The following is a 508,392-nucleotide window of genomic DNA, read 5'->3' on the forward strand; positions in this document are numbered from 1 at the left end:
AATGTTTAATATATATATGTAAGATATCGGTCGGTACAGCCGATATTTTAAAATGGCCCCTCAAACACCTAGACTTATTCAAAAATATTACATACAATTTTAACAATTCATAGCACCAATTTTTTATATAAATGTGTAAACAGGTATATAATTATTATATGACTGAATAATATATTAAAATGGCAGTACATATATAGTTGTAATGCACGTTGGGCATTGTAGTACATTAAACTATCTGTTAAGATAGGTATGGAATTAAAGGGGAATAAATTACTACTAACACTAAAAAGTCGTGGTGGCCTAGTGGGCAAAGAACCAACCTCTCGAGTATGAGGGCGCGGGTTCGATTCCAGGTCAGGCAAGTACCAATGCAACTTTTCTAAGTTTGTATGTACTTTCTAAGTATATCTTAGACACCAATGACTGTGTTTCGGATGGCACGTTAAACTGTAGGTCCCGGCTGTCATTGAACATCCTTGGCAGTCGTTACGGGTAGTCAGAAGCCAGTAAGTCTGACACCAGTCTAACCAAGGGGTATCGGGTTGCCCGGGTAACTGGGTTGAGGAGGTCAGATAGGCAGTCGCTTCTTGTAAAGCACTGGTACTCAGCTGAATCCGGTTAGACTGGAAGCCGACCCCAACATAGTTTGGGAAAAGGCTCGGAGGATGATGATGAAATTACTACTAACACTAGAGCTATTATTATGAAAATGTACAATAACATTTTAGTAAGTTCTTACACTGCTTACAAAATGCCCTGCGTGTATAAAAATTAATAAGTACACTTATAATAAATTTTAAGCTTCATAAATATATAGAAATATTTATATAAAAGATAATAGGAACCCTCGTTTTGTAAATTGCTTTTAAGTCTTTTTTTGCATTTGTTCATAATTTTAGATTATGAATTAAATTGAAAAATATTTGTTTTGAGAGTTCCTATAGTCGAGATCGATACAAGACATATAAGTCTTACCATCATCGTAGTTACATAGAAAATTGATGATTTATTTTGTTTATATCATTCAACTAAAAAAAATGATGTTGTGTACCAGCAATATAAAATTCAATGTCTATCAAAAACAATATATTTCCTATGGGTTTGACATTTCTTGCATAATATAATGCTGATGATTTTAGAACATTTCTAAGGCACTGTAGTATACAATTATTAGGTACATAGTTCCATAAATTCTACGTATACATTTGATACAGATGGTAAGAGCCAGTCCTATATATTTTGTAGTGACTTAGGTGCAAGAAACTGATTGGGCATGACTGGAGACAAATTTGACACACAGAACACATGAATATGGTGATCATTTCGAATCTTAGTAAATGGCTAAAAAGGCCCGACCACTTTTGTGGTTATTAAAAATATAATACAGATATTCAATTAATTATTGATATTCTTCTGTGTATGTGTCTCATTAAAAGTTATGTCGCTTTCAGTGAAAGTTTTATACAGTATGATTTTACAGTCGTTTAGAAAATCTGCCGGTTTAAAAAGGCTGGCACCTAACTTTTTAATACGATATCATCTATCTATCAAGGCGTGTCTGTCTCTTTGTCTCCAGTGAGGCAATGTTCCTAGAAGCACTTACCGTCGTGCTGGGAGCACCAGGCGGGCGAGATGGCGTCGGCGCTGAGCCCGCGCTTGATGAGCCTCGCGCGCTGGCGCTGCATGCGCGGCTCGGCCACGTACACGCTGGCCGTGGGGTCCGTCCACAGGCGCTCCGCCACTGCCGCAGCACGCGGCCAGATGCGAGTGTCTGTACAAGGCAATGATACGATGGTGTTAAGCTTAGACACATAAGTCTCCATACGGCGAGAATTCGCGCATAGCACAAGTCATGCTCATCACGTTAACGGGATGCTATCAATCGTTAGTGAAAACCTGACGCAAAATCAACGTAGAAGCTGTTGCTGCAATAACATTGCAGAGGCATTATATCTATTATTATCTTTAGTCCGGAATGCGTAAAGGCAGCGCAAACCCTTTGTCGCACGATTAAATGCCGACACTGAACGGAAAACAGCCGTGAATGCACGGCACTTATGTGAAGCTGCCATAAAAGAGGTGATACTGATTTATTTGCTACTATATAACTAGGTAACAGAGGATTCAAATTTGGAAAGAACGTAGGAAATGAAAGAAAGCTCCACTTCAAGAAGTAGCTCAAAAATATGAAAGATGATAAAAACCTAATGACCTGAATGACATGTTGTGATCGTTAGAAAAAGTTATCTATACATCTATACATATAATAAATCTGTAGAAAAGTAATCTTGGCAAAACTGCAGGTTTCAAGTACGAACACATGAAGTGGACTCTCACAGATACGTACATTTTGCCTATTCGTGAACTAATGCAAACATTTCGGTGGAGTCCCGGCTTAGGCCACCACATTAGGCGTGCGCGATCCTCGGGCGTGTGAGTAGCGCGGGCGTCGCGAGCACGCTGCATGAACGTCGCGTTTTGCTGCCCTGCGGCATTTACCTACAGCGCGCTCGCGGCGCGCACGCGCCGCTCTCCTTGACGTTTAACTGCTAAGGCGTTTAGCGGGCGGCGCGGCGGGGATAGCAGGCGAAGGGGTAAGAACGCAACTCGAGCGCCGCGTGCTCGCCGCGAGCGCGTCGCTTGCACTCTTCACACAGGCCGCAGGGCAGCAAAACGCGACGTTCACGCAGCGCGCTCGCGACGCCCGCGCTACTCACACGCCCGAGGATCGCGCACGCCTAATGTGGGGTCAGCCTTACCATAATGAGTAAGTGAAACTATCCTACCCTATGCGCCTGCTGATGATGATGACTCATTTTATCATCCATTCAGCTATTCCCCAACTATGTTGGTGTTGGCTTTCAGTCACCGAATCTGTTTGAGTACCAATATTTTGCTTGGAGCGACTACCTATCTACCTATCTTCAATCCAGTCAACTACACAAGACGATATCCATGGTAAGACTGACAGATTTTTCTGGCTTCTGATTAGTCGCAGCAGCTGCAGAAAATGTACAAATGACAGCTTTGTCAGACTCAAAGCATGTAGACATAGATTATAGCTGTTTCCTGTGAACGCACCATACGTAATAATTTTCCAAATTAGCTAAACAACGTCACAAACTTTACTTCTTTTGTTTAGATAAATGGTCACATCCACAACACAACCTTGATCAATGAATCTATGCGACTGCTAAGTGGTAATCCTAATTATACTGTCACGTGAAAGAATGCACCTACGGGATAAGTAGTATTTTGACGATTCTATATTGCCCACGCAGACGAAGTTGCGGGCAACAGGTAGTATTTTCATGCCTATCTTTTGGGACAGTCTTCGCAAACAAATTAATCTAATCTAATCTGACAAGAGGTTACAGCAATATGTCATTTTGATAACATATTTTTACATGAAGCGGATAAACACAAGGCTATTTCGTTCGTTTACCCGTGCATCGGAGAGCACGTAAATGTCGGTCCTGCGCCTGATCTCTCTCCGGTCGTGTCGGATTACCGTCCCATCGGGCTATGAGAGTGAAGGAATAGTGAGTGCACCTGTGTCTGCGCAAATGCTCGTGCACTATAATATGTCCTGCGTAGTTGGCTAATCTCCTTACATGAGAACAGCCGCCGTAGCCGATAATCGGCTAGGAGGACATCATCATCATCATTTCGTTCCTCAAAGTTAAAGACAGCCAATATTTTGACTCAAACACAATCATCTAAGAAAGTCTGTCTCCCTTCCAATGCAATATTATGTCAGTCAACCAACACAAAACTACAATTTTACTTCGATGGGGACGTATAATCTACCAAAAAACGAATCAAAACTCACCTAGACCCTGTTCATCAATATATTCAGTCCACATAGCGACTTCTCCTCCCAGGAACTTATCACCTCTGGGCAGGGTATGTGAATACATGCTCCTCCAATTGTTATACTTGGTGTTCCCCCAGAAGCCTCGGTCTAAGTACCAGATGTCCTTAGGAATGGATACCGTTTTGTACCCCATTTTTATCAGCTGGTGCAGTAGGGGACTGCTGACAGGCTCCCAGACTTCAATTACGTATCTGGAATGGGGAAAATAGATTTGATATTTTAAGCTAAGATATGGATTTAGTTGATTAGAATCAGAAAATACAATCACTTGACGATCTTTTAACAATAGGTACGAAAGCATGCTGGCTTGTGTCATCCAAGAATTCGGGGATTAGAAAAAGTCCCCGTAGTAAAACGGTCTTATGATTTTTTGATTTCAAAGCCACTGCACACAAACAAAGCGACCTTCATTTACGATTATAAAGTTAATCTCGTTCCGAAAGGGAAACCTACAAGAATTTGCCCTGGTATCAAGAGGCAAACCTGTGGCAAACCTGTGTTGCCAGTGCAAAATTCCATAAAAAATCATATCTTAAGGATCGGAAACCTCACCTATCTTTATCAAGATGTTTGAAGATCCTATGCGCCTGCGTGAGTTCAGAAGACCACAGCATGACGGGTTGTTTAGGAGTTCCGACAGACTCAAGTGCCTCGTCCCAAGCTTTCAAGGCTTTCTGATGGAACTCCGCCCACAGCTTGAAGAAACCGTCTGTGTTCGGGTCATAGTTCTGCTCTTTCATGTAGTCTGTGATCTCTTCTGTTGTGTTCCAGCATTCGACGTAAACCTGGAAAAATAATTTGAAAGTTAAAAAGTAATTACCTATTTCTAAAAATATATTTAACTTATCAATCTTCCTAAGGAGGAATGTTCGCTAAATCTGGAAAAACTTGCCATCAATCACCGATTATCATCCGTTAAGTATGTCTCAACATAAAATTTTGAAGTTGTTTCAAAGAATGATTCCATACTACTCGTGCCTTCTAAAGCTGTGAAAAGTTATCCAACACTATCTGTGTTCGCTCTCGCTGACCAGGCCCGCCGTAAGCGGGCGTGCAAGGCGTGCACCGCACGCGGGCGGCACGTCCTAGGGGGCGGCAAATCGAGCGACCTATCACGTAATATTAAAAAAATACAATATCTTTTTACCAATTATTTGATTTCAATATTTCCGAACACAGCAATAGCGCTAAGAATATTACTTACACTGCCGATTTCAGTTACATCTGTTGATCATTTTCAAAATTAAAAATTATTAAATACGATTTAAGATCAACCATTAGCGTAGCGTGGGGGGAGAGAGCAGGGGAGGCAAATGCCCTGGGCGGCACTATTTAGGGGGCGGCAAAATTAACCTATAATTACGTAATAAAAATATTTTTACTAAAAATAGATGAGTAGATTAGTAATAAAATTTCAGAAAAAGCCGCCCTCGCTTTGGTCGTCCCCTATCAATTTTGACGGGTTCATCCTTTGCATCCCCAAAAAAATTCGCGCTCGCTGCGCTCGCGCCTCCATGTCAGATATCGCAATCAGTAGCGGTTTAAGGGTAGGGCGCAGTTGGGCGACGGCCCAGGGCGCCGGATATAAGGGGCGCCACAGGCGCCCCCAACCAATCCTTGATCAGAATGTTACTCCTATTTTTGTTTTAAACATCAAAGATTGCAACTTACAAGAACTGTATCCAAATGAATGGATAGCATCAGGGCCATCTTAACCTATGGTGCAGCGTGTGCGAATAACCCGGGCGCCGCGGGCTCAGGGGCGCCGAAGCGAATTTGTGTTTAATTCCGCGTTAAATTTGAGAAATTCTCGAAGAAACACTACTTTTATGTCCCAAAACTCAATAATTTTCGCGCTCGCTTCGCTCGCGGTTTCCTCACTTTACACTTCAATTTTTTATCACATATAGCTACTTTTAATGTCCCAATACTCAAAAGAATTCGCGCTCCCTTCGCTCGCGGCTTCTTCACTTCACAGTCGCTTTTTATTATATATGTTTAGGACTTTTAGTGATCCAAAACTCAAACATTTTCGGGCTTGCTTCACTTTACAGTTGTTTTTATTTTTCAAGATTTTTTTAGTCTACCCTAGCAAAAAGGGAGCGTCGTTTTTAAGTTATTTTATTAATAAGAAAGTAACTTCTAGTTTCCATATGAACTTTCTTATTTACGGTACTACTTTAAGTCCCAAAATTTTAATACATAGGCGCCATCATCAACAAAGAGTTATGTACGTTTAGGCAAAATTTTAAGTAATTTTTGTTTTGAGTTCTAAAATATAACAAAAAATTTCGCGCTCGCTTCGCTCGCGCAATCAGAAGACATGTTCCAGTGTTTTTGCATTCACCAACCAGCAATAACTTATGTACAATTGGGTTACATTTTAGGTAATTTTTGCTTCGACTTGTTAACTATAAAAAAAATATTCGCGCTCGCTTCGCTCGCGCAATCGGTAACTACCAGTGGCGAGGCGTCCTTATAAGCCGATTCCCATCGGCTTCCCTTTCGAATTTCAAGAAAGAAGCATAGGTATAAGTTATAATATAGGTATAGGTATAATTAATATAATCATTTAAACCACACAATTTAAATATGTAGGTATAACAAAACGCCTACCACCGTAAAAAAATTGTCTATAAATTACTTGAAACATTTTGCTCCTACTAAATAAGCCGCGGCTTCCGCCTCCATACAAAACTACGCTTGCGTGACGTCATCCACGCCGCGCCGCGCGATGTTCGCAAAATAAGGGCGAGCGGTAAGCCGGCTCACGGAGCGGCTTCCACCAATCAAAACTCGCGAGTGAACGAGAAAGAACGCGTCAAGAGTAGAGTAGCTATATCTGTATACGCGCGAGTGACAGCGCTTTCTCAAATATGTAAACAAACAAATCAGACAAATTCACTCTCATTGTTCTTATTTTGTTTTAGATAATACCATTAACAATTTGTTCTTTGTATTACTTAATTGAATTTATTAGTGTGTGTATCATTTGGAAATAACATAGTTCGTGTGTGTGTTTTAGTTACATTATGTCAACATAGATGGCGTTGTGCATTTTTATGCATATCCTGAATCGCGGTGTTAAGATTCTCCGCGATTTAATGACCCTAGTTGGGAATTTATTTATTTTTATGAATTCACCAAGTATATAATTTTGATAATTTTGATTAAATAGTTGGCAGTATCATTACTCCCTACTAATTCCCGCGATCGCACTGTGTGACCTGGTACTCAGTACAAGTATAGTACTACAGTGTGTGTGCCTAGTGAAAATAGAGATATCTATGTTGAAATGATGTATTTTGATACGTAGACAGTTGGCATCAGGTTTCTTTTTAATTTACCTATAGCATTTATCGCATTAGACTGTTTTCCGATCCGACAGATTGTTTACTTTAGGAAGGAACTTATTTTTCAAGGTTAAGTTTTGAGAATAAAAACGTGTTATAAAACTCGGGCACGCCGCTCGGGTGAATTACCTACCAATATTACGTCTATATTAAAATTACTAACGTCCTGACGGATAAATACCTACGATTTAATATCAATGGCTAACAGGCCGTTGTAAATTAAATACTTAAAATGTATTGTTTCTAGTGCCAAGTTTTCTCAGATTCTAGTAGTTAATATACCTAACTAAAGATAATAAAGTTTTATAGATATTAATAATCTGCCGAATTCCTCGAGAAAACATGTTCAAACTATCAGTCTCTCAGTCAGTGCTAAAAGGTGAGAAATTACCTCCATTACCTCTCCCCCCCCATCCCTGAGTACTCCCCCCCCCCAGTTTTTTTTTTTGCTGCGGCTTCCCTATTTCATTAAACCACCCTTCGCCACTGGTAACTACATACGTCTCTATTTTTCGTATCGCCCAGAGCGCTGGTAGAGTTAAAACGGGCACTGATCGCAATTTATCTTTGTTTAATTGTTGAGGCATTCAATTCCGAAAAATCATTTTTCGCGCACGTCCGTTAGGCCTCGGCCTCGAATTTTGCGGGCAGCGGGGCGGCAGCGGCGGCGGCGCGGGAGCGGCAGGATCTTACGCGTATAATCAAATGGACCGACCCTCGAATACAGCGGCGCGGGAGCGGGCAACGAGCGGTGCACTTGGTGACCGCCCGCGCCGCCGCCGCTGCCCGCAAAATTTGAGGCCGAGGCCTTATAGCTTTTTGTTCACTTTGGCTTTTTATGATATGTTTACTTCATGAAAACTCTAAGGAAAAAATCGCGCTCGCTTCGCTCGCGGCTTCATGTACATTTGCACTTCATTTCTGTGCATATCTTATTTTTTGACTTTGCTTTGTTTTATTTATGGTTTTTATTTATTTTGTGTCCTTAGACTAAAAAAATTTCGCGCTCGCTTCGCTCGCGCTTCCTTACATATGAGATATGCCTCATGCGTTGACTTTTTCAACGGGAAACCCACCAAAAACCATTAATAACATATTTTACTGAAATTAAACATTGCTATAGATATTTAAGTTCGTTAGTTTAAGTTACCCATAATCTGTTCTAAGCACTTTGATATACATTATGTTGGTACCTACCCATTAATCACAATCTTTCTATACATAGGGGCAACTTGGGTAATGATTGCACTGCATTGATGCCCTAAGCAATTGCTTAGTCTGCTTATGGGCTAACCCAGGACTTCTTAGGTTACTCTAAGACAGAGCATTTCAAGTAAATAAAAAGTTACGTGTAATATATGTTATGTTCCTATTGCAATATTTATGTATCCAAAAGGAAGTGCGTTTTCTGCAATCAGAGCGGTGCATGTACATATTTTTTTCTGTTGGACAAGTAAAATGGATATGAATGGGCGGGGGGGTCCGGACCCCCTGGAACCCCCCCCCCCCCCCCTTATATATTTTTTGACAAAACCCAGTATAATATGCAGTCGTAGGGCGGCATAATCGGTTTTGCACGCGGGCGAACAAACAGCTAGCGGCGGGCCTGTCGCTGACTAACTTCCATCTTCAGTCCCATCCAGCTTCAGAATCTTTAGCAGCAATTATATTCCTCATCTCGTCACCTCCGACATGCAACAGCGCGGGCGGTGATGCCTCAGCGATGACCTTGTACAAGTCTCCGAGCACCCGGTACAGCGCCGGGATGGGGGGTTCAACTTTCCATGCTCAGTAATCTAAAGAAAAGCTTCAGAATCTTTAACACCAGTTTTTCCTCACCTCATCACCTCCGACATGGAGCAGCGCCGGTGCCGGTAAAGCCTCAGCGATGTCCTTGTACAAGTCTCCGAGCACCCGGTACAGCGCCGGGTTGGCGGGGTTCATCTGTCCACACGGCGGCTGCACGCATAAACTGCGCCAAGGCCACTTGTTCACGCAAACTGCTAGGTTCCCTAGACCGTATTCCTGGAAATAAAGAGAAAAATATGTTTAAGGAAAATATTGGTTTGCAAGGAGTCGTATCCTGGTGTTCCAACTTCTTCATCCTTGTTAGGTATGTAAATAAAATTGAAATTTCTTGTTCGTTTTTGCTTGTCGGTACAGTATTCACATGGAACATGGAACCTCTGGGAAGTCTTGCAAGAGCTCCCGTTTCGTAGATAAATGTTCCATCAGTATGTTAGTGTTTAAAAAGTTTTAAGAAGATGGATTATCAGGTGTCTGTACGGAGAAAATATGGAAGTAAGTAATTCGTGTGGTCCCGAGGGTATAGTAAATGTTTTACTACTTTTAGATCAGAAGCGTCAGAATATTGTATTAAACATTATGGGCCTTACTACAAAAACTTTAAACCCTGTTTTACACTTGTCTTATAAAATTTTGGCTGCAAAATGAACCATATGTCAACGTCATAATTTGACATTTTTTTAGACAAGGCATAAACTGACGTTTAAAAGTTTTTGTGGTAAGACGGCAAAAATTTAATTTTGAGTTACGAATACTCCCAGAAAAATCAAACTTCGAATCACGTGGTTGACTGATAACGTGCTGTGGGTACCTACTACAATTAATTTCAAAGTATCCGAATGACGACAGATCTTAAATATCTGTTTATCAGTATCTTATTCATTTAACGGTTCAATCTCCAAAATACAACAGGTGTTTTTGCGTCCATATAAGGAAGGCAAATACGTGTAGCTAGAGAATCAAGTTCAGTTTGATGTTTTTATGAGAAATCAAACAACAGTTGCTACCGTAAAGTCAAAGTAAGGTCCTGTGGTAAAAAGCCGGTAAGAAACTCTTCCCTCTTTTGAAAAAGATACTCATAAGAACAAGAACTGGTTGATTAATTTTAATACATTTCTCATGAGCACTTCGACATTTCGAAACTACACCTGCCACAAAGTATCACATGATCCAATCCTGGAATAGCAGCATGGAAAGTTCATCAACACACAGTATCAATGCGCCTACTACACACTTCTTAGTAGTAGCTCAAGTTTGGAACCGTGCCCAACGAATAGCGGAAGGACAGACGTTAATACAAATTATTAGTCTTATAGTATGACCATTGGTGATTAAGGTGAATAAGTACATGATAAATTTCCTGTAAGTGAGCAGTGGTTTATCGTTATTGGTAGACTTATTGCGAAGTTTCAAGACATAAATATTTGACTAATGAATGTTTATGAGTTGACCACTGAGGAGAGATTTGCAGAAGTATGTACTAGAAAGATACTGGTTAGAGTCTAAAGAATATTTTTCGGCATCACAAAGACATATGCGTAGCCTTCTATCCTATCGAAGATGTGGCCTACCGAAGAACAAAATTCTCAAGTAACGCTGAATTCGATAAATCGCTCTACTTTGTAACATGATTATTCCTAATTATGTTTATTCCTAAAAGACAACAAATTCATAATGTAGTGTACTCACCGGTCCCCACTGCCAGCCATTGCCAGCGTGTGCGGGCGAGTCGATTTCTATGACCACTCGAATTCCGCGCACCTGAGCATACTTGATCAGCTCCCGAACTTCTTCTGCTGTGTAGATCTCTTTCGCCGAGTATGCACCATACCTTGAAAAACATAAGACTGGGTAAGTAACTAATAATACAGAAATTAAGGAAGAATTCTGTAAATTTTAAAGAAACGAAGACGTTTTTGAACTACATTTATCTGGTTAAAGTACCACATATGCTTGTTATTAGATTGACGGTTCAATTTTTTTTTTTTAGCTTTACTAAAATCTTTTGCTTCAGCCATCACTATTACATCGCCAACCTGTCACATGAAAAAAAATATGTTCATCAACCAAAACCTGATTCATAAACAAAATCGAATTAAGTATATCCTCACCTTGTAAACTGCGGCACCCTAGTAGACTCCAAAGGAAAACTGTGCGTATCAGTAACATGCCAGTGGAATACATTCAATTTATTCATAGCCATGCCGTCTATTGTCCTTTTCACATCTTCCATGGGTATAAAATGTCTACTGCTATCAAGTAGAAGACCTCTGTGCGGGTAGACAGGTCTATCTCGGATCTTAGCACCAGACACGAGACGGAGGCTGCATTCATGCTGGTCGGAGAAGGTGGGTTTGTCAGAAGCTACAAGTTGGGTGAAGGTTTCCAAAGCGTGGCGCGCGCCGTATATCGTTTCGGCGTTCACGTGAACTAAGATCTGGTTTTCTGTAAAATAAAAATTGGTGTTGTTAAGACAAAAATACGGAATGCTAAATAAGTGCTCATAGAATATGATGCTATCAAATTTTTATTCAAGGAATTATGAACTGTAATTTTTCTGTAACAAACCTTTAGTCTGCACATCAAGCTTATACTCTTCACTAGTGCCCCAAGTAAGCGAGGTGTTGCCACTCTTCACGTTGAGGTAAACCATGACGGGAGTCTCCACAATGTCTGTCACCTCTCCATCACACTCGGCCACTAAGGCTGGAGCCACGAGCTTCGTCATTTCCACCATCAGAGACAGAGCTTCTGTTGGCACGCTTTGTAAGTCGAATCTGCAATACAGGGTTAAAAATATTAGACGCGTATTTTTTATTTTAACAAGACATTAAATATGTATTAAGATATAACGTAATAAAGATTAAGAGTGGGGGTTTATGACGTCACGTCTGTGTTGAATTTGTACTTGACGTAACACAAAATTGGAGTAGCTTATTAATATTTTTTTATTCAACATTACTTTTCTAAATCTTAAGCTAGGTGCGAAATGAGCTATGACTATGTTATTTTCTTAATTAAAAGAAAAATAAAGAAGATTCAGAGTTTGCTGTAAAAGTAGGAGCTTAATCCTAGAATCACAGAATTGTTTACTAAATTCTATTGATACTAATAGTAAGCTTTATCAGCCCAGATAAACCCGAATATATACTTAATTTCATGCAGTCACAAAATAAACCTATATAACACTTAAAAATGTTTAAAACCTATTCACACCAAAATGATTTGAAATGAAGGTCGTCAATAAAACGGAAATGAGACAACCATAGACACGACTAATCATCTGCCACATCCGCTACAAACAGCGATGTAGTAAATACAAAATACAAAAAAGTTTTACAAAATAATTCCACTGCATTATCATTTCCTACGGTATTCGCAGCGACATATCAATTCGACGTGCCTGTCTAGCTGTATAAAATAAACACAAAACAGATATTTTTTCTGAAGCCAGTGTTACTAGGAATTGAAGAAAAACCCAATTGAATTTCTGATTAAGAAATTATGCTATGGAGTCATTTACAGGATAAGAAAGAACCTTTTTGATATTTTCTAATCATCTTTGGCAATTTTTATTAACATAATGTTGTATGATAGTATTATTAAATTCATATGAACAGGATAATGTGAACTAAATTCGAGATACTAGGCAATTGTTTTAGTTAGAAACAATTATTTTAACAATGCTATTGTTTTTAACCAGGATAATACATATTCCCTGAAACCGTCAAATCGCTATTTATCGTGGAACGTATTAGAAAGTTTATTCTCGTCAAAGAAATCCATCAATTCTATATATGTATTCTAATCTTAAAGAGTAATAAATAAAACACAGATACATAAAATGGTTGAACTCGATTATATTTTGCAGTGTTTTATATCGGTATAAACTGAATCTAAACTAATATACTTAATGAAAAAAAAAAATATTTTGATAGCCTTAACGACTGAACCGATTAGAAAAAATATTTTACTGTTAAGAAGCTTCATTATCCCCGAGTAACGTAGGCTATATTTTATCCGGGTACGGCCAGAAGATCGAGTAAAACCGCGACACAACAGCTAGTGATCCATAAAGCGATCGTTCGCATGGCACTATAGTGGGCGGATTTTCACATGGGTACCAAAGTTAGCGATCTTGACTGCTAAATGAGCGACGTTAAGGTCGTAGGTCGAAGTACCGTTTGTGTTAAAGACAGGTTGTTCACCCTTTAACAGCTGTGACGAATCACATTACCCGAGTTGCCGCCAGTCTTGTTGTAAACAAAGAAATCTCACAATTATTCCCGTTTATGTAAAATGACGAGCATTGTGCATGTACCTATAATTAATAACCTAACTTGAAGTTAATATTCTCCTCCACGATCAAATTTATTATAAATTGCAGTACCTATGTAATCGAATTCGATATTGAGTAACTAATTAAATTCTTCTAACTTTGGCTAATTTTACACCAAAGTATACATAATGATTTAGCTAAAAGGCAACTATGAACTTAAATATTTTCTATTGAACAGTTTAAACAGCGGCTCAGCAAGGATACACGAACACTGAACAACGAGTCATCGTTTTCGGGGAAATACAACCCTCCCCCTATTTCGAATAGGTATCGAGTGACTGTCGCTAAGCATTAATTTAATGTATGACCTAAAACCGTTATCCAATGTAGGTAGCACATTCATTATCCGAGTTTGCACACTTTGAATGCAAGATAAACATTTATCGTGTCTATGTAAAGATCCCAAGGTTGTTGACCCCTGGTCGGCGACCTTATATGAACTTGTTAGTATCTCATATCGATCGTTGTATAACATGTCATCGTGTACAATATTTATTCGTAGGTTACGATCGTCCTCAATTGAATGTGATACAGTTTGATGTCAAAGTCACTTACATCGGAATAGTTATCATAGGAGATATTGTTGCGGTCTATTAAATATAGGATGGTCAATTAACTGCATCTTGCCTGGTAAACTGACGAATTGTATAGATATGACATCCTAAAAACACTGTGTATATACATAGTGTTCAGGATTACAATCTTCTTTATAATCTCATTGAGTAATTGAGAAATTACATAGAGTTTACTAGTCTTATCGTGATCTTATCTGTACTAAAATGCTCTATGTATTGTGGCTTATAAACGTGGTAAGAATTTCGAAATTTAAAAATTAACTTAGTAAATTGTAAAAGACATACGTATTTGAAATGCGCCATAAAGAGATAATTCTACGATTCTGCAAAAATTACTTTGGATTAACTATGCTTTGGGTAACGTAAATGAATGCACGTTAAGGATACAAATGCTGTACGTACGAGTATTATCAAAAATTGGTTTTGCAACAGTGAGATAAAAATGCAGAAATAAATGATACCTACGCACTACCTACCGGTTTTGCAACTAATACAGGTAGGTATTATTAGAATAAAATAACATGGTTAGACACAAAGTTATAAAGTATCTAGAAGTGGTCCCCGGATAATTTTAGAGCGTAGTCTGTCAAACTGTTGGATGGCACCCAGAACAGATTTATTCTGGCTAGCCCTTCCTATTTACGATATTAATGTGTAGTGCACGGATATCATTCATAACGTGTTTCAATTGATTTCATGAACAGTATCCGTTTTGAATGTTCATTTAATTTTTTACTTTGTTACACGCGTTTTCATTTCACCAATAAATAAGCCAAAATTGTGTTTAATTGTCATAGCTGCATGCATGAGATAGCAAAACATGTGTTTTATTAAACGAATAAAATAATATGTTGTTTTGTGAATACGTAGGATTTTTTTTTTCAAGACCTGAATTGCACCTGTGTTTTTCTTTTCAACAGAAGTCTGCAATATAATATAAAGACGAAGAATATTCATTTCCAATTCAATTCTTATAATTTATTATAGTTTATTGTTTTATATGCAGCTGTGTTTATCACATGGTTGAAGTCTTGTTGAACTAACAGTTAACCTTCATATAACTTGTCCAGTATAATTATATTTGTCATTACATTACTATGTGGCTTCGAACGTGGGAACGCCATCCTATTGTCAAGCAGTATTCATGATTTATACATTTTTAAAAGGCGTAATTCTCGGATAGATTTTATCACGGCCAAGGTTGAACGGACCGTTGAAGAAATAATTATTCACAATAATAACTTACTGATGTTATTAAAATTCCATGCACTTTAATTGAAAATGGCAACATAATGTTTTAAAGTTATCATTGTTATAAGTAAGCTTATGAGAGATTTTCCTGTTTCAAATTCATATACCTATGCTAACGTGTATGATTTTTTTTGTATTGTTCTCAAGTAAGTGGCATTTTATGTTTTTATTGAGAATAAAGTTTCTATAAACCTTAAACTTACTGTAGTAAATATGGTCATTCCATTCCATCCTAACTCCCATACCTACTTATTCGTTGAAGTCGTATTATTGTAAAATTAGCCTATTTCCCGCGTTTAACCGCGTCCCAGTGGGAACTGTACTCTTTCCTTCTACTACTATTTCGCACACCCGGAAAAAAACCTTCCTAAATATATTGGATAAATATGTAAAAATACAACATTTTTTCTTATCGGAACAGTACTTAGTTCATAAGTTGTAACTAACAATAGATGTAACTAGGTACTCGCCTTTACTAACCGCAGATAAAAAAGGAAAACGTGGGTTGTTGAATATCAAGAAGCATATTTTTATGACTGAAGTGGCTTATGGCAAGATTATTCCAGCTGAAGTAGGAATTGGCTACTTTACACAATAACTGGACAATGTGGGTACCGGGCAGTTTATTTGCGTAGGCATTGAACCGGATTTAGGAGGTGAGAACTATAAGTTTCTTGCATGGGTCAATATTCGATAAGCAAAAAACTGTTTACTCCATTTACCGATAAAGCCCCCAATAAATGCGCGCGGCCCCATGTAGCTGTGATATCCGCTAAAAACAAAGAAACTTACTTATGTTTTAAATGGAAAGGCATTACCATGCAAAGCACAAACACAATGACGAATACTAACATACGTCAGCCAAGAAACATGTGATCAAGTTTTTTGGCAAATCAAAAACTATTTCTATTAGATAAAAATGTGAGGAATCACAAACACATAACTCGTTGAAAGTGTAAGTGGTAGACGATATTTGGCTACGATCACCGATCCCCTTGATGTTCTATCCAAAGTGTTACGACACCTACAGAGTCTAGCTATTCTTAGGCGCAGTGTACACTGTAATAAGTGTCGCAGGTGATAATGTCGATGCGTTAGTGTTGTGACGCGAAACTTTGACGCAACCAGTGTCACCCGTGCCCGGAATAGATCCGCCGAGTTAGACGCCCGCGAGACACCTGCGTGTTGTGATGTGACAACGACTTACAATGTGCCGTATACTTTACTTGAAAAACAAGACTGATCTAGTCACTTTCTCTCTGTGACATTTGTCAGACTTTCAGCTCAAATGCAAGCGGGGTTAACGTGCTATGAGGATACAACTTCTTCAACTTTTCGTTAACAAGAAAACATGCTTTATATAACTTTGAGAAGTCATAAAAAAAGAAAAGAAAGTGTATCCGGTGAGTCGTCGATTTCAATGAACCTGTCATTATATAACGCGTTTTTATATGTTTCAGCGCTTTTCCTTCATCGTTCACGTGATGTTTGTGAACAGCCGCTCGTTGTTTTTCTTCATTTCTGTATCAGCATGGAAATAAATGGACTATGAATGGCTTTTTTGACTTCGACTAGACGAAAATACAGCTAACCACTTTCTTTCCTGACACGAATTTATTAATATTTACGTCTTGTGTTTTATTTTAGTTTCCAGTTTCCAATGAACCCTAAAGTTGTACCTGCCTGGCGGTAAATAAATATCTTAATATTTCACGCATTATGATTTGGTATGAGTTATTATTTAAAAAATATTCTATTTACCATTGAGCATTTTTCGAGTTCACTCCAGTCAAAAAATAGGTTACATTATACATACGATTTGGCAATCTTTACTATGTTTACTATGTTGTCTGTAGGTACGCACTACCGCTATAAAGTGACGTATGCGTGTGTCGGCTAAGCGTGGTTTAGCGGAGTTCATCCCAAAAGTTAGTGCCTCGTAAAATATACCTACGTAGCGTAGCTAACAGCAAGCATGGCTAATAGAATTTCAAAAATTAATGACACACATTTATAGAGCATCCAAATGTTTTATTAAATGTTTATGAGAACATTTATCATTTGTAAATGAAAGCATTTTTTTCATATTATTATTTTTGCATAACAATATTTTGCAACCAACAATAATTATTATTTATTTACTCAACATCTTATGAACAGCACAAACAAAAATAGTTTATTCATATAAGATTTTTTCCCGTGTTTATTAACAAACATGACTGATATATAAATAAATATTATTAAATTGTGTATCGGTTATGTTTTGCTTGTTTGCTGTTCTGATCTCAACATTACAATGCTGGGGAAACTATGTGCAGTTACACATAATGTAACATTGCGAATCGGTGCACCAGCAATTATTGCAAGCGTCACTATGCAACCGTCAAACGCACGGTTTCACTCGCCGTGTACCACAGATTTCACACTTTATTAAATAAAGGGAAAAGTATACTTAAAATATTATGTAGAACTATATTATTTGACCCAGTCTAGATAACACGGGAGTTTCCGATATATTTTTCCTGTTCGACACAGCGATATTAATAATTTTACATGCAAAGTTTGTGGCCAAATGTCTGAGTACCTACCTATTCATTTTGTGTTAACTTAGAGATAAAGAAAGAATTAAGAATACATTATATATTTAATACGGTAACATACTTGCCGATCAACTGATTCTGTACAAAGTACCATTTTAGGGGCACAATTCTTCAGATAGTTAACTACAGTAAATAAAGGTAGGTAAGTACTTATTACTTAAATTGCTTATTTACGTAAAAGCAATCGCATCTTATTGACATAACGATGATCGTTAACCTCACCGATGACCCTCGATAAATCAATGATACGCATCGTGAAACGACCGGGAACCATATTTGATTACTAATTACACATAGTGACATTCAGCGTCTATTGTTTCAACATGTTTATTGATCGATAAAACAATAACAAACGATTGAGTGGGCCTGTGAGCGAAACAAGGACTTTTTTTACTATCTTTCCTTAGAACAACGTAGCCACGAGGCCTATCATACATGAATACATACCTTAAATACGTAGAATGTGCGTAGAAAAATGAATGTTAAACTTTATAATTTTAATGACAAATTTTAGTAATTACCTAAAACTAAAACCACAAATGGTTTCACCATTAGACATTGATGATAAAATTAATGGTTCTATGGTCATATGAGATTGGAAAGCATAAGTATTGAGCAACAGATTTTTTTATGTTATATGTCGCTATCAACCCAATGTCCTTCACGGCACACATTGCGCTAAATCAAGTGAGGCAATCCGGATTGAACTGGCAAAAAACTAGGAAACATACTTGAACAGTTTGAAACTAAATACCATGTGCTAGTTCAAAAAATACTTGAAATGTCAGTGACTTAGCTATTGTATGCTTATCCTTAATTCTTAAAACAGGCAAGTGTAAAGATTATCGAAAATATTCGTAGAACACTACAACAATCGGTTTACAAAGAACAGTTGTCTGGGGTCTGGCGAACGGATTAGTAATTTTATGATCTCAATATAACAATAGTACGCCTATTGACCCAGTGACAGTGGCCATTCATGGAACTTAATCCCTATAATACGCCGATTACGCTGAACTATTTACTATGTAGGTGCTTACTGCTTTTTCGGAAGAACAAAGCTTCAAAAATACCTGCAGTTCCTTCCTTTCTGGACAAAATTAACTCATTCACTTCTAAAGACGGTCAAAATAAAACATGTTTTATTGAGTGCTTTTAGTTTCTATCGACTATACACAGATAGTTTTGGAAGATCTTGGAGACCTGTAGCGTACTTTTATTTATCGTTTCAACTTACATTACCTTCCAAAGGTTAACAAATCGATATTTCAGTCAATTTTCCACAATTACCTAAACCTGAAAAGTATTTCACATACCTGATATAATTAGGATGTATCTTAACAGTCTGCATTCCAATGGCGGCCGTGACGGGCCGTGGCCAGAGTCCCCCGAACCTGCCACAAACAGTTCGGCAGACATCCAGGCTGTTGAACATCATTGTGGAGACGTTCCTCAAGGTCTCGTGTTGAGGGTGCGTGGTCCGCTCGCAACCCACTTCTGGCATACACTTGTACATCCATGATGGCCTGATACAAATACAAGACGATAGTTAGCATAGATGAAGAGTGACAAACATTTTTGAAATGAGGAGAAGAGGCATCAAGAGTTCGGCTTTGTGTGTATCATGAAGAGCTAGTGAGAAGTAACAATATAAAAATGTATGCCCTTCTTGCAGTTTTCATTTGGAATCAATGACACTCTTTTTGTGTCGTATGAATCTAGTCAGTAGAATATTTCTTTTTTATCAAACCTACTAATTGGCATATAGAGAAGTTTGGTCATTTTATTCAGTGAATGCCGCTCTATGAAAAAGCCAATTTCATATTCTCTCAGGTTTCATCTGACATATAATTTTATCAGGAATGTATTATATGCCTCTTCAGAGTCAGCATCATATCAGCGTACATCTTAACGGAACGAAACGGTCTACTAAACTCAACAGCTGGATAAAGTGTGACGTCACTTATCTCAGTGTTATTTGTCCTCTGAACTTATATCACAGGATATTTGACTGTAACTATGTCATATTCATTAAGTGTTACATACATACATTTCATAAAAAACTATTTAGCCTTGTATTCGCAAGTTGCCAAGTTAGTTGCTCTATAAGTAACGATGACATAATATTATAAGGACACTAACGTTTTAATAATAAATTTTAATTACCGGCTGACACATATTTTTACGCATACGCTTTGTGTAATCTGTGATAGCCCAAAATCCTTTTTTCTAGTCATAACAAATCTTTAACTTTATTTCTGGCAGCATTATTTCTTCTTTAAGACATTGTTAATTTACAAACAGTTTAGATTTTAAGACTTTCCAACAGCATATTGGCCGATTTTATGTAACCTCAATGAAAAGTTTTTGATACTTAGTAAGAACTTGTAATGAGAAGGTGTGAAACGAGTTGCAAAGGAGTGTTATGTATAAATGTGGAAGAGGCAGAGGTGGAAAAAGAAATACACCGTTTCCAAATTATTTTGAACTTACACATAGGCGTGCGCGACTGTATCTTCAACTGCCTCCTGGTTAGAACACAGCACCATCTGCACTGCACAGAGTGCTAGGGCCCAAAAGAGCCACCGGCAGCTACCCGCCATAGCTGAAACACAAACAATCTATGAATTAAAGTTAAAAAAGCTTTGTTCCTATTCACGCTTTCTGAGTACATAAAGTGTTTCAGTCTTTTTTCTGAACATCAAGTAAAGCAGAATGTTCGCATATTAATTGAGGAATAGCACACATGACATGAATAAATTCTAACTCTTGATTTTTTTCTGTAATTAGGCATAGAGACAGACGAGGACTCCTGTTTTTTGTGTACTGTGACTGAAGTATAAATTGTTTCTCCCCCATTTTATTTGTTCATAATGTTAGTTGATGAACTAAGTAATGCTTATTGGGGGATTTATACCCGCATGTCCAGAGTTCCCTTATTCTTCATTGTAAACTAGCTGACCCGGCCACTTTTCGTATGTTCACATTTACATAATTTTGTCAAGCGACGGACACTTGTGTGTAAAATTACGCAAAAATACGCCCCAACTCTTTGGTCCTAGTGGTCCTATCGGTACGATAAATTCAACAGGACGATTACATAAAATTGCCAACAAAGTTTTCAGATAAATACTTCGTATCATTTAGATGATATCTCCATAATTTCTACCCGTTGACCGAAACCAACTGTAATTGAGCGTTTCAATAATGGTGACTATGATATACGTGGTATGTATGTGTACATAGCATTAATATTGACGCAGTCGTCTCATTGCCCATATTAGTGGCAATATCGCGTGTGACTAACGGTACGTACTCAGACAACTATGGATTCTGTCGGAACTATACGCCTCAGTGGGGCACTTCCGAACATGCGAGCTACTGTTTGTTATTTCAATTAAGTATACATATTGATTCTAATTTTTTTTATTATTATTTACCTAATTACCTAAACAAAACGTTTAGAAGTCTTGCCTGTTTCTTATATACGTCGTCATTAACATTTCAATGTCAGAGGCCGGGGTTTACTTGCTCATCAGTGGTCTGGCATTTTGAAAGTTAAATGGCGGTCAAACTAATTATTAAATTTAATTATAACCGCCAAATAGCACGTAGGAAACTAACAAAGCAAAAAACTGCAGACTCCACAGTCATGCTGCAGTAGTAATAAGCGGAAAATTAAAAATTATAAGCGCTACACTATAGATTCCTGAATATGTAGTTACGCTACACACATGACACATCTATTGTGCTCAAGGATTTATAATTATACATATTATTGAATAGAATTTTGAGGTTGAGATCAGAGGGTTATTTCTTACTATATTTATTTGTTTATGTAATTTTGTATTCTAATAATTATTGAATGGTTTTCACATTCTTCTCCGTCATGTCCTGCTAGGTCGATTGTAACTGTTACTAAAATTATTTTTTAAACGTAAATTTTTAATACTTATTTTTCTTTCTTGTTATAGATGCATAAAATTAATTGCCTGTATTATACACGACTACGGAATTCCCAGTTTGTTAATTACCTGGACGTAGGTATGTTTCGCAAGCATTGTTTGCTAGTTTTTATAGTAAGATATTGTTGTTCTTTGAAGGTCACACACAATGCAATATGCAACCTAGAAGAATTTGTAACGTTCACCTACATTACTAATTAACCTGTGTTCACAATTAACTCGATTACTTTACGACTGACTATAACAATTAATGTTCTCTGAATAGGTGTATTTACTATCGAAGTTAATTAAGCCGCTAGATCAAATGATGTGTGAAAGCCGCTAATTTCACTTCATAAACATCGTCTGTTTACAATTTGTTCACATCTGCCGCTATTAAGAACTGTTTTGAAAACAAAAGATACATTAGACATTTACTACTATACTACAGGTACATGAGTACATTGTTTTAAGAAAACTGACTTTTATGTTGTCAGTGAACTTCGGCCTTACAGGTCTACGAAGCTTTCTTGTTTTGGTAGAGGGAATTAAGCATAAATCTAAACAATAAAATCTACTGTTCCATTGAATTTCTAGTTCTACAAACTTCTGACTAGGTATGTAATTTCAGCAACGAAGATAAAACATTTCAAAATTAAATGGCAACTTACCACAAAAAAATAAACACTATAAAGTCAAAATGAACTGGACAACAAATACAGAATGAGGTTCTACACTGACTAACCACTCACGTTGGCCTGACCCATCTTTATACTTTAAAAACAAAAGATAACTGGCAGATAGTACGACAGATAAACGAGTATACCATGTTACAATAAGTTGTTGATAGCACTTACAACAGTTTACAATTAGAGAGCAACTAGGATAAGATTCGCATCGGAAAAGGGTTGTCTTTCATAGATAATCTCCACTTTCTTTTGTTTCCGGTTTTACAGAGTATTTAAGAAAACGCTTTGTTTATGTGCAAGGAGTTTGTAAGTCACCGTCGGCATTTATTTTGACAGCTTTTACCGTGTGAAATTATTTACTTAACTAAAAAAAAAATTAAGGAATCGTTAATAAAGGCTGTTTTGAAAAATAAAATTAATTGTTGCTCTACTACTACATACATTTACCACATACATGTATGTCATAGTTTCAGATACACAACTTAATCATCACCCAGTAAAATAAAATAAACAGTGATCCGAGCATTATTCTTCTTTATTTGAATTCGTGAAGTGTATTGACCCATAAACTGTGTAGGCGCACCGCATTGAATTAAATATGCAAAGCAACTTACTCGTATGGTAATCAAGAGCCGCCGTACCAAACTTGCAAATTATTTCACGGTCACTTTATATTTACTTATGTTGTAACTTTAACTTTAGTCTATAAGTTCACTTAATACACAACACTCGCGCCTTCGGTTATTATCATTATCTTTTTGACATTTAATTCAAACTTCTAACAGCAATAGCACTTATAAATTTTAATTGCATTTAATTTTATTAGTTTTATTTTATCACAACACATTCATGTATACATTTTAAACGTAACTGAAGACTTAGTAGACACTTTACAAGCAATTTTGTTTTTATTTAACTCTTTCGCTATAAACGCGAAGCAAACGAAGAGAGCCAAACCGGACCGCGAAGTTTTTGTCGTTTTATTTATTGTGTACTTTGTATTTGTTTTGTTATTGTGCTATATGCACGCAGGATGTGTTCGCGGCGCGAAGGTCGCTTGTGCTTTGACTCCGTGCTCGATTACGGCCGGCTATAAGTTATTTTGTTATACATCGTTTAATTAATGCCGCCGCCCGCCGCTCTGGAGCCATTCGCATTTTGATAACCGCGCGCGTGCGGGCCCAAGGCGCGAACCGATCTGATTGGCGGACTGGCCCGAGCGGACACTACGCGCGCACTGAGCATTTTGGCGGGAGATCCGCTTTCAGCGAACTGGCTGGCCTGCATACAGAGATGTAAACACTAGCACCTTTCTACTGCCTTGAACTTTATTTCACTTGTGAAGTTGTTATAGACCGTGATTTGTATTGTGTGTAGATAGTGTACGTAGGTACCCAACTAATGTAATCAATTTACCAAGATTTCTCAATAATTTTAAAAATATTTTCTTTAATACTAAGTTACAAACAATGTATTTTTTTTTACTTAGGGTAAGGTGGCCAACAGTGAACCACTAAAAGTTTAGACGCTCAGAAATCCATTCTATGTGACTGTAACAAAGATCTTTTTTGATAGATTACTTTGTGTCAAATATACTTTAAATCTGTATATCAAATTGAGCATTAAACTTATTAGAATAGCGAGAATTCATATTTTTTTTAAATTCGAGAAATGGTTCACTGTGTACAATCCTAAGTACACACTAAACCAGGGGGTAGGTCTACAGTGAACCATAGGGTATACAGTGAACCACCGCATATAAGTTGTATTTTGATGTTTAAAAAAATAATAAAAATTGACAATATGAAATGAACTTTATTCACCAAAGTGTCTAATACTATAAATGTATACAAAGTAGGCGTTATAAAAGTATAAAGAGTCATATTTTTATTTACTTCTTCTTATTTAGATTTTTGTAGTCAACATTAGTTTTATTTATAACAATATCAAATAAACTTTAACAATCAACGAGTTTTTTAGACTTGAGCAAGTTTTAATAATTATTATAAAACTTACTCTATGAGATCCATCGTAAAATAAACTTAATTTTAAACAGTCTTCAATTATTTTAATCAATATAAAACTTTTTATTCTTAAAGAAAATAATCAACAAAAAACTAAAGCAATTCTTAAAGAAAATAATCAACAAAAAACTAAAGCAATTCTTAAAGAAAATAATCAACAAAAAACTAAAGCAATTCTTAAAGAAAATAATCAACAAAAAACTAAAGCAATTCTTAAAGAAAATAATCAACAAAAAACTAAAGCAATGCTGAGAGTGACAAAATCAATATGGAAAGTTCAGTAGTGCTAGGTTAACTGCAAATTTATATGTATTTTGGCGACGGCTACTACCATCGATTTTGGGGGTAGGCAATATAAATTTAATATCATTCTTCGTGACCCCGGCCATATCTGGTTCAAGAGGCTCAGCGAATTTGTAGTAAACTTTGCAAAACATTTTACCTCTTTAGAAGTTGAGGCTTGGGGTCCCAAGATTTCTTTTGGAAATTGTTGGGATAGCACGTCTTTAATGTTTGCATCCGCTTCCGGTTGTGGATTATTGTTAACAACGGTTATCACCGATGAAGCTCGAACTTCAATGGCTTCTTCAATTTCTTGTGATGGTATTGATAACAAAATTGAAGGTGAGATTGGCTCATTTATTTCGTCTTCTATGTCTGTTGTAGAATTATTTTCCTTGCCTGGTTCTGGTCTGTCAGTGACTGAGCTCGGCAAAAAATCCTCTTCTGTAAAAACGGAATTGTCATATGGAAAGATCCCACATTTCTTAAAGGCGTTGGTGATATTTATTGGCGTCATTGCCTTCAGATATGCCTCTCCTACACACTTAGCTATGTGGTAGATAGTAAGTGTTTGGCCTGGATTTTGAAGCAGCCACGAATCGACCGCGGCGTTATAATAAGTTTTAAAGGGTCCATTTAGGCCTACGTCTAAGGGCTGAAGTTTTGCAGTAGTGTGCGGTGGAACAGTAAGAATTGTAACTCCAGAAGATTTAGCAAGGTCAAGAGCTTCCAGTGAAAGATGGCTTTCGTGATTATCAAGTATTAACAGGGCGGGATTTTGTTTTGATGCACAGGTGTGCTTTACAAAATGCTGCATAACTTCTACGAATATCTCTGCATTCATCCAGCCAGTAGACGCAGCTAGACCAAGTGTGCCAGGAGGCGCACCATGAAGCATATGCGATTTAAAGTTTTTCCTGGGAAAAACCATGGCTGGAGGCAAAGCCTGGCCGGATGCGGAAACTATACAGCACGTGGTTACTAATACGCCCCTTTCACCACTTGTAACTTTACATACATTGCTTCTCTTTGGTGCTAAGACATTTTGCGGGCGTTGCACCGTTGTAGTTGAAGTTTCGTCGAGATTGTAAAGACGAGTTCCGTTCCCAAATCCTGGATATCGCTCCATGGCTATTTTTAAGTTCTCAAAAAATCGATTTACATTCGATTTATTGAACGCTGTAGCCCGTGCCAAGCTGCATGCTTCGGGCTTTCTTAAGCTCAACTCACTGTGTCGTTTTTTAAAAGACCTCAACCAATCAACTCCAGCTATTTTGTTTTTCACCCAAGAGGGCGGAACCTTAAGGTTATTGGCCGTCCCCACTTGATATGCCAATCGCCGAGTGTCTTTTGCAGTAAGCCCATAGAACATAAGGGCGCATTCGCTGATATAGTTTTTTAAAATTGTTTCCTGTTCATGTGTGAACACCGCATTCACTTCGTAATTTGGAACAAATCCTGCTTCGTCATTTAATTCGTGCCTTTTCACATATCTTCTGAGTGTAGAATATTTTAAATTACATTCAACCGCAGCCTTGTGAATGCTCCTACCATCTTTTACAAGTTGGATAGCTTTCTGCATATCTTGTGCACTATGTCCCCCAATTTTTCTTTCTAGCTTCTTTGTTCGACCCATTCTGAAACAAAGTAAAGGTAATTAGCAACCAAAAATACTTCAATAGCATAGGTACACAGTGAACCTCGCGTAGGTACACAGTGAGCCATGGTTCACTGTGTACCTGCCCGTTTTGGTCCACTGTGTACTACTTACGTTTTTATACTTTTAAGGTTATATTTTTAAGTAATCGGTTCAATACAAAATAATATCAGTATGTCTAAACGTTGCATAAATAGTTCCTTTGCAAGTGTGTATTAAGTAGTAAATTCAAAACAACAACGAGAATGATCTAGAAAAAAAAAATGTACTTGCATACCTTTCAACTTTTTTTGGCGCAAAACACAAAACACCTCACAGCGCGACTGTTTTCGGCGGAAGCGCGCCGTCGACTGGGGAATAACTATCGTGGCTACAAACAGGTTTAATCATGTTCGTAGCACGGAATGGCAACGTCGCGTTTACGAGATATGAGTGGTGGGTCACTGTGTCCCACTGGTTCACTGTTGGCCACCTGACCCTACAGAAGGCAAAGAAAGAATTAAACACAAAGTTATACATACATTATCCGCAATGTAAAGACCTGTTAGTTAGATATTGAGTGACAATTAACGTAAAGTTAGAAAATCCATAAACATATCTATTTAAAGAAAACTTTCTCCTTCAGAAAAAATACAAACAATAATGGCAATTTTATGTTCTCAGTCCGCAATTCATCGATCGTACGTAGGTACAAAACGTGACAATATAAAAATTAAGGAGGTAGATACATGCGATACAGCAATTAAAACAATGTAAGATAGGTATATAATTAGATGTAGGTGAGATGAAACAAACGTAACGTTAAAATAAAACGAGGCGATCACTCAACGTGTGTTTACGTGAATGGAAGGAAAACCTTTGCCGCACCCGCTTTGAACTTTACAGTTTAATAACTAGAACTATAAACTGGATCAAACAGGTGTAGCTACTTATGAGTTCGATTTCATTATTAGGTTCGAATTTAAGAATAGAATAGCCCTTCTTACTTCCCGTGACGTCAAACTCGCTCCCACAGATTACACAAATGGGCCACTGAACTGTCACCCACTTCACAAAAATGGTGTCGTAATAGTTTAAAAATATTAACTGTATTTCAAAACGACATTCTCCTATTGTTGAACTAGTTTTTGAGGAAAAACGTTCGAGTTCCATTTTAAAATAAATCATTTTATTTAACGTGGGACGGTCATCCATTTTGTCTAAATAATCGATTGTGCGTAAGAACATTTTCTGTGAATCTAAAATATGAATCTGATGTTTTATAGCAGTTTCGAAGGCAATTCATTGTTTAAAGGTAATTCAACAATTTTCCAGTAGAGTAAAAATGTTTATTTTATTTTTTATTTAACCATTTATTGAAATCTCTTCCAGCAGACCCGTAGTAGGAGCGTTAGAATGTAAAAGTAATATTTTATGAAATATTAATAAGATATTCTAGGTCTTGCTTTCAAAGTTTTTATTTGGCTACCTATAGGTAGCACAATTATCTTAGTCTGCTTTATCTTTACCCATAAAATTATCACCAAACCCATAGTTATGTAAAAAAATCAGGTTCAGGTTTATATAAATATAAAGGATATACAAGTATAATGAGTAGTTAGGGCTTAAACTGGAGTCCCGTTGAACCGCGTCGAGTGATCTGACCCCATTAGGGTTCCGTTAGCTCGTGCAACTATGGTGCGAAACGCCATTGTTTAAAGATTTTATCTTCTTTTTGTTTGCACTTCGTTGCAGTTTGCAATACAAATGCTTTGGTATTGTTAGAAATGACGTAAACTGATATTATTTCTATCAACAACCGTTACTTTGGAAGTAGGTTACTATACTTTATGCTGAAAATCGTAGACTATTCTTTGTTTCTGAAATTCTTCAATCCATATTTAAATAAACTTCCCAGAGTTCAATTAAGTCCAATATGTACAAGTAACAAACTTATTCATAAATCTACCAACTAGGTACTTATCGATAAAACATGTTTTCCCTGTTAGTTAAAAATAATACAAGGAAAGTTACATTTTCAACTCAAATGAAGCGACAAGGCTATGTTTAGGGTAAACATAAAACCCGTATAAAATAATAAACATGGTCAAAAATCTTGGATTTTGGCCCCTTATTCCCACCTAACTAGAAACCCTAATAATATCAAATCACAAGAAAGTAAGTACACATCTATAAGTATTGATATTCGAATTATTTTCAGGAATTGATAAAGCGTACTTATATTTTACGAAGGTTCCAAGAGATTGATATTTTTAGTGCGTCCTCTTATAGGCAATAAGTTCTTAGAACTTTGGCCTATACCTGACCGCAGTGATTTCGTATTCATATCGTCAAAAAACTTGTTTGACTGCAAAACAAGTTCCTTGCCGCTCCGTCTTGATATTTAACGGATAACATTCTGCAGTTTGCTGGTGCTAAAGTTGATATAGTAACATCATCAAAATTAATCATTTATGACATACCAATAGACGTAAAAAATTTGCCTGTTTTTATGGCTTGGAGGACGATAAAACATGGGGAACACCCTCATGCTTGTAAAGAGGAAAAGTCAAAGCAGACGTAATGTAAAAAAGTCGTTCATATCAAGCTAAAAATCCTTTTAATATCAAGTTAATATCGTTGTGAAACTACATCCAGGAATAAACTCCCACTGAACCTGTTTAAGCTATTTCTGCCATCATATTGCGTTGGCAGGACTGGCAGGCACATTAATGGCTATGGAAATGCGTATGAGTCATTATGAACTTTGTTTCTGCAGATGCTAATGCATGGCCAAGCCCCTTTGTGTTCTACTATATCTATCTAAGCGAGTAAGTTCCTTCATGAAATATTGTGATGATCCTCAAGTTAACCAGGGCTGGGCATACTGGGTAATATGACACTTTTTTCTTTAATGATTTGATTAAACTGCGTGGACTTATAGGTCAAGTTATCTCCTACTCTCCTTCTCTGCCATGTCAGGGCTGTAAATTTTGTCACTCGATGATCAAATATTCTTTCAGACTTCAGGGATTCAACTAACTTATTTTTGTATTATCCTCTGTAGTTCAATGTTCGAATGTCAAATCAGACATACGTGTCACATACTTGACATGACAACATATGTACATACATATGCTTAAAACACACATGTTCTTAATTTCTTAATTTCGCGGAACTGCTAGGTACTGAATAATCCCACACGTGCCATTTCAGTCCCACATCGTTTTTTATCGCTTCACAGTAATCCCTACACACATCCTTCTTCTTAATTTATCTCAATACGATGTAATAATGTGATCATAACGTTCAATCATAATGCAGCCGGTTTAAATATCAATTGGTTTGAACTTAGCCAACATTTGCTTTAAAGGATCGGCCGAGCGTTAACCTTTGCGTACCCAAATAGAATAATGTTTGATCTGTTGGCTTTTGTTTGAGTCTATGATATGAATTGTTGGCTTTTAATACATCATCGCACCTGCTCTTCTCATAGAATTGGGAATACGTTTGTTTACAGGTTACAGGCGATGCCAAAAGCCACTCAGATTACAAACAGCTGTTAAAAAACGATTGGGAATGAAGAATCCGGTAACGCCCTAATATTATCATCACAGCACAACCATATACAATCTAATCAATCAATTAAAAAGTGAGCAGTCAAACTTCAATTAATTAAAAGTGATCAATCAATTAAAACTCATCTTGACAACCGCATCTAGATAAGTATATAATGTCATTAAGATCAAGGCATTTTCTCCAGACAATTAATGAACTGTAATCACATCACTACTGAATACTTAGGTACTGAGAAATGCCTGAATATCTAACTTAAGGCAGACTGCGTACTTAGTTTTCTAATCTAAGCCAAGTAAGTCCATTAATTATTTAAAGTAGAAATCTGTGCCAGTAACTTCGAACACACTTACGTACATATACTTTTATCAGCAGTACAACAAAGTTTACATTAAGGTAAATGTGCAACCTAGATTCAGATTTGCGCAGACGCATTGTCGGCGCTCGTTAGCGCGGCCATATTAAAATGTCGTTAAATCTGGTGCATGCGCAGTCAACTCGTTTACTGCATCTAGGGCATAACGCGTGTGATGATGACGATAAGAGCTCGCAACTTCAACGTGTGTGTAATTTTAAAACTAAGTTGAAACTGGTTTAAAAACTTGTCTGCTTCTTTTGTTTTTGTATGACTATGCTCGGCTGTTATTTTATAAGGATCATACGATACCTATAGTTTTCCCCGGTTTCACTCGAACCCTGCGAGAAAAACGGTGCTTTCAGCTTAAACTTTCATTTTATTGGTAAAGATATGGTCATCATCAGAAAGACAAAGTAACTTTCTCACTATACTTCAGCGAATATCTTTCGGATATTCTGAGTATTATGTAGATATAGGAGTGGACACACATGTATTCACACATGTAGGTATTTTTCTGAGGTGGAAGATGTAAGTGTGTTTTCTTTTGAGTTGCATTTCCAGATATAGGGTTAGTAGGCCAAGTATATTTGCAAAACTCAATAACTTTCTAAGTACAAACTACAAACAAACTCTTTTGAAGTAAAGTGTAAGTACTTTACAAGTCAAGAGTCAAGTCAAATACCTAGGCAATGCAATGTTTTCTGAAGTAGACTTATATACTTTATGATAAGTAACCGTAGAACCTAAAAAACAATCACCAAATAGAAAGCAACTACACTGACCCTGAGTACTATTAGATTAATAGAAGCTAAAGAAAAAACTAAATATATTTACTTATCACGTGCCAGTTACCTTAACCGCTCCAAAATCACGGACATCGAACACTCACTTTTACTACACCCAAAATGTATCGCAGCGTAAGTGCAAAAGGGAATTCGTTATAACAAAGTGAAAGCTTTAGTGAAAGTCTAGGTATCCGAACATTCGAACTGCTCAATAACATGTGTTATTCACAACACGAACTCAATGCATTCATTGAAGACCGGCATTTACATAGATAGATGACCTATGTAGTAAAATCTAGGTACTAGCGTATGAGTAAAAGATCCTGGCATATTTCAACTTTCTCAACTGTATTTTTGACTGCTCGCCCACGTCCAATAAATCGGTGATCGATTGTTTGTACGAGGAATATAGAACACACTGATAGTAATTGTGCAAGGGTGTGCCTTACAAGAAGTCGGTCAGGAAATCCTAGAAGGTAACAATGTCCTACAAAAAATCTGCTCGATTATCTTTCCTACAAAGCCTGACATGGGGGGGCAGCCTTATATGAAAATATGTTTTTTTAGAGACGCCGACGCTTACACAGCTGTTACTGGTGCGAAACAATACCTAGGTATTGTACTTACTTAACTACATAATAGCATATATGCAATACTTTCAGGTAACTATTATGTGATAAGAGTTAGGTTTTATTAGTCTGCAGATAAAATCGTAGGTATGTAGGTTAGTAAGTTAGTAAGTAAACTTTATGTTTCTATGGCTTAGGTACCGATATAGATGAAATAGACAGACCATGGTAGCCCTATCGAAAATTTTGAATTTAGCCCTCCAGCAATTTAGAAAAATATTCAGAATCAAAACATATGAGTTATAAAACAATAGATAGAAGAGTTGAAATGATTGCATGACTTAACGCTCGATATATTTTAGTTAAAACACATTAAAAGTATTATTATAGGAGGAAATATTGTCTATGTAAACTATTTATCTAGGTACTATTGTATAATCACGCACATAAGTCGATGGATAGGTTCCTACATGCCTTATACAGAATCGCTTCAAACCTATTTGAAAATCTATACGTGCATACCAGCACTTCCTTCAAGCGCGATTGATTGAAAGTTAGCCGCACTTAATTAGCATCAAACGTTGTTTACAGTTGCTTAGTTGCTTCCTCCATGATATATGGGCTTACGTAAGAGTAAGTGTACCTACTTACTTCCTGGGGAAATATATCACGATCGCTGAATAGCTAATCATGTCGGTATTTGTAGATTCTAAGTTATGGACGGAAGTTGAAGCAGGATCTACCTATCATGTTTAACACGAGGCAAATATTTATTTATGATTGATTAAGGGGAGATAACGCAAAAGTAAACGGATGGCTGTGTCTTGCACTTTTGGAATTATCGGGTACAGGACCTACTTTCCGGTATGTAGGTAGTCGGCCTTTTATTCTTTTCGTTGTTTTTCTCAAGTTTCAGTTTCAGAGTGTTAGAAAATGTGACTTTTCACATTCATGTTTTGCTACATATTCATAGTTGACTAAAATGTGAAATCAACGTCTTCATCTTCATTTTTTGGAATCGGTTAAAAAATGTCGCATGAGATTAAAGCGACATCTGTAATTACAACAACACATTACGCACGCGGTAATTTTGTTACATAATGACGCCAGATGGTGCGATTGTAACCACTAGTGACGTGATTTGACGGACCAGTCAGTGTCGCCATAAATATTTTTACAAACCTCCCACGTAGTCCGCTGCCACAAAACCGCATTTTCAACAACTGTAAAACAATCCTTTTCTGACATTGTTTTATAAGGACATAAAGTTATTTAATAAAACAAAATATTTTAAATAAAAATACCAAATGCGTTTAATTTCACATTATAAAATAAACCTCAATTCAAAGCATGGTAGATTCTGCACCGAATTGTATAGCAACTCGCTGTTTAAAGTTGGTCTCGTAATTCGTGTGTGATTTTTACGTTTATTTTTTTAATTTCTGAGTGAAATTTTAAAATGTATACTGTTTCTAAGGGACCCAGCAAAATTGTAGCTAAAACTCGACGAGGTAGTTATTATGTTACAATTTAATTTGGTTTGAAAATGAAGTTCGAACTTGTCAGTGATCATGTGAGATGAAAATATCGTTTACTTATTTTCAATTTCAGGCCTCTCACAGAACTTAGAAAGATTGGACAGCCGTAAAGATCACAATAGAAAGTCTTCTGAGTCCGACAATGGAGAAATTATCAAGTAAGTTATTGTTGTTATGAAAGCGCACGTTACATAGTGTTGTAAAGGATTTCATCACTGTTTTTACATAACCTCTTCTGCCGAATATATGTACTTATTTAAGTAGTTTTATAAGAATTTGCATAACAACAATACGCGGTACCTGAAGACTAATATATTTTTCAGACACAGGCATACTAATAGGCATAATACGATTACTATATGATTCTTATAAGTCTAATGTTTATTTGATATTCCAGCATGCCCAAGCCTATATTTCATTCCAATGGTAAAAAGACAGTACACCAAAGAATACAACACCATGTGATTACACCGCAACATGAGGAAATCATTAGATATATCAGTGAAAGTAAGTTATGGTCATTTCTATACATTTTTATTGAATTTAGCATTGGAGATCATAAGTATGAAATAAACGTTATTATTGCAGCCTGGACACAGTCAGCATACGGTGAGAGTGAACCAACAACACCTACAAGTACAACTGGTAAGAAATCTGTCTAAATATTATAATACTGATTTTATTATTTTTTATTATTTCAAAGTTATTAAAGGATCATCCTAAGAAGAGTTCAATCATATCTATAAGCTTAGATATTCACTATTATTTCTCTTCTTACTTTGTCAGTGTAACAAATTCATAAACATTGTAAACTTTCATTGATACTTTAAGTTCATTCATGAATTTAACAAAATTGTTTGATTACACAAAAGTCACCATTAAGAAGAATAAGGTTTCATTTGTCAGACCTCTATGATAAATTATGACCTTATGCAATTGAGATAAGCCTTCAAAGAGTATTGACTATCAATACAAACTGCTTGGTGACATAGTTATCAATGCATGTGGCTGTTTGAATCAATTAAAGCTGTCCAGAGTGCATGGTTTGAGCAGTTAATTGTAACTGACTTTTCAATTGGTACATTCCACATTGATTCATTGCAATGAGAATTAATCAATGTATCAATGGCAAACTCAGACTCTTTACTTTGTTACTACCTGTTTCTGGAAAAAGTATATTTTCAGTATGTTTTTAATCCACAACCCAATATTACCGTGACATAATTTTTATCAATATACCCATCACCAAGATTATTACATATTTTTCATGCAATATACTTCAATATTAGCTTTGATTAAAGAGGATAGGTATATCATATTTTCTCTGTAATATAATATATACATAGAATTGTGAAGTTAAAACTTAAGAAACTATTTCCTCTCTATTGAGATTGCAGTTTGCAATAAAGGTAGGTCATGTTGATAGATCTGTCTAGATAAATAGAGATTTAACTTAAGCATCTGATATCAAAACATTTGATTTGATTTATGATAAAAAATTGATAACCATGCATATCACATGAAGTCATGAAACATACTACATATTGTTTTATGAAATTATCGTCACTATGCAAATGTATAATGTTACAGAGTCTGGCAGCTCATCTCCCGCTCCTCCATCAAACCTGTACTACCAGGACGAGGCTCCCAGCCCAGTGCTGCGCGACTTCAAGCCCTTCGACCTGGAGACATGGTGGGGCAAGCGGCTCTTCCAGAACATCACCAACTCCCTCTGAGTTAGCAGGCGGTAACAACAACATGTGGAAACATAAAAGTTGGCGGTAGCGTAAGTCACAATCATCTGTAGTTTACTAAATTTTTATTTAAACGGTACCTCTTCATAACTTCTCACGGCTACAGGAAGCAGATCGTTCTCTCATTAAACTGAATTAGGTAGTAGTTTTGAGATGATGAATGAGTAGAATCTATGCTAATCCTGTTGCTTCTGGTTTTGACTGAATTCAATAACAAAATTGTATCATATTTGATCTGATTATACAGTTTGTTGTCATAATGCATCTCTTGTATCACAGAAATTCATGAATGATCCTTCATTATCAACTTTTAAGGAAATATCAATTAATTTGAATGTGTAACTCTTTGCTGTCAGTTCATTGGCTATTACAATGTATGCTGCTATCTATATATCAGCTATTTTATACTGTGTATTTTTATGAACTACTATAATGTTAATCTTAAGAGAATAAAAAATTCTAAAAAAAAGTTAAGTAATCTACAGTTGATTGTGGATCTCAGTAGTTATGTCATATCATAAGTAAAAATTTTCCAAAAGCTCAATTTCTTTGCATTGTTACTTTGAACCAATATTCTTTAAGATTGTTGTTGAGTGAATGTTATAGTTTTTGGTTAAATATATATTTTCTGAAAATCGAATTCGGGGCAATTTTATACCAAAGAATATCATGTTGTTTTGTGACTATTGTACCATAAAATGTTTTACACAAGTTTTGCCAAATCTTTATGAGCCAAATTATTTACTGAAGTTTTTATGTACTAGCATAGCATTGTTCTAGTATCTCCATATTATTTAATGTTAAATTCATTAAGCAGTACTCCGGCTAACAATAATGGCTGCTTGTAGGAATATTAAAAGTTCTCATCACAATTTTTACAAAACTAATAACCTGTTACCTTACTCCTTCGCAGCTACACGTTTAAACCTATTAAATTAATCAAATGTTATATGCCTTTTGCAATAGTTGTGTATTGCAACCATACATTAAAGTGCCTAAATACAGCAATAGTGTAAACAGTATTATAAATTGTTATGCAACAGTGAAAATATTGTTAAATTGTAAATATGTAAAGGTCTCGCATTACTTAATTACCAAATCATGTACTTGAGTATTATTGTCATACATATACCAGTCTCTGTTTCACTTGGATTTCTTCATGAACTGTCAGATACTTACTGTAAGCGGTCTCATCGGGTTTCATTTTATATTTGTTTTGTAATTATGTACAGACACAAGTTAATAGCACATTGCTAAGTACCTTTATAGTCTATTTCAATTTTATTTACTTATTATTTTAAATGTATATTGTAAAATATGGGAAGTTTTTGATTTATCAATAATCGCTTCATCTGACTTGTTTATTTTGCTGTAATGTGCAGCTAAAATATATTCAATATAGTCGTCTACAACTAATAAATCTCTTGTTGCTCGATTTTGATTATTACAATAATTTAATGAAGTCGCGCTGAATATATTACGTTCATTAATTAACCAAAGTTCCTGTGACCATAAATATTATATAAGTACTCGAAATTCTTGTGAAAAATAGCTTTTTACTACAAAATGTTACTGTTATTGTTGTGTAATGTTAAATCACTTGTTTTCAATGTTTATTTTGTGTTATACATAGCTTCTCATGCTCGAGGCTGAACAATGTCTTCCATGAAAATATAACTGGTCTGGCCATAGATATTGTTGCTATATAAATATATGTACTTATACACTAACAGAATTCAGAATAGGCCATCACTGTAAGTGATATTTATATTATCCTCAATTTGAGGTACTAAAGAAAACAATATTGTAATAATTTATGTTCCTCAGGGTTCCATTGTTTTGCCGATATATAGATTTTATCAGTAATACTATAGTTTACAACAGTGTTATGGCCAGACTGACTATACGTCAATTTAATCATGTTATTCGTCGTGTAAAAATCTTTGGAATATTGGTTTTATTTCCTTTGTACATAAGAAAATTTACAAGAATGTTTATTCGTCATAGACATTCATGAACAAGCAAGGAAATATTCTTTACAGTTTACTTGTTTTGTATACTTTAGAGCAGTAATGTGAATTGAAAGTTTTACTACATAGCTAAATATTACTTATTATTTTAACATTTATTTAAAATGAACTATTTATATTTGCTGTTGTCAAAAGATATATTACTGCAATTGCGCGAGTACAAAACGAGTTAACGCGTAAAGCCGTTGATTTATGCAATAAGCAAAAAATGCACGAACCGTAGTATAATTTTTAACCTTTTAGATGAAATATTTGAGTCGTAGTTGTAACGCAGGAGAATATTTTTAGACTGATTTAGTTATTAAAACGTTATGCTTTTTGTTGTAGTTGATTAAACCATCTGATAAATTATTACGGTATTTTATTTCTCAATTTTTGCCTTCCTAGATCAATCATCAACTGGATAGCAAGGTGTGGTTCGCAAAACGACTCCTTTCGACAACTTGTCCCATCCCTTCCCTACCATATTGCGGCGGTTACGAAAAGAGTTTCGAACTGTTTGGTAGAATTTAAAAAATGACAATGTTATTGACATCTAGAAGTATCTACACTCCAAAATTCTTGGTTGACATAGTCAAATGTCCTACATTCTTGTCATATTTTCTCATTTATCGTTTGATAACTTTGCACTGATTTTGACTTATTTTAGAGTAATTATTAAAAATTTTGCATATCGTTGGCTATGCAAGGTGTTAAAATACAAAACGATCTGTTTTCTCCCAGCAATATGAAGTATGTGGCTGTCAATAGCTTTGCTGTAAGTTTCTTTATTCGTCTGACTAGCTTCACTGCGTAGCTGTAGATTATTACTAATCTATACAAGATCCATGGTGTGAACCACACATGATAGTTGTAACTACAATCATTCTGGACTAGGACAAGTAGCTTGGTTATGAAGGTCAGATATATATGCAGTTGCACCATTTGAAATATTGATGCTTCCCAGCTGCATTCAGACTGGACCTGGCTTATAAAAGTCCCGCATCGGTCCATCACTACCGTGAAGTTTCTAAACCATTTTAGTTTAATTTATTTTTCCTTTAAATATTTATTCAAACGTCTCCCCAGCCGAACCCAAACCAGAAGAACTTCATAAACAGCGTGCAGAACGTTCGCAACACACTCGGTTGCTTAGAGCGCAGCCTGCTGAAGTCCAACGAATATGAACAACAACTGTTGCAGTGCAGGGGCTCGCATTCCCACTCGCATGCCCCCTCCCACGACGTTAACCAGTGGTGGGAGAGCGAGCATTCCGAGGAGAAGAGCTTTAAGTGTTCTAATACCACCTGTTAGTTTTTGAAGCTTTCTATCTCTGCTATTAAAATCAGCCAGTCGTTCCTACATGTCCTTGACAGACGTGCCTCGCAGGCAAAGTGCTGGTGTATATGTTGGAAACAGATAGATTTGCATGCCATCTATCCCATCGCTGCTCTATCACAGGCCATTGGTTAAGGCCTTTTAGGTCTCTACCTATAAAGATCGTTGTATAATGTAGGTAGTCGTGCATTGCAAATTACTAACCGCTTAGTTTCTGTCTTGCTAGGTAGAAATAGGTAATTGTTTCTTTGCCATACCTACTAATGCTTGAAGCTTACTTCCTTCCAATCTATTAAATTGACTCACTCCCTCATGGCTAAATGGCTAATTATTTAGAAGATCTAACTAAACGGACTGTAGGAACCCAGTTCTTTTAATTCAGCAGGTACAATTAACAGCAAGTCTTCGGCGCGTCAAGAGGATTACACAGACACGTGGTCCTCAATGAGCATCGTTTGTCTACAATACCAGTATGTATCTAGAATATAAGTAGACAATAGCTGTGTCTACGGTCTTTCCTTAAAACTGCTTATTTCCACACCAAGATTGCTTTCAAATGCATTTTCCACTTCCGAGTGTTGACACAGAATTCATAGTGTTTTGAGTTGGAGATAACTAAATTTTCTTAAGAACGCTTTGTGTGTCCCGTCCGTAAGGCTGCATACCTATCTGTTTTAGCTACGAAGAGCTATCTAAACGTTACAAAGCTCTAATAGAAGCTTACAATGAACAAAGACAAGCGATTAGTTTGCGGGATAAACGCTTGGAGGCGCTGCGAGAGCGAGCAAACACGACGCAAGCGCACCTCCAGCATGCGCACGAGACGCTCATCGCCGTCGGAGAAAAGTTTCTGGCGCTTAAACGCAAGAGGAATGAGGACGTATGTACTTATTTTTATTCTAACGTAGCTAAAGCCACAATCTGTATTTGCTGTATTTATATAAACCATTCTTAAAAATTCGTCAATTAAATTCATCTTCAAAGACCAGGGTAGATTTTTCTGAAAATTAAATGTGCATTATAATATCAAGGAGGGTTAGTGGCACCATTTAATCGCACCACACCACATGCAGCACTCAAATGGCTTATCTGACGAATGGGTGTTAATTTGATTTGGCTGGATATAGTTTGGTCATCGTTATAGGTAGTTACTTACCTAAATGGTGCAATTGACCCTAAGACGTAGATACTTACTGTTAGCCGTGTTAAAACCAGAAGACCCGGTTCGAAGAGCAGTTGGCGGCCATGAAGGAAGCTCTCCATGACATGATGGAAACCACGACAAACGCACGAATGAAGTTTGATGACAGATTGGCAGAATATATGGCGAACGAAGAAGACTCTGATGCGGCTTTGCTACTTTATGAAGTAAGTTAAATTGCTAGGCTGCTAGACAACCAGTTACTAAGTGAAAGAAAGTGTAGTTCAGTATACCTACCTAAGCGTATTCTGTTATACTTATTTCTATTGGCATTTTGCCTTTGTTCTGTTCTACAAAGTGTTTTATCAGATCAGTTGGTTAGAGTTATTTTGATATAAGGACCATAGATGATCTTCTGTGTAACTCGTATATATTACTGCCAACCAATTTTCAGATACGCAAATGCAATCTATTATTTCTGGAGAATATGCGACTTAAGGCCATAATTGAAGAATACATTCCAGGACAGATTAATTGGAAAACTGCATAATTTTGTACATAAGCTTTTGACTTACCTATACCTATGTTATAGTGGTAACTTCTTTAGATAATAAACGAGTCCCTTCATTATTTCAATAAGCTTTATTTATAACAATAAAAGTAACACAGCTATAAAAACAGTAAACTTGGCATATACCCATATCAAACGGAACCATCATGAAAATCAGTTCAATCATTTTAATTTACGATTTATTTGAACCACTTACTTACAGCTAATCTTTAATAGATTACACGGATATTTGTTCCCAATGCATTTTAATTACTTATAATTTAATATTCGCTGAAGAAATGTTAACACAGCTGAATGAATGCCATGTGGAATGTGTTCACGGAATGTGACAACCGACAGTGGAGGTTCATACATAATGGACCATTGGCAGATTTTTACCTACGGTACAAATCAATACAAGGCATAATCTTCTCGTAATATTACCTCTCCGAAGTCGAATCCGAATATTTGACAGTCGTATTTTGTTCGTAGGTACATTTAACCTAAAGGTGCTATTTGAAAGGGAGTAGCCAACTGCAACTACCGTGCTTGTGCTGCTGTCCTTTCGATCGAAAGCGGCCGATTCCTTACAGTCGCTGGGCAGTTGCAGGCGGCAACTAACACCTTAACCATCGCAAAGTCACTAAGAGCGCCGCTTATAGCTTACTTCTTCAAAATGACTTGCCGAGACTAATTTTCCTATTCTATAGACTTAGTAGATCCAAGCTGCTGTCGCTTAATGTAACACAAGACGTTGATCCAAATGAAGGAGGCAGAAGCCACGTACGTGACCCTCAGATGCGAAGGGATTAGGGAGAAGTTCACTGTCTGCACCGGGATCCAGAATGACTGGTTCGCTATAAACGCTTTCACGTACTTCTGGCGTAGTTCCTCAAATATATCTGCTTTACCTTCTAGTATGCTGAGAACTGGAAATGACAAAATATTCATGTGAGAGAGATATGCGTTCGTAGTTCGTTCAATTAAATTAAATTAGTTTAGTTGGATTTAAAGCTTCTGGTAGCTGGAGGAACCTATGCACGTAGTTGACGCGCTTCTTAGAACATAACTCTTAATTAAGGGCAATGAACTTATAAATGGAATTTCGTTAGATTAAGTCATTGCCTAAGGGCCGTGTTACGTTATGCCGCATATTTATGCTACTCATGAATATTTAGCGTTGAATATTCAGATCTATACGTGTAAAACTAAGTAACTACTCAGACTAGTAATATTTTATTTAGTTGGTTAACTTTATTTGTAGCCGCGGAAAAGTTAATTTTATTTCTGCTCTCATTCGCAAAAGTTAATTTATTCACAGGTGATAAGTTAATCTTGTATTATTACCTAAGTATAATTAGTAATGAGTAACTTAACGATTTTCTTTCCACATACCTCTGCTCTAGGTATAGCAGCGCATGCGAAAATATTTCAGAAAAATAGTCTGTATGTAAACCATCTACTTATCTATTACACACAGGATGTTATCCTTACTGTCTTTTCGAGGCTACGGACGAAAACACAATGAAAAATGGTGATGATAGGTAGATACTTTATAGAACTTAGTAATTCCTTCCAATAACTTACTCGTGAAGAATAAGGCCAGCAGTGTAGGCGTCATGATGAACTGATCACACGCTACTTTCGTCAGGACGGTCTTGGCAGCTGTGCCCACAAACTTCCTGTCCAGGAGTTTGTACCTAAAATATTTAAATATGTAAGTAGGTACTAACTAAATACCAAATAGTTTATCATCCATCATCATTAGAAGCCTTTCTATCGTCCCACTACTGGTCGTCACGGTCTTCTCATACAGAAAGAGTGACTTAATGACTTAAGGTTACACTAGTCGATATTTTTCCCATACAAAGTTCGGAGTGCTTTTACTCTACATTGTGACATAATACATTCAAAATTAAACTTGATATCGTTTTATATTGTTATTAAGTTTGTCTGTACGGATTTAAAAAAAAATAAAAAAATCTCAGTAAAAAGTTATGAGCCAACAAAGTTCCGTTTTTCTAGACAATTTTAACGCAACTTTGAGTGTTAAAAAGTCCCATAAAACATGTAAAATCTCCAAAACGAAGTCCGCTCCGACATAGCTCAATTACTAAAGAGTTCTATAAAATTTATTTCAAATTGATTTATACAGTAGTTTTTTCAGAAAACGCTTTTTTCTGAAGCACTCTTCGTCTTTTTTTACGTACTCGTTTTGCGATGAATTGTCGTGCATTTCACTCAATAGCATTCCCCCCGGCAGAAGCGCGGGGCGGAGCGGAGAAAGACGCTTATACACACATGCTTATTTCCACAATTTTTACGTTTTGCACGATATTTTGTCGTGCAACTGTGCAAATTTTAGTGCAACTATTTGTTTGTATTGTTTTGGGCTCAGTCTGCTGCTGCGGCCCACGTCTTTCGTATCGTATGTGTGTAGACTATTCTCCTAGCGCTTATCGTACGTAAACATTACACTGACCCCCGGCTAAAACTCTGGATTTCGATACTACCTTCTTTATCTGTTTGACTTGGCACTGAACTTTGGACTTAGTATTTTCGTTTGTGATTGGAATTGTTGGTTTGAGTGGAATAGTGGATACTATTTCAGTGAAGTGGTTTTCATTGAGTGCAAAACACGTGTGGAAAACAATAAGAAACAAGAAACAATGGGTAAGTAGTACAAGTTATCATACCTAAGCTTCCTTATTAGATAGGTTTACCTCTTACCTACTTATCATATATACCTAAATTAGGTACTATTATTATTTTTCCATAAATCAAAGTAGGTAAGTACGAGTAAAGCTAATAGGTACGTTTCTGGTTTACCGTTGAACCACACGACTTGGGACTTTGCCTCCGGTGGTGTCGATAGGTAGGTAGGATCAGTTGCTCTATAAATGATGGCACTATCGTAAATTATTTATTAGGTAGGTACCTAGCTATTATTCGCGGCACGTAAGTTGAACCAAAATGTAACCATAGAAACGATCGCCATTTTAGATCAACTTGCCGCGTACGCTATGTACCTATTCGTAATTAACGTGAACGAAGCCGCGGGTAAGTACTTACATAAAAGCTTGTAAATGAACTATTTTGATTATCGGTAGGTAAGATGGTAGGTATTATCACAAAATGTTTTGAGGTTTACGATAATTTTTATCGTAAAATCCATAAACACAGCTCAGAGACCAGTCACGGACACGATATTGTGCCTCAAGTTGAGGCCCTCAACTCTGGACTCACGGCTTGCGCGTCCAACAGTTCCCGCTCGAACGGTCAATAGTGTGTGTAAACTGTGAGTAGGTATAAAAAGTGTAGTCTACATATTTTGTGGCTGTAGGTCTGTACTGTTCAAACTTTGAGTGCGAGAGCGCCGATTGCGCCAAAACATCGTGTGATGTCCGTGTCTCTATGAGCGTTGCTCGAGCACGCTGTAGGTACCTAGGTATATTTATATTGTGGTCATCGCGCGTGGGCTCCGTGAGTAGGTACGCGACTAGGGTTGCCAACCATACTTTTTTATTATATATTTTTATTATATACTTTATTACGTACTTTATTTTTGGTAAACATACTTTCTAGGTACTTTTGTGACTAATATTTTATAATTAATATATTATATTTAATATTTTTTTTGACGTTCGAAAAGTGCTGTTTTGCAGCCAAGTTTGAATAAATGAGTTTTGATTTTGAATAAAATACATTTATACAAATACTGTATTTTCAAATCTTTACTTCCACCTAAAATGAAACAATAATAATTGAACAATTACAATTTGAAAAAACACGAATACGTTCTTTTTCAAATTGAATCAAGTTTGTTGCTGGCATATGCAATTTTTATTTAAAAAAAATATGATACCGTGTAATTATAACTTGGTATAATTATAATGTTATTTTTGTGGAACAGATTCAAAAACTTGGCGAATGGGGCAAAAAGGGCGTCTAAAACTAAGCGCCCGCAGGAAGAAGCTCAAAAGATCAGCGAGAGGATATTTCATGAATAAAGAAAATATTCCTCCAGTGCATGATACGTTCCAACAGTAAGTAATATTTATTTACACCGTTGCAATTTCCTCACATTCACGTAGATGAGGTAAGAGAGACTATGATAGAGCGTTTGAATGTCTTAGCAGTCTCAAAGTAGGATACAATAATGCCAAAACACAAGCGTGTCTATTCATCGCTAAAAGGAGCCCGTTCACCTTCACTCCTGCTTTTCGGAAGTATCATCACCTTTAGATGCTGAATATCTTCAAAACCACGAGGGTAGCAATTGGTAGCAACTAATGGTAGCTGGTAGCAATTAGGTAGCAACTCTCTATATGTATTTCGAGAGGATCTGAGAGTTGTGACAGGGATCCTGACGCAGACGTTCATTTCGACTAAAGTAGCTGCTAGAAAATTGTGCGTTCTTGCAAAGGCCCAGTGGTAATTCACACCGGGACATGATGTTTATACAAAGCACAACCCCGATCATGAGTGGCGGGATTGCAGTCAATAACTAGTTTATACTAAATAAATGTATGTGTTAAAAAAAATGAAGAGGTTTTATAACTACGGTAGTGTAAGGTGACTGACTAGTGGACTTAGTACTAGTGTGCTTACGGAGACGCGATGCGTTACACGGCGTTTTGGGGGTTCGTTCAGCAGCGGGCCGCGTTATCGCACATAAGGTAATGTACGACAACCTGGGTGACAACGCGCCGCGCAACGCGTCACATCTCCGTAAATAAGCACTTATAGTGGGTCTCGCTTATATAAATCCCCATTTTTTGTTTCAGATCACTTCAAGAAGCAATTTCGCCGCCTTTGTCGCATTTGCCGCAAACACCGCGGTCGGCGTTTTTGAGAATGTAAACAAACAGAAGAAAGCAACCTTATTTCTAAAGGAATAAAGTATTATTTTTATATGTTTCTGTTCCGTTCTTTGGTAAAAGCCGCTTTGCCTATTTTATTGTTTTATCTTTCATATTCGTTACAAAAATTGTGATCGAGTTACACGTCTCTACTGCTCTCTTCGTTCTTCGTATGTATAATGTCAACTAAAAAAAATGAGAAACGCTATTCGACACGAAAATAACTGTGTTACTGCTTAAAAAAATCAAAATGTTCAATAAAATCAATAAAATTGATTTCTAAATACATGTAATACATATTATAGATAAATAACACCCAGACAACATTTGTCCTGGGTGGGAATCGAACCCACGACCTACGGCATAGCAGTCAAGATCACTAAGTACTAGACCAACAGGCCAGTCAAACTGATTTTACATTGTGTTATCATAAAAAATGTTATTAGGTACCTACGCCTTGGGACAATTACTGAAATCCATGCGAGCATCACTAGTCGGTACCTCATAAAATAAGCAACTCTATGAAATCTATACTAATATTATAAAGAGGAAAACTTTGTTTGTTTGGTTGTAATGGATAAACTCAAAAACTACTGGAACGATTTTAAATATTCTTTCACCATTAGAAAGCTATATTATCTGCGAGTAACATAGGCTATATTTTATCCCGGTGCGGGCAGTAGCTCCCACGGGACGCGGGTGAAACTGCGGGAAAACGGCTAGTATAAAATGATAACAGTATCTATTATTTTAGTACGAGTTAGTAAGCGCTTGCTGACTTTTCGGTAGCGAGCAGTACACAGCAGCATGTATGTATGTGTGTCTAATGTCGTTTTGATTCGTAACGGTGTTTGTATGCGTGTTTGTTTGCACGAAACGCATTGTGCAAATAGACTAGCGTCTAACTGCTCATCACTGGGGCTATCTCTGTCGCACACGATGTCAGATGAGACAGCGCGCTTTTTGGCCACGCCCCTGAGTGAGTTCGAGCCCGCGACTAGTTTAACCTTAATATTTTATCTATTTTATTTTATAAAAATAAAAAGTACTCTATTTGAGTAAACGATATCTACATAATAAGTACTAAGATAACAATACGAAATGTCAACTTACCAATAATATAAAGTTGGTGCGTAGAGACAGCTGCCCACAATAACAACACGGGCTCCTGAAACTAAGTTATAGTCAGGTTTTTCCGGCTGAAACAGAACAAAAATTAATCATTCATTAAATAACAATTAGATTATTCTAACATACAAGTGTACGCAAACATAGGTAGCTATAGTACCCAAATCTCGTCTTAACCTTGCCTAACATCTATCCCGTTGAGCCAAACATAGATTTCTATAAATAGAAATATCGAAATAATTAGGCAAATTGACAGATATGCTATATCGTTTCTGATATCATAATGATATGTGTGTGTATCATGTATATGTGTGTGTGTGTGTGTGTGTATTGGCCCTCAGTACGGAATCGTAAACATACTGAGCTATGACGTCATCAGTAATAGATAGCAGTGGACATTTACGCATTTGAGCATCAATGGTAGCGTGGCCGAGCGGTCTAAGGCGCTGGTTTAAGGCACCAGTCTCTTCGGAGGCGTGGGTTCGAATCCCACCGCTGCCAAAATCTTTTTAACAGTTTTTTCAAAGAACAGAATAATTTATGATCATACTAGCTTTTGCCCGCGACTTCGTTCGCATGGAATAGTGACTTCCTGCATATTTTTGGTTTGACCAATAGATGGCGCTATATGTCCGGAATAAATTTTATTTTTTATTTTTATATATTTTTTTTAATAAAAACTATCCTATGTCCTTTCTCAAGTTCCAAACTATGTCTGTACCAAATTTCACACGAATCGGTTCAGTAGTTTAGGCGTGAAGAAAAGACAGACAGACAATTTACTTTCACATTTATAATATTAGTTAGGATTAGGATTAATGAAAAATACCCGTTGTATAAGGTTTTTTCAATCATTGTGATCGCATTTAACTCACCAAATACATTTTGTTGAAAGTCTGCTGCGTAAATTCAGCAGCCGAATAAAATGTCATGTACACTGTCAAGTTGGTCAACAGAGGGCGCTTCTTCAGCGACTGCTGGAAGGCGCGCCTCAATGTACTCAGCATTTTGGCTTCACTTCACTGAAGATTCCTGGCGAAAAAGAAATAATTATACCTAATACATGTACATGTACTTAATTACTATGTCTGTTGGATCTAAAGCTTTATTTTCGTACGGTTTCTTTTATTGATCTTTCCCGTCAACAATTGATCAATTTTTATACACGATAAAACGGAGGGATGCCCATTTATTTGATGAAATTTAATATTTACGTTTTCAATAAAATTAAGCATGGATTCCCTGATTTCAATATGAAAGTGCTGTGCAATAAGTATATCGTAGTACAGAATATTTCGTGGACAATTAAGTTCTGTTTTCGTTCATTACTTAGTTCATTTCGTAAAATTTCTGGCAGTGCTCATAGTTTAATTGCTAATCACATTTTTTAAGTTAACTGCTTTGATGCTAACTTCTTCAAAAAGTTTTAAAATATTGCTGTAAGTACACACTTTGTAGAGTTTAAATGAAAAGTGAGGATACATATGCAACATTGTTGACCTCTGGTTTCTCTGAATATTTACTAATTCAACTTAGACTAATCTGCATACTCGCATTTCACAATTCATACAGAGTGATTATGGCTTTTTATTTATTACGTATTCCTACAGTTAATTACAATTTTAACATACAAGTAATACGGAGATAAGTAAAATTACTCATATAAAGTGATGATAATATTCAGTCCACAATAAGAAAGTTCAGAGTTCAAACACTTTCACTATCAGTGACGCCGTAATCAACAAACATTGGGCTTCAGTACCTAACTTATTTATATTTATGTAAGTATTATAACAGCTGTACCTACCGTACCTGCGAAAGTTTAATCAAATCAAATAGAACGAAGGGACAAATTACTGTGAAAATAACTTTGGAATTTTCTGTTCACCAACCGATCACATCTTACTGAAAATCGTCTGGTATAAATAAATAACGCATGAGGAATCTTACAATAATGAAATGTTAGGAGTACAAGTTTTAAGCAGTTCCAATGAGAAACAGATTTAAGTACAATAAAATTAACTATGCAGCCTTGTTCTGAAAACATTGTCATCATGCCACACTTTGATAACACGTTTACTATCTGCGGTTTTGAATGAGATTTTCTATTAAACGTAACCCAGGTTTTAGATAACTTTAACCATGGCAAACGAGATTGAAATATTCAAGTGTTCGTCTGTCAAGATAAACGTTTTGCCAACCTTGAATTCAATGTCCTCAAAAAAGACTGTAAAATCTGATAATATCTATAAAAAAAAATATCGATCAATTTTTTTTATTCTAGCAATAGGCCACTTATTGAATTGATGCGTGCATTTTTTACTACCACACATTGAAAGTGAAGTTTTAACGTTAAAGTTTGTATGTTTGTATTGTTGGGTAAAACTATTCCTCAACATTTGCCTCGCTCGCTCGCTCGTATCAATTCACGAGTTATCGAAGTCTCGCCTATTTAAATGCTGTCAACCGAGAACAAGCATAATTCACGGTGGATATTAAACTTTGTTCTTATCGATATTGTGATGAAAGTGCATGCTTTACATTTAGGTAGACACCTACTTACATACTTAACACATACCTGTGACAAGCCAGGAAGTCTGACAACCAGTCTTGCCTAGTGGTATTGGGTTGCCCGGGTAACTGGGTTGAGGAGGACAGAGAGGCAGCCGCTCCTTGTAAAATACTGGCACTCAGCCGCATCCGGATAGACTGGAAGCCGACGCCAACATAGTACAGAATAGGCTCGGCAGATGATACATACTTACAAGACCAACACTAGTTATATTCACTCTATCTATTGAAGAGCCCCTAGGCTTACACAACAGGATGAAGATGAATAGTTACCTACTTGACATACCTAACTGTAGGAAATATTTCGATAGACCACAATCAATTCAACACCTATCACGATATTAATTATAGACTGAAGTAGACAAAACCTCATTATATAGCATCACAACGAAACAATACCATTTCACTATAAACGAAGGAATTTCCTTTACGACAATAGATAGATATGTAAATAAGGAAGAAATGAATAGGGATACATTCTCCAAAAACTTACAATTTGATAACACTGACACGGAAAATTAACAATTTTAGCCTTGCTGAACAACAACAAACACTTCTTATTACACTATCAGAAGTTATCGAGACCTCTATTTTAGTATATAAAGGAACACTTGTGACCGTGCGCAAGCGACTGATATCAGCTATTATTCAAACCGAACTGTCCCCTCCGTACTGTAGTCAATTGTGAATTGACTTCAATGGAATAATTAAGAGGCGTCGTGTTTCTTGGTTCAACATCGACTTGTTTAAATCTGAACGTGTTTTGAGTATCACCTTGGTAGAAAGGGGGATCTAGACCTCGGATCAGTCGTGTAAACTTTAGGGATTACCTAAGTATCACCAGAGTCGCCTATAAGCTGACTTGCTATAAGTATTCTAGCTCCTGAAATCCTTAAAAAAATAATTGTGGTTATCCTATTAGAATTATGGTTGATTTTTTCAGTGGTCATCAGAGAAGAATTCTAAAGTTCTGAATAATCACTTGAGTGAACACGATTATAAGTGTGAATCTGTATCAAGGTGCTTCAAATAAAGGCTTTGCAAATAAAGCGGTTCTACTTGACACATTGCCTTCAATATTGGGCTGTTTACCTCACATTGGAAGACTGACCATGAATACCTACCGGTTTTTATCTTCCCGAAGATATAGATCTCAAAAAAAATGTAAGTCTTGTACTTACGTACTTTTGATTCAGATCATAATAGGGATTTAGTCAGTAGATATCGCGTGTTCCTTCACCTGAAAATCACTTTTACACAGTTCATACTTTTAATTTCTATTTTATTTATGGCTCCTTCGTAATTTTCGAAGATTTTGCACATTAAGATTTCGATGATATAAAAAAAACCTTTGACATTATAGTGATTATAACTGACAACCGTATTTTTAAAGTGTTACCAATAGTCAGTAATTAGAGTAGCAGAGGCAAAATAAAAACTTTTTTTAGATACATGGTAAGATGCTCAAATGTAGTCAAAAAAATCCTAAGATGGAACCCTGGACAACGCCTATTTATAAGACGAACTTAAAACAGCCGCAGTGCGGCGTATTGCTCTGTCAACATTTTAGGGAAGTTTTTCATTTCAGTAGAGCAAAAGAAATTTAACTTCTCTTTCCTCAAAGCAGGGCAAAATATTTTTGATGTTCAAGACCATTTTGTCATCAAATTAAAATTCTGAGCTAGTTTTCTTCAATCGTTTCGTGATATCAGCAGCACGCAATAAATACCTGTGTATATCTCCAAAAATATGAGTTGTACATAACTTTTCCTGTTTTATTAATGGACTAAACAAAACTTCGTCACTGGTATATTGGATTTATTTACTATTCTAACTATTTCAATAATCAATTTGTGACGAAACCGAATTTGAAACGACCAAGTTGGGAATCTAAAAAAATGAAAGATCTTACCTTTTATATCCAAAGTGGTATAGTTATGTATATGTATTTCAGGGTCTTAGTAACAAGTCACATTTGAGAGTTAACTGTACAAACACTGGAATTATATTATTTGATAAGGCACGTCTGGATTACAAAACCAACTTCAATACAATGATTGCGTTGATAAAAGATAACAGTTCTCAAGAAAAAAACGTATTAACGAGTTATAATACGTCTTTAAATAACTAAGTTCTTCTAAATTTAGTTTTTGTCTTTCCTGCAGCTGTCTTTGTTTAGAACAAAGCACAGGAAAATGGTGATGAAGCGGGAAAACGTTATTTAGGTAGATTCTCGCAAACCAAAAAAAATAATTGGGTAGGGGCACCCTTGGCCAGAAAAATATTTAATTGAAAGATAATCGAATAAAATATTAATGCTCACTTAAAGTTTTTACATTAACTCTACAAAAGATAGCTAGAGGTACCTTCGTCGTCTCTATATACGAAAAGAGAAACTCCTGCTTGTTCATTTAATGTTTAGTTCTTTATTAGTAAACTACTCTTATTTCATAATTCATATTAAAATATACAGATGATCTCAAACATGATTGTTTTTCCTTGTGCGTCTGAACCTTCTAAGCATAGAGCCTTTAACGGGCCAACTGCTAATGCTAAACCTGTTTCATTGCTCGAAGGCTTACACACCTCTTACACATACTTAGCTAATTCCGAGAAAAATATAACTTCGTAATATTAGGAAGATTAACATCTAGACAACGGACTCTACCTGTGCGAAATAAGAATGCATTTCAAATAAATTAATCAAATTTCCAGTATCCTCAGCTGTTAGTTTACCAATTCTATTAGCAAAGAATTTTAGTTTGTTTTATCCAATTTTAGCGTTTCTGTCATCAACGAACCGTTGCAACCTGTTGCACGTCGAAATCAGCGTGACAACGGAATCACCACGTTGCGAGATTTGCGTGGAATTTTAGTAATTTTCTAATTGTTTTAGCTGAATTATAAACTGCAGTTAATAAGAAAAGTTAATTGTGCAATATAGTAACTGAAAAGAGAGAATTTAGAGACCTAGAGACAGTAATACCGGCTCGTGGAGTTAAAAATTTGAATCGCACGGCGCGAGCGGAGTGGGGGTCGCCGTGGTTGCCCGTGCCAGGTAACAGGAGGTACGGCGGCACAGTGGACCGATGTGCGTTGTTTTGCGGACAAAATTAATTTCAACTTTTTTTATTACTGTTTTTTTTTGGAATGAATTTGTGTTTATTTTTCTTTACTATTCTGCTTAATTAAATGTAAGGCTTAGAAGAGATCTGTTTTAAAGGTTTCTTAGAATATTTTTTTAACGTAATATTATACCCAGTGATAAAAATGAGTTTTTAAACAAACGTGTCGCACAAACGTTGTGTTTGTTTTCATTACAAACCCTATAAACAAAGCTTGTTTCTTAAATCTTAAAAAATCGCTAGAGTGTTTAAGTCTTAAACTGTCTGATTACCAGTAATTAACCGCACAAACATCTCATAACTTATGTTTTTAAGCGAAAAAGTAGTACATTTTCTGAAAAACTCATGCATTATCCACATCCAGGTTAAACGTTTGCGCAGTCACGAAACGAATCATATAAATAATTCTAAACATTTGTCTGGAAAGTGGAACACCGTGCGTTCTTGAAGCTTAGCGGTCGTCCTCCCTCCCACGTCACTGCGTATCTCTCTCTGACAGCATCTCGCTATCTCTGTCTAGCAGCGTATTCAGTCACCGCGGAACTGTAGCGTATTTCACAGGTGTGTTGATTGAGTGCGTGATGTTCTACGATCGTAAATAAAACCAGTTATAACAATAATAGTGCTTATATTGTGAAAATATAAAAGTGAAATAGCAAATCTTCTGTAATAACTGCAGCTGTGTTGTTAATTTAACATTGTTTTCTTGAATTTGTGACCAAGTGGTGCGTTTCGAAACAGTGACAACAAGTTTTTCTTGTGTTGTGAGTTCAGTCCTTGAGTCGGAGGCTTTATCGTCGTCTACGACGCCTGTCCCGCTGCTTGTTCGCTTGGCGGGCAATTCGTGGTCAAGGTATGCATCAAGCCCTTAATTTACTAGTAAAAATCAAAAAAACTCTGCATTACAAATAAACACCGTTGATTAGTTCCACGTCACTGAACAAGTGTTACTTTTTAAAAGAAAATTTAAGGTAAAAGTTCACTTTCGAAATTACGCTGCGTCTCTACCATGTGCAACTTCATTCATTGAACACCAAAAATATTAGATTTTTGTTTTTCCAAAACAATTTTTATTCAAATAGTCTTCAAAAACTCCCATAATCAGCTAAATGTTAAAAAACGCTCTTTTTCCACTTGTTACCGTGGGGTTCGTCATCAGCGTCAGGTGCTCTTTTGTGGAGAGTACTCGAGTGTAATGTGTTAAAATGGGGAGCCTTATCTATGTTTACTCTACTACCTGCTCCAACGAGCCTACACAAGTATCATGGGATATCAACACTATCACACGTAATTATTTCACTCATATACCGTGCTTTCTACTTTTAGATCTGCTCTATATTGATTCAGTGATATAAGATTCCAACAGTTTTTACTTAAACTAATTCTAGTTATCCACTGACCACGTTGTAGTATAGATAGTTCAATTTATTTATAAAACCTCAATCGTAAAGTTGTTTCCACCATCAGCAAAGTTTTTGTAAAACTATGCCGTCCGTGACCGCACGACCGGCATTCCGACAATGCATCTCTCTGGTCGTGACTCACCTCGCTGGCACGTCACCGTGATGTCACTGCATCCAGGTACCAAATAAACTCACTGGTTTACTACCTTTGTTATTCTTCCTAAGAATATAAACAAAAAACCACAAGATTCCACTGATTATGAGACCTGACAAGAATATAAACTACTCACGTTGTATTCGTCGCTGCTCGTAGCTGAATATAAATAAGTATCAGCTTATTTACGAGAGCAATAATACATAATGCAGTGTCCGTAGTCACAAGTTTTAATATGGTTAATGCAACAACTCTTAACGACATCGTGCCCCAGCATGTGATCAAGCATTAAGAAAATTCGTTACAACAACATACCACCAATCTCATGTGTCAAATCGTAGTCGAGGTCCTTTCCTCGGAACAAGACTCATTCACTCACTGATACAATGGTATTATTCTTAAACTTCACGACGCTATACCCTTCCGAATGGATATACACGAGAATGGATCTAAAAATTATTTCCGCTAATTCAATCGTTCTCCTAGCCCATTTCAGTTATAGTTCAATCGATCGAATCGGATCGGAGGTGATATCTTCTATAGCTTTTTGAGAAGCATGAAAGGAACAAAAAAGGTCAATTGAAGTTCAATCAGAATTCGTTTCTTGCTATGGAGAGTGAACGTTGCAAGTTGGATTCACAGAAATTTTCTCGACGTAATACATTCAACTCTTTTAGCATTATCTCTTATGTAACTCAGCAGATTACAATTTCTCTTTTTTTCTACGCAAAGTAGAAACTGGAACTTGTCTTTTAAAACTGGCAAGTATTGTGCACGTTTGTGTTCTTTGAAACTTGTAATAACTTTGCAGTTTGCTAAAGATTAGTAGTTAAACAATGATGTTCATGAAGCGGCGAAGACTGGTATTGTCTTTGATCCCGGACGTAACGGTGTTAATCCATGCCCCGGGGCTTAACTTTACAATGCGACATTGTTCTTGTATTCAAACAACATGACTAACATTGCACCTAGGTGTACCATTCGAAGAATGTTATTATTCTTGCCCTAAAATCACTTTCTCAAACAAATAATGATGATCAGTTTTCATGTAATCTATTGGCATGGCACGTAATCTATTAATTTGACTGCTAGCATTGTGTAATTCGACCGCAATAATGTGATGCTTAACTCATTATGACTAAGCATTTGAAATATGTATCTAGTTTTTACATACAGGTAATTGTAGAAATTCCCACAGTTCATCGAAAATTTTCGTTGACTCAACAACATAGTCGCGATCCTTAATTGTTGAAAAACACGAACACATCTCGGTTGTGTTTACAAACTATTGCAACAGTTTGTAAACTTTGAACTAGTGGCCGTACACGCATTCCGAGCCATGTGCCTCCATAACAATAGTAATTCTAATTTCAAATTCATTTTAATACTCCGCATTTTTTCCTAGAAAATGATAATTTGCGCCAGTGTGCATCAACTGGGGCAAATAATTGCGACATGGTTTCATTTTGATTTTGTGTTATTTATTACGATGATTTTGCAGATTTCAAGTTCAAATTACTTAAATATCTTCAATATTTTAATTAATACTCAGATAAAACCTACATGGCTTTATAATTATTTCGCTCAACAAAACCTCTACTGGCTCTATGTGCCATCGTTTACATACAGATGTCTTCATTTCTTCTTTAGGTACTGCTTTCCAATATGTTCCTTACCAGAAATGAATAAAAAACACAAAACACCCAGCATGAAAATCACTTGAGGTTGAGGCACAGGCACCTTATTCCTGCCAAGAAGCCGTACGGGAGTTTCTCTAGCTAGGCATCGAAATCATAAACCCAACCATCTTATCTGCATTGTCATGGTATCAGCCCCAAGATTCAAAACCTCTCGGCGCAAATTAAATCATTCAAACCCATAACCCACCGGTGAAAGTATGTCTAAAGTACGGCCCAGTTCTCCACAGACTATACAAGTGCGATAGACAAGACTTTTACTCGCTTTTGCTTAATATTTAACCTTAAACTAGTTTCGTTGGGTAACGGACAACGGTCTGGCTGCTCAGATAAATGCTAAATGACAATTTGAGCAATCAACGAGATTAACTGATCTTGCCTAATAGCGCGTATGGCGAAGCGGAACTTGGCGTATTTTGATTAACTGTAGATTTTTAAATCACTTAATTTCAGGTAGAGATTGAGCTCGTTTAATTTCAAGCTGCGAAATAGCACTGGGTTACCTTAACTGACAATGGTTACTAAATATTAGAGGCTGGGAGGCAAATACGATAAACTGACTCCGTATCCCATAAATCACACATAAATCATTATTAAAAACCAGCACCATCAAATTCCATTTCCATCAAATGACAAATCAATCCATCAACGAACTAACAGTCAGAAACACATCATACTATCATCGATCATCACAACTTACAACCGAGAATCGATTCACGAAACAACAGCCTACTCGTTAATCGTAAATCGTCTTTGTCTTGTCTCTAATAATAGGTTTAACTGAATGCCAATGGGGAAAGGTCAGGGAAGGTCACCCTCCCTATTTCCCACGGCGTCTGGGTGTATAGGAAGCCGTATAAAAACCCTCGAAACTCCTCAGGAACAGAGGAAGTTTCACGGTACGTTGAACACCGTAATGGGGTGCATGAATTATAAAAAGGATACACTGTAATATTGCTGCGGTATGAGTAACCTAATCCTGTTGTTATTCTTATTCTGTGTTGACGTAATCTTAGAATAATTTTATATGTTTTCTTGACATCGATAACACATTTATTTGTGGTAAACTGTCACTGTGTATTGCAGTGGAATTGCTTCAGTTTTTTTTTAAAATCCCAGCTAATTTTCCAGGTAAAAGTGAACATAAAGCCATTTCTCATCTAGCCTTTGACTTTAATGGGTCTGTCTGTAACTCCCCCCTGTTAAAACTAAGGTATAAAAACACCCACTTCGTATTTTAATGAACAGTGAAATAAGTGCTGCTGTCATCGCTCTTGTATTTTTAACATTGTCAACTCTAAACTTAAAGGGGTGACAAGAGTTACGAGGTTTCACATACCGAAAAAGTCCGTAAGACTTTCTATGAATAAATTGAGATAATCGCTTACTTTACTTCAAAAAATACAAGGCCACTTTAACAATTAATCTGACAAGCTCTACAACGAATAACATTAAATGCGTAAATCCTTAGACACCCTAATCTGAGAGGAAAAAATAAGCTCTTGAGCTGTTTAGGTTCGAGCTATGGCTCCAAGAGATGTACAAAATAGTATGGTTAAATGATACAGGTTTATGAGCAATGAATGAAACAAAAGTATAGTAAGTACTACCCAAATTCCTTTTTGATTTACCTACTGAGATTTACCATGACCTGCTTTCTCTATTGAAATGTTAGGTTACTTATTTGTGGTCTCTGTACCTTAAGGGAACCATATCTAAGCTATATAGTGTTCTACGCCTACTTTTAAATATTTCCCATGTAAATCAAAACGTAATAAAATTAACAATTCATAAAATTCTCACCATTTTTTTCCAATTAGCTATCGGAAACGGAACTCTTGTCATTTATCTTTTTCTTCTCAATCAATAACAGAGGTAATTTCTTTGATGATTACAATAATGAACAATCGGGTACATATGAGCTTTCCAATAGATGAATGGAGCTTTCTCGCAGTCTAGAAATGTCATCAGCATCACAATCAGTCCACGTGCATAACCTGTAGAAGCGGCTTTCTCGATGTGACTCAGTTCTTATCACCCATTGTGGGTACGGAGCGCACGCGCATACGATTCAAATGATTTACCACGATTACGCACCCAGGTACATACCTTTCTTGCTATCCAGCTTGTACGAGAAAGGAGTAAAGGAGAAAGAATAACGGATGCCTGTGGAAGGTATTAAGTATTGTCGAGGCGAATTGTTTAACTTGACCTAGCTGCAGAACATTTGATTTGCATAGCAAAGTGTTTATTTTTATTTATTTTGATGATTGAAACGTTTATTTTCTATTCAAGTTAGAAAACCAGAACCTCGACACCTTTAACTCTACTTCTGTTCGAATTCCAGATGTTTTCATTCGATATTAATAGTGTAATATAAAATGATTAAATTAATTAGAATCATTTATATCAATTGCACTAACACAGCCTCCGTTTTACCTTCTCTAATGACTTGAGTTAACCCACATTTTAAATGAACATCATTAACGTTATCCGTCCTTAATGATGAAACGTAGGTACCGATACCTTTCTGCGCCTAAAATAACTGCTAGCCGTGTGTTTCTTCTCAGAGGTAAAAAGAATACAATTCAATGAGACATTTCAGAATAACACGGATACTCCGGTGAATCCGTTCTGTGTTGGATAGGTACCTATAAGCAATTTATTTTCTCCAAATATGGTCATTGCGACACGGTTTGATATCAAATCGAGTATCATATATCATATGCCCGTCTGCCAAAGTCAATCCTTTCGTTGTTTATAAAGATAGGTCACAAATAACCCAACTGAAACAATCATAATTGTTGTAATTGTGTTTGTAATTACATACCTACCTGTTTATCTGGTAACAAGATACACCAATGTTCTGGCGGGATATCGGGACGTTATTGACGTGGCCTGACACCGAACATCGGGTTAGTATCATGTTATTCCCTCGGCGTACCAATCCGCCCACTTCCGTTCATCGACAGTTGGGGTAACATGGAGGACGAAATGACTAGCGGAGGTGCCATACCGGAAAATCACCTTAGAAAGTAGCGCGCCAAAATGCGAGTGAGCAGGCGACGAGGAACGTTATAGTTTTCGCCCTTATATGCCTTCTATGGGCACGACCATTTTTTGTAATACCAAAAATCGCTGACAGATGCCTCAAAGAACCCGCACTAGTTATCACTCGTAACTGATCCTTTTGGTCATGCCCACCGTACGAATTTGACCTAGATGAAGGTGCCAGACCTACCTACATTACGGCATCTCCGCTCATCTTTCCTTACTCCGTGTGGGGTACTGTTACACGGACTGCGGTAATGTCCATCTAGCTGGACTATGGTGGTCACGCGATCGTGTGCACTCGCCTTACGCAATGGATGTGATCGTTTGTTTTATAGTTTTATTTAACTTATGTTATGAAATCTATCAGCATTTTATCGCGATTTTATTAGATTTTGACGGATTATGAAAATTTTATTTTTATTCAGATCATTGTTTTCCTGATTGTCATTTTCTAGTAAAGTCCTTCTAATGCTATGCTTAGTCTGGATTGGTTGGAGTTCCTCCGCGTCGAATTAAGTAGAAACATCTAAAGCGGTAGGCTGATTAAAGAATTTTAAGTATGCACTGTTCCGCAGTAAGTAGGTACAAGTCCGGTTTTCAGCGATAAGAGGTTGTGAAAAAATGTTTGCGTTGAAACTTGTGAATGAGCTGCATTAACGACTAAACAACAGCCAAAGGCGCATTAACGTAACCTTGATTGTAAACTCAACTTTGAACGAAAACTGCAATATTGTTTTAAAAATTCACAAACATTACTCTGTAGGTAAACTTCTTATTGCGAGATATAAATTGTGGGAAATAAATCTATTTAGTACAGAACTGACAATGTAAATAAATATGAAATAAGTACCTAGTGTTTGTTGCTAACTAAACTGTTTCAATGGAGAATGTTTTACCGTAGCAACTAGCAACTCATTAGAGACTAAACGACAATTTGAAAAATTGGCCAATCCATTTTTAATCTTGGACAATAGAGACAGAGACTACGGTACACTTTGGAACTGGTTTTAAACATTTACTAAATATATTGCCATCACTTTAAACAAGAATTAGGAACAAATCAAGTTAGTACCTAAAGATACAAAACGCAACATTTCATGTAAAAAATCAAAGACAACTTCAAAGTTATTGCAGTATTCAATCGGGAATCGATCGGTTATTCGATAAAGTCAAGGTAAAACAGAATCGTTCAAATTTTCATCACTCGATTCCATCACGCCTATTACCCATTTGTTTACATATTTACTCATATAAAGTTAGTAATAGGTGATACTACTCCCATAAGGTTCGTGCACGTAAGATACCTTCATATTTTTTTGATCAGAGGAATCTATAAATCCTTCTATTTTATCGAGAACTAAACCCGTTTTTCAGGCTTTAGTTTTCAGATTTATTTCATTGCCAAGGCTGCGGGATTGTTCGAAAGTGTTACCGCGGTCCTGTATTGGGATTCTATAAAACTCGATCAACAACTCGCATTTCACTTCGATTCGTAATGTCATTTCATACTTTAGGGGAGGTAGGGGAGCGATGGGCACTTTTTCACATTTATGGCATAAAAAATCAGATTTTACAGATAATCAACTTTTATTGCCATTTCTTATGTTTGGCTAGATAAAATCAAAGAGCTATCCTAAAAATTACAATCAGTTTCAACATTACGAGATATTTAAACGGTTTAAATAAAACCGTCGACACGTCAAAATTTTGTTTAGTCTGACATGCTTTAGTTGGTACTTACGTAGTGTTTAAAGTTACTTTTTGCTTTTTATAGGGTTTATCGTTTATAACATTTTGTCATAATAATTGCGTACTTTTTTGGGTCGGGGGTTTTTTTTAATTTATAATTTTATTTTATTTCATGGTTTTTTAAAGGAGCTCCTTAATGTTTCCTTCTTTTTATGATGGGTTCGCTAATGCGATCTCAGCCAAAGGAAGCTGTTTAACAATCCTCATGACAAACTGGCTCTGGGAGAATTGCACAGATTGAGAAACAATAAAGATGGACCTTTGTTGATCCAGGGTTATATATCATTCTAGGGTTTCATCCGCCACATCCCATTTCCAGAATTAGGTTCTCGTCAATTAGAAACATGAAGAAAACTAGTCAAGACAAATTAAACGAGCCCAAACTCGATGGGTTTACTAAAAGGCAGTTCAGGGTTACCTATCTTCGTGTCCTAACAGCAGACCAGCTCAGTGGTTCCAGAAGACATTAGTATTTCAAATTTTAGATCCCACATATGCTTGCAAGTAAACTGAGCGTGTAACATTCCTATCACACCTAACAAACGAGCTGATGACCTTGATATACAACACCCCGTCGTTTTTGCGTCGGGGGTTAAAAAGAATGGTTTGCGACGGGAAATTCCTAAAGATTTAATATAACGAGCAATACAAGAGGTATCAAAAGGTTAAAAAATAAAATTAACAGCTGATAAATATGGAGTCCCTAGATCAAGTTGGCAACGGTACCTGAAACAAGATTCTATAAAGGATTTTTAGCGCAGATTTATAACCTCACAAATTTTCACTGAAGAAGAAGAACAAAAATTTACAAATTATACATTACATGGTATGTCCAAGCCTCCCTACCATAGGGAGCATTGGACACTTTTGACTTAGTTTATAAAAAAAAAAATCGGTAAAAAAACTTAAGTAAAACGGTTTTATCTTATGTGCACTGAAAACTAGAAAATAAAAAATAGTTACTTACCTGTCAACCTACGTAGGTGGTTAGTCCCGGTCATATTAGACTAAAATAAAAACGTGGGGCCCATAAACTATTGCTGTAGTACCTCTTCTAGAGGTATAATAGGTGTGGATTGCATCGACTTACTATAATCGTAACTGGAGATTTTGACAATCAATCATTAATAATAGAAAATACACATACCTTTCATTAGTTTTCTCTTTATAACGATCCGAAACCGCAACAAAATATTTAAGTACTTTTACGAGTGTTTGTTCTTGACAACTCACAGAAATGACAGATAGTCTATGGATGAACACCGTTACCAGTCGGTAACGTAAACTACCCAATAAAAAAAAAAACTATGATCAAATCAGAATAAAAGGACCCCCCCCCCCTTTAATCTGATTTGATCATGTCTCCCAACTGCCCATCTCTCCCCTACCTCCCCTATAGATAGACAGATTTTGGCAGATCTGTCAAAATCTCGACTTTAATTTAGTTCAACTTGTCAACACGCTCGATAGTGAAGCGCTAGTGTAGTTTGACAATGTCAATCACGAAACTTTAAGGTAGAATTCCGTGGGTCGCGATTGTCGCAGCCGCGCGCGACAAAAGTCAACCTATGAAAATGTATGGCACCGCTGTCGAGGGCCGCGACAGTCGCGCGCGGACGACGAATTTCGTGAGCCGCTGGCGGCCGTACGCTTCTCAACATGGTCTAGCGCTTAATAACATCTATAGAATTTTAGTAAAACCAGAATTAAATTGTTGACAATGCCACGAGCAGCTTACGAAATTCGTCGGCCGCGCGCGACTGTCACGGGCCTCGGCAACGGTGCCATACATTTTCATAGGTTGACTATTGTCGCGTCCACGGAATTCTACCTTTAGATCGAAGTCGAAGTGAGAGTGATGTCGAAGTGAGTTATGATATTTTATAGAATCGACATGCTGGTAAATAAAGGGCTTAAGAAGGAACATGATGGATTTTAGTCAGCAAGAGTCTGGCACTCCTTCACGCGGTGCCCACACAAACACAAGAAAAAATAAAGCAAATTATCACAAGGATAGATTCTACACGACTTATGAAGAGTCCGTTTTGCTGATTTATTCAATAAAAATAAATAAGAAATGTTTTTGACGTAAAACACCCACCTGCGCAAACACCATTGTTTCCCTCAGCCGAAGTTGTCGATGTCGGCATCGTTCGCAACCAGTTTCTTCGTCTTCCAGTATTCCTGAACAAAGATTTAAATATCTTGAGTTCAGAGAAAGGATGGAAGATTGTGTGGAACACGATATGGCTGGAAAGAATGTCACTTGTTAGATGACGTCAAATATGAAGGATGGACGAGGAAGAGATCCTGCGCCGCCCCAAATAAAATTGGGATTAATGCAGGAGGAATAGTGACTAGATATTTTGAAGCAATTGTTTTGAAGCATCGAAGATCCGCCAGACTCTTCTACACTTATCTTATGCAATAATGTGAAGCATCTCTCTTACATAACTTTACTCTCACCACCTTCGAAATTACACAACCAACCACATAGATTTTAACCCTTAATTCATTAACATAATTATTCCGGAAATCCGAACGTCTGTAGACTGATATGATCTCCAATGACTAGTCTGCAAGGAAGTGTTATGTATGATTACAAATAGATTAAGCTTATGCTTGCGGTTTCTGCTTAAGAAGATCACATAACTTCATCATTGTGATCATCATGTCACCCTATGTTCATATAACTTCACAGGGTTCTGAACTGTTAAAATAAATGTGACAGTACCTAATATAAAACTTAACTCGGACATAAAGTTAACCTTTTCATTAATACTTAAAAGTCATTTGTGCACCAGTGAAATTGTCATGTTTCGTTTCCACGTTTCCGCATCATTTACATAATATCAACGGAAAATATGACATTGCTGGCGCATCGCACGATACATTTAGTAATGCAATTCGCACATGCCACGTTACATTTGTCGAGTTGGCACAAATTAGCAGACATTACCGCGAGTCTGCCAACTGCGCATCATTTCCTGATCACATCACTAATTAGTAAATACTGTCTCTATTTTGAAATAATAGTAAATGCTATGACAGAATTCTCTCTCTCTAATGATTCATTAGTTTTTGTATTGATTAGATCATTATAATGGTTTAGCTTTTGTCTATCATGCAATGTTAGTTGAGTCAGCATTGGTAAAAAACAATTAGGTATACGTTTTTTTATTGATCTTAAAAAAATACTTCAACATAAGTATGTACCTACACAAGTGTGCATGGTGTGAAATAGAAGAAGGATCATGTATTACGCATTAGACTAAGACTTAGTAAACCGCTTTATGAATCGATCTATCTAGCCTTGAACATGAGCAATGATCGGGTTAAAACGATTATTCTATTATCTATGGTTATATGTATCGTTGATATGCTCAGTACCCATATGATATTTGTAAACCCATCAATCTGTCTGGAAGCAATTGTAAACGAAATCTAGGTTAATATGGTACTTGTAGCAATGAGTGAACAAGGCCCCATTGAGATGGGACTCTATTGTTAGTGACGAATACTGACAAAAAGGAAATCCGTATGTTCAGCTAGGTCTGTACCCTAAAGCGCTGAAAATGTATTCACACATAGTTTATGATGTTATTGGAAGAATTAAGTTGTATATTTACGGAACAATTAAAAACAGTTTAAGATCTCTCTTGGTAAAAAACAAACATATTAAGACCGGACTCGATAATATAAATATTTAGACTATACTTTCTTATGATTGTTCCTCTCCATTGTAATTTAATAATGAATAAGTATTCAATATCAAATGATTACGTAAAATGTATGCATTGAAACCTGAAACTCAGTGAATCATGATTTCGAAGTGGACGCCCTTGTTCTGCTTTGGCAAAGCAGAATATGATTTTTTTAAGTTAATCATGCGTAAATTATGTTAACCGATATGAAGTTAGTCAATGAGAACGATATTTACATACAAATATAGCAACCAGCATTAGGATTTCTGTTGAAACTAAGTATAATAATCCACTCAGATATACAGTATCTATCTATATTATATAGAGATATTGAGATAATGCCTGAGCACACAAGACTGTGGGATATGCTGTAGGTTTCAAATAAGAAACAAAAGACAGTTAAGTTACATGAAATATGTGATACCTAATTGCTAAGTCTGAGTTCAGACAATCTAATTCCCAGCAAGTCTTAAACTCAGTCTAAGATTAAGAAGCCCCACAGCAAAGCCTACTAAGAAATTAAGGAGACATTAATGACAGACGAATTGTTTGTATGTAAATGCATATCACATACTGCAGCATAAAGGAATTTATTTCTTAAAAAATCTGGTATTTCCAGGCATAAGATGTATGCTAATCCACCTGAACATCGCCCTGACATTGGACATAAGTCAGGGTTGACAGGATTACTTGCAAATACATAGGTGTAAAGCATTTTTACAGCTAAGAAACCTTTGGGATAATTCTGAACTGAGTTAAATTACCGTGTAAAATCCAAAGACCAAAATGCTTCCAAATTACTGTAATCAAAATACCATTCAAGTAACAAGTGCAGATGCACTACTTATAGCGTTTTTCACACATAAACAGAAGAATGTCGTAAAATTTAACGGCTTGTGGTGAGATAACCGTAACATCTCAAGTGAAGTGTGTTGTTGTTGATGTGAAGAGAGTAGGTACGTACATATGAATGGTAGCTACAAGAATGATATATATTATATGTGAGAAATGTTCATCATATGTACTTTCTTCTAGTTTACCGTGAGTTAGTAGTATGCAGGACGAGAAAAGTTTTATTCTTCTTCTTGGGCTTAATTTTAATAATTTTAACAGGTATACCTGATAAAATTATTAATACACAATAATACACACGTGTAGCCACATAATATATCCAGATATACAATGTGAATTAATTTATTTGTCATCTTTACATTATGTGTTTTGACAAACGTGAAAACATGGCGTATACCAAAGAGAATGAAGACATTAATCAATGATATACCTAACTACGTATTACAGTACAGTAGATTAGTAACTCTCCCGTGTAAACACAGCATAACATGTGAATGAACGAACTCACAGGCATCATAATTACTCCAATTATCTGCTTATGTAATTTCATGAGGTCGCCGACAAAAATAGGGTCGTTAATATTCCAATTATTAATAGTCTGATTATTTCTGAGAAACCCTACAGCTGTTACTGGTAAATTAATTAAAACTTGAAACCAAGTCAAATTATGAGGCCCTAATTAGATTTTAAATTCATCAGTTTAACGTGGGAATTTTATATTGTACAGTTTTGACTATGAATGGTGTTTAATTTATATGGGTCCTTGGAATAGATATCTATTTCTACTTTTATGAAGACATCACTACATATTTCAATTATTTCAAGGATCAAAGAAATCAAGCTCTAGTGAAAACTTTGTTATACCCTGCAAAGCTGTGCTGTTTCGTTGCATTTATTTCAAACGTAGGTATACCAACATACCACCAGGTATACCACAGGCAAATCTTAAATAGCAAAAACATCTTTATAAGAAAAGTATAACGCTGGCTGCTAGACCAAAGCAAAATTGCGGGATATATAAGTATCAGTATCACGTTTTTGATAACAATCTAATCATAAACACTCCTAAATGACTTACCGACAGAGTTAACATATCTCTTCGTAAGTAACTGATATTATTCTATCATACTTATCAAGTGAACCTTCTATTCTTAAATATCATTGCCCTAGCTTTGTATGAGTCTTCATGACTCAGTGTTTTTTTCTGATGTAACTTGCAAACGACAACTGCACTTATTCTTTATCAAAGTTAATCTTAACGAATCTCTTTATCTCTGTAACAGTAACTGTTTCTAAGAAAACTGCAAAGATTTTCACAACATTATCTAATCTTCAAGGATAACCTTTCAAGGAAAAATACTATAAGTTAACCAAACTACAAAATTGCTCATTTGGTTTAAGTAAATATTTTTTTACCGTGTCTTTTCCTGTAAGTATTTTTTATCAGCGGGAAAATCCTCATGGGTCATGGACTATCCTTCACCTGGGAGCAGTAGAGAGGTGTGTACCTTCTAAAAACCACCTGGTGTTGCCTTCATTTACCTTTTGAGGATTAGTTTACCTATTCTTATCTGCCACCCGGAGCTGTAGAATTGTTCGAAAGAGTTACCAGCGACTCTGGTATATAAAGGGCTTAAGAAGGAACATCGGTAAGAGTCTGACGCTCCCCTTACGCTACACCCCTAGCGAGAGAGGTTATTTGATGATTTTCATATTCTATTTATTATATTCTTTTAACCGTTAGGCTAAAATCAAGCTACATTTTTATCTAACACAACGACACTTTGTCGTAGATACACATACGGAGTAAACCAAATGTTCTTCCCAATATAGCAGCTCAAAATACCATCCCATTCATCACGTTGGATATTTTAGGATTATTTAATTTGAAGAACGTGAAGTTAATGGTGACGAGAGCATTAAATGATGACGGCTATTCATTAATGTTCTGTTAAGTGTCAAAATAATGATACGAGGTGTATTATGAGCGGCTTACACGCAATCTTTGAAAATGATAGACTGAGGAACGTGGATTTTTATTTGGACGTAGTTCTGTAATTTACTGCGTATGTCATTTGTTGATTTATAACGCCTATTTAAATGCTGTTTACATTATGGTGTTTTATTTTCCCTAAGACAACTAGCCAGCAGCATAGAACAATTGCATAAAAAGAGTTTCTACCTGATACTTGATTGAATAATAGCTTAAGTGCCAGCTGTTAAGCCTTAAGTAGTACACATACAAACTGCAAAAATATTATGGAAAAGCCATCTTTCAGAAAATGCTTTTTATATAAAACACAATAATATAAAGTAATGCACGTAGGTTACGTAGGTTCTAAAAAGAGGCGCAAACAAGAGAGACACGACGAAGCATATCGATCGCGTCATTGTTTGTCGTACAGTTAGTGCGATCCCGCGGCTTTGCCTGCAAATTGTAAATTATCCGTGTCGTACCATTGCCGACCTTCAATTGACGTGTGAAGTTTTTTATTTGTCTCGTTGGCAATGATCATTTTAAAACGTATCTTTTTTAGATGGTATCTACTGTTTTTGTGCGAAACGGGCCGTGTATTTTTTTCATATTAATTCTATTTCAATCATGTGTATTGTTGACTGGTGTGATTGTTTCGCAGTCACTAAGAGCCATCTTCAGAGCGGCAAAATTATTTGACGCGACCTTTACGCATTGATCTACTAATTTGATTCGGTGGGCTTAAGAAAGCTCCACTTTTAAGTTATTCGTGATATTGTTCTGTAGTTATTATTATTGAAAATGCTACTCATATTAAAACCAACACGAACAGCTAGACAAAACGATTCCCGATGGCATCGTCTAGTTCAAAAGTTGATTCGCCTCTGACGTCAATGAAGGTATTATACATTAATTATGCAGCAGCTTATGGTAATAATATCTTCGCCGATTAGCGGGAAAACCACAGTTATGCAATAAATAATATTAAATATTCTTTTATATATTTTTAGTATCGAACCATTCATGTTATTAGTTTGTTTACCAATCCATAGATTAAAATTAAAATCCCGAGCAATTAGATATCTGTTTTGCATAGCAAAAGCTTGCCAAACATGCTTGTTTTTCTTCGTAAGCTGTAGGTATTAGTTCAGAAATTATGATTGGTTTTTCCTCTGAGAAAAAATAGCACTAAAGGTAGGACGTTCACAAAACTGACTAATTTGGTATGCAAGCAATTTATATAAGCAAAACGAACGCCATATAAGCTTAAGAAATACCTACATTAAAGCCTTATTCTTAAAACAGAAAATTACTCATTAATAAACTACTTAAACAGCTGTTTAAAATACCTATGACTTGAGTCCAATGTCACACAATGAACTAGGCAGAAACCTTGATCTCTGCGACGTCGGTATGACGTGATACAAAAGAAAACGTGCCAAATCTACATCCATTCAACAGAATATGAAAAACAAAAATATTCACAGAAATATAAATAAATATTAAAGCTATTATTCAAACTAATGATAACAAACAAAGTAATAGAAATGACGTAGCGAAACTCGTTTCTTGTTTAATTATTTATTTATTGAAAGGACAACTTGTTTTATTAATTCAATGCCACAACCACGAGCAAACGTGTAGTCAAATTAAAATAGAAAAACAGAGTTAAAAACACTTAGATAAACGTCCAAAATATCAAAATCAGGATTTTCGTTCGTCTTTGTCTTGAGGCACAAAGCTTCTCTCTTCTCTTATCTAGCAACAGGTCGAGAAATATGATGATAAAGATATTTTTTCCCTGTAAGGTCCTAATACATTCAAAAATAACAACACTGAAGGTAACACGAACAGCTGTGGAAACTGCAAAGGAATGAAAAACACTACCTCTACATAAAGCGAAGCATGAAATTATTTCTTTGCACAGCTGCCTGTAAGATGACTCAAGCTGAAAATATGAAGTTTGTATGGACCCATTGATGTCTCAGGATAATACCTTCATGATTAATTATGCTATGTACAATAGACCAGCTAATCAAACAAAGAATAATAATTCCAGGTAAGATAATAGCTACGTTAAAAGCACATAGGTACATGAATTTCATGCAATCAGAAATTCGAGACGTACAAACAAACGTGATTTTCTCATAAACACCATTACAAATCTGAGTCACATGCCCTAGAATCGTGAATAGAAAATATTGTACTATGCCCCACAAAAGGGCTTCCACAAAGTCGTTAGTTTCCGTTCGCCCCACAAACTGTACAATCGATACCAGTGGGTCGATGGCCTTACAACCTTATATGGGACAAGGCAATTACTAAAACATGGAAAATTGTACCATATAAACAGTTGGTAAGAGCCTCTGTAAACTTCGCTACAACTGCACCGAATTTGGAATGCAGTGCCAATTTATTTCACGAAGTTGCGAAAAGTTTGTTTTGCCAACTTCTGTCGCATTCTGCTTTTCCCGTGACGTTGGAAAAGTGCGTCAGTTTTTTTGAGGTAATATTTTATAAGAGGATCCGGTTAACTAGTCTGTGTGTTAAAAAATTTTTATGCGTCATAGGTATATATATATAGGTAAAATAGAAGTTTTTGTGTTCGGGGAAATACGTTCAGCTCTTTATTTAAACACCTCAGTGCGAAATAATAAACATAATAGTCTAGTCTATCGTCTAGATTAACCAAGATAGCTTAGCAAATTCATGGGGTGTTTCACTGCAATACGGTCAAAAAGTACGCAAGGAAAACCTAGAATAAAACCTCGAATGTGGGGCAGCAGTCTTATTGCAAATTATATCTTGAAGCTAATCTTAAGCGTACAAATCTCTTTCATCGTAAAACTACCTATCTTATTGACCAATAATCATTAAATCCAAGATAGTAAAAACAGATAAACTAATGAATGGGTGCGCTACTATTAGGAACTAACTCGTTTTATTACGAATATAAAATCCATTAATTTAAGACTTCTCTGAAATACTATTATTTAGCTTTTAATTATAATTATATTTAGTTTCATTGACCTCTGATTTTTCCAACTTATTATTAGATGTTTTTGCTATTTGCAAATTCTAGCTGAAATAATTCATGATCCGGAACACAATTTGCGCAAATCCAACGTTAATTTCAGCTTCTATCCTAGAATCTAAATGGCACCGTCGTTTCATTTGCATACGTATTTCATGCTGCTAATATTTGCGCGTAAAACAAGATCCTAACCGAATTAGCATTGGCATATCATAGCATGGCAGGAATGGCAGACTATTGGACGCCTCGAGCCGAAAATAGCAAGCATTAATAGTACACTTTATTCTCCAAGACTATTTCGCATTGAGTGAAATACGAGCGAATGTGTCCAGGATCCTGGACCGTCGCCAACTCTTTGCCAACGATATAGGCCTATGCTGGAAGATTTATTAAATTGGTTAATGTTACGTCATGGCGTTTTGTCACTCTTTGATGCCTATTAGTTTAGTTTTACCTTGATTTTAGAAAGGGTATCGGCGCTTCTTGTGTGTTAGTTTTTGCCATTGACCACTTTGTTTTAAAGGAGAATCTTTAAAACCGTTGAAGCCATTACTATAGCTTAACTTAGGATAAAATAACCATGTCTGTAGTGATGTAATTTTGCATACATTAAGATTCCTGCTCCATAAACCCTGTAATTAACACCTCATATCAGTTAGAAATGGCGCCAACGTAACGCTAGCCCATTGGGAAATGTAACCGTCATGCGATGCCCTGATATGAACCATACTATACGCAACTTCTGTCGCTATTTGCAACTTAGTTATTGATACTTTATAAACCCGTTTAACTGTATTGGAAAACATCCGTTTCTCATCCTTTGAAGAGTCTTATCGTGTATGTTAAAATATATTCGTCGGCTCTCTGAGTCATTTGTACAACTTTCTTTGAAAGCTTATGCAATTACCCGTGTACGTACTATATTGATGTAATATGTGACTTAAGCATCAAGTTAAGCTGCTTTCTTGTGAAATATGAATAATATTACTTACTCTACTTAATCGACATCAGTCTAGTTTCTAAGAAGTTTTGAAATCTATTCGTTGCAAAGCTATAATTTTAGCATTAAATATGTCATCTATTAATACCAGACCATAAACACTTCTAAAAACCACAGCAGCTGTAACCATACTTCATGTTACTCCATCCATTTCTCGGAAGATCTTTCCATTATCTGTGAACTTGTTGAAAAGTAACATTTATCTCGGCTGGCAACCCTACAAGAGCCGTATATCTCATCCATTACATCCTTGGCCACTCTAATCTGATCTACGAAGATTTATATATCAATCCTTCCTTGTGGTACAGCGATCTGAGAGTTGGTATAGAGTCATGTATCAAATGGATGCTCAACACTTTTATCGAACGATTTATCTAATTGCTACAGTTTTTATGTTCAACAGTGTTAAAGCCAACGATCTGAAAGTGATTAGTCTGTTTTATTGCGTGTCTTTTGGGTAGGCTTGATTTTGTTTGATTGAATTTAATGGTTCTAAGAGGAAAGGGCAACTTCAAGTCGTTTTTTGGCTTGAAAGATGTTTTGTGTGTCAAACCAAGTGTAAACAAGCGTAAATATTTCGAAAACAGTATGAATATTCTAAGAAATTAAAAACACAGTTCACAGGGATTATTCTTGTCAATCCGAAGAAGAATATCATATCATTAGCAGTCCATAACAATATGTCGATCTACCTACGAGTGTTTACCACAACACTATTCATAGAATGATACCACTCGGTATAAAAATACTCACGATGACAAAAATATATTGATGTTTTCGTATTAACGAATTCTATTTATGTATTAAAACCTTCAGATGTCAGTATTTCTGTATTCAATACTTGTATGGATTTGTTCTATATTTAGAGCTCTGAATAATTTATGTTGTTCGAAGATTTAATCAATGGAAAAGTTAGAAGTGTATTTTTTGGAACTTAATTTCAATACTAAAAGTAAGCTGTACATATTAAAAAAAGATTGAAATATCTATTTTATAATAACGGACTCTGTAAAAGCAAAATCAATTAGGTTCAATTAATTTGTAAAATTCATGACGTCTTCATACCACGTTAAACCAAATTGTTGTACACCTGCCAAATATTAGGGGTTAAAGTATGAAATTGCCGTTTTATTCTAGTAGGTTTTTGAATTGCCATAGAGTCTTCATGGTTTGAGGTTTTCGAATGGAACTTTTTTCACGTGGTTTCTGTGATGTTTTTCTTTTAAAAAATGTGAAACATTTGATTATCGATGTTCAATTGTTTTTGTTATTCAACTTAAACAAGAAAGATGGATACTGCGAAAATTTGAGTAATTTTTGAATATGAGTTCCGACGCGGGATTGAACGGCAGAAACAGCCCGCAATATCAATGCTGCATTTGAAGAGGTGTCTGCTAAAGAACGCGCCGTGCGATTTTGGATTAAACGCTTTCGTGGTGGAAACTTCGACTTGAAGAACGAGCCATGAGAAAGACCGCCTGACAGGTGATTAACGAGAAATTAAGAGAGACGGTGAACGCCGATCCTAGTCAAACTACCCAGATACCCAGCCGAACACCGAATAATGTTGAAAAAATTAGCAGTAAAACAGCCACGACTCATGAATCGACCTTCACCGCTATTGCTCCATGACAACGCGAGGCCTCATACAGCAAAATAAACCGTTTTAACTCTTCAGGAACTGCAGTTGGAAACTATTCGTCTTCCTCCATATTCGCCAGACCTTGCTCTAACGGACGACCATTTTTTTTTGTGATTTGGACAATTATCTACGTCACAAGAAGTTTCTTCCCAGGAGGCAGAACAAAATTCTTTCACACTGTTTGTGCAGTCTAGATCCTCAGAGTTCTATCGTAAAGGCATAAATGACCTTCTTATTAGATGACCGCAATGTATAGATAATAATGGCAACTATTTTGATTAAATAAGTTTGTTAAAACATAAAAAAAAATACAATTTAGGTTTTCAGTACAAATCGGCAATTTCATACTTTAACCCCTATTATTTGCAAAAATACGCTAACATTTATAACTGAAAAGTGTCCTTCACATCTAACATTCAGTCAGATACATTGACACTCGATTGTTCGAAAGAGTTTGGCTCTCGAAGAAACAAAAGTGGTTTTTAGTCAGTAGAAGTTTGACATTTCTTCCTACTGCACCCACGCTGGCAGCGGTCACCTGATGATTTCCCATCACCAAAAGAAAACATTCACATCATTTAGCACGAACAATTTAATATTTCCTAACAAAATATGTTACAAAAAGATATGTTTGAATGAATCCAACGGTATATTTTCTGTGGAATCTTGACCGCAACTATTGATTCGTTCAAAGAAAGTCATATACTCAGAAACTGACGTCATCGTCAAAATATCCAAGCTTTATGAAGCGATGACTTCTAGATAGTCCAAGTCATGGCTTTCCGTACATTGTTAAAAGTTATGACTTTTGTCAACCAAAACCACTTACCTATGCGCGTGACAGGAATATTTTTAAGATAGGTATAGTATAGTATCCTCTTAAGCTACACCAGAATTCCTTAGTACGGGAGACGACCGTGTTGTGTTTTTCTCCTCATCCAATACACTTTTATCTGTTAACTTATCATCTACACATACATTCACAAAGGGTGATGAAAACTCCTCAACCATGCTATCCACTGCACGACTATTTTAATACACCCCAACGTCACTCGTAAAACATATTTTTACGACACAAAGACACTATATTTGGCTTATGACGTCATTATTAAGCATAGACCCACCTACACAAGTTATAACCTTTTCAATAATGATCATGAGTAGTGACTCGTCACGCCGCCATTGAATCCGCTAAGCCTAATAAGGAATGCTCAGTAGGCGCCAAGTTTACCGAGAAATTGTGCATTATAGACTTGTTAACAGTAGGCTTTATTGCAGTGACTAATCCTTATCTACCTACTGATATTTGAATACAATAGTTTGTTAGTCTGTCATGGAAAATTGCTATAAATGATTTTGAGAAATATCCAGCTGCCAAGAAAACTTATTTTATAAAACTTCCGTAAATAGCAGGTTTCATATAGTTTTATAGGCATTTTTAAAGGTTAAGTGCAGCACGCTCGCTCTTTCTTAGATTATAATGCTATCACAGTCGTGAGGTCATCTTGTCTGTCACATCCGTTTCATTGAAGTGCACCGACATTGTGTTAGTTCGTGTGGACAATATCAACTTAACCATTTTATTTGATAGTTCTAATTGGAATATGGTACTAAATAGAGGTCCTTTTTGAGATGTATCTCTGGACCTTCAGCTAATAGCTGACAGGTACTGTCCCATTTTTACTTTCATGAAATCCGAAGCAGTGTTCAAACTAGACGGGAGTTATAGTTAATTAAATAGTTTATTTACTAAATACTGTGTAAATCTTGACAGAACAATTAAAAACACTAAAACAGAACCACTTTTACATAACAGCAGTACTCGAGGAACTACAAATGATTGCGCTTGTGAAACAGAGCGACTTGTTGTGGTGGTGTTCCACAGATACTCCTCGGACCGTGACCAAGTAGCCTACTGATTACCTGACACTTGCTTAAGTGAAAATAAAACTATCATAATAAAATAAAACTAACTAAATTCTCAGAAACTAAGAACTTGAAGACACTAATCTGGAGTTATACGTGGTCAGTTTAGCAGTAGTAACTAGTAGGTAAGGGGCTTAATGGGTTTCCAAGTGTTTCATAAAGATTCACACTTCTTTAGCTGAAGTGGGACCAAGTGCATGCTTTAGAATTTCACACATATATGTATCTAACGCAGGATGTAGGTAAGTGTAACCAGACCAGATCAGACGGTGATCGCCACTAAATTCTATCAATGGGTGGTAGAATGGCATCGAAACTATCAATCAATGACGACCAATATATACCATAGCAAGGATTGATTGGTTTGTTAAGCTTAAACATTCCAAAAACAAGCGGTAGTATGCCTTCATCAGCTGAGCCATCTGACCAACGTAATCCGAGTATGCGTAACCGAAAAGAAAGTCCCTTGTTGATATTTAGCGAGAATTCCAAAACTCTCACAAGAATGGCTTTGTTTACTAACAATGGACCAACAATTGGTATGCGTTTATAATAGACTATGACTCGAAAACAATTCGTATGACTCGCTTACACTCTTTGTCAACACATCATCATCATAATACGGATTTTGGTATGTTTTGATTAAATTGTTTAGATAACATCGAATTTGAATCTGATCGGAAGTAAAAAGATAACATTGGAGAAAAAATTGGCAATTAAAAGAAGGTAATAATCACGTCAAAATAAAAGCCAATGGTCACAGTTTAAATATCTTAAAATGGTAACCCTTAAAGTAGTAAGTCATTGTTGTTTATGAGAACTTTTCAAAAAAAAAACATTCCTTATTTGGTGCGGTTTTAGGGAAGGCGACCAGTTACATACATACTATACATATGAACAAGGCAAAACATTGCAAGGAAAAAGGGCCTAAACATTATTGGATAATCATTGATTTTAATTCAACCATTAAAATTCATCAATTCGGCAAGCAGTAGGCCGTACCAGTCACGGGTTTCACAACAAATTACAACATAGGTACTGTATACCGAAATGCAATTGATACAAGTGACATGGATCGCAATCACACCCCGACCGACCTCATGTTACTAACTACACTAATAACATTAAACAAGTATTTCAACAAAAACTGGACGCGAAAGAAAACCATCTTCACGCACGACTTGTAACGATCTCACAATATATAATTGTACTTAGATATGAAACGTGACTAAAACTGAAACTTATTTGGCATAAGAATACGTCAGACAAACACGGTATTGCAACAGCTCCAATTTTTTTAGCTCGAGCTAGACCAAAATTGCTTTCGAGATATTGACGCAATTACCTAAGTAGGTATAAGTTTCAATTTAAAAGGCCGGATTCTTGTTATCAAAGCAATGGCAAATCTAGGTCATAATCAGAAACTTGTTGAGGTAAAATACGCCCATTCAATTGTTTCCAGTACAGGACTCCAAATCATAAATCTTTCTCTGTGTGAGAGGAGGCCTGTGCTGAACACTAAAATGGCTGGTGATTGTGATGGTGAAACAATAAATCGAAATTCTTGTACCAAATATACGTAAATAAGTGTTAATCAGCAACATTACGGAACACTTGTACGTTTCCTAATCTTCCAGTTAAGGCGAGCCGTGTTCTAATCTCAGAAATAGCATCCAGTAAGGCAGACGAAGCAGTTTTGCACTGCTGTGACCTTTCGACGGCACGCAAACCTCGGTTGCGACCAATCGGAATTACTATAAAAAGAGATAGAGCTGCTATTCGATATAATAATAGACATGAACTCAACAATAGTCTAACATGATGATAATATATTTTGTGTTTTCTTTCCAGATTCCGTGTCCTGAATTTCATCCGAGGTGGAGAAAATTTTTGGTAAGCACTCACTTTTACGGCTAAACTGTTGGATGGTAATATCATTAGTAATGCTAAGGAATTCCCTTCACGTCCTCGACATCCGTCCTTACGGCATCCGCATTAAAACGACACTTTTTATACCACGACAATGAAGCCATATCCTCTAATGTGAGGAAATGCAAAAAATCGGAAGTGTTCTCAAAATAGATTTCCTGAAAACGATGTATTGTAATGAGATGAGTGTTATACAACAGTGGTTGGTTTTTGCACAGCTTTTTATATTGTTGGTGTGACGAATGTGCAACACCGAATGCCGACCATGGTTGCGCAATTTGAGGTCGATGCCACCGCTCGCCGCTATCGATCTACTAAAACTGTTTATTTCTTTATTGATGCTGGTTCTCTAACGAGCCAGGTATCGTCTGATTAAACACTGGCTTGTTTCTTTTTTAATATTCATCGTTTAGAAAGTGGAAGGAAACATGAATCGAATGGCGGGGTGTAAACATGTATGGCATTAGAATCTTGGTCGATTTAATGTTGCTCTTTTAGAGTGATCCAGTTTTTTTGCTAGTGTAGATTAAAATTCCCACCAGAGGAGATAGCGTACTAATAGCCACTGGATCTCAAGGCCAGTCGTTATGCAAATGAGTGTGATGCATGTGTTTTCGGTCTATTTGATTTCTATTGAATTTCTCAAACGTCTGTCTGCACTGGCCTGCATTCAATGTTGCGGCAACGAGTCGAAGTGAAACGCTTCAGAAACTATGTGTTTGGTAATCTTGCTAACAATACTTGCACATTTTTAACAACGGGGTGCTATAACTTCTTTGTATATTAACAATTGGTTCATTTCTTCACAATATTCAAATCACTATGATTTCATTCTAAAAAGTCATTTGGTTGAATAGTTTCATTTTCAGCGCTATTAAAATAGATTCTATTGCTCTATAAAAAGTTTATTACAACTTTTATTTCTACACACTTAAATAGTAATTTTAGTGTTCGGTCTTAAAACAGTAGATTGTTTATTGATGAAGAAAAGCTCTTTAGGAAATAAAAAGCTAAATAAATGGTAAACTTACAAATGTCACGTTTTACTGGTTCTAAAATATAGTTTTTTAGTATCTGCTTCCTATCGTTGTCCTTATCGTTGTTCCTATGAGTAAAAAACTATCAATGAAACTCTAAAATGCTAGATTCGCTGTGACTCGATTCGCCATAGATGTGAAATCAAATTCATTTTGATAATCATAGGTACGTGTTGCTGAGCACACTAGTTTCTCAAGCTTTTGAATAACTGGAAATATCCCGTTTATAGAAATACAGGGCCTTCAGGCAATCGCATAAATTAAGCTTGTTTTTCCTCTGAGGAAATGTTTTCCATCTTCCTCGATCTATACCAGTTTATCTTGTCCAAGCTTCTCAGCAAGTTATCTATTTAAACAGTAATATTTTTCTCTGTAACAGTTGTTTCTGACTGGCGGTTTTCGGCTATTTGGCGCGTATCAGACCCGAGCGTATAACATGCGACACATTCAGTTTTCAACGTGTGGTAGTTGTCAGTTGTTTTCTGTCGCGCGTCGAACGGTGTCGCTCGATAAATCCACTAGTGTGATAACGTTGTACTATATTTGAAATTAGCTCGAAAACATAAATTATAATTTGATTAAGCAACAGACTTTTATGAGTTACTTAATCGGAATTGGTATCTAATAAATAAATGAATATATCGAATAAGTGCACACGTAATGAAAAACAGTTACAGTTAAACTTTTTATTACTTTCTACGGTAGTGTAGCTCACATATTATTATAATAATAGGTATGCTATTATAAGGCTACATGCACGCCATCATAAAATATTGCATAGCGTCGCGTTTCGCTATTATTGATGTTTATCCAAAAGATACCATCTGTTTTCCGCAACTCTTTGACGTATAAATTGACCATAAACCGGAAATTTGTTCGGAGGGTTAAAAGGCAGAAGACATTGATTGAAAAAAGCCTCTAGAGTGTATATGCATGCTAACAAAATAACCTTATAGTATTCTGATTACACGGCGAAAAAAAACTCATTCATAAAAATCTTAGGACCCGTACGAACAAATCACTCACTTGCGTCTTCAGTTTATGTCATAAAAAAGTCACACGTCTTAGAAGAAAGTATCACCATTACCTGTTACTTATGTCATATTAAAGCTGTTAAATTACTCTTACTTCACAAATAACCAACAGTTACAATAAAAGTTTCTACAACTGTTTTCACACAATATAACTCAATGAAATTTCAATCGAAATGTAAACGTTTGCATCGACTTTCACAACCATTTCGCCACAACATAAAAGTATTGTAATTGTTGTCGCGAATAATTGCTACCAATAACAATTTGCAATAGTTGTCTAACAAAGAGTGTTTTTGTGTTCCCTGTTAGCTCGTCTATTTATCGATAATACCGTTATATTAGTTCTTGTTGCATAATTATCAGTCAACTGTTTGGATCGCGAGCCGCGCAGTCGACGACGGCAGTCGGCCCTCGCCTCGCCGGTAAAGAAGCCAAACTACCCTTTAAAAAATAAACAAAAAATAAAACCTCATTTTGAAAAGTGCTATTTATTAAAACGTTCGTGTGCAGTTTATAATGAATGTGGTAACGTGTGTGGTTTCAATAGTGACAAAGGTGTTTATTCTGTGTTCACGTCGCCAGAGAAAGTTTAAACAAATGCTTTGAATCTGGAATTTCTCAACGCGACGTGGGACCACGTAACGAAAATGCTTATTTAATTAATTTGACCTTATTGTTATCAGTAGAAAAGGGAGTCCATTAAATCAGATGCTATATTTTCAGTGTTAAAAATTAATTAGCATTTGGGGTGTTCGGAATTTAGATTACAGTGAGTTAGATTTAGGCAAATAGTCCGCTTAAATAACGTTTCATACAGGTTTGGGTAATACACAAGACCCATAAACAGTATTCATTCGTCCATAAAGTTATCGAAATCGCAGGAAACGTCAGTATTTTTTGTATCATCGTATACAAATCAATACATTGTTGGGTAATGTTCTAATGTTAGGTTGTAGAAGGATGAGCTAGTTTTGCGCAAATCGGTCGCAAGGAAACGGCAATTTCACTCGCGTGTTTGCTAATTATTAAGGTGTTTGTATATTTATTGCCAATACGAAACAGCTGTGAATTACCGAGAAAATTTGTAATGCGATTCAGTTCAGTAATTTTTTGCACGTTCAAACCAAAATAATTTCAAAAAGCTGACTGTAAAACTTATTTGGCCTTACTACAAAAACTTAAACGCCTGTTTTACACCTTGTCTAAAAAATTGTGGCTGCAAAATGAACCATATGTCAACGTCATAATTTGAATTTTTTTTTAGACAAGGCTTAAACTGACGTTTAAAAGTTTTTGTGGTAAGACGGATTGTATCTTATCCAGTCAAACGTTATTAACTCGAACCTAGAAAACATTTCAGAAATTAGATTATTCGGTAACTTAATTTAAAATTATTCCATGTTAAATTAAAAGGAATGAATGGAACAAACCTTGGAAGACTCCTCCAACCTCTTTGCTCCCGACTACCAAGAAGGGTTATTAATAAAGATTGTAAATATTATTTTATTAAAAATAAACAAATTACAAGAGACAGTGTTCATCAATGACGAACATATGATGACAGTTGATAAAAATGCCTGTTCAGAGAGCGTTAAGTCATCCCCCACGTCCGCAGATTGTTTTAATTTATCCAACGACAAATAATTAACACATTGATGCATTTCAATCACATTCTTACACACATAATCGCATGATTCTTGAAAGCATTTTAAATAACAGTTAATGACGTGTAAAGTTTTAATTTCTGAGTTAACTTTGACAACTCATACCAAACGTAATCAAGCAGGTTCATTTACCTATTGCAAATCTTTAAGAACTTTACTTAACTTCTTTTTGTTCACGTGAATCATTGTTTTATTTACTACAGCTCAGCTCACAAAAACAACCATAATTTTACGATTGTAATTCGAAAGGTCAAGGTTAGAATATTAGCAGGATTTGACATTCACGCGGTTTGAAATAAAGACTGAAACCGTAATGCATTTACCGTAACATTATTCGCATTCAGTGAGCAATGCAAGGCAAAACAATTAAACATACCACTGTATATTAATCTCGGTAAACGCAAATTCCATTAAGTCGGTACCAGCCACTCCTCTCACGGCAAGATCCGATAACACAGTTTTCTTATCAAGTACTATGTCAACGCTGAACGCAAGTTTCTGCCACGAAACATTAACTTTCACGATAACTACAATTGCTAAATACAATACACGAACGCTTTTAATATTAAACAATGGCTGCAAGAACAGGATATTATATAGGATTTAGTACTTATGATGATAAAGTAAACTTTATTATACAGTGGGCAGAAATTGTACTGAAAATCTTGGAAAATAACATTTCTGAAGTAGGTACGTAATACACTGCTGTATTCGTCTTTCTTCTTCTTAGCTCTACCATGCATAAAACAATATAAGTAGAACAGTAGGTACCTATGCAGATACTGAAAAAAACTTGAGATTTATGCATTCCAAATGAAGTAGGCAATAAACAGTTTTGTCACATTCACAGACGTAATTTACGATGAGAAAATCGTTGACAACGTAATGCATTACTCACTTGTAGTATGATTTGTTAATGATCAAAGTGAAAAATTGAGACATAGCAATGATACAATTTGTAGCTAGCATAAATCAAACAAAAGGCATTCAATAATTTCTCATCTCACTAATGACAAATCATTAGCTGACGTGATCACATTCTAAACACTGCAATCATAAGAAATCGCAAATGATTGAATTTGTTTTGGTATCTTGTGAAGTGAATGAATAGATTGGGCTATTGTGACGTTTTTATCAAAAAGGACATTGAATTTGGACTGATGTGAAGTGATGACTGGTCTCAATGCTGACGTCGGTGTCAGAAGTGGTGGTTCTGCTGCGAAGTGACACGTATGACGTGTTTCGTCTGTTGGAAGCCTGGTGGCAAGGCTTGCTGCTGCTAGGGAGATTGGTCCTTTGGTACTGGCGATTGCTACAGGAGGCTTATGGTGGGCTACTTTTGATTCTGGATTGCACCCTCGTGTTATTTGATTATTAGAGTTTGTGGCACAATTTTGCATCAAGTCAATTCTAAATATGTAGTTTTGAACTGTGACTGTTAATAGATTTAACGCGTAACATGGTAGCAAGCATCATCGGAAACTTGTCGAAACATTTATCAAAGTTGCAACAAACTGGAACCAGTGGGAGTTTCAAAGAGAACAATAGTTGTCGTTTCGCTTCACCCAACTCGTTGCAATCTGATTTTGGTCCTTTTGTACAACAAACGAACGCCTGTGTATTCTGTCAATACGTTAAACAGTGTTTCTTCAATCTTTTCGTAATTAAAACTGCATGCTGTAAAAAATAAAAGATACTGAATGTTTTTATTATCTTACATGATCATAAAAGTAAATTGAAACGGCTGTAACGTTCAATCAAGATTTTTACACAATCATTTTATTAACCAAAGAGTTTCTCTTTCTACGTAATTAAATAGTTTTCTCATGTTGTCTATGGTATCTTAGTGGCATCGAGTGTTAATCAACAACTCTAGATAACAAAGATAGCGCTATCGGACATTTAAATACTTTGCTACTTATTCACTTTGTAGACCGAAGAAGGAGGAAAACGAGTTTCATTAATTAGAAACATTTTTAAAACAAATAGAGCATGTGTAATCTGAGATGGACTTAATTCTTAGATACTTAGCATCAGGTATATTAAATTTCAGTTCAGTGAAGAAATAGTTTGTTTTCTTAAGAAACACTGCAAACGAAAATCCATGTAGGCTAGAGTAACCTTGTTGCTTTGATTATTTCTGAAACTTCACCTCGTTCTCAATGGTTTTGTTGCGTGACTATGGTTGGGGTCAACGGCCGCGTTCCTAGAATTAACAATATATGCTGAATATGTATGTTTATTGGTCTGTCTGTCGTGTTTCAGAGCTGAAGGTGCCTGAGGAGGCAATGATGGCGCCCAGCGTGTTCCAAAGGACCAAGTCGCCGCGCACCTCACCAGGAAACTTACCTAGGAAACTACAGGTGTGTACTCTTCTATTCTTACGATAAAAATATAAAATATATCCTAAGGATGTACTGGTGTATACTGTACCTACCTAAGCTCTGTTTAGCTGCACTGAAAGTACTCTTAAGTATGCTCAGTCATATATGTATTATTGGCCCTTAAAGACATGCGTTATTCGTGTAAAAAAAGCTATACAAATACATAGGCTCTTTAAACGCATTCCGCTAATTAAAACAATGACAAATACTCGTATGTTTGCAATTCGATACAGGCGGCATTTTGTAATGTTATTTACACCATGCGGGTAAAGACGCCTAACTTTCTATTAGCAATTTAAAATTACCTACAATAATATGCAAAATTGCAAACTAGACATAAAAAAGTGTATTTCAAAAATATTTGCTAAGCATCGTAAGATAATAGCCTATTAATAGCAATGCTGGCAATTTGCATATTTACATACATGACTTGATACTTTTCCATAAACTCTATACATTATTGCTTTGTTTACCTCTGTGTTCATAATGTACTTTATAGCTTGGTTAACTTTTCTTTGAAATTATTTTTAAACATTAACACCTACAGTCAGACGCAAAAGTTTATTAAAATAGAATTCTGAAGACAATTAACTTAAAGATAAATACTAATTAAGAATAAGACGGGATTACCTAATAACGCTATTTAGGCAAAAGACGAAAATATAAGGCTTCTGTCACCATTCATAAGACTTCGATAAGAAATTGCACATTTGACGTCGCTACTTAACGAACTGTGGAATTAGGGTTACCTACTTCTTTTAGACTTAATCAGCCAAAGCTACAAAGTTATTAATGACATACCTATTTATTATTTATGAAAACCTGCCTTCTGCTACTAGTTTCATCTGCGATCTATGGGAACTACTTGTCGCCACCATAATAATAAGCAGCATATATTTTCAGTCTATCAAACAAATTGAGCATTCCGAGAAAACGCGTTTGAGAAAGCAAAACGTAGAAACTCTTCAGCTTTATAATATTAGTAAACATATATTTTCATGCAAAAATATCGCATCCTAAACAATACTTTTCCCATGTTTCAGAACGGCACAGAAGCATCCGGCCAGTCGGACCCTACAGCAGACTCCAGTCCAGGCAACTCCATATCCGATGCTGAGAACTTCGAGTGCTACGGCGAGGGAGACCACGACGCTCCAGCTAACACGTTAGTCTTCTGTTCTGACTTACCTCCATGATCAGAACACGTACAGCCTTGTTGTTATTCCACGGCTTTCCTTCGCTCTATGGCTCCTCTCATACAGAGTAGGGATGGGCGTTTGGCCACGGTAACAGATCTAGTAATATGTGGTCTGCCATCACGTCTATTCAATGTGAATTAGATTGAATCTATAGAACAGATTTTGAGGGATACATACCCATGGAGAAACTTAAATTAAGCGACTATCTACTTGCTTAACTGCAGCTCATAATATAATAAGTGGTACCTAGCTTGTCTAGAAAATATGTAGATATGTATGGCAGAAAGGCCCTTGTCTCACTATAGTTTTACGTTTTTAGTAACTTGACAAAACTGCTAAAGCTTCTATTTACTTACCTACTCACTAAAGACGTTGAATAACAAAATTAGTCTATGTTTTATAAGACAGATAACAATCATATCTTCAGAGCAAATATTATGTCGTGTTTCAGTAATTTATGTAAAACTAGTTTAAATAAAACGATAAATCACAAAAAAAAATAACGATAATATTAAATTCATATTCCACGTTCCGTTCGGAGAAATTGAGCATTCGGAAGTCGATAAAATATTGTGCATATAAATACGGAATTATTGTTACGTTATGCTTTGTATTTATAATTTTACATAATCTATTAATTTACTTATTTTGTTATAAAAGTAGTCGTACGTTTCCCTAATTTAAGTTTCCAAGCTGTAGGATATGCTTATAATAGTAGTAGATCCATATTGAATAGACTGATTATGATGACGTATTCGGTCTCATTTATTTAAATACTTCTGTTAGAAGACACGAGAAACAAAAATCTGAAAGAAATAAAATTAATAGAAATAACGATAACTACTTATAATCAAAAATAATGGCTTCATCAAAAATTATGGAGTTCTAAGGTGTTACCTTTCTTTTATAAGTGTACAAGTATGTATTTTTCTATACATGGGCGTAGCCACACTGGGGCAAGCTGGGGCACTTGCCCCACCCTGGGCCCTGGCTCTGACCTATAAAGTGTCTGATTAAACAATGTTTTTTTTTACTAACTCTAAACATGTCGACTTTGAAAAGAGCGCGATCAAAACAAAATGCACGCTCGAGTTCCCGAACGTGCGCGGTGCGCGCGTCATTTGAAAGCGAGCCGTATTTCCTAAAAGAATAGGTGCTATGTGACGTAGCGAGCCGAGCCGTCCACCTAATCCAAAAAATAATGCATTGAAGGAGATGGAACTGGTAGATGTGATCAAAATTTCGGAAATGCAATTTTATCCTAGTGTAAAAACCGTGCTTGCCCAGCCATGTACGACCAGGGGCCCGATTCTCCTAATTTTACTTAAGCAACATACGATTCACATTCGACTGCGATCCAATCCCGACTCGATTACGATTGAAGCGTATGTGGCATTCCGCTATTTTTTCTTTGAAATAAACGTTTTTATCCTTTTCTGTCATTCAATAATGAATCATTTTGTCTGCAAATGATTTACGATTTCAATATGATTGTAGAGCAAACTACCGTACAGATCAAAATCACCAAAATAGCAGACCAATCAAACCAATCGAATGTCGTTGGAATTCGATTGGTCTTATTTATATTAGTAGCATAATGCCCGATATGGTTAAAACGGGTGTACTACGCCGAATCGAATAACAAATAATCGAATATCAATTGATCGACCACTATAAATCGAAATTCTAAATACTCGAACATTCATAATATCGAATGGTTATTAAATCGAACATTCAATACATCGCGCAGTCAATACATCGAGTGTTCAAAATATCGAATGTTTGTTTGATCGAGCGTTAAATGCATCGCATACTCATCCTATCGAAAAATCTGTATTTTTTATGAATACAAGAAAAACTCAAAATTTTATAATAAAACACATTTTAATATAGTTTTTATTATTATTTAATATTTTTTCAATCGCATTATCATCCCTTTTGCCTCTTCTTTGTAAAGTAGGTCTTCCCAATCCCGCGTTTGCCTTTTCAATTCATACAAAAATTTTAAATGTACCTTTAAAAGATAAGAATTAAAGAATAAAATGTGATTTATTATAAAATTTTGACTTTTTCTTGTATTCATAAAAAATACAGATTTTTCGATAGGATGAGTATGCGATGCATTTAACGCTCGATCAAACAAACATTCGATATTTTGAACACTCGATGTATTGACTGCGCGATGTATTGAATGTTCGATTTAATAACCATTCGATATTATGAATGTTCGAGTATTTAGAATTTCGATTTATAGTGGTCGATCAATTGATATTCGATTATTTGTTATTCGATTCGGCGTAGTACACCCGGTTAAAACTGCTATTGCGATCGTATTGCGATTCGATTTCTGTTCGATTTTGACATTATTAACTTAGGAGAATCGGGCCCCTGTATAATAGAACGATCGTTTAGCACAGTGGTTCTTAACCGGTGGTCCGCGGACCACTGGTGGTCCCTGGAGGCATTCCAAGTGGTCCGCGAAGCTTAGCTGCGCGACGTTGCTATACGTTATCTAACTTTATTTTTATTGACTTATCTATGCGAGCGGGGGTTTTCGTATGGACGTATATCGGGTGTGTCGTACTCGTACCTAGTCCCCCATTCATGAAAATGTAAATTTGGGCGACATTTTACGTAGTTTTTGGTTTTGAGTCTAAAAAAATAATTAAAATTTCGCGCTCGCTTCGCTCGCGTATTCAGAAACTATATTATTTTTGTATTTGTCAAGAAACAAAAAGTTAAGTACGTTTGGGCTAAATTTTACGTAATATTTGGTTTAAGTCCGATAAAAATTTCGTGCTCGCTTCGCTCGCGTATTTGGAAACTACGTTTCAAGTTTTTCTTTCTTTGCATTTGCTTATCTAAACAACTGCCGACATGCGTTTAGCTTGGAGTAGTACTGTACCAAAGATTCTGAAATTAGTAAAGAGTCACAAAAATCTCATTAAATTAAAATCTGTAACTTTTCGTTTTTTGCTAAAAAATACATATAGGCCTGTGTATGCTAAGTGTGCACAGAACAAGGGTCTCAGAATCGAAAAATATTTTTTAGAAGAAGTGCTTAACAGGTTCTGCCAGAACCCACGCCGTCTTCTCTTGAAGTAATATTACTCATATACTTAAGATATAACTTTAATTTATAAACACCGAGTATTCATAAATAGAACTATAAAATCTGTCCTGTGTGTGATTGTTTATTTTCTGTACCTGAAAATATAAACCTCTCAAATTAAGAGATTAACAAGTCTGAGATTAACGGCTCAAGATACAAAAAATCGGAGGGCCCCCGGGGGATAGGTTGACTGCTGCCCCACCCTGAGCCCAAAGCTGGCTACGCCCATGTTTCTATATATTTAATAATTTAAATCCTTACAATACGTAGACCTTTACGTACATATTAGGTACAAATACATATTTTGATACAAAACTACTTTTAGAAAACTTTCGATTAATTAGGTATCAACACAAGAATTTTGATGCAACTAACGATCAATTTTGACTATTGCCATCATTTAATATGCACCAAACCAATTTTTAATTAGGATTTTATCCGGGCATCATTTAATTATTTAGGTTTATCGTATCATAATATTTCTGTTTCGTCAGTCCACACAAAAATATTTTTTTATGTAAAATTAACGTTGTTCTAAGTAAGAAATGTTTCAACAAAATATCAAAGCGGTGCCGTTTAGACAGCATAAACAAACATTTGTTATAGTTTTTATTTATCAACATATAGGGCAGGCAACTGTATCATAAAATGACTTCCGCAATTGCAATGGCGATGCCAGAAGTTTTCTCTATGAACTATACAACATTATAAAGAAAAGTAGGCCATACTTACATGTTTTATGGCTTATGGAACATGAAATTACTGTTACAGTTCCAGAATAACTGAATAACCTTTTGTTACACAAGCTTCAGGCACACACTTTAGATATTGCATATTATCCAGATCTGTACCCCTATCATGAATTTAAAGCAATAGTTCTTTTTGTATGGCAATAGTTCCGTAAGTGAGCGCTAGAGGCACTGTTAAAATTGGCATACCTACAAAAATGTTGAAGACAGTTCCTTTTGGTTATAAGTGGAATACTTGTGCGTAATAACACGTTCATACTATTCCGATAAATAAAATATATTATTGCCAAGTTTCAGCAGAATCCATCAAGTGATCCTAAAATTTCCACTTGTATCTTTTGTCGACATCCTACATCTTCATGCAGTCTTGGAGATGATCCTCTCTGTTTATAGTGTGTCGCATTTTAAGTAAAATACCGTAAAATAAAAGTAAACTTGCAACTGACTCATACATTTTCTAAGCATGTTTTGCTATATTGAAAGTTTATGGCCTGAACAAATTGCTTAGTTCCAAACACGACGCGCTGATCAAAATTTAATATAATATACAGCTGAAAAGTTTACGAGGCTACGTTTTAACGTAACGAGCTGCTCTGCAAACTAAAGCTCTGCTCTTAAGTATTTGAAATATAGCAGAACTTATATATTAGTTTATTTAATTTTCCTTTTCTCAAGAGTTTTTTTTTTACTTGAACATTGATCACCTACAACTTAATATCGTTCTGTAATAAATATAATCATATCATGTATCATGAAGTCACTGAATCTTGGTGCGAAAATTTACAGATTTTTTTAATGCCATTCACAGAAACTAAGTCCTACTGGATCGATTTTCCCAAGATACTTTTTCCCACAGTATTCTAGCTAGCTTTCCCCTACCGTGTATGCCGGTACCGTGCGAAAGCGAATTTCCCCCTAATTAATGAAATTTTTGAAACTAAATAATATTTTCTCTTACAGAGTAGAAAACGGCACGAGAAGTCCTGGCAACCCACTGAACAGACACTCTTGGACTAGAACAAGTTTAAGGCGAACCCCACCGAGGTAGGTGGAAAGCATTTACTAAATACATACACTTTTATTCACTAAAATAAAGTTTTAGATACACACTCGTAGTAAATAGTATTGGAAATAGTTTTGTTTAATGTTTTTGGTGATTTTACGCACTGAATAGAAGATTCGTTAATTCCAAAAATGTTACGAATGTTCTAAGCCCTTCTAAGTCTGCTCTTAGAGTTATGAATAATGCTTTTGCACAAATTAGTTTACTGTTTTTTTATTAAACCTAATTGTGTCATTGTCTAACGAATTCTTAAAAATGTTCATTTAATTTTTAAAAGGATATTTCAGACTGTCTTTTTAGTTTTACAAATAGTTTCGGGCTCTTACTTTTAATTGTTTTTACTATATATGTTATTACTTTTCTTTAGTTTGTGTTCACTTAATTTTGTTTTGTTGTATTTACCTTTTCTTTTTGTTTGCTTTTTATCTATTATTTGTGTTGTGTCGTCCGTAGCCACCAGGAGAACTTGCCGCATCGGCGATGGGGCTCCATGAGACAGTAAGCTATTACTTTAGATATTTTTTGCTATTGAATGTAACAAAACTTTGCTGTAAATATGCCGTTTTAAAACCGAAATCTGTGGCTCGGTTTTTTATACCGGTAGTTGTCAATTGTTTTCTGTACGAGCCGAGCGATGTCGCTTGGAAAAACCAAGTGGAAAATAAACTAGTGCTTTTATTTACATACAGACGATTAAAAAAAAACTATATTTAGCCAATCTATTTATTAAAATCATTGGTAGAATTTAAGCTTAGTTTTGTTAGATTCATTTATTTTTATTATTTCCTTTCTGCCGGAGGATATCGCAAAAATATTCTGAAGTGATATAGTTATCGGTACGAATCTTGAGCTCTGACCTACATCTGCGCAGAAGTAATTTATTGGGTCCCTTTTGTGGTATGAAGTGAGGCGCGGGAGCGGGCTTAAAGCGGTGATTGGCTCGCAGTGCATCGCGTCATAGTCGTCACTCGGGATTGGTTCTTTGCTAATAAATCACTTCTGCGCAGATGTAGGTCAGAGCTCAAGATTCGCGCCGATAACTATACTTTCAAGAATTTATCATGGTCAGGTGTTGATTTAAACAACTGTTTTATTGGACAATGCAATATTCGTACAATGTGATATGAATATATTATTTTATTCAATTAAAGTCATCAGTTACGAATAAACACTTTTGCGATATTTTCCTGTGTGTGTGTGTGTGTTTTCTTTTGTTTTATGTTTTGGCACTCTTTATTTTATGTAACTTGGTATTTCATTTGTTTTATGCATATCTACGTATAGTGCGAATTATTGTAGTCGTAGTTTAAATTAAGACCGTCTACGAATAGACACGACAGTCAATCGAAAATCTACAACACGACGTATTGGAGCAAAGACTGAAACACAAGCTGTATCTATTGAAACCGTTGCCAAATAATTATCAACCTAAATCCCTTTTAATAAGATGCTTTAGGATTTAAATAAGTGTAATGTTATAGTGGTCGCGGTACATACTATTGTCAACTGCAAACAATGCCGTCCCCACTATTTTCAGATAGTCAATGAGTCATCTCAACACGTCAGTCAGATATAAACGTGAGCAGATACTAAAACAATTAAAGATTATCGACCTGTGCTTAAATTCTCAGGATGGGCATGTGAACCAATTCTGAACAATGTAGGTACTTGGGTACATAGACTATGAGAACGTCCATAACGTAGCTAGATTATAAATGCTACATTTACTATCTTGTACGATGTCACAACATTGTATAACTTTGTTATAAAATCCGTGGATATAGAGGCGACTACTTTCATTAACAAATACATGTCTTAATAATTTAATAAGTTGTTAATGGTTCTGCGAATCCAAGAGATCAAAGGAAAAAATAGTTTACGGAAAAAAGGACATAGCAAAAGTAGGGATTCGTACGAATTTCGTAGCAAATGCTTTGCTTTCACAAGGAAGCAAAAGGCGTTATAGTGATTGAGGAAAATATTTTTAACATACCTACGTGTCGGTATGGTACATTACTCTGTGAACGAATCGAAGTGAAATTGATCTCACGTAATAAATCAAAAGCGGAGATGTAAAAAAAATCATCGCGTATAAGACTAACTGCACATTGCAATGTGAAAAATGCAGTGTTAAGAGCATTTTGATTGGATATTTGGAACAAAATAATGATGAATTAACAGCTTAGTTAAGTCATAATTCAAATTCCATTCGTAATTTAAAATCTCATCGTAATATATTCGTGTTGTTCGCATTTCGTGTAACAGTAACGCATCGTTATCGACATTGTAATATTATACAATGTATGAACAACCTAATGTGCACCAGTTATAGTAAAATGCGGAAAACCTCTTACTTTTTACCACGTCAGTAAAATAAAAGACAAAACCTTATTACAATGTCTTACGTCGCGTGTAGGAACAAAAGAATAATTTAGATATCTATATCATTCAGTCCGCCATGTTTTTTCCGTTCGAAAAATGGTCTTTGTATCCGCGACAATTGGAACTTTTATTGCCAACAATTTTCATGGCATTACAGTTTTACTCGCATTCCAAAAAGATATTAATCCTAAATGCACTTAAGGAACACAATTATAGTTGTCTAGATTGAAATAAACCTATAGATAGGTTTGCGTAACTTCCTAACATTTCCTACTTTTCTGAAGAAAGATGTAAATGGTAGCCGTTACGCTAGTAATAATGCTGTGGTTTAAAAGAAACCTAATACTAGATTGCAATGCTTTTGTACTTAATTGGTACATCTGAAATTGTGTAATTAGCAGTTACAAAGGCTCATTAGCTGACATCCTTTAACAATTAGTGGACCTAGCATTATGCAAATGGATTATGTTAATGGTTCTATGAACATGTTTCGTGTATTGGACTGCCTTCCAAGTAATTTGCGTCGTAATTAGGATATCGAAACAATTGTGATTACACATTATAATATTGTTACAATTAGGCTGGAAAACACCACGTTTTTAGCTGGTTTGCCTGTTTTGGTGGAGAGGACTGAACGTAATATCCCAGCAAAAGTTTCCTAATTTGGGATGGGTTTGATATCAAAACGCCTCTGATCTAAAAACGAACATTAGAAGACTTAGACCGTCTTAGAGATTCAGACTCACCAGTTGGGATTCTCACCAAGAAAGTGAACTGTCCCGTTCCGGCTGGCAGCCTGCTGTGGTTGCCCAACGCCACACGCGCAGCACTGCTATACTTTTAACTCGTAACGCACACATAATCACTACAAACATCGGCAATTACCTTTACACAGCGATAATCTTCAAATTGGTTCGAAGAATTTCTTAAATTGGCCAAACTAATCTTTGAAAGTCAGAGAACTTCTTGGTCATTTAAAAACTGCTGTGCAATCAGTCAAAGTTTCGTAAGAAACTATTGAACAGGTTGCACATCAATCGAAATTGACTGAAAATCAATCTAAAATCCAGTTCCAAACCAGTTACTGAACAAATACAATAAAATTCAATAAATCATTTTCTGATTCAGCGAGCAAATACATTCAGTATTCCACTTTCATAACTTGAAGAGGCAATTAAGCTTTTTATCTTTCAGCTAATTCATAGATATTAACACCAGCTGTAACAGATGCTATTTCCATAACACGATAATGAGAAACCCAATCTCATGTGCGTTCACATTATCTACTACACTATGCGTCTCACCATCTTCCAACAGCCTACCTACTTATTACTTGTAAAAGTTGGTTTCATAAATGCTATTTACGCAATTACGATACGAGTACGCTTACAGAGATTATCCCGATAACTTAGGTATTTACGATCATCCTGCTACGTATGATACAGCAGGAAAATTACATTGAAACATGAAAATAATGCTGTTATGCTTTAAATAGGTTCAAGAGTCAACATTTATAACAGTAACAATGCTGAGAAAATAATGATTTGCCTACATAATTTAATTCTACTTCCTAGCCCACCTCGTGCAGTCACGCATCATACTACTTTAGTTTTTATCTAAATACCTTGAAACCAGACGCTCGTAACGTTGCTCGAGTCGTGGGATATAATTCAGAAGAAAACAGCAATACTCGACCAAATTATAAAGACCCCTCGATAGTTTACGATCCTATTAAACCATGGGATGAGAAAAGTAATAGAATAACAATCAAAGTAGCAGTGGTCATTCGAACAATAACAACGATGTTAGCCGTCCGTGACGCAACGTCTGACATTTGTCACTAAAACGTAACCAAAATTAAACTAACAGAAGTATAGGTAGTTAAGAGCATATTAACATATCCTTGTTTCTGAGAAGAATAACGATTTATCGGAATTAGACTTCTTGAAAATAGCTGTACTGGATGAAACAAACACGCATACAAAGGTGTAAAGGTTTTCACTATGAAATAATTAACCAAAAGTTCTTATACAGTGATGTGTTTATGATCTTTGTTCCATGCAGATGTACAATGCAAGACCTAGTAGATAGGATTACCTACACAGGATGCAGTATAATAGACTCTGGACTACTGCGTTTTAATTGTATTGCGCACAGCGTAACTGTTCGTGGCAATGGCTGTGTACACACTGTTATTTTGCCGTCGTTTACTGAATTATATACAGTACTTGCAATATCTTTAATAATACACAGTTCAGTACTATCCATTTCTTTACCATATTCTATTATTTTTGTATTGTTTTGTTTACTTCTTTTGTTTCTATTGGGTCATACGTGTTTAATGTCTTTTTGGTTTTCTTTTCCATTATTCTTCACAATACGTTTATTAATAGGTACGTCTTTAGATTTGTGATGATCACATCAAATTTTTGTTCCATATGAGTCACAGGAATGTATAATGTATGGAGCAGCAAATATTAAATTACACATTAGCATACCATTAGGGCTTGATACCGCGATATCGTTAAGCTTGACTAAGTTAGTAAGCAGACATTAGTGCGCCGTCCACCGCGAGCTACTTAATAATTTAATAACGGCGAGTGTTTCGCCAGCCATTGTCTGTTCTATTGTGGATAATTCATACCTCGCGGTGTAGTCGCTGACCGGTCCACCGCTGCGTTTGTTGATGCGTCAGTACATCGTGGCTACTCGCACGAATATACCGACCGCGCCGCCAACGCGCACGCCGCGTGCCATTTCGAATTTCGAACACTTTTTTCTTTTACTTTTTTTTTCATTTTTCACCAGTGATGTATATTCTCTTGTCTGTGAAATAGTTTCGAATGAAGTGATGTGAAAAAAATCGAGTGTCGTGTTCCATGTGACCGGAGTTGGTGTGGATTTTTAAATTCGTGCAATTATTTGTTTGTAAAGCTGGAGCGGAACGGTGTTTACATGCATTACAGAAAGCGACCATACAGGTTGGGAATATTTAAAATTAATATAGCGGCTAATTTGACGACATTCAAAGTAGCAACATACTCTTAATTTGAAATACCAAGATTTCAATTTTCTAAATCATGTTCTTGACACTAAATTGAGAAATTGGTGCATGAATATTGAACAGTACATACCTAGTTTAGACTTATAAATTCATCTTGTTTAATGATCCGAGAATTAGAGTTATCAAAACGCAGGCTTTGATTGAGTGCTGATCAACTATGTTTAGAGAGTTGATTATAACAAAAGATAGATTTGATTCGTATTACAACACTTTTTAATGTGACAAAAACAATCCGTTATGGCGCGATAATGACGTAACCCGTTTGGATGTTGTTTTATTGTGACAAGAGATACAACAGAACAACAATGTACGCATGGGTATTTTATTGCTGGCCACACTATTGTGTTTTTAGCGATGGCACCCACTAATGTAGGTATATTGTACCAATGTCTGTTTGGAATACGCATATATAATCAAGATACTTTTATGCTGTGATATCCTGTACACTGTACAGTGTACCGTACCTACGCGTACTATTTACACCTTTACCGGGAGGCAAATATACCGATCAATCAGTAATGTAAATGATTGGATGCAATTTATTTCTTTTTAGGATTTAGTTAAGTCCATAAAATCCTGGTCAGTTTAAAATACAAGTAAATATAGGATATAGTACCCTATGCAAACTAATTTGAACCCTATCAACATTAAGCGAGGGTTCAAAAAGAAACTAAACAACAGTCAGGAACAAAATAGTTATACGAATATTTAGCAATTGTCACTTGAACGTGCAAACTGAATTAGAGAACTCATTGCCACAGGCGGTTACGATTACAGCAACAATTTACTTTTTTGGCGTTCTGTGTAAAAAATAACGTAGGTGGACTCGTTCTCAATTGGTCAATTCGAGGACAGTTGCAACTCTTACCGGCGATTTACGGCTACGAGAAATATTGTAGACTGAAAGTTTTTTGTACGAGGCTGATGATATTTTCACTGTGCTTTAGTTTGCTGTAACTTCATAAGAAAACTCTTATGATGTTATGAAGTGCTTAAAAGCTAATTCATAGCTCATAGCTTAGAATAAAGGAGCTAAAAGTCTGTAAGCCAAGGTTTAAAAAAACACAACCAAATTCTATGACACTACTACAAACTGTCGTAAACCATTCAAGTAGGTACAAAAAAGTTTAGACGAATCATTGTGTAACGCAACTTATTTCCCACAAATTATGTTGTTACGAAATATCCAAGTGACCATGTAGTTCTGATTGTGGAAGTAGCACTTCGGAGCTTAACCTCACGACTCACATTAGGCTTGAATGCCGTTGCTAATTGTACCAAAGTCAAATACAAGAACGAATATCAAGGAGAATAGTGAAATATCTAAGATCCTTTAAAGGAAGAATGATCTAATTACAATATGTTGCAAAAATTATGACCAGCTAATATAATTTTAATTTTTGTACCAAAAAGCGGATCAGGGTTGTCTATGAATGCCTAACATTCACGAAAACCTTTGTGTTTCCAAAAACAGCAACACTTATAAGTTCTAGTTTATGTCCCAAAGTTTTAAGTATCCTATTACATAAGAAAAATCTAATTAAACAGAAACATTACAGTAAAACGCGCATTAAATTGATTGTGTTCAGCAGTTATACAACATTAAAATTCTATGATTATAATACCATATAAAATCCTCAGATTGTACGCCTGGTCCATAAATTAAGCATGATGATTCTATTACTTGGTCATAGACACGCAATGTACTCAACCTATTTCTTCTAATCACTGTAGTAGCAAAAACTACAGAAAAAAAAGACAAATTGCTTACTCAAAATATGATGTAACCGGTCTCGTCACGAACTCATCGTTTTTTTATTCAGTAATGTCTAAACCAACGGAAATGAGGTTTTTCAGGTGTACGTAACGGTGGATTCAGGACAGATAAAAATACAAAAATCCGAGAGTTAAAACAAAAAAAAATACTAATTTTTTTTAGTTGTTATCAAGGTTTAACCGATAGTTTAACTTGAAGGTCTAAGTTTCTTCGTCTCTCCATGTAACTTGTACCAAATAATAAACTTAGCTGAATCAGTGGTCGAGATTAACTAACACTTCTCGCTCAGATATATGGACTTGTACTACAAAGGCAGAGGAACTGCGGAAGAAGCGAGCTCATTCATAATTTTATAGATAAAACCATTTTATTAGCTGACCCGGATTCATTACCAGCCAGTGTAAATATTTCCAGCCTATAGTAACGCAACTTTCATAGCAGATTCAGTACGATTTCGTGAAGTTGCATTACACACGCATTATTTCTATGTGAGTGTCCAATTGACGATCATTAGCGAGTTGGTAGTCAGTGCATCACTTTCTTGCACAATTTCACGGCGCGCGCACACCCATGTTTCATTTGGCTGTTAGTGATTTCACCGGCACTCCCCACGGACGTCCTGGCTTGCGTATGATACACTTGACAACCCATGGTAATCGGCAACTAATGCACCATTGCTTGCTGCTGGCTTTTCACCTAATGCGTGCAAGAAATGGACCGAGAGACCCACAATATTATCATGGTGTAAAATGAGAGAGGTATTTCCATGTGGAAATGGCATTTTAATGCAATTTCTTTTTTTTTAACTGCTCGGTTTTTGACAACCGAGCAGTTAAAAAAATCCTGCAGCCTGTACGTAGTAGGTATGTATATACATATGTATCTTCATAATTTTCGATTGTCATAAATAGCTTTTATTGATCCTAAAGAGTGGTACTAAGCCTGGTTCGTTACAAAAGGAAAATGCACAAACACCACTGAAATACTATTCCGGAGAATGCAGGAAAATTAATTCTTGCATCGCCTCATTAACGAAAACATCGATCGCAATACAGAGTAATTGCTATAATTATGGACTAAATCATATTGTTTCAAAACAAGATTGTCCAAAACTGCTATTGGCTTCACTCTGCACCGGCGGATGACCTAAATGATGCAAGCGTTTGTGTTATACATAGAAGGTCGATATACCATTCAAAATTTTATTCTTTCTAAAATAAAACTATTAACGAACCAAGTAATTAAATGGCGTTTTTAATAAACGTGCTACTAACTGCGCACGTGTCTCAATTACTTATTTTAGAGGAAACGGAAATACGAGCTATAAAGTAAACCGTTATTAACTAAAAAGTTTTTTTCGTTTAATTTTAACAAGGCATTTACCTTGCGACTGTATAAGGCATATAAAATATGTATCAAGGAAAATATAATCTTGAGTTGACCTTTTACTATATCAATAGAAAAAAAAACCTTGATAAGTTTTGCACCACATTGACAAACCAATCAATGAACTTCCATAACTATGCCTGTTGTTGCCCTGTATGTGCTTTATGAGACTTAGAAAAATAACTTCTCACTTCATTTAATCCAAGAGCCAGGAGCATATATACCGACTTCGCAGGATGCGGACGAAACAGCTAGCCACGCCCAGTAGTTCTTTTTAATCATACGCTTTTACACTATCTACTATCAAAATGCATGTATTAAGACCATCAGTCATTAATCTACAAAAAATCTCACAATGCTGCTCACGTAACGAAGGCACACGCAGTAATGATATGAACTAATTGCTTGACGTTACCCACATACATGCTTAATGTTCAACTATTTCCTTCTTTCTACCACACTTGAATTCCGGACTGTAATTGCTGAGCCATTTGTGAACGTATTAGCATTTATCAGCGTTTGTCATGCGGCTATCGTGGGCTATTTCTACTCCATTTCCTTATTTGAGAAAGAATTCCACGACTTTCGATCGAATCAGTCGTAACATTTTACAACTGTTGTAAACAGGGCTTCCAAATTGAGCCTATTGACTTTTATAGGTTTTGCTTTTTGGTTTTCAAACTCTGTAATGCTTGATATTGATTTCTATAGTCTTAACTGGGGGAAAGGGCATGTACCTATTTAATTTTACCTAAGTAAAATGTACTTTAGTAAATCAACCTTCACCGCCAGGATTTAAAACTCCCGAACATTAAGTAGGTCAAATAGGGTCTAAAAGTGGCCCTGATTTGGAATTTGTGGCCCCCTTCCTATGTATTTGTAGGTACGGGTCCTCAATCAGTAGACGAATCTACTGTATGTCCGTATGTTCTGTTAAACGTCTGATAAAATGTAATAACTCAATGTAACCACATTTTTCTCTCTCGCTGTTAGCACTTTTTCTCGTTAAAACTGTGTTGATTTACCGGACATGCGTTTAATCATTTTAATTAACTACCAATTAATTAGTTTACGAGTTTATAGTCACTTACTATGCCGCTCTCGTGACGGTATGAACGCACATTACTTTTACCCGTGATCTGATCATCTATGTACATATACTTATCTATACTATATAATATTATAAAGAGGAAAACTTTGTTTGTTTGTTTGTTTGTTTGGTTGTGATGAATAGGCTCAAAAACTACTGGACCGTTTCTAAAAATTCTTTCACCATTCGAAAGCTACATTATCCACGAGTAACATAGGCTATATTTTATCCCGGTACGGGTAGTAGTTACCACGGGACGCGGGTAAAACCGCGGGAAAACGGCTAGTCTATATCTATACATATAATAAATCTGTAAAAAAACTGTGTCTGTACATTGAATATATTAAAAAAATAATAATTGGGTGGGGTTTAGAAACAGTAATGGAGCACAAATCCAAAAAAAAAATTCTGTCTGTATGTCTGTATGTCTGTATGTCTGTTTGTTTGTACACGCTAATCTTCGGAACTACTGGACGGATTTCAATGATTTTTTCTTTGTTGTATCAGTATTAAGCCTGGTCAACATATAGGCTATAATGTATCTTCGAAACTTGAAGACCTGATGCAGAACACCAACAGACCAACAAAACTATAAGAGATACAAAAATGATGCCATGGCAAAAATTGTTTCATGTGATGAGCATTTTCAGCTGAGATAATAAATTTTAAGATCTGGAACACCTGATGTGGAACCCCAAGAGCCCAGCTTCTCTGTACCATATACAGGTATGGCGTTTTAGCAAAAGTTGTTCAATGTGATAAGCACTTTCTATTGACTTATACAAATTGAAGATCTAAAACACCTGATGTGGAACTCCAGGGGCCCAGCTAGACTGTAGCATATAGAACTATGACGTTTTAGTAAAAGTTATTCAATCTGATAAGCACTCTCTAAAACACCTGATGTGGAACTCCAGGAGCCCAGCTAGACTATAGCATATGAAGACATGACGTTTTAGCAAAAGTGGTTCAATCTGATAAGCACTCTCTATTGACGTATAAACATCGAAGATCTGGAACACCTGATGTGGAACTTCAAGAGCAATACTGGACTTGAAATGTATAGAAATGAATGTTATGAAATAGGTATGGTGAATCAAAAAAAGTAATTAGTCCGTCTTTTAGATAACCCTAAAATAATGGACACGTATTTTTCTTTTCTCTCTCTCACTAACAAATAATAACGAAGATACAACAACGCTTGAATTTCGTTTTAAGTCACTGCTTAGTACAAATTTTACATATCTAGACGTGGCGTCACGAGCCCCCACTCTCCGACTTTGTTGCGTTATATCTCATTATTATTTTGTATGTCAGTTCCATACCTCGGGACTACAGAGTTCCGAATTTTTGGGAGGCAAACGTGGGGCCGAAGCCAACACGCTGAAGCCCTTTTGAGACAACTTTTATTAAATGGTGACACAAAACCGACGATTATCCCTTTATACACTATAGAAATGAACCCAAGGACAATCCCCGGTGGACGTCGTTAAAAAAAAGACAATCCCCGGTTCTGTGCTAAACTATTGCTAACTATGGAGGAAACTACTTGGGCTATTGTGATGGGATGTTAGTGGATGACAATGTATTAGGTACATGTAAAAATGGCAGGTGGAGACTCGCCACCTCACTTACTGGGCCCCCGGGAACCAGTCACTGAATAGCAACAAGAGGGCAACAGGGACATGAGCGGCTGAAGGGTGAGGATACCTCGGCGGACTTTAAACGCAGATTACGCGCTCCCTGTGCTTACCATGAGGCACCCACCCTCCGAGCAGGGCTACTAATAGTGCTCTAGCGACTCCACTCTGGACGGCCAAGCCAAACCAGAGGCGTGAGACCTACCCCCGTCATGGTTCACTCCGACCGGCCGGAGATGGGGGCAGTATACTCTCCCTGGAGAACTCAGTATATATAGCCCCGCGGGGTCGCTACTCCTCATATCTCATTATTATTGTCGTTATTATCTCAAGAGCCTTTGTCCCAATTATGTTAGGGTCGACTTCCAGTCACGATGCAACTGAGTACCAGTGTTTTACAAGGAGCGACTGCCTATCTGACTTACTGGCTTCTGACTATCCATAACGACTGCCAAGAATGTTCAATGACAGCCGGAACCTACAGTTTAACATCCCCTCCAAATAACGGTCATTGGTATCCAAAATATACGTAGAAAGTACATACGAACTTAGAAAACTTGCATTGGCAGGCACTTGCCAGACCTGGAATCAAAGACGCACGCTCATATTTGAGAGATTGGTTCTCTACCCACTAAACCACCACGACTTCCACTAAGTCACCACGACTTTGTCATCTATTTAATGTTTTTTTGCGTAATAATACGTGTAATATTTTTGCCACACACAACTTAAATGCGGACTAATTAGAATCACTACTTTTATCCCTATGGTCACGTCTATTGCGGTTCAGTTCTCAGCGTTTTGTTTAGTCTGCTGTGCTTTTGCCGTTAAAGTACAAAAATGAAATATATGGAACGTTTCTAATGGTTATGCGTATTCCGTTGTTTTCAAGTCAACGGGCCCTTAAAATTCAATATCAGACAATTCAGATCTTTGATTTTGCTGACCCCGTAGTCGCTGGCATAAGGGACAGGATCCGCGTACGAAGTCGCGGGCAGAAGCTAGTAATATAATAAAGACGAAACATTTGTACCCCATCGGCTCCAAAACTACTGTACCGATTTGAAAAAATCTTTCACTATTATTAAGCTAGATTCTTCCCGACCAAAATGAGCTATATTTTATCGCGGTAGGGGCAGTAGTTCCCACGGGACGCTGGTGAAACCGCGGGAATACGGCTAGCAATTTATATCAGAGTACTTGAGTTAGACGTGACTTACTAACTATTGGTTACGCAGACTGTCTGCGTACAGACATTTGGGGTACTGACGATTTACTTGGTAGACACACCGTTAATTCAATCATGGGACATCCGGCATTTGTGAACCATTGTAATAAGTATGTAATTATGTAAGTGATCAGGTTTTATTTAATGTGTCAAGTTCAAAAAAATATATACTTTGAGCTAGACGGTTTAGGATAGGATAGCTAGAGGATACAGGTAGGTACATTATGACCACTTCTTTTGCATAGGTTATTGGACTAACTTAAATGAAAATTGTAGAAAACGAATTCAAAATTTTTGTTGCATATAATATGTTAACTAATGTGGCCGTTGAATTATTTAATTCATTGCATGTGGATTGGATTCTTAGATAACTCGGCAACATCTATTTGATTGTAAAATAAACTTGTTTGTTACACATTCACAAAACTAATGTTTTGATTATTTGTTTCAGCTCTGGGAAGCGACAAATTGGCTCCAATGTCTTAGCTAGGTAAGTTAGCTATTTTTATACGTAATACTATTTTGCCAAAAGCAACTATAGTTCGGCCATTCAGAGAATGCGTTCCTGACACGTCGCGATTGAACTGACGACGTAATAACATTCATTGATTATTGATATAATAATGTTGTTTTAATGCTCCTCAATTGTTAAAACGGTAAACAACCAGCAAAAATATTTTTATCGTAACTGCAAAACCATTGCAAAGTTACGTCGTCAGTTCAATCGCGATGTGTCAGGAACGCATTCTCTGAATGGCCGAACTATACAAAAGTGTACTTGCAAATACTACTAACGCCATCTAGTTTATTGACGTACAAAACGCAGCGCCATCTAGAACACCACATAGACATCACGTGCATCTTACAAATCGTTGTAGTTCTGACTTACAAACATAGATGGCGCTGTAACGTTCTTCTAGATCCCAACAGATGTCTCCACTAGTAGCGACTTATTACCAAACTTGAGGGACTATTAAAAACAATGACTTGAATTTGAGTAACGGATGACCGCCTAATAAAACGTTGCTATAATGAGAGTTGACATTGTTTCAGCCAATTATACCGGTCGTCGTCATTCAACTCGTCAGGCTGCGGCTCAGGCGGGGAACCAGCTGACGACATGTACTCAGATGTGTCTCTGGAGGAAGATGTCCAAGGTCTCAACTATAAGGTCAGTGATATTTCTCTTATATCCCTTTGGGAAACCATATTTACCTGCTACGAATTTAGAGGGCTGCTCAAGCTTTCCTCCGAAAATGGTCTGTGAATATTTTTGGTCAACAAGAGTGGAGTAAGAGTAAGGTGTATGATAGTTCATTTCTAGATTTGGCTTATGGCTTTATTTTCATTCGCTAAGAGACTAAGCTAAAACTGAAGACAAATAGGAACAAAATATTGGATGCAATTATTTTTGTTCTTTACGCATCACATAAGCCTTGGTCAAAAGTTTTACAAGAAGGTCCTGATTGGTAATACTCAGGAAGACTGTAGGTACAAAGTAATCAAAACATAATGACTCGATGACTTACCTAATGTACATAAGATCATAATAATTACGAGTATGATGGTGATGAACGCTTCATTGAGTCTTCGTAAAGTAGGTTAATTAGATGAAGACAATGTCACAAATTAAGCCTTCTGCGTTCTTACAAAAAGCGTTGCCACATCATAATACTTTTGGATAAGATTCATTAAAAAATATCCATGACTCTAGCGTAAGAAAACTTACTTTAAAACTTCTGAGATACACAGAAATTCTCTGTCATTTTCCAATTGGAATCCGTCAATTGACAAACCATCTTGTTTACTCGATCATTAAGTACCTACCTACCTATATCAATGTACATAGCTTAGATACCTGCCAATGTACATCGTAGTTTACTACAATTGTAAAGTACAAACAAACGAATCACGTTAACTCATTCATGCGAAGCATTACTGAGACAATTTTCTCGGAAAACTATACCGTGTAATGGGAAGTTTATCAGCTATGTCATCGGATATTGTCACTGTTGGATTACATCAACTTCCTCTGACCAAAACATTGTAATCATTTCAGGAAACAATACAATTCTTGTAAATAAATGACAATTTCGTACAACTTTCATCTATGTATGTTCTATTCTATTCTTGGTTAGTGATGTAAGAAGGCGTAAGTTCGTAAACTGTCAATCAATGTACTTTATGGATTAAATGTTATACAACTTCTATGTTGCAAGAAGAAGGCGTAAGTCCGGAAAACTATCAGTCAACTTTATGAACTGTTGATCAAGCATAAAATTTATACATACGTGTAGCGATTATTACTTACCTAAAATATAGATTTCCTGCTAATTGATTACATTAAAAGCGATATAATTTAAACCAACATGTTATTTTTGGATAAATACTTGATAATGATAACGTAAGCTTAATTAAATGTTTAATAGAAATACCAAAACAATGCTTAGCTAGTTAAGGAAAATACTCCTTTTATTTTTTCAAAATAACCCATTATTGCGGTTATTACCAACGTAAACACTATTGGTTACGTGAATTATACGTCAATATATGACAATAAGCCATATTGAGTTATCGAATGTGATTCATAATTATGAAAAGCGTAGTAAAATCATGTACCTACATATAAATTCGTTATTGTTTCGATGAATTAGGACCAAAACAGGGTTAATTTGTTCTTCTTTGATTAAATAATCATTTATTGAGAAGTCACACATGAATGAGTAACGGCTAACTTATGAAATTAGGGAAATCAACAGAGTTTTGAATGATCCTTTTCTATTTATTAGTGCAAAAATAAATTTCGCACAATTTGCTTTTTAGTCATCACGATCTATTTCCATCAGTGCAAGGTCGTGCTGGCATGCAGCCAATACCAAATTTAAATTTTGTTCACTTGCAATATTTAGCGCTGACACACGCTTTCTCATCATTTTGTGTTTATATTTTTTCACTTCTTAGTATTTTGTATTTTGGAAAATCAAGGCTGATCTTGAATGTCATTCATTCATAGTTCCTTCAGTTTCCAATGCCAGTTTATTTTGAACTTACGTTTGCAATCATTGAGGAACCTTATTGTTGAATTTCTCTTTGACTTTTAAATCAGTGTTACCGTCCACGATCTCTGTTCAATGACCTTAATAAAACTATCATTGTATATTACCAAAGGAAGGGGTTTAAACAATGCTCGTGCCGCTTCATTTAATAGTCTTACCTAGTGCGACAGTAATGGACGACGGAAACGGTCCCTCAGCTGCGCATACGCCACTTCCGGTCAGATGCGTGCCCAGCCACAGCGATATATGATTAATTTAAAATTAGAATCCTCGTGTAAATATTAAATAGGAGCCGTATGAGCTTTTGCGACCAAACATGGAGTCAATGTAAACAAATCTTTGTCAGGAAATTATGACTCAATCCTCTTCGTTGTATCATTTTATAAATCACTTATTTATAGCACCCACCAAAAAGGTTTCCACCTAAATTGGGTCTATTGTAATGAGATAAGGGTATTACATTTTTTACAGCCTGTACCTTCCTATGTTTTACTTGTAAAGCATAGCAGAACAAACTAGTTGTCGCATATCGATTAGCCACACATAACCTGCTTCATTTCAGTTGAAAAGTGTCTGTTTATCCGAAGAACTTCAAGCAAATAACCGTTTACTGTTTAAAACATTACTTTAGGAGAACGTTGCATTTGTATTAAGTAACTACACAAAGCATGTGCAGTTACATACTCTATTGTACCTCCATGGAACTGTGCTTACTTCGCCCATGTTGATCTTCAACATGGAGTCATATTCTATATGGACTATTCTATATAGATATCTTCAATATGGACACAAGAGACTTTGCAAAACGGGCCCCAATGATGTACGCGAATGTACCATTCAATTGCCATCTTGGACTAACTCACTTGTCTGCTAAGGGATTCTAAACCCTAGCCTATTGTTCTGAGGTCTGTTTCAGGTTTTGTATAATTGTTTTCATGCCATGTCTCGTTATGCGGCAGACAATACGTCTTGGAGAAACTGCGTGCCATTGAATTTTGCATAATATCTACTAGACTTGTACTAGCGGGGGAATATTATCAAAGCTGTTTAACATGTTTTGATTTATAGACGGTGTCGTAGATAAATAGGCACCTATAGCATTTTCTATGAAGCTTGATTTTGTCAGTTCTAGTGATTATAAACGTCTACATTATCATACCAAAATGCCAAACTCCTTAAACTTATTAGGAATTCGGTAAAGATTATTGCCATGATTACATACTTATGTATATTCAATTTAGAAATTAAAAACAATAGGCTTAACAATCACTTGAGAGGTTAAGAGAAACTCAAAAAAGATTTTAATGTACCTAACACTTCGATAACCTCTAAACAAGATTGAAACTTATGCTACATTAAATATAACAGTAATAATCAAAACTATACAATACTAATATCCGTTACAAAATACAAGTGATTCCTAAGATTAGTTTCGGAGCGTTCCGTTAATCTTTTGTTTGCACGGTTTGCAATGATCGAGCTCGATCGCATTGATCACGCACGTCAAACTCACGCGCAGCCCAATGATAACAGTAGCTATTTTGGGGAAAAACTTCTGATAAATCTGAGACTATCAGTATTTTTTTGACTTATACTTCCTACTTACTAAAATGAAAATGGTACATTATTTAAACTGGAGAATGATATTAATGAAATTATAGTATCATTGCATATATTTTTTATCCGGATGCTCGATAAATAGTTCCGACAGGTTGCAAGTGAAACCGTGAGAATGCAGCTTTAATAGATTGTTTTCGAGCAAGATATGCAGACTCCTGTCTCCCTTTATCAATGGTTTCTTAAAAAGCAAAGTTTTAGAGGTTTTCTAAGTAGATTATTCAGAATTTTTATAGGATTTATAAAGTTATTATTTTATAATCTCCTTGTATAGCTTAATTCCCGCCCAAGAACTTTGGGGTCAAATTACCGCGAGTCAAAACATATCAGTATCAGAGCACACAGCTATCGTTTACTACCAACTTGTAAGCAAAGATAATGAGTGTGACAAAAGCGTGATAAACATGCAGTTCAAGTGTCCGGTTCAAATCAACAGCAACCAACAATCTACTGTTACGCTTACTAGTTTAATATCATGGAGTTTGTGCACTTCTCTCCCCACATATCGCGAAAATTTTAACAAAATAGATGCAGGATTTGTGAAAAGTTCTTGAGAAGATTAACCTACAGATTTGTATGAAATCAGGCTCACAGATGAACCATGAGAAGCACTTTTAGATTCGATACACCCTCGTGCATCATCATTACGACAATCATGTGAAATCTAGAAGATACACTAATTTAAGTTTTTAAAATCTAAATTCTAAAATGATTGTCAAAGTATTTGAATGATAGTTTTAATTTTCCTTAAATACCTCTCTTAGATCAAAATCTATCTCAAGATTTCACAGAACCTGCTTCACAAGTTAGCTTAGAACTAAATCTAGTTAGTATTTGAGTACTAAACAATAGTTGCGTTGTACGCGTGCAGTGGGAGGTAACGTGGGTGGTCCCGAACCGTGCCAAGGATATCGGGAACAGCGAAATATCTCGCGTGATTATTAATCGTGTTGACATAGGCTTAATTTATGTTTTTATTATTCTTCTTAGAGGCTTTATAGTCTTGCTAAAGTATTGGGAAAATTATCTGTGTCTTTTACAATATGAGGTGACCTATCGACTTCAGAAGCAGAGGAGATTAGAACCAATCTAAGATTTAACTAGTAAACCACTATAATATAGAAGTCCATAGTAGGTAAAGTCTTTAGTAGGTACGTATAAATAAGTTTCATCAGGGAAAGTAAAATAACTTCATCGATAAAGCTGTATACCAAGCAAGAAACATAAACTAAGCTATTAAACAGACTTTTTTAAGTGCTCAAGTATAAAAGTTATTATCAGCCTTGTAAAGACATTCTCATCACAAATTAACGATGCTCATAACATCATTAATTAATAGGAATGCCTTAACAGCTCATTGCATAAGTGCAGCGAATTCTCAAAGCATGTCGATGTTATCTCAGTCATCTATCAGAGTTATCATGAACATCGGGCTACAGAAACAAGCCAGTATGACAGTAAAACGTCGTATTATCTAACTGTAGTATTACGGCTAACAAAAACATAGTAGTGTGAAACGGAAAGTGGTGCGAACGAACGCGTGTGAAATACTAACTGATTGTGTGCAGATGACGAGATTCTTACACATATCCAGATACATCGTAATCACAAGTTGCTACATGACACAGGAGAACCTAATTAATTTCCCGCCTTATCGATTTCCATCACCTACTTACCTCCTTGCACTCATTTTCACGTTAAAACATTATGTAATCCGGTTTTCATTTTAACGTAACTTGTTTGTCTTATCGAATATCCTTCAGTCACTTCCTCCGTTTTCCATCGCTTCAGTATAATTTCTCGAAACTTTAAAATTGTAGCTATTATACCTATTTAGCGCTAAAACACTTGACGTTCATAAATAATATAAGGAGATCCTAATTCAGCCTAATTGAAATTTATGTTCCACCTCAAAGAACACCTCGTTTGAAACACAATACTTAAATATAATCGTAGCTTCACGATCAATGAACATTCATCTAGTCGTGTGAACAAGACCTATGTATGTATTGTACAAGACTGTAGTTAAAACAGGTTAAAATATATTTTTCTATATAAGAAATTCGCAGAATGTCTAAATAAAACTCGGGGCGGGGGGCAACGTCACAGATCTGGGACACTCGTCTAGGAAAGCAATTGATTTGGTTTTTAGGGCGCAAAGATCAGCTTACGGTGTGAACGTGTATATTATGTGGTACAGATCTTGTCGAGATATCCAGTAACGATCATTATTACTGCAGTAATTATACCGTGAGATGACACTTGTGTAGTGAATCCGGGAACCTGCTGTGTTTAACACAAGAGCCTTGTCTCAGACAATCTAAGTAGCAAAACAATTTATTTCACTCAGCTTCTATTCTACCAAAACAATGTTAGTCGTTTTTGTGCGGAAATTGCACTACAGTGCATTTTGAAGGAGGTTTTTTGTTAGAGCTGCGCATTTGTTGTATGCATTTAACAATTTATCTGCATGTTTTTGTATGTTTAGTACCTAGTCTGGTCGGAAGCATACAAAAACTGAATCAGCTCTCAGGATCAGCTGAAAGACACGATACCATTACCTAAAACAAACAATAAAATACTTCGCTCGTAAAACTAATTGACGAAGAATGCACTTTGCTCCTACCACTGATGGAGCTTGTTAATTTATCAGTCTTTATTGCTTCCAATGAAACAATACATTTCAAAGATAATTTGGAAGATAGAATGATTGTATGGTATAGTTTTAATGACCAATCCCCGAATTTAGAAGCTCGTCACACGGTGACCAAAGCGCTCCCGTGTGTTCATGATGTGATAACTTAAAATAGAGTGCCACCAACACCACGACAGTTATGGCCAGTTACATGAGTATTTTATTAGGAATAGTAATTTAGAAGAATGCTTCCTTGTCGTAAATTAGAGGAATGGGTTTCATGTTTCACTTATTGCATTTCATTCTAATAAAGTTGAACCAAGAATATTTTCTTTAGCGTCTTCATCTGCTACTAATTCTTAAGGTTGCTTTAATTGCATACTAAAAACAGTTTTATTATCAACTGCATTTTGCTCTAGTTCTACATATAAAATGGCATATTAACGTGTATTTATTCGAGCACCGCGGTCATTGTTTTTTATTTGTTGTGGAGCAAAACCTTGAACTGGCCCGAGGTCGTCTGCTGTCGTCCAAGCGGCACCGACTGCGGAAATATGGCAAGAACAGCTCCCTCCTATTAAAGTGTCATTAGCATTAACATTCTTATCTTGACTATTAATAGTTTTTCGTGCAGATAACGCAAGGTCGATTGTTGTTCTATTTTGAGAGCCCTTTTGTCGTCATAGTCCGTCATGGTCCTATTTATTTTCTTTTGTGACGCAGGAGCTATATGGCCATTGATCACAACCGCTTGTTTTATAATCTATATCAAAGATTTCAGATTTACAATAGGGTATTTTAGTCTAGATGAGAAAAAAATTAAAAGTGTATTACAATGATTGTTTAGAGGAAAAGCAATCGGGAAATGTTAGTTTCACTTCGTAAGGTACATAAATATATTTTTTATTGCAGTTTAAAGTTTTTAGGTTTTTTTATCTGTCTTTGAACACTACGAAATATCGCCGCCATGCTAATGACGTCATTACGGTAGTAAACAAAAGTGTATAACCTCTAAATATTATCCACATTTCCCAAAGTATTGATTCTTGAAGTAGTTAACCTATCATTAAAGAGTATATTTCATTAGATAGGTAATGTTAATACAGTTACTTACATCAAAGTGATCTTCACAAAAGTATAAACGAGATTTATCTGATAACAGTCCAGGATCTCGTCTCGCAACTTTTAACCAAGTGTTTCTCATATTTATATCCACTGGTACTTGAATCCATAATTTGTCTGGTGTTTTTACACTAGTGTTCTCACATTCAGAAACAACACACCAACGATACGGAGCATAATTACTCATTATTAAAATTTTCAATACATATCAAAATATGTATTACTGACAGCTGTAGTTTGTTTACTAACGTAATGACGTCATGACCAAAAAACAATCATGGCGTCCGTTGTGTGCCGCGTTTTCGCGAAATACGCGCGAAATTTGAAATTATGATAAAACAATTAATTTATATTCGTACATAACGTGAGAAAAAAAAATATTTTTAATTTTTTAGAGATATATTAAGACTAAAGAATTTATTTAAGATATATTTCAAAAATGCATGTAATACCCTATTGTTTATGAGCACTTTGCTTGATACCCGCATAGTTGTGTCTCAGAGAAACAATCACCTTTACCACCAACACTACGACATATGGCGTGCTACGTCACATAATTAATGGTATAATAATTCAATAGCACATTTGAACATACCTAGTGACACGGACCATTGTTCGCGTATTCATTTCGATCCCAGCGAAACAATCCCATTATCTGACCACCCTCCGAGTTTCCCCTCCATGATAATCCCGTAATAAATGAGTAACAGGGAATTCCGAAACGAAATTTAAATATCGCATGAGGGACCCCTATAAACGAACTTATACCCCATCTTGATATTTTGTTTTCTATTATAGTAGAGCTCTAGATAAACCTTAATAACAATGAATCATTGGTTTAGGAAAGTTTTGGACGGAAAAACCAACTAGAATGGACTTTATATAATATATGTCAAATACAGTATTTGACCTTAAATATCTAGGGAAACTTTACGGAAACATAGAAGAGAAATTTCTAGATAATGATTATAATTAATCTATTCACATAGTGAATTTCCCATGCACAAATTGCCGTAATACGATAAAAACTGTAATTAAAAGTTGACAAAGAAAATTTGCGTGTTCATTGGCAACAAGACACTGCCTTAACTATAAATACAGTGTATGTGGCAAGGGGAACAATCAATCAAGTCTTGTAATTTAGTAATTTTTCGTCATTATATCAATTGTAATTTTTCCGGAAGATGATTCAACGTATATCGTCCTCTAAGTATATCGTCAATGAATAATCAAGACCTCCCGATACATGATAACAAACAGAAGAAGTTACAACGAATTTGAATTTAGTCAGGCTTCCTCACATTTCTCATGAAACACTGAAATAAATCTAAATAATGTTTCACTTTTTACTTTTCCTTTTCCGCGGAAATCGGATAGCGTAACATTTATCATAACTTATCTAAAAGGGGAAATACTCGATAAATATTTTGTTTGGCTGTTGTTAGTCAGCTTTGTAAAAAACCCTGTACTTTATGGAATGCGTGGCATTTTATAAGACATCATCATGTCCTGTTTTCTTCAAAGATTTGCGTAATAAATCTTATTCCTTACGCAAGATGTTATAGTGATGTTGCAAGTCGAGCAGAAAATCTAACAAATTGAATCTCAGCTATCGTTTGTAACATCATCGAGTACTATTAGAATGTCATCATTCTACGTCTCGACATGAATTATATTATTGATCTCACTCAATACATTTCTAATGATCTGCAAACACTTTCGTTTCTTCAGTAAGTTTATAGATTTCAGCATTATCAATTATATTATGTATGTACCTTTATTTATGGAAAGTGAGTATCCCCCATATTATTTCTGGTCAGCCCTGTTCACCAATTGTTTAGTTTTTTCTATTCCAAGTCCATTCATGAGTGACGTTTGTTCGCAACTCCACTATTTACCACGCTTGTATGAACTGTATTAAAATGTATGAGATCGCATTGTTCCGACAATTGTTAACTATGTTCAATAAAGAGTTTGATTTTTTTATTATATTCTTTATGTGAATATTAAACCCTTTGTTGGGTATTTGAAAGATTATGTTGGCGGCGTGGCTAGTCCATGTTTCGTCAAGTTTAATTATTTTTTCTAATCTACCTGTTGTGTAATGTTAAATTAAATAATACAACTGTTGATAGGCAATATTTTTGTATAAAAACCAATAAAGGACAAGGAGAAAATACTAAGTTGGCCTAAAGACACGAAGAACCATGTCACGATATTATAGATAGCCTATAGTCAAGAATTCTTGTTGCTCTATTTTTAAAAGTACATAACCAGTTCCGATCGAACACAATCTAACCGAACTCAAAGCAACACAAGTTAAAACAACAGCCAACACGTGTATCCTGTACCAATCTAATTGATCCATATGTTCAGCAGTTTCTTCAACGCATATCCCTTAATAGCTCATCATAATTAGCGTGACTCGTCCATAATTCTATGTTTAATAATAAAAGTCCCGTACCAAACTATCAGTCAGATATTAAACTTCAGATTTTGAAATTTAGCTCGGCAATTCTGCGTAGATTAAATAATTTCTTCACAGTTTCTGTTATCCGTTAAATGAAGACGGCAATGGCATCCAATTCAGACTTCCGAGCACGAATTTCACACGGTGGGAACAATAGCCGCAGCTTCGATTCTGTATTCTATAAAAGCCTCTTCATTTTCTTATTTTTTTCAAATCATCTTTGTTACAATTCTTTAAAGTAGATCGACATTTTGTTATGTATCTCTTCAAATAACTATGAGCTCTTTCTTTGTCGTGTAATTTTTAGGTCAATCGTTTTTAAACATGAATAAAGTAACTGCCATTAATTGAATGTCAGGCGGAGATTTGCGTGTTTGTGTACCTTTGTACATATTTATTATGTTGCATTGCAAGTGCTCTTATAGCTTGGCCGTTCAAGTAATCAAATAGGCATCAAGTAAAACACAAATGCACCGCCCGCCGCCGTGCCATGATTGCGACTTGCAAGAGAACCGGTAACATCTATGGACTCCACTTAATGATTTCACGTTTTTTCTAACATAAAGCTTCTCACTTTCAGTTCAGTATTAACTTTCTTCAATTTCTCTACTCTAGAGTTATGTCACTATCAGGTTCTGATATAAAAGTTCGTTTAATGTTCTTATCATATTATAAACATGTTCCATCGAATGCGCATGCCTGGCAAAGGTGTAATTACAATGCTGTTACAATTACTACGAGACTTGAAATGACTTTGTGAATAATTTAGCAATAAAACCTAGTCTTGAAAGATCGTTTGTTGAATTCAATCGTTCTCCATCTGGCGAAGTCGGACGCAATCATGATGGCCCCTCGCCCGTAAAATTACGAGATGCAACCAGACTGGGGGAGCTTATGAAAGGGGTTATTGCCTCGGAACTATCTATCAGACGGCTGTGCATATGTGCAGGGAGCGAATAAAGTTTATTTGTATGGCGCGGTGGCTCGGCCGGCTGATTATAATCATGTCGTGTCAATGGGTGGGGCGCGCCGGCCGACCGCCCGCCGCCGCGCGCCGGTTAGTGCCCAACGCGAGACTGTGCCAACATCACGTACTACTACACGCCACTTTTTAAAAGTTTCGATTGCTAGACTTCGATAGCGATAACACGCCAATTAACATTGTATGAGAAGTCCTAAAGTTCCTAACTGTGTTTACTCAAAATTCGCCGTTTCGAAAAGGATGTCAGTGCAACCGTCGAAAATTTTGAATCGACTTCGGCGGAGTCTCCTGTTGCCTGATATTTTGATACTTGTTTACGACAACAATTAAAGGGTCTCTGTGCTGACACTGACCTGGGTCATCAAACGTTTCAAGTGAAGCCATCTATGTGAAAAATGTGACATACTGTGATTAACTGCCTGTAAGTGGTGTTGTTACGTGAATGTGAAGTTTCATAATTGTATTAGAACGGGAGAGTCGCAAGAACAATCACTAATCAAGTGTGCCATTAGAATTTTAGCTTTATTTGGAACAAAATTCTAATCTATTGAAGTCAAATTAAATTGTTAGGAATAGTGTTTATTAGAAGTTAAGTGAGTTCAGTGTAATATTGGAATATATCCAAAGATAAGACAGGATTTTAAATGTTTAAATCGGGCCTGTTCAATCGGTCCAGAGGCACGATGGGTGAACCAATCGAGGTAGAGGACAGTCTGGAACTGGAGTACGATATGTGGGACGGACAGTTCGACTTCGTTGGGCCACAGGGCCCGCCGCCCGAAGTCAGGGCGAGGATCACCTCTGACGCCAGTCTCACAGAGGACCTGTTCACTGGGGCTCCTCTGACCCCTCACCTGGCCAACGGCCTGAACGGTGGAAAGAAGACCGCTGCGCATCAGTGGTGCGATAATTTATCAGATCAAGTGAGCAATTTTGAATCTCTCTTTCACCATTTCATTGACTCTATTTGGAAAGTTTTGAATTATGAACATCTTTTAGAAATCGTTGAGAATAATTAGATATTATGATTTAAGCAGGCAACTGAATTGGTTTGCATGATTTGTCTCATCGAATTCTTCTAGAAATAATTTGTCGTGGTTGTACTCTGAACGGCCAATAAATTGATATAAATGTTCTGTTTATTGAACATCGTCATTATTGACGTCAAGTAGGCACACTCCATGATTTAATATAATGTTTTTCCTGAAATTGACCAAGGAATTACTCATTCCTGTACCGCAGCGACGTTGATTTGTCACATAAATCCTAAGTTTTCCCTTCAAATCGCAGTATTCAGTTTGATATTTAATGAAATGTAATGTTCTGTACTTCGAAGTGTCTAATTTGCAAGTGTAGCTTTGTTGCAGAAATAATTTTGCGTAGAATTAGGCTAATTATGATTAACTACAGTTATTATAACCGGGGAACCTTGAACGGTATCCTATTTCTACAATATTATCAATTGTTAATTAGGTATCTGAGTTAAGGAATTGGACTGAAGAACCTTCATTGCCTAGAAGCAGTTCTGTTCCAATAGGTTAGCAAATAAACATTAGCAGACCATTGACCTGACCCTGCAGTAGGCGATACTATCTGCCTCAAGCTATGATCGTTCAATAGAAAACGAGAGTGCTTTTTTATTCAACGACTGAAGCACCGTCGTTTCTCGCCCTGCTCGTGCCATCGCGGCCTTTGATTTGTTCCGAAGTGTCACGCGATCTTTACTGCTTGTACATTATGCCCATCGACCAAACTTGCCATGACAGCTGCTACCTACCTACGTAGTTATGCGACGGTACCAGTACCTTCGGTTTGTAAAACTTTATCGTTGATGCCATAGATAAGTAGATTGTTGCCTTATCGAGGGTTATCTTTGAGAGTCATGATATGTTTGCGATATTGAATCTAACAAATGAAATATTTGAAGTTGTTTTGTAACCTGAAGTTTTTAACGCAGTTAAGGAAGCTAAGGCAAGTTTTAACCAAATAGAAAAAGAAAACTTCCACAAATGAGATCAGATAAAAGGTGCTTGAAAACACAACAATCGCACGAATTTCTAGCTAACAGATGCTGGCATGAAAACAATACCGTAATTTAATTTATTCCTCGTAACTGTTGAGAAAGGCATCCTGGCATGTTACGAAGTCACCATGTTTAGCTTCAATTTGCATAATGTACTATTACATGTAATTAGCAATTACACTACAATGATGGTATAAAACAATGATGTTTTAATTAATACTGTGGGTAGTTCATGCGTTTAATGTCCCATAATATTTATAGTTCCGTCACTTAAACATGTAGATATTTTTGAATTTTATGAATATACCTAATAGAATCAAATTCAAAGCAGTAGGTAGAAGTACATTGAAAGCGATCCCTAGCTATTAAAGGATAGGCCTTTGTCTGATGTTGACCGGATTTCTTCAATTGAAGAATGAACTAATGCAACTATTTTGTTAATATCTGTGTCATGGCCGATGCACATCCAGAATACTAATGTTCATGTGCAAACTGATTTAGTTAGATTGCGTGTGAATACTAAGCTCATTTCCTTAAACGATTTTTCCTGAACCTTAATTCCAACACGATTGTAGATTCCACGCGTTTAACGTACACCAATGCTAATTAATCGAGAAAGCCCGGACCTATCTATCTACCAAGAATACGTTTCTATTACTATATCTACTGAGCTGAATCCTGATGCTGAATTCATCAGAGATGTTACCGAAATTGAGGGAAAAAACAACACTATTGTTCGTGCCAAAATACTCATGATTATAAAAATCTACTACAATTCCCACCTATTAATGCTGCATACTCGCCTTATTTCTGGAATGAGATAGAAAACCCCACGATGACTTCTAAACATTCCTGTTTTCACAAATCTCGGCATTTCTGCCGTGGACCACATTCCCTTTCGCCAACCATTTCATATCGTAAATCTTAGCCAGAATGCTGTAAATGAGCGGACCGACTTCAAACAGTTTTCGCAGTAACCCTGTTTATCTGCATTGCGATTAACCATGTTTAACCTAAAATGCTTTAATCAACTTTAATTAGGTTTATGTTTGCATTTATAGTATTCGTGTCATCTAACTTGGCTATGGCAATATGTATTAAGTTACATGTATCTTCTTGCTTAACCATATACTTTGGAATTTCATCAATTTCTTAGACATTTTCTACTTGCTTAGCGTCAGTGTCATAATGGTCGATGTAATGCCTACAATTTTCATTGTTTTATGTTATAGCCATTACAAGAATCTTTTCAATAACAAGTTAATTGCATTGTACAAAAAGTGTTTTGATAACTATACATTACAGACATTCCAAAAGTATTACAAACTAACAAAGCCTTTGTGAAGGTGTCGTTGCATCTGTTATGATTACAGGTCAGCTAATTAATGAAACAATTAGAACAATCAACGCAACAGTTACGGTTGACCGTTACCGATATCGTGTCATAGTGACTGCATATCGATTGCCGGTAACACCGGTACATTGGACAATACACTGCCTACCGCACGACCTAATACTTTGTCGTTATTTAAACTGGGCGCCGAACGACGCGACGGACGTTGACCTTTATATCTGCAATACATTAATTGTACAGCCAATACTACACTAAACGATAACAGCTGACGAACTGTCGGTGTCGCATTACAACAAATATACTAATAGCGAGCAGTTTTTCGATCAAATACGCAAGACACACAAGATCTTCCGACTCTATAAATACATGACAATGCAACAGTCTACTTTCTTGATACAGTAGGAAGCGATGCAGATCTTTGCTTGTCCGTCTTTCTAGAAACGCACGCTTCCCTCATCCAACTATTAGGAAGCGAACGACACATGACATCTGAAACCATTCGCCGGGTGATGGTAATTGAAGGAAACCGGCCGTCAGCTCGCAAATATTCATCCGAAGCGGTGCCGTTGTTAACAAACGTTGGAAAGTTGCGAGACAAGCCCACAACACAACAGCCAAGAAAATATGTTCACTCGAGGAAGTCACGAGCACTCACCTCGCTATTCAACTAAAGTGCCTATTGATTGCACTTAACGATAATAATCATGGTTTTACTGGCCAATCTGTTAGTGCTCAATTGATTCCTGCGGCATGAGCTCTAAAACTAAATACGATCGATAGAACTGTTCGTAATTATAACCACATTTTTTTTTGCCTTATAATGTCCAAAAAACAAAGTAGCTGAACAAGTGTTGTGTTATGAAATATTTACTTTTTACTAAAACATGACACCAAATGAACGATGATCTCAGTTGTCTTCAGTAAACAGTGTTAGATAAGTACCTATGTTCATCAGCCACATGATTGTTAAGGTTATCGGTAATGGCCTCGGTTTGTTTACTTTTTTCGTTGAATCTTTAATTAATATTGAAGCTCATTTACATATTAACAAGTTGATATCTTAAGTATGATGCATTCTGTTACCGTGTGCTGCTGATTTTTCATCTTCACGAGCATAAAAAGCTTTGGTACATAATGATTTAAATGTAGATCAAGAAGTACCAATAACTATAGCTACAACAATAGCTATGACTGATAGTACAGCCATAAACTGAAAGGTGCACTTGCGTCAAGACCTAGAATAAACAGACCAAACTAGTTTCAAACTAGCTTTAACGCGTTAAATATTTAGAAATGTAAACGAAGTAAGTACAATGTTTACATCCATTATCTTCCGAATTGAAGATTGCTAAGAATTTTATGACAAGCTCTGTGAATTCAACCTCCATTCTTTTGTGTAACTGAACCCATTTATTATCCACTTATGTCATGGTAGGCAATTGCGTTACTTAAGAACTTATTTCTGTCTTTTGGGTTAAGTGAACTTAATCTGTTATGTCCGTCATTATGAGTTGAAATTAACCCTTCAAGTGAGCTTGTTGGGTAATACCACAATTACAAGGGCCTTGGATTAGTCCAATCTTCTTGTATAACATTGCACTATGCAAGATTCTTCTTCTTTTTGACAATTTCACCGGCTTGAACTTAATATACGAACTTTATAAACTCGTGTCACGAACTTTTTGTACGTATATACGTTATATACGTTTCTAAAGTTCCGTGACAATTACTCCACGACTTGCCTTCAAACTCTTTGAAACGGAAGTGAACTTTAGTTACTAATGAAAACACCTGCCGTTATATTATATAGGTATATTACGTGTAATTGTCATGTTAATTATTATATTAAAATGTTACAGATTATCACCTATTAAACTGTATCGGCTATGACTCATAACAACCGCATAATTTGATTAGATAATATTCAAAGCACATGACTTGATGATGATAATCCAAACAATACTTTCGATTGTAAATGATTTACGAGACAAGAGTAAAAACCAATTTAACTCTTAATAAAAAGACGATAAATTACTGTGTTACAAATCACGAGACAATTGATCTTCGCTAGTATTAAACGCGGGCACAGCAGCGAAGTGAAACCAGTCTGCGCAGACGCAGCTCAACAAAAGTAAAACCGACAATACTCGAACCTTCGCTTCGATCGAAAGTTCGATATATTCCAAAGCAACTTTACGTTTTAAAGACGATTCATTTCACTTTTCCCATGGGACCGTAGCTAAATGTTACTTTAACTCAGCAAATTACGATTCAAGTGCGATATTGTATTTTCTTTTCCAAGTTTTGATTGCTTTTACAGTGTTATTATGGACATCATAAATTGAATTTACTTAGATAAAAATGTACGCTGAAAGCTTTATTACTGTGAAATGTTTGTGAGAACTGAAATGTTTATAAGTAATTCTAAATCGGTCGGTGTTCTGCCTGGGCGATGGTGCGACTCATCATCTGGCGCTGTGTATATGTGATATTCATTTGTAACGACCATGAATCACTGCCTTATGACGTCTACGGTATACCATGTATCAATCACTAGATCAAAAGCAGCTCGTAAGCCTAAAGGTAACTTGCTTAATAAGTACACCATTATCTAGATACAATCCATATAAACCTGAAATGAATAATTTCATACTTATGATAAATAATCAAATATTATATTAAATGCCAAGAACGCAATGAAAATGATGAACATGCCAATATTTTTCATGAATAAAATGCACACAAAAACCGACTAGAAGTTTCAAAATACAATAAGAAACATAACCAAAATAACGCAATCATCACAGCGTTTAATTTCTTATACGAAGTACATTAAAATCCGCAAAAAAACTACAATTTGACATCGCACCTATCATCTGAGGATTCCCATGAAGAATTGCAACACCTCGGACGAAATTACAACGCGCTAATGACATGTTCATATTGTCTACATAAATTGTTTCACATGGAAACTTCTCATCTGCTTCGTTAAAAATATTTAATGCTGTTAGGTCATTTCATTCATAAGCTGTTACATCAACCACTACTGAAACTACGTAATTTATGTTAACGTTATCATTATCTTTAATATTTTTTTCATCTTCGATATGCTTGAAGGTGAAAATGGTATTGGATCAATGTCCTTCAGGATTTCTTTCAACGAATCTTGCACTATCAGTTTCCATTTCTGCAGTCTATATAAGTATACCCGTCTTATACTAGTTTTCTTCACTTTCATAATTCTCATAACTACCTACTCATAACTTGCACTTGCTAATTCCAGAAAACTTAATCATTGAGAAAAAATAGTTCTGAACTTTAACCAATCTATGAATCTCTTGAAACTTTTAATAAGGGACGCTTACGCTTAGCACTAAATCAGGTCAAATCTATAATATCCAAGCAATTTGTTTGTTATCTCTATTCATAAAAGCAATAATGATACTTACAGGCATTTGATCTTTTACCTTAGATTACAGTCCTATGATTCACAACTTTATTGTGATAAGTAAACAACACAAAATAGAGTCTTTATCTAACAGTTTACAAGAAGCTGTAGTATTTACAGCGAATCGGTCAAAAATATCTACGATTTTTGACAAACAAAAAAAGGAAACTAGATAAGTTATCTTGAAAGATGAATCTGATGATCGATGAAGCGATCAATTCGTCATCGTCCATCGATATTACTGAAATTCTTTTTTCAATTCCTCCGTCTACGTACTTACTTATTACAGATTCCGATTGTAGCATTCTGTATAACAGAATGTTGTGAAAGTTAACAGAAAGTAATCTCTGATTGATCTGGCCGCGAACACTGTACATACAATAGTCTTGACATTATAAAGTCAAATACACATGTTCTTTATTTAACTGTATTTTAAGTAACCATGAAGCGTTACTTAACTTGGAAGTAGCCGTTGATAATGTTATTAAATTTTATCAGAAAACCGTGTTTATTAAACGCAATATGGAAATCTATAAATCTGTAGTTCAAGATTCAATTTTAATAAGAATAAATGATAATGTTTTAGATGAAATGGATAGTAATACATATGAAGATTAATAAATATTACACAATTATAATAAAGAGAACATCTAAAGCAATATTAATGGACACTTAAAATGATTCACATGCTGCTACCACGATATGAGATACAAAACTCACTCTACAAATAATGAATTCTTGATCTCTACACACGCGGACGTCGTCCATTAAATAGTTTCAACGAGCTGCTCTTTAAATGTCGTATCTTTATGATTCATTCAATGAAGAAGACTTCAATGAGTGAGCCAGTTATTTTCGACAATCGTGGCCGCTTCTTTAAGCTAGCTACGTTTCTACTACAAAACAAACTCATTCGTCTATCGGTAATCATAATTATATTTATTGGCTGCTAATTAATGATACAGGATTTCCAGGGCATTACATTGGAAATTCGGCAACCAGGAAAAATATTTCAACTACTCCATAATTACCTACTTAACTTGAAAAGGAAAACAATACAGCGTAAATCAGTTGCAATCGGATTTCACAAAAAGTATGTTGAGTTACATTCATAAATTCATTAAGAATTTCTGCCTGTTGTTCATTCTGGTTTGCAGAATATAGTATCGAGTGTTCCAAGTTTTCCAATATTAGAGGTAGCTGATTGATCATGTAATAGCTTACGTCAGGTGCATCATCGTTCATACGACTACTTGACACGTTCGAATCAATCTCTTCCTCATAGCATTTTCCTGCAACCAACACGAATTTATTATTCATAATATTCATATTATGTAATTCCTCATTATACTAATTTATTATTCAATATAATATCTCTTGTTATAATAAAATCACTCGTTCCGTTCCGTCGTCGTTACTTTCAATAAAACTTCTGATATTGGACATTTGACTTTCCCAAAGTTTTAACGAGTTTTCTTATCGAAAGCTGTCGGCTCCAGACTTAATTTCTAGTTATTACTTTTAATTTGTCTTCATTTTACAAATTGTCCTCTTAGTAATAACATGTGGTGGTTACACAATATTTACAGACACATTTTCTTGTAGAAATTCAATAGTGACAAATCTGTTGGGTTTCATGTCGGGTGCCATTAGTGAACCTGTTAGAGATTCATAGGTTAATTACGGATACAATGAACCCGGCCATGCATAAAACACTGCAAGTGGGTAGGAATGTGAATAAATACATACAAGAATCAAGAGTTCCTTCGTGACTAACTGGAGCTCAGTGGAGCTAAACGGAGCGATTATAATTTTGCTCTCCTAAATAACGCTTCAATGACCATCTGTCTATATTTATTCTCTGATTCACCAACATTCGCTGGTAAGCAAAGAAAGCAGAAGATCATTTCTTGGAAGTTTAAATTGTAAACGACCATTAAAGTCCCTTAAAAAGTAGTTTAATTAGGCAATATACAAAAAAAATATTTATTTATTTATTATTATATTATATTATATTATTTATTTTATTTTATTTATTTATTTATTTTATCGCCTTCGCAAATGGGTACATCGACTTATCTTTAGTTAAATAAACATTGACATTAATAAAGTAGATTTGGAATATCAGTCTGATTCCATAGACTTTGCCTGAGCCAAATTACAATTGACCTGATTACGATTTTGACCAAAACCAAATCAATTATGTGCGTAAATAGTAAACTTTAATTTAAGTGAGGTACTCATGATATAATATGGTTACGAAGAACTCGATGTAGAAATCAATTAAGTCGTAATTTTATAATTACAAGCGGCGGCAAGTGATCTTACTAACTATCTTCAATTAGACACAGTTTCAGTTGAGTACTCTAAAAATGTCGCTGACGCATTGACAGAAAATTGTAGAGTAAACGCAAAATTTTGCCTAGATAGGAGTGGCCATGTACAATACATATTTGCCTTAGGTGTATATTCTCTACCTTTCAATTGTTTCTCGCAATATGATCTTCTACCTACGTCATCAAGGAAATGTGTTTTCTTCCCATGATCTCATTCTTCATTCGGATGGCTCATCCGTTTGGTTTTATTTCTTAGTCAACCTCGGCCTAGACCTACGAATATAATATTACGTCGCTGTCGTATGTCATACGCCGTGCATCATAATATTTATAGAAAACTAGCATCTGGCAAAACTTGGCAGCCGGCAGAATAGTAAAGCAGGTTGTGAAATCGTAGTATTAGACTAATTATGTGTTCCATATTATTTCATTAAGGTGTTGAGTCTTCGATCAGCGAAGAAGTTTACTTTTCTACAAAAATAGATAAATTATGTAAAATTATTCGCATGTACGAACACGCACATAAACGAACCATGTTAACAAGGAGCTAATAGTTACCAAAGACACCTACTACAGTCACGCAAAAGTTTTTAATCGTTACAATAAACATCAAGATTAGGACGCTCATTCGATTCCTGTTACCGATATTTATTCTATATCCAAACCTACCTTACATAACCATTGTAAAGCATAATGAATCTCCAGAGATTGAATCGATTTGCATTCAACAATTGCGATTTCAAATGCGTCTCTAGCCAGTGAGTAACAATGCCACCAATAGTGCGTGCCCTGTTAACGCTTACTGACATCGTTATCGCTCAATATTCTGCCTATTTCATGTTTATATAGGACAATATTTGTATAAATCTCGACTACGCAGCTACGCTAACTGAATGTAAATATCGAAATTTAAATAATCGCGTTATCTTAGTCGGAGACCTTGTTCGAAAAAGTTAATCGTTGCTACCACGCTGGTATCTCGAGTCACCTCAAGAATTAACTTGAAGTTTAACTTGAAGCTCGATTTATGTATCTATGACTGATAATTTGAAACTCGTCTTCAAATATCTGTGAATAAGCGACCTTTGCACCCTTACAATTTTAATTACTCATCTTCTCCATGGAAGGCATTTCTTGAAATCAGTCTCTGATCACGTCTTCCAACTAAGATCCTGAGTAGAACCAATTGTCCTCAAAATTGACCCAAATTTACATCCCTATTCCTTGATGAATTTTAACTTAAGAATCCTATAGCAATAAAATAACGTTGTTGCTCTCGGCAGGTGCAGCTACTGCAGCAGCAGGTGACATCCCTGGCCGACACGCAGAGCACGGCGGACGAGCGCTACGCGAGGGCGAAGGCCGACAACGCAGTGCTGCAGGCCCGGGTGCATATGCTCGACGAACAGATTAGAGAGGTGAGTGTGAAACAAAACATAAACTGGAACTTGCAACGGTGATCGATAAGAAGTAAAGAAGAAGACTCAACCCAAAATATTTTTCCCATCAAAACCGGAGACTTCCAACGGACATGAAAGCAAAGCCACTAGAGTAAATGAATGAGTGAATCAAATTGACAGTTCTGCTAATTACTGGCTCATTGCTGTAAGCCTTCTCATGAAACCGACAGATCACCTATACTTACCCACTTCGTTTAAAGAAAGTCGTTCAATAACTTAATTGGGCAATTAGTCGTCATTATCCGTATCGATACCCCATTCTCGAGTAACGTGTTCTGCAATAAAATGTTGGTAATGTGCAGATCGAGTGTCGTTGTGAGGAGAGCATAGCTGAGGAGAAGCGGCGCAGTCGTGAGGCTATATCGCGCGTCGAGAGGGACCGTGACACGCAACTTGCGGCCATCACTGACAGGCTCGGTGCTGCTGAAGCAGAGGCTTCCGAACTTAAACAAGAGGTGAAAGAACATTCTCGAATCTTAGAAAATACACTACATCAAGCGTACACAGCAAACATAAAATAAGCGACGATCGTTAGCTCGAAAACGCACTGATGTTTGACCTGTTGACCATTCAGGAGATTCCATGCATGACAGTATTTTGTTTTCGCATTCTTGGAAATTCTAATATTATTAACGTTGTGAATGGAATTTTTGTCATTCATGCAAAACACCGCATTAAACCTTTTCTCATTTTCATTATTTATGATTTGTGCTAAGATAAGCTTGTCCTATTTACGCTCCATTTATTAATATTGCAACTAAGCTATCAAGGGTCAGATAGATCGATAGATAAAATATAAAATGCATTAATTCGATTTACGTTAGGTGGTCAGGCATTGCAATCTACAACGCAATTTTTGCAATGTACGTGTGACAAGTCTTTTCAAAGACAAGCTGTAACACTATTTATTTATCAGGTGGGTCGACTCCGTGGCGTGGCAGAAACGCTCAGAGCGAACGCAGAAGCGGCAGCGCGGGCGCACCGCGAAGCTCAAGAGCAAGTCGCAGAACTTTCCGCAGCGTTGAGCAATGCTCGTGAAGCTGAGAGACGGGAGAGGGACGCGGCTGCCACTGCCAACGACCTGCTAGCGACTGCCAGGCAAGAGTTGCAGAGACTGAGAGATGTCCCGCCCCCACCTCCCGACCCCCGCCTCGATGAGCTCAGGAAGGAACTCACGCTGCTCAGGACGCAGAATAAATGTAAGTACGACAAGTTTTCGATCCTTCGATCATTAGCGCAGAATTTAAATCTTTATCTAATGTGGTCTATGGCCTAGTGATTTACATCAAGGATATTTTCGAAGAACTCTCGTAGCTAAATTGAATTTTTGGTAGAATACAGACAAATGGAACGGATGTTGATAAAGTACGATAACATGTGACGCCGTACTTCTATAAATTAACATAATAGAACAACGTCAATTTGATATTTTGACGATTGCCAAGAAGTAGATTACTGAATACAATTCGAACAATACTCTACAAAAAAGTGTCGCAAAACAAATGATGTATGAAACGGAACTTGCTGATATTTAAAACTCTCTTGGTAACAATGGATAAAACCTGATACACCAGCTTTATATTCACAATATTTCAATATCATGTTCATTTCGCCGCCGTACCGACTGAATGAATACGACGATAATAATCGTATCAGTTTTAAGTGCCAACAATTGAAGCATCTGTACGACACACGTGCTTCAGAGAGCAATGTTAAAATACGCAATTAGGAATAATATTTTCTAGCACACAAATGTCTGTGATGCTAATTTTAATGTTTTTGAGGGGGACAGTGAGTGACTCACTTGATAGCATGTTTCGTATGCCTTCTTTAATTGCTAAACATCTGCTGGGTCGACTTTGTTGGGGGGAAATCGTCAAATATCATTCTTAAAATCATTTGTATAACACAAGTTAGCATTTTATATGTTAGCTCAATTTGAGTACCAGATAGTCAGGTTTTGAAAGCACTAACCTGTATTTCGCTTTCCTCGGTAAGCTTCAGCCAGTTTTCGGGTGGTCTTAAATCTAAAGCGAAAAAGCTACAACTTTCTTTTTCCGTTCCAGCACTCTCGGAAGCTCAAGAGGAGTTACAAGCGCAGATTCTAACGCGCGGCGTGGAGGAAGGTCGCAGCCTGCTGGATGGAGTCAGTGGGCCTCTGGTCGGCACCAACTCACTCGCACACGAACTGTCGCAAATGAGCGATGATGAGGTAAATATCCCTATCATCATCATCTTCCATGCATAGGAAAATTAGGTGTCCACCATGCATCGATAAATACTCGCAAGTTAGGAGTTAGGAGATCAAAAGCTCCACTTGATTTGATTTGAAACGATTGGAATTTGGCATCATGTTCGTTAGCCATTACGATTCACATAGTAGCTTTTATGTCACCTGCTATCACAGTTTTTAATTGCGCATTTTTTTTCGTTTTCAATTCTGTGGCATGCCAAAAGTTTTAGTTCAATATCAAAGTTTAGGGAAATTCATTGCTGCCTGATCAATTTACAAATTGTTCATTATCTGATCTTATTGGCTTATTCACACCAACAATAAAGTTGCGCTTATGCTTGAATTACTCAAAATTATTTTCAAATTTGATTATTTCAACTGCCGCAAAATACTTACATAAAAATATTAAGATACATTCATACTGGCTCCATAACATTCACAGTCAACATATTCGCGTTGCTTTGCTTTTTATGAAGCCTGACTGACTCGATTGCGGAAACAATATGCCTATATGTCATGTATGCATTTTTGCAGCCCGATGGTAACGATACACAATCTGATCTCAGCATAGAGATGGAAAAGGTACGAAATTTTTACTAACTGTGCATGTCTGTACCTTTAGAATACCGCTAACTGCATGCTTTTATAACATACATTGATTTTTACATACGATTGAGACTGAACATGTACCTTTTTCATACTTTATTAAAGGAATGCTTGCCCTCATATTTATCCTGTAATATCACATCATTTATACACCCGAGCATGAGCACACGGCCCTTACACAACGCTTGTGTGTGTTTGATATCATATTGAAGTTCTTATCTAAATTGCAATACTAATAGACATATTTCTTACAGTTGCAGAAAGCTTTAAAGGAACAGCAAGACGTGAATGTTCAACTGAGGAACTACATCGACGGAATCTTGCTGTCCATCGTAGAGAACTATCCACAACTTCTCGAAGTCAAATACCAGAAAGCACCGGGCGACTTGAACGCAAGGTCATAACACACAAATCCTATATCTTTTGTTATCATCATTTCATATCCTTCGTTATACTTTCAATCGATTATCAATTTATTTGGACATGTTTTAACAATTTATTTCTATTTTATTATCAACAAATGAAATTATATATTTTTGATTTAGAATGATATTATTACTGTGATAAGAAAGGTAATCAACAAAATTATTATAAATGGCTTTCCTATTTGGAAAACTGTAGTCTTCTGTACTTGAATAATAAATTTTATAATTTTAATGAAAAGGAATTCCTTAAATATGGAGATACCTTCACAACTTTAAGTGTCAATATAATTATGATAAGATGTGTTGTAAATATAGTGTATAGTAAAATATATTAAGCATTTTAAAGGTTTAGAAAAAATATCGTTCCTTGTTATTATCTCAGACGTATGCTTATTATATGCAGTTGTCAGTTAATAATAAGTAATATATAATTTATTTGGGTTATTACTGTAGATCTGTGAAAACTAGAAGAATGTTATTGAAATATACTTTAAACGACAAGGCCAGGCCGTCCATAAAGATATTATTTGTAACTACTTAAAGCAATTTTTGTGAAAGACTGTGCGAATGGTAAACTTGGGTGCGTAGCATATAACGTTTTATATCAATAAGAAATGTATGAATTATTTGATATATTTACGACTGCTCCAAAATTACTTTCAATTATTTTTATGGCTTCAACAGCAAGAAAAAATCAACAATATGTTGATTTTTTGTTAATTGAAAATAATTTTGAAGAAGTAGGTACCTATTGTATAATAATAAATTGGAGCCATTTATATGAAGAATGTATTCATAATTGTAAATTACGTCTAACTGCATACCCTAGTACCTAAAACAATAATTATGTAGTAAGAAAGATCATGTACCTATATTTTTACAATGAAATATTTATAGTTAAGTTAGTATAGCTATATAGGCATTTGTGTACATTTTGATAACACTGTTCATAAGTCTAATAACAAAAGATGTCTTGATCTATAACAGTCATCAAAGTAAATTAAACCAATTAATACAGATTCAGTCTTTTATTCAGCGACATATCTTACATTTGTAATGAATTTAGCTCAATCTTCTTCAGTTTCTTCCTCGGCAACCAAGTCGGTATCATCTTTTTTATTGTGGTCCAAATTACTCAGCACTTTTTGTACATCTAAACGCAACATCATGAATTTTGGATCCAAATACTCCTGAAATTGAAGAGTTTCAAATAAATTTTGCCAAAAACTATATCAAAACAAGGGAGGATTTCCACTAGGTAACATCTGAGGACCAACTCTTTTTCTCAAAGACTTCGCAAACAAACTGTGCTAACGTTTTTGTGGGTCATATTTATAAATAAATTTATTACGAAAGTCGTTTATAATAAAAAAATATATATAACTGACCTCCAGTCATAATTTTTGTATAAACCGAATCTTTTGAACCCACGCTAGGACAAATATTGTATTACATCTGCATGAAGAGTAAATCCGTAAAAGAACATACGGACATCCATAATCCATAGTAAAGTATATCTACGTCCTTTCCAAATTAATCAACAAAGGTTTCGATTGCTTCGAATTTTAAATCGAGAGCCATAACTGATGATCGATTCAAAATAAGAGCTAAAATTCCAACTCACTTTAAAAGGTCCCGATTCCGGCATAGATTCAGTCGATTTCTGATGTCTCTCCTCATTCTGAAATCGATCAGCGTGATGGCTCAGATCCCCAATCCCAGCACTATGTCTCAAATTCAGGTTCCTGCCCATCAGATGCGCCATTTCTTCTTCAATAGCATTCATGGCATTGGTCACATTGGAACTCTTGTAATCTCTACTGACGGCCACGTTCATGAAAGAATCAGGTAAGGGATAATTTGTTTCGTAGTACGGCAGGATATTCTGCGAAGACTTGCACAGGGAACATTGCTGCCTACTTTCTATTTGTTTCCTCTCGTTATGAAGGTGTAACCTCTCTCTGGACAAAGCCACTTTCTCTTTGGCGACGTGCTTTTCTCTCGAGTTCAGGGAAACCACGTGCTCTTGAATCCTCCTGATCCTCTCTTCGTACATGCGTTGGATAAATTCTGCTTCGGAATATTTTTTGTCGGCATGGGTCTGTTTTTCCATTGCAGTCTTTGCAAGAAGGTCTAAGTCGCGACTTCTGAAATGATTTATTAAAAATTTTATATAATCCGATAATCTTTGATAATGATCTACCTATATATTTTTTATACATACTTAGCTATAATCCGTTGTTCCTCCATATGTAGCTGTTGTTTCTCCACATTCAATTTGGATTTTTCCTCAGACACTTCTTCTAACTGAGCTTGGAGCTCTGCTTTCATTTTCTGAAAGAATATTTTTAACAGTTTAGAAACCCTATCACCTATAACTCCCTAAGTTCTGTCTCTTCACCGTTTTATACTTACTTCAAGTTCCTGCTTGAAATTTTGTACGCTAGATTTTTCTCTAGCAAGTGAGGCGCTTTCCTTAATAGCTTTTGCTTTTTCTTCATCTATTTTAGTTATTTTTTCTTGATATTCCTTCTGGATGTCTTCCCTCAGCATCTTAATAATCAAGAATAGGCACAATATAGGTAGGCACAGTTTAGACACCCTTCGACGCTATAAACCTTATTACCTTAATTTCATCATCTTGTTTCTTGAGTACATTTTTAGCGAATTCCGTCTGCTTGTTGAACGTTGCTTTTTCGAATTCAAATTCCATTCTTTTTTGTTTCAACGTTGCTGATTCTTCCTCGATCATCTAAAAAATACACCTATTATTATTATGTGTTTCTATCAAAAACTACACAGCAGACTGCTATTGTATGAGCATTACCGAAGTCATTTGCTTCAGTCTTGCTTCAAGCATTTTGATTGTTTCTCTATTTTCAACTTTTTCAACATCCATATTGTCGCGTTCCTTTTTCAGTTGTTGTATCATATCTGCAAACTATACGTTATTTTGGTCACAATATCTAATAATAAAATTCGAAATCAGTACCTATATCATATCATATCATATCATATCATTTATTGCATTCCATAATGTACCTACATTTGGTGGAAAATATAAAATAATAGAGGTAGTCACAATTATGGACCCTGATGGGCACAGCAAAATAGTTAGAAGAGAGGAAGGCGTTTAATGTAATAATAGTAGAATCACAGATTATATAATAGTTAGTAGTATGAAGTATAATATTTAAGAATTTATTTATATTATAATATTACGAATATTTTTGTGTAGCATAACTTCGTTTTATAGTTATTTTTATTTATACGTTGCTTTTATTTAATTTTAGGTTATTTTTTTATCGGTGATATACTCGTTGATTGAATAGTATGCTTTTTTTATTAAAATTTGTTTTAGTATGTTCGTGAACTTTGTGTCACTTGTTTCGTCCTTAATTTTGTTGGGCAATTTATTATATATTTTGATGCACATCACGTAGGGGCTGTTGGAGTGTAGTGTCATGTTGGAGGTAGGTAGCATCAGCATATTTTTGTGTCTCAGTAATCTATTGGTGTGTTTGTCTGCGCGTTTGGTAAAGAACTTTGAGTATCTCCTAACGAATTTACATATTTCTAATATGTAGATGCATGGTAATGTGAGTATTTTGTGTTTTTGGAAATAGGGTTTGCAGCTGTCTGTTTGTTCTATGTTTGTTAGTATGCGGATTATAATTATAGTTCGGCCATTCAGAGAATGCGTTCCTGACACGTCGCGATTGAACTGACGACGTAACTTTGCAATGGCGTTGCAGTTACGATAAAAATATTTTTGCTGGTTGTTTACCGTTTTAACAATTGAGGAGCATTAAAACAACATTATTATATCAATAATCAATGAATGTAGTTACGTCGTCAGTTCAATCGCGACGTGTCAGGAACGCATTCTCTGAATGGCCGAACTATAGTTAGGTACTCACCATTTATCTGAGTTTCCCTCACTTGCACACTTGCATCATTCCTACGTTCAGTGCTCTCCACCAAAAGTTGTACTTTCTCTAACACTTCTTTACAATTATTTTTGTTTTCTTTCACATCTATGAGCAACTCTTTAAGATCTGACGAGAAACTGGCTGAATCCTGAATGAGAACCTGTTCCTGTTTAACTGCTTTCCTGAAGAAATAAAGGTAAATAGCAAATTGGACCTCTGAAACCGACATCATTTACGTACTTTTTACCTGTGTCGGAAAGTTTTAAACGGATTTAAGCAGACAGAACTGAATTTGTGCGAATTAAACATGTAAAGGTGGCATTGCAAAGCCCGTCAAAACAAGATGGTATAGAGTATGTCTTTCATTCATAAAATCTCCACTAACTTGATATTCTCCATCAGCGCCGCATGGTGTTCCTGCAGCACTCTAACATTCTCCAAATGCTGTTGAATCAGCATTTCATTTTCAGTCTTATGTCGATCAGTGAGAGCCACCAAATTCTCTTCAGTCATCTTCTTGTACAAATTGTGATGTTCCTCCAACCAATGTATCTTCTCCGAGTAAAACTTCACCAGTTTTTCACTCTCCTCTTTCATTCTTTCTTCGGTTTGATTTAGAGATACTTCTAGGAATGCTAACTGCCTCCTGTTGTGATCGCAAAAAAACTTTTTACAAAAAAATAAAACCGACTCCCAAAAACACTGAAAAGCAAAAAAAAACTATTCTTTGGTGCATCGGCCTAGAAGTCAGTGTCTAATGGATATTCCCGAGTTTATACGCCACCGACTTCTAGGCTGATGCACCTAAGAATAGTTTTTTTTTGCTTTTCAGTGTTTTTGGGAGTCTGTTTTATTTTTTTGTAAAAAGTTTTTTATTTTTGGCTTTTCAGTGACAAGCATAGTTGTCACTATCCGCATTTGTGGAAAGCTCTCATCAATACGAATAATATAAGCCCAAACACGAGGTAGTTTACATATTCAGTTGACGAGTTCCCTCGACCTTCTCTCGCCTCCATCAGGTCAGCTCCAAACCTTCACTGTTCACTGTTGCATAGTGTTATCAAATTTACACCTCACTGACAAGTTTTTAACTTATGCACGCCTACAATTTTCGAAAGTTGCCCTCGATTTCTCAGGGTTTCCACCATCAGATCCTGATCTGATTACGATGGGACCAAAATGGTGATGGTGGATGAGATGGTGAAGGCGTCTTTGAGAAATCGAGTAACAAACATAAAAAAAAAAATACAGCCGAATTGAGAACCTCCTCCTTTTTTTGAAGTCGGTTGAAAAATGGAACGCCTATAGAAGTTTAGAATATTACATAAAATCTACGACGACCGAACAGCTAATGTATTAGGGAAGGATGTTTGATAACTTTTATCTGGTTAAGAGGGCTGCACCATTAATGGCTGGTTTCTGAGCACCCTTGTCAATAGTAGTTTCTACTGCCTTCATATATCTAACTACTATTTCATACCTATACGAAGTTTCCATAAGATCGATTTCCTTATCATGGTTCTCCTGCAGCGACTGTACCAGCTGCAGCAATTGTTTCTTCTCCCGAGTGTGAGGCGCGTCTTTGTGATCCCCAACCGTTTGATATTCTTCTTGATAATTTGGCACGTCTTCATTTGTAACGTTTTCCGGACCCAATAGAGCCTAGAAGCAAATAGGAGAATGAGGAAAATCTTCTTTGACGGTCTTACTCTTCGAGAATAGTAGTGAAAATAAAATTTTATAGAGAAATCTAAATTTTGTACTCTAAATAAAGTTATAAAGGTTAATCATAATTATAGTTCATGAAAATTCTCGACAGTCGGTTTATCTCAAAACGCGCTGCGGGCTTCCGTTGGATTCTTGATATCGCCAACAATAGCTGCAAAACAAAATGGTTTTTATCAACTCCTAGTTTACTTTACCTTTATTCTCTGTGTGATCCTCTCCTGATGCGCCGATATGATGGACTGCATCTGCTGCCTGTTCTCCGCTTGCTTCCGCAACATGGCGTCCAGTTGGGCATGCTGCGCTTGCGCTGCCTCGCGTTGTACGCGCTGACTCTCCTTCTGACGCACTGTCATAAATTGTACAGGTAGGTTAGTCTCTGGACCGAATTAATTGAGAACACGTATTCTTAGTGGCTGGTACTAATAAATAAAAATAAAAGCAATGACTCACTTTGCAAAGCAGCGAGTTTTTCTTCCTGTGCCTTTAGCTGCAAGGCCACCATTATCTGAGACTCCTGCTGTTGCATATAAAGAGCGGCCCCCTCTGCCGTTATATCTTCATTGCTTCCATGAAGGATGTTAGAAGGAGGATTTAGTTTCACCATCTGCTCCATAGTGTCCGTGTCCTTTTTCACTTCCTCTTTGGATTCCTCAACTTTAGTTTGTTCTTCTTTTTGTGGCATTGGCTTTGCTTTTTCAGTGGCAGGTTCAGGTTTACCAACAACTTTCTTCTCTTCAGATTTTTTCTTTTTAGACTCCCCTCCGACCAACCAAGACGGCATTCCGGTGTCATCTTCCAAATCGTTGGCATCGTCATCTTTATCTTGAAAGATTCCGAGCCAATCTCCTGTGGACTTGGTTTTTTTGGTAGGAACCTCTTTTTCATCTTTTACATTATCTCGTAGAGTTTGTTTCTGTGGCAAACTTTTGCTTGAAACAGAAGTTTTAGTTTCACTTTTCCCCAAAATAGAATCGAAATCAAATTCCTGACTTTTTGCTGCAGTAACTGGTCTCGTTGACTTTAAGTGTCAATATAATTATGATAAGATGTGTTGTAAATATTGTGTATAGTAAAATATATTAAGCATTTTAAAGGTTTAGAAAAAATATTGTTCCTTGTTATTATCTCAGACGTATGCTTATTATATGCAGTTGTCAGTTAATAATAAGTAATATATAATTTATTTGGGTTTATTACTGTAGATCTGTGAAATCTAGGAGAATGTTATTGAAATATACTTTAAACGACAAGGCCAGGCCGTCCATAAAGATATTTGTACGGACGAACGTACATTTATTTTATATACATAATTTAATCTTGATGACATCGCATCGCATTGTTCATGCGCGACCTACATTTTATATTACTTTATTTTATGTTAATTTTGTATGATCAGTGAATTAAAGACACTCGCTAATAAAGGTCGTTTCCTCTTGACAACAACCACCTCTGATTAGCTGACATCATCTCATCGCGAGATTGACATCTTATGTATCGTGGTCACACAACCCGTACATTTTGGTCCTTCGAGACATCGCGAACCGCGTTTTTGACGAACATTGACAAGTAACATCGTGGCTCCTGGCAAATGACATTTAAATCAGGAGAGTGACAGTAAAAGTGCAGTGCCGTGACATTAAAGTACAGTGCCGTGACATTCATATTGAGTCAACAGCTGACTCTTATTGACTGACGCAGCTCACATCTGTGAACGGTGATTTCTGACAGCAACTTCAGGCCTGGCACCAGCTGGTGTGAAGAGTGATCGAGCATCTCAGCCATAAGTATCTCCTTCTCATCTGGACAATCTCAAGTAAGATCGTTCCATTTATTTTTTGTACTTCGGTATTTGACAAGTTTTTCTTACTTCGGTATTTGACAAGTTTTCCTGACAATCGAGATGGAAGCGCAAACTCTTTATACTCGTCAAAAGGATATTATTTCCACAATCCAGACTATAAAAATCAACTTTAAAAAAGATGGTGCGGGCAGGAAGTCTCCAGAGTATATAACCTCGAGAGTGAATACCCTACACAATCTTTGGGGTGAATTTGAAATGAATCATCAGAAACTTGTCGAATATGATGATATTACGAGTGAATATTTCGTCAAGAACATCTATGATGACACCAAGCGTACGTATGAAGAAGTACTTCACTTGTTGACTTCGTACCGCGGACAGGAAAACAAAGGTACGCAACCAGATGAAAAGCTCAATGCTTTAATCATTGAACAGAAAACGAATTTTAAGGCGTTCAAGCGGTATATCCAAAACCTTGAGATGGAGCAGTTGAGTAACAAATGGGAAATAGAAGATGAATTACGTAACCTGCAATTGAGATGGAATAACATTGACACTCTGCATTGGAAAATTGACAACATAGTTGAAGGGTCAGATATGTTCTATGAAAAGGAATATACTGAGTACGAAACCAAATTTAAAAAGAGTAAACGGGAATTAAGCAACAAGCTGTCGTCCGCTATACATCTGCAACATTCTACCCCACAGTTGGAGGTACCTGTCTTCACGGGAAATTACAATCAATGGCCTACCTTTCTCGACCTGTTTAAAGGTGGTATACATGACAATAAGCTACTAACAAAGGCTCAGAAGATGCAACATCTTAAGGGTAAACTAAAGGGAGAAGCTGAACGTTTAGTGCAACATCTACATGTATCAGCCGAAAATTATGACACCGCTTGGGAAATTCTCAACCACAGATATAACAATCAGCAAATTTTATTCACCAAACAAATTGAAATATTTCTTAATCAACCTAATATACAGAAACAAAATTCTTACGAGTTGAGAAGATTACATGATACTACTATGGAATGCATTCACGCCATCCATAATTTAGGAATTGACACCACGACGTGGGATCCTATCCTGGTTCATCTGCTGATAAAAAAGTTTGACACGCACACATACAGCGATTACATGGAAAGTAGGAAAGAACCTCGTAAATTACCAGTATTTGAGGAAGCTATTGCATTCTTAGAGGCTAAATTTACAGCCTTGGAACCTGTAAAGAAACATGACAAGAACACATCAACAATGAATAACCCAGGTTATTCTAAATCATTTGCTTACAAGGAAAAATCATCATATGTGCCTGGGAAGAAAACAGCATTTACTAGAACATCTAGCGTATTTCATTGTGTATTGTGCAATACCAACCATGCGTTATACCAATGCAGCAAATTTGAATCTATGTCACCAGAAGTTAAATTGGCAACAGTTTCGAAATATAATGTGTGCAAAAATTGTTTATTTGTGCACGAAAAAAATATCTGCAATTCCACAAAACGCTGTAAAGAATGCAACGCAGCACACAATACATTATTGCATGAAGCATGCGTCAACCCCGATGTGACCTCAAATTCTACCAAGCTATTCACACCAAGAAAACAGCAACAGATGCGTCAGCAAACTGTTCATCACTTAGCGGACATCAGTAACGAGATATTACTCCCATCGGTTCAAATGCATGTGTTATGCAAAGACGGACAATATATTAAATTGACAGCGCTTCTCGACCAGGGTTCACAAATATCCTTGATTACAGAGAATGCGGCACAAAGACTAGGATTACCCAGACGTCACTTTGACGGTACGATCTCTGGCGTCGGTACTTTATCAAACAAATGTAAAGGGAAAATTAACCTTCAGTGCAAATCGATTCATGACGATTATACATTTAATACTGATGTTCTGATTATGCCAAAAATGATTAATCATTTGCCGAACAATTCATTTGATACTGCTCATTACAAGCATATCAATAACCTTCCACTTGCAGATCCGGAATTTAACATATCGAAGCCGATTGACGTTTTATTAGATGCAAAAATATATTCAGAAATAATAATGAATGGACTCGTAAAAGGTTCTCCACAAGAACCCATTGCACAGCAGACAAAAATGGGGTGGATTCTATCGGGAAATATTACACCATCATTTAATTGTCATGTCGTCATTAATAACATAGAAGACATTGCCAATTATTGGGAGATAGAAGACATTCCATCTGACACTGAAGTGAAAAATCTTACGCAGCAAGATCAATTCTGCGAAAATTTATTCATGACAACAACACGACGTTTACCTAGTGGAAGATATGAAGTGAGGTTGCCAATGAAGGAAGGGTTTGAAAGTAAGCTGGGAGATAGCAAACCACAAGCAGTGGCTCAGTTCAAACAGCAGGAAAAGAGGTTCCAAAACGATGACACTTTATATGACAATTATAAACGATTTATCGACGAGTATATTAATATGGGTCACATGAAGAAGTGTGTTACTAAGACAAAAGTAAGCTGCATACTTCCACATCATGGAGTGATTAAAAATGACTCTACTACAACGAAGCTTAGAGTTGTATTTAATGGGTCGAGCAAAACTACATCAGGGTTCAGTCTGAATGATCTGATGGAATGTGGTCCGAAGCTCCAACAAGATATCCTGTCTCTTCTTCTGAGATGGCGAATATATAAAATTGCATTCACGGCAGACTGCGAAAAAATGTATCGTATGGTGATGCTTCAAGAAGACCAGCAGCATCTGCAAAAAATTGTCTGGCGGGACCAACTAATGAAACCGCTGGAAGAATATCAACTGTGTACAGTAACCTATGGTACAAAAGCAGCGCCATATTTAGCAATGAGGACGATAAAACAGTTAGCAAGTGATGACGCACAGAAATATCCCCTTGCAGGCAAAATTTTGGAAAATGACCTATTTGTTGATGACCTAGTTAGTGGCGCTCATACCATAGAGCAGGCTAAAAATATACAAGCGGAAGTAATTGACATGTTGAAAGGAGCAGGATTTAACTTAAGAAAATGGTCGAGTAACACGCCGGAGTTACTAATGCATTTGACAGAACACCAATTAAATCCATCGGTATTGGACTTCAAGAACGCTGACTCTACTAAAACACTTGGACTTAGATGGAATCCGGTTACCGACACATTTACATATCAAAACAAAATAGATCGCGCAACCGAGACATACACTAAACGTACTATGTTATCTGATATATCGAAGATTTTTGACCCACTTGGTTGGTTATCGCCTGTCACATTGAAAGCAAAGCTCATATTTCAACGCGTGTGGTCCACCGAAATAGGCTGGAATGATACAGTTCCTCAAGAAATCCAGGAAGAGTGGAAGTTACTGAGGGATGACTTGGACAATATCAACTACCTTGAGATACCGAGATGGATTGGTACAACAGAAACTGACATCGAAATACATGGATTTTGTGATGCTTCAGAAAAGGCATACGCATGTGTTATTTATGCCAAAACCCGACATGAGTTTCAACAGACAACAATACAACTTATAGCAGCTAAAACAAAATTAGCGCCTGCCAAGAAGAAACTGACATTACCACGGCTAGAACTTTGTGGAGCCCTACTATTGACAAAACTTGTTGCAAAGGTCTTACAAACTTTTGCAATCAATAAAATTCATGCACAGACTTATGCTTGGACAGATTCCATGGTGGTGATTGGATGGTTGCATGGGAATCCGTCACGTTGGAATGTGTTCGTGGCAAATCGTACACAACAAATTACAGCCGTTATTCCCGCAGTACAATGGAGACATACAAAATCATCTGACAATGCAGCAGACTGTGCAACTAGAGGCCTTACCCCTTCCCAGCTGAGAGAGCACTCATTGTGGTGGAAGGGACCTACGTGGCTAAAGGATGACGTTAAAGAAAATACTCTAAATATAGAAGACCCGGAGATTGAAATCAAAAGAAATCCCCAAGTAATGACTACACAATTAAAATATGAAGTTATTGAAAACATATTAGAAAAATACAGTTCTATTACTCATGCGGCACGTGTCTTGTCTTGGGTATCGCGTTTCATAACAAATACTCGGTATCGTATAACTAAAAAGGCAAGGTATGAGTCACCAACAATTAACGACAATAATTACCTGACATCGTCTGAAATAGAAAATGCATATAACATACTTATTCGGATGACACAAGTTAAAGAGTACCATGATGACATTGCACAAATACAACGAACAGGATCGGTAAAAAGCAGTAGTAGTCTACTTAAACTGAGTCCGTTTTTGGATAAGAAAAGTATTTTGAGAGTTGGTGGGAGACTGGAATATTCAAACTTGACAAACGACACCAAACATCCTATCATACTTCCGAAAACATCAAGACTGACAGAATTACTTATTAACCAGGCACATAAAACGACACTTCATGGAGGTCCTAGACTTACCTTGATGTATTTACGACAGAAGTTTTGGATTATAAGCGGATATGTAACAGTCAAAAAACATATTCGTCGTTGTATAACGTGTTGTAGATTTAGTAACGTACAAAAAAATCAATTGATGGCGAATCTACCAGAACCTCGAGTGACACCTTCACGTCCGTTTACTCACACGGGTGTTGACTTCACTGGACACGTGGATGTGAAAGCGAATAAAGGCAGAGGGATAAAAATGACAAAAGGATACATCGCAGTGTTTGTGTGCTTTGCAACCAAAGCTGTACATTTGGAGCTCGTATCTGACTTGAGCACTCCAACATTCCTCGCCGCCTTTAAGAGGATGTGTTCTAGAAGAGGCGTTCCTAAACATGTTTATAGTGACAATGGGACGAATTTTGTTGGAGCTTCCCGTGTCATCAAGAAAGAATATCAAGAAGCCTTACAGATGATCAATGAACACTTTTTAAATGACATAGCTGACATGAACATAACTTGGCACTTCAACTCACCTGCGTGGCCTAGTGCAGGTGGGTTGTGGGAAGCTGCCGTAAAAAGTATGAAGCATCACCTTAAAAGAGTTCTAGGAGAACAAAAATTGACGTATGAGGAATTTTCGACACTTTTGACTCAGATCGAAGCTTGTTTAAATTCGAGACCTCTCTACGCTATGACAGAAAATCCAGAAGATGAATATCTTACACCAGGACATTTTTTAACTGGTGGAAACATTTTGTCTTCACCCCTGACAGTTTATGATGCATGCGGAATAAAAACAAGATGGCAATTAACAGAACATATGCATCAACAATTCTGGAAAAAATGGTCTTCAGACTATTTACAACAATTGCAATCAAGATACAAATGGAATATTCCTAAGAAGGCCCCTTGCATCAATGATATAGTGCTCATAAAAGAAGACAACTTGCCACCTTCAAAATGGGTTCTCGGGCGAATAATGGAATTGCATCCCGGAAAAGATGGTTATGTGCGAGTGGTGACTGTAAAAACAAAATCAGGCACAGTGAAAAGGCCAATTATTAAATTATCACCTCTTCCCGTACAGGAAGACGAGACGATATGTAAATCTGACAACACTCAAGAATCTGACAAAATAAAACCAAGAGCTGCGAGAAGAATCAAGCGGAACTTTCTCGCAACCACTCTTCTATTACTGCTCACATTCGTAACTCCCTCTCTCCAACAAACAGTACACGTGACGTCATTGCACAATTCGAACTCTCTGTATTTTGACAAAATTGCTGACATAAATATTGTACAAGACCAATGGAAAATGGTGGTTTTCTATAATATGACCTCCTATTGGCAGAGCATTGTCGACATAGAGTCTTTCCTTCGGCAAATAAACAAATCGTGTAGAGAGGAACCTATGCTCACATCTATTGCAGCACAGTTGTACCATCAGTTGGAAGAAATAACACATCGTAACAATTTATTGACGAACATACAAACGTCGAGGAAGAAAAGAGGTCTGATTAATGGAGTTGGGTATGTTGCAAATAGTTTATTTGGAGTCTTGGATGAAAGATTTGCCAAAAGGTATGAAAAAGACATCAAACTTATACAAATTAGAGAAGATCATTTATTTTCGTTATTCAAAAATCAGACGTCAATAATGGAAGCAGAAAACAACATCATAAAAAGAAATGAAGCTGTAATGAATAAAAACTTTATCGCTATCACTGAACATATGCAACGTATCACATCTGACATGCACCAGTTTCGAAACGAGATTCAAACCACGGTACGAAAAGTTTCCTTGTTGACAGCACTCATGTCGGCTAATATTATAATTTCCCACATACAACGTTTACAGGATGACTTAATAGATACCGTAACTGACATTTACCATGGCAGAATAAATTCACATTTACTGTCTCCGGATCAGATTCAGCAACAACTCACCATAATCGCCAGTCAAATACACGGCGAACTCAAAATACCAGGGACTAACAGCAAAGAGTTATATGGACTAATGCAAATCAAAGCGAGGGTGACAAGCAAACTTTTGCTAATGGAAATCAGAATTCCTCTCTTGAACCATGATAAATTTGAACTTGACAGAATCATCACTATTCCACTGCAAAAAGGAACCAGTACTGTGTATACTCAAACTGAATCAAAATACATCGCAGTCAATGTTAATAAGGATACAGTTATACCCATGACAGAACAAGACGTACAATCGTGCGCCATGCGTGCTGAAAATGAATTTATCTGTTCATTAAATCATCCCATTTACACATTAAAAATGGGAGAATCCATTTGTAAAATCAAATATACACAAAATAGTGACAATAAGTACTGTCATACTGAAATCAAGGAATGCACATACAACTGGATCAAATTACACACCCGAGACTCGTGGCTATTCTCGTGTTGCGAGGAATGCTCAGTCCGCATTTTATGCCCAGACGGCCTAGTGACTAAACAATTAATTGGTAGTGGGGTCATTACCATCGGGCAAGGTTGTGTTTTGAAAGGTGATATGTTTACAATACATAGTCATCATAACTATATGAATCAGATGTTCATTCAACCCACTGTGGAAAGACTTCCGAACATATCTCAATTAAACAACATTTTGAATACATCTGTAACTCCACAAGACATCATTCAGATTACCAACCACACGGCAGAATTCCATGAAATAAAGCGACAGATTTCCAATTTGAAGAAACAAAAATTGGAAGAAAGCCCACTAGATGATACTCCGCATTACTATATAATTTACGGCATCTTGGGTACTGTACTTCTGATCGTTCTTATTGTCATGGGGTACAAAGTGAACCAATGGCGAATCAATACACAGACACGGAAACCTTCAGGTGACACCATATCAGTTCCTGAGCCTGGGGTCGGAGTAGCAGCATCGATGACAAGACAGGAGAGTGATGTGAATATCAGGGTGACCAGAGATCAGCCGATCTCATCTCCGGGGCAAAAGAACAACTCAAACAATAGTGAGACGTTCTCACCAGTGATGCGCAAAGCATATAGTGTGACAAGTGTGAATAAGGCTACATCGCCAACTATGAACAGAACAGTTAGCTTCAGTGTAGTTAATGATAACTAATAATAGTAACAATAGCACCAATATTCATCAATGCACTTTACTTACATAAATACATGTGTTGTTGCTTTTATACTTAATTCTTATGTAGTGTTAGACATAGTTGTACTTTTAAATTAAGTTGGTTCTCTTTTGTGTTGGCAGTATGTACGGACGAACGTACATTTATTTTATATACATAATTTAATCTTGATGACATCGCATAGCATTGTTCATGCGCGACCTACATTTTATATTACTTTATTTTATGTTAATTTTGTATGATCAGTGAATTAAAGACACTCGCTAATAAAGGTCGTTTCCTCTTGACAACAACCACCTCTGATTAGCTGACATCATCTCATCGCGAGATTGACATCTTATGTATCGTGGTCACACAACCCGTACAATATTATTTGTAACTACTTAAAGCAATTTTTGTGAAAGACTGTGCGAATGGTAAACTTGGGTGCGTAGCATATAACGTTTTATATCCATAAGAAATATATGAATTATTTGATATATTTACGACTGCTCCAAAATTACTTTCAATTATTTTTATGGCTTCAACACCAAGTAAAAATCAACATATTATAGTTCGGCCATTCAGAGAATGCGTTCCTGACACGTCGCGATTGAACTGACTGAATTATAACATTCATTGATTATTGATATAATAATGTTGTTTTAATGCTCCTCAATTGTTAAAACGGTAAACAACCAGCAAAAATATTTTTATCGTAACTGCAACGCCATTGCAAAGTTACGTCGTCAGTTCAATCGCGACGTGTCAGGAACGCATTCTCTGAATGGCCGAACTATAATTGAAAATAATTTTGAAGAAGTAGGTACCTATTGTATAATAATAAATTGGAGCCATTTATATGAAGAATGTATTCATAATTGTAAATTACGTCTAACTGCATACCCTAGTACCTAAAACAATAATTATGTAGTAAGAAAGATCATGTACCTATATTTTTACAATGAAATATTTATAGTTAAGTTAGTACGTAGCTATATAGGCATTTGTGTACATTGTGATAACACTGTTCATAAGTCTAATAACAAAAGATGTCTTGATCTATAACAGTCATCAAAGTAAATTAAACCAATTAATACAGATTCAGTCTTTTATTCAGCGACATATCTTACATTTGTAATGAATTTAGCTCAATCTTCTTCAGTTTCTTCCTCGGCAACCAAGTCGGTATCATCTTTTTTATTGTGGTCCAAATTACTCAGCACTTTTTGTACATCTAAACGCAACATCATGAATTTTGGATCCAAATACTCCTGAAATTGAAGAGTTTCAAATAAATTTTGCCAAAAACTATATCAAAACAAGGGAGGATTTCCACTAGGTAACATCTGAGGACCAACTCTTTTTCTCAAAGACTTCGCAAACAAACTGTGCTAACGTTTTTGTGGTTCATATTTATAAGTAAAATTGTTACGAAAGTTGTTTACTTATAATAAAAAAATATATAACTGACCTCCAGTCATAATTTTTGTATCAACCGAATCTTTTTTGAACCCACGCTAGGACAAATATTGTATTACATCTGCATGAAGAGTAAATCCGTAAAAGAACATACGGACATCCATAATCCATAGTAAAGTATATCTACGTCCTTTCCAAATTAATCAACAAAGGTTTCGATTGCTTCGAATTTTAAATCGAGAGCCATAACTGATGATCGATTCAAAATAAGAGCTAAAATTCCAACTCACTTTAAAAGGTCCCGATTCCGGCATAGATTCAGTCGATTTCTGATGTCTCTCCTCATTCTGAAATCGATCAGCGTGATGGCTCAGATCCCCAATCCCAGCACTATGTCTCAAATTCAGGTTCCTGCCCATCAGATGCGCCATTTCTTCTTCAATAGCATTCATGGCATTCGTCACATTGGAACTCTTGTAATCTCTACTGACGGCCACGTTCATGAAAGAATCAGGTAAGGGATAATTTGTTTCGTAGTACGGCAGGATATTCTGCGAAGACTTGCACAGGGAACATTGCTGCCTACTTTCTATTTGTTTCCTCTCGTTATGAAGGTGTAACCTCTCTCTGGACAAAGCCACTTTCTCTTTGGCGACGTGCTTTTCTCTCGAGTTCAGGGAAACCACGTGCTCTTGAATCCTCCTGATCCTCTCTTCGTACATGCGTTGGATAAATTCTGCTTCGGAATATTTTTTGTCGGCATGGGTCTGTTTTTCCATTGCAGTCTTTGCAAGAAGGTCTAAGTCACGACTTCTGAAATGATTTATTAAAAATTTTATATAATCCGATAATCTTTGATAATGATCTACCTATATATTTTTTATACATACTTAGCTATAATCCGTTGTTCCTCCATATGTAGCTGTTGTTTCTCCACATTCAATTTGGATTTTTCCTCAGACACTTCTTCTAACTGAGCTTGGAGCTCTGCTTTCATTTTCTGAAAGAATATTTTTAACAGTTTAGAAACCCTATCACCTATAACTCCCTAAGTTCTGTCTCTTCACCGTTTTATACTTACTTCAAGTTCCTGCTTGAAATTTTGTACGCTAGATTTTTCTCTAGCAAGTGAGGCGCTTTCCTTAATAGCTTTTGCTTTTTCTTCATCTATTTTAGTTATTTTTTCTTGATATTCCTTCTGGATGTCTTCCCTCAGCATCTTAATAATCAAGAATAGGCACAATATAGGTAGGCACAGTTTAGACACCCTTCGACGCTATAAACCTTATTACCTTAATTTCATCATCTTGTTTCTTGAGTACATTTTTAGCGAATTCCGTCTGCTTGTTGAACGTTGCTTTTTCGAATTCAAATTCCATTCTTTTTTGTTTCAACGTTGCTGATTCTTCCTCGATCATCTAAAAAATACACCTATTATTATTATGTGTTTCTATCAAAAACTACACAGCAGACTGCTATTGTATGAGCATTACCGAAGTCATTTGCTTCAGTCTTGCTTCAAGCATTTTGATTGTTTCTCTATTTTCAACTTTTTCAATATCCATATTGTCGCGTTCCTTTTTCAGTTGTTGTATCATATCTGCAAACAATACGTTATTTTGGTCACAATATCTAATAATAAAATTCGATAATTCCTATAATTAGTTAGGTACTCACCATTTATCTGAGTTTCCCTCACTTGCACACTTGCATCATTCCTACGTTCAGTGCTCTCCACCAAAAGTTGTACTTTCTCTAACACTTCTTTACAATTATTTTTGTTTTCTTTCACATCTATGAGCAACTCTTGAAGATCTGACGAGAAACTGGCTGAATCCTGAATGAGAACCTGTTCCTGTTTAACTGCTTTCCTGAAGAAATAAAGGTAAATATCAAATTGGACCTCTGAAACCGACATCATTTACGTACTATTTACCTGTATCGGAAAGTTTTAAACGGGTTTAAGCAGACAGAACTGAATTTGTGCGAATTAAACATGTAAAGGTGGCATTGCAAAGCCCGTCAAAACAAGATGGTATAGAGTATGTCTTTCATTCATAAAATCTCCACTAACTTGATATTCTCCATCAGCGCCGCATGGTGTTCCTGCAGCACTCTAACATTCTCCAAATGCTGTTGAATCAGCATTTCATTTTCAGTCTTATGTCGATCAGTCAGAGCCACCAAATTCTCTTCAGTCATCTTCTTGTACAAATTGTGATGTTCCTCCAACCAATGTATCTTCTCCGAGTAAAACTTCACCAGTTTTTCACTCTCCTCTTTCATTCTTTCTTCGGTTTGATTTAGAGATACTTCTAGGAATGCTAACTGCCTCCTGTTGTGATCGCAAAAAAAACTTTTTACAAAAAAATAAAACCGACTCCCAAAAACACTGAAAAGCAAAAAAAAAACTATTTATTTTTTGCATCTGCCTAGAAGTCAGTGTCTAATGGATATTCCCGAGTTTATACGCCACCGACTTCTAGGCTGATGCACCTAAGAATAGTTTTTTTTTGCTTTTCAGTGTTTTTGGGAGTCTGTTTTATTTTTTTGTAAAAAGTTTTTTATTTTTGGCTTTTCAGTGACAAGCATAGTTGTCACTATCCGCATTTGTGGAAAGCTCTCATCAATACGAATAATATAAGCCCAAACACGAGGTAGTTTACATATTCAGTTGACGAGTTCCCTCGACCTTCTCTCGCCTCCATCAGGTCAGCTCCAAACCTTCACTGTTCACTGTTGCATAGTGTTATCAAATTTACACCTCACTGACAAGTTTTTAACCTATGCACGCCTACAATTTTCGAAAGTTGCCCTCGATTTCTCAGGGTTTCCACCATCAGATCCTGATCTGATTACGATGGGACCAAAATGGTGATGGTGGATGAGATGGTGAAGGCGTCTTTGAGAAATCGAGTAACAAACATAAAAAAAAAATACAGCCGAATTGAGAACCTGCTCCTTTTTTTGAAGTCGGTTGAAAAATGGAACGCCTATAGAAGTTTAGAATATTACATAAAATCTACGACGACCGAACAGCTAATGTATTAGGGAAGGATGTTTGATAACTTTTATCTGGTTAAGAGGGCTGCACCATTAATGGCTGGTTTCTGAGCACCCTTGTCAATAGTAGTTTCTACTGCCTTCATATATCTAACTACTATTTCATACCTATACGAAGTTTCCATAAGATCGATTTCCTTATCATGGTTCTCCTGCAGCGACTGTACCAGCTGCAGCAATTGTTTCTTCTCCCGAGTGTGAGGCGCGTCTTTGTGATCCCCAACCGTTTGATATTCTTCTTGATAATTTGGCACGTCTTCATTTGCAACGTTTTCCGGACCCAATAGAGCCTAGAAGCAAATAGGAGAATGAGGAAAATCTTCTTTGACGGTCTTACTCTTCGAGAATAGTAGTGAAAATAAAATTTTACAGAGAAATCTAAATTTTGTACTCTAAATAAAGTTATAAAGGTTAATCATAATTATAGTTCATGAAAATTCTCGACAGTCGGTTTATCTCAAAACGCGCTGCGGGCTTCCGTTGGATTCTTGATATCGCCAACAATAGCTGCAAAACAAAATGGTTTTTATCAACTCCTAGTTTACTTTACCTTTATTCTCTGTGTGATCCTCTCCTGATGCGCCGATATGATGGACTGCATCTGCTGCCTGTTCTCCGCTTGCTTCCGCAACATGGCGTCCAGTTGGGCATGCTGCGCTTGCGCTGCCTCGCGTTGTACGCGCTGACTCTCCTTCTGACGCACTGTCATAAATTGTACAGGTAGGTTAGTATCTGGACCGAATTAATTGAGAACACGTATTCTTAGTGGCTGGTACTAATAAATAAAAATAAAAGCAATGACTCACTTTGCAAAGCAGCGAGTTTTTCTTCCTGTGCCTTTAGCTGCAAGGCCACCATTATCTGAGACTCCTGCTGTTGCATATAAAGAGCGGCCCCCTCTGCCGTTATATCTTCATTGCTTCCATGAAGAATGTTAGAAGGAGGATTTAGTTTCACCATCTGCTCCATAGTGTCCGTGTCCTTTTTCACTTCCTCTTTGGATTCCTCAACTTTAGTTTGTTCTTCTTTTTGTGGCATTGGCTTTGCTTTTTCAGTGGCAGGTTCAGGTTTACCAACAACTTTCTTCTCTTCAGATTTTTTCTTTTTAGACTCCCCTCCGACCAACCAAGACGGCATTCCGGTGTCATCTTCCAAACCGTTGGCATCGTCATCTTTATCTTGAAAGATTCCGAGCCAATCTCCTGTGGACTTGGTTTTTTTGGTAGGAACCTCTTTTTCATCTTTTACATTATCTCGTAGAGTTTGTTTCTGTGGCAAACTTTTGCTTGAAACAGAAGTTTTAGTTTCACTTTTCCCCAAAATAGAATCGAAATCAAATTCCTGACTTTTTGCTGCAGTAACTGGTCTCGTTGACTGGCTGGAGCCCCCGGTTTTGGTTGAAGATCCACCCAAAATATCGTCGAGTAAAGATTGTGCACTCTTGCCCTTCTCCATCGATTTACTTGGCTCTCTTTTTGTTCCACCCAAATCACCAAGTATGTCCAATTTGTCTGCACTCGTACTTACTTTAGGCTTCGCTGGCGATTTACTGGTATCTAATTTATCAAGTGCCCCCTTTACTTTAGTATCGGATTGAGTAAATTTTATAGATTCTTTTGAGACTGTCCGCTTAAAAGGCGTCGGAGATTTTTTTGAATCAATGTCAAACAACGAATCCTTCTTATCTTCAGTGCTGGCAGTGGGTTTGGGGTCTGCATCCCTCAAATCAAACAGGGCGCTTTTCTTTTCTACAGTTGGAGTCGTCTTTTTCTTAGCAGGTTTCTTTTTCCCTAATACATCGTCATCGAAAAAACTGTCATCACTACCATCACTTAGAATTCCAGCCAGAGGATCGTCAATGTTAAAACTCATTTTTATTAAGTTTTACAGACTGTGGGGTGACTGTGGGGTTAAAATTTATTGAGAGCACGTCTCTCATTGTTTACAAATTGGCCGCCATGGAAACGGAAGACTTTCGTCATAGACCTTAGGACTTGGAATGATTTTTTTATCTTTGGTTGATGGCACTGTCAAGAAACTTTGGTTGAGTATGGAGAGCTTATTCAGGAGCATTGAATTGTTTTTTACTAAAATATTGAAGTATCGACACTCACACAATCGAATTCTGGGGTGCAGAAATCGCTTACTGTGCTTTATTTGGACAGCCCTGCAGTATTCTTGATTATTGCCTAGATTTTTTTTTCTGTTGCACTGTCAGATTTTCATTTGCAGTTATTTTAAAGATGTTTTAAAGCTTGAAATGTTTGTTGTTACAGAACACGTCGTTATAGGCAAAGACTTTAAAATTAAACGAGAATATTTTATTTTCAGTTAGGTTATCGTGAATGTCTCCGTAGTTACGATCGATCAATACGTTTCCAAACGTAACAACGTATTTTTTTTATAATCTGTGCAAAAAATTTGTTGCTTCACGTCAGCCAGTCGGCTGTATTTTAATTATTTTTTTCAAAACAACTACGATACAATAGCGTTTTTGTTAATTTAATTCCACTTACTGACAATTCACTTAAAACTATGGAATATATTGGTAAGTATTTATACACGTTCGTTCAATTTTTTCACAAAAATACAATTTGACAGTCTTTGTGGATGAACACACCGAGACCTTTTGTTCTAGAAATTTTGCTAACTCACGTTGTGATGTTATTTTCTAGCTTCAGAGAAGGGAGATTCAACAGAAAATCGGGATCCAAATTCAATAGCCAATGGCACATCGAAGACAGTTGCAGAAAACAAAAGTATTTTGGAGGGCGCACACATAGAAGCTCCCGCGGAGAGTGCGCCATGCACCTCCGAGACCACTGAAGACTCAGAACCTGAATTTTGTGAGATTCCGGAACAGATCGAATTTACAGTAGTTTTTAATAAAGCAAAACATGACATAACGTTTGCGTACGATGCGACTGTGGTAGATTTAAAAGCACATTTGGAGCGAATATGCGGCGTGCCGCAGTCAGCGCAGAAATTAATTATTAAGGGCATGGCGAAGGACAACATGACACTGCGACAATCCGGCATCGTAAAGGGAGGCAAGGTGATGCTGGTGGGATCCAAAATGGATGACATCCTGGCTGTGAAGAGTGCCCAAATGGTACATATCAGTAATGTATACTAAACTATTTGATCATTGTGAAGTCATATAAACAACTATATTGTTTATATTTTGTAGACAATATAACTCAATCAAAATCCAATACTCAAGTATTTTCAAAAACCATTCAATCTAATAATAATTTATGAGATTTTCCAGAATCAAAACATATGATTACCACCTAATTGCCAGTAGTCAAATATCTCTCAATCTTATATGTTTGATATTTTTAAGGAATCAGCAGAGGAAAAAGCCAGCAGTCAGTCAAGCAAGGAACCACTATGTATGCAGAAGATCCATAGGAAAGTGCTGGATAAGGGCATCCCCCCTGATGTGATGCCCGGCATTAAGGGAGTCAAGGTATAGTAAAAACAACATACCAATTACATAAACTATCACCTTATCTAGAAAACTGTTTATCCACAACATAATAAACAGATAAAACAATGATATGCAAAAAAGTTGCTATTATTTACAAAATATAAAAATAAGAATCTGATAAGATATTTTAAACTTTCTCTTATCAGTCAAATCACAACATTACATGTGCTAAAAATACAGAGTAAGCATTTAGTAGCTGGTTAGATTTATCAAAATTATTTTGGGTACTACAATTGTAGACACTTTTTCTTAGTGCATTCTGTGGTCAAGTTAATATTTTGTGTAAATTAAATCCTATTGGACAATATAATATACAGTAACTTTTTGTAAAAATAATGATACTCAGCTGCATCTGGTTTGGCCGAAAGCTGACCACAACAAAGTTCGCAAAAGCTATAGGCAGCCTATTGGACAAATAATACAATATAATATCAATAATAATTATTTACAATATAATATATTTTGCCTTTTGGATACCCAAACATGACTCCACAAACTATTTCCAGGAACCCCTGCCACCAGTACCTCTCAGCGGTATGCTAAACAAACACGGTGGGAAAGTACGACTCACGTTCAAACATGAGCAGGACCAGCTCTGGATCGGCACCAAGGAGCGCACTGAGAAACTCGCCATGGCATCTATTAAAAGTAAGTTGTAGATAAATATAATCATTATTTAAACAAAGTGTGTATATGTTATTTTTAAAGTTTAGTTTGTTTGTTTTCAATTAAGCTTGTATGTAAACCACTGTTGTAAAGTCATAATTTATTGGATTAAACAAGGTGTATGTATTTTAAAGTTATTTGTAGAGTTGAGCTAGTTTTTTTTTTTTTCAACTAATCTTTTGTGTAAACTTGTATTGTATTGGGTAATCTTCATCAATCAATGGTCAATGACAAAGTAATGCTATTCCAGTTAGATTTACATAATCCATAATAATATAAGAAGACAGATCCAATTGGACTACTAATTCCACTTTATTATCTTATTGGTTTTATCAGTTAACTAGGATTTTCCTTCATTCAAAATTAAATTAATGAATCTAATGTTTATTTATGTTTTCCAGGCATCACATCTGAACCAATCAAAGAACATGAAGAATATCATATCATGGTATGTGTATTATTTCAACTAAATTTTTCTTCAATAAACATTGTGTGAATATTTACATCACTATAATAATATATAACTAATAATTTCACTTGTCTGTTGCACAGGGTCTACAGCTAGGCCCGACAGAAGCGTCCCGGTATTGGGTGTACTGGGTGCCGGCACAATACATCGAAGCCATAAAGGATGCAGTGCTCGGCGTCTGGCAATTATTCTAATCTTGTAATATTCGTGAATCTTCTGTCCATTGCTGTGTCTACCTTCCTGTCAGCTGATTGGGTAGTTGCAATATAAAATTTTAATGTAATGTGTCCATTTCAATCGGTACAATGTAATGGTACCATTTTTTGTGATAAAAATACATAATGCCAAGTCAATTAAAATTGTCCATTCAAACTGGCATCTATCTGGTCAAAAAATTTGAGAAATTATTTATTGTTATTGTAAGTTTGCATTTCGTGCATTTGGGTTCAGTGAGCTGTACATACAATTCTGCTATTGTAATAATATTCTAGAGAGCGCCGGAGTAAGCGCGTCGCCGTGAGCTTATTGTCCCTCGAGTTTCAAACCTGATCTCTTTTAATGTGAACTTTACAATGTAAACTTGGGTGACAGATTGGACTGAGTACACAACTCTCTCTATTATCAATTTTCCTATCACTTTTAGTGTAATCATGATGTGTGGTTTATAATAATGTGTATTTTACGTGTAAGTTGTTACTCAAGCCAATCCTTCACCCAAAACTTTTGATCATAGAATTAGACGAATAAAACGTTTTGAATATTTATTTTGTTGTTTGTTTCATGCCCTGTATTTGAATACATAGTTCGTGCCAAACGCAATGGCTGCATTTTTGAGTACGCCGTCTCGGGAGAGCTGCACGAGCGGGATGGGCTAGTATAGGCCCCTTTTTATGTTCAGAAGTAAGTTTGGCGTAAACTAAACGTGTGCGTTCGCGCAGCGGAATGTTGTTGAATTTAAATATTTTAATTATGCAGATAATTAGTGTAAGACGTTCTATAATTGTGTATGGTAAATAAAAATTTGTGTATGCAGCCATTGTAGAGAAATTCACCAAAAACAGATTCCGCTGGGCGAGCGTTGTCCTGGCGGAACTTTTTTAAATCCATAGACTTTAGAAGAAAAGAGATGTGTCCAAAAATTAGTGTGTATTTGTGTATAATTATTTATGTATGAATGAAATCAGTGCATGCATAAACTTCGGAGAAATTCAAGTTTCCGCTACGCGAACGTTTGGTCATTAGCTAGTTTTCATATAAAGCGCTTACATAGAGAGCTGTAGATTTTTACATACGTTGTTTTGAATTTGTTTATAGTTGTTTAAAAAACAGATTTAGAAAAAGTCGTAGGGTTTAAAAGACAAAAATATAAACGTAAAATACACTTATTAGGTCTTAGTTCTTAAAGTATGCAGTTTGGAGTCTAGATTTTCACGTTTAAACAAACCTTGTAAGTGTCTGCAACCTGTTGCCAAGTATCAATGATGTTCCGTTAGTAATTAAAAAGTTATAGGATAATTTACCATGAATAGATCACTGTTTACAAAGCAGTCGAATATCACGAAATTCTAAAGGAATTGCATGGTAAAATGTTTGCCAATAATTAGTTTAATCATTCAACTATTCACTTGCAAAATTTCATGTCATTAAATTCAGTAATTAAAGAAAGACAATTATAATACTGACGAAGCATCGAAAACCTACATAATCCGACCAAGTTCGGATAGCTATAAAAAAGCGGCCGTGCTATACATATATTTAGGTAACATCCCAAAATTTACATTATAATACCGGTAACGGTATTGAATTGGTACAGGTGATAACACAATTGTTGTTTCGATATGATTTATAGCTTTTCTACACCTACTTTTTAATGTATTTGACTATGACAGAAAGTAGGTACTAATACGTAGGTACTTTATTTAAGTATGTGCTTGAGACTTGAGATATAATCTAGATATATTATTAATTTAAGACAAATAATATTCATACGGCTAATTTCTATTGAAGATTTCACGGATCAGGATTCTAAATATAGACCCCTTAGGGAAATGAAATAATTACCACATGTAAGTAGGTACTACCTACTGTTAAGGTAAATATTTATCATATTGTAGCTTATTAGACTATTTAACCAATGGACTAGGCATGCACGAGCGTTCCACTTTGCAACTTTAGTGGATCAAACAATGTGTACGCGACTATACCATAATAATAAATACTAACCTTCCAAGTTAAGAACGTTTCTAACAGGGGCGTAGCTACCGCCGTATCTGCCGTATCAATTATACGGGGCCCCCGGGCCACGGGGGCCCCAAAAGTGTGTAAAGACAAAAAATAAAAACTTCCTAATTTATTTTATTTTACAAATATCAAAATTCTGAATAGCAATTCTTTTTTTTTCCCGCCTTAAGCGTGCGTTCAAAAGTTAACAACACTCTACATCGTTATGGTGGGCTGCGGGACTTCCCCGTTTTACTTACTTCATCTTCAACTCAGCGGGGAATCCTTCATCGATATCGCGATTTACGTGTACGTTGTTGTACTTTACACTGGATATTAAACCACGGAGTTAGTAGCAGCATAAGGGGGGGGGAAAGGGCGGTCCGCCACTGGTACCACGTCTCGGGGGGTGCCATCTCGGTCGACACATATCTGCACGACCAGGATGGCACGGGCAGAAGGGACAAGTCACTGAGGGTGCCATTCTAATCTGCAAAGCCTAGGTTCACTACCAGTCACTGCATGCTATTCAAAGAAGACGGATCGCAATCCATACAAAATTGCCCCACGTCCTATAACAATGTGACGAATCTCAAAAAAAAGATAAAAATGTTAAAAATAATATGGCATACTCTCTAATTTCTTTTTTTCACACCTTCATATGAAAAAAATGCTTTAAAGATTGTTTAGGCGCTGTTACGAAAACATCGTTCATGGGACTATTTATGGAATATTTTATTAAATTATTTTTTTCTCAAAACTTAAAAATTTCACACTGATTTTTAGGGTATAGTTAGAGAGCTGATATTTTCACAGATGATGTATTTCTGTTGCCGCTATAACAACAAATACTGAAAACTAGAATTAAATAAATATTTTGGGGGGCTCCCATACAACAAGCATGATTTTTTTGTCCGTTTTATAAATAATGGTACCTACGGAACCCTTCATGCGCGAGTCCGACTCGCACTTGGCCGGTTTTTATTAAACATGTTTGGGTTTTTTATATCCCAAATTTCAAAAATAGCTCTTTATAAGTTTGCAATGACCCGTTTCCGGTTTCTTTACGTTAAATTAAACCTAGCAAAAACCACCACGAATGATTTCTACACGATTTTTAAGTACTTTTATTTACAATTTTAATCCATGATTATTGGGTGCTCAATAGTTAGTCCGCCGCGGGTGCCACCCGATGCTACGCCGCCACCGCACGGAGTGCAGTGCACTGTTTATTTACGCGCTTTATATAAATGTGCATTAAATGAGTGAAAGGAAAATAGATTATCCCAGCGGCGCTGAGAAAAGAAAAAGTTAACAGAAAAGGGAAGAGGTTATAAAAAAAGTGCCATATAAGGGCCTCCAAACAATTTTTTATACGGGGCCCCGACAAGGCAAGCTACGCCACTGGTTTCTAAGATAATGGCACGGCCGCTTTTGATGCTTCGTCAGTATTATAATTGTCTTTCTTTAATTACTGAATTTAATAACATGAAATTTTGCAAGTGATTAGTTGAATGATTAAACTAATTATTGGCATACATTTTACCATGCAATTCCTTTAGAACGTCGTGATATTCGACTGCTTTGTAAACAGTGATCTATTCATGGTAAATTATCCTATAACTTTTTAATTACTAACGGAACATCATTGATACTTGGCAACATGTTGCAGACACTTACAAGGTTTGTGTAAACGTGAAAATCTAGACTCCAAACTGCATACTTTAAGAACTAAGACCTAATAAGTGTATTTTACGTTTATAATTTTATCTTTTAAACCCTACGACTTTTTCTAAATCTGTTTTAAAAAAAAATATAAACAAATTCAAAACAACGTATATAAAAATCTACAGCTCTCTATATAAGCGCTTTATATGAAAACTAGCTAATGACCAAACGTTCGCGTAGCGGAAACTTGAATTTCTCCGAAGTTTATGCATGCACTGATTTCATTCATACATAAATAATTATACACAAATGCACACAAATTTTTGGATACATCTCTTTTCTTCTAAAGTCTATGGATTAAAAAAAGTTCCGCCAGGACAACGTTCGCCCAGCGGAATCTGTTTTTGGTGAATTTCTCCACAATGGCTGCATACACAAATTTTTATTTACCATACACAATTATAGGACGTCTCACACTAATTATCTGCATAATTAAAATCTTTAAATTCAACAACATTCCGCTGCGCGAACGCACACAAACACATTTTTCTTAATTGAATGAGTAGTTCCCGAGATTAGTGTGGTTAAACAAAGAGAGTTATCTGCTTTATAATAAAGTAAAGAGAAGTAGCAGAATAAGTATGCTAAGATCCTCTGCTTCCTTGCCAATGAACGTCCCGTGAGCAGTCTTGGCGGGCGGCGACCGTGGCAATACATTTACTTAATCCTGTAAATACGAACTCTTTGCGTGAATACACCCTAAGAGTTGGAAAGGCTCTTACTTTTTCAGGGAAAAATAGAATAACAAGTAGGATGGATTTAGGAATTAAATCAAAGGCCATCATCAAACATTGAAATGTTTTATAAAAATGTAAAAACACAAAGTAGACAATAAATAGTTACAAGTGTAAAAACAAAATATTGCATAAACTAACGCTAAATATAGTTGCACTACTTACAAATGGCACATAAATACATTACATATATATCAAAGTTTATCAAATACATATAAATTAATTAATGTATAATTTAATTTGGCATCTCGATATGTGAAGAACACTTTTGTACTAAGTCTTGGCACTGTCATATGATTATTTTATCCATACTCTGATTGTATAGTCAGAGAAAATTGTCCTTTGGGAATACTTGTAGCGTGGTACCAAATGCGAGTGTCCAATAGAACTGAAACATAATAAATATTATTACACACATAGTTAGTACATATAGATGTAATATACTAAACAAGATTGCGCTCTCTCAAAATATATATTTACGAAAATGAACTCTATTCCAACGCGATAAAGTACTAAATTGGTTGCATAATATACAGAGGCAAATCCGAGCCGAGAGGGATAGTTAGAACGGAGGCCGTTTGTCTCTTTCTACCACCTTGCCAGCATAAAAATCTGTTGTGAGCAACAGTTTTGTTTTCCCAAAAAAACTATTGAATCACTCTTATTTTAACAATTGTAAGTCAACAAATTATAACAATCACATTAATTCTTAAAACATAAACAACATATTTTTTTATTTTCTAACGGTAACCCTAAACATTCTTGGCGCGTAATCAGCATTTAAAATGTTGTTTATATTTTTTTGTATTAAATCAATTTAAACTATTAAAATGGTGAAAAAGTGTTGCTTTTATACTTGTGTTTGTTTAATATATCGTTCCAAAGGTAAGCTAATAATAACATTTTCGTAAATCAAACAACTAGGGTACCCATGAATTCTTGTAATGAGTCAAAATATGGGTGATGGATTTTAAAACTGTTGTACTATTGTTATAGCTTCCCAAAAAATGTAGAAAGGCGATATAAATAGCTGAGCAGTCTATATGTGAAGCAAAAATACAAAAAAAAATCAGTCTGCACTTCGAATCTTCCTGTTTTTATTACTGCTAATTCCCGCTAATTATTAAAAGCCTATATTAGTATTTTAAGGTCACAAACTGCGTAAGTTAAAACTTCAATACCAATCTGTGTTTAATAATCTTGGCAAACTCTCACATAGCTTAATCTCGTAGTTACCCTATTAGAAAGGGACAGACGGTCTCCGTACTAACTGTTTTACTCGGCTCGTTTTTTGGTTAAAGGTGCGCAGTCCTGTTTACTATTAATTTATGTCTATGAAGTAGTCTAAATAATTCAGCCCTAAAAAAAGGTCCCCTTGGCCGAATTTATTTCAAATGGAAAATTATTATTTGTAAGGTTTGTATATGGGGCGGCGGAAATAACATGGCCTACTCTCAAGAAATCCGGCACTGAGATATATACCTATTTAATAATTTTATGACAAGGAAACATTTTTGTACCCTAAGGGTCGATTTATACTAGCGCAGAGTCGAAGCGCATCGAAGCGTCTATCCAAAACTGGACATAACAAATTCAACCTTAACTCCACGACGTAACGCACACATTACTTCGGAGATATAAAAAAGACGCGCGGATTCGTCGGAATTCGCGCGTCTGCGCGCAAACTACACAAATTGGTGCGCGCGCGTGTGCGCGCATTCTCGCGCCCACTAGCGAAGCAACGCGTTAACTGGCAAGTGATTCAATAGCTCTGCTGTTGATGCCAATAACTACACGTGAGAGTGCGCATTTGTGCGGCTTCGCTTTAGTTGTAAAAAATTTGACGCTTCGATGCGCTTCGACTCTGCGCTAGTATAAATCGACCTTAAAGGATGAGGGCGAAACTGCGGGAAAACAACCCTTATACATAAATTAAATTCAAATATGAGTAGATATATACTACGACAACAAAAATATGTATACTGAGATAAAAAACAAGTTGTCTGCAGATTTGCACTCTCTCTTCAGTTGAATACTTAGATATTCTTATACATTTTTGTTTTTTATTCATAAAGTTACCCACCAACATCGCCTGGCTCCACATAATACTGGAACATATTACACAAATGGTCACACTCTGGCACCGGGGCCACGGTCCATATCTTCTTACCCTGCACCTGGCCTTGCCACATCAATCTTGGTATATAGTCCAACTGTAAAAAGAAATATATTTGCTTATAATTTATGAAAATGTTTAACTAAGTTTTAAAAAGGGATCTTATTTATCTGTACTAAGCTGGAGAGTTCTGTATGTTTGAATGTGAAAATGCCAGGACCTACTAGGCTGAATTAAAAAATTGCTTTATCAATGATAAATTAACTAAATATTTGTATTTAGTTTGTTTTCTTGAATATACAGTTAAATTAATAAGAAATTTAATGTTCTAACATACATGCATCACAGCTCCAATTTCAAATCCAAAGAAAACATTTTCAGTAGCTGGAAACTCAGCATCTTCAGGCAAAAACTCTGGAATGCTGTAATACTGTCTTACTTTTGCCAATATGTCTGGGTGGCAGTTACCCCTACAACAACAAAAAGAAGTTTAATTTTTACTTTCTTTTCAGACCATGTATAGCACATTGCTGAGCCAGGTTAAGTGTAGAGAAGAGATTATTTGTTTTCAAAAAGTTTAAATATAAATGTACTATTTTATTAGATTTTATTTTCTTTCAGTTAGAATGCCAGCTATTGTGGTAGTATCTGTATATTTAACAAGAACAAAATTAAATAAGCAAATAAATACAATAATGAAATGTAGATTTTTTAAAAATTACAGAACGAATACTTTTTATGGCAATAAAATACTTTTCATATTGATGGCTCCTTTGCGTAGTTGACAGGATTTGGGGAGATGCATTTACAGTTAGAGGTGATTGGCATTCAACAAACTTATTTGTACTCACCATCCCACATACCATGGCTTCTGGCCATCCTCATTCCTGGCCCTAGCCTCAGGCATACTAAACACCTCTCTCAGACTAAACAGATCTGTCTTAAAGTTCAGAAACTGACATCCCTCCTCTAAACTCTCATAGCTGCCTTCAGTTTGCTCATACAGCCTCTTAAACATATTATAACTAAACTCTTTGGTTGCTCTCCAGTTTTTTATCGCATTCTTAACTATTATAGGCCTTGGTGTGTAAGCATAATTCTGAAAAAGGAAGGTGGATTTTAGTAATGAAAGATGTTTCAAAAAATGTATATTAATAGATAAACATCTTACAGCAAATTCTTTCCGCGTGACGTTCCACAATATAATTGGTTTCGTAACATTCTCACAATAGCTACAATCGGCGAGTGGCCGCGTCGCCTCCCACACTAAGTAATTACTAGGTAATAGACATCTGGCACTTAAAATACTGTTTAAAAAGCTAACGCTTAGCACTAATATTATGAAAGCCGATATAATTCCGGCAATAAGCTTCTTATTGGTCCTCTTACTTTCGATTTCATTAGAAAAATTACAAATATATTCATATTGCTTCAACAGCACCCCATCTAAGCCCCTCTCAATGGCTCTCTTCTGTAAATTACGTAGGCGCTTCTTTATCACTTTATTTTCATTGTTAAGTTCACGCATTTTTTTATACTTAGGCTATAAGACATATTCAGACTAATATTTTACGAGCTTTTATGAGATTTCCAGCTTTTAAATAATCACAACAATAAATAAATAAACGTCATTATCAGTCACGTCACGACTGAAGTCAAAAACATCGTTCGAAAATCACGATTAGAAGAACACGTTACGATCACGTTTAACTGTAAATAGAAGATATTCTCGTTAAGACCACTGATTTGAACCAGTCATTAAAAAAAAACAATTTGTCCATGGTTTAGGGTGTACATAGTACTATTTAAAATTTCCCCTAAAACGATGCTTTGCCGATTGTGATTAATTAATAAAACTTTTTATTTACCGCAAAATTATCACTTTGTGTTATCATTAATTGTTTAAAAGGTAATTCAACTCATTAAAAATACGACATATATAATATCCATGCAAACACACAACAGCAGTAATTCTTTTAATGAATTTCATGAGCCGTTCAAGATAGTTAAAGTTCGAGATTGGTCAGTATCTAAACTTAACGAATTGATATTCGGTACCTCAAGCACATTTTGCAAAACCGAACCGAGCCGACTGATCTCTGCATTACCATGCATTGTGAGTAAATTTCTTCTATAATCTATATGGTATCCCCATAACCTGACGCTGTCAAGTCAACGAACCGATGAACTTGGCGGTTTCACTATTAGTTTAGATAAAAACCCAAAAAATGCCTCCCAAGAAGCGAGATAAAGACAATGAAGCTAGTAAAAACTCCAAAATTGATCACTTACAAGCCGACCATGAGTTGTTTTTACAAGCATTCGAAAGTAAGTTAGAAGTCCGATGCTGTGTAAGAAAGCGTTTCCTGTGAATAATTTTGTATTAATTTTTATTCATAAACATTTTGCAGAGCCCACCCAAATATACAGATTTCTACGGACTCGCAATATGCTTTCGGTAAGTGTAACGGCATTTGAATGGCGGCCTAATGCCGTGTAAACAAGTACTCTATGAACCTTTCTCTCGTTTTAGCCTATATTCCTGAATAGAACATTGTCGTATATGAAGAGGCGGATGTCGCGGAGTAATAAAAGCCGTATAGGTTTTAAAGTGGATAGTTTGTTAGATAAAATCACATTGAAGAAGAGTACAGAGCTACAGCCAAATAGTTTGGGAGGTTACATGACTCTCACCTTCCTAGGATTCTATGATAAGAGCCTGGACGAGCCCAGAGACTACCAGGTCAAAGTGGAAACACTGCTGCTTAAAATATGCCATAAGAAGAGGAAAGAAAGCTCCTCAGCTATAGTTGAAGTATCTGTGAGTATATCTATCTATAGAACTGTTATGCTTTATTCATTAATCATGTCTATTACTGCTGTGCCATAATATCAGCCAACATAATTATGGTGGTTTTAGTCAGAATCCTCCAGTATTTTGTGTGGACTGCTACACCAAATATCTGACTTTCTCTCAATCGAGGAAAAATAAAGAGTTTGCTATGTTATCTTCATAAATAATTCAAGACAGATAAAACAACATGTTATTAACCTTTTGCACTGGACTTTAATGCATTATGCTATAATTATGTATATTGTTGTCAACACTTTGACACATGTATGAGTCTCAATGTTTAAGGAAAAAACTATTTGTATGTAAATAATTAAGCTTTATACATACAAAGTATTGTCTATATATTTTCTTATAAATTATAAATATAAGGTATTCTTTCAAGCTGAGCAGAACTACCATAATACATTCCTTTCTTAAATTGAGGAAAAAAGTTTTCATTTGTCATTTTATAAAAGCAGAAGATACTGAAATCATTTGCCTCTGCTGCATAAGTTTGCTTTTGTTCACTCACAAAATGTAGGTATAATACTGTAAGTAAGTAACAACTCTTTTTATAAAACAAGCATGTTGCTATGTGAAATGGCATGCCATAGTTAGTAAAACGTAATTAATTTATGTTTCTCCATTTCACCTTTCTTATGTCACATAATTATATTCCTAGGTTGGTAGCTGCTCCGTACCTCTAAACCCCTCAACATCAGAACCGCCCGCAATGGCATCAGCCGTCAGCATCTCCAGTGAGACATTTAGCCCATCGCAAGGCCCCAACGTAAAGTCCTACATGCTCATGTTACGAGTAACAGTCACCAGGGCTTCGGGATCTAGTACTTCTAACGGTGCGGCTAGTTCTAGTGAAATTACAAACGGTGACTGTGATGGTAATGCTTTTTGTGTTTTGTTTTTTTATTATTTATGGTCCTATGAATGCTCCCTCCCATTTTTTGTGTAATTGTTGCATAGAATGCATGAATTAGTAATATCTATATCTCTGAAATTTGTTCAGTGTCCGCATGTTTAGCTACTTAGCAGTTCAAAATCTAATCTAAACAAATGAACATTTCCTTCTAGAACCAGTAACCAAACGTCTGAAATCATCATCGGATCTCAACTCGTCTAGTGACGGGAAATGGACAAAGTTCTACGGTAGTGAGCTAATAGTTTATGACAAACACAACAGATGTCTCCTTACTAATGGAGAGTACGACCTCGTGTTGCACGACGCGTCGCCGGCAGGCCGGAGTGGGACCATCGCGAGATCACCACATAAAGCCCTCATGGCACAATGGGAAACTATACCTAATGTGAGTTTACATCTTTATTAGAACTTCAAATTGTGTAATTTAATGAGTCTTATGATTTTTAAGATGAAGCTGCCAAACTGAACTGAGACTGTGTGGTGAAGAAAGAAAAATACAGATGCAACGAACAGCAAGTTTCAAATAAGTAATTACTTTAGCAAAAACTATAACTTAACTCACAACTTTACAGGAAAATGATCTTCAAACCGAGGGGAATCCATTTGACATATTCAAAGTGAGGCCCCTTCTCAAACTGAAGCTTAGCTGGAGCCAGGAGCCGACCAATGGACTTGTGAACCGACCCAAGTTGTACCAGCAGACCAGTGAGAACGGCAAGAAGGATTCATGCTCCAGCAAGGATCGGCAGGCAGCTTCCAAATCTAGTAATAATGATATTAAAAATGGTATAGTATTGTGTCAGTACATGTTTGTTCTTCATCCATCATGAGTTGACAAGGCCAACAAAACGACTGTAACTCTGCCCTACGTTATACTTAGAATAGAAGATAAAAGTGTAAATATTTATCAGCATCTTAGCACATCTTCTTGAACTGTTTGAGTTAATACTAGTTTCAAGCACCATTTTTTATTTGACCTCTCATTTAAGTTTGCTCATAATTATATCACACTTTATTTATTAGCCTTAATGCTAAAGCGACTGTTCCCTACATTACTATAGAATTTTCAGAATAATTATTTCAATTTCAGGAGACAAATCCAAACTGGATGGTACGGACGGAGAATCAAAGCGTCAGCAGATAATCTACCAGTTCTTGTACAACAATAACTCGCGACAACAGACGGAGGCCTGTGACGACCTGCACTGTCCGTGGTGCTCGCTCGACTGCGGGACGTTGTACTCCTTGCTCAAACACCTCAAGCTGTGTCATTCTAGATTCAACTTTACGTATTTTGTGAGTATCAGCAGAGATTTGATAGTCTATCTATAGTATGCTTTACTGTTTTAGTGTATTTTGTAATTAGAAATGGATTACTCTTGCTTGCGAATCTACTTTATTTTGATGGTTACTGATAGGTAATTTCTAAAAGTTTTTTTTGTGTACTAGTTCTGTGCAGCTAACTAAATATTGATGCTACCCGGTATCTTGTGACTTATATGTAGGTAATTTCCTTTCCACAAGTTCATATGAAATCCATATCTACAACAAACTCATTTCTATTCTCTTATCGTCAGCCAATCCCCGGCGGCGCTCGCATCGACGTATCAATAAACGAGTTATACGATGGATCGTACACGGGGTCCCCGCACGACCTGATCGCGGCACAGGGCCGGGGCGGGGGCCCGGCGGCCACGGCACCGGGCGGGGGGCCCGCGGGCCCACGGGCGGGGCCCACACGTCGCACGGAGCTCACACACGTGTTGGTGTGGCGAGCGCGGCCTAGACGTCGCCCCATCAGACATTCCCTGGCAGAGTTCTTGGAACTTGATGATGCAGATATTGTTGATGCTCAGCGGCCGTATCTTACGGGGCATAACAGGTTCGTAATATAATTTTTGGCTTTTAATTTTTTTCATAAGTTCATAATTCGAGATTTGATTTTGTACTCGTATAAAGTTATTTTACCTACTCAGGGATAAAGTAGCATTTTCATATATTAAGAATTGGTCTAGTAGTTAGGACCAATACACAAAAATATAAATATTTCTTGTCAACATTAGTGTAAACAAAAATTAATCTTCATCTATGCTTGTTTCAGATTATACCACCACACGATCACATGCCTCCCCGTATATCCAAACGAGTTAGACATCGACTCAGAAAGCGAGACAGACCCGCTGTGGCTGCAACAGAAGACCATGATGATGATAGACGAGTTCACAGATGTAAACGAGGGAGAGAAAGAACTCATGAAGATGTGGAACCTACACGTCATGAAGTACAACTACGTAGGCGACTGTCAGATACCCATCGCCTGTCAGATGTTCCTACAGATGCGGGGAAAGGAGTTACTAGAGAAGAATTTGTATAGGAATTTTGTGTTGCACATGTGTTCGTTGCACGACTTTGGGTTGTTGAGTCCTGTGGCGTTGTACCAGACGGTGCAGCTGTTGAATCAGATGTTAGCGGACAATGGTGAGGCGAAGGAGAAGATGCGCGAGTCGCTGCGGGCGGCGCGCGAGCAGTGGCGCCTCACGCGGCGCGACGAGCCGCGCGGGGACGCCACGCCGCGCCGCAAGCCGCCGCGGCAGGCGCCCGGCCGCAAGCGGGCCTCGCTCTCCGATAGAAACACTTCTGTGTAACTCATACTGTGTTCACTTTACTCTTTAAACCAGTTGCACACGTGTTGTGTACGGAATCTATAATTCGCGTATCTAAATACAACAGTGACTCAGAAAATCGCGCAAGTCGCCGCCATTTTGGCGACAAATTACGAATACGATGCATACCGTGTGTGATTGGCCTTATTTATTATTAGTGCAGACGCTACAGGGAATTGAGTGTGCAGAATATAGGCATGTTTAACTTTTTCTTTACAAAAAAATCATTTCCATTCCGGCAACATTCAGAATCATGCGTGCTTTTCCCAGATCAAAACCATACACAGCGGTCGTTATATTTTGCAAACCCAGTTCCCTAACTCTTGTACTAAATAGACTGGAGTCTATCCGGCCGCCAACAGTACAACCTCGCTGCGTTTCAACGCAAGAGACCTGGCGAGCTCGAACTCTTACTGCAGGTTTCAATAGCCTATCGTTAATTTCCTAACTAGAGATTGGATTTTGACATTAGTCCCATACAACCATTATCAAATTCATATTCCTAGTAAGGAAATCCATGGATAGGCTATTGAAATCCGCCGTCAGTCTATACGAATCGGTAGAACAAATTTTCTCTTTCACGTTTTATGCATAATTTTTAATTGACGTGGCGCCATATCATTGAAAAGCGTCGTTTTAATAACAAAAATTATCTCTTGTGATTAGGTGATTAGTTTCGTTACTGCCCAGTTATGGTGTTTTAGTTATATAAGTGTCCATTTAATGGATGTTAGTTAAGTTCTAAATTATGACGTATGATAGTTCCCTCTTGTTCTGATGTTGATCTCGCGGCCCCAAGCTCCCTGACGCAGCACATTGGCACTCGACACTACTCTCCCTTAGACTGAATACACGCTATGAAAACCTTGCCACAGTATTTTAGTTCATATAACGTTATAATTAATAAATTATAGTCGATTGAATTTTGTCATAGAGTATTATGTAATGTAAACTCGAGAAAATATCAAATTAGCTTCACTAGATTTTGGGTTATTAATAGCATAGCATTTTTATAGCACTAAACCAAATCCTACTTAATTTACTATTCCGAAATGTTCCAGTATTGGTTTCCAATAAAATAAGATAATGCGCAACAATATGAAACTGATTCTAATTTGAAGCAGTGCCTTGCTCTTCAAATAGTGTTTAGACCTATTATACACACAAACAGTAAAATGTAAGCCTAACAGGATAATCATTAGCAGACTGATCGACAAATATACAAAATCACAATAATTTGTTGACAATCACTAGCTTAATTATTTAATTAGGATAAAATTTTAATTGGAATACGAAACAATGACGAAATGGAAGAATATTGTGCAAAGTGTTTGTTTTGGCATGAATTTCTAAAGAAGACTGCAGGGTTGCAATGCCTTACTCGTCTCAATTTACTCTACTGACGCGATTCTCACATGAATGATCTTAGGTATATTGTCATCAAAGTGTTCACAACTATAATTAAGTAAAATCAATTTATCGTTCGCATTCAACTCATGATGTTCATCATAATATTTCCGTACTAGACTGCTAAACCTAGTAATAATGATATACAACTCAATATTTCTTACATTTAATAGTTATGTTAATATAATTCCATTTTGCAGTGCTGACTTGAACGACACATATTTTGTTATTTTTATATTGTTCCATTTTAAGTATGTATATGTTCAGTAAATAGTACTTATGATGAAATGAATTATAATAATTATTTTCAAATACTTATCTTTTATTACACCTCCATGCTACCTCCCTGTATGTAAAATTTTTATAGTTCGGCCATTCAGAGAATGCGTTCCTGACACGTCGCGATTGAACTGACGACGTAATAACATTCATTGATTATTGATATAATAATGTTGTTTTAATGCTCCTCAATTGTTAAAACGGTAAACAACCAGCAAAAATATTTTTATCGTAACTGCAACGCCATTGCAAAGTTACGTCGTCAGTTCAATCGCGACGTGTCAGGAACGCATTCTCTGAATGGCCGAACTATAGCGGAAAATGACGCGAAAGTGAGCCTCTTTTCTTGTTCACCATAGCCTACAGTAGAAAGAGGTCTCGATAAAAAAAGGTTTTTGCTTACAAAATGGCCTCATAGCTGAAAAAGATATTAAAATTAGAACTGTCAAGGGTAACCAAATAAAGAAAAAATGGAAAGCCATTTGACAAAGTTCACAAACTGAAATTTGTTGTTAAATATGTCACATTCGAGGAATGCACACAAATTAACTGATAAAAGTAGAACAGACATTCAGGCAACCGACAGAAATGAGGTCGAAGGTAAGCATGGGCTCGAGTCTGCGTGTCTCGCTATGTGCTGTATTTGTCAAGTGATTCACTGATATGTTTATTTGTAGGACAAGTTATAAGTTGTAATGCCACCGAGAGCTGCACGTACGCTGGTCTGTATATGTCTGATACTAAAGTAGTTGAGTTTGGACGGTTAGCTACTTGCCAAGAATAACACCACATCGATAGCTTTGAGTAACTCCAGATCCTTTAAAATGCATCGAAAAAGCACTTGGGCTTCGTTCAAACTTTTCTGTTCAAATTGCATTCAAAAATACAGTTTCGTTAACCTCATACCGAGTTCCGTTTCAGTGACTGTTTCAAAGAAACCATCCCCGTCGAGCGAGGAAGGTGCCTTGTGTTCTGGACAAAAGTCTTTCATAAGTATACATTCAACCGACCAGTTGTGTCAAGTGGCCGACGTGGACAATCCCTCGAATCTCGAAGAGTGTAACGTGGAAGTTCTCAGCCTCAATGAAGTATTCCCATCGACGTCAGAAGAGAGCCTGTCGAATGAAGATGACTCTCCTGTTCAGCGAAAGCAAAAAAACGCCAACAAAAATAAGGCAACAATACAAAAGTGTCAATCGGAAAGCGCAGAGAAGTCGTCTTACTTGCCGACGAACAGCAAGTCGTCGACGGGGTCGCGCACGAAGGAACCCGTCGAAGGGCAACCCTCGGTCTATTCTGACTTCGACATACCTAAAAATACATTGTACGTGGTTGGAAGCAATCCCGGGGAACCGAAAATGTCGTATCCCGACCCCCCGAAGAAAATATCAAAGACGGTAACTAACTACCTAAACAGAATCGATTAGCGCTAGCTACTAAATGAATGTTTTTTTAGGCCTACAAACCAAATCCATGTTTGCAAGCTCCTTCGTTCTGTGAAGATTATAAAAGACTTAATACAATGTTCACTTGATCGCAGTCCATTTCTGGAAAATCACCACTGAATAAGTAATTTACTAGAACTTCTTATTTCTAATTTGAATACTTTCCTCATTCAGTGCAATACGTAGATAGTACCTGCCTAACTTCGCTTTCATCAGGCCACGTTACTTCCAAATACCGTTGTATTAGCGCACCTTTGTATTCCAGATGAAAAAGTTTCTGCGCAACATAGATAAGCACAAGAACGAGCAGAACATCAAGAGCAGCGAGAAGGCCATCAGTAAGCTGACGACGATGCGAGGCATCCTGAAGGATGGGCGCTGCGGCCCCGAGTGCACCGGGGACTCGTCCGTGCAGGGCGCCGACGAATACAATACTGGTGAGAACGTTAAACTAGAAATGTCTTCAAGACATTCGTCATGACATACTAAAACAAGTTTGAAAACCTTCGACTGTAGTATCTAGGCACACGACAGTGTGTCCGCCAAGTTCGAGCAAAAAAAGCGACACACCGGCCGTGGGTTATATTACACGAACCATTTCGGGCCAAATTCGACCCCCCTATAACTCAAAATCTATTTTATTTACACATTTCAAATTTCTAGTATCTGTTGAGACCCCCTCACTTATCTAAAATACAAAATTTCATTAATATACCTATTGTAGGTCTTGAGATATTGACGTCAGAAAATCGCTATTTTTACTATACACTCACTGACTGACTCACTGATTCACTGACTCACTCATCAAAAACCTAGACCACTTCCAATGGTCGTATTGACTTGAAATTTGGCATGGAGGTAGGTCTTTATGTCAAGGTAAAGGAAAAAATCTGAAAATGGCCAAGTGTGAGTCGGTTTAAAAATAATGAAGGTGTAAAATACCCAGTGTAAATTTATACCCCTAAGGAACTAAAACGAACTAAATTTATCTATATTTATATAATATATCTTCGAATGGTCGTACCGATCTGAAATTCGTTACAAAGGTTTGTATTTAGTCAAAGTAAAAATCTGAAAACGGCCAAGTGTGAGTCACTTTCGAAAATAACGAATGTGTAACTTTGATCCACGAACATAATATATGATAACATGTCATGTCAGTCAGTTGGTAAATCTAGTCCATTTAGTTAATCTAGTTCATTTCTTTGTAAGAAGCATAGTGCATATTCAAAAATCTGAAAGATAGTATAAATGAGACATTTCCTTAACTAACTTAATCATTAGAAAAAAAATAAAATAAACAACCTTACAAAAATAAATGAAATCCCACCCAAAACAAAAATGTGAAAGGCTGCCAAGTTCGATAATATGGAAATCCTTCGCCTATAAAAGAAGTGAGATCTGAATAAGTACCAAGTTCCATACACATACCTCAGTTAAAAATAGTTACTTTTTAATAATGTTACTTGGCAAGTTTTAATAGAAAATTAAATACTTGATTCATTGCGTTTAGTAGGTTTATAAGAAGGTGTGTGAAAACTTGCCAAGTAACATCATTAAAAAGTAACTATTTTTAACTGAGGTATGTGTATGGAACTTGGTACTTATTCAGATCTCACTTCTTTTATAGGCGAAGGATTTCCATATTATCGAACTTGGCAGCCCTTCACATTTTTGTTTTGGGTGGGATCTACCTACACTGTAGCCTACTAGCAACTAAGTACCTAGTCAGTAACTTCAAGAGACTACCTTTCCATCCCCAAATAAGTGTTTTTACTTTGTATCTGACACAGTGTAACGAAATGCGCTTGTCCACAGATCTACTACCATTCTCAATGGACTTTGTTCCGCATACAAACTACGGTAAGCAAAACCCAGACAAAAACGTGACTTTCAACACGCAAGTGGTGATCATCCACTTCACGGGCGACCTGTGCGTTGGGCAGAGCGTCGAGACCCTCAGCAAGGAGAAGGACCAGCAGGCGCGAAACTCCGAACTCAGAAAAACCTTTCTCACCAAATACAACGAATTTTGGCCCACACAGAAATAATGTTAAGTCTAGATTATAATTTCAGAAGTTTGTCTTAGTGAGATTATTATCGCCGTATCATTAGGAAAGTTCGAACAAAAACATGGTATAAGTTATTGGAAACGTTTTATATTTATACACAATATATTTGTACGCTGTTGAAATTTATTAAGTTGCGTTTTGTCTGACGTTTATTTATTCAAATCTGATCTATTAGTTTGCTTACTTTGTAGCTCTGAATTGTGTGACATTCGGGAAACCAAATTGAAATAAAGATATACTAATTAGAGAGAGAGTGTTTTTAATAAAACAGCTGTTTATCATCAAAAATAAGAATTTAATTGTGCTAAATTGTTTTAGATTAATTAATTAGGCGTGGAAGATATCTTCCATAGAACTAGGTCTTTGACGCGATCGTATGTGAAATACTTGGGGAAGTCTAGAGGCAGTAGTTCTAGCTTCCAGGTGGAATGTGGGTTCTCTGTCTTGACTTTGTCGATCAGAGAGAGGAATGTCTCGTAGCAGGGCGCGACGGAGTCGAGGTGCTCTATCGTGAACACATATCGCTTTTCTAACACCATGTATAAAGTTTTCGGTGGTTCTGTGTTGAGAATCTTCTGGATGGTTGACACAAAAGCCGCTGTGATGTCATCATCGTAAATTACTGGAATTAAATGTTTTTATGTAACCTCAGCTGACTCTTCTTTATAGCACAAGCTAGACCTACATATGTTTCCTCTAGTTCCTTGGCTGTCATAAAAACGTGAAATATGAGTTTTCAAACGGAGCCTATAAAATAGCTTTATTTAGATGGCAGTTGAAACGGATCATGGCTCTAATGCACTTTGCCTTCCCCATTTTCTACCCCACTTTTCTAAGTTCCATAGAAATTGATTCAAAGGGTCAAACATAGAAACAATATCCTTGCCAATATAAAAAATGTCTGACAAACAGATTTCATAACAAGATACATACCATCAGCAGCTATAATAATGCTTGCTTGTTTAATTTCGCTTAACAATGAAGGACTCCATGCAGTCTCGGTGAAATCCAGAGGCATCACTTTGAACTGAGACTTTATAAACTTCTTATTGTACTTCGCATTTAATTTTATAAGTTCTAAGATACCTCCAACATCGATATCTGAAATATAAAAATATTGTTCAATTACTTTGCTTATCTCCATAAACGTCGTGGTGGCCTAGTGGGTAAAGGGTCAACCACAAGTATGAGGGCGCAGGTTCGATCCCAGGTCAGGCAAGTACCAATGCAACTTTTCTAAGTTTGTATGTACTTTCTAAGTATATCTTAGACACCAATGACTGTGTTTCGGATGGCACGTTAAACTGTAGGTCCCGGCTGTCATTGAACATCCTTGGCAGTCGTTACGGGTAGTCGGAAGCTAGTAAGTCTGACACCAGTCTAACCAAGGGGTATCGGGTTGCCCGGGTAACTGGGTTGAGGAGGTCAGATAGGCAGTCGCTTCTTGTAAAGCACTGGTACTCAGCTGAATCCGGTTAGACTGGAAGCCGACCCCAACATAGTTGGGAAAAAGGCTCGGAGGATGATGATGACTTTGCTTATCTCCATAATCGAAATAAATACTGGGACTGAACTTGTGTCGTCTTATTACGTCACGTGACACTTACATAAGTATAGTGCTCCCTTATGTACTCTCCTTATATGTATAGGTGCTACTCCTATGTACTCCCTTATATATGTCCCTAATAAATCCCTTAGATATTCTCCTTATGTACTCGCTCATGAACCAGTCCTATGTACTACCCCAATGTACTCCCCTTACATGTATCTCTTATGCGGGTAGGTAGTCCCTCATCTACCTACCTGGATTTAACGCTAGAGGGATGCTGAATCTTGAGTAATCCGAATCATAAGCTTATTGGTTAACTATAGAGCTGAATACGTGATAAGGTTACAATCCTTTTTGGAGTCTATTCTATGCTATACATTTTATGACTTACCTGTACATACGACCTTCTTAGCATACAAAGCAGCAACAAAGCTTGTGAGTCCAGTGCCCGCACCAAGTTCTAGAACACTCCTATTGGCTAGCTCGCCCTTCAAGCCGAGATGTATCAACCAATCACCGAGTAGGAATGCGCCCCTCCATACTTGCAAGCCAACCAGCGCTATTTTAGTTTTCGAGCTATGCTCTGAAAGTATTGAAGAAATGTTAAAAATGTTTGGAGTCTTTGATACCTCAAGATTTTGGTGTCTGAGCGACTGTCGCATGCAGAAAACAAATAGAGAGTTTCGTCTATAGTCTAACGCCGGCAATATTTTATTTTCGAAATTTTATACCAAAATCTATGGGTATTAAAAATCTACCTCTAGGCGTATAAAGGACCTTTATAATGGAAATACTTTTACCTATTCTGATAACTTCTTTCTGTGGCCTCTCTATGTCCAGGTCATCATCGTCATCAAAAATGGCATTACTTCGGTTTGGCGGCAACAGGAATGGGAACTCTGATATCACATCTGAAACATAGATATGAGATTAGTCTTTTAGGGCACCTTTGAATTAGCATTTGATCCATATAAATAAAAACGAGCGACAAAAGCACCGCAGACGCGCTGGTGGAAATCAATCTGCCTTTGTTTCAAGTATTGTAGGAACAGACCTATAGTGGCTCTGATATGATCAAGCTAACTGATAAGGATTACGTTTAAATCTATTCAGTAGTTCCAGTCCAGATATTACCTCATAAATGACACACAAACTCCAGCTCTATTATTTATATTGGCCTATATATTTTATTATGCAGATATTAAATAGTATCTCTGCTTCATAAAAATATTAAATAACAAATTTTATTATACTCACTTCCTTCAGTGCTTGGTGATATTTTAGTTCTATAATCATACTCCTCATATATTTCCGATGTCACCGTCAATTCTGGCATCTGGAATCATAACAGGATTCACTATAATATAACACATCATAAATTAAAAACAAAATTTATGTTTGTTTCTTTTAAATGTGCTGTTTGCAGTTTGTAAGATGTTTTTACTACAGATTAAGATAAAGTAGGAGTTGAAATGTGAATAAATAGATGTTTTTGTAGCAATTTGTAATGCAAGCTGCAATGTGAATGTGACTAATGCTGTAATTTATGTTATGTTTTAAAAGCTGTGTTTATATTTTTTCCAGGGTTGTGTTACTTTCATTTTACATTTAACTTTACGACATTTAGGTTGGAATGATTAATATATATTTTTTTTACTTTGAACATTAATATAATATTATTAAATCTAACAATATCATAGAAGAAAAATTAAAATCTATATATATTTTCCACTTGCATAGTTTCACACCACTTATATCTTCCTGTATTTTTAACAGCTAATAAATTAATATTAGTTACCAACTATTAATGTATAAGATTAGGTGTTAGTTTCTTCTACACTTTGTTTTAAAAAATCTATACTTTTCAACCACTTTCGATCACAGTAATTATATGCCGAATTTCCGCATATATAAATAGATAGGTAGGTATGTGAATTACATAATTTTTAACACTATCCTACACCATATAATATCACAGCACCTACAGATATATGTTATTATTCATATTTCTGTAATAATTAACAAATACCTTATTATATTGCACACCCTAATAATTACCAGAGACAATGAGAATACTTTTTGCTAGTGTTAATGAGGAAGGACACAAGTACAAAAATTGGAAATGTTCCAATATTAAAACTTCTAAAATAAATCTGTATTAGTGTGGTATGCGTGCCAGCTTTTGTAATTTACTATGCTTAGGCGTGTTTGTTATTTATGCTGATCACGTGGGAGTCTAGATATTATTAGGAAAGTAATGATGCTTTGCAATGGAAACAAAGATGAAAAAATGATATTGAATTTTTGCATTTTGTATTGACATACAGTACATTCGATTAATGTTTGTGGTCAACGTTATGCTGAAGGGGTTGTTTAGTGGTAGTAATAAACTACATTTTTGCCTTTTTAGGTGCATAGTTAGTGAAAATTACGCACAGCTTAAGGTGGTTGAAGGTTAACGTATTTCATAAAAAAGATATGTTTTTCCGTAAATGGGAGCCAGATCAGCCAGAAATAAAGGAATTATCAATGATTTACTCTTGAATGTTGTTTTTTTAAATAATTAATTTAATTATATACCTGGAACCTTGAACTGTAGCTTATTTATTCTGATACACCACACAAACACAATACGTATCTACGTTATGGCTACGAAATAACTTCCCTTTTTGCCTATTGTCATTGAATACTTCATTATATTTCAATACAGAAGCTTTTATTGTGCAGAAAACCGAATAGTTTACTATTATGTGTATTTGTTTACTTTTTGTCACTCTTTCGCTATTGACAGCTGTCATAACCAGCTGCGTTTTGTTGTGTGAGCAGCTGATAGATATGAAACGAATATTTCGACTTTTGACGGATTACAACTGTAAATTCATCGAAATAGTACAAGATTTAGGTTGATAACTATTAAAATAAAATAGCCCAATTTAAATATGAAATATCATAGTGCCCGACTCTCTTAATTTCTTTCTTTTTTAACTTATATATTTATCTTAGATGGACTTAAAACTTTAACTGGTTTACAGATAGCAATAATAACTTCGTACTTAATAATTTTAATTTGCTTTCATTTATTGTATAATAATAATTTAAAAAAACATTGTTTACGTTGAAACCAAGAGGATGTATTTATTTATTGACCTTTGCAAGATCCGTTTTAAAATTTGAAGTTTATCAACCAATCACGGCTCTACACACGATCGACGCTGCCACGTCAAGTGAGACGGGAGTGAATGAAGTGGCACTATTTCGGCATTTTGTGGAGTTTCGTCTTCGGAGCAGGCTTGTGAAGTGCCGTATTTTCCAACATGAGAGTGATCCTATTTACGGCGTTAGCCCTTCTGGGCGCCGCTTTGGCCGATGAAGTACCCACTGAAGAAAACGTACTCGTATTAAGCAAATCTAACTTCGAAGGAGTCATTTCAGCAAACAACTTCATATTAGTGGAATTCTGTAAGTTTTTGCTGTAAACTATTGTTCTTTTGTCTTTTCTTGACTGTGGGTTGAAAGATGGTATTCTTTGTTATTTATTATTTCACTGAAATGTGTGTGACACGTCGATCAGCGTGGTTGCGCGCGAGCCGGCACGTATTGCATGCCTTTGTGAATCATCATGTAAACTATTTGCAGATGCGCCATGGTGCGGTCACTGCAAGTCTCTCGCTCCGGAGTACGCCAAGGCCGCCACCAAGCTGGCCGAGGAGGAGTCTCCCATCAAACTGGCCAAGGTTGATGCCACGCAGGAGCAAGAGCTCGCCGAGAGCTACGGCGTCAGGGGATACCCGACACTCAAGTTCTTCAGAAACGGCAGCCCTATTGATTACACTGGTATGTGGATTTTATTGCTACGAGAAATTGCGCTTTTATCTTATGTTTATTAAACTTTTCATGGTTCATTCATGAAATGTAAATATTTTCTCCTGATAATTTGCAATGCCTCATTAGATTCTAATTACTGTTTCTTTCATTAAGTACTTGACTACAGATTTACTTATCCCACTTTCCTTTCTCTTAGGTGGTCGCCAAGCTGACGACATCATCACCTGGTTGAAGAAGAAGACTGGTCCTCCTGCCCTTGAGGTTGCCTCTGCTGAGCAGGCCAAGGAGCTCATTGCCGCCAACAACGTCATCATCTTTGGTTTCTTCTCTGACCAGAGCACTCCTAAGGCTAAGGCATTCCTTGGTGTTGCCAGTGCTGTTGACGACCAGGTCTTTGCCATTGTTTCTGACGAGAAAGTCATTGCTGAGTTGGAAGCTGAGGACGAGGATGTCACCCTCTTCAAGAACGTAAGTACTTGCACTAATTCATTACTCACTAACCTGTTTTATTAATGACACTGCTCAACAGTGAAAAGTCATTAATTAAAAACTTTATCTTTTTAAAGTTGGTGTGTACTTGTTGCACAAGTTTTCTGCTTGTTACTAAGCCCACATGAGTTTACATTTTAGGTACCTACTAATAATCGAATCTCAAATTTTCTGCTTCTCATTATATCTAAGAGCATTATGGCTTTATGGAATACACAATAAATCCTGCATGCTAATTTTAGGCAGTATAGTGACATAATAAGTAGTTGATGTAAGTAGACATGTACATACACAATTCAATTGTACATGATTGGTCTCCGTTTGAGTTAGCAGATAATAAGTTTGTTGGCCTCACAGCATGCAGATAAAGTGTCTACACCCAATTGACCACTCTTGTATAATAACTATAATAAAACCGTGGGTAACATTGATAACATTGACACACTTATCTCCGGAAACTTATCTTCTTACTTTGATTTTAATTGCCCCTTTTAACTGATAAAATCTTAAACTTTTTTTGATAATACTTTTAGAGATATGCCTCTAGTGTTTTAAGTAAATACAAGTCACAATTATACATTAAAGTGTATTTTTTTTACTTTATCAATATTCTTATTAGTCAAGCATCTAGTGTGAATAATCTTTTAGTTTTTTATCCATAGTTTAAAAATAAAATAGTTGTTGACACTTTACCTTATTATTGAACATAATGTTTTACCATACAGGTACATATTACCATAGGGTTATTCCTTATTTACTGTTAGTTTCCTTAACAGGTGTATTTCAGATATGAAGGAAAATATCTAAAGGTTTAAAACCTATAAATGAAACTTGCACTCTATTCTTTTAAAACTTTTCTTTAAAATATTTTAGCTGTCAACATTTTTCTACTGTTGCTATATTTTTTTATTTTACATTATTTTCGTAATCACTCCATACAGGTCTATTAAACAATGAGGTTTTAACCTAATCTTGTATTGTCTATAGTTCGAGGAGCCCCGCGTCAAGTTCGACGGTGAGAAATTCGACGAGGATGTGTTCAAGACCTGGGTGTTCGTCCAGAGCATGCCCACCATTGTGGAGTTCTCCCACGAGACTGCCTCCAAGATCTTCGGTGGACAGATCAAGTACCACCTTCTGTTGTTCCTGTCCAAGGTAAGAACAGTTCTAAATAAGCTTGAGGCCCGCCCAAGTCCGATAATCGATGATCGAGTTTTTGTACGCGAAAAATACACACTGATAGCAGTAGTGCAATGCACACATGCGGTCATAAGGCGGTCAGAAAATCCTATAAAAATCGGCTCGATTATCTGTCCTACAAAAAGTCTGACGTGGCCAGACAGCCTTACATTGTAAAACACTTTATTAACTGAAGGTTAAAAATGCTTGATTTTTCCTGCAATTATAAAGTAAATTTTTTGGTTGGTCACATTTTTAACACATCTCATCATATTATTATCACCAATTTTGGACAGGATGTACCCAAATAGATTCATTGGTGATAATGGTTTAGAATTAAATGTCAAATTGTCTAGTGTAGTTAGTTGCATGTGTATATAATTTTATAAAGGTCATATTTTAATAATTCAGGAAATAACAGAGTTCTAGAACAATTGTCGATAAAGTTATAATTTTAGAATTGAGTAGACATCTCATTTAAATTCGTGTAAAAGACAAATATCGTGGACGGCTATTATTACTACTATACAAAACCGGTTTTTGTAACGGGTTATCGAAGTCGATCTCTTTATACTTAAAAGGCTAACATTGATGGTTGAGATCACAAGGCGACACATGGTGCCTTATAATAAACTGGCAGTTTCCCCGCTGTTTCACTCGCGTCCCGGGGATTTTCTGCCCGTACCGGGGTAAAATATAGCCTACTAGCTTCCGCCTGCGGCTTCGCCCGCGTAGAGTTCGGTTATATCGCGTTTCCAAGAGAATTCTTCAAAAGTCCGTGATAAAAACTATCCTATGTTCTTTCTCAAGGTCAACTCTATGTCTGTACCAAATTTTATTAAAATCAGTTCAGTGGTTTAGACTTGAAAACGTAACAGACAGACAGACAGAGTTACTTTCGCAATAATATTAGTAAGGATGTAGAAGTAATAGATGACACTTCAATTATTTTTACGACACAACGGTACATCGAAAGTGGTTAGACAAGATACATATTGGCGAGATGTACTTTCACGAACGTGAATATGTAGTGAAGAGATTTGAACCGGCGACCCGGCTTTGAACTTTCACCATTCAACTCAACAGTCGGTCATGCGCATCGGTTAATGAACTTTTTTTAACACATTTTAGTACTTATCTATGATCTTTACTAGTGTACTTTCACACCTAGACTTAGAATATATTTAGAAGTTAAGATACATTTTCAAGTAATACAGATTACTTTGTACATAACTCTTTTATCTATCCCAATATCTAATGTTAATATAGAAATTATCGCATAAACCGGAACGGTAGTTAAACGTTATCCGCTAATAACTGAGCATACAAGACGATATTATACTCAAGCAAACAGAACTAAGTTCAACGACCCTACGGTCAATGACCTCTGCTCGTCCTCAAGTCAACTGGTTGTACAACGAAATGTTTTGTTTGTAGAAAAATGGCGATTTCGACAAGTACACTGAGGAACTCAAGCCTGTGGCTAAGAGCTACCGCGACAGAGTTATGTCCGTTGCCATCGACGCTGATGAGGATGAACACCAGAGGTATAGTATTCATACTTTTTATTTACAGATACATATTACAAATTCACTCGCATTCTGAGGAAAACTAAGCCTTAAAACTGTATAAATACTAGTCTAAAGCCTCCCAACCCTTCTAGCTATGTCCGTATAAAATTTTATATAAATCGGTTTAGCCGTTTTGGCAAGAGAGCGACAGAACAACGTCACATACTATAACTCTCTTGTGTTATGGTAATGATACTTGTTCAGAAGAGTTTTTTATGCTAATTTATTCAAGGTTCTCAATGAAAGGTCTTGTGAAAAGATCTCTTTACATAATTATTTTGTTAGAATGTCGGTTTGACGTCATTCTAGCGCGCCGATGAGATAAAATGTATGAAATCTAGATGTTGACGCTGAAAAAAATGTAGTGAAATTAATACTTTTACTAAAAGTATTTCAGATTTAATTAGTGATGGCCGCCTTGTAATAACTTTAAAGTGGTCTCCTGTGGTATTTGGAGATATCCAAGCTAGCCAATGGTCAAATAATTTTTCAAATAGGTTCAGCAGTTTCGTACCCTAAGGTTCAAAAAAAGATAGCTTAATCTTGTCGATTTCTTCTATGTTTATAGGTAACTAGCTTCCGCCAGCGGCTTCGCCCGCGTGGTGGGTTGATAAAAAGTAGCCTATGTTTTAATCCAGGGTATCACCTATCTTCTACATACCAAATTTCAATCAAATCGGTCCAGCCGTTTTTGCGTGATTGAATAACAAACATACATCCATACATTCTCACAAACTTTCACATTTATAATATATAGGTAATAGGTAATAATAAGTGTGCTACTTATATGATTTCCTTAAAACTATCAATAACTTAAAACAAAAGCATCAATCACACAGCCAGCCCTTTCAGTTAAAACGTACAATCTTCAGCGAGCTATATGCGGCAGAATGAAATAAAACTGCTTTTTAATATAAGTAATTACGTGGAAACCACGCACTGGTCGCTTGTACACGTTTCCTTTTTAATGTCAAGGGCGGCCAAGGACATTTTCTTATGTGGTACAAGAATTACGTTTTGTTATTTCAGAAATGTACACCATTATAATTTTTTTTTTTTTTTTTTTTTATTCTTTGCGCCTAAACTGACTATCGAATTGCATATAGCACGCAGCGATAATGTAGATTTCTAGTCCCGAAATAGTTTATACATGCTGAGATGCCCATATTCCAAACTTTATCTACACTAATATTAGACGGGCGTAGTTTGTTTGTACGTGGCATTTTGTAGGAGGAAGTCTGGATCTGATGAGCCATGTGATTTTAAAAATGATTTGCCCATAGAAAGCTATATTATCAGTGAGGTTCTGGGTACGAGAAAAAGTTTCTCAAAATGCGGGTGAAACAACGGGATTAGGATAGAGTTATTCAAATAAAGATTACATACACCCATATTCTGCAAATACTTATTATGTATTTTGTTTATGTTCAATAGAATCCTGGAGTTCTTCGGCATGAAGAAGGAGGAGATTCCCTCTGCCCGTCTGATCGCCCTGGAACAAGACATGGCCAAGTACAAGCCCGCCACTGACGAGCTCTCTGCTAACTCCATTGAAGTAAGTATTGTATTATACTTTTATTTAATTTTCGCGTATTTCTGTAACCTATCTATCATGAGGACTGATATTTGACATCATTTATAACGAGCTAATATGTAGGTATCAATTTCAATCTCTAATCAACAGCTACTTTTTAAAGTCAGATATAGCCCTAAAAGCCGGTCCTATTGTATGGATTGTCTCAATAATTTGTTGCATTAAAACTTCACGGTATTTTTTCCTGTTCAGATTTGATACTCTAATCGTCAAGGCTATAATCAGCCTCTGTAACTAATAGTATGCTACTAATATTGCTATATCTAATTATGCACACTAGTACAAACCTTGTCAAGAATGCCAACAATACAAATACTTATACACTATAATATTAAAGTTCCGTAATATCGATAGATTTCACGGATATTAAGTACAGCACTAATAGTCGTGATTACTATTTAACTACTTAACGTCAAATTTTTATTACGTCCCTTATCGAAAGTTGCGATTACAATTACTGGCTGAGCACTGAATACAGTTGTATTAACGGCTAGACTCATTAAACGATGTTGTAAAACGTTTTATCGAATCGATAATTCATGCACACTTGCATACTTATTACCAAAAGGCAATTGGGTATTTACTTTTGATAAGAAATCGCTATAAAAAGTATTATTTTATAGCGACCATCTTCTAACTTAAAATTAATATTCGTAAGTAGAATATATTACATTGAAATTGATAGATTTTTTCCGGAAAACTAACGTTTGACGATGGCAATATAACAGAATATGGCATGAATTTCAGAACACAAACATGATAAACAAAAGTCACGGAAATCATGTCTTAGCTGATCCTTTTGAAAATTACACATAATCACATGCTATTGAGAATGAAGACGTGACGGCTATAGTTACCATGACGATTGACGCATGTATATTAACTTACAATAACTCTATACATGTGTACTAGATAGATAGTCACGCTTTACTGTACAATTTAAGAAGATTTGATATAGTTCGCCAACGCTAAATAAAACATTATTACATATTTACAACCTTAACTGCCTAAAGCAACAATTAAATCAGTTCCGATAGTATTATAAACTGTTATATAAATACACCGTTATTTGTACCGTTACACAGCTCAACCGGTAAATGCAACACATGATTAACTCTAATCGATTTAAATATTACATTAGGTCCGCTTAGCAGTATACGCTTGGTATCTGTGTATAAGAATCCCACCCAAAACAAAAATGTGAAAGGCTGCCAAGTTCGATAATATGGGAATGCTTCGCCTATAAAAGAAGTGAATCTGAATAAGTACCAAGTTCCATACACATACCTCAGTTAAAAATAGTTACTTTTTGATGATGTTACTTGGCAAGTTTTCACACACCTTGTTATAAACCTACTAAACGCAATGAATCAAGTATTTAATTTTCTATTAACACTTGCCAAGTAACATCATCAAAAAGTAACTATTTTTAACTGAGGTATGTGTATGGAACTTGGTACTTATTCAGATCTCACTTCTTTTATTCTTTATTTTATTTTTTTCTTATGATTAAGTTAGTTAAGGAAATGTCTCATTTATACTATCTTTCACATTTTTGAATATGCACTATGCTTCTTACAAAGAAATTAACTAGATTAACTAAATGGACTAGATTTACCAACTGACTGACATGACATGTTATCATATATTATGTTCGTGGATCAAAGTTACACATTCGTTCGTTATTTTCGAAAGTGACTCACACTTGGCCGTTTTCAGGTTTTTACTTTACTTTGACTAAATACAAACCTTTATAACGAATTTCAGATCGGTACGACCATTCGAAGATATACTATATAAATATAGATAAATTTAGTTCGTTTTAGTTCCTTAGGGGTATAATCAGAATTATTTTGAAACTGACTCATACTTGGCCATTTTCAGATTTTTCCCTTTACTTTGACATAAAGACCTACCTCCATGCCAAATTTCAAGTCAATACGACCATTGGAAGTGGTCTAGGTTTGTGATGAGTGAGTCAGTCATTGAGTGTATAGTAAAAATAGCGATTTTCTGACGTCAATATCTCAAGACCTACAATAGGTATATTAATGAAATTTTGTATTTTAGATAAGTGAGGGGGTCTCAACAGATACTAGAAATTTGATATGCGTAAATAAAATAGATTTTGAATTATAGGGGGGTCGAATTTGGCCCGAAATGGTTCGTGTAATATAACCCACGGCCGGTGTGTCGTTTTTTTTGCTCGAACTTGGCGGACACACTGCCGTGTGTCTAGATAAGAAGCCAGATTTCAACTTAATTGTAAAAATGTATCGGCATTTTGCACACAAGCAGGTTCTATCTCGTCTGAATACATCAGAATAACATTATTTCAATACTAGCTTTTGCCAGCGGTTTCACCCGCATCCCGTGGGAACCTCGGCACGAACCCGGATAAATGGTAGAGATTTTTTTTTTTTTTTTCAAATCGGACCAGTAGTTCCTGAGATTAGCGCGTTCAAGCAAACAAACAAACAAACTCTTCAGCTTTATAATATTACTATAGATGTAGCTGAAAGCTTCAGTTTCAACAAAGTCAGTATCAGAAAGTTTTGCCTAAAAAAACTTTCTTACAATAATACTACCCGATTATTAACCTTATTTTTCTCCCAGGAATTCGTGCAATCGTTCTTCGCGGGTACCCTGAAACAGCACCTGTTGAGCGAGGACTTGCCCGACGACTGGGCCGCCAAGCCCGTCAAGACTTTGGTCGCCACCAACTTTGACGAGGTCGTGTTCGATACTAGCAAGAGGGTGCTTGTTGAGTTCTACGCTCCTTGGTAAGTTTACAATAATGTTTCTTAAAGATGTAACCAGTTTGGATAGGCCCTTTTGACAATAGCATATGGTTGATATAGTAGGAAGTACGTATTGGTACATCGTTAATGAGTTGTGGGGTGAGGCTACATTAATCACAAGAGATATTTATTGGAACAAGAAGCACATTTACATAAAGTTCTGGTTCGTTAGGAATTATATCAGTAAAGAAAAGTCTCAGAATTTGGTATATTTTTCCCCATAATTGCTAGGTATGGTTTTGGTGACGAGATGAAAAACTGCTATATTCATATTTGAACAGACACGTCAGAAGTCACGTCACGATATAAAGTTAAAAGATACAATATTAGTGTGTAGAATAAAGATTTTATCAATGATAAGATTTGCATGTAGTTAAATAAATTTCGAAGTTGTTGATAGTATGGATTACAAAATTTGTACGTTTCCTATTAAAAAAGGTGACACATTTATTAAAATACAATATGGCTTGATCAAGTTACCTTTGTCATGTAATATGAATCACCTATACAGTAAAACGTCTGCCAATATTTAAGAATCATTACCAATATTTGTTCCACAAGGCGTTCACAATGTTTAAAAGAACATGATATACATATATTGCATCATGTCTCTGTAAAAATATGTAAATAAGATATACATTACGGGGCATGTATTCTCCAAGTATATTTCCATGTTTGATCAAGTGTTACCCGCTGTGTAACACATATAACCAGTGACATTACAACACTTTCGGTTACTATGTCTAGTTCAAGAACATTTGTCGCGCGACATTGCGTCATTTTTGTCTTGAATCCGTATAATTTACGCAAGTGTACCTCGTTAGACCGTATTCATTGAGTCGCAATTAATTCGCTTGTCAAACGTCATTGTTTGGTGTTCAACGACTCGGAAAATGGTTACTTGCTCCTTTCTAGCTACATTATGGAAATGAAGGTTTCTGAATTGTTTATTTTGTTTATATGAGGCAAGATTTGGGATTGGTTATTATCATCATCATTATGGTTGAGATATTATCAAAGGTTTAATATTTCGAGTTATTCTCGTAAAAATAATTTCAACTTCTCTGTCTTGAATGTACCTAAATATAAATTTACAAAAATACAATAAACTCATTTATTATTACAACAATAGATTAGATTACTCGGGCTGGTTTCCGCAACTCCACGACAAAGCGCGTATTTTGCGTGTGAGGGTGATAATGGGTGTTTATTCACTCGATCCACCCCAACTCCTCGAGAAAAGCCAGCAGAGGTTTAATTCTGCTGACTATCTCTTGGATAGTACCTGGGTTACCGAAGTACTTAGCCCTGTATATGGCGGTTTCAGGGCAGTCTAGTAGCACGTGTGCCGCTGTTTCTTCTTCCCCCATGCAGGCTCTGCATAAGGGACTGTCTGTAACTCCTATAACATAGAGGTGTTTATTGAAGGAGCCGTGTCCAGTTAGAACTGCCGTAAACTTACGTAAATTCTGCTTTGATAGGCCCATCAGCTGTTTAGTGAGGCGATCGTTGATGGTCGGGAGGGCCATCTTCGCCTGCCTGCACGCGCTGTGGTTAGTCCAGAGGTGGTTGTGTTTGTGCCTAGTACGCTGTCTTACCAGTGTTCGTAGGTGGCCGAAGGGGAGTGGCAGTATGGGTTCTGGTCCTACTGCTGTTTGGTCTGATCCCCTTCTCGCCAGCTCATCCGCTGCATCGTTGCCTCGGGAGCCACTGTGTCCTTTTATCCATTGAATGGTTATGTTATTTAAACTGCCTACCTTGTTTAACCGTTGGTGGCACTCGTGTATAAGGCCGGAGTTTGCGCAGTGTTTGCTTAGGGCCTGTATTACTGCCATGCTATCTGAGAGTATTCGGATAGAGTGACCGGTTACTTCCCGCTTTATGACTGCTTCGGCCGCTAGGGAGATGCCTATACATTCAGCTTGGAATACTGTATTATGTACTCCTAGGGGTGTGAATATGTGTATGTTTAGGTCTTCTGAGAAGATGCCTGAACCTGTGCCGGTGCTTGTTTTGGATCCGTCGGTGAAAATTCTTAGTTCTTTGGGATTATGTCCCTCGTAACGATGATCCTCAAAAAGTTGGATCCTGTATTTCTTATCGAATATAAAGACTTTGGGTATGCGGTCGTTTATAGCCTGCATAATGGGAAAGTCTGCATAAAGATTGTTTAGTATAGTTGTGTGTTTTGTAGGCAACTTGCTCCAGAGATTAAGGGTTTTGAGTCTTAGAGCCGTCATTGCTGCTTCTTGCTGTGCAAAGAGGTTCAGCGGCGGCAGACCTAGCATGGCTTCCAACGCTGCCGTTGGTGTTGTCCTCATGCCACCTGTGGCTGCCATGCAGGCTTGTCTTTGGACTCGCGCCAGTTTATTTGCGACTGTAGTTTGGTCAGTTTTGGGCCACCAGACTAAGGCGCCGTAAGTGATCATGGGGCGGATCACTGTTTTGTATAGCCATAGTATTATCTTAGGGGATAAGCCCCATTTCTTCCCTATCATTTTCTTACATTGCCAAAAGGTAATGCTGGCTCTGTTTACTTTATTGTCTATATGATTACTCCATTTCAGCTTACTGTCCAGAGTGACGCCAAGGTATTTGACTTCGTTGGATAGTTTGAGTTCTGTATTGAAGAGTTTAGGTAGTTTGTACGGTCCCAACGTTCGTTTGTTTGTGAACATGACTAACTCAGTCTTGGTGGGGTTTACTGAAAGGTCAAATTCCCTGCACCACTGTTCTACGATTCGTAGGGCCTGTTGAGTAAGGTTGCAGATAGTGTCAGTTACCTTGCCTGAGATGAGGATGGCAAGGTCATCCGCATAACCTATTGTGTAGTCGTGGTTTGCGTTTAGTTTTGTGATGAGATCATTAATCACTAGATTCCACAGGAGCGGGGACAGTACCCCTCCCTGTGGACATCCTCTGGCTATTAGTGCTGATTTGTCATCATCTTCAAAGCGTACCACGCGTTTGCTGAGCATGTTTGTGATCCAATCAGTTAGCATCGGGTTAACTCTGTGTCTGAGTAAGCTCGTTGTTATGCTAACGAAGTTTGTTTTATCAAAGGCTCCCTCAATGTCTATAAAGGTGCCAAGGCAGATGCCTTTTTGTTCTATTGCCTCCTCTATCCGGCTTACTACCAGATGAAGCGCTGATTCTGTTGATTTCCCCGAGCTATATGCGTGCTGATTCGGATGCAGGGGGTTGTTTCTTAGCGCACCGTCCCTCAGCTCTCGCTCACATAACCTTTCCAGGGTTTTTAGAGCAAAGGATGTCAGGCTGATTGGTCTGTAAGATTTTGCGCTTGTGTAGTCTCCTTTACCTGGCTTTGGGATAAAGACTACTTTGACCTCCCTCCATTTTTTGGGGACATATCGAAAAGCCAGGCATGCTCTCATTAGTCTTAATAGTCTATATGAGATGTATGGTCCTCCCCATTGCAGGAGCGCTGGGAAGATTCCGTCCGGACCTGCTGCTTTGTATGGGTGGAAGCTTTGAATTGCCCAATGGAGTTTTTCCATTGTGACGATTTTTTGTGCGTATGACCAATCTTCTTCAGTTGGTGTTTGTGTTACCTCATGCCATTCTACATTTTGCGTGAAAACGCATCCTGGGAAGTGGGTCTCAATTAGGACGCGCTTCGTTTCTTCCGGCGATGTGGTATGTGTGTTGTCTGGTTTTCGGAGAGTGCCCAGACCAGGTGTGTTTTGTTGTGCTAGGATTTTCCTTACCCTGTTTGCTTGTTGACAGGACTCGATGTTACCACAGAACTTGCGCCATCCCCTGGTACTTCGGAATCTGATGCATTTCTTGTACCTTGATTTGGCCGCCTTATAGTCGTCCCAATCCTCGTCGGCACATGTATTCATTGCTCTGTTTAGAGTTTTTCTCACTTGTTTACGCCTGCGTTCTAGTTCCGCACCCCACCATGGTTGTTTCCCTGGTGTTTTCTGGTATGCAGTTTCGGGGCAGGCTGTTTGATAGCTGTCTATCATTGACTGTGTGAGGTAGCTTACCTGTTCGTCAATTTGTTCTGTGTCCACGTAATTTGTAGGGTCCCCGAGTTGCGCAAGTTTGGTGCTGAGCGTACGGGGTATTATTACAACAATATAAGGGCCGTTATAACCGAAATTTTAAGCGTCCGTGTTTCTTAAAAGTACTGCTCACTTTGAAAATTTAATGTGAAATTTCACAGTGACCTTAAACAGTCGTATTAAGAAAACAAATGTTTATATTGTCAGTGGGCTTACACTTGTACAGAATTCTAACAAATATTTCTTTCGTTCCCAGGTGCGGTCACTGCAAGCAGCTGGCCCCGATCTACGACAAGCTGGGCGAGCACTTCGAGAAGGACGATGACGTCATCATCGCCAAGATGGACGCCACCGCCAACGAGCTCGAGCACACCAAGATCACCTCCTTCCCCACCATCAAGTTGTACACTAAGGATAACCAGGTTTGTACTATCAAAAGTTTAAATACACATTTCGCATCAAAAGTTTAAACTTAAAAAATCGAACCTACCAGGTTTATAGACATTTTATTTTATTGTAATTATACTGATTATTAATACAGGCACATTAACATGGCTGTAAACTGCTATTGATGTTCTGGAAAAGCTGCGGTTTCCAACTTTCACAGCTTTTTTTAATATTAATTAAACTTTAAAATCTTATAGTAAAATTATCTTTATATTGCTGTCAAATTCAAAGATATCAATATATGGGATATTCATATAGTAACACTAAACATTATGATCATTTCTAACAAAATTATTATGTATTGTACAGGTGAAAGACTACAACGGTGAGAGGACACTGGCCGCTATGACCAAGTTCGTTGAGACTGACGGCGAAGGCGCCGAGCCTACACCCAGCGTGGTAAGTTATCATCACTTTGCATTTTATAATATTTTCCTCTTAGTATACTAAGAGAGATTTCTGGTATATAAAACACCAAAAAGGTATCTTTAGGCCTATACTATTAGTTAAATTAAAATTAAGTCACATCTGGTTTGACTTAGATATCAGGGTTTCCCTTAGAAGTGATAAGTTAATCAATAGAGTGTATCTACCTTTATCTGGTATCAAAATTAAATAATGCTTATAGTTTTTTACCTAGAAATCGTAATCAATATTCTGATTGTCGACCATATCGTAAACGCAAATCGTCCTTGAGCTATTTCGAAGTACTGTAGAGCAAAGAATATTTTAATTAACTAAATCTTAATGAAATTTTGCAATTTGATACAGTTTGCCTTGCGTTCATTGGTTTACGATTTTTATGAGTTGTAAACTACGCCTTGTATTCGCTAAGATTATTAACCGTAAAAAACTGTGTGGTTGTGCGATAAATAACTTCGCTTATCTGCCAAAGCATTCTGAAAGTGTATTTAAATGCTATTCCTCTTGTTAATTAGGAAAATTGAACTTAAGAAAAAGAAGATTTTACTTATTTGCTTCCTATAACGAGATGATGATAGAAGCAAACCATCTATAGTTCTCTCATTTAGTTAATATTTTTGAACATGTACTAATGAAATATTTGCTATTATTTGCAGAGTGACGATGATGAAGAAGACGAGTTGCCCGCCAGAGACGAGTTATAAGCGCTCACTCATGAGACTTCCATAGCATAGTACTGTATAGATGATAATTATTTACTTTTATACCTAAACTAACCACGCATTTCTCGCGCTAGACTGTTGACTTGTTCTCTAAATTGTGTTAAGGGTTGTACTTGAACGAATTTAAGTTAGTAGCATTGTATGATATTCTATAATGTAATACTCTTCCGAACGCATATCCTCCTGCGGCCGATCTCGTGCAAGTGCCCAATAAAAGTTAATTTATTTTCTAAAAGCATAATTTATTTTGCATAAACAGCAGCATTAATTAGTTTATGTATAACTAATGTATTTATAATTTCTGTATCATAATGAGGTATATGTTTTGACATTCCTTAGTACAAGTTTTAGTTACATCGAACAACAAGTGTTTTGTTAAAGAAGCATTGGCGGTTATTTTTTTATATTTTACTTGTACATTTATTCATCACAACAAATAGAATTACTTAAGCCGGACTTTACCTTTAAGTTGTATTTTTGTAGCGTTTTTTATTGAAATTGTGACGTTGAATAGTTCAATCATAAGTACTTGCATTCTTAAATGTATTTAGTGCTATTTTCATAATTATAATTAGTAAAGATCTTGAAAATGTAATTTTCTACGTATATTTGGTAATTCTGACTATAAATGTAAATATTCATAATTGTATTTGCCAAATCTGCAATTGTGTATCTATTGTGGATACAGAAATTGATAAATAAAAAAAATTAAAACGGATCAACGGTTTTTTATTGCACCCATTCTCAAGGATGACTTGAGGACTCGAATTTCCACGAGACCCAATCCACATTTGACACCAATGGTGGCAAAATTGACTGGGCTACAACTGGGGCCCGATTCTCCTAAGTTAATAATGTCAAAATCTAATAGAAATCGAATCGCAATATGATCGCAATAGCAGTTTTAACCATATCGGGCATTCTGCTACTAATATAATACCAATCGTATTCCCACGACCTATTGGTCGTGGTCTCCTATTTTGGTGATTTTGGTCTATACGGTAGTTTGCTCTACAATCATATTGCAATAGTTAATCATTTGCAGACAAAATGATTCATTATTGAATGACAGAAAACGTTTATTTCAAAGAAAAAATAGTGGAATGCCACATACGTTTCAATCGTAATCGAGTCGGGATTGGATCGCAGTCGAACGTGAATCGTATGTTGCTTAAGTAAAATTAGGAGAATCGTGCCCCAGACCAATCGCAAACCAATCGAATGTCGTTGGAATGCGATTGGTCTTATATTGGTAGCAGAATGCCCGATATGGTTAAAACTGCTATTGCGATCATATTGCGATTCGATTTCTATTCAATTTTGACATTATTAACTTAGGAGAATCGGGCCCCTGATCTCATCAATTCAAATATCATACAGAATTCATAGTAAAAGTTTTGTATATCACTTTATCCAACCGTTAAATTCTAAGAGGGAAAGAGTTAAAAAGTTGTTGAAAAGAAACAACATATTTGTATGGTAATTATTTTATTATCTTAAATACAACGATTACAACATAAAATAACTCTTTTAAATAATTAACATTAAGCTTGTTCTTTTAAATTATCACATTAACACCAAAAGAACATTTAATTGAGACAAATGTGGAATGGCATGTTACATTGTTAGTGAACGGGTAGCACTTTGGTACAGTCTGTTACATGTAGGGGTAACTTTTGTTCATTATGATGAATTATCATTATTCTACGCTTTATACAGATCCATTACGAATTAAACATAACTAACAATGTGGGAAATAATAATGCCTGAACTTGAGAACAAAATATGAATCATTTTTATATCATATAGATACGAATTTCATCGCAAAATGGTCTAATAACTGTGTAGGTAACCTACTCAGCTATATCATATAGACCTTGACATTAAATAAAGTTCGCGAAATTAGATAATAAATATCAAATACATTCAAGTTCATACATGATTATAGACATAGATAAGAGTTATTAAAACACGTCGACTGATTTAATTCCGAGCGGAATCCATTCTTCACTCGATTGTAGAATCGTTATACAATAAAATAATCGATTTCATTAAATCCTTTTTATCTCCTACTCCTTATAATTTCAATAATCAACAAAAACAAAAGAAAATGCAGTACGAACAGGTACTAAATTAATATACAAATACATCCTTCTTGATAACTCTTAGTAATCACTAAATCTAGCAAATAAAAGTACCACGATATACTATATATAAAACAATATTATATATCACAATCTCGACCCTTCGACGATCACTCCAATACTTCAATACTATAAAACTCGTAAATAATTACATAGCCGTAATTAATAAATTTGGAACGCCAGTGGTCTTGTATTAAATGCTCCCGTGGTCTAGTGAAGTCTACATAAGTTATATATTAAAGAATTCTACCTAATGTAAACTTATCCTAGTGTAATACATAGTCAATGATGCAGCCGTAGTTATGTACTTATTGTTTACCACGCTGATACATTATATATATTGATATATTTTAAGTTGAACAATTCAAATCTTATCCCTACAAGTTAGTAATCTCGACCGAATATTAACAAATGTTTAAAAACTTTTTAATTTCGTAACTTTTAAAATTAGTTGATGAAAATCGATTAGTCAGCTTAAAATATTTCAATTACAACTATAAAAGCCAGGCACCAAACGGCATATCGAATACATGTGAATTATTGTTATAACGAGAACTAATCGCGGTGTATTAAATACGATTCGATGCAAAAACAACTCTAATGGCTCTACGTACGGCGGCTGGCAGGCGTAATCTCTAAGGTGATCTTCACACTCCCCGCATCACGCTGCATCTTGCGTGTCGACGCACCTACGCGCGTTCCTGCGGGAGTGCAGATCTGCATCATCGTGCGGGTTTTTTGCGCACTCACGCGCGTAGGTGCGTTTTGTAGATTCAAGCACGGCGGCTCTCATCGAGTTCCATTTTCAAATATACATGTCACGCCCATTCAAAATCACGCGCGGCACTGCGGGATTCAGTGTGCCATACCTTGCGTCTCGCCCCGCACCTACGCGCGGGGGTGCATGTTTCTCCGCGTGTATGCGCGTGATCCGCATGAACGCGCGTGGATGCATTTTCAGTGTGTTGGACTATGCGTGTTTTCCATACAAACGGAGATATTTACAAGCAACGGAAAAAAACGCATCCACGCGCTACGCTGCATCATGCGGGGCAGTGTGATAATCGCCTAAGCCAATTATCGTCACACTTATGGTGTTAAAACATAGGAAAATTTGCGCCCTATGATCTTCTAAATAGTGCTGTTACTTCATTTCACAATAATATTAATTACACTTCATTGGATTTATTAAATCTATACAGAATGCACATATTTAATTTTATACTTGGCATTAGTAATATATAGAGTAGTGCAATTGTCATCATTAATAGTACCATATATTTTGCGCAACGTGCGTTTTGCACCCTTAGAATGTTTCAGTTATGTTTGTATTAATTGTTTTGATGTTTAACAAAACAATCCTTATTCAAGGATTTTTATTTTTGATAGTGACGGCTAAAATAGTTAGTTGATTGAGTACGATTAAAGTGAACTTGCATAAATGCAGTAAGTATGATTATCGCTCAATGTGTTCATAACACAATTTTTTTTTATAACTTGTAACATTTATGATCAACTTGCTATGCTTTTGGTGTAGATAGTGAAAAAAAATCTTTAGTTGATGGTTGTCTCTACCAAGAGCTAACTTCATTCTGTATTCTTCAATATCAAAGGTATTTTGACTTCTTTAACACATTTAGTCGTAACCAAACTTACTACACTGCAAGTTCACTGCAATCTACCGTAAAACGAAACGCACCTGACTACACAAGCAATCAGAGCGCGAACATAGAGTCCTGTTCCTCCTTGTTGATCTGTCGGTGGCGGGGGGTGAGGGCGGCGGGGAGGGGCGGCGCGGGGGTGGCGGGGGTGGCGGGGGCGGGGGCGGGGGCGGGGGCGGGGGGCAGGGTGTCGGCGGCGGCGGCGCGTTCCGCGAGGAACTTGTCGAAGTCGCTGCTTGTTACACTCTCTTGACCACCGGTAGCTTCTGAGGCGGCCTGTCAAATTATAGAGGGTTAGATTAGAAGTGCTAAAAAGGTGGAGGTTTTGTGGTCCAAGATCGAGGAGCGAAATTACAACTAATCTGATATGGCGTTGTAAGTTGAGGTTCTGTGTGCCAAGATTGAGGAGTGAAATTACAAAGCATCTGACTTCATCAGAAAGTTGTAGGTTGAGGTTTCGTGTTCCAAGCTCTAGGAGATATTTTTGTATGTTGAGTTTGTTCTGTGCTGTCAATAGTGGAACCCCTTATATGATTATGATAATTTTTAAGCATGTTCTTGAAATGAGTGCTGAAAATCAACATGACAAATGGGGCAAAACTGAACATTTCAAAAAATCGTCTAAAAAATACTTTGGTGTAGTAAACTACACATGACAGGTAATGCATAGTGACAGTCAAAAATAAAAAATATAATAATTATTTACACCATACTTACTCGTGAAATGAAAGAATGTTAAACATAATATTTAAAATAATAAATTGATAAAATAAACATAAAACACACCTTCTCCTGTTCTAACCAAGCGGCTATTTCATCGATCTCGCGCTGATCCATGCCAGACGGCTAGAATATTCCAGAAATAAACATAAAATAATTGTTATATACGAACAAACAAAACTCCTATGGAAAATTAATAAAACATCTAATAGAGAATAAAGCAAATATTTTGTTATAAAAAATTAATAAAAAAAAATTACTAGTGGATTATTAGTCTTCTTAGTAGATAAGGAAAAAAAGTACAAAATCGTATCATGTCGAAGTGATATTGAAAGCATTTTTTACGACAAAATGAAAAAAAAAAAAATAATCGAAATTAATAAATCTTATCCGAGACCCCGTACGCTCCAAAATGTATTATATGACGATTTTATGACCAAGCCACACCCCTTTTAAAACCCCCATATTCACTCCACACCAAATTAAATTAGTAAAAAAAAACTCAAAACATCACATCAGCACAACACGCCAAACTAAACATGAACAAAACTACATAATATTATAATTAATCAGTTATAATACCTATTATATATCTACTAATGATGTACATACCAATGGCTGTCCTTGTGTGGCCCTCTGGCTGGCGGCCGAAGCCAGGCCGGTAGATGTCTGCTCCTCTAAGTTATCTGCGTAACTGCTGCCACTGAAACATAAAATATGTAAATCAAGTTAGTTCCTTTACTACGCTTTTTATGTTATAACTAGCTTTTGCTAGGGGTTTCACCCGAATCCTGATGGGATTTCCAGCTCCCGGAAAAAAGTAATCGATGTTTTAAATTACTGATGTCAAGAGTTCATCATGCGTCAAGAGGAACACACATTATACCTACAATAAACTTTCGCGTTACAATATAAGTAAGAACTTCATGCATTATTTTTCGGTACATGATGATGATGATCAACAATATTCTATCAGGTAAAAATATAAGGCAATGCATAGCTGTAGATCGATTGTTTTTTAAATGCAAGAAACTCGAACACTGCAGAACTGTTTTCAAGCAATAATTTAAAGCACATAACTAACCCAGTCTTAGAGTTCTCGTAGGTAAGGTTACGCGACTGCGCGAACATGTCGAACTCGTCCTTAGAGCTGCCCGGGGACTTGTCTAGCTGAGCGTCCTTCACCGCTGGAATGGGAGAAAAAGGATAAAATATAATAGCTATATACTACACTTTTATAGGAATTGTATTTCCGAAATTCAAGCATGGGTAGGCTCCCGAATTTTGGAGAGACATTTTAAAATATAAGCCAAAATATACCATACAAATTGTTTCATATTTAAATTAAATATACGATAAAAGTTTTGTTTTCTTAAGGAATTGTGAAAATAAAATAAAATATTATGTGGCAGTATATAGAATGTATTAAAAATATGCAAGTTGCTCCACTTACTCAGTTTAGCAATATCAGGTACATCGTCGCTGAGATCAATCAGAGCATCATCGTCAGCTTTCTTTGCTGTAAGTTTATAAACAAAACCATTAAATAAGGTAAACACTTTGCTGTGTATCAAATGATTGACAGAAAGTTAGTTATATCAATTAGAAAATAAACGGTGACAACTTATTTATGTTTCATTTTTTGCAATACATAAAAGTAGTTTGTCCCGGCTGTCATTTGTACATCTTTGTCGTTACGGGTAATCAGAATACTAACGTGATGCGGGAGCGTTAGATCCAGGAACTCCCATGGCAGCGCCCAGGATGGCTGATGGAGTGGCGCCACCGGTTGCAGCATTCCTGATAAAACAATTATTTTTGAGCTCATGTAATTTAATTCCTTTACGTAGCTTATTATCAATATGAGGAACAAGAGTCCCGCTGCTTTCCCGCAAACGACATGCTTATGCTTTTAAGTAATGCGAGAGTGCAATTACTGTTACCCATTTTCTTTGGGTTATTACTATATTTAAAATTCTGTAGGTTTTAAAAGCTTGTGTGGACATCAAAATCAGCCGTCTGAGCGTGAAGAACACAAACTTTCCCATTGAAACTATTTTTTTTACTCCTTAGTCACCCTTCCAATGTTAATTACGTTAGCAATTTGTTCCATCTCCTCACCTGTTATTAACAAATCGTCCGTGTCTCAGCAGCAGATTGTTAAGACGGTCATTGGCATGCAGCAGTTCGGCAGTGAGGGGCGACTCGCCAGCCAGGCGGCCGATTAACTCCGCCACGCGGGTCTGCATAGCGCGGAGTGTGTCTGCTAACTCCTGGAAATACGAAATGTAGGAAAATATAGAATGATGTACGGTATTGAGTATTTATTGGTAGTTTTAAAGTGACTCCAGAAGGGTCACATACATAATAACTTGTAACTTAATGTTTTATGTAACTAAGGCCCATTTTCGCTGACGAGAACGAAATAAACTTTATAAATTGAACACTGGAATACACGGTTTTTAAGAAAACGGCTGTTTATGATATCGGTTGACTAGGGTCTATTTCATTTTTAAGCAGTTGCTATAAGCAAGGGATACAAGTATCTATAGATTTACAGTACTTTCAAGTTTGGGGTTAGCAAGAAAGATTAGTACAAGTAGTTAATATTCAAACACAAGACCATTTACAAGTTTTTTTGGTCTGCATATTTGGAATTCAACAGACTCTAACTGTCGCCTATAAATTTTAAAAAAATTACGTCAAACCATTATTAAAAAAGCCCATTTAAATACGCAAACATCAGAGCATCTTCTGTTTTAAGATATAATTAATTAAAGTCCCGTTATCAGTGCTCCACAGATTAAAAAGACCCGCCTTAAAATGCTTACAATAAAGTCTTGTGTAAATCCTTGACTTCAATGTGCGGTCGTTAACTCTATCTGCCATTGACACGTTATTTACACAAAAACAAACAAACAAAGGTACCTTTGTACAGCAATTGAATTGCATAATAAAACCGGAATTTTATCGGGATTTTGGCAAGGTTGTAGGTATTTACAAGGTCTTTACACAGCTGTTGTTTGTTGTCCGTTGTCGTTTGTTTATGGTTTACTTACGAAGTTTCCACAAACAACAAAGTATGCTTTGAAGTTACTTATTGAACTTGAAAGAACAGCTTTGAAATCTTGTGACAACAATACGACTGACTCCTAAGAAAACATATAGTATAACTTTTAGATAATTCTCGCCAAATAGCTTTGCATTCTGAAGTTACCCTTAAAAAGCCTTGCGCACCGTAAAATCACTGCAAGCCAACTTCGGACAAGCAAAGACACTGGACGAAAAGGTATTTTATGATATCCTCTTCTCTCTTCTTCATCCCCACTCTTCTAACTATCTTCGGGAAAGCTTTGAATTCCTTGTACCTAAAGGTTAACCCTGTTACTTCTTCATCCCTTCTTCGTGTCCCGCCTTCGAGTATAATGGGTCCTTCACTGTTGCCGTGCGTTGTGACGCTTTGGAATTCTTGAATGGCTAATATGAGTACTCACCACGGCCAGGTCAGCGCGGAGCTTGTTCTGACTCTCTGATGTTATACCTGAGGTATAATATAATACAGTACTCACATTAAGCAGCTCGATGTCAGTGTCATGGTGGGCGGTGTGGGGCTGCGTGGTGAGCTCGTTGAGCATGTCGTTCATCACGTTCATGTTGCCGTCCACCACGGCCAAGTCAGCGCGGAGCTTGTTCGTCTGACTCTCGGATAGCGTTACCTGGGGAAATATGGCGATTGTATAGTGTGTAAATATTATAAACAAGGTTTTTCGTTTGTACCCTAAAGGATCTGAACGACCTAGGCTATATTTTATCTCGATAAGGGCAGTAGTCCGCACGGAACGCGGATGGAACGGCGGGAAAACGGCTAGTGATACCTATATAATATCAAATAAAAAAATAACATTATTTCTGTTGAACATAATCATAACGGTTTTCTGTGAAATAGCATTTTGGAAACACGTTCAAAAGAGTTTATTGAGTTTAGTAACGACATAATAACAATTGGGTAAATTGAGTCTGATCGCTTATTCATTAGACAAGATAGTTCTAGTAATCGTGGGACGTTACAAACCAGCCGATTTGGCATTTAATAATCATCATCAGCCTATCGCAGTCCACTGCTGGACATAGGCCTCTCCAAGTGCACGCCACTGAGATCGATTTTCGGCTTCTCGCATCCAGCTCCTGCCAGCCGTCTTGCGCAAGTCATCACTCCACCGTGCCTGAGGACGTCCTACACTACGTTTGCCGAGGCGCGGTCTCCACTCTAGAACTCGTTTACCCCAACGGTTATCGGTTCTTCGGCTAATATGGCCAGCCCACTGCCACTTCAGCTTGCTGATTCGATAGGCTATGTCGATGACCTTGGTTCTCTGACGGATTACCTCATTTCTGATGCGATCCCTCAGAGAAACGCCGAGCATAGCCCTTTCCATAGCCCGCTGAGCGACTTTAAACTTGTGGACCAGCCGTACCGTCAGTGTCCACGTTTCGGCTCCGTAAGTCATGACAGGTAGGACGCACTGATTAAAGACTTTTGTCTTTAGGCACTTAATAATAATAGGTATAATATTTAACACATTTAATAATAATAGGTATAATATGAAATATGCATATTCATGTAGCATTGGCAGAACTCGCATATATTTCATTACCTACCCAACAGCATGTCTGTCTTTATCTTTATCCACCTAGCTTTATCAATTCAGACGCAAAAAAAAAATTGTCTATGAAAGACGTCATTAAAAAAAGCTATCGAAAAACATTGAAACAAAAGACTTGACTGATAAATCCTCAAGTGTCAACGGCCCAGTTCAATTGCACTTCGTAATCGACTGTAGTTTCATTATCTTTGATACGATAGTTATAAACAAAGATAAATACTGCCAGACTAATTGACAATAATATCGATGATGCAGAAAATGTATTAAAGAGGTTGCACGAGCTAAGGGGTACTTAAGTATAAGAGGTAGAAGTTGTTAACTAGTGTTTCTGTTTATATTAATAGCAATTATGTAAGTTAATATTGAGTATTGTTGTTTATAGGACATTGAAGCTGATTCCAAATTACCAAACCTTATTGAAAAAAAAAACAAAACATCGAATTAGTTTTCGCCGAAGTCACTACACTTAATGACGGCTGGCAACTAACATGCTTTTTATCATCTTTCCTCGGCAATAAAAAGCTGATTAAAGAATCGTTTTAAAACTATACTCACAGTTGCAGAGATCTGTTCCTGAGTAGGGCGACTAGGCGAGTTTTGCGGCATAGCTGATCGTTGAGGCGAGCCAATGATGGGCTCTCCACTGTCAGGAACACTCTGTGTAACAACATTCATTATTACGAACCATGGAAAACCAAATGACGAGCGGAGAAGCCATAACGGAAAATCGCCTAAGGCCTCATTTACGGAGACGCGGGGCGTCTCGCGTCGCGTGTGGCGTGGCGTCTTGCGGCGCGTCGGACGTTTTTTCTGTTTACGGTGGTGCGGCGCGTGAAGCGGCACGCATCATCGCACTCAAACTTATGATACTTATATAACTTATATAACTCTAGCGTGTAGCGAAGCACGCGGCGTCCATCGCGGCGCACTATGGGAAAATCGCGTATGTTTCGTCTCAAAACTCCGTATCTCAGTTATTTCAAAACTAAATGATCTGTAATTTTGCACACATATACTTGAAAGTACAAGGTTTAATAAAAAAAAATAATAATTTAAAAAAATATGTTTATTAATTTATTTAAAAAATAAAACTTAAAAAAATACATGCATTTATAAGAAAAAAAATATTTTTTTTGTAATTTACTTACATTAAATATAATTAAATATCATTGTATAACGAGAAAACAATAATATACAAAATTCAACAAGCTCCTACAGATTTTTGTTGACAGCAAGAAGGGACTTGGCTTCATCGAAAAGTTCTTTCGATATTGTTTCTGAGGTATTTCTCAAACTTGATATATATGGATCAGAAGTGTATAATAAGGTATGGAAAACGTCTGTATTGGTAGCCGCTCTTGAACACTTTCTAGAATGATGAAGTCTAAACTTTTTGTAATCCTTGTTGCGGGATTCTTGAGCGTCTTCGGACAATTGTCCGATAGGTAAAATAGCATAGTACTCAATGATTTTTTCTCCGTGAATAAGTATTTTATGTACGGAGGAAGGCATATAATACCAATTATAAATATTTACGTACAGTTGGGCGGTACTATATGCGTATTCACCGAACTTTTTTGAATCAATAGCCATTCCAGATGACATAGTTTGTAGTATAATGTACATTCGTTTTATAAGTTCTACGTCTACACCTGTAATGTCTGCAGAGCAAGAGTAATTCTGAAAAAATCTCCGAGCTGTGTTTCCATCATTACTATTTCCAGTGCCTTGTCGAGGTTTATCGATATGCAGTCCCATTTCCTCCCTAAACCGCTTTTGTACCAGTTTTTTCTTTTCGTCTTTGTTTTTTTTATTTTCTGGTGTAGTGGCTGACCACTTTTGGAAAGACAAGTTATAGGAAATGTGTAAAATCATCTCCATGCTTCTAATCCAAGCGTGTAGTGTTGACAGTCCATATTGAAATGAACTTTCATTCACATCTCGTGTCCTAACTGCCTCTAAGTTATTCATTTGCCGAGGAGTAGCACCACAAATTGTACAAGAAGCGCTTGAAGGAGTTTCAGTTAAAACTTGTGCTACTTTACCATCAATCATGGTTAAAAATAGGTCATGAGTAATTTCAATTACTTCACCATTCTTATTTATCATGGAAGGGGACAGGATTTTAATTTGATTTTTGATATCAGCCACAACAGACGCGGTTTTTTCAGGAGTTTCTTTGGCAAATTCTATTAATATAGGTCGGCAATATCTTACGGATGAGCAAGCTTCATTTTTCCAAATAACGATATTAGTTGTCACATCTATGAGTTTAATGGGTACAAGTGAAGCAATAAAAAGGTTCGCATCTGATATGAAATCGCTTTCTTCGGGCAAAACTTGCTTGTATTCACTTTGCCCTGATGACCCGTCACAACCCCATTTGCAGAATAGTTTCAACTGTCTTAAACCGTTTTTGTAAACTGAACCAATTAGTAATATACGAGCTACAGTATGATCCAATAAGTCCTGCAGATTGACTTTTGCACTTATGTTAGTAATGGTTATGCTCGAATCTGGTGGGTAACACATCTTCTTCGCTTCGGCTAAAGTTGGATAAGAAGGAAACACTGAGCAGTTTTTGTCCGCCAAACAAATTCGAAGTTTCCCATACTGTTCTTTGTTAAGGTCTAAGTCAATAAATGTCCGTAGTGCTTCTTCCTTTGTAAAAGGTGTAACGTCTTCAGGGTTCTCAGTTATGAATTTAAGAAACTTTTTCTTATCATTTTTTGGCGCAGTTCGTATAATATTAACAATTGTGGCCTCCTCCGTCTCACCCATAGACCGCAACTCCTGAGTATATGCATTGAGCACACACTCCAATCCGTATTCTTGTATGAATTGCATGTTTTTTCGTTTCTTTGTTTTTTCTGAAGATGCTTCGTATGGTTTCGATGGTCTGCCACCTGCACTGCTTCCAGATGTATTAGGGTCATTAACTGTGACTCGACACTCCAGTGGAACACGAAATTCACCATTTAACCAGTCGAAGTTCTTACTTTCAAAGCGTTCTCTTTTCCGGGATGCATTTCTCCAGCGTTCGTTACATTTAGACACCAAGTTTCTTTGAATGTAGGAGATCACAGTAGCCATATCGTCTGGTGACAAATTGAAATTTTCATGCAAGTAGTCTTCTATATTATTCCCATTTATCAACAAATTGCACAACTCTCGTTTACTACAAACAAATTCACCCATTATTTAAAATCAGATAACTTCTGTGAATATTTGAAAATAGGTTTGAACTGCTTTTTAAAAGCAACTGAATTTCTGACGAACAACTGTGGATGTTTCAGGGTTCGCCTTTCTTTTATAGGCCAATAAAATAGTGCTATGTGCAAAAAGATAAGAAACTAATATTTGCATTCTTCCCATAACCTGTTTTTAACTTGACCCTAATAGATAAAGTGACCATATTTTATCATATAAGGTGGTCAAAACTATATCAAAACCACAAATAACTATTAATAATACTCATCACTGTAATGACCATTTTATCAATTTGACACAATAGATAACAGATGATTATGTGAGAAGTAAAATCATATTGGAAAAAAATATTTTTTTTATCTCGCGATATGTTTTGGCACCGTGTCAGAAAAGGCGCAAGTATGCGCAACTTTTTTTTTTCTCCTTGTGTAAACTAATGTATAAAGATCGTAATACAACAAATATCTCGACATCGGCAAACAGCGGCAACCGGGTAAGTCTCATTAAAAAAAAAAGTAACCCGAAAATTATACCATCTTAAACTACATTGGTTAATTTTTATTTATTTATTTATTATACATAATATTATTTAAGAAACGTTATGAGGAGATTATAAGCATTTCAAAAATGTATAATACTTATACATTTATATCAAAAACTTTCGAGTAATGTGGCGTTGAATTGTAGTAATGTATTGTGCTAAAATCACATCATTGAACATGGGTTAGCTTTGATGCCTTTTTTTATACATTTAGGTTAGCAAAAAATAATTTAAAAAATATAGAAAAGAAAGCTCATTTATAAGACTAAATTAATTAATTAGTTTTACTCCATAACAATGACTTTCAGGTGAAACGGTTTTGAGACGGCCTTGTATGGGGCTTTCCCATAGTGCGGCGGCGCACGCTCGCCTCGATCAAATCGACTAGTTTTATGTTGGCGAGAGATGGGAGCTTCATCGAGAATTGCCGCTGCGTGCGCCGCCGCGATAAACGCCGCGTGGGATGCGTCGGTGCCATCCGCGGGCTCGGCCACAAAAAACGCCCTAATTCAAACAAATGCGTCTAAACGCACTCATACAACGCCATATATTTGAATTCAGCGTGGGCCGCGCCCCTCAACGCAACGCGCGACGCCCCGCGTCTCCATAAATGAAGCCTAAGAAAGTAGCGCGCCAAAATGCGGGTGAGCGGGACGTTACTGACTACGCATTTAAACACCTTTGGAACCCGCTCATTTCAAAAAACAAATCACCAATCAATAGAAACTTATCTTTGACAGATGTGTCAAGGAATCTAAACGCCTCGTTACTTACTAGTAACTGTTCGTTTTGGTCACTCCTACCGTAGGCAACTTGATCTACAAGAAGGCGCTTCACCTACCTGCGTTATGACAGTTCCGCTCATCTTTCCTTACTCCTTAACAACACTTAATACACTAACTTGGACGGAATACAATATCATACTGAACTCGTTTTAGTCATTATACAGCTGGAGATAATGCGTTATAAATATAGGATGGTATTTCAAGTAAAAGGTGACTAGGTGAGATTTCTGAGGCAGCGACCTTGGATATAAAATGTTCAGATTAGATTTTGTTTTTTAAAGTTTAGATGATATTATAGATAAATACTGTTTTGACTAGACAGAGGAAAAGTTGTGAGACAGCCAATTGAATGACATTAAGTGTTGTTCTTTTTGATGCCTAAAGTACTGAATCTAAATAACGTAGGACTGATTCCACACATTTGTTCTTAACCAATCGTAATGTTCATGATTCCACTTCAAAAAAATATCATAAATTGTATCTTTTTTTTTCATTTTTTTTAATTTCCAAAAGAAATAAAAAGTCTATAAATAATAATGTTATATTGATGTATATCAGTTACTTTTTATAAAATTTTATCGTTATCCATAATTTCCATTGCAGTAGTTGTAAACAAATGCAGCAAGCGATAACTTTTATGTGTATCTGCCTACCTACGTACGTGAGTGTACATTCATACTTATTTAGTAATACAATACTATCATTTATGCGGTAAACGGTTATCTAGCTAATATTCCTGCTAGTAATATGATATATGTTGGACTAAAACTTAATCATACATATCATTTAGGTACATCATGCCATAGACAAAATTCCTACATGATGCAACCTTTGCGAAATCATAAACAACCAAAAAGTATTTTCAACTATTTATATACCTTTGTAACATAGTTGTCATCTGAGTCATAATATTTTCTTTATCGAACGGATCATGGATTATCGTGTCACAATGTAGGGAAATAAAACCGATAAGCGATCGATATTAGATGATAGTACAGTTTTTAACATAAAATTGTATGCGAAACATGACATATCACTGTTGGACTTAGAACTCCTGAGGGCTGCCAGAGCCGGTAGACATTTTTGCGTAGATATTTGTAGCCAGCAAAAACTTTTGCTCCTAAGATTTCTACTCAAAAATGTCTATGAGCTATACTGACCATACTTGCCATTTACCTCATCTACACTGATATTAGAAAGAGGAAAAAAATGTACTTCTGTTGGTAACGGAGAAAATCAAAACCGATTGGACCGATTTTAAAATTTCTTTCTCAGTTGGAAAGCTTCACTCTTCCCGAGTAACATAGGCTATCTATGTTTTATGCCGGGTACGGTCAGTAGTTCCTACGGGACGCGGGTGAAACCGCGGGAAAACAGCTACTATGATTTAAGGCAAATAGGTCTATATAAAAATGTATGTTGGAATAAAATAGACTGATATGATAAGATACATACCCTTTGCGGTGTGAATATGGGCGCCATGGCATCCAAGTCAGTCATGGGGAATTCAACACCTTTAGTTCGCAACTCCGTGTAGATCTGAACGACACCCTGAAACAATGACCATGTCTATTGAGTATCAGTATATTTCCTGATAACTTAAATAAATAAGGAAAGTATTCTTTCCTTATTAATTTAAGTGAGCGATAAGTCAGATCTTGAGTGGAGACTATTAAAAATAGAACTGATCTTTGGTAAGAGTATTATAGAAGGTTGTGCTGGAATGATTAATTACAATGAGGGAATACAATTAATAATTATTATTGCAACTACGGAGGTTTGTAGTGGGCATTCATTCATAGCATTTCTCTAAGAAAACAAACAATAAATAATAATAAACATCGCATATTTAATAACAGTTATGACATAAAATATTTTCTATTGAATATAATAGGATTTTCACACGCGATCTCATAAAATACCATTTACAATTCGAGTACTAAATTAAACTTCGGTTTGCTATCAATTTACGTTTATTTGGCTTTTTCTGTACTGGGGTAATCTGTTTAATTCAGTGTCTATTGGATTATGTCTTAAGCTGTTTTAGTGCATAGTACTATAATGTGGTTTCGGTCATTGAACCGAGACAACGTTTGAAGGAGGCATTAAGCCTCGTTCACCAGTAGAAAGTCTTGTAACTTTCGTCGCGTACATCGTGAAATGGGCGACAGAAAGTTCAATGCATGTAAGACTTTCGATCTATCTAGCAATTTAGAAACTTGCTACAGGATAAGACGTTTTAGTAGTCATGAACTTGCCTTACGTGTAAGCATGACGCAAATAAATTCATTAATATTCATAAATAAAGGAAAACTAGCTTCATTTCTCCACCGGACTTTCAAATAGGTAATAGACTAAGTAGGAGGATAATGAGTGTCTTCGATAAGCCTAACGTTATCAATGAAACTGATAGATAAAGTTATCTCTTTCAAAACTTAGTTTCATTCAACTAAGGAAAACTGACAAGTATGAAAACCACTCCTAAATTCATACAATACTTCGGAGATGACAAGGAAAAGATTGAAAAAATAAAATAGAAACTGATTGTTTATTCGAGGACAATTCAATTGAGTGGTGTCATTTCTGTTGCGATAAAACAATTGACGACAATAGGCTGCAATTCTGCATGGCATATTAATAAATTGATAGATCTACGTAATACCTATGTTTGAAGGCAATTCTCGCTGCAGACGGTACCAATTTACCTATAGTATGCACAAAATAAGATCAAAATGTTTAATTATTGTTTTGAAATGGTAACGTAACGTTAATAAAGGAGGCAATACATATTTTAAAAGACCACATTAAAGAGAAAATTATCTAGAAACCAGGAGCTCCGATAGCCAACTTTCTAGTACCTATTAAAAACTTGCTATAAAGATGCTGAGATGAGAAACCACCAATAGTAGCTAAGAACATGCTACATGATTTGCTATTTCATTGTTAACTTGACCCATACAATTGAGAATCATACTAACAGCAATTGAAAGTTGTGACCTTCTTCAATACAGTCTGAATAAATCTTCGCGAAATTGCGATCAAGGCGGTATGCGAATAGTTACCCAACTGGGATGGAGATCTACATAATTTTCACACTCTAAAACTATTACTAAATATATAGAACGAAATATTTTTAAAGTGTATTTAAGAAGATTCTATACTTTTTTGTGTATGTAGGTATGCACCTATTTCTAGGTGTAAACTTTTTACTGAAACTGTTCTACATATAAGTATTACATCATGTTATTTTGTACTCTTTTCATATTTATTTTAGCCAACTGCATCTATTCTGTTCAAATTTAAGCATAATCTATGAAAGTAATTTTGTTTACCTGTAAATCTGGCTGGTTTTGGAAAGCATCAGCCCAGCACTGGATGAGGCTGAGAACTTTTTCTTGAACCACTGTAGGAGGATCATTTTTGGGTCCAATAAGTTTTACCTGCATAAAGAAAAAAGACTCAATAAGCAAAAATAGTAACAACACGATACTTGAATGTTTGTAACTCTGGAACATGACGTTTTTAATTGTATTTTTCCTGTTTTTTCATGCTGTAATTTCCCGTCATTCAGAATAGTGGTTACGTAAATACTAGCCTTTTCCTGCGGGATCTACTACATTGTGCAAATATAAATTAAGTATGTTGTTATAAAGCTAAGCCATTGTAGGACTTGAAATTGTGACAGACCAACGACTTTACCTCTATAATACCTATCTACTATGAATGATATGATAATTAAGGTGTTACATATAGGCAGAGGATAGACCGAAACTCATACCACACAAAAGTATAAATTAATTAAACTAGTTTTGATAATATATGCACATCAACAATGTGTCATTTGGCTTCAAGGCAAAAAACATGTTATTTGCTTTGAAAAACAACAGTTATGGTTAGAATCCCACTGTGTTTTTTAGGATTCTTAGAAATGTGAATAAAAACTAAACTATTAATATAATTATTTCTGTTGTGTACAAATTCTTATTATTTATTTTATACCCATTTTGTAATTTAATATGAAACTAAGTATCTAATAAATAAGCATTAATGAGACTGATGCATCACAAGTCAATTAGTAACTAATTACCTTTGTGGTTAATTATTTTATGAGACCATCTCAAAAAGATTAATCAATATCATACATTTACACTTTCAAAATGTTTTATTCTACATACAATTAATGTTATGTGCCATGAAGGTATTAATATATATTAAAGTTATAATTTGCATAATGCAGTCAGTTGCAAAACACTGCACAATGTGCATATGTTATAGAGTTATAGGTAGGACCATGAATCACAATTAGTCTATGACTCATTGAAAGGGTATTGACAATACTATAGGCATGTAGGTTTGATTCTGTTTACAAATTATGAGCATAGAGTACACATCATTTTAATATATAATATATATTTTTTTAATAAACTGTCTATTATTTGGTACTTAATAAAGATTTTCTTTTGCTTATTTATGTACTTTTTTTTAAGTAATATTTGTTTAAATGTAAATAGTTGTAGATTTAAATAAACATGTACTTAATAAATAAGTAAGTAGTAGTTTAGTGGGAATTTAAAGTAAAAAAGTGTTTTATTTATTTTTATCAATAATATTTACTTGGATTTCATACTTTTAAACTCTGTAACACCCAAAAAATGCATGGATCTTTCAATGATATTTACTGAACTATACACATTATATCTTTTCTCAATTAAGCTAATAAACAGGTACATAACTAATAGTTACAATCATTAAAGATTAACCTTCAACAGATACTATTACTGTTACTACTGGTGTACTATACTATAACTGTTTTCTTGTTATGTGGTTGCAAGTCGTCATGCTCCCTTAGACGGTATTGCTTGCGGTAGCGTCGGTGGTCGGGTTGCCTCCCTCCCTCAAAAATGTGCGAGGGGGGCGATGGCTGATCCTCGCGTTATGCTCGTGAACGGGTGCTGCTTGTGGTACCAGGTCGTCTTGCTGACTACATATTTTCTTGACTCGTAATATAATGTGTATGACTTTTGATTTGAACAGTAGTCCTAGTTCACCGTTTTCACTGTTTATGTTGTAAATTTGTTTTTTTTTTTTTATATATATATTATATATATAAAAACACGTCGTGTTTCGCATGTCGCTGAGTACGCCCTAAAACTATACCTATTTTCACTGAATGGAGGCATTATGTTCTCTCTTTTTTTTTCCGACATTTTTTTTTTTTTTGTAGCTGCTTGAGTAATAGGTATGGGAAAGGTGTGTACTAGCTAACATGATTACATGTTTACTTGTTTTTTTTTTTTTATACAAATTTATGTGTATAATTTTGAGTGATATTTTTATTTATTTTTTGTATACGGTTCTTCAAACCATACAGACAGAATTGTGTTGCTGGGGAGTTTGTTCCACCACTTCTTCTTCCCAGCAAAAACACATAGGAAGTGGTGAAGGGCGGGCGTTTTGGGGGCTGTCTTTTGTAGATTTGACGTTCAAAAAGTGCTGATTTTCAGCCTACTTTGAATAAATGACTTTTGATTTTGATTTTTGATTTTGAAAAAAAATACATTAATCTATACTAATATTATAAAGCTGAAGAGTTTGTTTGTTTTGAACGCGCTAATCTCAGGAACTACTGGTCCGATTGGAACAATTCTTTCGGTGTTAGATAGCCCGTTTGTCGAGGAAGGCTATAGGCTTTTTATCCGGGTTTGTACGGGATGCGGGAGAAACCGCTGGAAGAAGCTAGTTACCAATAAAACTATAAAGTTTAAATGAGCAACTGACTCATAGAAATAGTTGTTATATCATTAGTGATATAGTTATCAATTTTTACCTGTTTATAAGGAATTAGTTTTCCGTTTATAATTGATTACTGCTGTACTAGATATGTTTTAAATAGATGTGGCAACCTAAGTCAAATATGTATTGTAAACACTTTTGTTTTAATAGAGTGTCTATGGAGTTCTTACCAGTTCTTAATAATAATTATTGTTTTATAAAACCTGATGACAAGTAATTTTTTGACATTCTTTCCACTAATTAATTAAAAACTTGTTTGCAACAACAGAAAGTATTTTTAAAACATTTGAGATTTATTTGCATGGTATGTCACAGATAGACTTCATGATAAGAAATCATAATATTATTTGAATTTATCTTGTCTTGATTTAATGTGACTTCTGCAGGTTATGGCCATGATAAAAATGCTATCATCAGATTTAAGTCTTTTTAATAAAAAAAAGTCAACGAACTTACCAATTCAGATATAAACTCCTTGTTGCAAGCCAGTACATGAAAAGACTTTCCACAGTTTTTAACACAGGTTTCCAGAACAGTGAGGGTGTACATGACAACTGTGTAGTTCTTCCCAGCACTTTGAGTCAACCTCTTTCTTATAGCCTTTATGGCATCCTTGGGCCCGTCTGTGCTGCTGTTCACAATATCACATATTTCCATATTAAGAGCCCAATTTTCCGACGGTAACGATCCATCTGTAGCTTGTTCTGGAATAATATTTCATCACACATATCACACAATAAAAGGGTCAAAGTAATTAACACCTACTTCAAAATATACGGCGCACAAATATAATGTGATTACGGCAATTTGTACAGAGTACTTTCGACTAAATTGCCTAACATTTAGTTACCGTGACACCACAACAAAGAGAAATTGAGATCTTATAGTGCGCAACAAAAAGAAATGGAACATAGGGTACCGAATCTTGTTATTTTAGACGGCGATAAAGTTCAATAACACTATATGTTTTATCCTCACCTATTTTCTGACCCACCGGCGTAGAAAAAGGATTTCCTACACCAAAGAAAGACATCTTCGGAAATTAATCAAGTATTTATCAAAATGATTTCACCGATTTCACTTGTCACCAAAAACGCAATTCACAGATAAAATAGTGTACCAGCTGTCAAAGTATACAAGTATACAAACTTATGAACGTTCAGAAATATCCATCAAACGATTAGTTTTATGATATACTTCTGTTTTATTGAGTAGATTTCAAAATATACATTTTCGGTACTTGATTATTTTTATAGGCAAGATTGTGTCTTTATATACTTAACAGAATACATTAAATACTCTTGTTTATTATAGTTTGTTTCTGAACGATTTCATGGCCATGAAAAATGGCGGCAAAATTTAAAGTTCGAAAAATGGAACTAAATTAGACCAATTATTGTTTTATTACAATATTAACACAAAATTAGAGCCTTTCTTAGAGCAAGCACTTCGAAAAAACCACGTATAAAATTCTTTATAGTTATAACATTTAAGGATTCATGCGCAAATGATAAATTCATTAATTGGATACCATAGACATAATATTAGTAAACAGTGGAGTTAGCGAATAAGGCTACTGTAGCCTTATTCGCTAACTCCACTGACAGCTCGCAGATATCATCAATTGGTAAAGTGTACATCAGTAAATTGTCAAACAGCTATTTTCTTATTCGCTAACGCCAGTTACCAAATGAGATGACGTCATCAGCATCGACACAGGCTGATATCCACCATGACTCATTTTGACAGCGGTTTCTGTATCGATAAACGTTATATTGCGATTCCGTAAGCCCAGTGGACATCAAACTGATAGCCAATGTCATTTTTTGAAAAACACTACAAATAGCAGTGTTTTATGCCTCATCACTGGGATGTCTATACTATATTGTTGCATCAGACATATTAGATTTCTCTAATTTTGCGATTCCAATAGAAATACAAACCCTGAGTCGTTTCCTTTATTTTTTGATAGTGTTATTTTTATTTGTATTATTTTAATTTGTTTTATCTTTCTTTGTGTGGAATAAAAATTTCGCGTGTATTTTTGCTGGCATTTGTGGAATAAGAGACAAAACGAAGTTTATCCAGAATCCAGAAACGTCGTATGCGAGATTGCAATAATTCTCTGGATTTACGGGAGAAGGAATTCATGGCAAATTTCCGTATCAACAAATCAAGGTTTCAGCGAGTTTCGGCAGAGTTACGTCCGTTTCTGCAACGTGCTCAACAAAACACTGCTGTTGCAATTGAGCTAAAAGTAAGAATTTATAACGTAAAAAGTTAAATAAATACCAATATTACATAATTTGATGTTACTAATTTGCAGCATGTCTCAACCTTCATTTAGTAAGTGAGGTAACCGATGCTCTCAATGTATGGGACGACCTACTCAAGTACGTAAAGTTACCTTCCTGTAGGGTACCAATTTTTGTTTTGCATGCAAAACATAGGAATCTACGTATCAAAATATTGTTTACGTTGTAAAATTTATAATAACTACAATACTCAGAATATTCTCAGTTAAAATATTGTTCAACCACACGGAATTTTAGACACCAAGTTCACACACAATAGAAAGCAAATACGCAAATACTGAATTTTACCGCCACAGATTGTTTTTAAACATATAACACGCTGAAAATAAAGCGTTCTCTCAAACGTAGTAATGTAATGCTAATAGGGTATTTCCTACTTAGCAGTATAATAGTCGATAAAAAAATAGAGTTGTCAAGTTGTCATCGTAGTTTTGGCATCAGCAACCGTGTAACGATATCCACCGATATCCACTTCATGCGATACAGAATACCAATGTTTTGAACTTATAGGTTGACATCAAAGTTCCGATGATAACTGAGGCCAGTTGACATCTGAGAATTCGAAAGTTAGCGAATAAGCCAGCTGGACTGCGCATATAAACCCAAAAAACGAGCCGAGTGAAACAGTTAGTACGGAGGCTGTCTGTCCCTTTCTAATAGGGTGACTATGAGATTAAGCTATGTGAGACAAATCCGAATTTGCTAAGATTATTAAACACAGATTAGTATTGAAGTTTTAACTTACGCAGTTTGTGACCTTAAGATACTAATAAAGGCTTTTAATAATTAGCGGAAATTAGCAGTATAAAAGCAGGAAGATTCGAAGTGAAGACTGTTTTTTTTTTATTTCTACTTCATATATAGACTGCTGAGCCATTTATGTCGCCTTTCTTCATTTTTTGGGAAGCTATAACAATAGTACAACAGTTTTAAAATCCATCACCCATATTTTGACTCGTTACATGAATTCATGGGCACCCTAGTTGTTTGGTTTACGAAAATGTTATTATTAGCTAACCTGTGGAACGATATATTGCAACCACCATAGGATTCACTTTTGCAAGTAGAAACGCAACACTTTTTCACCATTTTAATAGTTTAAATTGATTTAATACAAAAAAATATAAACAAAATTTTAAATGCTTATTACGCGCCAAGAATGTTCAGGGTTACCGCTAGAAAATAAAAAAAAGCAAAATAAAAATTTATGTTGTTTATGTTTTAATAATAAATACGAATAAATTAATGCGATTGTTATTAATTTGTTGACTTACAATTGTTAAAATAAGATAAAAATCTAAGTGATTCAATTGTTTTTGGGAAGACAAAATTTTTGATCACAACATTTTTTTATGCTGGCAAGGTGTTAGAAAGAGACAAACAGCCTCCGTTCGAACTATCCCTTTCGGCTCGGATTTGCCTCTGTGTATTATACAACCAATTTAGTACCTTATTGCGTTAGAATAGAGTTCGTTTTCGTAAATATATATTTTGAGCGTGCGCAATCTTGTTTAGTAATATTATATCTATGTTGGATACATTTTTACCGGAACTTTAACTTTGCCTTTGGTAACCATAGCAACATCATAAACAAAAAGTGATTTATTGTTTATTGCATAAAAATAATTCCCGAATACAAAACTAAACAATGGCTCAAAAACGATCGCTGAACAGCCTTATTATTCACCCCGATGTAGAGCCGGGAGTAATAGATAATGCTATGCTCATACGATGTATTTTAGAATGCGGTAAGTACCTAAATGAAGCATCATGCTATCATGTATGATCCATCTCGTTACTTATCCACCCATCTAGATTATCATAACTTTTGCTATATCTGCTAGTCAATCACTTACCCATAATAATCAAACTTCGAGAAAGGTTGTGGTAGGGCACTGCCGTGACCCCAGGTACATAACTATAGGCACACTCATTAAATTATTTGAAATATTGTGAATTCAGGTCCAACTGAAGAGGCTGGAAGGCTTTTTGCTGAGGAAGGTGTGCATCTAGATGAGGCTGAAGAAGTCAGGCTTGAATTCCAGAAGATTCTGAGAATTGACCACCTTTGGATGCTAAGATCTCTTACAAAGTTATGTTTAGCTCATAACTTAATCGAAAAAATTGAGAACTTAGAACAGCTAACAGGCCTTAATGAACTAGACTTGTCTTTCAATAAAATTGAAGTAATAGAAAATTTAGACGCATTAGTCAAATTAGAGGTCTTGACTTTATTTCACAATAAAATAAGGAAATTGGAGAACCTGGACGCTTTGGAGAATCTACTCGTTTTCAGCATTGGCGATAATCAAATAGAAGATTTCAAAGAGGTCGGCGGCATGAATATACCAACTCCTTTCTTTTAGTTTAGTTCCTCCATAACATATCGTTGCAGGTCAATAACTTTACTACCCTTACTCAGATGGCGTACCTCCGAAGATTTCGTAAGTTGCGGTCAGTTAGCTTCAAAGGCAACCCATGCTGCGACGATGCCATGGCCTACCAGTTCCTTAGAGCTGCTCTATCTAGGGTCACGTATCTCGATTACAAGATCATTACTGAAGAGGAGAGAGAGGCTGGGAAGGCTATGTTCAGGTAAATATATAAAAGCTATAAGTACTAGTTTCCTTAACCGTAAATATTGTAGTCTCTCAAATATCTGAATAATCATCATCATCTCAGCCATAGGACGTCCACTGCTAAACATAGGCCTCCTCCTTAGATCTTCTCAAATACCGGTTGGAAGCGACCTGCCTCCAGTGTCTGCCGGCGACCTTTATGAGGTTGTCTGTCCATCTTGTTAGTGGACGTCCTACGCTGCGCTTGCTTGCCGTGGTCTTCACTCTAGCACTTTTTGACCCCATCGGCCATTGGCAATATGGCTGCCCATTGGCACTTCAACTTGCTAATCCGGTGGACTATATCGGTGACTTTAGTTCGTCTACGGATCTCCTCATTTCGGATTCGATCTCGTGGAGAAATTAGATTTTACTTTATTACAGAGGTATTATAAGAAAGATGGACGAAGCAGACGAGAAAACAGAACAGGAAAGGATAGCTAAAGAGGAATATGAAGCGAAAGTTACTTTCTACGCGTTGTCCTTCGTGGAGTATCTGAGTGGGCCAGAAATGTTGGAGACCATGTTCCAGAAGGACCCTGATGGCATGATATTGTTAAGCTTCGGAGGGGAGCTCCTTGCTTACTATGAACAGTAAGTACATATTTATTTTGCTCATTCCACTTCTATGTTATACAGTACAGTAGCTGATTCACCGAGACAGCACGAGATAGTGACTTCAGATTCGTGAAAAGATTTCGCAAAATAGTAGTATCAATGACTTGACTAGTTTTTAATAAATTGGTGAATCGTTGATACTTATTCCACAGGTACAAAGAAAACTACGTAGAAACAATGGCTAACTTGGTCGAGTTCGCACAAGGAGCGTACACCGATAGACAAAAAGAAATTAAATTATTCAAGGACCTTGTGGACAGTGCTTTGGAGGAAAGTGTCGCGAAGAGCAAAAAGTAAACAGTTTTATTTTTAACTCCCTATTGGGTTTGTTTTTTCAAAAACGTCTAATCTCAGTGTATTATATAGGTACTATACCTGTACCTTCTTACCACTACATATTTCATTAGTTTTTTTAATGATGTTAATAACAAAGCCGACCCCAACATAGTTGAGAAAAAGGCTCGGGAGATGAATACTATGTCAATAACAAAAATAAAACAGGTAACTTATTTTTTGTAATAACAGAGTGTTAGAAGAATTTGAAGAAAAGAAAAAGCCAGTGATGGAAAAAGTGAGGGAAATAAGCGACCAGTTCAACTCGAAACTGATAACTCTAGAGCAGATGGAACCGATGCTGATAGAACTAGGCGAATCCTACCATGAGGTGCTGTACGAATTGTGGAAAAGTCTCATGACCACTGAGATGCAGTTGTTTGAGCAGTGCGAGGTAGCTACGTGATATTATTTATAACAGTTTTTACAATGATGGTCCGCAACTAAATTCCGAGCATGAGTTCGCGCATGTAGTTATAACTCCTATAGCACCTTTTTCACCTTTTGTACTTACACTTTTTCCTGCCCTGATCCCATTTTATTTGGGGTCAACACAATTTATGTTTTTCATGTCCTCTTCCATTATCCATTTATGTATTCTTCGGCCTGCTTCTTCCTGTCCGTCCATCCACACTCATACTACTTAATCAATTATCAAGATTAATTAAATTTAAATCTATCATAGAGGAATCCAGGTGAAAGATTTGGAGGACCCATTGTATAATTTTTTTGGTTCCTCGGGCAATTCGTTCTAAAGTTTTAGTATAGTCTTATTGAATTCCAGGACTCCCGCGTCCAATTCTCAGTGAACATGACGGAGATGGTGACGAAGCTACTAGAATCTTCGCGCATGGCATTCGGAGCGTGGCGCGAACACGAGAGTGTATGGTCTACTCGCCAGTTCGAAGTGCTGTCCAAGTACCTCGGCAATAAGATCATGCTGGGAGACGCGTCGCCTGAATTATTTGACGTGAGTACCTAAGAACTGCGAAGAAAAAACTATTTTATGCTTTAGACAGAAAGTTATATACCTACATACATTTCTATCATAAATTTTCGATGGTTGACAATGTGACAAGGTGTCTGTATTTTTTATTATCTAGATTCTAGGTTGAAGTTTCTCACCTTGTATCCAATAACGGTCTTTACGAACAAAAGACCAAACAAAACAATTGACTCACAGTAAATTGTTTCTTAACAATCCCTCTCTAGGTCTTATCAAATTAGAAGACGTTGGTCTAGTAGACAAAGTGCTACATAAAGCATAGTAGTGTGGTCAGCGACGAAACTTTTATCTTCTACTTTTGTTGGCCCTAGGTAATGATGGACAGAGACCTGTTAATGAACCTAGTGGCCGCATCATCAGACAACCACATGCGATTTATTGACGCACGCGAGGACCTCCTCATGACGCGCGCTAATACATGGCGTGATGATCTTGTCAAGGGGACTAATGAGTAAGTTTCTTTATCATTTTTAAAACTTTTATGCTTGCTGGTATGAGGACAACTCAGGACCTGTGACTACTTCATTTAAGGGTCTAGCAAAAGAGGTTTTACATTTGAGACAAAGTTAACGAATCTCCTTGCTTAAAAAAAAAAATTGTACGTATGTGGTTCTTCGGATAGGTTAAAGCTGAACAGAGAATGGTGAGAGCATGTAAATAGATAAGCGCATTTTCTTTTTCTTCCAGCAACGAGGTAAAACGCAACCGCGACAGAATTCTGGAGATCAACTATTTCATAGACAATCAGCGCGAGGAGTGGGCTGATATGCACATGGCACTCACTGATACTGTCGACCCTGATACCGTGGCTTTGCTGGGCGATGACTTTTGAGGATTGGCGTAAATATACTTCGCATGATGATAAAATTATTGTGGTTTCTTTTGAACTACTTATTAGTTACCAACTTATAAGTTAACTGATTTGCGATATTCGCCAGGGGAACAAAAAAGTGTACTTCAAATGCTTACACGCTAAGACTTGCTGAGAAATTCGAGTTTTATTATGTGTACGAGAGACATTCAATATTTCAAATTAGATTACAAAATAATGTGTCCCAGAGGAATATAAAAAATATTTTTTACTGCTTTATCTTCATGCAGCACTTTTAGCAGCCTTTCTGTTTTTCAAATTTTGAAGATACTGATCGACGGTTACTTGAAAAGCGGGGTTTGTTATTTTCTCCACGAGACCCGCCAAATTTTGTTTCCGAGTCTGTTCTATATATTTGAGGAAATCTTCTCTAATGAATCTTTTTGTAGCAGCCCTGACTTCTGGTGGTATGTTGTCGTAAGATCTAATGAAGGTTTTACATTTTTCTATTGCGTCATTTTTGTCTGTTGCTACGGCATCAATTAATCCAACCTGGAAAAAATAGGTTCATCAAAGAAAGGGAACTAATAGAGAACTATGAAGAAAAAGCTTGTTATTCAAAACATAGATTGATTTTTCCTGGCATTTTTAAGAATGCCTACTTGTGCCATTTACATGCATTTTGCCTTCATTTGGGATTTGGATACCTAGGCCCTTAATCCTAATGATGAGACTATTCAAACCTCCAAAGCTCTTTCCGCAGGATACATAAAGGAGCTGGTAAGGGCATGTTCCGCATGCCTGGGGCTCATGACCCTCGCCATCAGCTCATATATCCACTTCCCCGGTATGATTCCCACAGCTGTGTCATTCAGACCTATGGTAGCTTGGCCCGTTGTCATTGCGCGGTATTCGGAAACTAGCGCCAGAATGCAGGCACCGGCTCCTGTGTAACCCTGAAATTAAGTTAAGGGAAGTAATTTCATTGCCACATTATATACTATGTCTGCTTGCTGAAAACAAGTTATCGATATTATATCAATGTGGGTAAAGTAAAAAAACCCATTCAGAATCCAGATAAGCCAATTTTGCTCTTGCTTGCAGGAGTTGGCTAGTAGCCTTGTTTAGACTATTTTTGACCTATAAATCCTCAGTCAGGCACAACACAAAGATATGCTCCACAAGGTCAATTTTAAATATTTACTAGGAACTTACATTGATAGCAATAGTGGTAATCAGGTCTGTTCCAAATAGTTTTTCAGAGGCGTGGAAAATACATTCATTCATCAGAGTCAGCCTCTTAACGTCAGGTTTATGAAATTCATTCAAATCTAGACCCGCTGAGAAGACTGTGGGGAATACCTGAAAATATAAATAGAAGGGACTATTGAAAGAAAAATTTTAGGGTCCCCAAATCCCTTGTGCTGTTACTCCAAAAATGCTATAAGTGTATATGATGAGGCTAACGTGTAATAAAAAAATATTTATTAAAAACATTTTAAGTTGACTCTACGATGTCGACCCCCACAAACATCGCTATCATACAGACGCACCACTTTATCTGCACTCATAAAAAGTTGGCATAATCATATCGGCCCCATTATCTATGTGTTAAGTCATAAACAATATAGATTAGTTAAACCGACTTACCGAAGTCAAAACCATGCCTTTACACTTTTTTTCTTCAACTTCACATATCGAGTCTCTTAACGCTTGCAATAATTCCACGTTTAAACTGTTCACTTTCACCCTTTGCATTTGTACTGTAGCTATCCCTTCATCATCCACTGTTATACCCACTAAAGGGTTACTTTGTAACGAAGACACTTGCCTACAATTCACCACGAGGGCTCTAGGAATTTGTCGCAAGTGGAACATCGTCTAACTCTTTCGGCAAGCTATAACGTAAAGAATGAATACAAGATAATTTTGTGCGACTAAGATAAAAGATAATTTTATATTGGTTTTGATAATATTTTAGTTTTTACTTTTGAACCGCAATACCGTTAGAAGTCACTTATCTTTTATTCTGGATTAGGTAGAGTGGATGTTATTAGTATCAAGTCGACTAAAGCAATTGACTTCGTTAAAGATGTCAATTCTTTTTGTATGCAAATTATTTCCGATTGTATTTGTTGTAAAACAGTACACTTTAATTAAATATACCTTCTTTAATTTTAAGGGTTCCTACACTCCACAACAACATAATAATTATTGTCTACAGTTTTAGGACCAATGTGTAACCGTGAGCTTTTTGAGATCTCAAATCATTGAATTAAACACAGTAGTTATACTTTATAATTAACAAATTTATTTGTATATATTTCATACATCGTCCTTTGCACATTTTGTTACATTCTAGTACTTGAGGGATTCCAAAATGTAAAACACAATATATTCATCTAATGAGCACTTAAAAATAGGATTATATAATGAGGAACGGCTATGCCTTTCATAATTTTTCTTACATGCTTACAAATAAAATACACATATCAAAGCACACAATAATACATCAAAATCTCATGACTGGTACATTTACTTGGAGGCCTTTTTCTTTAAAGCTTGTATGTACATTTCTAATGACTGCTGCACTTTAGGGTGACCAACAAACATGAGGAATTCTTGCGTGTCTTGCTTGCGGTTGTCTTCCATCCAGGTTAGAGGTCCTGCCCTGATCTTCTGTTTGGTCATAGAACGCGCTAGGGGCGGGATCTTGTCGAACCTCTTCATGAATTGTTTACATTTGGCGACGGCGTCCGCTTTGTCCGATGCAGTTTCGTCAATGAGACCAACCTGTTATACAAGTTTGATATGAATTTTCATATAAAATTTTGGAGGTAAATGTCATGCAGCTATTTTTAAGTTTTGTATTAAGATACTTTTATTGAAACCATCCGAATGTAAAACATCGAAAATAGCCTTTGTTCCATGGTTTGGCTGAGACTGAACACTTGTCTGGGGGGGGAGGTTGAACACTTGTCCATTAACATGCAACAAAATGCAGTTTCTTAACTATTTATCAGTGGCATTTAACACCAATGAAAATAACTAACTATAAAAAACATTGGTCTATATAGAAGATAATTCCAGTCGTACCTTCAGAGCTTCTTCAACAGAGAACATCTTAGCAGTAGTAAGAGCTAACTCCGCTTGCCTCTGTGGGATGGTGTTCGTCATGGTGTGCATGAACCAGGTGGGAGCCACAATACCTAGGGCTGTCTCGTTAAGACCGATGCTGAACTTCCCACTCATCATCACTCGGTATTCACATGACATTGACAGAAGGCATCCACCGGCTGGGGCGTGACCCTGGGATAAAAAAAAGGTATGCATTTTATTGTCAAATACCTACTAGTTATTTTTATCAAGTGAATATGTAATAAGTTTTTGTAAAAGAAATGTGTCTATTAACTTTATTCATTAGAACTAAATAAACATTTATTTTTTTCAACTTTTTGAAATTCTTATTTAAAACTGACACAAACCAGTTTTTAAGGAAAACCAGGTTTAATACCAATAATAAAAACTGGCTTGACAATATCTCTGAAATTTAAGAAATTGTTGTTTTGGTTAAAAATACATATTTTGTTTTAACACTATTTAAGTAATAACTTACATTATTGTATCCTAAGTCAGCATGTCAACATAAAAGAAATAATATGTAAATATTTAATGAATTAATGATTCAATTACAGTTAACTTTGCCAGCATCCTATCGGACAATTTGAATAAAGACTGTAATCGTCAAATTTTCTGATAAAACAAATTAATTGCTAAACAAGTGGTTTTATGGAAGAAAACCTGTAGGTAACGTGACCATTAGAAAGTTTAAAAACTAAAAGAAGATCGAAATCATTAGTCATAATGAATAATGTTGAAAATACATACTAATCATTATTTCTAACTAAAATGTAGTTCAACATACATTGATTGCTGCAGCCGTAATGAAGTTGGCTCCAAAGAGTTTGATCCACACTTCTTGCAGGGTATTCCAGAAGGTTTCCACCCTCTTCATGTCAGGTTTGTACATCTCCATGATATCTAAGCCAGCAGAAAACACGGTTGGCGATGCCTGTGAAGATAAATTTAAGATTAACAACCAGACTCTGTAATTTGGTCTTTAGGTAGAATGAGGTTCACATCTCCGCCCCTAAGACGACCCACTGACCCATAAATGTCATGAAATTGACTGGTTAGATAGTAAAATTATCATCATCATACTTACAGATGTCAGCACCATTCCCTTGCATTTGTTTTTAACTACTTCATCCAGTGCATTGCTCATAGCTTGCAGGAGTTCCAAGTTTAGACTGTTCACTGGTAGTCTTTGCATAGTCACAGTGGCTATTCCTTCATTGTCTACGGCTGTGTCCACCAGGGGACCGGAGCTGGACATTGCCCTCATAGTGGGCACAAATCTTCTGGTGGCATTGCACACTATTTGCCTCAAAGGAAACATTCTGAAAATACAGTTATTGTAGGTTTGTGTTTAGTTTTTACTTCAAACTCTTAATACTACTTTGAAAACTAATTCTTTCAATAAAACAGGTTAGTTACTCCCGCCGGCACTTGCGATGTTTTGCAGTAGGAATAAAAATCAACGAGGCTATTTAAAATACGTACGTTTTGTATAAAAAGTTAATTTATTTTAACACAGTTCACTTTGTTTGTTGAACTTTGGACCCGGCGATTGTCAATTTTATCTATATAATCTATGTTAAACTATGTTTAGTTCCAAAGTTCAGTTTACAGTTATACGTATAGTAGGTCTACTAGATGTCCTTGGCCTCGGTGGGTGTGGTTAGGTCTTGTGAATGTTTTTTTTCACAATATCGGCTAAAAAAACTAGCAACTATCTCGACTCAGTTGGTCAGTGGTTGGTTAGCTGTAGAAGTGTAGTGTAGACTTATTTCTATTTCTGAATTCTGCTATTTATTTTAACCACAGCGTATACACTAGAACTAAAATGTCTTTATTTGACCCGGATGAGATAGTTCATCAATAGTTTATTACAGACAAAGTCTCAAGTCCTAAGTACAGTCTGGTACAGTCAGCAAAAAAGTTTTTTCGCATCCAATTTCAACTATACAGGGTTACTGGTAAGTAGACCGCATCCTTTCAGGAGGTGATAGTATAGGTCAATACGGACAAATTTGACCCTGGGATACACTGGGCAAAAGTTAACCCGTTTCAAGATAATCGAATTTTAAGATCTTTTCTTTACAAGTCGTCTAGGTACACGTATACATTTTTATTACTAGTTAAAAGTCTCGTTTTTGCGGATTTTTGTGTGTTTTGTGGCTTTTTGGATAGCCATATAAATGTAGATGTTTTTTAAGTATTCTGCACAAAAAAATGAAAAGTAATATTTTTGAGAAAATATCTACTAAAAAAGTAATTTCTGTTCGCTATAATTTCCTCTGAGATTTGTACAGTTTTATGGTTTGTTATTATGAAATGATTCATCTTCTATCCAAAAACAAACAAAAATCCACAAAAATGAGACTTTTAACTAATAATGAAAAGTTATACGTGTACCTAGACGACTGATCTTGAAATTCGATTATCTTGAAACGGGTTAACTTTTGCCCAGTGTATCCCAGGGTCAAATTTGTCCGTATTGACCTATACTATCACCTCCTGAAAGGATGCGGTCTACTTACCAGTAACCCTGTATAAGTGTAGAGAGCCGTGAGTGGCCGAGAGTAAGGCGAATACGATACGAGGAGTATGGCGCGGGGCACTTCGGTTTTCTCCGACAACCCGGCCTCGCAATACTGCATCTTATTTATTGGATCCGATTAACTTTTCTGTGTACCTCGCCAAGGACTTCGCGAGTAGTGTGGAAGGTCCTTTAGGCAGCCTTTAAGACGCTATGCTTGCTATGTAACGCCAACATAATCAACAGCATGAGGAACATCGGAACATGTTATGCTGCATGTCGGCTGGCTGGCCGGATTAGAAGCAAAACAAGAGCGCAATATTTTAAACTCTCAAAAGACTCGTGTTCGTAAAAATAGAATAGCAAAACGTCTCAGTCGATTTACTGTCAAGTTGGCACTTGAAATACCTGCCATTAATGTCAATTGTCAGTGAAATAGAGAGTTCTGTCAATATCAACACAACGATCATACTGATTTCTATATTTTAGATTTATTAAGTTAATAAATAACCGATGAAGAATAGTTATGCTCAATATGTAGAAGGATATAAATCGAATTGATGTTTACTGTTATAACGAGTGAAAACAAGATGTCGTTGGAACAAACGGCTTGCGATGGTACGTGAAGTCTTCATAGTATTTCACATTTATTTCTTTACTCTAACACCTGAAAATTATGTTGATCTTTCAACATAACTCATATTAATATTGTTAGGTGATTGAGTTTTCCACTAGATACCAATTAAGCCTCGATTTCCAATGTTATTTTCTATTACGGGTTCAATGACTGAGATTATAAGCACTGAGATTATAAGACTGAGGGTTCAATGACTGAGATTATAAGCACTTCTTGATTAACTTCTTAATGAGTGTCTATAAATGTTGTTTTACTGTTGTGCAGACTTGAAGGCGTTCGAGAGGCGCCTGACGGAAGTCATAGGATGTTTGCAGCCTGCTACAATGAGATGGAGAAGTATGTTTCTGTGTAATTCTTTGGCATCATTCATCAACCCTGGCCTGTGAAAGTCTTGTCTAGACAACCACAGATTGTTAAGTAGATGTAGTCATCCTAATTTAATTTAGTTAATTACTTTATACAATTTAAGATGCAAGTTCTATTTCATAATGTTAGTAAGTAAGTAAGTAGTTACTTTCTGCTAACGTGATGCAAATTGCAACTTTGTAGTAACACAGGTGTAATTATGATCTACTATACATATAATAAAATGATAGGAAAGTCAAAACTGTACATTGAATATTTTTTTTAAAGAATACTTGGGGGGTGATCCATAATCGATTCTGAACCCAAATATGTAATTTTTAGAATTTTTGTCTGTATGTCTGTATGTTTGTCCCGGATAAACTCAAAAAGTATTGCATGGATTTAAATCAAATTTTGCATGACTATTACCTGGGGGCCGGTTCAACACATAGGCTATATAATATCACGCTATCACCTACGGGGGATGAGCAATGAACGAAATTCGAAAATTGGAAATTCTATATTGGCCACGCAGACGAAGTCGCGGGTAACAGCTAGTGATCTATGTTATTTCAATATATAGCTAGCAGTGAGTTTTGTGATCTCTTACATAATTTTAATTTGTAATCTGTTTATCATGATGATAAAGACATTCTTTATAATTTTGTACTTGTTTCAGTTTTACTGACAGTGGTGTCTGTGTGCACAGCAATAGCAGCATATCATTGGTTGATGGACCCGCTCACGCCAGTCGTCTCTCTCACACAGTCTCTCTGGAATCACCCATTTTTTGCCTTTACATCAACTTTTCTAGGTAAGTTGAAAAATACTGATACCTACAAATTTCACACAATTATGGACCTTGTTTGTTTGGGCAGCCTTAAAAACAATTTCAGCTGCAATATCTGTATTTATCAGTACTTATGGACCAGAAGCTTGTGACAACACTGTCTTGGCTTTATGACTTTCAAGAGCAGATGCATTTTTGAGCCTTTAGGACACAACTGATGAATGGTGGCCGAAAATATTAATAAGCAAATATACACTTCAATTTTTTGTGGTCAGTTTGCCAAGAATATACTGGTGATTAACACTATATTTATTTGCAGTGCTACTATTCATGATGGGTGTGCACAGAAAGGTAGTGGCGCCGAGCATCATAACGGCGCGCACGCGGTCCGTGCTGAACGACTTCAACATGTCCTGCGACGACACCGGCAAGCTCATCCTCAAGCCGCGCCCCGCCAACACCTAACACATCAATGTACATATTTTATAAGTTAAGAATAAATTGTTTCATTGTTCTTCTGACTTTACTTGATAGTAATTGAAAACCTAAGAAATGGTCCATACTCGTTTACAAACCTATTTCAAGATGCAATCAGTTAATTGCAGTTCAACCCACACTAAATCACTACTTGGCTGCTAAAAAGCACTTTTGGAACATCAAAACTTACAAAAGACAGATAGGGTCAGTAAAACAACACTTTACAAGAATCTATCCAAGTTTATTCATTACTTATAACTTTGGTGTGTTTATTATATACAATAAATAAATGATAACTAAGAAAAATAGGTCTATCATACAAAACCACCTTAAACAATAACGAAATGTTGCAGTTAAAATAATACATACAACAATTTTCATAACTAGTACATATTATGTATTTCATTTAATAACTTTTACTAGAAGAATTTACTAAAGATTTAGCTAAAGTATTAACAAATGCCAGTAATAATTTCTGAGTAAATAATGCAAGTAAATAATCGTTTTAAAAGTAAATATTACTATTACAGCTTCTTTTGACTACTCACAAACATTCATAGTGACCCTACGAGAGGCCCTTTCTATAATTTTATCTTCTACAATCATAAGCATTCAATACTTTTAGTTTTGCCCAACTAGACACTACTAATTTTGCTCAAAGTATGCTTAGACTCAACATGGAGTAATTGGAATTATTATATCTTGGAATAATTTTAGAAAACTTATCGTTTATTAAAAAAATATTGTATAAAATTTTCTTACTTGGGCAGTGTTTATTTAGGGAACGATATTATTTATTCAATCCTTCAATTCCTCACAGTAAATGCAATTCGGAGTGCACGCCGGAGTCGATCCTACTTCTTGCAAGCAACAGTCGCAATTACGAGATAATATTCAACAAGGATATTAATATAATAACTATAATAGAGTGTTGTGCTGACTGTGCAGGTAATGTAACTAACCATCCTAAGTTAATTATATTAAGTCTAACATACTATACACGTAAGACAAGTGTTTGTGCTTAGTGATATACCGACGCTATGTTACCAATACGTATAAATAGTGAAAGGGTTAACAAAATTATTATCATTTGCAAACTTAACACTAAGGCCTGCTGTACACCAGGCGTCCTATCATCAGATTTGTGTTTCTATTCAACTATGTATTACGAAAGTGTTTTTTTTTATTCCATCGGTTTCTTGTAGGTTCTGCATGGTGATTGTCGTCTAGCCACAGCTACACGGAACTGGGGAATGATGTAAATACTTATAAACTTGTATTACTTGTAAATAAACAGTACATGCTTAATAATTAGACTTACAATTGAGTTTATACATCAATAGTGAAACATATTACATTACCTATAAATTCAATTTAAAATTATTATGTTATATAGTTAACATCAAGGCAGTGGTACATGCATAAATTCAACATTGTTAACACGACATACTTAACACTTTATAATAATTTTAGAAAAGGCTTTGAAATTACTCATATTCGCTATAGGTACGCCTTTCTTCCTATCCAATAAGGCATAGTTCCGTGAAATATACATTTCTGAATTCTTATTTGAAAGAAATTGAACTGTATAGAAGAGAAATGCAATAAAATATTCGCGAGTGTCTACCTCAGTCTTTAAAAAAAACGCGAAATAATGTTATGAGCGAAACAAGTAGTAATTAACGTTTGTAATAAATCTTTGGAACCGAATCTCTTACACATACTGACTTCCCGGTAGGGATGTGCTTAACAATAAAATTTGTGCTATGTATATAAAATTTTACAATATCTAATACCATTCGACACTGGGTCAATCGTTTCATGAGCACAACATAGTCATAATATCCTTTTCATCTAAGAATCACTAAGTATGTAATCAATTATCTAATATTTTTACTCAAACTTCAAAATGAATATAGAATAATTGTTTTCATGATTCGGCGATGCTTAGGATTAAACTTACTAAGGAGAAATCACTTAACGCTCATTTAAACAATAACAATTCATATTTGTGTGTAAAGTACATGGTAACCAATCAATATGATCCAAGGTTGCTTTATATATAGTAGAATAAATTGTAAATAATACTTCCTTTTCAATAACGTTACACATTAGAGGTGTCTAAGCTTCCTATCATAGTTAAGAGCTAATTACGAGTTGCGACTGACAGCTAAACTTGTGTTGAGACGATTCTAATGAAACCTTGCACGAATGTGGGAGTGTAGGGATAGCTTCTCAATATAATATACTTCTTAAAAATTTGCTTTTCAAGCATGCTAACTATGAAAGTAAGAAAAATATAATTTTGAGTACATATATCCATTCCTTCATACAAAATTCATTTTTAAAATACATCCAAAGTAAAATTATTAATGTTAATTTAATTGAGTAAATAATAAATTACAGGTTATTAGTACACATTTTGTTCACCTGTAGGAATTTGGTAACGAAAATAATAAAAATGTAAGGCGACACGTTATATTCTCTCATCCGAATGACACAGGGCCATATCCTAATTTGATTATTATTATTTCTTTCAGGAATTATTTAATTACTTATTATTTATTACCTTACTTATAAATTACTAGTTTCGTTACATTATGGTCAGTGGTCATTTTATGTTCGGACAATGAACGATGAGAGATAGATGTTACTAAATGTACAGTTGACGCCAGAATTGGGCGTAATTTAACATTTCTTAGTCAAATCACAAAGTTTTTAAAGCGTTAGTTTTGGGTTTTATCTATTAATATTGTTTGCGTAATTCTGCCGTCAACTAGGTATCGCTAAGGAGCAAAATAAAGGCGTGCCGAGGTATCCCCACAGGTAATTATTGTCGCATCATTCCCCACAGCAACATGCAAGGCTCGAGTGCTGTCCTCACGCGGCCAGCAGTGTCCTGATATTCTTCGGCGTCGACTGATGGTTTAAATGCTTCGTCGTATACCTAAGGGCGTTGAGGAGAGGTTCTGCCTTCGTCGGCGGCTGTTGTTGCAGGAACTTGACGCAGCCCTTCACGTCGACTGACGAGGAGCGGCAGAAGGCACCGGAGGGGTGGACCCAGTCGTACAGGATGATCAGACCTACCATCACGCGTAGCACTAGTAAGGACGTTTCCTCACGACTGAACTGGGCGACGAGTTTTCTGTAAATTAAACAAGACTTATATGACATACAATTCCAAAAATAAAACTTCACAGAAATAGGGGCAACTATGGTATGTAAGTAACTTTAATCTGGAGACCTAGATATATGTTATTAAAACGTCCTAATTCCCGAATATATTTTATGTGTACTTTGATATGGTTACAGCAAGTAAATAAATAAGTCGCGCACACGTCTGTTTGGGTTCGCGTGTTGTGTTTACAGTGAAGAAACTGAATTTACGACACAATAAAGTTAGGTACGACCGGCTCGGTTCGGATTTGGGTCGTCAGCGCGCCGCCCACGGCCCGCCGGGTCCCGTATGCACCGCAGACAGGTATACTAAACTGTATACTTGTGAATGCTACTTGTACCTTTATTTGTTCACGACGGAAGTGCAACGTCTGTTAAATAATTGAATAAAAGCTGTACCTGTCTGTCGGACGGTTTTGTTAGCGTTCAATGCGCTTTAGGCACAAAATTCTAATAATTTGTCTTATTTTGTTGAAGTAAAGAGGAGGTACTTATTTCGATAATATTTTGAAGAAAGGAGTGAGGCCACCGGAACTCAGTACCAAATACATAATTTATTTGAATTGTATCTAGGTCTTGCCCTAGAATATAACTATGGCGTGAGTCAAGGAGCTGAAAATATTAACCCATTAATCAACATTATCTGCTGGATTTACAGTTGCCGAGAGAAACGTATTTACGGTTAGTTGAGAGTTACTGCTGGCTAACAATCTATGGTTAAACTTATCACCGTCATGCCTAGAATGTTACCACTTTAGACATACCAGGCAATGTGCGTCAAACTCAAAGAGTAAATAAGAGCATAAAGATATGCTCTTATTTACTAATATAAGAATATTAAAGCATAATTATCATTCAAATGTGATTTTATGAATCTATGTCAATACAATTCAAGAGCCCAATGGAACAGGTCTTATTTTAAGTTCGGTCACCACAAAAAGCGGTGACAATCATTAATAAAGATTCCCGTCACGTTTGTATTGTCACTTTCAATGAAGGAACTGCTAATTCTGGTCTTATGGCCGACACAGTCTCGTGAATCGTCCCCATAAATATTTTCAACAATCAATTAATATTAGCACCCATTATAAATCGCCTTTTAATTGTTCCTACAGTCATTTGTTGTTTGTAAAGACATGACGTCTTCGGCACTTTCAATAGAAACAACACCAAGCCATAAGTGACCGATGATTTAATCATGTTGTCATTATATCCGTCATTTGTTTTCGTTGATAACCGCCGTAATACCGCATTCTGGTTACGCAAATATACTTACTGCAGTTTATCGAATGATTGCTTTTACGTCCTTTGGACATCCGCATTCACAATTCACATTCACCCGTGTTCGTGGGTTAGTACCTAATCTAATATGTATGAGGAACGAATAGCAGGTATCTAGCGGCCAATGATGTCTATCGTTTGTAGCTATGTACTAGCTGTCAATTATGTAGGTAATATCAGAGCTACATAGAGCACGGAAACGGTCACTTGGGACCAATCGATGCGAGGTAGCAGACCAAATTATGCGGACAGTAGGAGCGAACGCTCGTGGTATTGATAAGGAAGTGCAAGGGAGGAAACTGTTATCAGAAGTTTAATTAAACTCATACATTTTCCCGTCGAAATGTGGAAACAGTTAACATGGACGATAAAAATACCTGAAATGCTACAGCACAGTACGAATGTTTAGTCTGAGGCGTTAGAAGTATGTAAACAAGTCACTACGTAAACTAAACAAGCCAAAAAACTTTACACGGAGTTAGGAAACATTAACAAAGGAGAATAAAAAGCGTAGGAGGTCGTTATGGACAAACCGCACTCTACGGAGACCTCGAGAAAGTAATTGGGAGTTAAAATGACATGACATACAATGGCGCCTTGCGTATTGTAATGATGTAACATGATTATGGCTTTAACAGCATGTGCAATTAATCCACGATACAAAGATAAACAGACACATGTTATAGTTATCAAGTAACATGTGGTATGACACGTTGGAGCCCGCAATAGATTTATTGTCTCACTAATTTTGGAGCCCCGACAACTTGCAAGAAAATTGTCGGAAGCGGAAAGCAATCTAGGGAATTGCCTTCTATTTGAAACTTGCAAGCGCATTTCCGATTTCCACCCTAAACAAGCGAGGGGAAGGGAAGTACCTAAATTAGTTTCTCGGCAGTATCTGTTCAATCAGTAACTCTCGGGGGAGATAAAACAGTAGTTGATAATAAACAAAGCTGGGTTTTATCAATCTCTTAGTTTCATACACGATAAAGTTTGAATTTCTCTTCGAGCTAATGCAATTAATTTTGGTAAGAGCCCACTACACAACTTTTAACTAAGTCGTAGTTTCAGAAGTTGTTTAGAATGGGGTTACTAATTTGCGTTAATGAGTACCATGATAAGTGCCAAATCAACAACTATAAGGACGGGACTTAAAGCGGTGTAGATAGTAGCCGCGTGTCAAGACGATGGCAAACACACTTGAAGGCACGTGTTAGTACAAGTGACAGCTGATTTATCTTTATTTATATGTTCCGACGTTCTTACGCTCTGCCGGTGGCTGTGCGTATCGATGTCGTGCCCGACACACGATCCCAGCGTGTAATGAATACGCTCCTATTGTTGCAAGGATAACGCGGACAGGACCGACCGCGGTGACGTTATTACTAACTACTGTTTACATTATTCACCTGCCTATTCAACAGCTACTGGCCGTTAGAAAGGATCTATTTTCAATTCAATACGAAGTGTTGGATGAGCCTTTTGGATAAATAGGCCAACGTAGCACTCTAGATAATGCTATAAATCTCCTTGTTTCAAATAACTATTGAGGAGATGGGAAAAGTTTTCAAAATCGATTAATCGTACTACCCAGCTGTTGCCCCAGCACAAGAAACTCGGACAGATGTCAGAAAAATAAGTTAAGAAGTCGTTTGTTCAAGTTTGATCTACTGAACTAACTTGGAATAAAGTCTGAACCTATCTGAGATATACAGCGGCTGACGTAAATAGATTTTCGAAGTTTAAAGCGGTTTCGCAGGTGCATTGTATTATGTGGGAACAAAGGTCGGGTTTGCAAAATCAGGTTGGTGTGTGTAACCCGAGATGCAGTTTGGCTAGGTGGCGGCGTCGGTCTAGTTTGGAAACGGTCGGAACGAGTGCAGTATTACGTGCGCTTTTGATGATCACAGCGAGAATGTATTGTGCTGGCTACCGGTACACTATAAACTGTAAACAAGCCGTGGATACATGTCGTTGACACCATTTCGTTCCTCTACTGTTTCGAAGTCATGAATATTTATGACTGATTTTATTAAAGGCACAATGTAGAAATATGGGACAAAGTCGGAAGTGTTTGTTAGGAAAAGGTGCAAGGTTGCCAATATAAACTTTTTATAGATTCAGCCGTTTGCAAATGAAACTTCGATAAAGGAATTTGAAATTTTCTACAAAGTGAAAGAATAGGTCACGTTCACTTCTCTGGGCAAACGAATAAGATCAGTGAGGTTCACACAAGTCTTTAGTTATAAAGTTTGGAAGAGATTTGATTTAGATGATAAAAAAGATACTTACGGATTCTCCAACATCCTTAGACACACTTTGGCCATAGTACTGAGCGTTTCCGTCGTATTCTCCAAATCTGGTTGATTTTCATTGACAAACTGGCTCGTGGCTTCGGAAAGGACTTTTAGCATCGGCGTGGCTTGTGCGTAGAAGAGGGACATTCTGTTGGCCACTTCTGCTGTTATGTGCGGTTCTTCCCCCGGTGGTAGTTCTGCGTTAATCAGACCTCCTCTCGAAACACTTCGTCTGTAGTAGCTAAAGTCGTTCTGTATAGCTGGTGTCTTCATCTGGAGAACGTAAAGAACAATAGTTTAGAAAAACTCAATAACTTTACTTAAATCCCTAGGGACTTTATACATACTTAACAATAAAACGTGTCTCAACTGAACGTCTGACATAATGATGATTAAACTCAGCATGTGCCTGATAAAAGTCCATTTCGCTGCACCCACCACGAGAATACAATGGGCACGCAAAATTATGATTCCTAGACGTGAAGGGCGGAGATGAATTAGGATTTCCGCCCATTCAGCATCGCGGCACTGAATCAGCCCCGCCACGACTTGCACCTAGTAATTTTACGCGACCATATTGAAGATTATTTTTAGTAGACCACACGCAAAGGCGACGCTCGGGCTCGCGATTAATTCGTCGTTAGATTATCTTCTAACGATACATTGTTCTCTAGTATTTGTATAGAAACTCCATATTGGAAATCGTAATCGATTGAGGTGAGGCTATGCTAATTAAATGTATTCGCGGATGATTGCCCACCCTTACCTGGATGATAATAATATGGTTGAAGAAAAAACGAAGAATGCGCTGATATTAAGGTTAACATTATTTTCCATTAAATTAATTAGCATAAGTTTAACAGTTCAAAGACTTTGTTTGATGGTATCTAAACATTCTTTGTGGGCATCAATCATCTGCCCAGTACCCTTTATCCGTAATTTGTAAGAAATAATTAACCAAACTGCAAACTAAGTTTCTCAGTACAACACCGCAATTTTACGGTCAAAATGCTTAGTAAACATAAACCCAGATACCAAGGCATGGCTAATCAATGTTCCTATTTTCGTTATAGCAAGGCTACCGTAATGAAATTAGCTTTGCAAAAACTGTGGCAGTGTTAAGCCAACCAGACCTTTATTAATATTTGCTCTGCTAATGTTAAACTAGGATAAGAAAACAGAAATAAAAAGAACCAAAACCTTTTAGTACAGTGCTGTTAGGAGCTAAACAACTTTTTCCTCTATAGTAGGTTCAAACACCCAACACGATTTACATTGTGGATGTAAAAGACCATTCTGACGTTTAATAACACACTACTTCCAACACAATAAATTCTAGTACCTATTGAACACGATGTTATTCTTTCCCATACATAGATCATTATGGCCGAGTATCGATTAGCAATTACATACTCAAACAATTGTGCCTTGATGATCGGGCTGAACGATTATCGATTCAGGTCTAAAGGCGATCGCTATGGGTACTTTACCTTAGGGTGTTAATTATGCACAAGACTTACGTAAAGACAGCCAAAGGGCAACCGCCTTAAGACAGGGCTTAAACTAACAGATAAAACATATGTACATATTTAGATTATCTAAATTATGCCTACATCTACGATGATCCAAAAACATCAAAATTGAAAGTATCCCGAATCTCATCAAAGAATAATAAGTACGAAGAAATTGATGCTTATTTTATGAGTCGATTTTCTGAATAGAAAGCCGATTACTGAGAGTCTTCAATAAGTTGAAATATAATTGTTAAATGTAAGTATCATTGATATTGTTTCAGAAAATTTTTAATCAATTCTCAGAACAGATAGATGTGATTTTAAAAGGGCAAACGTAAAGTGTAGGTTAAATTAATAATAAATATTTATTTATATTTATCGGGAGACAATCAGACAGTCAGTTCAGAAAAAGAAACAGTCCGAAATTATCGAAATCGCCATTTCAAATAAACCAATCACGTTTGCCATTTTAATAAACTACCAATATCAACCCAATTTAAATAAATGAGTTTTATTTAATAGTTTCTTGGAACGCTATTACCAAATTCTGTGATTCGAATGACAAAGAAATACATGTAAATAAATCGGATGCAAGCCCGTGAGTCACCGAGGTCGCGGTGAGCCAAGCCAAGCCTCACTTTCTATACAATGCCTTCGCAAATTGTTCCATTTTAGACTCGATGACTAACATTTAGATAGCCTCGCTTTAATAATTATGGCGATAGGCTGAAATGAAGTACTGATTTACTACTTATAGATAACGACATCGACAAGCGAATACTGTACCAAATATTTATGGAAATGGACAGAAATTCGCATATTTTAACGTCGGTTCAAGGAAGGTATTCAACGACTCAGAATAAATTTTGCGCAGATAAGAGGATGGAGATGTTTCGAGTAATGGAAGCATGACTAAACCTTTGTTAATGTTTTCTTAATCGCGATAATTCATATTTGCACTGGAGATGAATATCTGAAATAAGCAAGACGAACGTCTGAAAGCCACGCTTCAGGAAATGAGGACACGGATAGCGAAATGGAAAACAAAGAGCTGCGAAATAAAGAGACTTTACTAAGGCTTCAACTTCAACAACAGATGAAAACCTATCCAACCGTTTATAAATTCTTTACACATGATTCAGGCCTTTTGGAGCACTTTAGTAAAATAACTAAAACGAATTGAATTAATCCCTAGAGAGTTTTCAATTTTGACTATCAGACAAATGAAACAAACAGTAACTGCATTCAGAATATCAAACTAAATATCTAAATTGAAGTCTGCTCTAGAAGCAAAGGTCATAAGGCCATTGAGTACCAAACAATTGTTTCGCGAGCAGATAGCAGTCAGTGAACTAGGAGCAACGACACTGCAAGGTTGGGGTCAAAAGGGCCCAGCAATTGAATTACTTATGCTGCATCAGATACGCTGGGAACGGTTGGTCGCTTTGTTTATATAATTGTGACTTATTGTTTGTTATTGGCAGCTTACAATGCTGTGAACAAACATTAGATCACAGATTGTTCATATTATGTGGCAACCGCTTATGAAAAATGTAACGTCATTTCGTGTGTTATGTTGCTATCTGAGATTGAGATTTTCTTACAGAACATTAGAAGATCCAAAAGCAGTGAAAAAGAGAGGATTGGATGGAAATCGCCTTTTTGTTCTCTTAGATCGCAGTTACGTACATAGTAATTGATCTTGGTACAATTACGTTTGGCAGTATATTATGAACATTTTAGTTCTTCAGCGTTGTTGCTTATTGCAATCCAGTATTGTTAAACAAGTCACAAACTTAAAACACTATTAGTAACAGAGTCGTTTACTTTTCGGGTAGCAGGCTGAAGGTTGATGTTTTATTTTAATTTGTTATCGCTTCCTAAGCAACATGTGGAGTATTTGTTTTATTACACTGCCGAATTACATCATCACCCGCATGTAGTGCTTAACTTTTAAGTACTAAAACAATGACTCTAATCATCCATATTATGAAAGGAGTTAAAACATTGTCGATTGGTATTTATCAGCAATTGTTGTTATTATTTTCCTGTTTTGAAACATAACATTGTGTTATAACTACATAGGTTAGTTCGAGCAAATCGATCTACATTTATATTAAAAGCGACATTAGTTTTAATTACTAGCATTTATTCAGATATTCCTTTCTTATAACAGAATTCATCATTATCTTGTCAAAACATAATTTATGCTCAAAGTTCGATAAACTTATTAAGCTAAGTATCGATTTCTATCCAAAACTTCATCTAAAATGAAAACTTTTAAAGAATACTTGCAAAAGTTTTAAACGATCAAAACGTTGTCTTCAGACATGAATAAGTTTCTGACTATGACAATTTATTGAGGGCAAAATATAACTTCCACTAAAGTCTATAACAAACATAAGTTGCATAGCAAGATCTGAACTCACCGCTGTGCTGAACACGATTGAAGTATTTCAACATTCTAGTTTACCGACTACCGACCTATTTTACCGCTCTGCATAATATGAGTAATCTATCAAATTGCAACAGCTATTTGGTAGTTATAATGATCGTTTTGCATTACATAATCACGATGCATTTACTATTACTATTTGAACAGACAAAGGCGCAACGTGTTATCTAATAAGTGCAACAGGGCAGCACCACACCAAATTACGTTAGCTCATGTAACGGATTTATATACGAAATTATGACTTAACCCAGAAACTAGGGTTTATCATAAAATTATTACAACAGCGGCCGAGACGTGGGTTACAAGTAACATGCATAATTGATGCGACATACTAAAGCTAGTGTGAATATTAACCGGGAGTTTGCAAAACAAAGAATCACCATCCCAACGTCTCGTAGCGTAGGAGTCGAAGGTTTTAGTGTCACAAAGAACCGAGAACTTTATCTTGCGGTTTAGTAATAAGATGCTGAGATGACCAACATTACAGTAATAACTTGTCACAATTCAACCTACAAAGTTCGTATATTAGCTTTAATAAAATAAGGCTCGGAAGATCTTGTGGGAGACATTTATACTTACTTTGTATTCATCGAATTTGAGTACAAATTCTAATATTTCTGCGAACTGCTTGACTAGGGCTTGCTGTTGCTCAAGGTGCTGCGTGGGACTCATCGCGCCACCCACTAGTGATCCCAAAAGTCGTGGGACTACCTGTCAACGAAATAAAACTGTGTTAATTTTGAGGAAAAATTACAATTTGATGTGTGGAAACTTACAACGAATGGAGTTTAATTGCATTGTTGCACAAAAAATGTCTAGATTACATCTATAAAAAATAGCAATTAAATCAAAAGTTTCTCATTTGTCCCAGAACAGCAGTTGTTGCAGAAAAACAAAGTTGAACGCGCTGCGCTGTTTCCACTTCGAAATAAGCATGACAAAAACTGAAAAGCCTACAAAGACTGCTTTTATTGACTGGGTCCATTGTTGAGGCAGCCACTGGCTTGAAAATAAGCACAACAAGGAAAATGTCCGTGGTTACTTCATAGTGTAAACACGAGAAGCATTAATAAGTCCATGTTATATTCAGCTACACGATGCTTGTGCCAAGTTGAATCCCCCGGGAGGCCGCAAACCTACTGTTTCTTTATTCTTGAGGAGAGCTGAAGATCCTCTTGTAACTTCTTAAGATTGATGTTATATTCAGGGCAATCTGCAGATTAATCTTAAGTTTGTTGGATGCCAAGAATGGATTGTGTATCAAACAATCCCATTATTACGGTTTTCAGAGGCAATACCGCTTTATTGAATCGATATCCCAGGTCACGTTATGCTATCATTCGGTTAGATCACCGCTGTCAATAATCGTGCCGAATACCCAAGTGGTATCAAAATATTTGTGTTAAACGGCGAAGTTAGGCGTTTTGCCTCGTGTGACATGGTTAGTGAAACCGGAGCCGCTGTGAATCGTTTTTAAACAATGTCAGGAAACGATCGTAATTCACCCGATTAGATTGCATCGGTCGCTTTATTGGTACGGGAATGTAACCGATTATTTTATCATTTGCCCTCCATCCTCTGTTCCTGTTTCCTAAGAGATATACGCTTATAGTTATCTGCATTTCGCTTTACGCAAAATATGTACAGCAGTTAGTTTATCTACTGCTGTATTAAAAGGTAAGCTCTCTTTAGGTATAGCCTCATCTATTTTAATCTCGACTTGTTTATCGTCTTTATAATTATGAGTAATTAATATTAAGTACAGCGCGGTGATTTATTCTTTCCCGTCTGTTGTCGACACCGTATTTATTTCAATATGCTAAGTAATGTGTCACGAATAATCAACTTGCCGACTGATACTTTGAAGTGTAATTAAAGTTTATTCTTGTACATCACGCTATGAATGACAAGAGGGCATTTGATTAATTAAAAGGCTAGTGTCCCAAGTGTCCTACCCTGTTATATTACGTCTAATACATATAAATCACCGCTGTATATAAGTGGGGAAAATGTATGTGAAAATGAGAGTAGCCAGGCAGTAAAAGCCGTGAACTTAGCCTGCAGCCTTCAGTCACGCGAATAAAGCATAACTCGAGAATTTATTTCAGAGATAAAGTCATACGTTTTCTGATTAACACTAGAAAATAGAATGATCTCAACCTTTTTAGAAGGCAACATTGTTTTGCTTTTAATGATTTCTCACTAAGGCGCTTAGTGGGGCTTTTACTGCATATTACGGGTGTGTTGAAAATAAAGAAGATAAAGTGTTGTGATCTAGTTTAAGTAAAACAAGATTATTGGTCTCCTTCAGCATCATAAAGGTCATATGTATGAAAACAAAAGGTATTCATTTCAATAATACTTGCCGTACAAGGATTCAAACATACATTAAAGTTAAAAACGTGTTTTATCACAAAAGGGTGTGGCGGACACAAAAATAACTTGTAAATAAAAGAGTACTTCCCGAATGAAGTTCACAAGTAAATGCGCATACGCATATATTAATTGGTGATTCATACAAATTAAAACGTGGTGAATCACGTGTGGAGAGGATGGCGCGTTTTTTTTATTATCCCACCAGCCGGGATAATTCTGGGTTTCGACGAAGATGATGTAATACTGTAAATGGATATTTTAAAGTTGCGCACGCGTCGCAAGGAGATCGAAACGGTCGCGGGAAGTACAAATGATCGTTTATATCCGTCAAGGTTAGGACAACTGCAAAATTATTGTAACCGACAAGCAAATTGGTCATTGGCGATGATACCGTGGTATATAGTAAAGATAAGATTATTTCGGCTTTGTCAAGATTTAGGGCATAATGTCATCAAGGTAAACGCAAGAACTGGAAACTTATTGATCCTGCCAAGAACTGATCATAATACTTGAGCGTTAATTAACACGTAAACTAGCCCACAAAATAACATGTCAAATGAAAACGATATCCGCTAATGTATTCCGAAAACTCTCATAATAAATGTATGATGATCACATTTGAGAAATAAGTTGAAAACGGAATACTCATTCAGTAACACGTAGTAATGGCAACTGGCACACGAAATTGATTGCCAACATTATAATATTAAATATCCCGAGAAATTGTGTCTTTGTAAAAAGGGAATATCGTACAGGAATACATTATACTTAAGTTATTTTGAGAACTCTTGAAAATGAATTAAAAGAAGTACATGATTTCAAGGTTTCTTTTCTATAAATTGACCCATTTCACTTAATTGTGGTAGTTTAGCTGTTAAACAGTTTGATTCTCATACGAAATGGGCATTTACCCTAGTGAATTTGGAGCTGATAGTAAGCGCAGCGGGGATCTAAGGTCTTATTCCCATGCCGATAATTCGAACTTATAGGAGCCACGTTCTCGTAAAAGCGTCTGAAGAATTGATGCCTAAATGGAATGGTAAGACTCATTAAGAGGGACTCTTTTGTAAGATCTTTTAAAATATTTTATACATACGTCCATTTAAAATACATAGCGTTATATGTTCTGTAGGGATACCAAGACTACTTAGGCATGGAATAGCAAACGATCCGCTCGAGGCTAATGTAATATTAAAAATGCATCACAAACGCCTACATTGCTGCAAAGTAATAGTGTTAAGTAAGATAGTCTAATGATTATATTAACTGTTCGTATGGCGGTACTGTAGCGCGTAGTGCGCTAGGAACCGGGGATCTTCAGTATATTTCAATTAAAACATTAAAAGGAACTTTAACTTTGGTTTATTTTCTGACTCGGGGGTGAAGTGACATACTTCAATATCAAAACTTATTCTATTTCTATTCGAATCTATTTACATTATTGTCCGGCCAGGTATAAAATATAAAACACCAAAGAGTATCTAACTAACTACTACATCTCTACATCAGCTACGCCCTTAGGATAAAGTTGAACTTTATCTCAAAAGCGCAGCTTTAGGCGGACAATCATATAAATGGATTCGAATAGAAATAGAATAAGTTTTGATATTGAAGTATGTCACTTCACCCCCGAGTCAGAAAATAAACCAAAGTTAAAGTTCCTTTTAATGTTTTAATTGAAATATACTGAAGATCCCCGGTTCCTAGCGCACTACGCGCTACAGTACAAACGCGCGATGTACAATTAAGTGCTCACGCGAGATCAGTACCAGGGCAGTAATTAAATTAACACCATTTACCGACCAATTGCGAGATTTGAGCAATAAATTCTGCCAGATGGTCGGAAATTAAAGCGAGAGCGAACCGAGGGATGTCGTATTACAGCATTTCACATATTTATAGCTGTAAGCTGTTCTCTTATTGTTTGCTATTCGTTCAGTAACAAGTTGGAATAGCTTGTGAACTTACTGAAGTAATGCTCTAGGATAGTCATATTTTTTTATGAGCAAATCCAATTTCATTATTATGGTTGAGGTTCCTTGTAAAACTTACCGATAACTGTTACACTCTGCTATTTCATGCTTTCTGCATACAGAGCATCAAGATATTTTTATGTGTTAATAAAAGAAAAATCTTAGCTAAATTACACAGTGTAGTAAACAGAAAGTATGCATTCTTTTATCCGAGTGCAACGTACTCCATGCACCATTAACTTTGGTTCCACATCACGATCATCTGTCTCGTGGCCGTAGACAGCTCCTGTTAGACCCGATGTATGTATGCCTAGTGCGTCATGTACTGACCAATTAGCATTTATAACGTTTATTAGGACACCTTGGTATTCATCAAACACGCCCATAAGTTTTTCCCTCATAGAATCCATAATGTTACGCGCTACTGCAACTGTTTCCATCTTGTTCAGTTTTTTGCGTTTTCGCCACTTTTTATTGGTATGTTGTAGTAATTATAATTACTCAGCTGCTATTAAGTACTATCGCAAAAGTCATTAAAGTGAGCACCGGCCCACTACATCGAACACATAACATAGAGAAATTAATGAAATTCCGTTCAGTTACACCCACATAAATACCGATAAATTAAGTTAATGCTCCACCAGTCGGCATTCTGCTCAAACAATAGGACATTTACGACACGGTTGCACTTTACGTGCCAATACTTGCAGCAAAGTTTGTTCAGAGAGGTGCTTTGCGTGCAAAACACTAGTTGTGAGCAAAGTTGGACGTGCTTTCAGGGTGTTGCATAAATCATGTTTGAAACAGAGACTTTTGAAGTACTTTCCATAACACGACGCTGAAATGAGAGCAATTTTTATACGGAATAAAGTTCAGAGTTCAGTCAGCGCCGTTTAAACTTCATCCGTCTTACCACAAAAACTTTTTAACGTCAGTTTAAGACTTGTCTAAAAAAATGTCAAATTATGACGTTGACATATGGTTCATTTTGCAGCCAAAATTTTATTAGACAAGTGTAAAACAGGGTTTAAAGTTTTTGTAGTAAGGCCCCATGTGTCGTAATTTATGCACTATCATGACCACCCATGCGACTACTATGCTCTTGAAATATCACGCAGACAAGACTTCCTAATTAATTTAAAAATTTTACGTTGGAAATCCTGACATTCTTTGGTGGCACAAGATTAGAACAAACGAAGCCTATCTCAAAGAAGTTTTCTCAAATATTTTGTGAGTTGGAAAAACTTATCTGTTTGGAGCTTTCCCAGACAGACATTTCTTGACCAGATTTGTTTGAAATGAAATGTCTGAGATAATTCTTGTCGAGAGTAGTTCGTAAAGGTTACGAGATGCAGGTGCTCTCTGCAACAGGTATTGTAGATTTACATCAAATACCGCCAGTCTTATTCACTTATGAATGACTAAGGTATAATTGCAGCGACGACTGCAGAAATGCCATTTTTTATAATAATATGCCTTTATGAAGGTTGGTAGCGACAGAAGGTACTATTAAATACACTCAACTATTCGTAGACGTGTCGCACCTGCCCATTTGGTACTGTGTTCATCAGTTAACATATTATAATATGCAGGACTGGTGAGAGCAGCTGGTAACCGACAAAACAGAAACGTGCAAGTACGTGGGCCTGTAAATGTGTATTTTAAAAGGAAACACACCGGTCATTATTTGTAAAAACTCAGCTCACAAACAACGAGCAAAACTTGATGTATAATGATCGTTCTGTGGTTTCTTTTTAAAGAATTTCTTCGTGGAAACATCAAAGCGCCATTGTGAGGTAGCTCCTTGGTGAAGTTCGTCAAAACTCCTTACTTATCCAAGTTAAACGTATGGTACTTAACAAAATGGTTTAACTTTGTGTTCTTGTCTCTTGACGTCCTTAAAAATGTAGGACCTTATTTTTGTAAGACAACATCATTAATAATCCTACTCTTCGTAAACATGTATATGAGACTGATTTACCGAATATGAACGTAAACATAAGCATTTTTGGATACGCACGAAGTAAAGAGGTCACCGCGAATTCTTTCCTTTCGCGTTATATTCTTGTCTCAGCTATAAATAGGCCACACCATGGCCTCGACAAGTAAGGGTATATATAAAGGAAGGTAAGCAGAGCCCACCTGTGTACTAATAATACACTTTATACCCAAACCCACCTGCCCGAGGTACTTAGTTAACTATAGCAACGTCCCGAGGGATGCTTGATTGTGCCAACGGGCTTACTGCCATCAGTTACTGCATTGCTAACTCTGAAGTAGAGATAGGCATTACGTATGTTTTAATTAACGTCTTAGTTACTTCAATACACATAGTTAAATTAAAAGAAAGCTTTTTAGTATAGTTAGGCTTTGTTTGCTAATTTTGGATAATAGTTATCTGAAGTTAATCGCCTCTGCAGACAGTGGAAGAGGGCATAAGTTTTCTATATCTTTTCCTGTTGCCTGAAAGTACGTCATATAAACTTGAGAGTCTTGGTCCCTGAACATTTGTTCCGTACGCGATATCACGTTGCGAAATACCGCAGCGCTGTACCCGCACCGCACCTAATAAGGATCCCTATTCAACAATATACCACGTCATGCACCCAACAAAACGTTGTTACATCTCTTTCCAACCCTACGACACACGTAGAGATAGAAGATGGCTATGCATCCAAACTTCGATAGTACTTCTGTGATTACTCACGAATCCTTGACGTTTGTTGTCATTGTTCGGACTAAAATGGTCCGCGTGTTGCCGCTTCAAATGGCAATCTGGAGAATTACATTTTGCAGGAACTATTACGAGTGTTCGTGTTAGAATAAGCTTTGTACGGACCACTGGGTGGAAGGATAATGTTGCTTTGTACGCGCTTGAGGCTCAACGAAGCAATCCCGTATTATCTGCTTTTCTTAGTGCAGCACTATAGAGAATTGCAGTCTGGTAAATAAAAACGTTGGAGCAGTTTGAGCTTTGCATTCAAATCATATTAATTATGAATTGAGTTATAACCATATCATTATTTTATAGAGGTTGGGTTATCAACGCCTGACTTTAGTTAATTAATAAAGCACTCACTCGATTAAATCAGTCTAAGTGTGTAATGTAAACATTACACAAGGAAGGAAAAACTTTGTCTATGTTGAATTAAATCCTATTTAACTTGAATAAATATTTAATATTGGTTACAATACAATTATAGACTATGAATAAGAAATAGCCACAGTGTGTCACAACTAGATTTCTGTTTAACATACTTTGTGTAAATATGGTCGTCTTTTTGTAATAACTAGAGAATTTATCTCTATCTGGCTATAGAACGTTTAACGTTTAACTTCATGCGTATTTTCTATGTACAATTACACCACATTTCGTTTTCCTGTTCGAACAGGATCACAGGACACAGGAACAGAGTATTCTGCACTGTAGGAAGCCCCAGTTTAAATAATTATGAAATTCTTTACAATCGTTGATACAATTATGAAATAGTTGTTAATTTTAGGATCGCTTACTATTTTGAAGATCTATTTGTTCTTAATCTTCTGGAGAGCGACGTTTTAGTTCATACAATACGCATCTATGAAATCGCAAAATTAAATTCAAGAGACCCTGCGTGGCGTGACATTGCATTCATTTGCTTCCTACAATTCTAAAGTCAAAGTCAAAGTCAAAGTCAAAGTATCTTTATTGTGGGCATATGTAAGTTACAGATCTTAACAATATATTTGAGTATCAATATGTCCTGCCTAATAGGCAGGACATATTGATACTCATATACTTCTTTCTAGGTAACTGAAAAAAATGTATCACCCTTGAAATGTTTATTGTCCCTTTTTTGACCTATTTATTATGTTAGACTTAAATTGCTGCTTTTACTAATCGAAGCTTATTTATAACTGTAGGTACATGAATCACTTCAGCATTTTTATTCAATCTACAATTTAGAGCACCTACAAAACGTCAGCCCAGCTTTCTTATGAATTGATGTGTGATATAAATCAGAAGATGTAATAAGGCAAACAAATTGATGGTTCCATTGCCCCCGGAGGATGCAGCATGCGTTATCGGCACGCATTCTCACGCGAGGAACGTCAGAACGCGACAGTTGTGACCGCTGCGATTGGATGATTGACACGCTAATGGATGAGGGGCGAGGTAAGCATGGTTCTAATTTACTGTTAAGTATTTGTTTTTGCAAATACCTACCTAAAATTATTTGGGTGTTTGGTGATGTGAAATTAGATACAGGAGATCTGCCGCGCCACTTTTCTTCCTGGCAAAAACACATTGTAAGTGGTTAAGGGTGGGCGCTTTGGAGGCTGTCTTTTGTAAATTTTGACGTTGAAAAAGTGCTGTTTAGCAGCATGGCTTTTCTTATAAATAATAATAGACTACAGTGCAAAATAATGCTAATAGGCAAAGAATCGGCTTTGGTAGGAATTTACTTCCTTTACATTTTTGCTTGTTTTCCCAAAGAATTCATCAAATCTAAGTCCCGAGAACTAAAATTGCAGTTCAACTGCAGTCACAGAAAGACTCTTAGTACTAGAAAGTGGAGTGGAGCGGTCATTTATCATTACGTAAATTGGATAATGAACAGCGAGCACTTGCTCCAATTAACTTACTACGGGAAGTTGTTATCTGTGATTAAAACCGTTTTAAAACTTTGCAAAAATAACGTGGTACATGTACATGACCTAGATTTTATACGTTTTGGTAATTAGATTTAAGACTGCTCAATTAATATTAAAGACTAGCTTCTGCCAGCGGTTTCACCCGCATCCCGTGGGAACCTCTGCACGAAACCGGATAAAAAGCAGCCTATAGCCTTCCTCGATAAATGGGCTATCTAACACCGAAAGAATTGTTCAAATCGGACCAGTAGTTCCTGAGATTAGCGCGTTCAAACAAACAAACTCTTCAGCTATATAATATTAGTATAGATTTTGATTGCACAATTTGCTTCAGTTCCGGCTGAAATTAGCCGCCTAAATTCGGTAACATTGTTATGGTCCAATCTATTATAACAGTGCATAATTAAACTAATTTCAAAATAAAAAATGATGCAGTTAATTAGAACGTAAATATTATGATATAATTAGTTACGTGAATATAATGCACTGGTTATGTCGTCTGACTTTCATACCGCAAAATATATGTCTTGAACTTAAATAACTTGATTGTCTATTAGCTCATTATTTACTGTTATTTTAGCGATGAATGATGATCATTAATTATTGTTTTACCCTGCATTTGAATAAAGTGCTTATTGTTAATTTAAAAATCCTGCCTATTGTTAAATGAAATAAAAAATAAATAAAATAGCCATTTATTTCCAAACTTTGGGCGTATATTTTGCTCCATAATTATAGCAGTTATATTAATTATTTTATAGTTGATCCCTCAGTTCGTTGTGCCTTTTAGCATAGGTGTCCTCCAACTGTTTACATGTTGTTAAATTAACAATGTTAATTAATATTGACTGAATACAGATAAGTAATTGTTAGGGGCGGCCCCTACATCTTTCACCTCGGGAAAGGCCGAAGGAAATGAGCGTCTCAGCTCTATTGGAAAGTCCTTGTCGAAAGACCTTGGCAAGTCCGATACTACAAGGAGATTGTAAAACCGAATTTTGTAAGCAAGGAAATATTGTTCTCCAATAAATAATACGACTTTAATAATAGGTACCTAAAACCTTCTCCGAAATCTGACAAACACGTATTTATTTTGTACAAATACTACGCTGAAAACCGAGCCTCCAGCCAAGCGTGAGATGATCGCACATAAACATACACGTACTTTAAAGTTGAACTGAGAACCCCGTTTCTTCAAAGTCCGTTAAAAATGATGGTGATCTTATTCAGTAGTTTAGTTTATTGAAGAAGTTAATATACAGACCGAGGTCAGTGTAGGTGCTACTATAGACTTTGCTTTTATTACTGGGCTGTTATTTATCTTATACTCTGTCTGACGGTATTTCATCTGTGGTTTAGTCAGAACATCACTACAACTACATAATAACAGTATGAATATATACTCGTATATTTATTTTCAGAGGTGGTTCAAGATTATCAAATTACATAATGTATTTTTACGTAAAAAAATAGTATTTACTTAATGAAAGTTGAGGCAGTTTTGTTCCGTCTCACGAGTGGTGACGATGCGTTAAAAACAATCCCGTGACAGATTTATTTAAATTATGACACAAACGACCTGAGAATTCAGGTCAGATATAAAGCAGCATATTTATGTCACCTACAAAGCTGACTGTGACACACACAGTACCAAGTGGTTTCGGAATACCTGTCATAATTTCTGTTATATAACTTTATAATCGTCTCGTGTGTTTACTACAAAATAGTAGGCGTCTTTAGTGTCGTAAAGTCACATTATTATAAAATATCGATCCTTGTTCGTACAGTACGAGTAACAAGCCTAATAAGGAACGAATTTTATTGTACGTTTCGCTACGTGCCGGAAACACGTACAATCAGCCGAAAAGATAGTATCCAGTCGAACAGGAGGCGTTGGCTACCGATTGTGTACTCTCCCGACTAAACGGACGTTTTTATGTGTGTATCCTGTCAGCAGTAAACCCATCTGAATATTTCCTCGCCATTTATTTATTACATTAGCTTCTGCCAGCGGTTTCACCCGCATCCCGTGGGAACTACTTCCCGTACCGGGATAAAAAGTAGCCTATAGCCCTCCTCGATAAATGGGCTATCTAACACTCAAAGAAATTTTCAAATCGGACCAGTAGTTCCTGAGATTAGCGCGTTCAAACAAACAAACAAACTCTTCAGCTTTATATATTAGTATAGATTTCAAGGCTGAATGATCAACAAAGGCGAAGTGAGACACTAAAATCTCTTTCGTTATGTTTTAGACTTTTTATTCTTGTTTTCGCACTTCGTACTTCCCTATTACGTGAATCAATAGATTGAATCTGTTGCGGTAGGCACGTAGTATGACTAATAAGTTCTATGTTTGCCCTTAAGATTTCCAACACGTCAATGACTTACCCACAAGCTGCAATACGTTATACGTCAGCAATGACGCTAAGTTTAATCATGTTAATTATAAGGCAAGTTATTAAGATCTTATTGAGTATGAGACATCGAGTTATTTTATGTAGTAGTCGTAGGTACTTTGAATATGTGTGCCTTTGTCTGCTTTATGAAATTGGGGCTAAATCAACAGGAACATTTTGTTTCACAGAATCAGTTCCAGTAATCATTAAATTGCTAAAATGACTGGTTTCCCGTTGTGCCGTGATTCCGAACAAGGTAATGGCCAACGGTTGCCAAAACGCTATTTGATTTAACGATCAGCTGTACTGCACTATTGATTGTGTTGTCTGCAGTGTCCCATCTCTGTAACATCAGCTGAAATGCAGTCGAATCAAATACCTATTTCCTCATATTGAGATTTGAGGAAATAGGCACCCATAACGCTCACACACTAATGCCTAGTTAATTCTACTCGTATCGTCGTCTAAATCGGGTTATTTACGCAATTACATATAATGATGTATTAGGTGTTGGCAAATATTACTACAAAATTGGAGGATGTATTTTGTTCTGCTGAAGGTTTAACAAATCTGAGCTAAATGGATGATTGCTGCAGCGATCATATAAACATTCGTGTGCGTAAACGTTTTAAAACAATCATTTCTACCTACAGATACACAGATTGTTTTCCATTTTTTGCATTAAGAGCACCTACTATTAAGGCTTATCAATAGATATACTTTCAGATTATTATGCGTGTATTTTTAATGCACAATATATGCAAATGGCGGTGGGCGGTAGCCTTTCAGCACGCGTGCTCGGCGTGAAATGTTTACGGGGGAATGGACACCCTCTGTCTTATTATTTGTAGCTATTTATATTTCCATAAATATCATGTGTTGTCGCCCACATGAAACTCATTAGGGTTACATTTTAATTAATTATCGTATCATCAGCCTAGCCTTTATCGTGAATATTTTCGGGTTGTCTGTAACCGAACTTCGTGCAGGTGGGAATTATGTCCTGAGGGTAGCATTTGTTACATCATAACAAAGACTGTCAGACCTTAATGGACCGTTAAATACGACTAGGGTTAAATGACCCTCAGATTCAACACTCATCCACTTTTTGTGAGGTGAGTTCAACCAAAAGGATTGGAATGGGCAAAAAAAAATATAGGTATTGTCCTGAATGATTTCAGTGAAAATTTCCATATTCACTCGATAAACATTGTATTGTATTTGCTTACAGTATTATCAGTGTGAGAACTTATCAATATGACATCACATAATCTTATCACAGTTATCTGAGTACTACACAGGATGTTAAATGACATGTATACTAGCACTCTGTAGTTAAAATATTTTATGTTTACTTTTAGATAGCGGAATTATGTTTGATTGGTACTATCATTAACCGTTACAGGCCTTTGGCAGTTGCAGATCAATTACTAGGCCATGTGGATACGAAAATGACTGAATGAGATAAGATTTAATAAATTAAAGGAATATGCAGAGATACATGAAATTTATATTTTTATTATTTAATGATTTGAGTACTGAGTTCATTGCTCATCCTAGTGTCTCCACCCAATTTTGATGATGAGGACAGAAAGACCTGTTCTATTTTTTTAAACAAGAAAGTAACTACACACTATGGAGATATTGTGACACCAATTCTTTAACTTACTATACAGGGTTGGTATGGAAATCCTGGTATTGAAATATCAGCTGAGTAAGTTGGGATATATTTTTAAAACCCAGCCCTACAGACTCACTGCATTCACTAATATACCTTCTATGCCCAAAAGTTAGTATAAAAATTAAGAATTGCTAGAAGCAAATTATGTTTAGGAACAGTAAAATTAATCCTATTTCAAACAGCAGCAATTATTACAAAATAGGAAAATAACTTCCTCCTATAAGTACCCATTTATTAAGCATCTGTTAACAGGCAATTGGACACACATTTTGATAAATCTGATATACTAATAGGAATATATACAGATATTTGTCTATGATACAATAATATGGTATGTAAACAGTAATTGTATTGTAAATCATAAATATATAAACAATTAACTTAAAGACTAAAAATTATTTGTGTCATACCCACATAAATAAATAACATAAAGTGATGTCTAAGAGTGTAGGCAGAAATTACAAAGTCCAAACGCCTGAGATAGAAGAGAGAACTTAATTCATTATGGACTTACCCGCTGCAGCTGAATAGAGTGGTTGTAACAGCGCAAGAGTTTGTCAACGAGCGGTCTCACGGCGCGCCAAGCTCGCTCCTGCGATATTCGAGACGGGTCCGCTATAGCCTCCCGTATCTCTTTCCCAGCTCCTTTGTAACATTGTATCTCTTCGAGTATTTTCTCAGAGTCTAGAAGCACCCTTTGAACTTCCTCATACACGGCGCGCTCAGTGTCCGTGGGCGCGGCATTCTCGAAATCCAAAAAAATATCGTAACGTGGCGACGAACAACAATTTGAGTCGTCCCGAGACAACAAACTCAATAATTTCCCCATCTTACTGTAACTGATTCACAATTTACTAACAAAATCAACTCGATAGCGAACACTGCATTGCCTATTTGCACTATCAGTTACAAAAGTGTCACTGAAATGTCTTAAAGTCACTGAGTTTACAGCAATATAAACAATTTTTACGCAGTATTAAGCGATCTCTTCACTTTTGTATCTATATCTGAAAACGTTTTAAATAATAATGAGTCAAATAACTGAAAGAGATCCGTAAAACACAACAGCAACCCAGAACTGCGGCGGCCCAACTCAAGCTGTCATCATGATTTAGTATTGACAGTGACATAACTGCTAAGCAGAGTTGTAAGCTCAAAAAACAAAATATTCGAAAGTCCTACATCTAAACCCAATAGAGGGCGTCTAATCAAGTGTGCTCCGGTATACTGGGACGAAAATAAATGCTTTTCTCTTCTCGGTTGTTGATTTTGATCAAGACTAATGGTTTAAAATTAAATTTTTGATTGTGAATAATCATTTATAAGAATTTTATAAAGATTACCAATTATAAAAAACTCTTGGCGCTCCGAAACTATTGAATCAATTTGAAAAATTCGTTCACTTTTGGGAAGGTACATCATCCCCGAGAAACAAAAGCATTCATTTCGATATAGGAATTATTTTCCACCGGAATGTGCTACAGCGGGAAACAGAGATAAATAAAACAATTGACATTCAGTATTACATGTGAGATACTGTGTGTAATAAGTTAATAACAATAAATACTTGTGCCATCTATTAAAGTGTCATTAAATAATCATGGGCGTAGCCAGCTTTGGGCTCAGGGTGGGGCAGCAGTCAACCTATCCCTCGGGGGAGGGCGGGGGCCCTCCGATTTTTTGTATCTTGAGCCGTTAATCTCAAACTTGTTAATCTCTTAATTTGAGAGGTTTATATTTTCAAGTACAGAAAATAAACAATCACACATAGGACAAAAGCCAAAAGTAAGGGTACATACTTTCTGAATACGCGAGCGAAGCGAGCGCGAAATTTTTATCGGACTTAAACCAAATATTACGTAAAAGTTAGCCCAAACGTACTTAACTTTTTGTTTGTTGACAAATGCAAAAATAAGGGCCATATAGTTTCTGAATACGCGAGCGAAGCGAGCGTGAAATTTTTATCGGACTTAAACCAAATATTACGTACAATTTAGCCCAAACGTACTTAACTTTTTGTTTCTTGACAAATACAAAAATAATACAAGTAGTTTCTGAATACGCGAGCGAAGCGAGCGCGAAATTTTAATTATTTTTCAAGACTCAAAACCAAAAACTACGTAAAATGTCGCCCAAATATACATTTTCATGAATGGGGGGACTAGGTACGACACACCCGATATACGTCCATACGAAAACCCCCTCGCTCGCATAGATAAGTCGATAAAAATAAAGTCGGATAACGTATAGCAACGTTGCGCAGCTAAGCTTCGCGGACCACTTGGAATGCCTCCAGGGACCACCAGTGGTCCGCGGACCACCGGTTAAGAACCACTGTGCTAAACGATCCACATACGTAGATTTGACCAATTTAGGCGGCCAAAAATATTTTACAATGTATTTCGTTTTTTCTATCTTTATTTTATTATTTATTTTATTTAAGCATTGTATTTTGATAATAAGCATGTTTTATTGAAAAAAAACGTATTTTTTTTTTTTTTAATGTAGAGTATCATATATTTTCATTTTAAAAGTAGTTATGATATTTTTTATTATATCTATTTCAAAATAATATGTAATGTAGTAAAAAAAAAATTAATATTTTTTTATTCCTCACTTTCTGCCTCTGATATATCAGACTCTGTGTTTGATTCAGCTGGTAGTAGCATATTTTATTGTTTCAGGGCAAAATAATCTTGTTTTGATGTTTTTTTTTTGTTGGTCACATTTCTTCAGTTTCGTATTTCTTTAGTTTTCCTTCGTTTAGTCCTCTCACTACAATCTTTAAGTGATTTAGATGGCCGCCCCGGTCGATTTCCAACACTTGTCGGGCGTTCAAATGTTCTGCTTAACCAATTCTCATTAGTTTTAAGGATTTTTTTTACAGTTTCAGTTTCTTACTTTCGTAGCTATTTTAAAATATGCAAATCTTTGTTTAAAACTGCTTATATTATCAGGTGTGTTACCCTAATAGGTCAAAAGTTAGTTTCCTAGGTAATTTAGTTTTTCTTCCAAATTAGTCAGATCTTGCTATTGTATTTTATTGTAAATATAACGTTGGGTCACTATTTTTACGCCAGAGGTACTCAAAACAAAAAAAAATGCACTTTGTGACATTTTAAAGAAAAAAGTATTTTATTTTTGTATGAGCTTCAAATCTTAAAAAGCCTGTAAGTCGGACATCCGCAGCTATCCGCAGCCAAAAAATATGTCGTAAGCTAGTTTAATATGTCAAATATCTAAAACTAAAAAAAATGTTACGCGGTCGAACGCGATAATATAACAAAATTGTGTTTAAACAAGAAAATTACTAAAAAAATATTTTGCTTACACACCCTCTTTTAAAATTGAAATAATACTATAAAAAATTAAGTGATCACACTTAAAATATATTAAAATATAATAACTGTTACCTACACAACTCGAATCCATCATAAAAGTTGCTTAATATCAATTAGATAGCACAAAAATAATTTTTCTTTAATACCGTCTACCGAGATCTCTAAAAACGTATAACGTAAAATTTGCACTAAGGTCAAGTTCCAACTCCTGGTGCAAGCGCATATCGCATGTTTGGTAGGTAGATGTGGTAAATTCTTATTGCTGGGGTATTCCTCTTTCCATTTTACCCACAATTTGATGATAACCTTTATTTAAAAAAAAAAGACTTTTGGCCAGCTAAATTGCTCAAATCTACGTTAGTGCGATCGTTCTATTGTACAGGGGCCCGATTCTCCTAATTTTACTTAAGCGACCTTCGATTGACGTTCGACTCGATTCGACTGAGATCCAATCCCGACTCGATTACTATTGAAGCGTATGTGGCATTCCGCTATTTTTTCTTTGAAATAAACGTTTTTATTCTTTTCTGTCATTCAATAATGACTCATTTTGTCTGCAAATGTTTTACGATTGCAAAATGATTGCACGGCAAACTACCTTATAGACCAAAATTACCAAAATAGCATACCAATCGCACACCAATCAAATGTCAATCGAATACGATTGGTCTTTTATTAGTAGCAGAATGCCCGATATGGTTAAAACTGCTATTACGATCGTATTGCGATTCGATTACTATTCGATTTTGACATTATTAACTTAGGAGAATCGGGCCCCAGGTCGTACATGGCTGGGCAAGCAAGCAAAATAGCGAGCGCGGTTTTTACACTAGGATAAAATTGCATTTCCGAAATTTTGATCACATCTACCAGTTCCGTCTTCTTCAATGCATTATTTTTTGGATTAGATGGACGGCTCGGCTCGCTACGCCACATAGCACCTATTCTTTTATGGAATACGGCTCGCTTTCAAATGACGCGAGCACCGCGCACGTTCAGGAACTCGAGCGTGCATTTTGTTTTAATCGCGCTCTTTTCAATTTTTTTTTGTGCAATAACTTACGGATAGTACGTATGATTGTTGATGTTGTTAGTTAGAGTTAGTAAAAAAACATTGTTTAATCAGACACCTTATAGGTCAGAGCCAGGGCCCAGGGTGGGGCAAGTGCCCCAGCTTGCCCCAGTGTGGCTACGCCCATGTAAATAATTAATATTCACAATAAATTATAACTTAATTAAGACATTTTTGGGTGATTAATGTCAAGGCACATAGGGACAATTAAAATATTGTAAAAATGACAATAGTAGCCTTATAAAGGTAAAATGCACTCTTAAACTTGAGATAATTTAGTTAGATGAACATTATTATATGTACATTCTAGAATAAAAATAAATATATCACTGTTCATGAGATCTGCAAGTACATAATTACAATTTTAAAGTTTTAAGATGATAACATAGGCAGAAACTACTAGTTCCTGAAATAAGTAGCTGCAATACAAGCATAGACAACATCATGTCTTAAGTAAATTACCCCACATCAGCAGAAGATGGTGAAATTGGTAAATCTTCAGTTTGTTCACATAGGTATAATCGGCACCTCAGAGAAGGGGCAGTGCTGTCTCTTTACCCACTCCATAAAATCGTGTTTATAATCAATGGCTATTTTCAACATCATTCGACAGTTAGTTTCTGCATCATACTGTTTAAGATCACCAGAGGTAACACTTTTGTAAACATGAGATAAATTGTACAATTCTTTCGGTGCCACTTCATAAAATACATTCTGAACTAGATTTTCATACTTTCTGTCTCTCATGTCCCTCTCAATTTCAACTGGATCACTTTTACTTTCTGCACTTTCTTCTTCACAGTTTTCTTCTGACTTTTCTCTTGGCTTTACATACAATTCTCTTTTTAATATGTCATAATAGCAATAAATGCTATCAGTACATAACAGATCATCTGGCATTGCTACTTTCATTCTATCCATATGATATTTCAGTAAGGGGAAGTGAAACTTAAAAGCGTTATGGGCAATCATACAAACAGGTTTCTTCAGACATTTGACAAAAGAAGTAATGGCATTGCAAACATCTTTGTTGAATTTAGTTTCACTTTTCAAAACAGCTAGTGTTAATCCATTTTGTTGAGAAATTTCTTCTTCCACTTTCTTTTCGGGGTTGAAGCACATTTTGAATTTGTATTGAATTCGAGGTTCATACCTGGTTTTTTCAACGTCTACTCCTTTAACTGCTAGCAAACATATTTCTGTAATTCGTATTTCACCATGTGCTGTCCCTGGATAACCAGTAGACTGTAGGTCTAAGAATAAGTATGTTTTCACTTTATCCATTTTCTCTAAATTTATATTGTAGACTTCTTCAATAATTTGGTGTGTTATGCAGGTGAAACTTTTTCCTTATTCTGGCTCTGAAAATAATAACGTTGAGAGTGAATATACTTGCAAAAACTAAAGAACCTTAAAGTTTTTAGATAAGTTACTATAGTTCGGCCATTCAGAGAATGCGTTCCTGACACGTCGCGATTGAACTGACGACGTAACTTTGCAATGGCGTTGCAGTTACGATAAAAATATTTTTGCTGGTTGTTTACCGTTTTAACAATTGAGGAGCATTAAAACAACATTATTATATCAATAATCAATGAATGTAGTTACGTCGTCAGTTCAATCGCGACGTGTCAGGAACGCATTCTCTGAATGGCCGAACTATAAACTTCACGACTTCTCATTTCTTAGTGATTAATCAGAGGTTTACAATTTACTAACATATGATTCAGAAGAAAATCAACTCGACCAGCAGTATTTGTCTTATTTACTTATCATTTTAACATGTTAATTTATACAGTAACAGGAAAATATTACTCAGAAGGTAAGATAAGGGTTTCTTATCTGAAGCATCAAATTCACCTACATTTAGTGCTATTGCACAATATCAATAAGGGTGATTGCACAATAGATCTATACTAATATTATTAAGAGAAAAAAAAATGTGCTTTTGTGTGTTTGTAATTGATAAACTCAAAAACTACTGAAAACAATTGATAAAACTTTTCACTGTTCTCATCACTCAAAGCTTTACTCTTCCAAAGTAACATAGGCTATATTTTATCCTGGTAAGGGCAGTAGTAACACTAGTAACGTAGTGAATGAAACCATGGGAAATCAGATTGTTTATTATAAAAATTGGGAAACATCAAAGTTGCAATAAAAAACATTGATTTAAAAAATTATGATATCAAAATGGTACAGTCTTATATAGAATTTGATTACTAATAGCTTATTTTAGACAGAAATTCAAATTTTACTTGATGGAGTGAGACTATGTGCACAAAATCTAATGAATCAAAGCTCAAATTATTTTGTTTAGAACTATAATAAATATTCCTAATCTTTTTGTTTAGCATTTTATATAATGCATTTTTTTGTTTAATATACTTGATGAGAAAGTAGTAGTATTCGCTTAACATTGTTATGCATTGTTTTTCAACATATAATTAAAAAAACATAACGAGGAAAGAAGTGGGAACCCTTCAGATAATGCCTTGTGATATTTTATTTAGGAGTTATTACTTTTAAAGTCAAGAATAATAATAATCAATTATTTTAATTTAAAACTTGAGTTAATATAAAGCATTAGTTAATATTCAGGTTCAAAGTGAACAAGGTTTTAACACCTTACCTCGAATGAGAGCCGGTAGGATGATGGTGATTCGTCAATGTGTGCCGATAATATACAAGATTAACAACTGCGAACTGAATTTATAAACCGGCAGGCACTGCTTAATAATCGGTGGGTTCTTCTGGCTTGTTTACATGCCCACGAAATTATTTCAACTAACGATGAAATCAAGGGCACGAGTGTTTATATTTACGGCTGTATTGGCTGTATTATAGCACGTTGCTGGTACGGCGCGTAAAGTACAATAAACATTTCGCCACATTTTTGTTCAAATTTCGAACTGTGGTGCAACAATCAAGCAATGTTCAGGAAATCTTTGTTTTTTTTTTTGCTTTTTGACATATATATTGTGAGTGTTGCTAGTTATACGAAACTTTTTTGCCATAGTTGACGTTTAAGTTAATATTTAAAAGAATAATCTAATATCTTTGTCTATAAAAAAATATAATATTTCTGGCCTATGAGCTATGCTATGATTTCCGCGAGTGCGATGTCAAGATGTCGCGTGCTCCAGTCAGTGCCTGACCGTGCGATTTTTATTGGATTGGTAACATTTTATTAATCAGAGTTCGTTGACCTTGAAAAAAATCCCCATTTTGTGAATTCCCGACCGTCACGTCACACAGTGGTCCGGATTTTCAAAAAGGTGGACATAGGATCGAAAATGCATATTTAACTAAACTAAAAATTGTTTCGTATAGGAAATTTAACACTGATTAATACTTATTACTACAACTTTTCAAAAAAACTGCTCCTTCACGTAAAAAAAAAAATATCGAAAATAAAAATGTATGGGAGAAAATCTATTTTATTTTTTTTCTCCGTTCAGTATCAAAGTATAGTAACCAAATCTTATATTCTAGTAAGCACCTATTGTTCTTAATATGACAAAATATAAATTGCTTGCGTATCCCTGCGGCCTTGACGCCTACGATGCTTCAAAGTTTACAATTTTAAAGTTGAATTATCTTACATTATTAACGAGTTTATCTGAGTGTTTCTATTGAAATTAATACAAAATATCATTTTTAATAAAAAAAAACCCGCCGCGCGCCCCAAGGGCCCCAACCGTGTGTTAGGCTCGCCCCTACTACTTGGGACTTAAATATACTACTGGCGAAATGACAGTATACTTTTGTGCAGTATACTACTTTGCAGAACCCTTCGGGGAATATAAAGCGTGATGTTATGACAAAATAAGCATATATGTATTTTGTTATATTACAAGAAATATATTACATTTTTTATATAACAATCATCATCTTCCGAGCCTTTTCCCAACTATGTTGGGGTCGGCTTCCAGTCTAATCGGATGTAGCAGAGTACCAGTGTTTGTTTTACAAGGAGCGACTGCCCTAATTGACCTCCTCAGACCTCAACCCAGTTACCCGGGCAACACAATACCCCTTGGTAAGACTGGTGTCAGACTTACTGGCTTCTGACTACCCGTAACGAAGTTCACAAAGGAGTATGAAGATGTAGACTTCAGTGATTCAACGGTTTTCATGTCAAGTCTTGTCCCTCTTAAATTAGTTTCTAATAATAGCACCATATGGGAAAACCCAGCACCTTCTTCAACACATTATTCCAGGCCCATTAAGTTCGAGTTTTGTAAAGAAACAGCAGAATACACCAAGCAAGAAGAAGCTGCATTGAAGGAAGAAATAATTAAAACCGGCCAAGTGCGTGTCGGGGGGGGGGGGGTTGAAGGGTTCCGTACCATCCAAACTAATATTATACACATATTCTTATCGAAATCGAGCAAAAATGAGAAAAAAAATCACGTTTGTTGTATGGGAGTCCTCCAAAATATTCATTAGATTCTAGTTTTCAGTATTTTTTGTTATAGCGGCAACAGAAATACATCATCCGTGAAAATTTCAACTCTCTAACTATTACGGTTCATGAGATACAGCCTGGTGACAGACGGACGGACGGACAGGGGAGCGAAAACATTAGGGTCCCATTTTACCCTTTGGGTACGGAACCCTAAAAACATCGATTCTACAAAATGGGCAGGGCTAAAGATTAGTCACGAGCTTCATATGACAATGATCGACGGAAAAGTGGCCACTATTATAACGGATACTTCGTCTGCATCTGCCTGCAATATTTGCCTTGCTAAGCCGACCGAGATGAACAAGCTGTCAGAAGTATTTTCAAGACCTGTTCGAGAAGATGTTTATAAATATGGACTGTCTACTCTTCATGTGTGGATTCGTTGTATGGAGTGTATTCTACACATATCTTACAACATGGACTTTGAGCTGTGGACTGCACGAGTTGCTAAAAAGCAAATAAAAGCTGCGAAGAAACATTTGACACAAGAAGAATTCAAACAGCAAATGGGAATACTTGTGGATTTTGTGAAGCAAGGCTTTGGAACCTCAAACGACGGAAACACAGCCACAGAAGAAACAGAGAATATGGATCTACAGGAGTTACAGTCTGAACATGATCCATTAATGTAAACGTGTCAGATTTAGTAATGTTGTTATTGTGTGAATTGAGTTTGTTAGTTAGTAAATATATACATATATATATTTAATTTAATCAATTTCTTGTTACATAAACAATATTATCGTGGTCTTGGTGCCAGGTTAGGCAAGTACCAAAGCACCTTTTCTAAGTTTGTATGTACTTTCTAAGTATATCTTGGACACCAACGACTGTGTTTCGGATGGCACGTTAAACTGTAGGTCCCGGCTGTTATTGAACATCTTTGGCAGTCGTTACGGGTAGTCAGAAGCCAGTAAGTCTGACACCAGTCTTACCAAGGGGTATTGTGTTGCCCGGGTAACTGGGTTGAGGTCTGAAGAGGTCAATTAGGGCAGTCGCTCCTTGTAAAACAAACACTGGTACTCTGTTACATCCGATTAGACTGGAAGCCGACCCCAACATAGTTGGGAAAAGGCTCGGAAGATGATGATTGTTATATAAAAAATGTAATATATTTCTTGTAATATAACAAAATACATATATGCTTATTTTGTCATAACATTTCGCTTTATATTCCCCGAAGGGTTCGGCAAAGTAGTTTACTGCACAAAAGTATACTGTCATTTCGCCAGTAGTATATTTAAGTCCCAAGTAGTAGGGGCGAGCCTAACACACGGTTGGGGCCCTTGGGGCGCGTGGCGGGTTTTTGTGATTAAAAATGATATTTTGTATTTGTTTCAATAGAAAAACTCAGATAAACTCGTTAATAATGTGAGATAATTCAACTTTAAAATTGTAAACTTTGAAGCATCGTAGGCGTCAAGGCCGCAGGGATACGCAAGCAATTTATATTTTGTCGTATTAAGAACAATAGGTACTTACTAGAATATAAGATTTGGTTGCTATACTTTGATACTGAACGGAGAAAAAAAAATAGATTTTCTCCCATACATTTTTATTTTCGATATTTTTTTTTACATGAAGGAGCAGTTTTTTTTGAAAAGTTGTAGTAATATGTATTAATCAGTGTTAAATTTCCTATACGAAACAATTTTTAGTTTAGTTAAATATGCATTTTCGATCCTATGTCCACCTTTTTGAAAATCCGGACCACTGTGCGTCAGATCGCCCGTAAATATTTATTTTCTTTCCCCATTGATTTTACCGCACTGCTATATTTTCTTCCACTTTAACTTAACCTTCCATTTTTAAAGGCTTCGGCACCGCCGCACCGGTTTTGCCATATGTAAACTGCAGTAGATAATCAATTACCAACTTAATCCTTGTGTAGAATTGGGAGATATAAATAATTGGGATTAGGATAGGAGGATGATGTAGGTACCTAACTGAATCACTTTCACTCAATTAATAATAATAATGTACATGGATGACATAAAACTACTCAGTGACACTACACAATCATTACATCGTCTGGCAGACATAACACAATCCTTCTCTAACGATATCCATATGGAATTCGGAATAGACAAATGTAAAACCTTCTCTGTAAATAATGGCAAAATTACTCAGAACAGTTATACATTAGACTCAGGAAATGTAATTGAACCTCTAGAACCAAACGCCGCGTACAAATATTTAGGCTTCCAATAAGCGAAGCAAATCAATCAGAAGGAGACAAAAGAAAGTCTAAAGAAGAAATTTAAACACCGCCTTAATATTCTATTTAGATCTCAGTTAAATTCCCGCAACACCTCTAAAGCCATCAACAGTTATGCTATCCCCGTGCTTACTTATTCGTTTGGTATAATAAACTGGTCCCAAGGCGACCTGCTTAACCTACAACGCCTTATAAACACTACTCTCACAGCTCATCGTAAACATCACCCAAGATCCTGCGTACAACGAATGACTCTCTCTAGACGTGAAGGTAGACGAGGACTAATAGACGTAGTCAACCTGCATAATAAACAAATTACGAATTTAAGACAGTATTTTTACCAACATGCACAACACTCTACACTTCATGAACTCATAACACTAGCTGACAATCACCTTACACCACTAAACCTAGCTGACCGGAACCTGCAAAAAAATGAAAAAATTGTTGATAACAAGGAAAAGATCGCCACGTGAAGGCAGAAGTCCCTGCATGGACGGCACTACCACGATCTGCAGCAACCACATGTCGACAAGAATGCGTCGAACGCCTGGCTGCAGCGTGGAGAGCTGTTCCCAGAGACGGAGGCCTTCATGATGGCGATCCAAGACCAAGTTATTGACACCAGAAATTATCAAAAATACATTATACGCATCCCGAACCTTCCTACTGACACATGCCGACATTGCCACTCCAGCTCAGAAACAATACAACATATAACGTCTGCCTGCAGAGCTCTCGCGCAAACTGATTATAAGCATCGGCATGACCAGGTAGCGTCCATCGTACACCAACACCTTGCACATAAATTTAATTTTATACAAAAGAAAACCGCATACTATAAATACAAACCAGACACAATATTAGAAAACAACAGCCACCGCATTTATTGGGATACGACCATTATCACCGACAAGACTATACATTTCAATAGACCAGACATTACACTATTTGATAAAACCAACAAAACCGCATATTTAATTGACATTGCAATCCCGAATACCCATAATATTCAATCCACAATAGCCGATAAATTAACCAAATATCAAGACTTAGCCATTGAACTTAAACGTCAGTGGCAAGCACAAACCATACACATAGTTCCAATAGTAATATCTTCAACAGGGATAATCCCCAAAAGCTTGCAACGCAGTCTTGAAATCCTGCAGATCCCGTCATATACATCACACATCATCCAGAAAGCTGTTATATTGAACACCTGCCGCATCACTAGAAAATTCTTGACAACAACATCTGTATTGTCTACATACTCCATTACATAACCCACCAATCACGCTTGGCTACGGCCCGTGTGGTTGGAGTTTGATTACCCCTCAAAGGGAGACAAAAAAGTATATACCTTAAATAATAATAAATTCGTTTATTGATCCACAGTTACATTCGCAAATCACTTCTTAATGTTATGAGGTAGATTACAATAAAGGTAAACTGTAACTATATTACGAGAGTCATTTTTATCAGTTCTGTGGTCCCCAAACTAGGCTGTGCCTGTATCTTGGGGACCTACTTTCTAATGACATTGTGGTTTTTATGCGTAAATTCTGATTGTAGGTCAAATAATAACATTAACATTATTTTGTATGTAATCGGTGGACACTTAGGAATATATAAAACTAAATTAACATATATTAAAGGAGGATTCTCGCCACAGAGTGTTTTTGGTTAGCACGTGTGTCTAGAGTTTTTGTTTATTTTCAGAGAATTGGTGACTTTTTGTGACTTGTTTTTGTTGCCGTGTGTTGTCCTTGTGTGCGTTATTGTGTGTGTACGTTTTTTCGTCTAGCTAAGTAAGTTTTATTAGTAAATATGGACCGAAACAAACCTCCGGACCCAGATCCTCCTGACATCTCCTCGTACGCTCCTTTATCCCCTAACTTTCCACTTTCCCACTTCGCCGATGTTGCTTGCAGCATCGCGGAGTCCCAATCTCCATCCCTTCCCGAATCCCAGAACCCTACCAATCAGATCGCTAGGAAACGCTCTGCAGATGCCGAAAATAGTCGCATACCACCAAAACAGCAGAGAAACCAAGTAGGTCGCAGCAGATACTCTGCAACAGATAAAGCTCCCTTTATTGTACATGTGTCGCGTTTGGAGCCTCAGCCTAATACTGGTACTACACTGCACCCGGTGACCTTTGGCATGTTTTTGCTCAAGAACATCATCATCATCCTCCGAGCCTTTTTCCCAATCATGTTGGGGTCGGCTTCCAGTCTAACCGGATTTTGCTCAAGAACAACATAGCTAATATTGTTCGAGACGGTGTTAAGAAAGTCGGCCGCAATAGAGTTTCTGTTGAGTTTTCATCCCCCCAGGATGCAAACTCATTTATAATTAACGCCATCCTTTCTAAAAACAGCTATGTGGCATCAATCCCCACTTTTAATGTTACACGTATGGGTGTTGTTAGTGGCGTCCCCAGCGACTTAAGTGAAGAGGAAGCTAAAACTTACCTTACTGTGCCCTCAGGATGTGGACAAATCCTTAAAGTCCGTCGCATCAGCCGTAAATTCTTCAATGATGGCATCGCAGAATTTAAACCGACAGAGACCTGTGTTATCACATTTGATGGCCAGGTTTTACCTAATAGAGTTTATTGCTGCTACACCTCCCTACCAGTTGTTCAATATGTTTACCCCACCATCCAGTGCCGCAAGTGCTGCAGGTTTGGTCATGTGGAGTCTGTATGTCGCTCAAAACCACGTTGTTGTAAATGTGGCCACGATCACCCCGGTGATGGTTGCAACATTTCAGAAGATGAGGCGTTCTGTGTGTTATGCTCTGGTAATCACTTTGCTAACAGCAAGTCATGCCCGGAGCATGGCAGACAGAAAGCCATAAAAACTATTATGGCTGAGAAGTCCTTATCCTATGCTGAGGTCAGCAAAACAGTTCCACCTGCTTCCCGCAATTATGCTCATCATCATCATCATCAGCCTATCGCAGTCCACTGCTGGACATAGGCCTCTCCAAGTGCACGCCACTGAGATCGATTTTCGGCTTCTCGCATCCAGCTCCTGCCAGCCGTCTTGCGCAAGTCATCACTCCACCGTGCCTGAGGACGTCCTACACTACGTTTGCCGAGGCGCGGTCTCCACTCTAGAACTCGTTTACCCCAACGGTTATCGGTTCTTCGGCTAATATGGCCAGCCCACTGCCACTTCAGCTTGCTGATTCGGTAGGCTATGTCGATGACCTTGGTTCTCTGACGGATTACATCATTTCTGATGCGATCCCTCAGAGAAACGCCGAGCATAGCTCTTTCCATAGCCCGCTGAGCGACTTTAAACTTGTGGACCAGCCGTACCGTCAGTGTCCACGTTTCGGCTCCGTAAGTCATGACAGGTAGGACGCACTGATTGAAGACTTTTGTCTTTAGGCACTGTGGAATCGACGATGTTAGGACTCGACGTAGCTTCCCAAATGCAGCCCAACCCAACTGAATTCTCCTATTCACCTCGTCCTCAAAGTTGTTTCTACCTAACTGCAATGTCTGCCCGAGGTATACATATTTCCGAACAACTTCGAGAACGGCGCCGTGTATCGCAATCGGTTCCGGTAGAACATGTTCATTGAACATGACCTTGGTTTTGTCCAAGTTCATCCGTAGGCCGATGCGTAGAGAAGATTCAGCCAGGTCGTTCAGCATCTGTTGTAGGTCCTGCAGCGTTTCCGCCATGATGACGATATCGTCAGCAAATCTCAAGTGAGAGATGTGTTCGCCATTGATGTTGATGCCGCGTCCTTTCCAGTTCAGCGTCTTGAACATATCCTCCATTGCATTAGTGAACAGTTTCGGGGAAATAACATCCCCTTGTCTCACTCCTCGATGCAACGGTATGGGCCTTGTTTGCTGATTCTGTACTTGGACGGACATTGTAGCGGCTTCGTAGAGACAATTATGCGCAAATATGCGAATGCTGTTAAATCAACAGCAAATCAACCTCAGTCATATCGCAAAACAGTATTTTTAAAGCCAAAGACCCATGCTCCCTTCTCACCTTCTTATGACAAAGCTGCTCATCAGCGTATTGTTAACTCTCCCTCACTTTCACAGCCAGATGGCTGCGCTCTTAATAACCCTTATGCTGATTCTAACAATACATCCTCTTTAATAGAAATCTTAATTAAAGTTCTGTCATCTATAATGACTAATAATTCCCAAATACCGTCCAACGTCGCCCATCAACTTGTTATAGTTCGGCCATTCAGAGAATGCGTTCCTGACACGTCGCGATTGAACTGACGACGTAATAACATTCATTGATTATTGATATAATAATGTTGTTTTAATGCTCCTCAATTGTTAAAACGGTAAACAACCAGCAAAAATATTTTTATCGTAACTGCAACGCCATTGCAAAGTTACGTCGTCAGTTCAATCGCGACGTGTCAGGAACGCATTCTCTGAATGGCCGAACTATAATCTGTTACTAAATGTTAAAAATGGCACCTCATCAGGTGTTCTTACAATGGAATGTGAGGAGCGTGTTTCATAAGACGCATGACCTCATATTTCTACTTAATAAATACAAGCCCTTGGCTTGTTCTATTGCTGAGACTTGGCTTACACCAAGTCTTAGCTTTCGCATGCCACATTTTAATATTTTGAGATGTGATAGGTCTGATGGATATGGAGGGTCGGCTCTTTTCCTTAATAATAGAGTCCCATTCTCGACCCTGTCTCTTCCTGCTCTGGATGGTGACATTAATGTAGTTGCAGCAAAATTCGAAGGCATTACTGTACTTTCCATTTATATCTCTCACCCACACCGAAACTTTTTAGGCTCCCTTAGAAACGTTTTTAACAATATAGATGGGCCTATGTTAGTTATGGGAGATTTTAATTGTCACCATTTTAGATGGGGCTCCAACCGTTGTGATGCATTTGGGGAAGGATTAGTAGAAATCCTCGATGACCTTAACCTTTGCATCTTAAATGATGGTTGTCCTACCCGCAGACCCCTTCCCGGACAGCAGAAGAGTTGTGTAGATCTTACTTTCTGTTCTGTAGAGTTGGCGGCATCGTTTCATTGGCAATGCACCCCTCTGACGCATGGCAGCGATCACTATCCTATTGTTGTAACATTATTAAACAAAACTTATTTAGAGAAAACTTCACCTCCACTTCTGAAGTACAACTTATCGAAACCGGACTGGTCAAGGTTTGCTTCACTATTGGAGGAGAAAATCAGTGAACTTCCAAATTTAACTTCTTCTTTCCCGCAAATTCCTGATCAATGCCATGCTAAGAGTTGTTATGACGGCTTTGTTTCGGCCATTTCCCTTAGTGCTGATTCCACCTTTCCTCTGCGCAATTGCGCTAAGAACAAAATCCCATCACCCCCGTGGTGGGACCAAGATTGCACATCAGCAATACGTGAAAGAAAGGTAGCTGAAGAAAAGTTCAATGAGGCGATGAACATCGACAACCTTCTACAGTACAAACGAGTGTATGCCCAATCCCAACGGCTTCTTCGTAAGAAGAAACGTCGTGGTTGGGTAAAGTTTTGCACCTCTCTTTCTCCCTCAACCCCAGTGTCAGCAGTATGGAAGAGTATAAACCGCTTCAGACGTGGGTGCTCTCCATCTGTCTCGTCCCCTATAACCAGAAATACTGCTGAATTATTCTTCGATAAAATTGCTCCAGCCTATGTTCCTTTACTTTCAGAATTAGATCACTCGCCTGTGGGTACCGCGGGTGACCCTTTGGACGATCCATTTACAATGGAAGAATTGAATGCGGTGTTGCGTCACGTTCGAGATTCTGCCCCGGGCATTGATGGCATTCCATATTCATTTATAACCCATGCCAGCATAAATGCTAAAAATTACCTACTAAATATTTTTAATTATTGTTATTATTTTGGATGGGTTCCTGACCAATGGAAACTTCAGATCATTATCCCTCTTTTGAAACCCGGCAAAAATGCTGATGATCCGAATGGCCTTAGACCAATTGCTCTATCCTCCGTTCTGGCTAAACTTTTGGAACACCTCATTAAAAATAGGCTTGAGTGGTTGGTCGAATCTAAGGGTTTGCTACCGAGCCACCAATTTGGGTTCAGAAAGGGTCTTGGCACAATGGACAGTGTGGCAACATTTGTTACTGATGTTCGTACAGCCTTTTCTAAAAATGAAGCTGCTGTAGCCGCCTTCCTAGATGTTTCTTCCGCATATGATAGCGTCCTCCTTCCCATACTCAGGCAGAAATTGCAACAGCTGAGTCTCCCGGTAAGGATGATTCAATGCATATGTGGACTACTTACGTCTCGATCCTTGGTGCTGAGAGTGCAGGGTGAGGTATTTGAGGAAAGAACTACATGGAAGGGCCTTCCCCAAGGCTCTGTCCTTAGCCCGTTGCTCTATAACCTATACACATTCGACATTGGTTCCTGCCTAAACAACGACTGCCACATTCTGCAATATGCCGACGATCTGGCACTCTACGTAACCAATGCCTCGATTGTTGATGCTGCTAAATCCCTCTGCCTTTCTTTGGACTCTCTACACCAATGGCTTCTTGACCACGGCCTCTCTCTGTCTGCTCCTAAAAGTTCGGTAGTCATCTTCTCGCGGAAACGCTTAATCCCTCAGGTATCTATTAAAATCCAGGGTCAAGGGATCCCTGTTGTTAAAAAGGCAAAATTTTTAGGGGTCTATTTGGATGCAAAATTAACTGGTGTCGACCACTTTTGCTATTTGGTTAAAAGGTGCGAAAGGGTGATTTCAATTCTTAAAGTTCTTTCTGGTGTATGGTGGGGGGCTCATCCTTACACCATGAAACTTGTTTATAACGCTTTAGTTCGTAGTATACTAGATTATGGTTCATTCGTTTTGATTCCTTGCAACAGGGGTGCCTTGGCGGGATTAGATAGGATTCAGTCTCAATGCCTTCGGATCATCTCAGGTTGCATGAAGTCCTCTCCCATTAACGCGTTACAGGTTGAATGTGCCGAACCTCCTTTGGCCTTGAGGAGGCAATATCTAGCTTCCCGCTTCCTATCAAGGGTTGTTCCTAAAACCTCCCACCCCCTAATCCCTAAACTTGTAGATCTAGATGCTTTATGTAAAACATCAAAATACTGGGAGCATAAAGAAATCCCTCTCATTTTAAAAGCATTCCGTTTTGTCTTAAATCTAAATTGTCCTATTGCCCAGTATCCTAGATTACCTATTTTCAACTTTTCTTATGAAGTCCTTTGCTTTATTCCAAAAATATACTATGATATTGGTATCTTCAAGAAATCCCCGTCGGCGAATTCGACCTTTAATGCGGTGGTGGGAGAGCGATGGAATGGGTTCCATAGATTTTTCACCGACGCTTCCAAATTATCGTCAAGCAGCAACACTGGTGCTGCTGTTTATTACCAGAACTCAAAAATTGTTTTAAAATTTAAATGTCCAAGGGAGTCGTCCGTATTTACAGGCGAGTGTGTGGCATTATTGGAAGCTTGCCTTTTCATAGAGTCTCATGAAATCAGTTTAAGTGTTATCTTTACAGATTCATTAAGCTGTCTTCAAGCCCTATCCCAAAATCCCTTCAAAAGTAAACTCCACAGTCCTATAATCCTAAATATTAAAAAGTCCCTATTATCTTGTGCACATCAGCAAAAAGTTGTTCACCTTGTATGGATACCCAGTCATTGCGGTATCAAGGGGAATGAATGTGTAGATGCAATGGCCAAGGATGCTTGCACGTCAGCCTCAGCCGATCCTACATACTTCTCCCTTCAAGGGTATGACCTGCTAAACCTTCCAAAAGCGCACCTTGAGACTTCATGGCAGGAATGTTGGAATTTGTCCAGTAGGAAAAAGGGTACTTCCTATTATGCTATCCAACCCCTCATACAACCTAAACCTTGGTTTTTCCATTACAAAAAGTTCCCCAAGTTTGTCATATCTGTCCTATGCAGAATACGTATAGGCCACTGTTGTACTCCTGTTTTCCTGCGAAAAATCCATGTACAGGACTCATCTCTTTGTGAGTGCGGATTGGATGAAGGTAGCCTGGAGCACATATTCTTCAGCTGCCCCATCAACTCCTCATCCTTTGACTTATATAGCCGTCTCCCAAAATTAAAGATTCCTGTACCAATTAACTTCCCTTCCCTCTTAACATATTCCTCCCCAGAACTGCTCCAAGTCCTCATGATTGCTATCCTTCGCAATAATATTAAATTATAGACCGTGGCCTACTTTTGGTCACCGTTTAGATAAATGTGGTATTTTAATGTTTCCCCCTCCTTTTTTTTATATATATATTTTATAATATTTCAATGTTCTAACCTTTTATATTTGTTATTTATATATGTATATTTTTGTTTCAGTGCCGTCCTACTAACCCAACAAGATCTACAATCAGTTAAATTATTATTCTTTCTCAAAGTTGTTTGTTTGGCATCACGACGTGCTTATCATTTCACTCGTCAGTGGCAGAATCGTTGATATCGACATCGACAATTTGCCATAACCAAAAATAGAATAGAATATATTAAAGGAGATCAGCAACTAGAACATAAATCGCATTCTTGCAGATAAATAGTTCTCTCTCTGGACAATTAAAATTAGATTTAAATTAGGTTAATGAGGTCAAAAACTGAAAACATAAGTTGCTTTTTCGTGCAAATTAATTGTTTTGTTTCTCTGGACAATTAAGTTCAAATAAAGAAAAAGAGAAAAATAAAATAATAACATAAAAAAAAAGAAATGAAATCCTCTTCTTTTTAGATAATAAGCAGATCTTTGTATGTTTTTTGGTGTTTGTGTGCGTGTTTTGTGTGTGGGTGGTGTCTGTGAGGGTATGTGTGAGTTAGTGTGTCTTTTCAAGTGTTGATGAAGCAGTGAGAATATTCTGGGTTTCTTCGTATGTGAGTTCCATTAACAATTTCTTGATCACCTTTTTGCATGCGAAATACGGAAGTTCATTTGTGCTGCGGGATATGCTACGGTTGACGTTGTTGAATATTGTAGTGTGCAGGTATGTAGGGCATCTTCTGGCTAGGAGGGACATGGTGCGTGGTACTGGGATTTGGTTAGTTCTTTTAGATATCAGCGTTTGGTAATCCGGTCTTTTTTTTAGTTGTTTGAATGTGTGTAGGTATGCATTTAGAATATAGAGTTGATGGACTCGAAGTACACCAAATTCATTGAATAAGGTGTCTGTGGGATATAGGAATGGCTTCTTGAGGAGCACCTTGATGACCGCCCTTTAGGCTCTCTCGAGTTCTATGAGAGTGGTTTTGCCAGCTCCTCCCCAGATAGATATTCCGTATTGAATTATAGATTGACATATGGCGTAGTAGACCATGCGCTGTGTGTCTTTAGATGTCCGATCTCTAAGTTTTTTCATAATATAGATGAGCTTTCTGACTCGCGTGGATAAAGACTGGATGTGCTCTTTGTACGACAGATTTTCATCAATAATTAAGCCGAGGTATCGAATAGAGTGAATGCGTTGTATATGTTCGCAAGAGCAGCTATCTTTTGGTGTGTTTGTATGGCATGTGTGGAATTTGAGTGAAAGGTTAGAAGGCGGACTGGAAGTCATGGTTTTGAAGAATGTGATTGCTTTGGTCTTTTTTATATTTAGGGTTAATAGGTTATTGTTGAGTGTTTGTGCTATTGTTGACAGCCCCTCTTCTGCTAAGGAGAATAACTGCTCCCAGGTTTTTGCTTGAAATAAGATAACAGTATCATCGGCATATGATATTAGTTCTGCACTGTGTATATTTAGGTTGAGTATGTCGTTTATGTATATAGTGAAGAGTGTTGGGCCTAGTAGACTACCCTGCGGGACACCAAAGTTTATGGAAAGTTTGCTGCTAGTGAGACACTCTGATTTAACGTATTGGCTACGGTTAGTGAGGTAACTACGGAACCAGTCCAGTGGTATTCCTCTAATGCCGGAGGCGTCTAGTTTCTTAAGGAGAAGATCAGTAGAGATGGTGTTGAAGGCTTTAGCCAAGTCTAGGAAGACTGCCATGCATCTGCCCCTTTTTCTATACAGTTTGCAATCGATTTTGTTAGCAAAAGAGCGGCATCTTCAGTAGATTTTAATTTTTTAGTTTAGATTTTAATTAATTGGGCTTCTTTAAAATACTGAAAGTTTTTCAGTAGGTACGGTATTTAAATAAAATATGATTTTATAACATTCATCTCATTGTTATATTAATTCTAAGTGCCTATAATAGATGTACCTAATATAAAAACAATAAATGTAAAATACTAACTATAAAAATTATTTGTATACTCTATAATAAAAACATTGATGTAAAAACAATTTAAAAACTAGTTACCTATCTTAATAGCACCTTCACTTCATGTTTACCTTAGAATTAGGATAACATAGGTAAGTTTTGGCAAGTACATTAACAGACCTAGTAATGGCCAACATTTTTAATAGGCCACCAGAAAGTGGCCATAAGTTGCATAATCTAAGTAAGAAAATGTGGTATTACATACCTTTAGTGAAATACTTACAAACTAAGAACTTTAAAACATTGTAGGCATTTAAATCTAATCTAACATTTTAATAATCGGTACCTCGGAGAAAGGGCTGTGGTTTCTGTCCACCCAATCTATAAATTCATCAATTCTTGCTAGTGCTATTTTCATAATCATCATACATTGATCTTCTGATTCGTTCTTCTTAAGATGACCACCATCAATTCGACTGTAGATATCTTTTAATTTGTACGATACGGTTTAAACCTTGGTAAACCGTAAAATTTTGACCGCCGTAGTTTCTTAAACTTTTTTGGACCAACTTTATAATACTTTGTACGTTTGATCATTTTGTTAAGATGCCCATCTGTATCCAGCAGTTCATCGTCTTCAGAGCTTTCAAATTCATCATCAGCAGTTCTACCATCAATTTCTTTCGGCCACTTGTATGTTTCTGGCTCCAATATATCATAAAAGGCATACATACTGTCTGAACACATGATGTCACCCAATAGTGAGACCTATAGTTTATTAATGTGGTATTGGAGTAAAGGGAAGTGGAATATGAAGGCATTATGGCCAACCAAACACACAGGTTTCTCCAGGCAACTGAGGAAACTGTTCCTGGCGTCAATTACATCTGTATTAAATTCTGGTTCATCTTTCAGAAGATCTTTACTTAGTTTTGTGAGTACAGAACTCATTGGGTGTAAGTCCTTCCGAGGGTCGAAGTACATTTTGAATTTGAACTGAATTTGTGGCTTTTCAGCTGAATGGCTTAAATCTGTTAGCTGTAATCTCTTCACAGCTAACATGCATAATTGTATAATTCGGACTTCGCCATGCCAAGTACGTGGAAGTCCGGTTGTCTGCAGGTCAAAAAATACGTATGTTGCTATCTTACTCATTATGATGAGGAAAATGACTATTATTCACAGTATCGTCTTTCTTTGTTATCACTTTTAAAACACTCTGGTCTACATATGTACCTCAATAGATAATTTCCGTTTTGCCTTTTCTTATGCTCCTGCTCCACCTGCGTCTTAACGCGTAAAATTTTGGCGTTACGCAGATGTGGCCAAGCAACGTTTTAATGGCATTTTATACAAATGGCATTATTAATAGCATTAAACGCTAAGCGATAACTCGGGTGTCGGTTTAAGTGTAGCCAACGCGCATTTTTAATGCCCTAAGTAACGTGTAGTTGACCATTGACATTAACGTTAACGCTAACGCAGATGGAGCAGTAGCATTAGGTCGGCAAATTCAGCAAGTTTCATATCTACTAACGGGATTCTAAATATCTTTTGTAATGTTTTACCTGTTCGAACGTTTGTAACTGCGCAAATAAAAACCGCCCGATTCTCCTAAGTTAATAATGTCAAAATCGAATAGAAATCGAATCGCAATATGATCGCAATAGCAGTTTTAACTGTGGTTTTAACCATATCGGGCATTCTGCTACTAATATAAGACCAATCGTATTCCAACGACATTCGATTGGTTTTCGATTGGTCTGCTATTTTTGTAATTTGGTCTATACGGTAGTTTGCTCTACAATCATATTGCAATCGTTAATCATTTGCAGACAAAATGATTCATTATTGAATGACAGAAAAGGATAAAAACGTTTATTTTAAAGAAAAAATAGCGGAATGCCACATACGCTTCAATCGTAATCGAGTCTTGATTGGATCGCAGTCGAATGTGAATCGTATGTTGCTTAAGTAAAATTAAGAGAATCGTGCCCCGATTATACCAACAAACTGCACATATTAAAGTGGTAGGTACTGCCAAAAATGTCGTCTCTGGGGCCTCTCTGGGCACGTGTTCTGTGAGAGTTGAAAAGATAGAGAATTGTTACCGGGTTACCCTACACAATATCCTACTATATAACTATATTTTTAGGTACCTATAAGTATATTTATACTAATATAATAAAGATGAAGAATTTCACTGTTCACAACTCTCACTGTTGGTAAGCTACTCTATTCCCGAGTAACAAAGGATTTTATCCTAGTACGGGTAGTAGATCTCACGGTACGGGTACAACCGCGGGAAATGCCGGTGTTAGGTGCGATGCAAATTGACTACTAACAAGGGGAAATTTCTTCCTGTACCCGGATAAAACTTGGCCCATGTTCAACACACAAATAGTGTATTTAGCTTTGTAACAGTGAAAGGATTATTCAAATGTGTTCAGAGTTCCGAAGCCTATCCGATTCAAACAAACAGATAAACGTCTTTATATATTACCTATATATTAACTACTACAGTTATACATATAGGCTAATTTTATCCGGGTGCGGGAAGTTTTTCTCAGAGGAAGCGGGTGAAAGGAACCGGCGGATGGCACAAATTAGTATACATACTTACCTAATAAGTCTACAGTTTGACCATCTTTCGTTTTAGTTGATAAATAGTGCGGCACTCATTGTTACATAGGATATTGAGGACCCATGAATGTGATATCAGGGGCCAAAAGGCAGGAAGTAGGTATCCTTTCTTTTCATTGTATTCATTATTATTTTCTTCATCTCATTAGGTATTATAACTTCTCTACAGATTTGAAACATTGTCTGATGACAACCTAGGTCCCTAGGATTTACCTGGCAGTAATTGAATGTACCGAAGTAGCCGATGGGAGTAGAGATTTTGACGATTGAAAAATAAAAAAAGGTTTTATTTACGTACTTGCAAATCTTGCAAACGAAAAAAAAAACAATTATGTCATAAGATGACTAATTAAAAGCTAAATATATGTAGGTACACATTTAGTACCTACTTACAACACTACTGAATTTAGATACTAAATCATACCTACACTTTGTACTTTTACTGTAACAAAATTGGCAACATCCTTGCAAAATATAATAATTAACATATGATGTACCTACACTACCTACACATAATGCGCAATTACTCTTATTCGTTAGCTCGCATTCGATTAGCTCTACTGTATACAATTCAGATTCCTAAATGAACGGTGTCGATTAGATACACCGAATGTGCGTAAAACTCTTTTATACATACTCAATTATATGTATACTGGGTGTCCCACGTGTCCCATAAGTCCTTTGTAATTTAAATTTCGAATAAAATTCAAATGGCGCGCGGGATTGGCAAGCGGGGTGCGGGGATAGCATCAACGGTCTTCCGGAATTCATTCGCCATTGAAAGTTTTACCGGAGCAGACCGTGGTTTTTGTGTGCGTGAGTTTTACCACAACAATGATTCGGCCACCATTGCGAATTTTATTCGAAATTTAAATTTCAAAGGACTTATGGGACACCCAGTATTATGTTAGTATTTCGAGAAACGTTTTGCGTGCATCCGAATAAGAGCTGTAATTGCGCCAAGATCTATAGAGCCTTCTTGAGGAACTAGCTAGGCAAGCTTCTTCGGGTTGCCCGGGGGATCCTTTACAATGGCTAAGAATGGCCTGACGGCTACTATGATAGTTACTTAAAGTTATGGCACAATTGCACGTAAGTACGGAAACTGTTGTTACATCGTGCAAATAAAAGGTAGTACAACCTCTTTGATATCAACTTAGTTATAAGTGTAATAACTAATAACATTCGTATAAAGTACTTAAATTAGAGTTAAGGTTTGCTGACCATTTTATAATTACAAATTAAACATTTAGAAAATTATATTTAATTTGTCGAATCACTTTACGACTTTACTTATCTAATTTGTCGGTATTTTGGATAGGTAGGTTCGCGTTAGTCGATCGTCACATATTGTGTAGTTGGATATTTGAACGAGGCATATTAGGGCCTATGCACACCACGTTTTTTATCCAGCAGAGCAGTTTGTTGTCGTTCGGCACCGGCGCGTCTGTATCTGTATGATAAGAGCGCTATCGCGCGCGGAGTTTGAATCTACTGTTGACGAGGTTCTGCTTAAAAACGCAAAATGCCAGCGCGTTTGTATCGATACACACGCGCGTTTGCATCGAGTCTGCATCGCTACACACGCGCGTTCGCGCGTTTGCATCTCGTCGCGCGTCTGTATTATATACAGGTGTGCAAAGGTCTACAGGCTGCGTCTGACTTGCGTGCGTATCGCGTCTGTATCGCTACAAACGCGCGTCGACACGGCGCGTTTAAAAAACGTGGTGTGCATAGGGTCTTAGGGAGCGTACCTACCTACCAAATTCTAAACTTAGTTATTTCCTAATTTATATTTAGAGACAATATTTTGTACCTGTGAGCTGTCTGCATGACTCCTTATAAGTAAAAAGTATGTGGCATCATTCTTTGGGTAAGTACTTGTTGCATATACATAAAATATGACATAGAGGCACTTAGGTATAAGGTACAGTTATGACTATCCTATCCTATTACAACAAAAAGGTAAAACAAACATTGGCCACTTATAGACTCTGTTTTTTTTACTTTAACTTTTTTTTTAAACATCACTATTTTTCCAAAATATGACTAGCAAATGTTTTCCTGCCTGTAAGTCCCTTAACACTATGAACGTTCTTAATATAACGTCAAATATTACTCTAATTGTACACTATGAAGATTACAAAAGAAAAGTAAAAAAGTAACGAGGTACATAAATGGTCCATTAGCAACAAGTGTTATTTATTACATAATCATTTCTGGTACTTCGTTAAATTTGCAGTGGTTGCGGTCAACCCACGCGGCAAAATCGTAGCTTTTTGCCGTTGCTATTTTCATTAACTTTTCACAGATCGCTTCTGCCTCCATATCTTCTTTTTCATATTTTATAACTCTTTCGTAGATGTCGTGTAGTTTGTATGAATTTCTTGGGCCTAAGGTGTAAAATATAGGCCGTTTCAGATGGTCATAACTTGATGGTCCGATTTTAGTTTTTTTAGTACGACGCTCTATGTCAGCGAGTTCATTTTTTCTGTCTATACCGTCGGGGGAGTCCGAGTCTTCAGATTCATCATCACAGTTTTCTTCTGTAATTTCCCTCGGTCCTGCATAGAATTCTGGCTCCAATATATCAAACAAGCAGTAAATGCTATCAGTGCACATAAGATCATTTGGAAATGCAACGTTCATTCTCTTAAAATGGAATTTGAGTACAGGGAAGTGAAATTTAAGCGCATTATGGGCGATCAAACACACTGGTTTCATAAGACAATTGATGAAAGAGTTCATGAGATTGAATACATCTTTGTTGAATTCAGCTTCATGTTTTAAGAAGGCTTGTGTCAATCCGTTCATTCGTGAAATCAGTGTCTACTTTTTTCTCAGGGTTGAAGTACATCTTGATTTTGTTCTGTATTGGGGGTTGGTTCTCGTACCCTTCAACGTGGGCTCGTTTTACAGCTATCATGCATAATTCCGTGATTCGTACTTCGCCATGCACGGTACCTGGGTAATTAGTGGTTTGTATATCTAAGAACACGTAGGTTGCTATCTTCTTTGAAGCCATTTTTCAAACTGTGATTTTGGTCGTGCTTGAATAACGTAGAAGATAAGCCTCCTTGTCGACGTGGCTTTGTTGTGTAAATCAATCTGAATTATTTCACCACTCTGAAAGTCACAGAGATCAATGTCAGCAAAACAGAAACAAATGTGTGTATTGGGTAGGTATTTTATTTACATAATGTAAATAATAAAATGTAAATCATTTTTTTGTAGGTATATGTACCTACGTCAAAAAGTTTTTACAGTAGGTGACTAGGACTCGGAAATAGTGTAACTTCACAACAGTGAAAAAAAAATCGAATCGGTGCAGTAGTTTCGGAGCCTTTATGTTAAATACCTACAAAACAAACAAACCTCCAAGGAAAAATCCTCTTTAAAATATCAAATAGTACTTGTACTAAACTATACTTAAAACATGGTAAATATTTTAAAAAAAGAAAATAAAGTGTCAATAGGGCCCGATTTAGGAATTCAAACCGCCTCGGTAAACTGAATATCAACAGTTGAACTATTAAAATACCTATGATGTATTTTACACTACCTAAGAATTAATAACATTCACAACCTACCTTGGAAAAACAGTCACTTAAAATCACTTTTTATCAAAAAATGTCATTTGTAAATAGGTAATTTTTGTATACTAGCACAACACAACACACGTTACGCACTTATCAAAGACGCTGCTTGAACTATTGTCTCAATACTGTTGCTATGAATGAACGCGGCGAATTTGTGGCGCCGAAATGAGTTCGATCGTCCCGCGGACCAGTGTCAAGGCCAGGGGCCCTACAAACTTCGCGCCATACTACTGGCGCCATAGATGAACGGTGTTGCCAACTTAATGTGGAAAAATTGGTCTAAATAATAACAATATTTCTCAGCACTGTTTTTAGGTAGCTTCTGTAAATTCTTTGTTTTGTGACTGAAGGCTACATCAGTGAAATTGTGGTGTATTGTTACAAGAATGCGATTGTTACAAGATGTGTCCAGTTCCATATATTTTTTTAAGTGTAAGTAGATATACCTTCTTTTATTGCGAAAAGAAAATACTTTTGTCAAAAGCAAACCTATTTTAATGTGGTTGTAGCTGCTATAATTAGGTACTTAAGTACCAAACAGCTTTGGAGTTTTTATCTGTGGAATTATTTTGTAATATTCTACCTCAAAATCCAAAATAAATTACCAAAACGGAGACAATTTCCCTATATTGGTATCACTGACCCAAGCTAACGGAAGATAACAGGCACACCATAAGGCACACTAACACACATCACATCTACTAATCTACTACACTAACACACATCTACACAACACATCTACTTACATTGATGTATGTGCGTGTTTTGAATCTTGAATTTCATTATGTAAAACAATATTATCGAATTATGCTTAGCTCTACATATTCTCCGCATAGTTATAAAGTTACGGTATATTTTGTGTGGTGTGTTGTATGCTTTTTACTTGTTTTAAAGTTATACCTAGGTACCTACCGTGGATATTATAGACCCAATACACAATTATAGAAAAGAGATTCCTTGTTTATTTTCCTACTTAATTTAATATAATAAATAAAAATGACCTAAGTATATGATATCAGAATACAATTACCTAATATCTCAAGGGATAAATATATAAATAAAAACTCAACAACTACCTATGTGTTCGTTTGGCCATTCTATGTGTAGACAAAATGGTACTACTGAGGCCTTGTGGCAGAGTTCGACACACCCTTGGCTGATTCTGATTTTTAGGGTGTGTCCTACCTAGCCATTGGGTAAACATATTTAAACTTATGGGACATTTGCGTGACGTAAGCCAGTTTCAATGCGAAATGTACCTACCTACGGCCACACTGGGACAATTACCTAGGTATATACCTAAGCATCAAGGATAAGAGTTTATTCACATTGGTCAAGGCCGCTTTACTTAGTTACTATGTAAGTAAATTGAGATAAGTTACTCATTATCACTATATAGTATAAAACAAAGTCGCTTTTTCTGTCACCGAATCCCTTTGTACGCTTAAATCTATAAAACTACGCAACCGATTTTCATGCGGGTTTTTTTTAATGGAGTTATTAAAGAGAAAGGTTTCTTTGTGAAATAACATCAATTAGGTAAATAGTGGGGATACTGCTATCCCGTGCTAAGCCGGAGGGTCGCTAGTTTATTATAATACACTCTTTTGTAAAAAAAGCGGGCACCTATGCGAAATCTTGGTTTTAAGGACTTCACGTGTATTTCAAAGGATTTTAATAGCTGTAGAATGTTACTAGCATCAAAAGGGTTAGTCAAGCATGCGTGAGAGTGTATTCTAAATTTAAATTTTGTAGAATTTGCTAAGAAACCGGTTAAACCTTGTTTTGGACTAATTGCTGGTAGAAAGTTTGTGGGCGTTTTGAAAAGTTTTTGACGTGATTTTCAGAAAACTGATAATGCAGTTTTAATTAATGATTAAAGTGCCCTCTTGTTACATCAAGACATTTTTAAAAAACTGTGCGTATTGGATAAAATTTTCACCTGTTCTGGTCTTATGCTGATGATCGATGGCAATGTATAGAGTTTCGGTATTTTTGTGTAAAGCGTTCTGTTGTTTAGAAATTGTACCCTTACGGTCTAAAATATCCCTTTCTCATAAATAAACACAATTTAGAGGAGTATCAGTACCTTTGCCTCCGACAAAAAAAAAAAAATAAAGTTAGCAGAGCCAAATCACAACTCGTCTCCTATCACACTTTGACATTTAAAAAATACAAAATTTTGTGATAAATGTTAAATTAACCATTCGGAAAATTATGAGAAGACTTAAAGCTATCCAAAAAGTCAAATTATTGCCTCGTTGAAGCTCTCGATAACTCCATAGGTGTCGGGTGACTAAACGATGATTTAGCTGAAAAGGATTCATGAATTCAAAATTGTTGGCCCAACGCATATTTCGGAAAAAATGATCAGTTAGCAAATTATTGTTATGATTTAAGCAGGAAAGTGCCGTAGATACCAGAAAACCTCGGAGCAGACAGGTTAATTGAACAAATTGACCGTGGGATGAAATCCCGCTATTTGAACGCTCAGACTCATAGATCTTCAGAGGTTTACGGGGTTTCCCAAGAGGCGAGGTTATTTAAAAATCAGTGACTACGAGACCTTAAGATCTCGTGCTCACAGTCTATGCATTATTTTCTGTATTTTCTAGAATTTCAAGATTTTTCAAGAAGTCAAAGTCTGATAGGAGACGAGTTGTGAACGGCACTGCTAACTTTAAATTGGTTTTGTCGCAGCTCAAGGCACTAATACTCCTCTAAATTGTGTTTATTTATGAGAAAGGGATATTTTAAACCGTAAGGGTACAATATCTAAACAATAGAACGCTTTACACAAAAATACCGAAACTCTATACATTGCCATCGATCACCAGCAAAGAACATTTAGAACAGGTGAAAATTTTATCAAATAAGCATTGTTTTTCAAAAATGTTTTGATGTAACAGAAAGGTACAGTAATCACTAATTAAATCTGCGTTATCAGTTTTCTGAAAATCGCGTCAAAAACTTTTCAAAACGCCCACAAACTTTCTACCAGCAATTAGTCCAAAACAAGGTTTAACCGGTTTCTTAGCAAATTCTACAAAATTTAAATTTAGAATACACTCTCACGCATGCTTGACTAACCCTTTTGATGCTAGTAACATACTACAGCTATTAAAATCCTTTGAAATACACGTGAAGTCCTTAAAACCAAGATTTCGCATAGGTGCCCGCTTTTTTTGCAAAAGAGTTTATGTAGTACAGCATAGCGCTACTGCTGTGCTCTAGGTCTCGGGTTCGATTCCCAGGTTGGGCCGCTATTGCTTTGGGGGTTAGAAAACTTTCACAAAGCAGACCGGAGTCTAGAAGATGGTGATTGATAAACCCGTGCACCAGTCGTGTCGGAATTCCTTCCTGTTGGACTATTAGAAAGAAGGGAGTGGACCTGTGTCTGCGCAAATTATTGTGCAGTTTTATATATCCTGCTGCCTGCACAACTGGCAAATCTCCTTACATGAGAACAGCAGCTCTGGCCGAAAACAGGCTAGGATGCCATTTTTAGGGACCTAATAAATTCAGGGGTAGCAAAAAAAAGAAAACAATTTAGTTTTCAGGCATTATTTGTTTATTATCATAAGTGTATAACATCGACACATTGCCATTAAACATACGATTTACAAATAAAATTCATTTCTATAATATTTACAAAATTCCTCCCATCTTTAAATACACTCCTAGATAAGTATTTTATAATCTTTGCGTTTAAATGAAGGGCTCATAAATAACAAAGGCCGCAGTTTCAATGGAACTCGTTTACAAAGATATGGGTTGATAGCATTTGTGAAAACTGTCGCAAATTAGGTACCGAAAATGTCTACATAGCGCTTTCACACTAGCGAGTTTTCCGTGCGTAGCAAAACTGAGGGCATACTCAACATATTCCAAAGCCAAAATGTCATCTTTCACTATAGAAGTTGAAAATTGTTTGTCATCGAACCGAGCGATTAGGTTTTTCCGACCGGGAAATCTGCTATTGTAAAAGCACTGTTAGAGTAATAGACAATCGTAAGGGATAATAGATATTTAAAATCAGAGTTGTCACGAACTACATAGTCGGGTGCGCATTTGAAACGATATCATTCTATATTACATTTCAAAGTGGTGGGACGATTTTAGACAAATTTTAATAGAGCATTAGATTCAGAAATGATCATTATTATTTCTCTGATTTTAATTGCCGTTGTCCTAACTGGACTCAATCTAGTTACATCAATTCCATAGAAACTGATACTTTGTCTTACTCCAAGCGTGCTCGAGAGCAATAATGAGGTATTACTATGTCAGTAGTACAATATATTTAATTATTTTATAAATCAATTTATCGAAGCCCTGTATAAAACTTTACCTACAGATTAATTCAGAGAAGTGGACAGAGCGAGATTAGTTATGTTTTCTTTATCAAATAATGTTCACTACTAAATAAAGTAAATTCTACAAACTTAATTACATAATATAAAATGTCTGAGTCCGTATATTTTTTTTAAATATCAGTCTAACATTCGTTAAAAATTTACAACTTTCATCTAACGATTAGTTTATATATTTTTTTAATGTTAAGGCTACGGGCTGGCTGTTGGCCGGCACGACGAAACATAAACTCGGTGGTGATGACCGATAAAACTCTGATATTATCTTAATTACAATTAAATCCTTATGACTTTTGTGCAGCATTACCTAATTGATTTCACGTATGTTTTAATTAGAAGTAAATAAGGTTCAATATGAAACATACACACGATCAGACCCATATTTACAATAGATTTATAGTAAAGTGCTTAGATTTTTCGTATCTTAACGGGTCTTCAAGAATTGGAGGAAAAACAAAGAGTTATTTAAACTTGACATTTGACTGCTGTGGATGTACGATAGCCGTCGTGAGTCATGTCATCATGTGTTTTTAATAATTCCTTGATTAAATAAGGATGATAGATAACAAAACGCCAACAGTCATGCCAATTGACGACTGTATTATGGAGATTCTAATATTTTCCTGTGTGATCTCGTTAGTAGTTAGAAGAAATTAATAAATGTTTTACACAAGTTACAATTTTAGTTTCATTTCATAGGCTCAGGTGGAAACTTCTCGAATCTAGACGAAAAGTAAAGGTACGTTCACAGCAGACAATTGTTGCTAGAGAATGATACCGTTCATAGACAACAATAATACAAATAACATCTACCTAAATTATCTACAGTCGCTAAAATTATAGTCTTAATTAATTGGTGTAAAGATCCATCTTAAAACCTACTTAAGTTATTAAAATTGTTGATTGCAGTTACCCTCAACATAGTTCATAAATCACTCTACTTTTAGGATCCTAATCGAATTATCACGCTGTCACCAAGTCTATTCATAATTTCGATAATCCTGTAGTGCCTACTGATACTCGTGGTTCTAGAAAACATACGATAATTAGGGTACAGAGTTGCATCATGGCCGATTTGGTAAGCAGAAGACAACAGTTTTTATTAAAACCTGGGAAAAGTTCCACCAAAGGCCGGTTTTTAGTAAAACTTAATCAAAATGTGAAGTAACTCTGCGAAAGTACATATTGGATAGATAAGAGTTTCAGTAAATCCGAGAAATGTTACTGAAAACATTTGAAGTCGAGAGATTTATTTCATTAAATACGTCATTTACAGGGAAATAGATGAGGACACTTTGTATGGCTACTGTATAAATAAAATTAGGTAAAGTTATTTAACAGATTTTTTGAATTTGAAGAAAACTTGATATTTATTTGACAGTAATACATACAAAGTGTTTCTAGATAGATTTAGGTAAATGCCAAGAAATGCGATACAATAAAATGCGATGTGACAACTGACTAAATAGGAAAAAAGAAATAAACTTATAGGTACAGATAATAAAGACAGAATTAAATTGAATTCACTCACTGATTAGGTACGGTAACAATCATAGACAGCAGAAAAGAGGTGCAGTAAAATAAGTTTACTTATCTAATGTTCAATCTCCATTTACTCTTATTAAGACGTAATATTTAAATTTAATCGCTGAAATAGTCTCATTTTTATACAAAATGTCTTAATCTTAAGATCTTGAGAAGCTGTGTGCATTTGTACAAGTCAATTGACGGTGGAAAATACGAGTCATTCGGGGTGATAAGAGACTTATGGCCATTTCCAATATACCATTTATCCGTTATTTTGCTTATTAGAGATATAATTTGGACGTTAGCATACAAATAAAGTCAAACTTCTATCTCTAATAAGCAAACCAAAACACATCGAATATTGGAAACGACTGTTAGAGAAGGATTTCAAAAAGAGGGCACATTTTCATTCTATTTTCAAAACTAGCCATTAGGTGTAGTTGATATAATCAAGACTTCAATTCTACTAGCCGCTCAAAAAAATCCTCAATTGTCCCAGAGTGTTTTGCTATCCGATCTCTTTATAGCTACATATTAAAAGTAGAGGACCTATGGTTCCGGAACAAACAAGCTTGTTGGGGACACATGTGACTGTCGTGTGGTATACTAAATAACTTTGTGTTAAATGCTCCCTGTATTTTATTGCAAGCTAGTATTGTAACGAAATGTCCGTGTAAGCTTTCAGATCAAAATAATTTTGCTCATGAAAAAGTACAAAATACATTTTCAGTTTTCTCTCCATCTATCCGTTGTTCTCATAAACGTTTTTGTCGTGATTAATTTAATTTAAAATATTAATTTGAGTATGCGTGTGACCTTTTATTTATATTTGTGTCCTTCGCTAAAATATTTTTTTTTAGTTCCAAGAATTCTACTCGTAACCGTAACTGGTTCCTTTTCGAGGTTAAATGGGTACCAATTTTGAATTTCGATCTGTTAGCTTACTGTTTTTTTTTTAATTTGACCTTGTAATTAATGGGATATTACGTAAGTGAACACGTGGCAGCAATTAAAACTCAGGATAGGGAATAGGAACGACTTTGGCTCTGGGCTAGTATGCGTCATACTAGTCCAAGGTTGCTTTGTTCATTACTGCCTATAGCAGCGTTTGTTTTCCTTGAATTAATGCGACTGATAAACAAACATGGCTTTTGAACAGCAAAAGTGACACTCCTTCCATAGAGCGGTTTTAGAATGGCCCTGTGTAGGTACGCGCGTATAAGTTCGTTTGTAGACACGTAGGTATGGGTGGTCTTTTTGTTACGTGAGTTCTTTTCTTTGAAGTGCGCAATGTACTTATATTGCGAGTACCAAAAACGATCGTTTACCCACATAAAACGCGGCAAGTAATCTGACATGCTGTAGAGGATTAAAAACCTTTGGAAAGAAATGTTTTATCGGAAGTATTTGAGCGCGGAAACCAGTAGAAACTTCTCGATGAATAGATCGGAGTCGAGCGCGGCGATGTGCGCGGCGCGGCCGACTAAGGCCTCGGCCTCGAATTTTGCGGGCAGCGGGGCGGCAGCGGCGGCGGCGCGGGCGGTCGCCATTTGACTGGAGTGCACCGCTCGTTGCCCGCTCCCGCGCCGCTGTATTCGAGGGCCGCGGTCCATTTGATTATACGCGTAAGATCCTGCCGCTCCCGCGCCGCCGCCGCTGCCGCCCCGCTGCCCGCAAAATTCGAGGCCGAGGCCTAACGCGCTGGCTGTGTGCGGTAATGCGTGCTGCACGTCGTACCGTACGACTGACACTGATGATGCACGAGCCGCTAGAGGTGATACCGATACGATAGGTGCATCGTACTACTACTGCACAAGTCAAATAACTTTGTTGCACCGTACCTAGTAACTACTAGTGGCTGCGAACAGTCGAAACATAAGACCATAACATTACCGCGCACTCCTGAGGTATTCATGGGGAGTTAGGGACACACATGTGTGACGGGAGCTGTACCAAACTTAAGTTATTTCAAAAGTAGTTTTATCGGAAATATTTGAGCGCGGAAACCAGTAGAAACTTCTCGATGAATAGATCGGAGTCGAGCGCGGCGATGTGCGCGGCGCGGCCGACTAACGCACTCGCGGTGTGCGGTAACGCGTGCTGCACGTCGTACCGCACTACCGACACTGATGATGCACGAGCCGCTAGGGGTGATACCATGTTGTGGACCTGAAAGATGATAGAAAGTTTTGAAGTATTTGGGAACATATAATCGAATAACCATCATGGTGATTGTGTCTTGCTGTACGCTAGGTGAATCAGGTTCTTGGCAGCTTAAACCCTGTTCTTTCACACTGGATGATAATCTGCTCGGGTTTTCCGAGCGAAATGAAAATTGTGTAAAACAAAGCGAAAGATTTTTGCCGTTCGGGATGGGTCACGTGGAAAACCCGAACAAAAAATCCGCCATCTGAACGTGTGGCATTAGTTTTAAGGTTGCGGTCATTTTCAGGATTTGTTAACATAGAGAAATTGTAACTAAATACCATATCGAGAATTTAAACGTAGTCTAGTATATATTGTTATATTACATTATAAGCATGATTTTGCCTACAAATCATAACAGTGTGTGGTCCATGACACAAACATATTTTATGAAGGGAAATAAGGTCAGCGTCACGGACCTCCCTGATTACACAACATTGATAAGGTGCCAGTGTCAGGGAATATATGAAAAAATCCTTAACTCGTTTTAACATAGGTACCTAATTATAAAATAGAAGGTAAGTAAATCAATTGGTTTAACATTAATTATTCTTGTGTATTGAAGAGCCCAATGTATAAAAACATGTTTGCGATAATTTTATTTCCACTTTTCTTTCTAGAGATAACTCCTACAAATAAACTCGTTTCTCATTAAAGTCATAAGCATCTCCAAATGTAGGGAGATTTATAAGCATCTCATTCCTGTCTCGAAACGCAGAGAATTTGCAATTCGCTTCTCTCGTTACACCTAACGTAAAGCACCGTAAAGGAACGAATTCTAATAAGTGTGAAATTATAAACTCTTACCATTTCTCTGTAAGCTTGCCCCAACAGCGAGGTATCCTTAGCAGCAGCTTTACAGAGCTCCAACCTCGCCGAATGCAGAGGAACATATCGGTCCTGCCCGGAGCCGCAAAGGAGGATATGTTTGAACTGGTGCAGTTGGCTCCTCTCGCTCAGACGGTAGAGGAACGAACGCCGAGGATCCGACGCGTCGCGGAGAGACAGCTGCAGTAACGAACCCGACTTCTTCCATTTCTGCATGAACCACATGCCTGAAACGATAAGTGAGAAACGCTGTAGGACTTAACGTAACAAAAATACAGTCATATTACCTCTAGGTATAATAATAGTCAAAAACAAACATATAACCTTACATTTCACATTTATAATAAGAATAATCTTATAGTCTACTAGCAAGGATTGAAAACCCAAGGAAATAAGGCTTGGTCTATGGAATATTCTTTGTAATAGAGCTAGATTATGACATATTTTTAAGGCAGCAATAGTTCACAAACTTACCAGCATTAACTAATCCGCTAGAGTTATACAGCGTCCCAAGATGAGGTCCACTCAACGAGAGGAAGGTATGAAGTTTCCCTAAGTAGGGCTTCATCTGTGGCCTCGCGAGGGCTGAGCGGATGATGATGGTACCGAGAGAATGGCCCACGAAGCTTATCCGAGCTGGGTCGCTCGAATTCTGAATGTGGGTCAGAATCTCTTGCACGAGCCTGTAAATAGTAGAAAATTCTGGTATATTGATTTGTGTTATTGATACTTAAAAAGTCAGTAACTAATAAATCTGCCTATTGTGCAAGTAAGATAATACGCTCATTGCTTCTCTGTTTGAGAAAAGACCTATATATATCCAGTGAGATGAATGGCTTTATGACATAATTAACGCTTTAAACCATCAAACCAATGTTTATGAATAAGTATTTAATGTTTTTGCAAATAAAATATTTAAGTCACTTCCTAGACGATCAAACCAGTTTTTACCATGTAATTTAATTATGATCTACCGAACATAAAAAATAAACCATTTAAGTTGTTCGAGCCATTACAAATAATTTTCTAACAGGTTAGTTATAATGACAGCTCACCTATCCGTCATGGTGTCGAAGTCAGAGAAAGTGTCGCCCTGGTTCCTCTCGGACATGAGGAAATCTAGCCTTGCCCCAGGTAGACCCAGTTCTAGGTACGTCTTTACCAGGCGAAGATCTGCCGCGTTGCCGTCTAGGCCGTGAACGCAGATGATAAGGTGGAGCCCTGAAATTATTTGCAAGTTATGGAATTCATTGTGGACTTCATAGTATTTAAGGGGGGATTCAGACCAGTGTTTTAAATGCGTGCATATCTCGACTATTGCCAATCATGCAACTCTTTCGAGGTACTCGTACGTATATTAGTCTAAATCCTGTGGTGTATTATGTGCATAGCAAATAATAGGGAATTAGTTTAACTGTGAATATATTATACTTATTTTATTCATTATTGAATTTCTTACCTTCAGGATTAAACATCCTATATTCATCACTGATATGGAAGTAGGGCAGCGAATTTTCAACAGGCGGGAAGTCAGAGTAGATGGCTCCCGGATATTTGACACTTTGCCTGAACTCTTCTCTGCATTTCACGAATAACCTTTCAGATTCCGCCAAGCCGAATATACTGATGAGATTGCTTTCTCGTTGTTCTGAAAACGAATAAAATACGTAGTTAAGATAGGCCTTGTAGATCCTAGGCTATTTTATGGTACAAGGTTATATAATGATGAATAATGTTATTATTTTATGAGATAAAAAGCATTACCAGTATCGTTTCTGCTGGCCAGCTCCCCAGTGCTCTGACTTTTATTAAGCGTACCACCAGAGGGCGCACTGCCCGAATTGACCGACTGATGCGGCCTCAACTTGCGCCTCTCCATTATACCTGTTCAAGCCAAGCGACGGTGTTAGTAGCAGAAGCTTTGTTTCACGATACTAAGCGTTACAGTGATGCCTACCTTCGCACACATGGTATAATGGGTTATCTAACTGAAGAGAAGACGTCTGCTGTTGCTGTTTCCTCGGCGTCTTCGAAGGAGTAGACGATTTGCTGCTCTGTCTACTCAGCTTCGGTGATTTAGTTGGAGGATCCTATAATATACAAGCTCATTAATATGATATTTAATAGTTTTCTTAGCTTTTCTTTTAATCGATGGATGTTACTTATTTACCTTAAATTCATCTGGTGGAGGTGGAGCGTCTCTAAACTGTTGTGGTGGAGGTAAATGCTCATAGTCATTGTCGCCAACAAAGTGGGCTAAATCAATTTCAGATTTAGCTTTGTTAGAGTATTTTCCTGATGAACCACCTTTCTTATGGCTTGAAGGTTTGACGCAAGATCGATCCACCGTTAAACTTCGTATCTCAGCCGCGATTAACTTTTCAGTGTATTGTATTCTGTCTTTCAATTTAGATTTGTCTAGTGATTGAGACTTCGCAGGTGCCGGTTGTGGCTTTTGAGGCATTTCTTTCCTTATGTAAGGATGTAGATTGTCACTAATTGTTTGAGACTTTTTCACCGTGCCTTCATTCAGACTTTTTGAAGATGAACTATACGTCTTCCCTTGTACAGCGCTAAAAGAATTATGTCTTTGATTTCCTTTTACTGCATTAACTTCAGCCATTTGTTGGAAACAACTTGCCGTACAAGTATCAGAGTTGCATCCCGCATCTATGCCATTACTGTGCATTAGTTTATTATATTCGCATTGGCTATCGGTGCATATGGAGTCACTACATATGGTGCATTCTTCACACACTTCCTTATCACAGCATTCTATCTTCTCATTGGAAGTATTCTGGGCTACCTTGACAGCTAACTTTAAGAGTCGTTCTCGTAACTGCTCTCCATTAAGAACTGTTCGCTTAAAGTCACTGATAGGTTCACCATCGGGTTTACGAGGATCGGTCGGTCCTTCGTAGTTTTTATTTGTTGTACCAGTAGGTTTAGGTGCAGCTGGTTTTCCAGCGGCGAAATTCTGGTTTAATTGACAACTTGCATTATCTGGAGAAGAGGGCCCCGAACTGCGTCCACTAGATACCCAGCCACTTTGCTCACTCAGACTAGACGTCGATGTGCTTCTACGTCGTTTTTCTTCTTTATTCAAAAAGTTTTTAGGAGGTAATATTTTGAAGTCTTTGTCCGCTATATCAAGAGGCGGTGACTCAAAAGCTGGTGGTGGAGCTAAATTGGGCAAAGATTCAGACCCAAATGTATTATTCATGTTAGGTTCATCTAAGACTGATGCAGCACTTCTGCAGTGTCGTAACAATTCTGGCCCGTGGTCGAGACTGTACGGAACACTTGTAGAAGACTCCAATCTTCTTAACTCAAAAGGTATACTTTCGTTGCTTGATGATGATGCCGCTTCTGACATCAGTTGAGTCATCTTCTCTGATGGTTTGTGTTTTGTACGTTTCTCTGGTTTACCACTCGACCTTCCACTTTTTGGCGTTGTTGCACCGGATTTAGGAGTGGCTCGGCCGGATTTAGGTGTAGACAGACCTGACTTTGGAGTAAATCCACCGGACTTGGGCGTAGACTTTCCAGAACGTGGCGTTGCGCGGTCCGATTTTGGAGTACTACGTTCAGACTTTGATGTATGCCGATCTGATTTACTATCTCGTGATTTAATGGAATGATGACTGCTCAATGAATCTCTACTAGAGTTCATTTTAGTATTCTCTTTCCCACTTTGATTTAGTTTTGATTCTTTGGATCTACTTTTCTTATGCCTCACAGATGGCATCGTTGAATGAGGGGTAGACGGGGGTGTCTTTGAATATGTTGATTTTGATGTTCCATCGCTGCTTCTATCTAAAGTCATAACAAATCCACTGTCGTCACTACTTTTACTCGATTTCTTTTGATAGTTTTGGATTAAACTTCCCGTATTGAAATCGTAACTCCAGTCCCCTTTTTGCAGATAATAATTGAGCTCATGCCTGAGTTGATTACGAGCAGCTTCAATGTCAATTTGTTGATTTTCCACTTTTTGATGAAACACATGCGTAGAGTTAGATCTATGTACGTGCTTATTAGAAACTAAGTTATTTTGATCAGTCACTTGATTTTTACCACTAACCGGTGGGTAAGAATTACGTGGAGGCAACATAGGACGGGGTAAATTTACACTGTAGCCTCTTTGAAATTCTAACGGATTACGAATAACATTGTTTACTTGCAGATTACCCTGATTACCGAAAGTATAGCCGTAAACTTGGTTAGGATTAGATTTCATTCCACCGTCGTAATTGTATCCTACATTATGGAACACTTCATTGTTCACTCCATGCCCAACGTTTTTAATACAAGGATTTTTGTATTTTTCTCTAAATTCACTTATATTTCTCCTATAGTCATCTCCTTTGGAACTGCATCTAGTCGTTGTATTCGTTGGATAAGCACTAGTAGTGACGCTTCTAGGCAATGTTGTTGGCTTCACTTGTTGCGGCGGTAGATATGGTTTTGGGTAGTTGACAGAAGCATTAGAACCATTTCGCACAGTCTTTGTCAATGTTTGAGCAGTGTTGAGCGGTGTCATCTGCGACACTCTCAACTGGTCGAGAGATTTGCTGTGCCTAGCTGGTAGAGTACTCACACCGCTAGTGATCTCATGTTTTTGTCGAAAAACTTCTAGCCCTGGTTCTGATTGCTCTTTTCCTAGACGCGACACGTTTGAAGCACTTTTTGCCGAATTCATATCAAGCAGAGTTGATGCGGAGTATCGAGACATTTGCTGTCCTTGTTGTATCGGGCATGAGGCGAATGCATTGTTCGGTGGAAGTTGAATCTCGCTAATTTGATTGTTTTGCACGATGTACCTATTTCTTCCAGTAAGCTCGAGTTGTTTGTTATGTGCTTTTGGAAGTTCAACTACATTTTGTTTCACTAAAGCTCGTTTGGGTGATCCGCGGGCTGATTTCTGGGGAGCTAAAGTCAGAGTTGCTTGCACGACACTAGAACTGGATTTAGGTGCATTGAATTGCGGTTCAAGAACGTCCATAATGGTTTTGGGTAATGTGAGAGTAACTCTGGATGCTTCTGATGACGGTCTTCTGGAGTCCATAAGAGAACTAACACTACAGGCACAGTCGTCTCCAAGAGGCTCCGAACAGAGGAATGGATCTGCAAAAAACATATAGAGATTAGTTACAATATCTGTTAAATAAGTTGCTGCCTGTTATAAGCGTACTTACCGCTTCCAGATTTACTAGCACTTGAATTCAGGAATGATCGCCGTCGCGCAAATTCTGCTGTGTCTTGATATCTGAAATAATAACAATAGTAAATTAAATTCACACTAGATGTGACTGTTTATCTTGTTAAAACCATTTAATCTTAAGCACCTATGTATCGATTATGTTCTATAATCTATATTTATAAAACTATTCAAACCTGTTCAAGCCTTCTAAACCCACCTGTCTTCAAATATAATAGGCATGATATGCGGGTCTCCATCCAACGCGATGCAGTGCACCGGCAGCGGCGGCAGCAGTGCCAAGTAGCGAGATCTTCGCGCCACCTCGCCGACGCTCTGGTACGACTGGTAGTTGCTGTCGTAGCAACCAGCCAGCGAGTGCCGAGGGTTGTCCAGCACGAAGAAGCATTCGGAGAAACGCTTGATGCTGGAACAAATTATGGTTGAATATTTAATATTGATGTAAGAGGATAGGGCCTTTATAAAGTTGGGTCCTAAACAGAAGAACATTAATTCTTATCCCTTTTTTTCCAGCTGCGTACGATTGATCGCTAGTTGAGAAATGAGGCTTCTTATCAACGCAGACACAATGCAAGCTGCCATTGGTTAAATATTGTTTGTATCTTGCGTTGAAATAACTATAACCGTTGTCGTTATAAATCTTCATGCAATAATCCCGCTTTAAGGACAGTTTTCATCACGATGCAAGTTTTATAGCAATATTTAGATAGCTAAGACTGCATGCTTGACCAGTAGTCTCCATAGAAGTCAATAATCGTTATAGCTGTTTTTATCGTCCCACTGCTGGGTATAGGCCTTCTCTCACATGAAGAAGGATTGAGCGTCAACCACCACGCTTGCTCAATGTGGGTTGGTGATTTCAGACTTAATTCTTAAGAGTCCAGGTTTCCTCAAGATGTTCTCTATATACACATATTCCATAATGATGATTACCGTAGCGCATGATGCCTGGCGGCGAGCGCGTGGTGCACGTGCGGGCGGTCGGAGGTGTGGTGCAGGAAGGCGCGCCAGCGCAGCGTCACCTCCGCGCACAGCCGCGCGATGTCGTGCGCCGCGCTCATCGCCCACTCCTCCTCGCCGCATTCCGACTTCTGGAATGTCTGTGGAGGTTGCACGTCTTTAGATCATACCCACGGAAAAACCAAGTGATATCGGTTTCGCTCGGAAAAGCGAGCAGAAGAAAGTGATGCTTTGAAGTGAGGCTTTTTGGACAAAAAGGAGTTCTAACTCATATTTGTATTAATGGAAATAAGTTCAGAAATTAATTTAGTAAAGATGAAGTTTGAAAGTTGCGCCAGTGATGGAAAATTGTTTGAAAACCTGCTTTATTGGTATGGATATTTGTCATGCAGAAGAAATATAACGCTTTAGAAAAAGGAGGACATAAAAAAAAAACGATACATGTAGGGTTAAAAGAGTGCATCGTTTACATGAGGTTAGGTAACAACACTGGCTTTTCAATCAATAGCCGCAGACCTTGGCCGCGAACGATAGCGTGTGCTTCAAGTTTCATGAACGTGTTAGGTATTTATAATTCTGACTAACCTTCCCAAAGTCGCTAAGGTCCTTTATTCTTTGCGCGACTTCTCCAACCACGGAGTTGGACGATGACTCCTCAGGAGTAAGCAGGATGCCTGGAGAGCCACATATCGCTAGAGCACTCTGTAGCCCTTCCAGAGACCCTAACAGGATCCCGCACACTTCGGCGTGGACTTGCCTGAAAAGCGGTAAAGGAGGCAGGTTATTTTTTTCCAAAAGATGATGTATTAATAAACAAAATAATCATAATCGTCATTTTAACCCACGATGTTTACGTAAACAGGCCAGGGTTTATTTAAATCAGTTTTTTTTTTGTTTTTCTACCAAAAACAATGGAAGAAGCTGCATTGACAATAACAATCATGTTAGTTTTTCGACCATGTTTTTATCAGGTTGAAACAATAGGAGGATCAATAATACAGCTAGTTTTAAACCTTACCTAGCATGCGCGATCTTGCTAGAGTTGCCCCCGGCGCATTTGCCGGTTGAGCCAAAGAGTACATTCTCGAAGCTTCCAGACGTGTTGAAGTTGGATCCAGCACTCTTCATCAGTTTGCCCCATTGTTTACTTGAGCGAGGAGTGCTAAAAATATTATCATAAACCAGTATTTAAAAATATATCTATATTCTTGGTTTGTTTTTAGCTAGACAGAGTAAAAAGTAAAAAGTACAGAAACCCGACCAGAAACCAGCCTACCCGAGTCTGTCAAATATTACCAATCGAATATTATCTTCCATTATTGTGATAGGTTTGAAAATCCATTGAAGTTTGACTGATTGAGGTAGGTTAATGTGCTGTTCTGTCATGGTTTTTTTTTTTTAATTTTATTTATTGATGATTGTAAATTCGGAGTTGTCAATAAAGGTAAAATTGTTATGCCAGTGACCTAATACCTAAGTGTTACTCACCAGCTTTGCACATAATGCATGATACTTTTCCTTGTGTGACGAACAGACATAAAAGATGACAATGATGTTAGTATTTATTGATAAGGTTTTATTTAGCATACTTATAACAATTATTCACATATCCGTGCCAAAACATATTGAGAAACAGATTTATTTATTTTTCTGATTTCATCACTGGCCCCATTGTCAAAAAATAATTTTGGTTTAACAAAATATAGTTTGGAAGTATGAAACAAACGAGATGTTATCTGTTGAGTAACTGCAATATATGGCTCTGAGTAAAGTCTCAGGCGGGCCATGAACTACAGTCGATGGTTTAAAATATTACACTTTTCAGCGTCTCTCGACATAAATGTGTGATTGTGATCTGATACTGGAGAACATTGGAGTCGAAATGTACGCGACTTTCGTTCTGAATTATTATGTTTCAAATATATTTCAGCAGGAGACAACCTTTGTATTTTTAACAATGTAACACGATTTGGATGTCGATGATCAGATTACACATAGATACCTTATTTTTAATTTATAACAGTTGTGACGCTCATAAATACTTACTTGATATAAGGCTGATGTAAAGCAACAAGGCTCGCATGGATGGTGATGGACACTGATGACAGATGGAAGTAGTCGAATAGGACGGGCAGGTGGTAGTGCAGTCCTTGCGCAGGCTGGAAGTGCAGCTTCAGCACCCGACAGGACACGGGTGCCAGGGTACTGGACTGTGCCCCCTCGCTGCACCATAGCTCCACTCCAAGACTCCATTCTGCCCGTTCCAGCGACTCCTTGAGACTCCGACTGTCCACTGAACATAGAACACAAAATGTATTCTTGGCAAACAATCGGCTCAAGCGAACTGCTATTAAAAGAACGAAAGTAACGAGTTCCAAATGCTTGTCGTTACGAAATGTGGAACAATTAAATTTTATCTCGTACAGCTAAAATGCAGAAACAAGTCACTGCAGCTTGAAGCTTTTTCACATTTAGAGAAAGCGCTTGCTTCGTTTGTGACTTTATTGAGGTTTTTGGTGGCCCCTGAACCTAGAAACGAATCGCCTTCCTAGGTTTATTTATTTTTCCTATGCTTATTAATAGAATAGAATACCTTAATTTATGTACATAACTAACAATATCGAAAGTGGCAGCATTCTTTTGGAATGTCCATGTTTTTTGTTACGGGTCTACTACAAACTCGCGACAAGAGAATATGGTTACCGTCTAAAGAAAATATACCTATACTTTCTTACCTAAAAGATGAGCTCTAAAATGCACGATGTCCCGTAGAGTGACCTCCTCATTGCGGTACATGATCTGGAAGGCGCGGGACGCAGCCAGGCCACCGATGAGCGACGCGTTGGCGGCTGGTCGGCCGGTGCGGGCGGCGCCATTGCCGCTTGACACTGACGCTTCAATGTGCACTGGGACCTTCGGAGATACGCGAAGGCCCACGCGCACTTGGTATAGTCTGCGGACATAAGAACAGAGAATGTGAGATTGAGTACATTGGGTAATGGTTCGACATATTTAACACGGCCCGTATCTTGGAATGAAAATATAGAAGAAAGACACTACATATGTATATCTCGCGCCGTTATTCTGTGATTTAGCATCATTTGTAAGGGTTTAAAGAATTTCAATTCAATGTCTAACGTTACAACCAGGTCACTCTATTTGACCGAATTCACAAAAAAGAGAAGCTTCTCAATTCGGATGTTTGTACTTTTGCTTGGGGATTTCAATCTAGATTCTGGATATTATGCTAACATGCAAGCTTTAAACCACTTTATTCCTACATCATAACCAAGAACCATCAAATCACGCCGCCATAAATATGGTACAAAGTAATTTTTCACCTTTACTTTTTCGCCATGGGTCTAAAGGTATAGAGAGGTTAATCCAACCTTATTATGTTAAGTTCATTGCGGCCATCACGGTTCATTACGGCCAGGCCGCAAAGGTAGCAGTTAACTTTACGTCGGTTTTTAGTACAACGACTTATGCTTTACTACCTTTAATATAAGGGCTTGACCTTATTTTGAAGAGGATTTTTTTTGTAAGGGTTTGAAGAGGAAAGACCGCTTCATGTCATGTTGTGGTATAAGTACATAGGTAAGTTGTATTGTTTTGAGTAAGGCTTGGTTGGTGACCTCATTGATTGTCCTACTTATCAGCTATCTACTTAATTAGAAACATCAATATGTTTTCAATACCTATGAGTTTAAATCTATGTGTTGTAAATTAAACATAGACTATTACTCTAGATCCAAATTGAACAAGACAGATTAGAATTTCTCTTAGTCACCAATAGTAACGAAATAACACTTACTTTAAGGAACTTTACACTTGAGATTTTCCCTACAAAATACGAGTCGAGTATCATGTCAGAAAATGTGAATAGTAAAACAAAGAGAGGTGTGGTTAGTAGACACGAGCCTGCAATCTGCCTAAGTAGTTCTGTACATAAGCAACTTCAACGTGCGCGGAACACAAGTAGCTTAACCATGGGAGTTTGTGCGGGGAAGTATTAAGAGTTGTTCGTGTAATCACTCTGTATTTATTACGAGTGTATGCGTAGCTTGTAAATGTTCTTAATGTAATTGTCTTTTCATTAAACTAAGATTAAGACAGAAGTTTTGGTTCCTCTGATGCATAGGGTTGTGGTCATAGAAATCTAATAATATCTATGGTTATAGTACCCACATGTGGATGCAAGTGAGGCTATGATTACTGCAAAGGCGGGGTTGCTATTATGGAGCTCAAAAGAGGATAATAAAGTTTATCTGTATGTCAATATGTGAGATTTATTTAAACAATTAAATACTTGCCGAAACTGAAAAAAACGCTGGCTCTTAAAATAAACACAGTAAAAGCACAGATTATATAAGAGTAGCGCAGTAGCAAATATATCTAAGCAAATCAACAAACATTCACTCAGATAACGAATTAACGACAATTTTCCTCACAAAATGACCAAACGCAATTGGTTGCCGTCGGAACTTTTCCTACACATGGTATTTCAACGTCGGGTACTTTTTACAGCCCAATTCATTTACACCTGTCGCGACGGTTTCTACCCGAATCAATTTGCAGGAGTCACCGCTAGACAGCCCCACCCCATGACCTTTAAAAGAGGAATAGAATGTGCTTCTGTATTCACGAACTTGTAACGCTTAAATAAAATGTTTACAGTGACTAATGATTAATGAAGGAGTACGTAATTGGGAATGAAGTATGAATTAGGGAAATAAAAAGGGTTGTACTTACTTATTTGTTCCATTATTTTTGTAATAAATGTTTTGAAGTTTTATGTCGTAAGTATAAGTATGTAAAGTGTAATGTAAAAGTGTCAAGCTCATTAGCGGAACTCCAGCTAAACAAATTATCACTCCCCTCTGAAAGTTCATTGAACTTACTAGAAATGACTTGAAATGTTATAATCTTAATTTCAGCTTAATAAAAATAAGATCGCTGTAAAACACTGGGCTATACTTACCCCTACCTACCTTTGAAAACAAAAGCAGAAACAAACATAGGTAGCCTTCATAAAGAAAACTAATGAAATAACAATCGGCGTATCAATGAATAATGTAGATGTAGGTGAAGGCAATAATGTAGCTGAATGATCGATGCATTGCCTTTGGTCAAAGTCAACTACCAAGTTTAGTAGACGTGTAACTGAAGGAAGGCATGTTTTCATGAATGAAAGTTTTTTTCATAAGCCAAAAGCGCACTATGGTTATCTTAATATAGGAATGGAACAAAAATAGAAAACATACAATATATTCACATAGATTATACTGAACATACCAGTGGCGAAGGGTGGTTTAATGAATAGGGAATAGGGAAGCCGCAGCAAAAAAAAAAAACTGGGGGGGGGGGAGTACTCAGGGATGGGGGGGGAGAGGTAATGGAGGTAATTTCTCAGTCCACCTTTTAGCACTGACTGAGAGACTGATAGTTTGAACATGTTTTCTCGAGGAATTCGGCAGATTATTAATATCTATAAAACTTTATTATCTTTAGTTAGGTATATTAACTACTAGAATCTGAGAAAACTTGGCACTAGAAACAATACATTTTAAGTATTTAATTTACAACGGCCTGTTAGCCATTGATATTTATCGTAGGTATTTATCCGTCAGGACGTTAGTAATTTTAATATAGACGTAATATTGGTAGGTAATTCACCCGAGCGGCGTGCCCGAGTTTTATAACACGTTTTTATTCTCAAAACTTAACCTTGAAAAATAAGTTCCTTCCTAAAGTAAACAATCTGTCGGATCGGAAAACAGTCTAATGCGATAAATGCTATAGGTAAATTAAAAAGAAACCTGATGCCAACTGTCTACGTATCAAAATACATCATTTCAACATAGATATCTCTATTTTCACTAGGTACACACACTGTAGTACTGTACTTGTACTGAGTACCAGGTCACACAGTGCGATCGCGGGAATTAGTAGGGAGTAATGATACTGCCAACTATTTAATCAAAATTATCAAAATTATATACTTGTTGAATTCATAAAAATAAATAAATTCCCAACTAGCGTCATTAAATCGCGGAGAATCTTAACACCGCGATTCAGGATTTGCATAAAAATGCACAACGCCATCTATGTTGACATAATGTAACTAAAACACACACACGAACTTTGTTATTTCCAAATGATACACACACTAATAAATTCAATTAAGTAATACAAAGAACAAATTGTTAATGGTATTATCTAAAACAAAATAAGAACAATGAGAGTGAATTTGTCTGATTTGTTTGTTTACATACAAGGTGTTGATTTGCATTTGTGCCATAGTTCAGGAGGAGGACATACAATACGTAAAAATCGATTGGAATTACAGTAGACGGGAAATAACTAATATGCACTGCTTTTTTTGTCACTGTAATGTCGTGGTATTTCCGAAGTAATCCAATTTTATGAATGAAATTTATGAGTGATCGTTGCGTATGCTTTGTGTTAGCGTTTGTGTGAGGGTGCAGCACTGTTTTAACGCCAGTAACATACGCGCCAAGTTTAAATAAGGCTAGATGACATTTACGGAATTCCGAAAAAAAATTAAAGAAAAAAAATTACGTACCAATTTTTTTATTGATTTGGGTCGAGAATCATTAGCATAATTACCTCCTTGAATATGGCACGGATGCAAATCAACAGCTTGTATTTGAGAAAGCGCTGTCACTCGCGCGTAGACAGATATAGCTACTCTACTCTTGACGCGTTCTTTCTCGTTCACTCGCGAGTTTTGATTGGTGGAAGCCGCTCCGTGAGCCGGCTTACCGCTCGCCCATATGCCGCGAACATCGCGCGGCGCGGCGTGGATGACGTCACGCAAGCGTAGTTTTGTATGGAGGAGGAAGCCGCGGCTTATTTAGTAGGAACAAAATGTTTCAAGTAATTTATAGACAATTTTTTTTACGGTGGTAGGCGTTTTGTTATACCTACATATTTAAATTGTGTGGTTAAAATGATTATATTAATTATACCTATACCTATATTATAACTTATACCTATGCTTCTTTCTTGAAATTCGAAAGGGAAGCCGATGGGAATCGGCTTATAAGGACGCCTCGCCACTGGAACATACACAAAATACCCTAAAAAGAGACATATTCAGGAATATGCGTTTCAAACACGCGAAACAGCCCTCGCTCTGAGTATGCTGCGACTTGGCTGTTACCCTATACGAGAAAGTTTCGCATAGCAGATTTTTAGAGACAGTCCAGCCGATCTGTACTATAGATTGTACTAAGTTACCCTAAGATTGTTTCCATCACTGCATTACAGAATTTGTCATGTTTACTAGTTCTATCACAGTTCGTTTTCATGTCGATTGTTCAAATTAAAAACGTTTCGTCAACATTATGTCAATAAGTGTTAAAACTCATTTGACAAACCTCAGAAGCGTCGTAACACTTTATTAAAATGAAATAAAATACGAAAGTACGGCAACGTTCAAAGCTCGTTATTCAGTAATTAAATATAGAGGAGCGTAATGAGTTTATTAGGTTATGCACTTGTTTGCAGCATAAAATGTGAGTTTCAGTTCACTTCTGACATTTAGAGCGCATACTGCAAACTTTTAGTCGGCCGATAGTTGGTTTGAGCTCATAAAGCAGTATGTAGAGGGATGGTGGTACGCACGATCTTTGTAAAAGATCAGATATTTAGTCAATGCCTGACCGACTGAAGACTTTGACAGGAATCATTTTCTTTTTGAAAAATTGTCTCAGCACCGGGTTTACTGTCGCTGGCGAACTGTTTAGTCTGCAGTGTGCTTCTCTTAGGTTTTACACGGTGTAGACACAGCTCTCATAGTTTAAAGTAGTTTTACTAATTTTCCGGGTGTTAATGGCGGCGTTTAATTTCCAATTTTGAATTTCGGAAGTTGAAATTTTAGTATTTTTTAGTTTGTAGTAGTTGGGTAGTTCAATGTAGGATTAATTGGAATGCAATTTGATTCTAAATAGTACCGGTAAGTAGTACTTACCTAAGTTTTATTTGAGATAGAAAAGGCTGCAATAACAGTGATCATTTTCTACTTATCAAACTGAGTTTTATTTGCGTAAAGTGGATACCTAAGTATAAATAGGTAGTTTTGAACATGGATTAGATACATGGAGAATTTTAACAAAAAAAAAAAAAAAATTAACAGTGCGTTTTCGCCATTTCCCGGAAAATCTTTTTTTCAAACATGTAAAAGGAGTGTCAAATTGCTTACAGTGGCGATATTATTTATCCGTGGCAAACACTTGGGATGAACGCGCCGCAAATAGAACTGGGTCACAAAACGTACGCGATGCGTAGGAGTCGTGTCATTTGCAATTTTAAAACATAAAATACTTTTCTTTTATGTGCTACTCGTAAAGTGTTTTGCGAGTTATTAAATACATACCTACATATTTAATTGAAATAACAGATTTTAACAACATTTAAATTATAGTTAGAACTGCTTCTGTTTCAGAACTGTTTCCTTAGTTATGCATTTTATTTCTGGGTGTTCTGTGTTCTTCAAACATTACTAAATGCTAATCATTTCCTTCATTCCAATCAGGTTACTGTTCATCATCAATGCAAAGACTTCATACCTTGATAGACTGAATCTTTATTTATTTGTAGTCACTATGTACTCACTTAAGTAATTGTGGTACAATAAGTGATTAGATCAGTGCTTGGTCTTGACCTGTATTGAAATTGTTCATGAAAAGCTTAAGAGACTTTTCTTGAAGATCAAGTACTTAAGTATTATGATTACTAAATGAGGTTCATTGATCTGACCTGATGTATTGAGACTGGCCAGTATATTTTAGAACTGTTTATTTTTCTCTTCTTTTCAATAAACAATAGGTGTACCTACTTGTATGAAGTAACTATCAAACTTCGTGAGTTTTATTAGTGTTTATGTACCAATGTATACGAGTTGTGTAGTAAAACATACGGCCACGGGCGTAAACATTGTAGGTTCGGTAAAAGCTGATTAAAAACATTTAATTTTAGACAAAACGACCTTGTAACTAAATGTTGCGAGTGTTAGTTCTGATCTCTCGTGAGAAACACGATTGTTTTCGTTTTAAATTTATTTTAATATTTTTAAAGAAAAAATATGGCTTTATCATTTTAAAAGTTTTGCACATACTTATGATTAATTAAGAACTCTTCATTCATATATTGTATATTTCCTTAAAGTACTTAATAAAAAACTTGTGTTGCTAATGATTTGTTTGTGTCGAAACTCGCTGTAAACATAAAATTATAGAAATTACACCCTCAGAACGGCATAAGAGATGAACAAACGTCAAATCAAGCCAGCGCCCCTCTAATTACCATTCCTGGTAAGCTATCAGAAGTTCTGAAGAAAGTAGCAACAGTTTCATTATAATTAACATCAAAGACAAAAATAGAATCGAAAATAAACAATCTAAAAATAAAAAAAATATGTAGGCAACTACCTAATGTAAATAGATCAACTGTGAATGATTTTAATTCATAAAATGCACTCTCTTTTTATAGTGGCGAGCATTCATATTTCAGTCGCTTTCGTTTGCTTTAGGAATGTACAGTTTTGATATACATAAACATTTTCTTACTCGTTGCCAAATGCATTACCTATACCTAAGCTGGGAGTTTAACAAACTCAATATTTCACATATTTATGCCTGAAAAACAAAATATCTGCGACTGTAGTTTATTTTGAACGTACCTACAGTTTTCGCAGTTTTTTGACGTAATAAAAATTTAATAATAGGGAAGGAAATACAACAGAATGAAAGTCCATTCACACACGCGGATTTTCCGCTCGATTCTTCCGCGGGCATTGTACGGGTGACCTGAAAACGTTCGACAGCTTTTTAGCCGCTCGGAACGTGTCGCGTAAAAATCGAGCGTAAGTATAGGTACGCATGACAAAATCTAGTCCGTGTGAAAACTTGTTTTTCTCAAATTCTAATTAATTTCCGTTCTTGTTTCCATCTAATCATTGTCACAGATTAAAATATTTCATAAAGGGAAACCTTTTAAGATCATTTTTACGTTCGATAATGGTAGTTACTTACAAGATCTATTGATTCTTTGATTACCTTATGGGTATTTACTTCTATACTGATCGCACTATTAAAATCTTATTCTGCCCCTAATGTTTCTGGTTATTAGGAACCAATTGATTTTTGCCAATGTTGGCCCCAGTTTGATAAAGGTTAAATTGCCTTTTCTTTTATTTCATAGAGTAAGTAAATAGGCAGCAAGATTTAAGGTTGAATTCAAGAATTGTGAAAATATTTACAACTTCGCAATACCAACACGCAACGATACAATTTTGGGAACTGCTGCCGTTAACACGCAACGGATCATGCAGCTGTCGTAATTTTTCAAAGAAATTTCATGAAGATGACAATTTTGAGGTCATGAAAAAAGAGAAAATGTCTAGCCATTTCAAAAATACTCATTTTTACGATTAAGAAGATGAATAAAATTATTTTAAAAGTAACTGAAATTGCTAGGGATATTCAAAGGTAACGGTTAGAAAAATTCATGCCTTCAAACATGACGACGCTTAAAAAACAACCAATTTAATGAATTGACCTGAATTTCATTATTTGATTAATGAGCAATGAAAAGCAATAAGGACGGAAAAGTAAACGTTGCTACGAATAAAAAACGAATTTAGATACCACATTGGATGAAGTGGATAGCTACACACGAATAAAAAGCTTAGATTAGGCTAAGTAGCTCTTGTCGATAAAGGGGCTATCAATTAATTGAAATAATTCATAAAATCGGTCTACCAGTTCTGAGATTTTGCGTTCAAGCAAACAAACAAACCTTTCAGCTTTGTAATATTAAGTTTAGATTTCAATGAACCAACATTTAGGTAGGCGCTATCCATCTTTGCAAATCTATAAAGTTCTATAAGTAAACAAGGTCCTATTAAAATCCAGTAATCAGGGAAAGAACGCTAAACGCAGATATTACTCGTACTAATTAAAAGGCAGTCTGTTCTGCAGTCTAGCGTAATTAATTGAAGGGGTTTCGACGATGGCCGTGCACTCTGCATTCGTCAATCATTATAATTGCGCGGCAGCCCCGGGCCACGAGTGCGAATTTATTTTTTAAAAACTCTTCGCCATATTTCAGAACGAAATTGATTGCGATCGACGATGTTGGGCGCCATTAATAAAAATACGATTGATTTTTATGTTAAGTCTGTGTGGTAAACAGAACCTATCATTTTAATTTAATGACTCATTTAATTGAAGACTATTTTTCGGTTTTCAGTAAGGCGTGAGACTGACACGTGTGTAATTTCCATACTATAGTTTATTACAATAAATGCCGTGATCGTATAGGTACCGCATCGTATGGAACTTATTTGCTGGCTTGGGGTTTTCTGATAAACTGATTAATGATTCAAATATTTAAGTTTGTATTATAGTAATATTAATTACTTTACGATTTGCACATTATAAATTCAGTTGATACCACGTCGAATGGCTTAGTCATTACATTTTGCATAGATTTACGCACCGCATGGATACAAAATCAGTAGATTAGTATAATTTCTACTTATTGTTAAGCACTCCTTCAAATTCTACAGCCAGCGTAATACGAATTCTTAGATAAGTAGACTGACGTCGTAGACGATCTTCATAATTCAGAGTTTCGTCGATATATCTTATTATAGCACTATCCCGCTCTAAAGTTGGGGTAATGCGGTGAAAGAAAATGTACCAATAATCTCTGTCTGCGTACGTCTCAATCAGAGGGTTACTCTTGAGCTAATGTCAGGGGGAACGTTATCACTAGGCTTCGTAACATGATGGTTCTTGACTATGAGCTGATGACGATGATCAGTAGCCTTATTCGCTAACTCCACTGACAGCTCGCAGATATCATCAATTGGTAAAGTGTACATCAGTAAATTGTCAAACAGCTATTTTCTTATTCGCTAACGCCAGTTACCAAATGAGATGACGTCATCAGCATCGACACAGGCTGATATCCACCATGACTCATTTTGACAGCGGTTTCTGTATCGATAAACGTTATATTGCGATTCCGTAAGCCCAGTGGACATCAAACTGATAGCCAATGTCATTTTTTGAAAAACACTACAAATAGCAGTGTTTTATGCCTCATCACTGGGATGTCTATACTATATTGTTGCATCAGACATATTAGATTTCTCTAATTTTGCGATTCCAATAGAAATACAAACCCTGAGTCGTTTCCTTTATTTTTTGATAGTGTTATTTTTATTTGTATTATTTTAATTTGTTTTATCTTTCTTTGTGTGGAATAAAAATTTCGCGTGTATTTTTGCTGGCATTTGTGGAATAAGAGACAAAACGAAGTTTATCCAGAATCCAGAAACGTCGTATGCGAGATTGCAATAATTCTCTGGATTTACGGGAGAAGGAATTCATGGCAAATTTCCGTATCAACAAATCAAGGTTTCAGCGAGTTTCGGCAGAGTTACGTCCGTTTCTGCAACGTGCTCAACAAAACACTGCTGTTGCAATTGAGCTAAAAGTAAGAATTTATAACGTAAAAAGTTAAATAAATACCAATATTACATAATTTGATGTTACTAATTTGCAGCATGTCTCAACCTTCATTTAGTAAGTGAGGTAACCGATGCTCTCAATGTATGGGACGACCTACTCAAGTACGTAAAGTTACCTTCCTGTAGGGTACCAATTTTTGTTTTGCATGCAAAACATAGGAATCTACGTATCAAAATATTGTTTACGTTGTAAAATTTATAATAACTACAATACTCAGAATATTCTCAGTTAAAATATTGTTCAACCACACGGAATTTTAGACACCAAGTTCACACACAATAGAAAGCAAATACGCAAATACTGAATTTTACCGCCACAGATTGTTTTTAAACATATAACACGCTGAAAATAAAGCGTTCTCTCAAACGTAGTAATGTAATGCTAATAGGGTATTTCCTACTTAGCAGTATAATAGTCGATAAAAAAATAGAGTTGTCAAGTTGTCATCGTAGTTTTGGCATCAGCAACCGTGTAACGATATCCACCGATATCCACTTCATGCGATACAGAATACCAATGTTTTGAACTTATAGGTTGACATCAAAGTTCCGATGATAACTGAGGCCAGTTGACATCTGAGAATTCGAAAGTTAGCGAATAAGCCAGCAGTTGCTACGACTGAAAAGTCGTGAATTTCACAAGTAATATTTTTTATATAAAAATACTTCTAATTAAGATTTTCTCATGGTCACCACTTAGGCAATACACGTTTATCTAACTGTCCTATGGTCATAATTATATCGTTCCAATTTGCGTGCGATTGACGCGTTATCAGTTGTTATCGACGTTATCACGAAGGTTCTAGCAGCACTACGGTGTAATATGAAAGTGCGCTCACCCTCTCTGAAAGAGGTCGACATTGTAGAACTTGTAAAGTTCGACGGAGAACTCGAATGTGGCCTGCAGGTCGGTCATGGTGTGTGTGAACAGCAGGCGCGGGCGCGGGCGGCGCGGCGCGCCATGCCGCGGCCGCTACCAGGCCGCGGGGCGCATGGCGCGGCTCACCGCATCCGAGGCACTGCACGCACTGCACTGCACGACCACACCCGGCTCGCCAGCTCAGCCTCGCGCTCCCGACCACGCACCCGCCGGCACCGACGTACGGCGAGCAGTGCCAGAACCAGGAATTCATTTTTTAATAGCGAGCAGCGCGCATGCGCCGCGCCCGTCCCGAACCTAACCGCTAGGGCCGGGACACGATGCCGCCGCGGATACGCGGCTACACCAACATATCTGCATTTCTAGCTCATAAATTGCACTCGTCTTATTTGAATCATGTGGGTATTTCAGTAAAACGAAGTATGATGCTGTAAAATGAAGGGTGGCAATGACCTCTTCTTAGAAATATTATACCAGCTGATATTATTATGTTAAACTTTTCCATACTTACTAAATATTTTTGTCCTGTTTTTCTGTCTGAAACAATTTTAGATTTTCTCAAATGGTGGTTGCCACCAAAAAAATAATTGAGCAGAATTCTTACCATTCAAACTATGTACATACAATACCTACGAAATGGTGTGGTATATTTTCGGATACGCCGGCTTTGGTCGCGCCTAGAGATGCGTGTCTGCCATGTTGAGCGCGAGACGCGCCGTCGCGCCGCGTCGCGCCGGCTCCGGGCTGCAGTGGCCGGCGCGGCCGGGGCCCACCTACACAGGTGCGCCGGTCGCTGCGGCCCGCATGTTACGTCGCTTCAGATATGTCGCCGCGTGCTAATGCGCCGCGATTACGCTCCCGCGGGACACGCCGACTGTAAAGGTCAGGGGGAGGCCGTGTACCGACCCCCGCGCCCGAGCCGGCCTAACCTTTCTCGTACCTGCCGATCACAAGACTATAATTCTATACCGATGACGCCATTTTATAATACCTGCAGGGGGTGCGATTTGGGGCGACCTTTATTTGAGTGAGATTTGGTATTTTACGAGGCGGGCTAAGTCGCTGTTATAGACAGTTGTGATAGCGGGTATCGCTGCGACATCGACGCGGCGACGACGTCGGGTCACAATTATTTTAAGCTCTGCTCCACGTGTCGTAGTATTTTTGTCGAACGTTGAACAAGTTTATTATAAGCCCAACTCTTATTTAAGAAAACGTTAGGTAATGAAAATAAAGAACCTCATGATATAAATGTGTATTATTTAACTCTCCTGGACCTTTGATCTTGATATGATTCACGTTTATGAGCTAAATATGTAATTAGCTTTCCTGAATAGAAGTCTAAAAATAATTCACCCACATATCAAGCTGGCTAGATTAGTTTACTAGTATTTCTGAATAACAGCAAGTAATGTAATTCTGAGAGCGAATGGAAATTTAATTGGAGGTTTGCTGCAAAAGGTCACAGTTCAAGATTGGGGTGGTCGATAATGATTGGTTGGCGGGCTTCGGGAAAGGATTGCAGAATAGTGCCGCCTCCATCCGGATCAGGCTGCGAGGGTCCTTTCAATAACTTTGATTGCGTGTCTTTATTCGGAAAATCGGGACCTTTTCCAGGATTCCCGTGAAGTGATATTGAATTGACGAATTCCTTGCTTTACTGCTACGTACCGTCGTATATTTATTTATAATATTGCTATGTGTTCGTTTGTTGTGTGCGTTAGTTGATACCCGAGCCGTCAGGTGTCCACTGGGGTATTACATGTCAATGAGATTACGATGCCCGGCCATGGTTGAATGGCAATCAGATTACTGGATGAATGGAATCCTTAGATCATACGGATTGCTGCTATTTATACAACTACACTAATATGAACACGGAAAAACTATGTATATAAGGAGAATATTTATTTACGATTCAAAATATAAAATGAGGTCGTAATATTACTAGAAGATTCTAGCTTCGTTGATAAGGCCTAGCCTGCCTTAAGGTGCTCTTGGTTACACGGCTATTGACCGTCATAACATTTGGGGGAAATACCAACACTATTAAAACTCCAAGATAGTCTGAAGACTATCTTTGCACCGAATGTTACTCAGATTAGTTCAGTTCTTTCCACATGAAAAAGCGACAGATAGACACAGCGACTCTCTCATTTACACCTAATATGACTAATAGACAGTTAAGCCAAGAATAATGCATTTATAATATTACCTACGAATTAAAGACACAAATATAGAGCATAGGTACCTACAATATCTACTAGGAGCACGTTACCGTTACATTACCATAGCTACGGGCTATCAATCGAGGATTTCCCAGGGGCCGTGTCTATAGTTCAGCGCATCTGTAGAGCTGCAGTGCGGTTGCTTCTCCTCTAATTTGATATAAAGAATTATTTACTCAGTAGGTACTATTGGCTATTTTTAAGCTGGCTGCCAAAGGAGGGTTATGTTTTTGATCAGGCACAAGTTTTTGAAGTCGTGGTGGCCTAGAGGGTAAAGAACCAACCTTTCGAGTATGAGGGCGTGGGTTCGATTCCAGGTCAGGCAAGTACCAATGCAACTTTTCTAAGTTTGTATGTACTTTTTAAGTATATCTTAAACACCAATGGCTGATATAAAGGTGAAGGAAAACATCTTGAGGAAACCTGGACTTTATAGTCTGAAATCACCAACCCGCATTGAGCAAGTGGGGTGATTAATGCTCAATCCTTCTCCGTGTGAGAGGAGGCCTGTGCCCAGCAGATAAAAAGGCTGTAAAGAAAAAAAAATATCAAAAATCTAAATGAAGCCTGCCCTATTACGCTTAACATAAACCTTAACGATTTTGTAGATAAGTTATGCGTAGGTACCTACATCTTTAGTAGGAACGGAACTGAAAGAAAAAGGTATTATTAAAGTTAATACTAAGTATCCTGAAAATAAATCAGCAGAGATACCCATATTGTATACCGCCCCATCATCAAAATATAAACAAACAAAAATCCGTTCAAAAACAACCCATTTCTTATTCCACATGCATGACAAATTGACAAACCTTACATTTCGAGTCTTATAACGGAAGGTATTCACAACACACCACACTCCCGTTTTCATTTCCATCGAAATTGAAAAACTCATCATCGATGCATCAAATACGCTGTGACCTAATAACGTTGCAGTACGTGAACAAAGCAAGAAGGCAAGGCAAGCGAGGCAGCCGAGGCGGTCACAATGCCTCGCCTCGGCTCACAATGCGAGGCACTAACTATTCCACTCAGAATATTGCACCGCGCTAGTGCAAAAGAACAAACATTGGGATTTACACCGCAACGCCCTTTTAATGTATGAATGTTTATTACTGGCTGTTTCAAGATTTGGCGAGCTCCTGGCTAAATGGCTGGTCGATACGGCAGAACCTATCTTTGCGGATTGTGATACTTTTCAGGTGTTGCCCGGGTGACTGTTATGCCATTATGGTTATTTAATTTGACATGCACTAAAACAGTATCACTGGGAAAGTATTGAAGAATGCAATTCTTGACATTAAACATATGTATGTTGAAATATGGAATTATAGAAAAATGTTTCCCAATATTAATTTAATAGGTAATTTAACTTATATACATAAACTCAGTCATATCTTCCTACAATAGTCCCCGGCACAACTTACAACGGCAGAACCCTGTAAAATGTATCTACGAGTAGAGAGCCATTAACATTTCTGCATAATATCGAGGTAAGAAGTTACAGGCTCACCGCAACTGCAACTGCAAACGGCATTATAGTATTTCCAAAAGGTGCAATCTAAATGCAAATCATGCGCCCCACAAGTATACTTACCAAGCCATCTTGCAACTTCAGTTTATGTTTTACGAAATATTTCAGTTTATCTGCAATAGCTTGGAAGAAAATCGAATGTCTTAATTTCTACTAACATACTATATTTACACATACACAAATTGATGCCTGGGTAAATGGGTTGTGGAGGTTAGATATGCAGTCGCTCCATGTAAAACAATGCTTCTTAGCTGCATCTGGTTAGACTAGAAACCGAACCCAACATAGTTGGGGAAAGGCTGGTCAGATAAAACTTACACATGTATAAAAGCACATTCACAGCTTCTGGCAAAATCGTCTGACCTCTGCCCTTTTCTCATCGTACACGAAATTAAGAAAGTAATCGTTTGTTTTGAAAACATTGCATATAGCTTATTCTGGCACACAGCCGGATTTACCTGTGTTGTGGAAACACGATACCCATTGACGTAATCTTTGTAATCCTGATACCTATGTCGACTGAAATTTCGTCTTTTATTGTAGGCTTATTTTATTTATAGTTATTTGTTTAATTTTGGGGCTTAGAGTCAAATATAAGACGTAGGTACCCGTAGACATTCTCTGCCAGGGGCCAAACAAAAACGAAAATCCAATGTCTCGTAGAATCTCTCCTAGATTGAATCCCTGACCCTGGCACTAATTGGTACGATATAAATGACAAAAGGCGCCTCATACATGATCTTGTAGATGCGGCTGAACTCGACCGGCTGCCGAGGCCTTCCCGACATGCTCTAATACTCGTCTGAATTCACCTCCAGTAGATGCCACATACTCACCTAAGTGCCACTCGTGTGCAGAGATACTCAGATACATTACATCCGAGGACACATGAAACACAAGCCGGCACGCGGGAACACTTAAATATTTGAGAAGCTACTTGTGTTTGCGAAAAAACAACATTTATATCCAAACCTCTTGGGCCCAATGGAGCCCGAGGTATGGGCGTGACAAGTTTCCCTAGATCCGTCGGACGGCGATAAATCAAAAATGTGTGAAAGCAAGAAATAAATTTCAAGATAAATTGTTGTAATCGGAGAAGTTTTGTTTTTCTTTTCCGGCGTTTAAAAGTGCATTACGATTATTTTTTGCTGGGATTTGGGTCAAAGAAAAATTTCTGATGAATGAATGATACAATAAATAAATAAATAAATAAATAAATAAATAAATTGTTTATTACTTCACTTTGAACATAATTTTACAATATTTTGCTAATTCTAAAAAGTGCTGATGTACAATACTCTTGCGTAGAGTGCTTTTAGAATTTAGACGATCAAACGTACAGTCTTCTCTTTTTAACTAATGCTTGCCCATGTACTTTCCTGGCACTTAAACAGACTCAATACCTACTATAGTATGCTTTAATATTATCACTCACTTATATAATCACTTCCAGACAATATCACATGATACTCCAAGTATCACACTTATCCTTTACCCCAATCCTTACATCCCGTTTGTAACTCCTTCCATCACATTCAGGTCGAGCAGCACGTTTCACTCGGCACTCGTCCACCGGCTTTCGGCTTTCGGCTTCGGCTCGGCGGTACAGCTGGAGGGGCAGAAAGCGAGTGCCAAATGTAGCACACCTTGAACAAATGGAACTGGGGGTATGGTTGCCGTATTCCTTGACTGCTTAGTTCTCCTCAACAATGACTGGTATTAGAGTATCTAACAGTTTACTAAGTTGCAGTACAGTTTGGACGTCAACGAGCTGTCAGCTGACAAGACATGAAATTCCGCACGATTGAAAATTTTATTGGATTTTGGAAATAAAAACACAATAAAACTGTGATTCATATTTGAATTTGTCAAACCGTTGGTGTATTTTGAAATTATTCCAAAAGTTATCTATATCAATACAGTTTAACGCAACCATATGTCAATAACCATCATTCAACCAGAATACAAATCCAAGAAGAACGACAGAAACACAACCTCCAATCGCCCCAGCTTCCAGAAGCATCAGGCAACATCGGAGCGTGTAGACGCCGGGGGGCGGCAGCCCCCTGGCCGTTCATATTGAAAATCTGTGTGTTATTTTTTGAAGACATTTGTGAAGACTACAGTGTATTATTTTGATTAAAGCTTTTCCATTTTACTGTTTCAATGAACGATGGCAGTAGCGACGCCGGAAGCAGCGTGTGTCAACCTTCCACATCGGCTGAGACCTCAGTAAGATGCCCCTTCTGTTCCCAGGCAAGATTTTTTAAAGGAGAAAGGGGCCTGAAGATACACTTAGGCAAAGTCCACAAGATGCAGAGTGTATCTCAGTGCCCCTTGACCCCTCAAGTTACTACACCTCCAACAAACCATCTCCTCTGGAACTCACTTTCAAAACTAAAAAGTAACACCCCCATACTCAAAAGAGTGCCCACCGCATCCTACATGTTGACAAAACTCAGATAAATAAAAAATCATTAACCAAGCAAATTAAACTAAATTGCAGCCTTTCGACCTCCATTTTCGTCCCAGACACTTCAGTAAATTCCAAATTCACCTCCAAGGACTTGTGTCAACATGTAGAGAATAAATTAAGCGAGGGTGACATAAGGGGTGCTGCTAGGATCCTTTTCAGCAGCGATGTGGTGGCGCCGTACTCTCCAGAAACACTTGCCGCTCTGGAGAGTAAACACCCGGCTCCCTCGGATGACCTCACTTTCCCCGACCCTCCAGATCTAAATTCCGACCACCTCACCGTTACAGCCCAACAAGTAGCTGGAGCCATAGCTTCTTTCAGGACCGGCTCTGCCGGCGGCCTCGACGGCCTGAGCCCTCAACATCTGAAGGATCTTGTAGGTTCGGGCGCTGGGGAAGCTGGTGAGTCGCTTCTGAGGGAACTTACGGCTCTAGTTAATCTTATGCTCTCCGGCGGTGTGAACAATGCCGTCGTGGACGTGCTTTACGGAGCGAACTTATGTGCGCTCCGTAAAAAGGACGGCGGCATTCGTCCCATTGCCGTAGGGTGTACATACAGGCGTATGGCAGCCAAAATTTGTTGCAAGTTAAGGAGATGAATTTCACACGAAGATTTTGTGTCGACAGATTTATTTAAACGGGCGTCGCCCTATTTATATGTGTACGCCTGCGACAACGAAAATCAGCTTTTGAAAATTTAAAATTTTGAATTTGACATTTGAACGTATTGTATTTTTCTTCATGACTATTGAAGGTTGCCAGTCGAAAAGGTTGTATGCGTTTCATGTCGCTACATCACTCCCCCCTAAGCGAAGCGAACGTTTGGTTTAACTGTGCGGCCGGAACGAGTGACGATTGTGTCACGCTGTGGTTTTGCCGCTGCTGCTGGTTGTGGCACTATGCTCGGGAAGCGTGATGGCGACGCTTGTTGCTTATTCTGCATGCTTGAGGAAGTGGGAGTGATTTCCTCTTCGTTAAGTAAGTATGCCGGTTTCAATCTGTCGATAGAGACGACTGCTGTACGCAAAGGCATCTGTATGGTAAATTGTTTTTCTCCTCGATGTATGACTTCGAATGGACCGTCGGTGAATATTGTGAGGTGATTGCCATCTATCAATCTTCGAAGATGTTGAACAGCGGTGTACATGGCTAATAATTCGCGATCGTACACGCTGTATCTTCGTTGAGTTTCTTCGCTCATGGATTTTGAGAAAAATGCCTGTGGTTTCCCAAACTTTGTCGACCTTTTGTTGAAGGACGGCGCCGATGCTAGTATTCGATGCGTCCGTATACACTTAGCGGCGCGTTGGAAATCGGGTGCGTTAGCGTTGTTGCTTGGAGTATGCTTTGTCGGCATTTCTCAAAAGCTTGTTCTGCCTCTTGTGACCATGTTGTTTCAAGCCAGTGTCTTGTTGCCAATATGTTGCCGCGAGGTTCTCGGTGAGTCGGAACTGGCTGCTACGGCGGTGCTGCGAATCCCAGTGGGTCGGGACCGGCGCTGCGAGAGTTGCACAGCGCCGCGCTAGTGGCTAGCGGCTGCTTCGGCGATGGAGATTCTCGACCGGCCGAAGTGCAGTGAGCTGGAGCCAAGGTCGCTGGATGTGGCTGAGGGTGCTGACCAGGAATGTGCGTCCGCACATGCTGGTGGTCAGGGATACTCGTTTGAAGCTGGCTGGCTTGAGGAAAGTCTTGCTGTTGACGCGACGATGAGCGATAGCGAGAACGGGAGGGAGGGTGGCGGCGGTGTGTCTCGCGCCGATGGCTTGTAGGTACGTGGTTATAACATTTTGCTGCGCACCGTCGCTGTAGTGGATGAGGCGTTTGAAGCGACGGTGGCGATTGAAGCAGATAGCAGATTTTGTTTTCACATCACGTCGGGGTCACCAATTAAGGAGATGAATTTCACACGAAGATTTTGTGTCGACAGATTTATTTAAACGGGCGGCGCCCTATTTATATGTGTACGCCTGCGACAACGAAAATCAGCTTTTGAAAATTTAAAATTTTGAATTTGACATTTGAACGTATTGTATTTTTCTTCATGACTATTGAAGGTTGCCAGTCGAAAAGGTTGTATGCGTTTCATGTCGCTACACAAGCACTATCATGACGTGCTTGCTAACAAATTTCAGCCCCTGCAACTCGGATTTGGTTCGAAAGGGGGCTGTGAGGCTGCTATACATGCTTTCTCCACATTTTTAGACTCAAAAAAAGGTGAGGTCATCCTTAAGGTTGACATAAAGAACGCTTTTAATTCTGTTAACAGGGACACCTTGTTGGCCGAGGCTAAAAAAGAATTACCCGAAATTTATAGTTACCTTTGGCAATGTTACAGGCACCCTTCTAAATTACTATACAAGGACCATGTTTTGGAATCTGCAGTTGGATGCCAACAGGGTGACCCCCTTGGGCCGGTCATTTTCAGCTTGGCTATTCACCCCATAATAGAGAAACTAAATTCAAAATTTAACGCTTGGTATTTGGATGACGGGACCCTAGGAGGAGATAGAGAAACTGTTTACCAAGACCTCATATTCCTAAGGGTGCGTCCACATCTGGCGAATGCGCCGCGAATGCGCAGCACGCGAGCCGATCGCGAGCTGTCCGCGAGCTGCGCGCGTGCATTTTTGTTCGTGCGCCGCTTCTGCGCCGCCCGCGCGCAGCTCGCGCGCGACCTAAGCGCCGCACGCGAGCGGCGCGCAGGCGGCGCGCGACGTCTGACATCTTCGATAGTACTGAGCCAATATACGGAACTGTAAGGGCGAGAACTGATTGCGCGCAGATCGCGCGCCGCTCGCGCGCCGCTCGCGCGCTCTATACGAGCCTTGCGTGAGTTGCGCTAATGATGTGATGTGGACGCACCCTCAGGGTGCGTCCACATCTGGCGAATGCGCCGCGAATGCGCAGCGCGCGAGCGGCGCGCGAGCGGCGCGCGATCTGCGCGCAATCAGTTCTCGCCCTTACAGTTCCGTATATTGGCTCAGTACTATCGAAGATGTCAGACGTCGCGCGCCGCCTGCGCGCCGCTCGCGTGCGGCGCTTAGGTCGCGCGCGAGCTGCGCGCGGGCGGCGCAGAAGCGGCGCATTCGCCAGATGTGGACGCACCCTTGCAGTGACTGCACGCGCGCAGCTCGCGGACAGCTCGCGATCGGCTCGCGTGCTGCGCATTCGCGGCGCATTCGCCAGATGTGGACGCACCCTGAGGTGCCGTGTCTGACTGATGGCATGAACGCCTGGAAAGTGGCTTGCCCAAACACAGCCTTCCCTGACAACCCGGCTTCCCAGAGACAGTGGGACGAGCCGCTCTGCAGATTGACGAGAAATAAACTAATTGAAACATCTGTCAATACTGCTGAGCGTGCCCGCCTACTGGCTGTGGGAGAGTGGGAGTCAGGGCTATGGCTTCACGCACTGCCGTCACCCAGCGTTGGGACCATGCTGGGTGACACTACATTCCGGCTCGCTACATGCCTACGCCTCGGCGCCCCCACTGCGGCTCCGCATCGCTGCCAGTGCGGTGAATCTGTGGACCGCCTTGGGCACCATGGTCTTTCCTGTAGCAAAAGTGCTGGTCGCATGGCACGACACGCCAGCATAAATGACATTATCCGTCGTGCTCTTGTCACCGCCGGAGTGCCAGCCATTTTAGAACCCAGAGGCTTGGCGCGCGACGATGGCAAGAGACCAGACGGGATGTCTATAATGCCTTGGAAGATGGGAAGGTCTTTGGTGTGGGACGCAACCTGCGTCGACACCCTTGCACCTTCCCACCTTCCCAGTACGGCGAGCTGTGTCGGTGCAGCTGCTGCAGCCGCGGAAAACCTCAAGCGGCACAAATATGTAAACCTCACCGGCAATTGCATTTTTGAGCCGTTTGGGGTTGAAACTCTGGGACCATGGGGCCCAAGTGCCCACAGACTCTTTCGAGAAATTAGTAAGCGATTAGTGGAGTCCACTCGTGACCAAAGGGCTGGCCTATACTTCGGTCAAAGGATATGCATTGCCATCCAGCGTGGCAATGCAGCCAGCCTTTTGGGCACGATCCCAGCTGACAGCGATGCGGATGAATATTTTGATACTTAGTTTCCCTATAATAAGATCATTTTGTAAAACTATTGAATAAAATTTACAGTTTACTTGGTTGAGAAAGTCAGGTAGTCGCTTCAAGTGAAATACTAGTTTGGAAAAAAGTTCGCTAGAGATGATGTAATTGTTGTTTCGAGGGTGTTACAATTTGAGTAAGTTTTTATTGAGAATAACGCTTATCACATATAAAAACAGTAATTAATGAGACTGTATGTCCGGGTTTTCCTTAATTTATTCCAAAAATACATAAAATTCTCAGTCACAATATTAAATCCAAAGGCACCTAACTCAAATTGAAAACCAACTGCATTTTCAGAAAAGGTTTCAGAATAAGTCTGCAGGTAACGTTTGTGCACTAACGACACCCTAGCCCTTTACCTCAGTGTGGCAAAAAGCAAAGGATTACGATTTCGCAACCACCATCGCCATACAATATTGCTTTTACGGACTTTGCGAGAGAACTCGTTAGATAAATACGTACGGGTAATACGGCATAATTGTTGATTACGTAAAATAGCAATTAGTTAATGTTACTTAGTTAATTTTGCATGTAAACTATGGATAAATTATTTTATAAGTGTGTGATTATCTAGTATTGTAAACGTGTTGCTTAATTAAATTAGAGAACCTTGTATAACAACATTATTTATTGCACAGTCTTAATTTTATGTGCGTTTTATTAACTTTATTAATACCTAACATGCCTACGTTTAAATCGTTTGTCAAAAATGTAATTGATTTAACTGTTTGTAATGCTACAATAATTTATGCATGAACTTTAGTCTTCTCTGGCATGTATTATTAACAATTGGTTGTTTATACTGTAACATTAAATTATTAAGAACTTTTCCATAAATAAATTACACGTTTCAACACAACAACAAGAGTATTTTATTTAATTCCCCATACTTAAAGGTACATTAGTCACCATAAATCGCAGTAAATCTTACGAAGGAAAGCGTAACTTCCTCTCTGCAGGCGTTTATATCTGATTGAACTTTATTCTGCCCTGCATTGTTTATTTCGTTTATTTACGAGTATCTTGCGGCCATGCTGAATATTTCTGTTTCATTAATGTGCTTAATAAATTCATGGCGAGAGATTGGTCACTTAAGAATTCATTTGCGCAAAATTTTTAATGATGGTCTTGGTAGTTACGACTAAGCTCAGAAATCTGACAAATAAAAGTTTAAAAGGGTTAAAATCTAGTCAAAGAAACTTAGTTCGTTAATCTCAGGTCGGTTTCCGGTCCAGGATATTTAATAAATCCTTGCTGACTAAAGCTTCGACTTCATAATAGATTTCAAAATGTCAAAGTCTTTCTGTTCTTTTGAAGCCGGCAGCTCTAGCAAATTGCACCAGACATTGTCGAGATCCAGATTTAAATGAAGGAAAACTAAAAAAGCTCGTAAATGCGAGTTCCTAATTATAGCCTTTCATAGAGCAGGCTCGTTTCTCTCTCTCGTTAGCCACTTTTGTACTTGTCAGTGGCCCTTTTGTGCAGTGCATAGATTATAAATGATTTCATACGTGGCAAGCGCGGGTTAATTTGCGTACTCTATGGCGGGAACTTTGAATGAGGAACGTAATTATGGCCTCAGATTATGGCATTCATCTTAGCGGTTAATGAACGATATTATTAGAGGAGCGTTTGCGTTCCAACTTGATGAGACTTTATTTCCTTATGCATCTAACATTAAAAAAATATATGAGAGGAGGAATTTAAAAAATGAAAAAAGGACCAGTTTTCTAAGTATGCCATTTTCATTACTAAAAAAGTACATATTTGAGCAGTTGTGGTCGGAGGGGCCATCAGTGCGAGAGTGAAATGGCTCGTCCCGTGGCTGATGAGATTTTTAACGAGCGCCGAACGTCCACACTGGCGGAAAACGTCCAATTAATTTGTAACATCTATTTATATTGGCAATTTTATTTTCTGTTTCCTCTTGCCTTAATTGTGTTTGAATGTTGTAATACGTTTTACGTTTGACTCGGTTTTTACACGCTTTTTATTAGCTTCACCTGTATGTTTGTATGTTTGTAACCGACTTCTTTGGGCGCGATTTTGACCCACTTTAAACGGCCAGATTTCGTTCAAACTTTGTAGATTTATTGAGGACCGATGACAATACACTAATTTGATAAAATTATTCCATTTTTAACCGACTTCCCAAAAAGGAGGAGGTTACACATACACATCGATTACTCCGAGGTTTATAGACCGATTTACGTGATTCTTTTTTTGTTCGACTCGAAATAGCTGCCAGTTGGTCCCATAGTCATCAGGTCAGGATCTGATGATGGAAACCTGAGAAATCGAGGGCAACCTTCGAAAGTTGTAGGCATACATAGTGTAAAAACTTGACACTCAGGTGTACGCCTAAAAGCACTATTCAACTGTGAAGATTTGGAGCTGACCTGATGATGGAGACCAGAGAGGGTCCAGGGAACTCGACAACTGAATATGTGAACTACCTCGTGTTTGGGCTTAAATTATTTGTATTGACAAGACCTATGCAACAGTGAAGGTTTGGAGCTGACCTGATGATGGAGACCAGAGAAAGTCGAGGGAACTCGACAACTGAATATGTAAACTACCTCGTGTTTGGGCTTAAATTATTTGTATTGACAAGACCTATGCAACAGTGAAGGTTTGGAGCTGACCTGATGATGGAGACCAGAGAAAGTCGAGGGATCTCGACAACTGAATATGTAAACTACCTCGTGTTTGGGCTTAAATTATTTGTATTGACAAGACCTTTGCAACAGTGAAGGTTGGGAGCTGACCTGATGATGGAGACCAGAGAAAGACGAGGGAACTCTACAACTGAATATGTAAAATACCTCGTTTGGACTTATATTCTTTGTATTGATGAGAACTTCCCACTTGTATGGATAGTGATAACTATTCGTATCACTGAAAAGCTTTAAACAAAAAAACTAAAAAGTAGAAAATAAATAATAGTTTTAAAAAAACTAAAAAACACGCTTTTTATAGAAAACCGAACTAAAAAATAGAAAATAAATTTAAATTAAGAAAATAGTGTTCAAAATTTCAATGAATATAAATTAATAATAGTGTGAATACAAAAAATATATTAAAAAAAAGCGTGGGGTGCATGGTGTCAATAGTTATAAATATTTTATTGACAGATATGAGTAGAGTGATTTTCATTTCGATAATACCTTAAAAAGCACCCCACGCTTTTTTTTTAATATATTTTTTGTATTCACACTATTATTAATTTATATTCATTGAAATTTTGAACACTATTTTCTTAATTTAAATTTATTTTCTATTTTTTAGTTCGGTTTTCTATAAAAAGCGTGTTTTTTAGTTTTTTTAAAACTATTATTTATTGATGGATCTTTTTTGGAGATTCTAGGTAATGCTATTATATTTGCTTATATTATACTTGCTATTATATTTTGGGATTCTGACCTGATGTTTTTTAAAAGCGGATGTAAGTCCGTTTTTTATAGCATTGTTGCATTTTTTCAAATTTTCTGACAGAAATTTCGGTCGAGACGAGATTAGTTACGGTAGTAGGACGATCTTAGAGACGGTTAGTATAGGCTTTTTATTGGAGTACCTATGCAAAGTATGTAGTTCCTTGGGGCTGTGCACGTAACAACGAAAAAAGAAAACTTACAGTCATTAAGTTTTTTTTACATACCTATCTATAATGAAATAAAAAAATATCCTCTCTACATCGATCGCAAAGTCGATCCTAACTGCATTTTAGCACCATAAACTGACATTTTCGTCCACGCACTACGTCCACACCGTTGATGGATTATAGTGTAGTGGGGTCATTCCCGTCAGTACATGTCAGAGGTGAATTGTAAACGAATTACGATGCCGTCAGCATGAGCGATCGATACCCAAGTTTGGACGTGATTTTGACATGAAAATGTTGTGCTGTTGACATGATGGGATTATAAAAGGACATAATATCTAGTGATATTGCGTATCCTTTTTGAAAACATAAATAAAGTTAGAATTCTAAAAATACTTTTTAGTGTTAATAACAAAAAAGTTTTTTGAAACACGTCTGTTTAACTTCTTTGTACTAATAATTTAAATTAAATAATAGTTTTAAAAAAACTAAAAAACACGCTTTTTATAGAAAACCGAACTAAAAAATAGAAAATAAATTTAAATTAAGAAAATAGTGTTCAAAATTTCAATGAATATAAATTAATAATAGTGTGAATACAAAAAATATATTAAAAAAAAAGCGTGGGGTGCTTTTTAAGGTATTATCGAAATGAAAATCACTCTACTCATATCTGTCAATAAAATATTTATAACTATTGACACCATGCACCCCACGCTTTTTTTTTAATATATTTTTTGTATTCACACTATTATTAATTTATATTCATTGAAATTTTGAACACTATTTTCTTAATTTAAATTTATTTTCTATTTTTTAGTTCGGTTTTCTATAAAAAGCGTGTTTTTTAGTTTTTTTAAAACTATTATTTATTGATGGATCTTTTTTGGAGATTCTAGGTAATGCTATTATATTTGCTTATATTATACTTGCTATTATATTTTGGGATTCTGACCTGATGTTTTTTAAAAGCGGATGTAAGTCCGTTTTTTATAGCATTGTTGCATTTTTTCAAATTTTCTGACAGAAATTTCGGTCGAGACGAGATTAGTTACGGTAGTAGGACGATCTTAGAGACGGTTAGTATAGGCTTTTTATTGGAGTACCTATGCAAAGTATGTAGTTCCTTGGGGCTGTGCACGTAACAACGAAAAAAGAAAACTTACAGTCATTAAGTTTTTTTTACATACCTATCTATAATGAAATAAAAAAATATCCTCTCTACATCGATCGCAAAGTCGATCCTAACTGCATTTTAGCACCATAAACTGACATTTTCGTCCACGCACTACGTCCACACCGTTGATGGATTATAGTGTAGTGGGGTCATTCCCGTCAGTACATGTCAGAGGTGAATTGTAAACGAATTACGATGCCGTCAGCATGAGCGATCGATACCCAAGTTTGGACGTGATTTTGACATGAAAATGTTGTGCTGTTGACATGATGGGATTATAAAAGGACATAATATCTAGTGATATTGCGTATCCTTTTTGAAAACATAAATAAAGTTAGAATTCTAAAAATACTTTTTAGTGTTAATAACAAAAAAGTTTTTTGAAACACGTCTGTTTAACTTCTTTGTACTAAAACTGACGATGTATGTGTGTGAGAGAGTAAAAATGACGATAATTAGACAGTTTTGACTTCTGCTAATTTTTTTATAGGTAAGAGTACATATTCAGTATTAGGTAACATTATTTTCACACTTCTTTGTGAATCATTCTAACAAAGGCTGTTATATTAATAGAGCAATCATAAAGTTTGTCAACATGTCGAAATACAGTATTTCAAGTTTACAATAGGTATAATTATAATTTGTAATCCATGATGATATGCAATTTGAAATCACTGTCATCAATTATTTACACGCAATTGATGACAGATTAATTACGTATCCTTGTCAATGATCATAATGTTAACTAGTAAACTATTATTATCAAAAGTTTTTGTTTATAAACTCCCACTATTGTTACCACATGTGGATTTATCTAATTTCTTAATGCGTTTGTTGCGTGCGTCTTCTAATATTACCTAAGTATTTTCACACAGTTTACTAGGTTTTGCATGATGGAGACATTAATCTGAAAACACGTTGCACTTGACCTAGTTGATTGATGTTTCATATTTTTCAGTTTGGGAAGAGGTTATAATAAGTTGGTGACTCCAGTCAACCTTCATAAAATTTAGTTGACTGAATAGTTAAACAGTTGACTATCCAGCGAGTAATGAAGTAATAAGCATACAGTTATTGAGTAGGCACACATTAACTACCTGAAATGTTAAATGTTTGAATTTGTGATCAAGAGAGATGTTCTATACGGATCTTAACTGCATTTCAAGTACTCCTTTATAAGAATTTCCCAGCTATGTAGTTTTCTGTTCACGCGCATGTTATTAGGTCAAACGCCTTATGTAATATGTATTTATTAGGGGCGGCGTAGTACACATGCCAATCACGCAGAGGTTATACAGATTTCCCTGGTGAACGTTAAAGTGTAATGGTCAGTGTACACCTGGATTTATCTGTTTTTTTAACTTGTCTTTCTAGTAAAAGTGAATTAAGAGATTGTGTTGGGAAATCTGAAAAGAAGTGACCATGAAGACATTTAAAAATGCAATTTTACAATCACAATTATACAAATTTATTTCGTACGTCGTGGTGTCGTGGTGGCCTAGTGGGCAAAGAACCAACCTCTCGAGTATGAGGGCGCGGATTCGATTCCAGGTCAGGCAAGTACCAATGCAACTTTTCTAAGTTTGTATGTACTTTCTAAGTATATCTTAGACACCAATGACTGTGTTTCGGATGGCACGTTAAACTGTAGGTCCCGGCTGTCATTGAACATCCTTGGCAGTCGTTACGGGTAGTCAGAAGCCAGTAAGTCTGACACCAGTCTAACCAAGGGGTATCGGGTTGCCCGGGTAACTGGGTTGAGGAGGTCAGATAGGCAGTCGCTTCTTGTAAAGCACTGGTACTCAGCTGAATCCGTTTAGACTGGAAGCCGACCCCAACATAGTTGGGAAAAGACTCGGAGGATGGAATTATACAAAATTTGTCTCAGTTGTATGAACCAGACTTTCGGGAAAGATGTAGAATACCAAAATACACCATTTAAACAATAATAAACGGCTAAACACACAAAATATCCATACTAATATCTTCAATCTAACTATATGTCTTGTTCCAACTATATCTAGCATTACGCTGCAATAACATCACATTCACACCCAAAAATCAACCTTATTACAACGCCTTAAAGTCCTTATTCGCATACTGAAAGAAGAGAGCCACTTAAGTGACACTGAACGCAGTGTAAAATGAGCTTTATTGTAATGTGAAAGGGTTGATATTTGTGTGGTGTGATGATAGAGGCTTAGAGGCCTGATTGCTTCTGGCTGCGGAAATGAGTAGGAACCTCGATGGGATGCCATGATAGTCCAGGGAAGGTACCGTGAATTCACGGGATTAGTCCACTGATAGTGCGCTTGGTGTGTGCGGTTGGGTTTAGTGCGTGTTAGTATAAAAAATAAGGAAATATTTTGTTATGCTTACGTACTTCTATCCTGGAAGTGTAAGAACATGTATTAAACTTAATAAATAGAATTGTACGCACGTGTACCTACTGAGCTAGTTGAAGTTGTATCATTCGGTTTCTACAACGACTTAGTTGCGAAAATGCTGTCAGAAATAACGTATAAAGAAAGCCGAGTGTGTTTTTTTATGTTTACTAAAAATATTAGAAATCAATGTAACATTCATGGCAATAAATAACCCGAAAAACTCGACCACATTTTTACTCAAAAATATTCAAAACAAAACCTGTTCATTTTACCAACTAAATCTAAACTCCTACAAATAAACACGAACTAAATAACTTTATAACAAGCTAAGCTACATAATATCGTGTTATTTAGCTAAAAACTGCAAGTGTTTGGTGAGGGCGGGCGGATGCGTTGGGCGGGCGGCTTCCGCCCAGATCACTAGGGGAGATATTCTATAAGTGCTTACGTAGTAATGCCTGTATTTAGTGAATGTTATTGAAATGGGAATATATTTTTGTTATTATTCGAAACGTAGGAAGGATCGAAGTCAATTTTTGTAGGTATTGTTTCAAACTTGTCTGAATTTAAAAATAAGCTTTAGTTTTGGCTTAAGCAAAAGAATAAACGAAAACCGTGTTCTTTCAATCTATGTTTCACAATTAATTAATTCATTTGTTCTTCAAAAATAATTCTAAATATACCTACATATATTCTAAGATAAACATAGTATTTGTGCTAACTTCGTCGTCCATAACATTAACGTAAAACGAATTATTTATACCTGTCAGAGCAATTTTGTTTTAAATTAAAAAAAAACCCTTTTCAATTTAAAAAAATGCAATCTCCGATCCCATAAGCTGTCGTTCCAACAAATAATATCAGTGATTTCCGAACGCTTTGAACTGTGACGGAGGCTTCTAGACACGTGACTTGGTTATTAATAAGTTCGGGAGCACGTGCTTACCCCCACTCTTGGACTGGGTACCCCCACGGAGAACAAAATGACTAGCGGAGGTGTCATAACGGAAAATCGCCTAAGAAAGTAGAGCGCCCAAATAAGCGGGGGACGAAGAACTTTACTGTTTTCACCCTTATACGCCTTATTTGGACCAGACCATTTATTGTTATACTAAAAATCGTTGACAGATGACTCAAAGAACCCGAACGCCTCGTTAGTACACTCGTTAGTTATGCCTACCGTACGAATTTGGCCTAGAAGATGGCGCCTGACCTACCTGCATTATGGCATCTCCGCTCATCTTGATTTACTCCGTGGTCCCCCCACTCCAGGCCCAGTCACCCTCTCGGCATTTCATTTACATACGCCACCCGCGCCGCGGCGGACGCATGAAATTTTCAGGAAATAACTGGCAGGTAACGGATGTAAGTTGCAGTAGGCTAGTGAGAAATAAAAAAAAGGTACCTATAGGTAAGTATTGGAAAATTTTTGCTTGTTTGTCGATTTGAGAGATTTTCTTTTTGGTTATTTGTTAAAAGTAAACAGAATAAGTTAAGACTAAACACCCTGTAAGTAGTTCGATTGCCTATTTGTAAAGTTATAGGTTAGGTATTCATTTATTAATATTCCGAAGCCAATTAGTGATTTTCAATACATGGTCAGGTCAATACAAGAGTAGATATACTTTTTATTGTCAATAGGGTACAAGGGGTAACAAAATTTTATTTTTGTATTGAAACTTCTGAAATTAATAATTCTAAAGCAGTTAAAGTTGCTCTACTAACTACCAGTTATTTATATATCTATGAATATTGAAGATGCTGCATCTTCGAAAGATATGAAATCTGTTTACTATTTTACCAGTAATTAAACATATAAATGTGGCATGAAATGTGTAATGCAAATGACATTTGGCAAGGAAGTTAATTGTCAACTGTCGGCATTTTGGACGGCAATACGTAAACATGCGTTATTTTACCTTTCTATATATGTATATTTTTTTACTTTGTTGTTGTAGTAGTGGAAAACGTTCTTGCTGAGCTAGTCTTGGGTCTGGCTATATAGACAAAGTGTGTGAATGAGTGAATCGAGTGTTCCCTGTTGGATTAAATAATCAATTGATGATGGCTATTATGATGGTTAACATTTCTCTTTCTCTTATTATAATAGAAGCTATTTTAACATGGAACTCAAGGTTGGTGAAGCAAGTCATTCTGAAAGGTTTACTCTGCTAGTCTTGGAAAAATCAAGTTGTTACCAAATAGTCCAAGAAAATTGAACACCCTAGCTATAAAGTCCCAATAAAGCCATACGCTCATTCAATTACTACATTATTTAGTCCATTGCTGCTTGAGAACAGCTTTAGCGCACCAGGTTTCAACCATAAAGGGTTCGAACTTAAGGTTCTATTCTTAACGCTTTAAGTAATGTCGCGTTAAATTTTATAGTTATTGGTAATGCACTTGTAGTTGATCTCAGGGAACTAAAATTACCGTGGCTGTTACCGTAATGGTATTTTATTGGCTATTAATGTTATTGTTTGTAAGTCTAGTTAGGATGTTTTAGACTTATTTGAAGGTAAAATGAAGTATGTCTTTTATATGTATATGTGGGACAATATGAACGGACAATTCAGGAGTTCCGATAGATGATGATGATTACTTTTCAGCGTATTTTTTCTGTGCACAGGGAGATGAAACAAAAAACTGTAATTCTTACTTTAATTTGTTTATTGTCCGTACTTAAGACTATTTTATACATTTACAACTAAGGTAACTATAGTTTATTTACCCACTATGTTTGACTATGGACACAGCGTGTCCTTTGAGCGCTTGCTCGGAGGTTCATCATAAGATCATAAGGCAGTGATCGCTTTTAAAATAAAAAAAGTCAAAGTATCCAGATCTATTGCAATTCGTTTAATTTTTACCCTTACCGAATACGACCCAATTGAAGTCGTAATTAAAAAAATAAATAATCAATTATAACTTATCGTTACCTATCTATGTATACTGATACTGACCGAACGTTATTCTGATATGCCAAATATTATTTTTTACAAAATTAACAATCGAGTAGAACATAACTGATAGTTTCAACACAAGCACTCACACATGGCTACTTCATTTGGTTTGTTAATAAAAGTAATATTTACGTTCCATTTTTCTTTTATACAAGAGGCAAGTTAGATATTAAAGAGATCAGTAGATTCTCAGTTAAAAGGGACAACAAATTCCCCTTCAGTAATACGGTTGGTCAGGGTCCGGATTTCAGGAAACTATCAAAAATTCTAAATAGTTTCGAAAAGTATCTGCGCAGACACAGCTGGGCAGACATGAAACAAATGGCGACATCTAGCACGCTACTATGCAATCACACAACAACTAATGACATCTAGCGGAGGGGTCCATCAATCGGACCTCACTTCGCAAATGAAGAATGTTTCGAAGGAGCAAGGAGAATCGTTCCACTTGAGACCTTTGTCGTCTCTGTTCCAGAGTTCTAAGCAGTTCTCTTCTTCTCCGTTTTCATATCTGAAGTTGTTGGGCTCCCCAGCATTCCAGTTGACGAAGGTCAGGGGTCGGCCGTTCGCCATCCAGAAGAAGCTACCTTCTTCTGCCAAGTCTGTGCCTGATGTCCAGAAGTGCTCGCGGCCGTAACCTGGAAATGCAATGCGAGAGATGTTAGTAAAGTATTTTATTTTTCACTATCTGGCGAAAAAGCGTCCAATTTGCTAGCGTGTTGACAGTTTTTATATAAAACTGTATGTTTGTATAACAAAAATAAAATAAACCGCGTGAATTTGGACATCGTACAATCAATTGGCTTTACAAACGTCCGTTTTGTATGTATGTAAATGCACTCGCGCTGCTCGATGTAACTGACAGCCGACTGTCAATTTTTGTTTGCAAATAAAGGACTCACGACCTAGCCCGGTTTTATTTTTGTTTATTCAGTGCAATTTAATGCAACAACAGGGAAAAGTAATGGTAGACCGAATTGGCTAGCATTTTTTGCATTGTGTTTTCTACTTCTCATCCTTATCGACTGTGAAAACCATGGAGGAGGGAAAGATGAGAAGAGGACTCATATCTCAAACGTAGTCGATAAAGGGTTGCTCAGAAAAGTATGGTAATAAGTCTTGTCTGAGTCCAAATGCTTTATTTTATGCTGATGATAGTGAATAAATAGGAATTAACTGGTTATTTCCGTGCATCTAAATACGGCCTAACTACTTAAGTCTATCTAAGGAATATTAATTGTTAATTGCCTATCCAAACAAATGCAGATTTAATACAGTGAGCGTGTGTGTTTTAATTACCTGAGTCCTTAACGTACTGCTCCAGCTTATCGTTCTCCTGCTGCGAGGAGATGGAAGCCAGGTGCATGCCGTGGAAGCGGCAGTATTGCTGCGCCTTGAACCAGTTCGCCTGAAACGAGAGAAGAGATTAATGAAACCTTTTGAAAATATTTTGACTAGATAAAACACAAAACTAGGTGACAACTTTGCTGTTAGGGTCATGGCACAGTATAGCGGCACCGCAACAGCACGGTTCCACACCAGCATTTAAGTTGTCATTCAATTTAGAGCATTAAATCGTGTATATTATAATATATTTCGTAATGTCAATATGAAAAAGCCAACGGCGAGCAGTCCGCTACCACACAACTCGGCTCGCAGCCCGCGTGCTGCAAGCGAGCGGACCTCATGCGTACAGCGCGCCGACGACATGCTCATTACGCGCCGACTCCGAGTCGGCAGCGAAGCAATCACTGTTCAGTCATTACTGTCTTAAAATAATATTGAGTTTGCGGTGACAGCAAGCTTACACCTCGCGGCCGGCGCGCGGACGGCGAGCTGGCACCTTGCGGATAACGCGTAGTTAGCGCGCTGGCAGCTAGCCGTAGTCTAAATTCGAGGCAACGCCGTGCTGCTGCCGTGCTGTTGCGGTGCCGTTATAATGTGCCATGTCCCTAAGAGTCAGAAGTTCACATTCAATAACTTCAATTGAAAGTTTATTGAATTTACCATGCCGCAAATATTTGTGAACTTTGTTTATTTTATTTAAAAATATATATATAAATCAATTCTAGCGCCATTCTCTATCAGAATTTTTAAAACCAAATCTCGCTTCATAGGTAGAAAGCCAAATTAAATAAATCGCTACAAAAATTTTGGCATATTTTATTGCACATAAAATTGCAAAATACAAAATCGCATTATAAAAAAAATACATATTTATTCAGGAATTTTAATGGAACCGTTGAACTTGCAAACTGCGATCCAATGTTACACCGAAATCACTGAATATAATCGCACGCGCAGCACGGAAGCTGCATACTAACTAGGTTAGCAGCACAAGAGGTAAAACCGCGGTTTGCCGACAACGACACGCAGGTTTCTGCGGTTTTGACGAACATGTCCGAATCTTAACTAGAATATAAGTGCTACCTCTATAGTGAGTTTGAGTTTTTTTTTTAATTTTCCTGATAAAGCATCTGAACTGATTGACATATAATTTAGTACATAGACAGGGTTACTTTTTATAAGATCTCTCGGGAGTTGGGAGACGATTGGACCCGCGGAAAACAGCTATGAAAACATAAATCAATTTGATGAATACTAAATAAATTGACGTAAAGTTCAAAGATGTATCTAGCCTAGGTATCAGTGTTTCTCGCCTTTTATGGCTATTAGGAATTAGTGTTTGGTGAAGTCTGACATCGTATTAGTTGCGATGAATAATTACTTACAGGCAATTACTTCGGTAATTTCAATTTTATGAAATAATATTGATAAATAGGTATACTTAGACTACATTGGTACATTGACCTCTGATAAACTAGTATTAATATTGTGAGTATAAAAATATTGCTGTCTTTAGGAGAAGGATAAATGCAGAATGACTTAGCGATACTCCACAAAGATTTATTTTTGTAGCAATTTTATCTCTGAAAAAGGATTCAATGTTCTTTGCTTTTCTTTCGTAAAATACAGCCACTATTATCAATGCGTTATAAATTGCCAGTATCCGAAGTCACGTATAGTAGGAACCACGTTTTGGACTGGACAGGTGCCATTTACCTGCATTCGTGAGTCTGCGAGCTCATTCCGAATTCAAAATGCAGCCTAGATCTTCAGTTGTTTATTACGTTCGAAGTTTAAAAACCGATGGGCTATTCAGTTATTTATTTTTATTATCACAGTGAATTTGTATTAGTTCCTTTTAATTTGTTTATGCCCGCGGCCATGTTTTTTTTTGTATAGTGTTACGTAGTAAGATTATTACTCATACTTTTCGAGTGAGTCGATGAATTATATTCAGAAAAAATGTGATTGGCGAAAGTTGTACGGTTGAAAGCAAAAGTTTGTGGTGGTATTAATTTAAAGTATAATTATTATATGAGAGTCATGTTAGGACTCTAATTAGTCTATGCTTGTAACCGGATGAGGTGTTAATAGTTCTCAAAGTGTTTGTGATACAAGATATAGTTATTTTTTAATTTGATTACCGGTAATTATGGGCTAATCGATTGTTATATGTATTAATTCGAAAGCAACGCTGTCGCTTCGCTCAAGATGCAAAGAAAACCACAGGACATCAATAGTCTCATTAAGTGTTAAAAGATAGTCAGCTTTCTATCTACTCAAGCTTAATATTTTCGAAAATCCTGATTGCATAAATAAATTATGCAACTGTATTTCCTATCACTTCTACGTAATTAGTCTGAATTATAAATTGTTTTTTATTAAATAAGATTAATATTATCATTTGTACTACAATCATTCACAACTATGAACGGACGTGACACGGAATAAATAAAATAAATAAATAAATAAATAATGTCGGAACACCTTTTCACACACGGTCGGTTAGCCCCACGCTAAGTTATTAATTAACTTGTGTTATGGGTGCTAACACAACTGATAAACTACATATAGCTACATATATACATATTTATAAATACATATTGTAACACCCAGACCACGACCAACAAGCATGCTCATCACACAAATGTCGATCGAACCGGGAATCGAACCCGGGACCTCAGATTCAGCAGTCCGGCTTGGTGACCTTTGCGCCACAGAGGTCGTCACAGCATTAGTAAGATTAATTGCCCACGTGGGATAAAACAATGAACACAGGTGTGTGTGTGTGAGTGTACCTACATATGTACTATGGACCACTTTGTAGAAAAATTGTTTGAAACTGTCAAAACAATAAAGATTAGAATTCTTTACAGTGCATGTCAAATTTCGACCTTATTATATTCGATTGTATCTACGAAATCTCTCTTAAGGTGGGTCATTAATGTCGTTGGTTGATAGTACGAATGTTTTTATGTATGTGTATGTGTGTGTGTGTATGTTTGGCCTTATGAAACGAGACCCACTTTCTCTGGTGAGGGATTATATGAAGATGCAGCTAGTGTGGATTCTGCACTTAACATAGTTTACACTTATGATGTAATTCCTACATACACTATTAGCGTCAAGTGTATTGTAAATACTAAATACTACGTTTGTTTTGTTGATTTGTTGTTTTTAGTTTGTACTATTGTTGTGTAATTACAAATATGTTTACGTTCGAGAGTGTATTGTAGTTCCTATAGGACGTAATTTTTTACGCAAGCAGTCATTTGTTTCTTGAATCTTAGGTACTGTTTTAAAGGTTCAATGACATGATGAATGACAAGTAACAGAAATTACATCGTGTCACAATATTACAAGTAGGTAATTATCTCACAAATTAACACAATTACTACAGCAAAATTTCATCTTACAAAACTATATATAGGTAATAATTGCGGAAGATAACGTTAACAGACATTGTTAGGAAGCCCAAATTCAGCTACATAATCTGGGCGTTTTACAAAATGTGAGAATTTTGAAGATTACCATAATACGAATAATACGATGCGTCAACGTAAGATTAAGCATGTGAAACATGATACAAAACATTTAAACAATAAATGTTTTTAAAGGAAACTTTCAAAAGTGCTGAATTTTACACTATAACGAATGCCACATATTAGCCATAAAACACCTGTGACAGTGATTACGTTAGAAACTGGTCTCCATCGACGTATGGAGGTATCTGTAATTGGGTTGTGTACGTCAGAGCTGCACAGAGCTGACCATCACCGCATGAGAAATAAACAGTCACAGCACTACCATAACTTTGCATAGATAGGGCGTAGAAATCTAAGTAAAATGAGAGAAAATACACGTTCCTAAAGTTAGTGGAAATCATTTTGACATGACAATTTGATGTTCTTCGGGCTCTTATGATTAATATTCAGTATTTTATAATTTTTCTGATTGTTTTCAACTACCTAAAAACAAAAGGCATGCAACTGCAAAGCTTTATACATATATGATGCCACCATGGTTTGCTTGCATCACCGAAAGATACACTAGAAGGCAAAATAAGCCAGCAAAGTCTGATTTAAAATTGATAGTGAAATAGGCGCTACCCCACTGATGGATAAATAATGAATCTAATAGCAAAGCAGGTCGGAAACTTTGTAATATGTAATGACCATGTTACCAAATATCATTCAGTTATGAGCACACTACAAACTTTTAGACGGCCGACAGTTTGTCTGGGCTCATAAATCAGTTGAAGATGAATGAAAGTACGCACATTACAAAGATGTGGTATTTAACCGGTATCAGAGTGCTTAGTGCGAGTTTTCGTGAATTTTTTTACGGACTCACATGAGAGCGCGTATACTAAGATTTGTATGCAGTGTTGCCAACTTAGTGGATTTTCCACTAATACTGGTGGTTTAAGTCCCCTATTTAGTGGCGAAATGTTGAAAGTACTGCGGGTCAAGTAGCGAAATGTAAGTTTTGTGGTACAACTTTAAGGAGTTACTATGGAGATTTGAAGTCTCACGGAATGTCAAAAAAGCATCTACAAAACAAAAAGGTGAACGACTACTATATAATTATATTAAGTACTCATTCATTGGTCAAATGCGTAACTAAACAATTTGTGAAACTACTACGCCGATTATAATTTGTGAAGGATTCGGATCGGGTCGGATGAATTGCTAAACAGATGTAATGCTTTGTCTGTTTTAATTTTCTATCGTTGCCGAGTTACATCTTTGGATGATTAAATTGTTTTAGGTTACAATAAAATATAAACAATATTTTTTTAGTGGTGAATTTGGTGATTTTAAGTGTGGGATAAATTTTTGTTAGTGGTTTTCTGGTGGTTTTAAAAGTTGACTCTGGTGGTAAGCTTCTACAACTGTTGGCAACACTGTTTGTATGGAACAAAAACAGGTTCCAATTTTTGACACTAGGTGGAGCTGTTTTTGTTCCATACAAATCTTAGTATACGCGCTCTCATGTGAGTCCGTAAAAAAATTCACGAAAACTCGCACTAAGCACTCAGACCGACTGAAAACTTTGATGAAGTTCAAAATGGACAAACTGTCGGCCGACTGTTGTGTCTGCAGTGTGTTGGGAAGTCTAACCCATAAATGATGTTCCCCTTGAAATATTGATGATGATACAGTGGACAGGGTATAACTGGAATTAGATACTTTTTATTCATAGAGTTGGTACATCAAACTTTCATGATATTTGGTCATCGGGTGCCAGATCATGCTTTATGTGTATTTTTATTGAATATATATCATAGGTTCTATATTTTTAAGTCACTTATCATACTAATGATTAACAAAGTCAATGACTGAACAACCTTTTATATTACCTACGTATGCTGCATATTATCATTGAATGTATGTATGTTTAAATTTTGTCGAGCTGCGAGACCCTGTAAAGACCTGTAGCTTAAATCACATAAGTAAATAGTACTAAGGTAGTCCTACCAGTTATGATTGCGAAAATTTACCAAGTCTCCTAAGCATAACATATCTTACATTGTCAGTAGGTATATCCTAAGTTATTTAAATATCCTCAGTTAAAAGGACGCAATTCAGTAGTATAAAAGTCAAAACATAGTAGTTACAGGTAATTACCATTCATTTACAACTCGTTACCTGCCTAGTTTATTTCGTACGTGCATATTTAATACCTATATTATCACCATGTACATTTCAGAATGAGGGAAATTTAGTGGCCGTACTTCGTGCGGAAACTCAAAAGCTTTCCTAGTAAAATTGCGGAGTTTACAATAAAATTCTGCCGACAATGTTGCGTGGACGTTTTCACATTTACATTACAAAGTACAATACAATTGTACAGGTAATAAGGTACTTAATACTTACTTATGGCGTTTTATCGACTTGTGGCTTTTGTTTTAAATCACGTAGAAGTTAGTGTTAAGTGAGTATGTAGAAATCGACAAGGCTCAAACTTAGAAAGCGTTACAAGATTTAAATGTGCATCAATCTTAAACTAACTTGAAGTGTAAGGTTTGCTTAATTTTAATTTAATATTTAATCAAAATGTGTTTTTTTTTATAATATTTAAATTAAATGCCAAGTGTAAACCACTTATATGTCCCAACCCTCAAGAGCTTGGTGCAAATTACAACGTAATGGCCGCCAGGCGTCGTCTGCAACCGGCTAATAAGAAATGCGGTGTGACTCCATATGTATTGTAATCCCCGCAGATTCCTCACTTTTTATACTGGTCGTATTATGCAACACATGACGTATTTACAATTTAGATGTTCCAAAACCGGTATCGGTGTCCATGTTTCACTTTTTAAGGCAAGGATGTCACTCAATTCTTTGTTGTAAAAAGTTCGGTTCTTGCAAACGTAATCAGATAATTATCTGGTATGTATTTTATAATTGTTATTGCACAGCGTTTAATGTTTATTACGTATGTTCGTTCACATCGTAAAGAATTTCGTGGGTGACTAAAATTTTGCAATGGCGTACCTACGCAATTTTTTTTTGGTTAAACGAATCATGCCGCATGAGGAAAACAAAGAAGGTTTACCAAATTGATTCCAATTTACTTTGTGGTTGTATTCGCAATCGTAAATAATAGGCTTTGTTTCATAATAGAAGAATGCTTGCATTTAGCTGTATTTGTTGTAATGCCAGCAATTTCCGTTTAAATTAAATTCTCACCTGTTTAGACACGTCATTCCTTTAAAGGTTTCCCATAATAGGGGAAATTCCATACATTACATTTTGGAGTGGACATTAGTAGTTGTTTATGTAATCAAAGTCTGTAATAAAGTTTATAGTGATTGAAAACACCTGTTAAGTACTAACATCGCCTACACGAAAAGCTTTTCCCAAAGGTGATGCTGACTTTCGCGGCATTTAAAAATTGCAGCCAGAACCTAGACTAAAGTGATCAATCAAAGAAACCTCTTTGGTCTCTTCGAGCAATTCTTTAAAAAAGCGAAAACTTTAAAAAAGGAACGCAACATTCTATTGAGCCTGCAATTGAAAAACAAAATTATGACGTAGGTATGTTTTTACAGGCACGCAAAGATAACAAGCTAATTCAGCCTAGTTTGGCATAAAACGATAAATCTCTAGTAATCTGTGGTTTAGTATTTTAGTACCCCGAGTACTCGAGAGCCCTGGGGCTGCGGTCAGTCAGCGTTTCCACTACATTTTGCAGTGGACTGCGTTATGTGCGCTCCATTGGCGAGCAGCTAATATCCTGGAAACTGACAAGTTGTTTGAAAATTCATGAGCTTGGAACTCCATTTTTGTTACGTCTGGCTCTACCGTTTGGGAATATCTTTTACGTCATTGTTTTGATTTTAGGCGCAATTTTGATATTTGACTAGCACTGTGTAGGTTGAGGAATTATGATACCTTATCCCCTGACTATCTAATTAAAATTATATAAACTGGATGTATTTTACTAGATTGTCATAAAATGATATAAACCAGAGCTTTTCATAACCGTTCAATTTTACAGCTACCCAATAAAACCTTATGTCAGATTGTAAAACTTTTATCGTTTCAACAATTTCATAAAAATAAAGGTGTTATCAATTAATTTATGTGGCAACTGCATTTACATTTTAACCGTGCAACACTGGACTATTTATAGTACGGCATAACATGAATGTAAGTGCTATTGTTGGTCTGGCAGTCAGTTTACGACTGGGCCAAACTTAATGGTCCTTGAGCCGGTACACGGTACCATTTGTCTATGTTTAAGCGGTATACCTATGTAGGTATGTTTGTGCTTTTACTAAGAGCTAATCAAAATACCTAATATTTATAAATACAGAACCAAATTATATTGGCGAAAAAGTAAATAAATCATTCAATTGTAGTTTATACATTCAAAACAAAATAAAAACCATTCATACACATAACTGTTTTTATCGTAACAATCAATCAACACCACAGATCAAACATTACGAATAAAAATGAAAGTGAACACACCTGTTCTCGACGATAAAAAAATAAGTCGTAATATCTATGGTCGTACAATAAAATGCTCGTCTTTTGCAGTAATAATCCCACATTTATGAGTAATGCGAGCCTGATATTTCTTTTTCCCCTTTTTTTAAACAACCTGAGTCTCTTGGAATGAAATACAGCCCGGTAGTCTGTTGGGACCCTATTTTTGTATTGATCGGGAAAGTAAAAACTCCGTCTGGTTTTTCTATTATGTAAAAGTTGCAAGAGGAAAAATAAGGCATTGGAACGTCGTAGTTTTTTTTTCAGTAACTATGCTGATGAAGTTGATGTTACGTCACTTTTTTCATTCACTATTTTAGCGTCAGTTATTTTAATAACATTGTTCGCGGGTATTAATATAGTTAATGTCGCTTCGTTGTTTGCGTTAATTAATTAAATTCATTCAATTATCATTTGAAAACACCACCATAGAGAAAACATATCTAACCTTTTTTTCTTTTTTGGCGAGGCAACTTTATTTTGAAGATGGAATATATGCAAAACGTAAGACCTGTTTGTTCATTGCAAACATAGTTTATGTCATTTCCAACTAACTATTACATGTTAAATGGTCCTAACTTGTGACAAGAGTTGGTACGCAACTTTCCCTTGTCGGCTGTACGGCGGGAAATTAACAGGCGTTACATTCTATTCCTACGTCTATGGTCTAGCCTGCCAGCTTGCCAGCGAAGCTAGAAATGCTATTGTCTATGAAGTTTGAATTAATGGAATGAAGAATGGAACACGCGTTTAGGTATTTCTAGTCTATGTAAACGAAATGCGTAGGACTAGGCGGGAAAATAAACTTGGTTTACCTAAACAAAAAAACATGAAAACAAACTTTCTTTGAAATGTTATTTTGCTATGAAGAAATTGAAGAAGTAGTGAAGAATAGCAGCGGCCAGCAATTTTTTGATAATTTTAGCTACGTAAAGTCATTGAATTAGATTGTTTTGTTTTTATCAGTAAACTTTATGTTTTTCTACTTGAAAAAGATACCGAAAATGTAATAGATTCTCCATACCAGTACCTTTATGGCTACACACAAGTTACATCAAATCCAAGCCACCTGTGCAGCACACATATTTATAGAAATAGTTGTAATCTTGTACTGACGTGTTCTTTAACTCGTTATTTAGATAGAACTGGTCAGTTATGTCACTGACGGACTGTTGACCCAGTGGAATCTGCGCGATTATGTACTTATTATGTGTTTTCTACTAACATAGAAAAAACTGGATATTTTTACGCTCTTCGCTGTATTTTGTATCATAGTAGACTCTCTTTTGGGGTCAATGAATGACAACAGCTACCTAGTTGTAAAAAAACATTTGAAATTAAATGGGAAATAAAATAAAAACAACTAACGCAATGTTTGGGCTATAAAAAACTTATACCTATTGTGCTAGATCGTGAAAAAAAAAAATTCAGACACCTAATAGGCATGGCTTCGGACTATGTAATGTAAACACAATTTTTTTCAAATGCGAATCTAATCGATTTAAATTATTTAGATTGTTATATAAATTAACACCTTTTTTTGTTGTGTTAAAATAGGATTAATTTTGATTTTCATGTAGCACTGAACTAATTTAAATCAATATGTAGGTATATTTAATTACGGAAACAGTGGGAAGTAGGCCTTCCCTTTGATTGAATTTAGCCATGAAGCGTATAAAATATTATAGTTGAATTTTACTTTAGTCCTTTAGGAATACTCACAAAATACATTTTGTTCATTTTGTACATTTGATTCAATGAATTCAATGAATTTTTGTAGTACACTATTAATAAGCAATAATACTCGTAGTAATAAGTAGGTGCGTCTCGTGACGAAAGAGAAAGCTCACTGCGATCTATCAACGCGCACGCGGCGTTGCGTCATCGTCACTTCTGCGTATGCGCAGCCCTGCGGCTACTGAGAGTTATGACAAATCGATTCAATTGATTTTTGGTTGGACATGCTTCCTAATTAGGTAAGGGTAAATTAGGTAATTAAAGGGCCTGTCTTTGCTGTTAGAAGTTTGTGAGTTTATTGCGTTTTGATTGTAAAATGGCTGACCAGCTTGGCATGACAGATGATTTAATAGTTTTTTTACTACTCTTTAGTATTCGTTGATTATTAGAAATTCTTTCTAGAATCTACCAACCCCTTTTTAATTATAAATTCGTTCTGTTTGAATACGTACTGCAAAGCTCATCTTTCTATTCATGAAAGTCCTAGAAACTAGAACGCATCAATATTAAACATAGCCAATATTACGTATGCCATTGACAACGAGGACATTAGCAGTATAATAGTATACAAATTGTACGCTACCTAAAACTGTTTATAATAGTCTGTTACTATCGTTTCTGCTACACAAAATCTGTGACATAATGCTTACAAAAGTTTTGTTAACAATGAATTTCCGTGCCTGAAGAAATGTCTGGCCAGATGCAAGATGACAAGTCATTCACCGATTGCAAAAGAAAAAAAAAACCGATGAATAACACCTTCTTGGAGGTGCAAAACTGGCGATGTTTTAAAAATGATTCATTTTTAAGGTTCTTCATGCTCATGTAGATGTTTTACTCAACAGGATGTATCGATAAAATTGTCATTGATATGAGTGTGATTTTATCTGTAAATGAAACTGCCCTTAAGTGTGAAAGTTTACATAACACGAATTGGTTTTGCTTTTTATTAACTCTCCAACTTATTATTGTGTTTGAGACGTTTGCTTAACCACTTCTTTTTTTTCGCTGGTTACTGAAGCTCTTAGATACTATCAGTTTGGACTTTTACCAATTATTAAGGATGCAAGTGATTGTCTTACTCTACAATTCAAGTTAAAATGTAAGTCTATATTTTACCATGTTTTACCCTTCCTCTACCTATACCTTCCTAACCTTCTGCAGTCATCCATATCCTTCTTTCCTTATTATCATCATCATTTATGCAAAGCACCTACAAAGTATGGAACAGATTCCAGCTACATAGACCCATAACATAAAATTTCAATATTTATGAACATATTGCCAATTAAATCAAAGCTAGCGATATCTAAACAATGCGGTTACGTCGGTTTGTCTGTGCGAATGTACTGATAATGCATACCTGATACTAAGCACGAAGGTTTTGTTCTAATTTGTAATTGTTTATTTATTTTCTTTTCATATCGTTTGCAAGGACAACAGTTTTTTGATATATAACTTCTAGTTTCTATCTGTGATTTATTTTCGTCCCTAATGAACTATACTTTTAGCACTCGGAAAAAAGTGTTTCTGTTCCGTATTTTTTTGTGCGAAGGCACATCCACACTTCTTTTCACGTTTATAATATTAGTGTGATTAAACACCCAATTACAATATTGGGTTTTTAATAAGCTTACCTTAAAGAATATTCCCAGATAATACTTCTTTTCACCAGACTTGAGTAGAGGCATCGTCCACCGCGTCACCCCCAGCTCATCGTCGTTACAACTCGAACATTCTGCAAAAATTTAAAAATATATTTCAAAATATAATAATCGTGTATATGTGTATTTAAAAATATATTTCAAAATATATTTTTAAATACACATATACACGATTATCAAAAGGAAAAATTTACAAGGTCAAAGCAAATCTCTTATTGAATTGACTGGCTATACAACTTAATTACTTTTGAAAAATGCGTTTTGTTTCCTTCTGCAAAATGATCTAACTTGAATTCCATGATTACATGATCGAATCAAGCAGACAGACAGATTATGAGTATAATATCAATCCAATTAGGATTAGGAAAAAATTAGAATTTAAAAATTAATATTTTCTTGTGGTTTCGGAATAATGAAATTGATCACATTAAATTAAACCGGAAGTCTAACTTTGGATTTGAATAACTTTGAATGCTTTTGTAGGCTCATTCAAAAACATAATTTTATTAGTTTGATTGATGAACGAGTATTTAAAAAAAATGATCATCAAAAAGGTCAAGTTGAAATATTTTATGGTAACCACTTCCTGACTGGTCCCTAATGATGATGTAACAGATTAGCAATTAACCTTAACGATTAAAGCCCATTTATTTGAGTAATGTTAATAAATGAAATCGCACAATTAAAGGAATCGATTTATAATGACTGTGTTTCGGAGGGCAAGTTAAACTGTAGGTCCCGGCTGTCACTGAACATTTTTGGCAGTCGTGAAGCCAGTTAGGCTAACATCCAGTCTTACTAAGGGGTATAGCCCGGGTAACTGGGTTGATGAGGTCAGATAGGCAGTCGCTCCTTGTAAAATTGGTACTCAGCTGAATCCCGTAAGAGTGGTAGCCGACCCCAATATGGCTGGGTAAAGGCTTGGGAGATGATGATGATGATAAAGGAATGGATATGGCAACGCGATGCGATTTTCGATTTCACCATTCGGCCTTCTCGAGGAAACTATGTGTAATAAAATAATGTGTTTAGGTCGTCTGAAATTACGTGGAGCCATATAATGGGGCGTTAATGGGACCGTTTATGGAAACTTCTTATAATGATAATAATGTAGTAATGCTGAGAGTTACGTACGATGATACAAGCAGACTAATAAGGTAGAAAGTGCGCGGAAATTATTTATTACGAATAATAATTAATAATTATTGTTACGAATTTGTTTGTTGAAGGCATTCGTGTGTTGCGTAATGTAATGATTGAAGTTTCCATGGAAGACGATGAGCAAGTGTAATCACATTGTTGGTTGATGTGGAACACGTTACACTGGAATCACTTCGAAAGGCACGATAACGTTCCGATGCTACCAATAAGTAGCTGATTGTTTATCGATAATGGAATAAATCGACTCGTACGCCGATGCGGTTGGTATCACGTTTTTGCTCCAGTTTTTGCCCGCTCTAACGCGGTGTCCTGCGTGAGCGACGAACGCGACGCGACGCGACGCTGCGAACGCGACGAACGCGATCAACTCAACGGCATGCCATACATGCGGCCTATGTGACAGTCTGCGGCGAGTCGCGACGTAACGCGAACTTGTTTTAAGGGCGACCAGATGCGACACCATAAACTATTCAGAAGCGTTGATCGCTGCAGTGCGTGAATAAAGATTGTTGTGGGACAAAAAAATAAACATTATAGAAATCGTTTATTAGTACAAAGAACGTTGCTGTCTGTACTTTAAATATGAACTTTCAAGCAAAATTGTACTGTACTTCTCTATGATTTGAGAAGTAATTACCAAAATCACGTAGGACATTTGTCGCGTATGGCATCGCGTCGCATTACGTCGCGTCGTGTTGCGTCGCGTCGCGTCGCGTTCGTCGCTCACGCAGGACACCGCGTAAGTGAGACTTTTTTTCAAATAAAAGAATTGGCGATTTGGTGAAACTCGAGCAAAAACTATTTTTGAACAGAGTTCAGTGTTACGCTTTCAGGATCTATGTACTATAGGCGAATAGCCAATGTCATTATGGCTTAAAAAAATAACTTAATTTGCATGAACAGATCAAGATTTTGTGGTCAATTGAAGACAAAACAAGTACCTACCTATCGACATTAGCTAGATTAAGGTAGATTGGGTACTTATTGATGATAGTTACGAGTTATAATTTCAGAACATGCATAAAGGGGAAGCTACCTAACAAATTGTTAATAAAATAACTAACCAAACTAGAAACATCGGTAGCTCAACTTTAGGAGAGTCATTCATAAAATCTACTAACAGTTTATGTGGGAAGCCTCTTAGTTTACCTACTGTTAAATACGATCAACCTTTTGAATGGCGTCGTTTCAATAATCTTAGCAAATTATCACTTAAGTACACAGCATTCTTAATAAATGGGATAACTGCATACTTAGTCTTGAATTTTGTGTGATATTCGTTGGTACAGTCAAGCACATAACATGAAAAAATCTGTTGTGTCACGTAGAGTGTAACTACTCATGGCTATCATTTCTATAAAACACTTTAACTTTCCACATACAGAGTACTTATCAGTATCGCACTAGTGAAGAAAAAAGCTAGATAAAAAATATATTTTTGCAATAGCACGTGCTGTTTAGTTAGAATAAATTTGTAGAGCATAACTTTGAAAGTATAGGAAAACATCAGATACAAATCCTACATAAATTATATTACCTACACCTTCGATATTATTTACTTAATGCATCTTATGAAGCTATATAAGTCATGTTTCCATTTGGAAATACCATTTTGCCGATATAAAAATAGAATAAGACTTTGTATAAGCTGTCATCTTCCGTGGTACGTACGGTATGTTTTATATTCGGCTGACTGTACACAACATTGCATGGACCACAGCATACGCGTCATTATGTTTCTTCGTGACATTTAATAGATCCACAAGTTTGTGTGAAGAAACTGCGTTTGCACCACAAAGGTCAACGATGTAACCGATTCCTTTTACAATATTATCAATACAAACATTAGGATCGTTAAAAGTTGTTTGGAGTCAACTTCAGAAGTCACTGGGTATTTATTTTGGCACTAGTACGTATCACTAGTGTAAGATGCAGTGTAGATTATAAAATGATGCGTAGGTATATCCAAGTTGCTTCATGTTTTGCAACCTGTCACTCAGTATGTGGTCAGTCAGGCTATGTATATTGCTTTATTGGAATTTCATTTTAATTGACTTGGCATTATCTAGAGGTACAGGTAAACAAAATGCAACTTATAGAAAAATATGTGTCAATGTCAATGTGTGGTTTTCTGAGTTTACGAAAGAAGACCTACTCTCTTCATTGTGAGAGTTTCGTTTACTGAACAGTCATCATGCAAATATTAATTGTTAACTGAAATTGCATCACGTCTTGAGAGTTAAAATAATATGTTATGAGAACGCATCTCGAATAAAATAATCGATTCGATAAAACAATGCGATTTCTTCATGAAATATGAGTCACATTGTTCTCATGCGCGTGTTGGTATTTTGGTTATACTTAAATCGAATTTCCAATTATTCACGGACATCGAAAGTAATTGTGTATTTCGATAACATAATATCATTGTCATTTGTTTCACAGATGAATCAACTGGAAAATTAAATCCGGGTCATTGGGAACAATTTTTGACGATGTGGTTATGATTTTAAGAATTATAACCACAGTTTTCTGTAGTAGGTTTTTTAGCTACCAAGTGTACTTCATCAAATGAGTTCTTATAATCAGATACACATGAATGTTTTTTCATACACATTTCAAAGAGATTTTTTTACACAACTTTACCTGCTTTGTTCAAGCCATTTCCTAGGCTGTTTCCGAGGGGGCTCTGATAGCTGACAGTCGCCGTGTGTCCGATCCACGACATCATCAGGACGAAGCCGCACAAAACTTGCTTTTGCCACATTTTAGCTGATGATCACTTCAGTAGGTACACACTCCAGTCGAATACTTGCTCACTACTGCGAAGACTACTAACTTCGTCAGTTCCACTTGCCCTGATGAGGTGACCTTTAATTATTGTTAGAACATTAAATAACTAGTTCTTTCCACCGTAATGCCTTCCTGCAATAACCCAGTAAACATTCCTATACGGTTTACTAACTTATAAAATTATGGCGAAGGTATTTGTCGGTAATTCTCGTTATCTAATTAATGATGGAATATTAAGTGTGTATGAAACAGTTTCCGGCCATAGATGGTATTTGGGCCTTCCTCCATATTTGGATGATGGCATAATGGTTTCAAGGATACACACATGATGTTGCATTAGATTAGAACATTTCCTATATGGAAGGGGATTTATATATTCATATCTTTTCCATCGGAAGATGATCCATATAAATAACACGGAGGTAAATGTTATTTTTGCTTGAGTTAAGTTTGAGCTAAAATTCGTACGTTTTGAATGCTAAGCAATATGCGGAAGGTTGTCTAGTTTCAAGCTTTCATTTTTTAATATCTGTATTCAAGTTGTCACGTAACGGCGAACACCACTTTCTGACTTCCTAATTTATCGAATTAGATGTTTCTAATTTCTTATATTGAATACTAGCTTCTCTATGAACATAAAGCATTCAACGAAAATGTTGGTACAGATTTTTTTTCGTTTGAAACCGGTGCTTTACGTAATAGGTTTTCATCGCACTGATATTTCTGTCATTTGCTATAATTCCGAAAAAAAATGAAAAGATTATATCCTCCTAAACTCACTCTGAAAATAAGATTTTGATTTATTCGAGTAAATTGCGTTCAACAACATTCCAAAGTCTAGATTGGCCTGTTGAGATGATAAATGACTCGAATCCGTAGGATGCAACATTAAATCAGGGTAATCTAACGCACTCGCGTGTTTGCAATATTTTCATTGCATTGTGCAAGTAAAACATTGCTTCTTATTTATGTAATAACATAATTATCCATATTATGTACTATTTAAAATGGTATTTGTGAAACATTTCGTGTAAAACTGGGTCTTGGGATCATTATCTCAAAATAATGAAGATCTTGTGAGCTTGTTGCATTGCCTAATTATTTTTCAGATTTCTCAAGCAGTTTGTTCATCTTATTTAATTTTTATTCAGCATTTTATTTAGAGTACTTCAACCATCGATACTATCCTGCCATATACACATGTGTTTCAAGATGTAGAGGTATAGTTCAAATGAATAAAACGAACAAAATATGCTGGAGACGTATTCAATTATATTTTTAAATTAAATACCGGTAATATTAGTTTTATCTACACAAATGCCACGTAACTTTATATACAGCAAGCTGTTTAATTAATTGGAGTTTCCTTTTTGCATAACTAGTGTTTATATTGAGAATATTTCCTTATTCTGCGAACCATAAATAAAAAAGTGAAACTTTTTGCCAGCATATTGTCTGTGGTGATAGCATGCAGGTTTCTAGGCTGTATATATTTTGACCTTTGAAAGTTAAAAGTGCACTAAAATATCACTTGTACGAGAACGTAAAAAATGAACAATACGGATACAAAATGTCACCTTTCTAAAGGTTGATTGAGACATAAACAGAACATATTTTTTTCAACCGACTATTTGACTTTCGAATTCCTTAAAGGATTATAAAGTTTTGGTATTGGAACTAAAAAAAAAACTTGTTGGCAGTATTAAGTAAGTATCGTAACATATTATGTCTCATTATTCAGATTATATTATCGCTTCGAGGAATCAAATTACAATATCATTATGTCACACGGGCACGTAGGTAGATAAAGACTACATTTTTTACTTCCATTTTCAGCTAAGAAAAAAATAGCCTGGTTTTTACGTAGAATACAAAATAAATCTGGGAAGATAATCAATTGAAACAACTTTTACGAAGTGCTTTGCGTTTCACATTAATGGATATTCGCGTAAATGTCAGGTGTTATTAAGTACACGGCTGTTGCTATATCAGGGATTACTTCATACATACGTGGAAATACTGATGGATTATATATCTATCATTGATCCTGTCCGTTGCACAAAAACCGCTATGTTGAAACTACATTTAAGTCCATTCAGTTTGATTAATCTAAAGAATTTAACAATTGTTTTATGCTTCCGAAACATTAAAAGAAACAAAAGAAATTAATCCACATATCCGCAAACTGACATTGAATTTAGTCTATTGAACAATTAACATTGAAAACATAACACGATCAAGATTGCTTATAAAATAATTCTAGGACCTCCAAACGTTACGTCGAGGTGGGTTACTTGTTCCTGCTTCAGGCTCGGCTTTCATTAATATTTTCGCTTAGTTAAATGAACACCACTGCCGAAGCGGGTGCAGTATTGATTAAATTTCCGTTCCAAGGTGTCCGGAATGAAATTGCGAAATGCATCAGTAATTTATCACGCGGACCGGGACGTTGGCGTCCGGCTTGATTTCATAGGATATCAGTATTTCCCCCAGCTCATCCGTAACCGAGGAGAAACTAAACGGACACTGATTTATTACCTACTTTTATTTATAGCGTAACACAATATTTATCTTCAATATTAATCTGCCATAGAACCATCAAAACTTGTATTTCAATTACAATTATTTGATGATATTATTGCTAAAAAATATTTAAAAAATCATAAACATATGTCACTATTTTGAATGTCAAGGTCAGACTTAAAATAATTAACGTCAGGTAAATACCCGATTGACGAGTTTCTGGGTAGGCCATTTATAGAGAAAATACATTAAAAAAATAATTATGCTAACGAGAAGTAATTCCTAAGTTTGTAAAAATCTTACACCAAAAAATATTCACGTTTTCGCACACACTGACACCTCATTGGCAAGCGGAGACTGAAAGTAACGTTAAAGCTACGATTGTGAAGTCGGAATATGCGCGTGCGCGTCGACGCATGCGCTCTGCGCGGTTGTGCCGGTTCTACTAAGGCAGCTACACAATGATAAAAGCGAAGCCTTTATGCAACCTTCGGATTGAAAGCCACATTTTTGTGGTCAAGCGCGATCTAACGAAGATGGCGCAAACGATCCACCGGTGAAGCTACAACTCAATTGACCTTTCGAAGGTTTGCGTTTTTGAATGGTTGTGTAACCCCCGTGGGTCGCCTAAGGTTGTATTCATTTGGAAATAGGTGTGACCTGTAGAATACTTTTTTGTTCGTGCTAATTAGGAATGGCGTGTTTGTCACATTTATTTGAATTCCTTTAAGATTTATTTCGTCTTGATTCAGACAAATTTTAATTTTGCATTTTTATATGATTAGGAATAGCAATAGTTTCAAAAAGTTTTCCGCATTCATTTTGTTATTTGAGATTATTGTTTGATATAATATTAAAAGTGCTACCGGAATTCTAGATCACAATGTAATTGAGCTGTTTAGACTTAAATTCTGTTATTACAGACTGTATATTTATTTTTAGATGTCTGACTCAGTATCCTTTTGTTTAATTCTTTCCAAAAAACAAATGAAGGTCTTAAAGAGGTTCTCTGTAGCCTTTCTATTCAGAAATTAACGGGGACCTCAGGATTCTGATGAATCGATGTACATAATGCTGATTCTATCTTCCCGTTTAGTTTAGTGGTAGGTATAATCATCGGCAAGGATATTGAACCCTAACCTTCACCTGCGCAGAAGTGATTTATTGGTTTATTGCCATAAGTGTACGGTGTACAAAGTGATCCCCACTCTTCCACCGAGAGCTCATTATCCGTGCCGATAACTATAGCAAGCGCATCTGCAATCTGCATCTGCCATGCACGGCTTTCGATTCAGGCCGAAATTACTTTTTGGTTTTGAGAAACTTTCACAAAGCAAACCAAAAATACATCAAAGTACATCACTTTGTCTTGGATGGATAGTATGTTAAGCTGTCGGTCTTGCGCCTAATATATTTCCCGTCATGTCAGCTTTCCATCGGGCCATGAGAGCAAAGGAATGGAGAGTGCACCTGTGTCTGCGCGTTCGTACATGCACTAATTATATTGCTTGCACAGCTGGCTGATCTCCTTCAACATCCCTTATTAATATTATTATCCTACCTACCACATAAAGGCCCATAACTAATATCAGACGCTATTAAAAAAGCTATCTAAAGAAACCTGCATTTCGATGTCATTAACCTACAAAGGGCAAGGTCTAGACCAAAGACCCAGACACAGTACGTCTACCTGTGAAGTTTAAAGGGTCAATTCCCACTGAAAGAGCAGCGGCCGGCAGCGGCCGGCAGCGGCCGTAATTGCAAGGGATTGAGCGCGAGCGCGGCGGGCCGCGCGGCGCCGCGCGGCGCCGCACCGCGCCGCGCTCTTACATTTTCCGTGCTCTTACGGCCGCTGCCGGCCGCTGCTCTTTCAGTGGGAATTGACCCTTTAATTCTACATATTGCCTTGTAACGTATTGGACCAATTACTCATTGTACGCAAAGCGAATAGGACCTTATTAAAGCTGGACAAAGAACGTCTTTTAGAATTTACCAGGCACCAGCATTAATTTAAACATATATAAAACTTCTAAAGTGCCTACCTACTTTAGTGCCCATTTTCACAGATAATATAAACGTGCATTTTTTTAACAACTGATTATATAGGTTCTTTGAGAACGTGAAAATTCATAGTAAACAGTTGTAGGAAAACTGCATGTTTATGTAGTCGGCAAAATCGGCTTAAAAAAACAGAAGATTTGAATAATTCGTCGACTTTTAAAAAATGGAAGAAACTAATTAATTAAATAATTTAAACGGTTAAAGTAATTAAATGTACTTATTTTAATTAAGTAGCAACTACCATCCATGGAAGATGGTTTTCCATTTATGCGTGTAGTGTTTACACGAAAATGGTAAATGCTACGATTTAATTTGTTACAATTGCATTAGCCTAAACGCAGTTCTGTTTTAGTTTATTTATTTTGATTAAGCAGTGACAGTGATAAAATAATATAACGTTTTAAAATACAAGTATACCTAATTTTGTATGCATACAAATACCTACCTACATAAGCCATCGACACGGTAGGATTTTAACCTACAAGTTTTTACTGATCTAGATCGAGTAATAGCAAGTCTAACACCTATATAAGTTTTTACCTAAAAAACATGTTCTAAGAATCTGAATTCCTTACATGCCTTTGCTGTTACAAAACTTACGCAGTCGATACGTTTTACCAGATTATTCTAGTTATTACCAGATTTGGAAACCTCTTTTTTAGGGTTCCGTACCCAAAGGGTAAAACGGGACCTTATTGTTTTCGCTCCTCTGTCCGTCCGTCCGTCCGTCCGTCTGTCTGTCACCAGGCTGTATCTCATGAACCGTGATAGTTAGAGAGCTATTCACAGATGATGTATTTTTGTTGCCGCTATAACAACAAATACTAGAATTAAACAAATATTTTTAGGGGCCCCCATACAACAAACGTGATTTTATTGGTCCGTTTTATAAATAATGGTACGGAACCCTACGTGTGCGAGTCCGACTCGCACTTGGCCGGTTTTTATATTTTTACAAAATCTAATGAAATGCAATAAATTTTGTCAGCGCTCAATGGAATGTTTTATTTACAAAAAAATATATACAGAATCATATACAAGTTTATAAAAGAACATACTGTATGTAAAAGAGAGAAATTTGAATTATAATTAAATTACAAGACTTTTCGAAATGTTCTTTTATAAAAGCGAGTATTTCTCTGAAAAATCGCGACTGACAACATTGATATCATGCAGAGATGTCACGGAGTCACCGTGTCACGACGAGTGTCACGGAAAGTACCTGACACGCGTGTCCTTATCATAATCTAATGACACTTCCGCGTGGCGTGTCAAAAGTTTACAATCGTTTATCACACGAACGCATCGTCACTGCGCAAATTAAAGAAAGTTGCGGTGAATGCATTTTTGAAAGATCATTTTAGCTGGATAATAATTAGGTAATTAAATATAATATTTCTTTGCAGATTTGAGATAGATCACATAATTTGTTGCCTTATTTTGAGTCTAGTTGGACTTACTCCATCCCTTACGTATTCGAACAAAAAGTAGCTTAAAGCCTTCCTCAATAAATGGGCTAACGATCACTCAAATATTTTTTCTAATCTTTCTGAGATTATCGCATTCAAACAAACAATTACTCAGCATTTATACATATTAGTATAGGTTTTCATCCTAATTATCCTTCTTTTAGCTCCCCGATGCTTAGTAGGTCTCTTACATCAAATTGCTGTTCTAATGAAAGATTAAGATCCCTTCCTCAACCGCTAATCTCTCGCTGATTGTTTCCGAGTTACAAACCCTTGCGACGCAAGATTTGTGAAAACAATCTCGTTTACAATATCTGCTGTTATAAGCGATATAGATATACAGTTAAGATATATCCTCTTGTAAACAGTTGTGAAGCTACGTACCTACAAACATTCGTAAAAATGTCACCCACACACGTATTTGCTCGATGCACGACACTCAGTACTGACAGCACCGAGAGCTCGTCTATACTCATGCGTGTGTGAGTGACATTTTTACGAACGCAAGTAGGCAGCTTCACAACTGTTTATAAAAGAATATATCTAAACTGTGCTATAGATATGAAAACAACTGGTTGGCTCCGAAACAAATGAGTCGCACGAGGGCGTTACTATGGTTTCATGGGGTGCATAACAGCCGCCATTTCCCATAGCAGATTGCACACATACGGAGAGTGAATAAACATAGCCGAATATCGTATTTATCTTAGCTATTTGATATGAAAAATAATAAAGTACTCTATCTATACTTATATAATGAAATGGAAACTTTTTTGTTTGTTTGTTTGTTTGTACCCTAAAGGATCCGAAAACACGCAACCGGTTTGAAAAATTCTTTCATTGTATGAAAACTACGCTCTCTCCGAGTAACACAGGGTATATTTTATTCCGGTATGAGTAGTAGTTCCCACACTAATTTGTAGTTTAAAAAAAAGAAGACCCTTAACCACGAAGAAACCAAACTGCGAGCAGCCAGTAAGAAATTGAAAATCCTGGAAAACCACAGAGCATTTCGCGTTCATTAGTCGCTTGGGAGTACTAAACTAACAAGTCCGTCTACGTGGAACTTCAGTAAATTGTACGTAAATGAAAAAATATAAGTTTTAAAGCTAAAAACTTATAGTGAGCGGTCGCTCATAAGGTATGTGGATTTGAATCGCAGAGCATCGGACAGAATGGCCGGCGATCTTCGCGCCCTTGACTTTTAAAAACAGCATGTAATTACAACGAGAAGTGTTGTAAGCTGCGTATTATATTTTGGATTGCCGTGGAATCTTTGTGAGAATTTTTATTTGATAGCTTTTGTTGGGTAAGTTAGTTTTGAAATAATTGGAGAAAGCATTTATACGACAAACACCTATGTCGATATCAACATAACCCCTGTTTACTTAAAAGTATTTCAGTATAAATATTTATTTACTGCGTAGAGCTACGCTAAAAGCAAACCTTTTAAAAAATCTGCAACCTCTCTAGGATAACACACAAACATTTGGACAAGTGCCAACGAAATTCGTTCATAATTCATAATTTTTCAAAAGAGCCTTTGCCGGTTCGCGAGCTTTTTAATTTTTCATGCGTCATTCGGAACACAAAAAGTATTCGGTCCCGGGTGGTTGAATAGGCAACCTGGCAACCTGACATTGTGTGCAGAATGCATGAAGGCGGTATATCGAAGGCCGACGATACTGGCTAGTTCAAATGTCACTATGCGAACTGGCTGGTCCGGATGGTCCATTGGCACACGAACACGTATAAATTATAACTATGCATTCCGAATTTGAATATTCAACGTTGATGGCATTTTTGCTCAATGATATAGATGCCAATAAAATTTGCTGCGGATTAGTCATTCGGTAGATGTCGAATAGAGTCATGTTTTATCTTTTTGGACAACAAATTATAGCTATTATTTATATATTACCTAAAATACGCGTATAATCTAGGTAGGTACATATAATAGCTATTCTACTGATCAGTTTTTATTGTTTTTAAACAAAACATACACGTGACTTAAGTCACATATGGACCTGCAAGTATCTCCAAAAGTTGTCTTACCATTTTTGATTCACTGGTATTAACATAATATGTCCTCTAACACTTTGGAATGCATTTTAGCATACAAACATTTTATTTTAGATCATTCTTGATTCCTTGATAGCTCAGAATATCTGTGCAATATCGCAACGTTATTTAATTAATGAGATTCTCACAGGCTCTTGAAGCCAGTCAGCAAAAAACATATCCTTGTGCCGTGGTCGGAAACAGGGCGGATCGTTACATGTATCCATAAATAAGAACATTGACAGTACAATGAAAGACTGAACATCGTCGAGTCATTGTTGCGAAGGATAAAAAAGTCAATTTCAATAAGCTAAGAGGAAATGCAGATTTGTAAAGGTCGGAGTATACAGAATAATGTTGAGTGTGCAGATGGTTTTAATACATGAAAGTAACGGGTTGCTTGATCTCAGAAGCTGTTTGTAGATATTTCCATATTGTAGTTCTACAGGGCTACTTCTGAAGAATTCGTGAACATGTTAAACAATCTATCTGGAATCCTTTATTTCTGAGACAAAATACCCTAATAAACTGCTCACCTACACGTCTCAAAGTGTTATAATAACCTACCATGATATACAATTAGCTATGTGTTTACGGTTCTTTTAAAAACCTGCAAGTAAACTTGAGACACATCCTCATACAATTCAGTAGCTCAACATACATAGAAAGACTTCAAAACAAAATAAGGTTTGAAACATAAAGTTCGTTCGACGCAGTACTCATATTCGGTGTACTTAGACCTTAATATGCGAAAGTGGCTTTGTTCAGCGAAAGGCTGGCGCAGCGAGCGTTGCTAAGAGACACGGATTGTACTATTGTGAAATGTTTTTTTTGGAGAATAATAATATTCATGGTATTTTGGGTGATGTCAATCATTTATCAGAAATATCCGTCTCATTTATTCTATATATGCCTACGTAGGTACGTTGAACGCACTTTCTTTGGGAACTAGTAGTCCGATTTGAGAAATTGTGTGTCAAGTAGCACATTTTCTTAACGAAGTCTATAGCTACTATAGGCTACTTTATATCCATAGTTGTCTTTTTAGATGGACAAAACTGAGGGAAATAGCTGATTGATGTTGAATGATGTGTGTGTGTTAGATGGTCATTCAGTTTTATGACGAGACAATAAGGTTGAAATTAAAAGAGAAAAGCTTTGTCTTAGATAGAGGAAAATAAAGACTGGAACAAGCACATTTGTCATAGATTTAGAGAGAAATATGGGACAATAAATGTTTGTAATAATTGTAGGTATAGCTTACGATTGTAACCAGTCGGTTCCAAGTCAGCCTCAAACGGTGGAGTTGAGTACTTTTTACTCCTACCTGAAATAAAGAGAACAGAAGAATTTATTATTCAGGTAAAGAAATGGAATATTATTTATGAACATTTATTACTTAAGCAAAGAGGTTCCTAGCATTGTAACATTGGTGTTCTTTTTCAAGTAATTAAAGATTAAAACTCACAGGCAATTATTTCGTGTTTTCGTTGGTCTATTTCAGCCTCTTCATTCATCATCATTCATACTGCGTTTCTCACCTTCTCATCACATGCACGTACCACTACACATTTTTTTGTCAGTGGTGCTACTTTCAGGCTGCCTCTGAAGTTCGTCATTCGTCTCTTTTTTCATTCTGGTTACCCCACAAAATCATCGGCACATTTAAGACACCTAAAGCAATGAATGAATAAAAATCTCAATCTATCACAATTTATTATCGAAGTCTTCAACAATTTAGTGATACTTGACCTTTAAGTTAGGTTTAAGTTATGATTCGTTTCGCCTATATTTTTATAACTAGAATATTGAAATTGATCGGTTACTAAAGTGATGCTGAAAGAGGATAATGTTTATTGTAGTTTTGAAATATTATGTGGTTTTTCAATGGAATAGGTTTGAGTAACAATAGAAATGCAAGTGTGTAGGTAATATATTTTTTTCAACATTTTAAAAATATTATAAGTTTTTAACAAATCCGCGGCAAAATTAAGTATAATCATTTCTAACAAATATTTTTATTAACTACACAATATCCCCTAGAAAACTTAACGCTTTCGTAATTAATTTAATGTTTGTTTTGCTGTATACTCGCAATACTATTGTTACACTGGTATCTAAGTAAATGAGTGTAGCCTGAACATTTTATTTGAAATACATAGTGAAAGTTTTGAAATATTGTTAGTTTTCTCATACTTGCAAAATAAAAACCACAAAAAACATTTAATTAAAAGTTTTTTGGTTTTGGCAAATTAACAACACGTAATTTATGAATTAGTAATGCAATCATGAAGTATTTATTTGAAGAGTGTCAAGACTATGGCATCACGCAAGAGTATTCAAGGTCATTTGATGTAAGGTCAAGCAGTAACCAAGGTTAATAAACGATAATATTCGAATATAAGATATACTACTCATCAATCTTAGTAAAACCGCAAGCGAAGCATAATTACCGAAGTATCACTGAGATCACCTTTCCGTAAATATCATCAGCCTAGCTATTTCCCAATTCAATTAGTTCTTAATACATCAGATCCGGCTGACCATTAATATTTTGGAAATACCCATTCAAGTTTGGAATGTCCAAGACAAAAAAATACCTTAATCATCTTTAGAACCACATCTTGGGACATTTGGTTCCAAAATGTTGTTTTCTATGAAGTGAATGAGCCATTCAGATGTTACTGATTTTCTGACTAAGAGCATATTTTTGCGGATTGACGATTTCAGGAGCAATTTCAGGTGCACTTAAAGTACTGAGAACGGGTTTAAAAACCCTACCAACCTACTAGTTCTCTTCAAAACAAGTTAGTCACTTAAAAAAGATAGAACGAAACTTAAGAAAAAAGAGAACGAAACTTTACTTGTCATATTAACTTGCCAGGATTTCGAATCCACATACCCAGTCTCTGAACGCCGTAACTACAAGACTATACCAATACATGGGTATCTAATTATAGTTCATTCAGTTTGAACTTTGACTTTCATGTGGCGCCCGACTCGTTCACATAATCGAAGTCTCACGTTTGGCACTAACCTTCATACCTCGTGCTCCAATTCAAACTTTATAAAAGGTTTTCAAGGATAGGCACTCGGTGACGTAATTATTGTCTTCAATTGAAGATTTTGAAACAGCAAAATAAATACTATTGAATACCGTGCCAGGAAAACTGTTTTAACTGTCTACGAAGCTGTCTGATAATATGATAAATAGGAAACCTTTTTTTCTTTGTTTGTACCCTAAAACCTCCAAAACTACTGAACCGATTTGGAAAATTATTTCACTGTTGGAAAGTTACACTCTTCCCGAATATAATTAATGTATTTTTATTTTATAGGCCAAATTTTTAAGCGGCTATAAAAGGAATTAGGTATTCGTAAATCTTTAAAATAATTTCCATTTCATAACGTTTTGTTGCTGAATTATGACAAACATCAGTACAAGCTGAATTAGCGAATGTAAGAACAATGTCCCCGTTATATAAGAATAGTTCCTACTAGTTCCTAGTCGGCAGTTAGCTTTCTAAGTGCTGACTAAGTTTGTGCGTCCAACGAGGAACATGATGTTGCAATACTGCTCTATTTCGTTCCTTTTACTATTGTTGGATTGCTCAAGCAATAACTCAAAGGATAGCTTAGTAAGAAGAGCATCATTAAAATGCCAGCAGCTTTTATAAGAACTTTTAAGTACCTACATAATCCATTGCAGATTTTCTACAAAATAAAATCCAGTAAACTGTAAAAGTGCTTTCCAAGAAAAGGAGTCCGTCTTTGACCATCTTCATTACAGCAAAATTCTGAGACCGCAGGAGTTATGACTTTTTGTACTCCAAATAAACGGGCTATTGAATAAAGCGTTTATTTCGCGGTTTAAAAGATAATTTTGTGAGCTAAGCTAGTAAATAGGGGCTCATTCCTCGCTCAGCTAGTAAACAGGCCACAGGCTTGCGAACACTGCGGGACAGTAAAAATGGGTCAGTGAGTTCTAACGACGCTCCTTTTTGCACTTTTTTGGCACCATCTTTCAATGCTGCTGAGTATAGAAAACTTGGCACGTTGATACGGTATCTCGGGGAAAATGTAGGGTGATAGTAGAGCTAGGTTCTCAAAGTTTAAAAATAATTACAATAGTTATTGTCTTTTAAAATACGTGAAACTAAATCCTTAAAAGTTGTGGAAAAGCGTATCTTATATAAATAGTCTTGTGTGTCAAAAAATATGTAAATGTAAAATGTAGGCTTCCTTGATTCAGAATCGTTAGCAACAAAACTAATTGATCAACATTTTTATTCTAAACCTAAATTACGTCATACGACCTAGAAAGCTTCTGAACACTTTTTTATAGCTAGAAAACGTGACTGAATAATGCATTCGTACCGAAAGGCTTCGGAAATAAAAACGCTTGTGCGTGCATACACGATCACGTAACGTTATAATTCAGTGCATAATTATGCATGCTCGCACCTGCATGCTTGTTTGTCCCGGTGAGCATACCAACCTCGTTTGAGTCCTTTTTTCATGCCACGTAGTGTAAACATTTTACCTTATAAATTGAGGGAGTATTTTCAAGCATGAGTGCGGCAGCAATACCATCTGCAATTCTCTTGAAAATACATGTGCATTTTTAACCGTCTTCAAAAAAATAGGGATTCAGTTGAACCTGTTCGTATGAATGTTTGTTCGCGATTATGTCCCGTTTGGCTGAAACGATTTGGATGCGGGTTTCAGCGTAATATTAGTCGGTTTTATTTATTTGTAAAAAAGTTTTTTGCATACCTAGGCATATAATTGCATCTTAAGCCATTAGTTATTCGAATACAATAATCTTCGGAAGCGATTAACTAACAATGTTAGCATTTTTGCGCAACAAACGCGAAGGTAAATTCAGTAATTAATTACTGCGCAAGGGCACTGAAAGTCAGTGCCATAAGTTCAAGCTCGGCTGCGGTTACAGGCCATTTGAGATAGTTGGCGGATGCACATTAGGTAGGTACAATTTAAGATGGTGTTTGCTTTTTGGTATAAGATTGAGGTAGGTAATTTAGGTAAGATGCTACGTCTAAATATGAGCAATACCAACTCTATGTGTGTAGTCGCGCGCTTAATTTGGCAAAAATATTATCTACTTACGATATTCGATTCGAATTTTGGTCAAACGATAGTCGATTTCGATATTCTTGATAAGAAGCGGACATGGTAACTTTTAGATCATTTACGGAAAGAGATAAATTAAAACCTGGAAAATTCGAGCTGTCTTATATTTAAACTGCATGTAATTTCCTGCCTAACTTGCTAACTTCAAAAAAAGTAAATAAGTCTTCTCGAAATAAAATGTTAACTTCATCGTTATAGTTTAATGGTGCAACTCACCAGAAAAAATCATCACATTTGTAAGTGAAATTAAGTTTACCTACCGATCACCAAAAAAACCTGTCAACTGCCGAACTGCCATTTACGTACAAAAAAGTGATTGATGCGTGTACAGGTTTGTAAAAAAACTAGCTGTATATGGCAAGTGATGGTTGATTCGTGACCGGTAGGTCCATGGAGAATAAAACAACGAGCAGAGATGTACATAACGCATAATCTTCATAGAAAGTAGCGCCCCGCAGGTGTTCAAGTGATGATCCTTACAAAGGGGGTCCTTTATGGAACCCACCCATTATATTATTTTCAAAATAAAATTACCAATCAATTATGTTCGACAGACTGGTTTTGATTTGACAAGGAACCCGAAAGTCTCGTTAGCTTAGGTTGCCTACCTACCATAAGTTGGTTCACCTACAAGAAGGCGCCTGACCTCTCTTCCTTATGTCATCTCTGTTATCTTTTCTTCCTCCGTGGGTAGGATATAGGATATACTTCGTTCGTATCTGCTCTAAATCCCACGGACTCGGTACCTGAAATTGTCTAGCTTGGTGCTATGGTAGGTGCTCATTGAACCGTTAAAATAGAGCGAAGTTTCGTTCAGAATTTGTAGTTTTAAAATTGGGAATACTTTTATCCGACAGCCAAGGAAGGTGATCTATTTCATTTTGTTTTGTCGTCTTACTATTTGGAAAGGCATAAGATTTTAAGTTAGTAGGTAGTAAAAGTGAATTAAAACCTCATATTAATAAGTGTCAAACCCTCTCGTGTAGTGCGGATTTCCAGCTTGTTCATGGTTTTCTATATTTTGAAGTTCATCATCCTCCTCCGAGCCTTTTCCCAACTAAGTATGTTGGGGTCGGCTTCCAGTCTAACCGGATCCAGCTGAGTACCAGTGCTTTACAGTGGCGACTGCCTATCTGACCTCCTCAACCCAGTTACCCGGGCAACCCGATATCCCTAGGTTAGACTGGTGTCAGACTTAATGGCTTCTGCCTACCCGTAACGACTGCCAAGGATGTTCAATGACAGCCGGGACCTACAGTTTAAAGTGCCATCCGAAACACAGTCATTGGTGTCTAAGATATACTTAGAAAGTACATACAAACTTAGAAAAGTTGCATTGGTACTTGCCTGACCTGGGATCGAACCTGCGCCCTCATACTTGAGAGGCTGGTCTTTTACCCACTAGGCCACCATGACTATATTTTGAAGTTAATCAATAAAAAAATATTCAGTTTTATTTTTAATACTATGTAAAGTGGATATGCTGGAAGATATTTCATTAGAAATCAGCAGTACTTTGTACTATTTTATGTAACTTTTTCGTCTTTCATGTGTTTGTTGTGTACATAAATAAATAAATAGCCGTGAATCGAAGGACATCTTACAGCATTATGTGTTCCGACTATGGCTCTCCTACCACTTGAAGGTATACCTACACATTAACCACAAACCAATAGTTAGATTATTAAAAATAATTAGTGTCAAACTGAGTTCGCTACTAATACTTCATACGAAGGTTAAGTATCTATTTGTCAAAATATTTAATTGAATACAGATGAGATTATCATCAATTCAAAAATCAATAATAACTTGCGGTAACATCGAATTGATTTTGGCAAAATTATATTTTGAAACAATTCAATTACGAAATTAGTAATCCGTCAAGGGCAAATTCGATACTCATGATAATAATGCTTTAATCGCTATGTTGTAATTTTAAGATAAAATTAAGTAGCAGATGCAAACGACGCGTAGACACTTTATGTAAAAATAATGGTCTAACTACTGCAATTCTAATTCTTTTCCGCACTTCTCCGAAAACAGCTCTATGACACTATTAGTGCAAGTGATTTTCTTACAGAAAATAGGAAAATGTCAAACACGTGTCGTCCACAATGCGTTTACATTGTGGACGATGCGTTATTTTTACTGACTACATGAAAAGGTCATCTCTGTATTTCCAATTACATTCTCCGCATTAATTTCCCTTTAATTTGCAATCTGACATGCAGCGTTTAATCCCTTACGACTAAATTACCGTAATTTAATATGAATGTAGGCTGCATACGGTACATTCATACATGTCAATTTGTAAAACACATTTCGGGGGCTTACCTGTATCGATAAACCGATAAACATTTACTGCGAAATCTGTATATGAGAGCGAAATATCAGATTAACAGCATCGCAAATATACGTAAATTGGTTGCAACTGAAAAGTGTTGCAATTTAAATAGCTGTAAATGTGTTTAAAAGTCGATATTTATCAAGTGGACCGTCAGTTTGCTCACAAATCGAGTTGAGATTATCTCGTGATTGCGTTATGGGGGACGCTCTGCTCTGCCCAGAGGATGAAAATAAAGTTTCAGGTAGCGAGAGATAGAAATTAACATTTTGCTGCAATCCGTTTACTGGTGCGAACGAATTTAATGATGCTTTGTGTTGTGTCCTGTTGAGTACGTTGAAATGAAATGTAAACAATTTTATTTTATAGTTACAATAAGATTTAATAATTCTAGAAAAATCTATGAGACCCACGTCTCATTTTCTTGTCAACATAAAACTTATTGAATAGTTGGTAAAGGATTAAATGTTGCTTGGATAGGTTTAAGATTAGCTATATTGATCTGGTAGATCCGCACCTAATTAGTGAAACCAACCAATAAGCTGAAATCACGGAAATAAATCACTAAAATCCTGGTCATTTTCATATTTATTGAGTTATAAAATATATTTTCGTATAAAACGTGTTTTATTGCAATCTGAGGTAAATTATTATTGAAATGTCATGTTTTATTTGTTAACGTTAATTTTCAGTAAAATTCGTCATCATCAGTTTTTGACTCTTATTTCCTTTGTATTTTACCTACTTCTCAATTTATAAAGCTTCTTAGATAGAGTCTTGATAATTAAGTATTAGTGTAGGAATTTGGTGGTCGTTTCTTGTTTTTTGTCGGTTTTAAATGTCAATAGAATATTGGTATCAATGACCTTCCAAGGTGACCAGTGAAATGTCACACGTATGACGATACTCATTTTCATAATGATGGTAAATTTCAAACAAAAGGTATGTGGACGTTTCTATTTCAATTGTTTTTTTTTTATATATGTTCTTCTAATTGATTTTTGTTTTGAAATCTTCGCTGTTTTGGAAACGAATACCCTGTACAAATAAAGTATGTACAATTATAAATAGTTAAGTAAAATTTAATTTATTGGCTCCGGATTTTTGGGATTTATATCTACCTACTACAAAACTGCCTAATGCGATACCTAGTTACCTACTATCTAGTCGTTTTTCTACATATTTCCAAGCCTTCCTTTCTTGAAGTTGATTGTAAAATGTATTCTGGGTAGACATTGTAACTAGTATCAAGATATCTGGTTCATTACTTGGTCTCCCAGTGCACCTTTAATCTTTATGTGTTGGTACATTATGCTTTTTTATTTCTTTTGTAGACATTATGGCTAGGGTCTACACCCTAGTACTGGCCAGTACTGTACTGGCCATGCTTGCCGCATTGAACTTTTCAAGGCGAACCTGTGAGGTGAAACACCTGGGTATAACCAGAATTTAGGTAAGGAATATAGGAGGTTGTATTGCTATTCCTCGGGCGTCAATTAAAGGAGGTTGGTTTTATTTTTTAAGATTAATAACGATAAACTCCTTTTAGGCCGGACGCATTGGCAAGAAAGAACCTTGCTTACTTTTTTATGACAAAGAAAATAAAGCTAAAGTGTGTGTTTTTTAGGTAGCAGTTTAAAAAAGAATACCAACTATACATATATAGCGTTATACCTATGTGGGATTATTTCCGTTGTTGCCGTTGGCAATATAAGCGGGGCCTGCAACTATAATCTATACATATAATAAATCTGTAGAAAAGTAATTTTTGTACATTGAAGAAATTGACAAAAAAAATAGTCAGCATGTTAAAGGATAACTAACAGAACCCATTTCCATCATTTTTGTCATTTTTGTCTGTTTGTCTGTTTGTCTGTTTATCTGTTTGTTTGTTCGGGATTCACGTAAAATCTACGAATTCAATGCAGACAATGCTTATATACAAAAATTCTACGTAACTTGGGGTATTATTTAGTTTTTGTTTCATCGAAATCGATTCACTCTATCAAAAGATATGATTAATTTTGTGAATTCAAGATGTAAAATATTACAACACGCAATCTGTTTGTCAAAACTGTACATTTGAATGTTGTACTTATATTAGTTGATCGGCTTATTATTAACCTTTACACAGAAAATCACACCTTCATAAGTAACTTCGGAAGAAAAAAAAAATATGAAAATTTTGTTTAGCCAAGGTTAAAGTAGCTCCATCTGTGGTAATCTGTGTTAAATAAAATACATAAAATTTGACAAAGGAGCGAGGTAGTAAATGACAATAAATTACCATACATTCTTTATAGAGGATTATTATTTCAACAGATGGAGTTGTGTATTTTCCGTAATTCACCATATTTTAACACGTAGTGTAATTTTTCGATAGACATTTCAATAGTGTTTGTCAGTTTGCCGTGCCACATCAAAATCCAATTATAATTATTACCTTGATGAAAGGAAAATTAATAGTTCTCAGCCAAATTTAAAACGGTGCCATCTAAATTATTTTTTGAACATTATGTCAAAAATGATGACTTTAGTATAACAATTAATTATCATTTAAAGTTACAGATGGAGTTCATATCAGGATTTTTTCATAAACATAGTTTAGCTTATCTTCCACTAATGTGGTGGCCTTAAAACAAATTACTTTGAGTGAGTAGTATTAAGTAGACCTTAATTATTTTTTCTGATGCAAAATATGTAAACTTAATCCTAGAAGAAATGAGGATCTGTCTCTCGCAAGCGCTGCTAAGCGTGAGGTAGGTATGTAATGTAGGATTCTGTAGCTTTAAGAACAAGCCCAGATACAAAGTCTAGATAAGAAATGGGAGCTTTCTCGATTTAATACCATACACACGTAAAATGCTTTATGCGTCTAAAAACGTACAAATTGCGCGTCGCATACCAGAGACATGCTTACTTTCAACTTCTGATCGCAAATACACTGGTCACGATTACGAACAGTCTCAGTAAGCCGAGCCAAGTCTAAAAAAAAAACACCTTTTATATAAAACTACGTTTGATGTCATTCAATCACAAAGACAGAATTGTTTTCTGTTGCATATCCTATCCACCTGTATCCTATCCTAATCCAGCATGCATTGCAGGTGTGCATTGCACAAAAACCAATGGTATCCTATTCGAGAAGTCAAAAGAGTCGACCTGCCAACGGCAGCTTCTGCGCTAAGCAAGTGTTCTTAATAGTACCATCAGAATTACATTCATCGTTGAATGAGGTGAATAAATTTTCAGAAACCACAATAACAGTAGGAGCCAAAGCATATGATCGCTCTGATTTGTTCGTTCATCAGATCTTTGAAAGTGTTTCGGTGGATACTTACTGTCGTCCTGTGTGACACAAAATATGGTATATAAACGTCCTCCGCAAGAGCGAAATTTTCCCGGTGTGCGGTAGTGACGCACAGTATACAACACTTATGTTTCTTTCGATTTGCTGGCTCCACCAAGAAATGACAAATTGCAAGCGTACATTATGAAAATCTTGGCAAAACTGCAGGTTTCAAGTACGAACACATGAAGTGGACTCTCACAGATACGTACATTTTGCCTATTCGTGAACTAATGCAAACATTTCGGTGGAGTCCCGGCTTAGGCCTCCCCCACATTAGGCGTGCGCGATCCTCGGGCGTGTGAGTAGCGCGGGCGCCGCGCGGGCGCCGCGCGTGCGTCGCGAGCGCGCTGCGTGAGCGTCGCGTTTTGCTGCCCTGCACCGCGCACGCGCCGCTCTCCTTGACGTTTAACTGCTAAGGCGTTTAGCGGGCGGCGGGGATAGCGGGCGAAGGGGTAAGAACGCAACTCGAGAGCCGCGTGCTCGCCGCGAGCGCGTCGCTTGCACTCTTCACACATGCCGCAGGGCAGCAAAACGCGACGTTCATGCAGCGTGCTCGCGACGCCCGCGCTACTCACACGCCCGAGGATCGCGCACGCCTAATGTGGGGTCAGCCTTACCATAGTGAGTAAGTGCACAGAAAATCCCCGTCATACAAGTGTTTCTCCCCAGTAGTGAAACTATGCGCCTGCTGATGATGATGACTCATTTTATCATCCATCCAGCTATTCCCCAACTATGTTGGTGTTGGCTTCCAGTCACCGAATCTGTTTGAGTACCAATATTTTGCTTGGAGCGACTACCTATCTACCTATCTTCAATCCAGTCAACTACACAAGCCGATATCCATGGTAAGACTGACAGACTTTCTGGCTTCTGATTAGTCGCAGCAGCTGCAGAAAATGTACAAATGACAGCTCTGTCAGATTCAAAGCATGTAGACATAGATTATAACTGTTTCCTGTTAAAATTACTTACGCACCATACGTAATAATTTTCCAAATTGGCTGACTGGATCCAGAGATATTCACAACGTCACAAACTTTACTTCTTTTGTTTAGATAAATGGTCACATCCACAACACAACCTTGATCAATGAATCTATGCGACTGCTAAGTGCTAATCCTAATTATACTGTCACGTGAAAGAATGCACCTACGGGATAAGTAGTATTTTGACTATTCTATATTGCCCACGCAGACGAAGTTGCGGGCAACAGCTAGTTTTGGTAATAAAATTGTTTGCACTAACATTATATTTTCCGCTCATCCAGTGCCCAATTATCAATGCTGCACACTGGTTGGTTAAATTAAAACGAATGCAACGAGTTCTCATGCCTTCGTTTTGTTTTATTTAACATCTAATTTCGTGCAAATGTCAGATGCTGACCTATAGCCGTGACCCGTCATTTTCTGATAATCCTACGTATGAAAAAAGAAAGATTACGTCGAAGAGGTAGGAGAGGTCTATTTTTACATTTTTCGTCATTAAACCTGTTTGGAAATAAATGTGTCGCTTTATTTTTTTAATTCCTCAAGTATTAGATAATCAGGGGATTTTTAGAAGCATTTTTTTAATGACATCTTGCGGTTCAGCCTAGGGTGCTGTTTAACAATCACTTCCTTGTGGATGCCTACGATTTAAGGCCTCCAGGGATTTTAACCAGGGGATTTTAGGAGAACTGAGTATCTCTTTCACTACTTTTACTTTTAATATATCATCAGTTGTTTAAAACTCTGGTAAGTAAAGGGCAAGCAATGTTTTTTTGGGAGTAAGGTTTAATGTAATTATTATTTCTTCTGACATTCTTATTAGACAACAGTGATAATAAATAATGTGAAATATATTCTCATTTAGAACTAAGTGATTCGGTGCAAAGGCTAATTGCAGTGGAATCACGATTAGCTAGGTACTGCGTGCATCTTGAAGTGCAGTAATGATTGGCGTCCGTACGAAATATTAACGAATTGATTTAGATGATGGTGTATACGTTAAAGAAACACCTATTAGATACCTACTTATATTATGAAGCTGGAGAGTCGGTATCTTTATTTATATCTTATCTTTATAGCTTATCGTATCATTATTTATAGCTTATCTCTGGAACTACGAGTCCAGTTCAAAAATCTTTTCAGCGTTGCTGTAGGCTACTTTTTATCAGGGTGCAGCGAAAGCTAGTGAAACTGTAAAGTTTTCTTCAAATGAGGCGTGCGTAGCTATAGCTATACCCACACACAAAAAAAATGTTGCGTCACTCAGATTACAAAGCCATGAACTAAGAAATGTTTTTCAAGTTTCTGATTATCAGTTAACATTACCACATTTTTGGTTTAGTAAACGTCCTTATCAGTGAAAGGCCTAACCGCAGATTTCAAATATTTCTACACATACGAGTATATACCTATAGGTATTTCATATTTCCTTGAATGAGTGAATGGTGAAGGAAACATAAAGCAACTAAGCAAACACGTGATAACAAATTGACATGAATATGCAATTTTATATTTAAGTTTGTCTTTTTCGTGGTTTTTTGTCCAATGTTGACTTTTCACAATTAATCAGACTGCGTAGGATTTCAAAAGCTAACGACCGCATGGCAAATATTTGGTCAAACGTTTGACCTAATGTTTGTCCGTGTGTACAATATTTGGGTCGCGGTGTCTTTGACATCTTTGAGTACGCATTGCGTATTGTGTACTGTATTGACAAATGTTTGATCGTTGTACGTTGGTTCTGAGTTTACATGGCCATTCAAATAAGTTGCCTAAATTTTAATTGGTTCAAAACCATCCTACTTGTATAAAAATCGGTACTTACTGGTAATTTAAAATTAATATTCAGTATAACCTACGTAGCTGATGAAATTGAGTTTAACCAGAGTAGGTGATGGAAACTTTGACTTTCGGTCCTTATTATAAAATATGTTAGTCATGGTATAGTCTAGATCATAGATAATAATGCGTACTGTCTATCAGATAGCTAAGCGATAAAACATTAGTCATCACACATTAAAAAATACCTTGAGTATCATAAATAGAATCAATCTGCTCGCTCTCCACACTCTGCAGACTATCATCTTCTTTAATCTCCTGCTCCTCATTTAGATCCTGGTTCTCTTCCTCCAAGTTTTCTTGGTTCTGTTCTTCTTCTTCTATTTCTTCCTCTAATTCTGGCGGTCTCGTCGCCGGGACATTTGCCATCCTCACCGGCAGTATGTCGAGGATCGAAGGCGCCCTCGGCACGTTACTCTTCAGCCCCAACTTCTTCTGGATAAACGCCTCCAGGATCTGCTTGGTGATCTTGTTCTGTCTCTCCAGTTCGTGCAAGTCTGCGGAGAAACGAGAATTCAGATAAAAATGACTGCGCGATATTTTTTTTGACATTTTTGCATCTTCTCTCGTCAATTGTTTTATGACAACAGAATTGGGGATCAGGATTTTAAGTTCCGACGTCATTTTTATCTGGTTCTCCCTTCTCGGGGACCGAAAAATGGGCTAGCTATATAATATAAATACTTATACATAGTTATTGTTAGGTACTTAAAATTAGGAAATGATTTTGGACAGGTTATTTAGATAGAATGGCATAAAAAAACTTGTTTTTGAGGAGGAAAATGAATTGAAATATTATAATAAGACTAATACATTATCAAATACTGTTTATGTAATAGAAATAAATGTGTATCAATGTATCAACTTAAAAGTAATTAACGGCTGCTGCGCGCCGACGACACGACACCTAAATAAAGACATATCTCACTTTCTAATACAAATTCAATTTATTAATAATTGATTCCAATGTCCATTGAACACTGATATCAAAAGCTATTGTTCTTCCGATACAAATCTAAAACTCTTTTAATGGAGATTTCTTTTTGCTTTCTTCGAACATTTCAATACACGTCGATAGCATCAGGAAACAACGCAAGAATGGACACAAAATGGCTACTAAGAGCAAACGGAGCTTCTTACGACGGCTGTTAGCATCATTCATTACAACACAATGGCTATATCACCCCTTAATTGTTTTGCCAATTGTCTACAATCTCTGAATGTACGGAAATCGTGCTATTAATTATAGGGCGCAGTAAGGACAACTTAATTGCTTAAGCTACTTGAAACAGATGCACCTTCAATTGTTTTTTTGGGCGAAAATGGCTCAAGGTCCAAAGGGCTTTAATGGTGTATTGTTATGAATTAGTTCCATTTCCATATGTGAAGGTCGGAAGGTATGTTCTTTGTATGTGATTGAAAAATTGCGGATAATCAGATAAAGATCCTAAAAGTTCGCCTTGAATTGGTTTAACATAGGTAGGGACTTCCACAATATGTTGTAACTTTGACCTTTCCTCTTTGAGTCAGTGAAAAACTATGGTTCGTTTAACTATTATACCAATTGCACCTAACTCTATACAGCTTATTACCTAAAAAAATACAGAAATTGGATTTTATTTATAACGATACATACCTGGTAGTATGCATACATTTTACTATGAAAAATAAAGCATGTCTAGGCGTGCCAAACGGGAAAGTTTGAGGTGACTCAAAGGTGACGTTACTAAACGATTATAATTTGGTAAAATAAAATAACCCATTTATCGACCACCTAGATGATCTTCAATCTATGACTCTAGTATTCTAGAACTCTATTTAGGTGCAAAAAATAAGAAACTAAAGTACGTATCATGTTTCTTTTTACGGCTTACTAGGTTCTGATGAAAGGTCAAAAACATACCTATTCCTTTATGGTTTATTTTTAATACCTGATAGACACGAGACTTTTCCATTGAATAATAATCACTGGTAAGGTAACTAGGTAAGTTATTAGGTTGTTTATTGGAAGCTTTATTTTTGTCATAGTGAAGTTGAACATAAATAAAATAGATAGAAGTCAGTGCGTCGTCCACCTTATAATAAAACGTGGTCCTAAGAAATTACCTACCGGCTTTACAACTAAGTAGCTATTACCATTCGTCTTGAACAAATCTTGATCAAATAAAATCACATTTTATAATAAGATGGTTCGGGTCTAGGAGAAGATCTACAAGCATAAAAATATTGCTGTATTATGGCCTGTCGCCACTTCAAAACCTGCTGAATGCGTAACAATTACAACGCACTTTCACAGTTTAATCTATGATAGCAAACTAAATAACAGGTTTATTATTCAATACCCATCAAAAAGTTTGGCTACCAGCTTCCTTGATCTACGAAATTAGAAGATTAATAAATAATCCATAACATTTACAATGTAACGTACTTTTTTATTAGAATTCGATTATGTAATTATGTATGTAGATTTTCCTCTTACTGGGGATTTTTATAACCTATTCAGTAACCATCCGTTGTTTTGAAATTACATATTGAAAGACGTAATTTATATGCAGTTAATGTCAAAATTCAATCTCGGATCGCAAATTGCGGATAGATATGTTATAGAAATCCACTGTTAGCCAACAAACCAACCACCGCCCTCTACAGTTGTATAGTCAAGTGAGAGTCGTGATTTATCATCTTTCTTATCCCACGGGACCTACGGATGGGGATGATACATCCCCTTATCTTTACCTTCACATCCCTAAGGGATGGGCAGAGCCGTCCAATGCCAATTATTGCAATCATCCTTGACATTCACTTGAGGTTATAACTTATTATCTACACTTATATTATAAAGAGGAAAGATTTTATTGTTTTTTTGTTTGAGATGAATAGGCTCTAAAATTACGCGACTGATTTGAAAAATTCTTTCCCTGTTGGAAAGCCACTTTGTCCCCGGTGAAAATAGGGCTATATGTCCGGACAATAGGTAGCACGGGACGTAGGTGAAACCGCAGGAAACATACTTGTACCCATCGTTATCGAGTCATTTTTTGTTAAATTAAAAATATCGCAGGAATATTTCCATTACCAGTTTCGAACAATATTTTTTTCAATTTATGCGAGTAGATAACACAAGTGACATCCACATTCACAAATGAAACCAAAACGAAGCAATTTATGAAATGTAAAATGTACATTTTGCAAATGACATCACATTTGACTTCAATAAACCGACAATATATTTTTAAAATATTACATTCACTATATTATATTACTAATATAATGAAGAAGCTTTTTTTTATTTGTTGGTTTGCATAGCTGGGCACCGTTAATAAAATTGTTAACTTCGTTAATCGTTAATCCGCTACAAAAAAAGTTAGCTTCGTTAAACGTTAAAGCGTTACATTTCGGAAGAATTAACGCAAGTTAAAGTTAATCGTTAATCCGTTAACTACGTGTAAAATTGCATTTTTATATCGTAAATAAATAAATGTGTAATTTAATCGTTGGACATAAGGTGCATATTCCCCTTCATAAACATTAACATGTTGAAGTTCTCGCTTGAAAGCGGGGCTCGTTTTGGTGTTAAAATGTCTTTACCCGTGGAAAACAGACGTTCTACTGCAGCGCTTGAGGGTATAGCAGTATTGTATTTAATAAATCTATAATATAAAAATGAATCGCAAAATGTGTTGGTAAGCGCATAACTCAACAACGCCTGGCCAATTTGGCTAACCCTTTTTTTGTTGCGTTTGTTATTGTCAGGAGAAGGTTCTTATGAAAAAAAAAATAGGGTAAAGTAGAGAAGTCAGTTGACGGGAGCGAAGCCGCGGGCAAAAGCTAGTAGATTTATAAATATCTGTTCCGCGAGGAATCCGGTGCTCCAATACCTACTTTTGACATTGAAAGAGCAATTGAGCTGAATCGGGGGTCAAAGGTGTTCGTACAATCTCTTGGAAGAAGGCACCGTAGATAGGGCTGCCATCCGTCCGGGTTTCCCCGGATTTGTCCTCGTTTTGACCCCGTCCGGGGGACGTCCGGGCGGGTTTTCAAAAAGCGTCCGGGGAAAACCCGGACCTTTTTCATGTAAGAAAGCACCTAACTGTATTTCCGTATTTATCGGCATTATGATACAAAACACTAACCTCATTCGGTGTAAGAGTACCCGTCCGGGGAAAAAATGCGATTTACGTCAAATGTCCGGGTTTTTTTAAATCTTTGTCCGGGTTTGGCGAAATTCGAGATGGCAGCCCTAACCGTAGACCACATCCACACAGTGCGGCAGATTATGCAGAAGACCGAGGAGTATAATCAGCCCCTGTGTCTAGCATTTGTGGACTATGAGAAGGCCTTTGACTCGGTTGAAATCTGGTCTGAAATCTGGTGTTTCACTCGCTGCCACGCGCCGCGCTCGCCGCGCCCGGCACTTGTCTGAACCTGCTTTTCGCGCCTCGTCCCGCGGAGCCGTGCGGTAAATTAATAGTAGGTATTGGATTAACGATTAACGGACTTCTGCATAATTAACGGAAGTTAACATGTCCGTTAACATTTTTTAAAGTTAACTTAAAAGTTAATCCGCTAATCAAAATGTTAACTTCGTTAATTAACGATTAACGGATTAACGAGTTAATGCCCAGCTATGTTGGTTTGTACCCTAAAGGCTCCAAAACTATCTACTGAAACGATTTGAAAAATTATTGCACTCATGAAAAGCTACACTGTTCCCGTGTAACATAGGTTATTTACCTATATTTTAACTCCGCACGGGAAGTAGTTCCAGCAGTTTTTTTTTAATATTACTTTAAAAAGTATTATAAATTTATGGATACGAAAAATTTGTCAGAAGGAATACATGATAATTTTATTCATGAATGACGATCGAGTTATCCAGTTTAATGAAAATACTCAGACAGAATATATACCTACGTATTGCCGACATAAGGAAATTGCATTTTCATTATTGAAAGGACGTTAATAACGATACCGAATTGAGTTCTCGAGCGATTATTGGATCGAATAAAGTATTATTATGTATCGATATTCTTGTTTAAAAGTGTAGGCGTATCTTGTTTTAAATGCGGAACATTGAAATTATTATTGTTTGTTGTGTTGTGAATTACAGTCCAAATTATGACATTAATTTTAATTTTTGATTCGATTGATGAAAGTCAATGATATCCTTATTTATTTAACTTTTCAACATTTTTTAAGGTTTATATTGAGAAGTAATTATACTGTATTATTTGTTAAATTTCAATTCCAAAGTATGTATTCATTAGATATTCTCAATTTTATTTTTATGATTTATTATTGTATTACATCTTCGAGCCGATGAATTGCGAATGTTATGTACGCCATTATTGTCACATGCATCAGGCCATAAACTAAAAAAGTAGTTTAAGTTATCGAATGTTAAATGTTTGTGATGTGGCAGTACTTTTTTTAAATAAATAAATAAATAAAAAAGTAATTGAAACAACAGTTTCTATGAACACAATTTATGAGAAGCTGTTTTCGAAAATAGTTATAGGTAAGTATTACTTACTTAAATAGTGATATGCAATAATGAGTAAGTACATATATTTTTTTCAATCTTTAACTTGGTACCTTTTTTTTTAACGACGTCAAAAATCATCACCCTCCCGCTGTGGGTTAGCAGCGGTGAGGGAGTGTCAGACTCTTAAGCTTGTGGCACATTATAGCAGCACCGCAACAGCACGGCTGCAGCACGGCGTCCGCGTCGGCGCGCTGTACGCATGAGGACCGCTCGCTTGCAGCACGCGGGCGGCGAGTCGAGTTGTGTGGAAGCGGCAAGCACGCTGACTGCTCGCCGTTGGCTTTTTCATATTGACATTACGAAATATATTATAATATACACGATTTAATGCTCAAAATTGAATGACAACTTAAATGCTGGTGTGGAGCCGTGCTGTTGCGGTGCCGCTATAATGTGCCATAACCTTTACTAACTAAAAACCAATCGTGTTCCGTCGTGGGCCTTTTATGTACCAGGACCGCGGTATCTCTTTCGAACAACCCGCAGCCCCGGCAGTTAACTTAGTACCTAATAAATAAGGCAACAAAGCTGAAATCAATTTATTTAAATTAATTCTTCCCTTGCAAGTATTGTACTTATGTCGTACCTATGTTTTATCACACACAACTACACATACCATAATCTATGAAACAAAGTCATAAAAGACCAACTGTCTGTCTGTTCGTGTCAAACGATCGTAAATGATCGCAGTCGCGCCCACCTTAATACTCCATGACACTCTCACCAAGTAATTAAGGTGCTTTTTCAGTTGGCCAACACTTATTAATGTAGTACAACTTGCTATGTATATGTAGCATATCAGTTTGTAGGAAAATGAACTCTATTGATAGACTTTTTGTAGGGATGCGGGAATATTGTGCGGTTAGACGTCTATTCATGACGAATGTTTAGAGGAATAATATTAATATAGCTTGTTTAAATTTCCTTTTAACTAATTTAATAAACGATTTTGAAAATTCAAGATGGTTGATTGAACTCCAAATTAATGCTGCAGTATTTTATTTTTATAATTTCTACATATCGAATATTAAAAAATGTATATAAATAATAAATATATCATCAAATCTAATTATTTTGTTTTTCTCTTGTCAGGTTGTCAACCTTATTTAAAATAATAATCAGTGCGTTGACTCTATAAATTCCCGTTGTATTTTTTAAGAGGTCATAAATTACTTAGACAGCCTATTCTGTAAACAGTCCCGGAGCAAAAAACTAGTTCTAGGATACCGTTACCAGGAGATAGGTTATTGACATAACCTGAGATAGGCCAATGGACCGCATAATGTAAATTATAATATTATGCAAAAGAAATGTGTTCAATTAATTTAAAAAACGAAAAAAAACTTTAATGCTTGTTTTGAAACGGTACCTATAATAAATAATGGATTTAAAACAAGAATTCTAAGCTATGCTACATGCTATTTAATTAAAATATTTTCTCTTAGAAAATAAGATAAAAACATAATTTAAACTTAGAAATGGCACTGTCAATTAATTTAGACGAACATGTGAAGTAGGCTTTACGATTTTTTTATTGCTTCATCATCATCATCTCAGTCATAGGACGTCCACTGCGGAACATAGGCCTCCCCCTTAGATCTCCACAGATACCTGTTGGAGCAGAGAGCATACAAGCAGATATCTGAATATCTCCATACAAAGCCAAAAAGAGTAAATTGCAAGGACTTAATATAATAACCATCTGTCGACTATTTAAAAGTGCATCAATAATTTGATCAACGAGAACCAATCGATCAATCTTTTGTTCCGTATTCTTTAACTTATTACTGATCTGCGATTAGTGCTGCTACATTTAAAGCTTAGATTAATAAACGTACAAATGTAGGTCAAGTGCGAACAGTGTAACTAATCGTTTTATTGTCTCGGAACTAACTGTGTTATCTGGTTCAAACGCCGGAACTTATCTGAAACGCATTTTGCACAGATAATAAATGTAATGGATTATTGCGTAAGTTTGGCACGCTTCGGAAATAAAAATTGTAGCAGTATTTAATAATTTACATAAAAAAGTTGTAGAGATACTGGATTATTTTATCAATTGTCTTTTTACAACAATCTTATACTTACATGGTTTATTATATATTATACGTGTGGCTTATGTGCTTATGTGTTGGAAAAGTCATGGTGGCCTAGTGGGTATAGGACCAACCTCTCAAGTATGAGGGCGCGGGTTCGATCCCAGGTCAGGCAAGTACCAATGCAACTTTTCTAAGTCTGTATGTACTTTCTAAGTATATCTTAGACACCACTGACTGTGTTTCGGATGGCACGTTAAACTGTAGGTCCCGGCTGTCATTGAACATCCTTGGCAGTCGTTACGGGTAGTCAGAAGCCAGTAAGTCTGACACCAGTCTAACCAAGGGGTATCGGGTTGCCCGGGTAACTGGGTTGAGGAGGTCAGATAGACAGTCGCTTTTTGTAAAGCACTGGTACTCAGCTGAATCCGGTTAGACTGGAAGCCGACCCCAACATGATTGGGAAAAAGGCTCGGAGGATGATGATGACTTATGTGTGGCTTCTTTGGAAACGAATGATACCTATTTACTTTTTTTAGATTTCCTACGTCAAACACAAGTTTAGACGATGCAGGGATGATGTAGTAAGTAATGTGTTACCATGAAAACCATTATACACTACAGTAAGTAAGTATTTATTTTCTATGTACTTATACTTTTCATGTGAAAGAGTACCTAGTGTAGAATGTAGATTAACCCTAAACCATTTATTTTACAAGTTCATGGAGTATATCAAGTTCATAACGTTTAGTTTTTCTTCAATGTTGTTGAAATTAATTGCTCAATAGCGTGAGGTCGATGACCTAATGTAGGGCGCGCTAAATTACTATGACCAATCGATCATTTTATATAGTTATACAGCTTTAACACTGAATTTGTATGTTCTAAAACTATTACTCTATCGACTCTGTTATTAGTATCTGTTTCCCGCGATCCCCCTGCCTCCTGCCCCTTGGACTTTGGACAAAACTTCGTACCTGGATAAGATATAGTCGATGTTATTCGGGAGTAGTGTAACTTCCCAAAGCGAAAGAATTTGTGAAATCTTTTCAAACCTATTTCCTTTGCATAATAGAGATAACCAGTCTGAGAATTGTTATTTTCAGTTTACATGAACAATTTTAGAACAACTTACAGCATTCACAGTTACGATGAGGTTACCTACATACAAGTCGACTTATAAAAGCCTGTTAAAAATGCCTAAACTGCTATGTATTTATCATTGAACTGACGTATCCTTACTTATATTGAAACAAATGTCCGAAACTTATAAGAAGTTCTACAGCTAATTACAATGGCAAAATAGCAAAGTTTAAAATAACTAAGAGACTAGCTAAAACATTTGAGTGGTAATCGTTCAATATGGTCATTATATAGTATGTCATGTCATTACCATACTGATTGAGCTATTACAGATTACTTAAGACTTAAAACAAAACACGTTCAATATCATCTTTAGTCGCCTACATCCATTCACCATTTGTGTAGGCACTACTTACATTAAAAGTAAATAATCTCGATAGAAATTTTACACTAATACATATGAAACAAATAATCTACTGCTTAACATAACGATTGAACTTATTAAGAAAGTGGTATTATTGTAGGTTAAAGTGTCATTAAAAAAATGTCCTAGTCGATTATCATCTACGCTGTTCTCATATAAGGAGATCAGCCAATTGCGCAGGACATTAGTGCACAAGCATTTGCGCAGACACAAGTGCACTTACCTACTATTCCTTCACTCTCATAGCCCGATGGGACGGCTATCCGACACGACCAGAGAGAGATCAGAAATAAAACGTCATATAAAGATTGTGTAACATATGTATAGTTAAGTTGATACTCAAATGGAGTATAGAGTATAGTCTTGTATCAACGACCAAAACGATGAAAGGCAGATGATTAACTTAATGCACAATGCAACAACATGACCTTGGAAGACATCTTTGTATTCGAAGATTTAAATGTGCGTGCACTCAAAATCTTAGTGAACGCAACACTTCGCAATTGTCATACAATTGACACCGATTCTACTACACCTTGGCCCAAATCGGTATAAACCATCCTAATTTGTGTCACCTTGCGGGCAAACTTTGTTTGGATAGTTAAAAGGATTCTATTGTAGCTTTTTTTGTACTCTGACAGACGATTTCAACAATCTTTCTATTTGTGGATTTGCTTACCAGAGATTGGGAAGCAGTGGACTTCTTTCGCCCGACACGACGAGATAGGAATTTGATGGGAAATCATCAAATGACTCTTCCCGCTGTGGGTTAGCAGCGTGAGGGAGTGTCACTCTTACTGATTAAAACCCATCATGTTTCTTCGTAGGCCTTTTACTACCAGGGCCGCGGTAACTCTTCCGAACAATCCCGCAGCCCCGGCTGGGGCTAATGTCAAAATTCCATCTTTAGTAAGAAAATGAAACGATAGATAGGTTATTGAAATCCTCAGTCTATTCTTCTGATATTTATGCTGCAACTGTCGATAATCTTGTTAGAGGTTATCATCTGAAACTCTGAGGCCTTTTCTTATCGTGGTTGTGTAACGCAAACGCAATACCTACTTAGGTATAATTGTTGATAGTAATGGAAGTCAAGGTCAAATGTAAAAGCCTCTTAGAGATAATAGTAACGGAGATGAATTCATTTGTTTAAAAAGAAATCTAAAGATTGATAATGACATCGGCAAAAACTGGCAACGTACTGTTTATTAATGGCTTCTAGGTACATATTTTTGAACGAAGATGACGCAAAAATAGCGAAACGACATGGGTTCTTACTATTAACAAAACTTGTCAACAGTGTTTTTTTACAATCGGCCCTCAAACTTTGATTAATAAAATGTATAACACCAGCATAGGATTTTTCAGAGTTATTTAACAATAAGTAACAAAAATAGATCAATATCCAGTGTTAGATCAACGTAGGTCAAGCTAATTTTTTATTACTTTTTCGACAGAAAACGATCCACGTTTTACTAAAATAGGTATTTCATTGAACTTGTACAAATGTCAAGGTTTTTGTTTTAGGCAACATTAATAGCTAATAGGCCGTTAATGTTGACTCTATTTAAGAATCAAATTAATTTAGTTTCCTTAATATCGATTGTATCGTAGTAGCCTAGTGGGTAAAGAATCAACCTCTCAAGTATGAGTGTGGGTTCGATTCCAGGTTAGGCAAGCAAGTACCAATGCAATGCAACTTTTCTGTATATACTTGCTAAGAATATCTTCTGCACCAATGGCCCATCTCTCAGAATCTGTCTGAAATCATCAATCCGCCTTAAGCAAGCGTTGTGATTAACGTTCAATCCTTCTACTTGTGAGAGGAGGCCTGTGCCCAGCAGTTGGGACGGTTGTAAAGCTGATGATGAATATCGAACACCTAATAATACTTTTTTGAGATAAGTTCGTAACAATGGTCAGAAAAAGTTTCACAAGGTAATAAAAAAATATGGTTAACTCTTTAAGACTGTGTGAGGCTCTATGTATAAACAATGAAATATTATTTGAAGCATAAAGATTCTGAAATGTTTATAATGTTTTCGAAGCAACGCAACATGCATGACCAATTAATCGATGATACCAACATAAAAATTAAAAGGAATAAAAAAATCATGAATGCAAAATGTCATCATGAAAAAAAAAACTACATTGTCAAATGAAAAGTCCTTGAGAGTTCCTTTTATGAGGGAATATTTAAACTTGTATCTTGTTCACCTTTAGAATTACGCCATACTTCGGACCTCAGATTAGCTTTCCGGTTCCAATTCTATTCTAAATGCCATCGATGCTATCATGGTGTCATGAGCTGTCATTACTGAACTGACATATAAGAAACCATTTCTATGAACCTTAAAACAAGGTACTACAGTTCAAATTCGTGTAACGTTGTAACGTTATGCATTCATGAGTAAGAAATGACAATGATTTGCTACCGTCGGCCTTAACACCTGATCAGTTAAACTGACAAAGCAGTTAATAGTTAAACATTAACAAATGTTATGTAGTTATTAATGTATGTATCTCATCTAGTATCAATTTGAATGATAAAGCAGGTCGGTATTGAGTCGGAATAATGTATGAACTGGAGTACATTAAAATGCAATCAGCACGTGATGACATTATTGACGAAGCTGATGCTAATATTGTTTTAGATGTCATCAATAAAGCTCAAACTATTTACATTTCGGATAATATACAGAATTTCATAATAGTCTTCAAAGCAAACAAAGTAAACCAATTATCCGATTATTAAGACAGAAGAAATACCATCTAAAGAGAGTCAGATTGTAGATTTTTTGTGTAGTAGGTACTTTTGAAATGAAACTTGCTACCCCATCAAATGTGATTCTCATGTATTCCACAAACAGATAAGAGACAACCTAAATCGATTCAATATTAATCATGTACTACACGGTCAACAGCACTAAACATATTCGTTTACACACTGTATGACAATGGACAATGTGTTTTTAATTTTAAATCAAGGATATTTATTTATCTCTACTGATAGATCAAACGTGTGGAATGTCATGGGAACAGTTAAGTAGGTTTGAGTGATCTTTTCATGTTAGTCATAAATAAGTGCTAACTACATTGGTAATAACTTCAATATTTATGACAGTACAGAGTTACAATTTAATTAAAATGTAAATATTCCATCTCTAATAGACGAATTTAGTGGCACTTGAACCAAAATGCAATTGCAAAAGGACCTAAATGCATAAAATAGGTATTATGTGGGTAATAAGAGAGGAAATCCGGCCGGGTCGCGGGTAACTTGCCCCCAATCCGTTATCTCAGTCGGACATTGGCACGGAGCCAGCCAGGAATCTGCTGCCATTGTATACTCTGTAATAATTATACGTTACACTGCACGTGTAGAACAATACCATTGAAAATAATAACCGGGTCAAAATACCTGAATTCATAGGAATTGTCGAAAAAACATCTCGGGCAAACACTAACGAAATGAAATGAAACATTAAATAATAACTTTCTTCCCATCACAAAAATACGTGTAAAAACCGTGAAATAGTAAGACGTACGATCCTGTCTAGATGTCTAGAATCTTTGGCAAAATTTCAAATGGAGGATTTTAAGATTATGGCAAGTAGATTGCTGTTCGGTTTTGTTTGGCTTGTCGGAATCCGGAATCGAGAGTGCTCTGCTGAATATTACCTACTACATATCATTGTTTTTTTTTTCCATTTATAATCATTTTAAAGAAATGCTTTAGTTTCAGAATAAAGTTACGCATTGTGACACCATATTACATCCTAAAAACGGTTAGGTCTATTTTTATACGGGGGATTTTTCTTCGAATTTAAAATGTAAATACAAGTAGAAATAGTGTTGACAGTTCAAGCGATGTGTTGGACGAGCAGCACAGGACGCGTGCTCGTGTACCGCCCCAACTTGCCGACGAGGGGCGTAAAGCAATTTGCGCATTATTCCAATCTGGCCCGTTGCCAACACACTACGTGTCCCAACTTTTGACTATCCTACTATTTACTGCTGTTTCAGCTGAGCTTCAGACATTGCAGTGACAACTTCCTTAAATGTATTTAGTTGTCTTAAGTCAACCTATTTGCATTCTAAAAAGTTTCTAACCTCACCCGATCTGGCCACATTTTGTAAAAAAATAAATCAAATCATTGTCACTTTGACACTATGGACAAGTCGTCGTATCTGTTTATGAGTAAAAGAAAAAGACTCAAATTTTCATTCAGAGCAATGGATAAAAACTCAAGTACCGACAGCAATATATCACTCGATAGCTTGGAAACTAATTTCAAACGTAAGCCATTATCAAAATGTAGAAAGTCCGATGAAAATGTTGACACAATTCTTGTACCGTTTTATGAAAAGGATGTACTCATAAAGGTACCAAAAGATCAGCATAGAAAGCAAAATAATTCAGGTAACAAGTTTCTTAAAGCAAATGAAAAACTAAAAAGGGAGCTGACACAAGCTAACAGTTATCTGGTCAATAAGGAAAGAGACTCGAAGCCAAAACGACTCACATACCTGGAGATGTTTCGTAAGCAGTTCGCGCCAAGTCATGTTGATAAGAAAAAAGATAAAAATGAAATACGGTCATTATCACCTGAATTTGGAGACACTGAACGAGAAAGTATCGGTGATGAAACTAACAATCCCGTACCAGAGTTTTACAATACCGAACCTTACAATGAAATGTATTATGAAAAACTTCTGTCTCGTGGCATACAACATTATTTGGATAATTCATATGAAGAACGCGAAGAAGAATTACAGTTTACTGAAGACTTAGCTATTAAAGCCGACCATATTCGTGATCCAAGTCCTGACAATCTTAGAAGTGTATCAGAGGTAACAAATTCTCGACGTCATGTTCGACGAGCTACCATTGAACCCATACAAAATTTGAAACTCGGTGGATTGGGACCGGACCTAGAACGAATCAAACCGAGACTAGAAAGAGCAAGGAGTCTACAAAGATATTCCGAAAAAGTAAGGATGGAAAACCGTCTCAAGATATACAAAAAAACTTATCAAGCAGAAATAGAAAAGAAAACTGAGAGGGACTCGTCAGCAAAGCGCAGAGAAATATCGGTAAAGCGCGAAGACACAGCGAAGGAACCAGGCGCCAAATTAGACGTTAATCCATCTTATTTAATTAATAAATCGACCAATGACAAGATTCCCAAAACTATCAAGAATCCATATTACAAATCAAAATCCGCTGGTGCTCAGAGGATCAGAGAGAGAAATTCTGAAAAGGAAAGACTGAAGCAGTCCGCACCGAAAAAACGAGATACCAACGTTAATCAGAAAACTGAAGCTAAACCAAAGATTGAAAATAAGCCTGATGTTAACGTGCAAATGAGGGCTGATGAGAAATCTAAGGTGAGGACAAAATCTAGTTCGAAAAACAAGGGAATTAATACGGAGTCTGAATCTGAAATGCCTCCAGTCCAAATTAGTTTCATGGTTAACGTAGGTGGAGTTCGTCAATCTAGCGCTTTGAAAACGCTAGAGGAAAAACACCGAATGTATCAAGAACAAGTAAAAGCTTTCATGGAAAACAATAACAACGGGTAACTGTGTCTCATATTATTTAGTCATTGTATCATTTTGGTGGCACAAAAAATGTTTTTATCATGTCAAATGGAGGTATTTAAATTTTTAATAAACTTTAACACATGGGTCTTACTTTCTTTTATTCTATTTATGTATGCAGATGAACTTATCAATAGTTTTTTTATCGATTTATCGTCTCTTCCGCATGTCAAAATCCTTTTGTTCGTATATAATTAAGTAAGGTGTTCTTGTCTAATGACTTTCGGTGCAGTGTTGTTCACACATTGCGAAGCTAAGATTGGATCAAGCCGGACACATTGACGGATTGAATGACGGGTGAGACAGGTGAAAGCATGCGCAGACGTCGCTCAGACGGCGCCGCTGGTATTTCACCCAACAATTAATATTAGTACTCGATTTTTACTTTGATAGAATGTTGGTTATTGCAGAGATAATATCTAATTTTATCTATCTAGCCTTTTTATTTGTTTACAGTATGTATATACAATGTTTTACTTTTTTACATTTTCTGTATGATTACGAAAAACTATTGAAATTAGCATTGTTAAGTATCAACTTCTTTCAATATTATTATTAAACTTTAATTTTGTTGTTCTCATACAGCAAAATGAGAGTATTTAACTCTGTATATAACATAAATTTTAAGAAAATTGTGTTCATCGTCACATAGACAAGAACGTTCAATTTACATATTTATTTCCACTTGAAATCAATCAAATACTCTCAAATAATCTGACATCAAGCTCATGTTATTGACCATTTTAACGATAATTAAGATACCGGACGTAGTTCAAACTATAAATATAAGCGATCACTTCTAAATAACGCGTGAATGAATTCCGGCTTGTCAGAGAAAGTCGTCCTCACACTTGATGCTGCATAAAACGAAACGAGTGTGGATCATACAATTTATTATAGTTCGGCCATTCAGAGAATGCGTTCCTGACACGTCGCGATTGAACTGACGACGTAACTACATTCATTGATTATTGATATAATAATGTTGTTTTAATGCTCCTCAATTGTTAAAACGGTAAACAACCAGCAAAAATATTTTTATCGTAACTGCAACGCCATTGCAAAGTTACGTCGTCAGTTCAATCGCGACGTGTCAGGAACGCATTCTCTGAATGCTAAAATTTCCACACCATGAAATACTACTACCAACGGTGCAGATATAATAATAAGTAATTTGCTTGTTTGAAGGTAAAACTCACAGATCGTTTTAAGCGCCTGCTAATGTGTGATTATTGAGAGGATACGTGATATATCGATGTTGAATTCTTGCAGGCTTATATATTTGCAGAACATTTATAAAAAAATATGTTTGCTTCTTATCCTCTTCGGTAGTTAAAATAAGAACTAAGTTAAGTATCTCAGGTCTTCAGTTCATTTTCCGAAAACACAAGCTCTACGTTAAAATAAAATGCCATTAACGAAAGAGCTTGGCTCACCTTACACCTCGTAGTTCGCCACAATCACAGGTATTACTTAAACCGATTGATTCTGCAATCCTTTTACTACCCTCCGATGGAACTTAAAAAAATCTAGGTCAAAAACACAGGTCGGTGGCAACTTTTACTGTCCTTGGCTGTCTTTGATACATTTCAGATCTTTTAATTTTAAACGAAAAATGCCGCCATAATCTCGTTTATAAACCTGTTGTAGGTCATTATCATTGCATTAATTGTTTTCAATGTTGCTGTTAAAATTTAACGATTATTTCGTATGCAATTAACTGTGGGATATAAACTATCGAGTACAGCTTTGTTAGGTACAATAAACACTAAATCAAGTGGCCAGGTATCGCTGTCCACGGGATTGTAACAACGGCGGACTTGCGTTTGTACCGAATATAGGTTACCGAGCTTAGGCCGTGCATACATTATATGGTAGGCACGTTTCGAAATATCAGATAAACAGACTATAAACCAGAGAAACAATGAACATGAATTTCGTATCAGATGACAGAGCCTTAGTGGGCATCCACGGCCGTTGTATGAACTTACATAGCTACCTACCTACATGTGTAACATCCCTTATGCAACTAGAGGTTCCGTCGATACGGTTTTTGAGTTCTCCATTGTATGGGGAAAGTAGAGCATGGATATAGTAGGAAATTATGCTAATGCTTTATATTTTAATGCATTAATAAAAATGGCAGCCGCTGTTATGCAAACATCGTCATGCTTTGCTTAATAATGATATACACATGGTTCGTTGACAATGCTAATTTAATTTTGAAGTATTGCAACAAACTGGAGTATGAAACCTTATGAAAGTTACATTTAGGCTGCTAGATTTTAGCTGATAAGACTGAGGCCCAAATTCATCGACAGTAACAACATTCTTTTTGATAAAACAACTGTTTACTTTGAAATTAAACGTAAAGATTCATGGAAGGTTAATAGATATTTTAAGAAAACTGATGTTCGTATTGTCGGTGAACTTCGTTATGAGTAGTGATTTGCCTATTATAGCAATAGTTACATTGTAGAACTTCAGAACTATGATTTAACACGTGTTCCATCAACTGTGTGACGTCATAGTTTTACTTACGTCATAATTTTACATTGTAAGTGAAGGTCTGTGTTATTGAAAGTAATAGAAGGGTTTGGTTTAAAACCTAACAATACAAGGCAGGTTATTAAACGTCGGAGTAATATTAGTTGTTTAAAGCAACGGTAAATTAATAATGAATCATCAGATGTCATGGCTGGTAATAATGTTACTTGTAAGGATGACGCTAGACAGAAAAGTACCCAAGTGGCTATGGAATGGATGCTGACCCCAAATAAAAATAGCCATAAGGACGAGAGCAAGATGATGGTGAAGAATTTTAGCTGGCACTTACTCATCTCCCAAGCCTCTTCCCAACTATATCGGGGTCGGCTTCCAGTCCTAACCTGCTGACACTAACTACTGATTGAAGTAAATGACTTGTTTTCATTTTACGGTCTTAGTGTTTTATGACATACTCTTTCGAAATTGATAAGTTTTAAACCTCGGCTGAACACATTGAAATCTAGGTAGATATTAGAAATAAATAATAATCTATATTCGAAGCTAATAGTTATTATCCCGCGGAAATTGTCAGGTTAGCTCAATCAGTCGGTGCAACTCGGGAAATGCATCGTTATGGTGTGCAAATGTGTTATGATTGGCCAACTCGGTACTAATTTCGAAATTACAAGTTGCATTGCAAGTCACACTTTGATGTGGAACAACTTTTAATAATCCTGAATTATGATATGGTTTGAGCATATTTTTGTATCGCGTAAGATATACCTACTATATATCTCATATTTCTTTAATTCAGCGATATTCTAGAGACTCGGTTCATTCACGCAAGTTGTCCTTCTCGAAGTTTGACACATCATTCATATCATTATCATCCACCATCCCAATTAAAGAGATCAGAAAGGCATTTGCTTCTCCTAACTGGACCTCTTTATTCCATTCCACAATCACCATATTTTATTTTATCATCTTGGGCTGGGCAGATGATCATTACATTTTGCATTCGTGGATCAAGATCTGCTAATTTATTCCGTAATTATCTTTTAGTATATAATCCCATTCTTGTGTTAAGGTTACATACATTTTAATACTACATACAAATATGTGTTGTGATTTGATGTGTAATAGATATTAGGCTTTATTTATAGGCATACATTTAAAATAATAATTAATTATTTTGATAAAAATGTCAATGCTAAAGATCCAACGTAATTATGCATGGTTTGACATTTAAAAAAATCTGGAAATGCCATTGAACTCAAACACGGCATAATTAAAACACTGATGATAACACATCTTTTATTTTTAGTTATGAGTGTCATGTTCGGTATTTTTTACCCATATAAAGTTATCGCGAAAAAAGTTCTTAAAAAACAACCAAAGTCCGCTAATATTAGAGATCCGTCTGCGAGACAATAAAGCCTCACCATTATCAAAACTCCGTGGTTCCGTATATCAGCGATAAGCACGCAAAGTGCACAAAGCCGAGTAATCTATTCTCGTTAAAATGCAGTCCAATTTGACTGAAACCGACTCGATCCAGACTTTCCGATTTACTGGTAAAGTCATTACGTTTCTGCCTTCAGGCTGGATCGATACTGCTTTCTAGAAACTAGACCGAACTTTCAAATGTTAGACCTAAAGTTGTACAAGATAAGATACGCCTGTGACATTGAAAGTAACATTTGTTAGTTAGGCACCTTCCTTTTGCACCAAGATAAATAGGAATTGGTAGGTAGGTACGTATTAATTCAACACAAAAACTAAGTTTTAAGATATTTGTATTTTTAAATGTTCAAATATGCGGGCTTCTCTCACAATTATGTTACGTCAATTCTGTTTATTTAAACAGTCTAAAAACAATATTTCACGACACACTTTTCTCGGTGACTAATTCTGTGCGGAAGTTGCGAATACGTAGAAGAATCTATTTGTTTTGAACATTCTTACAATGTGTAATAAAATAAATAGAAAGTTTTAGTCGGGTCAGAAACAATATTTTTGCAACTAACTCCGTTGCTTCGTTTCTGCCTAACAAACGATTAAACCATGTGGTGTCATGGAAGCCATTTTAATTTAATTAAATAACTTTATAAAAAAAATTTTACACTTCGTATTTCACTGTAATAAATATAATTGGCTTACTTAATTATATGCTCAAATCCAGCAGTATCTATAAAAAAGCAACGCCCTTGATTATTATTTTACGATTAGGTAATTAAGCCGTGTCACCTTTTTATTACGATCCTTTTATTGGTTTGTTTATTAATATTATTTTTATTAGAAAACAGGGTCGGCAATTGACTTAAAAACATGCTGCATCGACTCCAAATAAAATTGGGATGAAGGCAGGAGGACGATGTGTGGGCCGGTATTTTTTTATTGGGTTTATAATTGTACCCAATTCTCCGATGTTTCTTGTAATCTTGCAAGGAACATTAGAAAGGTTCGTTTGGAACTCATTGCGTATACTATAGTAACGTGCTTTGCGCAGACACAAGGATATAAACTGCGTTAATTAGTCCATTAGCATGGTTCGTGCTGTCACCGACGAGTCTCATTATCACAATGCATCTAATTTGTAAGTTATTTAAACTTAACTTTCAGGTTGTCGTAACTAGGTTTAAGATATCTTTGTAGAAAAATTATTCAGGAAAATTTTACGACCCTTTTTTTAATTCAGGTAAATAACCAGTTTACCTAGATTTTTGTAGTTTGGGGATCTCTTGTTCTATTTTTTCAATAATAGGTATTTTTCTTGTTATATTTTTGCATTGATAATTAAGAAAAAGTTTTACAATATTAAGAACTTATTTATAAATGAATAAATGACTATTGACTAATTATCATGAAGGGCCAAAAAATAATTGTATAACTTTTGAAATCAATAAATAAACAGTTGTCATTTCCTTATAGGTACAATTATTTGTAAAGGTGTCAATTATATTATTTCATGAACCGTTAAATATTACTTAACCACGCTTTATCGTGGCAAATCAAATCTTAATGGTCATTATCTCTGTTTTTCCAAAAACATTTTATATGAGTAAAAAATGATCAGCGTCTGGAATCTGAATATACTTAGGTGGTTTATTTCGTCAATATAGTGTGGATATGATGCTGAATTTTACAGGTTTCAACCGAGTCCCGTGGGAACTTCTACCCGTACCGGGATAAAATATAGCCTATGTGACTCGGAAAGAGTGTAGCTTTCCGACAGCGAAAAAAAAATCAAATCGGTTCAGTAGTTTCAGAGCTTTTGGAGTACAAACAAACAAAACTATATTTCCTTTTTATAATTGTATAGATATACATATAAAGGGTCTGTATTGGTCGTGAGAAAATTCCGAATTTCTGAATACCGTTCTAGAGAATGCCAGAGGATTTATGGTAACACTGTAAACTCTAAGTGTTTGCTCCAGTTTAAAGTCTTGCACAACTGTGTTTGAACCTCTTCCTACTTCGGCAAATTGCTCGTCTATTTACTTAATAATCTTATACATTATACTGTACATTCCATTAGTTTTAGGTTAGGCCTTCATCGTTACACGATCTATTAAGTAACTAATATTATGAATCAATACTAATATGAAGAGGTTGTTTGTCTGTTTGCTTGAACGCGCAAATTTCAGAAACTACTAAACCAATTTCAAAAAATATTTCAGTGTAAGATAGCTTATCTATCGAGGAAGACTATAGACTTTTTGTCCTCAAGTGGTTTCCTCAGAAAGCGGGTGAAATCATCAGCAGAAGCTAGTGCAATATATTTCAGCGCCATTAACATTTACAAATATTTATTCAGTGCTATTAGTAGGAGATTTAAAATAATTGTTGGTCGTAATTAAATGTACTTTATTTTGTATTCGTGATGATTGGACCGGTTTATGTGGGATATGAAGCTGCCCTTTTAATTCCGATATGTTTAAGAAGACTGGCGGGAAATAGCTTTTGATCTCTTTCAAGTGGCGTATCGATACTGTAGCAATGAATCAGCTACTACTAATCAGTAGCTTATTTCTGTGTATGCAATTTATTTAAAGTTCATTTTATTTTATTGAATGTTTAACCATAACCATATATTTTTGTCAATAGCTCAATAAAACAGAGTAAACTATCTTGTGTGGACAAGATACTTATTAAATGTGTCCGTTTTAATAAGCCGAAAAAGGTTTCATTACTAATTTATTATGAGAGTCTTCTTACATTTAAAAAATTGTATTTAATTATGTTACCGCACGTATTTATTATATCTATTGTATTGCAAATTGTAATGATGTTTGCAAATTATGAAATCAATCATTAATACAAATTCTGACACAATGATTGATGACTTACATTGATCTCACGTGATTTGCATAATATCTATGTTGGTTATAATTAAAATAGCAAATATATTTTTTTCCTACAGAATACTGATACATGCAATTCACAGATTTCATTAAATGCATGCGTTTTCAGAAATGACTAAAAGGTTTTTGAAGCAATCCTGTCGCAAGTAAATATCTCTAAAAATTGGCCCTTACTCAGCTATTCAGAAGATTATCAAGAAATAACCAGCCAGTATGCTTGTAACATCACACCATCCAAAACCACGAAAAAACTGCACATGCAAAAAATAACGAATCGATATAAAATTGAAAATTGATGCACGAAATTGTAACGTAATCCATTTAGCCGTAGTTTCCACGCAAATGCATAATAATTTTACCGACACTTTTTATTGACAAGTAAAACTGGACCTTACACTCCAAGTTTTAAGATTGAAATTTGAATAAAGTGACGTAGAATGTTAGTGCAACCATTTTGCAAGGTCCACATGACAGACCGCTCTTCTAGAATAGGTAGGAAACGGCTATCTTCCGTTGATCGCACGTACGTAGCTATACTAGGAAATACAAAACGCCTAGTCTAGCCTATTGCTCCAAATCGGGCCTGTTACCAAACACTTTGAAACTGGACTGTTAGTGAGCTAGTCTAGAATCTAGATTGTAGACTTTATAGAGCATTGCGTGTCACTAATGTTACGGTTTTCTTCCGTTGGTGATTCAAGCTTTGAGAATCTGTGTCTTTGGTATTTATTACATTTCTATTGGAGTATTGAATTCTACTGCATTAGTTATCATCACACGCAATTGACGCAATTATTCATAATCTTTTTCAAATTTTGTGAGAACTAAAAAGGGTAGGTACCAAAGAGGTCTATACTACTGCTAATATCTTTAACCACTAGACGGATTTCAGAAATAATTTCTGATAGGAAGTTCATTAATATCCTAAGGCTTATTGCTAAGTAGTATGTCTTAGTTAAACTGGGTTTAAGAGCAGCCTCTGGTTAATTAAAGATCTTAACCCATTGCAGTCGGGTAATAAAATATAAAAAGACGAAAGAGATTAGGTATGTCATACCACAGAAAAAAAACTTTTAATCCTCATGACAAATTAGTACCATACCTTACAGATTATACTTTTGTCACTCACAAAGTAAAACATGGTCACGCCATGCGTGTGAACTCACTTTAACATAATTAACTCACGTTCATAATTAAATAATACTTTGTACGATAGCGACAGACAAATTTATGTCCATCATTAATAATTCTTAGTATTCTATTTATAACTTTTACTAAGTAAGTATTATACCTAAGTACAGTAAAGTTCTATCAATAACTTCCTAGAATAATTTCATCATCTCAGCCATAGGACGTCCACTGGTGAACATAGGCCTCCCCCTTTGATCTCCACAGATACCTGTTGGAAGCGACCTGCATCCAGCGTCTTCCGGCGACCTTTATAAGGTCGTCTGTCCACCTCGTTGGTGGACGTCCTACGCTGCGCTTGCTAGTCCGTGGTCTCCACTCCAGCACTTTTCGGCCCCATCTGCCATCTGCTCTGCGAGCAATATGGCCTGCCCATTGCCACTTCAACTTGCTAATCCGGTGGGCTATATCGGTCACTTTGGTTCGTCTACGGATCTCCTCGTTTCGGATTCGATCACGTAGAGAAACACCGAGCATAGCCCTCTCCATAGCTCGTTGAGCGACTTTGAGCTTTGAGATGAGGCCGATAGTGAGAGACCACGTTTCGGTGCCGTAAGTCATCACTGGTAACACACATTGGTTGAAGACTTTCGTCTTGAGGCACTGAGGTATGTCGGACGAAAAGACATTGCGTAGTTTCCCGAACGCTGCCCAGCCGAGTTGGATTCGGCGGTTGACCTCTTTCTCGAAGTTGGACCTACCTAATTGGACTACTTGTCCTAGGTAGATATATGAGTCAACAACTTCGAGTACCGAGCTTCCAACAGAGACTGGGGTGGGCTGAACATGGACATTTGACATAATTTTCGTCTTGTCCATGTTCATTTTCAGGCCCACCCGTTGTGAAACTCGGTCGAGGCCCTCGAGCATCATACTGAGTTCCTCCATCGACTTTGCCATGACTACGATGTCGTCGGCAAACCGAAGGTGAGTGATGTATTCGCCGTTGATGTTGATGCCAAGTCCTTGCCATTCCAGGAGCTTGAAGGCGTCTTCCATTGCGGCAGTAAACAGTTTCGGGGAGATTACGTCCCCCTGTCTTACGCCTCTTCTCAATGGAATCGGCTTCGTGCTATGCTCCTGTACTCGGACCGACATGGTGGCGTTATTATACAAACACTTCAACACCTCGATGTACCGATAGTCATTACATAGACATACATTAGAATAATTTACAACTTGGTAAAATACTAAAATACCCTTAAAAAATATTATACTCATACTAAGGCTTTAAAAGTACTTATAAAAGATGTTTATTAACATTTACACTAGCACGGGGGTTTTCAGATTCAAAAAGGTGCATTATTTATCATTCGACTGACTGCAATATACTATGTACATATATTATACATAGTAGTTAGTTATAAAGTATTAATTCTCTTTACCAACTGTCACCATGAAGGGTTGTTTGTTATTCAAATTGATTTTCATATAAAACTTATCCTACCCCTACCATGTCACCTACATTATTTTACACTGAAAGTGCTAGGAAATACAAGATTCCATCTAAATACAGTTAGTGGACCAAAGATAAATTAGAACGACTTTGCAAGAACGATCGGACTGGATGTGAAAGTGGTCTAAATGTATTCCTAGATAATAATTTAGTTTCGTATCTAATGGTTCATTTACTAATTATATTTAGACATTTGTTTGATTGGTTTGGCTTCATAGTCACGAGAGTGACTGTGCAATAACTAGCTAAGGGAAATCCGTGAGTATTAGGTAATTTATTAAAAACAGCATATTCTAAATAATTATCTCTCTAATTAATATTCTTACCCACAACTCTTAAAGATTACTCTTAAAGATTCTGCAACTTACCTGAAACAAAAGCACAAGGTTAGTTTCTAAGATCTTCTTCGTGTTTGTAATTCAAATTACTGTCGTAAATGGCTTAAACTTTTAACCTCAAACATTCAATTTGCTATAATATTGGTTTCAGTATAAAAAAATAAAGATGAAGAAGCGTAATCACACCCATTTAAAAAAGTATGAATATTAATGAATGTATTAATTGCAAAATAAAAGTTTAATATATCAGTATGTGCCTAAGTACTGAGTACTAGTTTGATCTTCATCCGATTTTACGACTCAATTTAATTTTATGGGTACCATTGGTATTTAGGATGACTGTCGTAACCTGCCATTGATCTGAATTAATTGATATGAAATATCATTAAATCACTCTGTATAGCTAATCACTTGCTGAAACGTAGGTACATTAGAATATTTGAAAAGACATATCGATTAAAAAAATTGGGATTAAATATTTAAAAGTAAAATAAATGCAATATTACTAAGTTGTTCCAATATAACCTTCTATTCTAATAATGGTTTTTATTTTGGTCAAAAATTAAGCATTGCCATCCAACGTGGCAATGCTGCCAGCCTCTTGGGTACACTCCCGGTGGGCAGCGATGAGGAGTTTTTTGATGCCATTTTTTAGTTGTATATATGTATAAATAAGGCTTGTTTTAAGTTGTATACATAAGTTTATTTTTAATTTTTAAAATTAATGTAAATATTATATGAATGAATGATTGACATTCTAATAACTAATTTATTATGCTCATCATAAACATCTATTATCATTAGGTATTAATTCGATTCGTTTATGTCTCGATTTGAATTTTTAAATCGTTATTTTTGCAGCAAATCCTTCGATATCGGGAAAGCAAAAACTTGATTAGTGCGTATACGGTTAAGCTACGATTCGGTTAAAATTAACTCGCAAATCAGTAGTCGTTCCAAACCTGGTGATATGTACTATATTTGATTACTGGATATTAATATGTAAAAATGTGGACACACCTTTTTAAAATTTAGAGCGTGGTAAAGGTAATTGGTAACTATTTAAGCTCAATATATGACAAAGTTGCAGGTTTGTTTTGGATCTTTCAATTCTTTTTGATTCTTAAGCCTAATTTAGGCAGGGACTTAAGAATCTTCGTAATGACAAAATGACCCGGACACATAGAACTAGTGTAGCATCCCTACGGTGAAAAAATATTTCTAATCGGTGCAATAGTATCGGAGCCTCTAGGATATTATTAAATTACTGAAAATACTTACACTATTTTCATTCTAGTTCTTAGCTACTTAATCGTCAGCAACGGCATATTATTATGTGCCTTACACGAGTATATCGACTTACTCAACTGAAGCCAAATAAACTTGGCATTCTTGCCTTATAGATCATTAACTTTAAACTTATTAACAAACGCATACCTGCTTCTAACTAACAATTTTATGTATGCGTTTGCGTTTACGTTTGAAGAAAGAAAAATGTTGCGCTCTGACGAAACTTTAGAACTAAGTAGTTCACGTTTAACTAAAACGTAAAACTTAAGTATAAAAATAAAATGGTTTACGTAATTACTGTAACGCACTGTTTCCGAGATATTAATGATACTTATAATCAAGATTTAAATATCTTATGTAAGTTTTATAAATCATAACGTAAACTGTTTTTTTTAATCTTTGGCAATTAAAAAGTAGTCTTTTATTAAGATAAAATCTTAAGATAATAAACAGAATGCACTTGACTTACTGACACTGTATTTGTATACAAGGTGATGTCCCACTGTTACTACGCATGTTTCTTATGAATATTTAAATTAATAATCCATTTATTTATATATGATAAGTACCTACACATGGTGTAGCGTTATGAAATTGTTAAAAAAAATAAGAGTATTTACGTAAGCAACTGATTTACCTAATATATTCAGTACCTATAGAAGAAATGTTTTTAAAGCAATTAAAAAGATTAATTGCCATTTAATTATGTCAAGCAATAAAAATATTTGTGATCGTTTAAAAGCATTGTGATATTATTTTGAAATAAAATTAACATTGCAAAAGTTAATGTAGGAAAACAGTCAATCTGAGTAATATAAGTGACCAAATATTTTGATAGTTGCACAAAAAACAATCACCGTTTGTGTTTGTACAAGTGCTTAAGTACTTGGAAATCTACATAAATCGATGAAAGATTATTATTTAACTTTCATAATATATCAGCTTTTATGTCAAGATTCAATTGTTTTGACACCGATTTTAAACAAACGGAAAATGAAGGTACATCACTGTTATATGGTCAATTAAGTATATTATGATTGTCAAATCTGCTAATAAATGACCATCTTTACAGTAGGGTCACGGTCAAAACTGTTAAGTTTATAATCAAAGAGATAACTAAATAAAGGAACTCCATTTTATTACAAAACCTGGACTTGAAAAGTACCAGTTTTAGGACTATTAACTTTTTTCCAGATGATGGTCTAAACCTAGATGGCCTATAAACTAAAGCCAGTACCTTTTGATACCACGTTTTATAATAATGTGGACTAAGTTTACAAAGATGTAACTTCATATTTTTGGTGAAAGCGGATATAAACGGTGCACTGATTTTGTCGTAATTTGACACGGAGATGTAATTTGACCTGGGGAAAGCCAAAACAGTGACATGTTACTTGACTTCCTCATTTTAGTTAAACCTCACTATAATGTAAGCGTGTAAAAAAACCTTGTCCATCCATTTTTTGTGCTTACGGTAAAGTGATTGAACTGATTGAGAACAACAAGACTAGAAAAAGCCTCTATAGAATTGTAAGGGCTCGTAAAAACGTGAAAAATAAACAAAATCACTATTAAGTCAGGTGTCTTATCAATATATTTACCTAAACATGCTTTCATGCTTCTACTAGCGTTTTTAATTATAAAATAAACATCTTGTCTAGCACAGAGGCTGAGAATTATAGATTCCTAATACTATATGCGTTTATACTATAACTTCAACAAAAGTTCAATGCAGTGGAAAACCTCGAGAGTAGTATCAGCAGTATCAGCTTTAACAGTTTCAAGATGTTTGAACTAATTTTCTAATAATACCTACTGCTAATTACATTTTGATAGACGCCAATATAATAGACATATACATGTTAGATTCAATAATACAGACCAATATTAAATTCAATAAGAGAAGAAATCACCGATTATTTTGAATGAATTGAATTGGTGCACGCAAATAGTTTTGCGTGCACCAATTAATGTAGAGTGCAACGTCCGCCTTTACAAATTGCAACAAATGCGCGGTTTCTGTAATAACTATGTTTATGAGAATAGGGGTATAAAAAGCTAAATTATTATAACCACTGGCTTATCAACGGGTGCTAATTAGGAAAGCGATAAAAGTTATGTTGATACCTATCGATTAATTGCATTGAAATTAGGTGTTAACTGACTATTTTATAAAGTCGTAAATATTGCATAGCTTTAGCTAAAAACGAAACTTGATGACTGCCTGCTTGATTTTCAAAAAAAAAGATAGGTAATTTAAAAAGAAAGCTGCAATGATAAATAAGCAATTGAAAAACTTGATATGATGATTCAGTGTTACATAGATAGCCCGTTTTGTGAATGAAAGCTTATCGGCTACTTTTAAGTAATATATATATACTTACTACTACTAATCTGCTACGCATTAATCTCAGGAACTCCTGAACCAATATGAACAGCAAGAAACTGGTGCTTCATATGTATGAACCTATGAACTAAACTGCCCCGCGTCTTTTCTTAAATTATAATTTTCCCATGATAAAGATAAAAGATAATTTATTTTGTTAAAACATGGGTATGTTTACATGCTGAAATTCATACGAATATGCTTAGTTTGTTTATTGCAAAAAGAACAGGCATACTTACTATCAGAGAAGCTTAGGATAAATATGGCAGCGATATAGCTAAGTACTTCTTACTTGATACGCCATCTTCATTTCCAAATAAGTAGCCGCACCATCCATCTTTATTGTCTGTAATTGTTTCTTTAACCACCAACGACCTTCACATGGTAACCTTCCATGGATTACAAAACCTAAGTAATAACAGTCGTCAATCATATGATACAACAGTTATATTGTAACATCCATACCTAGATTACATCTAGAATGCTAAGGACAAGTATTAATCAATTTAATTTGACTTTTCACGCGATCTTTGTAGGTTAATCGGCTGATTTTATCTGGTGAACATTTATTGTTAGCTCCGCCCCTTTCTAATAAATACGTGAGATGTTACGAGTAGTGAATTACTTACGAAGAACTTATTTCGAAGACATTAGAAGAATTATAGGTTTGAAAATGAACGATGGGATAAAGGCTGTGCAATTGATTAGACTTTTAATCACTGCCCGTTGTCGCAGATTCAAAAATATAATTTCAATTCAAAAGAAATCCCAGACAACAGAAAGTTTTATTTTATATTTGACCACCTTAAAAAATTCAGCGATGTTGAAAAAATACACAGTCATGATCCGTGAATTATGACTATTGTAAACGTTTTAAATCGACGGGAAAATAAAACGCAAACAATGTTCTCGATTGTTCTCCCTTCAATGGCGTTCCGAATGCGAAAAATGAAGTGAGCCGAGTCCTTCAATGCGAGCATAAAATATTAAACATGGATAAAATATGAGCTATGTAAAAGATTTTGATTTATAAATCGAAAAATATTTCGTACAAATAAACTCTTTGAATTATACTCGTGAATCATCATCATCCTCCGAGCCTTTCCCAACTATGTTGGGGTCGGCTTCCAGTTTAACCGGATTCAGCTGAGTACCAGTGCTTTACAAGAAGCGACTGCCTATCTGACCTCCTCAACCCAATTACCCGGGCAACCCGATACCCCTTGGTTAGACTGGTGTCAGACTCACTGGCTTCTGACTACCCGTAACGACTGCCAAGGATGTTCAATGACAGCCGGGACCTACAGTTTAACGTGCCATCCGAAACACAGTCATTGGTGTCTAAGATATACTTAGAAAGTACATACAAACTTAGAAAAGTTGCATTGATACTTGCCTGACCTGGAATCGAACCCGCGCCCTCATACTCGAGAGGTTGGTTCTTTGCCCACTAGGCCACCACGACTTTTTATACTCGTGAATATTTATTTTAAAATCATGTTGCATCCTCCATAAAATTTTGCAATTTTAATCCCTAAAAATGTAAAATTTTGAAATAAACTGCTCTGAAAATTCAATCCTATATAAATTATATCAACTGACATTTCATTCAAAAGTTATATGAAAGCCCAGAAATCCAATATTTTTGTTCGTACAGCGTACGAATTCGTACACTGCAATAAGCTTGCTACGATAACACACAGCGACCCAACTCGTTCCTTTATTCCAACAAAAATGGCGGAACTTCGGCTGCACTGCTTTTATGAAATGTCAAAATAAATATTAATAACTACTGTACAACGTGGCTGGCTGTTATTCTAATTTCCCGTGGGCACTTTAGCTTTTTATGTACGGTAGCGGAAAAGTGTAGTTACGATGCGGTTTTTCGATGACAGTTGTTTTTATTATAACTGTGATATTATACTTACATACAATGAATGTTGTGACAAATGTATAGTATGTATAAAGGTAAGTTAAGTACCTATTTTTTCCCCAGTGGGGCCCAAAGCCTGACGGAGCTGCCGGATTGTTCGAAAAAGGCCACAGCAGCGGGTCATTTGATGATTTCCCGTAGAAAAAACGACCTATTTTTTCGTTTTTAAATGCCTATGTATAATTAGGTACTTAATTTTTATCTCTCAACAACACCATTACGTCATTAGCAGCAAAAAAAAATATTTACTTAATATTATGCCTAATGACAAACTTGATATTAAGTGAATTAATTTGGCTTATGTTTAACTGATCACCAGATATAGTAACAAACAGCAGACAAAAATAGTAAATGATCACCAAAATGAAACTCGCATTTTAATGTAAAACTATCACCAAAGTTTTAACACTTTGCTATCCTATTTAAGTGAAATTACTCCAAAATAAATCATGCGTAAGCCAAAAATAGTAAATGATCACCAAAATTAAACCACCATTTTAAAGTAAGATTATAACCAAAGTCTTTAAATTCTGCTATCCTATTTAAGCAAAATGAGTCCAAAAAAATCATTGTTATCCCAAAAGTAGTAAATGATCACCAAAAGTAGTAAATGATCATCAAAAAAGTTTTTACATCTTGCTATCCTGTTTAAGTAAACTGACTCCAAAAAAATAAGTTCGGCCTGATAAAATAAATGTAATAACATTTTGGGGACCCTTTTCCTGCACTAGCGTGGAAAATTGTCTATTGCATGCCTCTAAACAGTGCGATAAGAGTGTATTGAGAAACACATTCTTCTTCTTCTTTCTCCTGCCCTGTTCCCAATTTTACTTGGCGTCGGCGCAATATGTCATTTTCTTCCATTTTCCCCTGTCACTCGTCATACTGACACTCACGCATGCATTGCAAGCCGGACACATAACTTAATATGGCATCATAATACTTTATTTGGTAATAAGCCTACATTTTATGGCAATCACAGTGACTTATTTAGGCAAAAATAATACATTAATTTGGTCGTCAAGAGTTGGTGATCATTTACTAAATTTGGTGGTCGAATACAATTTAAAGTGAAGTCGTGACTAAAATAGCTGGTACTATTACATTTTTAGACTTTATTTTTCTGGTGTTCAGTAGATATTTCTGGTTGCAAAACTTAGGGTATCAAAGCATTTTATGGTGGTCATTATATTTGTTCCCAATTAATTTTGCTATCCACCTACGTTTCTGAAGTTCGTTAGATAAACGTGTTGTCTAAAATAGCTGAATATATTTAATTTCGCCAACTTGTGTCACCAGCTTTTAAGAATAAAAAATAAAGTGGAAAGAATGAATCTGGTATGAAAACCTGATACGACACAACAAGCCCACACGTCTGTACATTTGATGACAATGTCACCATCTCAGGAATTTAAGAAACGAACAGCACTGAAAGAAAAGAAAGTTAAAGGTTCGTTTAAATTATGTAGTTATTTTTCACATCTTTTCAGGAACCACTGATCCGATTTGTAAAGTTTACTAGATAACCCATTTATTAAAGGAAGGCCTGGCACGGACTAGTAATTGAAGGAGCTATAGATAAAGTTTTAATAGAGAATATGTATGATTACGAAAATAAATAATAATAATAAGTTTTATTTATTCAGATAACTGAGATCCATACAGTAGTTAGGTACATAAACAGTATAATTATAATTAATACACAATAGTTGTGTATTAATTATAATTATACTGTTAAGCAGGGACTTAGTCCTCTGCACTAATTTCCACATAAGCGGGCAGTATAAAGCTCCCCAGATGTGTTAAGCTATCTACCAAGAATATCTATAATTACCAAGAATAAATACCAGTAATATGGACTCAAATTACGAAGCTCACTTTCACAAGACAAAAAATCTGGCATAATTAACACCTACGCATTTATATGCTCTGAATACGTGATACACATATAATTTCAAAGTATTCGTATGCAATAATATTATGCATTTAAAAGATCGGAATCTCCAAACTGAAATAATTACATGTTTGCATAATGAGTGTGAAAAAGTTTAAAGTATTTTATAATTGCCACTTATTTATTTGTTAGCTCACTTTTTAGTCGTTTTGTAACAGTTTTGTTGCTTTATTTATGGTAAGTTTCCACTTATAATCTAGTAATAACCAGGTACGTTTAATGATGGAAATGTAACTTTTATTCTTTCAGTTTGCTCAATGCTGATAAAACCCCTTTCGAAATAGCGTTAGAAAAAGACATTGCGAGATGCAAAAAATTACGAACGAGTTTCTGTATTTTGTTTCTCCATTTCTTCCTTTGCTTTGTTTTGTTTTTATTATTACTTGAGATGCATTTGCATTTATCGATTTTCCAATAAAAGCACTTAAGTTTTGCTCTTGTTACAATCCCATCTTCTGTGTCTACACCTAGGTTTCGACTACATTTCATACTTTTCGTGCCTATATTGGCTACTAGCCGTTTTCCCGCGGTTTCACCCGCGTCCCGTGGAAGCTACTGCCCGCACCTGGATAAAATATAGCCTATGTTACTCGCAGATAATACAGCTTTCTAATCGTGAAAGAATATTTAAAATCGGTCCAGTAGTTTTTGAGTTTAAGTATCCATTACAACCAAACAAACAAAGTTTTCCTGTTTATAATATTAGTATAGAATTTTTTTTTACAAAACTTCCCATTTACTCGTGTTTATACTCTTATAATACAAAACCTCTTTTGTATTGTAACTTGAACATAAATTATGGTTAGTAAAAACTATAGCGCGATGCACACTTTTATAGCCCGCATATAAATTTTTACTCCTCTGTTATCCTTTGTCCACACAGTTTCGTTCGTGGAAACCGAGGAAAAGGGGGTAAAAAGTGTTAAACAAGTTTATTGTGGACGGAATCTGTGTTAACCCTACAAGCGGAGTGAGATAACACAATACATTTGTAAATAGATATAACTAACTGTATAGCCAACGCAGACAAGGGTTGATATAGCTTAGTTCAGTTCAGATATCTGTCACGTAGCTCTTGATTTTTTTTTTAATTGGACTTGCATAATATATCTAAGGCTGTCAAAGTGGTAAGTAAGAACGTATTTAATCATACGATGTTTTAACGTAAGTCTCGCAAAGCTCTTGTTTCTTTTTTGGATTGTAAACAGTCATTCTAGCGATGGAGATTTTTCCCAAAATTCATGCAATCCAAACCTGGCTTTGAGAGCTTCCATGCTTAGTTATTTTTTGAGGAACTTAACATTAGCACTGTGTAAAAGCCGCCTAAAATCTTTTCTCTCATCGCTACTTCGAAGCTTTATTTCGACATAAATACCTAGAACATAAACATTTCTCTTACCAATTTATATCCACATAATCTTTGATTTGTATCCTCTTTGTGTATTTTGCGAAATACCCAACATTGTTACTCACCGAAATTAAAGAACGTCTCGATAAAGTGGTAAGCTTTCGTTGACAATAAATTCGATTTTATTTCTGAATGATCGTAAATTACTTTTAACAAATTATCAGTAAATTACAATATCCTTATATCCTTAAATGTGCAAAGCGAACGTGCCCTTATTTATTTGGTGTCGGTGTTTTACATTTAAACTTTTCAGCCATTCACTAAGCTTGTAAGCAGTTTAAGTTTTCTTAAATATCCTTTAAAATTAACACGGGCCTAGATATAACGAAACTTACCTGACGTCCAAAGAATTTATTCAGATTCTGATCTTTTTAAAATGTTCTAACATTTTTGCAAAGCATTAAATTGAATGTCTCATTTTGCGGATGTTTGCACGATCGGTCATGGACGAATAACGGTCCTGCGATGGTGACACATTGGTAAAAGCCCTCTGTGGATCTACGGTTAATAGCTATGCCTTTTCTTGTCATTCGTGGCTAATCATCATGAAAGAAATGAAATAAGTTTTATTGCACGTGTAAAGACGCATATTTTTGTCCTCCGTGACGCATATAGACATGAACAATATAAACATGAGAAAAAAAATAAGGGGAAAATATGCGTCTTAAAACGCGCAATCATCATCAATGTAAGTTAGCAATCCGTGCATTTTTTCTCAGTTACAATTATGTTAGAGTCATAATAACAAAAAATATTCCCTCATCTCTCTTTATATTCAGCGTCAGAACACATAAGGGGAGTCACCATCAAACCAGTTCAAAATATATTGCCAAAAGTGATAAGCGGCTCGACTTCGTAACAAATACTTTCATATGACAAGGTCCTGCATGCTTTAGAGGTCGCGATGTCAATATAGTCCTATTTTAATTGATTCAGCAAATCGGCACAATGTGACTTTTTAAAACCAGTTTAATTTTAATAAAGCTGGGACTATTTTGATATTGATATGACTGTGTTTTAACGTATTTTTTACTGTTTTATTTTTGTGTTTTGCTAAATTAAAAGTCACTAATTGGATGTAACATGTCCTTCATATTCTTTTTGCCATACCTACTCTCTAAATTATTTTGGCTCTGATGAGGCTTTAAATAGTTGTATTTTAAGTTTAAGAAACCTTAAAAACTCACACCAAATGAAATAAATCCAACGAAAAACCGAGACATCTCAAACTCGCTGACTAAAACACAGTCTGGAAAATCACTATCGAAATTTTTCAGTAGTAAAAAGCTGCATTACAATGGATGCTAATAAATAATGCAGTAGGCAAAGAATGTGGTAGGTCAGTTGCAGCTGCCCTGAAGGACGACGGGTCATCAACGAAGAGAACTTGATAGTCCAGTTCAGTGCATCTACTTTATTGTCAAACATAATTTACGCCGCAATTTGTTTATATAGACGTTAATTTGACAAGGATTAAATCCTTTATGGATTGTCACTATTTAAATATTACCAGATTCTGTGATTTTTTATAAACAATATTTTTAGGCTCCATCATAACGTGAATATCAGGCTCGTAGGAATTTATAATATCAAGTACCTTAATGATTTTATAGCCATTAAATTGACTAATATTTATTGAATGTTCACCCATCTACAAAAAAAACACATACCATAAAATTAGGACCAGTTTTGGTGGTTTTTAAACATTTGAAACACGTAATAAACCTAATTGTGGCCTGAATCACATACTTAATTAGATTTGTATTTGGAATACTAAATAAAACGTTGTGTGGCCGGTAGATGTCGTGATTTGCATGTTAAACCTTTTCGGTTGAGTTCCACGCTTCAAACTGCCTCATGGGCGGCCGTATCTTCCCAATATTTTATCTATCTATTGTTTTGCATACTAAAGATGGGAATTTGACATTACTTGTATGGGGATAATGTCAAAATTATATGTTTAGTAAGCAAATCAACAGTCAGACAGAATATTGGAAACAGCCGAATATCGGTAATAGCTATTAGGTACGTAGAGACAATCAATATTACCGATTTTGACAGCACAAATAAGGAAATTACGGAATGGCGATTCACAGCAAAAACAATGATCTCCACGATGACAAAGATACATACATTTAACTAACTTTTGAAGTCCTATTTAACTTGCGTAAGTATTGAGCCTTTTCATAGTTTGTATCGACTATCAAACTAAGAGCCTTGAAATATCGTAGGCTTGACGATTCTATTCAATACTACACATTCCTTTAACCACGTATAAACATGAATCAACTTTGCTTCAGATGACTCGAACGCCATATTAATATTTACATAAATTAATGCGTATTAATTAATAGATATATTAAATATTAAGCAAGAGTGTCAAACAAGTTAGTATTTGCAGTCCACCGCAGAATTCTTCCTACACGTATTGGTATGTAGATTTGCAAAAATATTGCGTGAGAATCATTGAAATTGGTTTGTCTAAAAGGTGGATCGTCAATTTTAGGACCAATATTTACTTAGCTTTACCACAGATTACTAAATAGTTACTTAGGTACTACGTAATCTATACCTAATTACAAAATGGCAAGGTTTTGAGCAAGCATGTGTAAATACTCAATACTAAAATAGACCTTTTTTTTCTTGACCTCCAATTTTTACTTAGGAAATATATATAATATGTGGGCTGCCCATGACCGGGATGGTTGGCGTTCCTTGGGATGCCTACGTTCAGCAGTGGACGGCAATAGCCTGATATGATGATGAGATATATAAGTAGGTACTAGGTACGTAAGTAGAACTCAGAACTGTTGCGTAGATAATAAATTCACATTTTATTTCTCAGTGAAACAAAATTACACAGTAAGTAGAGCAACGCAATGCACAAACTTACGTATTTATTGCAACCATAGACTCTTGCAGCGGATTCCTTATAGGAAAATTATTTATTTAATTACTAGAAATGTTTGGGATCTCTTATTTTGAATAAAATAGGTTACTTAGGTGTCATATTTTTCAAAGCAGAGAAGGAAAAAACTTTTGGTGCTTAACAGAAAGTTTCTACGCTTTGATGTTTTTGAACTATGCACATTAAGCAACTTTTTCGTTTTACTATCATGTTTTCCTTAATCTTAGTTAACCTCAGACTAAGATCCGATGTAACATTAATAGGTATTAGGTAACGAAGGAGGGCCAATGTCCAACGCTCAAAGGCGCTTTCACGGTCGGTACGGTCAGTTTTGCTAGGTTTCAGACATCGTCTTTTGTAGCGTTTATGTGTGATTATGATAACGCTGCGCAGAAAAACCGAGCGGAGAACCCGTTAGTCTGAAAGTGGTTGAAAACAAATAATCGATAGTGTTTTTAATCATATATTTTTCGGAAATAAAACACGTTAAAAATATTGGCTGTTGTTAGATTTTGATAAGTAAGTAGGTATACAGCAGCAACCCTCTGGAAAATTCTTGGTTAACACGTGAATAAGATCACACTACACTCATCTGCCATAAAAACTGCTCACGAGTTTATGTTGACATAACAAAAAAATAAAAATATAAAGTAAAGAACAATGGCACTGTCAAACTCTCTATGGGCATGACGATTTTCGATTTTGAAGACAATTTTGAAATACCTATAATAAAAACTTTCCAAAAATGCGCAAATGCGTTTTCACTTTTGGTTTTTTATTGCAACAATAAGCCAACTACGTTTTGTTTTTTACAATTTGTGGGTACGTAGTTACGTACTTAAGTATACCTACCTATCTATCGCAGTTGCCACTCGCAGAAAGAGAAACATGACTTTTACACACTGCCAAAGTGGCTGCAGGACTTTTTATTAGCATTAAATATTAGCGAATTTTAAATGCAAATATCGGAACTACATCGTAATCATATTATAGCATCGTATCCGAACGTTCAATAGCATGCTTCCGAAAGTGAAATCTCACCCACCGTTGTGTCATGAAAAGTAAAAGTGGTCGAAGCGGGCCACTGTCAATCCGAAATGCTTTATTTATACATTCTTATGTATAATCATGGTGATTACATAAGTACAGGTAACTTGTTCTGTAATTGCTCTAGTAGCATTTTAGTTGAACTACAATTTTTTTATAAATGTTTAAGTATAAGTTATTTGTTGTTGTAAGGCATTGTTAAAACAACAAAAATTGGCTCATATTAACAACTTATTTGGTTTAAAATTAATATTTACGATCTTTTAGCGTCATGCATTATCGATAAATTCAAGTTTTGTATCAATATATCAATTAAACTACTAACTACTAACACTAAAATTAGCAGGAATTATTATGTACTTTTTGATTTCATAATAACGTTCTTAATTAAGAATAGCCCGTTTTTTAGCAATTAGGTACCTTTCCTATCAAATTTCGTTATTTTTAAATCTATGCTTAATAGTATTCTTAAGAGCTAATAAACATTATCAAAAAAAAAATAATGCCGTTTTGCAAGTTATCTCGGTTAAATATGTTACTAAATTAGCAATAACAATTTATTTACCAAGAATATTGCTATAATCAGGCTCAAGTGATACGTACAAAATATATAAATTCAATTTCCATAAAATTTAAATTTAATTTTAACGATATTCGTTTATCTCTATCACTTAATTTAATATTATTACCTATCATGATCAGCCATATTAGCTCATGTTTCAATAATATTATCGAGTCAAGCATTATTACTTTTCCGAGGGTTTTCCACAAAGATTGGTCTTTTTTGCCGCCAAAATGAGAGCTTAATTTTCTGTTCCACTTAAAGTAACAATATTTGAAGATGCATATTGAAGTTAATGTTTTATTTTATGAGATTCTAAGTCATTCGAAAATCATAATTGCCTACGTAGGTTTATACATAGTGATGTAAGCCTAATATATGATATAAGCTAGTTATCTAACTATGCCTAAATAAGTAAGTTTCACGTTTATATTAATCTAGCCACCAGCGGTTTCACTCACGTCATGAGGAAACTTTTGGCATAGGTACGCTGAAAAGTAACTTACCTATATGATTCCTCCATAATCTATCTAACACTGAAAGAATTTTGCAAATCGGTGCAAATAGTTTTTCAAACAAACATACAAACAATATTTTTAGCTTTATAATATGAGTATAGATATATGCTTAAACATATAGCACCTAAATTGGTGTAACAAGGTTATGACACAAATTCCAATGTCGTCTTCATTAAAAATCAAATTAAGTGAGGGGGATCAAAGAATCCGCATCAGCTACAAGCTTTAATGTCATGTTATGGTAGCAAAAATACGCAATAAGTAGTTGAAGTTTCAAGTTAGTAAAGCAGTTCAAAATAACGTTGTATGTAGGTAATGTAGACTGAAATACTTAATTTTTCTAGTGATACAAATAACTGGCCTCAAGTGTAGGAAGATTTAAAATTCGAATTATATTTAGATCATAGACATAACGAATCAAACGAATTTTTAGGAGACCATAGAGGATTATCTACAATAGTAATTTTATTGTGAATTAATTAAATAATAGCGAACCGATCGCCGGTCATTGTCCGTTTTTGAAAGGAAGATTATTACCTAGATACCAGATAGAACATATAGTTCTAGTTTTGACCGGATTAATTACACGAGGATCTGACAATTTATGCAAAAATATTTCACGGAAAAATACGAAGACTCGGTTTTTACGAAAGACCTACTTTTGCTTCAATTAAGATAAACTGGGTAATTTCACAAAATGTTTAGACATCCAATTATATTAATTGTTATTAAAATATAAGAGAAAAGAGAGAGCTTTCTGTAAATATTCATTAATTTCATATTTGTGCTGTTACTCACCAACATCTCTTCTTTGTGCATTTGCTAATATCACCAGTGACAACAACAACACACAGGGCAAGTTCTTTACAAAAAAGGAATTCATTTTTAATAAATATACTTTAAGTATTAAAACTAATTATTAAAATTAACAACAAAACACTGATATTTTCGAATTTAAATACAAATTCAAAATCCTTTTTTTAGTTTCGATGTTTTTCGCGCGGAATTTCGTCGGCGGCCGATGTCGGAGCGCGTGCGGCACAGCCTTTGGAAACTAAACTGAGTGGAAGCTGCCAGTGCGCAGGTGTATAGAGAAAGAAGATCGCATGTTCATCGTAGACCGGTCGATGGCACGGCCACGACCGCCCGCCGTAGGTACTCCGATAAACAAGTGATTACAAACGTTGAGGCATTCGTGGTATGTAGACGCTTTCAATCAAGCTCGCGGAAATTGGAGCGTAAGTTGCGATGTTTTTTTTTTGTAATTCACTCTTTATAGTATACTTTCCAAGAAGAAATATATACAAATACGCTACGTTCAAAATTACCACACTTTGAAAGTCAGTTACTTATTTAAAGACACAATTGAATTTACTATCTATTTACATAGTAAATTAGCAACATAAAAACGCCACTATAGTAACCTACCTGCCCACTTATACAATAGATATTTGAAATGTCTAGAGTAGCATCTAAAATGCATGCATAATGGATGACCTGATGAATGCAATACATATTTGATTAAGAAGATTGACACAATGATCTATTTAGCATAAATAGTATGTAGACACCTACTTGCGTATCTTTGTTACGAATGTGAAAGTATTCTCGGATATGATTAAGCCAGGAGCTTCCCTAAAGAGTGACAATCATTATGGCGGGATTTCATCAAAATTGTAGTATGTACATTTTGTTTGCAAGCTAGTTTACGCAATTTTTTGCTAGCCAGTTTCACCAAATAAAATGGTAGCCCACTGGGGACACCCATTAACCAATAACTTACAATACCTAAATAATTTAGGCATATTCACATTCCTAATAATTTAGGCGTCTCCCAAAAGTCCCAAAACATAAAAACACTACCAAAAAGCTACCACTAGCGCTTGCCGCTACAGCTACCTATCTAAAAGAAAATATGAGGGCCGGTACTTAATGGCCGATCGCATTGACTGCTGTGCTATCGCGGATTCGATTCCCGCAAGGACAACTAAAATTTTATTATAATTGAGTCTGGGTATTGTGTGTACCGTTTATAAAAACATCACAAGTGCCAAAAAATATCCTTGAGTGGGGAAATCGACATCGTCCTTTAATTCTTTACATACTAATAGTCCACAAAGATTATTCACGGAATCGACCAAGAAATCTTACGGTTTATAATCAAATAAATGAAAAATATTTCAACGCAGAAATAAATCAACATTAAATAATTAATTTAATTGTAAAGTAAAGCGAGCAACAACCTGTGCGTGAAATTAAACGCAATCAGAGACAATTTTTTCTTACAAATCAATATGGCGGTCGTTAGTAAACGTCAAATTCAGTGTGGTGTTGTGTTCCGTGGTGGCGTCTATCGATTATTTTCGTAAAACATGGCTGGTTTTACGGAAAACGCGTTAGTTCGTAAACTCCAAGAACTGAATTCAAGCCAGCAAAGTATTCAAACACTATCGTTGTGGCTAATTCATCACAGAAAACACCATTCCGTTGTTGTGAAAACCTGGTTCAAGGAAATACTCAAAGGTAACCTACAATATATTTTTCTGTTGCTTCGTAGCTTTTGTTTTACAAAAACACTAGACCATCATTAATAAATGAGAATAATAAAATGTCTGCACTTTTTACAGTCATGAAATATTGCATTCTTTTAATTTTTATCTTTTGTTTGTTTTACAATCTCACGACAGAATAATCTAGTAGGTAGCATAAAAGTTCTAAAAACAGTCGTTCCTTTAAAAACAGTATTCCCTGTAGTTTACATGTAGAATGAATATTCGTATTAACTAATGAATCCATAATTGAAATGTGACAGTCTCACTGCATGGTGCATTTGCATTTTTGTATTCTAAATTCAATACTTACTGAAGCCAAGACCAAAACAATGCTTCGTGGCATTTATAAAACTTAAAAAAGGCTACTAATCAGTGAAGATAGATAAAAAATTCAGCAAATGTAAAATCAAATTTCTTTAGGGCTCTTAACACAAATATATACATAATAAACAATAATTAGTCTGCTGCTTTTCCTAATGTCAACAGATTAAGTTATTGTTGTTATTGGGCTTACATTAATTTTGAAAAACCTCTGTGTAAAAGGTTCCTGTCAAGACTGCTTTTCTTTCAAATGCATTTTTGTTTAACCAAAATATTTCCTCCAAGCTTATTTAACAGTTTGCTTATTAATTTCATGATAAATCAGATGTATTCCTTTTGATTAAAAAGCCTGTATTCAACATCCATTCGAGTAGGCACTTTACTACACAATCTTGATAAGACTTTTTACACAAATACATATTAAACAAATTAACTACTGCCTAACAATGTTTCAAATGATTACGTACTTGTTATTAGGAATGCAAAGGAATGAAAAAAGACTAGGTACTTTAAAGTTTTTTTTTTACATTGTTTTTATGAGTAGTAGATTTTACGGTTACTAATTGATACATCTTTGCCTCGCACATAAATCTTTCTCTGGTCTTGTTTGATTGCTGTCCTTCGGACCATGCAAGTGAGGGAATAGAGAGTACTCCTGTCTCTGCAGAAATACTTATCCTTATAAATTAATATTAATTATAAATGCAAAAGTAACTCTGTCTGTCTGTTATGCTTTCACGTCGAAACCAATGAACATAAGATAGTTTTTAATCCTGGACTTTTGAAGAGTTCTCTTGGTAATGCCATACAACTGCACTCGCCGCGGGTGGAAGCTATGGAAGCTAAGTGCTCCATAATAGCTAGCTGATCTTATAGAGAACTGCCATAGTAGCCAAAAATGGGTCAATTTTTGTTGCTCATAATCTTAAGCTATTCTAGTTTATACATTAAACTAAACTGTTGAGGTACAATTCTTCAGTTTTCTATGAAATTAGTATTTGATCAATCAAAAACACAGATAGCATATTATTGAAAATTAATTTATTTCCAACACAATGCTGTTAAAGCACAATCCGCATATTGAGTACAAACTGTTTCCCACAGTTTCACTTGTCAGATAGATTTAGCCTACGTCACTCATGGTGTAGGTTATCAAAGCTGAAAGAATTTTTCAAAACGGTTCGGTAGTTCTAAGCCCCAAAGATGAAAAATGTTTCCTTTCTATAATACTAATATAGATTAGGTTATAGTCATGTATGAAGTGTTTTTCTTACAGCTAAGGACAGCAAGCAGCTTACATTTATGTACCTCGCAAATGATGTAATTCAGAACAGTAAGAAGAAAGGTCCGGAGTACGGCAAGGCATTCGGAGAGGTCCTCGTGGAGTCCTTCAAGCATATGGCTAAGACTGGTATCAACGCTAAGACTAAACACTCTTTACATAGAATTCTAACTATATGGGAAGAGAGAGGGGTGTATGATTCACAGAAAATTCAGGAGTTTAAGGAGGCTGGTAAGTTTGGTTTTGTTTCTTCTTCTACAAACATGCATCTTTTTTTGTGTAGTCTATATATGGTCCTACTGCTGGGCAAAGACCTTCCCCAAAGACGTCCATCGTTCTCTGGGGTCCATCTCTCTGTTCTAATTGGGGTTTGAAATAAAAGTTAAACTTTACATAGGACTTCTAAACAACCACCTGCTAATTGCAGGTGGTTGTTTGGTTGCCACCTGTTTAACCTCTTCAAAGTATTTGTGAAATGTATGTATTATTTCAGTTGTTGAACCAACACATACAGCCTGTGGAAAACATAGTCACCATTTACTTTATTATTTTTCTATTTAAATAGTTGGCACTGAATTGTTGAAATATTAATGTAAATAATTATTATTTTATCAGTGTGACAAATTGCTTTTCAATTCACTTAACTTGAACTTAAATCTAACGGGAAACCTCAGCATTTAGTGTTCTAAAGTGCACACTTTGAAATGTTTTTTTTGCAGTATAAAGTGAGAATCAATTACCTGTCTTTTTCGTATTTATATCATGATCTTGATTGACAATCTAAAGTCAATTTTTCTTAGTAGTACATTATCTTGGGCCTTTCGAACGGTTGCCTTGTCGTTATTCTAGTAATATCTTTCCGTCTTACAAAATAAAAATTTGTCATCACTTGTATAAGTCTAAAAAATCTAACTCTAGTAAGCAAATCAAATAGATAGGATATTAGGAATGGCCATTGTCTATCCACAGAGTAATTTTTCTTTCCACTTGGCTATTTAAAAGACTTTCTGACTGCTACTCAACCTTTACACACAACTTTACACATTTCAGTGGACCCCAACGATGCTATACCAAAGAAGGTTAGCAAGCGCAAGTCAGTAGAAGTGGAAGGCAGCAAGGAGCCAGAGAAGAAAGCGAAAGTCGAGGCTCGCGCCAAGCAGGAGCGGCGCCGCAGCGAGACCAAGGAGGTGGACGGACACATAGAGACACACACCACGCTCAGCCCCAAGACTCCGCCCGGAGACCCGCCAGAGCCTGAGGAACTTATTAAGGTTAATATATCATATAATAAAGTTATAATAGCAGAAATAATAGAAAGTTTTTTGTTTGCTTGTACGCGATAATCTCAGGAGCTCTCTCTGGTCTGATTTGAAATATTCTTTCAGTGTAGCCCATTTATCGAGGAGCTAGAGGCCACTTTTTATCTAAATCTTTATATTTAAGATTTATATCTTGAATATTCAGTTTGCGAATAGAATTGTTCATTTAAATCTTATTTTAAACTAATAAATTCGTTCTTACAATAATTTTTAGTAAACTATTAGTTTAGTTAGTTTGTAAACTATTAATTGAATATATTCTTTACAATTAGCCAAGCAATGGTTATGGTTAGCACAGGCTAATGGTTTGATGTTTAATTACAGGCCTTACTAGAACTGGAGTCGAGTGCGTCGAGCGACGAGGCAGTACGCGAGCGCATCGCCTCGCTGCCTCCCGAAGTGTCCGAAGTGCAATTATTGTCTAAGTTGGAAGGTAAAATGACTCCCTATCACCGCATCAATATTGTTATAACTCTTGTAAACAGAATCATTGCCCGTACTCGGTTCATTAAACGTATGGAAAGTTTACACAGTAAAGTTGCGTTTTGGAAGCGAGCTGACGACTGCAGCTGCCAGCACGTGCAGCAACCGCATGAATCGGTCGATAGCTGAGGGTTACTACTCATGCTGCTGCTGCGACGATCGACAGCCATTTAATAACGGGCGCGCCTAGACAGGGTATATTTTTGTTAAATATGTGGTTACAACAGTGGCTGGTAACATAGTCAGTAGTACCAACGAGACTATGCAATATTGTAGTAGGTAATTTACCTCAAATATTTGTCAAACACTTTTAGAATGGCCATATATGACTGATAATCGTTCAAGGGATCGATTTGAGTCGAGTCGAGATTAGTTATACAACACATGGCTAAGCAAGAGATTACTTGGACCTCAGTATCCGTAAAATATTTTTGTAAGACAAATTGTACAGAAATCTAGTCCGTCTAGACGCGCCTATACATACATACAAACCACCGGTGCAGCGGCAGTTTGCAGTCATCGCCTCGCTTCCAAAACGTACCTTTATAAACGTAAAATCTTTGTGCTTTTGTCTTATTTCTCTAATTGACGTTCAAGTCAAAATACTCTTTATATTTGACGATCTATTTCATTTTGTAAGTTAGTGTACTATGAACTTTTTGATGAATTTGTTCAAATGACTGAATTGTACCTCGGTTTAAGTTATATTGTAATTTGTAAGCATTGACTGTGATCAATTTATTCTACTGATTGCAACATATATGAGTAGCTAATGATTGTGTTCAAACAATGAAATTCTTAGGTTTAGTCTAAATAATAATACTTCCCAAATTGTGATTGTATTTATGTGATCTTATTAGTGAAATATTATTGTAAAATATCTTATTATGAATTAATAAAGAATATTGCTGATATGCCCTGTGTATTTCACTTATTCAACTGATATGCCCAAATTCACTAGACTACTTGTAAATGTTGATACATAATTAAAAGTTTTGTAAAAAAAACTTTTTGTATACTCACTTCATATAATTATCTAAAATGTATCAAAATCTGCCAAACAATTTTATGATTTATGCAAGTGAAGTCTAAGTTCACAATAGATTGACACTGTCAATGCTGATATTTTACATAAACTTGAATACCTACTGGTAAATGATAATTAATTAGAATTTATGTGAATGTATTAAATATTACAAACAAGTTACCTAAGATCTCAGAGTTTGTGAGCCTTATGGCCAATTTCACTATCTTCAGGAAACTAGAAAACTTGCAACTATGATTCTCAAAAATCATTAATATTTAGAAGTGGTCAAACTGGCCATTGGGTTTCTCGTAGCTCAGGGTGTGTACTGTGATTTGCACAAATTTTCTATAACCATAACCGTACCATGTTCAGTTCGAATTAACGATTTAACCAATGGGAGTTTCGTGGCTGTTTATCGTTAGTTAAATGATGCAACTCACAGAAACAGGTTAATACTATTACTAGATCTACCGTCTTTCTCGAAACTTGTGGCGCTATTACCCAAGGTATATTTATATTTGAACGCCCATGGAATTTGGACAACAGGCTAGGTCCTTTTTAGAACATCTTTCGTTTTAACTGACTTGCCAGAAAGAAGGTTCTCAATTGATATTTTTGTAGCTTTTTTTTTTTGTTAACTCGTACGCAGTTATAATGTAATGAATGCTCGAATTCATATAAAAAAAAATCATGATTACAATAATTAATATGGGTTAACGACTAGGTCTAATTACGCCCCTACATTGGAACATAACTACAGACAGCTATATTTTAACATTCTTCATTCATTCATATTTTTAATTAGTTATACAACAGAATTGATCAATTTTTTTCTTCATCTGCAATATTTCAATACAGTTAAATTATTTTAAAATTTAGTTCTATGGAATTATAGAAATTTTCATTCTATTGATTTATCATACTTTACCATTCTAGATAAGGAGTCAGCCCAGCGACTGAGTGCAGTAGTGAACTCTGCAGTGGAACTGTTAGCGGAGTACAACTTGCGTCTGTCGGAGGAGCTGGACAAGCGGCGGCGCGTGGCGGCCATGCTGCGGGACTTCGCGCAGGCGCAGAGAGACCTGGCGAAACAGGCTGAGGCTAGGCTAGAGGTAACTACAACTTTTATTATTTATTATTACTAAAGTAATGACGATGGCATATCAACCTACCACAGTCTGTCAAATTTCTTCAATATGTTTTCAATCTTATCACAATAGTGAAAGATTAATGTTCAATTGGTAAAATTTGACAGATTCGGGAAGGTTGACCTGCTGATATCTACATATTCCTGGGTTAAACCACAGGATAAATTCGTATGTGACACTCCCACATCATGGTTAACTAAATAGGTAGCGGGGGACATGATTCGCGGCGTTTTCAATATTTCGCAATATGGTGGATTCACGTGACACTCCTATCTCACGGTTCAAACGGGTAGCGGGAGATGTGACGCGGCGTTTTCAATATATTGTGCAAATGAGACTTCTCTCTCGCACTGATGGTGGATTTATATAACCTATATATTCGTTAATTTAAAACAACGGATACATAATTCAGATAAATCTAAAGTTAGACGTAGAATTCGGAGTTTTGGGGTACGCACTTTTATCGATAGCAGTAACTTTTAAAAGATATACAACATATTTACCTACGATTAGACCTATTGTCTACTCTTTGCTTACAATACTATGTCATGATTATTTCATCAATAATAAAAAAGAAACCTACTTCAACTAAAATCAATTTCAAACTCTATTTACAGGAATACAACATAAAACTCCAAAAGATTTACGCGGTGAAAGCGGAAGTGAAGTCCCACATAGAGAGCTTGCCGGACGTGTCGCGGCTGCCCGACGTCACCGGCGGACTCGCGCCGCTACCGTCTGCCGGCGATCTCTTCAGCATCTGAGGGGGAGTTGTATAGCATCGCAACTGACTTAGGAAATGGGGGAATGCACTTACTATGTTAAATTGGATTTTTTTTTAACTGACTTACTAAAAAAGAGGTTCTCAATTCGACCACGTATATTATCTTGATTTATTTCTAAACTAATTGGTTGAATCGTTTTAGACATGATAAAACATCATAAAAGATTTATATCTTTGCCAATGCTTTTGCCTTCTGCTCAGTTCTGAACTATTTTGTATGGTCTTGTATTACTTAAAAAAAATTTAACAGACGTTTCGCACAATGGTCAAGAATATTTTTCTAATTACTAATTTCAAGTATATTTATCTTTTTCTGTTATTAATAACACTGTTAGTGTTTCAATAATACAAATATCTTGACTGTCTGAAGTATTATTTAGACAATACCATTAAATTTGCTCAAAGACAAACCACAACGTTTCTTACTTCTTATTAACATCGCTACAAACTATTTGTTAAAAAGTTTTTTATTAACATCGTAAGTGCATTTCAAAGATATTACAAGTTGTCTTTACTTGCAAAAAGGGTGTATCTACGAAAGTAGGTGACTTACATCCTTTTTACAATTAAAGGCATAGGTTATTAGTTACGATCGGATTCCGAGAAGCTAATAAAGTTTGTTAATTTGTTAGTTTGTTTGCAACACTATAGTGAGATACCGAAGTGTATGGTTATGTGTTTTACCCGGCTATTGTAAGCAATGCCCGGTCGAAATAAATAGCGTTTATTTTTCTATAAATGATGGTGTAAAATTGACGGAACTATTAATTGGTGGACGTGTATAAAGAAAAGACTAGGGTCGAAAAAGTACTGATTTTCAATAGGTTTATAATGATGTTTAAGTGCAGATTTCAATGGCCGATCCATCCGTTGCTTTTCGATTGAAGAATGAAATTGACATAATTTATATGATATTGCCTCGTTGGTCTAGCTGTCGCAAATGCGGCTGCTGAGCACGAGGTCTTGTGTTCGATTCTCGAGTCGGGCCGAAATCGCTTTGTGGGTTTTAGAAGACGAAACACAAAGCAGCCCGGAGCCTGGAAGTTGGTGATTGATACACCCGTGCATCGGAGAGCACGTAAGTGTCGGTCCTGCGTCTGTTCTCTCTCCGGTCGTGTCGGATTGCCGTCTCATCGGGTTATGAGATTGAAGGAATAGTGAATGCACCTGTATCTGCGCAAATGCTTGAGCACTATAATATGTCCTGCGCAGTTGGCTAATCTCCTTACATGAGAACAGCCGCCGTAGCCAATAATCGGCTCGGAGGACATCGTCATCATCAATTTATATGAAGCTTATGTCAAATATCAATTTCTAATCGCAAATTACGGAAATATCGGTTATAGAAATCCACCTTAAGATGAGGAAACGAGATGGAGTTATACACCATGTATAGCGGCGTCTCTTTTCCACACAGGATTCAAGATGTGCGTATGACATGTCTCTTTATGACCCAAGAAGTATATTTGTCAATGAAAATCGTGTGCGTTACAATTCACATTAAATATTTCTTACTAATATGTATTATAAATGAAAAAGTTTACATGTGTGTATATTTGTAACTCTCTCTCACGCAAAAACTACTGAATAGATTTTGATGAAACCGCGGGCGGAAGCTAGTAACTAAAAAATAACATGTAATACATTATCATACACTTCTTATAATTAAATTATAATCGAAGTTTGCCTTATTTGTCAAGAGTAACTGCCTTAACATTCGCATACAATCGTTTTAGTAAAGTAAATATACTATTGAATATCGATGTATCATCTAAGTTGTATATTATAAGTACCGACTGTATAAATAGCAAAATAATATTGTACTGATATAATAATTTATACAACTTTCATAAGAAATAGGTATAAAGCCGTCATCTTATAGTATTATTCTTGTCTAAACGTATGCGAGTGAAAGACAGCTAGGAGTGTCAAAATATTGTCAGAAATACCGAGTTAAAGGTTTATCAATACCATATTGATTGGCACAGTACTAATTTTACCTGTTTCTTGGAATGCTGCAGTTTGTATTCATTGTAACATGACATCAAAAACAAAAGTTTTGTGATTAACTAAAATAACATCTTGTTACAATAAAAAAAGTATCTGAGGCTCACAAAAACAAAAAAAAATCACAACTTTACACTTGCAAGTTTGGCTCAAGTAAGTAACTAACGATACATTTTCAAATGTAAAACCCCATGTGGTAAGTCCTCCGTAATTCACTTATAGTATTTTTTTAAAACTACTTACAACTAACGGAAGTTACGTAATTTTTACGGAAGCGACTTACAAGTGTCAAGTTGGGGTCAGATCAGTTAATGGCATGGCTAATAATTTAAGTTCTATCAATATTCATACCTATTTCAATACTTTTAAGGCACATTTTCGTTTTAAATACGCATGCTGCAATATCAACTTGTCCATAATACGAACCTTACGTACATGTGAATAAGATTGACATTTTATTGACATTGGGTTACGTGGCTTTTGGTCAGTTTGATATTTTCAATATCTATTTTTAATATTTGTTATGTTTTATCCTTAGTCCACATTTCCATTTTATTTTTAGCGTGAACTTTGAAAAGCGGTCTTTGAACTCTAAATTGATTGAAAATGTTGAGTTTAATAACCCCTTTTCAGTCGTAATATATGTAAGTTGTACAATTTGTTAATTGCCATGCACTGTATTATTTTACATAGATTCGTTTTTGCACACTCCCACTGTAATCTCAAGGTTTACTTACTGAACTTATTTTTAAATTCCCTGAGCTATAAATATGTATCTACCGTTTATCCTTCATACCAATACTCCTATATTTTTATGCTGTTTAGTCTTCCGCAAATATAATACAGTTTTTGTGTAATCCATTTTTTGAAATAATTGTATTAATTTAGTACACAAGTACATCTGTATTATGAAGCGATTCATAGCAATAAAAATAATTGCTCAGAAAATTGATGAATTATAATGCATGCTAAGTTGAATGATCGTTACTGATAACTTTTCTCACTGACTAGTTGAAAATACGTATTAAAAGTTAAGAATAAGCTTGCATAGATAGACCACATATCTTACAATTTGTTGTTAAGGGAGTTTTCAACTAGACACTGAAAAAAGCCCTGTGTGGCGCAGGTTTATAACTATGTTGATTTTTGTAGATTGGTGCTCGCCGAACGTATAGCTTAACAATTTATGTAAGTTCTAGGTTTTCAAGGCCAATTTTTGCTGAGTTAAACGCATTGCCAGATTGATAAATGGATTGAAATGTTAACCTTTTCGTTACTGAGCATCAACCGAATATGAGTGCTTTTCTTTGTTAAATTTTCACACAAAAATGTGGACACATAACCCCGAATTTACACTCTTTAAGTTTCTTACGTAAGTGTTACGGAAGCCACTTCCGTAATTTATGAGAAATAACTGTAAGCGACTTAAGAAAAACATGCGAATGTAAAACAGTTATATAATTTCGTAAGTGACTTACCAGTGTAAAGGCGGCCCTATGTTCATAGTCATGGGTTTATCACGATTCTAAACCAAATAATAGCGTAATTTGGTGCGTTTAGTTAATTTATTTAACTACCACGAATCCACTATGTATAGCTAGATATTATAGACTTAAATGAATTATAGAATTTGTTATATTAACAATGTTGTTCTTTTATTTGTTTAGCCATCTTTATTTCTACTAAATATAGATGTTTTCTTTCACGAAAGCGGGTGAGCTTTACTTATGTGGGTAAAAGTAGCTGCCACATTGAATTTGTGTGACTCGATTATTACTGAGCGCGTCCGAATTTACGCATATAAAGACTATGTACATGCACATCTACATAGTCAAAAAGTATGGATACAAGTATGGATTAAGGTAAGCGCCCACAGGCACGCATCGCAAGTATCGGACGCATCGCACGTAACGGATTTTACCTTGCCTTGTATAAGAATTCATAATACGGCGTCCACTGATCCGCATCGTATGGACGAGTCAGATACATACCTAGCTATGCTATAATGCGATACGTCCGACACGTGCAATGCGGGCCTGTGGACGCTTACCTTTAACCGTTTTCTTCAAATAAAACATCTGTACCAGAAAGTTCAGAAAGGCTAAAATAATTTGTTAAATATTCTCTTTCGAGGTTAAGGTATACTCTTTGCTACTAAAAAGTCTCCCCTGACAGTGTCAATGATGCTAAATTTTGACACATGTTTATCAGAAAGGTTTTCGAAAAATATTTACATGTGATTTATTTCTGAAAATGAGTGAGAGTTTGGTGAGTATTGTTGCACCAATAACTATATAAATGTGAGTTATTAAAAATAAGCGAATATTGAATAATTGTTGACTAAATCCATTTATTGCAGAGTACTCGTTCCAAAACTGTGACTGATTCTATCGAGTCGGAATCTGTTGATAGCCCACCGGTAATGTTTTTAAAAATCTTTCTTACTTAGTAAATTCTTTGTGTTATTCTGCTATTTTCTTTGTAGCTTTATACCATACCCACTTAGCTAGGCAAAAAAAAATATTTGAAGCTACCGCCGTCTGACTCAAAAACCCGATAAATCCAGTCTTGACAAATAGTCCATATATTAAAAATTAAATCAAGACAATATAAGGTGTTTCTTCCTTATTAAAGATATACGTGTTCTCTAGATATTCGACCGATGGACCAACAACATAAGTTACCGTCAGCTCGTGGTGTCATCCGGCATCGGAATATTCCAACTATGGTGGCACCCGTATCTATTCGACTTAAAGAAGCTTCTACCTTTCCTGTTTCTATACAATGTGTTCAGTATAATCATTGCATACCCGCTGTTTTACCTGGAGCTTGCGCTTGGCGTGGCCACCAAGAAAAGTGTGCTCAACTGCTGGGATTTGTCACCTATGGCTAGAGGTACATAATGTAAAAAGTCTTACTAGTAAGTAAACAGGTTCTTCTTGTTTATGATGCAATTCAATTTCAGACAGATAATATTTGGATGACTTATATGGTGGACCATCAGTTTCAAACATGAATTCCTACTAGGTATAATGCAGGGGCCCGATTCTCCTAAGTTAATATTGTCAAAATCGAATAGAAATTGAATCGCAATCTGATCGCAATAGCAGTTTTAACCTTATCGGGCATTTTGCCTGCTAATATAAGACCAATCGTATTCCAATGACAATCGATTGGTTTGCGATTGGTCTGCTATTTTGGTGATTTTGGTCTATACGGTAGTTTGCTGTACAATCATTTTGCAATCGTAAATCATATGCAGACAAAATGATTCATTATTGAATGACAGAAAAGGATAAAAACGTTTATTTCAAAGAAAAAATAGCGGAATGCCACATCCGCTTCAATCGTAATCGAGTCGGGATTGAATCTCAGTCGAACCGAGTCGAACGTGAATCGTATGTCGCTTAAGTAAAATTAGGAGAATCGGGCCCCTGGTAGACTCTGTTTATAGTAACGCGAATTTGAGTACCGTTCATCGCAGGATGGCATTGGCTATACATACTCTTTAATTTGCGCTATTGTCTTATATATCCTGGTGGCAGGTAACTTTAGCTTTGCATGTATCAGGCATAGGTTTCGCAATGCTGTCGACGTGCATGTTCACGGCGCTGGCAGCTGGTGCAGTGGGGGCATGGTGTTTGGCGCTGATGGTGCACTCGATACATACGTTCCTGCCGTGGCTGCACTGCGCGGCGGCTGCACGCCCGCCCTGCGCGGCGCGGCATCGACCACTGCCGGCGGGCAGCGAGACGCCGGCGCAGTCATTCTTTTTGTAAGTTTCTTTTGGTTCTGACACCTATCATTTACCTAATCATCTTTGTAAGTCTTTTCGGTTAGTCAGAAGTTGAGTTTTATGACTGCCTCGTTGGCCTAGTGGTCGCAAGCGCGGCTGCTGTGCTCGAGGTCTCGGGTTCGATTCCCTGGTAGGGCCGAAATCGTGGAATCGTGAAATGAAATTTGTGGGTCTTCTGAAACTTTCACAAAGCAGCCCGGACTCTGGAAGTTGGTGATTGATTCATGCATCGGAGAGCACGTAAATGTCGGTCCTGCGCCTGATGTCTTTCCGGTCGTGTCGGGTTGCCGTCCCATCGGGTTATGAGAGTGAAGGAATAGTGAGTGCACCTGTGTCTGGGCAAATGCTCGTGCACTATAATGGCTGATTTACATTGAGTCAGTAACTGACGTCAGTCCACTGACAAGTCAGTGCTGACCCGGCACTGCCATCGTGTAAATTGATTTGAAGTCAGTACAGTACTACTGACGAAACACTGACACTACACTGACTTCGTGTAAATAGCACGCGTCAGTTTTCGGCGCCTACACTGACGTCAGTTACTGACTCAATGTAAATCAGCCTTTATATGCCCTGCGCAACGGGCTGATCTCCTTAAATGAGAACAGTCGCCGTGGCCGAAATCGGCCGTGGACGCCATTTGCTTAGTAATAATTTTCTTTAATATTTCGAAATAGATGGGTAAATAATGAAGATATTTCGATAAGCTGCCGATTGTACGTCTATAATAAATAAATAACTCAACTTATTTGTCGTATTTCCAGTAATTTCGTGTTGGATCTAAAGCGAGATGGGCTGGAGGGCGGTCTGGGTAACGTGGTATGGGAGTTGACGACATACTACGTCATATGCTGGGTCCTCATCTACTTCATCGTCATCAAACGGATATACAGCTACTCGAAGGTAAGCACATTCTTAATCTCTTGGTTTTAAAATTGTCTAACGTGAAGTTTCAACTGAAGACCTCTATGAAGCAGCCAGAGAGAGAAGAAGGCTTAAAATATTAATGTTTGCCTGTAAAAATCTATTAACTGTAGACTGAATAGTGTCTTTCGCAATTTTCTAGTCAAGATTTATGTCGTTGATAAGATAGATGGAACAAGCGACGAGCAAACATCGTCTCCCGAGCCTTTTCCCAACTACGTTAGGGTCTTAGGGTCGGCTTCCACTCTAACCTGATGCAGCTGAGTACCAGTGTTTTACAAGGAGCGGCTGGCTATCTGAACTCCTCAACCCAGTTACCCGGGCAACCCAATACCACTTGGTTAGACTAAGCTACGAGCAAATATATGAGGTATAATCATCGGCAAGTATATTGAGCCCTGACCTTTACCTGCGCAGAAGTGATTTATTGGTTTATTGCCTTAAGGGTACAGTGCGCAAAGCGATCCCCACTCTTCCGCAGAGAGCTCAATATCCGTGCCGATAACTATACTAATTATACTGATCTCTTACTTGTGTTTCCCAGTTGGTGCTGTTCAAAGACGTGTTGACATACTTCGTGCTGGTGTGCGTGGCGGTGGGCGCGATGCAGCTGAAGGGAGCCGGGCGCATGTTCAGCGACTGCAACTGGAGCGTCATCTTTGAAGGCTTACAGGTGCAAATCTTTTTCATTTCCCATTGATCCATGGATAGATTTCGTATTCCTGAGTGGTGCTGGTTTGTGCCAAAGATAGATAGTTATAAGAACTGTTAATCCTGTAATTGATCTTTTCGCGTTCGGATATTGTATCGGGTTAAGAAATAGGTACCTATTTATGTTTCTTCTTGATTATTCTCCGTTGAGATTAACGGTGACTGACATAATCTAGGTATTACATTTTAATAATATCTGCGTAGTATGGTAGTTGGTACATCTTCAGAACTTCTACTCTTTTCAAATCTACAGATGTGGCGCGAAGCCATGGAGTACTCGTTGATCGAGATGACAGTGTGCCAGGGGTCTCTTGTCATGCTGGGCTCCTACTGTCCTAAAGCACAACACAAGCTCAGTACTACGGCGATGCTTGCTCTCGCCGTGTCTAAGACCACTTGTATGAGTGCCGCGTTGGTCTTAGGAGCCACGCACGGAGCTCTCTATAAGGACTACGATAATGTTACTAATATTTGGCCTGGTAAGATAAACTTGACAATGATAAAAATATGACTATGGTTAATTGTCGTTCCATATATATAGTGGTTTAGGTTTCATCTATCTACTTGCGGAATATATAATAATATGATCACTTCTTAAATTTAGATTTAGCTTATGTAAAGATAAATGTAGAATTAGGCCAATTTGCAAAAAGGCACTAGGTACTGGGTAGCTTTTAGTTAGGTAACTATGGGATTTTTTTAATATCTTACCTTAACGAATAATTTGCAGGATCGGCGGGATCTATCATCCTATGGTCCGACTATGTAGCGCGGATACCAGGCAGTCAGTTCTGGTCTGCGCTTATATTCTTCACACTCTTTATATTGTCAGTAACCACAGCGGTAAGTTTATTTTCAGTGACACATTTGATGCCAGGTCAAGATTTCAGATATCCTAAAGTTTCTTATTGTTCGTAGGCGCTGTTAGTGCAAACAGTAATGTCGACGTTCACCGGACGAACGATCAGGAAGATCAGATGGGCCTTCCTCGTGGTCATATGTATGCTCTTCTGTTTGATAGGAGTCATCTTGGTTTGCACACAGGTTAGATATATGCCATTGCTATCTACTAGCTTCCGCCAGCGATTTCACCGGCTTCATGAGGTAGGTAACACCCGGGTGCGGGAACCCGGGTAAAAAAGTAACAAAGTATATTGCTGCCGAGTTTCAATAAGATGTGTTAGCCGTTTGCGCGTGAATAAATTAAAAAAAAACACGCTTGGAAATATTTTCATTTGCATGAATTATATAATCTACTAGCCGTTTTCCCGCGGTTTCACCCGCGTCCCGTGGGAGCTACTGCCCGCACCGGGATAAAATATAGCCTATGTTACTCGCAGATAATAAAGTTTTCTAATGGTGAAAGAATATTTAAAATCGGTCCAGTAGTTTTTGAGTTTATCCATTACAACCAAACAAACAAAGTTTTCCTCTTTATAATATTAGTGTAGATGATGTGATAACAACTAATAGGGCGGTTACTAATAGGCATATAGGGAGGATAACTAATAGGCAAATAGGGAGGTTTGATATACTTGCTACCTTTCCTTCTCGCAGGGTGGTTTATACGTAATGAACTTCCTGATGAGCTGGCCTGCGAGCAAGCCGCGGGTCCCCGTGGCTGCATTAATGGCCACTGTCATCACCTACATCTACGGACAGACGACATTCTGTGCAGATGTCTACTTCGCGGTCGGAGAGTACCCTAGTGTGTTCATGAGGATTTGTTGGGCTCTCTCACCGGCTATCATGATGGTATGTTGTTCCTATTAACTAAGTACCTATGTCGTAAATCTGGCGTAGAACATGTTATTGTTACCATGAGTTTTAGATTTTATTATTAGACAATTTTCTTTCAGGCTTTCTTTTTGGCCCATAAAGTTATCTCGCCACACTAAAAAATTGCTAGCCTTTGAAAAGTCCCAATTATAAAACGGATGTTTGCCCTTGTCAAATTTTGGTAGTGTAAATTATGTGATCGATTCGCACTTACCATTTGCATTACCTATTTTATTGTAAGGTCCTAGCAAGTTGTTTTTGTTTGTCAGAGTACATTCGCGGGCGGCGCGGGCTCGTGGCACTCGAGTGAGACGACGGTGGGCTGGATGCTGGTGGGCGCGTGCGTCGTCATGCCCATCGCAGCCGTCATGCTCTTCTACGGCGTCTTCAAGTGTAGGGTCCGGGTCAGTATTGTTCAAATATTTTAACTAAACGACTCACCAAAAATTGCCCGTATTGGGATATACCCCCTTTGTGACAAAATTAACGTTACGTTTTGAGTTTAACATAGCTTTCTTTTTTATCTTTCAGAATATCGTTCGAGACGAAAAATAATTATTTAAAATCAACGTTTTTATTTCTCATTTGTAATTTGAATGATAAAATGAAACATTGAAATCAGAATGACATCTTATTTTATTCACAAAATTTTTCATAACACCAATTTGTTACCAAAATAAAGGATTATTTTATAATTAGTCATACACACATATCCACATAACAACTTAGAAAGCTGATCATAATAAATAATGCACGAGGTTTAAACATTGGCATTTTTTTTGTCTTTTTTAAAGTGAACATTATCTATTGTGACCAGCAGGAGTATTTTTTACACAATATATAATTCTGTAGTTGGTTAAATAAAAACGTTAATCAGCTTCGCTTGATTGGGGAAAAAACACTCCTTCTATTAATACAGCCTTGGATCTTATCTCTAAAATTAACCATAACTTAAATAATGAACTTCTCATATAAAAATAATAATGATAAGCATTATTACTACATACATCTTTTTAAAAGTTTATAATCTAAGTAGATAGACCGCCAAAGTGTTCATTGTAAAGTATTCCATTTCTTTCATATTCGTTTTTATATTGCTTTGTGTTCAAAATAAGAATTTACAGCAGTAAATAATGTATAGCAACGGTAACGACATTACATTATTCGATAAATATAATATGACATTGCACCAAAAGATAAAATCTTATGGGGACTAGATGAGTAGTTTGAAACAAAATAACACTTGTTCACAATACAATACATGCTCAGGCATAAAACAAGAAAAATATTTGGCTTATAATACAATTTAGAATCACGATAAATCACTCATTGTTTTACTAACTATGGGGCAGGCTCACTTGGCCTTCGAAAAAACGTATGATGAATATACAGTGTATCTATGAGATTGTGAAATATCAAAATTATGAATATGCATGCATCCCTTATCTTTAAATTATTAAAACAGCCTGCCGTAAATCTATAATATTTTACAATATCAATTTGATTGTTAAACGAGATTTTAATTTAAAGTGACTGGATTACACATCTTAGCAAAATCTAGGCCTTGTAACAGGTATTATGAAAGTCAGCATTCGCGTTTTCAATGTTAATAAGTTGAAGTTGGTTTATAGTTAAACTTCATAGTAATATTCCAATCGAGTAATTTGTTTGTATGATTTGGAAACTGTATAACTGAAAACGCGAAATACTTGTAGACCATTGTGGTCGACTGTTAACTTCGAACATTGATTTGTGCGACATAAACAGAGAGCGGATCCATGATATACACATTTATACTTTAATATAATAGACACTAAATTATTATTAAACACTGAGGGATAAGCTCTTGTATTTGTATTCATAGAAGCATTTGATGACTGAGGAAACTATACACAAAGAGTCTTACATGTTATGAGAAAAGATTTACGATTACTGTTAAACATTATCAAAGATGGAAGTGTACTAACATCGTTACGTCGTAGTCAATATAACCAGTTTACTAATTTATATTACACAGATTGAAATATATCATTACCACACGCCTATTCCAATTGTTTACATTTGATTTGTTGCATTTCGAGAACGAACGACACTAAGAAAGCTGCTCTCTGCTGTAAATAAAACTAGTTAAAAAGTATTTCGATTTCACTCACAACTATTTTGATCAGTTAATTTATATCCTATTAACGGCAATAATCATCAATTTTTAACTCTTCAAATTAAATCATGTGTATAATGCAACAATGTTACACGTTCTTTACTGATAAGTACCGTAGTAACGACGTTTTCAGTTTGCAGCGTGGTTGCTATGGAGATTTACATACAGAATGTAGGTGGCTACTTGTGTTTGGCACACTACCCAACAACTAAGTCACAGCCACTACGCGCCCGACGCCGGACGATTAGCTACAGTTACATACGCTACGTCATGATCGTGCGATATAATGATATATTTAGCGTACGAACATGCCTTCATTGTTTATGAAATCAATCTGAATCACGTGCTTACCCGAGATGCGAATATACACAGGTTAATACTCCAATTAGGTTAAGTTAGTTACTTTAATTCAATAAATATGCAACACAGACACTTAACTAAAAGGCAGCGTTTGTTACTATGAAATCTTACTAGCTATGTGTGCTCGTGTTCACGTCCTAATAGAAACATAAATAACAGACATTCGGGGACCCTGCGCTCAGTCTTACGCATAAAGATTCCGCCACATACACTGGAGGACATCGCTAGTACGTACCATACATTAAGGCTTATCATATCTAAATACAAGCCTTTATGTTACAGATGACACAAGCTAACGGCTAAATTAATATAATCTAACAAAAACTCTACAATGATTCCTCCAACGTAAACTTTCAAGTGTAAATGTACTGTTGTTTTAACATTATTAATATTCCACTCTAACTGAACGAAACTAAACGGTTGCATACAAACACAGACAAGCACTAACTTCAGAAATACGTCACACTCGATAAATAAATATATCGCTAAAACGAGAGGAACAGAATTTTAAAACTAATAGACAATAACAATAACTTGTGCAAGTAAAAATGCTGTGGGTTTGTGAGGCCAGAGCTCCGGCCCTTACATGACCTACTGATTACTCTAGTAAGTAGAAATAGATGAATAAATTCGTGTTATTCTTATGGAACTTTAGTCGTTATGTACATTGCAAGCAGCTGCATCAATATCATTTCATAATTCGTGCCGTGTACTAAATTATTACCAAAGGACAGTCGTGCGAATGGAATCGACATTCGCGCATTTTAGCTATAATTAAATAGTCTGCTTGTAAATAATTTTAGATTATGCTTCATAATCATTACAACAAATGGGGATGACCTAGTCAACTTCCTTTTTCATGGGAATAATAATTATTATTTTTTTTTTATCCCAGCTGTTTTTGATAGGCATTTCTGCAACTTTATAAAATAACTTGTGAAACATAAAAATGTAGGAACAATGTATTAAACATATAGGAACCTTAGCAGACAAAACTTAGGTGTATGGGTTTGTATTTACATGAGCCGGTTGATCATAAGCGTGACCGAGCTGTTTCGATAACATTCTCACGACCGTCCCGCTTTTTGCTTTCCGCTAGAAGTATCATCGTTAGCTGTATTCACGTGAACTAACATTATCTTCAGTAAAAGGCTAACTACACTAATACCTACCCAAAATCCAAAATAAACGAATTAACAACAACCAAGTTATACATATAAAAAGCTTAGCAAGTTAGTATATAACTCTGTTTTAGAAACTATCATACAAAACTAAACCTATTTCGTTTTCATTATAGTAATAGTTAAATTGACTAATTATAAGATTAAATACTCCTTCATTATAATTTGGACACAACTGAAGTGCATTCAAGATATCATTTTAACGTCTAAATAGTGTTGGCTTTTTATTTATTATGATTTTCATACCACTAAGTAGAAAAGCTAGAATAGCAGCAATTTCAAATAATATCCATACTTTTTGGTCAATTTCGTAACATTAGCATTCAAATACCTAATAAGGCATGATGTATTGCCTTCATCACTTTAAGGAAATTTACATCCGAACTCGTTATAATTCCCAAACAACAACAATATGAGTGAGATCAAAATGGTTCATTATCAATTTACGATAATAAATGGATAGCATAGCTATTAATAAAATTGTAATATCAAACTAGCTAGTCAACTCTAAAGCAATTTACTTTATTAACATATAAAAATCAATTCAGATATTAAATACTAGTGGACACTAACATAAGCATAGCACTTGTGCTATCACACACGCCTCGAGTCAAATTTCAGTTACATTTTGAATGTTAACATTGATAACTAATATGTTAATTGTAACATATCCAACAGTCAGCTAGTTTGATCGTAAACCAGGGTGGCACTCTGGAAGACTGGGACAACGGTGTCAAGCCATATGTTTGTCTCATCAGGAATGCCATCCTTATTTCGAAAATTTTCAAACAGAATAAAAATAGACCTCAATGAATTCGAATAATATTAAAAACAGACATTCCCCACAACATACCAACGGCGAGATAATAATATAATCTATTTATATTTAACACTTATATTGTTATAACAATATCTATACATAGTGTGTACAACTAAACAATCTGCTGTAATCGTCCTCAAGCACTCCGTTATCACAAGAATCATAGGGCACATATTCACTCACTGCCGTAGTCAGTCCGTCTAAGCACCGATACCATTAACATTGCCTGCGTTAATACTCCACCCCTTACTGTATCCCTTAACACTACAACTACCTAATATAATTCACGTTACATATTTTTTCCTTTGCGTACTTAGCCAGTCGCTAAATACCAGCATCTGTATCTACAAATACATGTTATGTATTTTTATTAGGTACACACTGGTAAACCGACTTATATCACATCTTATAATAGCTGAGTACTATCATACAGTTGATTACATCCATTATTACTGAATAGAAATAATATGTATCATGAATTCAATCATTATCCTACAATGTTTTTTTACATTTTTTATAATTTATTAACACCACAATTCCATATTGTCGAGGAGAAAAATTACAAGTAGACACTAAGAAAAGAGGAGGCCACACTTCACACCGCGATAGTACATGAACTCGTACGCAACCGTGCTTCTGAAGACACGGCCGCGACCGCCGGCCCCCTCTCCCTGGACGTACTAAATATTCATTATTTACATCACCAACCATGCACGTTAATTTAAATTATTTAAAATGTACAATAGTTCAATCGCGGGAAGTGACTATATTACAGGTCCACCGGGCTCGAGTCGATGGAAACTTCAATTTTGTACTTTTAAACGACAAAGTAGTTAGGAGTCAGATCTAGTCGCTACTGGGAGCAGCTGAGCGCGGAGTAGCGGCCGCTCAGTCGGCCTTGGGCGGGCGGTGCGGCGGCAGCGTGTCGTGGCGGCGGTACATGAGCAGGTACGGCATGCGCGGCGCCTTCGCCTTCAGCACGCCCGCCTCGCTCACCTGCGTCACCGTCGAGTCGTCGTACCTGCACACCCACACCGGCGTTAATAATGTTGCTACATCACCACCTTCGGTGACATGTAGACTGATGAAAATTCACTCAGTAAAAGTTGTCCACATTTTCCATGATTTTATCATGATTGGAGACGAAAAATAAATGACATCACAGTAAAATCAAGACCCAAAAACCACTCCTCTGTTATCATTATAAACACGAGATTACAAATTAGCAAAATGTAGTGTAGAATAGCTAACATATTATAGTGACAATTTTCGTGAGAAACTTACCTAATCCACCCCACTTGTCCGTGGAATGTGTCAGTGAGGTAGTGTCCCTTCACAGCCTCAACACCTTCATGATATACGACAGCAAACAATTTGTACACGCGTTGTTTCGACGTGTATTTCAGTTTAGACGACATTATTTCTGAAAAATATTAATAATTTGTCAGTTGGGTTATAAAATAGAAAACACAAATTCATTGTTTGGCTGTTTACTCAGTCATTGTTTACCACATGTTAAAGACATTTTTAATGTCGTGTTCAGAGACGAAAAATAAGTACATCATTGTAAATTCTAGTATTCGAAATCATATAGGCATCTGCATCTAATTAGACTGGAGGCTGAACCCAGTATAGTTGGAAAAGGGCTAGAAAGACTATGAAAAACATAACCCTTCGTAACAGTCAGGTAAAAACAGAACATAAAGCAGCATAATACATACTTGGATCAATCTTCAAGTCAATAGGGAAATCAATATTCTTGACGATCTTGGCGGTGTGTCCATCAGCGTCGAGTTGGAAGCACTTGAGGTGCAACAAGAGCACAACAGGCAGTTGTTCTAGCGACAGCTGTTGCCAGGCGTCGCTCACGCCTTCAAGCGTATCTTTACCAGCTAACAGCTCCAAGGCATCTTTGACACTGTTTGCTCGCTGAAATGTTAATTTTAGAGCTTTAGTGATGATTATAGTGTGAATTTGGTTTTTGGTTTAGGTAGTGGTTTACTCAGCCAAGGGTGTCCAACATTGAAGTGATTTTGTACCACTTTCGGAGACGAAAAATAAGGTACCATCATTGTAAATTTCCAGTAACTAAAACTTGAAAATTTTGAGAGAGAGGGCTCTCATCAGATACAAAGATACAAGTGAATATTGTTTGGTTTGGAATCCTTTCTAATTGTAAATATTGGTAATAGTTTTCATTTCCTCTACTCTCTGTAACACAATTCTATAGTAAATTTTTAATTTCAACAGCTTTACATTGACACAACTGACCTCGATATCAAGCTGCAGCGTGAAGAAGGGCTGCACGGCGTCGGTGACGTCGTGGTGCGCGGCGCGGTGCAGGCGCAGGCGCGTGCGGCCGCGGAAGATGTCCGCCACCGGCGTGCGGCGCGCCGCCCAGCGCCGCTCCACCGCGCCGCGGTTGCGCGGGCCCATCACCTTCCACTCGTCGTCCGCCTCCGCCTCGGCGGGGGCCTCTGGCGGCGGCGCGGGCGTGCTGGCGGCGCGAGCCTCCTCAGGCTCGACGAGCTTTATTAGCTGTAATTGTGGGAGAAATGATTTGAATGTGTTGCGTCTAGAAGTGATGATTTGTAATTGGCTGTGAGTTAATCAGTCAAGTTATCGATTTCTCCATTTTATCTAGCTATAAATCGACCATAGTTAATTAATAAATCAATATGTGTTACATAAAAACTTTCAATCTATTTTTATAATTACATACTTTAAATTCAAAACTAATTAGATAAGGTTGAATCCACTTAGAATATTTAGTATACACAAAACAACTTTCTCTAGCGATTTTTTAAAATTTACGTATTTTTTTACGGAAGTAACTTCCAGGTGTAAGAAATTCAGAAAGTAACAGCGATTGGACTAGTGACAACAACAGTGACAAAGGTATGCAAAACTAACCTCGAGCATCTCATCATTGAGCGAGTTGAGCAGACAGCCAAGGAACTCCTCGGCGTCTTCCTGTCGTCCCTCCTGCGAGCCAGGGAAGGGGCGCAGCGCCCGCAGCACACGAAGCCCTGCGCCGCCCTCCAGCGGCGGCCCCGCGGGGACTGCGGGTGCTCCGCCCGCTGTGGCCGCCCCGCGCCCCGCGCGCGTCGCCGGCGCCAGGGGACTGAACTCGTAGCATAGCTCCACCCTGCATATCACACATTTATGTAATGCACATAGAACCTAACAAGCTGTTGTAATCGGTTGAACTACGTAAAAATTGCAATTAACAAGTAAATTAATGATCAATCAAGCAAATTATTTAGATTAACGCTTGCTGGTAATTTTGTCCTGTGATTAAGACAAAAAACTACAAGGCAAACCTAGTCATTTATTGAAACTGCTGCAAAACAGCACTTTTTGTACACAACATTACAAAACACAGCCCCCAAAACCCTCACCCTTCACCACTTCTGTTTTTGCGTAGAAGAAGTGGCGCAACAAACTCTCCAGACATTTTATTAAAAAATATATGAGTTATTACGAAATTGCTGTTTCAATACTTACAAGGAATCAATAACAGGTGTGCTGGACTTTCCACGTCGAGTCTGATACGGGAGAGCCTTCAACATGTTGTAGAAGGGAGGGCACGCGATCAGAGCCTGAAGTATCGCGTTCACGTAGCAATAGTTGGAGCGGTTGGTCAGGCCGCGAGGCAGCAGCGATACCGGCCGGTTGTCTAGCTGGTACTTCGACAGGAATTCTACATAAAAATCGTCAATACAAATATTAAATATCAAAATCTTTGTGAGAAAATAAGACTGACAAGAGAGCTATAAAAAGTTTTACGCATGTTCTTTAATCGTCTATTAACTTAAAATCTGGACATTACGGCCATTATGGAGCAGAGTCCCACAAGACAGGGCGCAATGGAAGGAGTTGGAGGAGGCCTATGCCAAGAGGCATACTGATATTATTTAAATAATTTTAATATAGAATATGTAATTGTAAAACTGATAACTCGGAAATAAAGGCTATTATTATTACATAACTTAAAATCTACATGACCACTGTCAACGAACATTTTGATATTCAGTAATTTGCTGATTAACATGTTTCAAGTGAATCAAATTTAAATAGAGAGTTAATGTACTGACCTCCCATCCTATATGAGTTAGGGTCGTCACTGAAGGGCGAAGGCTGCAGTGGCACAGCGGGACTGGACTCCTTGCTGACTGGGACCTCACGCACCTCTCGCACTTCACGAACTTCGGCTGGAGCCACGCGAGCCCCGCCAGCCGTCGCGTTCACCGATGTCTTCTCTGAGTACGACACGGCAGTGGCCGTGGTAGTGCGTGGCGTAGGCGAACTCTTGTCGGTTGTGCTCGCCTGCAATGGGGACGCGTCGAAGGGTGGCACCTTCGCGACTGGCTTCTGGACATTGGGAGGGACGGGAGGCGCCACCGTTGTCGGACTGGGTGGCTCTTCAGGGGCGGGGGCGGCGGGCGCGGGAGTGGGCAGAGGCACGGGAGCAGGCGCTCCGCTGGGCTTGTTAGAAAACAGGCTAGCCCAGGACTTGCCGGGCGCAGGCTGCGGCTGCGGCGGCAGCACGGGGGCGGGCGCGGGCTCGCCGCGGTTGCGCGGGGTGGGGGGCGGCGGGAAGTCGGAAGCGGTGGGTGCGGGTGGCGGGGGCTGCGGCGCCGGGGGCGGCTCGGGTGCTGCCGCACCTTTTCGTGAATGACCGAATGGTGCTTTATTTGTCACGATCAGCGGCGGCCCGGCCGAGTGCAGAGTTATGGAAATTGGCATCGGTGCTTTGCTAGGCGGCAGTGGAGGCTCGCGCTTAGCGTGATCGCTGGATGCGTTTCTATCAGAATTGTCATTGTTATCGTTAGACGGGGAGCGGTTTGTAGGTCCGTCACGTTTTTGTCTGCTCCCGAAAGGTGCCTTAGGCGTAGACGCAGATTGCTGTACTGGCACCACGGTCTGTGGCACGATGGGTTTCGCCGTCTGTTTACCACCGGAGAATGGTGCCGCTGGACCCTTTGTGGGTTTCGGAGCTGCTGGTTGTATCTTGTTTGCAGGCATTTGATTAGTAGGTGGCACAGATGGTGGGAACGACTTATTGGCCGGAGATTGCGCTGCAATCGGCTGTTCAGGTTTCGCGTCAGTAGCATTCCACGACGTCTTTGTAACCTCAGTTTTCGGAGTAGTCGCCACTTTCTCTACTGGGGATAGCTTAGCTTGTGTAGGATCAGCTGCGCGATCGGTCTGTTTAGGGCTGCCAGGACCCTTTCCGATTTTGAGGTCCTTTATAGGCAGCGACTCGACAGAACCGGCGGACGCTGATGCTGTCGGTGGTGTAGGCATGGGTTTTTGTTCTTGACTCTTGTCTTGTTGTGGTGTATACGTTTTGTTTTGGCTTTGACCCTGTACGAAGTTCTTAGCATGCACGTTGAACTGATGCGGGGTGGTCTGCGGCGGGGGCTGCTGCTGCATGGGCAGGGGAGGCGGGTGCGGGGGCGGTGGCATGTACATGGGCGGCATGTATTCCACTCCACCCTCCACCGGCGGACCGTAGGGAGGCGCGGCGTAGTGCGCACTCGCGTAGTATGCGTCCACAGCCTCCTGCTCCATGACAACCTCTTGCGGGTAGTCTTCGGGTCCCTTATCGGCGTCGCCTTCGACGGGCATGGGGTACTCGGGGTAGTAGGGCGGGTAGGCGTAGGGCCCGTACACGAGCGGCTGGTAGACGGGCAGGTGGTAGAGCGGCGCGCCCTGCGCCTGCGCGGCGGGGTAGTACTGCGGGTACTGCAGGTAGTACGGCGGCGGCTGCGGCGGCGGGGAGGGGGCCCGCTTGGCGCGGCGGTCGCGGCGCGGGGCGCGGGCCGCTCGCTCGGGCGCGGGCGGCGCGTACTGCTGCGGCTGGTAATACTGCCCCATGTAGCCGTGCACGTTGACGTTGGCGGTGACCTGGCTGACGTACACGTTGGGCGGCGCCACGGGCCACTGCGCGTGCGGCGGGTAGGCGGGCGGCGGCCCGTAGGGCGGCGCGTGGTGCGGCGGGGCGGGCCGCGCCGGCGAGTGGGGCGCCATCTCGCACTCGCCGCCCGACAGGCTGTCCACGCTGCTCGACACGGTCGCGGCGCCCGCCGTGCTCGATGAACAAGATGACGGATCTGATGCCACTACACAATACACTTAAATTCAAATACAAACAAATTACCTGTCTTTCGAAATACCTTTTTCTTTTCTCCCAAAAATTAACAAAACTAAACCAATTTAAAAAAACTATGAAACCTTGTATATGTGGTGTGTGTTTTAAAAAATGTAATCTAAAACATTTGTTGCATTATATATTTTGTGTCAACATCCCTTCTAATATCCTAACTTTGGAACCTAAGTAATGAGATGTTGGACTTACCTATAGTAGGTTCGTTCCAGGCACCGGCGAGAGCAGTCGCCGAGATGTCAGGTATCCGGTCGTACAGGGCGCACTGCAGTCTGTTCAATTCCGCTTCTTTCACATCAGATAAGTCTAGGAACTCATAGTCCTGAAACATGCCACAGATCCTAATACAGAACTTACGCTATGCCCGTCACGTCTCATCCAATTCCACGGTTTATTTGTACCAGATTATATAATAAAGTTAATTTAATACTAGAGTACCTTAGTAACTTAAAAGAGCTACAAATAACAAAGTAAAGGTAGGTCACTTTCCATACTAAGTAGGCCTTGCTGATGAACTTCTATTTCCTCTCGTTGTCACCATTTTTATTCTATACAATAGTCGCTTTACATGTTGTTTTGTGGATTGTGACCAAACCCATCTAGATCCCGAAGGTCTGAAATTACTTTACAATGCATTAGTAATCCGCATCCGCAAACAGGTTTAAACTAAGAACTGTGCTTGTTGAGGAGTTTGATTACCTATTTTGACTTTCTTCATTCAATACACAATTTATAAAGGTTATGATAACCATAAATATAATTTCAAGAAGTATAGAAATCTTTATGAAGCAGCTTCCATAGAACATGCATATTTAGTTAAACATTGTAAAGACATGAAATGGATTTGAAAACCTGCACTAAAAAGGCACTGGCAAATGTAATATGCTACTTAAGGATTTTTGTAAAGTATGGATAGAGACCCTTTTAGTTGAATTGTTATCAAAAACTTACCAAGTGTAAGGGACAAAATTTAAAGAAAGCAGGGCCATCATTTCAATTTTGCATTGTACATTATGTAGTATGAATATTGTTTCCCTAATTTTTATTCATAAACACGTATTGATGTACTTTAAAGGAAACCTATGTACACAGGCTTAATTTTCATACAGCTCTGTAAGTCTCTGATTTCACTGTCAGAATGCATTTACATATAGAATGGCTTAAGTTGTCTTTGTATTAATAACTAACCATTTGCTGTATCTATAAACCTTCCTCTTCAATCAATCTATCTAAAAAAACGCATCAAAATCCGTTACGTAGTTTTAAAGGGGCATTTAAAAGGGACAGAGAAAGCAACCTTGTTTTACACAATGCAGTGATGAAGGACTAAAATGTTTATGCCCTGAATCATTAATGACAATATAATTTATAAGTCATTGGAGGCTTTTGCATAATACTTTCAAAAAAATATAGGAATGTAAAGTATGAACATGATGAAGCTACGATTGAGGTGCACTACAAGACTACTTGCTATTAATATTAAATTACCAACTCATGATTACAATTAACTTCTCTAATTAACATTCAATATTGTACATTCTACTAATGAATTCCCAATCACAAAGTTTTAATTACCTTTAATAAAACATGCACATGAACCAAAAAGAAGCACATTGAGTAAACCAGAAGCCAACACAATACCTACATTTAAAAAAAAGGATCTTACAATATTACTGTTTGGTCAAAACTCCACAGTAAAGTATAATTTGTGACCATGATACACTTGAAAGCTCACTTTTACATCTCAAGGTATTTTTAATTAAGAAAATATATAATTTTTATCCTATCTATCAATCTCTGAGTATGCTGAAACCTAATTGGCAAAGTTGGTAAGGTTCTCGCAGTTATGTATATAAAGATTACAAATCTGTAAGTATAGGCTTGTCGGCTTTGTTATTTATTTATTGTGTTTCATTATAAAGTTTTTTTAATCCTTGACCTTCTAAGGATAAGATCTTTGCAACAAACAGAAACAGTGTAGTACAATGTCAGTACTGAGAAAAGTTTTTCAGTGAAGTAAATGTAATAAAATGTATAGGTACAAAATGTGAGAACTTATTTTCATACCTATTTTATTAGATTGAAAAGATGATCATCGAATATTCAGAAGTTCCTAACAATTAAATACAATTTCAGCTCAGATAATCAGTTTTGTTATGTTGTATGAAACTAAATGAGCTTGTTGTCTATACTAATATTATAAAGACGAAAACTTTGTTTGTTTGTTTGGTTGTAATGAATAGGCTCAAAAACTACTGGACAGTTTTTAAAAATTACATTATCCAGAGTAACAGGCTATATTTTATCCCGGTACGGGCAGTAGTTACCACGGGACGCGGGTGAAACTGCGGGAAAACAGCTAGTTATAAATAAAAAGATGCCTATAATAATACTGTCTACAGATATATATACTATTTTACTTATTAGATGTCACAAGATTCTACGATTTAACTTCACTAGTGACATTTTGGAAACAGAGAAGAATTAATATTAACAAAGGATAATAAATTTTAACCCACAAACTTGAGAAAAAGCTCTAACAACCAATACAATTTACATTAAAATGTGATTAAGTTGTTTTTTATGTTTAATTTGTCAAGAAATAATGATTAATTGTTTAAACAAGTGCTACAAATTGCATACATTTTGTTCTTCTTAAAGGAAGATAAGAAACAACAACAAGATCTTTTAAAGACGGCAACTTTATACTGTATTGATAAGAATATATTTCAAGCACAGTACTGTACATGTTATTTTACAAAAATAAAACAAACAGTACAAACCATACTAAGTAATGCTATAACAGTAACTTAAAAGTTATAATAAAATATCCTCTAGCTAGCATCTTTGATGAAATTAGTGATGGATTCTAACCGTGACGTTGAATTAATATGTGTGAGAACTTTTTACATTAACCTGTATGGATAATTAAATTCACCGCTAACACACTTGTTTGCAATAATTACAAATTAAAACCAAGATTGAAATAGGCAATGGGCATTTTACCTGGAATCATTTAATATCAAACGCAATGATTAAATGAACTGTAAACATTTATATTTTATTGTTTTAAAAGGTTATATAATAACTACTGGCATGTAACTAACATTATATTCATTATTTTTACATCATACAAAGTTTGATTTTAATACTCAGACAAATGCAGGAATTGGCCTCTAATTAGTTTTACCCTAATTAACACAGGTACAATTACTGTCAGTAGGTAGGACCAGTCAGTAATGATTGGATACTAAAGTTTACCTGGATGACACTGTAAAGTCAACAATTGCAGTCTGAAGAAACTCATTGCATCAGTTTGATTGGCTACTCGACATTTTTTAAAGAAAAGGTAACCTTGAGTTTCGCTGGCGGAATGTACAGAAATGACAACCAGTTTGAACGTTGGACTTCACTACGGCTTGTCAAATTTATAGGTTATATGATTCGGGACTTTTCACATCTTGAATGTACAGAAGCTCATCATATAAAATAACAAGTAAATTGATTACTAGACGATTTACTATTATACCATGCGAAAATGATAATATGCAATAGCTTCCGTACCGACTAAACAATAACAAATCCATAGCACATGTGGTTCTTCAAGTCACGAAATGAAATGCAAAAGTGAAAATGACATACCTATAGCTGAACCAATTACTGTCGAATTGACTTCCATTGGAATTCCTTTCGACTAAAGCATGATTTTCAGCGCATAATTTTCTCTTGCACTACGCAAAGCTGCAAAATATGCGGAACATTTGGAGGACTATAAGATGGCGTAACAACGCTCAGTTGCCGGGTGCCATCAGAGTATTGACAAATCAACTTATTGGTGATTCTTATTGCGTAAACCCGAAACTGGACACTATCTATTTATCAAAAACTATTGGCACTTACCTCCCACGTGCATACAATGTCTGGAAAGAGATATTTTTTCTAATGTAATGGCCAGTTTCAATATCACCAAAACAAGAAACAAAAGCCAAACAAATGTTTATGTAAATGTACTGCAAATATGACATCCTTACCGTTTTCATCAAATCCATGGCCTTTTAAGGAACACCATCACGAAATTTAACACCGTCAATATCTTATGTACAGCAGCGGCGATGAAGAAAAATATCTTAGAACGGGATCAACGTCGAGGCCATGCACTCTCCCAACACAAAACAGGATGTGACAAAACGCGCGCCATTTTTAACTAGCTGTTTGATAGCCAATAAGATTTCAGTATTTGAACCATAAACCAAAACCAAAAATTATCACTTGATTTCTCCGTAGAGTTGCTGCACTTGTACGGATGTGCGCCATATAAGAATCATAGACTATAGTGATATTTTTAGGAGTTTTAGTTCATAGTTTTTTGATTACCTAGTCAAGTAATTATTACTCTGGTTCATAAATACTAAATTGCATTTGATAGTCGAATTAATTGGGAAACTGTATTCTTCTGTTAAAAAACTGAGTTAGTTTTATTTATAATAAAGTGAACAGAGAACTATCGAACCTTCATTATGGCTCCGTCCCTGACCAATCTCGCTGTAGGCATAGCATAAAATGTTTTTATCCAAACTGATTTAATTTACTCGACCAGTTAGTGATTCATATTATTTTGTACAGAAAGATATGATTTTTACAGCTGTAGCTCGTTTATCGCCCCACAGTAAATTTAAGGGCGCCTGCACCCTAATTGTAGTGGTACCTAAGTAGGTAGCTTCTAGGGCGCGACATTTTAGCAAATAAAACCAAAAACCCACTTACACTTACCTAATAGAGCCGAAAATCCTCTTTGAATTTCAAAAACTAAATTCACACATGTTGAATAATCAGACAGATCTTTTTTATTTTTCAACCTAGGTATACACATGAAGGACAAGTAAATGATGTTATTTTCTTACTGATTAAAATAAAATTACACGCATTCACATGGTTTTCACATCACAGATTTTATAACAAGTCATCAAGCAGCTTTACTACTATTAATGAAGTCATTTTCTGTTCTATTTCTTGATATTAGTTATTTGCGTATTGACGCGTATCGACAAGTGGGGTTAAAAAGCATGACTCTTGGCTTGTTAGTGTTCATCGCTAGGCAATTGACAATCTTCATTATGATTGTAACAGCTGCACCGGTCGATCGGTCGGTTTGTGGATGGGTGACCATCTAATAATGAGTTTAGATGGTCACCCAGTAGAAATTTTTGGCTGTCGTAACGGGCAGCCAGGATAACTGGCTTGACAAAGTCCGATCAGATGCATCCTGTTAGACTGGAAGCCGACCCCAACGTATAGGCAGATGACAAAATTTAATTTTTAAACTTTTTTGATCGATGGTAATTAGGTTCACACTTCACAGAATGGATTTTAATAACGGTACCAATCTATTTAGGTAATTATTATTTCATGGGGTTAAGTTGGTTTCTTGGGGAGACGGAGATCTAAGTTCAGCAGTGGATGGTAATTGGCTGATAGGTTGATGATGGGCTAAGTATGTTTTTAATCAGTAGCGGCGTAAGGGGGGGGGGGGAGGGGGCGGTCCGGACCGGGTGCCACATCTCGGGGTGTCGACACATATCTGCACGACTAGGATGGCGCGGGCAGAAAGGACAAGTCACTAAGGGTGACATTCTTATCTGCGAAGCCTAGGTTCACTACCATTTACTGTTTCATTTTATTTATATTCAAACAAAACTACGACAGTTCATGCGCGAGACATCGAGGCGGTCACCCCTCTCAGTCCGACTGTCAGTCCTCTCTTATACATATGTTTGCTTTATCTGATTACTTAAGTTAATTCCTCAAAGTTAGAATTTCTCAATTTATATTTTGTTCTGCCCTTGCTTTTTGAGTAATCAATCTTACAAAAATTTAAAGCACTGAAGTAGCAAAAACAATAACGCTCGCTTCAGTCACGGTTTCTTTTGTGCTTAATTCAGAGTTAAATTAGAGTCCTCAAAAATAACAATTAAAAAAATTCACTTTGCAGTGGTTATTTTTAGGTTGTTTAGGCGCTATTTGTAAGCGGAGGTGGAGGACTTTTGTGTCCCACATCTCAAACAAGAGCTCGCTACGCTCGCAGCTGCTTCACTTTCCGGTGTTTTTCTTTTCAAAATGTTGAATACTTTTGTGTTCCAAAACTCAATAATTTAATAAAAAATTTCGCGCTTGCTACGCTCGCGGCTTCTTCACTGTACAGTGCTTTATTCATATTGTTTGGGTACTTTTGTGTTAACAAATTCAAAAATTTGGCGCTCGCCGCGCTCGCGCCTTACTCTGTACAGTAGTTTTCTCTCATTTCTTTAGATATCTTTTTGCGTCCCAAAAATAAAAAAATTCGCGCTCGCTATGTTCGCGGATTAAACAACCGTTTTTTTTTTTTTAATTTGGGTTCTTTTGTGTCCTACATCTCGAAAATTTCTGGGCTTACTGTAGGATTTTTTTTTACTACGTGATTATATTCTGAGGTTTTTTTGGGGGAGGTGGGGGGTACTCAATAAGTAGTCCGCCCCGGGTGTCACCCGATGCTACGCCGCCACTGTTTTTAATCCATTGATCTCGAGGTAAACAGCAAAGTTGAGGTTGAAATCTTTCACTCAATCTTAATCAAGATTATGTTACAAGATGATGACACCATCCATAGTAAATAAATAGTAGTTTTTGTTACGACAAAAATAATTAGCTTAGTGGGCAGATTTATTGGGACGTGTCTATCGATAGAAATAATTTTCGATAATGGTCCATCACTAAACGAGACGCGAATTTGGCCTACGTGCACGTCCTACGTGATTCAATACCTGCGACGAAATAAACTGTTTCTATTAGCAAGGCTTTATCTCCACAAATATTGGAGTGTTTGCTTTGGCCGGCTAATTCAAATGAAACGTGACACATTACTTCTTATTAATTTCAATAATGTCGGGTTAAGATGACGTCTTCAGCGTTTTTGTAGAATATTTTGTATCTGTAGTGTTTAGGTATTTCGATAATTTTCAACTCAACATTTATAATCGCTTTCAATTTCAGGAACAACCTTAACTATTCACGACTGAGAACAAAAATTTCTAAAACCTTTTAGTAAGTACTTAGGTAATCTCATTTTCATTAAATCTGAGGAACGTCCTCCCACGAATCGAGGGAAAAAAACTAAAAACTGATTTATATTATAAAGACAATTTACCTATGTGAGTATGTGTGTATTTTTCTTACTGCTTCACGCGCAAACGACTGAATTTTGATAATAATATTTGACATGCAGGAAGCTGATATCATGGTTTGAAATATATACTTTTTCTCAGGTTTGGGGAAGGGGTTCCTTCGGAACGCGAGTGATGTCGCGGGTGGAAGCTAGTGAACTATAAAGATTTAGTTCAAGACGTCTCCTTCAGTAGGTAGCCTAAAGCTTATTCCTTTGATCTCTTTGATTAACTGTGGATAGAAGTACCTATTTAATTAACCGTATGACAGGTGTCTAAATAAAATGTAAAGTTTTACGTCCTAGGATCATAACAATGGCTTCCAGAGATTCAACTTGATCTTGATTGATCAACCAACTACACAGCTGCACCCCGTGTTCCCTTATTTTCATAGCCCTATGCGACGACAATCCGATACAACTGGTGTGCAGAACCGACATTTACATGCTCTTCGAAGAAAATACACACCAACTCCCGCACTTCGGGCTGATTTAAAATCCACAAAGTATAGTTTTATGTGCTTACTATATTGTACAGTGTATCAAAAAAGTCGGCTTGATTGGAATAAAAATTAACAGAGATAGATGAGACCTAATTTATTAATAAGTTAGCAGCGAAGAGTTTATTTTGAACGGGGTTTAAATCCACTGGCAAAGTTCATTCATTTTTGTATTCTTAGATTTTTCGGTTATTTGAAAGAATAATAAATGTTTGAGGCATTGAAGGTTAGGTAGGCAGACAAATACACTTATTCAATAATATTCGATTTGGCTTCGTGAGCAAATACTGACGAAAACGATTGTGTGTTAATCAAATTATGTTTCGATTTTTTAAATCTTTCTCTTTCTCGCTTTTGGGAAAGATAACTGAAGGAAGTTCGGGATTTTAAACTGGTAGAATAGGAGGTAGGATTTTAGACTTGCGCAAGACGGCTGGCAGGAGCTGGATGCGAGCAGCCGAAAATCGATCTCAGTGGCGTGCACTTGGAGAGGCCTATGTCCAGCAGTGGACTGCGATAGGCTGATGGTGATGATGATGAGAATAGGAACTGCTTAGATGGGGGAACATAGAAAAAAAAACTTTCATGTGGTTTGTTAGATTCAGCACATTGCATACAAACCCATTATTTTGGTACATGTCTAAAATTATACCTAGTTATATTAACAGAGAGTCCGAAAATCAACGATGAACTGGCAGTGAACGAGAGTTAGGTAAAACTATGAGTAGGTCCCAGTCCTGAAAAAAATATAGGCTGACATAGCTTTTAGCATTCAGATTGTTTCATATTGCAGCTTTTCATTTCTCCATATTGGCTGAATGTAGCGCATAGACCACTTTATTTGCTTCACAATGCAAACTCCTATTCAGGATACATTCCATAACAAACTTTCAATGCAAAGTGCATGTCATTTAGTTCTTGTAACCTGTAGAACATAAATTTGTGTCTTATGGTGAATGTAAATAGAGTTTAATTCGCAATGACTAACTTGCTGCAGTTGTTTCCTTTTAAAATTTTCTGTAGTGGAGTTAGTGATGCGACAAAAGTGAGTTTTTCAATTTGAATGGTCCAGTGCGCGTAAATAAGTACAGTTACAATAAATCACGTGAGTTATCGTCACTAGTAGCACTAAATAAAAACTTTTTAAATATTTATATTTAAATTAGTGACTGACTGGAAATAATGACAATGCCATTTTGTGAACGGAGGTTATTTCTGGCCCCCTGTAAACTGTAAAATGTAATTTCACTGTTTACAGAACCCACTTAGGTACTTTACCGCCCACAGTTCTGAGAAGTTCGGCTCTGAGAGGGTAAATGACCGAAAATAACTATTATTTCGTAATAGTGTTACTATGTCAATTTGTCAATTATGGCGAGGCAGGTGCTGTAATATCTAGTTTTATTTGTTGATTAATGTTTAGTTCTAAATGTGTTATTTTGCGATTTCACAGCTTATTTTAAGGTAATTATTATAATTGTAGGATTAACGGCGCCCACGGTGGAGATTAGTCAGCTGTGGAGGATATATTATAGTGCACATTCAAGCATTTGCAAGACACTTAAAAAACATAACAGAAAAAAAATTGCCACGTTGGAATGTAGAAATCTCTTTTTTTAAGTTGTTTAGGAATGCTTTCGGGTAAAAATATGGGCGACTACTAAATCGTATTGCTGGTTTCTAGACCAATGTTAATAAATATAAAATTTTAAATCTATTTGTTTCGTATTTTATCCAATCCTTTTCACTACTCGCATCCCTATCACGAAGCTTTTGGATTTCAATAACATTTCCATCTATTGATACGAGTATATGACGATTCGCTTTCCCAAGTTCATAATACTCGATTATTGTTTGCTCGCAAAGATTCTACATGAAAACTGCTCGTGCTTATTTGAATTGAAAGCCAATTGTACCAAGTACCTACTGAATAGTGCAAAGTCGGGAGAGTATTTCAGTACATAATCTGATCACTTCACACATATATTTTGTCTTACCACCTTCACCTATTTACCCTGTCAACCCAATACAACATGGCAAGACTGGTTGTCAGACTTTCTGGCTTCTGTAACCCGTAGAGACATATGTTCAAATGACTGCCAGTATCCACCAATTTATCATGCCTTCCGAAACCCGGGGAACTCGTCATGACAATATGATCACTGCTCACCCATCCACCATTTGACCGTACCAAGATTTGCTTAACCTTATAATCGATCGAACGCACCACCAATTTCTAATATCCCTATAAGTATCGAAGACTACTTATGAAAAGACAGTCTGCCATTCTGATTGATTGATGGTCAAAAATTATAGCTCACTTGGTTTTGTTGATTGGGTAGGTTTGTTACTTTGAATTGTTTATTTTGTTCGAAATACCTGTAATAATGTAGGCGCCACTAGGCGGTGATTTACAAAAACATAATTGATTGTAGATGCTTAAAGAAAGTTTGAACTGCATTTGAACTGCGTACTTAAATATTCATGATTCTATTCTATACTTAGTACATTTTATATTTAGAACTATTTGTTTGTGAAATGTCAGAATTAATAGTTTGTAGGTTTGTGGAAAACTCCATTGAAACCCAAAATCAAAATCGGGTGAGCCGTTTTATTATGAAAGTCTAACAGACAGGCATACAAAGTTTCTTTCAGATGTTAGTGAGTATACATATTATGGGTATTATGTAGGAAATGTGAAGGGGAAGAGTATTTCTTATCTTTGCACTTGAAAAGGTCAATATGTGGGAAGTGGGGATCTCATAAACTTATTGACTAACAAATACAGGCGTGAAGTACCCATCTAAATAGTCATATTTGCTAACCCTTTACTTAGGGCAAGAACGGGCTACAAATGTATTCTAATAAATATGTGAGTTAAATACATATATATGTGTAGGATAATTATTCTATCATAACATCATTCTTCTCTTGGTTTTATGTAAGCAAGGAGCAATTCTAAAGATATTTTTTTCGTCTTGAGAAAAGGTCTAATGCACATTATGTTCGTACAGATTTTTTATATCACAATTATGTCTTCGAGACTTATATATTTACTTACCAAAGAGTAGAGAGTTTGATATTGTTTGTAGATGAATGAAACAAAATGAATCACAATTTGGAAAATATTACTTATTGCTTAAATTCCAATTAGGTGACTACACCTACTTAGGCATAAAATCAGAGAAATGTTTCCCTAGAAAAGTTTAGTTTGATAAAACCAATACGCCTCGATGTAAGACCATGTGTTATCCATCAAAGTGGACAGGCAGACTATTAGGCATGGAACTGTAATCAATTATCCGACATATACCAATCATTCGGGCGAGATTCTTATAGATACGGGGTTTATATAAACTGATGAACATGTTAGAAATGTAAGGGTGAAGTGCATACTGTGATGGAAAAAGCTTTTTAATCTAACATTTTATTTATTTGACAGATAGGACTCACTAACGGAACGTGCCTTTCGAAACACAAGAGGAACTCGTCATTGCAATTTGAATACTCCTAAACGGACCGACCGCACCAAGCGTTGCTTAGCCTTGTGATTGGTCGACCAGTGTGGCTACTATGAGATATTAGCTTCTTAAATCATAACATGAAATCTTTAGTTTGTTTACAAGCAACACGGCAATTACAAATTACTAACTACTACTTACTTTTCTCACACATTTTTGAAAGGCTTCTGTTATGAAAGAGTTTACCCTTCTTCTGGTAAATTAGCCAATCTTTATAAACGTGCAAAACCTCTCTTGGAACCCTAAAATTTTGTTCAAAACTTTGCTATTGTTGGAACTAATAAAACATGTGATTTTAATTTTTTTTTTCGCAACGTGGTCATACTGAGAAATGTGTGTACCGAGGTAAATACTGCAAGGGAATGTTTTTTTTTTGTATTTTTATGGCGATTCGAAAGGTTGAAAATGGAAAATTATAATAAAATTCTCATATTTACTACTTCAGGGTATCTGCTATCGATTACATATTTGAATATTATGGAATATTTCTGTAATGAAAGCTGTGTTTTGTGAATAAATAAATAAACATTTTATTAATTTATTCATACATTTTATTAATTTATTCTTATTGCACGGGATGTAATCCATATGTTTTCACCCCGTCATTTTTATGAACACCTTCCTTGACGCCCACGGTTTCACTCGGAATCTACCCGTGAAATGTGTCCCGTACCCAGATATAAAGTATACTATATTTTAAACTGGACCTCCATCTATGTGTGTCAAACAGCTCATTGCGTTCAGCCTCAAAGCGTGATTGAGGAAGAACCCTCAAACTTAGGTACACATTTATAATATTTGTAGGACTAGCTTCTGCCAGCGGTTTGACCCGCATCCCGTTGGACCTCTGCGCGAATCCGTATAAAATCCGAAGCTTATAGCCTTCCTCGCTAAATGGGCTATCTAACGCTAAATATTTTCAACGCATAAAATCAAATCGGACTAGTAGTTCCTGAGATTAAGCAAACAAACGAACTCTTCAGCTTTGTAACATTAAGTATAGATTAAACCTTTTTGAAATAAACGTTTAATTTGCCTAGTATATAATAGATCGCGTTGTTGGCTGTACTTTAGATTACTCGCCTGCCGAACTCTTTGTAGAAATTAGATGTTACGTTAAAAATTGTCTCAACCGGAGATTAATGACAAAAGTTGTTTCAGACTTTTACTTGGCACAATTCGATGACACTTTACTTATAAATTATAGTGCTATTTCACATTATTTTTAGTCAGGATCTAAAACCTACATATTGTTCTTCATTATTGTAAAAGTAATCACGCAATTGTTTCTTCAAAGCAGAGAGCAGGAATATTTGCGTAATGCGGAATGTTTGATATAAAACTGCAAGAATAATAAACAATGCATTGAACTAAACCTCAGTATTTAATTTCCTTTACCTTTTGCAACTAGCACCTTTTTACCACAATTTAATAAAACACGTGTATATTAAAGACTAGCTGTATTCCCACGGTTTCACCCGCGTCCCAGGAAACTTCTTCCCGTACTCGGACAAAATTAATTTCGATTGTAATTTGATTTAAATTTTTATTGTATTTTCATTTTAATTTTTTCTTTATTATTGTTAATTCATATTTTTTACTCAATCCAGTAAAATGCCCGAAATAAATGATTTTTATTTAATTTATTTCTTTTATTTTAAAATATACCCTATGCTACTTCGGTATAGTGTAGCTTCACAAGAATTTTTCAAAAGTTTCCAGTGGTTTCGGCGCCTTCACAGTACAAACAAAAAAGTCCTCTTCATTATATTACTATAGACTAGATCTATATAAAACACAATATTATTTCCTTCAACAAATTAAATATACACAGAACTCACATAAGTGGCAGTAAGCAAAGTGACAATTCCCAGGTTGGGAATAAGACATAATGGGTCGAGAAGTGTTGTGATATGACGCAGGCCCCGAACCGCCCGAGAGAAATCAAAGATTGCTCCCCACATACATTGGGGCTTGGATCTGAATATGTTAGGCTGAATGCTCATTGACGATTTTTGGCACCACTTTTTTGTATTAAATTATGGATGTATTTAAAAAAAATCGGTGTTTATGGTGGGTATAAAAAATATTTTGGTAAGGTAGGGAATCGATTAAATTTAATTAATATTTAGTTGGTAATATTTTTTTCCGAACGACAATGCAATATTTTGGCTGGAAACTTGGCTGGTCTTTGGCAGCGGGTCTTCTTCTTCATCTGCAGATATCTTTAGAGACCAACCTGTAAAAAGGTATTATATCAGACTTGTTACTCCATGTATTAATATTGGTTAGCTGCTGAAATTAACTGAATTATCAACCTATACTATTATTAAAACGACTAAACGTGGCTCCAGTCAATATTTACCGACATAAAACCTACTGCCTACATATGTAAATTTTATTACAAGTTAGAAATGTGTCGCTTCACGTATCGAGGTCTGATTAAGTCAGACATATTAGCTGTGTGTAATTATTGCGACATTTCAGCAGTGATTAAGTGGGGCTCTTCATCCCGTAGATGGGTTGGGTCATGGAGTATTGAGTCGATGGAGGTTTTAAGTTTGTATGCAAATAAAGATTCTTATTCTTAATCGCGTATCGTGGTTCACTTTTTGAAATCGGTACTGTCGGTTTTGTCAGTGAGGTATGCAGGTAAAAGATGAGAAAGTCTGTATTTGAATCGGTCTAAGTGTTAGAGAAATTCGTAACATCTGTGTAAATTGATATTTAAAACACGTATCATTATAGAAATTACATTACATAAGAGAATATATAAAGAGAGGATATACCATAAAATTGACTCAATTATTAATTTATAGACTACGCATTAATTTCAATGTTCACCAGGGGTTTACCATATTACTATAGCGATGCCTTAATATTTAGACTGAGCGCTCGCCGCCTGACGGCTCCATTAGTTATATCTTCCGTGGTTGTAGTGGACAATAACTATGCGTCACTGATCACTTACTTGCACTTATGTAATGAACATGCTTCGTTGGACAAGATTCAACCGATTGTAGATACCTACACACACATACACGACGAAAGATTTAAAATGTATTTCAAGCACAACATTTTCTTAATATTGACGTCATTAAAACCACTAATTCGTCTGTACGAAAGATTGGGTTTTAATTTCGAGACTATTATTTATGAGAAAGTATAATTCATGATAAAGGTCCTTAATTAATCTTACCTAATAAAAGAAAAATGTGCCCAAAATCGTTTTGCTACGAGACAAATTAATGTTACAAGCAAGGGCTACGCCGTAGCGCGTTCGTAGCCACACGTTCAATTAGAAATACTCTGATAATAACGACACGTAATTTCCAAAGAACATTTTATTTAGATAATTATTATTCCTGATTTTAGTTTATAAAACCAAAACAAATCATATCTCAATCAGTTATCAATCATCTAATAATATAATGAGGGTTTTTAAAATTATATGTAAAACAATGTAAAAGCTTCGAAACTACGAACTTTAAAATAAACACTACTGACATATCTTGTGTTATATAATGCTGTGGCATAAGTTATATTTTTACCGGATTAGGGTAGTAGTAGTAGTTTCAAGAACCAAAGGTGAAACAGCAAGAAATATGCAGTCCCTTATTAACTTGTGCACTCTAATCGTCTCCTTTAGGCATGTTCAATATTTTTTTTTTCAAAAATCCTTCCGGCTTATAATTAGCCACAAATCGTAAGTATGCAGAAAGCCTTAAGCTGAAACTGACAACTGTTAAGCGGGTACAGGCTGTCGAACTAGCGACACCTGCCCCGTGTTGACTTTGTCGTCGTTACTGAAGGCTTATGTGTGGCCTAAATACCCACGTTTATTTCGAAATTTTTGTTGCCTAGATACACGTCTTCTTGGATGAGTAAAAGGTGAAAGAAAACCTCTACAACCAAACCTGACATTTAAGAAACATTTTGTTTATAGGTAATGATTAAATGATTCCAGCGTTATCCCTAACGCAGAGTCAGACTCATACTGACTAAAACCAGGCCTCTGTCACTCGACGTACTTGCGCGCGATAAATGCCTACCGCTCGCTGGGTTACCGGTAGCCCCACGCGGCTCAGGGCGCACAACAGTCACACGCGCCGCGCGCGCTCCAATATTATTATTTTTATTTCATGGCATGTTACGCTGCTGGTTTTTATTAGGTTTTTTAAGCTACCTCACAAACTGATGGATTATTTTGAGTTGTGTTGGTTTATATGCGACTATTGTAAGATTTACAAACATTTTATATGTATGAACTTATCTAGTAATTCTATTTTTTAATAAATTAATACTTATCTGCTTTATGATTTTAACAACAGAGATCATTAGGTACTTATTTTACTTTAGATACCTACTTAGTTATATGAACTGTATTGTGAGTTTTGTAGCTTAAAACACATCTCGAGTGTAAGTAGGTATAGTTCTGGTCCAACTTAATGACGACTCGGAACATTACGCGTTTCGCTACGCAGAAACCAATTTTAGGTATGTATCAACACTCGACGGAGTTGTACCATATGGGGTATGGCACTTGTGCTCGAAAAATAGTTGGAAACCGCCTTTGATTTTGACGAAAGCTTTACTTAAGTACTTACCTATGCTTACGTATTAGGTAATATTTAGTAATATGTACCCATACTCCATTTTAGTAGGCAATAGAATAGTTAACTAAAGAAAAATATTCTTGATATTACTTTTTATTTAAAAACTCAGTTTTAAAAAAGGCTATCTTAAAATAAGCGTAACTTTGTTTTCCTACTTAAATATTAATAAATTGTAAGAAGCAACCCTAAGCACGGCCACGGCACGGTTGCGGTCACTGAAGTGTGCGCTATCGCATTGGAATAACAATCAAGCGCTCGAGCTTTTAAGGTTCATTTTATAACGCAGCTAGGAATTTTTAGGTAGTTGGGGAACTTATAGGTGCTTATAACAGTAGGTATGGACTTTTTTGTATGGAGTGATTTATCTGTTACGTAGTAACTATTATATAATCTGTGCTAAAACTCACCATGTTCCTTTTGAAGCCCTTTGCGTAATATCACCGCGGTAATTCTTTCGAACAACAGCTCAACTTTAAGAAACTTCAAATCGCCTTGATCAAGGTTCATTCCTTCTCTGTATAAGAAGAAATAGCAGCCCTGCGGTTGGGACAATAAAAAGTCTGATAATTATGATGATGATATCTTTGTATACGCATTTTAAAATATTTTTTACTGAACGTCATCAAAACATATTCTTAACTTAGGGGCCTAATTAATAACGGCTTTTAATTTTTAATCATTAACTGTGACAGTTCTTTGATATACGATATACTGTCAGGCAATGTTAAATAATATTTTGAACTTCTTGAAGGGTATCTATGAGATTACCGTTTTGTCATGTACATAAATAAACTTATTATAAACTAGCTTCTGCCAGCGGTTTCACCCGCATCCCGTGGGAACTACTTCCTGTACCGGGATAAAAATAAATGGGCTGTCTAACACTGAAAGAAATTTTCAAATCGGACCAGTAGTTCCTGAGATTAGCGCGTTCAGACAAACAAACAAACAAACTCTTCAGCTTTATAATATTAGTATAGATAGTAAAGAAGGTTGCGTATTGAATACCATAGGAAATTCTGCTATACAGACATTTTCTCGTCCCATGTACATCGTTTAAAAGCACTATCGGACTTCAATGGATGTTCACAGTTAAAACCTTGTTAAAACTGTAGTTTTTTGACTTTCAGAAACAGAAGAAAAATACGAGATATTCGGGCTATTTTTGTGTGGTAGTTACTATCGTCAAGCCATGGGTATGTCGCCGTAGTTTAAACTTTATTGAAGAATTTGTCCATTTATTTACTACTGGCTGTTTTTCACTGCTTCGCTAATACTTTGGGATGCTCGATTTGGAAAAATCTTCAGGTTATCATAATCAGCAAACCTAGGGGAGGTTTGCTGATTATGTTAATCATGACGAGGCGAAGAAGCATATTTCAAAATTTTGCAAACTAAGAAACAAGTTTGCAAATCTACTTCCATTTTTACATTGTAGTTTTCATGAAAAGCGGATGAAACCGTGGGAAACAGCCAGTGAAAAAACCCAGTTTTATATATCTATGCAAGTACGCCCCGTTAACCGCATCATCATCATCATCCCAGCCATAGGACGTCCACTCCTCCCCCTTAGATCTCCACAGATGCCTGTTGGAGGCGACCTGCATCCAGCGTCTTCCAGCGACCTTTATGAGATCGTCTGTACCTGTTAACCGCATAGTTTTACTATACTAAAACTTTCACTACTTCTACAATTCACAATGAATTGAATTAATTGAACTGGACTGTCTATTATCAATTCTGTTAATGCACATAAACTTGTTTCCAGGATAACCGGGTGTCTCTATAAACGGGTAATGGCGGCTGAAATGTCCGGCAGTAATAAAAAAAAACACTTTTCAAGATTCTTTTGTTTTGAGTGTAAGAACAAATAAATTGCTGTATTGTTGGAATGAGATAAATTGTATTATCTGTTGGCATTATATATTTGTATAAAATTGATTGAAAAATAAATGCTAGGTAAAACAAAAAAAAAACGATCACGAAGGGTTCCGTACCGCTATTTAGAAAATGAGCAAAAAAATCACGTTTGTTGTATGGGAGCCCCCCAAAATATTTATTTTATTCTAGTTTTCTTGTTTGTTGTTATAGCGGCAACAGAAATACATCATCTATGAAAATTTCAACTCTCTAACTATCACGGTTCATGAGATACAGCCTGGTGACAGACGAACGGACGGACAGAGGAGTGAAAACAATAGGGTCCCGTTTTACCCATTGGGTACGGAACCCTAAAAATTATCTCAAAATAGATTTAGGTTTCAAAATAACAATTTCTCCTGTGGTGGCTAAGTATTACAGGGCTTTTCAACCTTTTTCATGAATACAACGATACGAACAGGAAGAAAATTAAAATTTTCGTGATCCCACTTTAGTTTTTTTAAGCTTGTATTATATCAAAACACGACCTTTTTATAAATATTATATTTTTACTGCCTATTTGGAGAAAAACTTGAAGCCCGTTCCTAAAATTGAAATCGACTCATTAATGAGTGAAAACAGACTGCATATTAAATTTTTTGTGATAGCAATTTTCTCACAATCATTGTCAGAAGCTTATTTAACAGAGCCGTAAATCAGTTTATTTTACCTATTAATGCTATTACAAAGTATTTTTAGTACCGCGGTTTTAATTAAAATCGAATATGAAATATCGAATATGAGAAGCACAAATTTTATTTTGTATTCAATGAATAACAAAAAACAGAAAACATTTTTACGAGGTAGGTATTATAAAATATACGTTCATTTTTAAATATATGCGTTCGTCATTAAAATTTTTTAAAATGTATATTTTAGTTTCGAATATTGAAAATAAGATTCGCGATTAAAAAACTACAGGCACAATATCGTATTGCAAATTCAAATGTCAACATCGAATGTAGTGAGAAAAGTTATTACACGAGTTGTTCTGATTCCAAATTATTCGTAAGGCACGTGTAGCATTCACCAACATTAATTATTCTCGTAATTAGACAAATTTAACACCTTTAGAAATTGTAATTGAAGACAAAACAAGAAATTTAATAACTCGCTTCGGATGTAGGTGCTAAAAGTACATTCAATAGGTATATTCATCCTTTTTGGTTCATTCAAAGCGAGGCGTCATCTTAATATTAATTTTTACGATACCCCTAATTTTAAAACGATTTTCCCGAATCAAACGTTGTAAGTAACATGATACGATAAACAGTACTCTCCAATCTATTTACGTTTTTGTCGTTTATAAAACAAATACAAAGTTTCGTATGAACCTTTGAATTGCGACAGTAAGCGGATTTATAAGGCCCAAAACTTCTTCAAAGATCCTTTTCAAGGAGTTTTACAATGAATTTACTGTTTAAACCTGGAAATTGAAAGAAAATTAAGTACAGAAATTAGTGGTAATTATCTATATAGTATTAAGTAAATTAAAGTTAATTTTGTTGGTCAATGCATTCGATAAGTAAGAGCAATTGTTGTAGTTTTGAACACAATTATGGTGTCGTAGGTGCTAATGCCTACGCACGCCTACGCTGGGCGCGGCGTAGCAGCGTAGCACCAACCGCTACGCTTTCGGCATCACCCCTAGTTGGTGTCGGGTATATAACCGCGGTGTACGAGAGCTGTGGCCACTTGTGTACAAGGTTCTCAGCGCGCAACACGCGCTCTCAGCAACTGTGTTACAGTGAACTACTCGTACAGTTACGGACAAGACAAACTTGCAGGTAAGTTTGTGCATCCCACAAAGTTTTGTACCAAAGGTCCAGGTTCGAAATCGGGATATTATAAATTTTTATTAAAAGTTTATTTTTGAGTGAATTTTTTGAGTTAACTTTCTTAACGCGTAAAAGAATATGCTATTACATTTCCATAGTTAAAAATCATAGAGACAATTTTTTTTCGTATAATAAAATGTTTATATTATTATTGATTGTGATTAATGCATTAAATAGGCTATTTCCAAGTTAGTTTAGCAATAAAATATTGCTAGTGGCAAGTTATTTATAAGTAATCGTGTATAGTTAATGGGGTGCAGGGAAGCCTACTGACCTATGTGATACGATTTATATAGCTCAATACTTCACGATTATAAAATAATATCAATTTCACGTAACTCTCATTAAAGTTATTTGATATAAGAAACAATAGAATATAAATCAATATAATGTTTAAATTGACAATGAAAAATAAATTATTTATGCAGAATAAGAAATTAATTCTACTAATCAATAAATTAAATATCACGTTATTTATTTCTAAATAACAATAAAAATATTATATTTCATTCATCAGTAAGTAAATACAAACATAAAATATTAAACGGGAATAGAAACATACTTTATTTGATAATAAACATAATCACTTGAATAAAGTAAGTTATAAAAATTAAGTTAAAGAAACAACAATCTTTACAAAAATGTTTACTCGGAACGGAAATTAAAAAGTAACGCAAACTTCCCTATTACAGAAGCAAATTAATTGTAATATCAATTTGTAATTAAAATATAGGAGTCAAACATAATAAGAAAGCATTATCAAACCTCTATTTACTTACAATTCAATATATTATCATCTTAAATAATTCACTTAGTCTTAATAATAATTTGAACCAGCAACTTTATAAGGATATACAGGTTTTGATGAAATTTTGCATATTTCTCTCAATCTTCATTAAATAAATTCTCAGGCCTATTAACTTGGTAACACTTGGTTAACGCTTGATCAAATCTGGGAATCAAACTGAAATACTTTCGTAAAACTAAACGTATAGTAGTTAAGAATATTGAAAAGTTACAGCAGGTGGTTAATAAATAAATTATTTATTGAAAAGAATTACTTACATATGCAAGTTATCACAATTATCTAGTAATTATTAGCAAAGAGCTTCTTAAAAGCGATTCACTCTGAAATCATTCTATATCACTAGCTTCTGCTAGCGTTTTCACCAGGGTTCCGAGGAAACTAGTGCATTCAGATAAAACGCCTATAGCCTTCGTCAATAAACTGGCTAACTAACACCGAAAGAATTTTTGAAATTGGTCCAATAATTCCTGAAATTTAAAATGTTTTTTTAAGCGAATAACTTTTCAGCTTTACGGGAAAAGCCTAGGCCGGTGATGAAAGAACTTCCCAACCTAATAATATTAGTATAAATAATCACATTACTTTATTTTTCAAAAAAATCTACCATAATAGTGCTTCATATTTACTAGTGATCGCAGTTTAAACTTCCGTTAGCAAATAGTGTTAAATTGACCGAGTAACGTGCAATAGTTCAAAGGTTTCCGCTCTTTTACCGATGACTGGATTCGGATCACATCAAAAGGATTACTCATTTAAACGACTATTCAACTACTTGGTTAACTTATAAAATATTTTTATAAATAGGTAAGAATAACTATGTTTTTCTGTCATAGTTTTTCAAAGTACTTCTTGCAAACTCTTTTAGTTTAGTTTTCTTTAGTTTTTCAAAGTTCTTCTTGAAGCAGTCGCTTCTTGTAAAGCACTGGTACTCAGCTGAATCCGGTTAGACTGGAAGCCGACCCCAACATAGTTGGGAAAAGGCTCGGAGGATGAGGATGATGAGTTTTTCAAAGTACCTAATATTTTCCAAGTATAATACACGTGAAAATCTCGTAGAACCTCGTTTTCAGTATTGGTAATTGAAAAATTAGGCCAAATATAAAACGACACTTTTGTATAAATACCAAGAAGTTTGTGAATAATATTGTCACTTTTCGTAAAATTGTATCGGTAAATGTCAATTATTTTAATGTAATCAAATCCTATTTAACACCAGTTACCTTGGCTTACAAAACGTACTCAATATTTTTTTCATCAAACTCTACAGGAAAAAACATTTTACAAAATTCTAAGCACAAGTTACATCCAAAAACAATATTATTAAATACAATTAAATAAAACGAAAATGGTCAGTCGGCCATTATTTTTTTAAATATAAATAAGCCAGCAATGAAAAAGGTAAACTGACAGAAATCCTGACCGTCGGCACTGGTCGGGCCTGTCATGAAAAATTCACGACAAAAACACGGGGACAACTGTACCAATAATAGAATAAACCTGAATCGAGGTAAACATTTTAGGATAATCCGATGATTCCGCTTTTGATTTAGTGAAATCGAAGTTTTTGTATTTTTAAAATATCTGTTTAAATTGACTTTCAATGGCTCATTGAAAGTCAATTTGGCACTTGTGTTAAAAGAATAAACGTAGGTATTTCTTTAACTACAGTTAAATATGTATTATTTATTATTAACCACATCTCGCTATGAGCTTTTGTCACACATAATACCTACTTTAAAACATATTGTAACAATATAATATTGCAGTTTTACCTTCATACATCACATACTTTTTGGTGCGTCATCATCATCATTTGAATGGTATTGGCCATTTTACGTCAAAAACTTAAGCGTAGCCATTAAAGAAAAGAGAAATAAATAAAAATATTAAATTTTTGCTAAGGGCTACGGCTCATTTTTTCACCGGATATGGCCAGTATGACAGTAACAACAAAAGAGAATAAAAACTTTTTTGATGAAAATAAAAGGTGATAATGCCATGTTGAAAGACAGACTAAAGTCATACTAACCTCATGTTCAGGTTTAAGTTTTAAACTGAACAAGAGGTGCAAATAAGGAAGAAATAAATATTCTGTCAATTTAATATTGTGATTATAAACCTTCATATATCACATACTTCTTGGTGCGTCATTATCATTTGAATAGTACTGGCAATTATACGTCAAGAAACTTACGCATAGCCATTTACGAAAAAAAATAAATCAAAATAGTCTTTTTAATTTTTGCTAAAGGCTACGTGTCATTTTTTTCACCAATTATGGCCAGTACAGCGATGTTATGACAACAAGAAAATAATAAAAACTTTTTTGATGAAGAATAAAATGTCAAAACGCTTTCTTCAAAATCTATTACACACTAACCTCCCATGTTCAGGTTTAAGTTTTGAATTGAACAAGAAGTGCAAAGAAGGAAGAAAGTTTAAAAGACAAGCAAATTAGGAACAAAATGGGAATTGAGACTCAGTTCTACTCGCTAGCTAGACTATCTCTAAATAGGTTTAAATGCAACTGCAGAAAGTTTAAAATACAGTGAGCTTTCGAACTGCTTAAATGAAATCTAATTATTTTGCTTTATTATTTCTATTAAAGTAAAATATAGCAAAATATATATTTTTTAATATTATAAAACCTATTTTGAAAGGAATTAACACATTTCGTCCGTTATTTTTACATAAAATTGTTAACTTATGGTATATGTTATTTGTCAATAACTTAAATTAAATAAAAACAAGTAAGACATGAACACAAGAAAAATAAAAGGTGTTCTTATTGGTTATTAACAACTAAGGAAATCCATATTCGTAATACTTTCTTAATACATGAAAATCTTAATAAATGAATGTCGATAATCTCTTTTGAAAGAATAAATTGGCAATTCATAGTTTCGAAATTGGCCGATGAGCTTATTTTTACTGTAACGGTTCATTCAATTTCATCTCTAGACAATAAGAGGATTTTATTGCGAGCTGAGTAAACCAATAACAAATATATTGATATTTATTAAATGTTAAAGTAAATAATTATATCGTCGAAAGTAATAATTGTAGTAACTTACATATTATTTTGCAACACATCATTCATAATTTTCAACAGCTGTTTGGCGCCATTGTAAAAAGGCCGCCATATTGTTTTTTTGAATGTCACCGAACGGCGAAGTGTCATAATCTCATAGTCAAGAGAGCACTTGTAACTCGCATCCGCACTAGAGTTTGTTCCAAATTATGAAACCTTTTGAAGTCAGAACAATTGTTTTTTCTAAGCATAATTTATCACTGTGAAGTTGGTTAAAAGGGGATGATTTCAGATGAATACAATAAATAGAATCAGGACGCCGAATAAAATATTTGGCGTACCTACCTATTAATATAAATTTCTAAACGATATAGCTAGTAGGTACATTACCTAATTTAGTGGTATGTTTCTGCGCTCCATTGAATGACTCGGTTCATGATTCAATTTAATCGGCGTATTACCCGAGAAAAACTAAAAAGAAACTTAACAAAACGAGTTACATAATTTTTTCAATCCACTTTCAGCACGTTACTAAAGAGATTTTTCATAAAATCATATAAAATAGGCTGAACAGAGTTTCCCTCGTATCATTCTCCGAGCCTTTTTCCCAATCATGTTGGGGTCGGCTTCCAGTTTAACCGGATTCAGCTGAGTACCAGTGCTTTACAAGAAGCGACTGCCTATCTGACCTCCTCAACCCAGTTACCCGGGCAACCCGATACCCCTTGGTTAGCCTGGTGTCAGACTTACTGACTTCTGACTACCCGTAACGATTGCCAAGGATGTTCAATGACAGCCGGGACCTACAGTTTAACGTGCCATCCGAAACACAGTCAATGGTGTCTAAGATATATTTAGAAAGTACATACAAACTTAGAAAAGTTGCATTGGTATTTGCCTGACATGGGATCGAACCCGCGCCCTCATACTTGAGAGGTTGGTCCTTTACCCACTAGGCCACCACGACATGAGTTTCCCTCGTAAAACTCTAAAAAAACATCCATATAAAATGGCGGCTGCAAAGACCACAACATCATCGTATAGTCAATTAATCGCTGCACCACTATCAAAGGTTTTATCCATAAACCCTAAACGAATTAGTTCGTCAGTTGAATGAATACAACCTCCATACTAGATACTCTATGCTCGCTAAGCCTTAATGGACCATAGCTCAAATAACTGTGTTAATCTTATTCTAACTGAATTCGACATAAAATAGTCACGTACTGTCATTCGCTATAAAAACGTTACATAAAAAAGGTTCCTGAATTTCGAAGGTTTGTCCATTAAGTGCTCTGTATATATATTTTTGAAGGTATATATAGTTGTGTGAGGTTTTCTTATACTTGGGCTGGGAGTGTGGGAGGTCTTAACAATGGCGATTCATTCAGATGTTTGGGAAACATGTTTTGCAAATTTTGTGATTCTGAACTTGTCATCGCTACGTTTTATAGTGATTCTATGTCTAAGTTCAAACGATTTTTTACAGCATTAGATTTAAAGTACGCATTGGGTAGTTATTATTTCATATTTTAGAAAATCTAAATTTTCTTTTTATTAAAAAAACTTAGCACAATATCATGAGAAACCTTTACCGGTAATGTAAGTTTCAAGATTTCAACATAACCGTTTAAATATGCACGAAATAAGAAACGAAAAGTTCAAAGTTTGTTATATTGTTCGCGGTTAACCGTAAAACTCTATGAATATTTGATAACGAACGCAAAAAAACTCGTTCTTTCATAATCCCACGCGTAGTATGGAGGTTATATATATTTTGGTGAAAACCCCACGCATATAGTAATCCAGGGTAACATTCAGAATAACCATATGTAATACCTGAAATCCTTAAAGGTACAAATGTGCCTGGCCTTTTAGAATCAAAGATAAAAGATAATTAAATCAGGAAATATTGCAATGCTCAATTAATAAGATGGCATTTGCAATAATTTCTAATGAGAAATTTCTACAATTTCTAATGAGAGGAAATGTTTTTTTTATTAGCAATAACTTCGTTTAGAAATAGTTCAGTCGTGGTTGGTAGCAATAGAAATAATGAATACAAGTAATACTTATTACGGCTGCGGTCAATATCTACTAAGGATTAATATTTTCTTCTATAAAAATGTTAATAGGATCTGGTATAGAAAAATAATTAAATATATCGTCAATATTTAAAGGTATTTTCTTAGAAATGGGAATTCTCATGTTAGTTCAAGCGTATCTTTTATCGTATTTATTCTTTAATGCCCACGCTAGATGTACTTAAACGAAATTCTTATTTACACAAACACACGACCAACATACGAGAAGGTATATTAGCAAAGAGAATGGAAAAAATCTATAGATATCAAATAACAAACAAAGGTCAATTATTTACACTTAAAATAAAGAGGTTTATTAAAACCTTTTTATAATTTTGAATAATAGACGTCGAACCTATTTCGAACGCGTTCTAAATCTGAATTTATATTTTTTAATTTTGTCTCTGACACTTTATTGTCGTAATAGGACCTTTTTGATTGTAATAAAATCATTTTGAATAGGTCAGACCCACGTAATTTATTTAATTAAAAATCGTATGTTATTCTAGTAGCGACATATTTGTATAGATAGCCACTATTAACGTGTACAAATGTCATTTGCAATGTGATTTCACATTGCGTTGCGGTGCAAACGTCATAAACCGTTAGTGGAATCGGCCACAGCGCGATCATCCTGGATATTCATTAAATTTTATTACTTACTATTTAACTTTATTGACTACAACACAAGAGATATTTAAAAGTAAAATGTTAGACGGTCTTTTGCTGGGTAGCTGTCTTGACTACTTATAATATTTAAGTACTACTAATAGTTAAGTACTACTTGAAATATTTAAGTAAAACAGCTAAATATTTACTCTTAACACATCTTTACGGTTCTTCTTTCAAAATCTAAAAGTAAGTTCAGAAAAACTGATTTTTCTAACTAACCAATATGTCTGGCGTAAAGATTTTACTCTTCCGTAGTAAGATCTCGAAGTGTGTGTAGCCAGCTAAGTATATGATGTATCTTCGTTTGATGTTCTTTCAAGTGTACAATGTCCTTACCTGGCAGGAGTTATGAATAATTTAGAAAACCATTTGTGAAGCAACACGTGCCAAGTAATGGACTACAGTTATTGTGTAGCTTTCAACTTGGGTCATGGAGGGTGACGGTGAAAAATGATTCAACACTCCCTTACATTGACGGGTCAATTCTCATGTTTTTCACAACATGTCACAAAAAGGCATCTTTTGTATCGATATTTTTCGATATAATATAATAAAAAATATACTCAAAAAATACAGTCATCATAAAATTGACTGTTTCTTCATCCCACGTCCAAAATTATTGGTCTTAAAATAAGTACGCAATAGGCATTTTGCAGCAAGCAACAGTACATCAAAATCCGCGATCTCAGCTCAACCGAGCACATTGTTGAGTCGAGATTTCAATTAACTAAAGGATGACATGGCGTCTACGCATTAGTAATTAATGCCAGCATCATTATCACTTAATGAAGTCTGTTATGTTTGACACCTTTGAGCTGCGTTGTATTGGAAGATCATTAGCGTTTTGTTGCTGAGACAAGATTAATCACTGATTATGTATTTAACATTGTTTAGTTCCAGATTTTTGTAAGCGGTTAGCTTGTTAGCCTCAAATGTCAACTTGCATATTGATTTATTAATATTTACAGGTGAAATGCCTCAATATAATCTCACTATTAATGATGTGGCAAATCAAAGATTACAAGACTTACTAGAAGAAATTATTTTTAATCGAATTCCCAAAAAGGAAGAGGTATTAGGTAAATAGTTTAGCAACTAAAATTCGTCATAGCAATTTAGCTTAAATAATACGCATGTCTAAACCATAACATACGACTGAGGAAGCACGAAATATCATGGTTAATCCTTTTAAATGCGGCCTAAAGTTTCATTGACGCCACGGACGGCCTAATCTTAAAGCTCAAGAGTAAATAAGTATGCGTTGAATTACGGCTTTCGGCGGCTTACATCCTCTGGTCCTTATTACTGCCACAATATGGAGTGTAATCTATTAACTTGGGATCATAAACTAGTTTACTATACACACAGATTAGACATTTTAAGCATTATTTATTATACTTTCCCTTAGATTAGGCTGTCGATCCGACGCAAATTGAATGCAAAATCATTCACATTTCTCTTCAGCTCAATATATCCAAGAATTTTTGAGATAGATTGGCATATTCTTATTTATATTGTCACGAGAAAGGATAACTCAACCCGCTGGGCACAAAAGGGTAAGCGTTTTTATTTTCTTGCTATTTACACGTGAATTTACGTGACAATAGTTGTCAATTTGTATAAACTTTGGCGAAATCAGTTGGGTCAACTGCGTGGATGGTAACGTAATATTGGTGTAAGAAAATGTTTTACTCAAACAGTTTATGATTGAATTACTGAGAGATTCGGCACCGCAAAGGTTTAATTGATTGCCTTAATTACTCAAAGGAAAACCGTAAACTGGGGTAAGTTTGTACAAAGTGTAGGTACTTATAATTTCAGTTTATTGGAGTAACCGCCCAATGGTCGGGTGCATGTTCACTCGCTTTTATCTTGTAAGCAAACAGGCTTCAAGTTCCATGACCAAGTTAATCGCTGTTAAGTTAGTCGTCGCGTCGCCGCGTTTAAACCGAAAAGTTAACTTTGTGTTGGTTTAGTTTAATAGTAAACTGTGAATGCATTTTTGTGGCAATTAGTGAAGGAAAAAATATGAACCCGTTTCATAGTTTCTCTTTTAACTTTTAAAACCAGTTCAATTTTGCATAATGATGGTCAAAGAGGCTCCTAAATATTGCTTGACCACAACACGAATTGTCCTAAAATATCAGCTTAATGTCAAAATGACAGTACATTGGAAACATTCTATTTGTAACATCGATATGAGGGCTTATGAGCCTAATTGCTAATAGAGCTAATTTCCCAGCTAATCAAAATGGACACAAAGCTGGCTTACTGGACATACACATCAGATTATTGGAAATATAGGTATACCACTGATGTTCTACACAAAATCTTTATTTGATGTACTTGCTCTGGTATTTTTACATACTTATTGTCTTCGAGCACGATAACAGGAGCGAGTGACTGTATTCCCTTCTTTTAGGAAATTGACAGAATATTATGCGATTTTGTTTTTAAGCAATCAGCTTTATTTGTGTTCCAAGTACCTAAATAAATACTTTGGCAGTTTTATACATTTTTCAAGTACTCAGTGGAACAAATTCAAATGTGTTAGTTCACTCTCAGAAACTCGATATTGTGTCGATTGTATCTGGCAAGGGTGTCGTTAAACTCTATGCTTTGTTTTATCTCGAATGAGGATTAACGAGTTTTATACACAACGGAATGAGTGTCTATGGTACATTTGTCGTACGTAAATTAATCAAATATTAATGGATCAATTTTCTATTTTCCTAAAATTACTATCAAGAGTTCTGCGAAAGATTTTCTAGTACATATGTCTTAATAGATTTCTGTGAAAACTTGAAGGGTCTCACGTTTCACTCCCACATATAAAATATATAGGCTGATCCCAAATTACATTACTACTTTAACAATAGAACAATAAACATGTGACATTTTTATATATTTGAAGTTAGTTTTTGTACGTTATGAGTGGATCATTTCTATAAATATTAAATTAATTACATATTTCATCAGGAATCAATTCCTAAGGGCTTAATAAGTCGCACCCCGTGTTTGTGTGGGCGTGACCATAAATTTGCGGTTCATTCTAATAATTATCATTAATTACTTACTTTGTAGAAGTTTCCTTAGGGAATACTATTATCCTCGTGAGGTGTAATGGCGCGAAAATTTTCACTTACCACACTCCATATGATTAAAAATTTTCAGCCACATTATTTTGTATCCTTCATAGACTTAAGGCCGATTTAAATAATAGCTTGAACTTTAACAAAAAGATGATCCCTAAAAGTGTCTTTAATAATATATTTACTTATTTTTGTGTTGTCAAAATGGAAGGAATATATTTTTACGAGTGTCGTGTCACAAAAAGCCGGTCACGATCCGTAAATGAAAATGATCCTTGGATATTAAAAAAAAAACTCACCAAAAGGAACATTTTTTTGAAAAAGTACTGTATCGTCTGTATGGTGGACTTGATACTAGAATTAATATTTACTTTCAGTGAACTTCAACATTAATAAATATGATAAATGTTAATAATATGTTATTTAAAGATATGTTTTGCTTTAAAGATTAGAATACACTGTATGCAGATAGCTTTTCAACTTGCAAGTAGATTTATGAGTTAGAATGGTAATAACAATAAAATCTAAAGTTCACACAATCTTACTGAAATATTACGACATAATTGCATGAATACCTATCAACAAAAGAGATAGTTTCAGTTACAAAAGATCTTTTGTTTCGTCATATCAGAATTACTTATAGCAACACCTTTTATCTTATAACTGAAAAGGTTTTCGATAACTGCAGACTATAAAATGCAATGAATACGATAAAACACAAAGAAATATTAATGAAATTGATGATGAATGAATGTGGAAAAGGGTATCGGACACATCCACTCCTGGCTTTTGATTTAACACCAATATAGAAAAGCAATAAGCCACTACGAGATTATTATTCAGTTATACCCCTTCGATAATCAGGGACGAAATCCCATCCCTTACTGATTGAATTCTATATGGTCGTAAAATCGTTTAAATTTTGCACAGTCGACGGAGCGATTCAATAAGATATGAATGTAATATTTGACCCCCGAAGTTTTATCACTCTTGGCCGTTTTATTTAAGTCGACTGATGCGGTTTGAGACACATGTGGGCGCTCAGATTGGATTGTACGCCATTTTGTCACGTAATTTACGATTGAGATAGTTCATTTGGATTGAATGGTGGCCATTTTTAAAGCATTTGCTTGCTTAGAAAATTGAACTGTGATATGTTAGGTTCAAGATATTCAATTGATAAAATGGGTAAGATCGAGTGAAATGACTAAAATACAGAATTGTAATGACATCTCGACTTCTTGTCAGAGATTAAGTGATTTATTTCGTAACAAACCGTTGAAAGGTTAAAGGGACGCAATACATAAACCTTTCAACAAAAGTTGTGGGAAATTAATGGTACCTACATTTTGAATATAGAATCTGTTATATTCAAAAAAGAGACAAATGTCCGAAGTTTTAACAAGATTTGTCGCTTTTAGCGCTTTATAAAGCGATGTGACTTTAAGAAACAAACCTTCGTAGAACAATAAAGCTGCTTTAAGATTGTAGGTAAGGTATAAAAGGTCCTTAAAAGTTTAGAAGATTCGATTAACGTTGTTACCGTCTTTTAGCAGTGTTTAATGTCCACTCATTATGAGAATGACGAAGTTTTCGAAAACATTTCGTCATTTCGTATGTATCCGACATTCTACCCTACGTACATCGGAAATTCAAATTTTCACCACCACTATATAAAACACAAAATATACATAATTTTTTGGACTCATAATAACATTATTCGTACATTAACTTTTCTAATTAACAAGTTTAGTACAGCATGTTTGAAACAGGGTGTAGTTGTCTGTTAGTTGTCAATTTTAGGAACGCTATCATGCCCATACTTGTCAAAAACACTGCGGAATATCCCATGTGGCCCAGTTTGGGTAATTATAATTATATTTACGTAATCAATTTTCGTATAGTGACAAAATATTTGGGTTATAAGGTTTTAGAGTAATTGGAAATGTATCGTATGGCTGTTGTTATTTAATTAAAAGTTTGGCCGCGTCAATATCGTGGATTAGGGTCCCACTACCCTTAATTCTAAACGGTTTTTTTAAGGCATCAATTTATTTAATGTGGTAAAATACGTTGTTTGTGGGGCAGCGTATTTTATCAATCATTAATCTTATAATGGAGCAATAACGTAGAAGGCCAGAATGGGCCATGGTGTGAATGGCATACAACAACAAAAAAAAGCATGGAGTGTCTCGCAATGGCGCAACAATCTATTGTCACTGTATTTAAAGCCAACGTCACTCTGTATGGCTTCTACGGTGAATGCATAACACAAGAAATAAATAAAAATAAAACTATTTATAGACGACTGTTTATTGTAAATAGACCAAATAGAATAACAATACTTAAACTTAAGTCCATTTCGTACTTCTTAAGGTTACAATTGTATCTTTTACAAACATTCTCTGGATGTTAAGAATTTCAGATCGTTTATACCTACACTCTATAAAATTGGAATTGCCAACAGATTCGATCCGATTAATCCATTCTATTAAACGCTATTTCAATCTTGAAATCCTAAAAATAGTTACTGACAATGTTATTTACTTATACAGCCTTTACTTTTCTTCATACAACCTCTTTCTGGTTGTTCATCTTTGGTTCAACAAACTTTTCTGTCTTGACATACGAATATTATAATCTTCATGATTAAAGACATTACGTGGGAGTGACATTAAACATTATTAAGATGAATGAATATTAGGTAATTAATGAGATTATTTACCAAACTTGCGGAAGAGTTTGCTTTAAAAACTTCGGGAATAAGGCAAGATTATTGCTTTAATTTCCAGAACACAGCATGTTTTGGCATTCGACATAACATGTAGGTATTTCTTGTGCGATTTGCATTCGAAAAAACAAAAGACAAGTGAATCGAACAGACAAGAAATTAAAGACCAGCCCACAAAAAGAAATGCTAATTCCCCTAGCAGACTGACAAATTGTAACGTTTAGTGGAACCTCGTAATTTACCAGGATAAATAAAATCCTGCTGTCTATTCCGGGGAAACAATTTGTTACGGGGAATTATGGTGTTTGCTATAAACCACTGGGGATGTGTATCAACCATATGATTGGGGTTATATCATGTGATTTTAAGTGCCCACGTTGGTTTATTCCCATTTCACGCGGAATCAGCATTTGGAGTATACCTGTGTTTATTTAGCTATGTTTGATAAAATAACTAACATCGACATGTTTTACTATTTAACATTTATTGAAAGGCGAACAATCAACTGAAGCTTATTCTGTTAATATAATGGGGACGTCATTTTAAAAGGTCATAAACATTTGTCAAATTTTCACTTTTTGCAAAGAAAATGTAAGTCAAGGAAAAGGTGAATAAAAACATTTTGTCACGTCCAAGAAATTTCGAGACAATTGTGATGTCCAGTAAATCGGGCACTCATAGTGGATTACGGCCCACACACTCAGAAAGCCTAAATCCTAATAGAAACGAATTCCTAATAATGGAGGATTGTGGCATTTGACACATGACATCTTTAGGTACCGATGGAAAACATCTATGGAGTTTTAAGTTATTTATTATAATTAATCTAAAATATTGTAAATGTGAAAGTAATTCTCGGTATTATTTGAAACTAAATTCAGAAAAGAGCCTTAGACATGGTCTACTAAAGGAAACTTTTTTCCGGGTGATGGGAAAAGTTCTCACAGAACGTGTAGGAAACCGCGGGTGAAAGTGTTTTAAAAGGCTTTTCTTAAAAACATAAAAACCATCTTACATTTCAGGTCTATAAATAAGTACATATTTTATTTATAGTATCATAGAACTCATCAAAAATAAAAACAATATTTTCTTCCTTTCGACAACAAAAGTCCGCTGAACACAAACTAAACTATAATAACAGCAATTGTAATATTCAAAGAAGTTTCAGGGGAAATTGTAAATTGTCGTAAAGCTAGCGCCATTTATATTGGAGGCGCGATCCTGATTGGCTGTAGTAGTTAGGGGTCCATTAATATTCATACGACGTGTTAAGACTTGAGTTAATCTAAAGTCAATAGCTGTGGACTTTGTATAAAAGCGTAACAGAAAACTCACTCAAAAAGTATTCATGTAATATGTATTGATTATTATTATTGAATATAGATAATTATTAACATGCCATTTTGTTTTGGTTTTTGCTTCAAATGCAGTTGTGTTTGCATTGATGGGATTGGGACAAGAATATAAAAATTAAATATTAAAAAATGTTGTCAAGATTTTTTGTTGAAAAAATTTCAATCTGCATCATTTACTTAAATTCCAAGTAATTTTTAACCTATTTCCCAAAAAGGAGGAGGTTCTCACTTCATCGGTTTTTTGCGTCTTTAAGTTCAAAATAAGAAACAGTTTCCTACTGACTTCTATAGAAGCATGAGACTTCTGTATTTTCTCTTTATTTAGTAACAAAAGTTTCTTTCTCTTCATTAAACTAAGTTCTCGTTTACATTGTCTCAACTCGTCCACAGGTAATGATAAAATAGAACATTTCACTAAACTACTGCTCTGTGGATTGCGATGAATGAAAAATTATATCGTACAAATCTACCTTTGACTGTGACTTCCATTTCAATGGAATGTAATATGTATCAATTTACCAGTACTTTGATATTTTGCTGACTGCAAAATTATATTATTCGCTTTATTGCCATTTTGGGGAGCACATTAATGCGCCATTTCAGAATTATTGCAAATGGAGGGGTTATTTTTTTGGATGTTATTCTAAAAATCTTCATTTCCTTATTTAATGACGTACAAACGGGATCGCTAAGAAAAAAATACGTTTGTTGTTGTAAATCGTCAGGTTTGCATATGACAATTTTAGTGAAACTACAGACAGGTTTCTGAAACACTTCAGAAAGTCCAAGTGACTCTTCTTGAACGCAGAAACAACTCCGGCTTTTTATTCTTAAACAGAGACAAAGTAAAGTTTCTTCCTTAACCTTTTTATTTTTTTATTCTGTTGTTGTCTTTTTAACTCTTGCGATCCCTTTTTCTTGTGATGTCATGCGCATAATTGCTTTATTGCTCTTGGGAGATCGGTTCCAAAAAGATTTACAGCTAACTAGAGTCCTTTTGGTTGAACAAAAACATTTAGAAGTGACAGTTTTTAACAAATTACCTACTGGCTTTGTAAAGCCGAATGAATTTCCAACTACAGCCAACAAACACGTGCATTTTATTGAATTGAAAAAGTTTCCATCGATTTGAAAACTTTAAAACATGGAGTCGAGTAAAAACGCAACTAAAGTTCGGCCATTCAGAGAATGCGTTCCTGACACGTCGCGATTGAACTGACGACGTAACTTTGCAATGGCGTTGCAGTTACGATAAAAATATTTTTGCTGGTTGTTTACCGTTTTAACAATTGAGGAGCATTAAAACAACATTATTATATCAATAATCAATGAATGTAGTTACGTCGTCAGTTCAATCGCGACGTGTCAGGAACGCATTCTCTGAATGGCCGAACTATAATCTATCTAACCTGAGCCTTTATTACTCGAGAAATTGCACACATTTCCTCGCACAAGTTCCTACTATTAGTTCGGACAATTCTAGACTTCTACTGAGAGCTAATAGAAAAACCTAATTACTTTGCCCGATAAGGGGATCACACAAGACCGCTTTCAGTTCAATCTCTTTAACAGGAAAGACTTTCTAAGAGTACCCACTGCTACTACACAGCAGATTAAACAGTCGGCCGACAGTTGACCCGATCAGCCAAGAGTTAACTTCATGACATACATTTTTTTTAAAGGATAATCTTGATGCCGATCAAAATTTCAGTTGGACTGATACAGCTGATCTTTGTAATGTGCGTACTGCCATTTGACATCATACTAATTTACGAGCCCAAACAAACTATTAGCCGACTAAAAGTTTGTAGTGTGCGGTTACTCTAAAACCTATATCGAGCTTAAGATAGTAAGTTGTCGGATCACGTAGTCAAGTTCATTTATGTGTGATTATAGTTCGGCCATTCAGAGAATGCGTTCCTGACACGTCGCGATTGAACTGACGACGTAACTTTGCAATGGCGTTGCAGTTACGATAAAAATATTTTTGCTGGTTGTTTACCGTTTTAACAATTGAGGAGCATTAAAACAACATTATTATATCAATAATCAATGAATGTAGTTACGTCGTCAGTTCAATCGCGACGTGTCAGGAACGCATTCTCTGAATGGCCGAACTATAGAGGTGGTCAGCAGGGACCGATTAAATCAGAATCGATGATCAATTATTATCCATTGTACGATGTATCGATATTGTTACAATTTTACTATGGAGTTATGAGCTACTGACGATGCCGTGTTGTAAGATGTTTTATCAAAACCTTGTTTTGATTATAGGCTCTACTTTATTATGTGTCACTGCTTCACACGGCTATACTCAATTTTCGAAGTATCACATATTTCGTATTTTTTTCCATTTTCCCATCTAAACAAAGGCAATGGGCAGAATAGATTTAGCTTTCCACAACTTTCCAAATCGTTTTTGCTGCCATCAAAATACCTAATACAAAATAACAATATCAAGTATCCATCACCCCACTCAGGGTGATCTATAAATACAAAAACACTATCTGAACGGGTTAAACGGTCCGGCGCATATAATGCGATTTACTTCCGGATATACCGTTGTATTAGCCGGCTTAGGGCTTCTCCGGTCCGGTTCGTGCCGGCGACACGGCAACAGTACATACATTGTTTGCTTGTGTTACATACATGTCCCTAAACGATGCAATCAGGCTGGACTGTAGGGAGATTGGGTACGTAATTAGGAAGCAGTGTGCACGTGCTGAAAGTATTTTTACGATCGATTTTGGAACGTCGCCCCACGTGTTCTGGTAGGTATTAGAAGGTACAAGAGTTTGTCATAAAAAGGGAATGGTGTCGTCATAGTTTTAGTGAATAAAAATAATAAATTAGATCTTATAGATAGATTAAAAATGTATTCAGCACAAACAAAACAATAAAAAGATACAAAGTAAGAAATATCCAAAAAACAAAAGGTTGGAGTGTATGTAGATGCAGTATATGTCTTAAGTTTACACCGAAATAGAGCATATTTGAGGCAGAATGCCCAAAACGATAAAGGCCTTCCAGCCAATCCCTATCTTGGTTCTCCAATCCCGTTAATTACCACTAGTGCTAAAATACTTCGTGTTTGACATGAGATTGCTCAGCTTATAGCAGATTGCAAATGACTAGCTTCGAGTAAAATATTCATAGTGTCTGTCTGTCTCATCACTTTAGATTGCTAGATTTGCTAGTTGTAGCCCGAACAATTCAAAATTAAGACTATTTGCAAACAGTAATAGAGGATTCTAATTCGTACAACACAGAACCTCTTTTCGTGTAGCCGGGTAAATTTTTGATGACGTTGACTGTTCAATCGATTTCAGACCCTTGCTTAATAATGTTTGCTTTCGGGTTTAATCAATGCCAATTTAGTTGATCTTCCAAAAATAAATGTTCAATCTGAATTCTATTTTGTAAATTGAGAACAATAGAGGTATCTGATTAGCGATTACGTTTCGTCTGTTGACGATGAACAGTCTAATCAGCATTTTGTTGCAGTCATGCAGTTTTGCTATTGTTGAACTTCAACTGTTTGTATTTCGTGTTTAGTTTATTGAAATTGGGCGTATTTTTTGCTATTTTTGGACTTTTGTACTTTGGCTGTGAAAATATGGTCGACCAACCCATTGTTCTCTAGCCATGTAATATTTTGGCTTAGGTAGTTCTTAAATAGGCGATATTTAATTACTTATTCAGTCCCTATGTTTGGTTTGCTTTCAGTGTTTTCCGTATTTTGCCTAAGCATATAATATAAGTTTGGAGAAATATTCATCTCGTGCTGCTTTTCTAGTGGTTAATGCAACTATCCTGTGGAGCCACCCGTGGCCCAGTGTTGCCAACTTAGTTCGATAACATTACCCGTAAAAGCTACTACTAAAATTTCACATCACTAATTACCAGCCAGTATTAAAACAGTGTGAAATTGTTTAGAACAGAAGGAAAGTAGAACCATAACTTTTTATAAAAATAAGTTTTTATTTTAGGAAGCTATCATGTTTTATTTTAGTCTACAAGGTAAATAATTTTAATAACATCCTTCGGTCCTACGTTGTGGTTAAAATACCCTTGTTGTCACATTTCTTCCTAATTCTCAACCATCTAAATAAATGTTTTTGAAAGTAGGTATATTTTAGTACCTACAACATTTTGGCACAGTTAAAATTATCTTAATAATCGACATCTGCATAAAAAATAGAGATTATTTTAAAAAGATCTCATTACTTGAAACCATAATGCATCTGCATTTTTTTCTTTTATTGGCAAGAGCCAGTAGCATCTATTATGCCAATAAAAATCTTACTTCATATTCTAATTGTTATTTCTAAATCCTTTCCCCTATTTTACTTACGCTACCATCTGCGAAGGTAATGCTAGTGGGCAGTAACGGATAGTGGGTCGTTCGAGAGGAATCCATTACCATCCGTCATGTTTTACGAACAGTCGTCAAGCTTTGATGGTCGCATGACACCTAACATCTCCGCTAGATGAATACTTATTACTTAACAGATGCCAAGATTTTTACTTTAAGTAATGAAAATTTGTTTTAGGTGAAATTAGATTTTTTTATAAGAGATTTAGGTGTCGTTTTATTTGACTAAAATATTGTTGTTTTGTGTAGTTAAGTAAAGATTAAGAGGGTTTATGGCTAAGACCTTTTCTAACCTAGTTTGAGACTAAAATCAAAGTTGATTTGTTAAAAAATCTCATTCGTACTGTCACGTAGAATTCCATCTTATCGAAAGAAACTCAAAAGTCTACGCTCTTTAGGTATACATTACGAGAACAAACCTTCAACATAACTTCAAATACTAACTTCTCCGCCTCTTTGTCCCCAGCAATGAATTTCTCAATGCACCTGGCAGTAGCAGTTGCAGCCGCGGCCTGCCTCTGCATAGTGGCCGCAGCCCCCGAGGGGCGGATCACCCGCACCAAACAGCAGCGCCCCACCCGTGGCTTCAAGAACGTGGAGATGATGACCGCAAGGGGCTTCGGAAAGCGGGACAGGCCACACACTAGGGCTGAGCGTGAGTCTTCAGTTTGAATTTGGAACTTCATTGTGTGTTTTTCTTTTTTATTTTACTTATCTTGTAAAGGAAAGTTTTTGAATTTAGAGTGAGTTTATTCTTTTTAATAATTTCGATATCTACTACGATAAGTCGATGTTCTGCACAGATAAAAATTAATCTAATATTTTTAGTAAGTCAGTATTAAACTTTGCACATTAATTAATAAAAATAATGTTTCTGTGCTAAAATCACATTTAGTGTGTACACATGCACTGTATGTATGTAGACGTCTAACTTTTTAATACATTATCAGGTTTTCTAGGGGTGCACAAGTGGTTTATTTACACACCGTAATCATGCATGCTATCTAGGTGTTTTGTATATTATGTGTTTGTATAATTCAACTTATTTTCAGATTTACAGTTAAAGTGTGTGGCTAGGAAATAAAACATATTCCCTTATAAACATAGGAAAAAAAATGTTCCTAAGTTTTAATATTCTATTACGGTAAAACGTAAATACGAGTGGAAATATGAAAGATTAATGAAGTTTGCTAGAAGCAACTGTCATTATGTTTGAGTACGTAATGGAAATTGGGAATGTGTATAATTAACACTAATTGTGTGGCATTAATAAACCACCATAAATCATGTTAACTCAAAACTAACTCTTCAGAAACTTTTGCTTTTATGTTTACTAACATTCTGAAAAAAACTAACTACACGAAATATTATAATATCATTACTTTGCCTCAAACTTCCACCGAGTTAGGATATCAATCAGAAATTGTTGTATAGTAAAAAGATTATGCGGCATTTTATGAAGTAATTAGGAACATTTGTACAGGGTGATGTATGTGAGGAAGTTCACAATAGTGAGGCATCCATCTTCCTAGCCTGCCAACTTATAAGTTGCGCTACTGATCGCTAATGGAGCGAATAATTCGTACAGAGTAATATATCGGGAACACATTCCTCTAACCTTTATATTAGCCTTTATTGAAATTCAAACAACCTCACAATTGAACGTAAACTCGTGCAACTTTTCACTCCTCATTGTTCGATATGTAAAGTTCGAAATATTCTATCGAAATATTTGCTATTTGCCATAATCTTTATGCAATTGTGCTTTCAAGAGCACAATACAATATTGTTAATATTTGAAGGGTAAATAAGTTTACACTGGGTTCCCGTGTCTCGGTGGACGGTTTGAAGTGACAGTAATGAAGCTAAGAATGGTAACATTATTCCTGAAGGGGACGTTGAGCACCAAGCGCCGACTAGCCGCTCGCACCGCGGCACGCCCACCTTTAAGAGTCCCACAGTTGGGATCGCGAGGGATTTCGGTAAAAGAGCCCCGGAATTGGACGGTGAAGGTACCACAAAGAGTCTGATTGGATTGCCGGCCTCGCGTCTCTGTGAATGGCAAAAATTACGTGGAAGCCGACGAATGCCGGACCGCGTAACAGACTTAAACACAGTCCAAACATGCGATACTTTGGACGAGCCCTTCGGAAGCTCTCGCTTTGCAGATGTTTGTGAGAGGATACAAACCTCGTTACCGCTCGATATTACGTAGGTTCACTACGAAGAACCGTCTCCGTAACTCCTTTACTCAGAGTGAAGTCACGAATAGTATTCCGCATCGCATCCAACGCAAATAAACTGTATTTTCAGACATAACAGAGCTCTATCTGCATAATAATGCTCGTTTTAGTTATATTTTTCGGTTTAACTCTCTCTGAATAAAGGAGCAAGTTTTCAACTTTTGATGAACATTCTAACACATGGTACTAAAACATCAAAGTTGAAAAGTTTCAATGGTACCGTGCAAATTGTTGTCTGTCGAGCTTGTTCGTGGAAACAAAAGGAATACAAACTCTGCACCACTTCGACTGGTGTTAGACCTTTGTTTTTATTTGCTTTTACTACTGACCTACTATACATATACTCATATGAAGCATTCTCACTGTTTATCATACATCAACAGACCAAGACAGCTATGAGCCCCACGCTCGCAGGAAGTTTAACCCCAAGAGCAACCTCATGGTCGCCTACGACTTTGGCAAAAGGAGTGGTAATGATGACGTTAACGATGAAGGTAAAATATATCCACACTCGCATTGCAACGCTAAACGAGCTTACCGAGCTTACAAACTAAAGGATAATATAATATTGTGGATAACGAAAAAATAAAAGGATTTTGTATAAAAATAAACGCTTGCAATAAATAAAAACAGATAACGCTTCTTATCGCTTTTAACGGTGATCTAAAATAATTTACCACCGTGACTTGACATTTCAACAGAGGAAGAAATTAGAGTGACCAGGGGAGTTTTTAGACCCAACTCAAACGTACTTATCGCCAGGGGTTACGGCAAAAGGGCCCCTTTGCCAAAAAACGATCGAGGTATTATAGAGATAATCTCTGATCCAATATTAAAGAAATCACAAACTATCGGTTACTTTTGGGTGTCGTCCGTCGAAAACCGGCTTAAAGCCGAAAAACTGTTATTTAAACGACAAATATTCGTATCGACCGAATGAAAGCCTCAGGGGACCGGCCAGACGCGTACTGGGCCAACACAAACATGCCATACTCGCTTATTAAAACATGCAAACTTTGACACGTGAAAACATTGAAATAAACAGCACACATTGGAGCTTCTGTTCGCTTTACTCGGACGATCAGGGTTGTGTGGTGTGGATTTGTGAGCGCAAGAATATGGCATCGTTACGGATAACAAGTGCGATACTTTTTTAGATTTCCTATTTTTGGGCCATCCCTATTCGGGGGCCGAAAGTATTCCGTGGAAATGTGTTCTCTTTATTCATGATTATCCGACAATGCTGTATTTATGTGCGTGCGTAGTGCTGATAGGAACACGAGTATGCTTTTGTCTCGTGTCTTATTTCTGAATAGAATACTGAGGTCTCATCTGAGGTCATTTGTACTGCGGCTTATTTGTGAGCTTTTATTGTAACTGAACCCTGAGGACTCGTATTAATGTTGCTTGTTACGTCGTGTGAATGTGGTATTGTGAGGAGCAACAGGTATTTACTCCCTCTGTATTAAATTGGTTATAAGTGGATACGTTTATTGAAGAAACGTTTTTATGTGTTATGAATACCCGTTTTGACGTCATACGGGATTTGTGACAACGTTCGTCTACTGAAAGAAATGAGCTCAAAGTATCGTCGATCAATCGAATGAAATGGTTACTGAAATCGATTGTTTTGATGGCTTGTTGATGTTCTATGTTTGGTGTTAGTTCGAGATGTTCATATGGTTATGTTTTCAGCAGTGTACGGCCTGGACAACTTCTGGGAAATGTTGGAGGCTTCGCCCGAGCGGGAAGGTCAGGATGCTAACGATGAGAAGACTTTGGAAAGGTAAAAAATCTATATTGATGAATAACGTCATTTGTAGAGGCGTCATCATTAACATTTAAGTTTATGTAGTAGGTACCTAATTGGAAGCGCAACAATTGAGATTGGTGGTAGATAAACTACCACTTGGTTTTATAACCTTGTTTTTCTCGACAGAATCGAATACCATTATAGGTACCGTATTCTCTATAAATCTGCAATATTTTCTAAAATGCAGATAATATACCTGCTATTAATAGAAAACATATTTTACTTACATTGACAGTTTATTATGACCAAAGGAACTATTTTGGACCTTTACGCAGGTACATAATATTAGGAAACCTGTGTCAAACTGTCCCTTTAATCCGAATGTTTATTGTACTAAGGAAAAGAATTGGCACCACTAACAAGATCTCATTACTAGGAACCAAACTAGCAAATAAACATAAGTTATATACGTTGCGTATCATAATGTGACAAGATTATGTCACAGACAATTGGTACAATACAATTAGATTGTTTATGACCTATTGACAAACTATTTTCAAGAAGGATACATTTTGTGGGGCTTACTCTGTTGTAAGCATCGTAAACGCTTTTACCTGCAGAAATAATGAATTCACAAGCTAGAATTAAAAGAGATAAAATCAAATTGCATAAAACAGAATATAAAAGCTCTTTGGTCCTCTCTGGTCTGTGGTTATTTTCAAAACTGGAAACACAAAGCTTTCTAAATTCAAAATTCAAATTACGTACGCCAACCTTACGCTTGAAAACAAAACTGGGACCATATCGAGTTCTATTTATATTAAACAAAAAGTGGTTTCGTATTAACACCGAGCCGTGAAGAAAGAAAATATGTAGGCAATATAGATGAACGGAGAAATCGGAATCCAGCTTCGAGTTGCTATTACAATCTCGCTACCAACTCAGGTGGTACGAGTAAATGGTATTAGAACAACATTTCTACGTGAACACAAAGAATTGTTAGAAGCTTTTGCGTGTTTGGTGTTCATTTTTGAAAAATTTTAATTTGGAATATAGTGGGGAAATCTCAATGTTTCAGTCTCACATTTTCACGAAAAAGTCAGATCAACATACAATTTGGGCTGACTGAATTTAATTTAATTAATATTCAGGATTAAATACAGCTTAAAAATATGAACGACCAAAAGCTAAATTAATACAAATCAAAATTTGAAATTTATTATGCATAAAATATCCTATTAACTTCTACTAAACATGAACAAATGAAACGTTACAAAGAGAATTGATATTTAATTAAGAGATTATATTTCATATGGCAACATTTAGCGTTCGCAAATGACTATGAAACCTTACCGATCCGGAATTTATTAGTGATTGCAACACTGATTAATCGTTTTGAAAACCAATTATGAAACTACGAAATTAGCATTAGTATGCTTGAAACTAATTTAGAATCACAATTATTGTTAATGTTCGTTTGAAGTTAATCGCGTTATTAAGTACTTATTACTGTTTCAATTTATGAGATTCATATTTGACATCTGAATTTAATAATTTGTGATTAATTTAAACTAGTTTTATAATTGGATTTCAATTATTTTCAACGTATTTTAGAAAAGGCGTCATGTGCTTTTAAGAATTCCATATTTTGTTGAACCTAAGACAGAACGAGCTTATAAATAAATAACAACCGAGGTACCTAATACCCTAGTACAATAGACGGCGAGCTTCAATAATTTAATTTACCTGGCTATATTTACAGACGGAATTGTGTTGAAGTAAGGCATTTACATAGACGACGGAGATTTAAGCATACAACTGATGTAATCGGTTGAAATACTGAATTTGGTACTAACCTACCAAAGAGCAAATTTTTACTAAAAGTCGTTTATGTAATCGGTAGATAAAACGAGAATCGGTAGATAAAGCTAGAACTTTTTGGAAAAAAACTATTTTTTAAACAAAGCTTGCTTTGAGAATTATTTACTGTGGGAACAAAAATCACAAATTAAATGATCATCTTCGTGTATAAAGGTTTTAATTTATGATAAACAGCAGTTTTCCCTAATCGGACGTTTATCTGTTTGGTGAAAATGGACGTAAAACTTTTTGGAGAACAATTTATAATCGTTAATCTGCCCACTTGTTACTTAGGTACATTTAAATTAATTATTCTTCCTACCTTCTTCTTTGTTGTATTTCTGAAGTTCTGAGAATCTTGAATCGAATGCAGTGGGCGGGAAAGTCGGGGTTCTGTCATCGATAGTATTGTTTTAAGGTAGCTTAGCTGGATAGAATTCTTTTGTTTATAGACCCAGTTTCAAAAGGTAGTTCCTCATTTTCAATAAGTTTTGTTATACGAACTTACGTCATGGTTAAGATTTTGAGTTAAGTTCAAATTGTATCGTGATACTTCAAAGTTACAGGTACCAAAACAATATCTATCTTACATTTCCAAATAATTATTACATAAATCTGTAATTTGACAGTTAGCTAGTAGCACAAGTCAGTGTCTGAGATTTTTTTGGAGATATGTACTGACAAAATATATTTTTAGAAACTTAGGTCTTACCTATAAATAGGTAAACCTTAATATCCTTCGGCATAGAAGCCTATGCGGTCAGGAGACCAACCGTGAGGCATTCCCGACATTTCCTTTGCGTTGGATTTGTGGTTACTTTTGGTGAGGAAATGTGTTGCAATTGTCACACAAAGAATCTGCAGAATTTGTGACAATATGAAGAAGAATTGCAGTTAAATCCTTGCTTTAATAAAGATACAGGCACAATAGTAAATACGATGCTGAAAACCCCATCAAAATCGGTTCACCCAAACGTGAAACAATCGTGCATAAAAGCACATACATACGTACAGGTCGGTAAAAAATTTACCATGATATGTCTCATGTCAAGAGTGAAGGAATTTAAACAGCGGCATAAATCCTTCTTTTAGATTTTTACAGGAAATGCTTTACTCGTCTCGTCACAAATTGTTAGCTTTTTCCTGGCTGTAAAAAGTACCTCTTGAGGGCAATTTAGGAAGTAACAATTTAAAAAGTAACAATAAGACAAAGTGGAGCGACAAAAGTTTATAACTCACCTCAAATACTAAGTCTCGTTAACAGAAGTCCAAGGGGTCCAACAAATCCAGCCCTTAAGCTTCCCATTTCACAGATAAGGCTTGGCATTTAGCAGATTTGATCTGCATTCCAACACCCTTCTGTGAAACCGAACAAACCAGCCTTGGTAGTAAGATTTTAACATCCCGGAAATAGAGAAAAAAACATTTTTATCTCTATACTATTTTTTTATTAAAAAAGTAAAAAAATGGAATACTAGCGTAGGCTATATTAATGCAAAAAGGAATTACTTTAATGCATTAAAAATTCATAAAATTCTTGCAGCAACGAAAAAAGCGAGGTTTTTTAAAACTCAAAAAGCAATTTCTTATTACAACTCGTATTTTTCAAAAGAATAAAAATATACCCTCTTTTTGTGCAGCTGTGTTCGTAATTATAGCCCAATATTTCATACATATATGTACCTACCTACGACCCGTTTATTTATTTCCGTTGTTACGCAATATAAAATTCCGAATACATTATAGTAAACTTACGTGTATATTCAAAGCATAAGGCTCAATGATAATAAATCGTTTTTCAACATTATTTAGGGTTAAGATCATATTTTTTTCTCAACATAGCTGTGTCATTTTCCGCTTATGTGTATGTAGGTAAAGAGAAAAATGAGTTTTTATTTAATTTATATTGTCTATGTAAATGTTTTAGTGGTCGTATTGGGATTATTTCGGGATAATACAATTTTAGTTTCAATCAAAATGGTAATCGCATTATGTGGTTTTCGATCTATAATGAGCGAAACTGAATGTTATATTCGCACAAACTAATTTACATGAGCACACAAAATCATTCTTACGGAACATGGCAGTTGGATGCTTCTTGATAGTTTATAAGAAGTTGAATTGTCGTACAGTTAGATTTATGGCTGTTTCTTGCTGATACTTTAGACGGGAATATAAACTTATCCTTCCACAGATTCAAGCCTATCTCTATTAGTACTAAATTGCATTATATTGCCCGAGCTGTCATGGTAAAAGAACGTAACAGATAAATAAGTCTGAATTACAGCACTGGAATGCTTAGTAAAAACAGACTATCATTCATTTAAAACCTTTCTATGAATCATTTTATATGTAAACTTCTCTTATGTTCCTCCATTGTTTCTCTCTAGAACGATCCTTTGTAATATATTTTTTCAACAGCATTCCTCTGGACTGGTTTGTGAACGAGATGTTGAACAACCCAGACTTCGCGCGATCTGTGGTCCGCAAGTTCATCGACCTCAATCAGGTAATCATTAATTACTAAACTATAATCGAGATTTTCCATCTTAAATATTTGTAACAATGTCAAAAATATAACAAAATCTAGAAGAAAACCTTTGTTAACAGTAATTAATTACGTCTTGACAATTCAAAGATTCAAACTTATCCAAGGCCTTTCACTTACATCACGTTGTAGGTGGATTATCTTCTACAGATTCAAGTAATTTCCCCCATTTCCTAAATTAGTTACTTTTCAAAATTTATATCTCCGGAAAAGCAAACAATAGACAACCATAATTACATTAAATCTTTTGGCGTTTATTAATTAACATTAATTAACGAAACACTCTTTCCTACCACAATTTCAAGATGGTGGAATCATATACATGTGTATATATAATTTAAAATACTCCAGAATATTATGAGATGTTATGAAGATTAATCCATGTGATATATGTTTCACTGCGTGTTATAAATTACGAGCCTTATATTTATGGAGTTAATATTTGAATGGAATACGAAATGTAAGGGTTTTTGTTACGAATTAGATTAAATAGGAAGCATGAGATACCAAAGGCTTACCTATGCGGAAACAATTTTGAAACAAATGAACACAGATAATGACTCCTGACACTGTAAAAAATCAAATGACAGTATTTACCAGAAACCAGTTGCAAGCCAGGAACTACCTCTTAAGTTTTTGATTACCTACCAAAACTATCCAAGTTTGTAATATGAAATTATGCTTAACCAACCCACTAAGTAAATAAGCCTGTGTGAAGCCGCTTACAGCCGGTTTATACCGGTTTAATTTAACTCTAGGTGCTAGGCTATCCGCCTAAATTCCTAGACCAGGATGTATGTAAATGTAGGGAAGGTAGTTAGGAGTGCGGTTTAGTGCAGTAGCAGGTATCGAGGGAAAGGTAGATACGAAGGCCTTAGTGGAATTTGAAGTGAAAATGTGAGTCTTTTCAAAGGTGACTATCCAAAAATAGAGAGAAGGATTTAATGCATAGAACGACGTATTTATGTACTTGTCTCTATCCAAAAGATTTGTCATTGCAATTTTATTGATCCTGATAAATGTGTTAATGGCAAAAAATAAAACAGATAAAAACTCTGAAGCCTTTTGGATCAATCTACTACCCGTATTTACCTACCTACGTTCAAGCTTTGATTATTTTGTCCACTCTCGTTGACAACCAATTATTTTATTTTTTTACTAGGTTTTAGTTTTGTCTATGGAATTTACGTGCTTCTCTTCTAAATGATGATATAAACAATCATAGATGTAATATACTAAACAAGATTGCGCACTCTCAAAATATATATTTACGAAAATGAACTCTATTCCAACGCAATAAGGTACTAAATTGGTTGCATAATACACAGAGGCAAATCCGAGCCGAGAGGGATAGTTAGAACGGAGGCCGTTTGTCTATTTCTAACACCTTGCCAGCATAAAAAAATGTTATGATCAACAGTTTTGTCTTCCCAAAAAAACAATTGAATCACTTATATTCTTATCTTATTCTAACTATTGTAAGTCAACAAATTAATAACAATCGCATTAATTAATTCGTATTTATTCTTAAAACATAAACAACATAAATTTTTTTTTTGCTTTTTTTTATTTTCTAGCGGTAACCCTGAACATTCTTGGCGCGTAATCAGCATTTAAAATTTTGTTTATATTTTTTTGTATTAAATCAATTTAAACTATTAAAATGGTGAAAAAGTGTTGATTTTATACTTGTGAAAGTGAATCCTATGGTGGTTGCAATATATCGTTCCACAGGTTAGCTAATAATAACATTTTCGTAAATCAAACAACTAGGGTGCCCATGAATTCTTGTAATGAGTCAAAATATGGGTGATGGATTTTAAAACTGTTGTACTATTGTTATAGCTTCCCAAAAAATGTAGGAAGGCGATATAAATGGCTCAGCAGTCTATATGTGAAGCAAAAATACAAAAAAATCAGTCTGCACTTCGAATCTTCCCGTTTTTATTACTGCTAATTCCCGCTAATTATTAAAAGCCTTTATTAGTATTTTAAGGTCACAAACTGCGTAAGTTAAAACTTCAATACCAATCTGTGTTTAATAATCTTAGTAAACTCGGATTGGTCTCACATAGCTTAATCTCATAGTCACCCTATTAGAAAGGGACAGACGGCCTCCGTACTAACTGTTTCACTCGGCTCGTTTTTTGGTTAAAAGTGCGCAGTCCTGTTTACTATATTATGTCTATGTAAACAATACACAAAAGATTTTTTTTTCAGCCTAGAGCTACGGAGGTTTAAGCTCGCATAGAAACCTTAAGTAATACTTAATTAAACAATGTATAGTACTCTGAATAAACTTCTGTTGGTCAATAACAAAAGCGAAGTAAAAAGTTTCTGAGTCTCTATGTTGAAACATACTTTGTTCTGAAGATTTTAATTAGATGCGTAATTGTAAAGTTGGCTGTTAACGAAATCGTTTGATTTCGACATAAGTAACAACTTACTTAAGCTTCTTTAAACATTGTTGTGTAAACCTTTTTGGACTAATTAATTGTATTTTGTTTAACTTTGTCTCTTACAAGTCATTTGAAAATGAGTACCTACTTTCCGTTCTATGCAAAAAAAGTATCAACTAAGAAGAATGAAAAGCTTTCAATTCAATTCATTTTCTTTCAGGAGTTCCACTAATGAAATATTATGGTTTATTGGTATAAAATGATACATTATTTCAGTGTTGAACATATTAACTAAATTATAATTCACTTAACATCCACATACAAGTATTTATTTTGATTTTTGTTCCCAGGACGGCATGCTATCATCGGAGGAACTACTAAGGAACGTCGTATAAACAAATATTTAGTTAAATTATAATAACTGGAGAGCCCTTTTATTTGGAATCTGTTACTGCATTCAAATATTATAATATAATATATTGCATATATACTTGTATAGTCTATTTATTGTTCAGTTACAGAACTTGTAACGTTACTGTGATATCATTCTATTACATTCGCATTCAAAAATTGAAAAAAAAATCTTCTTTTCTATTAATTTTTAAGAACGGTATTGTTGTTCGGATTTAACGATTGTTGTAAATAATTTAAATTATAATATCGATGGCATAAGAATTGTCTGTCCATAGAGATACTCTTTATATCTAAAAATGTAGATTAATATTCGTTATTGTAACTGAATAATTTCCTTTCTTATGTGTGCCGCGTTTTGAAATACAACAGACATTATGTAGGAGTAATTGTTGCCTTCCATATGTTGGATGAGCGTTACGTGTTACGCGATGTCTGAGCCAAGCTTTAGATAAAATAGTTGGACTAAAACCAAGATATTTGGAAGAAACAATTATTATCTGAAAACAATTCAGTCAACTTCATGGTGTTGTATTATCCGAGTAATTTAAGAGGTACAAGACTAAAATGTATTTTAATGTTAGTCATTATTTGAAATCTCCAATTACATGTTTCAATATCGTCTCGTTTAAATGTGATTTTCAATTTATAAGGGGAAAGGCGAACCTAACGATCTATTAATGTATGTTCTACGATTATTTAGGCTGGGTCACACTGTATCCTATTCATGTCAATTTCATAGATGAAATTATAGAAGGAGTTAGTGGAGTCTGTCCTTACCAAGTCACTCTGCATACATACATGTAATTTATATACTAATGGATATAATAAAAATATTTTTAGGCGGTAAAATATTCGAAAACTGAATGTTTGGATACCCATTATTTAATTAGTTCGTTGTTAATTACCACTGTCGACGTTATGGATGAAATAAAATAAATATATCGGGTATCGAAATTGTTGTTTGTTTTTGTGAAATCCCGATTACCGCACGAGGAAATTTTATGATATAATTTAAGGTAAAACAAAGCTTAATACGAGGAAATAGGTACGATATTCATTTACCCTGTTGCTTTAATATGTTTTCAACATCAGCATGAAACAACAAACCCTTTTCTACTCTAGAATATTAACAACAGAGCCGATGCATATTATTTAAAACTGCGAAAGTTTGAACTTTTCAAGCGAGGAGAGCTGCGGGAATAATTTCGTTATTCATAACAAGGTTTTATCCGTGGCTGCGCTTAAAAGGTATACCTACACGATCCATGAGAGATTCTACGAAAAAATATACAATGCGCCAATTTGTACCAGATTGGGCTATTGGATGTTGCGTTAGTCGGCAGGTACCTGAAAGAAATAAGTAAAACGTGGAGGCCCGAATAGATTGTAGGATTCTGTCTCTTGAACTATTAAGGCTAAGGTTATGTGTTTGTAGTAGAATACTACTATTGACCAAAAATATGAAGGAACAATAAACTTTATTATTCATTAAATTCATTAATTACCGTCGTATTAATCCCCAACAGACATCTACTTATTCACACTATCTAATACATAACTATGTTCTTATCGTTTTACCACACCTTTTATAGGAATGACTTCACTATCAGTAACGTTGGAATTTTCAAGTTAATTAAAACATTAAATTGAAGGTCACTTTAGGTCACAGTGCTCTTTATCCCTTTTTTAATATTTCCCCAAAACCCATTACTTAGCACCTCATTTTGTAATATTTAAAAAAGTAGTTAATGTTCCCAAATAGGAGATAGTTGAATTATAACTTGTTCTCAGTTTTGGAGCTGAACTTTTTTCGAACGAAGCCATTCGTTCGCATGAGCTGAATGCCTAATTATACTTGACAAGGCCAAAATGGTGCATACAATTTATCCTATTATTTTCTCTACTATAGAACAGATCTAACTACAGGTATAGAAGAGGTTTGTTGATTGTTATTGCAAAGAAACAGTTCGTACAGTCATCTTCAGGTCAGTGGTAACAGTTTTATAGGATAATCGTACTTATTACTATTGAGTTAAGGTGCATGACAGTTACCACTGATGTGTAGTCTACCGTACAGGTAAGTATTTGTTTTCATTTTATAATTATGTGGAAATAGGTCTGGCAAGTAAAGATAAGTAGTTGTCGGATAAAACACTATCCTCATTTTTTTGGGAAAAGGAAGCACAGAAAAGTAGCTTCATTAAACTTTTCTTTGAATTAGCAAAAAATATATATAAAGAATTCTACATAATAACTCAGATCAACGTATTTCTTTGATCTTAGCATAATAAATTATTCTGCTAACCTTAACTATTAACCTGGTACAGTTGTTAACAATTGTGATACAAACCTGCACGCAAGTAAAGTGCCTTAAACAACATTAACTTACTAAATGTAACTTTATTCAATAAAGAAGAACATAACCTACGCGTGTCGTCGAAATTATATTTATCATAGGGCACACTGCAGATTAAACAGTCGGCAGACCGTTGGCCTGATGGTTGTAAAAAATACTTTTAATAAAATCTTGAATTCAATCAAAATTTTGAGTCCATCATATACCAAACGGCAAAACATCTGAACGTAGTATGATCATACACGTAGTATGTGTGTACTATCATTCATTTCCATACTGATTTATGAGCCCGAATCAACTCTCGGCCGACTTAAAGTTTGCAGTGTGCTTGGTACGGGTACTCGTGTAATAAATAATGTGTATCTTCTTGTCCTTGCGTGGTTTCCACGAGAGAACCTCTTGGATTCGTTTTACGTCAGGCCACTGATTTCACTAATGTCAGAGCTTTAAAAGCTTTGTACGAGGCATTAGTGAAAAGTCATTTGGAATGCAATGCGGCCATTTGGAGTCCAAGTGAAGCCAAGTACAAAACAATGTTGGAAAAAATTCAGAACAAGTTCGTAAGATTCCTTTACTTTAAATTACATAGTGTTTACCCAGGTTATCCGCTACTATATCCAACATTGTTTTTGCTTGGTATGGTGGGCTATTATAAACTAGGAGCTAGACGTGAAGTATCGCTGGCTACTTATTTATTTCAACTTTTACGTGGTAAAAATTGTAATCCAGCAATACTGGAAGAACTTCGTTTGTGCGTGCCAGATGAGTATGTGGGACGGCGGCGGCGGCCGCGGCTGCTGGTGGTGCCAACAGCACGCACTAACCTCTTGCAGCAAGCGCCGATGTCGCGCGCGCTGCGCACGCTCAACGCGATCGCTGAGCATGTTGATTTGTTTTCCTGTTCGTTGAACGACTTCACAAGGATTGCATATAGGGTAGTATGTTACGAACTAGAACTTTAATTGTTAATTATATATATTTTTAGGGTTATGTTTCAATTTAGTTGATATGTTTAGAATTTTTATTTACTTCTCTATCGCATTAGGTTAAGATCCTGTAAAGATAGATGTAAGTGTGGAAATATACAAGGTGTTGATTTGCATTTGTGCCATAGCTCAGGAGGAGGACATACAATACGTAAATAATCGATTGGAATTACAGTAGATGGGAAATAACTAATATGCACTGCTTTTTTTGTCATGTAATGTCGTGGTATTTCCGAAGTAATCCAATTTTATGAATGAAATTTATGAGTGATCGTTGCGTATGCTTTGTGTTTGCGTTTGTGTGAGGGTGCAGCACGGTTTTAACGCCAGTAACATACGCGCCAAGTTTAAATAAGGCTAGATGACATTTACGGAATTCCGAAAAAAAATTAAAGAAAAAAAATTACGTACCAATTTTTTTATTGATTTGGGTCGAGAATCATTAGCATAATTACCTCCTTGAATATGGCACGGATGCAAATCAACAGCTTGTATAAATAAAATAAAAAAATTTCCTTATCCAAAATTCTTCGTAAAATCTTGAGGAAAATTGCATTCGTACTGTAATCTTTATCACTGCATGGATTTGCGTCTCAATATTAGATCAGGATTAATTTATAAGTGTTTCCGTAAATATGCTTTTAATAAGACCTTTTTTTCCTGAGTCGTGGGAATAATTTTGGAAAACCTTGTCTGAGAATAATCATTTAGTCAAATATAATGTCATTAAAGTATTCTAAGTACACAGGTAATCGGGGTTATAGCCTGGATTGTTGAAAAAGCTATCACCCTTTGGGGCACGTTCAGGTAGTGTACGGGCCGCTTCCGTACCGAACGTGCCCATACCGGGGCCCCGTAAAGGGCCATGGACCGTAAGACTCCCGCATAGAGTTTACGGCAGGGGGCGTTTGGGCCTCCCAGGTTGGGCAGGAGCCGCCTGAATGCAGCACCTGCCTTCTCCAGTTTGGGGCCCAAACGTCGGAAATGCTCGACGAAGTTCCACCGGCTGTCGAGGACGAGTCCCAGGTATTTCATCGCCCTCTCGACGCCGATGGGAACCCCCCCCCCCACCGTGACTTGGGAGCCTGAAGGTGGCGCGTTCCGAAGCCCATGAAAGCACATGGCCTCGGATTTGTGCAAAGCCACCTCCAGGCCCAGCAGCTGGATCCTCTCGATTACTGTCGCAACCCCGCGCGTCATTATGTCGGCCGCCTCCTGGTGCGACCTCCCCTGTGCCAGAACCAGCGTGTCGTCAGCGTAGCAGACCACGCTGACGCCGCTAGGGAGGTCGGCGCGCAGCACCCAGTCGTAGCCGATGTTCCACAAGAGCGGCCCCAGAACCGACTCCTGCGGAACACCGAACGACATCTCTCGCCGGTTCTAGACAAAGGGCCTCGCATAGACCTGCCGCACGTAGCCTCGCAATGGCTAGGGCCGCCGCTGCTAATATTAAGATAGCATTCAGATAAATATAGGTTCTTATACAAACAGTAATAATCGGACATTATCAACCGAGTCACATATCTATCGAAATTAATATCTCTTGCAACCACACTACAAACAATAATAAAGGGACCCGAGTTACTTAGTTCCGGGTCTTCGGGCGAGTTCGGGCGAGTTTGGGCAAGTTTGGCCGAGTTGGGCAAGTAAATTAGTTGGCCCACGATCAGGTGCGAGCATAACTTTAAACTGAATTCACTACGAAACAAGGAAATAATGTGATTGGGTGTTGGACTTTACTAAGTAGATAGATGCTGAGCTGAATATGTGATTAACACTATCTATATATATAAAAGAAAGTCGTGTTAGTTACTCCATTTATAACTCAAGAACGGCTGAACCGATTTAGCTGAAAATTGGCAGGGAGGTAGTTTGGAGTCACTAGAAGGACATAGGATAGTTTTTGTCACCACCTGGGACGCGGGTGAAACCGCGGCAGAAGCTAGTTATTTTATGAAAATGAGTTTTGACAATTCATTTTTACTCGATTTGGTTTAAATGTCGAGGCAAACATCTGTATTATGTAAAAATCTAAGTACAATTTAGCCATGAGCAAGAGTGGCTTTTAGCGATCATTCTTTCTCTGTAGGTATATGAAAATGTCTGTGCCCAAGAGTTAGACACTAAACAGGGTGCGATGATGGTCATGTACAAATCTAAGTATACCCTAGATTTTTACCACTAACTTAATGCCTGCTAGAATGATATCATCATAAATAGCGTGAGATTCACAACATATGTACTCATATTACATTATAAGTCTATACTCTTTGCGTTAGATTCAACTATGGCGTGCAATGGTAAAAAACAGGGCTGCACCACCAATTATGGCTATTTTATTCCAAAACTATTGTAAAAAGTGAATACCACAGTGGTTTGGTGGAATGTTCAATTTAACGAGTAGATTTATTTGCGTGATCAATCAGAGCCAACAATTCTATCCACAGGTCTAGATATTGGAATTCCTGAACGTAGTTCGTTTATCAAATGTGGTTAAATCACAAAAAAGTGTTGGTGGAAACTAAATGTCAAATTGTTGCTGTGCTTTCTACAGGATTATTAGCTTGCCAGCTGTTTTTCACCCGCGTCCCAGGGGAACTTCTTCCCGTACCTGGATAAAATAAAGCCTATGTTACTCGGGAATAGTGTAACTTTCCAACAGAATTGTGAAAATCGATTTAGTAGTTTCCGAGCTTTTAGAGTTCAAACAAACAACCAAAAATATGATTCGTCTTCATTATATTAGTATACATACAGTACAGGTAGGTAACCTATATCGACTGCAAGCAAGCAATACCTCCTATCTGACATTTTTGTTTCAAAAAACTTGTATCTACCAAAAAGGTTTAAGGTAGCTTAAGATTCAAAATAAAAACAAAAAACTTTATTAATCAATACTATGCGTAAATAAAGAAAACTTGGATTTTCAGTATCTCATTATGCCTTCCTCGGAATAAGGATTTTATTAAGTTTTATTGTTCCCCTTTAAAATCCACCCGGAGTCAGATAGGAGGTATTGCTTGCTTGCAGTCGATATGGTCTTTAAAGACAAACTTAGATTCACCTTATTAAAACTTGGTCATTTAAAGTCTGTGACATGAATACGAATAACCAGTTAAGTTCCTAGTTCTCATCTCACGGCTTTTCAAGGAAACACACACACACACATATGTAGTGGAGAGAGCTTAAGTGTCGTTTCATCATTATCTCGTGAATCATTAAAACTGAGGTGGTCTCTGCAGTCTACAACATGGCTTTACGTATATATGCATAAACGTAAAACTCACTGGGACTCTAGTATTTGAGATTGAAAATTTTTAAATGTCTTTTTTACGAGAGCAGTTTTTCCGCGTAGAGGTACCTACATAACGCTGGTAAGCAAACCATTGTATGTTTAATGGATAACTCGGTCTTATATCACATTTTGCAGTTAACCAAAAGAACTTGTATACTGTTTATAAGTCATCGCATTTTTATATATTTAAATACCTAACAATTAAAAGGAATTAATTTGGAGACATGGTTTACAGATAAAAATTAAAAACTTAATTTATTCATCCATCTATGCGTTAGTATAAACACCTTATAATTTATAAGTTATTTGTTTTATTGGTCACAACAGAGCCCTACTGAGTCGTCGCCATCAACGCAGGTTTCACGGTCGCTCCTAAAGGTCATTCTCCTCAGGGGAGCTGTTTTTGATATGATACGGTTTATACCTCTGAAATCCGGTTGTTTGAGTATACAATACATATATCACTTATGTACTATATCACACATAAACGTGAAAGTTTTACATACATATAGGTGCTTGTGACTAGTGTCGTAAAAAATAATATAAATGAACAGATCCCCCTTAGATCCCCCTTTGCATTAATTTAGGTCATAAATCAGAATTAGGAACTTACTACTCCTTGTCTGGGCGATGAAAGTAGTTCTATTATAATTATTAGATGCGAGCGAAACCGCAGGAGTACAGTTTATGAATGCAGAGTATGTAAATAGTATTTATATATTGTAAAGCACATGAGTACGATTGTCTTTTAAGTCCGATTTATTATTTATCAATGATAACGTAGGTGTAGAGTACAACAATAATTAATAGCCCTACTATTGATAAAAGGTCATGGAACTTCCCACGAGTTTTAAAAAGTCACACCTTTTGTGTAGATTAACTTTTCTGTTATGGTTTGAAAGTTCATTTACATTGAATATATTTAAATTATTACATTATTATCCAAGAAAAACTATGCTAATTGTGTGACTTGCACGTGCGGGCTACGCCACGAGTGCTACGGCGTAGCTATACTGCTACGCTGTAGAGTACTACGGAGCTACAGCTACGATCTTGTGCATTTTAAGCTAAAATATGATTTTCAAAATATCATTAAAAGTGGCTTATGATCATTTCCCATCGGGTTATGAGAGTGAAGGAATAGGGAGTGCACCTGTGTCTGCGCAAATGTTCGTGCACTATAATATGTCCTGCTGGCTGATCTCCTTAAATGAGAACAGCCGCCGTGGCCGAAATCGGCCGTGGACGCCATGATCATCTCTGGGTCTCTGATTGTATACATAGGGTATTTTTCTCAATCAGCTCAGCGACTATACCGTGGAAACGTTACTAACTAATTTTGTGGCATGGCTACGCAGGTTATGTGGTTTGATCTTAGAATGGGAATGCTACTATTCTATGTTCTACTACAAATAACAAGGTGGGACATGATAGGCTATACTACTTAGACTGGTTAATCACCCAAGTTCCATTATACTTTTGCTACTTTTGGGCGCTATTTTTATTGCAACTTTTAACCTACCAAAATAACTGAAAGAACTATGTTGTCCGTGCTTATTGCATGAAGAATAACATATGATTCAGGTAGGTATACAGTGATAGAGATATGTAACGAATTTTCAAAGGCGTGTCGATATTCAATTAAGCAAAAGTTGGTAGCACGCGGTTGAGTTCTCGCGGCGTAGGTATAACACAATTATCGGTCTGCTTCAAGTTGGTGAAATTCACTGAAATATGTTACTTTCTCCTTCATAAAATTATTAATTCAATTAACAGCCAATCTGAGCTTTGGAATTTCTGAAGCTGGAGCAACATTTTATTAGCATTTATTAACATTTTAGATAATTTCCAATAGCTTGCGGCAGTGAGCTTTCAAAAGATAGGTCAATTGATGGTATAGATTTTGTATTATATTACTTATTCCTTTTCTTACCTGCCAGGACTCAATAGGTCAAGAAAACAACGAATAGGTAAGTTTGGCAAAGAGAAACCGTGTTGCTAAGGTAACCGGGCTGAGGAGGTCAGGTAGGCAGACTCCGACATAGTTTTAAAACGCCTGGGCAGATGATGAGTACTTAATAGTCGCCCGATAAGCTCAGGTAGTAATATAGATGTGTGGTAGCGTATGACACCGTGACCAATCTCAATATGATCTACATACATTTAAACTGGAATTAGATAAGATATTTAATACGAAACGGGTTCGTACCTATTTTCTACCACAAAGATTCTATTTTGGGAGGGACACACTTAATCTTAGTCACTAGACCATACGTTTGTGGGGGGAAACTAATGAATTTAGTAGAGGCTGACGTACCTGGTATTGAATTCAAAGAAGCTTTTTGATCATTATTGATAAGAGTATTTCGTTTTAGAAACCAACTGCCAAAGTATTTTGCTGCAGGCTAATTTTTATTACTTTTTATTGCACACTTCTTTGGACATTTTAACCCATGGAACACAGGTAGAAGGTATTTATTTTAGTCAAGAAATTGAAAAAAAAAGGTATATTAGTATAATCTATACTAATATTATAAAGAGGAAAACTTTGTTTGTTTGTTTGGTTGTAATGGATAAACTCAAAAACTACTGGACCGATTTTAAATATTGTTTCACCATTAGAAAGCTATATTATCTGCAATTAACATAGGCTATATTTTATCCCGGTGCGGGCAGTAGCTCCCACGGGACGCAGGTGAAACCGCGGGAAAACGGCTAGTTTATATACATATAAAACATGAGTGTAGTTAGATATTTTTTAAATCTCTTTTTAAAGCCCCAAGGATAGAATTAGATATGTTACCGGCCGAACCCGATTTTAAGACAAACCAGTTTTGCCTAGGCTCAACTAGTTCTTCCTATACGCGTTAGGATTAACTAGTATAGCCTAGTCCAAACTAATTTGTCCTAAGCCCGATAGGACGGACCAGTTTAGGCTAGGCAAAACTAGTTGATCCTAATATCAATACGTACACTCTAGGATAAACTGGTATGGCCTAGTCTAAACTGGTATGGCCTAGTCTAAACAATAAACAAATGTAGCGAGGTCGGAAAGTAACTGAACAAACATGTCAAGAACATGTCATGCAGCTACGAAACATTCTGTTGGATCAGGCCAAGGTTTTGTAAGATGCAGCTGCAACAAGAACTGTTCCACAAACAGATGCCAGTGCAAGAAGGCAATGATACTCTGCAATTCTAAGTGCCACCAAAGCAAACCGTGTAAAAATAAATAACAATTTTAATAAGCCCCGCAGGGCATCTGAGGCGGATGACGGGGAGTAGCGACCCCGCGGGGCTATATATCCGAGTGCTCCAGGGAGAGTATACTGTCCCCCACCTCCGGCTTGCCGGAGTGAAGCATGACGGGGGATAGGTCTCCCGCCTCTTGGCTTGCCTTCATCGGCCGGTCAGAGTGGAGTCGCTAGAGCAAGGTTAGTCCTGCTCGGAGGGTAGGTGCCTCGTGGTAAGTGGCGAGTGGGCCGGTGATGCTGGACCCACAGGGAGCGCGTGATTTGCGTTTAAAGTCCGCCGAGGTATGCTCACCCTTCTCAGCCGCTCATGTCCCTGTTGCCCTCTTGTTGCTTTTCAGTGACTGATTCCCGGGGGCCCAGTAAGTGAGTTGGCGAGTCTCCACCTGCCATTTTAACATGTATTTAATACATTGTCATCGGCAGGTGCCATAGTTCCCGTAGTTTCCCCATTCCTAGTCCATTAGCATCCCATCACAATAGCCTAAGTAGTTTTCATCCATAGTTAGCAATAGTTTAGCACAGAACCGGGGATTGTCCTTGGGTACATTTCTATAGTGTATACGGGGATAATCGTCGGTTTTGTGTCACCATTTCATTAAAGTTGTCTCAAAAGGGCTTCAGCGTGTTGGCCTCGGCCCCACGTTCGCCTCCCAAAAATCCGGGACTCTATAGTCCCGAGGTCTGGAAGAGACATACATTTATTTTAATAATTAACATAATACTCGTATGATTATTGCTTCTTAAAAAAAAACTGTATTATTTGTTATAGTGTGATTGTTTGTATTACCAATTATTATCCGTAACTTTTAACGACAATAATTTTAATTTGAGATTTGATTATTGCTTCTATTAAAAAAAATACTTACCTATTATTTGTTAGTTAGCTACATATATGTAGTACCTATGATTGTTCGTATTATCAATTTATCCATAACGACGAATCATTATAGGTTTAATAAAGATGATTATTTTTCTAAACACGTTTATCCTAGAGTGTGCGTACTTATATCAGGATCAACTAGTTTTGCCTAGCCTAAACTGGTCCGTCCTATCGGGCTTAGGACAAATTAGTTTGGACTAGGCTATACTAGTTAATCCTAACGCGTATAGGAAGAACTAGTTGAGACTAGGCAAAACTGGTTTATCCTAAAATCGGGTTCGGCCGGTAACAGATACAACAACGTGCAAGTTCCCTATAGGTTTGACTTGTCGATAATGATAATTTAGGAAATTAAGTTCGACACTCAGGTTAACATTAACCGACTTAATTTACTTGATCGGTGAATAGAAGCAGGAAATTAACGCAGGGGTTATTTTTACAGAATACAATATATTATGTCGACATCGATATTAGAAGTTCATCGACAGAATTTTGCTGAAAGAAAATAGTTTTTCGAATACAATAGAATTTTCTACTAAAAATAGATTTCCTTAACTATGTGACGTAATAGAATTGGTAGTTTATTATTCGTGCTGTAGTTATTATTGTAGAACATAAACTTATTATAGTAATGAATGTCTATGTCCCTAAAATAGACTCGTTATTGTATTTTTTTCGTATGAATAAAAATTGCCATTTTTACACGCTTTTTATTAGCTTCACCTGTATGTTTGTAGGTTTGTAACCGACTTCTTTGGGCGCGATTTTGACCCACTTTAAACGGCCAGATTTCGTTCAAACTTTGTAGATTTATTGAGGACCGATGACAATACACTAATTTGATAAAATTATTCCATTTTTAACCGACTTCCCAAAAAGGAGGAGGTTACACATACACATCGATTACTCCGAGGTTTATAGACCGATTTACGTGATTCTTTTTTTGTTCGACTCGGAATAGCTGCCAGTTGGTCCCATAGTCATCAGATCAGGATCTGATGATACCCTGAGAAATACCCTGAGAAACCCTGAGAAATCGAGGGCAACCTTCGAAAGTTGTAGGCATACATAGGATAAAAACTTGACACTCAGGTGTACGCCTAAAAGCACTATTCAACTGTGAAGATTTGGAGCTGACCTGATGATGGAGACCAGAGAGGGTCGAGGGAACTCGACAACTGAATATGTAAACTACCTCGTGTTTGGGCTTAAATTATTTGTATTGACAAGACCTTTGCAACAGTGAAGGTTTGGAGCTGACCTGATGATGGAGACCAGAGAAAGTCGAGGGAACTCGACAACTGAATATGTAAACTACCTCGTGTTTGGGCTTAAATTATTTGTATTGACAAGACCTTTGCAACAGTGAAGGTTTGGAGCTGACCTGATGATGGAGACCAGAGAAAGTCGAGGGAACTCGACAACTGAATATGGAAACTACCTCGTGTTTGGGCTTAAATTATTTGTATTGACAAGACCTATGCAACAGTGAAGGTTGGGAGCTGACCTGATGATGGAGACCAGAGAAAGTCGAGGGAACTCGACAACTGAATATGTAAAATACCTCGTTTGGACTTATATTCTTTGTATTGATGAGAACTTCCCACTTGTATGGATAGTGACAACTATTCGTATCACTGAAAAGCTTTAAATAAAAAACTTTTTTACAAAAAAATTTAACCGGCTTCCCAAAACACTAAAAAGCAAAAAAAATACTAATTTTAGGTACATCGGCCTAGAAGTCGGTGGCAAAATTAACTTAGTAACATCCATTAGACACCGACTTGTAGGCTTTTCAATTTGCAAAATATGATTTTTGCTAATTTATATAATTTTTATCTATAAGGTAAGAAAATTAATTAAAATTTTCTATAATTTTTCTCTACAGTCGATAAGGCAGGACTCGATGTTAATTTTTATTTCCAATAATTATCTTTAGCCGTTTTCTCTAATATTGACAAATTTTATACTAAAGAGAATTTTAATTCTACAAAACAAATAATAGTTTTAAAACAAACTAAAAACTAGAAAATAAATAATAGTTAAAAAAAACTAAAAAACACGCTTTTTATAGAAAACCGAACTAACAAATAGAAAATAAATTTTAATGAATTTTAATTAAGAAAATAGTGTTAAAAATTTCAATGAATATAAATTAATAATAGAGTGAATACAAAAAAAAATATTTAAAAAAAGCGTGGGGTGCTTTTTAAGGTATTATCGAAATGAAAATCACTCTACTCATATCTGTCAATAAAATATTTATAACTATTGACACCATGCACCCCACGCTTTTTTTAAATATTTTTTTTTTTGTTCCTCGTCCTTCACTCATCCGCATTTTGGCGCGCTGCTTTCTCAGAGATTTTCCGTTGTGGCATCTCTGCTAGCTATTTTGTTCTCCATGTTTTGTAACTTGTTACCTAAAACTTAAGCCTTTGTCGTCTAGTCTAGATAGTTGTGCTTGTAATTGGACCACAATAATATTCGGGAGCTGTAGTGATAAGTATTTGTGTAATGTTAGTATTGTATTTAGGTATTTAATCGGATTTTCAGTAGATGGTTTTTCCTAATAACCTGTTTTAATTGATTGGCCTATAGACCTATGGATAATGTGATTCATTTTTTTCTGATAATGTTGTCTAGTTTTTTGGTTCTTGTGTACGTTAAAAAAATATGTTAGGCTCTTTAGAGTTTTATCTTACAAATATAGAGCATGTAAAAAAGTAGAAAGATTAATGGATTACGTTATCTTCGAAGGTGAGTGAACAAACAAATGTTAACAAACAACTGAAGAGATACATCATCTGCGTTTGACCATATCCATATGACATAGTAAGTTTTATGAATGCTATTATTGTCACGTCCCACGCATATAGGATATTCGGTTAGAAAAATCAATCTTTACATAATAAACTTACCTCATCCTCCTAGCCTTTTCCCAATCAAGTTGGGGTCGGCTACAAATACAGTACAAATATTTACGGTACAAATATTTTCCAAAAGAAATGATGATATTTTAGGGCACCCCAAATATTTTCCAATATATTTTCCGACTCAATTTTTAAGACCTCCCGTATTACACCGTTCACATAATCAAAGATTAGGTAACGTTCTATCAAAATTGACCGTCGATTTCCTACAGTCGGAGTTCACCATGTACGTAATTAACTATGCGATTGGAAGCACTGATTAGAGGTCCGCTGGCTAGCAGTCGTGTTCCCTCTTATTTGACTGTGTGACCGCATAATGATTGCTTCGCAGTCTCCTGTGACAGCTAGTCGTTGACCCATGGAGAACAAAATGACTAGCGGAGGTGCCATAAAGGAAATCTCCTAAGAAAGTAGCGCGCCAAAATGCGGGAGTGCAAGGGACGAGGAACGTTATTGTCTTCGCCCTGATTCGCCTTCTTTGGACCCGCCCATTTTATGTAATACAGATGTCACAAAGAAACAGAATGCCTCGTTAGTTCACTCACAACTGATTGGTCATGTATAAAGGACCTATTATGACCTAGAAGAAGGCGGTTGACCTACCTGCATTACGGCATCTCCGCTCATGTTTCCTTACTTTGTGTTGTCGCCTGACTTTGAGGCTGAAAATAGGACTGTTAGATTGGTTGGTGATGCTAGTCTCAAGTTCTTACGCGATTTGTGTGAATTGCACTAGATTGTGCAGTTTTCCCTGTTATTCGAAGGTCGATTTTCAGAGGTAATCTTCGCAGTTGGAGGAACAATAATTGTCTAAGAGTTTCCGATTCTCGAACAACGGTGCTTTGTTGCAGTAGTTTTTGACAGACATGTCAACTGAAATCCATCAACCATTTTTTTCAAAGCTTCATTTTGAATACCACTTACCTATAGATACTTATTTTTAACCCTATAGATTTTACCAATATTCTTTTAAAGAAAATTATTAATGTCAACGCTAGCGATGTATTTATACCTAATGATTTTTGCCGTGAATGTCTCTCCGCTGCCAGATTTTACTAGGTCCATTTGTTTTTCGCAAAAGTTCATTAAGACGATTGAAATATAATAAGTTAAGTGATGGGCCAGCGAAACTAAGTGTGTATCGATGTCTTCTACTTAGATACTTTCGCAAGCGTCCGTAGCCTAAATACCAGGAAGATAAATAAAAAAGAAACAAAAGAATTGTTTGTCTGAGAATCGAGACATCAAAACAAACAACAATAAAGTTATACTGAAATTATTTTTTCGAAGATGCTTTCGCTGCCTGGTTCCTATACTAATATACGAAAGATGAAACATTTTTTTGTTTGTTTGTTTATACTCTTAAGGCTCTGAAATCTCTGAACTGATTTCAAAATTATTTTACTGTTGGGAAGCACTCTTCCCGAGTAACATAGGCTATATTTTATCCCCGTACGAGCAGTAGTTCCCACGGGACGCGGCTAAAACCGCGGGAAAAACAGCTAGTAAATAATAATAAACAACCAAAGGTACCAATACATTGCTTATTAACAAATAAAAGTTCATTGCCTGAACCTTAATTATGAGGAATCTTTACGATCTCATTATAAGAGTAATGGCGACTTTTACCTCAGCTATTTGACGATAAATTATCGCTTTTATGCCGTGAGAGATCATGACTAGGTATATTAATATTATGAGTAGCGAAATTATTATTCGACAATATTGTTGTTTGGCCATGTCGCTCTATCACACAAAATGATAGACAGTGAAATTTTCGCAGTTGATTTTACATTGCCCTTATAATGATGTGTTGTCTTTTATAGAAGGATAATGGTATCGTCTCACCGTTAGCCAGTTTCTTTAAGTAGCAGGAGTCTGACATTGTCTTTACCCAATAACGAATCATGTATTCATACTGTAAAGTTTACATTACGCCTACAATTAAGTATATCAATAGGTATAATAATCATTATTATACTAGGTTCACTTTGAATTTAGGTGTCTAAATGTGAACATTTTAAACTTTTTATCTAATACGATTATTAAGGGTAGGTACCCATTCGAAAGTGGGCGTTCAAAAACATATGACCGCTACTTCACACAGTTATTAAGTCAATGGCACTTATTAAGGTTGGGCGAATATTTTCCCTAAAACTATTCTAAATAGAAAAGGGTATGATGTCAGTCACAGGTGTTGAAAAAAGGGTCACAACATAATTTACCCTTATAAGCTGATAATGAACTTATAATGTGGGTGAGACACCTGCTGTGGTAACATGGACGCATTTACATACATTGTTGTTTAACAATAGACCTACATTGTAAAGTTAAAACCTTAAAAATTGGTTGCTTATTATTTTTGCTTGCAGAATATTACTTGAAAACTTTTGGATTTTTTGAGGCTGAGCTTACTTAAGTGATGATTGGCAAGAAGTACAAATATTTTTATAAATTCTCCCTTTGTTGTTTATAACATAGACATAACTATTACGTCACTATTATGCCCCAAAACGCATGAACCAAACATACAATTTCTGTTACATCCAAAACATATCGAAAAGGATCGAAGACCCTTTTTCCTTTCGATTTAAATAATAGCTTAGATGTCTACAATAAATACATGAGAACAGCGATCAGAGATATTAGTTAAACGTTCTGACTTTACCCGACGCTATCGATATCAAAACCCTTTATTCAATTTCCGAATCCACAAAAGTAAAAAGATTTCTACCTGCCTACTAAAAAATGGTTGCGACATGTAACTTGTTAAAATTCAGTATTTATCTGATGTTTTCAGATGGTTGACAAGTGATTTCGAAATCTTTAAAAATGTGCACACATTGAAACATACATATGTTGAAACATTAATGTGCTTAAACAGTTTTGCGACATTAGTGGTTTAGTAAAACAGAATTTTATTAGGTAAATTAGGTGCTTCCTCAGACAAAGGGACCATGTTGCAAGGGACATAAAGAAAGTTGGATTTTTCAGCTTTTAAAGGCAGCTATGACCATAAAGATAATAAAAAATTAAGGAAACTAAAATAAAAGTTTCAATCTATTCCTATTTTAAAATCACCAAAAAGGAAATGAGTTTCTAAAAAAAGAACCGTCTTCATGAAATTAATTTAAATTAGGAAGTACCATAGACTAATCTGGTTGAAGATCTCCTTTATAGATATTCTCAAAATGATGTCCATGAAATGGAATCCTTTAATTAATTCCCGGATAATGACCCTCCAGTTTATGTGGGACTTAATAACTGGACTTGGTATATACATATATACATGTATATAATAGCGAGAAAGCTGCATAAATGTAAACGAAGACCTAGTTTTGAGTAGTTGGTTGTGTTATATCGAAAATATTGATGTAGGATTAATTGTTTAAAGTAGGTATTATAGATAAAAAAATATAGTTTTCGTATTCGTTAGTTCGTAATTTTTATTTTAGTTAACTGTAATTTTAAGCTTTTATTTGTATTCATTTGAAAGTTCTCCGATTTATGTACCTAATGGGCTTTTAGAGAATTGTAACTCGAATAAATAAATAAAAATAAAATCTACGCAGTTTTTAATGTTTTGTAAAAACCATTAGTATGAAACAAAAAAGCAAAATATGTTGAGCTTGCGGAAATTCAGTATTCATTAAATAATAAACTCTCAGGAAGTGTTGGTTACAATGTAGTAATAATTTACAGCTAAACTTGTTTGACGGGCCGTACTGAGTAATTAAGTAATAACGAGACATACATTCACGTTCATACTGTTATGTGCTTTTATGTATTAATTTCATGAACCTGTAATTAGAAGAAGAAGACCTGAAATCCCATCTTTGTAATATTAATGATTGGTACTAAATTATTGTTATTTTTAAGATGATTATAGGGGTATTATAGTATCTCGAGCAGTTGACAGCTGTTGTTTTCAAGGGGAAATAGTGTTGTTGATACTAACTGACAGCATATAACAACTGCACCTGAAACGGTCGGGATATAAAATTCATTATTTCAGCAAAAAGTATAAATTATTTATTGTTTTTATTCATCCGTTTGTCACCCATTGTCCATTCATAGGGTAACACCACGGTGCCAAACCAATATTCAAGACAAATTGTAGCTGTTTGTCTCAAAACGTTTCATACGAAACGCATTCTCAATATTTTACTCGCTCTCTGGAAAACTGAACGGGTTTTACGTGTACCTAAGTTCAACCGTTTTCGGTTTCGATATTATACATATATGTACTAGAGAAATCTACTTTGTCTTTAAATAAAATTGAACTAATAGTGTTACTTCTGTCACATAATATACACATGGGTACAATTCTGAAAAAAAATACCAACAAATACTTGAAGGGTTGTGCATTTTAAAATAATGAACATAGGTACTTATTACAAATTATTTTAGCGAAGTATCAGTTGAAAGCAAGAGTTATCCTCGCCGAGCAAAGATAACTCATTTATAATTAAGTGGTTCTTTGTATGTGCACATCATTAATCATTTAATAAATCGCGAACTGTACGGCGTGAGAAACTTCAAAGGCGGAAAACGCACTAGGCGTGAAAACCGCCAGTTTAATATTGTTCTAATTTGATGTAGCGATAGAATGTTTACCTATGTATTTTCTGCTATAACAAAATAAATGTAAACGACTACAAAATAAACAATAAGATTTTTCTCCAAATAACTTTTATTTTACTTTTATGTAGCTTATGAACTTATAGAAAAAATGTCAAATCGCCATATACAAGGTGTTGATTTGCATTTGTGCCATACTTCAGGAGGAGGACATAAAATACGTAAATAATCGATTGGAATTACAGTTAACGGGAAATAGTTAATATGCACTGCTTTTTTTGTCATTGTAATGTCGTAGTCTTTCAGAAGTAACCCAATTTTATGAATGAAATTTATGAATAATCGTTGCGTATGCTTTGTGTTTGCGTTTGTGTGAGGACGCAGCACGGTTTTAAGTTTAAATACGGCTAGATGACATTGACGGAATTCCGAAAAAAAACTAAAAAATAAAAATTACGTACCGATTTTTTTGTTGATTTGGGTCGAGAATCATTAGCATAATTACGTCCTTGACTATGGCACGGTTGCAAATCAACAGCTTGTATATTCCTCAGTTAGAAGTTGTCATTATTTGAAAAACAGTACTCACAATTAATTGTAGGTAAAAAAAGGGAGAAATCGTCCTACCCTTTCATTAATTGCGAAAAAAAACGAAACTTTTTAGTCTTTTCCGAGCAGTACCGTACTACAAATTCGTGTAACATTTTAAATAAACACGTTCTGGCAGAGTCTAGTCAGTCTTCGTAAAAAAGAAGAAAAAAGAGAAAAGTTCTAACTTGCCATTATTGTTCTATGTATGATCATTATGTATCTTTGGATGATTAAAACCATTGTTTTTAAAACAGAATTGAAGAAAACGTCAGTAATAAAATATCAATTTTTGAGTAGTGTTACTATCAGACAATTTAATTGTATTTTGATACCGATGATTGGTTTGGAAACATTATCGGCTACTTCTATTATTCATGAAGAAATTTATTGTTGTTAAAGGAACATAAGTAAAATAAAGCTACCAAAATTACTATCCGTTTTCCGTAAGTAGTTCGATCCACAACCCGAGGGATATTACTTTAACTAGGTACCTATGTCCTTTCTGAGGACTAGACTATCTGTGTACAATAAACCACTAAAATCAGTTCATCTAGACACACGGCAGTGTGTCCGCCAAGTTCGAGCAAAAAAAAGCGACACACCGGCCGTGGGTTATATTACACGAACCATTTCGGGCCAAATTCGACCCCCCTATAACTCAAAATCTATTTTATTTACGCATATCAAATTTCTAGTATCTGTTGAGACCCCCTCACTTATCTAAAATACAAAAGGAGATTGCCCGTTTTGTAAGGGAAGTTGGGTCCCAGTGAAAAATGTTTGTGCCCTGAAGATTTTTATTTTAACTAATAGGAAAAACATTGCATTTTCATAATCAGAAACCTTTTTTCATTTATTCACCCTGGTTCAAGAGATATCATTATTTTTCTGTTTTAAGAATATAGGTTATAATTAGAAATTGACATGGACTATAGATCACTATGAGCATAGAAATATGTACTGTAAATAGCAGTACCATGGAATTATGTCTCTATTTATGCATAAAGTAATGGAATTGTTATTATGTGTTTCCCGCGGTTACACCCGCGTCCCCGGGAACACCTTTCCATACCCGGATAAATTATAGCCTACCTAATCAAATCTTTCCTCTTTATAATATTAGTATAGACTCATAATTACCGTTATTGATAGTTATTATTATTTTAGTAATAGCAAGGGAAATAAAAAAAAAACAAAACATGAATAAACTATTTATTCTTCATAAAATATTTCGTCCAAAGATTGAGCTGGAGCACTCACATTGTTGAAGCGGCCCCAGCTTAAATACCACAATACTGTCATAGTATGAGCACAACACCCTACCGTACGGTTACCCACTAGACAGTTACAATAGTAAGCAATGATACTTTCTAAAGAATTTGCCCGATCTTCATCTCTACTTATCAACAAATAAGAGTAATATGTTTTATGGCTCACATGGCGGGACTTAATTCTAGTCCTAATTAAATAATTATTTTGACCCAATATTAAGGGCAAATCCTCTTCCAAGACATCATTGCTTACTTCAACATTATAAGTACCATTACTTCTTATGTGCTCCCCATAATAGGATCTAGCCTGTTTTAATTGGTAAGATCCCAATGCAAATCTTCTTAAATCATCTAAAGTTAATCTTGGAAAATGATCTAAATGGGGAGCATTGCTGTCTATGTTTTGGAAAACCGTACGTCTCCTATTGATGTTATCCCTTCGAATAAATTCCCCCAAATAATTACTACTGTTTAATCTCGCCTGAGCAATTTGCACATACTCTGCAGCGTCAGGTCTATCTTCAATTGTTGGGTGGAATTTATTCAAAAGGGCACAAACAATTTTAAAATCATCCATAAGGTGTGTTGATGCTCTGTTAAAATATTCTTGTCGAAACAGTTTGTAGTCTCTTTTGATGCGACCATTTACAATTTCAACTACCCATCTACACATAGTCACACACCTAGACTTGTTTGCTTGGTCAGTGGTCAATTGAAATTCACCTTCCAATAATGACTCAGGCATGTATGTTTTATAATTATAGCTTTGGAGTTCAGGGATCACGTCTCTAAATCCCCTATCCAATATAAAGACATCCCCCTGTCTAAAAAATGAGCGCATTGGACCACTTTCATTACGAAATAGATCACTCATGATTGTCGAGTCATTTTTTGTTGCTTCATATGGTCCAATGCACTCTAAAATATATCCATCACAACATGTGATTAAAAAGGGTTTAACCAAATTATTATATTTGTGTAGACTATATGTCTGTTTCTGATATTTGTAGTTACTACTACTCTGTACATAAACATATGTACCATCACATATGACAATAGCAGGTTTAGAATCTGGAGCCATGCTACTGTCTCCGAATAGACCTTCAGGAATAGTCCTGTTACGTGAGGCCACATTTTGTATATTAGTGTGATTAACTCCCAAATGCATTGGTACAAAATGTTCTTTTAAACATTCCCTAACAATGTTCATTTTTTTTTCTAATGTAGATCGTGGCAATTGAAAAAGAGTTGCCAGTCTTTGGTTGCTGTCCCCTGTCCTAAGTTTAACAAGAAATGTGCTTAATGCAAGGCTAGGATTTCTAACCTTATTATGTAAAGTAGGAAGGCTATTTAATATTTCATTAAACTGCATCTCTGTAAGTCCCAGCCAATAATGGCGTAAATGTGCATCCATTGCTGCAATATTATTAAAATCTAAACTTCTTTGAGAAGCTCTTTCCAGTATGGAAAATATATCATCAACTTGAAAGCTAGTAAAGTCATTTAGGTTGGTAGTCAGTTCATCCCACTGATTGCTATATAAATGGTGATGACAGATTCTAGCATTTAAAGGTATATATATATTGTACTGCAATAACAACAGTTCCTTTATAGTCATAGGTACTAAAAGACGTTCATCATTATCACAGCCTACAAACATACAGTGACGAGAAGCTGCAGCAACTCGTTTATACTTTTGTGAGTTAATCTTAGATTGAACTCGTAATGCTTGTTGTGGTTGAGATGTTGGAGCTGGCATTGGAGGTGGTTCAGGTATCTCGGGGTCTTCTAATGAAGATAGAGCTGCATCCATGACCCTTGCAGGTCTGTTTGAATCTTGAACCTCCAAACGTCTCGTCTCCCGAGTTGCTGCTAACCAGCAAGGAATGCACACTTTTTGTAAATGTGGAACCTAAAATGAAATAGTTGGTATTAGTGAATATCAGAATAGGTACCAAACCCTATATTGTTATTGTGCAAGCATATGAATAAAAATAGCATCAATTAGAAATAAACTATGCAGCATTTTTTCTGAAACATTATTTAGAAAATGTTAAACACAATTGCAGGGTATGAGATCTCAGGTTCAGTTCCAGGATTGGGTTTCTGGGTATTTCCATTAAGATTTCATGAGTAGTAACCAGAAGAGCCTGGAATACTGGGTTTGTGCCTGGTTGATTGCATGGTCTCACCGTTATTACTTAGAACATAACTGACAAAATGTATTGTGTACTGTTAGGTACACCTCTGCCTAATCGTCGTCACGCTTGTGATTGGGGATTATAGGCGTGATGATACAGAATGTTATTAAATAATACTCACCAGATGTGCTAAAGTCCATCTTAAAATCATGCTACGTTGTGGACAGTCTAACTCAACTCTGTGGGTTCTCCGACTTGCAACAGAGATACCACATCCATAACAAACATTTAAGTGACCATATGCAGGTGATATATCCTCGTGGGATCCAGTTATATTTGACAATATCCTTTCTTGCAACAGCAAATAACATTCAATACATAGGATATCATCTGACGTTACCTGGAAAAGATTATATTCTATACTATTCTATATTTATAACTGCTTAAACTTGTAAATACATAAACTCTCATAAAGAACTAAGTTTACAGTGCTAAGTTTACTCTAATCAAATGTTATTTTGAGTTTGCATAATGCATTTAACCACTATATTTATATTGTCCACAATAATTATTATTGTTTATGCACACGATAACTTACAGGTGTAGGCGTTGTCCAAGTTCGTAGAAGAACTGTCATTTGCTCGTTCAACTCCTCAACTGTATACCGGCGTAAATTAGACGCTAGTAAAAGGGAACAGTTAATACAGCGTCGGTAAGACAGGCGGTGTGCCCGACTTCTGGCTGGGGTAGACATAGTTCTGACAAAAACAGTTCGGGAGTTCAATATCACACAAGGATTTCACTAAGAGTCAAATTGTTCTCCAAGAATAGCACTTTATCTCACAAAGAACAGCACAAACAAGAGTCAAGCACTTAGAGTCAATATCTCACAAAGAGGAGTCAATTATCTCACAAAACATAAAGTAAGTACGCGAGGAACTTATTAGCTCAACTCGGTGGTAGCAGAAAGGCACGTATCGTAAATAATAACTAAGTAAATACGGAATTCAAAACTCAACGTATTATACAAAGCAATCACGAACACACAACGAACGAACGTCAAAGTGATGTGACATGCGCAAGTAAATGTTGCCAGAGCAATTATATTTAATCATTAATAAATCGATTTAAGTTTTTAAATTACGTAAGGCTTTTATTTTAATTTAAAATCGCTCTTATCTTATCTGTTCAACAATATAGACTTATCATGAATATAGTTAGAATAATAATTAAAAATAATTGTATTTTTTTATTTTTAATAACTGTTTTGTTTTGATATCGATTACTCTATTGATTAAAATACGTAATTTTCAATAGTTATTTGATATCTGGCAACTTTTTTTTGTTTACCAATCAAACGGATGTCGACGTAATGTTTAACTATTAATTAATTTTAACTTTATTCCCAGGGTGAAAGAAATTGTATAAAAAATAATTTGGAAACAAAAAAATAAACAATATTTTTAGGTTATTATTCCATTCAGGCACACGATACCACAAAAGGGACCTGCCCCGTGGCAATCTCCTTTCATTAATATACCTATCGTAGGTCTTGAGATATTGACGTCAGGAAATCGCTATTTTTACACTCAGTGACTGACTCACTCATCAAAAACCTAGACCACTTCCAATGGTCGTATTGACTTGAAATTTGGCATGGAGGTAGGTCTTTATGTCAAGGTAAAGGGAAAAATCTGAAAATGGCCAAGTGTGAGTCGGTTTCAAAATAATGAAGGTGTAAATTTATACCCCTAAGGAACTAAAACGAACTAAATTTATCTATATTTATATAATATATATATCTTCGAATGGTCGTACCGATCTGAAATTCGTTACAAAGGTTTGTATTTAGTTAAAGTAAAGTAAAAATCTGAAAACGGCCAAGTGTGAGTCACTTTCGAAAATAACGAATGTGTAACTTTGATCCACGAACATAATATATGATAACATGTCATGTCAGTCAGTTGGTAAATCTAGTCCATTTAGTTAATCTAGTTCATTTCTTTGTAAGAAGCATAGTGCATATTAAAAAATCTGAAAGATAGTATAAATTAGACATTTCCTTAACTAACTTAATCATAAGAAAAAAATAAAATAAACAACCTTACAAAAACAAATGAAATCCGACCCAAAACCAAAATGTGAAATACTGCCAAGTTCGATAATATGGGAATGCTTCGCCTATAAAAGAAGTGAGATCTGAATAAGTACTTGGCAAGTTTTAATAGAAAATTAAATACTTGATTCATTGCGTTTAGTAGGTTTATAACAAGGTATGTGAAAACTTGCCAAGTAACATCATTAAAAAGTAACTATTTTTAACTGAGGTATGTGTATGGAACTTGGTACTTATTCAGATCTCACTTCTTTTATAGGCGAAGCATTCCCATATTATCGAACTTGGCAGCCTTTCACATTTTTGTTTTGGGTGGGTTAGTTTTTCCGTGAAAGCGCTACAGTGAGATAAAAACTTTTTTGCATTTATATTTTTTATGTTTTTTATAGATATAAAAGGGCGATTTAAATGCCTAGTGCGTACACCTACTTAAACATGAATTAGTAATGCATTTTTGCTCAGATTTCTTAGAATACAATTAAACGCTGTTCAATGTTTTTAGTTCGTCTTTCTCCCTTTACAGATTAAAATGGAACTTAGATTAAAATTCTGTTTGTGTTTGTAATGTTATTTTTGTAACAGGGTTAGCATTTCTCAGGACAATAGATACGTTTTTTTCTAATTGAAGATACAATTTTACGTGTCAATTTTAAATAATCATAAGAAAAACTGCATTCATGGAAATCATAAAACGTGTAAGTAACAAAGTATGCTCACCAAAGATTATAAAAACAAACATTTAAATCTGTAATGTCTGTATATAATGTAATAATGTATACCTACTCTATGATTTAAATTAATGAATGTTAATTATTATTTTTGTACTAAGAAGGTGCAATTCGTAATATAAATTAACCTCAATCGTATAAAAACTCATAGAGATAGACTTTTCAATATTAGCACAAGTAAGTAGAAATCTTTATAGGCATGCCCCAATCCGACGGGCTACACGGAATTTCGAAAAATATGTCTATGAATTAAATATCAAGTCATACTTTAACCCGCAGGTATCTACTCGGGTTAACCTTTTATGAGTTACAATGTTCAAAGTTCTCCAAACTTCTTACGCCTCTAAACTTGGAGAAGAATAGTATTATGGCTGTATTCAACAACTTACCTGAGATAAATAGGCTTAAGAGTATGATTTCTGATGTTATTGTAAAAGATGATTTATTAAGTTAAAAAGTGCAATGATGTCAGAAACTATTCAAACAAAATTTTGAGTACAAGTATCAACTAATCTTTTTGAATTCGGTAACGAAACATGATGAAGATGGAGTCTGTACGGATCGTGCTCTATGAAAGTACAACTGACATTTGGCTTAGACATGTGGGCAATAATACCTATGTGGGAGATGTTCGAAAATAAAAGAAACAAAGCCATGACGTCATTGACCAATTTTGTCAAACTTTAAACAATCCAAAAGTTCCATTTAACTTCATAAGTGGAACAAATAAACACCAATTTAATAGTGGTCCCGACAAAAGTGAAGTCGTGTAGAGTGACCGTAAGATCGGAACTATTCGAGACAAGAGTGGCGTTCCGTGTCGCGTCCCCTGTTATATATTGGTGTCCATGAGACTACGGGAATATATGGGACGCACATTTTTGTCAATTGAGAGGAAAATGGATAAAGCAAACCTTTGTTGAGATCCTTATTTAGTTATCAATTGGATTATTGATTGCGTGGGGGTGCAAACTTTTCCGTAGCAATGTTTGTGTGCCGGATTGTGGGATTTAAGCTAGTGGGTGGACAGAATATAAAAGGTTAGGCTTCGATTTTGAAATCGATTTTTGTTTTATGTAGGTACAATCGGTTTATAGTTATTGTGCTGAATCAGCTTTATTAACAAAGGACTGGGCACGATAAACTGTAGTTCCCGGCTATCGTTTGAATGGCTTTGGCAGTGTTTGCGTGTAGTCAGAAGTCAAAAAATTTACAATCACCGAAGGGTATTTTGTTGTCTGGGTAACTAGGCTGAGGAGGTCAGATAGGCATCGCTCTTTGTAAAACTATGGTAATTAGCCTTTTCTCATGAAATATATTTTCATGAATAAGGACATAAAGTATACCCTAGCGTAAACTATACACATATTAACGTAACCTCAAACAAAGCTGTTACCGTTTCCTAATTAAGTCGTTCACGTTTATTAAGACAAGTTGTTAATTATAATTCGCACTGATTATGAGGGCTCTAGTTGACGAACAAACATATATGAACGTTAATTGTGTAGATATTTAAGCGCTTAAACAACATTAATTAGGTTTGTGTTTATGACAAATATTCTTTTGTCGCTTTTGTTAGTATTACTTTGTGTCAGTTTTGTATGAAATATTTCCACAATATTTCAATTTTAACTAGATTTCGTTCGCGTGGACATAGGACAATCTATATGAACCATTTGTAACAGAATATAAATAAAAAACAACTATTTTTAGGGCACATTTACCATTTCAAAATTGAAGAAAGATTTTTGCATTTTCAATGCAAATGTTTTTAAGAATACAGAATTATATTTACTGATAATATCAGCCTACACTATTTCTGAATCCAATCTGAATCTATGAGATAAAACAGGATAACAAATGACAAAAATCAAATTATCTTCAAGTTTATAAATCCTTATTACATAATTAAATTGTCGTTGTTTCTCATAGGATTTCGTAAACAACGACAAATTCTATTTCTCTACTTAATAGGTGGAATTTTACCCTACGTATTTACTTTTAACTTTTAAAATTGAATAACGTATATTATACCTATGTACTGTAGGACCGGAAAACTATCTTCATGCACCTGGTAGCTTTTTTTTGTTTTTAGAAGCCGAAGAATTTTTTTATTTTTTTTTTGTAAAAAAAATATTAAACTATCTACCTACATATTATGCTCGTGCAGACAAAAAAAAAATACAAGCATCAGAATTCCTGCCCTAATCCTTTTTGGGAAGACGGTTAAAAAAACATAGGTAAATATAGTCAGTAAATGTAGGTATGTTTACAAACTTGACATAGGTACGTAATATCTGTATGCAGAATATCTGTAGGTATGTACCCATGAATATGATGCTATTTCAGTCGGATTGCTGAACATTGTTAGTCAGGAAGCAACTACTAGCAGTAATGTTTGTCTAGAACCAAATGGAAAACGGTTGCCAAACAGGAAACTGATTCACTTGTGTGTAGCATTGATTGAAAAGTTTAGAGTAGACTATATTACTTTGTACGTATCTACGTACGTTTACTACAAAGTAAGGCAAAAAAGGAAGAGGCAAAAAAATTTGGATGCTGGTCGCTTCCAACAGGTATCTGTGGAGATCAAAGGGGGAGGCCTATGTTCAGCGGTGGACGTCCTATGGCTGAGATGATAATGATGATGATGAAAAAAATTTAGATCCAAAAATAATAAAACTTTGTAGTTTTTTCGTAGTCTTTCTGGACTCCAAACACGCTTCTAATATATGAGAAACAATGTAAACTACATAATAATATTGACGATTGAAGCTTTCAAAGGCATTTTATTGGTCGTAAAGAAATAACTGAACAATCAGTATAAAAAATCAATCAGTGTTTTTTTTTCTGTCAGTAATTAAATGTTTAAAACAGACTTACAATTTTCCCATAATTCCCAAACATTTATTACACTTAAAAACAACAAAAAAAAAGACACCTAAAAAAGCCCATACTTTTTATTCATCCGCCAATATTGTAGTCACCTGACCGTATGTATGCTTTTCATTTTATGCGCATATTTTATCATCCCGGTCATGTGGGACTCGATTCGCGATACCGGTACGGTCCACTGACCAACTGAAGCAATAAACTGGTATCGGACCAACAACTGTATCCCAATATATGTGTATTTAGCTTTAGCTTTATCCAGCTGCGGATAATTTGTGTACGCGTGCTACGGGTCCAGTAGCCCTAAATTGCATTCCACATGTTCGCTTGTAGGCCACTTTTTTACCTCGTTGGTCTTGTGTCGATAGCGCGACTGCTGCACGAGGTCTTTTTTTTTTTAACGACGTCAAAAATCATCAAATGACCCCTCCCGCTGTGGGTTAGCAGCGGTGAGGGAGTGTCAGACTTACTGACTAAAAACCGTCGTGTTCCGTCATAGGCCTTTTATGTACCAGGGCCGCGGTATCTCTTTCGAACAACCCGCAGCCCCGGCAGGCCTTGGCCCTGCTGGGCCCCGCTGGGGTTGCTGACATCTCTTTGAAGAGCGCGTGGAACAACGCGCGCCGTCGACACGGGTCTGTCGTCTAAGCAGACAGAGGGATGATGAGCCACCCGAACTCACCGCCCACAGACCCACGCCTATGGTGGCCGGGAGTCATCACGCGACACCCGGCGCCCATGGTGTCTACCTGATCCAGCGCAGCGGCCGGGATGAGAGGTGCGTACTCTCTGGCGTTCCGCCTCCTCCTTCTCGAGCATGACCGCTTCGCAGAAGGAGGCGACGGCATCCCATTCCCCCCGCCCATCGGTTTCGCCCCGGACCATGGCCTGAACCAGGGCCGGACGCGAGAGGTCGCCGCCGCCCAAAGCCTCGACGAGGACCCGGCGGTGCCCTTCCCACGCAGGGCACTCCTGGACTGTGTGGTCCACCGTGTCCTCGGGGCTGTCCGCACAGTGGTGACACCCGGGCGCCTCCTCACGACCGATTCGATGCAGGTACCTCCCGAAACAACCGTGTCCGGTGAGGACCTGCGTCATGCGATACGTGAGGGCGCCGTGACTCCTCCCGAGCCACTCCTCAAAGAGGGGACTTACCGCCACTATGGTGGCGTGCCCTGCTGCACGAGGTCTCGGGTTCGAATCCAGAAACGAGCTTAAATCGCTTTGTGGGTTTAAAAAACTTTCACAAAGCAGCCCAGAGCCTGGAAGTTGTCGGTGTTAGACCCCCGTGAGTGGAGCACGTAAAGCCGGCGTTCCCGAATGCTACCCAGTAGAAGTCGATGTTATAATGTCACATCAGGCGGATTTGAAAAAACTCTGACACCAGGGCTGGCTAGGTGATTAAACCTGCGGCTCACTCGATAAGAAGAAGAAGAAGCTAGAAAGATTATGCTTTTTTCCATTGGGTACGGTACGGTTTAAACACAACACCCACGTTTTGCGTTGATTTTGCGTTGTGTAATGGTGGGCGGGTCTTTTGCCATTTACTCAGAGAATTCGAAACCTAATAAGGTATTTGGGACCGAATTCAGGTAATCTTTTACTTATTTTTCATTATCACAGCTTAAAAGTTCACTGCGTTAAAACTGATTTTATTTTACCTTTTTTTAAACCGCAGTAAAGACTACTGCGGTTTAAAAAAAGGTAAAATAAAATCAGTTTTAACGCAGTGAACTTTTATATGGACTACCAATGATTTTTGATATCATCTGATCGTTTTTTTTTCTGTCTTTCCCTTGAAAATCAGCAGCTGTCAACTACACAAAACATTCGGTAGGTACCTCAATACATTACTTGCATCTCATGTCATATCAAAACCTCATACCGTCAAGTGACGTCACAATACACCACTAAAATCCTCGCAATTGTCTTCTAATAAATCTGGCGCTTCAAGGATCAGAGGTTAAATGCTTCAAACTTTAATAAAGCCAGCACAGAAATATCACCTTACAAAGTTTCTGTAGTATCACGATACTACAACTTTTCACGTTGCCCTTCGAAACCGCTGTCGATTTCTTACCAAAATACTGCTAAACAACTTTGAACTCTATCTCGTAGGAAAACAGTCTTTATTGGATTTGGTGTGCAAAAGTTATATTGTTCCCGGTCGGATTACAGGACGGCGAGAAGATGAATTTTCGTTTTCACACGTGATTATGGAAATGTAATTTATTCTCTTTCTTTAGCGGATGAATTATACAAGGGTATCTTATGTCATGGGAAAATTATTTTCCAAGTCAGCCAGGTATGGGAAAATCTCAAAAGGTTTTGTGTATTTATATTTGCCGTATACAAGGTGTTGATTTGCATTTGTGCCATACTTCAGGAGGAGGACATTAAATACGTAAATAATCGATTGGAATTACAGTTAACGGGAAATAGTTAATATGCGCTGCTTTTTATGTCATTGTAATGTCATAGTATTTCAGAAATAAT

General features: G+C 36.4%; 29 protein-coding genes, 1 long non-coding RNA gene, 1 other non-coding gene and 2 pseudogenes across 56 annotated transcripts; 15 read left to right on the plus strand and 18 right to left on the minus strand.

Moving 5' to 3' along the window:
* Positions 1 to 863: 863 nt before the first annotated feature.
* LOC124635014 (chitooligosaccharidolytic beta-N-acetylglucosaminidase) lies at positions 864 to 23,659 on the minus strand. Of its 2 annotated transcripts, none has more exons than XM_047170749.1 (10): positions 23,049 to 23,659; positions 20,295 to 20,406; positions 19,118 to 19,327; positions 11,605 to 11,813; positions 11,148 to 11,481; positions 10,726 to 10,867; positions 9,070 to 9,255; positions 4,430 to 4,662; positions 3,833 to 4,068; positions 864 to 1,771 (listed from the first exon to the last, which is right to left on the minus strand). In XM_047170749.1, exons 2-10 carry the CDS (start codon positions 20,402 to 20,404, stop codon positions 1,590 to 1,592), a joined length of 1,842 nt encoding a protein of 613 aa, XP_047026705.1. In that variant the 5' UTR covers positions 20,405 to 20,406; positions 23,049 to 23,659; the 3' UTR covers positions 864 to 1,589. The 2 variants fall into 2 exon arrangements, with proteins under 2 accessions (XP_047026705.1, XP_047026706.1); XM_047170750.1 differs by lacking the exon at positions 23,049 to 23,659 and adding an exon at positions 22,417 to 22,493.
* A 570-nt stretch (positions 23,660 to 24,229) lies between these two features.
* Positions 24,230 to 26,834, minus strand: LOC124635016. Its single transcript, XM_047170751.1, has 2 exons — positions 26,675 to 26,834; positions 24,230 to 26,377 (listed from the first exon to the last, which is right to left on the minus strand). Exon 2 carries the CDS (start codon positions 26,374 to 26,376, stop codon positions 24,745 to 24,747), a length of 1,632 nt encoding a protein of 543 aa, XP_047026707.1. The 5' UTR covers position 26,377; positions 26,675 to 26,834; the 3' UTR covers positions 24,230 to 24,744.
* A 6,179-nt stretch (positions 26,835 to 33,013) lies between these two features.
* Positions 33,014 to 37,337, plus strand: LOC124635195 (MAPK regulated corepressor interacting protein 2). The gene is made up of 5 exons (XM_047171017.1): positions 33,014 to 33,175; positions 33,276 to 33,360; positions 33,600 to 33,709; positions 33,791 to 33,847; positions 34,793 to 37,337. The coding sequence occupies exons 1-5, from the start codon at positions 33,124 to 33,126 to the stop codon at positions 34,936 to 34,938; spliced, it is 450 nt and encodes a 149-aa protein (XP_047026973.1). The 5' UTR covers positions 33,014 to 33,123; the 3' UTR covers positions 34,939 to 37,337.
* Positions 37,338 to 37,668: 331 nt separating this feature from the next.
* LOC124635260 lies at positions 37,669 to 40,080 on the plus strand. Its single transcript, XM_047171123.1, has 6 exons — positions 37,669 to 37,743; positions 38,055 to 38,274; positions 38,686 to 38,773; positions 38,982 to 39,183; positions 39,519 to 39,671; positions 39,899 to 40,080. Exons 1-6 carry the CDS (start codon positions 37,669 to 37,671, stop codon positions 39,992 to 39,994), a joined length of 834 nt encoding a protein of 277 aa, XP_047027079.1. The 3' UTR covers positions 39,995 to 40,080.
* On the minus strand, positions 40,068 to 61,859 carry LOC124635261 (mpv17-like protein). 4 transcript variants are annotated; one of them, XM_047171127.1, is made up of 5 exons: positions 61,839 to 61,859; positions 46,860 to 47,016; positions 45,970 to 46,055; positions 41,582 to 41,694; positions 40,068 to 40,923 (listed from the first exon to the last, which is right to left on the minus strand). In XM_047171127.1, the coding sequence occupies exons 2-5, from the start codon at positions 46,989 to 46,991 to the stop codon at positions 40,694 to 40,696; spliced, it is 561 nt and encodes a 186-aa protein (XP_047027083.1). In that variant the 5' UTR covers positions 46,992 to 47,016; positions 61,839 to 61,859; the 3' UTR covers positions 40,068 to 40,693. The 4 variants fall into 4 exon arrangements, with proteins under 4 accessions (XP_047027083.1, XP_047027080.1, XP_047027082.1 ...); XM_047171124.1 differs by lacking the exon at positions 61,839 to 61,859 and adding an exon at positions 50,468 to 50,629; XM_047171126.1 differs by lacking the exon at positions 61,839 to 61,859 and adding an exon at positions 49,741 to 49,908.
* Trnal-aag lies at positions 46,404 to 46,485 on the plus strand. Its single transcript has one exon. It is a non-coding gene; the product is annotated as a tRNA-Leu (tRNA).
* LOC124635259 (rab11 family-interacting protein 4) lies at positions 52,216 to 127,394 on the plus strand. 5 transcript variants are annotated; one of them, XM_047171122.1, is made up of 14 exons: positions 52,216 to 52,533; positions 75,722 to 75,763; positions 81,800 to 81,897; positions 82,962 to 83,083; positions 87,939 to 88,022; positions 88,495 to 88,539; positions 101,060 to 101,098; positions 101,662 to 101,779; positions 122,935 to 123,069; positions 123,414 to 123,566; positions 124,028 to 124,310; positions 125,178 to 125,323; positions 125,879 to 125,926; positions 126,205 to 127,394. In XM_047171122.1, the coding sequence occupies exons 3-14, from the start codon at positions 81,823 to 81,825 to the stop codon at positions 126,352 to 126,354; spliced, it is 1,398 nt and encodes a 465-aa protein (XP_047027078.1). In that variant the 5' UTR covers positions 52,216 to 52,533; positions 75,722 to 75,763; positions 81,800 to 81,822; the 3' UTR covers positions 126,355 to 127,394. The 5 variants fall into 5 exon arrangements, with proteins under 5 accessions (XP_047027078.1, XP_047027074.1, XP_047027073.1 ...); XM_047171118.1 differs by lacking the exons at positions 52,216 to 52,533; positions 75,722 to 75,763 and adding an exon at positions 80,628 to 80,862 and having other exon boundaries at positions 122,941 to 123,069; XM_047171117.1 differs by lacking the exons at positions 52,216 to 52,533; positions 75,722 to 75,763 and adding an exon at positions 80,632 to 80,862.
* Positions 127,389 to 133,817, minus strand: LOC124635354 (myosin-11-like). The gene is made up of 12 exons (XM_047171234.1): positions 133,716 to 133,817; positions 132,486 to 133,053; positions 132,230 to 132,381; positions 131,788 to 131,969; positions 130,693 to 130,953; positions 130,296 to 130,489; positions 129,203 to 129,309; positions 129,002 to 129,127; positions 128,791 to 128,928; positions 128,600 to 128,709; positions 128,000 to 128,522; positions 127,389 to 127,565 (listed from the first exon to the last, which is right to left on the minus strand). Exons 1-12 carry the CDS (start codon positions 133,815 to 133,817, stop codon positions 127,443 to 127,445), a joined length of 2,586 nt encoding a protein of 861 aa, XP_047027190.1. The 3' UTR covers positions 127,389 to 127,442.
* An 8,664-nt stretch (positions 133,818 to 142,481) lies between these two features.
* On the minus strand, positions 142,482 to 147,733 carry LOC124635262 (paramyosin-like). The gene is made up of 11 exons (XM_047171129.1): positions 146,668 to 147,733; positions 146,412 to 146,563; positions 145,970 to 146,151; positions 144,873 to 145,133; positions 144,476 to 144,669; positions 144,292 to 144,398; positions 144,091 to 144,216; positions 143,880 to 144,017; positions 143,689 to 143,798; positions 143,089 to 143,611; positions 142,482 to 142,650 (listed from the first exon to the last, which is right to left on the minus strand). Exons 1-11 carry the CDS (start codon positions 147,731 to 147,733, stop codon positions 142,528 to 142,530), a joined length of 2,982 nt encoding a protein of 993 aa, XP_047027085.1. The 3' UTR covers positions 142,482 to 142,527.
* A 515-nt stretch (positions 147,734 to 148,248) lies between these two features.
* LOC124634920 (ubiquitin domain-containing protein UBFD1-like) lies at positions 148,249 to 151,253 on the plus strand. Its single transcript, XM_047170605.1, has 6 exons — positions 148,249 to 148,409; positions 148,537 to 148,973; positions 149,208 to 149,333; positions 149,861 to 150,002; positions 150,422 to 150,468; positions 150,573 to 151,253. Exons 1-6 carry the CDS (start codon positions 148,397 to 148,399, stop codon positions 150,681 to 150,683), a joined length of 876 nt encoding a protein of 291 aa, XP_047026561.1. The 5' UTR covers positions 148,249 to 148,396; the 3' UTR covers positions 150,684 to 151,253.
* Positions 151,254 to 155,221: 3,968 nt separating this feature from the next.
* On the minus strand, positions 155,222 to 158,981 carry LOC124634919. Of its 3 annotated transcripts, none has more exons than XM_047170601.1 (5): positions 158,459 to 158,981; positions 158,151 to 158,386; positions 157,625 to 157,757; positions 157,255 to 157,384; positions 155,222 to 155,559 (listed from the first exon to the last, which is right to left on the minus strand). In XM_047170601.1, the coding sequence occupies exons 1-5, from the start codon at positions 158,813 to 158,815 to the stop codon at positions 155,474 to 155,476; spliced, it is 942 nt and encodes a 313-aa protein (XP_047026557.1). In that variant the 5' UTR covers positions 158,816 to 158,981; the 3' UTR covers positions 155,222 to 155,473. The 3 variants fall into 3 exon arrangements, with proteins under 3 accessions (XP_047026557.1, XP_047026556.1, XP_047026558.1); XM_047170600.1 differs by having other exon boundaries at positions 158,139 to 158,386; positions 158,459 to 158,971; XM_047170602.1 differs by having other exon boundaries at positions 158,139 to 158,386; positions 158,677 to 158,963.
* Positions 158,982 to 159,424: 443 nt separating this feature from the next.
* On the plus strand, positions 159,425 to 165,439 carry LOC124634917 (polycomb protein suz12-B). Of its 2 annotated transcripts, none has more exons than XM_047170598.1 (9): positions 159,425 to 159,615; positions 159,699 to 159,745; positions 159,821 to 160,108; positions 160,803 to 161,019; positions 161,210 to 161,442; positions 161,630 to 161,843; positions 162,148 to 162,353; positions 162,635 to 162,939; positions 163,159 to 165,439. In XM_047170598.1, exons 1-9 carry the CDS (start codon positions 159,516 to 159,518, stop codon positions 163,700 to 163,702), a joined length of 2,154 nt encoding a protein of 717 aa, XP_047026554.1. In that variant the 5' UTR covers positions 159,425 to 159,515; the 3' UTR covers positions 163,703 to 165,439. The 2 variants fall into 2 exon arrangements, with proteins under 2 accessions (XP_047026554.1, XP_047026555.1); XM_047170599.1 differs by having other exon boundaries at positions 161,630 to 161,822.
* A 251-nt stretch (positions 165,440 to 165,690) lies between these two features.
* Positions 165,691 to 169,172, plus strand: LOC124635323. Its single transcript, XM_047171199.1, has 4 exons — positions 165,691 to 166,028; positions 166,317 to 166,803; positions 167,117 to 167,288; positions 168,670 to 169,172. Exons 1-4 carry the CDS (start codon positions 165,925 to 165,927, stop codon positions 168,900 to 168,902), a joined length of 996 nt encoding a protein of 331 aa, XP_047027155.1. The 5' UTR covers positions 165,691 to 165,924; the 3' UTR covers positions 168,903 to 169,172.
* Positions 169,173 to 169,197: 25 nt separating this feature from the next.
* LOC124635321 (methyltransferase-like protein 22) lies at positions 169,198 to 173,262 on the minus strand. Of its 3 annotated transcripts, none has more exons than XM_047171196.1 (6): positions 173,053 to 173,262; positions 171,730 to 171,808; positions 171,273 to 171,383; positions 170,864 to 171,055; positions 169,857 to 170,024; positions 169,198 to 169,545 (listed from the first exon to the last, which is right to left on the minus strand). In XM_047171196.1, the coding sequence occupies exons 2-6, from the start codon at positions 171,806 to 171,808 to the stop codon at positions 169,247 to 169,249; spliced, it is 849 nt and encodes a 282-aa protein (XP_047027152.1). In that variant the 5' UTR covers positions 173,053 to 173,262; the 3' UTR covers positions 169,198 to 169,246. The 3 variants fall into 3 exon arrangements, with proteins under 3 accessions (XP_047027152.1, XP_047027154.1, XP_047027153.1); XM_047171198.1 differs by lacking the exon at positions 173,053 to 173,262 and adding an exon at positions 172,909 to 172,932; XM_047171197.1 differs by lacking the exon at positions 173,053 to 173,262 and adding an exon at positions 172,502 to 172,844.
* A 417-nt stretch (positions 173,263 to 173,679) lies between these two features.
* On the plus strand, positions 173,680 to 188,272 carry LOC124634951 (protein disulfide-isomerase). Of its 2 annotated transcripts, none has more exons than XM_047170649.1 (10): positions 173,680 to 173,931; positions 174,109 to 174,306; positions 174,494 to 174,765; positions 175,774 to 175,941; positions 177,403 to 177,512; positions 178,971 to 179,091; positions 181,747 to 181,913; positions 186,219 to 186,384; positions 186,719 to 186,836; positions 186,874 to 187,043. In XM_047170649.1, the coding sequence occupies exons 1-10, from the start codon at positions 173,787 to 173,789 to the stop codon at positions 187,026 to 187,028; spliced, it is 1,620 nt and encodes a 539-aa protein (XP_047026605.1). In that variant the 5' UTR covers positions 173,680 to 173,786; the 3' UTR covers positions 187,029 to 187,043. The 2 variants fall into 2 exon arrangements, with proteins under 2 accessions (XP_047026605.1, XP_047026606.1); XM_047170650.1 differs by lacking the exon at positions 186,874 to 187,043 and adding an exon at positions 187,489 to 188,272 and having other exon boundaries at positions 173,683 to 173,931; positions 186,719 to 186,808.
* A 753-nt stretch (positions 188,273 to 189,025) lies between these two features.
* LOC124634916 (target of Myb protein 1) lies at positions 189,026 to 208,186 on the minus strand. 2 transcript variants are annotated; one of them, XM_047170597.1, is made up of 14 exons: positions 208,051 to 208,186; positions 207,529 to 207,776; positions 204,612 to 204,719; positions 202,735 to 202,830; positions 197,299 to 197,400; positions 195,649 to 195,795; positions 194,201 to 194,352; positions 193,797 to 193,879; positions 193,533 to 193,598; positions 193,164 to 193,266; positions 192,692 to 192,782; positions 192,146 to 192,205; positions 191,398 to 191,635; positions 189,026 to 190,399 (listed from the first exon to the last, which is right to left on the minus strand). In XM_047170597.1, the coding sequence occupies exons 1-13, from the start codon at positions 208,103 to 208,105 to the stop codon at positions 191,414 to 191,416; spliced, it is 1,533 nt and encodes a 510-aa protein (XP_047026553.1). In that variant the 5' UTR covers positions 208,106 to 208,186; the 3' UTR covers positions 189,026 to 190,399; positions 191,398 to 191,413. The 2 variants fall into 2 exon arrangements, with proteins under 2 accessions (XP_047026553.1, XP_047026552.1); XM_047170596.1 differs by having other exon boundaries at positions 189,026 to 191,635.
* A 2,802-nt stretch (positions 208,187 to 210,988) lies between these two features.
* Positions 210,989 to 214,830, plus strand: LOC124635166 (dynein regulatory complex subunit 3-like). Its single transcript, XM_047170972.1, has 9 exons — positions 210,989 to 211,135; positions 211,350 to 211,717; positions 211,810 to 211,982; positions 212,390 to 212,599; positions 212,776 to 212,916; positions 213,149 to 213,350; positions 213,741 to 213,926; positions 214,274 to 214,413; positions 214,650 to 214,830. The coding sequence occupies exons 1-9, from the start codon at positions 211,036 to 211,038 to the stop codon at positions 214,792 to 214,794; spliced, it is 1,665 nt and encodes a 554-aa protein (XP_047026928.1). The 5' UTR covers positions 210,989 to 211,035; the 3' UTR covers positions 214,795 to 214,830.
* Positions 214,831 to 214,941: 111 nt separating this feature from the next.
* On the minus strand, positions 214,942 to 216,714 carry LOC124635164 (enoyl-CoA delta isomerase 1, mitochondrial-like). Its single transcript, XM_047170969.1, has 4 exons — positions 216,424 to 216,714; positions 215,989 to 216,135; positions 215,517 to 215,729; positions 214,942 to 215,325 (listed from the first exon to the last, which is right to left on the minus strand). The coding sequence occupies exons 1-4, from the start codon at positions 216,649 to 216,651 to the stop codon at positions 215,056 to 215,058; spliced, it is 858 nt and encodes a 285-aa protein (XP_047026925.1). The 5' UTR covers positions 216,652 to 216,714; the 3' UTR covers positions 214,942 to 215,055.
* A 347-nt stretch (positions 216,715 to 217,061) lies between these two features.
* On the minus strand, positions 217,062 to 219,678 carry LOC124635165 (enoyl-CoA delta isomerase 1, mitochondrial-like). Its single transcript, XM_047170970.1, has 5 exons — positions 219,397 to 219,678; positions 218,999 to 219,233; positions 218,699 to 218,845; positions 217,870 to 218,082; positions 217,062 to 217,566 (listed from the first exon to the last, which is right to left on the minus strand). The coding sequence occupies exons 2-5, from the start codon at positions 219,230 to 219,232 to the stop codon at positions 217,309 to 217,311; spliced, it is 852 nt and encodes a 283-aa protein (XP_047026926.1). The 5' UTR covers position 219,233; positions 219,397 to 219,678; the 3' UTR covers positions 217,062 to 217,308.
* A 1,176-nt stretch (positions 219,679 to 220,854) lies between these two features.
* LOC124634993 (nuclear envelope phosphatase-regulatory subunit 1) lies at positions 220,855 to 222,721 on the plus strand. The gene is made up of 4 exons (XM_047170719.1): positions 220,855 to 221,053; positions 221,337 to 221,408; positions 222,097 to 222,231; positions 222,527 to 222,721. The coding sequence occupies exons 1-4, from the start codon at positions 220,996 to 220,998 to the stop codon at positions 222,670 to 222,672; spliced, it is 411 nt and encodes a 136-aa protein (XP_047026675.1). The 5' UTR covers positions 220,855 to 220,995; the 3' UTR covers positions 222,673 to 222,721.
* Positions 222,722 to 222,904: 183 nt separating this feature from the next.
* Positions 222,905 to 247,587, minus strand: LOC124634991 (CYFIP-related Rac1 interactor A). 2 transcript variants are annotated; one of them, XM_047170716.1, is made up of 4 exons: positions 246,987 to 247,586; positions 233,988 to 234,119; positions 229,435 to 229,712; positions 222,905 to 225,829 (listed from the first exon to the last, which is right to left on the minus strand). In XM_047170716.1, exons 1-4 carry the CDS (start codon positions 247,299 to 247,301, stop codon positions 225,565 to 225,567), a joined length of 990 nt encoding a protein of 329 aa, XP_047026672.1. In that variant the 5' UTR covers positions 247,302 to 247,586; the 3' UTR covers positions 222,905 to 225,564. The 2 variants fall into 2 exon arrangements, with proteins under 2 accessions (XP_047026672.1, XP_047026673.1); XM_047170717.1 differs by lacking the exon at positions 233,988 to 234,119 and having other exon boundaries at positions 246,987 to 247,587.
* A 3,456-nt stretch (positions 247,588 to 251,043) lies between these two features.
* LOC124634992 (three prime repair exonuclease 2-like) lies at positions 251,044 to 253,737 on the minus strand. Its single transcript, XM_047170718.1, has 2 exons — positions 253,518 to 253,737; positions 251,044 to 252,246 (listed from the first exon to the last, which is right to left on the minus strand). The coding sequence occupies exon 2, from the start codon at positions 252,167 to 252,169 to the stop codon at positions 251,393 to 251,395; it is 777 nt and encodes a 258-aa protein (XP_047026674.1). The 5' UTR covers positions 252,170 to 252,246; positions 253,518 to 253,737; the 3' UTR covers positions 251,044 to 251,392.
* A 14,123-nt stretch (positions 253,738 to 267,860) lies between these two features.
* LOC124635240 lies at positions 267,861 to 269,452 on the minus strand (annotated as a pseudogene).
* Positions 269,453 to 270,703: 1,251 nt separating this feature from the next.
* LOC124635312 lies at positions 270,704 to 273,563 on the minus strand (annotated as a pseudogene).
* Positions 273,564 to 281,616: 8,053 nt separating this feature from the next.
* Positions 281,617 to 302,698, minus strand: LOC124635393 (protein FAM135A). Of its 3 annotated transcripts, none has more exons than XM_047171276.1 (17): positions 302,555 to 302,698; positions 291,886 to 292,103; positions 291,197 to 291,443; positions 290,639 to 290,668; positions 290,169 to 290,312; positions 289,736 to 289,907; positions 289,124 to 289,290; positions 288,390 to 288,596; positions 288,168 to 288,238; positions 285,140 to 288,096; positions 284,927 to 285,035; positions 284,734 to 284,853; positions 284,429 to 284,617; positions 284,025 to 284,190; positions 283,444 to 283,652; positions 282,949 to 283,196; positions 281,617 to 282,105 (listed from the first exon to the last, which is right to left on the minus strand). In XM_047171276.1, exons 1-17 carry the CDS (start codon positions 302,629 to 302,631, stop codon positions 281,917 to 281,919), a joined length of 5,520 nt encoding a protein of 1,839 aa, XP_047027232.1. In that variant the 5' UTR covers positions 302,632 to 302,698; the 3' UTR covers positions 281,617 to 281,916. The 3 variants fall into 3 exon arrangements, with proteins under 3 accessions (XP_047027232.1, XP_047027231.1, XP_047027233.1); XM_047171275.1 differs by having other exon boundaries at positions 284,927 to 285,059; XM_047171277.1 differs by lacking the exon at positions 290,639 to 290,668 and having other exon boundaries at positions 284,927 to 285,059.
* Positions 302,699 to 322,754: 20,056 nt separating this feature from the next.
* LOC124635237 (low affinity immunoglobulin epsilon Fc receptor) lies at positions 322,755 to 401,126 on the minus strand. Of its 2 annotated transcripts, XM_047171092.1 has the most exons (6): positions 400,889 to 401,126; positions 361,748 to 362,056; positions 349,146 to 349,208; positions 335,787 to 335,887; positions 324,365 to 324,473; positions 322,755 to 323,703 (listed from the first exon to the last, which is right to left on the minus strand). In XM_047171092.1, exons 1-6 carry the CDS (start codon positions 400,971 to 400,973, stop codon positions 323,453 to 323,455), a joined length of 918 nt encoding a protein of 305 aa, XP_047027048.1. In that variant the 5' UTR covers positions 400,974 to 401,126; the 3' UTR covers positions 322,755 to 323,452. The 2 variants fall into 2 exon arrangements, with proteins under 2 accessions (XP_047027048.1, XP_047027049.1); XM_047171093.1 differs by lacking the exon at positions 349,146 to 349,208 and having other exon boundaries at positions 400,889 to 401,123.
* Positions 374,821 to 376,233, plus strand: LOC124635236. Its single transcript, XM_047171091.1, has one exon. The coding sequence runs from the start codon at positions 374,821 to 374,823 to the stop codon at positions 376,231 to 376,233; it is 1,413 nt and encodes a 470-aa protein (XP_047027047.1).
* A 1,186-nt stretch (positions 401,127 to 402,312) lies between the features above and the next one.
* On the plus strand, positions 402,313 to 410,022 carry LOC124635176 (regulation of nuclear pre-mRNA domain-containing protein 1B). 2 transcript variants are annotated; one of them, XM_047170986.1, is made up of 6 exons: positions 402,313 to 402,613; positions 404,240 to 404,476; positions 405,296 to 405,516; positions 405,889 to 405,997; positions 408,011 to 408,186; positions 408,840 to 410,018. In XM_047170986.1, exons 1-6 carry the CDS (start codon positions 402,463 to 402,465, stop codon positions 408,984 to 408,986), a joined length of 1,041 nt encoding a protein of 346 aa, XP_047026942.1. In that variant the 5' UTR covers positions 402,313 to 402,462; the 3' UTR covers positions 408,987 to 410,018. The 2 variants fall into 2 exon arrangements, with proteins under 2 accessions (XP_047026942.1, XP_047026943.1); XM_047170987.1 differs by having other exon boundaries at positions 402,478 to 402,613; positions 404,226 to 404,476; positions 408,840 to 410,022.
* A 3,001-nt stretch (positions 410,023 to 413,023) lies between these two features.
* On the plus strand, positions 413,024 to 418,850 carry LOC124635175 (sodium-dependent proline transporter-like). Its single transcript, XM_047170985.1, has 12 exons — positions 413,024 to 413,281; positions 413,373 to 413,432; positions 413,665 to 413,908; positions 414,584 to 414,788; positions 415,574 to 415,712; positions 416,278 to 416,406; positions 416,698 to 416,923; positions 417,175 to 417,287; positions 417,363 to 417,488; positions 418,002 to 418,199; positions 418,493 to 418,627; positions 418,755 to 418,850. Exons 1-12 carry the CDS (start codon positions 413,267 to 413,269, stop codon positions 418,776 to 418,778), a joined length of 1,614 nt encoding a protein of 537 aa, XP_047026941.1. The 5' UTR covers positions 413,024 to 413,266; the 3' UTR covers positions 418,779 to 418,850.
* LOC124635174 (ubiquitin carboxyl-terminal hydrolase 10-like) lies at positions 418,842 to 433,103 on the minus strand. Of its 4 annotated transcripts, XM_047170982.1 has the most exons (10): positions 432,946 to 433,103; positions 432,815 to 432,834; positions 429,107 to 429,236; positions 426,840 to 428,870; positions 426,250 to 426,445; positions 425,656 to 425,890; positions 425,014 to 425,280; positions 424,464 to 424,671; positions 424,027 to 424,165; positions 418,842 to 423,763 (listed from the first exon to the last, which is right to left on the minus strand). In XM_047170982.1, the coding sequence occupies exons 4-10, from the start codon at positions 428,776 to 428,778 to the stop codon at positions 423,631 to 423,633; spliced, it is 3,117 nt and encodes a 1,038-aa protein (XP_047026938.1). In that variant the 5' UTR covers positions 428,779 to 428,870; positions 429,107 to 429,236; positions 432,815 to 432,834; positions 432,946 to 433,103; the 3' UTR covers positions 418,842 to 423,630. The 4 variants fall into 4 exon arrangements, with proteins under 4 accessions (XP_047026938.1, XP_047026937.1, XP_047026939.1 ...); XM_047170981.1 differs by lacking the exon at positions 432,815 to 432,834; XM_047170983.1 differs by lacking the exons at positions 432,815 to 432,834; positions 432,946 to 433,103 and adding an exon at positions 432,557 to 432,757.
* A 3,115-nt stretch (positions 433,104 to 436,218) lies between these two features.
* On the plus strand, positions 436,219 to 438,322 carry LOC124635431. Its single transcript, XR_006985008.1, has 2 exons — positions 436,219 to 436,301; positions 438,093 to 438,322. It is a non-coding gene; the product is annotated as an uncharacterized LOC124635431 (long non-coding RNA).
* A 10,052-nt stretch (positions 438,323 to 448,374) lies between these two features.
* On the plus strand, positions 448,375 to 478,793 carry LOC124635120 (allatotropin-like). 3 transcript variants are annotated; one of them, XM_047170913.1, is made up of 8 exons: positions 448,375 to 448,453; positions 467,122 to 467,310; positions 468,548 to 468,667; positions 469,282 to 469,392; positions 469,600 to 469,701; positions 470,597 to 470,684; positions 474,933 to 475,020; positions 477,809 to 478,793. In XM_047170913.1, the coding sequence occupies exons 2-8, from the start codon at positions 467,124 to 467,126 to the stop codon at positions 477,851 to 477,853; spliced, it is 741 nt and encodes a 246-aa protein (XP_047026869.1). In that variant the 5' UTR covers positions 448,375 to 448,453; positions 467,122 to 467,123; the 3' UTR covers positions 477,854 to 478,793. The 3 variants fall into 3 exon arrangements, with proteins under 3 accessions (XP_047026869.1, XP_047026870.1, XP_047026872.1); XM_047170914.1 differs by lacking the exons at positions 468,548 to 468,667; positions 469,600 to 469,701 and having other exon boundaries at positions 470,594 to 470,684; XM_047170916.1 differs by lacking the exons at positions 468,548 to 468,667; positions 469,600 to 469,701.
* A 19,150-nt stretch (positions 478,794 to 497,943) lies between these two features.
* On the minus strand, positions 497,944 to 501,326 carry LOC124635205. The gene is made up of 3 exons (XM_047171027.1): positions 500,759 to 501,326; positions 500,342 to 500,560; positions 497,944 to 499,931 (listed from the first exon to the last, which is right to left on the minus strand). The coding sequence occupies exons 1-3, from the start codon at positions 500,912 to 500,914 to the stop codon at positions 497,961 to 497,963; spliced, it is 2,346 nt and encodes a 781-aa protein (XP_047026983.1). The 5' UTR covers positions 500,915 to 501,326; the 3' UTR covers positions 497,944 to 497,960.
* Positions 501,327 to 508,392: the final 7,066 nt, after the last annotated feature.

Source organism: Helicoverpa zea, chromosome 12 (genome assembly GCF_022581195.2).
Source record: "Helicoverpa zea isolate HzStark_Cry1AcR chromosome 12, ilHelZeax1.1, whole genome shotgun sequence".
Taxonomy (NCBI): Eukaryota; Metazoa; Arthropoda; class Insecta; order Lepidoptera; family Noctuidae; genus Helicoverpa; species Helicoverpa zea.

What these genes read in the sequence shown, in the direction of transcription:
- LOC124635236 (XM_047171091.1), top strand. Translation starts at nt 374,821, where the DNA reads ATGGACAAGTCGTCGTATCTGTTTATGAGTAAAAGAAAAAGACTCAAA.
- LOC124634992 (XM_047170718.1), bottom strand. Translation starts at nt 252,169, where the DNA reads ATGGATAAAGTGAAAACATACTTATTCTTAGACCTACAGTCTACTGGT.
- LOC124635176 (XM_047170986.1), top strand. Translation starts at nt 402,463, where the DNA reads ATGGCTGGTTTTACGGAAAACGCGTTAGTTCGTAAACTCCAAGAACTG. An exon ending in AGCCTGAGGAACTTATTAAG is followed by an intron (nt 405,517 to 405,888) that starts GTTAATATATCA and finishes GTTTAATTACAG; the next exon opens with GCCTTACTAGAACTGGAGTC. An exon ending in ATTATTGTCTAAGTTGGAAG is followed by an intron (nt 405,998 to 408,010) that starts GTAAAATGACTC and finishes TTACCATTCTAG; the next exon opens with ATAAGGAGTCAGCCCAGCGA.
- LOC124635205 (XM_047171027.1), bottom strand. Translation starts at nt 500,914, where the DNA reads ATGTCTACCCCAGCCAGAAGTCGGGCACACCGCCTGTCTTACCGACGC. An exon ending in CTTGGACAACGCCTACACCT is followed by an intron (nt 500,561 to 500,758) that starts GTAAGTTATCGT and finishes AATCTTTTCCAG; the next exon opens with GTAACGTCAGATGATATCCT. An exon ending in GATGGACTTTAGCACATCTG is followed by an intron (nt 499,932 to 500,341) that starts GTGAGTATTATT and finishes ATTTCATTTTAG; the next exon opens with GTTCCACATTTACAAAAAGT.
- LOC124635120 (XM_047170913.1), top strand. Translation starts at nt 467,124, where the DNA reads ATGAATTTCTCAATGCACCTGGCAGTAGCAGTTGCAGCCGCGGCCTGC. An exon ending in TTTGCCAAAAAACGATCGAG is followed by an intron (nt 469,702 to 470,596) that starts GTATTATAGAGA and finishes TGTTTTCAGCAG; the next exon opens with TGTACGGCCTGGACAACTTC. An exon ending in AGTTCATCGACCTCAATCAG is followed by an intron (nt 475,021 to 477,808) that starts GTAATCATTAAT and finishes TTTTGTTCCCAG; the next exon opens with GACGGCATGCTATCATCGGA.
- LOC124634920 (XM_047170605.1), top strand. An exon ending in CTGTGAAGAGTGCCCAAATG is followed by an intron (nt 148,974 to 149,207) that starts GTACATATCAGT and finishes GATATTTTTAAG; the next exon opens with GAATCAGCAGAGGAAAAAGC. An exon ending in CCGGCATTAAGGGAGTCAAG is followed by an intron (nt 149,334 to 149,860) that starts GTATAGTAAAAA and finishes AACTATTTCCAG; the next exon opens with GAACCCCTGCCACCAGTACC.
- LOC124634991 (XM_047170716.1), bottom strand. Translation starts at nt 247,301, where the DNA reads ATGGGGAAATTATTGAGTTTGTTGTCTCGGGACGACTCAAATTGTTGT. An exon ending in TCAAATTCGATGAATACAAA is followed by an intron (nt 229,713 to 233,987) that starts GTAAGTATAAAT and finishes TACGTTCTCCAG; the next exon opens with ATGAAGACACCAGCTATACA. An exon ending in CTAAGGATGTTGGAGAATCC is followed by an intron (nt 225,830 to 229,434) that starts GTAAGTATCTTT and finishes TTTAATTTACAG; the next exon opens with AAAACTCGTCGCCCAGTTCA.
- LOC124635261 (XM_047171127.1), bottom strand. Translation starts at nt 46,991, where the DNA reads ATGCTGAGTACATTGAGGCGCGCCTTCCAGCAGTCGCTGAAGAAGCGC. An exon ending in CTTTCAACAAAATGTATTTG is followed by an intron (nt 46,056 to 46,859) that starts GTGAGTTAAATG and finishes GTTCTGTTTCAG; the next exon opens with CCGGAAAAACCTGACTATAA. An exon ending in GCACCAACTTTATATTATTG is followed by an intron (nt 41,695 to 45,969) that starts GTAAGTTGACAT and finishes TAAATATTTTAG; the next exon opens with GTACAAACTCCTGGACAGGA.
- LOC124635166 (XM_047170972.1), top strand. Translation starts at nt 211,036, where the DNA reads ATGGCTCAAAAACGATCGCTGAACAGCCTTATTATTCACCCCGATGTA. An exon ending in AAATAGAAGATTTCAAAGAG is followed by an intron (nt 211,718 to 211,809) that starts GTCGGCGGCATG and finishes ACCCTTACTCAG; the next exon opens with ATGGCGTACCTCCGAAGATT. An exon ending in AGTGTCGCGAAGAGCAAAAA is followed by an intron (nt 212,917 to 213,148) that starts GTAAACAGTTTT and finishes TTGTAATAACAG; the next exon opens with AGTGTTAGAAGAATTTGAAG.
- LOC124635195 (XM_047171017.1), top strand. Translation starts at nt 33,124, where the DNA reads ATGTATACTGTTTCTAAGGGACCCAGCAAAATTGTAGCTAAAACTCGA. An exon ending in GACAATGGAGAAATTATCAA is followed by an intron (nt 33,361 to 33,599) that starts GTAAGTTATTGT and finishes TTGATATTCCAG; the next exon opens with CATGCCCAAGCCTATATTTC. An exon ending in AACACCTACAAGTACAACTG is followed by an intron (nt 33,848 to 34,792) that starts GTAAGAAATCTG and finishes ATAATGTTACAG; the next exon opens with AGTCTGGCAGCTCATCTCCC.
- LOC124634916 (XM_047170597.1), bottom strand. Translation starts at nt 208,105, where the DNA reads ATGTCTTTCTTTGGTGTAGGAAATCCTTTTTCTACGCCGGTGGGTCAG. An exon ending in AAAACCAGCCAGATTTACAG is followed by an intron (nt 202,831 to 204,611) that starts GTAAACAAAATT and finishes TCATTGTTTCAG; the next exon opens with GGTGTCGTTCAGATCTACAC. An exon ending in TACGAGAACTCTAAGACTGG is followed by an intron (nt 192,783 to 193,163) that starts GTTAGTTATGTG and finishes TTTATGTTTCAG; the next exon opens with TGGCAGCAGTTACGCAGATA.
- LOC124635260 (XM_047171123.1), top strand. Translation starts at nt 37,669, where the DNA reads ATGCAAGGTGTTAAAATACAAAACGATCTGTTTTCTCCCAGCAATATG. An exon ending in TGGCTGTCAATAGCTTTGCT is followed by an intron (nt 37,744 to 38,054) that starts GTAAGTTTCTTT and finishes ACGTCTCCCCAG; the next exon opens with CCGAACCCAAACCAGAAGAA. An exon ending in ATCGTTTGTCTACAATACCA is followed by an intron (nt 38,774 to 38,981) that starts GTATGTATCTAG and finishes TATCTGTTTTAG; the next exon opens with CTACGAAGAGCTATCTAAAC.
- LOC124634993 (XM_047170719.1), top strand. Translation starts at nt 220,996, where the DNA reads ATGTTTACTGTTATAACGAGTGAAAACAAGATGTCGTTGGAACAAACG. An exon ending in GGAACAAACGGCTTGCGATG is followed by an intron (nt 221,054 to 221,336) that starts GTACGTGAAGTC and finishes ACTGTTGTGCAG; the next exon opens with ACTTGAAGGCGTTCGAGAGG. An exon ending in TGCTACAATGAGATGGAGAA is followed by an intron (nt 221,409 to 222,096) that starts GTATGTTTCTGT and finishes TACTTGTTTCAG; the next exon opens with TTTTACTGACAGTGGTGTCT.
- LOC124635321 (XM_047171196.1), bottom strand. Translation starts at nt 171,808, where the DNA reads ATGCCAGAATTGACGGTGACATCGGAAATATATGAGGAGTATGATTAT. An exon ending in TAAGAAGGTCGTATGTACAG is followed by an intron (nt 170,025 to 170,863) that starts GTAAGTCATAAA and finishes TTTATATTTCAG; the next exon opens with ATATCGATGTTGGAGGTATC. An exon ending in CATTATTATAGCTGCTGATG is followed by an intron (nt 169,546 to 169,856) that starts GTATGTATCTTG and finishes ATTTAATTCCAG; the next exon opens with TAATTTACGATGATGACATC.
- LOC124635174 (XM_047170981.1), bottom strand. An exon ending in TCAATGATGAGATGCTCGAG is followed by an intron (nt 425,281 to 425,655) that starts GTTAGTTTTGCA and finishes CCACAATTACAG; the next exon opens with CTAATAAAGCTCGTCGAGCC. An exon ending in CGCTGCAGCTTGATATCGAG is followed by an intron (nt 424,672 to 425,013) that starts GTCAGTTGTGTC and finishes TTAACATTTCAG; the next exon opens with CGAGCAAACAGTGTCAAAGA.
- LOC124634917 (XM_047170598.1), top strand. Translation starts at nt 159,516, where the DNA reads ATGCCTCCCAAGAAGCGAGATAAAGACAATGAAGCTAGTAAAAACTCC. An exon ending in TAATAATGATATTAAAAATG is followed by an intron (nt 161,844 to 162,147) that starts GTATAGTATTGT and finishes TTTCAATTTCAG; the next exon opens with GAGACAAATCCAAACTGGAT. An exon ending in TATCTTACGGGGCATAACAG is followed by an intron (nt 162,940 to 163,158) that starts GTTCGTAATATA and finishes TGCTTGTTTCAG; the next exon opens with ATTATACCACCACACGATCA.
- LOC124635262 (XM_047171129.1), bottom strand. Translation starts at nt 147,733, where the DNA reads ATGAGTTTTAACATTGACGATCCTCTGGCTGGAATTCTAAGTGATGGT. An exon ending in GAGGGAAACTCAGATAAATG is followed by an intron (nt 144,399 to 144,475) that starts GTGAGTACCTAA and finishes TATTGTTTGCAG; the next exon opens with ATATGATACAACAACTGAAA. An exon ending in ATTTCAAGCAGGAACTTGAA is followed by an intron (nt 143,799 to 143,879) that starts GTAAGTATAAAA and finishes ATATTCTTTCAG; the next exon opens with AAAATGAAAGCAGAGCTCCA.
- LOC124635165 (XM_047170970.1), bottom strand. Translation starts at nt 219,232, where the DNA reads ATGTTTCCTTTGAGGCAAATAGTGTGCAATGCCACCAGAAGATTTGTG. An exon ending in TTACGGCTGCAGCAATCAAT is followed by an intron (nt 218,083 to 218,698) that starts GTATGTTGAACT and finishes TTTTTATCCCAG; the next exon opens with GGTCACGCCCCAGCCGGTGG. An exon ending in CTGTTGAAGAAGCTCTGAAG is followed by an intron (nt 217,567 to 217,869) that starts GTACGACTGGAA and finishes CTTGTATAACAG; the next exon opens with GTTGGTCTCATTGACGAAAC.
- LOC124634951 (XM_047170649.1), top strand. Translation starts at nt 173,787, where the DNA reads ATGAGAGTGATCCTATTTACGGCGTTAGCCCTTCTGGGCGCCGCTTTG. An exon ending in TCTCTGCTAACTCCATTGAA is followed by an intron (nt 179,092 to 181,746) that starts GTAAGTATTGTA and finishes TTTTTCTCCCAG; the next exon opens with GAATTCGTGCAATCGTTCTT. An exon ending in TGTACACTAAGGATAACCAG is followed by an intron (nt 186,385 to 186,718) that starts GTTTGTACTATC and finishes TGTATTGTACAG; the next exon opens with GTGAAAGACTACAACGGTGA.
- LOC124635014 (XM_047170749.1), bottom strand. Translation starts at nt 20,404, where the DNA reads ATGGCGGGTAGCTGCCGGTGGCTCTTTTGGGCCCTAGCACTCTGTGCA. An exon ending in GCTTGATGTGCAGACTAAAG is followed by an intron (nt 11,482 to 11,604) that starts GTTTGTTACAGA and finishes TTTATTTTACAG; the next exon opens with AAAACCAGATCTTAGTTCAC. An exon ending in TCCATGTCGGAGGTGATGAG is followed by an intron (nt 4,663 to 9,069) that starts GTGAGGAAAAAC and finishes TTATTTTTCCAG; the next exon opens with GTTTACGTCGAATGCTGGAA.
- LOC124635259 (XM_047171117.1), top strand. Translation starts at nt 80,718, where the DNA reads ATGCTGACGTCGGTGTCAGAAGTGGTGGTTCTGCTGCGAAGTGACACG. An exon ending in CACGACGCTCCAGCTAACAC is followed by an intron (nt 83,084 to 87,938) that starts GTTAGTCTTCTG and finishes TTTCTCTTACAG; the next exon opens with AGTAGAAAACGGCACGAGAA. An exon ending in CGATGGGGCTCCATGAGACA is followed by an intron (nt 88,540 to 101,059) that starts GTAAGCTATTAC and finishes TATTTGTTTCAG; the next exon opens with CTCTGGGAAGCGACAAATTG.
- LOC124634919 (XM_047170600.1), bottom strand. Translation starts at nt 158,815, where the DNA reads ATGCGTGAACTTAACAATGAAAATAAAGTGATAAAGAAGCGCCTACGT. An exon ending in AAGCCATGGTATGTGGGATG is followed by an intron (nt 157,758 to 158,138) that starts GTGAGTACAAAT and finishes TTGTTGTTGTAG; the next exon opens with GGGTAACTGCCACCCAGACA. An exon ending in AAATTGGAGCTGTGATGCAT is followed by an intron (nt 157,385 to 157,624) that starts GTATGTTAGAAC and finishes TTCTTTTTACAG; the next exon opens with TTGGACTATATACCAAGATT.
- LOC124635237 (XM_047171092.1), bottom strand. Translation starts at nt 400,973, where the DNA reads ATGAATTCCTTTTTTGTAAAGAACTTGCCCTGTGTGTTGTTGTTGTCA. An exon ending in TTCTATTTATGATACTCAAG is followed by an intron (nt 349,209 to 361,747) that starts GTATTTTTTAAT and finishes TCTTTATTTCAG; the next exon opens with GTAGGAGTAAAAAGTACTCA. An exon ending in GCAGTACGTTAAGGACTCAG is followed by an intron (nt 323,704 to 324,364) that starts GTAATTAAAACA and finishes TTGCATTTCCAG; the next exon opens with GTTACGGCCGCGAGCACTTC.
- LOC124635323 (XM_047171199.1), top strand. Translation starts at nt 165,925, where the DNA reads ATGTCACATTCGAGGAATGCACACAAATTAACTGATAAAAGTAGAACA. An exon ending in AAGCATGGGCTCGAGTCTGC is followed by an intron (nt 166,029 to 166,316) that starts GTGTCTCGCTAT and finishes CCTCATACCGAG; the next exon opens with TTCCGTTTCAGTGACTGTTT. An exon ending in CGCCGACGAATACAATACTG is followed by an intron (nt 167,289 to 168,669) that starts GTGAGAACGTTA and finishes GCTTGTCCACAG; the next exon opens with ATCTACTACCATTCTCAATG.
- LOC124635393 (XM_047171275.1), bottom strand. Translation starts at nt 302,631, where the DNA reads ATGACCGACCTGCAGGCCACATTCGAGTTCTCCGTCGAACTTTACAAG. An exon ending in AGCAAGATCGCGCATGCTAG is followed by an intron (nt 289,908 to 290,168) that starts GTAAGGTTTAAA and finishes ACCGCTTTTCAG; the next exon opens with GCAAGTCCACGCCGAAGTGT. An exon ending in GGCCAGCAGAAACGATACTG is followed by an intron (nt 284,618 to 284,733) that starts GTAATGCTTTTT and finishes ATTCGTTTTCAG; the next exon opens with AACAACGAGAAAGCAATCTC.
- LOC124635016 (XM_047170751.1), bottom strand. Translation starts at nt 26,376, where the DNA reads ATGGGTCGAACAAAGAAGCTAGAAAGAAAAATTGGGGGACATAGTGCA.
- LOC124635354 (XM_047171234.1), bottom strand. Translation starts at nt 133,817, where the DNA reads ATGGCTGAGATGCTCGATCACTCTTCACACCAGCTGGTGCCAGGCCTG. An exon ending in CTTATGGAAACTTCGTATAG is followed by an intron (nt 130,954 to 131,787) that starts GTATGAAATAGT and finishes CGATCACAACAG; the next exon opens with GAGGCAGTTAGCATTCCTAG. An exon ending in AACAAGATGATGAAATTAAG is followed by an intron (nt 128,929 to 129,001) that starts GTAATAAGGTTT and finishes TTGATTATTAAG; the next exon opens with ATGCTGAGGGAAGACATCCA.
- LOC124635164 (XM_047170969.1), bottom strand. Translation starts at nt 216,651, where the DNA reads ATGTTCCACTTGCGACAAATTCCTAGAGCCCTCGTGGTGAATTGTAGG. An exon ending in TTACCACTATTGCTATCAAT is followed by an intron (nt 215,730 to 215,988) that starts GTAAGTTCCTAG and finishes ACTTAATTTCAG; the next exon opens with GGTTACACAGGAGCCGGTGC. An exon ending in CTGCGGAAAGAGCTTTGGAG is followed by an intron (nt 215,326 to 215,516) that starts GTTTGAATAGTC and finishes TATTTTTTCCAG; the next exon opens with GTTGGATTAATTGATGCCGT.
- LOC124635175 (XM_047170985.1), top strand. An exon ending in TCATCTTTGAAGGCTTACAG is followed by an intron (nt 416,407 to 416,697) that starts GTGCAAATCTTT and finishes TCAAATCTACAG; the next exon opens with ATGTGGCGCGAAGCCATGGA. An exon ending in TCTTCAAGTGTAGGGTCCGG is followed by an intron (nt 418,628 to 418,754) that starts GTCAGTATTGTT and finishes TTTATCTTTCAG; the next exon opens with AATATCGTTCGAGACGAAAA.